The sequence below is a fragment of the Phalangium opilio genome, unplaced genomic scaffold (assembly GCF_054372755.1).
Source record: "Phalangium opilio isolate 3A_F unplaced genomic scaffold, DU_Popi_V2 ptg000079l_1, whole genome shotgun sequence".
NCBI lineage: Eukaryota > Metazoa > Arthropoda > Arachnida > Opiliones > Phalangiidae > Phalangium > Phalangium opilio.
Genome location: NW_028324187.1, coordinates 7,696 through 577,651, shown reverse-complemented (window position 1 = coordinate 577,651; position 569,956 = coordinate 7,696). Strand labels below are relative to the sequence as shown.

General features: G+C 36.8%; 42 protein-coding genes, 12 long non-coding RNA genes and 1 other non-coding gene across 98 annotated transcripts in view; 25 read left to right on the top strand and 30 right to left on the bottom strand.

Moving 5' to 3' along the window:
• Window positions 1–2,356, bottom strand: part of LOC149654022 (uncharacterized) — a 76,152-nt gene extending 73,796 nt beyond the window's left edge. The window contains exon 1 of the long non-coding RNA XR_016370474.1: window positions 2,266–2,356. This is a non-coding gene — a long non-coding RNA (uncharacterized LOC149654022). The remainder of the gene's footprint in view (window positions 1–2,265) is intronic.
• LOC149654021 (very long chain fatty acid elongase AAEL008004) overlaps window positions 1–14,864 on the top strand; it is a 20,804-nt gene extending 5,940 nt beyond the window's left edge. For both annotated transcript variants that reach the window (XM_089845390.1, XM_089845392.1), the window contains exons 2-8: window positions 4,997–5,374; window positions 11,010–11,200; window positions 11,284–11,364; window positions 11,441–11,497; window positions 11,571–11,676; window positions 12,181–12,317; window positions 12,392–14,864. In XM_089845390.1, coding sequence (XP_089701516.1) covers window positions 5,317–5,374; window positions 11,010–11,200; window positions 11,284–11,364; window positions 11,441–11,497; window positions 11,571–11,676; window positions 12,181–12,317; window positions 12,392–12,769 — 1,008 coding nt within the window. In that variant the 5' untranslated portion in view covers window positions 4,997–5,316 and the 3' untranslated portion in view covers window positions 12,770–14,864. The remainder of the gene's footprint in view (window positions 1–4,996; window positions 5,375–11,009; window positions 11,201–11,283; window positions 11,365–11,440; window positions 11,498–11,570; window positions 11,677–12,180; window positions 12,318–12,391) is intronic.
• A 690-nt stretch (window positions 14,865–15,554) lies between these two features.
• Window positions 15,555–16,288, bottom strand: ND-B18 (NADH dehydrogenase (ubiquinone) B18 subunit). The gene is made up of 3 exons (XM_089845381.1): window positions 16,065–16,288; window positions 15,768–15,936; window positions 15,555–15,702 (listed from the first exon to the last, which is right to left on the bottom strand). The coding sequence occupies exons 1-3, from the start codon at window positions 16,192–16,194 to the stop codon at window positions 15,621–15,623; spliced, it is 381 nt and encodes a 126-aa protein (XP_089701507.1). The 5' UTR covers window positions 16,195–16,288; the 3' UTR covers window positions 15,555–15,620.
• A 7,951-nt stretch (window positions 16,289–24,239) lies between these two features.
• Window positions 24,240–28,261, top strand: LOC149654018 (membrane-associated progesterone receptor component 1-like). Its single transcript, XM_089845374.1, has 3 exons — window positions 24,240–24,738; window positions 24,840–24,992; window positions 26,132–28,261. Exons 1-3 carry the CDS (start codon window positions 24,381–24,383, stop codon window positions 26,269–26,271), a joined length of 651 nt encoding a protein of 216 aa, XP_089701500.1. The 5' UTR covers window positions 24,240–24,380; the 3' UTR covers window positions 26,272–28,261.
• Window positions 25,003–25,937, top strand: LOC149654019 (uncharacterized). Its single transcript, XR_016370467.1, has 2 exons — window positions 25,003–25,229; window positions 25,578–25,937. It is a non-coding gene; the product is annotated as an uncharacterized LOC149654019 (long non-coding RNA).
• LOC149654017 (uncharacterized) lies at window positions 28,101–29,219 on the bottom strand. Its single transcript, XR_016370464.1, has 2 exons — window positions 29,080–29,219; window positions 28,101–29,002 (listed from the first exon to the last, which is right to left on the bottom strand). It is a non-coding gene; the product is annotated as an uncharacterized LOC149654017 (long non-coding RNA).
• On the top strand, window positions 28,691–34,753 carry LOC149654016 (uncharacterized). Its single transcript, XM_089845365.1, has 19 exons — window positions 28,691–28,826; window positions 28,925–29,025; window positions 29,107–29,200; window positions 29,279–29,385; window positions 29,448–29,536; window positions 29,599–29,698; window positions 30,097–30,140; window positions 30,211–30,288; window positions 30,353–30,549; window positions 30,915–30,970; window positions 31,346–31,452; window positions 31,629–31,737; window positions 31,812–31,911; window positions 31,977–32,016; window positions 32,091–32,142; window positions 33,233–33,428; window positions 33,488–33,611; window positions 34,424–34,514; window positions 34,633–34,753. Exons 1-19 carry the CDS (start codon window positions 28,700–28,702, stop codon window positions 34,693–34,695), a joined length of 1,875 nt encoding a protein of 624 aa, XP_089701491.1. The 5' UTR covers window positions 28,691–28,699; the 3' UTR covers window positions 34,696–34,753.
• A 1,725-nt stretch (window positions 34,754–36,478) lies between these two features.
• Window positions 36,479–41,241, top strand: LOC149654015 (uncharacterized). Its single transcript, XR_016370465.1, has 2 exons — window positions 36,479–40,168; window positions 40,595–41,241. It is a non-coding gene; the product is annotated as an uncharacterized LOC149654015 (long non-coding RNA).
• Window positions 41,242–42,390: 1,149 nt separating this feature from the next.
• LOC149654014 (uncharacterized) lies at window positions 42,391–44,533 on the top strand. The gene is made up of 2 exons (XR_016370468.1): window positions 42,391–42,686; window positions 44,099–44,533. It is a non-coding gene; the product is annotated as an uncharacterized LOC149654014 (long non-coding RNA).
• Window positions 42,766–48,759, bottom strand: LOC149654013 (uncharacterized). Of its 2 annotated transcripts, none has more exons than XM_089845375.1 (4): window positions 48,698–48,759; window positions 48,420–48,614; window positions 45,331–46,219; window positions 42,766–45,264 (listed from the first exon to the last, which is right to left on the bottom strand). In XM_089845375.1, exons 3-4 carry the CDS (start codon window positions 45,382–45,384, stop codon window positions 44,881–44,883), a joined length of 438 nt encoding a protein of 145 aa, XP_089701501.1. In that variant the 5' UTR covers window positions 45,385–46,219; window positions 48,420–48,614; window positions 48,698–48,759; the 3' UTR covers window positions 42,766–44,880. The 2 variants fall into 2 exon arrangements, with proteins under 2 accessions (XP_089701501.1, XP_089701502.1); XM_089845376.1 differs by having other exon boundaries at window positions 48,420–48,622; window positions 48,698–48,749.
• A 796-nt stretch (window positions 48,760–49,555) lies between these two features.
• Window positions 49,556–54,772, bottom strand: mtm (phosphatidylinositol-3-phosphate phosphatase). 2 transcript variants are annotated; one of them, XM_089845363.1, is made up of 10 exons: window positions 54,573–54,772; window positions 54,185–54,445; window positions 54,025–54,106; window positions 53,871–53,965; window positions 53,590–53,802; window positions 53,313–53,519; window positions 52,514–52,777; window positions 52,022–52,306; window positions 51,218–51,532; window positions 49,556–50,236 (listed from the first exon to the last, which is right to left on the bottom strand). In XM_089845363.1, the coding sequence occupies exons 2-10, from the start codon at window positions 54,401–54,403 to the stop codon at window positions 49,907–49,909; spliced, it is 2,010 nt and encodes a 669-aa protein (XP_089701489.1). In that variant the 5' UTR covers window positions 54,404–54,445; window positions 54,573–54,772; the 3' UTR covers window positions 49,556–49,906. The 2 variants fall into 2 exon arrangements, with proteins under 2 accessions (XP_089701489.1, XP_089701488.1); XM_089845362.1 differs by having other exon boundaries at window positions 54,185–54,425; window positions 54,573–54,771.
• Window positions 54,773–55,191: 419 nt separating this feature from the next.
• LOC149654011 (glycine receptor subunit alpha-2-like) lies at window positions 55,192–57,936 on the top strand. The gene is made up of 9 exons (XM_089845369.1): window positions 55,192–55,439; window positions 56,087–56,208; window positions 56,329–56,402; window positions 56,467–56,735; window positions 56,801–56,883; window positions 56,942–57,076; window positions 57,139–57,368; window positions 57,429–57,581; window positions 57,657–57,936. Exons 1-9 carry the CDS (start codon window positions 55,381–55,383, stop codon window positions 57,909–57,911), a joined length of 1,380 nt encoding a protein of 459 aa, XP_089701495.1. The 5' UTR covers window positions 55,192–55,380; the 3' UTR covers window positions 57,912–57,936.
• On the bottom strand, window positions 57,824–61,053 carry LOC149654010 (gamma-aminobutyric acid receptor subunit rho-2-like). The gene is made up of 8 exons (XM_089845368.1): window positions 60,482–61,053; window positions 60,323–60,411; window positions 59,912–59,979; window positions 59,422–59,848; window positions 58,884–59,018; window positions 58,588–58,817; window positions 58,307–58,519; window positions 57,824–58,238 (listed from the first exon to the last, which is right to left on the bottom strand). Exons 1-8 carry the CDS (start codon window positions 60,514–60,516, stop codon window positions 57,951–57,953), a joined length of 1,485 nt encoding a protein of 494 aa, XP_089701494.1. The 5' UTR covers window positions 60,517–61,053; the 3' UTR covers window positions 57,824–57,950.
• A 2,703-nt stretch (window positions 61,054–63,756) lies between these two features.
• Window positions 63,757–78,698, top strand: LOC149654009 (sodium- and chloride-dependent glycine transporter 1-like). The gene is made up of 15 exons (XM_089845361.1): window positions 63,757–63,888; window positions 68,821–69,142; window positions 69,209–69,340; window positions 69,409–69,694; window positions 69,765–70,032; window positions 70,108–70,211; window positions 70,327–70,451; window positions 70,550–70,585; window positions 70,668–70,686; window positions 70,842–70,899; window positions 74,134–74,262; window positions 74,621–74,720; window positions 74,828–74,928; window positions 74,994–75,164; window positions 75,597–78,698. The coding sequence occupies exons 1-15, from the start codon at window positions 63,853–63,855 to the stop codon at window positions 75,834–75,836; spliced, it is 2,127 nt and encodes a 708-aa protein (XP_089701487.1). The 5' UTR covers window positions 63,757–63,852; the 3' UTR covers window positions 75,837–78,698.
• A 46-nt stretch (window positions 78,699–78,744) lies between these two features.
• LeuRS (Leucyl-tRNA synthetase) lies at window positions 78,745–87,560 on the bottom strand. The gene is made up of 11 exons (XM_089845350.1): window positions 87,350–87,560; window positions 87,014–87,232; window positions 86,395–86,946; window positions 85,825–86,121; window positions 85,091–85,309; window positions 84,803–85,021; window positions 84,370–84,743; window positions 83,775–84,296; window positions 80,045–80,750; window positions 79,257–79,352; window positions 78,745–79,189 (listed from the first exon to the last, which is right to left on the bottom strand). The coding sequence occupies exons 1-11, from the start codon at window positions 87,353–87,355 to the stop codon at window positions 78,851–78,853; spliced, it is 3,549 nt and encodes a 1,182-aa protein (XP_089701476.1). The 5' UTR covers window positions 87,356–87,560; the 3' UTR covers window positions 78,745–78,850.
• Window positions 87,561–94,431: 6,871 nt separating this feature from the next.
• Window positions 94,432–100,939, bottom strand: LOC149654007 (uncharacterized). 3 transcript variants are annotated; one of them, XM_089845353.1, is made up of 10 exons: window positions 100,819–100,939; window positions 100,071–100,373; window positions 98,791–98,938; window positions 98,451–98,706; window positions 96,792–97,922; window positions 95,954–96,313; window positions 95,092–95,546; window positions 94,958–95,030; window positions 94,839–94,892; window positions 94,432–94,699 (listed from the first exon to the last, which is right to left on the bottom strand). In XM_089845353.1, the coding sequence occupies exons 2-10, from the start codon at window positions 100,300–100,302 to the stop codon at window positions 94,487–94,489; spliced, it is 2,922 nt and encodes a 973-aa protein (XP_089701479.1). In that variant the 5' UTR covers window positions 100,303–100,373; window positions 100,819–100,939; the 3' UTR covers window positions 94,432–94,486. The 3 variants fall into 3 exon arrangements, with proteins under 3 accessions (XP_089701479.1, XP_089701477.1, XP_089701478.1); XM_089845351.1 differs by having other exon boundaries at window positions 100,071–100,542; window positions 100,819–100,928; XM_089845352.1 differs by having other exon boundaries at window positions 95,954–96,277; window positions 100,071–100,542; window positions 100,819–100,926.
• Window positions 100,940–101,013: 74 nt separating this feature from the next.
• Window positions 101,014–110,191, top strand: LOC149654006 (uncharacterized). The gene is made up of 4 exons (XR_016370462.1): window positions 101,014–103,073; window positions 103,157–103,347; window positions 106,917–107,814; window positions 107,881–110,191. It is a non-coding gene; the product is annotated as an uncharacterized LOC149654006 (long non-coding RNA).
• A 1,074-nt stretch (window positions 110,192–111,265) lies between these two features.
• LOC149654005 (uncharacterized) lies at window positions 111,266–112,411 on the bottom strand. Its single transcript, XR_016370463.1, has 3 exons — window positions 112,287–112,411; window positions 112,144–112,209; window positions 111,266–112,067 (listed from the first exon to the last, which is right to left on the bottom strand). It is a non-coding gene; the product is annotated as an uncharacterized LOC149654005 (long non-coding RNA).
• Window positions 112,412–115,350: 2,939 nt separating this feature from the next.
• LOC149654004 (uncharacterized) lies at window positions 115,351–176,191 on the bottom strand. Of its 3 annotated transcripts, XM_089845348.1 has the most exons (17): window positions 175,719–176,191; window positions 146,529–146,706; window positions 146,054–146,422; window positions 145,543–145,678; window positions 145,103–145,458; window positions 144,762–144,915; window positions 139,193–139,247; window positions 125,717–126,828; window positions 124,942–125,569; window positions 123,913–124,806; window positions 123,407–123,677; window positions 122,779–123,312; window positions 122,539–122,675; window positions 122,362–122,469; window positions 121,939–122,278; window positions 121,612–121,828; window positions 115,351–120,984 (listed from the first exon to the last, which is right to left on the bottom strand). In XM_089845348.1, exons 1-17 carry the CDS (start codon window positions 175,739–175,741, stop codon window positions 120,869–120,871), a joined length of 5,628 nt encoding a protein of 1,875 aa, XP_089701474.1. In that variant the 5' UTR covers window positions 175,742–176,191; the 3' UTR covers window positions 115,351–120,868. The 3 variants fall into 3 exon arrangements, with proteins under 3 accessions (XP_089701474.1, XP_089701472.1, XP_089701473.1); XM_089845346.1 differs by having other exon boundaries at window positions 145,103–145,678; XM_089845347.1 differs by having other exon boundaries at window positions 122,362–122,439; window positions 145,103–145,678.
• A 4,514-nt stretch (window positions 176,192–180,705) lies between these two features.
• Window positions 180,706–205,630, bottom strand: LOC149654002 (uncharacterized). The gene is made up of 12 exons (XM_089845349.1): window positions 205,508–205,630; window positions 205,364–205,400; window positions 204,961–205,043; window positions 204,209–204,341; window positions 200,481–200,594; window positions 199,980–200,321; window positions 198,523–198,696; window positions 186,173–186,283; window positions 184,985–185,086; window positions 184,751–184,913; window positions 184,480–184,659; window positions 180,706–184,196 (listed from the first exon to the last, which is right to left on the bottom strand). The coding sequence occupies exons 1-12, from the start codon at window positions 205,540–205,542 to the stop codon at window positions 180,874–180,876; spliced, it is 4,797 nt and encodes a 1,598-aa protein (XP_089701475.1). The 5' UTR covers window positions 205,543–205,630; the 3' UTR covers window positions 180,706–180,873.
• LOC149654003 (uncharacterized) lies at window positions 191,540–197,504 on the top strand. The gene is made up of 2 exons (XM_089845354.1): window positions 191,540–192,095; window positions 192,807–197,504. The coding sequence occupies exon 2, from the start codon at window positions 192,957–192,959 to the stop codon at window positions 195,906–195,908; it is 2,952 nt and encodes a 983-aa protein (XP_089701480.1). The 5' UTR covers window positions 191,540–192,095; window positions 192,807–192,956; the 3' UTR covers window positions 195,909–197,504.
• A 393-nt stretch (window positions 205,631–206,023) lies between the features above and the next one.
• Window positions 206,024–207,272, top strand: LOC149654001 (uncharacterized). Its single transcript, XM_089845373.1, has 4 exons — window positions 206,024–206,530; window positions 206,588–206,701; window positions 206,758–207,078; window positions 207,132–207,272. The coding sequence occupies exons 1-4, from the start codon at window positions 206,336–206,338 to the stop codon at window positions 207,246–207,248; spliced, it is 747 nt and encodes a 248-aa protein (XP_089701499.1). The 5' UTR covers window positions 206,024–206,335; the 3' UTR covers window positions 207,249–207,272.
• LOC149654000 (uncharacterized) lies at window positions 207,243–207,932 on the bottom strand. Of its 2 annotated transcripts, none has more exons than XR_016370470.1 (2): window positions 207,819–207,932; window positions 207,243–207,727 (listed from the first exon to the last, which is right to left on the bottom strand). It is a non-coding gene; the product is annotated as an uncharacterized LOC149654000 (long non-coding RNA). The 2 variants fall into 2 exon arrangements; XR_016370471.1 differs by having other exon boundaries at window positions 207,243–207,721.
• Window positions 207,933–208,714: 782 nt separating this feature from the next.
• LOC149653999 (uncharacterized) lies at window positions 208,715–213,826 on the bottom strand. Its single transcript, XR_016370469.1, has 3 exons — window positions 213,690–213,826; window positions 212,320–212,404; window positions 208,715–208,791 (listed from the first exon to the last, which is right to left on the bottom strand). It is a non-coding gene; the product is annotated as an uncharacterized LOC149653999 (long non-coding RNA).
• Window positions 213,827–220,566: 6,740 nt separating this feature from the next.
• Window positions 220,567–334,380, bottom strand: LOC149653997 (uncharacterized). Of its 3 annotated transcripts, none has more exons than XM_089845370.1 (10): window positions 333,654–334,380; window positions 302,190–302,261; window positions 266,016–266,304; window positions 240,693–240,842; window positions 237,251–237,343; window positions 237,028–237,087; window positions 230,134–230,214; window positions 224,080–224,236; window positions 222,891–223,172; window positions 220,567–222,240 (listed from the first exon to the last, which is right to left on the bottom strand). In XM_089845370.1, the coding sequence occupies exons 3-10, from the start codon at window positions 266,088–266,090 to the stop codon at window positions 222,224–222,226; spliced, it is 915 nt and encodes a 304-aa protein (XP_089701496.1). In that variant the 5' UTR covers window positions 266,091–266,304; window positions 302,190–302,261; window positions 333,654–334,380; the 3' UTR covers window positions 220,567–222,223. The 3 variants fall into 3 exon arrangements, with proteins under 3 accessions (XP_089701496.1, XP_089701498.1, XP_089701497.1); XM_089845372.1 differs by having other exon boundaries at window positions 222,891–223,154; XM_089845371.1 differs by lacking the exons at window positions 302,190–302,261; window positions 333,654–334,380 and adding an exon at window positions 271,908–272,508.
• On the top strand, window positions 276,610–284,272 carry LOC149653998 (monocarboxylate transporter 13-like). 2 transcript variants are annotated; one of them, XM_089845366.1, is made up of 6 exons: window positions 276,610–276,764; window positions 280,260–280,900; window positions 281,918–282,061; window positions 282,153–282,390; window positions 282,797–283,407; window positions 283,793–284,272. In XM_089845366.1, exons 2-6 carry the CDS (start codon window positions 280,261–280,263, stop codon window positions 283,933–283,935), a joined length of 1,776 nt encoding a protein of 591 aa, XP_089701492.1. In that variant the 5' UTR covers window positions 276,610–276,764; window position 280,260; the 3' UTR covers window positions 283,936–284,272. The 2 variants fall into 2 exon arrangements, with proteins under 2 accessions (XP_089701492.1, XP_089701493.1); XM_089845367.1 differs by lacking the exon at window positions 276,610–276,764 and adding an exon at window positions 277,839–277,892.
• On the top strand, window positions 284,956–337,917 carry LOC149653996 (uncharacterized). 4 transcript variants are annotated; one of them, XM_089845355.1, is made up of 17 exons: window positions 284,956–285,396; window positions 288,879–288,943; window positions 318,527–318,654; window positions 319,507–319,865; window positions 329,090–329,392; window positions 329,525–329,829; window positions 330,059–330,174; window positions 330,241–330,464; window positions 330,539–330,584; window positions 330,665–330,823; window positions 330,986–331,122; window positions 332,077–332,426; window positions 332,838–333,040; window positions 333,103–333,176; window positions 333,255–333,363; window positions 333,457–333,531; window positions 334,374–337,917. In XM_089845355.1, exons 2-17 carry the CDS (start codon window positions 288,922–288,924, stop codon window positions 334,446–334,448), a joined length of 2,685 nt encoding a protein of 894 aa, XP_089701481.1. In that variant the 5' UTR covers window positions 284,956–285,396; window positions 288,879–288,921; the 3' UTR covers window positions 334,449–337,917. The 4 variants fall into 4 exon arrangements, with proteins under 4 accessions (XP_089701481.1, XP_089701483.1, XP_089701482.1 ...); XM_089845357.1 differs by having other exon boundaries at window positions 284,957–285,396; window positions 330,995–331,122; XM_089845356.1 differs by having other exon boundaries at window positions 284,958–285,396; window positions 330,668–330,823.
• Window positions 337,918–338,962: 1,045 nt separating this feature from the next.
• On the bottom strand, window positions 338,963–343,824 carry RanGAP (Ran GTPase activating protein). Its single transcript, XM_089845364.1, has 14 exons — window positions 343,356–343,824; window positions 343,176–343,303; window positions 343,045–343,104; window positions 342,805–342,984; window positions 342,609–342,740; window positions 342,381–342,539; window positions 341,769–341,882; window positions 341,513–341,697; window positions 340,995–341,193; window positions 340,313–340,405; window positions 340,130–340,235; window positions 339,355–339,446; window positions 339,162–339,286; window positions 338,963–339,094 (listed from the first exon to the last, which is right to left on the bottom strand). The coding sequence occupies exons 1-14, from the start codon at window positions 343,690–343,692 to the stop codon at window positions 339,025–339,027; spliced, it is 1,980 nt and encodes a 659-aa protein (XP_089701490.1). The 5' UTR covers window positions 343,693–343,824; the 3' UTR covers window positions 338,963–339,024.
• Window positions 343,825–345,136: 1,312 nt separating this feature from the next.
• Window positions 345,137–351,506, bottom strand: LOC149653993 (uncharacterized). Its single transcript, XM_089845201.1, has 6 exons — window positions 350,670–351,506; window positions 349,734–350,034; window positions 349,368–349,674; window positions 348,447–348,644; window positions 347,341–347,402; window positions 345,137–346,390 (listed from the first exon to the last, which is right to left on the bottom strand). The coding sequence occupies exons 1-6, from the start codon at window positions 351,312–351,314 to the stop codon at window positions 345,207–345,209; spliced, it is 2,697 nt and encodes an 898-aa protein (XP_089701327.1). The 5' UTR covers window positions 351,315–351,506; the 3' UTR covers window positions 345,137–345,206.
• Cpsf100 (cleavage and polyadenylation specificity factor subunit 2) lies at window positions 346,642–349,315 on the top strand. The gene has a single exon (XM_089845360.1). The coding sequence runs from the start codon at window positions 346,997–346,999 to the stop codon at window positions 349,241–349,243; it is 2,247 nt and encodes a 748-aa protein (XP_089701486.1). The 5' UTR covers window positions 346,642–346,996; the 3' UTR covers window positions 349,244–349,315.
• A 2,295-nt stretch (window positions 351,507–353,801) lies between the features above and the next one.
• Window positions 353,802–360,316, top strand: LOC149653992 (uncharacterized). 2 transcript variants are annotated; one of them, XM_089845379.1, is made up of 4 exons: window positions 353,802–353,939; window positions 354,023–354,213; window positions 358,576–359,539; window positions 359,606–360,316. In XM_089845379.1, the coding sequence occupies exons 1-3, from the start codon at window positions 353,910–353,912 to the stop codon at window positions 358,628–358,630; spliced, it is 276 nt and encodes a 91-aa protein (XP_089701505.1). In that variant the 5' UTR covers window positions 353,802–353,909; the 3' UTR covers window positions 358,631–359,539; window positions 359,606–360,316. The 2 variants fall into 2 exon arrangements, with proteins under 2 accessions (XP_089701505.1, XP_089701504.1); XM_089845378.1 differs by having other exon boundaries at window positions 353,816–353,939.
• LOC149653991 (uncharacterized) lies at window positions 360,277–362,401 on the bottom strand. The gene is made up of 2 exons (XR_016370466.1): window positions 362,129–362,401; window positions 360,277–360,710 (listed from the first exon to the last, which is right to left on the bottom strand). It is a non-coding gene; the product is annotated as an uncharacterized LOC149653991 (long non-coding RNA).
• A 1,137-nt stretch (window positions 362,402–363,538) lies between these two features.
• On the bottom strand, window positions 363,539–389,272 carry LOC149653990 (uncharacterized). 7 transcript variants are annotated; one of them, XR_016370456.1, is made up of 4 exons: window positions 372,156–372,450; window positions 367,092–367,168; window positions 365,404–365,469; window positions 363,539–364,185 (listed from the first exon to the last, which is right to left on the bottom strand). It is a non-coding gene; the product is annotated as an uncharacterized LOC149653990 (long non-coding RNA). The 7 variants fall into 7 exon arrangements; XR_016370457.1 differs by lacking the exons at window positions 365,404–365,469; window positions 372,156–372,450 and adding an exon at window positions 389,088–389,272; XR_016370460.1 differs by lacking the exon at window positions 372,156–372,450 and adding an exon at window positions 389,088–389,255 and having other exon boundaries at window positions 363,539–365,469.
• A 281-nt stretch (window positions 389,273–389,553) lies between these two features.
• On the bottom strand, window positions 389,554–394,779 carry RnrL (Ribonucleoside diphosphate reductase large subunit). Its single transcript, XM_089845328.1, has 14 exons — window positions 394,621–394,779; window positions 394,460–394,548; window positions 394,209–394,386; window positions 394,046–394,146; window positions 393,902–393,961; window positions 393,301–393,645; window positions 393,149–393,232; window positions 392,373–392,614; window positions 392,101–392,302; window positions 391,872–392,021; window positions 391,083–391,381; window positions 390,385–390,616; window positions 390,117–390,305; window positions 389,554–390,032 (listed from the first exon to the last, which is right to left on the bottom strand). Exons 1-14 carry the CDS (start codon window positions 394,637–394,639, stop codon window positions 389,781–389,783), a joined length of 2,442 nt encoding a protein of 813 aa, XP_089701454.1. The 5' UTR covers window positions 394,640–394,779; the 3' UTR covers window positions 389,554–389,780.
• On the bottom strand, window positions 393,703–393,862 carry LOC149653989 (small nucleolar RNA SNORA79). Its single transcript, XR_016370774.1, has one exon. It is a non-coding gene; the product is annotated as a small nucleolar RNA SNORA79 (small nucleolar RNA).
• A 169-nt stretch (window positions 394,780–394,948) lies between the features above and the next one.
• LOC149653987 (uncharacterized) lies at window positions 394,949–397,156 on the top strand. 2 transcript variants are annotated; one of them, XM_089845332.1, is made up of 2 exons: window positions 394,949–395,048; window positions 395,258–397,156. In XM_089845332.1, exon 2 carries the CDS (start codon window positions 395,336–395,338, stop codon window positions 396,638–396,640), a length of 1,305 nt encoding a protein of 434 aa, XP_089701458.1. In that variant the 5' UTR covers window positions 394,949–395,048; window positions 395,258–395,335; the 3' UTR covers window positions 396,641–397,156. The 2 variants fall into 2 exon arrangements, with proteins under 2 accessions (XP_089701458.1, XP_089701457.1); XM_089845331.1 differs by having other exon boundaries at window positions 394,949–397,156.
• On the bottom strand, window positions 397,073–470,507 carry Las (lipoyl synthase, mitochondrial). Of its 4 annotated transcripts, XM_089845337.1 has the most exons (10): window positions 470,367–470,507; window positions 464,563–464,715; window positions 399,131–399,282; window positions 398,975–399,068; window positions 398,678–398,915; window positions 398,551–398,608; window positions 398,353–398,481; window positions 398,142–398,287; window positions 397,886–398,068; window positions 397,073–397,208 (listed from the first exon to the last, which is right to left on the bottom strand). In XM_089845337.1, exons 2-10 carry the CDS (start codon window positions 464,563–464,565, stop codon window positions 397,153–397,155), a joined length of 1,059 nt encoding a protein of 352 aa, XP_089701463.1. In that variant the 5' UTR covers window positions 464,566–464,715; window positions 470,367–470,507; the 3' UTR covers window positions 397,073–397,152. The 4 variants fall into 4 exon arrangements, with proteins under 4 accessions (XP_089701463.1, XP_089701462.1, XP_089701460.1 ...); XM_089845336.1 differs by lacking the exons at window positions 464,563–464,715; window positions 470,367–470,507 and adding an exon at window positions 423,309–423,579; XM_089845334.1 differs by lacking the exons at window positions 464,563–464,715; window positions 470,367–470,507 and adding an exon at window positions 420,681–421,606.
• Window positions 399,918–442,893, top strand: fid (class I SAM-dependent methyltransferase fire dancer). 2 transcript variants are annotated; one of them, XM_089845325.1, is made up of 9 exons: window positions 399,918–400,214; window positions 435,001–435,249; window positions 437,155–437,462; window positions 437,522–437,817; window positions 437,881–437,938; window positions 438,014–438,161; window positions 438,228–438,937; window positions 439,002–441,358; window positions 441,423–442,893. In XM_089845325.1, exons 3-9 carry the CDS (start codon window positions 437,171–437,173, stop codon window positions 441,798–441,800), a joined length of 4,239 nt encoding a protein of 1,412 aa, XP_089701451.1. In that variant the 5' UTR covers window positions 399,918–400,214; window positions 435,001–435,249; window positions 437,155–437,170; the 3' UTR covers window positions 441,801–442,893. The 2 variants fall into 2 exon arrangements, with proteins under 2 accessions (XP_089701451.1, XP_089701450.1); XM_089845324.1 differs by having other exon boundaries at window positions 437,996–438,161.
• Window positions 443,355–444,424, top strand: LOC149653985 (vacuolar protein sorting-associated protein 37A-like). The gene is made up of 6 exons (XM_089845344.1): window positions 443,355–443,473; window positions 443,525–443,652; window positions 443,723–443,781; window positions 443,839–444,001; window positions 444,072–444,121; window positions 444,245–444,424. Exons 1-6 carry the CDS (start codon window positions 443,442–443,444, stop codon window positions 444,308–444,310), a joined length of 498 nt encoding a protein of 165 aa, XP_089701470.1. The 5' UTR covers window positions 443,355–443,441; the 3' UTR covers window positions 444,311–444,424.
• Window positions 445,891–473,345, top strand: gol (ring finger protein goliath). 2 transcript variants are annotated; one of them, XM_089845330.1, is made up of 7 exons: window positions 445,891–447,052; window positions 469,074–469,324; window positions 469,404–469,475; window positions 469,552–469,634; window positions 469,715–469,811; window positions 469,878–469,975; window positions 470,063–473,345. In XM_089845330.1, exons 1-7 carry the CDS (start codon window positions 446,344–446,346, stop codon window positions 470,679–470,681), a joined length of 1,929 nt encoding a protein of 642 aa, XP_089701456.1. In that variant the 5' UTR covers window positions 445,891–446,343; the 3' UTR covers window positions 470,682–473,345. The 2 variants fall into 2 exon arrangements, with proteins under 2 accessions (XP_089701456.1, XP_089701455.1); XM_089845329.1 differs by having other exon boundaries at window positions 445,892–447,052; window positions 469,878–473,345.
• A 3,455-nt stretch (window positions 473,346–476,800) lies between these two features.
• CycY (cyclin Y) lies at window positions 476,801–479,777 on the top strand. Of its 5 annotated transcripts, none has more exons than XM_089845342.1 (9): window positions 476,801–476,957; window positions 477,223–477,420; window positions 477,483–477,557; window positions 478,016–478,059; window positions 478,125–478,313; window positions 478,383–478,493; window positions 478,556–478,722; window positions 478,811–478,973; window positions 479,523–479,777. In XM_089845342.1, exons 2-9 carry the CDS (start codon window positions 477,270–477,272, stop codon window positions 479,637–479,639), a joined length of 1,017 nt encoding a protein of 338 aa, XP_089701468.1. In that variant the 5' UTR covers window positions 476,801–476,957; window positions 477,223–477,269; the 3' UTR covers window positions 479,640–479,777. The 5 variants fall into 5 exon arrangements, with proteins under 5 accessions (XP_089701468.1, XP_089701465.1, XP_089701467.1 ...); XM_089845339.1 differs by having other exon boundaries at window positions 476,807–476,984; window positions 477,192–477,420; XM_089845341.1 differs by having other exon boundaries at window positions 476,807–476,984; window positions 477,162–477,420.
• A 1,529-nt stretch (window positions 479,778–481,306) lies between these two features.
• Window positions 481,307–483,538, bottom strand: LOC149653981 (uncharacterized). The gene is made up of 6 exons (XM_089845333.1): window positions 482,753–483,538; window positions 482,507–482,682; window positions 482,310–482,434; window positions 482,085–482,247; window positions 481,803–482,010; window positions 481,307–481,740 (listed from the first exon to the last, which is right to left on the bottom strand). The coding sequence occupies exons 1-6, from the start codon at window positions 483,162–483,164 to the stop codon at window positions 481,391–481,393; spliced, it is 1,434 nt and encodes a 477-aa protein (XP_089701459.1). The 5' UTR covers window positions 483,165–483,538; the 3' UTR covers window positions 481,307–481,390.
• Window positions 483,539–483,716: 178 nt separating this feature from the next.
• Window positions 483,717–487,321, bottom strand: LOC149653980 (uncharacterized). The gene is made up of 8 exons (XM_089845326.1): window positions 487,171–487,321; window positions 486,958–487,029; window positions 486,785–486,892; window positions 486,642–486,716; window positions 486,411–486,585; window positions 486,143–486,345; window positions 486,013–486,072; window positions 483,717–485,941 (listed from the first exon to the last, which is right to left on the bottom strand). Exons 1-8 carry the CDS (start codon window positions 487,291–487,293, stop codon window positions 484,280–484,282), a joined length of 2,478 nt encoding a protein of 825 aa, XP_089701452.1. The 5' UTR covers window positions 487,294–487,321; the 3' UTR covers window positions 483,717–484,279.
• A 590-nt stretch (window positions 487,322–487,911) lies between these two features.
• On the bottom strand, window positions 487,912–492,932 carry LOC149653979 (ubiquitin carboxyl-terminal hydrolase 29-like). The gene is made up of 13 exons (XM_089845317.1): window positions 492,275–492,932; window positions 491,768–492,210; window positions 491,179–491,691; window positions 490,848–491,091; window positions 490,649–490,782; window positions 490,504–490,575; window positions 489,956–490,075; window positions 489,639–489,852; window positions 489,465–489,555; window positions 488,740–488,814; window positions 488,523–488,654; window positions 488,385–488,440; window positions 487,912–488,307 (listed from the first exon to the last, which is right to left on the bottom strand). The coding sequence occupies exons 2-13, from the start codon at window positions 491,950–491,952 to the stop codon at window positions 488,104–488,106; spliced, it is 2,040 nt and encodes a 679-aa protein (XP_089701443.1). The 5' UTR covers window positions 491,953–492,210; window positions 492,275–492,932; the 3' UTR covers window positions 487,912–488,103.
• A 303-nt stretch (window positions 492,933–493,235) lies between these two features.
• Window positions 493,236–495,978, top strand: LOC149653978 (uncharacterized). Its single transcript, XM_089845320.1, has 5 exons — window positions 493,236–494,138; window positions 494,852–494,951; window positions 495,018–495,183; window positions 495,238–495,330; window positions 495,403–495,978. Exons 1-5 carry the CDS (start codon window positions 493,381–493,383, stop codon window positions 495,567–495,569), a joined length of 1,284 nt encoding a protein of 427 aa, XP_089701446.1. The 5' UTR covers window positions 493,236–493,380; the 3' UTR covers window positions 495,570–495,978.
• Window positions 495,636–498,467, bottom strand: LOC149653977 (beta1,4-N-acetylgalactosaminyltransferase A-like). The gene is made up of 6 exons (XM_089845322.1): window positions 497,903–498,467; window positions 497,599–497,834; window positions 497,415–497,544; window positions 497,298–497,355; window positions 496,861–496,983; window positions 495,636–496,779 (listed from the first exon to the last, which is right to left on the bottom strand). The coding sequence occupies exons 1-6, from the start codon at window positions 498,126–498,128 to the stop codon at window positions 496,530–496,532; spliced, it is 1,023 nt and encodes a 340-aa protein (XP_089701448.1). The 5' UTR covers window positions 498,129–498,467; the 3' UTR covers window positions 495,636–496,529.
• Window positions 498,468–499,257: 790 nt separating this feature from the next.
• LOC149653976 (protein CNPPD1) lies at window positions 499,258–501,269 on the top strand. Its single transcript, XM_089845321.1, has 6 exons — window positions 499,258–499,463; window positions 499,552–499,651; window positions 499,727–499,811; window positions 499,876–499,996; window positions 500,067–500,257; window positions 500,331–501,269. The coding sequence occupies exons 1-6, from the start codon at window positions 499,392–499,394 to the stop codon at window positions 500,938–500,940; spliced, it is 1,179 nt and encodes a 392-aa protein (XP_089701447.1). The 5' UTR covers window positions 499,258–499,391; the 3' UTR covers window positions 500,941–501,269.
• LOC149653975 (armadillo repeat-containing protein 8-like) lies at window positions 501,260–509,028 on the bottom strand. 4 transcript variants are annotated; one of them, XM_089845315.1, is made up of 13 exons: window positions 508,840–509,027; window positions 508,686–508,759; window positions 508,410–508,624; window positions 508,156–508,349; window positions 507,431–507,587; window positions 506,720–506,810; window positions 506,586–506,646; window positions 505,073–505,297; window positions 504,900–504,995; window positions 504,557–504,820; window positions 502,775–503,017; window positions 502,430–502,694; window positions 501,260–501,451 (listed from the first exon to the last, which is right to left on the bottom strand). In XM_089845315.1, the coding sequence occupies exons 1-13, from the start codon at window positions 508,873–508,875 to the stop codon at window positions 501,324–501,326; spliced, it is 2,049 nt and encodes a 682-aa protein (XP_089701441.1). In that variant the 5' UTR covers window positions 508,876–509,027; the 3' UTR covers window positions 501,260–501,323. The 4 variants fall into 4 exon arrangements, with proteins under 4 accessions (XP_089701441.1, XP_089701442.1, XP_089701439.1 ...); XM_089845316.1 differs by having other exon boundaries at window positions 504,569–504,820; XM_089845313.1 differs by having other exon boundaries at window positions 508,156–508,624; window positions 508,840–509,028.
• Window positions 509,029–509,282: 254 nt separating this feature from the next.
• Window positions 509,283–514,368, top strand: Klp61F (Kinesin-like protein at 61F). Of its 3 annotated transcripts, none has more exons than XM_089845306.1 (17): window positions 509,283–509,422; window positions 509,511–509,589; window positions 509,680–509,833; window positions 509,903–510,052; window positions 510,115–510,586; window positions 510,639–510,999; window positions 511,058–511,259; window positions 511,326–511,421; window positions 511,493–511,700; window positions 511,766–512,064; window positions 512,125–512,292; window positions 512,363–512,523; window positions 512,587–512,686; window positions 512,764–512,943; window positions 513,021–513,240; window positions 513,721–513,866; window positions 513,932–514,368. In XM_089845306.1, the coding sequence occupies exons 2-17, from the start codon at window positions 509,534–509,536 to the stop codon at window positions 514,205–514,207; spliced, it is 3,249 nt and encodes a 1,082-aa protein (XP_089701432.1). In that variant the 5' UTR covers window positions 509,283–509,422; window positions 509,511–509,533; the 3' UTR covers window positions 514,208–514,368. The 3 variants fall into 3 exon arrangements, with proteins under 3 accessions (XP_089701432.1, XP_089701431.1, XP_089701433.1); XM_089845307.1 differs by having other exon boundaries at window positions 509,404–509,422; window positions 509,478–509,589; XM_089845305.1 differs by having other exon boundaries at window positions 509,338–509,589.
• A 93-nt stretch (window positions 514,369–514,461) lies between these two features.
• Window positions 514,462–528,254, bottom strand: Spn (protein phosphatase 1 regulatory subunit spinophilin). 6 transcript variants are annotated; one of them, XM_089845300.1, is made up of 20 exons: window positions 527,928–528,254; window positions 527,083–527,205; window positions 526,520–526,791; window positions 525,691–526,375; window positions 524,988–525,451; window positions 524,752–524,892; window positions 524,616–524,695; window positions 524,213–524,540; window positions 523,897–524,150; window positions 523,735–523,839; window positions 523,341–523,671; window positions 522,993–523,046; window positions 522,547–522,746; window positions 522,367–522,463; window positions 521,819–522,303; window positions 521,410–521,654; window positions 520,792–521,331; window positions 520,283–520,335; window positions 519,401–519,622; window positions 514,462–518,354 (listed from the first exon to the last, which is right to left on the bottom strand). In XM_089845300.1, the coding sequence occupies exons 2-20, from the start codon at window positions 527,171–527,173 to the stop codon at window positions 518,202–518,204; spliced, it is 4,800 nt and encodes a 1,599-aa protein (XP_089701426.1). In that variant the 5' UTR covers window positions 527,174–527,205; window positions 527,928–528,254; the 3' UTR covers window positions 514,462–518,201. The 6 variants fall into 6 exon arrangements, with proteins under 6 accessions (XP_089701426.1, XP_089701425.1, XP_089701429.1 ...); XM_089845299.1 differs by having other exon boundaries at window positions 527,083–527,288; window positions 527,928–528,241; XM_089845303.1 differs by having other exon boundaries at window positions 520,969–521,331; window positions 527,928–528,241.
• A 5,686-nt stretch (window positions 528,255–533,940) lies between these two features.
• LOC149653972 (uncharacterized) lies at window positions 533,941–535,714 on the top strand. The gene is made up of 5 exons (XM_089845323.1): window positions 533,941–534,015; window positions 534,084–534,699; window positions 534,763–534,860; window positions 534,931–535,094; window positions 535,154–535,714. The coding sequence occupies exons 2-5, from the start codon at window positions 534,433–534,435 to the stop codon at window positions 535,414–535,416; spliced, it is 792 nt and encodes a 263-aa protein (XP_089701449.1). The 5' UTR covers window positions 533,941–534,015; window positions 534,084–534,432; the 3' UTR covers window positions 535,417–535,714.
• On the bottom strand, window positions 535,552–551,497 carry LOC149653970 (uncharacterized). Its single transcript, XM_089845312.1, has 10 exons — window positions 551,295–551,497; window positions 540,845–541,139; window positions 540,020–540,077; window positions 539,774–539,921; window positions 538,874–538,929; window positions 538,586–538,690; window positions 538,300–538,510; window positions 538,047–538,244; window positions 537,623–537,935; window positions 535,552–537,438 (listed from the first exon to the last, which is right to left on the bottom strand). Exons 2-10 carry the CDS (start codon window positions 540,957–540,959, stop codon window positions 535,751–535,753), a joined length of 2,892 nt encoding a protein of 963 aa, XP_089701438.1. The 5' UTR covers window positions 540,960–541,139; window positions 551,295–551,497; the 3' UTR covers window positions 535,552–535,750.
• Window positions 544,736–549,657, top strand: LOC149653971 (uncharacterized). 3 transcript variants are annotated; one of them, XM_089845308.1, is made up of 4 exons: window positions 544,736–545,650; window positions 546,267–548,228; window positions 548,302–548,398; window positions 548,466–549,657. In XM_089845308.1, exons 1-4 carry the CDS (start codon window positions 545,619–545,621, stop codon window positions 549,477–549,479), a joined length of 3,105 nt encoding a protein of 1,034 aa, XP_089701434.1. In that variant the 5' UTR covers window positions 544,736–545,618; the 3' UTR covers window positions 549,480–549,657. The 3 variants fall into 3 exon arrangements, with proteins under 3 accessions (XP_089701434.1, XP_089701436.1, XP_089701437.1); XM_089845310.1 differs by having other exon boundaries at window positions 544,739–545,392; XM_089845311.1 differs by lacking the exon at window positions 544,736–545,650 and adding an exon at window positions 545,717–545,914.
• A 305-nt stretch (window positions 551,498–551,802) lies between the features above and the next one.
• On the bottom strand, window positions 551,803–558,398 carry ICA69 (islet cell autoantigen 1-like protein). The gene is made up of 9 exons (XM_089845319.1): window positions 558,248–558,398; window positions 557,830–558,031; window positions 557,677–557,749; window positions 557,278–557,600; window positions 556,905–557,221; window positions 556,136–556,404; window positions 553,664–554,077; window positions 552,552–552,667; window positions 551,803–552,476 (listed from the first exon to the last, which is right to left on the bottom strand). The coding sequence occupies exons 2-9, from the start codon at window positions 557,986–557,988 to the stop codon at window positions 552,363–552,365; spliced, it is 1,785 nt and encodes a 594-aa protein (XP_089701445.1). The 5' UTR covers window positions 557,989–558,031; window positions 558,248–558,398; the 3' UTR covers window positions 551,803–552,362.
• Window positions 558,399–562,708: 4,310 nt separating this feature from the next.
• On the bottom strand, window positions 562,709–563,300 carry LOC149653968 (uncharacterized). Its single transcript, XR_016370453.1, has 2 exons — window positions 563,029–563,300; window positions 562,709–562,840 (listed from the first exon to the last, which is right to left on the bottom strand). It is a non-coding gene; the product is annotated as an uncharacterized LOC149653968 (long non-coding RNA).
• Between the last annotated feature and the right edge of the window lie 6,656 nt (window positions 563,301–569,956).

The window sequence follows — 569,956 nt, the reverse complement described above, 5'->3', positions numbered from 1 at the left end:
GTATTAACTTAATTAACTAATGATATACGCGAGGTTTTTCCAAATTTCAATGCTATTATTTGGATGGAAAGATTCTTCAAATTCTTATAATACCCGTATTGTATCAAGACCACATCTTTATTTGACAATGCAGTGACCTTTGACCTGACCTTAAATATGACAGTTGGAATGTCCCCGTACTTTCTTTATTCTGGGGAGTCCCTGTTACACTCTTCAAAAGTAGTATTTAAACGAAAACACCTGGGTGTTTTTGAATGGAAACTGCCTTTACTTTTAAAACGTTTTAAAGCCTGTAACGGGTTTAAAGAAAGTCCCTAAAATGTTATCTTCGAAATTTCAGGCCCGCCCCTTCAAAAAAAAAAAAAGAGAAAAAGAATGAGAGACGATTGATATATTTCGGTTCGAGTATCTACCATTGATAAGACCAATAGCGGTACTTACGTGGGCAAAGTTTCAGAGCATTTACATTCATTTTCCTGCCTATATGGCATAGTACATTTTCATGGTTAAATTTGAAGGGTTTTTTTTGAAAACTTTATCTGTTCTCTGTTGAAGGGAGCATCCCCTTCTTGCAGATAATCTTTTTCTTTAGTAGAAATGAAACAAAATTGAAGATACGTTGGTCTCCAGTGATAAACCCCTCGGTTTCAATACATCTACATTAGGTGTTCCTGATAAGTCAGGCTTAAATTAAGGGGATGTTCTTTGGGCGATCCGATTTTGAGTCGAAAATGTAACTTCTATCAACGACTGCGAGCAGGGTTCATTCAAACCTGGAAAACAGGGAAAACCTGGAAAAATCAGGGAAATAAATAGTTGACAAAAACCTAAGGGGAAATTCGGGGAAATTTCGAATTTTTAGAAAAATTTAGGGAAATCAGGGAAATTTGCGTCAAACAGGGGCCGAGTAATTAAGCAAAATGGTCATAAACATACCCCCCTCCATAGGATTAACATTACACTATACTTTGGAGGCTCATAACTGTGGTTATATTTGAGATATGTACTTTGATTATGTTATAGCCCTATTTGCCCCCCCCCCCTCCTTCGTTAACATTTGCTCCATAGGGTACTCCATATACGGGAAAAACTGGAAAATTCAGCGAAGTATATGGGGGAAAAACCTGGAAATCTCCGGGAAATTTGTTTTCCAAAAGTTGTATGAACCCTGATCTCCATTTTGCAACAAGGGACACTGTTTTTAAGTTAAGATTGCATCCAGAGTATTTTACGGATGACCCCTTAAATTTAATTAAGAAACTGTCTGATTAAGACAATGATTTCTAATTTAATTAAGGGGTCATCCCTAAAACACTAAAAAAAATCATGACTCGAAAACAGTGGCCCTTAGGACAAAATGGAGATAGAAGTTAGATACATTTTCGACTCAAAATCGTGCACACAAAGAACATCCCCCTTAATTTATGTAATGCATACTTCCTCCTTAATTTATGCCATGCAGACTTATCATAAACACCCTGTATATAATAAACGGGTTGACATATTTATAACTTGAGGCCACGTCGACCTTAGGATATTTTAATGTTTCAGACGCTAATACAGATTTCCATGGGGAAAACATAAGACATAACAACATATTAATACGATGACTTCGGGAAACCCTTCAGTTGCGCCCCGAGTTAGAGGGGTTGAATACTTAGCAACTCAACATGACCCTAATAAAAATCCTGAAAGGTTTATGCCCATTATGTTGAAGGCAATTGGAATTGAAGTAAAAGTGAAGGGAACGTAAATAAATAAAATTTAGATAAAAATGGGTTTCCACAAAGAATCTGTTGAAGGGTGCAAGTGTCCGTGCCCTCTCCAGCTGACGGGAAGCGAAGCCAATTGATCGAGTTTACGTCGTTTTATAAGATTAACCCAGTAATCTCTTAGTAATGGTGTTGTTTCATAAACCGACAACCAGGCGGCGTTGTAAATAGGGACTTAACTGAAAGAGTTAAATCATTCTAGTGACAATAAGTTAACCTTAACGATGTCGCCAATTAATACCAACCATAAGTTTATAGTCTATAAATGTGTCTGGCCAGCTGCACTTAGTGGAAGCAAGAAGTTATATCAGTATCTCAGAGAGAAGATATAAATTCGCCAGATTTCCAGCTTTATCTCCAGTCCTAACGTAGGTCCGTAGTCAATCCCCGTCTCTAAATTACAACCAGCATCTCATTGGTTCTTGAAAACTCACGTCAGCGCGACGACGCGAGTGAGGAAAATTTCCGACTGACGAGAGCGAAATAGCCCGGCGCCTCCTTTTACGTCCCCCCTTGTATTTTGAAAGGGGGACTGGGACTATGGCGCGCGAATACAAAGGCATCTTGTATCTTCTCTCTGAGATACTGATATAACTTCTTGGTGGAAGCAAAGATCCCTAAAGTTTTACAAATATTTTGGCGCGAAAAGTAGAATATACAGGGTGTTTTTGATAAGTATGCCATAAATTAAGGGGGATGTTCTTTGCTAGGACCATTACAATTTACACCAGTAGACGAGGCAACTTTTTACTGTGTCAAGAAGTGATATCTAGTTTATTAGGGAGAAGGTATAAGATGCCTTAGTATTCGTGCGCCATAGTCCCAGTCCCCCTTTCAAAATACAGGGGGGGAGGCGTAAAAGGAGGTCGAACTATTTCGCTTCTCCTCAGTCGGAAAAACGTAATTTTGGTCATTCTCGTCGTGCTGACGTGAGTTTTCAAGAACCAATGAGATGCTGGTTGTAATTTAGAGGCGGGGATTAACTTCGGACCTACGTTAGGTCTGGATATAAACCAAGAAATGTGGCAAATTTATACCTTCTCCCTAATAAATTAGATATCGCTTCTTGACTGTACATAGTCTTCGAAGTAGCCAGGACTCCTGGTGTAAATTGTATGAATCCTCCTAGTCTCAAAACTATGTTGTATATATTTTTTAAAATTCACGCGCCAAGAAGAATGAATCACGTGACACGACAAGCTTAAAACGCGGGAATTGGATCTAGTTTCGTATCGAGATGAAATAAGGATTCAATTTCAATTTGAATTTCTAAAGAAAGATTATTTTGTTAAACCCTAGTTTTTTTAGATTTGGTTGTTGTATTTTTACTACGGCGCTTTCAAATGCAAATATTTGAAAGGATATTTTATTGATGAGGTGGTATCAGGTGTAGAAACCCGCGATAAACACCTGAGATGTTTTGACAAGTTGAAATATTCGCGGAAAATCCTCATTTCCACCTCATTCTCGAAATTTAAGGGTACGTTGGGGTGAGTTGAAAAATAACGTCTCTTTTCATTCAAAATCAAATGGAGAAACGAACGAGAGGGGTTCAAGGAATGACCGTAAATAAAGAAACTGCTCTGGATTAGGTACGCTTTGAAAAGGATGTTTGCTCTCCTCCCCCCAAAAGATGACAAAATAAAGAGCCTTGCACCATTGTGTATAGCTATATAGATTTCTTGGGAAAGATAAAGTTTTAAGAAAAATAGGTTGTACAAAGGGGGATGCAGGTGTAAGGCCACGATCTTTTTTGGGGAATAACCGTAGCAGTATCATTCCTTATCCGTTCTACGGACCAAAATCAATTTAGACCCACCAAGTTTGGAAGAAGAGTCCCGAGGGGCCAATCACTTAGCGTAATCGTTGTACACGATTGTACCTTTGATTGTACTTAAAAGATTACAGGTATTCTTGGAAAAATCTGCCTTTGACAGTGCTAAAATGATAACACTCAATCTGTAATCGGTATACTAAGACTCTATGAGAGTGATTAGCCCCTCGGTCTCTAGGGTCTTGGGATGTTGCTAGAAGGGACGAAACTAAAATGGTGGAAGAATTTCTTCTTCGATATCTTGAAATAATTTCGTTGACGTTATAGTGACAAATATTTTGCAAGGGGGAAAACCATTAAAGCTAATATAAACGATACATTGTTTTACTACGTTCGTCGTAGGCGTTTTTCACTGAAATTGTCGGTGCACTTTTAATTTAATCGGAGTAAATGAAAGATAATCAAAATTATACTTTTTAATTAAGTGTTGTCATTTCTCTAAAAGGGATTAATAATGGATTTCCCCAAAGGGTTGGTTCGAGGGGGTAGACACTCTGGATCTCTGTGTACACCTGAGTTCAACAGAGTTCAACTGTCAAAGTGCATTGAGTTCAAATCCTTCGGAACTCAAGAGCTTAGCTTTGACAGTACATTGAGTCCAAGACATATTGTACACCTGAGTTCTCAAGTGTCTACCCCCTCGGGTTGGTTAACTATGTAGCCCAAATCTCGAGTTTGATCGAGGGGAACATCACTTTTTCGGGTTTAATCGGGGCACATTGGGGTGATGCAAAGCTTCCATTAAAACACTTAACGGTAATTCTGTTCTAATCCATATCGAAAAGTGATAAAATAGAGGCCAAATCATACTGATCATGATCAAATTCCTTATACACCGACTGAAGTAATTTTTAAACTGTTGAAATTACAGCGTGTATGCAAAGTGACTAGCCCCTCGAATGCACTGATTAAAGTCAACCATTTTGGACGGTTGAAGTTTGGGGTCACAATGATTCCAGTTAACTGTATATAATCCTGATAATATAGATAACTATAGGTTCCAGTAAATTCCCCCGTAAATATTGTTTAGAAGAATAGGGTCAAAGGTGAAACCATTCAATAGTGTTTTCTTGTCACATCGCAAGGGGTAAATCTAGGGGATTTCTTCTGGGTGGTAATGTTTGAACTCGGGACTGCAGGTGTAGCTAGAAGGGATCGGAGTAACTAGTACTAGTTTCTCTGCACCTGAGGGCCTTGACGTCACTCGACGAAGTATTCCCATTGGGTTTACCTAGGTATTTACCATTCTATTTGTATATGACCTTGAAAGTTTTATTCAACTAAAAGAAGGGGTGGTTTTTTTTTCTTCTAATTCTTTTGGTAAGGTAGTATCTTCTAACCAACCAACCTTCTAAAACAACTTTTTCCCCTCGTTGGTCTATTTTTCTAGGTGGCGCTCGGAGTCGGGTTTTTTTTTTTTTTATTATTTATTGAGGACCAAAACCTTGGCGCTGGTTACTTCGACGAAACTTTGCGTGGACTTTAAAACGTTACCAGTTGTACAGAACTGCCGGGATCGAATTTGATCAGTACTCGTTCTGTTTTGGACGTAAGCGGTTCGAGAAATACGTTACGGAAATTTGGACTTTCGGACTTGAGTGTTTAGTGCCTTGAACAAAAGAAAAAATAGAAGAAATTTAATAAAGAAAACAAGGCTTTCGCCAGTTAAAGAACTTTCTTAAAGAACTTGACCCATCAAATCTCACCAAGATGTCTTTTTTGTGGGAAGAAGTTACGGATATGTATAACAGGACAATGGAGAATGCCGGTAAGTTCATATTTTTTTTATTTTATTTAATTTTCTGCGGAAGCGGAATTTTTAGGTAAATTACTTAGTTTTTTTTTTTAAATATTTGAAGTATTTCTTTTAAATTAAGCAGGAATTATTTTATTTTAATTTTCTGCGGAATTTTTAGGTAAATTAGTTTATTTTAAATATTTGAAAGTATTTCTTTTAAGTAGGGAGATTTAAATGTACAGTTTTTTTAAGAGGTATTTCCTTTTCTGGCAGTATTTTGAGAAATTTTCGTAGACTTACAAAGTTTTTTTTGATAAAATTTCTAGACGTTTTTAGATTAATCAGATATTTCTATGGTTTTTTTTGTTGATAAAATAGGAAATATTTTGTAGGTTTTTAATATTTTTGAGTTTCTAGAGGTTTTCTATAAATGTTCCAATATTTTTTCAAATTTATTGCCGCCGTTTCCATGGTTGCTGCAATCTGCCAGCATGGAGTCCTAGCTGCAATAAGCGCGCTTTTTCTTTTTTTGCGTAAACAATTTAGACTCCAGTAAAATTACTCCATGGCGACCGGTATAAGCCTTTTCTTAGTTTTATATTTTTAAAGGGGTTTAAGAGATAAGTAGTGTTCGTACGGGGACCCCGACCCCGAAAACCGGGGATCCCCGACTTTTTCCCCCGACCCCGACCCCGGTACCTAACATGTAAAATGTAGTCGGGGTTTTTTTCGGGGTTAGATTTTGGTTAGGTTATTTTTAGCAATTTATTTTTTGTCCTGCGCCAAAAACAATCATCTCATTCGTCTCAAATAAGTGCTCCGCTTCTCCTTTATGAAAAAAAAGGGCAAGGGGGTAACTAACAACAAACAAAATACAGTAAAAACAGTCACCAAAATTCCAAAGTTCACCATCCTCCCTCTCGTGGATCGGCGCCCCCCCCCCCGTCTTTTGTAATGGCAGTGGTCTTTTGTGGGAATCGTAGATGCGTAGCTCGGAAAGTCGGAATTTATTGGGCTTTTTTACAGTTTCTTGCCTATTAGCTAAGAGTCACTAGCTAAGTGCGATACGAAAATAAAGCTTCTTTCCAAACACCCAGAAATTTAACGATTTTTTATCATTTTTCCAAAATTTTTCAGCATGCGGTCATGTCTTACCCCGACCCCGACCCCGACTGGTTTTTTTCGGGGATAACCTGCCCCGACCCCGATTAAATTTTTACCCCGTACGAACACTAGAGATAAGTTGAGGATACTTTACAAAATATTTTGATGATTATTAAGACTTTCGAGATGAAATTTAGTGAAGAGGCTAACCAGAGGGGATAATCACTCTGTATAATCGGGTACACGCTATACAATAGAAGTGTAGGGGGGAAACCAGAGTGATTAACTTCTCGATGGATGTTGAACGATTGTCTATCCAATCTAAAGACCTAATTTTTGTCTTGACAAACTTAAGTTTTGCAATAAATAGCTTTGTTTAAGTTCAACTTGGGTACTTAGGGACAGTTAGAGAAAGTTGAGAAAACACTAAAGGGGTAGTAAAGTATTACCGAAATTATATAATAGCTCTATAAGAATCGTTTCGCTATCACTTGAAAGTCATCTTTTATTTATTATTTTTTTGGGAGATATATTAAATTATAAATTTACAAAAATTGTTTAGGAAAATTTCACTTCATAGCACGTGAGAGGTGTATCAAAAGAGGCAACCCCATTTAACTTTAAAAATAACCGGTTTTTGGTTAATTTAATTGGGTATATTGCGTAAATAATAAATCTTACTGGGAATTAACGTTTTCCAATTTTCGCCTGCTTTTAAAGAAATCTTGTTTTTAGGAGAAAAACTATGTAGAAGTAATTTTTTTTAGGAAAAAAGTTTTCTTTCTCAATTTCACCATCCCTTTATTGTATTTCATTATTTAATACCAAATTTCGGTCATTACCTTGGTCACGTGTTACTCTACTTTTTCCCGTCCGTGAACCAATTGTCTCGAGATTTTCTTTCATAACCTCGGAAATTCTAGAGTAACCCTTTGGATTTTATAAGAGTTATATAAATTTTATCGCATTTTTTATTCAATTCACGAATTCTTTAATTACCATTAAATTATTGTCTAGCGTACTTAAAGATTACGGATTACCTAGTAACCCAATTTTATAATTTTTTTTAATTCATGGAAACTTTCTTTTCGGAAATTCAAAATGATTAGTTGGTAATTACACCAGATGTTTATCGAAATATTAACAATAAGGGTTGATAGTTCATGTATTGTTAAGATGACTTTGAGGTTATGGTTATTTTGAAGCTCGCGATGGACCAGAAGTCTAGAAATATTTATTTATAGGGCTACAATCATATAAGTTCATAAGATATGTTCCATAAGTATGACGACACTTCCTATACTTCGTAATGCTAGAGACTAACAGCTCGAGCTAGTTTTTTTACGTCCCCCCTTTGTATTTTGAAAGGGGGACTGGGACTATGGCGCGCGAATACTTAGGCATCTTATATCTTCTTCCCTAACAAACTAGATATAACTTCTTGATTCTATACATTCACCTACTTTGTAACTATCAGAACTTCATTTTCAATTTTTAATTTCGACATTTGAATTAATCTCGTTAATTAACATTAAATTATATCATAAGTTTATAAGATATGTTTCCATAAGTATGACGATACTGTACTTAGTAATGCTAGAGACTTGCAGCTCGAGCTAGTTCGAGAACGACAAGCTACAATTGAAGTCCTACACTCGATTTATTTTGCAGTCCATGCAGTGGTGGGCAAATTCGCGAAGGACGCGAGGGACTTTTGTACTACCAAGCGGGGGCGAGGGAGCGACGTTTCCCCGCTTGGTAGTACAAAAGTCCCTCGCGTCCTTCGCGAATTTTGCCCACCACTGAGTCCATCTAATCCTATTTATTCTGTACTAAGCCTTTGATAGCGGCTCACCAGGCGTCGCTTTACCTCGAATCTGTGACCCATGTCACTTCATGACAAGCTCCAGTTTGTAACCAGTAACAAACTTATGGAACGTAACTTATGATATAATAAAACCAAAACATTTCAAAATTTAGTTCAGACTCTAGTAATATTTGAAAGTTAATTATTTAATTTAGCAAATTACTTCATCAAAACGAGATAGTTAATTTTTCTTTTTGGTATGGATATTTTATATACCCTTGACCGTATTTAAGCCCGTTCCCAAATACATCTTAATAAAAACAACCTTCTTGGTTTTTTATTACAGTTGGTTATTTAAGGTGTTTATCAGTTAGATCTTAGTTTCTAAATAACCCTGGTAACGTGAAATTAAGTAACCGAACTAAACCTCCCTTCAAATGTAACATTTAGTTAGGCATGCATAGTGTGAAAAATGGTTGAAGTCAAGGTTATCTGGTCTATATAACAAAACAGTAAAGGGATAGTCTCGGATAGTGCTCAGGATTAAATTAGTTAAAGGTATCGGTGGTGGGTAAAAATTATTTGAAAATACGTCAGTCACGTGACCGAGGAGAGGAGTGGTGCAAAAGAAGCTAAGTTCGTTTTATTTCGAAAATAAGCACTTCGGGGAATTGGCGCTGCAATCTGGCGAAAAACAAGGACTAAATGTCCAGTCCCACACCTGGAGTTTTGGGACCTTGGCGTCACGTAGTGCCTGTGACGTATTTCAAATAATTTTCACCCACCCGCCGATAGCTTCTTCACAGTCCCTTTAAATTGGCCCGTAACTGGCCATAATATTAGGAAATTATCTGCAGTGGTCCTATAATTCCTATAAAATATTTGAACCTGTCTTATATTATCCTATAATTTCATGAAAGGTCTTATAATATCCTATGTTTTTGACTTATTCCAAGTTTATTTATAGTTTAGAATCAAATTTATCAAAATGTAGCTCTTTTATCGAGATCACATTTGACTAAACACCGAAATTGCAAAAAATGCAAAGTTTATATTTTTGATTTAGTTGAAGTTTTTGTATAGTTCAGCATCAAATTTTAGCTTCTTTTATCGAGATCACATTTGACTAGACACCGAAATTGCGAAGTTTGCTCAGGATTTTTTGTTCATTATATTTTAATTAAGTTTCTATTTTCAAAGTAAAATCCAATTTATATTGTTTTAAGATTTTTCTACATAGTTTAAGCCAAAGAATTAATATATGCGCATTTTTATTCCTTTATTTTCCTATAAAAACACATTTTCTCGTATGAAACCTATAATTCCGGAAAAAATTACTATTTTTATTATAAGGAATTTAAATTTTAGGCTGGGCTCCATGCATTACTTAATATTCTTCCAGGGTTAGACCAATTAAGTAATCAAAAGTTGCAATATCGAATATCCTCCAATTAGTTATTATTTTAAGATTTTTTCTACATAGTTTAAGCCAAAAAATTAATATATGAGCATATACCTATCAAGAAGTGATATCTAGTTTATTAGGAAGAAGGTATAAATTCGCCAGATTTCCAGTTTCATCTCCAGTCCAAACGTAGGTCCGGAGTTAATCCCCGCCTCTAAATTAAAACCAGCATCTCATTGGTTCTTGAAAACTTAGTCAGCGCGACGCGAATGACGAAAATTACGTATCTTCCGACCGAGGAGAGGCAAAATAGCCCGGCCCCCTTTCACGCCCCCCTTGTATTTCGAAAGGGGGACTGGGACTATGGCGCGCGAATACTTAGTCATCTTATACCTTCTCCCCAATAAACTAGATATCGCTTCTTGGTTAGACCAATTAAATAATCAAAAGTTGCAACATCCGAATATTTCGATTGAAACTTATTGATTGGGTCACGACAAAACTTGACCCCAAATAGTTTCCTTGAAAAATACGATTCGATCATTACACGTTCTAATTACCCTCTATTTTCTTTCAATATACATTATTGATCGGGTATAAGTCCTAGAAAACATCGAAGACTCTAGTAGTAGTGCTATTATGTCAAATTATTTTGAAGAGACCTTTCTTGAAAGTCCTTGATCTGTTACGTAAAATCTATCAATACAAACCTGTTCTTTTTAAAATTTCAATTTTTCAAAAGTCAGTTTTGAAAAAAATAAGGGGGGGGGGGAGTTTTTTAATACTGAGGGCTTTTATTCAACTTGCTAAAATTCGAAGAAACTCCCTTTTAATAATGATTATAATAAAGTACAATAATTGCTCTTAAAAGTCTTAAATAGACAGGTTTATATTTTGAAAGAATGTCTATAGATCGTTGGTATATTAAATAATAAGGAAATCAAACTTAAAATGTTGTTGCCACGTGATTTCTGATTTCGAAACTGTATACCTGGGTTCATTCAAACCTGGAAATTTTGAATTTTTAGTAAAATTCAATGAAATCAGGGAAATTTCTGAGGTTTGGGTAAATTTGCTCTGAAGTGGTTGCCAACTATAAGAAACCACTCCCGTTGTTTAATTACACGCAATTCTGGAGGCTCGTAACTCTGGTTATATTACATATAAGGGGATATCCTTCGAGTATGTTATAGTCCTATTTGTCCCCTTTGCAATGATACCAAATACTCGGGGTTACAGCAAACAGGGGCCGAGTAATTAAGCCAAATGTTGTTAAAGTGTCCAAAAATAATTTAAGCCAAAATAAGAAGACTTTCATTTAAGTTTTCGTATCTTTTAAATTTTCTCAGACACGAGAGTGGCAGACTGGCCCTTGATGTCCAGCCCATTGCCCACCTTGTCCATCTGTTTGTCCTATGTATATTTTGTTAAAATATTAGGACCAGCTTTAATGAAAAACAGGGAACCCTTCAACATAAGAGGTCTTATGATCTTTTATAATTTCGCTATGGTTATCGTCAGTTTCCTACTCTTCTTTTGGGTAAGTAAAGTTTGTAAACCTACACAACTTTAGCTCGTAGTCCTGTTAGTGGACAAAACGTAAAACTTGAACAATTTTCATAGCTTGGTCAGTACGGGTGGTTCACGAAGTACAGTTGGAAGTGCCAACCAATTGATTACAGCAATTCGAGTGATGCCTTAAACGTGCGTACTTAATAGATACAATTTTGTTTTATATTTATTTTGAAGTTTAAGTTTAATGGATTAACTTTAATTTTAGATGGTTAGCACTGCGTATTTGTACTATTTCTCGAAATTCATCGAATTTGCTGATACGGTAATTATTTCAATAATTTTAATTGAGTTTTAAATTTTTTGAGCAAAATCACATTAATAAATTTCCAATACAGATATTTTTCGTGTTACGTAAAAAATACACCCACGTTTCTACCCTTCATGTTATACACCATGGTGTCATGCCCATGAGCGTTTGGTTTGGTGTCAAGTTCACCCCAGGTCAGTATATCGGGTTTTTTTTGTGTGTGTGTGTGTGTGTGTTTTATCAGAAGTATATAATACTTCTCTTCGAGAGAATTGTACAAGCACAAAGCGGGGTAAGTGTAACGTCACTCTTCCCAACATCGGAACATTTAGAGCAAGGTTACTAAACCGAATCACATACGCGATAAATAGTTCCCTCATCATTACTCTATTAGCGTTTAAATATTTGGTAAGACGCATGCGCTTGTGGATTTTTGTCCCACGTCAAGACAATCAAGGTTTGTGGGATGATTGCTGGGGATTTAGTGCCAAACAACTATAGAATTCACCCCAGCACGGTGCGATGCCCATTTGTAGTTTGATGAGCGGGAAAGCAAACTAAAAGGGATCCCTCGCCTGGGAAGAATGACGTTACATAACTTAAGCATTAAGAGGATACAGAGTGTCATCCTTCTTCTATTACCCCCTTCTGGTTATACTAGGTTATTTAACTTTTATTTCTGTTCGAATTTCTTCCAGGTGGCCACAGTACGTTCTTTGCCTTCATCAACAGTTTTGTTCACATTTTGATGTATTTCTACTACGGAGTTGCTGCCATTGGTCCTCACATGTACAAGTACCTTTGGTGGAAGAAGTACATGACTGGAATTCAAATGGTAAGTTGAACATTGTCACTATTTATGTTTATCAGTACAGGTTCTTAATTTCCTTTGGTTTTATCTACTTAAAGGTTCAATTCATCATGATTTTTGTTCACTCGTTCCAACTTCTGTTCATTGACTGTCATTACCCCCGCGGTTTCATGTGGTGGATTGGGTTCCACGCTGTCATGTTCTGGTTCCTCTTCTGGGATTTTTTCCGTGATTCTTACGTCCGACCTTTTAGCAAGAGAATGAACGCCGCCTATTCGGCCGCCATGTACACCAATGGACAATCCACTACTAACGGCAAAGTCGTCACAGTCAATGGTAAAGAAAATGGTGGTCACACTCACACGAAGGAACAAAATGGTACCTCGAAAAATGGATCGGTTACCAATGGTGTTAGTCAAGATGGTGCTAAAAATGGAGTTACGAAAAGAGCAGCTGCCAAAATTAACGGAAATTGATGATTACGGTGAATTTCTTGTTAATGGTGTTTTTTTTGATTGACAATTTAATAAAAAACAAAATTGTAAAAGGAACAAGATAAAAAACAAAAACAAAACGCAGACTATTTAATAATATCGCCGCCAGATCAGTACTTAAAAATAATGATAAAATGTTTTAGGCTCTTAAAAACAGTTAAAAACGGATAAAAAGTTAATCAAATGTAGGACGAAACTGTCTAGTTAATTAATTAACCTATTCACGTAGAGCCTTGGAATAATTTCGTGATTTTTTGATAGAAGAACAATGGTCAACTTCAACTTGTTTTTCGACATTGGTGGTTATTTTTTTCAGTGCTCAATTTAGTATTTGTTTTTTTTTTGGTTTTTTTTTTAACGGACTATGAAAAATTTAAACCACAAAAAACACTTTAATAATGATGATGACACGTGTTAATTTTTTTTCTTTTTTCGTTAAAAATTGTTGTTATAATGTTAAGCTTTACGCGGTTTTAAACAAACAAACAAACAAATAAATAAATAAATAAACAAACAAACACTAACCGTAAAAGTACTATATGATCAATCAACGTATTTGCTATTAAAGAAAAAAAAAAACAAAAAACAAAGTTACCTATTTAGGACATTTTTGGGAAGAATAAAAGTATTTTTTAAATAAATAAATAAATAAATAAACAAACCAAGATACAAAAACACTAATATTTTTAAAAACACCCCTCATCCCAATCCAAAGGTTCTAAATGCAAATACAAATATTTGTCGCGTGTTTAATAGTTAAATCAACGACTATAGTGTATTAATTTAATTATCAATCATTTTTTTAAGTTATGTAACATCAAAATTAAAAAAAAAACAAAACAAAGGCTACGTTAAATGTTAAAAAAAAAAACCAAAACAAAATTGTATTTAAAAAAACTTACACACCGACCGACCAACTACCGAGCCAAATTTTAATTCCTCTTTGGAATTTTATGCAAAACAAACAAACATTGAAAAAAGGGATAATGAATTGAATTGGCCAGATTAATATTTTTTTTATTTAAAGGGAATCTAAATAAGTTTTAAATTAAAAAAAATGTTATTCTGGCTATTTTGTTATCACTTTAATATTTAAGATGGTGGATGCTATCTTTTTGATGAACTGAACTGAACTGTTAAAAGGCCTAGGTATTTTTTCAGTAAATTTGACTTTTTATACAAAGAATATATACCTAAGCCTAGAAATTTAAATTTAAATTTAAACAAAATTGTTAAATAAACAAATTAAAAATTGTTTAAGTTGCTTTAAAACAATTTTAAAGCACTAAAAATTTCACGTGCCTTGTTAAAAAAGAACAGTAGTAACTGGACTATGACCTATGACCCTCCGAGGGTTTTCATTTTCAAAATTTTCTTTTTTTAAGTATTAAACTATTAACAAGTAATTTTCTGAAGATATTAAAACGTTTAAGTAATTAGCCTTATTCCTGATCAGCGCCACCTACCCATAGCGGCGACTTTGAGAACTACCGTAATCGGCAAGCCAATCAGATGTCGCTAAAATCTGGTGACGTCACTGACGGGCACTCTCGGGGTCTTACCAAAAATCACGTCACCAGATTTTAGCGACATTTGATTGGCTTGCCGATTACAGTATTTCTCAAAGTCGCCGCTATGGTTAGGTGGCGCTGATCAGGAATAAGGCTAATTAAGTTATAATTATAAATTAAAGAAACGGCACTGCCATTGACACTTAACAATATTTGTCTCGGAAAAAAACTTACTAATCTAATCTCAGTGGCTAAAAAAGAGTATAATACGGGACCAAATGAAATACAAATTACGGCACTTAATTTGAATCTATTTTATACTAAGAAATTTAGTCGGAATTTGATTCAAGTTCGCTACTTTTCTTCGACTTTGCCTATAGGTAATATTAACATATAGCACTGTGATCTAGAATAATAATAATAATATTGTCTGATTGCCTAGAATTTGAGTGTATTTATAGGCCTTATATAAAAACAATTCAAATCGTTATGTCCCAGGAAATTAATCGTGTAAATTCTCAAGTAAAATTTAAATTATATTGCAAATAAAAGTGGTTTTCATAAAATATATTTTTTATTTCCAGTCAGAAACTAATTTTCACTTTTTTCTGGACTTCTTTAGGATGACCATTTGTAAATCAATCTATAAGTAGCGGTCGACGCATATAAGGAGAGTAAAGGTCAAAGGAGGTAGGTAAATACAATGGCATAGCCTGGTATATCTTTCACGCGCACCCAACTCAGCGCAGAGCCAGACGTCACGTCACGTGATCCCTTAAGAATCTTGGCCAAGGCTTATCGCGCAGACGTCACGTGATCCCTTAAGAATCTTGGCCAAGGCTTATCGCGCAGACGTCAATTGATCCCTTAAGAATCTTGGCCAAGGCTTATCGCGCAGACGTCAATTGATCCCTTAAGAATCTTGGCCAAGGCCTATCGCGCAGACGTCAATTGATCCCTTAAGAATCTTGGCCAAGGCTTATCGTGCGCCAGACGTCACGTTATCCCTTCAGAATCTTGGCCAAGGCTTATCACGCAGACGTCACGTGATCCCTTAAGAATCTTGGCCAAGGCTTACGCGTAGACGTCAGGTGATCCCTTAAGAATCTTGGCCAAGGCTTATCGCGCAGACGTCACGTGATCCCTTAAGAATCATGGCCAAGGCTTATTGCGCGATAACCCTTGGTGCAGTATGGGGAATAAGCCTTATCCAATAACGTGCATTATAGTGAAACAAAAGAAACATAACAAAGTAATTATCTCGCAGAACATTTTAATTACAAGCTTTACAGTAATAAACTATTTTTTAAAGTTTTTAAATCCTATTCTTCTTCACTTCCACTTTTCTTGGCTCTTTCCATTAACCTTCTTTCCCTTTCAAATTCCTTCATCCTTAAAACGTAACTGAAAGTAACAAAATTAAGATTTAATATAGGACAAGACGCTAGTATAAGATAGACTCAATTTACTCTTCATATTGACATTCCAGGTAATGATGTTTTTCAGCCCCGCATTTTGCTACAAATGGGAAGTTATTTTTTCTGCAAGCTCTATATTCGATTAGTTTATGAGCGCAATAATCCCGATGTCGGTATTCCATTTTAGTAGCATCCATTTCTTCTTTAGTAGCTATCATTACTGTTTAAGAGTAATCAAATATACCCCTCAAAAATATGGAAATTGGAACCAACTATAAATGTACATAGGCTGACGGCTTGACTTTGAAGTTTGAACACGGTTAATAGCCAAGGCTTAACATTTTTTACCTCTTTCTTTTCTTTCAGCGGGAAATCCTTCATTTGCGTCAAAAGTTGGAGGTTTTTTTGTATCGGGGACGGTGTTAAGAGGAGCCAGGGGACCAGAATAGGACATTACATTCCCAAAAACGTTCCCCATAATTAATTTTAAAGGTAAATTTTAATCTTACTACTTTATGACCTCCAGACCATAGACGGTCTAGTTATTATAGACTAATGGCACCCCATGTTATTTCCCCATAGAGCTTAATACAGTCGAAGGCGGAGGGCTGCCCTTACCCTATATTTTATATGCTTATTTACAGCACAATTTACCCAATACGCATGCGCTTTAGATATTGTAAACTAATGTCATCTGCTGCCGCGAAATTCATTCGGTTTAATTTCAAATTTCAATTAAATTTATAATTTAACCTTAAATATTCTTATTTAAAGCGCTAATTAATTTAATTATATTAACATAAAATATATTGTTATTTTAAGCTTTAGTATCCTTATTAGATGGCTCTCAATACCATACTCGCCTCAAATTGTTGATTGCCAAGTCATTTTTGCATCATCGGCGACAGTCGGCTCATTGCAAGGGGTGCTCGATCGAGTTTCGGAATTTTCAAATTTTCGCGGGCGGTTGGTCTGACGTCACCGAGAGACCCCCGAGGGGGAAGAATGTTTGTTTTTGCTTGTCAAGGCCATTGATTATACGAATAGGGAAGCAATTTCAAAGTTTTCAAACTATTTTCATCCCATTTTTTGTTATTTTTACGTGCAAAATGTTCGAGGGAAGAGTTTTTATTACATTATTTTCAATAATATTGTTGAATTTAGGAGGCTGAACGCCGAATAATTGACCATGGTGTTTTTGACTTTTTTGCTATTGCCAAGGCCCAAGGGTATTTGATTATTCAAATTTAAGGATATTTAGTTATTTTTTCTTTTAGGGCTTTAAAATATGAGAGAGAAGTGTTTTTTTTTCTGTTTATCGTTGAATAATTTTCAATTATATTCCCCATCCATTGTAGTACTGAACTTTACAACCCCAATGGCTAAACTTTGCAAATTTAAGGTAAAGAATGGATAATTGGATATTGAAATTGAATGCACAAACTACAATAGTTTACATGTTTCAGAATTTGAAACAAACCAATTTAAAGCAATGTAAATTATTGTGGTTAATTATTGCAATATATTTTGTCTACATAGCGAGATTACGTTGGATATATTCAAGAAAACTGATGTAATTCTGGAATAAACACAAACATTCGTTGCTAATAAACACTTTTTTTTATTAAATATGAATCTTTAACATAACAGATGAAAGTTAGTCTGACTTGTAGAATCATTTCTAGGAACATTTTTTTATTAAATAATAAATATGAATCTTTAACGTAACAGATGAAAGGTAGTCTGACTTGTAGAATCATTTCTAGGAACATATGTTTATTAAATAATAAATATGAATCTTTAGCATAACAGATGAAAGGTAGTTTGACTTGGAGAATTATTTCTAGGAACATAAGTTAATCTTTTATTAGATTTATTGTTTTATTATTTGATATGATAATGCTTATCACAGAATTTAAAGGGCAATATGGCTTGGAGCCTAGTTTCTCGAAAACGGAAACAAGTAAATTTAAAAGATTCTTATTTCATATCACAGTTTTAAAAGGCAAAAGTTAATGGTATTTTAAGAAGCATTTCAAATAAGATAGGCTAAACTCTTAAGCGGGTGAAACTAATGAATTATCTTGTTCATTTTTTTGGCCTTTTTCCGACCACTGTCACCATTTTCAGCATCTGTTTTTTTGACATTATTAAGGAATTTTATTCTAATGAATACTCTTAACTTCACAAAAGATTGTACTAATTCCTTGGGTAATGAAGAACTTTGCAAAATTAAATCACTGATATTTTTGACTAGATTTGGCTCGTTTGAAAGGGAAAACTGTGGTAGATAAGATCTAAAAACTGATTCGAATGTATTAACAGTTGCTAAAAATGAAGAGGATGGGATTGCTAAGCCTCCGTAAGATAAAAAATTTGCCCAAGATGGCAACTCATAACTATGGTCCGAGAGTGTTTTAGTTTCAGTTAAGTTCAAATCAGGAAACTTTTTGTTATGCTTTTTCGCTAGCCAACCCGCGCAAAGCTCAATACCATTTTCCTCCAACTTTGAAAAATCACTCTCGTCCAATTCATTAGTATTCTTAATAGTTTTTGATGAGTCACTATTTGCTAAATATGTTTTATTGTCATCAATCAAACTATTAAGATCTGCAGCTGTGCTGCAATCTGGATTAATAGGTTCTATTGAGGCTTTTTTAAAGGCACTAGCTAAAACATATTCTCCTTCCTGAAAAGATGGAGAATTTACAATATCACTAGAAAGATACTCAGATTGGCTTAAATCAGACGTATTGCTATTTTGGTGACATACACCAGGATTTTTTCCCAGTATAATCATTCTAATTCGGTATATTGAATTAAGAGGCGTTGGGTGATCATTTAAGCCTCCTCTAGTACGAACCTGAGAGAAAAAATTCTCGAGGCAGTCTTGATTTAAACGATGAGTTAAGATATATTTATAGCCAAATTTATTTTTAAGGTCAAAATATAAGTCTTTAAGAGACTTAATAGAGATCAGCAACCCTTTTTGAAAAATTTGTAGGCATTTCGTTCCTTTACACCTCATGTCATCTATTAGATTAGACATTTCATTTAATGCCTCTAACTGCTCTGTTAAATGAACACCAAACGCACATTTAATTTTAACAGGATCATTTTCAGTGTAGGAATTGAAAATTTGAAACCACGCATTGACCTTTTCTATGAATTTGGATAGATTTTGGTAGTCTTCAAGATTTTCATCTGAAGAATGACTTTGTTTTTTGGAAATGTAAATTGAATATAATGCTTTTGAAACATTGTTAGATAACAGCTGAGCAGCTAGTTTTACATTTTGCCTTGTTGGCCCTCGGCATTCCAAATGAATTGCTCTTAGTTTGTGACACATTTTAAGTTCGTTAAAGTCTAATTTTAGTAATTCGTCTAAAGGTTTTCTATTTACATCAACATCCCCATCTTCCAGAATAAATCCCTTGTCCAAAAGCCAGTTTCGAATTAATTTTAGTGCATGGGGTGCATCTGCGAAGCAGTAAATTAATTGTTCACTAACACTAGGATGATAAAACCAATTTCTGTTAATATTTACTCCAAGTTCACGCCACAACCCCATGTTCCCTCCACCCATGTCACAAACTGTTGATACAACAAGATATCCAGCTTCGTGAAGCTTGGTGATAATTTCTAACAGTAAGGTTTTTGTCATTTTTTGGTCAAAGCCAATGTATATTGGTTGTTTCCAATTTCCATACAGCCCTCGGACCATAGCCACTTGCATTTGTTCATGTTTGCCCACTACCTGGTCTGCTTTAACATCATACTCATATTGACTTTGAACTTTCATTTCATCAAATGTCAAAACTGCAAGTTTCTCACGCGTGGGTTTTACACTACCAGTAACTTTCATCAAATTTAAAACATCTGTCAATATACCTTGTCTTAAATTTAGTTTAGAGGCGTAAGCTCTCAAGGTAGATAGACCTGGTAGGGGAATATGAAGGTCCTTTTTCAAAAATACGTAGGCTCGTTTGCTAAAATAGCGCAGGGTGAATGCATTTTTTAAATCCTCAGAACCCCAATTAACCCTTTTTTTCCCCAAAAGTCTCTTTATCTGACTATCTGAAAACACCACCCGCAAAATATCAGCTAATTTTGAATTATACTTTGCTTTTTTGTTTTTCTTGGTTTTTAAGGCTTTGAGGTCTTTAAGAGCTCTTTTAGAAACAAGGGTTTGCATTGAAAGTTGTACTTTCAAGTCTCGAATTACTGTGTCTTTTTGCTTACGTTGCTTAATTACTCGACTACGACTCTTTTCTAAAAAGCTTATTCTAGCCTTTAAGTTCTTGATTAGATTAATATTTTCACTGGGTATTTCTACAAGATTTCTTGGTGTATCTTCTTGGATTGGGGAAATTTCAACATCCACAGCATTTTGGTTGTTAACCATTTCTGGCATTTCATTACCTTCTGATGCAACAGACGTTGATGCTATGATATCTTGGGCAGTTTTTCTTCTGTTTCTTCTACATAACCTTGCCTCTCTGTCACACAGAGAAGCAGTTTTTCCAGTGTTACATTGTAATAAGTTTTCAGTTGGCACTGCATTGAACTTTAACACTTTGCGTTCAGGAAGCCCTAAAAGTTCCGCTTGCATATCACGTTCAAAATTATCATCTTTGAAGTGTTTGGAACAGATTCGACTAGTCGATGGATTCCATTTCCCAACCCTTCTACATTTGTTGACCCAAATTTTTCTAAGCCCAGGTTCTTTAGGAAAAGAATAATAACGAATATTGGCTGTAGACTTATTATTTTTGGTTTTAAGCAGACTATTGTTACACACGGCAACTGCACATCTTGTTCCCGGCATTATTTACCAATTTACGGTAGGATTTTACTTTACTTAACTAACTCAACCAACACTTGATTCTGACTGATTAGGCCACGGGGAGTTCGGAAAAAATAGTGAAAAAATTCTAAACCCGCCGCAAGTTAGTCAAAAAAATTTTTGAAAATTTTAAAATTGCATGTACTTACCGCTATAGACTAAACGCACTATGCACTCAATCTTTGATAATATGCCGGGGGGAGGGCAACTATAAGAACTTCAAGGACTCGCAACGGAAGTATAGCTATGGAATTTTTAAGACCTACTGAATTTAACAAAACCATTCATTTTTGGTACTGGGATCGAAACGTAATCTGTGTAAAATTCCAAAATATTGCGTAAAGAAAAATATAGAAATGCCAAAAATAAGGAAAAGGAGAATATAGGCGAGAAATGGCGAAAATTACATTAGTGATATTTTAGTTTCTAAAACAAGCATTAAAACTTTTGGGAAGTATTTAAAAGTAAAACAATATTTTGGGAAAAAAGGCACTAATTGGTTTTTAAGTAACTAGGCCTAATCGCAAACAGAAATTTTGGAAAAGGTGGTAAATTAGCTAATAAGTAACCAAACCGAACCCTAAATAATAATATTTGAAAGGGTGGATTTTAATTGAGAAAAAAATTAGGAATAGGGCGCATTTTATTTGAGTTGTAAATGAAGTAATCATCAAAACTTTGGAAAAGGCTGACTTTAGTTGAGAAATAATTCAGAAAAGGTTGCATTCTATTTGGGTTGTAAATGAAGTAATCATCAAGTTTTTGGAGCAGGCTTCAAATAATTTGGGAATCAAATGAACGCAAAGGCAAAAGTATGGAAAATAGCGCGAATTATTTGGAAGTAAATGGTAATATTTGTAAAAGGCGTCATATTTTACAGCAATATTTTGGAAAAGGCGTCAAATTTTACAGCAATATTTTGGAAAAGCGTCATATTTTACAGAAATTATTATTTTGGAAGTAAATAAAGATAAACAATAATATTTTAGAAAAGGCGTAACATTATTTTGGAAGTAAATGAAGATAAACCACAATATTTTGGAAAAAACGTAACATTATTTGGGAAATAAATGAAGATAAACAACAATATTTTGGAAAAGGCGTAACATTATTTGGGAAGTAAATGAAGATAACCCACAATATTTTGGAAAAAACGTCATATTTTACAACAATATTTTGTAAAAGGCGTCATATTTTACAGCAATATTTTGTAAAAGGCGTCATATTTTACAGCAATATTTTGGAAAAGGCGTCATATTTTACAGCAATATTTTGGAAAAGGCGTCATATTTTACAGCAATATTTTGGAAAAGGCGTCATATTTTACAGCAATATTTTGGAAAAGGCGTCATATTTTACAGCAATATTTTGAAAAGGCGGCATATTTTACAGAAATATTTTGGAAAAGGCATCATATTTTACAGCAATATTTTGGAAAAGGCGTCAAATTTTACAGCAATATTTAGGAAAAGGCGTCAAATTTTACAGCAATATCATAAAAAAACTCTCCGTGAGAAACGAAGTGTGGCCTCCACCAAGTTGTGTTTTTCGGGTAATACATTACGGCATAGCCATAAATATATTTGGAATTTCTAATTGTATTTAGTTCTTCTCTGGTAATTTGAAACCCTTTACAAAATATCGCTCTTTGTGTTTAGATATTTCAAAAAGAATAAGACGCCTTTTGCAAAATTTTGCTGTAAATATAACGCCTTTTCCAAAATTTTCCTGTAAAGTAGAACTCCTTTTCCAAAATATTGCTGTAAAATTTGACGCCTTTTCCAAAATATTGCTGTAAAATATGACGCCTTTTCCAAAATATTGCTGTAAAATATGACGCCTTTTCCAAAATATTGCTGTAAAATATTACGCCTTTTCCAAAATATTGCTGTAAAATATGACGCCTTTTCCAAAATATTGCTGTAAAATTTGACGCCTTTTCCAATATATTGCTATAAAATCGGACGCCTTTTCTATAATATTATTGATGTAAAATATGACGGCTTTTCCAAAATATTTCTGTAAAATATGACGCCTTTTCCAAAATATTGCTGTAAAATTTGACGCCTTTTCCAATATATTGCTATAAAATCGGACGCCTTTTCTATAATATTATTGATGTAAAATATGACGGCTTTTCCAAAATATTGCTGTAAAATATGACGCCTATTCCAAAATATTGTGGGTTATCTTCATTTACTTCCCAAATAATGTTACGCCTTTTCCAAAATATTGTGGTTTATCTTCATGTACTTCCCAAATAATGTTACGCCTTTTCCAAAATATTATTGTTTATCTTTATTTACTTCCCAAATAATCTACGCAATTTAGCAAAATATTATTGTTTATCTTCATTTACTTCCGAAATAATCTACGCAATTTAGCAAAATATCGTTTTTTATTTTTAAAATTGGAGCTTTCTTCAAATATTTTTCTATCCTGGTATGAGAATTGCAAATGTTTCAGCGGGTGTTTAAAATTTCATAGCTATATTTCCGCAGTGTGTGCTCCCTGATTTCCGTCGCGAGTCCTTGTTATTATATTTACCCCCCCCCGGGTAGTTTTTCAAGATCGAGGGCAGAATGCGTTTAGGCGCGTGCGGTCTTAATGGCGGTAAGTACATGCAATTTTAAAATTTTCTACATGCAATTTTAAAATTTTCAAAAATTTTTTTGACCAACTTGCGGCGGGTTTAGAATTTTTTCACTATTTTTTCCGAACTCCCCGTGGTCTAATTAATCAGAATCAAGTGTTGGTTGGGTTAGTTAAGTAAAGTAAAATCCTACCCAATTTACACCTTCCCTAAATAGAAAATAATTATAATCTATTAAATTACAACCGTATAGAGAAAGTTCTGACAGAAATTATCATAATGGCACAACTTCTTAAAGTTCTTCAACAGAAATTATTACCAATTTATCTACTTTTGTTATTACCCAAACGCCAAACGTCCAAAACCATACCCAAAGTCTTTACCATAAGCCTTGCCCATTGCGCTACTTTTAACTTTAAATTTATAAGAACTCAACGGATGTAACGTTTAAAAACCTAATTAAGATAATCTACAGATCAATTTCAAGAGTTAAAAACTTACAATTCAATAAAATTGGCACTCTATCTTTACTCTAAATCCAATCAACCAGCCATCACAAATTCAAAATCATCGAGCCGTTTGTTTTTTGGGTCTCTCAGTGACGTCAAAACTAACAGCCAATGAACAATCTTTAAAAAAGATAAGCTTTTGACCTTGATTGAGCAAACCTATTATAGCGATTTTATACTTTACTAACCTTGGGCTCATTGTAGCATGGATGAAGGATGCGCGTGAAAAATATTCGACGCTCAACAGGATGTGCAACTCCCTATACTAAAAAGTAGACAAGTCGATACTAGCGCCGCCTGGCTACCAGCGCTGGAAACCCTCGCGGGAAAAATAAAAAATACTGGACACGAGAAAAAAACACGCGCTACCATCTATTTTTTTTCCTTAGCGTCGTCTGCTAGAAGCAAAACAGTTGTTTTTTTTCTTATGTCCTGTATTTTTTTATTTTTCCCGCGAGGGCTTCCAGCGCTGGTAGCCAGGCGGCGCTAGTATCGACTTGTCTACTTTTTAGTATAGGGAGTTGCACATCCTGTAGAGCGTCTAATGTTTTGCACGCGCATCCTTCATCCATGATTGTAGTAGTTAGTGTTAGGCTTAGTGACATTTAGTTTTTCGAGACTTCGGCGTGCCGGAATTCGGAATTCTTTTTATCAGTGTGATAACAGCTATTACGTCTTCTAAAATAGACAAAAACTCTTAGTTATCCTTAATAAAAATGGAGCAAGTACAAAAAGAAGGAGGAGGTGAGACAATTTCGAATACCATTAAAGAAGAATTACAGTCCAGCGATAAATCAGTCATCCTAGAAATAGTAGAGTCCATCATATATAGCCCCATTAATTTAATATTACTCGCGATATGCGGCTTCTTAATGTACAAGCTACTATTCAGTGGAAGAGAAAAAATAGAGCCCGTAGAACCAGAAGACCCATTACCACCTCCCCTTAAGAAACAAGACATGACTGTTGTCCAACTAAGGCAGTACAATGGTTTGGGACCTGATGGTAGAGTTTGCGTCGCTGTTAATGGAAAAATATTCGATGTAACTCGTGGGAAAGCCTTCTACGGACCTGGTAAGCATTAAAATTCCAAAAAAAACCCAAAAAACAAAAAAACTCAGGGTCATAGTTAAATTCCGGGAATTACTAATGAATTAATTCAATTAAACTAAAAGGTGGGCCATACAATGCCTTTGCTGGGAGGGATGCATCAAGAGGGCTAGCTACTTTTACTGTTGAAGCACCAAAAGGTGATGAATATGACGATCTCTCGGACTTGGGTCCAATGGATATGGAATCCATTAGAGAATGGGAAATGCAATTTACGGGTGAATATAATTTTATAGACTCAAACTGGTTAAAATATGGAATGTTTCAAACTTACAACCAGAAAGGGTAAAACTTATAACCAAAAAGGGTGATAGGGAATGCCCCAAATGAATAGTTTAAAGAATAAATAAAACTATTAGAACCATTTAAAATATTGAAATTTAGTTATAGAACAGGGTTCGTACACGACCTGGAAAACCTGGAAAAGTCAGGGAAATTGAAAATGGGCCTAAAAGGTCAGGGAAAAGTCAGGGAAATTGAAAATGGGCCGAAAAGGTCAGGGAAAAGTCAGGGAAATTGAAAATGGGCCGAAAAGTCAGAGAAATTGAAAATGGGCCGAAAAGGTCAGGGAAAAGTCAGGGAAATTGAAAATGGGCCGAAAAGGTCAGGGAAAAGTCAGGGAAATTGAAAATGGGCCGAAAAGGTCAGGGAAACGTCAGGGAAATTGAAAATGGGCCGAAAAGGTCAGGGAAAAGTCAGGGAAATTGAAAATGGGCCGAAAAGGTCAGGGAAACGTCAGGGAAATTGAAAATGGGCCGAAAAGGTCAGGGAAAAGTCAGGGAAATTGAAAATGGGCCTAAAAGGTCAGGGAAAAGTCAGGGAAATTTAAAATGAACCTAAAAAGTCAGGGAAATGTCAGGGAAAAATATATTGGTGGGAAATTTAAGTCTGGATAACAGTATAAGGGTGACCGGAAAATGTGTTGTCTGAGATTTGACCAAAGCCCCAAAATTGCGGAGCTCGCTTCGCTCGCTCCGATTATTTATAATTTAATTTAAATTAATTTTAAACAAATTAATTGGCTAATTTTTATTACAATAACTCGTGCAAAAATGATTCGAGTGAATTTAGATTTGTTTTCATATATATGTTTGCCATGTACGTTATTGCATATGGTCAGGGAAATTTGTGGAATTTAGTCAGGGAAAACCTGGAAAAGTCAGCTAGGAATTTCATTCCAAAAATTTTGTACGAACCCTGTAGAAGTGGTGGAACACGAGATAAGTAAAAAAAAATGAAACATTCCATATTTATTTAGTCCAAGAAGTAAGAGTAAGACTCATTCCTGTGAAAATCTTTATTATCAATTAATTACACTTAACCCTGATACTAATTGATTATTCTCGCATACCTAAAGAAAAATACATTTACGTGGGTAAATTATTAAAACCGGGTGAAGAGCCAACTGAATACTCCGATGATGAAGATTCGAGTAACGCGTCTAAGAAAGATAGTCCCACTGAAACTTCTTCTTCTTCCAAATCTAAAGACGAATAAATAAATAAATAAATATATAAACACACACACAAATAATTTTTCATATTATTCCCAAAATAAAGAGGGCATTGTTACAATAAAATAAATGATAAAAATAAAACAAAACAATTTTTGGATGAACGTAAAATGGGTGGGGTGTATGAACTCAGTTAATGGCAGCTGATTTAGCTTTTGATTTATTAAAATTATTCATTTGCTTTTTTGACTTGTTTTTTTTTTTTTTTTTTGCCTGCTGAGTTTTTAAGGGATGTTTTGAAATTTGGATAAACTAAAAGTCTCTTATTAAAATATAATATATAACATATTTTTAATTGAGAAATGGTCGAATTAAAGGGAGGGTGAAGTAGAAAATCAAGTGATTTTTTATCGATTCTTCTACTAATTATAAGACCAGTCTGCATAGTCAAACATTCAGGAAATACTTAATTCTGAATGATTTTAAAATTATTTCAAATTAGGTTCAGATTTTAAGGATTATTTTAAACAAGGACCTCCGACCAATCGCGTAACGCCCTGCCTTTTTGTTAACAAAATTCTCGTGGCACGCTCCACGTCTCGCGCCATGATTTTCACGTAGCGCGCGAATTTTATCAAATCTCGTGATAAATTTCTTTAGGCATGGAACGTGCCACGAGAATTTTGTTAACAAAAAGGCAGGGCGTCACACGATTGGTCGGAGGTCCTTGTTTAAAATTATCCTTAAAATCTGAACCTAATTTGAATTTTAAAATCATTCGGAATTAAGTATTTCCTGAATGTTTCACTGTGCAGACTGGTCTTATAATTAGTAGAAGAATCGATAAAAAATCACTTGATTTTCCACTTCACCCTCCCTTTAAGTTAAAAATTGGTCAAAATTTATATTCTGCTTACAGATTAATTTCTTATATGTTTGAAATAAAAGAAATTCTTTAAATTGGTAAATTTCTTGACAAATTTTGAAATAAATTGACTAATTTTGACCTTAATTTACTAATTTGTAACAAGATTTGTTTTTTTTTTCTTTTTTCCTTCAAAGCACAGTTTTTTTTATTAAGAAATTCTTTTAGTCCTTAAATGAAAAACAAACTAAAACTAAAAACAATTGTAAATACAAATTGTATTTGAAAGAGTCAAAGAGTTAATTATTATTAATCACCGATTTGTAGTCTAGTTAACTCTGGAAATTCTTTATTAATTAATTAATTTTACTAATTACTAATTAGTTATTCAAGTAATGGTTCCTGATTTAATTCATATTTTTTAATTTTTTTTTAATAAAATTTTGATAAATAGTCTAGATTCTAGAAACACTAAAATATTTTTAATCATTAATTAATTTTTCAATTTGTATTAACCAAAATTAATTAATTAGTCCAGTCAGTTAATTGATAAGGGTTAAGAAATGCAAAACGAAACTTGAACGAACAAGTAATTATTTCCAAAAAGAAAATTCAAAATATATATTAAAATTATAGTGTTTTATTAATGGATTTATTAAATCTTAATACTTTAATATGAAAAACATAATTAAAACATTAATTAATTATGATAATTAACCTGAAAACGAAAACAGAGTTGGTTAGAAATTTTTACAAGACTTTTTCAAATAAAATAAAATAAATGGGGTATTATTACTATTAATTAAACAATTCGTTAATTAATTTGGATTCCAAAATTAAATTAATTATTTAGTTGGTAACATTTTACTCCTTAATCTGTATTGTTCATTGTCTTTGTATCCTTAATGGCATTCCAGTATTTTTCAGTTGCACTAATCAATATTATCTTACGAAATGCATAAATTAGTATAAGTTTTTCTACAACAGGAAATATTTGGTTTTTTAAAAAAAAAAAAAAAAAATAATTAATTCTGCTTTTTTTTCCTCATTTATTCTGCAGTTGATAATGATAATTAAACCAAAATGTTAATAATGCGTAAGGTTTTTGGAAAAGTGAATTCCTGTGCCTTTGTAACGTCTATAATTTTTAAAATGTTTTTTGAAAATAATTTTTGGCTTTCGTTTATTTCTTTTTCGAGTTTGAATTTTCGCGCCTTTTTCAGATATCCTATTCCTATTGCTTTTTTCCGTGGCGTGATACAGTAAGCCATGAATCGAACGCGTCGTCTGCTTCAAGTGCTTTGCGTTATAGGTTGGTTTTACGAGATGGTTGTTCCTTAACTTGTCGTGAATTTTATGTAGAAGCAAAATGTATCGCCTTAATTAAGTTTACAAATCTTAAATTAGTTCAGCAAGTTCGAAATTATGGTGCGGCATCGAATTGAATTTTCGCGCCTTATTCAGATATCCTATTGCTTATTTCCTGGTGTGTTCCAGTAAGCCCTGAAGGCCTGAACCGAACGCGTCGTCTGCTTCAAGTGCTTTGCGTTATCAGTTTTACGAGGTGGTTGTTCGTTAACTTGTCGTGAATTTTATGTAGAAGCAAAATGTATCGCTTAATTAAGTTTACAAATCTTAAATTAGTTCAGAAAGTTCGAAATTACAGTGCGGCATCGAATAAAACGGTTAAAATTGGTTCGGCATCCGGTTTTTGGGGAGACACAGCAACGTCAGGTATGGGTTACAACCAGGGCTTTAAAGTTGAAGCCCAAGGTTAAGGCATCAGGCGGGTAATTTAAAATGAGTTAAAACACGCCTGCCAAATTATACAGTGCCGCAACTTGTGTATGGAGGCAATATCCAATACCTCGTTTTCGATTATTTGGCGGAAATTACCATGTCATTGTTAACTGCAGCGAGAAGAAAATTTCCAGTATGTAAATAATATAATCAACATAAAAGTAAGTGAAAATTTTACGTTACATACATGGTGGGCGGTGTTTTTTTCTCTTAGGACTTGGGTTACGCGCCAGATTTTGTTCATTTTGCCATGAAACCATTTTTAGGGGATATTAAACAAAAGGGTATTCGCGTAATTTCAAACGCAGGTATGCCTATAAAATAAATTTACTTAGTTTTAGGCTTAGAGTTAAATGATTAAATTTAAAAATTAAACAAAACAAAAGGCGGTATTAACCCAATGGGTTGCGCTAAAGCCTTGCAAGATGTGGCTAAAGATTTGGAAATTGACTTAAAAATTGCCGTAGTTACTGGCGATAACTTAATGGACTTTGTAAGTTCAATGGAATGGGTTTATATCTTTGCGAAGTTTTAAAAGACCCCTGATTGTTGTAGAAAGATGAATTTGCGAAACGTAACATCACTGATATGAATAGTGGGAGAATTTTCCCTGATAAAATAACTAGTATGAATGCTTATCTAGGGTAGGTTTCAATATCAATTGAATTTTAAACGATAAAAATTAATTTGGTTTATTAATTATAAGTTGTGGGGGAATCGTAAAAGCTCTAGAGAAGGGGGCTGATGTTGTTATAACAGGACGATGCGTTGATAGCGCCGTTACTTTAGGACCGTTAGTTCACGAGGTTAGAATTTTAAATCTACTATTCAGCGCAGTCAGGGATAGATGTAATTTTAGAAGTAGGAATGGAGAACGGTTAGTATTTACTTCAGTCCGACTCATAGACCACCCAGTATAGAGTCCCTCCCTCCAACACGTAACGAAAATTTTAAATTATCTTATTGGCTCACTTAAACTACGTTTTTGATGACGTTGCTGACGGGGACGGCCGAAAATACGTAGTCCCTTTTTACCTCTGTCGCTATGACACCCCCCGCCTCTTCTTTCATTCCCCTCCGTCCCTGGGAAGGGGGTCCGGGACTTTGACGCGCGCCCACATTACTCTGTTCTCCATTCCTTCTTCTAAAATTAAATCTATCCCTGCCGCAGTCCAAAAATATTAAATGAAATAAAATATCATAGTTTGGTTGGAGTTTTCAAGAATGGGACAAACTAGCCTCGGGATGGTGAATTATATATTTCCTAAATTTAAAATAAACCTTATCAAGGGGTCTAAAAGTTAACAAACGCAATTAGTTTAGCGGGACATATTATCGAATGCGGGGCTCAAAGTACCGGTGGTATATGCACTAATTGGGAATCAATTAAAGGATGGTAAGAGGTCTCATCAATTTATAATTTGGCAATTATATCTTTTACATTGTCGTGTGTTAAATAGGGATAATATGGGTTTTCCAATCGCGAAGTGTTCCCAAGATGGTTCATTTACGTTAACCAAAGCCCCAAATACAGGCGGCAAAATATCATTTGACACTGTAGCTGAACAATTGGTTTACGAAATTGATGACCCGCGTAGTTATCTATTACCGGACGTTACTTGCGATTTTTCTAAGGTTGAAATTAAAGAAATTGGGGGTAAGGCTATCCTTAATATAATCGTAAGTTTATAAGATATGTTCGTACCATAAGTTTGTCGCTGGTTACAAACTGGAGCTTGTCATGAAGTGATTGATGTAGGTTATAGATTCAGGGTAAAGCGACGACTAGTGAGGCGCTGTTAGAGGCTTAGAACAGACTAAATAGGGCCTAGATGGAAGTCCTGCAAAATTAACCACCGAGTGTAGGACTTCAATTCTCGCTTCCGTCGTTCTTCCTCGAACTAGCTCGAGCTGTAAGTGCCTAGCATTACGAAGTCATGCTTATAGAACATATCTTATAAACTTATGATATAATTTAATGATAATTAACGAGATTAATTCAAATGTCGGAATTAAAAATAGAAAATGAAGTTCTTGTTAGTGGGGCCAAAGGCAGGCCGCCTTCTGATAGTTACAAAGTAGGTGAATGTATAGAATGAAGAAGTTATATCTAGTTTACTAGGAAGAAGATATAAGATTCCTAAGTATTCGCGCGCCATATTCCCAGTCCCCCTTTCAAAATACAAGGGGGGACGTAAAAGGAGGCCGGGCTATTTCGCCTCTCCTCAGTAGGAAAATACGTAATTTTCGTCATTCGCTTCGCGCTGACGTGAGTTTTCAAGAACCAATGAGATGCTGGTTGTAATTTAGAGGCTGGGATTAATCCGGACCTACTATACGTTTGGACTGGAGATAAAGCTGGAAATGTGGCGCAAATTTATACCTTCTCCCTAATAAACTAGATATCACTTCTTGATAGAATATTATTTGTATACTTGCCGACAAATTTGTAGGTATGCGCTACTTATATGGATGGCTATCGTATAACCGGGGTTTCGCCTATTATCGGACCTAACGCAGCTGAAAAGGGTCGCAGGTCATCGGAGGCTGTTCTTAAGAGATTAGTTTTAACGCCAAATTTTTGGGGAATATTACTTACAAGACATTCTTTAATAATGACCCCTGAAAGAAAATGTTTCATGCCTTGTGGTTATATTCCCTTATGATTTTGTTAATATACCTAAATTAATTATATTTGAAAAGGGTTAAGAATTTGATTTCTATGAAATATTTTAAGACTCGTAGAATATTGGATTTCTTGGGAATGGATGATTTTCAACGAACAAATTTAGAAATTTTAGGGACTGGTGTTAATTACGGTCCACACGCCACTGAGCACGAAAAAGTACGCCTATAATTAAATTAATGTGAAGTTTAATTTAAATTTAGTAAGAGTGTTATTTCATTGTTAATTTAAAGAATAATCGCGAAGCTGTTATGTGGACAGCCGCTCACCACAATGAAAAAAGAGCTCTAGAAATTTTAGCCAGAGAAATGGCCGCTTCCGGAACTGGGGCCGGTATTTGAATTGAAATTTGCTTGGTTTTGGGTTGTTTAGTTTAATTAAATGTGACGTCATTTTAGCGCCTGGTCTTACAACAATGGTTGGAGGCAGACCTAAAATGTAGGACCTGTCAATTATTGTTAAGAAAAAGTTATTCTTAGAAGTGTTTAAAATAATCTAAAAATTTTTTGCAGTTCTCCCGTTCTAAGATTATTTTCATTTTTGCTTCCAAAGTCGGAAGTTCAAGTAAGAATTATTTTCGAAAGATCACTTTTTTTTTGTCAAAAGCGCTTGAGTATGTAGAAAGTATAGGCTTTATTCGCGAAATTTGAGAGTTAATAGACTATTGAATTAAATAGCTATAGAGAAATCAACACACAGGCGTGATGCTAGCCGATGGACGAACAATACTAATTTGTATTGTTCATCCATGGCTAGCCAACTCACACTGCATCTAGCGGTACTTCTTGGCGCGAGGGAAGCTAGGGACAATTTGTATTCTGAGAGAAATCCGCACACTAGCACTAACTGTGGAAGTTGGAACGGCTCAGGTCCAGTGGGGCGCTAGAAAATGGGGGAGGAATACATGGAATAGAGAGCTTTCGTTTGGGGGAGGAGCTAAGATACGTGAGATAATTTACACCGCCATATTGGTGGGTTCATTGCATAAGGAGGGCTGAAACCCACCAATATGGATGCCTAAACCGTGGTAGGACTTAGGAGGGTGTGACCAGGGCCGGAAATAAGAAAAATTTCTTATAGGACATGTGTCCAGTGACCCCCTGTTTGACTTGAAAATTTATAGGACATTGTCCACTGGAGTGTGAAAAAATAGTGTTGCATCTTCATAGTCAAGCTATCAAAACTTGGGAAAATTTATTGGTCAAACTGTCCAGTGACCCACTTAGTTTTTGAAAAAATTATGGGACATTTCAAAATTTTATTGGACAATGTCCAGTGTCCTGTGCTTATTTCCGGCCCTGGGGTGTGACGTACTACGCAGCCAACTGAAATCTCTCTATTATAGCGGGCGGTTTTTATTATTCGTCTGACGAAGATCACCAAGTATTCCTCCCCCATTTCTAACGTCCCACCGGACCTGAGTCGTTCCACAGTAAGCGTGTCCACCGATTTACCTCAGGGTGCGTATCTGCCTTCCCCCATCATCCTTGTCTAAGTAGGCGGTCTACCTCCTGTGGTGCTTCGCTTTCCTACTGGTATTAATGAAACTGTCTATTTTGTCGGATCCCCTATCGTTAGTTTGTAGGGATATCTTAACCAGAAATAATTCGGCAGGACTTGTGTAAAGGTTTATTGGGAAAGGTGGTTTTTTTAGGTGGAAATTCATCAGGATGAGGTGTCTGAAAAATTGCAACCAGACTTATCATTAACGTCTTCCGATATTAAAAGCTCGAATGTCCGTGATACAGACGAAACGGACAATGTACGAAACAAAACTGGTAATAAAAGTTACCACTTGGCCGATTTGGCCTATACTCGAAGCGGGGACAAGGGAAATAATTCCAATATCGGTAAAATAACATTTTGACATTTAAAGCGGTGGTGTTTAGCCCTGAGTTTATTCTTTAAGGTGTCATTTGTCGAGATCCTAAGTACTACCCGTTGTTGAAGGAACATTTAACGGCCGAGGTGGTGGCTGAATATTTTAAGTACTTGTTTGAAAATCCCGATCAATCCAAGAAAAACGTTACACGGTAGGTGAAATATATTTAATTTTTCAACGTAGAAATGTTTAGGCAATCCTTAGTATTGGGACATACAAGAGGGTAGGCAATCCTTAGTATTGGGACATACAAGAGGGTAGGCAATCCTTAGTATTGGGACATACAAGAGGGTAGGCAATCCTTAGTATTGGGACATACAAGAGGGTAGGCAATCCTTAGTATTGGGACATACAAGAGGGTAGGCAATCCTTAGCATTGGGACAGGCAAGAGGGTAGGCAATTCTTAGTGTTGGGACATACAAGAGGGTAGGCAATTCCTAGTATTGGGAAATACAAGAGGGTAGGCAATCCTTAGTATTGGGACATACAAGAGGGTAGGCAATCCTTAGCATTGGGACAGGCAAGAGGGTAGGCAATTCTTAGTGTTGGGACATACAAGAGGGTAGGCAATTCCTAGTATTGGGAAATACAAGAGGGTAGGAAATTCTTAGTATTGGGACAGAGAAGAGGGTAGGCAATTCTTAGTATTGGGACATACAAGAGGGTGGGCAATCCTTAGTATTGGGACAGACAGGAAGGTAGGCAATCCTTAGTATTGGGACATACAAGAGGGTTGGCCATCCTTAGAATTGGGACATACAAGAGGGCTGATAGAATGCCGTCCCTGCGCATACTCTCTCGGGATCCAAAGTGCCTACAGCGCAGGCGCTTGAAGATGGGTTAGCGAGAAATCATCTCATAAATAGGAGAGAACGTGTTTGCAAACATAATTAGTACCATCCTTCTGGATCGATTCCTTTTGGACATGGGAACACAGGCTCAAGTTTTTAATTTTTAATCAGGTATACTTTGCCTGGCGTCAAGGGGTTTAATTTTGTGTTGAAGGATGCTTTGGGCGGTGGGGGAGTTTCATCTTTGAGGAGCGACCCTCAGGTAAATATTTTAGACATTGCTTTAATTTTTTCCGACAACCAAAAATTGAAGGTCTTTAGAGAACCTTAAAAGAGTGCATTATGATTTATAATTATAATATAAAGTTAAATAATTGCAGGGTAAAGCTCTGGGTCAAATCGCTCTTGATTTGGAACTTAAAGGTCTTCCCAATTTGAATTAAACTGAGATCATTTTGTACCTGAATTATATTTGAAATATATTTTCTATTTTCACAAAAATTTCGTGCCTAGAACTTATTTTGTAATCATTGACACGTAGCTACTAGGCGTGTTCGAATAGTGAAATTTGCAATCGAATATCAAAACTGCGAAAATTTTTCGAATCGAATACTCGAATTTTCGAGTTTTTTCGAATATTAAATTTTATCGAAATTCCGATCGAATACTAATCGAGTTCGAATATTTCAATCAAATATTTGGAATATTTAAAAAAAAATCGAGATTTCAATCAAATAATAACAAAACCAAATCGTTAAATTAATAATTCATTAATTCTTAATTATACCCTTTACTTAAATTACATTAACTATTATTTCCTTAGTCCTTACTTAAGTAACATTAACTACTACACCGTCAAAAAACGCGGCTTGTCCAAGACCATAGCCCACTAGAAGCCCGTTCAAAGAATTCGATTTACGTGTTTAAGCGCAGCTTTTGAAGATTATTCAAAGGAACCCAAATTTAACATTAAGTTCTATGGGAGGAGGTAGCTTTTTTGGCCAGATCCTTTGTCCTATTCAACCAAATGACCTGAAATTTTAATGAGACGTGTGTTTTGGCTTGTTTTATTAGCCACATCGTATGATGTACATCTACGATGAGGCGAGGGGATAATCACTAAAACTATCTGCTCTTCGATTTGCCGGAATATTACGGCATAAGCAAATTTATACGGGTAATAATTTTATCACTGTTTAGGGTAGGGTATCGAGAGGCTATTCACTCTGATTTTATGCACGGTAAATCATTTAAGCAGTGTAAAAGATAGAGCTATTCACTCATTAGGGTAAGGTATAGAAGGGTTATTCACTCATTAGGGTAGGGTATAGAGGGGCTATTCACTCTTGATTTTATGCACGGTAAATCATTTAAGCAGTGTAAAAGATAGAGCTATTCACTCATTAGGGTAAGGTATAGAAGGGTTATTCACTCATTAGGGTAGGGTATAGAGCGGCTATTCACTCGTACGATGTGGCTACTGTTACGAGCCCTTGGGTCGTCTTGTTATACTAAAAAGGGTCCAAGCTTCTAGAGTGGATAGTTTTTCTTATAAAAATTATTTTCCAAAGTCAAAATGATGGCTTCAGTGCTAAGACTGAATATATCTTCGGATCTACTGCTCCAAATGTCCTGAAATTTGAATGAGAGGTGAGCTACAATATATTCTATTCTATTAAAAAGATTCAAGCTTTTAGAGTCGATAGATGTTTTTAATAACAGCTAATTTCCAATGTCACAATTGTAAATTCAGTATTCAATCCACAATATCTTTGGATCTAATGGTCCAAATGTAATGAAACTAATGAGAGGTGTGTTACAATATATTATATCTAAAAATTATTAAAAACATTCAAACTAAATTGCTTTGTCAAAATGATAAATTTAGTACTTTCACCCCCTTTCCAAAATTAAACATATTCCTTACACATGACACTAAAAATCCTATAATTAAACAAAATTATATTCCCGAAAGTCTAAAACACACCTATTTAGGGGAAGTTCAGAAGAACCCTTGTGTTTCTAGTTTTCTACCAAGTAAACTTTACTATGTGAACGAAATTTTAGTTCAAAACCACACCCCATGGGTCCGATATAGTACTCCTTGATAGTAGTAGTAGTAGTATTAGCAAGAAGCGATATCTAGTTTATTAGGGAGAAGGTGTAAGATGCCAGTAAGTATTTGCGCGCCATAGTCCCAGTCCCCCTTTCAAAATAAAAGGGGGGACGAAAAAGGAGGTCCGGCTATTTCGCCTCTCCTAAGTCGGAAAATACATAATTTTCGTCATTCGCGTCGCGCTGACGTGAGTTTTCAAGAACCAATGAGATACTGGTTGTAATTTAGAGGCGGGGATTAACTCCGGACCTACGTTTGGACTGGAGATAAAGTTAGAGATGTGGCGAATTTATACCTTCTCCCTAGTAAACTAGATATCGCTTCTTGTTGTTAGTAATTAAATTAGTAACTTGAATTTATACCTTCTCCCTAGTGAACTAGATATCGCTTCTTGGTGTTAGTAATTTAATTAGTAACTTGAAAAATATGCTAAATACAAAGGACAATATTACATTCACAATAGAGAATTACTGGATTTGAAAGTTGTATTCCCGCCTAATCTAGGTGTAGATTATTAATATGTGTATTGAGGAAGGTAAGCTCTTTCAGTTCGTAAAAGCAGAAGGGGATAATAGAAGAAGGATGACACTCTGTATCCTCTTAATGCTTTAGTTATGTAACGTCATTCTTCCCAGGCTCACCCTTTTAGTTTGCTTTCCCGCTCATCAAACTAAAAATGGACATCGCACCGTAAGGTGAATTCTATAGTTGTTTGGCACTAAATCCCCAGCAATCATCCCACAAACCTCGTCTTGACGTGGGACAAAAATCCACAAGCGCGTCTTGCCAAATATTCAAACGATAATAGAGTAATGATGAGGGAACTATTTATCGTGTATGTGATTCGGTTTAGTAACCTTGCTCGAAATGTTCTGATGTTGGGAAGAGTGACGTTACACTTACCCCGCGTTGTGGTACACTTCTCTCGAAGAGAAGTATTATATACTTCTGGTAAAAGGGTCTCAAAAATTAATTTAAAAAATGTATTTCTTTATTTAGTTTGTGAAAAGACGGCCGAAAGTGTTTAATTTTAAGGTTAAGGTTAAGCCTAGAAGTGATATCTAATTTATTAGGGAGAAGGTATAAATTCGCCACATTTCCAGCTTTATCTCCAGTCCAACGTAGGTCCGGAGTTAATCCCCGCCTCTAAATTACAACCAGCATCTCATTGGTTCTTGAAAACTCACGTCAGCGCGACGCGAATGACGAAAACTACGTATTTTCCGAGTGAGGAGAGAAGAAAAAGCCCGGCCTCCTTTTACGTCCCCCTCGTATTTTGAATGGGGGACTGAGAATATGACGCAAGAATACTTAAGAATCTTTAACCTTCTCCCTAATAAAATAGATATAACTTCTTGATTCTATACATTCACCTACTTTGGAACTATAAGAGGGCGGCCTGCCTTTGGCCCCACTAACAAGAACTTCATTTTCTATTTTTAATTTCGACATTTGAATTAATCTCGTTAATTATCATTAAATTATATCATAAGTTTATAAGATATGTTCCATAAGTATGACACTACCTATACTTCGTAATGCAAACTCTAGACTTACAGCTCGAGCTAGTTCGAAAACTCGGTTAATTTTGCAATACTTCCATCTTCCTATTTAGTCTGTACAATGCCTTTGACTGCGCCCAGTCACCAGGGATCGCTTTACCCTGAATCTATGACCTACATCAATCACTTCATGACAAGCTCCAGTTTGTAACAAGTGACAAACTTATGGAACATATCTTATAAACTTATGATTATATTAAGGATAACCTTACCCCCAATTTCTTTAATTTCAAACTTAGAAAAATCGCAAGTAACCTCCGGTAATAAATAACGCGAATCACGAAAATTTTTCTGACTGAGGAGGGGCGAAGTAGCCCGGCCTCCTTTTACGTCCCCCCTTGTATTTTGAAAGGGGGACTGGGACTATGGCGCGCGAATACTTAGGCATCTTAAACCTCCCTAATAAACTAGATATCACTTCTTGGTTAAGCTATAAAATTCCTCTCACCCGTCGTCGCCGTCGGAAATACGATTTCACGCTTTCAATGTCGGTCCCCTATTTCAACATTCAAAGAAATCGAGGGGAATTTAGAATCTAGGCAAAAGAAAATATATACTGATGTTGTTTTTAAAATGGTCTTAAGGCACTGGGCTATTACAATTATTGGGTGTTTTACAGAATTCTTTCTCTTTCAAACGCTTCTGGCCATAAGTTCATATTAGAAATTTTTAAGATGCGATAAGTATACGTAGGCATAAGTTGTAAACTAAAAGTTTCTGTACGTGTATTAATTGAACGTTAAGTACGTAATCATTTTAGCACTGTTAGTGTTAAAGGTAACTCAATCACTAAAACTTTCTGTTATTCTATTAAGAGTTGCTTGTGTAATCAGTTTAGCATTGTTAAAGCTAAAACCTCGTTTTAAGAATGGCCTTACGGGTAATCATTTTAGCACAGTTAAAAGTAGCGCATCGAGGGGATATTCACTTAAATTTAATGTACGCCTGTTAAGTACGGTACGATGTGGCTACTATTATGAGCCCAGCCCTTGGGCCATCTTGTTTAACTTTTATTTATTAGAAAATTTTGTTTAATCAAATCTTTCGTGTTCAAGCATTATTATTTGCCGGTTCAAGTAAATTAATGAATATTTCTGTTTAGTTCTATCATGGAAGAACTATATATATATAAGTCAAAGTTCTGACTGACAAAACTGACTGATAATCAACGCCCAGTCCAAACTACTTGCCCTAGAAGGCTGAAAATTTGCAGGAACGTTACCCATAAGTAGTAGGCGCGTACTAAGAAAGATTTTTTCCAATCCAATGCCATCTTATTAAATGGCGCCATGAAATGTAAAAAATCTTCTCTATGCAACAAAGTCCACACGATGCAACCGATTTCACAAATATTTAGTACACTGGTTTCCTTTAACCTAAAGACGGGCTGAATGGTCTTTTGGGTTCGATTTCCGGCGTTACTCTATTCCTTGCCGCCATATTGGTATTTCTTTCTAAGCTATAAATGTTTATGTTTTGAGGCATACCAAGTACAATATACGAGGGGTCCGACTATACCCAAAAAAAAGCGTACGGAATTTCGGGATTTCTTCTTGATTTCGCCTAAGATTTCGGAATTTTCTCTTTGATTTCGTAATTTATTGATTACTTCAAAGATTTCGCGAGAAGCGTACGGGATTTCGTGTAAATGTCGGACCCCTCGACAATGTATAATTTAATAGTGAGATTGAAGTAGTTTATAGTGTCACCGAGGGGCTAAACACTCGCGCATTCTGGCCTCAGAGTAGAAAAGCGCTACTTGGGAGAGCTAATATATTTAAATCCCTCCACCGGACTGAAACAATGGTTGGGTAGTTATTTTTGTTTATTAATTGGTCTTAGTTCCGAGGTAATTATTTAGCAACTCTGGGTTATCTAAACAAATAATTTAATACGAAGTTATAACAAAACAACCCAGGGGCTAGGCTCGTAATAGTAGCCACATCGTACCGTACTTCGATGCGCATAACACGGTACCCGGGCCGTAAATACCCATTAAAAGAAGTGCAGAAAATCAGAGTGATACGCTAACAAAAAATTAGAGCCCTTAATCCTTATTTCAATAAATTTACTTACGTTATAAGTGAATATCCGGGGCCACAAGCTAGTACTTTCTTTTAAAACTCTTCTCGATTTGTGGAGAAATAGACGTGTTTTGGGAACGTTCCCCTTTCGCTAGCTCGAGATAGAAGCTCTCCAGGATTACGGATTAACAAAGCTTGTTTTACAAATACGAAGGTGCATTTTTGTTACTATTAAGGGTTGGTCGCTTTAGAAATTGAAAGCTCAAGGTTGTTACTTCCGTTATTTTTGTATTCAAGGTTGGGTGGGGTTTTATCTTTTTACTATTGTTCACTCGCACTTACATATTTCTTTTATACGCTTAATCTATACATGGTTAATAATATTTATGCAATTTTAATTTTAACAATTAACTTATTCCATAAAAACGTGCAAATTACTTTCCTAATTTTTCAACACTCAGTGACTTTACGCACTTCCTATCTGGACGCAAAAGCGTAATGCTACGTTTTGCCACCAAATACCCTGGTTTTCCATCCTAACAACCTCGTTTTCCATCGTAGGATATTAGCGTGGAAAAGCGGTGGAAATTCTAAGCCGATTAAAATTTGTTAATAATAGAAATTTTCTTATTATTTTCAGTACTTGGACTCAACACTCGGAAATTACAAGTTTATAAAAATATTCTTATTATTTTCATTATTAATCTTTTTAATAAAATCTAATGTATCAATGAAATATATTTCAAAACAAAACTTACTAATTATAGTTATGGCAATGTTATAAAAACTTGATTTGTACCCTCTGGTTAAGTATAAGATCCACTATATTAAAGTGCTTTCTCAATATAACAGAACAGGTGACTCGAATAATAAACAGAATAAGAATTTGTTCAAAAAGTTTGGCGTAATCGTTATTTATATGATAAAAATTAACGTTTTTGCACAGACCATAAAGTCGAAGAAAATCGATAGGTTGCTATTGGTTCAATTTCTGTAAACTAAAACTTTCTGTACCTATATTAAAGGGGCTAAACACTAATGACAATTTTCCTTCATATAGGATTTTCATTGATGCTACATTATGAGCCTATTCACGGCTTGTTCCCTGTGCCACGTTCGGGAAGGTACGTCGACACTATTGTGGAATGAAGGGAGCCTTCTCATATTACACGGCTCCAGCAAGTTTCAACGCAGCGTACTTTCTGTTTTTAAACATATACTTTTGTTTATACTTTATAAATGTACTATAGAATAAATAAAATGAAATAATTGTTCGTCGATTTAATGAATCTCATTTTTATTGCTTTTCTTTTCAATAAAGTTACATATGATCATTAATAAATAAATCACTTTTTAGCACTGTTAAAGGCAGTGCGTCGAGGGGCTATTCACTAATGAAAATTTTCTTTCATTGGTGATTTCTATTGATGCTTTTAAAAAGTTATTAAAATGGATTTGGATTAATGGTTGCCTCTGGATTACCAGTAATGATCTAAAACTCGTTACTGCTTTTAAACAGGATTGGGATTTGGGGTTACTTGGGGGCTATGGGTTATTATTATTATCATTATGAACGGATAATTAAGCATTAACACATTTGCCACTAGGGGCGCTGTATACGTAGTTACGTATTTACTGACATCTAAAGCATGATAAATTCTACTAGACTTTCGTGTAAGCAATATATAGTTCATAAATTGCCGTTAGGGGCGCTGTATACGTAGTTACGTATTTACTGACATCTAAAGCATGATAAATTCTACTAGACTTTCGTGTAAGCAATTTATAGTTCATAAATTGCCGTTAGGGGCGCTGTATACGTAGTAACGTATTTACTGACATCTTAAACATGCTGTAAGATTTGCCGCTAGGGCGCGCTGCATACGTAGTTACGTATTTACTGACATCTAAAGCATGGTAAATTTTTGCTATGACGTCATATCCTGTAACAGCAGGGGGTCACAGCAGGGGGTAACAGTATGGAAACAGCAGGGGGTCCCAGCAGGGGGTAACAGTATGGAAACAGCAGGGGGTCACAGCAGGGAGTAACAGCAGGGGGTCACAGCAGGGGGTAACAGCAGGGGGTCACAGCAGGGGGTAACAGCAGGGGGTAACAGTATGGAAACAGCAGGGGGTGACGTGTCATGACGTCATATCCGGTGACGTGTCATGACGTCATATCCGGTGACGTTTCATGACGTCATATCCGGTGACGTGTCATGACGTCATATCCGGTGACGTGTCATGACGTCATATCCGGTGACGTCACCTATGACGTCAACGAGGTTATTGACTTGTGACGTCACGACAGATGTTAATGGTAAAAGGTAATGATTGTCCATTCATTTAGGCCTACTGTTCATTCATATAGGCCTAGCGTTCATTCATTTAGGCCTAACAGTGTTCAGTTATTTGGATTTCGTGCCCGGGATATGGCGCACCCGAGTCCGCGCATAGGAGCTTTTAGCGCCCCCCGACGCAGGAAATTTACGTAGTTGTAAGTTGCAGGCATAGGTCAACCGGTTCATTTCGTTCCCTGGAAGCCGTCGAAGAAAGTCGCTCGGAGAAACCTTTCCCGCTCAGCTGATGGTGATCGTGATCCCGGCTTTAGAGGTCGAATCTTCATCGTTCCGCCATTTCGCAGATCGTTTTTGCCGAGGACGCAAGCTGAATTCGAAGCTCTTCAACATACTTGGCAGCCATTGCTTCGCCTCGTGGTGCTTTAACAGTCCGTAAGCCTAACTTTTACAATAATCCAAACTCATCTAGCTCCCCTTAAATTATTTATTTTATTTCAAGTATTTAAATTAATTAGGTAGTGTTAAATGTTAGTGAGTTTTATTTATTTATTAAAAATCAAGAACCATAAATAAAATTTTACAACGATATGTTGGACAAGAGAGAATCCCTTAATAATTAGTTTAGGAGATATTATTTAAAGATATTAAACGGGGTACGTAATTAATTTAGAGATATCGCGAAAGGTTTTCGGAAATCAGGTCCCGCCGAGAGAATTTTAAAACACGAGGACCCTAAGCCTAAATTAAGCCGTGTCTTATTAAACTCTAGTTATTTTACCGATACTGTCTGTGGGAATAGCTTTAAAATAAATGGAAGGTTTTCCTAAAATTAGTTTAGGGGGTATTATTATAATCTATTAAACGGGGTACGTAATTAATTTAGAGATATCGCGACAGATTTTCGGAAATCAAGTCCCGCCGAACACGAGAACTGTTACCATAAGCCTAGTTAAGCCGTGTACCATTTAAATTCTAGTTATTTACGGATACTGTCTGTGGGAATAGTTTTAAAATAAATAAATGGAAGGTTTTCCTAAAATTAGTTTAAGGGCTTCAATTCTTTTAGAGATATCACGACAGATTTTCGGAAATCAAGTCCCGCCGAACACGAGGACGGTTGCCCTAAGCCTAATTAAGCCTTGTCCCATTTAAACTCTAGTTATTTTACGGATACTGTCTGTGGGAATAGTTTTAAAATAAATGGAATGTTTCCTAAAAATAGTTTAGGGGTTATTATTAATTAATTTAGAGATAAAGCAACAGATTTTCGAAAATAAAGTCCCGCAGACATAATTTTAAGACACGTGGAAGTTTGACCTAAGCCTAAGTTAACCCTTGTCCAATTTCAACTAGAGATTTTATTTGTGGGTTCTACCTGTGGGAATGGTTTTCAATAAATGACACGTTTTAATAAAATTAGCTAAGAAGATATTTTAAATTATTATTAAAAGGGGCAAGCAATTTAGTTTAAATAAATGTCAAGTTTTCCTAAAATTAATTTAGGGGATATTTTAAATTAATTCCATTATTAAGCTGCGTAATTTAAAATAAATATAGGTTTTTCTGAAATTAGGGGACGTTTTAAATTATTTTCATTATTAAGTTGCATAATAAAGGGACGGTTTTCTTAAAACTTTTTTCTATACAATTTTGGGAAATAATTAGCTAGCGAGAGTATTTAATTCAGGGTGGCAATTAGTTGGTGTAGTTCGTCTCAGTTTATAAATTTGGTAGCCAGTTGTTTTAATTAAGGACACGTTTTTCGTAAATTATTTAAATCTACGAGACTACTTTGTTAGTAGGCAATAATTTAATATGTGTTATTAATATGGTTTCATTTATAGATGTGGATGATTTTCTTGGATTTTTCTGTCGCTGGTCATTCCGAGACGTATCCTTCCAGATGACATCCTTTGTTCCGATTGACGCAAAACGAAGCTGTTCTGGACTTGCCATGTATCATTCCTGATGACAAGCTTTGTTGGATTCCGTTACACGATGTCTTCTTCCGGACTTGCTATCTCTCTCAACATTGCCTCGAAGTTACGGAGAAAATCATTGAAGCTAGAAGACACAAAATACATCTTTTTTACTTGCAAATTTTTCATGTAACCACTTAACTTAATCTTTTTTTCTTGCAAATTTATTTGTAACTACTTATTATTTTTTTCGCGTTCAAACTTTAACTTACACAACTCTTTAATATTTTTTTGGTTCGAAATTTTTGTAAACACTTTGGTTTTTTTGTTTTTTATTGAATAAATTTTGCCTTAAACCTCGTTCTTTCTTTTCTTGAATTTCTTTAGATACTAGACTTGGTTTCAATTTTTAAATGTCTGGACTTAGGGAGTTTTTTTTACCCCTTTTTTAAGCTTTTTACTTAAAAAACAAGTGAAAAAAAACATTGAAAAAGAATTTTTTTAATTTTTTTTTAAAAATTTATTAAAAATATAAAAAAATTTTAAAAAACAATAAAATATGCATAAAAAAAGGTCAAAAAAACTACCCTAAGTGTTTTTCGACTGTTTTTGTTCCTTCCCCAATATCGAAACTTTAAATTTAAACTTAAGCTACCACCCCCCACGTAAGCCTTGCGGGCCCAATTTAAATTTAACAAGGCCCTGTTCTACTCGGGAATTATTAAATTTAAACTAAGGCCCGCTGTGAAGCCCCCAAAACCAGGAAACTTCGTCCTTAGCATGGGATTTCCAATGAAAGTCCACTCGATGATAGAAGTCCTCCACTCGATGATAGAAGTCCTCCACTCGATGATAGAAGTCCTCCACTCGATGATAGAAGTCCTCCACTCGATGATAGAAGTCCTCCACTCGATGATAGAAGTCCTCCACTCGATGATAGAAGTCCTCCACTCGATGATAGAAGTCCTCCACTCGATGATAGAAGTCCTCCACTCGATGATAGAAGTCCTCCACTCGATGATAGAAGTCCTCCACTCGATGATAGAAGTCCTGCACTCGATCATTGAAGTCTTGCACTCGAGAGAATGTTCCTGCGCAAGAGAAATTCTTATTATTATTCGGAGAAAATAGCACATGCATAACTTCAAATTAAATACCTTAATATGAAAATCCACTTGAATATTCTTGCTTGATGTTCGGGCAGAAGACATTATTAATATTTGACATTAATAACACCCGCGTAACATTAAAATAAATACCTTAGTATGGGGAAGTAAAATAATACCATAAAAACCTAAGCCTTGATTTAATAATAATAATAAAGGCTTTGTTTATTGGAACCCCGCTTAAAAATCGTGTTTACTTTCAAAGGACAAAGCGTATAAGCAACCTTCTACCTTAAACATAAATCATAAATTTATTTAGATCCTACAAAACTCCCTCAAAGAGTTGCCAAACGCTTTTCCCCTAAAAATATTTATAATTAAAATCATAAACTAGATGCCTTAATACCGCAAAGGGAATCTCACCCTTAAAATCCTGATTACGTTCATTATTCTTAAAAGGGAGGGCTAGGACCAGTTTTCACCTATTCCATATTTCAGCATTTTATTCATGTCCTGGCGAAAAAAAATCCCTAACAAGAAAAGGACACAAGCGCTTTCCTTCTAAGAATAAATATAATAATAAATAATGAACTAAGTACCCCAATAATTGCCTACAATGTTTGACAGGCAGTCGAAATAGTCTAAATTGCTAATGAGATTCCCTTTAAACGGATAAAATCAAAGTGTAGACTTGAATTGAGAATGGAATTGTCCTGTTAATATTGCTAAAGTTACTATTAATAAGATTTAATTACTTCCCTGAGAGCCTAAAATGTCTAAATTGTTTTCCTAGTGAGATTCAGTTTCAACGGATAAAATCAAAGTGTAGAATGGAATTGTAATGGGTTCATTGACCTGATTAATATAGGGTGTATTTGTCAAATATTAATAATTCGTTCTAGAATTCAACATAAATTTCTCCTTTGGAAACAGATGATAGCTAAAAAATAAAATCTGTTCAATTCAAACAATCTAATACGAAATTAAAAGTATTATCAGCTTAATTTGGCACAAGCATTTTGAGTAACATTAATTCCACTTTCAAATAAATCATTTAACATAACTAGAAAGATAAATATTAATACGGTGTAGGGTCAGTCTTGAAATATTCGTCAATTAAACAATCACTTTGAATTACTTTTAAACCGACTAAAAGATTGAATAGTCAAACCAGGAATAAACGCAATTTGATCAGATTAATTTCAAAAAATTTGATAAGATTAATTTCAAAAAATTTGAATAAGTATGACATAAAAGTGAATCACGAATACTGTGCGCCATTTTACCGCAACTCCCCAAAATAACCTTCTAAATTCTTTCAAAGAAGCCATTTAGATACGACTAACTTGTAACTACACAAATGTTATGGTGAATACAAATGGGCTTGACACCCATAGGGCCGGAAATAAGAAAACATTCATATAGAACATCTGTCCCCTCCTTTGACTAGAAAATTTATAGGACCTTGTCCACTAGTGTGTGCAAAAACTCCGCGTATCTCTAGTAGAACCAGAGTTATGAACCCCCAAAGTTGGGTGTAATTATGGTGGGATGGGGGAGGGGGTAAATAGAACTATAATATAGTCAAAGGACACCCCCATATATCTAGTAGAACCAGAGTTATGAACCCCCAAAGTTGGGTGTAATTATGGTCGGATGAGGGGGGAGGGGGGTAAATAGAACTATAACATAGTCAAAGGACACCCCCATATATCTAGTAGAACCAGAGTTATGAACCCCCAAAGTTGGGTGTAATTATGGTCGGATGAGGGGGGTAAATAGAACTATAACATAGTCAAAGGACACCCCCATATATCTAGCAGAACCACAGTTATGAATACCCAAAGTTGGGTGTAATTATGGTGGGATGAGGGGGGGGGGTAAATAGAACTATAACATAGTCAAAGGACACCCCCATATATCAAGTAGAACCACAGTTATGAACCCCCAAAGCTGGGTGTAATTATGGTGCGATGGGGGGGGGCAAATAGGACTATAACAGAGTCAAAGGACACCCCCATATATCTAGCAGAACCAGAGTTATGAACCCCCAAAGTTGGGTGTAATTATGGTCGGATGAGGTGGGGTAAATAGGACTATAACATAGTCAAAGGACATCCCCATATATCTAGTAGAACCAGAGTTATGAACCCCCAAAGTTGGGTGTAATTATGGTGGGATGGGGAAGGGGGGTAAATAGAACTATAACATAGTCAAAGGACACCCCCATATATCTAGTAGAACCAGAGTTATGAACCCCCAAAGTTGGGTGTAATTATGGTGCGATGGGGGGGGAGCAAATAGGACTATAACATAGTCAATGGACACCCCCATATATCTAGTAGAACCACAGTTATGAACCCCCAAAGTTGGGTGTAATTATGGTCGGATGAGGGGGGTAAATAGGACTATAACATAGTCAAAGGACACCCCCATATATCTAGTAGAACCAGAGTTATGAACCCCCAAAGTTGGGTGTAATTATGGTGGGATAGGGGGGGGGGCAAATAGGACTATAACATACTCAAAGGACAAAAACGACTTAACTCTTTAGACTAGAAAATTTATAGGACATTGTCCACTAGAGTGTGCAAAAATAGTATCGCGTGTTCTTGGTTAAGCTATCAAAACTTTGGGAAAATTCATTGGTCAAATTGGCCAGTGACCCCCTTAGTTTTTAAAAATAGTATGGGACATTTTAAAATGTTATTGGACAATGTGTCCTGTGCTTATTTCCGACCCTAGACACCCATATTTACGCCAATAGATTTGTTAATTGAAAACATTTTAGAGAACTACAGCTACTTAAAAAGCTCACTTCGGCGTTAATACACAACTGCCGTTAAAGGTTTTCTACTCGCTTCAGTTAAGGGCAATATACAGCCAATAACCAAAGCAACAAAAGTGCATTAGTTATTTAGAACTATGGAGTTCCAAATAACTACCATTATGTTTGGTAACCAATATATAAAATCAACTAAGGCTATGTTTTCTTCAAACAGACAATGGTCGTAATTAACAAACCTATTTGGCACGGTTAAGATACATTTTCCATTTGTAACACTTAATTTCCATTCGGTTGCGATAAAACTTTGGTATTTAATCTAAATTAGCCCTTAAAATATAAATAAAATATTTACCTGGAAAGATCTCTTATACCACTACTGAAGGAGGCAACAGCTTCCTTGAATCCGTGGTGCCAACGTGATCCCGTAAGCCTTGGTAATAGTAGCACCAGCCAGTGGTGCCAACCAACGTGGTCCCGTAAGTAAGCCTTGGTCGTAATTAACAAACGTATTTTGGCACGGTTGACCATAAATTTTCCACTTCCAACGCTTAATTTCTGATCGGTTGCGATAAAACTTTGTTATTTAATCAAAATTAACCCTTAAAATATAAATAGAATCAAAATATTTACCAGAAAAAATCGGACAGAAAATCGCAGCAGCCAGTTGTCACGGAAATCGCCCCCAAAAAGAACCCAGAATGAAAAGGCTTATTCGTTCCAAACATGGACCGCTAGATGGCGCTGCTGAAGTTAGGCAGACTTCAAAATATGGCGGGAGCGTGCGTTTCAATTTTATTGTTTCTATTTTCTAATTAATAATTTAGTTAATTATAATTTACTAATGTCTTCTAAACAGCCCAAAACACTTTTCTCCACTTTTAAAAAGTGATACTGGAGTTTATGGATTTGTCTAATAGGACGAAACCTGAAATCATAGTAATTAAACTAATTCCTATGAAAGTTAATTCATTTTACAGGGGACCCAGTTTTACGTTGATCTAGATCAAATAAATGTTCTGAAATGAAAAGTGTAATATATTCCAAAATCTTTGTTTGTTTTTGGCCTAATTATTCCTGTTCTTAATTAGAAAATTAGTAAAATAGAAATAGTAATGAAGAAAGAAGATGCTATAGGTTTAGCCGCCCCATAAAGAGGGTGTCCTGTAAGAACAATCGGGTTGCAATGCACGTCAAAATGCTATCAGAAATTCCACCTAAAATGGTTCAATCGCGAGAGATGCGAGGCTTCCCTCGAGTAATAACAATGGTCAATATTACTAAGGTTAGTTTCCCTGACATGAGCGCTAGCTTCAAAGTTCAAACGTTACAGCGAAAGCGTTCCTTGGTTTCTTGAAGTAAAACTGACCGGTACAAAACTAAACCTCAAGAGTACATGACACAGACATACATGTACGTTGCGTCATTCGACTGGTTTAAAGCTTTCGATTCAGTGTGTTAAAGAACATTAAAGAACAACAATACAACTACTGCATTTCTACGGCGTAATAACATTTATTGTTTCAACAATTTTGATAGTTACATATTAATTTATTACTAACGCTACAAAATTTTCTTTTGGCGTCCATTTCACCAGCAATTCGTAAAGGTTGACGCGTATTTATATATACATGTCTCGTTCTCATTACATACTTCATCTTCAGTCCTCCGACGCGTTAATCCCTTTCCATATTAATTCCTTGTTATATAATCTACATCAGTACAATTTAGCACCCTTCCTCCAAATAGGCCTGGCAAATATATCTCCGTAATACGCGTACAAAATTATACAAAAATAATATTCAAGCTTACTCGTATAAAAACTCTACCGCGCACTCAAAATCATATGGTAACTGGAGAAGCGACGCGATTGGCCGAAGATGATACGGAATGAGAACTCTTCGAGTCCAATTCCCTTCTCAATTCTTCAACCTTTTGTTGAAGCTGGGCTTTATAGGCTTGAAGTTCGCGGCTACGCAAATGAACGGGCTCCTGGTGTCTCATGCGAGGGTTCCATCGGCAATAGTAACTCTTCCAAAGTTCGATTCTTCTCATACTCGCGACGGGGAATAGAACGTGTTGTTGAGGGTAGGTTGTGTACAAAGGGTTCGTGAAATCGTCAATGTTGCTGTTAATGAATGTCCATAGAGAGATCGTCTTCTCCTTCACGTTCTACAAATGGTCAAAATAATAATAATGATAAACTATCATAGTCGTCTATATTATACTATTAACTTCGCGAACCGCCCGACCATACTATACTATACAATAAACCTCGTGAACCGCCCGACTATACTATACAGTACAATACAATAAACCTCGTGAACCGCCCGACTATACTATACAGTACAATACAATAAACCTCGTGAACCGCCAGACTATACAATAAACCTCGCGAACCGAACGACTATACTATACATTACAATGAAACCTCGCGATTATACCATACTATACTATACAATTAACCCCGCGAACCGTCCCACTATACTATACAATTAACCTCACGAACCGAACGACTATACAATAAACCTCACAAACCGCCCGCCTATACTATACAATACAATAAACCTCGCGAACCGCGTGACTATACTATACAATAAATGAAACTCGCATACCGCCCGACTTTTCCATATTATACTATCAAGAAGTGATATCTAGTTTATTAGGGAGAAGGTATAAATTCGCCACATTTCCAGCTTTATCTCCAGTCCAAACGTATAGTAGGTCCGGAGTTAATCCCCGCCTCGAAATTACAACCAACATCTCATTGGTTCTTGAAAACTCACGTCAGCGTGACGCCAATGACGAAAATTACGTATTTTCCAACTGAGGAGAGGCAGCGAAATAGCCAGGCCTCCTTTTACGTCCCCCCTTGTATTTTGAAAGGGCGACTGGGACTATGGCGCGCGAATACTAAGGCAGCTTATACCTTCTCCCTAATAAACTAGATATCACTTCTTGATACTATACATTACAATAAACATCGCGTACCACCCGACTATACCATACTATACAGTGCAATACGATTAACCCAGCGAACCCCCCAACTATACTATACAATTAAGCCCACAAACCACCCGACACGCAACTATACTGTTAACTCGCAACTGCGCGATACACGCCACTATATGATAAGTATGATAAATATCTGACCTCGCCATTCCTTTGCATTTCAGAATTGTAGAGAAACGTTCCAAAGAGACAACTATACAGGTGATCCAAAATAGTAATAAGGAAATGTTCGTTAAACTCGAAAGCATTCGGAAATTGACGACTCATTTGCCAGACGCAGTCCAGAAATTGCAGAAAAACGGGCGATCGATCAGCGTCCGAGTGTTTATCATCACCGTGACCGATCCTTTGACTAAACTTGTGACCAAAACTGATCCATTCCTTTTCAATCAATATTTCAAATCCTTTAATCGTTCGGTAAAATGGATCCAGCATTAACATCGAGAGACTAGTTAACTGTGTCAAAGAAACGTTTCAATTAATCACTACAACCAGAAGGGGATAATAGAAGAAGGATGACACTCTGTATCCTCTTAATGCTTTAGTTATGTAACGTCATTCTTCCCAGGCGAGGGATCCCTTTTAGTTTGCTTTCCCGCTCATCAAACTACAAATGGGTAACTCTCGCACCGTAAGGTGAATTCTATCGTTGTTTGGCACTAAATCCCCAGCAATCATCCCACAAACCTTGATTGTCTTGACGTGGGACAAAAATCCACAAGCGCATGCATGCGTCTTGCCAAATATTTAAACGCTAATAGAGTAATGATAAGGGAACTATTTATCGTGTATGTGATTCGGTTTAGTAACCTTGCTCTAAATGTTAATTCCGATGTTGGGAAGAGTGACGTTACACTAACCCCGCTTTGTGCTCGTACACTTCTCTCGAAGAGAAGTATTATATACTTCTGCTACAACGCGGTTGCACCGAAAGTATATCCTTACTTGAGCAGTTCTGTCCCATCCGTCACTGCAATGCACTACCACCGAGGTTTTATTGCTCTCAACCTTGTCAGCCACGCGAAGGGCTCCGGCTAAGATGCAACGAATATGTTCCAACCAATGGGTCGACTCGATATTGGAAAACCAATGATTTTCGTCAATAGTCGGGAAGCATATCACGTTCAACTTTCTAAGACTCTCTCTCATCACGTGTATATTGTGAATGTCCAAGAAAACCAATTCCGCATTCTGGTACGCGTCCTCGCTCTCGTATCCACCTCCCTTTGCCTGCAAAACAATTAAGCAATATTCCTACAACATTCCCTCCCAATTGACCGGCCGCGTCCCTTTTTAGTTTTGCGCTCTTTAGAGCTGGAAAACTATTGTTCCGACCCCTTACGGCTGGGCGCCTATTCCCCCTTCATCTCCAGGTTTTGGTGTGATCAATTTGTTCGCGCAAAAGCGTAATATGGCTGGGGCCATCTTGTTAGTTACCTTATTGGCCGTCGCATTCACGCTAGGTCTGGCATCCATTATAAAAATCTTGTGTGATTGGGCATTGGCATCCATGATTAACTGAATGTAACGCTCGTCATCCTTGCTTCGTTTTCCGCTAACACCCACCATGGGTTGACTACAACGTGATATAGTCGCTTGACTTTCAGGGTGAATCCAAGAGACAACTGGTAGCCTTCCCCGACTACGAAAACTAGCAACTGATCGCAGATCTTCGTCGCTCGTACTTGCTGGCACAACAAGCTAAGAAAACAACATACATTTTCTCTTTCGACTTCTTCCATCATTTAAAATCGAATTTACTTCAGGGGTGTGCGAGTACTCGTTAAGTTCGAGTACTCGATACTCGATAACAACACATTGAGATACTCGAGACAGATTCGAGTAGCTTTTTAACATTTTAAATACTCAAAGACAAATACTCGAGTCCGAGGCTTACAACTATAGCAGACGATGAGTTCATGATCATTTATTTTGAAAATCACCTGTTCAATGTTTAATTGATCACTAACAATCTTTTTGAACTAGTTAGATGTTAGATAATTGAAAATCTTCGTTATTTTCAAGAAATTTACAAAATTGCTACTCGACAAGTCAATATTTGAGACTCGATAATTACTCGCTCGAAAGAACCAAAATTTGACCGATCTAAATACTCGATACTCGAAAGTAATTTTTGAGACTCGGCTCGATAGTTACTCGATAAGAAATTAGTTTCGATACTCGGACTCGGCTCGAAACCGAAAAAACGGGACTCGCACACCACTGATTTACTTACAATTGCCGGATAAGTGTCGCAGAAATCGTAATTCTCGTTAATTTTTGATATTTTCCAGCTCTCAGTTGGAATTCCCTGTCTTTTATACTCGTCAATGGGTTTATAAACTGACCATCCATTACAAGGGTCATTCCAAGACTTTTTACAATTTTCTCCGCATGAACTAGTGCACGGGTAATTTTCTTTGTACTCGAACGCAAACAGAGGCTTTGAGCAAAAATGATCATTTTATTAATGTAAATTAAATTTTAAACAAAATCAAATTTAAACTACTAACTAGTTTGTTTGAGATGGGGAAAGCGTATTGCTGAAGTTTTTCAAAAACGTCCCTTCTAGAATGATTCTCTTGTTTATGAGCGAACCTCAAATTGCGCATATCTTTACAAAATAGCTCAATCCCGTAAGAATTTTCGCCCCGGCTGCTAACTCCGCCAACTTTCTCAATTCTGCTAACAACTCCCAATGGAACATCCAATATAAAGGGAGGGTCCTAGTAAAGAGTGACCACTCTCAAATTTTAGCCAAAGTTTTCATTCAAATACCCTAATTACTAATTACCCTATCGCTACTCTTAAAATAAAGCTTATAATTCGTCACGTAAAGCGTTCCCCTAACAGGTCCGGTAAAGGGGCAAAGGTGGGTAACGTCTCTCGCTATAAGATAACAAATCATTGAACATTTAGTCAACTACATTTCTACAATCGTCTTTAACCTCTGTAATTTCCTGGAATAGTCTCTCCCGGAAGTAAAGGAGGTTCATCTGATCTATGAATACGAGATTCTCTTTGTTGAAGCTAAGAGTGAACATTTCAATTATTACTTAAATACTCGATCTCTATTTCATGTTATAATTTACGCCACGCCTCTTTTACTTTTAGTCCTTGCATAGCCAAAGGTAAATTTTCTGTTGAAGTTGACGAAGATGAACAGATAGACTTAGACGGAGAGTTTGATCCTTTGGATCTGGAGCTCTGACTGCCAACAGAGTGACCAAGTTTGGAATTCAAGGAACTAGACTTTGAACCCGAACCGGTAAAAGACTCGGAGCTTGCTCCTGCCTGTTTTGTTGTAGATATTCCCGATTCCTCCATAGAATATCTTGTAGTACTACCTCTGTAAGAGATGATAAAAACCTATCTTTCCCTTATCATATCTATTAATTTCAATGATTAAATAACGGTAAAAAGAACACAACTGCAATGTCAGTCAGTAGCGTCACAGGGCTTGGAACTTGACCAGACTTAAAATTCGACAACATACCTAATAAATTTCCACTTGTATTTTCCTCGCGTAAAACGAGTTACGTACAATGACTACTTTCGGCTTTTAACTCTTGGATATTAAAATAAAAATCTACGTAAAATTTTCTCCTTGATTCAATAGAATACACAGCCGTCAAGATTCAAGAACATTACGTACCACTCCTACAAAATCACAACATAGCAGACGCCCATAGCTCTTACACTACGTCATAGCCCACTCGATCACGAGCTCAACGACGCAACTGCTCGCGCACTTTTCCGGGAAATTCCAAAACATAAAATAACGTGTTATAATCTTGGACAACTTACTTAATCATCTAAAACATTATTATACAATGGTGCCGTGCCATTCTTAAAGCTAAAATGCCCCTTCTCTTCTTCTATTATCATTTTAAGGTCAATGTTATACACGTAACACTTTTTCACTTTGTCTGAAAGTTTTCCAAGTACAGCCAATGGATGACCCGCTCTAGATGTCTTGCCTAACTTACATTAAGCTAACTTCGGTATCCAAAAATCAATAAAAACCTTATTGATAGTTAAGAAAACTTAGTGTACCGTTTATATTGGCAACTCTTTAACGCCTTAGACACGTCCGTCTCCTCCCCCTTGCAAATTTCTTTAGTCGGTCAAGTATCTCGCTGGACGTACAAAAAAGGGCGGGGTAAAAGTCTTTATTAGACGGCTAGCGTGACAAGAAAACGAGGGCCACCAAACTCCGTTAGTTTATTGGAACTAGATCGTCTTTGTTTCCCAAAAAAATAGAGTGTCTAACGATAGAGTTCCTACTTGCGGCTTTTCGGACAATGTCCACGGGAATTTTAAGCACAATTTTCGTGATACAAATTATCGCCTATTTATGTGGGTAAGATTACATTAAAATTCATTTAAAACTTGTTAAATGTGCGCATGTTAACACATCGTATCACCGTGTAAAGCGCTTACAACCTAGTTTAATTTATATCTCACGAACAAAAGTCAATTGACAAATCTTCATTTCCGTAATGTAACACCTGTCCAATCACTTCTCCACTCTATGGTGTGCGATATGAGGAGTATCATTACTTGTCCAATGCAATAAGCCCCTATATTTTACAAGTTCATAATGACCGTCGTAATTAGCTATAGTAGGCGAGTTTTCCTTACACCCTATCCCTCTCTAGAATAAACTTTATTGTCTTAACTATTTCATGTTTCTTTTAATCCACTAACTGATCCCTTAGATAGCCTATTAGCATTTAGGACATGTTCAAACGCCAGGCGATGACGTTTGCGCACACAAATTAGTAATGACCATAAGCGGTTACTTCCAGCCATAGCCGAAAATAAATGTTGTTAACTTCCTGGCATTTCGTGCCATAAAAACTAACGGACACGGACACGCGACGGGGTCAACATGCCTAGAAAGGGAAATTGAATTGCGAATAAGAAAGATAGATTGCTCAGTTTTCCCACGATTTAGATGAAAAACAAATCAATAACCGAAACTTTCCTTTCTCGTTTCTATCAAAGATGCCAAACTTTGGAGAAAACAAGCACACCCACCGCTACTACAACTAAAACTAGCGAAAAAATTCAAACGACCAACAACACTTCCGCGTCAAAAAACATTGACAGTTTCCCGAAGTTCGAAGGTAAAAGTCATATCAAATAGATGACGAGTTGCAATAGGGACCGTAAATTAATCCAAAGTTATCAGTCATCTATTTTTATAATGTTAACTTGTTTGTCACTCATTTCTACCTCAATTAAAGGCTTGAAAGAACCCACTCATATCACATCCGAGGTATTTATTACTGATGTTAGTGATCTCAATGCCGCTTCTATGGTAAAATTACTTCGTCATTCGCGAAACTCATCGCGAATATATAGTAACATCACCCTGCCTACAGGACTTTAGGTTGGATTTTTTCCTACTTCAAAATTGGACTGTTGACTCTAGTTACTGTCACAAGTACGACCAGTTTTTAAAAAATGTTGATGTGGAACTTAAAAGGGACGAATACGTAATCGTTCCATCGTTAAAAATCACGTCATTTTGGCTACCGGACACTTATCTCATGACGGCCAAGGTGACGGACACCCAATCCAGAGAAATTTTAGCTAAAACACTTAAAATTAAAATGGAAGACACTTTTTGTTCCATGAAATACACAGTTAGGTAATAAAGAATAATTACACTATTAAATAGTTAAAACTAATCCTGATTAACTAAATACGTTTAAGATGGTTCGCAACCATATCATGCCAATTGGACTTTCGCAAATTTCCAATGGACATTCAACCTTGCGACGTATCGATGCGCAGTTGTAAGGTCAACATGAAACCACGTTTATTTTTAAGATTAAATTTGGCTTTAACTTTAAGTTTCGTACCCCGTATCCATGGTTCGTTATGAATGGTCAGACAATACCGATTCCCCTCACTCTAGTAAAGGCATTAATATGTTAGAATACGACCTCACGATGACCAAAAGCGTCACGACCATAGTTATGTTGAACGGTCAGTTTCAACTTTGACCCCGCGCTGTTAACGTTCTAATTAACTATACTTATCGCGAGCAGAAACGTATTCCGTTTTGATGCTTCACATGTCTTTTCAAAGGGAATTGGCTTATCAAATGTTACACGTCTATACCCCGAGCTTTTTAATAGTAATCCTAGCATGGCTGTCTTTTTGGATGGGGATGAACGCGGTGCCAGCGAGAGCCACGCTTTGCGTCACCAGTATGTTGAGCTTGGTAACCATGTTCACCGGGAACAGTAACAGATTACCACCGGTATCGTACGCTAACGTAAGTATTTCACGTTAGGTTTAACTACTAAGTCTGAAAGTTTCGGTTTCACTTCGCTAGAGAATGGACGTATGGATGTTAGGGTGCATGATATTTGTGTTTTCAACTCTGGTGGAGTTTGCATTTGTCAAGTATTTGGGTGATAAAGGTGAACCAAACGTTACTACGCGAACTAATATGACAGTTACGGGACATTCGATGATGAGAATCCCCGTACGTAAGAAACAAATTAATAAATAAATTCCAATTCAGTACGATAAACTTTATTTCTAATTTCCAAAAATCAAGAGTTACAACGTTACCTCGGTGAATAGATTAATGACAACCAGAAATGATCTTCCATTGACTAAACGACTTAACGTCTGGGATACTAAAGGCTGGACACCGTTCGAAAACGAGAACCATCAAAGAAAACCAGAGTTAATATTGGTACCCACGACGCGTCGCATCAAGAAAATCGACGTTTATTCCAGAGCCGTTTATCTCCTTTTATTTATCTTGTTTAATTTCTTGTACTGGCCTATTTTACTAGCAAGAGTTTAAAATAAAGAATGAGTTTCCAATTAAATCCCTGTGTCAATTTTAAAATTTTCGGAACATCAAAACAGGCCAATAGATTACATTGAAGACTAAAAACGCGCATGGAAAAATTATCTTAGCTTTCTGGTCAATGTCAAACTTATTCCAGCGGTTAACGAAAGTGCCTGGTTGTTTAGAAAGGCTTTGGACAATACTGCGTGACGTATTAACCGACCCGGGTCTTTCGTAGACGCTGGGAAACAAATAGGTATCTTCAAATTCCAGTAAACCTTGGCGTACCTTCCATGGAGACGTCGAGAAAGATGATCCACGAATAGAACGCAATCGTGTCTGTCAGATATATAGGTTCTACTGTTTCTTAGGTTCGCTCTACCAAGGCTAGATGCATCAATTCATACCTGCGTCATCATGGCGATTTCTTCAGTGCTTATATTAAGTACTTTGATCCCGCGAGGTCTCGGTGCTGGGAGGAATGCCTTCTTTGGTTTTTCCTCATTCTTTTTCTCCACTTGATTGGCTAAATTGCGTTTTCTCTTGTTATTAGCCAAAGTGAACTCGAAAATGGTTAAAAATATGAAAAAGGTGCAAGCAACCAGCCACACATCCATGCCCTTTTTCATTAAAACACAGATTTAAGTATATTTACTGATGATATAGACTCATTTATGGTTCAACGTACGCAAATATAAGAAATTCGAGGCAAACTTAATCTGGCGCTGGTACCCTGCGTCACTATGGTCAAGATACTGGTAACGCACAATGATACTCTAGCGGGGATGGCGTCAAAACCCATCCAAAAAGAAAACCAGGATAACACCACGATCATGGAGCTCGGGACGTAAAGTTGAACTATGGAGTTTAACAAACGCCGCTCGAAGACAAAGTTCACCAGGATGTACGAATATTCAACTTGGTACGCGTTCAAAATTTTAAAATTACGAACCATAGCTCGGTAAAATTTTAACGGTTAAATACCACCGAGAATTGAGGAAAACGTCGAGTCCATAAACACGGATAGTTCTTGTTGCAGAAGAGATACGTCGGGATTGACTGACAAAGACCCGTTAAAATCTTTCCACCGATAATGTAGAATGTCCGATGGATACGAATCTATAATCGTACGTTTCGTTACCTTTACAAGGAGCTTCAGTAGTTTTTAAGACCCAGATTGAACAAAAGGACTTCTAGTTCGGTTTTCAGTACGCCTAGAACCATAAGTTCATAAGATATGGTCCATAAGTTTGTCCCTGGTCATGAAGTGACGTAGGTCATAGATTATCGTAAAGCGACGCCTGGTGAAGCGCTGTTAAAGGCTTAGTACAGACTAAATAGGAAGATGGAACTAGGAAGTCCTGCAAAATTAGCCGAGTGTAGTCAATTCTCGCTTGTCGTTCTCGAACTAGCTCGAGCTGTAAGTCTCTACCATTACGAAGTATAGGAAGTGTCATACTTATGGAACATATCTTATAAACTTATGCTAGAGCCTACGATCTTAGCCCTTTAAGAATCTTACAGCTCCTCAATCTTAGCGGACAGTACTGAAGATCGTTAGGATATTGATGAAAATCCATGCCACAACCAACTACGGCTTGCCTCCTAAAATGTTTACTATATAAGTAAACTCTTGACAAATATGCCTCATCCGAACCATCATTCATCCATTTCCAAAAATACCTCGCTTTATAAGTTAGAACGCAGGTATCGTTAAGAGCCGTTTCAAACCGAAGCGTTTCCGAATATCCCGTTGTTGACAGAACCTGTTTGGCATTACTAACAACAGTATCGGGTATCCAAAACTTCCTAACTTGAGAACCGGGAATTATAATGGCGCCACCGGCTTTGTTTGACAAGTTAAACGGCTTCAATGTCAACGCGTATTCCCGACAATAATCGTTCGCTAATGTCCATCGTTCTTGAAGAATAAAGTCAACCGTAAAGTCCTACATAAAAAGTGCACGTTTCTATATTCAATCAATTACGCCAAATTGGTGAATATTTAGTACCATATTAATTTCCCTAATTGTATTCACGTCTTGGACAATTAATTCGAAAAGAATTTCCAATGGATCCCCTAAGAAACGTACTTTAAAAATAACGTACACCTCTCAGCATAAGCTTATAAGATATGTTCCATAAGTATGACACTTCCTATACTTGGTAATGCTAGAGACTTACATCTCGAGCTAGTTCGAGAACGACAAGCGAGAATTGACTACACTCGGTTTTGCAGGACTTCCATCTACCTATTAAGTCTGCACTAAGCCTTGGACAGCGCCCAGTCACCAGGCGTCGCTTTACCTCGAATCTATGACCTACGTCAATCACTTCATGACCAGCTCTCAGTAACCAGTGACAAACTTATGGAACATATTCTTATGAACTTACGCTCTAAGTTAATGGCGGGAAAAACATACCTAGATGTTTTACAGGAGGTATTAAGCTATTCAATTGATTTTTTTCAGTTAGAACGTCAACCGCGGGAATTGTCAAACACAATGACAAACTATATTGAAAAATATCTCCTTTATCATTATCGTTTAGCTAATCGATTCAAAAACTTAACTAAGACTTACCCCAAAATGACTCGCGGATCTATGCCTTGTAACATAACGCGAGACTATAGTTGTTTCTTGGAGTTGTGAGACAATTTATGACTATACTATTACAGTTCTTTGAATTTTTATTCCATTGGTATATATATATAGATGTATTTACTACTAAATCAACCAATATGAGTTTATTCCGTGAATTTGTGAATTGAAAACAAGAAAATAATGGAATATTAATGGGCCTTAGATTGGTCGATAACTTGAGAATATTGGACAAAAGCTAAATATCTTATAGCGTGAGTTTTTATTTTTTACTGAAATTTCAATAGGAGTGTATTGTAAAACTAATAAATTGACAAATTGTGTGTCAATGTCTCCTTCACGCGTGTTAAAAAAACGCAGAGTTCCCATAAAGGTTAACAGTATATTTAAAACAAATGTTATTTTAATAAATAAATGAATAAACTATTTTGTTTATGTTCCCAACATATCAGTTGTAAACAATTCTTATTGCAACGATAGCCATAACCTTCAACGTTTGAGAAATTCATGAACCCGAGAAAGTTCCTGAATCCTGAACTATGAACTCCCTGACTTTCTTAACCCATTTTTAAAAAAAATTTCTTCCCTTTTTTCTCACTTATCAACCCTAGTTCAACAAAAAAATAACAACATTCCATTGGCTATTTTTACATTGAAAATATCGTAAATAAGAGAACACCACTGGGAAAATCGAGATATCGACCACCGTTGAAGACGAAGTACTTACCTGCCATCTCTAAACTGCCGCATTTCCACGTGAAAAGAACATCGATTAAGTTAATCATTTTGAAACTACCTCCCCCCAAAGACAATAATTTAAATACTTAAAATTCCAGTGCCTTTCATGATCCTTTAGGAATTCCATATAAATTCAATCTAATCGATACCGCACCAAAGACTATACTTGATTCCGCCAAGCTAATTATAGCATACCGGGCGTCTAATTACTTAATGTAACGAAATACTTCTTTTCAAAGGCCTTCCTGCTCGGGAAGGTATACAAAGAGAAAAATGAAACCAGACCATAGTACTTCCAAAGTGCGAATACATAAATTGATCGACTATAGACTTTTCTCCTCTTTTTATTGGGGGGGGGGGTTGAGGAAATATGATTCAATTTATTAAATGAATAAGCGGTGTTTCCATACACCAACGTTGCCTCAAGAGCGGTTTTTTAACTTTGTGTCAAATGTAACCATTTCAATTTAAGTGATTTCAAAAAGTAAAACATTTTTAGGATGAGATTTAATTCCACCCAAGGTCATACATTTTCTTTGCTTTTGTAAAGCCGGCCCTTAATTATAGATTTTTGAACATGCAAATAAGGCTTTTCGGTATAAGCGCTTTTAGCGACAAAAATCAATATAAAGAACATGATCAAACTGCTCTTGGCCTTGTACTTTTCGTTCTGTCGGTCAAACGTTACAACGCTTAATGACCAAAGTCACGTGATGATCAAACGCCCAAGAAACTTAACACTTCTTATTGGTTTAATTTTCACTGTTTAATTAAAACATTTCCAGGTAGTTAACAAAAAATATATAAGCAATATACAAGCTCTTAGTAACCAGTGACAAACTTATGGAACATATCTTATGAACTTATGCTATTACTTTGATATATTATACAGTGTAAGCTGAAATATACGCGAGTGGCTAGGGCCTCATAATCTTAATCCAATATTCTAGCCACGAATGTCGGAGCACAGTTACCAAAAATAAAAGGTTTGACCAAGAAGTGATATCTAGTTTATTAGGGAGAAGGTATAAGACGCCTAAGTATTCGCGCGCCATAGTCCCAGTCCCCCTTTCAAAATACAAGGGGGGGGAGTAAAAGGAGGCCGGGCTATTTCTCATCTCCTCAGTCGGAAAATACGTAATTTTCGTCATTCGCGTCGCGCTGACGTGAGTTTTCAAGAACCAATGAGATGCTGCTTGTAATTTAGAGGCGGGGATTAACTCCGGACCTACTATACGTTTGGACAGGAGATATAGCTGGAAATGTTGCGAATTTATACCTTCTCCCTAACAAACTAGATATCACTTCTTGGTTTGACAATAGGTATTTTCGGTCTGCGCCTTCTAAACGTTGAAACTTTACCGTCTGGGCTAGAACAAACAGTTTTGAAACTATATCCGCGCTTCATTATACATTATAATTGGTGTAAACTTAAAAAAAATGAAATCAGAGAGAGAAAACCGGTAAACAAAGGAGTGGAAAATTACCAAGCGTATAAATTATTAAAATGAACGAAAGATAATGATGTATAAACAAGAAACTAGTTTTTTTTAATATAATTTAAGAATTGTCTGTATAGAAAACCCCTTAGGGCTTGTGCAGACGCAACCCGCTAAAAACTAAAGGAGAGAGAGGTAAGGGCTGATTATAATTGATAGCCCGGGCGAGCTATTCAACCTCCTAATTATAGTCAGGCCCCTGCGCAAAACATGGGAGGCATAACGACCGATTAACAGAATGGTATAAGAAGGGCTTTAGTCATTTGGCGCTCGAGAATGTCTGGAACTTATATATATAGTTGTGAAAAAATGGTTCTCTTCTTCTTATTTAACTTCTAAAAGTTCCTCCTCCGAGGAGGAATTTCTACAGCCTAAAGGGTTGCCAGAACAACCCTCAGGTGAGCCGCAAAAAATAGCCAAAATATATTTGAAATAAAGTCAATTATAACATCACAAATCACCTAACTTTATTACGCAAATGTTGGTTAATTGTTGAAGGTCTTATAAGAAATAGTGAATGAAACTTACATACGTCCGGGCCAACGTTTAAGATATGATTGAAGTGTCTCATGGGTTACCCGCTTGAATTTAATTAGCTTTGCTTGCCTATAAGTTTCTTCATTAAATTTAAGGGGTCATCCCTAAAACACTCCAACTAATCATAATTTGAAAACGATGGCCCGGACCGCAAAAGAACATAGACATTTCAGAAACACCATGTCCCGCCTAATTCAATGCAAAAAATAGCCCAATTTGGCTGTAATTACACGAAACAAGTTACCCTGAAGTGATGGTACACATAACACAGTCTATAAGCATAACCTAGTCAGTTTTTTGACGGAAGGCTAGAACCCACTCCCCTTTAACGCGTCTGGTATCTTTCCACAATCCAGCGTCAACCAATGAGAAGCCGTTACGTCATAGATGGGGGGTTAAAATCATCGATTTGTTAGCTAACAGAGGGAGAGAGAGAGACTTAGGAAGAGCGCGAAGCCGGGGAGCACTAGGGGGACAGTTACCTTCTGACAGCCGCGAATTACAGAGCCGAAAAACAAAGGTTCTAGCGTGATTTCTTAACTCAAATGCTGAGAACAGTTATAGGGTTAAAAAGAGAATATGGTGACCAATCCGTCAGCATCCCAGGCTTCAATAGTAAGTCATAATCATTTAAATAATTGCATGATTCATTACCGCTTAATTACGTTATATATTCATACGTAAACGTTTCCGTTTTATGAGGAAACGCCGGTCTGACACACACGTACCTTTTTTCGCTTAAACGCTGGCATTACCTTCAAAATAAAACAAAATACGTAATGCAATATGTTGAAAACGTATTTTAAATAATATTTAAATCAGCAAATAATCCAGATTGCACCTGTAACATAAGGAATATTGCCTCCCATATGCAACCTGATTCCTCATTCTCTCCTTATAAACCTTATATTATATAAAATATTTTCGTTATTAAATATTAAGTAAACAAAATTTTAAGGGTAGTCTAAATATAGATACATTCCACTATCAAAATCTTGAAATTTCGCTTAAGTGAGATGGATCTAAACATAACTGGAGATGTTGCCAACTTTCGCTTACTTCCCAACTTCTTTACCTTGACCTAGGCCTAGTATTATTTTAAATGTCAAAGAAGTATATAGAGCCTGAAATAACGTTTATTTTAATTTTAACTTATAATAACTTAATATAAATTAATATAAAAAATTACGAATTTAATTTAAAGTGCCCTTGAAATCCCTGGAGAGAGTTTGAGAGATTTTATAAATTTTTTATTAAAATAAATGCAACACTATTAAAGGCCTTATATCCCTGAATTTCCTCTGTCTGATTAAAAATTAACATTTCCCAATCGCTGGTAAAAGTAAAATTCCAAGAAAGAATATATTTTGCTTTTCTCGAATTGAATTCATAATTAAGTTTAAGCAGCTATATATCAAGTTAATTCAACGCGATGTAAGGAGGGTTAAGAACCGGCCTTTATCTATAGTAGCCTTTCCCCGAATTGACTATGGCGCCAGCCAGACAGTTTAACTTAAGGTGGCGTTAGAATTTTGGAAAGACATTCGTGATAAGTTAGTTGAATAAATCCTTAATTAAAAATGCGTAATTTATTATTCGGAGAAAAAGGGTTTAAGACGATAAGAAAGAAATATTTAAACATGAATTTCACTCCTTCCATTTCAAGTGTATATTAAATACTTTTGCATGTACATGCTGAATTTTTGAATTAGGTTTGTTTTATATTAAAACAACTGTATAGTTTGAAGTAAATGTTTCGGGGGAAAAAAAGTAAACGGTATACGATTGTTATGTCTAAACGTATGAACAACTCGCTGTTATGACTAGGTAGTCAGCGAGAGTCTCAACTATTACATTTAACCATAAGTAAAATAGTAAAAATACGTATGACACTTACTTTGATTTGTACCCTTGCTATCTCAGTTGTGACGTCAGTGCCTAGGTAAAACGACACGGGCTTTCCTTTAGTAGTGGGCGGACATCTTTGGTACCGCTTTGGTTTTATGGGTTCAGAAATAGCATCGGGTTGAGAAAATTCCTTCTCACTCTCTTAGCATTAACTTCAGTGTAGTGTTGTCAGACCCTCATTAGTCAATTACTGGTTCGAACTGAACTGATACCTCATAAACGAACTGGCAACACTAGGAGGAACGACAACCCTCTTTAAAGTGAACAATGTATTGTCCCTTGACCTCAGTAGGGGTCGCTTCTACTTAAAAATAAATTGGTGTTTCGAAAATCACGTTAACGTAGTTTATTAACTGTCATATTTATCGTTGTTATGTTAACTATGACGCAACTTAACATTTATTTGATTAAAAAACATTTATCAAAATTAAGTTTCAAATGGCAACATTTACCCGCTCTTAAATATAACATGTTGACGCGTTTTTCAGAATTCGACGTCATGATGGGGAACTTGGTTTGCTTAATCTCATCCGACATAAAATTACTTTTACTTTAATCAAAGGATGATTAAGCTCTAAAATCTCGTAACTTCCTATTCCCTTACTCCCACGCTAGCCGATAAAAGCTAATAGAAATAAAATAGAGACCCCCTGATCTACATTACTGAGGAAAATGGGCACCATGGGCGGTTTTAGAATATTTCGGACCCCAAAGGAGAGAGAGAAAGAAAGGAAGAGAGAGAGAGAGAGAGATTCGGAAGTCTCTAGCATCTGTGGCTGATTGCTTTCCGAAAACATCCAACACCTACGCGCTGCCAAAATCGCCCTCCTTTTTCACGTTGCTAGGCAACCGATGGACCAATATTATTATAATATATTTTTTTTTTCATCTTTCTTCATAAGATTTCGGGAAGATTCTCGAATAATTTTGGTGTTATTTAGGCTAACGCGCTAAAAAAATCGGCATAAACAAAATCAAATCAGCTTATAGGTCGTTGTCTCGTTGGAAACACGAGCTAAGCCTAATTTTAGTACAAATTTATGTATGAGCGTGCCCGCCTTTTCTCTCATTCTACGACATACAGGGGATTTTATTAGCTCTAAAGTCTAAATGCGCACGGCCGTCTAACCCGCCTTTATATAATCTACAGCGAGGGGAGGGTCACTTATCGTATTCCGTATGCACACCTTTGACTGTACCATGTAAAGCGAAGCAGACATTGTGAATCCCCCCCCCACCCGAAAAGTTGCAGGATTTCGTGTAAATGACGGGTCAATTCATTGCGTACACTATGACATTGGATTATTACGTCTCAAACATTGATAAAAAATCCCCAGACCAGATCCGTAGACGTTCAATAAAGCTTCAGTATAAGTGTATTGTATTTTTCTTCCTCAAACTTTCAGACAAAAATCTCCCTTTTGTGATAGATAAAGTACAGTAGGAAATAGCCCTTTCTTCACTATATTCTTTATTATAAATCTGGTTTAGTATTGACAAAGACTTTTGATATAGAAAGGGCGCGCGTTGTCATGGCAACGAGAAAAAAGGGGCAATCGGACATGATCCAAAGATCAAAGTACCGAGACGAAAACCCTAGCTTGATTTATAGAACTTTGACCAAAAATAACAGTGTAGGATCTCTATACGAGACACTCTAAACCAGACAATAGTTGTAAGTTTAGACCTATGATATTAAATCGACAATGAACAGGGATCGATTTACAATAGGAGGAAGGTTAAACTACCAGAAAATGAAGAGGGCAAAGTCGTCAGAGGCAGGGAAAGCTGGAAAAGTCTGCTTGTGTTTTAAAATTGGGAACATATCTTATAAACTTATGGATAGACCGGTCCACAAAACTCATACAGAGAAAATTATGTTTAGTGGGGAAATCTTAACCTTTAACGCGGGCGACCTTAGGCAGACATGAATTTCGTTTCCATGGTAACAAAAAGCCACGTTTTTGTCGATAAATCGTGATAGTCACGGTAAACAATTCTAGAACGATTGAAATGACTCGCGATGTGTGAAAACTAAAAGCCTCGCGAGCATGCAGGGGCTGTGAGAAAACAACAAACCGACCGAGAAATACTAACTCTGAGAGTCAGCAAAATTTTCATCAACCTTGAACTATTTCGGGGTTGAAATCGATAAGAATATACGTGTAAAAACTCGGTTATTACGTTAGCGGTGCCACGCTGTAGAGACCCCGCAAGCAGACCCGAGAGTCTTAGGTTGTTTAGAAGTCGATAAAAGTGGGGCTGAGCTTGGGCTCTCGCCCCACGTGCTAGACTCGTGCACACTTGGAATGGCGACTACACCTCCTTTCATGAAAAGGGGAATAAACAAAATAAACATGTTATTTGTCTAGAAGGCAAAAACGAACGTAGTCCGTGCAATATACAACAGCTGGAATGAATCATTAAGTTCTTTCATGAATATTCAACAAACTGTTTATTATAAATACAGGCAGAAATGTTGGCGAACATTACGTACAGAACGCAATGGCGTATAGACCATTTCGATGTAACTAAAGGGGGAAGACATGGGGGTAAAACTTTGCCTTCCATCTCGCTCTTTCGCGCCTGCGCTGTAGTTTTTTTTGGTATTATGAGAGTGGGCAGAGACGACTATGTATCAACCCCCTTGTACTTGCCTACTTCCTTTTTCAAGGTCATTGTTGCATGGACGCGCTAAACATAGCTAGTCTGACCACTAAAAATTTACGAAAGTTCAATATTCAAGAAATAACATATTCAACATTACAGAGTTTCTGTATTAAAAAAAATTCGGTTATTTTTGTTCAATTTTGAAAGGGCCCTGGGCATTTCCTTCTTTTGAGAGCCAATTTTACTTGTAGCCAGTGGACAAAAGTGTTATCTACCGTAGGATCTCGTTTAATATTTAATATGGAAAACCAACAATCTGCGCCTTATGTTTGGTAGGAGATTAGATAAGAAATCGAAAAAAGAATGGCTGCTATGGGAATAGCGCCCTAGGCGTTTCCCCCAAAGGCTTTCTAGGAAAATTGATTAGTTGGCCAAAAATAGGCGAAACTCATATATGTGACTCAACCCAGTAAGGTTCTTTGTAAGATAGTCGGTGAACTAGTTTATAACTTATTGAAAGGGAAAGGAAAAAGTACTTTATCATTGTAGCAACCGAGTCTTGGGGATCTTCCAATTTTGACGTTCACTTTTCCCCCAAAGTTCTTTCTGGCATAAATTACTCCGAAGAAACTTTTAAAAGTGAAACTTTCAGGGCAAAACTTTCATTTTTAAACCATGTCACGTATATTTACTTAAGCTTTGACTCATACCCTACATCGATTAACCCAGAATAACCCCTTTATGTTAAACGCTATTAAAGTTTTCCCAATTTTACAAAACAGCTTACGCCTTTACCATTTTACAATTGATTCTCTGGTTCGATTTTCCCCAACAACCGAGCGAGCGAACGCGTTGTCCAAAGTACTTACAAGTTATAGACCAAGATGATTCCGTGTTTCTAAAAATAGACTGTGATGGTTGTACAGATATCGTGTCTACTTACAATTGAAACACTCCCTTATCCGAATTCAATTAAGGTTAAGGTTTTGATCCCTGACATTAGGAAACTTTTTTTTTTTCAATTTTCAGTCGAACGAAGATCAGGATATTATCGGTGATGACAGAAGTCTACTGTCCAAATCGAGAAGTCACAACCCACCCAGATTACTGTCTAGTAACGGTAGTGGTGTCTTGAATCATTCCCAGTCCGCCCACGCGGCAATCTGTCTGCCCCCTCATGGTGACCCGGACTCAACCAGCGAGGATAGTGGCAGCCATTGTGGGGTCAGAAAAGAGCATGAACGTGGAAATTGGAGTAAACAACTAGATTTCTTTCTATCATGCGTTGGTTACGCAGTTGGCTTGGGAAATATATGGAGGTTTCCGTACCTATGTTATCGAAGCGGGGGTGGTAAGTTGACCAAGTGTGGTAGTGGTAATACCTCAAATAACTAAAGAAAGAAACACTACTGCGCAGGCGCTTTTCTCGTACCTTATCTACTGTTCCTCGTCATATGTGGTATACCGCTATTCTTTCTCGAAATGAGTTTTGGCCAATTTGCCAGTTTGGGACCAGTAGCTATTTGGAAAATATCACCCATGTTTAAAGGTACTTAGCTTAAACCCCTGACGCAACGAACAAAGGAACGTAGTTTTAAACTCTTATTCAACGCGTAGGATTGGGTTACGGAATGGTGGCAATTTCGGGCATCGTTTGTATATACTATAACGTCATCATAGCGTGGACATTGTATTACACTTACCAGACGTTAGGTGCTATTGTGCCTTGGTCCACTTGCGGGAATTTCTGGAACACGCCCAACTGTGTCGATCAGAAAACGGTCGAAGATAATTCCACCACTTCCGCGATGAGTCTCAGTAACTCTAGCGAGTTCACGGATGCCCGTAATTACAGTAAACATTTACGAGGCGATAGAGTGACATCTAGCGAAGAGTTTTGGCTGTAAATATTATTATTATAATAGCAGTCAGGTTTATTTGAATTAAGTATAAGACGTATGTTACATTTATAGAAACTACGTCCTAAGAATAAGTACAGGAATTGAGGACTTGGGTGAAATGCAATGGCCTTTGGTCTTAACCTTAGCGATTGCCTGGGTCATTGTCTTTTTGTGTCTTATCAAGGGAGTCAAATCTTCGGGCAAAGTAGTTTACTTTTCGGCCACATTTCCCTACGTTGTCTTAGTAATTCTGTTAATCAGGGGTGTGACGTTACCGGGAGCTAAGGAAGGCATTCTCTTTTACCTGACTCCCAGGTGGGAGCTACTTAAAGAGTTCAGGGTATTATATCAATTTTAACACTATTTTTTCCTTGGAACCCTAATTACACCCGGAACTAATTAACTTCGTCTTTAGGTATGGGGAGACGCCGCGACTCAAATATTTTACTCAGTAGGGGCATCATGGGGTGCCATTTTAACCATGGCTAGCTACAACCGGTTTAACAATAATTGCTACCGGTAAGTTTGAACACGAAACAAAACCCTGCCAGCCAGCCGTACTGGTCTGAGCTATACTTTTCCAGCCTTATATGGCAAAAAAGTAAAAATAAACAAAGTGCAACAATTCTTTCAGTGATTCTCTAATAATTCCCGTGATAAATTGCGCAACGTCAATCTTTGCCGGCTTTGTTGTGTTTTCCATCATTGGGTTCATGGCGTATGAAACGGGAAAACCCATAGATGAGGTTGTGTCTCAAGGTACGTAAGGCGATAAAATTCGAAACAAGTTGGGTTGCCTTGATATTATAAAGAGTTACACTACCAAAGGTATAAATTAATAAAATAATTTTTTGCAGGGCCTGGGTTAGCGTTCGTGGTGTACCCAGAAGCGGGTAAGTTTCATAACATTATTTATGTACGTGTAAAAATTTATCTGACCATTTCTATTTTTATTTTGTTCATTCAATCTTGCAGTGGCCCGATTGCCTATTAGGTACATTTTAACTATTACCGTAAGTTTATAAGATATGTTCCATAAGTATGACACTTCCCATTGACAAAGTTATGGAACATATCTTATAAACTTATGCTATTACTAACTAAAGTTTTGTGATCAGGGAAAGCTAATTATTTATTCTTTAATTTCAGCTCATTGTGGTCAATTTTATTCTTCTCTATGTTGCTTTTTATTGGTTTGGACAGCCAGGTAAACCAAGATGTCCAATCTGGACATTCCCCCATCCTCTGGTGTACCTTGTCTCCTGTCCAGTTGTCCACCCTTTTTCCTCTAAATGGTCAAATCTCCCACGCCATTACGGATATTCTACTTTTAAAGTAGTAGCCAATTGAAAGATAATATTCGAAAAACTAAATAATCCCCCCAGGCGAACCATATGTTCCATTTCATCTTCGTTGACCTTAATTAACCCTTTAACTATAATTATTAAAATTTTAGCTAAATCAAAGCTCAAAACGCTCGTAAATCATTTAATGATTAATAATTTAATTTTTAAATTTCAAAATTGGCGGATCCAGGTTTAATAGGGATGGTTGGGGAACCAATGAGAACGTTTCCCGCGTATATTAAGCCTTTGCATTAGTTAAATAAGCGTTCCTATTGGTCAATAGACCTTTTCGAAGTAAAAAAAGGGGTAGGCAACCCTCAGAATCGGGACATACAATACGCACTCTCGTGATACAAAGATACTACAGCGCAAGCGCTAAAAAGCAAGATGGAAGGCGGGGGTTTTACCCCCTTAGTTACATCGAAATGGTCTATAGGGTGTCAGGGATATGGGGACGCGAAGACTTTAGCTTTTGACCAACCACAACGCAATTTGGGGGCAAATGCTACTGCTAGAGACAATCCCGGGCGGGAGGGGGGTAAGGTCATTAGGTCAATGCGATTAGTCCATGGATCCGCTTTTTTAATCTAAATTTAGACTGGATTTCAAACTGTTAATCGTAATACTGGAAAAACAGATTAAAGTCCAGCAACCCATACACGGAGCGTTGTGAACTTTTGATTTGTTTGGAAAAACAAAATTTTATTTAGGCCTAATTTGAAAAAGGCATTATAAATTAAAAGTTGGAGTTTGATTGGCGTTGGGGAACAAAAAATGTCTAATTTTAGTTTTATTATATAAACAGGCCACAGGAACATAGCCTTCTTTTTGTAAGTAGTAAAAAAAAAGACAGAAAAAGATTTAGAGAAAAAATGATTTAAAAAAAAAATAAATAGTTTAAAACTTAAATTTAATTTAAAAAAGAATTTAATGAAAAAGAAGTGGCCAATTAATGATAAATATCAAGATTAATGGAAATCTGTTATTTTATTCTTAACGCGGGAGGTTGAAAGGTCAAATACCGAGTTAAATATCAAAGAAAAATTAGTTAAAAATTTAGAAAAATAAATAGGCCTAAAATAAATAAAATAACAGACAATATTAATTTTGATTGTGTGTGTTTACCCTGTATGTGGTTGTTTGGGATTACGGACCCAGATTATTGTACAGAAAAATATATTATTGCTCACTGGATTAAATAAAAAGCTAGCTAATTAATATTTAATTACTTCTAAATTTAATTAAACAAGTTAGTTTTACGTAATATCCAGTTAGGAAAAATATGAGTTACTATACAATATTCTTGGTCTATGATTGGACGATGGAATGATGACGTGAACGTATTTGGTTTGATTTTTTTTTTCATTATTAATTATTGATTATTTTAATTAATAAAATTCGACTGGATTTTTTTTAATTTATATTTAAAAAATATAAAAATTTAACCAAATACGTTCAATTGTGGTAATATTTCAATAGCTGTGTGGTGCCGGGAATTTTTGGCGCGATTATAAAATATGAATGACCTTGAAATTACCGACTCTGAGTTTAATTAATAAGATAACGTTAATTAAATCCATTATAATTAACGCGCTAAATTAAGAGTCGGTGGTATACATTGTCCATTTGTATTTTCACATGGCGCGTAATTTGGAGCAAAGTTATTTTTAATTTCATTTTTAATTTTAATTTTAATTTCGTTTAAATTTAACTATGTTCTCTATAATGTTTAATGAATGATAATTGTTTCTGCTTCGTCTCACAGCGTCCCCTTTTCCTTTCCAGTTGGAGAATTTTGAACTTTTTTCCTGTGCTTCCCAGTCGCTAGCGTAGCTTTACGGTACTACTTGTTTTTGTAATAAAAATAAATATAACGAATAAGGGGGTACCTAATTATATTTCACCATGAGTCTGTCCGCTTATAACCCCATCGCTAGCGTGTACCATTCGTACAACCAAAGGACAAATTAATTTTTAAAGCAATTTTAATAATGTATACGTTAACTAACTAACTTAATCTTAATTTAAATTAAATTTTAAAAAAAATGTTTTTTCCAAAAATTTAAAATAATAGTCCTTGGTTTTGCGTTCTGTTCTATACCATTAAGTGATATTGTAATTAAAAGAAAATGGTTTAATTGTAATTAGGTTGGGGAGCTCTGGGAAGCACAGATAGATTGATCTGACGAGTTCTAGTCGTACTAACTAAAGCCTGAGTCTCAGCTGCAGGTACTGCGTAACAGAGGTATCTCATAGCTAATTAATACATGGCTTGTTGATTAGTTTCATTTGATGAGAATAATATATTGGACACAATCTTGAAAGATAATTATAATTAAATTAAATTAGGTTGTGGGTGGGGAGGAGGGTATTGGGATGGCGTTTCGCGAACGGGGGGTGGTATAAAGTTAATTCGATAGCCGGGCAGGAGGAATTATGGGTAATTAAGGAATTAATTAGTAATATTATGAAGGGAAGTGTTGAGTGGTTGGTACGGCGGGAATCTTATTTGCGATTGATTATCTGGTTTTATTACGAAACCAGCTTTTTCTTTTAGCCAATTAAAAAGGGCAGCGCAGAAATGAATGGTTTTCTTTGTTAATTAAACTAATTAACGCGATGTTTTTATGAAGAAACCCAAATTTCTAGCTGCCTTTTTAAACTATATACTAATAAAGCGTATTTTCATTTGCATGTTTCAGATTTAACCAATTTATGTAAGACAAAGTCGTTATTTAATTAGTTATTTAATTAATTAATTAGGTTTGAAGAGTAATTAAGCATTGAAATATTTTTAAAAATATACATAATTAGGTACTAAGATGTTGATATTTTTCATAACGGCTTTGTCATAAAATTGGGGCTACACTGTAATAATGGGGGAAAACTTGCGATAAACATATCTTGCGATAAGAACGAAGGCTTATCGAATGTACGCAAATTCGTAAGCTTTCGTTCTAGTTGCACCCAGCGCGAATTATTGTTATTATTATTATAAAATAGTTGAGACTAATTTTTCCTGTTTAACTTTAAATATCAGCTGAAATAATTTCGAAAGATAGCTAATTTAAGGGTTTCGCTCTACTTTGACGCAGTTTGGAATGTTCGAAGCCATGGTCAGCGCCTTTGTAGACGAATTCCCCATCTTGAGAAAGAGGAAAGTCTGTTTCATCGCCTTCATGTGTTTTGTACTCTTTCTTCTCGGATTGCCTTGCGTCACGCAAGTACGTCACGCCCTCGAAAGGCTTTTGTTTCGTAATAACAGGGATAGATTTAATTTTAGAAGTAGGAATGGAGGACAGAGTAATGTGGGCGCGCGTCAAAGTCCCGGACCCCCTTCTCCGGGACGGGGGGTATGAATGAAGAGGTGGGTCATAGCGACAGAGGTAAAAAAGAAACTACGTAAAACGTAGTTTAAGTGAGCCCATAAGATAATTTAAACTTTTCGTTACATGTTGGAGGGAGGGGCTCTATACTGGGCTATGAGTCGGGTTGAAGTAAATACTAACCGTTCTCCATTCCTACTTCTAAAATTAAATATATCCCTGGTAATAAAAATTAACATGGACCTTTTTTTTACAGGGTGGCATGTACGTTTTACAATTGATGGATTGGTACAGCGCCACATTCTCTCTCATGATCATTTCACTCTTTGAGTTAATCGTTATTGGATGGATTTATGGTATAAATATGTTTTCAGTGTCTTAGCAGGGACAGGGATAGGGGCTGTAATCCTTCAAGCTACACCACTGAACACATTTTAAACATTAGTTTTCTTGGCGTTTTCAGGGGCCGACAGGTTTCTGCACGACATTTTCCTGATGACTAAAAAAACACCGCCATTTTGGTGGAAACTGTGCTGGTGTTACGTCACCCCAATCGCCATTGTGGTAAGTATTTAAGGGCCAACTTTACCTCAAATAAAAATACAGACGAATTGGTGGTACCTTTACAGAGTTTGCTGGTGTTTATTTTCGCAAACCACGAACCAGTCAAATATGGCAGCTACCAGTACCCTTACTGGTCTATAGGGGTTGGCTGGTTAATGGCCATGTGTTCTCTACTACCCTTTCCGTTGGTAGCTATCTACCAAATTGCTTTCAAAGCCAAGGGGAGCTTTAAGGAGGTTAGTTTCGCGGTTAACTAATAAAAAACACTTGACCAGGGATAGATGTAATTTTAGAAGTAGGAATGGAGAACGGTTAGTATTTACTTCAGTCCGACTCATAGAACACCCAGTATAGAGCCCCTCCCTCCAGCACGTAACGAAAATTTTAAATTATCTTATTGGCTTACTTAAACTACGTTTTGATGACGTTACTGACGGGGACGGCGAAAAATACCTAATTCCTCTGTCGCTCTGACCCGCCTCTTTTTCATACCCCCCCCGTCCCGTAGAAGGGGGTCCGGGACTTTGACGCGCGTCCACATTACTCTGTTCTCCATTCCTACTTCTAAAATTAAATCTATCCCTGACTTGATTACTCTCTTCTCCATTCCTACTTCTAAAATTAAATCTATCCCTGACTTGACTAACTAATAAAAAAAATTATTTCAGAGACTTTTAGAATCGGTGCGTCCAGCGCCCGATTGGGGTCCCCATTCCGAAGAAGACCGGTTACTATACCGTAAAAGTCTGGCTATCGTATCTAGTCGTTTTAAACAAACGTACGTGGCTGGATTAACCAGTAGCGACAGTCAAATGTCAAATGGCAAACTACGTTTAAGTACTGACAACATGCTTTCACCCTTGGAGTGCAAAAGTACGCATTTCCTTCAAAATGAAAGTAAAGTTTAAACTTTTTTCTAAATGGTTGGTCCCCCAACTCGACGTGAGTCTGCTACAACTTTTTAGAAATAATGAACTGTGGGATTTTTTTAATGGGGACCATTAACCAATAACCACTTTACAAGAAAAACAAAACGGTATTACCGAAAAAAAGGGATCTCAAACTGAAATAAAATTGCAGTTTTTTTGTTTTTTCCGAGTTTTTAAAAAATGTATACTGTACAATAAGAAACAGCCAAGTTTTATCAAAGTGAAGAAAAGAAACAAATTTTTTGCGATTGTCATTGACAAGAACGTCAAGGGTTTTTAAAATAAGGGCCAAATATCCAGTTTTTTCGAACCAAAGTGGTATACCACAAGAATCAAGATCAAAAGTTTAAAACTAATTCTTTGCGTTGGGAAAAAAATTACGATGAATTTTGGTTAGCTACATCATACATGAGGACCAAGTGTTAACGTTTCAGAGTGATATTTCTGTTTAAAGATTGTTACGCAAACAATGGATGATCTTCCAAAACTATTTAATGAGTTGGAAACGTTTTAATTGACACAGTACATTAGGAATTCAATATCTGTTTGTTAATATTTCGAGTGGTATGGTATGTCTTTAGTTCAGGTCAAACGTCAAATGAATCAATCGGGGGTTTAAATAGTTTTGGATGAAAATGAGTATTAAATGGGGGTGTGCATGAGACCGCGACGTCGGACTAGAGTTGTGGATGGGGAGAGAAAAGTAGATATTGCGGCGGCCATATTGGTAAAAGGGGGAAGACAGTCTAACATCATCCACCCCCCTCTATGGATGGAATATTACTATATTACACCCAATGGGGGATGACAACGTAGTAATAGACTTGCGGGCCGGGAGGAGGTTAGAAAATTAGACATAGCGGCGGCCATATTGGTAAAAGGGGGAAGACAGTCTAGCATGATTCATCCCCCCTCTATGGATGGGATACTATATTACACCCAATGGGGGATGGCAACGAAAGAAAAGATGACGTACGTTGCAAAAAGTGTTAGCTCCCTATTTCCCAAAAGTAAGGATTTAATTAATTAATTCAATTAAACGCAATAAAATTAATTTAAATATAATTTTATACAAAATATGAAAGATGTGCACGTATTAATTATTGTTTCGTAAAAAATATTAGAGTCTAAAAGGAATAAACAAGCCTTATGTAAATACCTTACTGAAAAATTGTTTGAGTTGGCACAACTACTGTCGTTTGACCTTTACTCGTCTGAGGTGTTAGTCCCGTAACCTTTACTTCCCCCACTTTTAAGTAGCCACGTTTATTTTGTCTTCCTAAACCACCACAATGATTTACGTACGAGATAAATTGATTTCAAATAACGTTACGATAAACTGTGATAAAATATAAAGGCTTAACGCGAGTTTTTAAAATGTTTAAGTCCTTGTATTAAATACTGCCTTCGATTGCTTACAAACACGAGAAATAAACGCGATGGAAAAAGACAAAAGCGCGTCTGTTACCGACGGAGATTCAATTAGAAATGACAATGACACCCGTTAGGGGTCTCTAAAGTTGGCACACCACACATCCGATCACACCGAAGTTCGCCCTAAAATGAATGATAAGTCTGCTTGATTCCACCACAAACCGTAGTCAATACAAACAAAGTCAAGAAGAAACTCCCTTAAAACTAAAGTGACCAATATTGATTAAACTTAGATATCTTTCTATGCTAATTAGCAAAGAAATCATAGAAAACTTCGGTCCTAGGCGAGCAGTTGTCATTCAAAAGGTGGTTGGTTTCTCCCGACACGGTGTAAATAGAGCTATCCCAGTTGTGACGTCATTGCCTAGGTAAAACGTCACGGGTTTAGCTTTGGCAGTTGGCGGCCATGTTTGGTACCGATTTGGTACATGAGTGACGTCACACTTAGGCTTCTGAGATAGCTCTATTGATTCTGAACAGAAAGGCATAATAGAGTTTTGAGTTTTAGGAAGCAACGTACGTGTGTGTGGCAAGCGTAAGGTCAAAGGTACTTAGGCATTAGATTTTTTACAAGGCGATTTTTATATTTATTTAAGTACTTAGTTTAATTTTTTTAAATAGTAAAGGAACTTATTTTGTATTAAGAAAACTCGACCCTTTTACTAAAAGAAACGTTTAGATGTTAATTGTCACTTGGTAATTTATTTTGTCCCGTGCGCGTCCATTCCATACTTAAAATAAACCCTAATTTCTCATATAAAAACGTTTAAATAGGTAAATAAATAAATAATTAACTATTTATCAAATAGTATGGCAATCAATGTAATTAAAGAGCTACTACCACAACACACACAAACACACTTTCGGATCCCGTATTTAACATTTTGAGTGGAATAATCTCTAGACCCTAATAGCGTGGTAATAATACTAAAATTTTATATAGACTAACTTGTAAGAAATAAAACAAAAACTTAACTTAAGAATCATAACTACCAAGAAGTGATATCTATTTGACTAGGGAGAAGGTGTAAGATGTCTAAGTATTCACGCGCCATAGTCCCAGTCCCCCTTTCAAAATACAAGGGGGGACGTAAAAGAAGGCCGGGCTATTTCGCTGCCTCTCCTCAGTCGGAAAATATGACTGTAATTTTCGTCACTCGCGTCGTCACGCTGACGTGAGTTTTCAAGACCCAATGAGATGCTGGTTGTAATTTAGAGGCGGGGATTAACTCCGGACAGACTACGTTTGTTTGGACTGGAGATAAAGCTAGATTATAAATGTGGCGAATTTATACCTTCTCCCTAGTAAACTAGATATCACTTCTTGTAATTACCAATGAGAAAAACTGTCCACTTAGATATTAGTATGTTTGAAAAGAATTAAAATGAAGAAAAAATTCAAAATGAAACCCATGTAAAACAGCACATTAAATAAAAACTTAATTAAACAGCATCAGTTATTTAATTTTGTTGTGGTACAACTTTTTATTATTATTAATTATTTGATTTTACAATAAATAACCCGATATAATTTAAAAAAAAATACATTTTTAAATTATTCACAAGACCATATAAGCCAACTGTTCTCCAACATCGAGAACTTTACCATTCTCCTTGACGTGAATTTTACTTTGGTCAACTTGTATATGAAACGATGCTGAGTCGCCAATTTCGGTTTTACCTTCTTTAAGATTACCCAAAACAGGAATCTTTCGTGGACCCACAACGGGGTCATCGTATCGAAAGAGTTTAACTTTGGCGGGATCTTTAATGAACCTATCTTCTTTACACATCCTTGCAATTACTTTCTGAGTGGTATCGCCTTCGTGAATACCAATGTCCATTTCAAAATGGCTACTAGCTGGTTGTCCATTAATTAATTTAATAGTTACTCGCGGCTAAAATTAAATCGTGATTTAAATACGTTAGTTTTAAAGGCAGTGTTAATTTAACCCTTTAACTCACGTCAGTTCGATAAGTTATGTGTGGAGCTCCGGGACAACAATCTTCTTTTATTTTTTCATCAGCTTCTGATGAAGTTTTAATCTCCATACCCTCCAACTATAAATCAGATGAATATTAGCAGAAGTATATAATACTTCTTTTCGGGAGAAGTGTACTGCACAAAGCCGACGGGGTAATTATAACATGATTCTTCCCAAGGGCTCCATCAACAGAGCTATCTCAGTTGTGACGTCAGTGCCTAGGTAAAACGTCACTGGCTTAATTTTGGCAGTGAGCCGCCGTGTTTGGTACCGCTTTGGTTCTATGGACCAATAGCATGTATGACGTCACACTAAGGCTTTTAAGATAGCTCTACTGGGAAGAATCACGTTTCATAACAAAAGAGGATACAGAGAGTTATCCTTCTTCTATTAGGCCAGGGATAGATTTAATTTTAGAAGTAGGAATGGAGAACAGAGTAACGTGAGCGCGCGTCAAAGTCCCGGACCCCCTTCCCGGGATGGGGGGGGGGGGTATGAAAGAAGAGGCGGAAGGGTCATAGCGACAGAGGTAAAAAGGAATTACGTATTTTTCGCCGTCCCCGTCAGCAACGTCATCAAAACGTAGTTTAAGTGAGCAGCCAAAATGGTAATTTAAACTTTTCGTTGCGTGTTGGAGGGGAGGGGCTCTATATAGGGGTATGAGTAGGACTAAAGTAAGTACTAACCGTTCTCCATTCCTACTCCTAAAATTAAATCTATCCCTGATTAGGCCCTATCCCCTTCTGATACACAAACCAATACACGTACTTCCAAAGTATTAGTCAAATATAACAAGTTTTCGTTTAGAACTTGAATTTCATCAAAATCCAGTGTTAAATTCAAAGCGGAAACTCCACGTTGTTCAACTTTTTCCCTGGCCGCTTGAACGAAAGGCATGACCTTTTTCATATACTTCTTAATAATATCGTTGATACTTTTCAATTCAGCGGCGATAACTTTATTATCGGGAAGACCATTATTTTTATCATGGAGATTTTTCATTAGGGTTAAAACGGCCGATTGCCAAGGTGGGAATGTTTTGGCCACCCATATAGTAGCGTGTGTTGGTTTGACAACGATTCCAGGAGCGCCTTTCTTTCCTTTCGCCATAGATTGACACAATGTCTTCAAACGAATACGGAAATCGTGAGCGGCGTCCATTAGATACTGCGAAGATCTTATCAAGACTTCATCGGGTTCGACCGTAACTGGCCAACTAGCTTTTAAAATGCTTCCCTTCTTTCCAAGGAGCGACCATACGTGTTCGGCAATATGCGGACAAATAGGTGACAAAATAATGGCCTGCGTTTCGATAAATTTCATAACGAGATCGCGATGCATTCCTTCGTTAACTGTCAGTTCACGATATTTATCTCTCATAGCTTGATATTCAAAGAAACCAGCTCTTAAAGCCTCTTTATACAACATTCCATCGTAAAATTGGTCTGTTTGTCTTATGGCTTTGTTCATTTCACTGTAAAGCAATTTTGAATCTATGACACTTTTGTTGTTCGTGTTTAGCTACATCAAGTGATGTACATCTATGATGAGGCTATTAGTTTGACAGCAGGAAAGCAAACAAATTGACAAAAAGGGGATTTCGGGGAAGCCTGCCACGGTTTCAGTGCCACTCCCTCTTTTTTCAATATTCAAAGAAATCGTGGGGGTTTCCAAAAGACCGTAGAAACAACATTCTTTCTTTTGTATCTATTCACCTTGAGTCTTTTGACCCCCATCCCGTTCTACCCCATTGAAGTCACCTGTCCCTGGTCAGGGGAATTTTTTTCCCTTATCATTCTATGTTTCGGAAACTCCATTGAGTCTTTAGTCTATAGAGCTATTTCAGAGGGGGTAATGGCTACGTCACCAATGCTATTTGCCCATAGAGAAAATCTGCACAAAATGGCCGCCCTGGTCCGCCAAAGGCAGGCCCAATTTTCGTAGCAGACGAAATTTTTCCCCCACTGAAATAGCTCTATTAGCATACTACCATGAATATGGCATCGCTTTAAAATAGGCCTAGGGCTGTTGAGGAAAAAAAAGAAAGAAACTAGGAAGATAACATCATTGCCAATATCTATGAACACTGAACATGTTTGCTATATCTATGGATATAACCATAAAATGTGAAGTGCGAAAATTCCCACGGTTTAGCGACTGCAAACTCAAACCAAAACAAAAAGTTATTTTTGTGACCTCTGGCGAGTGTTTTTATGGCGCCAGAGAGTCAGAGTTCGTTTGGAAAGCATGATGTGTATCACCGCGAGTTGTTATGCTCTTATATTTCGTATTTCCCATTTTAAAATTAATGTTTAACTTAGTTTAACTAACAAATAGTTATTTATTAATTTAAATCAACGCGTTTAGCAGTCATTTGGGAATTTGGTAGCCTGTTTGACGTATATATCGTACCGCTAGGTATAGTGTGTTTCATTCCGCCCTGTATCAAAGGCGTAATTTTGTTCTCCCAAATAATCTCGGGTATAATTACGTAACAAAGGTACTTTGTGATTTCTTTCGACACTATTCATGGGAGTCTATGACTTATTCATTGGATTTTCCCCTTTGTATCCAGTTTTCTCTTAAACTTCCTTGCACATTTTCAAAACTAGGGCAGTGAGGTGAGAGCGTCCTTGCTGACTAGAGAAACATTTTGTTAGGGACGGTCGGTGCTATGAGCCCGGTTACATGGGCCTTCGAAGAGCGCTTTATCGTAGGACGGACGAAAGGCGCTTTTGAAAACATGCTTACTGTTACATGCGCGCTCTTCGTGAAACCCTCGGTTTTCCCACTCTCGATTTTGGGGAACTTATCGTGTTTACAAATTGCCTGGTTTGTCAGTCGGTCCCAGCTCCTTGTGAGAATAGTTAGGATTTTTGAGAAAGCTTTAGGTATGATTATGGATATTTCATTACATAATATAGTAAAGGTATTGATTTTGACAATACAATTTCAACTTCAAACTCAATTAAAAATTCGGTTACTATTTGATAAACTAATTGAACAACGAAGATCCGTAGTTGTCCAAATTTTAAAAAGTGGCATTCTTCCCACTTACGATTTCATTTATGAATCTGGACTAATTAGTTCGGAGAGAAATGCAGAAATCGCCAATTTTCAAAATTAAGATTTTAATTTTTTCTTAAGACTAGTTTGTAAAAAAATCCTGGCACACTTGGCGAAATACATTTCAGTACTGGAGAAAAGCCTCTACAGTAGAAAAATTCCCGCATAAGGGATTTCTTGTTTTTCCAAGAAAATCGCTTTTGTAGTTACATGACTAGGGAAAGGCGGTTTAACCCCGCGGAAAGGCGCTTTATCGACGAAAACCGCTTGTCCGAGGTAGTTTTCGTTAAAGCGCTTTATCTCGAAAATTTTTCGTGAAAACCGGTTTCCAGGTGTTACATGAGGGCGGATTAAAAGCGCCTTTCGATAAAGCGCTCTTCGAAGGCCCATGTAACCGGGCTCTATTACTGTTGCGGGCGTGTGTGCTAATAATCAAATTTTTTAGACGCTCATTTTTTTGTGTGTGAATCAAAGCTTCAGCCTTATAGAGTGCTGTCAGAAGCGCCAGTGTGACGTCACCCATGCTGTTTTCCCACAAAGAAAAAACGGTAACTGTCATGGCCGCCCATTGCTAAAGGCAGACTCTTGACGTTTAACCTTGGATCTGACGTCACAACTGACAGCACTCTATTGGCGACTAAAAATATTTTTAACATATTTTATCGGCTTTTCGTGATCAATTAACACTTGTTGAACACCACGTGCATGTCAATGAGAATTCAGGTAAGCTCTAACATTTATTATTGTATAAACTTAAGTGTGAAAAACAAAAAGATGTTGTTAGGTGTGTTGGAATGGTGGTAAGGGTAAAGGATCACGTGGGTAATCATTTAAGCACTGTTGAGGGGCTAATCACTCAAACTTTCTGTACATCTTATTCATATTAAGTGCGAGTTGAACAAAAACACATGATTAGGCGTGTTTAAATGGTGGTAAGAGTAAAGGATCAATTTAGCAGTGTTAAAGGTAGCGAGCGCATCGAGGGGCTAATCACTCAAACTTTCTGTACATCTATTAAGTATTAGGTGCGAGTGTAAACAAAGACATGAATAGGTGTGTTGGACTGGTGGTAAGGGTAAAGGATCACGTGGGTTATCATTTTAGCAGTGTTAAAGGTAGCGAGCGCATCGAGGGGATAATCACTCAAACCTACTGTACATCTATTAATAGAGTAATTTCTTTCCCGTATACGGCAACGTCATAACCCTCTATCTCTTACCTTAGTGATATCCCCCCTCCCCTTCCCTTCCGGGGGCAAATAGTATTCTCTAGTACAAAGTTGCCCCTAACGTAGGGGATACACAGTTCACTCCCCCTCTCAACCGAAATTACTCTATATTAACTTAAAGAGGCTAAATTTTCTGTACGTCACCAGGAAATTGGGAATTGCAGAGTTTTAAGTATGGTACTATGAACCACCTTATCCACTTACTTTTCAAAAACCCGATCATTGTAGAGTTTGTCACTTGGTCCAGTTCTCAACAAATTACTATTAGCAATCATTTCTTTGACCCATTCCAAAAATGCATATAAACGCAGAATTCCAGCATCAGCCATAGTCTCAACAAAATTGGCATCTTCAACACCATCTCCAGCATCCGCTAGAGACAACCTCATACCATCGGCCGAAAATTTTTCAATGGCTTCCGATAAGGTTAAAAAGTTTCCAGTTGATTTGGACATCTTTTCCGAATTGAGCAAAAGATGTCCATTAGCTCTGATGGCCAATGGCCATTTATCAGTCTCCTCGGGCCATATGGCGCAATGGTTATAGAGATAATAGGTCAAATGGTTGGGAACCAAATCTTTCCCGGAACATCTTAGGTTAACTGGGTACCAATAGTTAAATTCTCGTTTCAGAAGGTCCAAGGTTTTACGTGGAATTTTAGTTTTGGGAAATTTGGCGGTTTTAAAGAAAATGTAGTCCCAAACTTCGGGAGTTAAATCTTCGGCTCTGATCAGGTGACAACTGGTGATTAGACAACATCTCTGTTTTGTAAAACAACGCGTCATCATTATAACCTTACTTGATTCCAACTGGTGATGGAGCTTGTCCATTAAAAACCCCGCCTTGTAATAAATGCGCTACTGTGTAGTAAGCCATGTATATTGTGGAATCGGACAAAGATTCAATTAGCCATTGTTCATCCCAAGGTAGACGTGTTCCCAATCCGTATGTTCTTGAACACGCGTGTTCTCTCAACCAATCCAAAGTGGCGTTAAAGTTTTTCCTAACTTCATCGGAGTATAGTTCCATTTTGGCAACACATTGATCAACTTTAGCTCTCCAACTCGCTTCTCCGTAGTCCAAATACCATTGGTCACATAATGCGACGACGCATTCGTCACCCGAACGTGAAATGATTTGTTTCTCAGGTTCCATATACAAAACAGCTTCATTCTAAAGAAAAGTGTTCAGATTAATCATGTCAGCTTCTTCTCAGTATAATTTCTTCTTACCTTTTGAACCATTTCTTGTTGAATTTGCTTCTTGACCTCTTGCACCTTCTTGCCTTTATAAGGACCAACCAATAGAACACCTTCGTAAAAACCTTTAAGGTACACTTTCTCTTTGGCCTCCATTAGTTTATCTCGGTCATTTTGACTCTGAATTTTCAATTGGTCACAAATTGTCACGGCACACAAGTTACCAAACTCGGGAACGTCAATAATGGGAACCTAAACATAAGAAAAACTTCAATTAACAAACAAAATCAACGTGTTAGACCTAAGATTGAATCTACTTACAGGGTCAAAGGGCATGACCATATCATCCTCCAAATTATACTTCCTTCTAAATGGTTCTTTGTTCTTCAAATCCCTCAGGGCCGCGTAATCATCAGGGGCATCAGACGGAACGCTTGTCACAACTCCAGTTCCTTTATCATATTTTATATTTAACATGGGTAGGGTATAAATGACGGGGTATGAAGTTAATGGAGATTTTAATTTAATGCCCATTATGTCCTGTTAAAAAATTATTATTATTTTGGGTTGGTCACTTCACTTGGGAGCAGGGGTGTGCGAGTACTCGTTAAGTTCGAGTACTCGATACTCGATAACAACACATTGAGATACTCGAGACAGATTCGAGTAGCTTTTTAACATTTTAAATACTCGACAAATACTCGAGTCCGAGGCTTACAACTATAGCAGACGATGAGTTCATGAGAATTTATTTTGAAAATCACCTGTTCAATGTTTAATTGATCACTAACAATCTTTTTGAACTAGTTCGATATTAGATAATTGAACATCTTCGTTATTTTCAAGAAATTTACAAAATTGCTGCTCGACAAGTCAATATTTGAGACTCGATAATTACTCGAAAGAACAAACAAAATTTGACCTATCTAAATACTCGATACTCGAAAGTATTTTTGAGACTCGGCTCGATACTCGATAAGAAATTAGTTTCGATACTCGGACTCGGCTCGAAACCGAAAAAACGGGACTCGCACACCACTGCTTGGGAGACATACTTGTCCAGTTACAGTTGTCAATACATCAACTTTGCCATTCTCCTTTGTAAAACCTTGATAGCTCATATTAAGGGCGGCTCTCAAAGTAGCCACCCATACTTCTCCATTGGTCAATTCAAAAGCAACATACTCCATATCGGGTCTAACCCAACAATTAGTTTGACCATACATTGTTTCGGGTCTCAATGTAGCGGCTACCAAAAAAACTGGCTTCCCACCGCTACATGATTTCAATTTTTGGGGAAGTGGGTTCAAAACTTTCATTTTAATCAGAGTATATTCTTGAGGTCCAACACCCTGAAGTAAGAAAAATAATGTTTCTTTAGAAACTATTAAGGTTTAAAGGGCTCCTTCGGACCCTTAAGACACATGGCCCCGCGGATTTCCATCCCCTCTTCATAGACGATCTTCCTCAACACTTTGCCCCACCGATTTCCGACCTCTAAGTAGTTCCCTCCTTGTTAATATCCCCCTTCTTTCACTCCCTCCCTCTGGTTAGGTAGGGGGGCTCGGAAATCCGAGGGCCATGTGTCTAAGGGTCCGAAGGAGCCCTTTAAGGGACTTAATTACTTCTCCGGTAGAACGATCATGATCCATACAAGGTTGGTTATCTTTAGGGGAAAAAATTGTGTATCTTTTTCCATATTGAATCTTATTTCTTTCCTTCAAACGAATAAATTGCCATCGAACAAATGAATCGTAAAAGGGATTCGCAGCTGTTGTTATGAAGGAACGCCTCCAATCAACTTTCAAACCCATAGCTTTTAAATCATCCTTGGCTAATGGAGGAAAGTAGGATAGCCAGTGATTTTCATCAGCGAACTGTACTATCTCTTTATCAGAGAGCCCCAAAGATTGCATAATTTGCCATTGGAATTTCGCGTTGCCGGCTTTAGCAGTAGCTTTACTCTTCTTGCCTTTGCTTTTGTCGGTAACGAAAAAATCATCAGCTTTAATAGGGGCTTCGTCAATATCTGTTTGAGGAAAAACTGGGGGATTTCCGTAATCTTCTATTTCACGTTTAAGTTTATCAGCGCAAGCTTTAATAGGCATTCCAGTGCAATGGAGGCCAAAAGGAAATAGGCAACGTTTGCCTTTTAAACGTTGGTACCCAGAGGCAAACTAAATGAGCGTTACTTTTAAGAGAAACTTCTTACCTATTGAATTTGAAGTTAAATTATAAACGAACCTCGCATTTTGACAGAGAAAACGTGTGTCCCAAATGTAATCTTCCATTCATGTAAGGGTATGGGAATGTAGACACAAACTTCTCTTGGTTTTTATCTGGACCATTTGGATCGGGAGCATCTACTTCAAATATCTTTTCATTCTCCCAACGTTCTTGAACTTGACGTTCAATATCTTGTAGAGTTCGAACTTTAACCGTACCTTTTCTTTCAACAACAGCCTTGGAATATAAAATTTAATTTAATTTCTTAAAAATTCCGGAACATCTGCCAAAAAACGCCGACTTGGCCTCCACTTTGGGGAAATACCCAAACCCTTGGTTATTTAGAGTACTTACGGACATTGCGGAAACTACTAAGGGGTTTTGCTGATTAAAATGGATATAATATTAAGATAATTACATTAATCAATCGAATCGTTTCTTAATAATTTAATCTATAAATTAACAATAAATATAGCTTAATTAATACTATTTCTGGATACCGCGGGATCAGCGGTTCTATAGTACGATTAAACTGACGCAATTTTAGGTAGAAATTTCCCACGTGTACACGGTCAACTATACCAGGATTGCCATATTTGAACGTATTAAAGTTGGCCGTGATTGACGTACTTTGGCGGGAGATTCAATCCACGTGTAACGTTATGGCGGGAGATTCAATCCACGTGTAACGTTATGGCGGGAGCAATGAGATAGAATATATATATTAAACCTAGAGTCACAACGTGAGATCTCGAGATCGACGTTTCGCAATACACCTTTTGTCGAGCATGAATCTTTATCAAATACGGGTGGCGCCACCCTAAGAACTTTTTTATTACCGTCTGCTGCTATAATCTGTGTAACAAGCTGTCAAGATAGTTTTTAAACGTGTTAAATAAAATACGCGAGTTAAATAATAAAAACTCTAGTCCTTTTTAATCTAATAAATAGATGAAATAAAAATCATAACGATGTTTCTGATTGCAAATAAGCAAGTAAAAGTTGTAATTAGTTCCGCTAGAGGTTCCCAGGTGGCGCTGTCATGTTTTGATAAACTTGCTTGATAAAAACAAAGTGTTTCGTGGCAAAAATATATAGACCAACCATAAAGTTTAGCACTGGGCCGCTAGCACTCAACATGAAAAATAATAAACCCCTCCGTGTACCGACCCCCATCTGTGGTAGGAGGGAAAGTAAGGTGGTTCGCCGCTGCGCAGTATTACATTTGCGTAGTTATACACAAGGTACATGAGTGAGTTGGTTACAAAATATAGTTCCACCAAAAGTGTAAGAAGTTTCATCGGCTGCTTAAGGTTGCAAAGGCCTAGTCAAAGCGTTGTTTTTTTCTTCAGTTTGGGTTTCAGAGACGATACTAGTGGCTGGGCTGTAATTTTCAGTTTGCATTTCAGTACTACAAACACTGAGGCTGTTAGTTTGAGTTCCGATGCACGTCTTTGGTTGGAATTGGATTTCATTTCCAACTCCGATTTCAGCCATCACTTTGTTATCTGTTTGGCTAGATTTGTCCTTGGTGTTTAATTTAAGGATGGGAATGTTCATCATTGTTTGTACACCAACAGTACCGCATTCCTTCACATAAAAATTATACTGCGTGCTTTGGTTTTTTGGCTTTAAAGCCAAAAGGGCCATCTGTTCCGCGGTTTTCTTCCGAGGCATCTCAAAAACTGATTTTTTTTTTTTTTTTTTTTTTTTGTTCCTTTAATAAAAGTCGAGCTAGGGCTGAGTCAGCCATACAGCTCCCTACATACAAAACAGGTTTATATCACATTATCGCATATCACATTGTCATATCACAGTAAAAAATAGGTAGTTAATTTTTTTTTTTTTTTTTTTTTTTTTTTTTTTTTAAATAGGTAGTGAACTCTTAAAGTTGCAAGTGAGCCCTTAGTCGGGTTTTAAATAGAGCAATGGACCGGACTGATATCACATCCTCGGGGAGGGCGTTCCAAAGGGGAATTGTGCGACGGAAGAATGAATGTTTTAATACATCGGTCTTGAAAGATTTCAGAAACAATTTGCGGGAGTGACCTCTAGTGTTAATGGAACGGGGTGCTTGAATAAAATGAGATTGGGAGGGGTCAATTAAAATTTTGAATAGACTAATAAGATCCAGGTAAGAACGTCGAAGAGTAAGGGAGGGCCAACCGAGGGCTGACACGCGTTGTGCCCTTGGGCGGGATTTCAAACTGTAAGGAAGCCGAGAAGCACGGCTTTGGACCCTATCGAGAGACGCTATATCCTGGATGTGGGAGGGGTTCCAGACTTGGGAGCCAAATTCTAGAATAGGGCGCACATAACAGCTAAAGAGGCGAGAGATAAGAGCGGGTGAAATATTGGGGAAGTTAGCATTGATTACAGCTAAAAGACCATTAGCTCGCGCACAAGACTTCAAAATGTGAGAGTGGAAGGACAGGTTATGAGTAAGATGCACTCCGAGGTCCCGACAATCGTTTACCCGTTGGATGTTACAACCGTATAGAAAGTAAGGGGAAGGGGCAGAGAGATCTGAGGGTTTTCGTTGCATTGTAAGAACTAGGGATTTTTCTTCATTGAATATGAGACCATTTGATAGGGACCAAGCCTCTAGTTGAGAAAGGTCCGCCTGAAGAAGACTAACATCTTCGTAAGTACGGATCTCCCTAAACAGTTTGAGGTCATCCGCGAACAAGCGAAGGGAGGAAGAGACTACCCTTGGGAGATCATTAATGTATAGGATGAATAATAAGGGGCCTAGAACACTACCTTGGGGGACACCACTAACAACTTGAAGGGGTAAACTTAAAGAATTACCGACACGTACAGCCTGGTAGCGGTTGGATAGGTAGCTTTCAAGCCAAGCGTATATATTGTTTGTGATTCCATAAGCGCGAAGCTTAGCCAAGAGACGCTTGTGTGGGACCGAATCAAACGCCTTAGCGATATCGAGGTAAATAACATCTACTCGGCCGCCTTTATCAAGAGCCTCTACCCAAACGCTAAGAGCAGACAGTAGGTTGGTCTCCACTGACTTATTGGAAAGGAAACCGTGTTGATAATCGCTGAGATACGGGGTTACATGACGAAGTAGGGCAACTCGGAGACTTTTCTCAAGGACCTTACATACGACTGAGGTGAGACTTATAGGCCTATAGTTTTTGGCATTACACTTTTCCCCTTTCCCTTTATAAATCGGTGTTACATGAGCAAGCCGCCAAGCCCCCGGGACTGAACCATGCACGAGAGTGTTAGTGTAAATTAAGTTTAAAGGAAAGGCTAGAGAACCGGCACAGTTTTTAAGGAGACGAGAAGTGATGCCATCCGGTCCTGAGGCACTCTTAATATCGAGGGTCTTAAGAGAATTCATAATGTCCTCAGTTGAAGGAAAGAAGTCTTCCATTTCAGGGGCGATAGTGGGAAAAATGTCATTTAAATTTGTAGGAGCTTGGTTAAAGTTTTTGACTAGTGTCTCATTAAGGCTCTGAGCCATGAGGAAATTAGAGTATGTGCTGTCACCGTTTGGCAGTTTTACATTAAGACGGGTTGGTAGCGATTTAATTTGTTTGCGAACAAATCGATAAAACGCGCGAGGATTTTTCTTTAGGTTTTTGAATTTGCGATCCGTCATATTAGATTTGGCACGAAAGATGAGGGATTTTACACTGGATACTTGGGCTTTGTACTGGGGCTGGAGGTGAGAAAAAGTGCGGTGGTCACCAGTGGAGCTAGCTTTACGGAGCTTTTTCCATAGTCTTTCTTTCTTCCGCATTGCACGTTTAGTGGATAAAGGGATCCAAGCACGCTTATCACGAGTCGAAGTATCGTAGATAGGCACATGGCGCGAGATGCAATCAAATAGATTGACCGTAAAGAGAGTCCATGCCTCATCAATGGGGAGAGAGCCCAGGGGGGACCAGTCTATTCTGGCAAGAGCGGTGTTGAGGGCCGGGAAGTCAGCTCGTGTGTAGTCATAATTGTTTTCAAATGGAATTGGAGAATCAAGAACGCACTGCAGTGGGTAGGCAATTTGAAGTATCACATGGTCACTGCCTCCAAGAGGGGGTAGATGGCTAATACATGGCACGACTGTTGCGGAGGTAAGGACGAGATCAAGTACATTACTGCCCATTGCCTGACTCTGGCTAAACCTGGTAGGAAAGTCTACGTGCTGGGTAAGGGCGGAATTGTGGATGAGGTCGAGAAGGAGCTCATGTTCTGGTGATGCGGGCCGATTTACGGTACAAGTTGACCAGACAATTTTTGGGAGGTTAAAGTCGCCCACTATCAGAAGGTTTGAGGTAATTGACGAGCGATCGCGAATATTATTAAAGAGATTAGTAGATTGCATAAGAGGGGTGTTCGGGGCACGATATATACATCCTAGAGTTACCCATAGCGAGGAGGTGGGTAGGTAGAGTTCCAACCAAAGCGATTCTGGGAATTGATCTGGTAAACGTATTTCATGAAAAATAATGTCGGATTTGAGGTAGATCAATATTCCACCACCATGACGGTCAATTCTATCCTTCCGTAGGAAGGTGTAGCCGGGAAGATTAAAAACAGCGTCAAGCTGGGAAGGAGAGGCCCATGTTTCCGTGACGCAAATACAGTCTGCATCCCAGGTTGACGATATCGTGATAAGTTCGTTTCTTTTGTTAAATAAACTTTGGGCATTGAGGTAGAAAATCTTGAGTTTAGCTTTAGTTAGTGGAGTCGCATTTGTTGCTACCGGTAGTAAGGATGTGGAGGGGCAGAGAGGCTGGTCACATTTTTTGAGGCCTGATTTCCTGGACCAGTGTTGGTGGAGGCGGGGCCCGAGTTTGCGACTTGGTAATAATCATTAGACACGGGGGAACCATCGTGAAAGATACGGCCCTGACGAATATAGAGACCAGTTTCACCCCTCGCCTGCCTCTGGCGGAGCTCCGCAACTAGAGATTTATGCCGCTGTCGTTGAGGAGCCGTACGATCAGGGGATACTGGGTATGCGAACTGGTACCTCACGCGCCAGTCCTGAATACATCGGACAAAGTATTGTCTGTGACTGACCGAGCAAAACTTAAGACGTAACGGACGGGGCCGGTCTTGCCTAAAGGAACCGATGCGGTCAATCCCGATTTGACAACAGTCAGAGTAGGTAAAGTCCATATCCTGTAGTAACCCAAAGACATAGGAAGTATCGCCGTTGAAATCGTCATAGTCCGGTATATGGAAAAGGAGAGCATTAAGCTTTCTGGTATTGTTTTGGGGTTGCACAGAGGCGACTTGGGAGCTCTCAGTGGGATGACTGGAACCAAATTGGTCCGTTGCTGGAAACTGCTGGTGGTTAACGGGTGCAGGTGCATTCGCCATATCATTTGTATTAGGAGAAATGTAGACAGATTTGGGTGAAGTTGTTTGTGACTGAGTGGGGTCACTAATGGCTCCCGATTCCGTTGAAATTGATTGTGATTGAGCTTGAGCCATGGGCGTGGCAGGTAGAACATGTTCAGTGTTTGGAGAGATAGTTGGCAGCTTAACTTCGCTGCGGCTGGAATCGCTGGATAGTCTATCAGATAGAGATAATTGTTGCACTCTCAACTGTTTTACTTCGTCTATTAGGGGGAGAAGGGTATGCATATGTTTTGTTAAGGATTCATACTCCTTTAGGAGAGACCCGTGGACTTTCAGTAAAGATTGGCAAGAGTTATTAGTATCAATAATATTTTGTTGGGTAGGTAAGTGCAGTTTGAGTTGATGTATGTCAGCTTCAAGTTTATCGTTGGAGGGCGAGACCGCCTGCCCCCCAGCATCTGGTGTAAGGCTACCTTTCAAAGCGGAAAGTTCCGAAGAAAGGGAATTGAAAGAAAGTTTCAGGGACGAGTTGTCTTTAACGATCTTGCTAAGTGATTTTAGTACCTTGGGGCCCGTTACGACACAAGATGGGCAGAGGAAGACAAAATTGTCACATTGTGATGACGCATGGAGAGAGTAAAGATCGTCGGAAATATTAGCACACTGTGAATGACACCAGCGTTCACAAATTTCACATAACAGAGCCTTATGAGAGGCTTCAACTGGTTGAGCACAGGAGCAACAAGAGGGAGACGCTTTCCCTGGTGGTTTTTTAGTTGTTTTTGTAGTAGGGTTTTTTGTTTTACGTTGGGCTTGTGAGCGAGTGTTAGGACATTGCTGCTGATCGGAGACAGAATCTAGTTGAGTAGTTGATGGAAGAGTGGTATTTGTAAGGTCAATTAGAGGCAGCGGCTGACTAGGAACAATAAGCGTTTCTTTCGGGGGAGGCTCATGTGATGAAGCCAACTGAGAATCAACGGGTGATGGGCCAGAGTTTAGACCTGTTAGCGAAGTAGTCGTGAGTTTTTGGGTGGCCGGAGAGAGGGTGTCACTTAGTCTTTTCGGAGATACAAATTTTAAATTTGAATTGCAGTAGTCCTCAATAGAAGGTGACAGGACCTTAAGTCGTTGTTTAACCATTTGGAACTCGGCTGTAAGATCGGCTTCTTCTTCTTCTGAAAGCCTTTTTACTGGCGTGCGAAACAGAGCCATTTCCTGCTCCCGTGAGAAGTTTACAGTGTAAGGCGAGGAGTAACAGCGGCCAGGAGGGCGCCAAGGCTTAGCAAGGAACGGTTTAAAATCGATGAATCGTAATTAAATTCGCGATAATCCATTGAGCCGAATTCACCGCGTTGTAGACCGTCAGAAATTAGCTTAAAAACACATTACTTAACTTGAGTTCTTTCTAAAAAACCAACTAGTTTTAATAAAAAAACCGGAGCGAAGCGAATACGTGTGTAACTCTAGCGTTGGTTACTACACCTTTTTGATTGATTTGATCAGTATTTATATACAGAATTACTACTTTAAAAACATCGACTGTCTAAATTTTATATTATTAAGAATGAAAACAAAACTTACCAAAGATTAAAATTCAAATCAACTTAAGCCTTGGGCGCCCAGCTCCCGCTCTCATTAGAGTAATTTTCCCGCAATTTTTAAAAAAATAGCAGACGATCTGATCGTATTTACGTTTTTCCTCGGACCGCGCCGCTACCGTCGCAAAACTACTTTTAGATGTCCGTTGACTGTTCAGATGACGCAATGAAAGTGGGAGCTTATTGGTGGAACAGAGGGGGTGCAAACGTCCACCCTACAAGCTTCTTATTTTACATGGATATCAAAGCCAGAGCTTAGGAATGGGTTGTGTGCTAAACTTTATGGTTGGTCTATATATTTTTGTTCGTGGTAAGCCGATTTGAATTGTAACTCTATCTATCTCATTGGGCGGGAGATTCAATCCACGTGTAACTTTATGGTGGGAGATTCAATCCACGTGTAACTTTATGGCGGGAGATTCAATCCACGTGTAACTTTATGGCGGGAGATTCAATCCACGTGTAACTTTATGGCGGGAAATTTATATTTATTTTAAACGACAAAAATATTAAAATTTGTTTTTTTAATCGTAAATTATGTACATTAAAATACAATATTGATTTAATTTCTATTAATTCCTAAATCATCTTCATCGTCAGTATCAGAGCTTTGACTTTTCGAGTCTTTGGGTGCATTTAACCAACAATTAGGCCCACTTTCAATGCCAGTTCGATTAATTGCCATTAAAGGTTTAATCGCTGATAGTAAACTAACAAATAGACGGGGGAACAACGCTTCTTGTTGGGCCAAAAGTTGTTTCGTTCTATGACGTTCCTTATAATAAAAATAATAATGAATAATGAAAAAATGGTTGCAAATATTTATAAAAATGGCAAGGCTTCACGAACTAGTCCCTGACTCCCTGGAGTTAAGCCTAATTTGTCGGAGTAAAAAATAAAAATATCTAACTCACTTTGGGTGCTTCAAAACACCCTGGACAATTTTCTGGTATAACTGGAAGCCGTTTCTGTTAAAAAAATAATAAAATTTCTCAAGAATTAGTTTTGAATGTATTTTACGTTGAACTTTAACCTCTTCAGCAAAATTTCTCAAATTCTTTTCCCTGACAAAGGCAAATGGACGCACAACTCTCATATCTTGTTCTCTGAAATAATTATGCTCGATAGTCAGTCAAAACTCTTAAAAAATGGCCCGTTTTTACTTACTTTACGGTGTAATTAACTTTCATTGTTCTCAACCTTCCATTATGAAATATGGACATCAAAAAACTTTCGGCTAAATCATCCAAATGTTGTCCTAAAGCGATGACATTATAACCTTCTCTCCTGGCGCAAGCGTATATCCTACCCCTTTTCATCCGACTACAAAAACTGCATATTGATTTGCACTTATCCAAATTAGCAGCTTGCTCTATAATGCCTTGCGATTCGAAGAAATAGGGGACTTTCAAACTAGCCAAATACGGGATTAAGGGTCTAGGGTCATAGGCGTTACTTCCAGGGTCAACTGTAACCGCGCCAATCGAGAAATTAACATCTTGTTTCTTCATATAAAATTGAAGTTGATGTAGACTGTGAAGCAACGACAAGGAATCTTTTCCCCCTGATAAACAAACCAGAACCTTGTCTCCATTTTTAATCATTTTAAATTCATCAATCGCCTAAAATAATTAGGTGTTAATTAAGTTACACCAAGAAGATATTATATCTAGTTTACTAGGGAGAAGGTATAAGATGCCTAAGTATTCGCGCGCCATAGTCCCAGTCCCCCTTTCAAAATACAAGGGGGGGACGTAAAAGGAGGCCGGGCTATTTCGCCTCTCCTCAGTCGGAAAATATGATTGTAATTTTCGTCACTCGCGTAGGTCGCGCTGACGTGCACGAGTTTTTAAGAACCAATGAGATGCTGGTTGTAATTTAGAGGCGGGGATTAACTCCGGACCTACGTTTGTTTGGACTGGAGATAAAGCTAGAAATGTGGCGAATTTATACCTTCTCCCTAATAAACTAGATATCACTTCTTGGTTACACCCCCTCGTCTTTAGACCAATTAATCCTAGGTCATTACTTTGAGTAAGGGTTTAAAGATGTTTTTCGGAGGGGAATGCCACTTGGAGGCCATTGAGGGTATTAGCGCTTCGGGTATATCGTTTTTGCGTTTCAGTGTGCACATTAGAGGTTCATCTTGTATTTTAGCTTCAACTTTAGTTAATTTTCTAGCATCGTTTGAAGGGGGTTCATAGAGAAGTTTGGAAACTACTGGCAGTTTTCCATTGCCTTCATGAGGAAATAGATGCGTTTGAGCTTCACTTGGTAGCAGGAAAATTCTAAAGGGTTTAGCTTCGTCGTCAAACAATAGTGATTGATCGGGCAAAGAATTCTTAGGAATAATCTGAAGAAAGCCGATGGTATAAACGATAATGATTAGCTGTGAAATACAATTTAAGAATGTAGGACATAATCCCCCCTGGACATAATCCCCCCATTTGAGAAGAAAAGGACATAATCCCCTCAGGTAGGAGACAAAATCCCCCGGACAATTTCCCCCCGAATGGATGCCGAAGACAAAATACCCCCAGCCCCAGGACAAATTCCCCCCAAACTGTGTTCTTCGGAAGAAAATAAATGTAAAAAATAATATTTTGGAAAAGGCGTACCATTGTTACAATATTTCCAAAATATTACGAACCGAACCCAACCCAACCTAACCTAACCTAACCTAACATAACCTAACCGGGGATTATGACCGGGGAATTTTGTCTAGAGCGTAGGGGGATTTTGTCTACAGAGTGGGGGGATTTTGTCTTGATAGTGGGGGGGTTTTGTACGTTTTTAAAAATGGGGGGATTATGACCGGGGGTCTTTTGTCTTGGGGGTATTTAGTCCGTATACCACAATTTAATTACTTTGTTAACGGAATCAAATAATTCTTGGGCCTTTCGTAGACAATCTTGTCTATCAACTGGTAAAGGTCCAGTATTGTAATCTTTGGGATGAGTAAACTGAAACTCCCCTGACGTGTATGATATTGCACCTAGCCATTTCCGATCCCGGAAATGTTGATGACTCTTATGTTTCCATTCACCAGTTTCAAAGTTTAAGAGATAAAGGGGTAACAGCTTCCAACCATGTTTCGCGATCATGGTAACGGCTTCCAAAACAAAGTCAACATCCTCGTCACTCATGAAGAATGGTAGATTGAGACGACTGAAACCGGGACGTAGTATTTCCCTGTGGTTGTATTCTCTGTAACGTCTCAGATGGACTCTATCTATAGTGGCGTCTTCCGCCAGTATATCTTCAATTCTTTGAGCTAAAGGCTCGTCAATTCCTAGTAAATCTTGAGCGTAAGGCCCTGCGCAGGCGCAACCACCTCTTGTCTGGATTCCAAAGATATCATTTAAGAGTGCGCAAACGTAATTGTGATGGAGAAAATATCCGGAAGCTGGATGTTTGATTAAAAAGGAGAATATGGCCAACCGAGACACGGTTGTGTTGCCGAGTAAAACGAGTTCAGGAACTTTACTCCACTTATCAAAAGCTCGCTGGCATAGCTCTTTTTCTCTGGCTTCAATGGCTCTTGTTGTGCAAGCGTCTTTAAGTTGAAATGTTAATCCGGCTCTAATTGATCCAATAATAAACGGAGTTCCCCCTTCTTCCCTCATCTCTACTTCTTGAAGATATCTATGCGTTTCTTTGGAAACGAAAAACACGGTTCCACCCCCGCATCCAGATGGTACTGGATTGACAAAGAGTTTCTTCTTAGCAATAAGAATGCCTGGTGTATCGGGTCCCCCAACAAACTTATGAGGTGACAGAAAGACAGCGTCCTTGTAAACCAGTTCCTGGTCAGGACCAGTAATGACTGGATTCATGTCAATGTTAAGATAAGGACCACCACAAGCGTAGTCCCAAACAGACAATGCCCCATAACGATGTAGAAGGGCGGTAACTGCATTAACGTCTGTTAATATGCCAGTTACATTTGATGCGGCCGAAAAACTACCCAATAATTTCAGACCCTTATTTTGGTATTTCTGTAAAGTGGGAAACGTTTTGGGAACTATAGACATTATGAAGTCAATTGGCCTTATTCCTGATCAACGCCACCGAGGCGTAGCGGCGACTTTTGGAACTATAATAATACGGTAGCCAATTACAGGTGGCACTGGAGTCGATGTACTCTGATGGAGATCTGTTATTTTCTTATTACCGCTTCAACTTCAAAAAACATGTTTTAACTAATTATTATTAACCTAATAATCTCCAAATAGACCAAAATCGAATGAAAACTTACTCCGAAAGTCTTATTTCATAATATTAGACAGAATAAGAAAGGTAAAATCAACTTTTAATACTTTTGAAACCATATCGCTCGTTAAGCCTTGGCTATTCACATGATTCAGAAAGATCAACAAAACATAGAAAATAACAGATTTCCATCAGAGTCCATCGACTCCACCGCCACCTGTAATTGGCTACCGTATTATTATAGTTCCAAAAGTCGCCGCTAGGCCTCGGTGGCGTTGATCAGGAATAAGGCCAATTGAACTTTATCAATTTACCTTCAACTCTGATTCCAAATGTTTCAAATCTACGAGACCATCTTGGTTTTCGTTAATTCTAACCACTTGGGCCCCTATTTCCCTCCAAGGTAACAAATTGGAATGATGTTCAAAGGGTCCCACAAAAACAATGCTCGGAATTGATTTAGAGAGGCCAAGGACACTAATAAACTTATGAACCGCGCCCGTACAACCCGAACCAACAAAGACAACCGCATCGTGTTCAGATGCATTGGTGCAATTTCTTATTATGTCCCTAAAATAATATTTACTCTTCTATCATTATCATTACAATTTTTTCGTCAACTAAATTGAACACAAATGTTAGTCCTAGGTCTACCTGGCTTCGTGTCTTGATAGGGTACTTTGTAAAGACGTAACAGAGGTTGTTGTATGAGTATTTCCATACATTGGATAGCATTCTTCGGAAAGAAATTTCTCCAAGAATTTAAGGGGCTTTCCAGAAGCAACGTAATCGCAATATACAACTAATGATGGAAGTCTCTATACTCTCTATTTGCTTTATTCAACACTCTTTTTTTGAAGGAGAAGTTTAGGTAACATAACATTATACATTAAAATAATGGCCTTTTCCTAAATATAAAAGGAAAAATATTAAAAAATAAATAAATGGTCTCTCATTACAAAATAATTAGTATTAAATTATTCTTAAAAACGAGGACTACTGCGCCATCCGCCATTGGTTTAGTGGCGTCTGCTAAATCGAACCACTTAACCCTGCGTGATTGGTTTAATTCTCATAGGCTGAGAGAGGTAAGGGAAAGGTGGCCCACTCGATCACGCGCGTAAGAGGTTCGATTTAGCAGACGCCACTAAACCAATGGCGGATGTAGTGTTCGTACGGGGACCCCGACCCCGAAAACCGGGGATCCCCGACTTTTTCCCAAGACCCCGGTACCTAACATGTAAAATATAGTCGGGGTTTTTTTCGGGGTTTGTTTTTGGCGCAGGACAAAAAATAATTTGCTAAAAATAACCTAACCAAAATCTATCATCTCATTCGTCTCAAATAAGTGCTCCGCTTCTCATTTATGAAAAAAGGGCAAGGGGTAACTAACAACAAACAAAATACAGTAAAAACAGTCACCAAAATTCCAAAGTTCACCATCCTCCCTCTCTTGGATCGGCGGCCCTCCCCCGTCTTCTGTAATGGCAGTGGTCTTTCGTGGGAATCGTAGCTGCGTAGCTCAGAAAGTCGGAATTTATTGGGCTTTTTTACAGTTTCTTGCCTACTAGCTATAAGAGTCACTAGCTAAGTGCGATACGAAAATAAAGCTTCTTTCCAAACACCCAGAAATTAAACGATTTTTTTATAATTTTTCCAAAATTTTTCAGCATGCGATGTCTTACCCCGACCCCGACCCCGACTTGTTTTTTTCGGGGATAACCTAAACCCGACCCCGACCCCGATTAAATTTTTACCCCGTACGAACACTAGGCGGATGGCACAGTAGTAATTAAATGCTAATTATTTTGTAATAAGAGATCATCTTTGTCTTTTTAATATTTTTCCTTTTATATTTAGAAAAAGGCCATTATTTTAGGGTATAATGTTACGGTACCTGATTTTTCCTTTAAATAAAAGTTACAGTAACTTACCATTACGCATTCCAAAGGGTGCAGCAAAAACAGTATCATTACCAACAACATTTTTGTATATGTAATCAAACAGATTATGATGAACTTGATCTTTTTCTTCTTGAGATTGTGGTTTATGATCAGCTCCATGAGAAAGATCATAGAATTTTCTACTCGCATGAGTTTTAACTTCTACTGTTGGCATTATAGTTTCTGGTTCTATTTCAAGAGGTTCTAGTTTGGATCGTTTCATTTCAGTATTATTTCTTCCAAGGCTCTCTTTTAAAGTGGTGTTCAACCGCCTACTAGTCCAGTTTTGAATGCCTAAAGAATTTGAGGTTGATGGGAAATGGTTCCCAGTAATTGACAAGAGGCCAGCGTTATTTTTAATAATGATAAAAGAGGCTAGTGTTGGGATAGAACTCTTGAAAAGGCAGTAAGTGGCTCGACTGAACATAAATGTCAGTGTCCTATGATTGCCTCAATGAATCACCTAATAGAGAAGAGATTTGAGGTTGTCGAATTTTATTCGGGGCCTCTTTTTAGTCTCAAATAACAGTTGTTGGCAATAATAGCGGCTTAGATTTGCAATATTGCAAGTAGAAAATATCAAAAAAACCATTGAAAATTGCCGAAATAATTATATAATATAAGCTAATATGAACAGGACTAAGCTGAAAATATATTATTACGTAACCTAACCTAACCTATCCTATCCGGTAGAGCTGAGGAATATAAAGCGCGCAAAAAATAACTTTTTAAAACTTACCTTATCCTAATTAGAAGATTAAATAATTCTATAATAACTTAAACTAATAATAAATTATGGAAGACACATACACGTGGCACACTCAGTCGGTAACCCTTAGATAAGCAGACGACACTAGATTGTTAGTTTTTGACGTCATCGTTGTCATGGGAACACATGGCCCTTTCGGGCGAAAGAGAGTATGAAGGAAAGGGCTAGAAAGCTAGGCTGTAGACAGTAGAGTTCTTCTTTGAAGCTTTTACTACTACAAAAATACATAAAAAAGAAAAGAGAAAGTACCAAAGCTGTTACCTTCTACTCCTCTTTCTCTTTGGCTAAGCTCTTGGCAGATGGCTTGGATTGAGCCAATGAATTAGACGACGAGTATTTTAGAGGGGCTGTGCATCGTCGTTTGCTCCATATTGCGAACAGCCCCTTTAACAGCGTGTGGCTTACAGAATAAGGTGGATTTTGTCAGTGATCCTCGGGACCAGTGACCCCTCATGTTGGAATTATTAAACTAGTCCTTGGGACCAGTGACCCTTGCATTAATTATTTTTTTACTGGTCCCATTATAAAATTTCTAAATTGGTGAGAATAAGAAGCACGTAAAGACACAAAAGTAAAGAAGCTGAAAGTTCTAATTGATTTTGAATTTTTCACTGTAGGAAAAAGTAGCGTATCAAAATCAAAAACAGTTAACTTTTATTTATTATTACAATTTTGCGACTAGTTGCCGTCTAAATATCAATCAACTTGTCTAATGATATTTGAAGTTCTTCATCCTTTTCTGAACTATCCTTATTCCGTTTTACATAACTTCGGTGGCTACATCAGTAAGCTAGAGTACGAGAGCTCCCTTTGGATCAAAATCCTGTAATGTGACTAGTACCATACACTACTGCCTAATACGACTACTGAGAACTATTCCTAGTACCAGAAGGGGATAATAGAAGGATGACACTCTGTATCCTCTTAAAGCTTTAGTTATGTAACGTCATTCTTCCCAGGCTCACCCTTTTAGTTTGCTTTCCCGCTCATCAAACTACAAATGGGCATCGCACCGTAAGGTGAATTCTATATAATTGTTTGGCACTAAATCCCCAGCAATCATCCCACAAACCTCGTCTTGACGTGGGACAAAAATGCACAAGCGCGTCTTGTCAAATATTTAAACGCTAATAGAGTAATGATGAGGGAACTATTTATCGCGTATGTGATTCGTTTTAGTAACCGTGCTCTAAATGTTCCGATGTTGGGATGAGTGACGTTACACTTGCCCCGCTTTGTGGTACACTTCTCTCGAAGAGAATTATTATATACTTCTGCTAGTACTGAATATCGTCTAGAGCTCTAGGCTGTCGACTTCAAGAGACTCATTCTAGTCAAGAACAATAGCCAGTATAGAGCTTTTAGAGTCGATAGAGTTTTTTAATAAAAATTAATTTCCAATGTCAAAATTGTAAATTCAGTACTTTTCAAGTCTCCAAGATAAAAACCCAACCCCATCCTACTTGTTCAAAACATGCCTTTTAGAAAGTATTAGATGATACAAGATATTTTACCAGATTGTCATTACTGGTCCTGGAGGGAAGCCTCGCATCTCTCGCGATTGAACCATTTTAGGTGGAATTTCTGATAGCATTTTGACGTGTATTGCAACCCGATTATTCTTACAAGACACCCTCTTTATTGGGCATAGCATCTTCTTTCTTCATTACTTTTTTTATTTTAGTAATTTTCTAATTAAGAACAGGAATAATTAGGCCAAAAGCAAACAAAGATTTTGGAATATGTTACACTTTTAATTTCAGAACATTTATTTGATCTAGATCAACGTAAAACTGGGTCCCCTGTAAAATGAATTAACTTTCATAGGAATTGAATTAACTTTCATAGGAATTGAATTAACTTTCATAGGAATTAAATTACTATGATTTCAGGTTTCGACCTATTAACAAACACGTTTATAGGGTGGTTTTTCCAGCTATATGAATCCATAAACTCCAGTACCACTTTTTAAAAGTGTAGAAAAGTGTTTTGGGCTGTTTAGAAGTCATTAGTAAATTATAATTAACTAAATTATTAATTATATTAGAAAATAGAAACAATAAAATTGAAACGCACGCTCCCGCCATATTTTGAAGTCTGACTAACTTCAGCAGCGCCATCTAGCGGTCTGTGTTTGGAGCCAGTATACCAACTCATTCTGGGTTCTTTTTGAGGGCGATTTCCGTGACAACTAGATGCTGTGATTTTCTGTCCGATTTTTGCTGGTAAATATTTTGATTTTATTTATATTTTAAGGGTTAATTTGGATTAAATAACAAAGTTTTATCGCAACCGATCGGAAATTAAGCGTTGGAAGTGGAAAATTTATGGTCAACCGTGCCAAAATACGTTTGTTAATTACGACCAAGGCTTACGGGACCATGTTGGTTGGCACCACTGGCTGGTGCTACTATTACCAAGGCTTACGGGACCACGTTGGCACCACGGATTCAAGGAAGCTGTTGCGTCTTTCAGTAGTGGTATAAGAGATCTTTCCAGGTAAATATTTTATTTATATTTTAATGTTAATTTAGATTAAATACCAAAGTTTTATCGCAACCGAATGGAAATTAAGTGTTACAAATGGAAAATGTATCTTAACCGTGCCAAATAGGTTTGTTAATTACGACCATTGTCTGTTTGAAGAAAACATAGCCTTAGTTGATTTTATATATTGGTTACCAAACATAATGGTAGTTATTTGGAACTCCATAGTTCTAAATAACTAATGCACTTTTGTTGCTTTGGTTATTGGCTGTATATTGCCCTTAACTGAAGCGAGTAGAAAACCTTTAACGGCAGTTGTGTATTAACGCCGAAGGGAGCTTTTTAAGTAACTGTAGTTCTCTAAAATGTTTTCAATTAACAAATCTATTGGTGTAAATATGGGTGTCTAGGGTCGGAAATAAGCACAGGACACATTGTCCAATAACATTTTAAAATGTCCCATACTATTTTTAAAATCTAAGGGGGTCACTGGCCAATTTGACCAATGAATTTTCCCAAAGTTTTGATAGCTTAACCAAGAACACGCGATACTATTTTTGCACACTCTAGTGGACAATGTCCTATAAATTTTTTTCTAGTCTAAGGAGTTAAGTCGTTTTTGTCCTTTGAGTATGTTATAGTCCTATTTGCCCCCCCCCATCCAACCATATTAGAAACCCAGGGTTACGACAAACGGGGGCCGAGAAATTAAGCAAAATGTTCACAAACATACCCCATCCGTAGGAATAGCATAACACTAAACTTTGGGGGTTCGTAACTCTGGTTCTACTAGATATATGGGGGTGTCCTTTGACTATGTTATAGTCCTATTTACCCCCCCTCATCCGACCATAATTACACCCAACTTTGGGGGTTCGTAACTCTGGTTCTACTAGATATATGGGGGTGTCCTTTGACTATGTTATAGTTCTATTTACCCCCCTCGCCCATCCCACCATAATTACACCCAACTTTGGGGGTTCATAGCTCTGGTTCTACTAGATATATGGGATGTCCTTTGACTATGTTATAGTCCTAATTGCCCCCCTCGCCCATCCCACCATAATTACACCCAACTTTGGGGGTTCATAGCTCTGGTTCTACTAGATATATGGGAGTGTCCTTTGACTATGTTATAGTCCTATTTGCCCCCCCATCGCACCATAATTACACCCAACTTTGGGGGTTCGTAACTCTGGTTCTACTAGATATATGGGGGTGTCCTTTGACTATGTTATAGTTCTATTTACCCCCCCCCTCGCCCATCCCACCATAATTACACCCAACTTTGGGGGTTCATAGCTCTTGTTCTACTAGATATATGGGGGTGTCCTTTGACTATGTTATAGTTCTATTTAGCCCCCCCCCTCGCCCATCCCAACATAATTACACCCAACTTTGGGGGTTCCTAACTCTGGTTCTACTAGAGATATGGGGGTGTCCTTTGACTATGTTATAGTCCTATTTGCCCCCCCCCCATGGCACCATAATTACACCCAACTTTGGGGGTTCGTAACTCTGGTTCTACTACATATATGGGAGTGTCCTTTGACTATGTTATAGTCCTATTTGCCCCCCCCCCATCGCACCATAATTACACCCAACTTTGGGGGTTCGGAACTCTGGTTCTACTAGATATATGGGGGTGTCCTTTGACTATGTTATAGTTCTATTTACCCCCCTCCCCCATCCCACCTTAATTACACCCAACTTTGGGGGTTCATAACTCTGGTTCTACTAGATATATGGGGGTGTCCTTTGACTATGTTATAGTTCTATTTACCCCCCCTCGCCCATCCCACCATAATTACACCCAACTTTGGGGGTTCATAGCTCTTGTTCTACTAGATATATGGGGGTGTCCTTTGACTATGTTATAGTTCTATTTACCCCCCTCGCCCATCCCACCATAATTACACCCAACTTTGGGGGTTCATAGCTCTTGTTCTACTAGATATATGGGGGTGTCCTTTGACTATGTTATAGTTCTATTTAGCCCCCCCCCCCTCGCCCATCCCAACATAATTACACCCAACTTTGGGGGTTCCTAACTCTGGTTCTACTAGAGATATGGGGTGTCCTTTGACTATGTTATAGTCCTATTTGCCCCCCCCCATCGCCCATCCCACCATAATTACACCCAACTTTGGGGGTTCATAACTCTGGTTCTACTAGATATATGGGGGTGTCCTTTGACTATGTTATAGTTCTATTTACCCCCCTCGCCCATCCCACCATAATTACACCCAACTTTGGGGGTTCATAGCTCTTGTTCTACTAGATATATGGGGGTGTCCTTTGACTATGTTATAGTTCTATTTAGCCCCCCCCCTCGCCCATCCCAACATAATTACACCCAACTTTGGGGGTTCCTAACTCTGGTTCTACTAGAGATATGGGGGTGTCCTTTGACTATGTTATAGTCCTATTTGCCCCTCCCCATCGCACCATAATTACACCCAACTTTGGGGGTTCGTAACTCTGGTTCTACTAGATATATGGGAGTGTCCTTTGACTATGTTATAGTCCTATTTGCCCCCCCCCATCGCACCATAATTACACCCAACTTTGGGGGTTCGGAACTCTGGTTCTACTAGATATATGGGGGTGTCCTTTGACTATGTTATAGTTCTATTTACCCCCCTCCCCCATCCCACCTTAATTACACCCAACTTTGGGGGTTCATAACTCTGGTTCTACTAGATATATGGGGGTGTCCTTTGACTATGTTATAGTTCTATTTACCCCCCCTCGCCCATCCCACCATAATTACACCCAACTTTGGGGGTTCGTAACTCTGGTTCTACTAGATATATGGGGGTGTCCTTTGACTATGTTATAGTTCTATTTACCCCCCTCGCCCATCCCACCATAATTACACCCAACTTTGGGGGTTCATAACTCTGGTTCTACTAGATATATGGGGGTGTCCTTTGACTATGTTATAGTTCTATTTACCCCCCCTCTCGCCCATCCCACCATAATTACACCCAACTTTGGGGGTTCATAACTGTGGTTCTACTAGAGATACGCGGAGTTTTTGCACACACTAGTGGACAAGGTCCTATAAATTTTCTAGTCAAAGGAGGGGACAGATGTTCTATATGAATGTTTTCTTATTTCCGGCCCTATGGGTGTCAAGCCCATTTGTATTCACCATAACATTTGTGTAGTTACAAGTTAGCCATATCCAAATTTCTTCTTGGAAAGAATTTAGAAGTTTATTTTGGGGAGTTGCTTTCAAATGGCACACAGTATTCGTGATTCACATTTATGTCGTACTTTTTCAAAATATTTGAAATGAATCTTATTAAATTTTTCTAATTAAGTGCGCGTTGCATTTATTCCTGGTTTTACTATTCAATCTTTTAGTCGGTTTAAAAGTAATTCAAAGTGATTGTTTAATTGACAAATATTTCAAGACTGACCCTAAACCGTATTAATATTTATCTGTCTAGTTATGTTAAATGATTTATTTGAAAGTGGAATTAATGTTATTCAAAATGCTTGCGCCATTTAAGCTGATAATACTTTTAATTTCGTATTAGATTGTTTGAATTGAACAGATTTTATTTTTTTAGCTATCATCTGTTTCCAAAGGAGAAATTTATGTTGGATTCTAGAATGAATTATTAATATTTGACAAATACACCCTATATTAATCAGGTCAATGAACCCATTACAATTCCATTCTACACTTTGATTTTATCCGTTGAAACTGAATCTCACTAGGAAAACAATTTAGACATTTTAGGCTCTCTCAGGGAAGTAATTAAATCTCATTAATAGTAACTTTAGCAATATTAACAGGACAATTCCATTCTCAATTCAAGTCTACACTTAGATTTTATCCGTTTAAAGGGAATCTCATTAGCAATTTAGACTATTTCGACTGCCTGTCAAACATTGTAGGCAATTATTGGGGTATTTAGTTCATTATTTATTATTATATTTATTCTTAGAAGGAAAGCGCTTGTGTCCTTTTCTTGTTAGGGATTTTTTTTTCGCCAGGACATGAATAAAATGCTGAAATATGGAATAGGTGAAAACTGGTCCTAGCCCTCCCTTTTAAGAATAATGAACGTAATCAGGATTTTAAGGGTGAGATTCCCTTTGCGGTATTAAGGCATCTAGTTTATGATTTTAATTATAAATATTTTTAGGGGAAAAGCGTTTGGCAACTCTTTGAGGGAGTTTTGTAGGATCTAAATAAATTTATGATTTATGTTTAGGGTAGAAGGTTGCTTATACGCTTTGTCCTTTGAAAGTAAACACGATTTTTAAGCGGGGTTCCAATAAACAAAGCCTTTATTATTATTATTATTATTAAATCAAGGCTTAGGTTTTTATGGTATTATTTTACTTCCCCATACTAAGGTATTTATTTTAATGTTACGCGGGTGCTATTAATGTCAAATATTAATAATGTCTTCTGCCCGAACATCAAGCAAGAATATTCAAGTGGATTTTCATATTAAGGTATTTAATTTGAAGTTATGCATGTGCTATTTTCTCCGAATAATAATAAGAATTTCTCTTGCGCAGGAACATTCTCTCGAGTGTAGGACTTTTATCATCGAGTGGAGGACTTCTATCATCGAGTGGAGGACTTCTATCATCGAGTGGACTTTCATTGGAAATCCCATGCTAAGGACGAAGTTTCCTGGTTTTGGGGGCTTCACAGCGGGCCTTAGTTTAAATTTAATAATTCCCGAGTAGAACAGGGCCTTGTTAAATTTAAATTGGGCCCGCAAGGCTTACGTGGGGGGTGGTAGCTTAAGTTTAAATTTAAAGTTTCGATATTGGGGAAGGAACAAAAACAGTCGAAAAACACTTAGGGTAGTTTTTTTTTACCTTTTTTATGCATATTTTATTGTTTTTTAAAAATTTTTTTAATAAATTTTTCAAAAAAAAATTTTTTTTTTGTAAAAAAATTCTTTTTTAATGTGTTTTTTCACCTGTTTTTAAGTAAAATGCTTAAAAAAGGGGTAAAAAAACTCCCTAAGTCCAGACATTTAAAAATTGAAACCAAGTCTAGTATCTAAAGAAATTCAAGAAAAGAAAGAACGAGGTTTAAGGCAAAATTTATTCAATAAAAAACAAAAAAAACCAAAGTGTTTACAAAAATTTCGAACCAAAAAAATATTAAAGAGTTGTGTAAGTTAAAGTTTGAACGCGAAAAAAAATAATAAGTAGTTACAAATAAATTTGCAAGCAAAAAGATTAAGTTAAGTGGTTACATGAAAAATTTGCAAGTAAAAAAGATGTATTTTGTGTCTTCTAGCTTCAATGATTTTCTCCGTAACTTCGAGGCAATGTTGAGAGGGATAGCAAGTCCGGAAGAAGACATCGTGTAACGGAATCCAACAAAGCTTGTCATCAGGAATGATACATGGCAAGTCCAGAACAGCTTCGTTTTGCGTCAATCGGAACAAAGGATGTCATCTGGAAGGATACGTCTCGGAATGACCAGCGACAGAAAAATCCAAGAAAATCATCCACATCTATAAATGAAAACATATTAATAACACATATTAAATTATTGCCTACTAACAAAGTAGTCTCGTAGATTTAAATAAGTTAAGAAAAGAGTGTGCTTGATTAAAAAAATAGGCTACCAAATTTATAAACCGAGACGAACTACACCAACTAATTGCCACCCTAAATTAAAGAAAGAGTTGACTACCGTGAATTCCACCCCAAATTAAATAAATACTCTCGCTAGCTAATTCCAAAATTGTATAGAAAATAGTTTTAAGAAAATCGGCCCTTTATTTAAAATTAAATTATGCAACTTAATAATGAAAATAATTTAAAACATCCCCTAAACTAATTTCAGAAAAACTTGCCATTTTTTTATTTTAAATTACGCAACTTAATTATGAAATTAATTTAAAATATTCCCTAAATTAATTTTAAGAAAAGCTGACATTTATTTAAACTAAATTGCTTGCCCCTTTTAATAGAATAATAATTTAAAATATCTTCTTCGCCAATATTAGGAAACCTATTTATTTAAAAGTATTCCCACAGATAGAACCCATAAACAAAAACTTGAGTTGAAATTGGACAAGGCTGAACTTAGGCTTAGGGCAAACGTCCACGTGTCTTAAAACTATCTCTGCGGGACTTGATTTTCGAAAATCTGTCGCTTTAGCTAGACTAAATTAATTAATAATATCCCCTAAACTAATTTTAGGAAAACCTTATATTTATTTTAAAGCTATTCCCACAGCCAGTATCGGTAAAATAACTAGAGTTTAATAAGACACGGCTTAATTTAGGCTTAGGGTTCTGTGTTTTAAAATTTTCTCTTGGGGGGGGGGAGAGACTTGATTTCCAAAAACCTTTTGCGATATCTCTAAATTAATTACGGACCCCGTTTAATAACTTTAAATAATATCTCCTAAACTAATTATTAAGAGATTCTCTCTTGTCCAACATATCGTTGTAAAATTTTATTTATGGTACTTGATTTTTAATTAAAAAATGAAACTCACTAACATTTAACACTAGCTAATTAATTTAAATACTTGAAATAAAATAAATAATTTAAGGGGAGCTAGATGAGTTTGGATTATTGTAAAGGTTAGGCTTACGGACTGTTAAAGCACCACGAGGCGAAGCAATGGCCGCCAATTAAGTTGAAGAGCTTCGAATTCAGCTTGCGTCCTCGGCAAAAACGATCAGAGAAATGGCGGAACGATCAAGAATCGACTAAGAAAGCCGGGATCACGATCGGCTGAACTTGAAAGATTTTTCCAAGCGACCTCCTCGACTGCTTCCAGGCAACGAATGAACCAGCTGAGCGGGAAATGTTTTTCCAAGCGACCTCGACGGCTTCCAAACATCGAAATGAGCCGGCTGACTCGTAACGATCAACTAAGCAAATTTCCAACGTCGGGGGGCGCTAAAAGCTCCTATGCGCGGACTCGGGTGCGCCATATCCAGGGCACGAAATCCAAATAGCTGAACACCGCTAAGCCTAAATGAATAAATGCTAGGCATATATGAATGAACGCTAGGCCTAACTGAATGGTCAATCATTACCTTTTACCATTAACATCTGTCGTGACGTCACAAGTCAATTACCTCGTTGACGTCATAGGTGACGTCACCGGATATGACGTCAAGACGCGTCACCGGATATGACGTCATGACACGTCACCGGATATGACGTCATGTCGCGTCACCGGATATGACGTCATGACACGTCACCGGATATGACGTCATGACACGTCACCCCCTGCTGTTTCCATACTGTTACCCCCTGCTGTGACCCTCTGCTGTTACCCCCTGCTGTTTCCATACTGTTACCCCCTGCTGTGACCCCCTGCTGTTACAGGATATGACGTCATAGCAAAAATTTACCAGGCTTTAGATGTCAGTAAATACGTAACTACGTATGCAGCGCGCCCTAGCGGCAAATCTTACAGCATGTTTAAGATGTCAGTAAATACGTAACTACGTATACAGCGCCCCTAACGGCAATTTATGAACTAATATATAATTGCTTACACGAAAGTCTAGTAGAATTTATCATGCTTTAGATGTCAGTAAATACGTAACTACGTATACAGCGCCCCTAACGGCAAATGTGTTAATGCTTAATTATCCGTTCATAATGATAATAATAATAACCCATAGCCCCTAAGTAACCCCAAATCCCAATCCTGTTTAAAAGCAGTAACGAGTTTTTAGTGAGTAGCCCCTCGATGATTACTCGTAATCCAGAGGCAACCATTAATCCAAATCCATTTTAATAACTTTTTAAAAGCATCAATAGAAATCACCAATGAAAGAAAATTTTCATTAGTGAATAGCCCCTCGACGCACTGCCTTTAACAGTGCTAAAAAGTGATTTATTTATTAATGATCATATGTATGCCTGTGACTTTATTGAAAAGAAAAGCAATAAAAATGAGATTCATTAAATCGACGAACAATTATTTCATTTTATTTATTCTATAGTACATTTATAAAGTATAAACAAAAGTATATGTGTTTAAAAACAGAAAGTACGCTGCGTTGAAACTTGCTGGAGCCGTGTAATATGAGAAGGCTCCCTTTATTCCAAAATAGTGTCGACGTACCTTCCCGAACAGGGAACAAGCCGTGAATAGGCTCATAATGTAGCATCAATGAAAATCGTATATGAAGGAAAATTGTCATTAGTGTTTAGCCCCTTTAATATAGGTACAGAAAGTTTTAGTTTACAGAAATTGAACCAATAGCAACCTATCGATTTTCTTCGACTTTATGGTCTGTGCAAAAACGTTAATTTTTATCATATAAATAACGATTACGCCAAACTTTTTGAACAAATTCTTATTCTGTTAATTATTCGAGTCACCTGTTGGTGGATCTTATACTTAACCAGAGGGGACAAATCAAGTTTTTATAACATAGCCATAACTATAATTAGTAAGCTTATAAATAGAAATGATTCTATAACATATTATTTATAAATATTAATGCAAGTTTTTATTTTGGAATATATTTCATTGATACATTAGATTTTATTAAAAAGATTAATAATGAAAATAATAAGAATATTTTTATAAACTTGTAACTTCCGAGTGTTGAGTCCAAGTACTGAAAATAATAAGAAAATTTCTATTATTAACAAATTTTAATCGGCTTAGAATTTCCTTCGCTTTTCCATGCTAATATCCTACGATGGAAAACGAGGTTGTTAGGATGGAAAACCAGGGTATTTGGTGGCACCCAACCTTGAATACAAAAATAACAGAAGTAAAAACCTTGAGCTTTCAATTTCTAAAGCGACCAAAGCTTAGAAAGAAATACCAATATGGCGGCAAGGAATGAAGTAACGCCAGAATTGACAGGAACGTTTGAATCAATACCGAACATCTGCAATTATAATAAACATAATAAGAAATGTAATAAGAACTTCCATCAAAATGATATAAAGAATGGGTAGATTTTACTGATGACTAATATTTTTGTAGCACCCTAGGAGCGAAGGCACTCGGCGTTGCCCGTCAGCCCGTCGGGACATTTTTTATTACTTTTCACGCGGACATTATTCCAAAAAGAAGGGTTTTTAAATTTGTGGCCGCCATTTAAAAAGATGGCCACAAATCGAACCCGAAAGACCATTCAGCCCGTCTATAGGTTAAAGGAAACCAGTGTACTAAATATTTGCGAAATCGGTTGAAACACGAGGACTTTGTTGCATAGAGAAGATTTTTTACATTACGGGGCGCCATTTATTAAGAAAAATCTTTCTTAGTGCGCGTCTACTACTTACGAGTAACGTTCCTGAAAATTTTCAGCCTTCTAGGGCAAGCGGTTTGAGCTGGGCGTTGATTATCAGTCAGTCTGTCAGTCAGTCAGGACTTTGATTTATATAGATATAGATAAATTAATAAATCAGTTCTTCCATGATAGAACTAAACAGAAATATTCATTAATTAGCTTGAACCGGGAAATAATAATGCTTGAACACGAAAGATTTGATTAAACAAAATTTCTAATAAATAAAAGTTAAACAAGATGGGCCAAGGGCTGGGCTCATAATAGTAGCCACATCGTACCGTACTTAACAGGCGTACATAAAATTTACGTGAATAGCCCTCGATGCGCTACCCTTAACATTGATAAAATGATTACCCGTAAGGCCATTCTAAAAACGAAGTTTTAGCTTTATCAATGCTAAACTGATTACACATATGTAACCTTTAATAGAATAAGAGAAAGTTTTAGTGATTATCCCCTCGATGATTGAGTTACCTTTAACAGTGCTAAAATGATTACGTACTTAACGTTCAATTAATACACGTACAGAAACTTTTAATTTACAACTACGCATACTTATCGCATCTTAAAAATTTCTAACATGAACTTATGGCCAGAAGCGTTTGAAAGAGAAAGAATTCGGTAAAACACTCAATAATTGTAATATCCCGGTCCCTTAAGACCATTCCAAAAATAACATCAGTATATATTTTCTTTGCCTAGATTATAAATTCCCCTCGATTTCTTTCAATGTTGAAATATGGGAGCGGTATTGAAAGCGTGAAATCGTATTGTGGACGTCGACGACGGGTGAGACGAATTTTAATAATAGCTTAACCTTACTATCATAATTCCCTTCATAAGTAGACGAATGAAAAATATCACCTCACCACAATTTTCTCCCTTTCACTTTCCCTTCAACGACTAACGAAAACTTTTATACAGCCAAAGGTGGGTATACTGGCACGACGGGGACAACAACAACAGGGCAGGTCAAACATGGAACTAACTAACGCTAGCGTTAGTTAGTTCCATGGGTCAAACTAGAGCCTCACCGTAGATGTACGTCATACGATGCACAGTAAGAAAAAGTACGTTAAAGTATTTTTAGCGCTAAAAATACTTTAACGTACTTTTTCTTACTTGAGAAGTATTACTACTGAAAGCTTATGCAGAGTTGAGAATATGTAAATCGAGTCCATGGTCTTACCTTTTATGACGGCGGCAGGAGGATGGGGGGGGGGATGAAGAGAAACGTCCAAACCGCGGTCCCCATCTCTTTAGAACATGTAAAGGATCAAAATTAACCACTTACGCCCGTCTTTTCACAAACTAAATTAAGAAATAGATTTTTTAAATTAATTTTTTGGGACCCTTTTACGAACTGAAAGAGTTTACCTTCCTCAATACACATATATTAATAATCTACACCTTGATTAGGCGGGAATACAACTTTCAAATCTAGTAATTCTCTATTGTGAATGTAATATTTTCCTTTATGTTTAGCATATTTTTCAAGTTACCAATTTAATTACTATACCAGGGATAGATTTAATTTTAGAAGCAGGAATGGAGAACGGTTAGTATTTACTTCAGTCCAAATCATAGCCTAGTATAGAGCCCCTCCCCCCAACACGTAATTAAAAGTTTAAATTATCTTATAGACTCACTTAAAGTACGTTTTGATGACGTTGCTGACGGGGACGGCGAAAAATTCCTTTTTACCTCTGTCGCTCTGACGCGTCTCTTCTTTCATACCCCTCCGTCCCGTGGATGGGGGTCCGTTTTTTATCGTTATTTTATTTTTTATTAATTGTAAATTATGGTTCTTAGATAAAGGTAACGGTTTTTTACTCTTTCCCTACACCAAAAACTCTACTAGATAAGTGTTTAAGATGGATTAAAGAATGTGGGATGGCATATTGTAACACATCTCTCATTAGTTTCATTACATTTGGACCATTTAATCCAACGATATTGTGGATTAAATACTGAATTTCCAATTTTGACATTAGAAATTAATTTTTATTAAAAGTTTATTCATTCTAAAACCTTGAATCCTTTTTAGGATAATAGAATAGATTGTAACACACCTTTCATTAAAATTTTCGGACATTTGGAGCAGTAGATCCGAAGATATATTCAGTCTTAGCACTGAAGCCATCATTTTGACTTTGGAAAATAATTTTTATAAGAAAAACTATCCACTCTAGAAGCTTGGAACCTTTTTAGTATAATAAAACACGCCAAAACACACGTCTCATTAAAATTTCAGGTTATTCGGATGTATAGGACAAAGGATCTGGCCAAAAATGCTACCTCCTCCCATAGAACTTAATGTTAATTTTGGGTTCCTTTGAATAATCTTCAAAAGTTGCGCTTAAACATGTAAATCAAATCCTTTGAACGGGCTTCTATAGCACGAGCAGCTTGCGTCGTGTTGCGCGTGTGAATTATGCTTTAGTAGGGAAGTTGTAGCCAAGGAGTACTAACCACATAGGAGTAGAATTGGCAGAAAAAGTGTGAGCTAGAAAAATTCTTATAAGGAACCCCGAATTAATAAACTGGTCCCACCGTCTATTTTTACCAAAAACGATAATTAATTAAGTGGTCCTTAGGACCAGTGACCCTAAGTTTTGGAATAAATAAATTGGTCAGAGCAATTAATAAAATAGTTTTGGACTTGTAAACCTGTCTTATTTCCAACCCTGGGTCACTGGCTTAACGTAGATAAGATTGAAACATGACACAAAATTTACTTTTTCAAGTTTTTATACCTCTTCTTAGGAAAAATCACAAATACATAATATATATTATATATATATATAACATTCTCAATTGTATAGTATTAATGCGGAAACATCATACAGAACCTATATTTTTTTTTGAACAATCCTAAGTTTTTTTGTTTTGTTTTGTTTGAAGGGTCAAACTCATTAACTCGAAATAATCGGAAAAAACAGGCAAAGAGAGTAATATTCAGTTTTGTCTGATTATTCTTTTTGGGTTTTTGTATTTGTATTTTGTTTGTTTTTTTACAAGTTTTCGATTTTTTATCGCAACTCTCACTCAGTATTGTATGATCCCCCCCATAGTGGTCAATGATAAATTTAAAGCCACAAAGTTATTATATAATTCCGTCGAAATCAAAGTCAAATATTTTTGGGGGAAAAAATTCTTTGTACAAAAATGCGCTTTCTTTTTTTTAAAAAAAATTTAACACCACTTTTAACTGTCTATGTCTACCCAATGAAAATTATTTTTTGTATCACATTTATGTTTAAAATGTCTGTAAAAGTTTTTTTTTTTTTTTGTCGGGCGTTTCAGAAGAACAATTTTTTTGTTTGTTTGGTTGGTTGGGAGAAAAAATGGAATATTTTTTAAGCCGGGAAACTTTAACAAGTCTTTCTCAGGCCTAATTATAATATACTTATAATAATTATAATTTTTAATTATAATTTTATGTTGATAAAAAAAAAAATCACATTTTTTTTTTTAAATTTTTTTTTCCTATTTTTTTTTAAGATAATTTTAGTTTTTCATTTTAATGGCACTAGAAAGTTAAGTGATATACAACATTTTTTTTTTTGGAATAACTTTTGTTTTTTTTTTTTTTTGTCTTCGTATTTTTGTTTTTGTCAAAAAAGCATCTTCGCGGTTTTTTTCATTTTTTTTATTCATTTTTCGTTTTAGGCAATTTTTGTCATAAATTTTTGGAAATTTTATCAAACTATATTTACACTTTTACGTTTATTTGTATGTTTGTTTATTTGTTTGTATTTTTGCGTGTATGCGAATGTTTTTTTTCGTCTTTAAACATTTTTATTTACAAAATAAGTTATTCGCACTTTTAGACAAATTTAATAATCCTTTTTTTTTTTAATTTTTGTCCAAATGTTAAGTCAAAATTCTTTTTATACGTTTTTTTTCACTAAAAATTGGAAAAATTACATACGAGAAAAACGGGCGTTTAAAAATAAATCAAGGCACATTTTTTAAACAAAAAAGAAAAAAACTAGCTAAACCAATCAGGTGGAAGGTGGTTTTAATCCCAAATACCATTTAAAAAAATTATTTTTTTAATTAACAGGCTAGGCTAATTGCTACGAAAATTTTAACAAACTAACAAATCTTAATTTCTTTCTGTAACAAATACCTATGTAGAAAATTTTGGTTTTGTTCAATTTCAATTTCAATTTCAATTTCAATGAATTTAGTTGATTTTCTTTTTGAATTATTAAAAAATAATAATAATTAACGTAGTAAATTACATTAATTTAATTAATTTAGTACCGGCAATACTGATTTAAAAAAAAATATTTGAGAAAAATAAATTCATTATAATTTGTTTTCCACGTTAAGAGGAAAATTTAAGGCAAGTTTAAAATAGAGGTAGGCTTTCTAGAGAAAAAAAGCGCGTAATTTTAATTTAGGGTATTTAACTTTAAAAGATAGTTAAAGTTAAATTCCCTAAAATTTAAAACAAATTTTGAGCAAAATAATAAATTTTATTTTTTTAGTTAAATTAAACGAAAATGTATGGAAAAATTTTGAAAAACCAAGTCCCGAAATATTTAATTTAATCTTACGTTGCGTTTTATTTAATTACTTAATAAAATTAAATATTTATTCATTATTTGATCATCTTATTTGCGTTATTAATAAATTATTAATTTATATAACGTAAAGTATTATTATTATCATTATTATTTATTTTTTTTGGCAAATTGCACTTTTGATGTTTTATTTTATTTTAAATGTTTTTCAACAATTTCCATATATTTCCCATTGTATATTATTAATTATTTATTTTTTTTAATTTTTATTAATTTCTTAACTATTGCATATACCGATTATTAACTTAAGCCGGTTTATTGATTTTCTTTTAAAACTGTTTGCTTTTAAAAAATGTACCAATGATAAATAGGCCTATAGTTTTCACTATACGGAAAAAGGGTTAGGACAGGGGGCAGGTTTCAGGCTTTTTACTTCAATTTTATTATTATTATTAATAGGATATGTATTGACCAGTATATATTTTAACCAGTGGCAAAATACGCTTCATTTTTTTTCAAAAAATAATTGTTATAAAAAGTTGTTTTTCATCTTACCAACACAGAAAAACAAAAATTGCTAACTAAAAACAAAGATGTCGGAAACGCGATTAAGTTGTTACAACTACAAATTAAACTTAAGCCTAATTAATTAATTAATTTCCAAAGTTTTTAATTGTTTTGCATGATGTATAAATTTTTTAACCTACCAGCTACAGTTTTGTGCATAGAATTCTTAAACAAGAAATTAACTAATTTAAAAATGAGTTTTACGTCTCAAAAGTACAACTTCGGTGATGCTAATTGAAGAGTCGTTCGAAAAAATAACGAAAAACAAATCAAAAATTTTTTTTTTTTGAAATAATTAATTTTCACTTGGCAAAATATAAATTTCAACGCGTGAATTTCTTAACAATTTCTTTACCCATTATATATAGTTAAATTAAACCAATTAGTGCCCTAACATTTGCATCAAATTGCACGTCTATCTCATTCATAATATCGCGATAAAGTTGAATAACTTTTTTAAATTTTTAATAATAAATAATTTTCCTCTCTTTTTAAAAACTTATAAGAATAATTGAACTACATGATGATATTTTCTTTTAATAATAAGTTTTAACTTTTAACTCGATGTTCAATTAGCCTTATTCCTGATCAGCGCCACCTACCCATAGCGGCGACTTTGAGAACTACTGTAATCGGCAAGCCAATTAGATGTCGCTAAAATCTGGTGACGTCACTGACGAGCACTCTAGGGGTCTTACCAAAAATGACGTCACCAGATTTTGGCGACATCTAATTGGCTTGCCGATTACAGTAGTTCTCAAAGTCGCCGTTATGGGTAGGTGGCGCTGATCAGGAATAAGGCTAATTGACGTATTTGGCAGAATTGCAGACCCAGTTGACTGACGCGTTACGTTACACACACTGCCCTTAAAAATACTGACTGATATTTCATTTGATAGCGTTTGCAACGCAACAAAATTTTAAGTTTAATCATCGCCAGCTGCTGCGAAATACATCGAATCAAACACGCCGAGTTAAACTTAATTAAATTTAATTTAATTCAAAACACTGCATTTTAATTAAGGGTAATTCAAGATAATGCGGAAAAATTAATTTCTGCTAGCTTAGAAAAACAAAATACTGTGTCAAAAAAACAAACGAAGGTAGAATAAATATATATAAGTACGCTAGAAGTTGATTAAATAAACTAAAAATTAAAATTAAATAACTTTGCTGCGATCACGTCAACTGATTAATTAAGTAGGATTGTCAGGCAAGTACAATTACGTTCGTTTCGAGTAGACTCGGTATAACATAACCGAATTTGATTGATGTATATATATAATTTGTACTGGGAGCGGAATTCCATTAATAAAAATGCAATGTTTTAAATCTCAATTAGAATTAACTAATTAATTAACCAACCAGGAAGCCAATTATAAATTAAAATTAAAATTATATGATTAATTTCTTCGGGTATTATTAGGTGAACTAAAAACTAAAAACTTTGACGCGTAATTTACGTCAAAATGATCGATGAACTTCAAACTTAAAAAAAAAAAAAGGGGGGACAGAGGAACATATATAACAATATTAATTATCTTAATTTCTCCACAAAATTCCTATTTTGCATCTTTTCTTTGATAATAGCAGTTTAAAAAAAAAACGAAACGAAACGAAACGAAACGAAAACTAATTACCAACGAAAGAAATGTATTTCAATTGAAATATACAACAATCATATTGAATTGCTTAAATTTTGTAGTTGTAGTTGTAGTTTTGAAATGGGACAGATGGGATTATGGGTAAGAAGTTCATTTTCATTTTCATATCCATATCCATTTTTGTTTAAAATATAAATTATTTACAAAAAAAAACAGTAAAGTACCGAGCATTGTTGTTGTTGTTGATGTTTCGTAAAATTTGTATATTCTTATCAACGCTAAGTTGTTAGGGTACAAACATTCGTTTACTTTTCTTCAACCCAGTTTCATAGTTACTAATTTAAATTCACTTTTGAAGAATGCAATATATCGAACACATGCTGCAAACAAGTTAAAGTTAACTTAATAAATTTCCTTACCATTTTTGAAATCCTTTTCTTATTTCATTCTTAGTGATCCTCGAGGCATCGATACTTTTTTTTTTTTAATAATTCCCCATATACGAACATTTCATTTCATTTCATTTCACAAATTGCACTTTCGATTAACCGGTGAAAGTTTAGTTTAAGTTTGTTTTCAACATATTTTGTAGAGAGTAGCGTAATTTTTCATTTTTTTTTTGTTAAATTTTTCGTTATGTACAAAAATATACACATTCTTACAAATATTTTTTTTAGTAGTAGTACGAAACGAATCCATCCAGTTGCATGGTTTTTTACTTTTGCGCTCTTTAGAGCTCAAAAGTATTGTTTAAATGTAGAGAAGAGTAAAAAAACCTTTATGTTACGATAAACCGTATTTTAGAAGACCTTGTTTGTGGAATATTCATGGCTACAACAAAGTTATTCGTATCGTATCCGCATGAAGAAATAAACAAATAAATAAATCTTTATGCGAAGGGAGATTTTCAGATTTATGTTATGTGTGGCCGAGCCGCGTTTTTCTTTTATTTAGCGTGAAAAAAATGTTTTTTTTTTTTAAAAACTTATCACCACCGTAGTTTATGCTCATGTTTATCTTCCTCATTTCGTACGTACACAAATTCATCGCGAAATATAGATAAGTTTAATTAATTAATATATAAAAAAAATTTAAAAACGAAAAAAGAAATGAAAGCTTTACGTAACGTAACGTAACGTTTTGTAGATTTTTGTTTTAAAAAATATTATCGGATGGATCATTTTATGTTAAATAATAATAAAAACAGTAATTAATTAATTAATCTAGCGCACTGAAAGTTAATTTTAATTTTAATTGCGAAAAAACAATATATTGGCAGCTGCCAATTAATTAAATTGAGTACCGTTCCGTAAAACAGTTTCTTTGAGAGAGTTCAATTGATCAATCGAAGGGAAGTATAGACTATAGAGTCAATTAATTAAGGAAGAATTTACTTGAACCGCACTTTCATGATTTTAGTATAGAGACAATTAAGGAAGAATTGAATTTAATTGAATTGAATTGAATTGAACCGCATTTTCATCATGATTTATTTAATTTTTCAAAGCACTCACTCCCATAGTATTCGTATAGTTAAAAATCTAATCACGTGTCACTATCTTTCAAACGATTAAGACCTTGAAACACATATTGAACCAGTTCAAAGAGGGTGCTATGGAGAGTCAATTTACCGCAAGTTTTGTCCAAACCGTCAAAAAATTCTGAAGTGAAATAGAACAACGCGAAACAACCATGATTGTAATGCAAATACTCGAAAGAGATGAATGAACAAACAAAAGGGTGTGTGTAACAGGGGTGTGCGAGTACTCGTTAAGTTCGAGTACTCGGTTCGAGTATCGAGCCGAGTACTCGACTCGATACTCGATAACAACACATTGAGATACTCGAGACAGATTCGAGTAGCTTTTTAACATCTTAAATACTCAGACAAATACTCGAGTCCGAGGCTTACAACTATAGCAGACGATGAGTTCATGATCATTTATTTTGAAAATCACCTGTTCAATGTTTAATTGATCACTAACAATCTTTTTGAACTAGTTAGATGTTAGATAATTGAACATCTTCGTTATTTTCAAGAAATTTACAAAATTGCTACTCGACAAGTCAATATTTGAGACTCGATAATTACTCGAAAGAACAAACAAAATTTGACCTATCTAAATACTCGATACTCGAAAGTATTTTTGAGACTCGGCTCGATAGTTACTCGATAAGAAATTACTTTCGATACTCGGACTCGGCTCGAAACCGAAAAAACGGGACTCGCACACCACTGGTGTGTAAGCTTGCGCGCGAAGGTTCTTATTAAGAATTCAATGACTTACCTTTGGAGTGGCAAAACGTTAAATGATCTCCCAATTCCCAAAGGTCATGGCATTGCTGCAAATTGTAATAATGATTTCGCTGCCTTTGCATTGTATCGTAGATAATAGCCGGTATGCTGACTGAGCTGCTGCCCGAAGTTGATTGATGACTTAAGTTACCAGGCGGTACTATCGAACCGGGCGCCTGAGGATGACCAGATGAGCCATTGTTAGGTAACTAATGTTTGAAAGAAGAAAAAACCAAACGAAACCGCAATTTTCAGACGCGTCTCAATATTGAATAGGAGAAAAAGAAAACTACGTTCTTAAACGCTAACGTTAACTTACAGAATTCCTGCCATTTCCATTTAGTTCACTGCTACTATAACCGCTACTTTGAGAACCAACGGATGCCACGCTTCCCGCTGGAGAGGGAGTGGGCGAATGAGGCGAAGGAACCCCATTACCACCACCCAAACCTCTCCCGGGTTGACAAGGTGATTTTAAGAGATGACTATTGGTAAGAAGTTGGCTAGGTATGATGGCGTTTCCGGCAGCTAAACTTAGCTGCGCGGCGAGTTTGCCAGCTGGAGTCTTTTGGAACTCCATAATCTTTCTTTGTAATTCTTTCACTTCGGATTTACGTATAGTATAAAGCTTCAAGTAGAGTCGAGACTGGCATCGTAAGCTAATTAAATAAATATATACTATACAATTAGTTTAAGTTCTTAAACTTAAGCGAAGGAGATTGCGTGAAAAACGTGTGCTTACCTAAGTACAGCGAGTTTATTATCAGTGCTCCCTACAGTGGAACCCTGATTTCTGTGGAACTTTGATGAAGATATGGACCTACGAGAGAGTAAGTGGTAATTAGTACCACTAATGGTATCAATTAGTATTTTTCCATTTTTATTTATTTTAACGATTTGAAATTAAAGCGGTATTTACTTGATGAGCTGAAGAGTCTCTTTGTACATGGTATAAACTTTATCCTTATCGTGATGAGCATCTTCCATAGCATTGCCAGTTAAAATGAAGTAAAGTACCGCCTCCAAGTACGTCGTTACTTGTAGCGTTCGATTTTCCTGTAATTCAGATTCATCGTGACAATTACACACACACATTTCGTGACCCAAAACAGTTTAAGGTATCGTCGTACTTGAGGGAAGGACAAAAAAAAAGGCATACCTCTTTGTCCGCTTGATGCTTCAATCTTTTGGCTTCTCCGAGATAATAATCGGAAGATGATCTTTCATCTCTCGGCTCATAATCTAATCGACTTTGAGTGGTTGAAGCGGAATTTTCAATCGGCCCTTCTTTATCACAGTTTTTCTTTTCCCCTCCTTTTGAGCTTTCTTTTCCACCACTACCACCACCACCTTTTAAACTAGTGACCCTTTGTTGTGAAGAACTCTCGTCATCTTGGGGTTCGCGTTTAGGGGACATCTTCATTCTCTTCACTTTAGCGCCGACGTCCGTCTCTGGACGTTCGGCGATGTCTTTGCTACTACCCTTTTCCGTCGACGCTTGACTAGCGCTTTCACCGGATTTGCCATTGCCACTAGAATTAGAGGTGTTCGAAGAATCTGATTTTTCTTTGCTCCTATTCCGGTGTTTCCGCTTTTCCTCTTTTTCTTTCTTACGAGCTTCTTTCTCACTGACTACCGAAGCCACGTTCGAAGTTAATTCCTTTTTAACTTTAACCTTAGACTCTGAAGGAGTCTAAATTTATTAAAGAAAAACAAAAGGGGGGTTAGCTAACTAAATATCAACAACGACATAATGAGGGAAAGCTAAAAAAACAATATTTGCGTACAATTGCACCAGCCCTGGACGTCGAAACATTGGATTTTGGGGCTTGTTCCACCGGGACCTCCTTTTTAATCTCTTTCGACAAGCTTTTATCCTTTTTGGAGCTTCGTTTCGAGCCAGTTGGAGTGGCGGATCTCAACGAGCCATGATGACTTTGTTGGCTCGTGAATGACGCCAAACTGCTGACGCTATCCGACCGCTGCATTTTGCTCGTAACATTATCGTATCTCATTTCTTCATCCATAACCACATTGGACCTCTCTGACTGAGTTGTACTGAAGGATTTAGGAGGGATTTCGTATTAAACCGACTACATTCGACGTTTCAGATACCCAAAGGGCATTGATATCTCGCGATTCTTATAATACATCGCGTCAACTACCAGTTTAATCGCGTAATTAAAGTAACTGTCCACTTCCCGTCTCCAAAATAACAAAATATAAAAACAAACCCAGAAACCACCAAGTACCCATATTTATGACAAGCAACGAAAAATAATCAGGGACTTACTCATTTTTCTCCACTTTAATCTTCTGTCTTTTGGCATATGGCACTTCTTTCTTGTCCTCATCTTTGAGCTTTCGTTTGCTAGAAGTAGTAGTAGTAGTAGCGGGCGGTGGAGTTCTACACTTTGAGGGCCGTGAGGCAGCCTCCATTGAGGAATTTCTCTTTTTAACACTGTCTTGAGCTTTAGCATCTTTGGCGCGCACAACCGATTCGCGACTCGAATCTCGCTTGGTTACCGTCGCGTTCTCCGCACTATAGCGTTCCTGAGATACGTCTCTCCTCTTTGAACTAAGCCGAGAACCGTTATCTCCTTCGGCGGCAGTAACTTTATGGTAATCCAAACGGTCACCGATGGTCGTCTTACGCGAAACTGGTGGATATCTCGGTATCCTATCCAATAAGGTTAGGCTAATCCGAACCATGACTCTCGGTTGAGTCACCTCCTCGTTGTACTCTACGCGATTACAATTGGGTGTGGAGACAGCTTCGGAACGTTCTCTATCGTCCTCTAAGTCGGGAACGGGCATTTTCTTGGATCCGACCAAAGCTATCTTTTCCTTGCTCGACTTGGTTTTACCGGGAGGTCGCCCTGGTGTTAGGTTCTTTATTGGTACACTGAAGTCTTGGGTTGGTAAAGTTATCTCTGGCTTGGTAATTGGCGCGATGACGGCTTTAACCGGCAGTGGTTTCATTGGAGGCTGAGGTGGTAACGGATGCACCATGGCAAAAGGTTTCTTCCGAGGCGATTTACCAAACACAGTTTCTCCAACTTCCCCGGCTTCATCTTCTTCTTCGGCATTGCTAGCGGCGCTTTCATCTTCGCTAGCGCTGTTGGCACTACTGTCAGAGTCCGATGATTCTATGTATTCTCGCGACTTAAAGACTGGAGCTTTACCCCTAGGTTTAAGAAAGTAAAGAACAAAATTTGAAGCCCCCCGTTTAGCACACAAAAGCCCAATTCCCAAATCCCAACTCGACGTTTCGCCCAATCGCCCGCGAATCTTTTGAAATATAACAGAAACTTAAACTTACTTTCTATTCTTATCACTTTCGTCTCCGGAACACTTCTTGGTTGTAGCAACAGTTTTCGAAGCCACTTTTCCAGAACCAGGTGGTCTTCCAGGCATCTTGGGTGTTTTCCTGGGTGCCTCTTTGATGACCGGAGGAGGTTTCTCTTTTACTTTCTCCCTTTTGACCATCTTAGGCTTGGCGGTAGCTTTAACGGTCACGTTTTCACGAGGAGAGACGGATCGTCCCGTACTGGCCGACGAGGTCCTCTTGTTCTTGACCTCCTTTTCGTCGGAACGAGCCATCTTGTTAGCGTTTGGTCCTTTAGCCGGTTTCTTCATTCCCTTCTTTCCTGTAACGGGTCGAGGTTTGCGCGAATCGGCGGACGAATCATTCTTTCGGCTCGAAGTGACGGTTAACGACGACGGTGGTGGTTGTGGTGACGGACAAGAGCTCGAGGCCGAACTGGACCTCTTGGGAGAGACCGACTTTTTATCCTCGTAATCGGAGTCACTTTGATCACTAATATTTTGGCGGCTTTTGTGCATATCTCGGCGTGACTTGTGTTTGCTAGTTTTGTTAGCGGTTCTCGCTCGAACTGGTTGCGAAGATTCTTCGTCACGACCATTGTTACGTTTGCCGCAAGGAGATACTGAAAACCATACGAAGATATTTCTGAAAACTCGCCATTTTTGTCGTAAAATTTTTCCCCCCGTTATAATTACGACACAAACCCACCCTAAATGACGTAACAACAATATACCGAAGCAAAAATATTTAAAAGAGCAAAACAACTTACCAGAAGTACGCAGAGAAGAGGCAGGGTTATAGTAACTGGAAGAATGTCTTTTGGAATCCGAACTACTTGACTGTACTCTGAGATTTTCTTGTCTGTGCATAGGCGGACCAGCCGGAGTTTCGGGCGAATTAATGGGCGACATGAGATCTCCTTGGCTAGACGAGGCTGTATGATTGGGCCTCATATTATCCAATTCCATGATATAAGGCGTAGGACTTCGCAGGATTTCTTTTATGTCCGGAGTTGGATTCAAAAACTCACTAACGGAATAATGGTCCGCTAATGAATCGTGGCCCAAATGCATATTGGACTTGTCCCCTTTCCCGTCGCAAGAAGCCACGGTGTTATCGCTTCCGAGTCTATCTGACCGGAAACCGAGGCCGGAGCGACCGGGAGTGGCCAAAGTGGGGAGAGCCGGACTGTTCTTCTTTTCCATGAAGTATTTCAAGGACCAGTTATTTTTAGCGGTACTATCGTCTCCCGGACCATCATCAACGTTTCCTCCGCGTTCATCAACCATATTGGCTTCGAATTCTTTTTCTTTCGGACCACCTCTTTCTTTCAGATCATCATTAAGATCGTCGCTATCTTTATGGTCTTCTTCAACGTCTTCCTTGTCGTCGGAATCCTCGTCCGAAGACTCTCCGTCCGAACAAGCTGACGAAGAATTATTGGAGGAATCGTCGCTTCCGTGGTTGGAAACCACCGAATTCGAGCGCGGTGGAGAAGGCGGGTCGAGATCCATGGGAGAATGAATGGGAGATCCGTGTGGCGCGGCACGGGGTGAACCCGCTAAGGACCCCGGTGGAGAGTTGATCGCCGATCCTGGCAGCGAATGAAGTGGCGAACCGTTTACTGATCTTGGAGAGGAACCGCGAGGAGAAGACGGTGGAGAATCTGGCGGTGTTCCCGGAGGCGTCCCGGGTACACCTCCGACGTGGCGTGACGGAGGGCAGCGTTGCGACGAATGATTATCCGATGGACCACCGTACTGAAATCCGTAACTCGCGGATGGTGACCTGCAATCCGATAGACGATGAGACATATTCTTCTGTGGCAAATCCCCATCATCGTCACTTTCACTTATGGCTAAATCTTCTCCCAAAGTGGGTCTATTCGAAATAAATTGCAAAAAGCGAAGGAAAAAAACAAATATAATAAAAATCACATTTTTTCTTTATATTACGATAATTAAAATTGAACAATGCAAAGCGCTTGTCCTTAAAATTGGCAACTCTTTAACGCGACGTAAAAAGAAAGAAAAACTAACAAACTGCATGCCAAGCACGTGTTAATGGTAACAGTAATCGATGGTTACACAACCGGGTTGCGTGCTAGTGATGCAATAAACCAAAAAGCGCTATGGAAGGCAGAGATTTAAGCATCTCAATTCCATCGAAATATACATCACAATTCAATAAATTTATTAAATTAATCTTAAGTGATGGCTAACAACTTTCAATGCCTGAAAAATTCAAAGTATTTCTCAATATAAATTTCCATGTGCACGTCATGAAAAATGTTGGGCAGAAACATGTTCACTAGCTCGCCTATTTCCTTGTCTTTGTCTTCTAAAACTTTTTAACCACACCAGTTAACGAAAAAAATTTATTTTACAAAACTCTGTATTCAAAGCGCGTTAGTATAAAAAAAACCACCAAAAATCGGGGCTGTTTAAAAATTGATAGCGGAGTCAGCCAGCCACCCTTTCCTTCCTACGCCATCCATTTGACGAACGAACTTTAATCTCAAATAATGCTTTCAACTTTCACCATAAAGGTATATAATTAAACCATTAATAATTGTTAGTATCTAGATAACAAAAAGAAAAAACCTCTCCATTTTTAAAGAAGATAATCAACTAATTATGAAAAAAAGATGAAGAAACCTTTTGGCAAACAGGTTTTACAAAAGGCTAGTTTTAATATAAAAATAACTGAAACAAAAAAAAGTATAAAAACGAACGTACCGGTGTACCTAAACCAAAAATAAAACACCGTATCTTTGTTCTAAGAATTTTTATATTTAATCCTAAAAAGCCTTTAGTTTGACCAAACATTTCTGAAAAATGTCGATTCGTTTTTATTTATTTATTTAATATAAATCTCCAGCCAACTTCTTAAATATAATTAGGATATAAGGAAGGCAGGTAAAACCCATAATCAAAATTCCCAAACACTTTTCATCAGAAACAGTACAGCAAATGCGGAAAACATCGTGAGGTAAAAAATAAATGGCTAAGGGCAAGGTTTATTCCGAGGGGCCGGTCACTCAGTGTAATCGGTGTACAAGGCTGTACCTTTCGCTGTAATAAATTGATTACGCGTAATCTTTAAAAGCTCTGCCCTTGACAGTGCTAAAACGATTGCACGTAATCCGTAATCGGTGTACAGGATCTTTGACAGTGATTAGCCCCTCGGTTTATTCAAATGCATAGGTATAATCCTATTTCAATTTTCCAATCGATGCCAAAAACGAACTTTGGTTTATTTAAAAATATAAATTAAACACGCCTGATAATATCGAATTACGGTGAAGCAAATATTATTTCACATAAATATGCATTGACAGTAAGCTAGTAGAAAATGTTATATGACATTTTCAATGTCCTGAAGGGTCACTCACGAGGGGCTGACCACTGTAACAGTCCCTGTACACCGATTACACGGATTAGGAATGACCCCTTAAATTATATTAGCATTGTCTTTTAAATATCTTAGTTAAATCAGGGATAGATTTAATTTTCGAAGTAGGAATGGAGAACAGAGTAATCTGGGTGCGCGTCAAAGTCCCGGACCCCCTTCCCCGGGATGGAGAGGTATGAAAGAAGAGGCGGGTCATAGCAATAGAGGTAAAAAGGAATTACGTATTTTTCGCCGTCCCGTCAGCAACGTCATCAAAACGTAATTTAAGTGAGCCAATAAGATAATTTAAAATTTTCGTTACGTGTTGGAGGGAGGGGCTATAAGAACTAACCGTTCTCCATTCCTATCCCTGGTTAAATTTAATGGGGTCATTTGTAAAACACTAAAATAATGTTAAGAACATTTTGAGACCCAAAATCGCCCAATGGAACCAACCCTTTAGAATTAACTTACTCTAAATACACGTAAATACCCTATAATAAAAAGCAATCCGCAATAGGTGTTTCTCCAATTTGTCTGGGCACATCCCAGCTTGTTTCGGGACGGGTTTACTGTTTTTGTCGACGTCACAATAAATACGTTCAGTGAAAAGTACCAAAGATTTCGATTCAGTATAATACATAAGATTGGTTTATCTCACTGAACGCAGCCAAAACGTCACTCGAAAAATTCGTTTATTTGTTATGTCGTCTGCAAGAAATTTAAAATAGGTGTTTCTCCAATTTGTCTGGGCACATACCAGCTAAATTATTATTTAAACCGGTGAAAGACAAGAACTTAACTTTGGGCGAAAGTCGATTACAAGGGAAGGAATCCAGTTTCTATGAGGGACCTAACCACGATGGGAAACCCAGACAAACCAAACCGAACTGAACTGAACTAAAATAAAAACAGTAAAATTTGACCTTCTAGGATTTCAAGAAACACCTATTGAAAAACAGCTATCTACTCCAGACAGTAAGTCAGTAACCTTGATTCCTTTGTTACTGTATAGATCAAAGCATCTTGCGCCGGGGAAACCAACCCCGAAATTGGGCCCCCGGAAGTGACAAAAACCGAAAACTGACCTCCCGCATAACGACTGGAGGGTGCGCGTTGCGTTTTTCTCTTTTTTTTTTTGTTTAATCAGGAAGATAGTACAGAGATGACTTCCTCAGAGAAATCCCCCAATCTCGACTAACCGTTTATTCTACATCCCAAGGGGTCGGATACTTATATCAATTTCCCTGTAACGTTCCACAAGAGAAAATTTAATCTTTTAAATGTCCCATCCCCATGAACTCCCTTTCTATTATCACGAGTGACGACACACAAAGTTCTGTAAAAGTGACATGCACGTGAAATATATCACATAAATTTGAAAGGAAATCCGCGAGTCACGGGGTGGACCTCCCATTCCGTCCCCCTAGTAAATATGGACAGTTTTTTTGGGGGGAAGATCTGTTACAACCGTAGTTGCAACAAATTTAAGTCAACCCCACCGACAAACGAGAGAGTGTTTCTGAATTTCCGGAATAGGGAAATTATCTAACGTAACTCTTAACCGTATCATTTTTAAGTCGCGTTACATGAAAGGCAACCATACAAATTCAAATCGACTATAGCTTCCATTACAGAGAAGCCATTTCAAATAAAATAACCTCATGGTCGATTGGGTCGTACCTTACGTTATGTTAAGTTACAATCGACAGAGTTCATAGGGGTTCCAAACTTAAGCAACATTTCTATTGCGTAATCTGTATGTTCCTTCCTAAACACCCGAGATGGAGACGTTTCCTAGCTTTACATTAACACTAATTAGCATAACTAATTTAAGTGCATCCACTAATTCGCAGCGAAAAAAACAATTAAAAGCGTTAAGTAACATTTTCGTTGCATACCCATCATCATGTTTTCGAAAATCCACATGGGTTTCTTTGAACTCGCGTACGTCACCAACAACAGCAGCACAACACCACGTGTTATAGATAAAATGGGGGGGGGGGATGAATCTACCTTCCAAAGAGCAAACTGCGCGAGAGTTGGATGGCTGGCTAGCTAGCTAGCAACACCACAACCGAAGTGACGTTGGTCAACGCTTATAAAAGCCATTGGGAAGGACTTTTTTCTCAGGGCTGGCTTTTCCGCGACGTCATTTCTATCCAACGATAAACGGGCCAAAAGCGCGCCTTCTCTTTCGCGCGCGCAACCAAGACAGCCGGAGAAAGATTGGTCGTGACGTCAGAAATGGTGGCGCAAAAAGTAAAAGTTGGCGGGAAAGAGAGGGCTGCAAAATAACCGCCAGGGTGAAAAAAAAAATATATCGGGGAATTTATCGCGTCTGACAATGGCTATAAACTCTCCGAAGGTTTTTCTTTCGGAAAAAGGGCCTTCGGATAAATTTTTCACCCCTATTTTCTCCTTATTCCTGTGTATATATTTTTTTATTCGCACTAAATCGCGAACAGAGGGCGTAGGTGGAGCGTCGTCTTTTTCACTGACATAAGGTTCCCCCTAGTTACAAAATTCTCTAATCTTTATACCGACCAATCGGGAGAGCGGTTAAAAAAAAAAAAAAAAAAAAAAAAGAACGACAGTCGTAAATTATTAATTATCTTCTCTTCTGTCAAAATGTTCCGAGTTTCTATTTAAAAATATTCCAGAAACTTGTTTAAAAGGAAATTAATAATTTGCAATGCATGAAATCGCCGCGCGCCGTGTTACACCACCCCGTCTCGCACTAGTGTTCAGGGATAAGATGTCATACAGGGGCAAGAAGTGATATCTAGTTTATTAGGGAGAAGGTATAAATTCGCCACATTTATAATCTAGCTTTATCTCCAGTCCAAACGTATAGTAGGTCCGGAGTTAATCCCCGCCTCTAAATTACAACCAGCATCTCATTGGTTCTTGAAAACTCACGTCAGCGCGACGCGAATGACGAAAATTACGTATTTTCCGACTGAGGAGAGGCGAAATAGCCCGGCCTCCTCTTACACCCCCCCCCCCCATGTATTTTGAAATCGGGACTGGGACTATGGCGCGCCAATACTTAGGCATCTTATACCTTCTCCCTAATAAACAAGATATCACTTCTTGACAAGGGCAAGGAGATTTTGAAGGGGAACGTCAGAAGACATTAAAGAGGGAAAACAAACAAACAGAAAACAAATGACAGTATTAGAAAAATAAATCGAAGAATTCCAAGCCAAAATCACGTTCCTCTCTGAAAAGAGTGGTATTAAAATGCACACGTGATTGTTATAAAATTCCTTCCCCCTTCCCTCTCTCGATAAAATGGTTAGAGAGGCAGAAAAAGTAAGATTTCTTTTGTGTCCTGGCCTCTATATAGTTTCTTTTTTATTTATGGGCAGAAAAAGAAAACAGAACTTGTCTGGAACAGTAGAGTAGAGAACGAGGATGCATTCGAAGTATATTTTTTCCCTAGGTATTTTTACACCTTTATACCCACAACGTAAGGTACTGTTTCTTTTATATAAACACAAAACAACTTCAGTTGGTACACGAGGGAAAATTCCTAAATAATATTTGCACCAATCAGGTCCCGGGGTTGTCAAAGGGTTACAGATTTACCATGGAAGAAAAGCTAGGTAGGGTTTATACGCCAATAGCGACGCGGTTTCAATAAAGGTGTTTTTCTTGTCCTTTCCCCCCCCCCCACTGTTGGTGGTCCGGGAGACTGCAGAGGTTTGCATTTGTGTTTAAATCAGTCAGTACTTGGCTTGACAACCGCCACACTGAAGTTAAACCTTAAAGAGTGATTTGTCTTTGAGGCGAGGTAAGCGATATAGAGTCGAGGTAAGCGATATAGAGTCGAGGTAAGCGATATAGAGTCGAGGTAAGCGATATAGAGTCGAGGTAAGCGATATAGAGTCGAGGTAAGCGATATAGAGTCGAGGTAAGCGATATAGAGTCGAGGTAAGCGATATAGAGTCGAGGTAAGCGATATAGAGTCGAGGTAAGCGATATAGAGTCGAGGTAAGCGATATAGAGTCGAGGTAAGCGATATAGAGTCGAGGTAAGCGATATAGAGTCGAGGTAAGCGATATAGAGTCGAGGTAAGCGATATAGAGTCGAGGTAAGCGATATAGAGTCGAGGTAAGCGATATAGAGTCGAGGTAAGCGATATAGAGTCGAGGTAAGCGTGATGGAGGCGCGGTAAGCGTGATGGAGGCGCCTTCAACCAAAGGTAAGCATGTGCTAGAAGTACTCTGGGCATGCACTGGGAGACAACATGGCCCATGAACATCACAACCCCATCTCCCATCACTCCTCCAAGGTGCGTCACGGAGAATCGGGGGCTAATTTCCTCAAACCTTAAAGAGATTTTAAGTTTTTGACATACCACCTAAGCCTTTTACTTTACTTATTTATAAACACACCCCTACTATTTATCCTAAGCTTATTTCCACCAAAAAATTGGATTTTCCAGATCCAGATCATTTTGGGGGGCCCCAAAATTAATCCAATAATAAAGTTGTGTCTTAAACACTTTACCAACGGACCCCCCACTTAAAGAAGGGATGGCATGGCTGCGGGAATCAATACGAGAAAAGAAAGCAAAGCGGCAAAAGACATTCCGAGAGAGGTTTTTGGTTCGTGATGGAGACAGCCAATAGAGAAGGCCCAGGTTCTGACTATACCATGAGAAACTCTCGGTTACAGATAAAAGATACACAACAAAAATAATAAAAGAAATTCCAAAAAAGGGTAAGGGCTCTCTACCCTAAAAAAAAGAAAGAAAGAAAAAACAGAATCCAGCTGACATGGCTTATTATTCAAAATAATGCACGCGAACATGTCACGTGACTCGAGTGGAATTGAAGCCAAGTCATTCCCTAACTACGGAAAGAAACCGAACGACGCGATGAACAACCAACCAGCCCACTTACATTTGAATAAAAACATTTCTAAAGGTCAACAGGATTTAAACCGAACCTTAATTCTACAGAGCAAGAAGATTAATTTATATTAAGATGGATTAATATGTTTGAAGAGAATGGAAACCCTTTCTTTTTTTCTTCTTACGTTTAATTCATTTTGAACGAGTCTTTCTATGTTTAAAAAAGGAATTGAGGTGTAAGCCTTTGCCCTAATTTGAATATTTTATTCGGTTTTCCGATTGATACTTCGTTAGTTTTAATTCAGGTGATAAAATATAAACACAACCGTTGACTAATTAAATTTAACTCATTTATTTATGAAGATGTATAGGTAGTCATAGTTAATTTATGTTTGTCTGTCAAATTAGAAACTCATAACATAGGCCTATGGTGTACAAAAGCGCTTAGTTTTCAAAGAAAAACGAAGATAACTTCAAATGAATCTACTTCTAAATTAACACATTAAAACCATTCCAATTAAATTAAATAAACGATCTTCTAAATCTAAAGAAGAAATTTAAAGGAAAAAAAGGATCCGATTTCCTCGAAAATAAATAAACAATCTGATTGTGGGGTCAAAGTTCAAAGTCAGTGAAAATAATGATTTTCCTAATAAAAAAATAGTAGCGACCTTAAAAAGTGTTTTTTCCCCTCGAATTAACTTCTTTTTGGTCTTTATTCTCTAGAATTTCTTCTCTCTCTCCTCTAACAATCCCTGGGAATCAAGGAGGGATGCGCGGGAGCAAGCAAGAGATAAGGATGGAGAGAAGGAAGATGACAATCATTTGAGGAGATGGTTACTGAAAGCGGTGGATGGACTAGGTTCGTACCTCTCTCTTAGCTTTTCGCTAGAATTTAACAACGTATGGGATTTGCTTTTTCTCTTTCCTTGGAAAACGGCGAATATTTTACGGGGAATTTGAAGGAGAGCAGAGTGCCGACCATGCAAGCTTGGAGGGGGAATGGGAGGAAACGAGTTCCACTGAAGGAATACGGAGAAGGGAGTTCTTGGGGGGTTTTTCTATAGAAACCGATTTGATATCGACAAACTGTTTGTTCGATCAAATACGCCCTCCTCTAACACTTCCCGGCAATTGAAATATGCCACCAGTAAAAGGATTTTTCGCAAAAACTGATTTGATTTTATATCCCATTTCTCAAAAGTGAATTGTAAATAAAAGCGAATGTAAAACAAGATTTGTGTTAACGCAGTGATTAAAAAAGGTCTACACAGGGTTCATATAACTTTTGGAAAAACGATTTCCCCACGTTTTCCAGGTTTTCCCCCATATATTTCCCAGAGTTAACCAGTTTTTACCCCATATATTTCCCAGATTTTCCCCTCATTTATTTCCCTGAGTTTTCCAGGTTTATAATCCCATATATTTCCCTGAGTTTTCCAGGTTTTCCTCCCATATATTTCCCGGAGTTTTCCAGGTTTTCCTCCCATATATTTCCCTGAGTTTTCCAGGCTTTCTTCAAATATAGAGTAATAACAACGGGAGTGCGCAACCCCTTCAGAGAAAACTTACTCAAATTTCCCTAATTCCCCGGAATATTACTAAAAATCCGAAATTTCCCCGAGTATTTTGTCAACTATTTATCTCCCTGGCCTTATGTTTTCCAGACAATTTATACGAATCCTATTATAAAAATTAAACTAAGGCATATACACGACGTAGATTTAAAAAATAAAATGGGCCGTCAAACATACGTTAAAATATCCTTCCTTTCTACATAGGTAGTAATCATTTCTGCGAATCACGTAATTAACGTCAATTAACCCTTTTAATTAAAAAGGACCTCCCTTAAAAAATGAGCTGGAAAACGAATAGGGGGAAGATGATTTTAATGGTTAGACTCGCGACAGAGAGCCGAGAGGGGAACCCTGCACAAAAGAAGCGCGAGGCTCCATTTTAAAAATAATGAACTTGTCACATTAACCAGTCATTCGATTAAACAGCGAAAATCGCTAGGAGTACATGCCTCCTGTCCCCGCCTATGTATATGTACCCAAAAGCACTGCAAAAGATACAATACATCTAGTGGCAGGATGGTCCGGACGAAACATTGGGTACATAGTAATTTTAAAATTTATTTATCAGACGCGGTGGTTAAGACCAGTTTATGTTTGTTTATAAGATCTTTCTTGAGGTAGCCACTGCACGTAAATTTTATTTTCTAATTTCCTTAACCGCCTGAACTATTAAAATTCTGACCAAGCAGTCGAGAGAGAGAGAGATAAGTAGACATTTAGGTCAACCCTAAAAGTTAAACCTCCCGGACTTATCATATTTCAAAACCGTACGAGCGTGGGCGTGGAGGGCGCGAGATACAATCATAGACAAATTAGATTTCATAAGGATTATGGACCAAAAATGCAATTTTGATGATTTTTCTCAAAGGATGATAGAAAAATGCAATTTAGATTATATTCTTCAAAGGCCTAGTTCCAGCAAAACGGGATCTAGCAAACTGAAAACCGAGACTAACAATGAATGGGGGATAGGCGACCGTGCAGATTTTTCGAATCCCCGCTGAGGCAAAATTTGAAGGGGTTCTAGCTCAACTGAAAGCGGTGCAATGTGGTTCTAATTGAAGATAAATAGAGGGTCAATTCAACCCACTTTGCACGATTTTCAGTTAGCTATAGAGAGCTTTCGGTTGTGGGAGGAGCTATAATTCGTGAGATAATTTTCACGGCCATATTGGTGGGTTCGATGCAGAAGGAAAGCTGAAAGAATCCCACCAATATGGCTGCCAAAACACTGGTAAGACTTAGGAAGGTGTGACGTAGTAATCATAACCCCTCAAGATATTGTCCGAAAATCAGCTATAGCACGGTCGTCACATTGTAACTAAGTCCCCAAGGCTGTAAGATGCAAGAACCCTTTTCGTTGAATCTCGGCCTTTGAAGTTGGTTGAAAAGGAGAACCCAACCACCGATATGAAAGATTATTTGTCTAACTTTGGAAACCGATGCTTAAAATTCAGTAAGCGTGTTCACTTTTCCATGATAGCTTTCCTCTCTTTCTCTTTCGCCTTGCCTTCAAAGCTCAACTCGTTCAGTCACTTCTAGAACAAGGGGGTCTCTCCTTCTCTCTCAGCCGTATTGTTCATGGGCGGAGCTAAAACTCTTTACCTAATGGATAGATTCGCAAACTGTAAAAGGCAGATATAGGTCGATACCGGAAGTTAGGAACCCAACCCCCCAGTGGTCTCTCCTCGCCCAGCTCGAATGTCCCTACGGTACCGACCGACCGACCCTAGTTCTAAGCCTTGGCCCAGACCATACATACACCACACCACCCATCAGCCACAAATATTGATCCGAAAATTGCGGCATACACCTTACATTCTAGACACTTGTTTTCTCGTATTTTTTTAAGGGGACTTTTTAGGGCTGGAAATAAGAGAAAAACAAACTGTCAGAAATGTCTATTTTTGGTCGTTTTATTAAAGAACGGGGAGTTCACGTTAAACCTAATTTTACGCGAGATATCTCCCGCGCATAATGTTTATATAGACTCATTTTATATACGATAATCAAATGAGGATGCTAAGCCTAATCCTAAATAAGTCTTTTATAAACTTTGTTCCTATTTCTAGTGACAATAATGAACCCAAGGCGTTAAAGCCTTAAAGTGAGGTTGAAGTGGAAAATAGGGTGATTTTTTATCGATTCTTCTACCAATTATAAGACCTATGATAGTGAAACATCCAGGAAATATCCCCGAATGACTTTAAATTCATGGAGAATTTGAAATGTGCACCTCCGACCAATCGCGTAACGCCCTGCCTTCTTGTTAAAGAATATTCCCGTGGCACGTGCGCTTAGCGTGAGATTTGATTTGATAAAAATTGCGCGAGAGATATAGAGCGTGTTAACAAGAAGGGCGGGGCGTTACGCGATTGGTCGGAGGTGCTAATTTCAAATTATCTATGAAATCTCAAACTAATTTGAATTTTAAAATCATTCAGAGTTATACACATGAACAGATCTTATAATTAGTAGAAGAACCGATAAAAAATCACTTGATTCTCCTTCAATCCTAATCCAAAATAAACCATTAAAACTATTTCTAATCACTCCATCCATATAGCGGTAGATTTTAAGTTTTAAAGTGGTGGAATCAATATCAATCAAATAACAAATTAGGCAATAAACTATAAGATCCCCTAATCATTACCATCAATTTCGTTTTAACGATTACCCACCTTCCCTTTAAAGCGACACCGATGTCTGAGTCCCAGGTAAATAATGACCTAATTTTCCGTTAGAGAGTACAACTCCTAGACTACTACCTTGCAGTCGGTCGCTGCTGTTAGGGTGTGATACAGCGGTAGTTAAGAATAATTCTTAATTACAAGGATGTATGTATACAGAAAGGAGAGCCTGGAAAATGGAGGTGGCGTGGCGGGAGGTGAAGTGGGCTTGGTGCTTAAAATGGCGTATAACATTTAAGGTTTCCTCGGACAACGGTACCTATATCAATTCTCCCAAATTATCAATTTTGTAGAGCGACAATCTCACGTATTCCTCCTCCTACATACTACCAATGCGAGGGATGCATAATATAAAACTTAAGAGACAAAAGTGTCATGCACTGTCTGAAGTGAATTAACGTGAAGTTACAAGACATTTTCTTGTAACCTACCATTTTCTCTGAAGAATTTTTGAAGAAAAGTCATAAGATTGTGTTTAAAAGTGAAAATATCCCATTAAAACTATCATTGAACATATAAATTTCCCTGATGTTTATGCCACATTTTTACGCGCTCATTTCAAAACCCCTGACATGGCCAACTTACATATCCTTCTTTTACCGGTAATCTAAGTTGGCCATGCCCACGAAATCTGGTTCCCTTATTTTCCAATCAAATTAATTAATTTTAGATGGTAATATATGCTATAGTAACTTTTTCAAAATGAAAACAAACCCCAAAAACCTCGGGTTAATTTACCACGAAAGTGAAATGATCAAAATAACAAAAAAGAAATAAAAAATATTGGAACGAATCCAAAATAGTGGAAGAATATGTAAGAAAGCAGTTTTCTCGTTGGGTCTTATAGAAGACCTTGAAGAAACTTTAAACACGGATAATAATGGGAGTCATATGTCGTATTAATATCATATTCGAGGATTAAATTACCGCATATTACCGTCCCCCTTTAAAGTCCCTGAATAAACTAGAATTTTAACTTAAAATTTCATCATTTTCGTTGAAAGATTTAAAGGCGTTACCGATTTTACACACAAGATGGCGTTAAAGTGTCTCTAACAATCGCGAATCGCGCCCTTTAGTGTCATGCGGAATAGACCATTTCGAGGTAACTGAAAGGGAAAGACATGGGGATAAAACTTTGCCTTCCATCTCGCTTTTTGGCGCATGCGCCGGAGTCTTTTTAAATCATGAAATTGCGCAAAGACGGTCAACCCTACCCCCTTTTTTCACGTCGAAAAGGTCTATTATAATTACAGCATTACAAACTAGTTCCAATATATTAATTGTAAAGAAGATTAATAAAAGCAGAAGGGGATAATAAGAAGAAGGATGCCACTCTGTATCCTCTTAATGCTTTAGTTATGTAACGTCATTCTTCCCAGGCTCACCCTTTTAGTTTGCTTTCCCGCTCATCAAATTACAAATGGGCATCGCACCGTAAGGTGAATTCTATAGTTGTTTGGCACTAAATCCCCAGCAATCATCCCACAAACCTCGTCTTGACGTGGGACAAAATGCGCAAGCGCGTCTTGCCAAATATTTAAACGCTAATAGAGTAATGATGAGGGAACTATTTATCGTGTATGTGATTCGGTTTAGTAACCTTGCTCTAAATGTTCCGATGTTGGGAAGAGTGACGTTACACTTACCGCGCTTTGTGGTACACTTCTCTCGAAGAGAAGTATTATATACTTCTGATAAAAGTAACAATTAACACTCACGGATCAGGTTGCTTGTCTTGCCTACGTCCTCCATTGGTTGAGCGCCCACGAGAAGCTGAAGGTAAAGAAGAAAACACATTAGAGGATTTCACATAACAACTATAAAAAAAAAACACGTTAATAAATATCTAATTAACAATCACACTTCATCTTATGACAAAACTGCTAACTGTATTTTGGTGAAGCAACCTATTTAAATTTAATTTAATATTTGAAATGGGGGAGTAATGTTGTTTACCGTGACTTAAATTAAGTTAATTTGCATAACGGAAAAGGTCACATTAATTTACGAGCAATTAATATAACTTAACTTACAGAAGGAGCCTACGCGTTAGGCCTCTCCGTGAAGCGGATGACATTTTTTTTACCTTTACATTGGCCAATCACAATCCCGGACACAACATTACGTAATTGCTAGAATATTCTTTAATATTATTATTAAAAACGGTTCCAATTTGAAACACATTTCGAATAAAAATAAATAAAAAACATTTAATCCGCTTAAGCCTTAAACCTAATTTTATCTTAATTGTGTTTAACAATGGGTGCTGTTAAGCACAAACCGTTGAAAATATAACACCCCATAAAAATCAAAATCGAAGGGAAGGAAAGGGGTTGGTCTCTCGAATCGTCTTTGGTTCAACTGTCATTTCCAAAATACAAAGGGCGGTAAAAGGAGGGAAAGTTTAAGCCTTGGTCCGTTGGGAAAAGCTATATAGTAAGGAGTTCGGAAGAATGCGGCGAGTTTAGAAGCCAATATATATATATATATATATATATATATATATATATAGTTCAGTTTCCATCTTCAAACGAGCTCTGAACGCTACACCAATTCATTCCAGCTTTGCACTGGACACCAGGGTGACCAAGGCAAGCTATTGTTACGCGAGGCAACCCTGCCTTTCTTTGATATTAGAGCAAACATAGATTGAATCACGGTATAAATAAGGTATTGCAATGGGCGAGGATAAAGGCATAGCACTGGTAAAGAGAGATCTGTCAAACAACACAGTGATTAAACGATGTTCTCAACCAACCAGTCGCGCATTTTTCGAGATCCTTCTTTGGGGAAAAAACTTACAGCCTAAAGTAGATAAACTAGAAAGCAATAAATAAAAAAGAGCAGACGAAACTAGTTTGCCGGACGTTACTCCCCTACCTATGATATATTATTCAAATCCATCGCCATGTTTTCTTTTTTCTTTCATTACAAAAATGTAACCCCAAGAAGTGATATCTAGTTTACTAGGGAGAAGGTATAAATTCGCTACATTTCCAGCTTTATCTCCAGTCCAAACGTATAGTAGGTCCGGAGTTAATCCCCGCCTCTAAATTACAACCAGCATCTCATTGGTTCTTGAAAACACACGTCAGCGCGACGCGAATGACCAAAATTACAGTCATATTTTCCGACTGAGGAGAGGCGAAATAGCCCGGCCTCCTTTTACATCCCCCCTTGTATTTTGAAAGGGGGACTGGGACTATGGCGCGCTAACACTTAGACATCTTATGCCTTCTCCCTAATAAACTAGATATCACTTGTTGGTAATCCAAAATCCTTTACAAAGGCAACTCCAAGAAATTTGTTACTAACGCGAAAAAAAAATATATATCTGAACACTTCGAGTTAATTTCTTTCTGATAGAGTACAGGGCGATATGTAGGGGGTGAGAATTAGGAGAAGCGAGTTGAGCTGGCCCGAGTGACGAGGGGAGGGGTAAGCGAGAGAGAGAGAGAGTAAAGTTGAACTGGCGGAAAAGATGCGGATGGTGGCGGTGGTGGTGGTATTCGATTCGAAAAGTGGAGAGAGATTTCACCAAAAACCGAAAAAAGAAGAAAACGCTATCGAGGCTTCATGGGGAAGCGAATGGAGGAGGAAGAGGAGGGGATGAGAGAGAGACCAAACGAGAAAGATCTCAAAAGACTTCAAGAGTATATTTGTTTGGTAAAGAAAATCGGGACTCGTATCGCTAGAAAAGATACTACCCCCTGTAAATACTTTATCTCAGTCTGTTTATCGGAATCTCTCGGCGCCTGAGCTTGACAACTAACTGTAGTACTGACTGCTAAATAACCCAGAAGAGATCAAATTTTTTTTTAAAAGGGGAGCTGTCAAATATGGGATGGCGGAATAAATGTTACAATTACGTGTTTAAAAAATTTTAAATGAGAGATAGGAATTGTGGCTTCCTAATTGACGGCGTGGGTTTGACTTTTTTTTATATATATATATAAATCCGCAATTATAATATCAGTAACGTCGTTAAGCCTATTTTGAAATGGGTATTGTTTTCTGATAGAAAACCAGACGTTGTTATCAGTACCACTGTTAAGCCTAATTGGTCGAATTGAGGCTTCTACATAATACTAAGCCTATAATTTGTCGAATTAAAGCTTGTACATAATCCTAAGCCTATAATTTGTTGCTTTGAAGCTTGTACATAATCCAAAGCCTATATATAATGTTGTCGAATTGAGGCTTATACATAATCCTAAGCCTATAATGTTGTCGAATTGAAACTTGTACATAATCCTAAGCCTATAATGTTGTCGAATTGAAACTTGTACATAATCCTAAACCTATAATGTTGTCGAATTGAAACTTGTACATAATCCTAAGCCTATAATGTTGTCGAATTGAAACTTGTACATAATCCTAAGCCAATGTTGCCGAATTGAGGGTTATAAATAATCCTAAGCCTATAATTGGTCGAATTGAGTGTTATAAATAATCCTAATCTAAGCCTAACTTGTCTAATCCAGGCTTCAACATAATCCTAAGCCTAACAATATGACAAAGTATCATATCAGCTAAGCGTGGCATAGAAGTATATTCCGGATATCCGGATCGAAGACCAATTAAAGCCCTGACAAGTAACCTAATATAACCAATACCTCTTATCAAATATGGCTGCCGAATTATTTCTCTGCCAAAACAACGTTATCACTCCTTAAAGTTCATCCGCGAAAAATAAACATAAGGCGACCCGACTAACAGTGAGTGAGTGAGAGAGAGAAGGACCTTCTAGATAAGGATAGATAACTCTGGCATAGAGACAAAATTTTTGTTCGGTTTGGTTGTTGAGGGTTGTATAGTTTACGCAATTATAACGAACAGTAATCTGTCGCTTTCGACGAAATGTATCGTACTCGTACATTTTTTTCAATGTACAAGCTTGTTTTATATTCCAACGGCAAAACATACGTTACTGATTTAGCATATGTAGGCCGGATAACTATCATTAGAGAATGGAGTGCGCGTTACGTCTACACTAGCCTATTCCCGCGCAAAAAATAGGCCTAACTCCTATAGTTAAAAAATTCTAGAGAAGTTAACGCGATAGACCTTATTATATAACTCTGGGTCTACCATAAAAAAAATATATTTATATTATTTAACCGTATCTTCGAAGGATGTCGCTTCAGTATTATGTACTGAAAGAATCGAAAACCATGCAGGGAGTCTCTTTTTGGGTCAACGTAACTTGAGACTATAATAACGGTGGTATTATCGTAAAGACGACTTTCGTAGTGGTGTAAGGTTGTATTGTACAGTAAACCCACCGCCACCGACTAAGAGGGAGGAGTTTAAAGGAACTGATAAAAACATATATATATCGCGCCGAACGTCTCGCCAAATTCGCGCCACACACATACTTGAGAAACCTAGTAGGCCTATATTATTTATTTTTTACCAGTACCTCCACCAACCACCGGATATCCAGCTTAGTGACGTCAAATTTTTCGAGAGTCTGACAACACTGTACCCAAGTTTAAGCCGAGATAGGGGGGGGGGAATTTTCTCTACCCACCTTATTGAAAACTATTTATATCTCTTTATAATACTTAAGTTTGAAATAAATAAAACTGTTGATCCGATGTACCATTATGTTTTTGTGATCCATCTATCTCTAAAAGCTTTTTGTATATTGTTTATAATACGAAGCCTACCTAGTACCATAAGTTCATAAGACACGTTCCTATCATAAGTTTGTCACTGGTTACAAACTGGAGCTTGTCATGAAGTGAGGGAGGTAGGTCATAGATTCGAGGTAAAGCGACGCCTGGTGAGGCCCTGTCTAAATAGTAAAATTAACTGCAAAACTAACCGAGTGTAGTCAATTCTCGCTTGTCGTTCTCGGACTAAATCGAGCTTTAAGTCTCTAGCAATGCGAACTATATATTGTCGTCATACTTATGGGAACATATCTTATAAACTTATGTAAGTACACGTAATAGAGCTAACGATATTGTAATCTAACATAATGTAAACGTAGAGACCACATTACGAACTATATATTGTCGTCATACTTATGGGAACATATCTTATAAACTTATGTAAGTACACGTAATAGAGCTAACCATATTGTAATCTAACATAATGTAAACGTAGAGACCACATTACGAACTACATATTGTCGTCATACTTATGGGAATATATCTTATAAACTTATGTAAGTACACGTAATAGAGCTAACCATATTGTAATCTAACATAATGTAAACGTAGAGACCACATTACGAACTATATATTGTCGTCATACTTATGGGAACATATCTTGTAAACTTATGTAAGTACGCGTAATAGAGCTAACCATATTGTAATCTAACATAATGTAAACGTAGAGACCACATTACGAACTATATATTGTCGTCATACTTATGGGAACATATCTTGTAAACTTATGTAAGTACACGTAATAGAGCTAACCATATTGTAATCTAACATAATGTAAACGTAGAGACCACATTACGAACTATATATTGTCGTCATACTTATGGGAACATATCTTGTAAACTTATGTAAGTACGCGTAATAGAGCTAACCATATTGTAATCTAACATAATGTAAACGTAGAGACCACATTACGAACTATATATTGTCGTCATACTTATGGGAACATATCTTGTAAACTTATGTAAGTACACGTAATAGAGCTAACCATATTGTAATCTAACATAATGTAAACGTAGAGACCACATTACGAACTATATATTGTCGTCATACTTATGGGAACATATCTTGTAAACTTATGTAAGTACGCGTAATAGAGCTAACCATATTGTAATCTAACATAATGTAAACGTAGAGACCACATTACGAACTATATATTGTCGTCATACTTATGGGAACATATCTTGTAAACTTATGTAAGTACACGTAATAGAGCTAACCATATTGTAATCTAACATAATGTAAACGTAGAGACCACATTACGAACTATATATTGTCGTCATACTTATGGGAACATATCTTGTAAACTTATGTAAGTACACGTAATAGAGCTAACCATATTGTAATCTAACATAATGTAAACGTAGAGACCACATTACGAACTATATATTATCGTCATACTTATGGGAATATATCTTATAAACTTATGTAAGTACACGTAATAGAGCTAACCATATTGTAATCTAACATAAATGTAAACGTAGAGAGACCAATCTAGAACTGACAAACACGGACATCTGTTTTTATCACGCGTTGGAAAACGAGGATTCTACAATTTCTATATATCTAAGATTAGATTAAATAATGAAAAACATTTAAAAACAAAACTTACTCCAGTTCCTTCCACGGTTTTGCGTGTTAGAAGACTGCGAGGTAATATGACCCGGATCGTCAGAGATGGGATCCGGTGAGAAGAAACATCTTGAGTCTTCAACTCGAGGTGTTTCAATGGCTGATAGTGGTGGCGGTACACCTTGTTTCATTTCCTATAAAGGTTAAGATTAAGTTAGGATAAATAATCATGCCTTGAAACGATGTATTACAATGTTCCCTTATCCATGTCCCACATCACTGAACTGCCAGCCCCTCGCAACATACAGTCCCTGACCAATTAATTACCCATCCCTATCCATTCTCGTACATTGAAGAGTAGTTGTGTTAAGACGAACGTACCTGCAAGATTGTCTCTAGTTCCACGGTTGAGCCACAAGCAGGGTCCAAGGGTAAATCGTTAGGCACTGGTGCCGACGGAAGCTTGGGTATTCGAGGAAGGTTGTTACTTTGAGCCAAGTTATCTCCATTGTGAGAATTGTGGTAAGAAGAATTATTGGAAGCTCCCCTCGAAGACGAAGAGTTGAAGTCGAGCCCGCTTTTGGACACGGCCGACGACGAGCCACCGTGCGGGTCCGATTGTAGCGCGTTGTTGTTGTTGGACCTCCTAGAATCGGGCCTCGAAGACGATGACAACGAAGAATTGTTCATTTTGTTGGGCCGTCCATCTTTCAGTGTTGTTGAAGACGCGGGATTGACTGTGGAGGAGGTGCCGGAAGAAGAGTTGATCACGCGATTGCCGTGAGATGAGGAGGAAGATAGAGGATACGGAATTTTCTTACGATGACCCTTTGAAGAAGAAGTTGGCAAAGCGGAAGTAGGGGGAGGTTCGGCGTCTTTGCCTTTATTACCGCGACCACCGCCACTTTGAGCTTGGTAATTACTCGACCCGACAATACTGGGACCTGAAGATGAGTTCTGCAAAAAGACACCAAAAACAACAATGTCAAAAATATCATTTTACGATAACGCCGCTAAGGTTAACCTAATAAAATTTAGAACCTCTATATAACAAAGAACCTATTCAACTATACTCTTAACTTTGGCCTAGATTTTTTTTTAAACCCTCAGTCCTCAGGTGAATAGTCTTGAGTACGTAGAAAAAAGAAATGGAACTGGGCCAACTTAAGTTACCCCCTCGATTCCTCGCATGACACACGGCATGGTATACTTTCTAAGATCAGCATTTTATTATAAGCCTAATTTAAGAAACAGCGAGGAATATCTGCCACTTTAAAACTATACTTTAAGGTTTAGCTAGATGACAATGGGCACGCGAGACAACTAACTCACCTGTGATTGTTGAGAATGCTTAGGTTGTTGAGACGGATGGTGGCCACGATTGTTTCTGTGATAATTGCCCATAGAACCGCCGCCATTACCTCCTCCGGAAGAGGAACCACCAAAAGAGGGGCTTTTGTACTGACCATTGGCCATCCCTTTCTTGACATTGTGATCATCGTGGTGAGAGGAAGTGTCTTTGGAGGACAACCTATGGTGCTGACCTTGAGAGACGCTATTCGAAGAGGTTACCGAAGCCGGATTACTACTAATCCCAATTAGATGTTTGGGATCGGCTTCCAAGTATCTTTGAACCTCTCTAAAATCTCCTAGAGTGTTACGAATTTTTCTGGACGTCTCGTCCTCCAAGGCAGGGTCCACCTAAACACAACAACAACCAATTCTCAAAGATTAACTTTCATGACGACGCTATTGGATGGAAATTAATAATTCTATAGGCAAAGGTCATCAAGTCATCATATCATACCTTGATCGGTTGAGGGAAGAAAGGCTTAGGCGTAGATTCGCGGTGTTCTTCCATACCACCACCGGGGCCACCATTACCACCGCCCCCGCTACCACCTGGTCCGTTTGAACGACCACCTCGGTTAAAGGCTCGAGCCCTGGCTTGTCTTTCCTTCTCTCGCAAAACATCCCTGTCAACGCTGTTGAAACAAACAGAAAAAGAAAATAAAGAATGAATAATTAATGTTAATCAAACATTTAAGTGAACTACGCAACACTTCCTGTACACGTTAAATGAACCGAAAACTAACCGTAACATTTAAATTAGAATTTATTTCAGTTTAAAATATTCATAAAAGACTAAATTATACGAGAATTCACGAGATTTTGCGCAACTTAAGTTTTATTAATTCCCAACCCTGATTTACAAATTCTCATTAAATCTCCGCGCAACCGAAAGGTTCGGATGAGTTCTAGAAAGACGTAGGAAGTTAAATTTAGTGGAAGTATGTTACGGCATTTAGAGAATATTCACTTCCTTTTGAATTATTATTCCAACGAGAACTAATTTCATCCGATGGGAAATAAATTACTAAACTAAACTTCCAGAAAATCATTAAAATTTCGCTTTGATTTCATTATTTATGTTGCCAAACTTTAAGGGAATTTACGACAGGCACGTCTTACGCAGCATTGGATAAATCTTAATTGAGTATCATACACCCCTTTACTTTACAATCATTTTGGCCTATTTTTCACCTAATTTCCGCATCGACTTGCGCACATCTTTTAAGTAGAAGGTCCTACAGACTACAGTGGTCTCTTTTCGTAAACAACGCGGTATTCAATTGGTTAACAAACACTTAAAAAACAAGAAGAAATAATTGAAAGATAAACCATACACTTTCGCAAAATTATCCATTTGGCAAGCGAGATGGTGAGTGAAGTCAGTTCTGACGTATCTCGTCAGAAAAGAGAATCGGACTGCAATAAGGTAGCGTTGGTAGCACAGTGCATGGGGCTATTTCTAAAGGTCCAAAATACCTAAGCGCAAGTTGAGGGGATTTTGTCTCTCGAACGTACGCCCACGAGGACGAGGCGCAAACCTAGAGTTACACACGATGTATGGGGCAACACCCCCTCAATTCTATATTATATCGACTTTTGCGGGGTTGGATGGGCTGTAGCCCCCTGCACTCCACTTCACTCCGTTCCGTTGTGGATGGGGTGGAAGGAGCCGCCAAGAAGCGAGCTACGGTGCATGCGGTGTTGAGTTTCTAAACTTTTCTCTCTTCTTTAGAAGGACTACAATGCGTGGGCGAAGTAACCTTTCTTTTGTATATTACGCTATAGTAACTCAATTATCTTCAAAAGATGGTTGGTTGGTATTCCGCGGTATCCAAATTTAGACCTTATAACCGCGTCAAATTCCACGATGACGTAATTAAACGTGTTAATCTTAATTGATTTTAAGCCTTTGCCCCATTCCTAATCACTCACTATTGTCTCTCTACATACCCACGCGTATCACAAACGAATTAAACTACGCGATAACAAATTAACAACTATTATAACACCGCACCGCTAATTTTGGTGCAAACAAATTTATTTAAAAACGTATAGATACGGTTTGGTTTCCCTATAGCTCGACGTTACTCTCCAATCTAAAACTAGCGCGAATTCGTCACTGATGACGACACATAGTTCAACCCACACACACAAACTGACTAATAATAATCGCCCCTTATTGACACACTATGAGGTTCAAAGAATCAGGCAAAAATAAATACTCAAAAAAACATACGCGGGGCAAGCTTTGATTTTTTTTAGAGATAAGGGATAATAAACTGTCTCTAATGCTTTACTACTATAGAGTTCAAAGTTCAAGTTAGTATACTCAAATATAGAAGAACAATTTTATGTTGAAACCAAAGGGCGATTTTTATCTTTTAAACAAACAAAACCACTGTTAAAAACAAATAAATGAAACTTATAGTAAATAATATTATCCACGATTGCGACAAAAAAAACTTAAGAAGGTTACCAAAGGGTTAACTATTCTTTCACTATTAAAATACAACGACTTTTAATTAAGAGGGTTTTTTGAAAATTCTAATATAGTAAATAATATTATTATCCATGATTGCGACAAACAACTTAAGAAGGTTACCAAAGGGTTAACTATTCTTTCACTATTAAAATAACGACTTTTAATTAAAAGGGTTTTTGGAAATTCTAATATAGTAAATAATATTATCCATGATTGCGACAAAAAACTTAAGAAGGTTACCAAAGGTTTTAACTATTCTTTCACTATTAAAATACAACGACTTTTAATTAAAAGGGTTTTTGGAAATTCTAATATAGTAAATAATATTATCCATGATTGCGACAAAAACTTAAGAAGGTTACCAAAGGGTTAACTATTCTTTCACTATTAAAATACAACGACTTTTAATTAAAAGGGTTTTTTGGAAATTGTAAACCCAAACAAAGCCTAATGGAGTAAGAACAACTGTATAAACTTAAAACATAAAAACAACTGTATACATTTAAGAAACTTATACTATACAGGGTGTTTCTGAAAAGTCCATCAATAATGAAGGAGCGTGTTTATTAGGCCATTTTGAATCGAAAATGTTCTATGACATTTTGCCGTCCAAGCCACTGTTTTTGAGTTATGGTTTGAATGTTTTAGGGATGATCCCTTAATTAAATTACAAATCTATTTCAATTTTCTAATTAAATTTAAGGGGTCATACGTAAATTACTCCAATTCCAACTTGAAAACAGTGGCTCGGACGGAAAATAGTCATAGAACATTTTCGACTCAAAATGTTCCAATAAACACGTCCCTTCATTATTGATGGACTTTTCAAAAACACCCTGTATAGAGCTCGGGACAAATGTTTCCCCAAAACAATCCCGGAATTGTTGTTGACCAACAATTGATATCCTTAATTGATGATAAGCCCTAGTTTGTACCAAAACAAATCCGAAAACTAATAAAAAAAACATCGAACTAAGTGTTGTCGTTTAGAAACGTCTCGTTCTAACGATTGAAAGGGAGAAGCTGATCTATTTTCGACAAAACAGTTAAGGATAACAACTAACACGGACGCGGTGGCATTAGATCCAGATATAATCAACCTCATTTGGCCTCTCCCCTATTACAGCAGCAAGCAATCTCTTGAACACGCAAGTGTGTTACCGTACTACCTCAAAAGGGGTGAAAACAGTAGGACTTTAATTTCCTGTCAACAGGCGGAACCCTTAGAGAATCAGCCCAACATCCGCCCCCAGGGGGGGGGCGGAAAGAGACATAAACCTTGTTTACAAATCCTTCCCCATGCAGCACACACAAAACTCATTTTAAAGAGTCCACTCGATCTCATTGATTGGTCAAAAATGCCTTGGAGATATTTTTGTTATTTGAATAAAATATAAACTTGTAACTTGTTTGTATTATTATTTTTCTTTTAACATATATAAATGTTATAAATTTGAACATACACTAAAGTTTGAAAGTTTTAATGGTAACGAGTAAATTTTAAATTTATTCTTGTAAACTATGTAATTACAACTTATTTTATAGTTGAATAAAGAACCCAATTATGAATAAAGAACTTTTAAAGATAATTTATATTCCCCCATGCAACCTACAATCAGTGAATTGAATTTTCGAGTGACATTGATATACTATAATCATAACCTCTCTTTGCTCATGAAAAAAAAAACGTGGTTTTGAATCGACAAGCCACCCCATTTTCTCAATATTATTAAATAAATAAATAAATAAATAAATAAATAAGACAATCCAGTGCAAAAGTACAAGCTTATGAAAATCTATAAGTTGGTTATTCATACGTTCTCGGTAAACTTATATATGTTCCTAATTGCCTAACATTAAATTCTCCGTAATGCTTATTAATTTTTCTTTTTTTAAACACATATTAATATCCTAAAACATTAACGACAAACATTTCCTAGAAACGACTGTATTGCGACATCAAGTCAAAGATTTAAATTAGTTACAAGAATTTTACCGTTTTCCTTTCTAACTTTACGTAATTTGAGATAACATAACACCTTTACAAAAAGTAACCAAAAACCCTAAAACAACAAAACCGCACATTTGAGATTTCTCGTGGAATCTTCTAGAGAAGCTATAACAGTAACCATGACAACGAGGAATCAGTCTAAAGCTCCCAGTTCGAGTCAATTCAGTTCAGTTTAAAAAAGAGGGAAAATCATGGAAGGAGGCAGGGGTTATAAACATTTCTATTAAATATATTCCACAGTAACCATGACAACGAGGAATCAGTCCTAGTCTTCTAGTTCGATTCAATTCAGTTCAGTTTAAAAAAGAGGGAAAATCATGGAAAGAGGCAGGGGTTATAAACGTTTCTATTAATTATATTCCACAGTAACCATGACAACGAGGAATCAGTCCCAGTCTCCTAGTTCGATTCAATTCAGTTCAGTTTAAAAAGAGAGGGAAAATCATGGAAAGAGGCAGGGGTTATAAACGTTTCTATTAATTATATTGCACGGGTCGCGTGCTAGGAAACCATGGAAACGCGTTAGGAAGCTAAGACATGGCATATACTATTAGTGCCTCGGTGGAGAGATAAGGGAAACATACCATGCGTGCGTACGGAAGCGCGAGGGAGAAAGAGAATTCCTTGTCGTCACGGACCTAGCGCGCCTTTTTTTTTTTTTTTTTTTTTTTCAATCGATTTGCCGTAGAATAGCGGTAGTAGCTAAGAGGGACCGGATACTTCTTCAGGGAGGAAATTCATTCACTTCCGGAGCAAGCGTTTCCGTTTGAAATCTAGAGACACTTGACAACAACGCCCCGTTATCAACGCCCGTGTTGCTATTCCTATATATACTTTTAGTTTCGGTAGAGATGACGATTTCTTTAGATATTTGTCCGACACCTCGGTAGCGGGGCTTCACCAAAAGGTTTCAATCTCAGTATTTCCGCGTCTTTTCTTGTCGACGTCCCATCTTCCAGTAAAACCAACCCACCCAAGAACCCAACCAACCGCCTCTCTATGGCTATGCCCTGGCATTCCTATCTGAAAGAACATCGCTAACTTGTTGATAGTGAGAAAAGGGGCCGGGTTTTACAAAAATCTGGCCCTTTGAATAGCCAGCCAGAGATCCCCGACCACACCAGACCGTAAAGGTAGCCCCTACAGGTTGGACAAACATAAAAAAGACACCTATAAAGCTTTCCTAATTACAACTATTATTGATCCTACACCGAGTCAAGTATCGTATCGACCATAACGTTTTAAGGCAACTCAATTTTAGATGAGTTTTAATACGTAATGTTTTCCGTATAAACTTGTTTTATTTTCATAATAATATACCAATAATTAACTCAATCTTTTATGATATATATATATTTGAGAAAGTGGGTTTGGTTGAGTGTTTATTGGCTACACTGAAAGCCTGGAAAGAAAAATCTACGGTTTCAATAGATAGCTTTCAGTTGGAGGAGGAGCTGAGTCTCGTGACATAATTTACGCTGCCATATTGGTGGGTTTAAAGGAGGAATGAAGCTGAGACCACCCAATATGGCTACCAGAATAGCGGTAAGACTTGGGAGGGTGTGACGACGTACTACTATCCCATCTGAAAGCTCTCTATGATCCTCAAAACACCAAATTTCCAATGCAGGGTTGCAACCTTATTTTCAGAACCAAATTTTCCCTGACCTTTTTGGCCGAAAGCGTAAATGTTTACAGCACGTTTTAAGTGCTTATTATTAAATAAACTCTCTACATTAAGTTTTCCAGTGTATTTGTTGCACCAAAATGAATAAGAAACATTTTAACTATAAATAACAGTCTTAAGAGATTTTTTTATAAAAAAAACTTTATAAAAACAATTCTAGACATTTTTAAGGATTGCTCTAGAGTTTTCTGTGTTAAGAGAAGATTGGGAGAAACTTTTATTACTATTTCAATACAGACTTATCCCCAGACATTTTACCCTCCAAAATCAAATTCCCTGACCTTTCCGGCCCATTTTTGAATTCCCTGACTTTTCCAGGTTTTCTCTGACCCGTGGCAGCCCTGCATTGAGTGGACCAATTTTCACCACAAAGTAACAGAGTATGATGGTATCCGAAGAAAAGTTATATCCCCATATTCACCAGCACGCACGTGATTTACAAGTGTTACCCCATGCAGATTGACTTTGGCAGAAATTGTCCTTTCTCTGTTGAATCGATTTTTATAATTGCAAACTGTTATGTACTACTACTATATACTTAATCTTTGAAAGTATACACGTAAAAGCAATCAAGTTGTGTTTACTACTAATGAGTTTACGCTCCAGAAGTCATACATTTTTCGTTTAAATTTTCTTTTTTTCTCCCATTATTATTGGTCTTCTTTTCTGTATTAAAGTGTTTTGTCTATACAATACAAAATAAAGTAGCAAAACGCCTCAATAATTTTTTGGCATGCCTCGACCGAGCGTGCGGATACATTTTTAATCGGATCAAACATTACTTTAAAAGGAAGGGCGACTGACTTTAGGACTATTGTATTTTAATGTAACACGCGTTTAACGAACAAAGGTTTTAATAGAGAGTTTAAGAAATTTATCGAAAACTCGTACAAAAACGTTTCGCCACTCGAAATCAGGCGCGAATTCAGTAACTTCTCAAAATAATTATGCGATTTCTCCCTAATTTCTCAAAATAATTATGCGATTTCTCCCTAATTTCTCAAAATAATTATGCGATTTCTCCCTAATTTCTCAAAATAATTATGCAATTTCTCAAAATAATTATGCGATTTCTCCCTAATTTCTCAAAATAACTATGCAATTTCTCAAAATAATTATGCGATTTCTCCCTAATTTCTCAAAATAATTATGCAATTTCTCAAAATAATTATGCGATTTCTCCCTAATTTCTCAAAATAATTATGCAATTTCTCAAAATAATTATGCGATTTCTCCCTAATTTCTCAAAATAATTATGCAATTTCTCAAAATAATTATGCGATTTCTCCCTAATTTCTCAAAATAATTATGCAATTTCTCAAAATAAGTATGCAATTTCTCAAAATAAGTATGCAATTTCTCAAAATAAGTATGCAATTTCTCAAAATAAGTATGCAATTTCTCCCTAATTTCTCAAAAATAATTATGCAATTTCTCAAAATAATTATGCAATTTCTCCCTAATTTCTCAAAAATAATTATGCAATTTCTCAAAATAATTATGCAATTTCTCCCTAATTTCTCAAAAATAATTATGCAATTTCTCAAAATAATTATGCAATTTCTCCCTAATTTCTCAAAAATAATTATGCAATTTCTCCCTAATTTCTCAAAATAATTATGCAATTTCTCCCTAATTTCTCAAAATAGTTATGCAATTTCTCAAAATAATTATACAATTTCTCCCTAATTTCTCTAAAATAATTATGCAATTTCTCCCTGATTTCTCAAAATAATTATGCAATTTCTCCCTAATTTCTCAAAATAGTTATGAAATTTCTCCCTAATTTCTCAAAATAGTTATGAAATTTCTCCCTAATTTCTCAAAATAGTTATGAAATTTCTCCCTAATTTCTCAAAATAGTTATGAAATTTCTCCCTAATTTCTCAAAATAGTTATGAAATTTCTCCCTAATTTCTCAAAATAATTATGCAATTTCTCCCTAATTTCTCAAAAATAATTATGCAATTTCTCCCTAATTTCTCAAAATAATTACGAATGTTCCTTGATTTCTCAAAATAATTACGAATGTTCCTTGATTTCTCAAAACGAACCGAGATTTTCACAGGCTATCTATCAACCATATATATACATATATTACACAATATTCTATGTTTGGAAGCTAACAGCACGTGAAAAATGATCAAATCACACACTTGTCAATTTTAATTATGAAATTCTTGTGAAATTCTGACTTAAACACAATTGAAGTTGCATGCCGTTCAATTTCCTCTACAAGATACCGAGAAAGTCGAAGCGCATAACTATAACATCCAATCAATAAACTGTATATACAAATATAGGAAAACGCGAGCTTCATAATATTTTGCGTTTCCAAGTAATTTAATCTCCCTTTTATTCTCTCAAATTCTAAACAAAAGCAAAAGACGGGCATAGTAAAAATTTTGCCATTTATTTTAATATTAATATATATAAAAAATGACCTATATAAGGTTCCAGAGGATGATATAAAATAATACTAAGTCGGAAACAGGAAGTTAACTCTTACACATACTCCTATGCGTACACCTCTGTATATTTTATACTCGTGTGCTTTAATTTTTTGTTGGTTTGTTTATATTACCGTACATAATAATTAACACGTTTAATTCGTAGAAGTTCTTTCTGAGTGAATGACGAGGGGATAACCACTCCAATTCCCAGTAAAAAATTGTGTAATTTGGTCTAAATTAACTTAAAAAGATAACTATTTAACACATTAAGTCAAAACATAAAATAAGGGTCGTGCATAAGGGAAACTTCAGTTTTAAATTCCCTGTAGTTTCAAGGGTTTTCCCTGACTAATTACTGCGATTTTCCCTGGCCTAAATCAACTTAACAGATAACTAATTAAGAAATTAAGTCAAAACTTAAAGAAAATAAGGGTCGTGTAAGTAGGGAAACTTCAGTTTCAAATTCCCTAAAGTTTCAAGGGTTTCCCCATATATCGACTTAAATTTTTGCTGACACTTGATGACAAAAAAGTGTCAATGTTAACATAAACAATATAGGGAAACAGCAAAAAGGCTGGGCTTGAAGAAGGCTCCTCCCTTTTACATCGACATAGTGGAGGATTTTATTTAGTGGGGGAGTAAAGCAGATTGGACGAGCACCGGTATGACGCTAAGTAGGTGGGGTTTCCTCCGTACCGCTGTGTCCCTATTTTTATAGACAAACCAATTCCACAGAAAATTGGTTTAAAATTATTATAAAATGCAAAGCTGTAAGATGCAACGGTGTGCAAGACTTTCCCAGGTAAGCAAAACGATTCCCTGACCTTTATGACCCTAATATTCCTGAATTTTAATGAAATTCTTTAACCCCCCTCTCCGACTGCTTTCCCTGACTTATGGGCTGGCAACTCCATAGCTATGTTTGAAGTTTCAATTTTGAAACAGTTTCAACTACAATTAATGGATTTCTTCAGAAAAATGTATTTACATTAATTTTGAATATTTTTCTTTTAGCGGGATTCTTTTGAGTATAAAAAGAAAGAAAGCATATCTTTACACACAGCATATATTTTCCGCTTGCTTTCACGCGCTGCCAGTTTTGGGTATATGTCGCGTAATAATATACCATATTCATAAACTGAGTATTTCCTGTTTAGTTTAATCGCAAATTTATTTGACAATCATATTAGAGGAACCGATTTTATTCTTTTTAAAGGAAATGAGTGTTAAGTTCTCGATGTGTATACACCAGCAAGAAGTGATATCTAGTTTATTAGGGAGAAGGTATAAATTCGCCACATTTGTAGCTTTATCTCCAGTCCAAACGTATCGTAGGTCCGCAGTTAATCCCCGCCTCTAAATTACAACCAGCATCTCATTGGTTCTTGAAAACGCACGTCAGCGCGACGTGAATGACGAAAATTACTTGTATTTTCCGACTGAGGAGAGGCAGCGAAATAGCCCGGCCTCCTCCCCCCTTGCATTTTGAAATGGGGACTGGGACTATAGAGTGCGAATACTTAGGCAACTTCTACCTTCTCCCTAATAAACTAGATATCACTTCTTGATACCAGCTATAGATATTTCGCCATTAACCTCGGTTCTCAACCCCAAAATGTCAACGCAAAGATCCTCATATTGATACCAAAATAAAAAAACAAAATAAATTACTTCATTGATGTGAAATATTGGATTGTTTTAACGAATCAAAAACGGATACGGGAATTGCGAAATTATTATTTTAACTCTTGTTCATCTCTAAAAAGGGTGTTTTGTTGCATGCGCTTGAAAATTATACTACTATACAAATAATAATAATAAGCATATATCCATGACCTACTCTTAAAATATGCTAATTAGCTAAGCTTCAATTCCCGTCTCTTGCTTAGAAATTTAGTGTCATTAGTAAAGTTGTTAATCGTTAAATTATTATATTGGGGGAGTTGGGTTGAAAGTATATTTCATCTTAACTGTTAAAATTTTGAAATTAAAAATCACGTGAAGTTGATTTAATCATTCTATTGTGAAATCCCGAGAAGAAACATCACGGAAAATTAATTTGCGAAGTAAAAATCTCGAGAATGAAAAAGAAAAATTATGATAAATTTCTTTATCAAGTAAAATCTCGAGAGAAAATCCATGTGAAATTAATTTATGAAAATAAATCTCTCATAATTTCAGGTGCAAAATTAGTTTATAAATAGAAATCTTTCTGAAATCCACATGAAATTAATTTATAAATCTCTCGAAAACACACGTGTTAAATTAATTTATAAATAGAAATCTCTCGAAAACCCACGTGAAATGAATTTCGCGTGCATAAATATTCGCCATTTATTTCAGCATTGACCCATTGCCCTTGCGCATATGTACCCATATCCTGAAAAAAATTCACAAAAATATTTCTCTATATTTAAATACACACAATATTAACCTAAACTACTAAAGCATACCGTTATATTGTTACATTTATACCACCGTAAATTATTCATATTCCATCATCACAAACGAGAATAAAAAAATGAATAAAAATACAATTTAAATATCTTAAATTCCTAAATTATCTTTTCGCGTTTTAAACAGAAAAATAAAATAGCAGTGCGCGCACCCAACAGTGCACCCCTCGACGTTTTTGCGACCCTGCCACGATGTATTTAGTCATTTTATTTTTAGTCTGGAGGTTTTTGTTTGTAACAGTTCCCTTTAATAGACAGTTTAAGCAATAATAAAAAAAAAACCCGGGCCGGAAAATCATAACCCCATATAAATAAGGACCGTTTTTCGAGACGAGGGACGTATAAACTCTCTAGGAATAATCATTTATTTTTTAGGTCCATCTTCCTCCTAAAAAACGGGATATATTGAGCGCTAAAATACGTTTCGGGGAGTGAAGTTAAAAGTAGTAGTTGTTTTTCCTCGCGTTTTGACTTCGAAACTCGCCTCCCACAAGGCTATAATATACGTGAACGAGAGAGCTAGCTAGCTACCTAACGCGACTCCAAGCAATTTTCAACATTCCATTCAAGGTCGCGGTTCCTCTAGCCCCGCAGCTTTCAAAAATCCCCACAATTTTTACCTCCATGCACGTTCTCCCTCTCCCTCTCTCTCTGGTAAAGGCACTGGTACAATAAGTAAAGCATACAGAAAAGTTTAAAGTGAGTCTGAAACGTAATTTACACCTCACCCAACAATAGTCATGTTGCAAACCTCACACCTCTTAGCTCAGTGTCATCCCCCCTACCACGCGCGTACAGTATCCGCTCTTACAAAAGCGCGCCTAGAGGGGGATACACCGTCTACTCCCCTCTCTACCGAGTACCGACGCTACTCCATTAACCCATGGAAAACAACCCTACGCAGTTACGAAATCATTTCACTGTCCCTTTAACTACAGAAAAGCAACGGTATTTTGGTAGACTCCCGGCGAAACACGTATTCTTTAGAACCGTTAATTAGCGGTGTTAATATTAATGGGGCAATATTAATACGCATAAACCAGTCTATCACTAACTACTATAGTTTAGGCTTAATCTGTAGCAATTTAACCTTGCTTTCCTAATATTCTTTAATATAATTCTAATAGCGATATTAACTATTTTTAGATATAAATGTTAATATACCTGTTCTACACTAAGCTAAGGACCCGGTAGTTTTTTGGAATTTTAGTTTTTTTTTTTTTTTAAACAAGAAATACTGATTTTGGTGAAAGATTTTTTTCTTCTAGAGTGTATTCAACCGTAGCATGACCTACTTTTTAAGAGAGTATTTATAACTTTTTATTGCTATTTAATTTTTATAAATATAAAAAATATATTTTATTTCTAAAACTTTCTCTCTAAAGTTTAAACAATTTATTATTTTTTATTGCTGGCTATATAAAATTAATAATTCACGGCTGCCGTGGCGTGTTTTCAAACCTTAATCCTTCAAAAAATTAATACAACCCCGGGCAAAATTTTAATATTGATTTCTCAAGATCATATAATAGGGAAACACCAAAATGGGCGGGGCTTCAGACGGTTCCTCCCATATACATCTACACTGTGGAGGATTTTGCGAAGTAGAAGGATGGTGAGGGAGTAAATATGATTGGGTAAGTAAAGGTATGACGTTATGCAGGAGGGGTTTAAAACTATTGAGTAACTGTCAATAAAAGTGTGCTAAAAATAAAAAATTAGGCCATTTAGTTGTTCAAATTATGTAGTCCAAAAAATACGCCTTGGCTAAAATTAGACTTATTGCTTGCTTGTGGAATAAGGGTGTTTTAATTTATACGCATGATTGCGTCACTTGGTCATGGAGATATGCTGCCTTTGGGCGAGTTTTCTTTATCTACATAAAATAATGAATATCGTTATTACAGCTAGAGTTCGTACAAACATTTTGGAATGAAATTCCCTGACTTTTCCAGGTTTTCCCTGACTAAATTCCAGAAATTTCCCTGATCATTTGTAATAACTTACATGACGTAAATATAAACTTCTAAACTAATTATTTTATAAAATTGTCGAAATTATAGAATAATACGCGCGTGCCATACTAGTTAAAGGCCGACTTCCAGCGAAAAGAGTTCTAGCGAACTGAAAACCGAGCATCGAGACCAACAATGAAGGGACCGTTCCGATTTTCGAAGCCCCGCTGGGTCAAAAGTTGGAAAGGTTCTAGCTAACTGAAAGCCGTGCAATGTGGTGGTTCTAGCGAACTGAAGATGAATAATAGAAATCCTTTAAAATTTATTTCCTCTCGAATTTTTGCTTTCCCCTGAAGGAAATTCTCTATTGCGTATCTTCAGTTCGCTAGAACCACATTGCGCGGCTTTCAGTTAGCTTGAACCCTTTTACCCCAGCGGGGATTCGAAAATCGGCACGGTCGCTCCATTGTTAGTCTCGATGCTCGGTTTTCAGTTCGCTAGAACTCTTTTCGCTGGAAGTCGGCCTTTAAGTGAAAAAGTTTTAAAGTTTTAAAGTTTTAAAGTTCAGCTAGCTACTTGGACCAAGTCATCTTGCGACTTATTGCCACTTATCTAACGCCTTTACAATGCATAGAGGGGTGGTGGCTAGCCCCTATGCCACAGCTAACCGACAGCGCCCTATACTAACTATTACCGTTAACCTCTAATTAAATTAAAATTACTAATTTACTAATAATTCTAAAAATAGTGAACCGAAAGTAACTAAATTTAAACCAAATGAAGACGTTATAAAAGTGTGTCTCGTAATGAAAATAAGAGCAATTAAATTAGGCTTAAAGTAGAAAGGAAAAAATCCGTTAGATACACGGTACAAATCATCATCCAATAGAAATTTATACCCAACTTCACGGACACGCCTACAATTTAGGCTAAAATAAGTCAATTAATATTGCTTATACATATAGACAAGTATAGAGTTTTGAAATATAACTTTATATTACACGCTCCGAGTCTAAAATCATAGGAATAGATGCATGACCCTTTTCCATTAAAGAAGTCATCCGGGCCCTTTACTCGGCGCCATACAGAGGGAAGAAAAAAATTCATCGGGGGGAAAAAACCCGAAAAGACTAACAGTTTTCTCTTGTTTCTTGCTTGGAAACATCAATTTTTTTTTTCCTTGTGTCCTTGGTGTTTTTTTCTTGGATGGTAAGCCCATCGTTTATGCCCCATGTAAGCCTCAATAACTAAAAGAATTCCCCGGCTGTGTTCTAGCTTGTCTTAAGCGGGGATAGTTTGAAATTAATGATCCTTTCAAATTTCCCTCTTTATCAGAGCGGTGGGGGAAAAGAAACCGCGTCGTCAAGTTTGATTTTGGATTTGAAGTCTTCGAAGTTGCTGATGCCATTTATTTTTAAAAAAGGAGCTTTCTATCTCTATACTGGTTTTAAATTTATAATTTGGGTGTTGGTTGTTATAAACATGGATTCTGAGAATTTTACCAATACTATTACTAAAGGATGATTATGTATACATAGTTAATTCAGAATATATGAGGATTGGGTCCATTTACACCACCAGCCAGGAGGCGAGGCTACTGGTTACGCATTTTATAAGGCAAGTTGCCAGGACTCCTCCAGTGTAAAATGGTATCAATCCTCCTAGTCTGAATTAACTACCCCCCTCCCCTCAAAAAATAAAAAGGGTTCATTTGATTGGATTTGGAATATTATGTTTACTTTTGAGATTGGGTGAAATGTTGCAGAAATTTTGGCGTTTTTATGACGTTTACGGTGATAGATTTGAGATTAAAAGGGTTGGGGAAAATCTCACGCTACGCTTTTATAATGGGTCTGCTTGCCGCAGTTTTTTTAAGGTTTTTTTTCCAAGAAGTGATATCTAGTTTACTAGGGAGAAGGTATAAATTCGCCACATTTCCAGCTTTATCTCCAGTCCAAACGTATAGTAGGTCCGGAGTTAATCCCAGCCCCTAAATTACAACCAGCATCTCATTGGTTCTTGAAAACTCAAGTCAGCGCGACGCGAATGACGAAAATAACGTATTTTCCGACTGAGGAGAGGCGAAATAGCCCGGCCTCCTTTTACGTCCCCCCTTGTATTTTGAAAAGGGGACTGGGACTATGGCGCGCGAATACTTTTGCATCTTATACCTTCTCCCTAATAAACTAGATATCAATTCTTGGTTTTTCCCCGAATGTCTAAACATTCACTTTCACTAATTTTGAGTCAGAATATTGTGTTTAAAAATGACAAGCACCATCTGTAACCGTTGACCCTTAGGGGAAAATTTCAGAGAACACTTTCGACTCAAAATCGATTGACCATAGAACCCTTTTTTGGAACAACTATAGCAAAATTACAGAACCAGTATAAAACTCCAACCAATTTTCAAAATCCCTTCTTTTCCAGGTTTTAAAGCAACCCTGCAATATTATTTACGAACAATAATCACAATATTTGCGAAAGTTTTAAGTCTCTACGCATGCAGATAAGCGAAAGGTATACTCGTAAATCAAGTCCTTTCAAAAAGGTATAGAACTACAACGGCGCGGACACGGCTGAATAAACAATAGAATTAAACCCTTTTGAAATATATCATATCGACACCTGTCCTATTGTTATTCTTTTCCCTCCATATCATACAGTTCCTCAAATGCAATTGAATTCCCGCAATAAACACGCGCTCGCTACTGGAAATAGATTCAAACAGAGAATTTAAAACCTTCAGTCACGACATAAGCAAAGAACTATTAACTTAAAATATATAATTAAATATAAGTTTACTTTAAAAAGTTTTATTTTTTTTTATTTTATTTTAGTAAGTTTCCCCATATTTGCGATATTAAAAAAAAACATGTACGGTATTTTAACTCTTTAGGAATAAATTAAAATTTTACTTAAAAAACCACCTAGATTTTTAAAGCACGTTTAATGCATTAAAACCCCAAGAAATCAATGACGCTTACAACGTGTCACGAGAGAGAGAGAGAGGGACGGTATAAAACGCGGGAGATATTACCCGCCAAAACTTCGGATCACCATGGCAACCACCATAGATAACCATTAACAAAAATGCTCTAAGCTTAACCCTATACCTAAAAAAACACCCCTACTTCCTTGGACAGTGAGAGGGACTCTCTCTCTCCTAATAACCTTTAACCTCAAACATATATCTTAAGTTAGGGTTAGATAAATAGATGGTTGACCAACAACAAACAACTTGACCTAAGCCTTACACCAATCGTATGTAAACAGGAACGACATTTACGACTTAACCCCTAACATCCCGATTGTAATAACCACATCGCGATAGATGAAAAGTTATATCTAGTTTATTAGGGAGAAGGTATAAATTTGTCACATTCCCAGCTTTATCTCCAGTCCAACGTAGGTCCGGAGTTAATCCACGCCTCTAAATTACAACCAGCAGCATCTCATTGGTTCTTGAAAACGCACGTCAGCGAGATGCGAATGACGAAAATTACAGTCATATTTTCCGACTGAGGAGAGGCTTCGAAATAGCCCGGCCTCCTCTTACATCCCCCTTGTATTTTGAAAGGGGAACTAAGACTATGGCGCGCGAATACTTAGGCATCTTATACCTTCTCCCTAATAAACTAGATATCACTTCTTGGTTAGGGTTAGAATAATACATGCAACAATGGTTCAGCAACAACAAACAACTTGACCTAAGCCTTGCACCAATCGTACGTAAACACGACATCTACGACTTCACTTAACCCTAACCATCTTAAACCCGCTTCTAACAACCGCATCGCGATAGATGAAAATTTCTTGGGATAGACTGAGTTATTTTAACACCGAAAAGAAAAAAAAAAGCAGACCCAATTTGATGGGACGAGTGGATCCAGCCTGATAGAAAATGACCTTTTCGAGACATAAAAATCCTTCAAGACCATCACGGTCTATCATTTTGGCACGTGCTTCAACACACAAAAGACTTCTTCTATAACGGACAGATGCGAAGCCAGTAAAAAAAGGCTTAGGAAACCCAAACCCAAACCCTAGGAGACCAATATATTTCTACAAATGCAACAAAATCCAATAGCGCACGCGGTCAAATCCTACGGAGGATCTCAGCGAAATTATATTTTTAAACTTTTATAATACCTTTTTTTATTACATTAAAGTTCAAATATTACGGGGGTTGACCCATTTAAGTTATATACTAAAAGTTGTTAAAATAAATCCATAACGTAAAGTTCAATAATGATAAGCAATTTAAATAGCGAAAGCGGTTTTATTCGCTCTGCTCTGCTCTGCAAGGAGTGAACGGTTATCTACGATTTAAATTGCTCATTGTTTAGTGGAAATGTATCAATAAAATTTGTATAAAGTAACTAAATAAAAGAGTCATAAATAAAAAGAACGATCCTATAAAATTGTTGCCATAGGTAGTGATAGGGGAGGAGCTACATGGACGTGACGTCAATATTGGTGGTCTATATTGTATGCCCTGAGCTGACGATTTCCAATATGGTCGCCAAAACCACGGTAAGAGATAAGAATAAGAGTGTGACGTCACGAGAAAGTTCGTAGTAGCAGACTATAGGGAGGTAACAGTTCTGACCCTGAAACGTCACACCCTTCTATCTCTTACTGGAGTTTCATCCCCACTAACGGTTGGAAACAGTATTCTACGCGCAAAAATGCCAAACAGATGGGGGGCTGCGTGACGTCAGACTATCTCTTCCCCGTATCCAGTTGCTAGCTCTATATAGCGAAGAAGCGGAACCAATAGGATCCACCCAAAACTGACAGTTTGTTCGGGTTTAAAAAGAAACTAATTATCATTTTCAGCAAGACTTAAGCCTAATATTGCATTAATTATTAAGAAAATTCATGTCCTAAGCTAAGCCTAATGTTTGTTTGTTTCTCTTCTAATTCCATTAATCTCCATCCAATTAAACTTCTCATTTAAATTAAATTGACACAAAATAAGATAGGTGGTTTTGGCTTTCAAACGCGACACACTCGTGAAGGAGGAGGGAGAGATTCAACGCGATAGATTATGAAGAAGGTGGAAGACTGCAAGTAGAGCGAGGCACGAAAAAGAGGAAAGTTCAACAACCGTTTCAAAAGATGATCGACTTTCATCTACAAGTCCCTCCCTTCCATATTGTAAACTCTCCTTGCACGAGTCGCCACCATCTTCCGCGGGCTCCTTCCCTTCAGCAGCTAGGACTCAAGGAGCAAAGAGGTTTTCTTATACTAAGGGATGACGGTACACGTACCGGAGAATATTGTCTTGAAACGAAATCGTATATCGACTTCAAAATGATGTTTTCATACAATAGAACATCTTGATGTAACCAAGAAGTAATATCTAATATCTAGTTTATTAGAGAGAAGGTATAAATTCGCCCCACATTTCCCGCTTTATCTCCAGTCCAAACGTATAGTAGGTCCGGAGTTAATCCCCTCCCCTAAATTACAACCATCATTTCAATGGTTGTTGAAAACTCAAGTCAGCGCGACGTGAATGACGAAAATTACGTATTCTCCGACTGAGGAGAGGCGAAATAGCCCGGCCCCCTTTTACGTCCCCCTTGCATTTTGAAAGGGGGTCTGGGACTATGGCGCGCGAATACTTAGGCAACTTATACCTTCTCCCTAATAAACTAGATATCACTTCTTGATGTAACTAAGAGAGGGAAAGACAACGGGGGTTAAAACTCTGCCCTCCATCTCTCTTTTTGGCGCCTGCGCTGTAGCATTGGCTAAATGAGAGTCTGCAGACGCTTAGTAGGGGAGATTTTCACCCCTCTTAGTGAAAACCATCACACCGCACTATAAATATTCATGGAGAAATTTTAAAAATAAATTCACGCTTTCTAACTTTCTAGTTGTCACCTAATGCCGAAAAGATCTTCAACATTTTTTATTTATTTTTAAGGTTCCGTGAGTTCTCGAATTTCTATCCGTGCATTAGAAGGTGCGTGCTTAGGGTAAAGAACAATTAAACCCTGGAACAACGGCGACAAAGAAGAAATTAGAATTTTGTTCGTTGGCTCGAAATTGTCACGCGTTAAATGTCGCGCGAACAAATTGGTTCGAAAAATGGGAGGAATTTTTATCGACGAGTTTTAAGTTGTCGTGGGTGCGTGATTCAAATAACTTTTGAAAGAAACTTTAACAATTAACAAAGCTTCCTTTAAAAAACAAAGATCAGTAGTTATTTAAGCTAACTTTAGTGCGTTTCGAAACGTACCTACGGCTATAACGACACCTGGCGACGCTTTTATGGTGTAGCTTTAGACGTAATGCAATTTTTTAGACATATAGAGAGCTCTTTTGGGAGAGGAGCTAAGATATGTGAGATAACTTACACCGCCATATTGGTGGGTTCATTGCATAAGGAAAGATGAAACCCACCAATATGGCTGCCAAAACCGTGGTAGGACTTAGGAGTGCGTGGCGTACTACGCAGCCAACTGAAATTTACTCTATACGCCACGCAACACTTAAAACTCGCTTGTCACTTGTGTGTAGTAAGCTTAAGATTTGAAATAAATTATTCGAAATTTAGTCTTAGACATGGGGTAGTTAGAGGCAGCACTTTACGCAACGAATTGTTATCTAAAATTCTTCACAACCAATGAAAAGTTTTTAAAGTTAGGTTTGAACGGGTATTTCTTCTGACAAATCATGTAGCTGAGTTTAGACGGGATTTTTCCACTAAAATCGTGACTATATAACCTTTGTACGAAAAAAGAAAAAATCCCTTAAACTTTACAAAAATCACCGAATAAAATAAAAAGAACTTCGGGTTTTTTTTTCTTTTATAAAGGTTTCTTCATAAAACCAAATTTGGTGGGGGCGATGGAGGGGGGGGCGTAAAGGTATGACGCAATATTGCCAAAGAAACCCTTGATAATTCTAATAAAACAATTTTTATAATCATAAACGCAACCATGAGATCTAGGTTGAATAGTTGTCAATCAATACCACAAAGAAAAACATGAAATAAACACCATTTTAAGCCTAAATAATTCCATACTAATTAGTACGTTTCAATTTGTATTTAGTATAGTAATAAAAAAAAACATGTGCGCATGTACACAACCTAATAAGATGTACGAGAGAGAACACAAGGTCGTCTGAGATTCTCCATAAAACTCAGATATAATTAGGCTTTTCAGCCCAAGACGTTTGGAGTCTATTAAAATATACATACAGGCCAATGTCAAGGAGATCGTTTTTTTTTCTCCTTTCCTCCTCTCTACTAAAATCTAAATTATTTGCCCGGGATTGGGGAAAAGGACCTTGGAGGCCCAGGCTGCGTGGCAAAATGTATTTTGTTATAATTGCAAAATGGGACACACGTGCCTACCTACACTCCTCATGACTGGCTGGCTGGCTACGTTCTGTCTGTAGAAGCCCCTCGGGGGTCAAATAAAATGAACGCCTATAATCTACATTATTACATATAGTTAAGTAATAACTAGAAACCATTGAGTATCGAGCTAAAATACAAATTATACTTCTGTCGAAACGAACGAAAGTAAAACGATATACGCGCTTTATTATTAATAATAATAACCAAGAAAAATTATGATTATGTAATATCAGAAGGGGATAATAGAAGAAGGATGACACTCTGTATCCTCTTAATACTTTAGTTATGTAATATGATTCTTCCATTGTTCATGCACCTTTTTGTTTCCTTTGTTCTCCCGCTCATCAAACTTCAGATGGGCATCGCATACTCCGTGCTAGGGTGAATTCCATTACTGTTTGGTATTTACTAAATCCCCAGCAATCAATCAATCAATCAATCCACAAACCTTGATTGTCTTGACGTGGGACAAAAACGCATAATCGCAAACATGCGCCTTGGCAAATAGTTAAGCGTTAATAGAGTATAATGATGAGGGAACTATTTATCGCGTATGTGATCAGGTTTAGTATAACCTTGCTATAATAAATGTAAGATGATTTTGAGAAGACTCGTGTTACAATTACACACCCAGCTTTGTGGTATGTACAATTCTCTCGAAGAGAAGTATTATATACTTCTGATTATATTATTAGTTCAAAATATATCCTCATTAACCTTAAGAACATATTGATGAACAATCACTTTAGTTTCTATTCAGGGTTCGTACGAAATTTTTACATTTCAAATCCCCGACTTTTCCAGGTTATCCCTGACAAAAATTTTGGCAATATCCCTGACCACTTTTAAGGTCTTTACCAGAGCCCACTTCATCACACCTATCTCATATTTAGTATTTCTCGAAGCATAGCTTAATATACCAAACGAAATCCCTGACTTTTAAGGAAAAACTTTTAAATCCCTGACTTATTCCCCTAATTTTCATATCCCTGACTTATCCAGGTTTTCCAGGTTATCCAGGTTCCGTACGAACCCTGCTATTGATTTTCTAGCAACACACACACACAAATAAACAAACACACAGTTCCAAGTATAAACTAAATAATTGTAATATAACTATATAAAACAGTAGCTATAAAAGAAGGACCACCACCGGCCACAGTACCACTAAAACCTTTTTAATTCTCGATTGAGGTTAGAAACCTAGGTGTAGTCCTGATTTGTTTATAATAATATTAACGCGGCGTCAGTCCCATGATTTTCTTTCTAAAATTTCTAGGCTTGACCTGCTGGCCTATTTTTCTTTCCCTCGCCTAGTCACTTTCATTGAATTTAGTTTCTTAAAAACTCAAAAGAGAAAAATTTTGTAAACAATTTTTTTCTCCATTCACTCCAAAAAAACCTTTTATCACGAAATAATATCCAGAAAATGTTTTTTAAAAACTTTTGCAAAAATCGGCAGGAATTGTATCTCAAACTTGGTGAGTACTTTCCAGTTGAATAGAAATTGCGAAAAAGGTGAAGTTTAGGCACGGATTGATACATTAACGGTTAATCCTAATTGCATGCACCACCTACAATTTGTAGTAACTTCGGTTCAATAAAAGATACGGGCAAGAAGCGATATCTAGTTTATTAGGGAGAAGGTATAAATTCACCACATTTCTAGCTTTATCTCCAGTCCAAACGTAGGTCCGGAGTTAATCCCCGCCTCTAAATTACAACCAGCATCTCATTGATTCTTGAAAACTCACGTCAGCTCGACCCGAATGACGAAAATTACAGTCATATTTTCCGACTGAGGAGAGGCGAAATAGCCCGGCCTCCTTTTACATCCCCCCCTTGTATTTTGAAATGGGGACTGGGACTATGGGGCGCGAATACTTAGGCATCTTATACCTTCTCCCTAATATACTAGATATCGCTTCTTGGTTAGGGTAATCCCTTTTGAGTATCTTGTAGGTCTAATGATCCCTAATAGAGTGGTACTAAGACTGTAGGAGTTACGGGGGCGTGACGTCAATATTGGTATAGTCTAAAACTCTAAATTGTATGCCCTGAGATGAAGACTTCAAATATGGTCGTAAAAACCGACGTAAGAGATATTAATGTGACGTCAAGAGAAGGTTCGTAGTAGCAGACTATACTAGGGGTTACAACAATAAAGGATCGAATAATTAAGTCAAAAATATCAAAGATATCGCTGTTGCGACCATAAATACAAAATATGGAAAAGTTCTTATTTAATTAACCTATTGTGCAAAAAAATAGAGATACGTTTGAAGTCTTTAGGGAGACATTTAAAGTAAAATAATTACTACATATTCCCCAACTTCAAAAGAAGGATACTAACATCGAGTAACGAAGTACCTTTTCTAAAAATATACCCGGTTATAAATTAATAATCTTCAAACCCCTATAGATCAAAATTTCAACATCGAAGATGAAAATCATGAAACATACCCCCTATAGTGCGGGCATTACGAAATTTGAACCGAGAGGCTCGTCACTCAAAAGTTTACTTTAAAACTCTCCCAAAGGTTTAAAATGATTAAACGTAACCCGCCATCGATGTACAGTGATTATCCCCTCAATTCTACAATATTTATAGCGATTTGCAATAAAGTATATAGGCCTATACAGGGTGTTTCTGATAAGTCTGCATGGCATAAATTAAGGTGGGTGTTCTTTGGGTGCACGATTTTGAGTAGAAAATGTTCTGTACTTCTATCTCCATTTTGGTTGACCTAAGGGACACCATTTTCAAGTTATGATTGTTAAGAGTATTTTACGGATGACCCCTTAAATTTCATTAAGAAACTAAAAGTTAATGATTTCTAATTTAATTAAAGGCCGACTTCCAGCGAAAAGGGTTCTAGCGAACTGAAAACCTAGCATCGAGACCAAGAATGAAGCGACCGTGCCGATTTTCGAATCCCCGCTGGGTCAAAAGTTGGAAGGGTTCTCGCTAACTGAAAGCCGTACAATGTGGTTCTAGCGAACTGAAGATGAATGGCACGGTCGCTCCATTGTTAGTCTCGATGCTCGGTTTTCAGTTCGCTAGAACTCTTTTCGATGGAAGTCGGCCTTTAAGGGATCATCCCTAAAACACCCATCATAACTCGAAAACAGTGTCCCTTAGGGCAATCAAAATGGAGATAGAAGTTATACATTTTCGACTCAAAATCGGATCACCCAAAGAACATCCCCCTTAATTTATGCTATGGAGACTAATCAAAGAGAAACACCTTGTATATTGGGTTCCAATCATCCAGTACCCCTCTTGTAATATAATTCTTCCCCCCTAAATTAAAATGAAATCAAATGAAATGAAATGAAATGAAAAAGATTAAAAATTTATATATATATATATATATATATATATATATATATATATACTACAGGTTCTTGACCTATAAAATTTGTCGTGTAAAAAAAGATATAATATTCATGATGTTCTTTACTTCTATCTATCCGTCTACCATCACCAGATCATTTTAAAAAATTTATACACTTGGTAAATTAAATTTCTTGATAAGTTATCCCACCATATATAAGATTGCGTCAAAACTATTATCGTATATATAGAGCTGTTAAAATGATACGAGATGTTAGAGTAGATGAAAAATGATTTACCTTATAGACGAGAGAGGTGGTATAGATTAAATTTACAGCTGTTAAATAATTTTTCAAGGATAGCAGGAAAATTATAACATCTTATACACTACTAGCTATAGAGTTGTTGTAGTCGTATACACAACACACAGTCTCATTGCGTAAACTAGGGTATGGGTACTATTTTTCCTGTATAGGGGAAAAACATGGCGCATGCATTCAGAATTATAAGCTAGACTACAACCGCAACCAACTAACTAACTAACTAACTATGGCGCATTCGTTAGAATGAAATTTCAGCCGGAGTTACACCATTACTTTCGTATGCTACATTTCCTCTCTAAAATAATAGTTTCGACCAAATTGATTTTATGTCTATTCTGAAACTTAATTGTAGATAAGTTCCGATGTTTTCTCAGGGTTGATTTGCTTACAAGACTTTCAGGTTCAAACTCCCTGACTTGCCCAGCATGTTTTCTTTAACTATTGATGGTGATTTTCCCTGAACAGGGTTGCCATAGAATTTTCAGAACCAAATTCCCTGACTTTTCCATTTTTCCCTGACCTTTTTCTAAGATTTTCCCTGACCTTTTTCTAAGATTTTCCCTGACCTTTTTTTAAGATTTTCCCTGACCTTTTAGGGTAAAAGTGTAAATTTTTAAAGCACGTTTAATTAAATAAACTCTCTGCATTAAGTTTTCCAATGTATTTGTTGCACCAAAATGATTAAGAAGCATTTTAACTATAAATAACAGTCTAGCAGATTATTTTAGAGAGCATTTACTTTCTAGACATTTTTAAGGATTGCTCTAGAGTTTTCTGTGTTAAGAGAGAGGATGAGGAGGAACTTTCATTAATCTTTCAATAAAGACTTATCCCCAGAAATTTTACCCACTAAAATCAAATTCCCTGACTTTGCTAAAACTTTAAAAATTCCCTGACTTTTTTGGCTCATTTCTAAATTCCCGTGGCAACCCTGCTGAATGACCCTTTGAGGGCAAAGGTTATCATTGCTAAAGGTCACCTTTTCAGCGTATAGTTTTAAAACATTTACTACGATATAATCTTGCATAAACCTAAGAAATATCCAAGCTTGAAACCAAATTCCCCGTCTTCACCTTCATCTTCACGCCCCATTTCAAAATTCCCTGCCTGTTCCAGGTTTCCCCGACTTTTCCAACTTTTCCCCGACTTTTCCAAGCTTTCCCTCAACTTTTCCCTGACCTCTGGCATCCCTTTTTCCCCCCGCTAAGAACTCTTGGACGGAGTTCGTTACTTTAAAATTAACGAGATCGGACTTAATTACTTTGCAATAATTACGAATTTATACAGTAATAAATATCGCCAATATCTATCTTTGCAGTTAGCGAACGCCATGTTAGTATTTGTCAAGGCCGTACAGCGTTCGCCTCCCTTATCTATTGGAGAACTTTATTATAGGAAGAAAAAAACAACCAGTAATATACGAAAACCTAACTACGGTTTCAACTTTACTTACAACAAATCTTCCATTACATAAAAATCGACTGCCTATACATTTCTATAGGGAAAAAAATTAAATAAAACATCTGTTCTTGATTCAAATATACAAGGGACATTTATTTCTTTTTCTGTCAAATGCACAAACTTTCAGGTAGACAGTCCCAATTTTCAATGATAATTTCGCTGCATATAGACGAATGGCACCCCATGTTATTTCCCCTTAGAGCTTAACCAGGGTTCATACAACTTTTAGAAAACAAATTTCCCTGAGATTTCCAGGTTTTTCCCGTATATGGAGCTATGGAGCAAATGTTAACGAAGGAGGGGGGGGGGGACAAATATGACTATTACATAATCAAAGGACATCCCAGTATCCCTAATATAACCAGAGTTACGAGCCTCCAAAGTATAGTGTAATTTTAATCCTATGGAGGGTATGTTTATGAACATTTTGCTTAATTACTCGGCCCCTGTTTGACGCAAATTTCCCTGATATCCCTGAATTTTACTAAAAATTCGAAATCTCCCCGAGGTTTTTGTCAACTATTTATTTCCCTGATTTTTCCAGGTTTGTATGAACCCTATTAACACAGTCGAACCTAGGGGGCTACCATTACTCTATTGTTTGGCGTCAATTTTTTGAAATATATACATGGTTTACATACTAGGAGAATTCATACCATTTACACAAGGAGGCCTGGCTTTAGACTCAACTTATGAGTCAGGTCTCCTTGTTAAAAACGTGAAGCCCGGCCTCCCTGTGTAAATGATACGAATCCTCCTAGTCTGTATGTATATACAATGCATAAGATTTTTATATACATATTTACAGAAGTCTTGGCTAATTTCAATGGACTTCTGATACAATATTTTAATATATCGTAGGCGTTTATGTAATGTATCTTTGAGAAAGTGGGTTTGTTTGATTGCATGTTTGTTCTTTAGGCACAGTCACAGTTCGTTACCGAATTTTGACAAAATTGCATGGTCGATACTCGATATTACTAAGACTAGGGGGAGGGGCTAATTAGAACCACTTGGTGGTGGTTTGGTGGGGTTTAGTTCTTCTCAAGATTGGGGCGGGGGTGAATCCCTAGTCACAAAGACGGTTAGGGAGTCTACAGTGTTCGGACGAAAATCCCTAACTTTTCCCTGACCAAATTTTTTTTTCAAATATCCCTGACCATTTTAATTAAAGTGCACTTCATAATTACACCTAGCTCATATTTAGCATTGTTCGAAGCATCATGGTTTGAAACACCCAATGAAATCCCCGAATTATCCCTGATTTTGTTGGGAAAAAAGTTTAAACCTCTGACCTTTCCCCGCGTTTCCAAAACTCCGCCTTATCAAGGTTCTGTATATAACCCTTGAAAATCCTTCCCGGTTTCTAGTCTTAAACCACAAAGATTAAGGAGGATGGAGTGGAAAGAAATGATTAAGAATATTGTGGCAGTCAATTAGAGTGACGAACACGTACAAAAACAAAGAGAAGTTCCTTTAGCCCTTTTCTAACCTTAAATTTACCTTAAAAGTCATAACCACAAAATCATACGAGTGTGGAGAGGAGATGAAGAGAACATTTGGTGTACTGTTTGATAACAAAAGATCATGCGGAATTCATAGACCATGAAACAGGAAATACAAATACCAAAAAAAAAAAATAAAAAAATAAAATAAATTTTCTTAAGTGCGCCTGATAATATATTTATTTTTATGTGAGAAAAATATTATATTTTACTGTTTGCCATATTTATATTTCTTTACATTGGAAATTGTTTTTTTTTTTAAGTTTATAAACTGAAGTACCGTTCTCAAGAAAACCCCTTCTAAACCATATTACGGATCACGTCGTGAGCCTCACGATGTTATTTGTGTATTTTAAATCGAATTGAAATTGAGTTTATTTTTGAATCCTGTATTTTATTAATAACAAAGATATATAGCTCTACTTCTCCCATTTACCAACGACACCCAATACTCCTAATTGTAATTACAACAATCAGGGCTCGTGTAATTAATTAATTAATTAAATAAATTATTAACCGTTTATAAATTAAAATTTCAATCCACCACAAAGAAAGCTATGGACCCCCTCTCCCGAACTAAAGGATGGGGGGGGTAAATCACCCCCTCTAAGGGGGAACCGGGCCCTAAAGTTTGGTTTTATGACAGGTGATAATATTTTTCCCTGGCCTTACAGATTACAAAAGAGTAAAGAGACCCATTTATCCTCTAAGACTTTCCAATTCAAACAAGCAATAGGGGAATCCCAAACCCAAAACCCCTGCCGTTTTGAAATTTATACTAAATATGTTATCGTTTTTGGACACTCCATTCAAACAAAAATAAAAAAATGTATTTTTAACTTTTACGTGACCTTGAAAAGGTTACAATCATTGTACAAATAAGATCTAAAGGTCAGGATGGATGAATGCGATTGTAGCTTATCTCTTTATGTAAATTTTTAAAATTTAACTCGAATTTTCTTTAGAAAAACAACAACCCAAGGATTTTTTACTCTATGTGGCAACCAATGTTCAATTTTAATTTTCCCTATTCAAAATAATTCTTTTTTTTTCTGTCTAAATTATCTAAGCCTAGTTTCGATTTGACCTAGACCCAAAACATTAATAAAATTTAATCCCTCTATATATATGAATAATAATTAAAATGTATTACAAAATGATAAATATAATTAACGCCATAGGGCTTCGTATTAAACGCTAGAATAATTTTTATGGCCTATTGGTTATTATATATTTGTAATAAATATAAATATATATATTTTTAGTTTGAAACAATGAACCGCATTAAGCACCTGTTGGACATAACATCCTTCCTTTCCAGGTGTATAGCCAGAAAACTAAAGTTAAATAACCCTGTTATATTTCTGATTTTACTGTCTTACACCCTGTTGGGTGGGGTTTTAGTTAAATTATACTAAACTTGAAATTAAGGCCACTTTAATTTTCAAGAATGATATAAATCTTAACGCGAAATTGGTGACGCAATACCTTGCGAAGTGTTTTCCCCGCAGGTATCCCATGGGATATTGACGTCACACATTTAAACTTTATGAATATTCTAAGAATTAACTAAAATCTTCGTGAAACAATTGAAATTTTTTGGGTAATTTATAGAGGGTTGAAGTGCTGCCATCTTATAAAAAAAGGCCGCCATTGTGGGCTAGCCTACTTAATGAAAATCTTTGGCCTAGATTTTTCCCTCAACGTAAAGAACAGGTTGATTACATGGCTGGCAAAACCTGATAGACATTTTGGAATACCCGAAAAAAAACTGCTTCTACATGGAATTTAGACCATTGGAATTTTTTTCGTGGCATTTTAAACAAATAAATAATAATTAAAAAATAATTAAGAAAAAATTAGGCCCTATTTGGCATGTTTTAATGCAGCCAAGTCATTCTTGTCAAAATGATTTTTTTCTTTTTAAATAATTTCCAAGGAACTAACTAAATAAAACTCAACGTCAAAATGTTTTATCTTTAAATTCCTATTTATCCTAATTGTTTCAGATAAAACCATTTTTAGTTTGATTTCATCAACTATTTTTGTGGTATATGATTCATATGTCTATTTTATTTTTCCCTCAATCATGACTGACTTCCTTGTAACACTTTTCTAGGTTTTTAACTAAGCCTAATTATCATTAAAAAACCATGCAATTACGATAAAATTCCGATTAAAAAAAAATCAAGAATTTCTTGGTGTTAAAATCCAAGGATTACGGGAACGTTACTAAAAGCAACTAAAAATGACAAAACGGGACTCTCGATATTTAAAAGAATGTGACAAGGCTTAGTCGTTAGGACTTGGCAAAGCTACGACGGTCTACGTGGCTAAGGAAAAACGCTATTTTACGGCAAGATAGGTGCGAAAATCTTGATGCAGAAACGTCCTAATATATTAAATTCATATAACCTGATTGAAATTTAGGGTTATTTGGGTCGTTTTAGGTCTATTAATGAGGTAGTTTATGGACGACCCCTTCTCTTTCAAAAAGGATAATGGCCGTCTAATGCAGACGATAAGACGAAAAGTAAGCTCGAAATTATCTTGGCAATAAATCCCAGTAAAATTCGTTAGAAATTAGGCTTACCTATTTGTCGATTGGCTGGACATGATGCGTAGACTATTAGCTAAACATCCTGGCTGCCGGGTGGATTTTTCTTTCGTTTAAATTAAACACCGAATTTAAATACCGCGAACGTCTAGCACTTTTCTACCCGCGAAGACATCTTTTTGTCGGGTGAACCGATTAGGCCTATGCCAGCAGCGGCGGGGTCTCGACCGACCGACTTCCGAAAGAATTGAGCCGCGTAGATTTTTACCTCTGCCCGTTAAGCCGAGGCCTTTCGTCGGTAATTTTCTTAGGGTTTAAATTAACGCCTACATATTACAGTTTACACTTTAAAAGCACCGATAAGTTCGCGTAATTTACCGTAAAATTACAATTATTTTCTTACGCGGCGCGTACTGAAGTAAAAAGGAAGATAAATTTTAACTTAGGCCTTAGACGGATATCGTCCGTCCCTCACCTTACAGCTGGAAGCTTGTTTACTAACTAATCGGGAGATCCAATATTGTAGATCCGTGTATCACTCCGCACGCTCCGTCTCTCAGCTGCCGGACTGATCACCGTGCGCGCGCCGTTACCATGGCGCCAAAATTCAACCGCGTATTTTTTGGCGGGTTTTTTCATAAATCAATAATTTTTCACGCATTATTTTTATAGAAATATAGGAGTTTCTTTATTTTTTAAACAAACCGACTTATTTTCTAGTTAAATTAAAGTCGGGTTAGTAATTTTACCAGCTACTAAGGTAAAAAGCATTAAACTATAACTTAAGCCTAACTCCAAGTCTCGCTACATACACTATTTAGACCTTTGAAAACACCATCAGGTGCATGATAAAACCTGTTGCACTAATATAAACAAGAACATTGCGACCTTTTTGCCGTTACAAGGTGACATTAAATACCTAACTTTCAAAACAATATCAATGCCACTCGTTTATCGTTTCCAAAAGATACCCAAATATACATCTACAATTATATCACTTATAAAATTGCAAAAACGGCCTCCGTACTAAAGCCCGCCCAACTTTTAAAGTCCCAGGACGATTTGAACTATTTGAAAATGAGTAAAAAAATTAAAACCAAGTCAGATTCTTAAGTTCTTCGCCGAGTGAGTCACAAATACTGCGACACTGGCTGTCTTCCAATAAGCCTCTTCAAACCTCAACCCATCCCCGACCATCTAAATCTCTTATGTCGAAAACCAGCGAAAAAACACTGCTTTAAAATTCGGGGAACTTTACAAACTAGGGCCTACAAGAGAAGAATGTCATCCTTACTGTGCCTCGTTGAGGGGTCGGACATTAGACCCGTGTTCCACACGTTTTCTCTACACTCCCAGGCTACCAACAACTTCTGAAACACATTTTTTTCCCTCACAAACGCCAAATTATTTACGACCTTTGACATATTTTTTTTAAAATAGGTCAGTGTTACCATACTAATGGGACATTATGAAATTAATTTATTAAAATAATTTCAAAATGCGTAAAGAATACTAATCAGCGTTAGTTTAAATAAGTAATAAATTTTTCCCCATCCCCCTTTCTTGAACTGGAATTTCAAGTAAGGAGTTCTGTCAGATGATTAAATATTTAGAAAATATAAACAAACATACAGGAACTAAATTAAAATTAATTAAACGGTTTCATCCATATCATTTCATTATGCGCAAAACTGTAAACAGTTTTGGTGAACCCAAACCCCCACAATAATGGCGGGAAATCATCATCGGTATTTTGGCACGTCAATGAACTAAAATGTTTGCGTAATAAAGCTAGAACTCTATTTATAACCCCAACTGGCACCAGGGGGGGGGGGTTGAAATAAATATGTTACAACAAAATCACGGAAAAACAATCTTTTACAAAAACCAAATGAAACTTCTTTCCCCATTATAACAATTATTTGAACAAGAGAGAAAAAATTAAATCATTTAACTACTAGGGACCTACACTACACTACTTATAACTAAAATTAGAATTTTCTCCGATGATACGGGTATTATTATTGAGGTTGGAAGTTGAGCCCCAGGAATAAGACGCTACAGGGAGAGAGAGAATTATTACGTCACATAAACGACTGACGTAGGTAGATCCATGACGTCAATAATTTCGTCTATCGAAGAGAGGAGAATACGCCACCGTAAGGTGCCGCCATCTTTTGGCAGTTTTACTCCTGAGCTTCTATCTCTTCTAAGTAACGATAATTTTCGCGGTTTTTAAGGGGAGGGCTTTTTAGAAATCAAGTATATGGGTGTTTTTTTCCCGCCCATTTTTATCGTCAACAATTTTCTCAAAAGGTTGCAGATTAGGTTAAGGACTAGCAACTTCGAGAACCCATTTAACAGCTGAGAACGTTTTATTTCTTTTTTTTTTGGGAGGGAGGGGGGGGGGGTTACTGTAGTGCACGATCTTTCCCCTAGCAGCTTCGAGAACCCATTTAACAGCTGAGAACGTTTTATTTTTCTTTTTTTTTAGGGGGGGGGGCTGTAGGGCGTTTTACCATCTTCCCCCTCTTTATTCACGGTCGGGTTCCCTGACCTAATGCAAGTCCGCCATCTTGAGTCACTACAAAAGCGCAGCATGTTCCAAGAACTAATATACGTTCTTGATAAAAGTGGACACGCTGTTTTCATTCCAAACCAAGTACAAACACCTGAATTCGACTATTTCAAACAAAACTAACCAGTTTAAGGGACAGTACCTATTCCCCCAGCGACTTTCTAGGGATAAAAGGTAACACTAGGAGGGTCCAGGTGCACACACACATACACACACAAAGAAAAAAAATATAGAATACCTACCGCAGTGTCAAAGATTGTAAAAATTACCTTTCTTTCCTCCCAAGATAGGGGGAGTCCTCTCGGACGGGTTGTTGTCAATCTCAAAACTAAAATGGACGAAAAATTCGTCTTCAACTACCAGTTTTAATTTTCGGATAAAAAATTTAATGATCATTTTTTTTTTCTTCAATTCTTTTTCGTTTTTTTTTTGGTAATAATAATTATACAAGTCGAGAATCGATTGTAAATCCACTGGTACCAATAAAACGGGATAAATTTTTCAATCGGTTTTCAATTATTTTTGTAATTGAAATATATCAATGATTCGAGTTATAGGTACAATTTCTTTTGGTTCTTGTTTTTTTTTTTGCGTAACGAAAATAATAATTAAACACGAATGTAGAGAGAATTCATTACCCATAAATAAAAAATAATTAATTCAATAATTATAATTAATTAAATTTGCAATTAAACGACGTGGTGTATATATCCGATTTTTTTGTTTTTTTTAAAAGGAAGAGATTTTATTTTCCTTTATTTTTTAAACTATTTCATTGAAATGACGATGAATTATTTAATCTATGCGGATGATGCAATGTTTGTCTTTTTTTATTTATTTGAAATTGTTGTTGTTGTTTTGGTATTTGAATTCATTTTGTTTAGTAAATATTTAAAATCGAGCTCGTATGTACACCGCGGAAACATCGTGTTCACTATAACCCATTCTCTTTGCGTGTTTAAAAACCTATATATTATATGCCAAGAGATTGGTGATTTCGTATTGGAAGATTTAAAAAAAAAAAAAATAGAAAGAAAAAGAATTAATGGGGTTAAAGTTCACGGAAGACAAAAACATTTATAATGGAAAGTTTCGTCAACGATCAAATCGTTATCTAGGGTTCGTAATAATAGAGCCTTTTCAAATTTAGAGAGGGGGGGGGAATAAAATGGTCTTGTGTTTGACCATTATGATTTTTTAAAGGATAAGTTGAAATAACATAACATTATACCAGGGATAGATTTAATTTTCGAAGTAGGAATGGAGAACAGAGTAATGTGGGCGCGCGTCAAAGTCCCGGACCCCCTTCCCTGGGATGGAGGAGTATGAAAGAAGAGGCGGGTCATAGCGACAGAGGTAAAATGGAATTACGTATTTTTCGCCGTGCCCGTCAGCAACGTCATCAAAACGTAGTTTAAGTGAGCATAACATTATACCAGGGACAGATTTAATTTTAGTAGTAGGAATGAAGAACAGAGTAATGTGGGCGCGCGTCATCAAAGTCCCGGACCCCCTTCCACGCGACGGAGGGGGAAGTGTGAAAGAAGAGGCGAGTCATAGAGACAGAGGTAAAATGGAATTACGTATTTTTCGCCGTCCCCGTCAGCAACGTCATCAACACGTAGTTTAAGTGAGCCAATAAGATAATTTAACCTTTTCGTTATGTGTTGGAGGGACGGGCTCTATACTGGGTGGTCTATGAGTCGGACTGAAGTAAATACTAACCGTTCTCCATTCCTACTTCGAAAATTAAATCTATCCCTGATATAACATTTAAATATTTTAAATATTGGGGAAAAGCCCGTTTTTTTTAAGGTATAATTTTATGTTATCGGACCTTTTCCTTTAAGACAGAACAGAAATGAATATGTGGACATAGACCTTAGATATGGTTTGAAACAAAAGGACTTAGGTAGACTGTTAAACCTTCAAGCCTTATCTCACACGTCCCCATTTGAAAAGGTTCCATTTCTTTTTGGTTTGCCAAGCCACTCAAAAACTATACACGAGCAAATTTACCAAAGCTCCCCCCCCCCGGAATAAAGACGAACCCACCCCCGAACTATAATTGCCGATTATAGTTGATAACGATTAAATCGTTAAATAAACCACCACGATAAATTAGGGAAAAAAATAAAAAAAAAGAGAGAGAGAGATATCTGACCTCAGAAGCGGACGCGGCCAACGGAAGTGGTTGCTCTAATTGGTCCCCAATGCTGAGTGCTAACCTCAAGTCTTTCTGCATATGCTGTAAAGGCATGCTGGTCGGGAATGTCCCCTCAATAATTGCTGCAAAAAGAGGGAGAAAAAAAGAAGAGAAATTTCGATTTCAGTACAAATTCCAATAAAAATCGCGGCGCCAAGCAAATATATCACGGGGGACACAAAAGGAGAAGCTAATGTTGTTTAATTATAACAAAACTAAACCCTTACCGAAACAAAAAGTTTCTCAAAAAAAAAAATTGTAACCTTTATTAAAAAGAGAAGAAATTGAACATTTTTCAATTTTACAAATAATTCATCAAAGGTTTGGAATTGACTTCAAGAAAATAAAATGAAAATGTAATATTAAAGCATTATACCAAGTTAACGCTAAATTAAACCTAAATTAAGTTATTTCTTTGTCGCTCCCAAATTGATTTGAACTTTCTTCATTTCAAACCCCACAAGTTTCAAATAATCCGTTATTGGCATTCGAACTCCACCTAATTTTTTATCAGTACGATAATACAAATCCGAAATGCTAGGCGGTGTCTTGACTTCAGCGTCATTTTCGTTCATTATCAAGTCTTCTTGACCTTCAACGACCTTGTCATTCAACGAAAAGGTTTCGGTAATTACCAAATTCTCGGCACCACCAGCGGAGGTTGATGGCTGGCAATTGTCCTCGTCGCTATCAGAGGCCAGATCAACGAAGTCAACGACGTTCGATTTAATTTGCAGATGACCAACTTCCCAACCATCGTAATAGGAACTATTATACTCGGCCACAATTTCAATATCGCTGTCCGAAGAAGAACCATCGGACATGGCTTCGTCCAAGTCGTTGGACTCTTTGGGACTAGGGCTTTTAACGAAGACAATAGGCGGGTTAACCTTCGTCACTGTAACGGTTCCCTGAGGCCCCATTGGTGCGGGAACATGGGTATCATTGCTTTGACTAGCAGTAATAGTTAGATTGTTAGTTAAAGTAGGCGAAAAAACCTCCAGGTTAGCCTTTGCTCTAGGCACACGCGTGTACGTTCGGATTGGTGGCTTAAGTGTCTCTGTGACGTCGGACTGCGTTGGTGAGGTAGAGTTTATATGACCTTGAAGGTGGACTGGTCTCTTCGAGGGGCTAGTTTGGCTCGCGGTAGTTAATTCTGAGATCTGACCTTGCGCTTGGGGTACGGAAAATCTACCTTGAAGTCTTATGGGTGTGTTAAAAGTGACCGTAGTCATTTCGGGCGGTCTGTTAGGAGTTAAAGCGGGTATCCGAGCTCCTAAGATGCTTTCACTTTGAAACGTGTCGGGTGTTAATACGGGAATTGGGGTCTGAAGAACTGGGGGACCCGAAATTGCGGGAATTGGCGTGGAAAGAACGGGAATTGGCGTGGGAAGAAAGGGATTTGAATGCGCGGGAATTTGACCTTGAAGTCTTGTAATGGTAGACGCGGGCATCAGAGCGTACCCTCTAACGGGTGTACTTTGCGCGCTGAACCTAACTGGGCTCAATGTGGGTCGAATTTGACCTTGGAAGCTAACCAGGGTGTGATCACCCTGAACTGGATCAATTTGTAATTGAGTGGGACACATTGGAGGGCTAATTTGACTTTCCTCAAGACTGACAGCGTTTGTGGTAACTACTTGACGTGGAAGAGGGTTTACTACATTAATCTTAGTTCGAGCGGGTTCAGATCGGGGACAGTTGGGCAAGAAATCAGACTCAAGCGGTGGACTTAGAGGCGTATCAATTCCCGGACGATAGACGGGACTAACTGGGTCAGCTTGGCTAAGGTGGTTAGAGTTAACGATACGAAGGATGGTAGGCGTTTTAATCGTGCACGTTAAATTAGTATTCTTCGGTGTGCTTGGGGTCTGAGCAACAGCTTGACCACTGGCACCACGTTTTGAACTCAAAGGTCCAGGTTTGTCGACGCGATTTTTTATCGTACTAGAACTAGGACCAACTGTGGTCTGAGCAACAGCTTGACCACTGGAACCACGTTTTGAGCTCAAAGGTCCAGGTTTGTCGACGCGATCTTTTATCGTACTAGAACTAGGTCCCTTTGCGGTCTGAGCAACAGCTTGACCACTGGAACCACCTTCTGAACTCAAAGGTCCAGGTTTGTCCACGCGATCTTTCATCGTACTAGAACTAGGTCCCTTTGCGGTCTGAGCAACAGCTTGACCACTGGAACCACCTTTTGAACTCAAAGGTCCAGGTTTGTCGACGCGAATTGGAACATTACTAGAATTAGGTCCCTTTGCGGTCTGAGCATCAGCTTGACCACTGGAACCACCTTTTGAACTCAAAGGTCCAGGTTTGTCCACGCGATCTTCTATCGTACTAGAACTAGGTGCCTTTGTGGTCTGAGCAACAGCTTGGCCACTGGAACCACCTTTTGAACTCAAAGATCCAGGTTTGTCGACGCGATCTTTTATCGTACTAGAACTAGGTCCATTTGTTGTTAGGGTCTCTCCGCCTTCAGTAGGGCGAGAGTTCCAAGTCCCAACAACATCTCGACTATTATTAGGGTGAAATCGGGCCCGAGGTTTCGCAATTGGTTCCCGACGCTTCATTAATTCTCTCTCGGCAGGTGTCGGTTGCTCGCGGAGTCTAACTAAAATACTTGGTTTGGCTAATTCCTCACGTAACCTTCTACGCGTCAAGTGTCCTTCAATTCGCGACATTACATCGTCCAACTTGGTGGTTGGTTTTTGACTCGGTTTGTTAAAAGATTGTCGAACCAGGATGGTTCGTACTTGATTGTTCGCGTTCCTGGCGCTATTAATATTTAAAACTGGCGCGTGCGTCATAACATTCTTGCGTCTAACAACAACACCGGTTGCTAGATCGGGACTACCTTCACTCGATAATGATTGGTCAGTTAATATGGCCTGCGTTCTATCAGCCAACGTTTGGTGATGAACTACTTCTTTAACCTTAATGGCTTTCTCATTGCTTTTAGACTTTGATTTTCGTTTTGTCGAAGATGTACTTGGTTCAGATATAATGTCAACCAACTGTGGTTGGAGTTCTTCGACTTGGGCAACTTGCGGTAAGTTCGCGACAACTTTATCTTTGACCTTATCCTTAGATTTTGACCTTTTCTTTTTAGTGGTACTAGCCGCGACTTCCGGAACTGATACCACGGGTTCTAGCGTATCATTAGCGTATTGTCCAACAACAAAATCTAACGTTTCAGTTACCAAGTCATGAGTAGTAACCTTATTTTTAGCTTCATACTTTTTAGTCACCGTTGTCTCAACCGAATTGTAATCTCTCGCGACAAGTTCTATAGTGACGGACAAATTATCGACATTGACATTGACCTTCTTTTGAAAAACATTACCATCAACTGATTCGGACGTCACATCAGTAACATTTCCCTTAGCAACTTCATCAATGGAAGCCATTAAATTATTAAGAACAGTTTTAGAATTATTCTTTTTGGAACGTCTATTATAAATTCTTTTGGATCGACGAGAAGCGTCTTCGATTGTCTTAGAGACGCCTCCTTCTTTGTTAGAAGCGTCACTCGGTTGTTTATTAGAAACTTTGGCACTGCTGCAACTAGGACCCAACTCGATCGCACCAGATTGTTCTCTTTCCCTGACAGTTATTGTGACTTGATATTTTTGGGAAATATGTCCAAGAGACAGACCCGCGGCACTGGCCAATGAACGTTGGAAATAATCCGATGCGAACGTAGTCTGAGCCACTTTTGGCAAATCTTACAATTTGGATACGTACATGCAAGAGAGAGAGAGAGAGAGAGAAAAAAAAAGTACAGCCAAATGATTTTGTTTTTCCCATAATTCAGCAGTTGGGACTTTGTTGTTGTTTATAATGCGCGCAATGTTAATTTAAAGTATCGCGTTCATTTTGATATTTTTAAAAAACTGCACCCAATTAATACTTATATAAAAGTAGGTTTAAAAGGGGGTCCAAAAGAAGTGGTCCAAAAACTAACTTGGTATATACTATATAGAAAGATAATTGAAAATAAAATTCACCTTGTCCTTTGTCAACGATCGCTGGACAATTCATGTCCCCTAACTCCAAAATCTCCACCAAATCCCGTTGAGATAGACCCGCCCTATCAGCCAATGCCATGGCTTCGGCTAGTGAAGCCAATGTGGTGCCCAATAGCATATTTAAGATTAAATTCATCTTGGAACCATTTCCAACATCCCCTGTGAGTATTTTTGGTAACCATCATACAGTTAACAATCGAAAGATTGAAATAAAAGCGTGGATAGGTAAGTCTATTTTCGTTGGACTTACCGAGATAGAAAGCGTGTTTGCCCATTGCTTGAAAACACGTGGTACATTCGGTAAAAAGTGACCTGTCTCCAGCGGCCAATATGATCAACATACCGTCTTCGGCGGGTTTCTTCGAACCCGAAACAGGTGCTTCTAGATATCGTCCGTTTCTAGCTATGATAGCCTAAGGGATATGGGTTAGTTTGTACGAAAACACTAAGCACTTCAAAAAACATCGTAAAGATCGTAACGTACTTCAGCAATGTCTGCCGATGTCTCAGGGTCAATAGACGTCATTTCAACGTATCCCTTGTTGTTACCTATTTCGGCCAATACCCCACAATTGCCAAACACCATCTATATAAGGAAGTTTGAACATGATTGATCAAGGAGTGATATTGGAAACTGATCAGGGTTACAATATTAAGGGCGATCGATGTTATAGGGGAGATTATGGGACAGAGTTCGAAAACATCCAGGTTTTATTGGTTTTTTTTTTAAATATATTTAGCAGTTATGTGTAATGTAGAAATTGTTATTCAAAAGTCACTGCTTAGTAAAAAAGATGTCTTAAAATGTTTCATGAAGAATAATAAATATTATTATTAAATAATACTTCTGAAGTTAAAACAGTAAATATGCCTATATTAAACAATCTTTAAAATAAAATTATTCTACCATTCAAATTGATCGAAATGGAATATTTTAGTGAAGGGTTTTATCAAGAAGCGATATCTAGTTTAAAGGTATAAGATGCCATAGTCCCAGTCCCCTTTCAAATACAAGAGGGGGGGGGCGTAAAAGGAGGCCGGGCTATTTCGCCTCTCCTCAGTCAGAAAATACGTAATTTTCGTCATTCGCGTCGCGCTGACGTGACTTTTCAAGAACCAGTGATATACTGGTTGTAATTTAGAGGCGGGGATTAACTCCGGACCTACGTTTGGACTGGAGATAAAGCTGGAAATGTGGCGAATTCATACCTTCTCCCTAATAAACTAGATATCGCTTCTTGGTTTTATTAAGTGGTTTTTTTATGGTGGATAAAATCGAATATTTTTTGGGCTGGTTTCTTCTTAGATCGACCCCTGTTATGGGACAAACTTAAACTGATCGGGGAACCAACATTGTGTCAAATTTTAGAACAGATAATACAGATTAAAAAAAATTCTGTGACAAATTCAAGAGAAACCTGCCAATTTGCGATCATGGTGACAAAATTAGGACCAACACGAAGCAAGTTTATCTACAATATCACAAAAGCTTATCACGTTTCGGCATCTCTAGTACCGACCGGTGCTTTGTCATACCACCACATACGATGTCAAACCCGATAACAGCGGTATGGCCCCGTTGAATAATCAGACACGCTTCAAGCCCATTTCCATCAACCCACTCAAATACCTCCAAATCCCGTATAATAACAAGTAGTAACGGGGAAATTACCTCTTTGGCAGCTTGAGGATCAGCGACGCAACAGAAGGTAATGTCGGCAGCTTGAACCACATCGGCTGGTGTTTGACCTTTGGTAGCTCCCGCTTTCACGAATTCGCGACACTGTTGAAAATAAAGTTTTGAGTGGAAAAAAATGTCAATTTCAAGCTAAATTCAAGAATAAGTATCCAGTTATCACTTATCAGAGAGCCCAATAAAAATTAAAATTTCTTATGGGAAAGTTTGGGGTTTTTCTCAGGATTTTATAGGAGAAAAAAATGCCGTTTTATAGGATAATATGGCAATAATATGGCAATAAAAATGGTCATATATAATACAATTTTGGCTTAAAATATGTTGACAAATCTAAAAAATAACAATTTTTTATTTTACTCTGAAAATTCAGAGGAACTCAATTAAAATATAATTTACATAAAAATCCAGAACAAACTCCGAAATTTCGATGTCTAGTTAAACGTGATCTCGATCAGAGCTAAATTTTGATCAATTTGATGCCAAATTACACGAAAACTTCGACTAAATCAAAAATATAGGATACTATAGAACCTTTCAATAAATTGACATTAAAGGATAATATAGGACAGGTTCAAAAATATAGGATACTATAGAACCTTTCAATAAATTGAAAATAAATGATAATATAGGACAGGTTCAAAAATATAGGATACTATAGAACCTTTGAATAAATTGAAAATAAATGATAATATAGGACAGGTTCAAAAATATAGGATACTATAGAACCTTTGAATAAATTGACATTAAAGGATAATATAGAACAGGTTCAAAAACATAAGACCGCTGGCTCGGAATCCCCGAGATATTTTAAAAAAGAGACAGTTTTCTAAAAACAAATCCACATAAAAGTTAATTACAATAAAGCGACCTGACGATTATATCATAATACGAATATTTAATGTCTGGTGGTTGTTATATTTTCACTGACCGTTTACACAATACAATAAAAATATAATATAATATTAATGATGAAACTTGTTTTCATAATGTTTGCCTAATGCGTATGGGAAAAATTGAGTGAAAACCAAGTCAAGGTTATTTGTTGATAAAACAGAGCGGGAGCGAGAGCGTTTGCCTCAAGTTGGAACTAGAGTAAACAGTCAGGGACTTGGATCAATAACGTATCAGTCCAACGAAAATTTTGTAAACAAAACCTAACTTTGGGAAACTCCTGTGGTCCCACATTTATTTTAACTATTTTTTTCTAAATAGCCTATTAGTATTAAAGTAATTCAATTCAGTTCAGTTTGAACCAGAACTTCATTGCAGCTTCCTAGGTTAATTAAAGAGGTTTTGGGGTTTTGTGTTGATTAACAATCAATCAAATGTACAGTATAATATGAGTTGAAAATGTAGACAATGTTCCTAGATTATTCTTGGAAACTTCACAAACATTTATTTGTGTGTTACCAGAAGGGGATCCTAGAAGAAGGATGAAACTCCGTACCCTCTTTAATTAATACACGATTCTTCCCAGTCTCACATTTATGGTTTTCTCTAATGCTCATCAAACTTCAGATGGGCCTCGCACCGTGGGGGTGAATTCTATAACTGTTTGGTACTAAATCCCCAGCAATGAACCCACAAACCTTGATTGTCTTGACGTGGGAACGGTTTGACAAAAACGCACAAGCGCATGCATGCGCCTTGGCAAATAGTTAATCAGTTAATAGAGTAATGATGAGGAAACTATTTATAGCGTATGTGATTCGATTTAGTAACCCTGAGAACTCCAAATGTAAAATGATGTTGGAAATAATCATGTTAGAATTACCACGCCCGCTTTAAGGGTACACTTCTCTCTCGAAGAGAAGTATAATATACTTCTGGTGTTACAAATACATATAATTCAAACAAAAAGCAACAATAGGGACTACGAGGCCAACTGGGGAAAATGCGGTTCTTTTTAAATATTTTGGAAAAAGTACATATGGGCATATTTTCAACTCCATAATGAATGTTAGGTTATTTTAAAACACGAAATGAAATAAAAAATAAAAATTAACGTCTTAGGTAATAGAGCTCGGAGCCGTAATTAAGTTCAGCAGGCAGATCTTGCCAAAAATTCCATTTAAAAACAGACGACGCGATGCGCATAATAAAGTGATAGTCTCACGAAGATAAAATTCCAGACTAATCAGCGAATTACTACTTCTAAAAATAATCAGCGTTAAGTTTACGGGATTGACAAATTAAATTCACTTAAAACACGTTTCTAGGCCTATAGTTTGAAGTAAACCATTTTCACTAAAGATTTACCAACTTTGTCTTCACAGTTACAATTTTACTTCAATACAGAGGAACGGAAGAGGCCCATACGGTACCCTCTCGTCTATTTCGGGAAAAATGCGGAGTGAAAGTTTTTCTTTTCATGGGAACACCGAGACGCCCGTGGGAGCTAGGCGAGTTTACATCACGCAGAAACAACTTTGTATAAATACAAAGATAAAATCCATGTAAGGAAGAAAAAACATCGTAACTCTCGTCTCGACTACGCGGCGGGTGTTCTATAAAGCTAGATTCCCACTCGACCGAATAAACCCGGCGGAAATCACACAGCCAACGGTAGAAATTTTAACTTACGCCGGCGTCCGGCGGTAGACCGTTCACACTACGACTGAATTTTCAGTTTGGCGGTAGATATTTTTGGGTCACGTGACAGATTTGAGTTGTTTCCACAACATCTATTTCACACTCTGAATTATCTTTCTCCCCTTGTCGCTTAGATCGTAAAATAAGGGACATTTTCTAACCTCCTCAGTAAAGTCTTCCTTATTAACATCTTATCTCTTTTTACTTTCGTAAGTTTAATTTTTCTTTCATGGTGGTATGTTTCCGATAAGCCTTGGTCAACCACAAAAAAATGGCGGCTATCAATCGATCTCGCGTGTGCGTGCGCTCTTGAAATTTATGACTTTGTCAGTGGGATAATTTCATTGGCTGAGACTCCGGCGTAACGCCGAACACGACCGAAAAAATAGAACACAACTTACGCCCGACCGAACGGAAATTCCGTCGGGCTCGGCGTAAAGATTTTTCAGTCGAACCCCTTTCTGCCGGGTTTCCGTCGTGTTTTCCGTCGAGTGGGAATCTAGCTTAAAGGGTAATTATAGGACAGTGGGATTCGCGAACCACTTTGAGTCCAAAATTCTCCATGACATTTTCCCCCAAAGGCGACACAGGGGGAAACCCCTCCTACCTAACTTCATACCCATGCTTGCCCAATCAGCTTTACTCCCCAACTAGCCCTTCCACTTAATATTTAAGTCCCCCACCATGTAGATATAAAAGGGAAGAGCCTTTTTTAAGTCCAACCTTTTTACTGTTTCCCTATAGTGTATTTTACGGACGACCCCTTAAAATTAACATAAAAAACTTGAAGACAATGGTAATTTACTTAAGGGGTCATCCATAAAACACACTCCAATCGTTGTAAGTAAGTACTCCTTATGGAAAAATGTCATAGAAATTACCTACATTTTCGACTCAAAATAGCAGTGATACTTCGGCCCTACTACCCTATATAACCATACCGAAATTATTACACACATCAAGACATATCTACTTAAATTGATACCAGATACAATACACCATATTGCAATAAAAACCATACAGGGAGTCAGGGACTGAGAAACAAAGGTTATCCAATAAGATCGTTAAGCACCGAAGCGAGAAAGGCTTACGTGAAACAAAGCCTGTACTTAGAAACGGGCTAATGACCGAATCATTATTTAAACCTTCTGGATGGTATATAAATCTAGAAGGGTTAAAAGCTAGCCAAGAAAGATCTAGAGTAACTCTTCTAGAAATCTAGAAAGGTTAAAAGCTAGCCAAGAAAGATCTAGAGTAACTCTTCTAGAAATCTAGAAAAAGGTCAAAGCAAAGACACGTTCAGATAAACACGTAGTTTCCCGCGCTTTCTGTTAATTTTAACGGAAAATAGGGCCCCAGTACACAGGTGTAATTTATTGCATCGTCATTGAAAAGGTCATTAGTGATGAGGAAATAAGATGAGTTATAACTGATAACAATACAGGTAACGCGAGCTCTTTATAATGAGGAAACATTTGCATATATAAAAAGAACATAAAAGCTTCCCTTACACTTAATCTTAGTTTCGTTTTCTATTCTTTAAACAATAAATCAAATTTCAAAACACAATAGCGAAGGGTCCACCCCCATACAACTAAGTTGAAGTTAATCTTAGGTGTGCGGGTACGTACATTAGGTACACCGAATGTTTTTGGGCGTATTAATTTGATTTCCATCATGGTATAAATTTACAACAAACGGATACTAAAAGAAAGTTCAGTAGAGCGTACAAAACTAGGGTGTGCGTTCCAATTCCGCCTTAATTTTTCCACTGTTTTTAAATACAAAAACCCTATTAAGACCCACGTATTTTTAAAGGTCTGCTGCCGAAATGGAGATTACTCTCTACAGTTCTACCAAGAAGTGATATCTAGTTTATTAGGGAGAAGGTATAAGATGCCTAATATTCGCGCGCCATAGTCCTAATCCCCCTTTCAAAATACAAGGGGGGACGTAAAAGGAGACCGGGCTATTTCGCCTCTCCTCAGTCGGAAAATACAAGTAATCTTCGTCATTCGCGTCGCGCTGACGTTAGTTTTCAAGAACCAATGAGATGCTGGTTGTAATTTAGAGGTGGGGATTAACTCCGGACCTACTATACGTTTGGACTGGAGATAAAGCTGGAAATGTGGCCAATTTAAACCTTCTCCCTAATAAACTAGATATCACTTCTTGGTTCTACATAAAAATTATTTCCCAGAAAAACAGGCTACAATAATTAGAAATAGGCAAAAAACAACCCAGGTGTATATATACATATACAAGTCCGGAAACGAAGAAAATAGGAATTCCATCGCGTATTGGATAAGATGGTTGCCATAGCAACGTAATTCTTCCCTATACAAGGGGATATTTTAGTCTCTCCCTCCGTTACAACCCTTCATAATCGGACCGAATCTAAATCTTAACCTTCACCCTTTAAACACTTCATATGGAAGGAGTAACCGATAGAAACAGACAGACAGACAGAAGGGGGGGAATCTTTTTCATACGCAAAAATTGATAGGGGGGAATAGAGAGAGGATATCTGACGAGAAATTTATGTCTGATAAAAATATCTTTCATAGTTTCAAACACGCATTTGCACAAGAAAGAGATAAAGAGAGCTCAAAAGTCGAAAGGAATAGGAAAACTAGCTCGATTTTCTAAGGGTACGTTTTTCGAGGAGCCTCTCGAACGCGGCCACCCCTTATAAGATTAAAATGGGACTAGTCCATAGGGTAACATAGATGTTCGTTGATTGGATGGGGGGGATTCTAGAGAGGGGAATAAACCAGAGTACAGGGATTCGCTAGAGCGTGCGTTGCTAAAACGGCAAAGGAGACTAGGAGAAGGATTCAACAGAAAATCGTGAGTCCAAAGAACCGCCGCGTTTGTCGGTTGTCCCTCGGTCGGGCTTGGAGTTAGCGCGAATAGTTGCGTATTTTTTATTTGGGGGGAGAAAATTACTTACTTAAAAACATACCTTATGGTTTTTATAGTAAAAATCTAACAATTGTGGGACAGTTTCATCATGGAAATGTTTTTGATGTAATCAATATTTTTTAAAGAAACAGTCGCGGGGTCCCCCGTAAGAAAAAAAAACTGTACTGTTCAAATTCAAAATGTGTAGCAAAAAAAGCTCCCATTAAAACGGGTGGATTTTTAGGCCTTTGGCGTTTGGTTTTATGGAAATGTTGGCCAATTTTAAAATTAAACGCGATCACTTCTACGGTAGAGTTTCTTTACTACAACATCAAAGTCTAATTTCCTCCGTAAACAGTGTAAAAGCTGGCTCGGGATTCAAGTTTGGCAATTGCTCGATCGGGTAAGTAAAAGGCATACCACTTTGTCTCTACTTTAGCCGTTAGCTATAGATATTCAAAAATTTTAAATTGGAAAATTTGACGCGTCAATTTGTCGGTTAGAAATAAATACTACACCATCAACCCTAACGCCTTTTGAACGATTTAAAAATTAGAGATCTAGTTACGTAAGATTTACGCGAACTGAAAGAAGCCGTTGCATCTAACACAGGCTTTCTCTATGAACAAAGAGATGTAAGCGTGGAAGATTTCAATCAATAGTGTCTTTGTAGATTCCAGGCTATTTTTGGCAACATTCCAACAACCCTTATCACGTGTATTCCTTCTAGACGTTCTAGTAGCTTTTCATAACATTCGCACTACGCATTGTTTTTTAAACATCGCGATAATGCTCTAATTCAACTATAACATTTAAGTCACATTAAATGTAAACATTTTTTTGTAAATGTACGGCGTATTATAGATGAGTTTTAAATGAAAATATTTTGCCAAGGACAAATTTATACGTTCGTAAACAGTTTAAAGCAAGTTTCTTAAGTTAAATTGAGTTTTAAAAGAGGCAAAACAACTTTTTGCAAAGTTTTTCCCCATCTATGAAAGGATGATTATAAAACATTGAGTGAAAAGTGTAGTGGTATAATATTTTTAAAATTTTTAGACATTGGTTTTTCCGTATATGTAAATTTCTATTTAAGTTTATTTCTTATTTTCAGTCGAAAAAGAGGCAAGAAGAAGGGTCTAATCCCAAGCTGAGACATAACACTTCAGTTGAAGTCCGCGAAACGATAAAACTTCGTCCAAGTCATTCCTAGTTGAACTTTAACCTTTTCAAACCTTACATAAAAACTCTCGAAGTGATATAAATGTTAATAATAAGCATGTCTCAACTTAGCCTAATCCGTCAGTGCCTGTTTGTGGCTACACTAGCGTTGTTATTCGTTAACTCGCGCGCGGTAGTCAGTGGTCGCGCCGAGCCTTCGAGGCAAAAAAGTCTTCCCAGAGTGATAGAATCTTGTCCGGAAAAGTGCGGATGCTCTTTGACATTATCGAGAGGTGAAAAGATTACGGTCGATTGTCAAAATCAAGGTCTCGGCGCCGTACCCAGCAACATTCCTAAAACAACTTTAAAACTAATCCTGAACTCCAATCTCCTAGTCAGCGTCAGTCACGAAGAGATGAAAGATCTCGAAACGTTAGAGAGCTTGACATTGGCCAACAATAATTTGTACAAACTGGAAGAGAACGTTTTCGACGATCTAACCGCTTTAAGAGACTTGGATCTCAGTGGCAATAGTCTAAATTCCAATACGCCCGTCGAAATATTCCGTAGACTTTCATTCTTGGAAAACTTAAACTTAACTCGAAACGTTTTCACGCATATCTCGAACAGCCGTTTCAGCGGTCTCAAGGACCTTCAAACTCTTGATCTGTCAGCCAATAACGTGGCCGGCATTGACCGAGAAGCCTTCCTGGGCTTATGGTCTTTGGAAGTTCTGGACTTGTCCGGAAATCGTTTGAGTACCATCGAACACGAATGGTTCGAGAACTTGCAACGCTTGAAGGTCCTTAAGCTATCCAACAACAAGATCACCAGGATCAGCAACACCGTCTTCTTTTCCTTGAGTGGGTTGGATTTCTTAGATATCAGTGCCAACAACGTCACCACCATCGGATACCTCAGCTTCAAAGGATTGAGCCAAGTCACCACGCTGGATTTGAACAGCAACAATTTCACCATCCTTCAAGAAGGGACTTTCAAGCCGATGGAAAAGCTAAAGAACGTAGATCTTAGCAACAACCCGTTGAGGGTCTTCGATGGCCTGTTTTCGTCTTCCAGCAATGTACAAGAACTGTACATGTACAATATGTACAAAATGGAACGCCTAACCGGCGACAGTTTGAGAGGGTTAACCGGGTTGAAACAATTGAACCTGGTGGATTCTAATTTGAACCGCGTCTATCCTAACGCCTTCCTACACTTGAGTAGCCTCAAAATCCTTAACTTACAAAACAACAAGTTAACATCCTTGCCAAGAGGAACCTTCGACCCTCTAGGTCGAGGAGTCTCCATCATTCTGAAAGGAAATCCCTGGCATTGCGACTGTAAACTTTACTGGTTACTCATGTGGTTGGGCGATCATCACCTTAGTCACATGTCAGCCCCCCTGGACACAATATGCCAAACTCCTCAAAACCTCCTGGGAACTCCTATATTGGACGCGCTAGACCATCATATGGTGTGCCTTAACGCGAATATAACCAGGCACACTCCGCCAACGGCTTTCAAATTAGGTTCATCCGCCACTTTAACTTGCGAAACGCACGGCTTCCCGGAGCCAACTCTCACCTGGGTCACGCCGGGAAATATTATGTTCCACTGGTCTAAGCATCTCCAAAATCAAACTGACCCTCCAAACATGGAGTCCTTCATAAACGGTTCCGATAACCACCTTCTAGCTCACCGCGACGGCCAAGAACCTCTAGACGAAAATCAACTGGCACGGTTCTCTCTTTTAAAAAACGGAAGTCTTCAAGTGCACAACGTGAAAAGATCAGACAGCGGTTTATATTATTGCACCGTCTCCAATGCTCTTAGCAACGCCACCGCCATTGTACAGCTTAAAATCGACGCCAATTACAGATTTCACATTCAAATCATGAGCATACTCGTGGGTTTGGCTACGAGTTTCGCCTTCTTGCTTTTAACATTGATCGGAGTAATGATTGACATGATCATGGACGCCTGCGGTTGGACCTGCCCATGCTGTTCAATGTCCCCCAGAGCAAAACAAATAAAGAAGATTATGGAATCGATGGAAAGCTACAAAAGCCAACAACTGGACTGGCTCAGAGATAACTACACGTCTCAGGTACAAAAAATAAAGGACAACTGTATGCAACAAATGGAGAAACTGCGAGAGAGTTACTCCTTCCAAGTCGAAAAACTGAGAGACATTAGGGACTATGGAACGTTGCAAATCGATAGAATCAGGGATAACTATTACATGAAAGTCCAAATCGTCCGTGACTACAGCACTTCCCAAATTGATCGCTTGAGAGAAAACTACGTATTTCAACGCACTAGAGTTCGAAAGTACAGCGCGCACCAATTCATTAAACTACGCGAGAACTACAAACTGCAACAGCAACACCTTAACAAAATCCTCGAAACTCTGAATTTGGAAAGTTGCAAAACAACCTGCGCCAGAACGGATTCCATAATCTTCGAACCGGAGATACTCAACGTTGACGCGGTTTTCCCTCCACTAGAATTACTGGTCGGCGTAGATTTGGACGCCAAACCAAGAGCCATACCGTTAAAATCCAGCCGCGACCGAACGGGTCATCACGGCGCCATATCATTTCCTTGCTCATCTTCTTCGGGCCAACCTTTATTGCGCGAAATATTAGATTCCGAGAGCCAAATCTCAGCTTACTACACGCCGGAAGATTCCACCTCCCAAATATCGATGGGTCCATTTGACAAGGACCATTACTGCTTATCATGGGACGACATGGATGATAAAAGTATCATCTTGCCTCCCCTTAACGCGCCCTTACACGAGAAACCGACAAAACGGGACGTTGGTGTCTCAACCTCCGACCTTTACCTAACTCCAGTCATTATCGTTCACAAATCTAGCATTGATAATAATAGCAGCAGCGATGATACTAGTTCTTGCGATGTTAATGATACCCAAGAAATCTTAGACGCTATCACGATAGAACCCACTGATATACAATGCGTCACCCTAACCGATACTAGTTTAAAATTAGACACGTCGTCGAATGAAGCCAGCGAAACTGTGGTTTAAACCAATATTATTACTATTATAAATTAATACTTTCTCTTTTTTCATTTAGTAGTAATTAAAAAGAAATCAGCACGATTTTTCTTAGCGTTAGATGACTTTAAAAATTAAAAAAACTCACTGAGAATTTTTAAATGTCTCTAAATGTGATATAGTTAATGATAATGAATCAAGCCCGTTACTCGTGTTTAAAAAAAAATGAAATAAAAATTAATTAAAATTAACTTTATCCCCGTTCCGTTTCCCCTAAATGAAATGAAATTAAATTAAATTAATTTAATTTAATTTAAAAAGAAATGATTTTGAATGTTGTCGGAGTGCTTTGGAATTTTTTGCGAGTGATTAAGAAGTTGGATAAATTAAAAAATAAATAAATAAATAAAACCCATATTTCTTTTAAAGATTTAAATGTGGCTGCATTATTAATTTAAACGTTAATCGGCTGTTATTAATTAATAAAAATTTATTAAAAAAGCTACGAAATGTACTCCCACTCACTCCCACCCCCAAGTATTTAAATATTTTTCTATAAAGAAAACTTATAAATCTAAATTTTACACGGAGCAAAAAACAATGAAAAGAAGCCACATATTGCAAAAGAAAAAATTAAAATCAATGTGATAAAAAAGGATAATGCTAAAATTAATTCTGTTAACTGCTGGCAGTTAAAGGAATTTTTGGAAATCATAACCCCGAAAAAATAATTAAATTTGCGCTGGTACAATTAATAGAAAGGCAATTAACAAATACACGTGCACCAATCAATATTAATTATATTGCCTTTCCAGGGTTCATACAACTTTTGGAAAACAAATTTCCCTGAGATTTCCATGAGGTTTTCCCCCAAATATACTTCCCTGAATTTTCCAGGTTTTCCCCCGTATATGTAGTATCATATGGAGCAAAATGTTAACGAAAGAGGGGGGGGGGAATAGGACTATAACATACTCAAAGGACATCCCCCTATCTCTAATATAAAAAGAGTTATGAGCCTACAAAGTTGGGTGTAATGTTAATCCTAATGAGGGGATGTTTATGAACATTTTGCTTAATTACTCGGCCCCTATTTGACGCAAATTTCCCTGAATTTTACTAAAAAATATGAATTTCCCTGAGGTTTTTGTCAACTATTTATTTCCCTGATTATTCCAGGTTTTCCCTGTTTTCCAGGTTTGTATGAACCCTGCTTTCGTATTAGACCAACTACTTAAAAATAAAATCTAATTAGTTTAATGAACTAGTCCGCAAATTGTGGCTTTCCGAGTAAATCCCCCTCTTTCTAAACTAAAAAAGTATTTGGTTAAAATTTGACGTTTCCTTTTAACATTATTAACAAAGACTGTCTTCGTATTCTTTGAATGAAATAATTTTAAACTCGTGTCCTCAATTTTCCCGATTGAATGAGGGATGTAACGATAATGATTGAAAAAAAAAATCGCGTGGTGTATGTATTTTTGACTGGAATACGTGACTCTTTCATTGTTTTTTTTTTAAATGAAGATTTAAATATTTTTTTTTGTTTTTTTTCCGGTCCATTTTATGTATGCAATATGAATGTATTTTAGGTTAATAAAGGAATTGCAAATTACAAAAAATAAATCTGTGTTAAATTTTTTTGGATTACACAAATGAAGTTCTATAACCATTGTTCAATGGTACGACCTTGATTGTAACCCCCTAAATTCTAGGACAAGGTCGTTTCACACGAATCTCAGTGGATTCACCCTAAATTATGTTCAGTTATACCATGGAGCACCGCGCTTACATTTCAATTTCAACCCACACGTCAGAAACCATTGTGTCACGTGACAAGCCTGTGGTCCTTACATTTCAACCCACACCATTGCAAAATGAAATCAAAACCCTTTCACTCTCCTTTCTATTTTCCCTCCACAGTTATACAACGAGACTACGCCATTAAATGACCTTTGACCCGATATGTAGGCCTGTGGTCCTTACATTTCGACCCACACCATTGCAAAATGAAATCAAAACCCTTTCACTCTCCTTTCTATTTTCCCTCCACAGCTACACGAGATTACGCCATTAAATGACCTTTGACCCCGATATGCAAGCCCGTGGTCCTTACATTTCGACCCACACCATTGCAAAATGAAATCAAAACCCTTTCACTCTCCTTTCTATTTTCCCTCCACAGTTACACAACGCGATTACGCCATTAAATGACCTTTGACCCCGATATGCAAGCCCGTGGTCCTTACATTTCAACCCACACCATTGCAAAATGAAATCAAAACCCTTTCACTCTCCTTTCTATTTTCCCTCCACAGTTACACAACGCGATTACGCCATTAAATGACCTTTGACCCCGATATGTAAGTCTGTGGTCCTTACATTTCAACCCACACCATTGCAAAATGAAATCAAAACCCTTTCACTCTCATTTATATCTTCCCTCCACAGTTATACACCGCGATTACACCATTAAATGACCTTTGACCCCGACAACCCCAATTTAAAATGCGACCCCTTTTGAAGTTTATATGAGAAACTGAAGTGGTGAATGAAGTTTCTCCACTTCCTATATTTTATTTCAAACCCCTTTGACCTTTCACCATCCATAAAAAAGTAAAAGCAAAAAAAACTTTTGTCTGACCTTTGATGGTGTTCTGTTCCAAACAATGACCTGGTGACCCGAGTTGAGAAGATTTTTGACGATTCCTTGACCCATAATTCCGAGCCCCAAGAATCCAAATTTCAATTCAGAGGCGACCACTTTCTTTTGCTTCAAAACATCCGACACCCTTTCAACGTCCAAAACTGGCGTGACCTTTGGAGAGATGTGAAAATATATTATCATTAACGAGATAAGAACCATTAATATAATTAAAATTGAATAATCAATTAGCCCTCTATCATTTGAACCGTGCTCAGGCCCCGCCCTTAATGTCTAGCCTGACTAATTCCCACAAAAACCTTAACATTACTTGAACCTTGACCTAAGAAGCCCTTGTCTCAAAAGACACTGGTTACCCTGTGACCTCAAGGACAAGCCTAAAGAATAACAAGGTTGATCCAAAGCTAAGACCAATCCCACAAAAACCTTAACATTACTTGAACCTTGACCTAAGAAGCCCTTGTCTCAAAAGACACTGGTTACCCTGTGACCTCAAGGACAAGCCTAAAGAATAACAAGGTTGATCCAAAGCTAAGACCAATCCCACAAAAAGCTCAACATTAGTTGAACCTTGACCTAAGAAGCCCTTGTCTCAAAAGACACTGGTTACCCTGTGACCTCAAGGACAAGCCTAAAGAATAACAAGGTTGATCCAAAGCTAAGACCAATCCCACAAAAAGCTCAACATTAGTTGAACCTTGACCTAAGAAGCCCTTGTCTCAAAAGACACTGGTTACCCTGTGACCTTAAGGACAAGCCCAAAGAATAAGTAAATCAAAATCACTTCACCCAGTTCCCCTTTTGTTGACCTCTCTAAGAAGCCCTTGTCTCAAAAGACACTGGTCACACTATAACCTTAAGGACAAGCCTAAAGAATAAGTAAGTCAAAATCACTTCACCCAGTTCCCCTTTTGTTGACCTCTTTAAGAAGCCCTTGTCTCAAAGGATACTGGTTACCCTGTGACCTTAAGGACAAGCCTAAAGAATAACAAGGTTGATCCAAAGCTAAGACCAATCCCACAAAAAGCTCAACATTAGTTGAACCTTGACCTAAGAAGCCTTTGTCTCAAAAGACACTGGTCAAGACTATGACCTTAAGGACAAGCCTAAAGAATAAGTACTTCGAATTCACTTCACCCAAATATAATTTAGTTGAACCTTGACCTAAGAAGCCCTTGTCTCAAAAGACACTGGTCACACTGTGACCTTAAGGACAAGCCTAAAGAATAAGTAAGTAAAAATCACTTCACACAGTTCCACTTTTGTTGACCTCTTTGAGAAGCCCTTGTCTCAAAAGACACTGGTTACACCATGACCCTAAGGACTAGCCTAAAGAATAAGTACCTCGAATTCACTTCACCCATATTCCCTTACGTCTGCTATATTTGACCTATTGATCCCAAAAACATTAAATAAAACAAGATAAAAAAAATTACAGGTCTAGTGACGTATGTTGGTCTTGATAATAATCCACTGGATGACTTATTAGGCGAGTTTGAAGAATTGTAATGTCCCGGCACTCCTGAGGGTGACGCGGACCGTCTGGTAACTGACACTGAATTGTGAGATGAAGAAGGAGAAGCCGCGGCACCATCAACTGTAGCATCACCGGTAGCTCCATGATCCGGAGATTGGGAACCAACTGCCCCGTCTGTACCATCATCAGGTGACCCGATAGAATTAACACCCTTCTCATTATGTTTTTCCATCCTTTGCTTCTTCGTTCCTGGCATGGAACTCGTACTACTGCTATCGGACATTGTTCTTTTGTTTGGTGCCTACAAAAGCAATAATTAGTTTTGCAATAAATAAAATCCCAACAAGATGAATCAATGGTACTGGTTCTAAGTCCACCCACCATCTTGAGTTGGAGCGCTCAAAAATCTCAAAGTTACACAGACACACACATGGGACAAAAGGACGCAAATGAGACTTACTTTTTTAGGTTTAGTTATTTTCTTTCGATCGGGTTTAACAGATTCTGTCGTAAACGAGTTTTCGTCACTTGGGGGTGGTTCGGGCGAATTTTGTTGTGGGAGGGGCGAGTCCGGCTGTTTATGGTCAACGCAATGTACAGTACACGTAACGCAAGAGGATGGTGATAGTTAATGAAAGGATAAAAAACAAAGACAAATTCAGTTAGAACAAGTCGGAGTGTACGTACGTACGCTTGGTTAGTTTATATTTAAACGAAAAAAAAAAATGTATTTGGAATTGGGTGCGTGATAAAATGTGTTATAGCTTTCAGTCGCAGCCTGTTATTAGAGTTAGTTGTGTTTGTGAATCTATTGCCAGGGGGTTGGGGTTTACACGTAATTTTCGCAATGTCTTCTGTTTTGAACAACAAGGGTCTATTCCTTACCTTCCGAGATGAAAGGGAGGTTTGTGATAATCGAGAATTTTCAGATTTTTCTCTTTCAACTTTTTGGGTGAATGTGGTTGTGGAAGAAGTGGTAGTAGTAGTAGTAGTAGTAGTAGTAGTAGTAGTAGTAGTAGTAGTGGTAGTGGCGGTAGTGTTTTGTTTTTTACTGCGTCGCTTCTCTGAGCCGATGGGAAACATTGAAGCCAACTCTTCTTCTATCGAAGGCAATTCCCCGCTTTTGGCCTGCCAGGACACAGACAAGGTGTTAAAGGATCGCTCAACCCCTCTGCTAACCACATTAACTAATTTAAATTAACCACACTCCCCAAATTGTTTTAAACGCGACCCAACATGGTAGCCATCACTATAAGTCCATTCAGATGGTCAAAGACAAAGTATAGACTAATAATGGTGGACATCATGGGGTCGCAAACAATTTCTACATCTCACTTTGTAACTAATTTAAATTGTCAAAATATAACTTTTAACTACACTTTGTAACTATTTTAATTTTAACTAAAACTCGCAATATTCGCAAGAATTGACTTTTTCTATTAAATTAACTTTAATTATACTAACATCTTATTTAATTTTTTAAATATATCCTATATAATTATATACACTTGCCCACAACTCAACGCGGATATAAGGGCAATATACATAAGAATATTTTTTAATATGCTAACTACAGGCCTTTTTATTTATGAACATAATCCTTTAAAACCTTGTATCTTAGTTTTCGCTTCCGAAGTCAAAGAAAACACACGAGTGAAATTCAATGGGAATATAAAACAATGTTCCCAATGGCTCAGAGAATCAATTTCATTTTTGGTTTATTTTATTTTATAAAGGTAGAAGTTTATGGAAGAAAAATATAAAGCTTGTAGGGCATAGTAAAAAATATTAATTGCGTGTACAAGTAAGTAAATAGCCTTTGGTGTTAAATACTCAGTGAGAAAATGAACAAGAAAGCAACAGTGATGATTTGAACAGTGAGCACGTATAAGAAGGAGAGTCAAATATTGAAGGGGTAAGTAACTAAAACGGCACAGTCCGATGTCTATCTCACGCGCACCTAACTCGGCGCACAGCAGAGGAACCAGACGTCACGTGATCCGTTAAGAATACGGATTACGCGCATCTACCTCAGCGCACAGCCGAGGAACCAGACGTCACGTGATCCGTTAAGAATACGGATCACGCGCATCTACATCGGCGCACAGCCGAGGAGCCAGACGTCATGTGATCGGCCGTTAAGAATACTGGCCGTAAACTAACTTCTCGGATTTTTTCTCTCTCTATTGCGCTGATTGCGCATGTGCCAAAAACTCTGGTTTTGAAGGGGGGTGGGCTGACGGAGAATAGAGTAATGTCAGTTCTACGTATGCAAACGTCATACCCTTCTATCTCTTAGCTCAGTGTCATCCCCCCTACCAGGCGCGTACAGTATCCCCTCTTACAAAAGCGCGCCTAGAGGGAGGGATACACCATCTACTCCCCTCTCTACCGACACTACTCTATTCGGTCTCTCCGAGCTCCTTCTCATAAGTGCTCACTGATTCGAAGCGTAAAATGGTGCATTTTGTAATTTATACAAATCAGTGTTAAGGGAAAATTCAAACACATTGGCAATAACTTTTAAATTCATGTTGACAAAGTAACATAGTTTTTGGACTAGGAGGATTTATACCATTTACACATGGATTCCATGCTATTTGGATAACAAAAACGCATACAAATTTGTCCTCCAAGTAGCCTAGCCTCTTTGTGTAAATGGTATGACTTCTCCTAGCCTGAAAACTATGTATTTGAATCGTACATTGCAAGCCAAACTAGTAACTACGCATTTCTATCACTTTCCATGTTATGAAACTTATAGGGAAACCAATGAAATTCATCAATGGTGTACTTTTTGTGAACAACAAAATATGATAGCCACAAGATGTATATGGTTGGTCATTGATCAGGGTTCATACAACTTATGGTAAACCGATTTCTCTGACATTTCAAGGCTTTTCCCCCCATATGAAAACTATGCATTTCCAGGTGCAAGGTCACCTAGTAACTTCGGTAGTACGTTTTTGGAGCAATAACTATGGGAGTGGTAAGTTTTAGTTGGACCATCCACTTCAGGGTAAATTTACTCAAGTCTCACAATTTTTACCAATTTCCCGGAATTTTTATAAAAATTATGAATTCCCCTGAGTTTTCCCCAAAAATGATAAATTCCCCAGAGTTTTCCCTAAATTTTTAATCTACAATTTATTTTCCAGGTTGTGTATGAACCCTGTTTTCACGCAGGTTGTGTATGAACCCTGTTTTCACGCAGTTTATGGTTCTATAATTCCACATTGCTTGAAAGCAAAATGGCAATTGAACTTCTGATCAAACACCCTCCCGACCTCCATCATATTATATAACAAAAATTTATATATAATCGGTTTTAATTAAATCAAACTAATTGCTCTCAAATCAAACTACCTCATCAGTAGTTAGGGAAAAAAATAATAATAAAATCAGAGTTGGGACAACCCTTTCATTGATAAGGAAAATAAATTGTACTCTCTTGGCACCTTGGTCATATGACCAGAAAGAAATTAAAACCGAGAAGATAATTTAGGGGAATAAAAATCTCTTCACACTCCTTTGACACTATTAATGTCTATTTATGGTCTTTCTCTTGCTAAGTTACTATAATAAAATAATTGAGGGGAATATTTATGTTTTTTTTCACCCCAAGGTGCTAAGTTACTATAATACGAAGATAATTGAGGGGAATATTTATGTTTTTTTTCACCCCAAGGTGCTAAGTTACTATAATACAAGATAATTGAGGGGAATAAAAACTCTTCTCACTCAAATGACACTAAAATATTTATTTATGGTCTTTCTCTTAGCACCAAGGTGCTAAGTTACTATAATAAAATAATTGAGGGGAATAATATTTATGTTTTTTTTTTCACCCCAAGGTGCTAAGTTACTATAATAAAATAATTGAGGGGAATAATATTTATGTTTTTTTTCACCCCAAGGTGCTAAGTTACTATAAAAGTCTTATCTTGAAGATTCTTTATATTATGGCTGTTATATTTAACAGGGGAAAAGTTATTTCAAATATTGTTGGGGTCATTTTGGGAGTAAATATGACGCAATAGGGTGCAAGCAAGAAGCAACATATCATTGTGATATTTAAACCATGGTAAGCAAACCAAAACCAAAGCACCTTAAATTTAATGTGCAAATAGGCAAATGGTGCAGTCACCGGGTGTAAAGATTGATTTGAAATGAATTTAAATAACTGACCTTTTGTCCTCCTTCAATATAGTCAATAATTGCTTCGACAGCTTCTTTAAAGGACCCAGATTTTTTATTGGACTTCATGAATTGGTCTTTGTATTCCTCATAAGGGTAAATAAGATCTTCCATAACCCAGGCACTGTTAGTATAAAAAATATATTAATTAATGATTTAGTTAACTTAGCCTTTAATGTCTTTCTCAACACTTAATTGGATTTTATTATTAATTAAAATGTTAATTAACTACAGTTTTCACTTAAGGGGTTAGAGAAGATTCCTCCCCCTTTCTCTTAGCATTAACTTCAGAGCAGTGTTGTCAGACCCTTGGTAAGGCAAATAAGTCAAGTACTGGTTCAAAGTAGTCTCTTACTCTCTTGCCTCATACATGGTCTGGCAACACTGGTGGAAGGACAAAACCCCCCTTTAATGTTAACTATGTATGCTCCAATTAAAGTGCAGTTTGTAATGGATACTTGTATTATGTAATCTGACCCAGGTTTCTATAGTTTGCAATGCAAACTGCCCTTAAAAGATGTTTTATCAATATTGGTATAATACCAATTAAAGTTAAATTAATTTTGTATTTAAATTTTGGTGAAATTATGTAATTAAACACAACACAAGGGAGTATTGACCCCTCATGTCTTGTATCATTCAGTTGACCATACTTTACATTAATTATTTAAACATAAATATGTTTACAATCAATGTTTTGCAATAATTTATTTCAAAAAATACACAATAAAAACACTACTTACTAGTTATCAGTTCCAAAAAAGAAGACGCAATGCATGGCCTTCTTTACTGATGGTCTTTTAACTTCTTTAGTTGGTTCCACAATCTACAGAGTAAAATAAAAGAAACAAAAACATTAATTAATAGGAGCAAACAAGGTATAATTAATTTTCGCGAAGTTCATTTTCAATGAATAAAAACGCGCGCCAAACGTTTGGAAAAGGCTAAGGTTTCCCGCTTAAATTCCAACCCCCCTTTTTGCCACTCAAGTTAGATAGAGTAAAATCGGCAGTGTTTTTGAATAGACATAAGAAACTGGGCATATCCCGCCTTTCCCAACGTTTTACGTTAGGCTTAGCTTCAAGCTAGAAACCAAAGACAGCAGACGCGTTCGAAAAATTTTCGGCACCCCCTTTGTAGACTTACTTTAGCTGGCCATGGAGAAAATCCTTTCATCTTTGCCCTGGAAAAAAAGACGAAAAACGTTAAGCCTAAACGTTAATCTAACTTTTCGTACAAAATTTGCGTATTTAAATATAATAACTAGGGCGTAATGTTAAATTTTCTTACCACACAGGGTCTCCGAGTTGGTACTTCTCCGCCATTTTAGCTACTAATGCGATAACACGGGTGTCTTTGGCGGAAAAATACACTTCTTGATTTTGCCGCGGCTAGGTGACGCTAGCCTACGGAGGTACTAGGAGTAGAGGGCGCCACTCGTCGGGGTAGTTTGCCAGATTTATAGTGACGTCATAAATACTTAATTATTTTCAAATTTTAAAAATTAAAAACCGTTACAGTGTTTAATAAGTGTAAAAAATCATATATGACCTATAATTTGTTTATTTTAATCATTAATTTGCGTAAAACATTAATTAAAAGTGTTTACATAACCGGTTTCGGGTATATTTTAGGCGAAATTATGTGCCCTCAACTGTTTAGAAACACTTTTAACTTTAATTATTGGTTAGTACGTTGAAAATAAGCCTAATTTCTATTAATTTTTATGATTAAGTTAAACTAATCGCATTTCAAGATATTTCCAACAAATGTTTTACTTCAAAAGTAAATGTTTGAAAATAAAATTTAACTCTACAATTAATATTTTTCTAACGAGTCAAAGCTTTAAAAGTGATGTAAAATTACTAATTACATTTACTAACAAAACTAGATGCTACCTAAAAACGGAATAATCAATAGAATATTAACTTAGCCTAGATGTCTCTGTTCGCACAGGCTAAAATCAATATTGTTAGTATGGCGGGTTTTTCGAAAAATTTAAAAACAATAATTAGACCCTCGTTTTTTTTCGTCAAAGAACTTTGAACTCTTAAAAAAAAATTAAACCGCCTTATATAAGCACTAAACCCAGTCGCAACTTCAAATTTTCTCTACATAATGTCGCGTCTGTTAGCAACTCTCAGAATGTCCCGGTGCGATCGGGGTTTGGAAGAACTTGACCCCGATGAACAATGGAATCACGTTCGAGGTCAAGTAATTAAACGTTTCATAGGGCCAGGTTTAATACCTGTACCCAAACTGGATTTGGCTACCAAATGCAACGTTCTTTGTGTCTTCAAGAAATGCAAAAGGGTAAGTATTCCTTGACGCGTGACGTGTTTCTCCTGACACTAACACTATTCTCCTTAGTTTCTTCGCAAACCAGTGTTCGAGTACATCGGAAACCTTAAGGACTTAGTGGTTAAAAGAATTAACTGGAATGAAATTATAACAAAGCCTGGTAGAACATTCTACAGCAGAGATGTAGGTTACAATCAAAATAATCCCCAACTGTTGGAAATAATAAATTCCTCATTTAGTTAATGCCGCGTTACCACCAAGACCTTATCGTTCCATCTCAACCTAACAACGAATACGAGATTCAAATAAATGGCGCAAGTTACGTCCAAGTGAAAGATGACTCCTTGGAAAGTTCAACGATCGTGGTTGACCGTAAGCATCCGTCGCTACGTCGCGTCAAGTATATCTACGTGGTGACAGAGGTTATCTACGCGTCAAACTTGTACTTCAAAGTAAGCTGCGAGTTTACAATGTTGACTGACGTCGCTTTGCGTAAAAAGACTCCAATCGCCTTCCGTTACAAGAAATTCAAAATGGCAGCTGACGGAAATTTAGTAGAAGTACGAGTATAGATATTAAAAATATTTGTATAATGATTTTGTTATGTCTATAGGTGTGCACCAATATTAGATGGAGGTCCAATCAAGCCGGATGGACTTTCCCTTACAAAATAACTAACATATCCATCGCCAACGCTTTACATACATCAATGAGACACATAATATACTGACTGCCCAGTTTTTAATATAAACATGTGGTCTATTTTAACAATAATTTTGGTTTAAATAAAATTTTAATGTAAAGATTAATCTAAAATGAGTTTGTTTTCTTTTTTTTTTGTGTGTGTACTACAATACCGTTAGTTTTAAAACAAGTTCATTTCGTTTTATGACGTAGCTATCTCATTGGCGTAATATAATTAAATAAGGCTTAGTTTAATTAAAAATGGAGACGTGCATGCCTCAGTTGTCCAATATAGTCTAGTTACGTTTTCTATATCCAACAACAGTTGGGCCTTGGTTCGATTCAGGCGTCACGTTGGTATTGGAGATTCTCTAAGTTGATTAAGCCCTTTTAATTCTTTTCTCTTAGCCAGATCAATCGGACTAAAGGGCTATAAAGGGGGGTTTTGGGGGTATGATGAGGGCTAGACCCACGGAGCGTGAAAAAGCCCCTCGAGATTTAGAGCCAAAGTCATCCGACCTGCTCCTCAAAGCGAAGGGGGATCAATTAGTCTTTTATCTTCATTTCTTAAAGTACAATGGCTGCATGCTAGATAGAAAGGAAGGGTTTAACTTACTCTATTTACCAAGAAAAAGAGCTCGTAGAAATGTCGTGGAATTACTCTTCTACCCGCTAATACCGGGCTCCTTTTAGCTCCTCCCCAAATGGCCAACTACAAGAAACCATTTCGATGTAACTAAGAGGGGAAAACTTTGTCTTGTATCTCGCATTTGGCGCCTGCGCTATACTCTTTATGAAGTACGAAAGTGCGCAGAGACGTCAATGTATCAACCCCTTTGTATGCCCCGATACCGAGGGTTGCCTACACATTTTTTTAACCTCAAAAAGGTCTATATTGTGCCAAGAAGTGATATCTAGCTTATTAGGGAGAAGGTATAAGATGCCTAAGTATTCGCGAGCCATTGTCCCAGTCCCCCTTTCAAAATACAAGGGGGGACGTAAAAGGAGACCGGGCTATTTCGCGTCTCCTCAGTCGGAAAATACAAAATACGTAATTTTCGTCATTCGTGTCGCGTTGACGTGAGTTTTCAAGAACCAATGAAATGCTAGTTGTAATTTAGAGGCGGGATTAACTCCGGACCTACGTTTGGACTGGATATACAGCTAGAAATGTGGCGAATTTATACCTTCTCCCTAATAAACTAGATATCACTTCTTGATTGTGCTCTGTGGGAACTTTATTTTTCTAAACAAAACCACCATATCTTCTTGAAACTCGTGGAAAATACTGACAAGGAATCCATTCACAATATCAAGTTAATAAAATATCTATTTTATTAACTTTTATGATATGCAGCTATTTCCGAAATTGTCGAACTATAGTTACAGAAAAGATATTTTATTAACTTTTATGATATGCAGCTATTTCCGAAATTGTCGAACTATAGTTACAGAAACACCCAACTTGTTTTCTGAATCTAAAATCCGGTTCTATCATTTCGTTAAGTGCATCATCGAATCCTGGAAATAAAAAAGAGTTTTCATCTTTAAATCGGAGCACGTTTAAATTAAATTCCTGGAGAAGGTACCTATATAAAAAACCAAATCAAAATTCAGTTACAACTGAAGAAACAATATCGACACGCGTACTCGTTCAGTATCGGGTTACCATGGTTACCGAAAATAGAAGAAAACTTAGATTAATCGGTTATTAATATGGATTGGGAAAAGTACACAAGAAAAAGCGCAAATATATGATCCAGACCCTTAGGAAAAGCGTGGAAGCAAATACGTTGTCAAGCTTGTTGGGTGAAAACCTGTAAAGATTATTTCTGGAGCTTATAGCCCAAAAAACAATATACTATATTTTAGGCCTAATACTTTAGGACCGATAATGTATCCGAACTAGCCAAACACCAGCTAGACACAGGGATTGGAGGAGCTGAGTGCCGCGTTAGTAACATAAGCTTCTATCCTCCTGACATAAAAATATAGAAGCGGATAAATGATTATGCCTACCTAACCCCGTTGACCTTTGTCCCCCCTCCCCTAACGTACGTTGTTCTATCCCAAACACAGCCCGGTCACCTCCTCCTACACATCTACCAGAAACTTTCTTCCCTAGTTCAATTATCGGACAAAAGAGTGACCCGGAATAAGTTGATAACCTTATTCTAGAATGTTTTTCTTCCATCCTGAGCTAAGCCTAATTCTATAATAATAAATAATGGTGGGATTTAATACAGGAATTGTTTAAAAAGCAGACGATTGTACCGACCTTTCTCGGTTAATATCTTTAATGTTTCTTAAAACCAAACTTAATTAAATTAAATAAACTTCAAAGGCGAAAGGAATGCTGGGGAGAAAGTTAATTGAATGAAAAAGTGAATTTAATTTATTCACTAAAAGTTGGTAAAAAAAAAAAAACCCGCGCGCGTTTCATGACAGGAATTAATTAGAATGAAAGACTACCTTACCTAGTTTCCTTTGAAGATCTATTTACACCGTCAATTTTTTTTAACCCAACATTTCTTAATTAACGACTTAAAAAAATTGGCAAAAGATTAGCGATACTCTAAGGGATTACGTTATTTTTAACTTTTTTATTCTGGTCCTTTAGCTGTAGGGTATCTCTTATTTCATTAGCCTTTTAATTAAACGAATAAAACGTTTTAAGAACTTTAGAAATATAGGTCAAAAACCCTTCAAGAGATGCTTTAGTAAAAAAAAAAAGATGAAGTATAGTTTTCAGACTAGGAGGATTTATACCTTTTACACCAGGAGGCCAAGCTACATGGAGGACAAGTGTATCACCAAGTGGTCTTGCCTCCTGGTGTAAATGGTATCAAAAATCCTAGTCTGAAAACTGTATGCGGCCGAAATAACCGATTCCATTACTAAGTAGATTCTTTTAATAAAACTATACTTAATTAAGTTTGCTTTCGGAAGAATGTTACGCAATATGTTATGAAAAATCGTGTGTGTATGCAAGGGGAGACGTAGATTCTAATAAATCAACATCTTTGGTCTTCAATGCCACACTACTTCTGAACTATTAATTCAGAACGTATTGGTATTAGTAAATAAAATTTAATTACTAAGTTCTTGCATTATTATTAAAAACAAATTATCATACCTTATGTTTTTGAGTTATGATTTTTTTAGTGTTTTAGGGATGACCCTTTAATTAATATAGAAATCATTGTCTTAATCAGTTTCTTAATTAAATTTAAGGGGCCATCCGTAAAATACTCTGGATGCAATCTTAACTTGAAAACAGTGTCCTTTAGGTCAAACAAAATGGAGATAGAAGTTACATTTCTGACTCAAAATCGCTCAATGAACATCCCCTTTAATTTATGCTAATTCCAGACTTATCAGATAAATTTCACTAAAAGCTATTCAAAACGGTAGAGTATATTTCTATTACTGTAAAAGATTTTTTCTTCATTTGCAAAAACCTCCAAAAAGCTTAAGTAATATTAAACCGCGTCTCTGGTGGCAGCATGAAAGGTATTAAGAGGGAAAGCTTTCTCTTAAGTCACTTGGGATTGAACCGGTAAGAGTCAGGTTAAAATTGAAGCATGTACAAAGCTACACTGTATCTTATCTCTACCAGTATGGAAATAAGATACATGCATCTTTAACAAGCGCTCAAATTTCAAGCTGATTTAATTGTTTTTTATCTTTCTCTCTCTTTCTCTCCAAGATTCGGCTTCTTTTCTTAGGAAAGTTCAATATTAAAAGGAACAAAACCCACAAAGAAATCTTTTCATATTAGAAAAATGAGCTATATTGGACCATCAATGAAGGGTAAGAAGTTCTTCTAAAAAAGACATACCCTAATGAAGTCATAAACGAAAATAAAAACGCGGTAAATATGGAACCCCCAAAGAGAGAGAAAAATTTCCATCACGGATAAGGGGATAAATCGACCGCCATTTTGAATAATAAACTAGGCTTAGGAGGGTTTGAGAATGATATATAATTGAATAGGGTTCCCAACGGGGTATCATCAGGAAATGTATTATGGTAGTTTTATTATGTTACTTTTTTTCTTTTTCATTATTTGGGACTTAAGTCAAGGTCGAGTAATAATTTGAGGTTTATTATAATCAGGAAATAGGCGGGAGAGCACAGTATCGTCTGCTTCATTTAGGGACTGAACTAAAGACCCAAGGCTTCAAAGTTACTTATCAGTCCTACACCAAATTTGGATGGTAGAGTTCAATCTTTATTTACATCTTTGTAGTAAACAAAGTGCTCAAACACCAGGCTCCATTTTAGCCCCGAATTCTAAAATGGGTCTTATTGCGCTGAGTATTTGAAACTTTCTAATAGCTAAGAAATAAATTTTAACGGTTCTTCATTGTGTGCTAAATAAAATCATTTATCTCCAAAAATTGTAACTATACTTCTTTATACTATTAAATTACTAAAGTATACTCTATTTTTTGTTCCAGTTCTGGAATAAACGTACAATAACATGTACATCATCGTAATGGGATGAGACACACCCTGAAATGGCAAATGACCCGAAACATATAAAAGGATCTACTTCCGTTAATATATAGGGGTTAATTTTGTTTGATTTTTGGCAGATGCACGTCATCCCTTTTCACGACATTTCTCGCAATTAGGTGGACTGTAATGTGTACAAGTGTCCAGTACTCGACAGTTTTTCTCGGACCCTATTACGTATATATATACATTTCGATCTATTATTTCCCTGGCTCTCGCTCGCACTACATACACTCCAATTCCTTGGGGTAATAAAATATGGAGCTACCTATTGGATATTTGGTTGACCCTATATTGAATCTTGAAGGAGTGGCAATCGCCATACCTAAATTAAAACGTTGCCTCTGTACCCCACCTATGGAACGGTACCGAAGTCCTCCCAGCATCCTAAGTGGCTTTTAGGTAGGGTCGTACAGTAGGGAATCGTAAAGGACGCCCCCTCTGTCTTAAAAATAGAAGCTAGTTCTCGTACAAATACATTGGCGCTACGTGGCAGCACTTAACAATCGCCTACAGAAGGATAGGGGCGTGTGCAAGGTACACTGGTAGAGTTTCAGTGCCACAGGTCGCCAATCATCATTTCAATTCCATCATACCTAATTTCTCCAGGATGATAATGGACACTTCTTATTTAAATACTCCAAGAATTCAACGATGGTTCAGAGTTTCCTATACACTGTCCTATATTAAAAATAAAAAAAGAGAAGAACTGTCTTTGAGATCTAGTTGTTGACTTTTTGGGGTCTTGGCTCGGCGCCCGCCCAGTAAATTAAGAAGACTTCCCTTAATTTTATTTCCGAAGAAAGAGCTTGAAATTCAGGAAAGTTTTAAGTGCATTGTATCGTTAGGCTTAGGCCATGGATCTCACGAAATCTATGGGGGTTGGAAACTTGCCGCTTTATAGATTCTAAACTTAATACACTGGGGGGATGTAAAGGTATTTTCAGGGCCGGATTAAAGGGGGGCCAAGGGGGCATTGGCCCCCGGGAGCAAGGCTTGTTGGGGGCGCTTTGAGTTAAACTATTCCCCTTCAGCAACATTTACTGTTCCCTTTTTCTCGGATTAAGGGGGCGCTTACTATCTCGGCCCCCGGGTGCAAAATTGCTTAATCCGGCCCTGGGTATTTTCTGGTATTTCAAGGTCACAACACCATATTTCAAACCTCTGTTTTAAAGGTAGGCGTGGAGGTGTCGAAGTAACTGAGATTACACTAAACATAACTGTGCTACCCCTCTTAAGAATTACAAAGTCCACCACTTAGCTCCATGAGGTTAGACCAAGAAGTGATATCTAGATTATTAGGGAGAAGGTATAAATTCGCCATATTTCCAGCTTTATCTCCAGTCCAAACGTAGGTCCAGAGTTAATATCCGCCTCTAAATTACAACCAGCATCTCATTGGTTCTTGAAAACTCTCGTCAGAGCAACGCGAATGACGAAAATTACGTATTTTCCGACTGAGGAGAGGTGAAATAGCCCGACCTATTTTACGCCCCCACCCTTGTATTTTGAAAGGGGGACTTGGACTATGGCGGGCGAATACTTAGGCATCTTATACCTTCTCCCTAGTAATCTAGATATCACTTCTTGGTAACACCTTTATACGTTTCTTTAGTATTTCCTCTAGAAAACTGTCTTCTTTTGATGATGAGAAAAATCTAGCAAATTTTAAAGATTTTGTATAGTGGAAACAGATGTCAAGATTCAGTATAGTAAGAGGAGGATGTTCAGGATGGATTGTACCGCACCAAGAAATTAATTAACTTGTCACTTTGGTCTGGTTAGTCTAGACGTTAATTAAAAATTTTGATACGGTACGGGCTTTTTGGGAAAATTTTGCGGTTTTCTGAGTGAGAAAGAGGATATTGGGGATGCCTAGGGTTATAAAAATACCCCCTAGACCTTTGAGACCAAGGCTTAGCTAGGAAGGAAGAAAAAAGGAAATAAATATAGGCAATGACGTCACCTTAGTACGTATTACTTCAAATGTGTATCTTTAGCTATGCATATCAATTGGCAGCAGATACATCAAACGCGATCTCCTTTCTATAAAGGATTTAGCCTTATTGTTGGCGTAAATGACACTCGCTATCTTTGTAACAATATATCCTCACCCATTATCTCCTGTCTCTAGCATTTACACTAGAACAGGATGGAGTTAACCTTCCCATTCATAGTCAAGCAACAAATGATTACGGTTAACTCCGCCTACTTTTCGATATCGAGTTATCTGTTCAGTTTAAAAAAAAAAGCTGTCAAAAACAGTTTTCGATATCCAGCCGAAATTTATTGACTTGAATTCAGAATATCAACGAAACTTGACTGGTGTTAAGAGTAATTTAACCCATCCTTCTTATACTTCCGTTATAGTGTCCAGTGACATTTGTAAAGGTATATGGTGACAAAAACTCATCGCGGAAGTGTCCGGCCAAATTTTGGATGGACTGTATCTTATCAAATGCCACCTTAACCTGACGTATCGTTTCCATATATCCCTGAATACGTCAACACGTTATCCTAAAACTATGGGAAAAGGGTATAGAGTCGTTTGTTTACGGTATTTAGGCCGTGAAATTGCTAAGTAAACGGTGGGTACATCGCCACGACATACCGCTTTCGCTTTGGTAAACTCGAACCTTGAAACCTAGTGCGTCGATTCTGGGTCCTCTGGGAGGAAATTTAAGGACGTTAAGCCTAATTACGAACCAATTTAGGATGTCGTAGGGTTTGATTGTATAAAGTTACCGGCAGAACCATTAAGTCAACTGTATACTCTGAAAGGTCATACCTGTACAAGGTACATATTTTCGAACACTGCTTTTTCGTGGAAGTCGTCTAGAAGGATCGACTTTCGCGGAAAAAGAAAGGTTTTAATGGGACTTTTCCCGCCTTGCCCCCATTCAGTCCAGCCCAAAAGGATTTAGACAATAGTTCTTAGCCATTGGTCACTCGATACCATTATCTTTACGTTCTTCTTCTTCTTCCTGGAACTTGAAAACTATAGAGCATTAAGTTTAGTTGCCAAAGACAATTTTGTTATTATTTTATTTTTTTAACAGCATGCGCGTTCATCCTTCGTTATACAATTCTAAAGAAAGATGTAATTTACTGTGACAAAATTATTACAACTTAGTTTCACCGCTTTAGAAAAGTATACTAAAAGTTTTGACCTTTATAACTGCGTATAGGAACACCAAATAAATCAAGAAAATTCGAGAAATGACTTAAGAAGCATTGTTTTGTAATTGTTCGATCCCTGAGTTTTGCACGTAACTTCTTGGAAAGTGGAGATATAACATACTCGAAGAATTTCCCTGTATCTTATATCATATCAGCAGAAGGGGATAATAGAAGAAGGATGACACTCTGTATCCTCTTAATGCTTTAGTTATGTAACGTCATTCTTCCCAGGCTCACCCTTTTAGTTTGCTTTCCCGCTCATCAAACTACAAATGGGCATCGCACCGTAAGGTGAATTCTATAATTGTTTGGCACTAAATCCCCAGCAATCATCCCACAAACCTCGTCTTAACGTGGGACAAAATTCACAAGCGCGTTTTGCCAAATATTTCAACGCTAATAGAGTAATGATGAGGGAACTATTTATCGTGTATGTGATTCGGTTTAGTAACCTTGCTCTAAATGTTCCGATGTTGGGAAGAGTGACGTTACACTTACCCCGCTTTGTGGTATACTTCTCTCGAAGAGAAGTATTATATACTTCTGATATCAGGGATAGATTTAATTTTAGAAGTAGGAATGGAGAACGGTTAGTATTTACTTCAGTCCGACTCATAGCCCAGTATAGAGCCCCTCCCTCCAACACGTAACGAAAAGTTATTGCCCACTTAAACTACGTTTTGATGACGTTGCTGACGGGGGCGGCGAAAAATACGAAATTCATTTATACCTCTGTCGCTATGACCCGCCTCTTCTTTCATACCCCCCCCCCATCACGTTGACGCGCGCCCACATTACTCTGTTCTCCATTCCTACTTCTAAAATTAAATCTATCCCTGATAGAACCAAAGTTATTACACTCCAAAATGGAAGTGTAATAAAGATCGCGATTGGGGAGAATTAACGCTATTTTTGGCCATTTTACTTAATTACTCAAGGCCTGATTGCAATTGTAACACCAAGTATTAGTTATTGTTGGAAAATTTATAAGTATCACGTATACTCAAAGGATTTCTAGATATCTTTAATAAAACCAAAGTTACTCCGCTTCAAAGCGCAGAGGCGCAATAAAGATGCGTAGTAGAAACCTTAGAATTGACCTTTTGCTATAAGGCCAGCCAGCCCAGCTATTAAATTAAAGGCCCTGGTAAGGGCGATGATGAAAAGTTTTGTTTCAGAAGATTTTTATGGGAGAGAAAAGGTGCCGTTATAACGAACTTGATTGAGGTAAAGCTTCCCCTTTCGGCTTCCTTCCTTCTCCTCGATTAGGGTTAAACTTGGAAACGCGTTGAACGAAAGGGTTAATTATTTCTGCAGACGTCGACTGAAAATGCTGATAAGATTCCAGAGGCGAGTACGTACAGCCACGAGGGATTCAGCGCGCGCGCGAGAGAGAAAAGAGAATTTAGCATCAAGGGACTTTAGGGTGGACCAATTAAGAAAATACTGCAGAGTGCCTCGCATCTTGCGCGTAAATATAAATCTAAAACCTTTCATCAGAGATGTTTCAAACGAGATAAGGTGGAGTGGGGAGAAGGTACAGAGGCAACGTTATTGGTATGGGCAGGGATTGATTTAATTTTAGAAGTAGGAATGGAGAACGGTTAGTATTTACTTCAGTTCAACTCACAGCCCAGTATAGAGACCCTCCCTCCAACACGTAACGAAAAGTTTAAATTATCTTATTGGCTCACTTAAACTACGTTTTGATGACGTTGCTGACGGGGACGGCGAAAAATACGTAATTCCTTTTTACCTCTGTCGCTATGACCCGCCTCTTCTTTCATACCCCTCTATCCCGTGGAAGGGGGTCCGGGACTTTGACGCGCGCCCAGATTACTCTGTTCTCCATTCCCACTTCTAAAATTAAATCTATCCCTGGTACGGGGGTTACCACTCCATCCTCCTCTCCTTCAAGGTTTCATTCCCCTAACCTCTAAACTATCATTGACCGAATTTCTAGCGCTTTTCTCTCTAAAGCAAACGGGTTCGAAAAATTCCTTCCGAAGCCATCATCGTAAAAATGTGTTGGGAAACATATTAAAATATACAGTTTATTTACAAGAACACAATCTTTGTATAAAATATCTTTCGGGAAGCTGGAGTTCGCAACGAAAGTCAACTTGTAGGGGAACCAACCACGTGACCCGCGCTTTGCCATAACATAACATCAGCCATTTTTAAACCCTAACATCTGCAATATACATTAGTAATATATAAGCTTAACGGGAATAGCTAACGTGGCACGTTGAACTAACGAGATGTGTACTTTGCTTGGCTTTTATTTTGCCCAATAAAGACAAAAAATAAGTGCATGGGGCTGATCAGTCTAGTTTACTAACAAGTTTCCGGGAAAAACGTCTTAACGAAGAGCTTATATTATTTCGTTGATCCTAAAAGACGCGACCAATCATTCCTTATATGAAAAAGGTTTGCACTTATATACGTCGGACCGAATCATCCTGCAGGGTATTAGGAAATTCCTTACTTAACATATTCGAGGGCATTACGTCTGGTAAAAGCTATGTAGAAAATCCCTTAAATAAGGGCGATATTCAGCGTTTCTTCTCATTCGAATACGTTATTGTTACCGCATAAGTTCATAAGATATGATAGTTACAAACTGGAGCTTGTCATGAAGTGAGGGAGGCCTGGTGAGGCGCTGCATGTCAAAGGCTTAGTACAGACTAAATAGAAGAAGATGGAATTCCTACAAAATTAACCACCGAGTGTAAGACTTCAATTTGCGCTTGTCGTTCTCTCTCGAACTAGCGCGAGCTGTAACTTCTAAATGCAACATAAGCAGAGTAATAATAGTTATTTTACGAGAAAATGCAACGGTTTCAAAGTGCCTAATGTAAACGCGGCTTTAATAGACGGTTTTATGGTTTTCCATTGAACCGATCCTCCACCATCTTTCAAAATGGCGGCTAGAAAGATCCTGACAACATAGCGTCCTCATACTCCAACTGGCAAGGCCAGTCACCTTGGTATAAATGTTAGCCCATTATCACTAGCAAGATTACACTCTGGAATCTCAACGGAATCAATATTAATATCATAGTTTTGTTCACTAAAGAAGGGTACATACAGTGCACAGCAGCTCATTCCTGGCGTGAAAAGGGATGGGTTTTGATTAATTACCCCAGCAAGCAAGGGGAGGATAAGAGAAGGGGGGGGGGGCGATTCCCTATTAATCCACTCTTCCTCCTCATCATCTCTCTTCTTTATTTCCGAAAGGTAATCTTTTCCATCCTCTCTCTCGAGCTCTATTCACCTACAGATGCGGGCTAGGAGCTAGAGCACGCATGCATGGGTAAGGTAGCGAAGGTTAGAAACTAATTAGCCTTTAATTAACAATTTCTCCGATAGAGGTAGCGCGTGGCAGTTTCTCTTTAAATAGAAAATCAAGCAGCGTAGCTATAACCGGCCCTCAATTTAATCGGGATTAAGAGTCACGTGGTTTAGATCAAGTTGGTTTTGACAACTCATGTACCAACCTTTTAAGTAGATACTTGGAATGCTGTCATTACATCATCTTAACTCGGTTTAAATATCAAAGGCTTAGTACAGATTAAATAGGAAGATGGCCTGCAAAATTAACTGAGTGTAGTCTTCAATTCTCGCTTGTCGTTCTCGAACTAGCTCGAGCTGTAAATCTCTAGCATTATGAGGTATAGGTAGTGTCATACTAATAGAACACTTATGATTAAACTTATGTAGATTGTTTTATCTGGACCACCCTAATTATCGCGCCAGGAAACGTCCTAATTAAGTTACCAAGAGTCTTAACATAATTAACAACATTTGGATTTTAAAATATGCTTATTTAAATATTTGGGAATTGGAAATTTTGAAGGATGAGTTATAAGAGAAACATTTTGAATGGTATTCATTTATCCAAGTGTATTATAATTTTGGATTATTGAATACTTGCCTACATTTGTGGAGAAAACTCGAGTCGTTTCTCGCCCTTTCTTTGGATTCCAAACATATTTGAAGGAAGTTCAAGGGGAAAAAAATATACGGGTTATATTTAAATTTTCTTGTTATTTTATGTAGTTGTGTATAAATATTATAAAGTATAATAGAGCGAGATTATGTTCGGGAAATATTTTTCTGTTTTCTTGAATCCCAAAACCAAAAACAAAAGAACCTTGCAAGCTTTAGCAATGCCAGCTTGGGCACTGGCGCCATAAGCAGCTGGGAATAAATATTTTATCATGGTATATGGATGAACAAAGGAACGAAATACTCCCCCAAAAAACAGTGGTATTTTTATTCTTTGTTTTTATCTCTATCTCTATCCATTCTTTTGTGTGTTGAAATTCCAAAATTTCACAAATTCTCGCAAGTTCGCCTTGTTTACCTCATAAACCTTTATCTCAAAACACCTGTTGTTTGCATATTCTATGATATATATTCCAAATAAATATGTACTCTATTCAAAATTGAGGCATACATCTTTGACTAGATATAAGGTATTAAAGATTAATAATATACGCTACAGGATAAACATTATTATACAGGGTGTTCCCGATAAGCCTGCTCGTACGGCAAAAGGTCATAGAAGTTAGTTACATTTCTGACTCAAAATCGTGCACCCATGGAACATCCCCCTTAATTTATGGCAGACTTATCAGAAACACCCTGTATAGGCTACATGCCAAACATTATTATATATCTGCTTGAATATCTTTGGAAAGGGGCTTAGTAAGTCTGTAATAATCAATAATACAAGAAAGGGGATTCCATAGTTCTCAGTGAGCACACCGTGTCTATAAGCTATGTATAGAATCCTTTGGGTACACCTGTTATACAATTTCTAAGGAGCCAGAATTAAAGGCTAAGATTGCGTAAGATAATACTCAATATCTTCTTTTCAATCAATGTTTAATCCAGGAAACATAATAGAAGGGTCACGTGGAATCTTTAATTCGTCGCTTGTTTAATATCCATTTTCGACATTATAAAAGGGGGGTAGGCAACAATCGGCATCAGGGAATACAAGGGGGTTGATACGTTGCCATCCGTCTCTGCGCTCTCTCATGTTACAAAAAGATTACAGCGCAGGCTACAAAAAAGGGGGATAGTGTCTTTCCCTCTTACTTACATTGAAATAGTCTATTAATGTCAGCAAGCGTTGCCAGCTTACGTCGCGAAGTATCAACACCTGGAGGTAAGAATTCCACATCTCGCTTCTATTTATTCCCTTACTAAGTGTAGAGACCTATAGAAAACTCTGCGCGAAATTCGTTAGTTAACCATAATACCAAGAAGTGATATCTAGTTTACTAGGGAGAAGATATAAATTCGACGCCACATTTTTAGCTTTATCTCCAGTCCAAACGTAGGTCCGGAGTTAATCCCCGCCTCTAAATTACAACCAGCATCTCATTGGTTCTTGAAGACTCACCTCAGCGCGACGCCCATGACGAAAATTACGTATTTTCCGACTAAGGAGAGGCGAAATAGCCCGGCCTCCTTTTACGTCCCCCGCCCCCTTGTATTTTGAAAGGGGGACTGGGACTATGGCGCGCGAATACTTAGGCATCTTATACCTTCTCCCTAGTAAACTAGATATCTTTTCTTGATAATACCTTTGCACCGAGTTGAACCAACCCAGGGTTATAAATAAATAAATAAATAAATAAACAACAACATACTTTTGCTGTCTTATATTTTTCTTGGAAAAACAAAAACGACAACTTTATTATAATATCTCGTAATTTCATTAATATACAGTGTGTGTGTTAATAATGTAAGCTTGTTATTGATTATTTTACAAAGTATGCGAGTCATCCAGGCAGGGTAAAGAGCTTATTTTTAGAAACATGGAAAAGTCCATAAATAACCTAATAACAAACAGTTTTCTCGGTGCGGTGTAGTCTTCACAATATTCAAGCGGTTCAGATAATCAATTAAGATAATTTAAAGATATATTAATTTACGTTATCCTATTTCTAGAAAACACGGCTTCAGAAGTAAATCAAGAACCGAAGTTATAATAAAACTCTCCAAAGAGCAACTGAATTTCGTATAGTTTATAATCGGTAGTCATTTCTTTGACAGAAAGGTTAGATTACTAATTGAACCAATCCAATCTACTATATCTACTTCAATCAACTGACAACTGCAACAACATCTTTGTCTGTCTCAGTTAATAGAGAGTTTAAGAAATTAACCGAAAGAGTTTTAACATGGATGATCACTCTAGACTTGAAGGAGAGAGGGATGGAGTGGTAAACCACCATACCTATATAGTTGCCTGTGTACCTCAACTTCCCAACATCCTCTTTGGGCGTTTAGGTAGGGTCGTACAGTAGGGAATCGTAAAGGACACCCACATTGTCTTAAAATTAGAAGCTAGTTCTTATACAAATACAATGGTGCTACGCGGCAGCACTTAACAATCGCCTACTAAAAGGTAGGGGCGTGCACGAGGTAGATTGGGAGAGTTTCAGTGCCGCAGGTCGCCCATCATCATTCATAACCACTCCATCTTACCTTTTTTCTCCCTGCTCTAGACACGCTACAGTTTAATAGCATTATGTCTAAATTTCGCAAGAACTTGTACGTGTTAAAGGGTGAGATCTAATGTAAAGGATTATTGACTGAAAATTAGAAGAAGTTAACAAAGAAAGCCCTCAAAATTTTAAAAGGCCGACAATGTCGACATCGGCACGGTCGCTAATTGTTAGTTCGATGGTGGGTTTTCAGTTCTCAGAATTCTTTTTTGCGGGATCTTTGTCTTTAAACCTAATGTTTAATTAATTGAGAGGTTTCAAAGCAAATTTCTCAAACTCTCTAAAGACGTGGACGTGACTTCAACTTGTAGATCATATTTTCAAATCCTCTGCATGGTAGATTATTTTCTACACGCTATTATTTATGTACAAACATCTTGACGTACAAAATAGTTCCTCTGACAGCACAGCGTTCAATGTATTTATAAACCAACAAGATTTCTTCCTTAATTACATTGTTCTCCGAATTTTAATTAATTTTCCGATGACGTAAATCTATTAATTTTTGGGAATCGTTATTATTTGTGTGTGGATTTGTGTGTGTTTTAGTTTTAAGGCACAGCCCGTGCCATTAATCCTTTATAAGCGAGAGTGATTTGACGGGATTTGGACCTCTAAATGTACTTGGAAACGTTTCCTTCTTCCAAAAACTACCTACCCATCGCTTCGTAATTAATTATTCATTATTAATTAACTGTGTAAAACTTTTCCAATTTGCTTCATATTTTCGAAAAGGGAAAAGAAAAATAATTTGTTCTTCGCGTGTATGACGCAAATATTGTTTGGAATCTGATTAAATTTGGCTTGATTCTGAAACGATAAATATGACATTTAATTAACTGTCATTAATTAAAAATTTTAATTAAACTTACATACTGAAAGGCCCTCTAAATCAATATTGTTTTCAAAACTTCAGCAATCTTCATGCAAAGCAAATAAACGCGTCAAAAACAGACCGGAATATTTGGAAAAGGCGCAAATAAACCCGGTTAATTGGCGCCACAAAACACGACATGCTCATCGCGGATCGCAACTACAACGTCATAACCCCATAATGCGTAAGTATTTGTCTGCTAAGGAGCTTATCATTGACCTTATCCATGCGAAAAATCGAAAACAGCCATCTAGTGCTCGTTTAAGTAAGGTAAAATCGTGCTGACATTGAGCAGCCCAAAACTGTCCCTTGGTGCCCAACAATAGAGCTCTCCCAGAAGCCTTAGTGTGACGTCACCCATGCTTTGCCCATAGAACCAAAGTGGTATCAAACATGGCCACCCATTTGCAAAGCTAAGCCCATGACGTTTTACCTTGGCACTGACGTCACAAATGAGATAGCTCTATTCCATGATAATGCAACACAATAAAAGTCCCAAAAGAGATTGGTAAAGCCACTTTCCGCTACTTCATACTTACATGCCAATAATTAAGAGAAAGAGAAAAAATAACGCAATTTTTCAAACCTTTATTGGTCCTCATTCCTAGCAAGGGTTGAGTATCCTTGATGTTAACTGTATTCCGTCCTTCATCGACTTGACTGCAATCTTCGGGTGATTCTCGGTCCATTTTGGAAGTTTCCTCGTCTTTAATTCCGATTTTAGCATCTTGGATCACGATCCTCTTACTCTGAGGTGGTTCCTGAGTGGGGCTAACGCTGCGACTGTCAACGGGTACCAGAGTGACGTCGCTGTATCCGTTCATGACACGACTCTCTTCGTTGATAGTGCCTAATTCGGGGTAAACGCCTGAAACATATAGTGGAACTACTTTTGTATATTTAAGACATGCACGCGACTTTAATTTTTTTTAATTTAAACGTAACAAGGTCTCGAACGTGTTCGAACTAATTATTTAATCAGAACTCATGTTCCGGAGCAGCGTAGCTTTTTCATTAAATAAATAAAGCATTTATTCCATTATCTCAATAATATTATAAGTTCATAAGATATGTTTCGTAAGTTTGTCACTCGTTACAAACTGGAGCTTGTCATGAAGTGAATGAGGTAGGTCATAGATTCAGGGTTAAGCGACGCCTGGTGAGGCGCTGTCAAAGGCTTAGTAATTCAGACTAAATAGGAAGATAAGTCCTGCAAAATTAACCACCGAGTGTAGGCCTAGTCAATTCTCGCTCCCGTCGTTCTCGAAATAGCTCGAGCTGTAAGTCTCTAGCATTACAAAGCAACGGCAGTGTCGTCATACTTATGGAAAATATCTCATAAACTTATGCTTATATGAATATGGAACTTTTAGCCTTGGCTTTCCACAAATTAAACGTTCGGTTGGGTATAATTCCTATTCGACTATTACTGAGAAAATTAGGGAAATTCAGGTTCGAGCTCACTTAAAATTCAAACCGCCCACGGGGTCAACCCGTTTCAAATTTCAGAGGAAAATCAATTAATCAATTAAGGCATTTATTGGAGCTCAGTTTTGAGATATGCTAATTACTTTATGGTGGTTATTAATCCTTTCATTTTGTAACGGAGAGATTGAACCATAGCCCGGTTTGAACCAACTATGTTGCGGGCCTGGCTATATCTAACCTTTGAACCGTACGCACCAGCCATAGAGGTGGTGATAATATTACATTATTATAATATTTATGAAAAGGTAGCGTGCAAAACATAACCATAATAGAATTCCGTTACACACCTGAACGACTAACAGAGAGTCTCTGTTGATAAGAAGGTAATGAAGAAACAGCGGTGGACATCCCTTCATCGGTCACCTGATTAGAGAATTTTGGCACTGATAAGTAAGACGAGCTCTTTCCATTGGTTACGCCACCGGGATTCTGCGCAAAGTGAACCTACGAGAAACGCCATAAACAAACATTGAAAATTATCATCATAAACTGCAAATAAACTATTTTAATATTTGCAAATCAGAATTTTCCCACTTAAAAAGTCAAAGGAATGAACGCGTTCCATTGAAGCTATTGTCGAAAGGAGAACTCGGTCGAAACATAAGCGCAATGTATGCATAAAATTATACATGGTTCTAGTTTCGCTGGTTAAACGAAGCCCTAAACGACTTAGTCATGTTTGCGATCGTTGCACCGAAATTACAAGAATAAACTTCAAAGCCACAATTTTTTTACTCTGAATTTTTTTATATCGGAAGTCTATTAACTAGAAGTAAATTCAACCGTTCAATATATAAAAAATGATGATCTATGGCGAAAATAAGGCTTCGTCTAAGAAGAAAACCTCTTAAAATAATGGATTTCTGATGCTAAACCAGTCAGTCAGTTTCAAAGCAAAAAAGAAAGCAAAAAAAAAACCCCCTAAAACCTCCAATTTTCTTTTAAAGATCAATAAACGGTTCTGTTTAACTATCGATGTCTTTTCGCGTTACACAGATTAATACCATAAAAGGCAGGATACTATTTGATATTATTAAACGCTCCCGATGTCCCTTCATTCACAATTACATAGCGAACACATCAACTTGCATTTCAATCTAAGTATACTTTAAGACTATACCCAACAAAACGGCAATTTTAAACCGTCTGAAAAAGGAGTTAGGTTTAGCGGTGAAGTAAACTACGCTTGCGATAAATCTAGCGCAATATCCGTGCTGTAGAAGCGTTGCCGTGATTGGGTTAGACCTTCTAACTTCCGGTTCGACAAAAAAAGTTCTTTCCAAAAAAAAAAAAAGGTTATTTGGTAAAAATATTACCAACCAAAAGCGCCCACCAACCATTTCTAGAAAAGGGTTTCAATGCCGCTTTCAAGTTAAACTGACGTAGTTTAGTTACAGGTTCAATCCACCACGTTATCGATTGAACGTCAACGTAACTTAGCTCCAAACCATGGAAGAGTTTACCCCATTACTCTCTACTGACTATTTAAGATTGAAACGAGTTCCTTCTTTTTTTCGTTTTTCAGGACAGGAAAATCAGTGGAGCAGTTCTGGGTTGCACTCGACTAGACTGAACGACTGCATTAAGCCTTTGTGCACTAGGCCTAGTAGCCTGGGCAATGGGTGGGCGCCAGCTCCCAGCCCCCTCTCTTGCACTTAACCTAAAACTCCCGTTTACTCTACGGTGTCGTACACTTGCAACTTTAGCAGGGAAAATTTTAGAAATTCGGCAAGTGTTTGACCCCTTAATTTAAAGAACGTGGGCAAATTCAATAAAATAGAACTTCCATAGTAGATGAAATAGTTAGTGGTACTGAGAGGGGAGGAGCTACGTGGACGTGACGTCATAATTGGTAGCCTAAATTGTATTGACTTACAATATGGTCGCCAAAACAGAGGTAAGAGAAAGGAGGGTGTGACGTCACGAGAAAGTAAGTAGTAGCAGACTATAACATAACCTCCCTACCCTGTTGTTTGGGTTTCTAAAAAAAAAAAAAAACAATAGGGAAGTAGCAAAGGGGGCGGAGCTTCAGAAGACTCCTCCCATTTACAACTACACGGTGGGGGATTTTATAAAGTGAAAGGCTCTTGGGGGAGTAAAGATGATTGGGTAAGCGGAGGTCTGACTTTGGTAGGAGGGGTTTATTCCTTTTTGCCACTACCCTCTTGAAATTGCAATGTTCTCCTTATATTGAACTGTGTACTAAATGATACAGCATCGGGTATATGAACTCGATTGACCTCAACCATGTCATCAAGAAGGACAGTGCGTTCAAAGTTCCTTAGGTTTATATAATAGGGTTGTGTGGGCAGAAAGGCCTCCTTCTGGGAGATTTTGGCTCGGTCCTCGACTAGGTCCCAGGGTGTTAGGAGAGACAGAGGGGGGGGGGTGGGACTCGGCGCTCCGCCTAATTTAAGGACTAAATTGATCCAATGGATTTTAAGGGTTAAATCAAATTGAGTTCCGGATTTATCGGCCGATTATAAAGCGGATGGGAAGTTCCAACTAAAAAGGACGGGCGTACATAACCCGCCGTCGCCATAATAACCCGACTCTCTCCCTCTTTCTCTCTTAAATATACGCGCCATTACACCCGATCTTCCCGCGAATTGTTGAGCAACCATATGGATGGGTGCTGCTGGTGAAACGAGGTCAAGTTTTTTTCCTCCACCAAATTGTATTAATTTTCCAGTTTTCTCATTGAATTATGGGACTTATAAAATAATATAAACATAAACATATGTTACATAAGTTTGTCACTCGTTACAAACTGGAGCTTGTCATGAAGTGATTGAGGTAGGTCATAGATTCGAGGTAATGCGACCCCTGGTGAGGCGCTGCATGTCAAAGGCTTAGTAAGTTCAGACTAAATAGGAAGATGGAAGTCCTGCAAAATTAAATTAACCATCCGAGTGTAGGACTTCAATTCTCGCTTGTCGTTCTCGAACTAGCTCGAGCTGTAAGCAACTCTCTAGCATTACGAAGTATATTAAGTGTCTTCATACTTATGGAACATATCTTATAAACTTATGACATAAATAAAAATAAAATCAATTCGGTTCAATTCAGTCCTCACTCTAAAAATTAATTAAAATAAGATTATATTAAATCAAAACAAACCAAACCAAAACATACTTTTAACGAAAACATGCACTGTATACTGTATATGAAATAAAACGGAACGGTGTTTTTGTGATTTAAAATTCTCCTCCCAAAGGGTCATTTGTAGATAAAGCTTCTCTGCTTTGATAACTTTTGCTCCATGGATAGTGACACGATTCTGGTGGATTCGCGCCATTTTTCTGTGAAAAAAGAGTTAAATCAAACTGACGTAAAATAATAAATATATAGGGATTCAGAATAAAATTATAGATAAGAAGGTATATGTATAAGCCCAAGGGGAATAAACGAATCGAATCAGGATTTTCTTCACACGAGAAAACACTTACTTTAAAACGATATTAAGTCTTGTCAATTAAATATAAAAGCTTTTATAAATGGGCCCTAACTCATTTATGGGAATGTATATAAGATTACGTATATTTCTTCTACCTGAGGCCATAGACCCTACACTAATATCTGATTGAAGGTAAGGGGAAGGGCTTAAAACGTCATTGAACCGGAAGCTCCTCCTTCCTCAAGTCTCATTGGCTATTCACATATATAGGACAATCGTCGACCCTGGGTCTACTCGTTCACATAATTGAAAGAGAACTATACTTTAAATTCGGGTTCAGGGCTCATAAGTCGTGGGAGTTATTGCGCAGTCAGTGTCACGTGGTTTCTTTTTAAGTTAAAACGCTTTGTGCATTACGTCAGTGGTAACGGTTTCTAACCCGCCTCCCCTTTATAATTCAAGCAGAAAGGCAAAGAAAACGGCCTTGCAAGTAGAAGAAATCTATGTATTTCTTATATGTATACAAAATTTCCAAAAACCACTATATATTCCTTATATATACAATATTTCCAAAAACCACTATATATTCCTTATATATACAATATTTCCAAAAACCACTATATATTCCTTATATATACAATATTTCCAAAAACCACTATATATTCCTTACATATACAATATTTCCAAAAACCACTATATATTCCTTACATATACAATATTTCTAAAAACCACTATATATTCCTTATATATACAATATTTCCAAAAACCACTATATATTCCTTATATATACAATATTTCCAAAACCATTTTCGACGATATTTCAAGGATTTCATAAATTTCCAGGTGTTTCATTGAGGAAAATATTTATAATCTAGAACTATAAATTTCTCAGATTGAAGAAATGTATAATTTCATACGCACAACAAAAATCATCTATTTTCAAGCAAATCTACAAATTCTGGTATGGGTCCTAGTCAGGGTTGGCAAGTTTTTGCCAGGGGTGGAAAAAACCGCGGTTTTTACCTGGTAAAAACCGGGTGGCAAAAACTAATTTTTCCGCGGTTTTTACCGCGCGGTTTAAACCAGGTTAAAACCGGTGGCAAAAACCATTTTTTTCCGCGGTTTTTTCCACTTTTTAAGGTTTTTTCCAGTTGCTATGTGAAGTATTTGACTAATTATTCGTTAAATATTCGCGAAAAACCTGGCAAATTTGAATACTAAAAATTTAATAGAGTAATAACCACCTCAAATTTAAAAATTAAAAATACTATTGTTATTTTTCTAACATAACAATTACAAACATCACGAAAATGCACTTAAAACTATCTAGTTTACCACTTTGTAACCATGAATTTAGTTTTTGCCGGTTTTTTCCGTTTTTGCCGGTTTTTACCACGTGTCCCGGCAAAAACTAGTTTTTTCCGGGTTTTTGCCAACCCTGGTCCTAGTCAAGGAATTTTATAAAAAATTTCCATCAACTCTTTAATATAATTCTGATATCACTAAATACTTTACTCTTAATTATTTCAATGGCATTTCCACGTCCTGATTTCCACTAACTGATTATCCATATTTATACGAACCCTGAGTAAGGTATTAATAACTATAACGCATTGTGACGTAAATATATGGAAAACCTTATTCCCATGGTTTAATTTTCCATCAACTCTTTAATATAATTCTGATATCACTAAATACTTTACTCTAAATTATTTCAATGGCATTTCCACATCCCCACTAACTGATTATCCATATTTTTACGAACCCTGAGTAAGGCATTAATAACTATAACGCATTGTGACGTATATATATGGAAAACCTTATTCCCATGGTTTAAACTTTATCCTCAAATAAATGAAATCAATATGAAAGGCATTTTCTATCAAACGCTTTAGTTCCTTTCGAAATCCAAACCCGAGCGAACCGAGCCAGCCTTCAGGGCATCGGATTTTTATTTCTAAAATATTTTTAACAAGAAGAAGAAAGTGTGTATTACTTTTTTTCAATCTTCCACAGAAAGAGATGAAAAGCCATAAGTCACAAGGTACGGTGTGTGTGGTTTGTAACGTTTGTTATATCTCTCTTTTTATTTTGGTGGGTAACTGTTTCAGATTACTAGTATTTCTTATCATCACCTAGGCCTAGCTTTCATTCTTCTTTACTTTTTTTGTATCCTTATCTTTTCTTTTGGGTTTTATAAAATGAAAAACTGTCCAAGTTTTTGGATCAAATACTTCGTTCTTTCTTTTAGTTATAGGTAGCAAGCATTTTATTGTTTCGATAGAAAATGAAAGTTAAAACCCGTAAAATTGTCCTCGAAGTTCGAACACTAGTACCTGCGTGTATCCCCTAGAGATTGCTGGGAATTTTTAGTAGAGAGGTTAAAACATTGTTTATAAATTATTTTCTCAAAACTCCCTGACAATTGAAAACTTTTCCAGGTTTACAAGGTACTGCTAAGAAGTGATATCTAGTTTATTAGGGAGAAGGTATAAGATGCCTAAGTATTCGCGCGCCATAGTCCCAGTCCCCCTTTCAAAATACAAGGGGGGGGGGACGTAAAAGGAGGCAGGGCTATTTCGCCTCTCCTCAATCGAAAAATACACCGTAATTTTCGTCATTCGCGTCGCGCTGACGTGAGTTTTCAAGAACCAATGAGATGCTGGGTGTAATTTAGAGGCGGGGATTAACTCCGGACCTACTATACGTTTGGACTGGAGATAAAGCTAGAAATGTGGCGAATTTATACCTTCTCCCTAGTAAACTAGATATCACTTCTTGAAACTGCGAAAACTCAGTCTGTTGTCTGTTTCTAATTTCAATGAAATTGTTTGAGGGTTTTGATAACAATAGAAAGCGGTGACTTCATTCTTACAACAGGAACGTTGTTGTTTAGAATTTTAGACAATTATGTACTTGTAACAAACACAAGCTTCAGGCTTACCTGTTGCGATGTGTTCATATTTTGATTAACAGCGTTGGTGTAAGTTTGATATAATGAAAACACGCAGAATATGCAGTACACCTGAAAAATACCAAATGAAAGAAATTATGTTTAAATTAAAGTTTAATATAGTATAAATAAAATAGAGATATGTCCCATTGATAAATAAATAAATAAATATGTCCCTAAAAAGCATATAGACCTAAATCAAATTTAAGATTTGAGATGCCTTCCGAAGTAAACAAAGTTTTCAACCTAAGAGAGTTTATACCATTTACACAAGGAGGTCAGGCTACATGAGTGCACATTTTGTCCTCCATGTAGGTTGGTCTCCTTGTGTAAATAGTATAAACCCTCCTAGTTTTAAACCTATATATGGCGAAGATAAGACGGTACTAAGAAGAAAATTCTTGGAAATAAATTTATAAATTTCAATTTATATTCGACTACGAGTGCGAATATATCTAGATCTACGATCTCTAACAGGAATACATACAGCTACTAGGATTCATTACGTTACCAAAATTCCCTGACCTTTTTGGCCCATTTTGAAATTCAGTGACTTTTAGGATATACAATGGTTCCTATTAGCCTGTATGTATTAATGCTTTCAAAAATTTGAAGTTAGCAGATTTGAGAGTTTTGTAACTAAATATATATATTATTCCCGGTAGAAAAGCGGTAACCGTAAAACTAATCGAGACTCAAGAGATAAAACGGTCCAAGTTATCTTTTCAATGGAGTCAAATACCCTTAGGTAGGATAAAGTTTTCAAATATAATATTTAAGTTTTATAGCCAGGAATTCAATTTAAAACATAAAATATTTCGTTTCAAACAACTTCATTCGTTGAATTTAATAAAGTTTAAAAGATTTATTAAATAAAATATAAATTATTTCAAAATTTTCAAAGCCGTATATATTTTAATATTTTTAAATTTTTTCTAAAATAAAAACTTATATTAAAGATAAGCTAAATCGCTATAAATCGAATTTAATAAAGGTTACAAGAAATTATAGATATTAAATTTGGGATCAATGGTGTTTTTTAATTCTATCTTTGTTATTTTAAATAAGAAACTGCTACTTCATGGAATTCGTTAAAATTATATGGTTATTTTAATTATAAACTAAAAATTATTTTGGGAGCTTTCAGACCGCGGTCCTTCTTCAGCCAAGTTTTAAATCTATACTTGACTTGATTCCCCATAAAAACCACTACACTTCGACGCAACCACCCATTTTTGAACACCCTGTACACTAATAAATATATTGAAAGTATAATTGTATTTGTGTTTCAATTACTTAAAAAACAAAACTCCTAGCTTTGAAATTCAAAAATTGTATTTAAATATTTTCTAAAAATAAAAGTAATTTATTTCTATTTTTTTTATATGTATATCTATGTATAAATAAAACCAAATAAATTCAAATTTAGTTGAATGTATCCTAGGAAGTATATCTTAAAGAACCTTCAATTTTTCATTCATTGTTAACGGTTGCAACGAGAAGGGATTACTTAAAAATATATTCCTAAAAAAATAATAATAAAAATCCGACTCTTCCTCTTTATAAAAATAAAGTAAGGTTTTCTTTGAATTTTGGTTTCTTGTCATGCATGCATGAAGAAACAATCAACGAATGCAAAACGAACTACAGAGTACAGCGGGATAAGGGAACAATTTTGAATCTAATCACGAAAGGACCCACATCAAGAATTTATCCAATTTACCCAAGAAAATTTTGGATCTCATGCATGAAAGTGTTCGTTGCTTTAGGGACACGGTGTGTCTGATAAGTCTGGCATATTTTAAGGGTGATGTTCTTTGGGTAGCTTAGCTATAGTTAGGAAATATTCAAGGGTAGATTAAATATTGGATAAATTCATGTGAAAGTATAAAACTAAAAATTCTCCATTTCACAAAATCCATTCTTTCGGACCAAATCACGTTTCCCCGTACAGTACGACTCAAGAGAATTCTACTTTAATGGCAAAGGGAATTCCAATTTAGGATTAAATTTTAACAATGAAAGCAATCAATGCGTTTACGCTAGATCTCTCATAACGAACCTACCCTCGTTATACACATAGAAACAGTTGAATATTTTATATTTCAAAAAGAAAAATATGTACTTCTATAGTTTATTTATTATTTACGGTTCAACTTTCCGTTGTTATTTAAAGAACACTCTAAAACGTAATCAACTTAAAGTCGGAACAATTTAAAATGACTCTCTTAAGATCAAGGCGAATGTTCGTCAATGAACATTAGAAATTAATGTGCTTCTAAATTTAGAATAGCATTTTCTTGGATGAGATATTGTCGGGTGAGGTTGGGTTTGTCCTTATAATGTCGGGTGAGGTTGGGTTTGTCCTTATAATGTCGGGTGAGGTTGGGTTTGTCCTTATAATGTCGGGTGAGGTTGGGTTTGTCCTTATAATGTCGGGTGAGGTTGGGTTTGTCCTTATAATATCGGGTGAGGTGAGGTTGGGTTTGTCCTTATAATGTCGGGTGAGGTTGGGTTTGTCCTTATAATGTCGGGTGAGGTTGGGTTTGTCCTTATAATGTCGGGTGAGGTTGGGTTTGTCCTTATAATGTCGGGTGAGGTGAGGTTGGGTTTTTCCTTATAATGTCGGGTGAGGTGAGGTTGGGTTTGTCTAGATCATGTCGGGTGAGGTGAGGTTGGGTTTGTCTAGATCATGTCTGGTGAGGTGAGGTTGGGTTTGTATAGATCATGTCGGGTGAGGTGAGGTTGGGTTTGTATAGATCATGTCGGGTGTGGTGAGGTTGGGTTTGTCTAGATCATGTCGGGCGAGGTTGGGTTTGTATAGATCATGTCGGGTGAACTAAGGTTGGGTTTGTCTAGATCATGTCGGATGAGTCGAGGTTGGGTTTGTCTAGAACATGTCGGTCAAGGTTGGGTTTCTCTAGAACATGTCGGTCAAGGTTGGGTTTCTCTAGAACATGTCGGTCAAGGTTGGGTTTCTCTAGAACATGTCGGTCAAGGTTGGGTTTCTCTAGAACATGTCGGTCAAGGTTGGGTTTCTCTAGAACATGTCGGTCAAGGTTGGGTTTCTCTAGAACATGTCGGTCAAGGTTGGGTTTCTCTAGAACATGTCGGTCAAGGTTGGGTTTCTCTAGAACATGTCGGTCAAGGTTGGGTTTCTCTAGAACATGTCGGTCAAGGTTGGGTTTCTCTAGAACATGTCGGTCAAGGTTGGGTTTCTCTAGAACATGTCGGTCAAGGTTGGGTTTCTCTAGAACATGTCGGGCGAGGTTGGATTGGGTTTCTCTAGAACATGTCGGGCGAGGTTGGATTGGGTTTCTCTAGAACATGTCGGGCGAGGTTGGATTGGGTTTCTCTAGAACATGTCGGTCGAGGTTGGATTGGGTTTCTCTAGAACATGTCGGGCGAGGTTGGATTGGGTTTCTCTAGAACATGTCGGGCGAGGTTGGATTGGGTTTCTCTAGAACATGTCGGGCGAGGTTGGATTGGGTTTCTCTAGAACATGTCGGGCGAGGTTGGATTGGGTTTCTCTAGAACATGTCGGGCGAGGTTGGATTGGGTTTCTCTAGAACATGTCGGGCGAGGTTGGATTGGGTTTGTCTAGAACATGTCGGGCGAGGTTGGATTGGGTTTCTCTAGAACATGTCGGGCGAGGTTGGATTGGGTTTCTCTAGAACATGTCGGGCGAGGTTGGATTGGGTTTCTCTAGAACATGTCGGGCGAGGTTGGATTGGGTTTCTCTAGAACATGTCGGGCGAGGTTGGATTGGGTTTCTCTAGAACATGTCGGGCGAGGTTGGATTGGGTTTGTCTAGAACATGTCGGGCGAGGTTGGATTGGGTTTCTCTAGAACATGTCGGGCGAGGTTGGATTGGGTTTCTCTAGAACATGTCGGGCGAGGTTGGATTGGGTTTCTCTAGAACATGTCGGGCGAGGTTGGATTGGGTTTCTCTAGATCATGTAGGGCGATGGTTTGTCGAGATAATGTCGGGTGAGGTGAGGTTGGGTTTGTTGAGATAATGTCGGGTGAGGTGAGGTTGGGTTTGTTGAGATAATGTCGGGTGAGGTGAGGTTGGGTTTGTTGAGATAATGTCGGGTGAGGTCAGGTTGGATTTGTCTAGATCATGTCGGGCGAGGTGAGTTTGGGTCTATCTAGATCATGTCGGACGAGGTTAAGTTTGTCTAGATAATGTCAAGTGAGGTTTTATTATGAAATTGGGTGTCTAGGCTACCGATACTATTACATTAACACTCGATGATATGAGAAACCGCTGTTTTGACACAAGCTAAGAAGTTTTAAGAACCACTGATCTACCCAGAATCCCTATGGCTTATGTGGGCGGAAAACGAGGTTATATTAAGTCTTACAACACAGCTTTGCCTGATTTACAAGTCCCTTTGCACGTACGCTTCCAAATCAACAAGATATTCACGGTAGATTAACTCCGATCAAGCGACATTCAAGCGAATAAAGGATCGCCTAGCCTACTACTAAAATAAACATTCCAGCAGCTGTCGTGTCACGAAACAAGTACATCGACCAGGAAAAGGTCAGAAGGTCATACACAAATTAATAAAAATAATTCATTTTAAAAACGAGGCATGTACAATTAAACGTCGCCGCAATTATCTATTTTCATATATTCATTCTTTTCCGCGCCAGAAGTTCAGAACCTGCTTCTACCTTTTTAGATTTTGAAGAAGGGGCCAATTGGGTTAAAAATTTTGTTAAGCCTAACGCGTTTTAACACCTAAGGCAAAAATATATATCAGAGGTTAAAAAAATACTGGTGAAAAGGCGTAAGTTTTATTTAATTACCAAATGGAAGCGCCTCGAGTCCGAGGCTTAGCGGAAATTTTTCTGTCAAGAGAGATTATGTCAACACTAGTTCCGCTCGAGAGGCTTGCACGAGATCGCGAGTTTGGATGAAAAATAGTCAAATATAACCTTAGCTATTCCTGGTTTGGAGGACCATATCCAACATCGGCCGAAATAAGTTTACAAAAGTTTAATGGAAAATTATTTTTCTTCTGTTTTTGGGGGGAGTTACGAAAAACTTTGCTCATAAACCTTTTGATAAATTTCTCAAATGTTCCATGTCATTTTAACAAAAAGAGTTAAAGCTACAGGTACTTTCATTAGGGCTCATTAATTGTATCATAAGTTTATAAGACATGTTCCATAAGTATAACACTTCGTATACTTCGTAATGCTAGAGGTTTAGAGCTCGAGCTAGTTCGAGAACGACAAGGGAGAATTGAAGTGCTCGGTTTTGCATGGTCCATCTTCCTATTTAGTCTGTTCTAAGCCTTTGACAGCGCCCAGTCACCAGGCGTCGCTTTACCTTGAATCTATGACCTACTTGAATCACTTCATGACAAGCTCTTAGTAACCTGGGACAAACTTATGGAACATATCCTTATGAACTTATAATGCACAACGAATATCTATTTTTTTTAACATAAATTCGGTTATAGGTCCTGCTAAAGCTTTGAACCCATATAGTTGACAGTACTAGCATTAGCGAAAAATATGTTTACCCAAATTTTGCAAACACTAGAAATTAAAAACCCCTAATCCATTAATCGAATAAACAACTTCAACAAAGGTATAACGAACTCACTGTCAATAAAAAGGGCGTTAAGTAGGTGGTTTTAAGTCATAATACGTCATCCACCTATCAAGACGACACTTAATTAACACGGAAGGGTCTCCCTCTCATTACCCTATTAAATTACCTAAGTCATTGTCATACCCACCCTTTTGTAAACACCTTCAAAATGACACTCAAATCCACGCCCTAATAATAATCTAACAGATCCGGTCGACGCCTATTCAAATATTAAGCCGAAAACCCTCGACTCGGAATTTTCAAGTCGTAAATATTGTTAGGAGAAGAGAAACAAACATTTAATTAAAACTTTTAGACATTAAACAAACCGTGTGAAAATTGTGTAAATTCGGAATATTTTGAATAATTTTCAAATAGTCTTTCTACAAAGATAATTAATTTCTTGCTGAAGGAATTTTCAATTTAGGCGTATATACATCGCGAGGGGCTATTCACTCTCCGAGTCCTCGTACACCGATTTAAAGGTATACAATCACCTCTATTATTAAGTTTTGTAAAAAAATATTAAACCTTATTAAATTATCTATTTATAATATAAAAAAATATTAGTTTTTAGGGTTAGATCTGCAACGTTTCTCAACTTTTAGTAAAGACAGGTATGCATAGATTTAATTTTAGAAGTAGTAATAGAGAACGGTTAATATTTACTTCAGTCCGACTCATAGCCCAGCATAGAGCCCCTCCCTCCAACACGTACCGTAAAGTTATTGGCTCACTTGAACTACGTTTTGATGACGTTGCTGACGGGGAGGGAAAAAATCCGTAATTCCTTTTTACCTCTGTCGCTATGACCCGCCTCTTCCTTCATACCCCTCCGTCCCGTGGAAGGGGGTCCGGGACTTGGACGCGCGCCCACATTACTCTGTTCTCCATTCCTACTTCTAAAATTAAATCTATCCCTGGCAAAGAATAGAGCTATTTCATAGTTCAAGCTTCTTGTTAATACACTTCTTACGATCTCACGATTTAAATTCTGGGGATGTTTCCAAAGAATACATACAAATTCAGTTAACGGTTTCTCTTACGATAAATTGTTTATCGATCTTTAGTGTTTCTTGAACCGCGTTGAAATCAACCCTTAACCAGAGGCATTGTTAGAAAATCTCAAAGATAATCTTTCGTATAGATATAATATACCAAGCCATTTTATAATTTTGTACTCTAGCTAGTCTATTAGGTCGAAATATTTGCACATATTTTAAACTAAATATTCTAAAATATGGCATTTAAATAAAAATATATTTAAAACTTACGTTTAGCGCGCCGACGAGCAAATCGATGATAAAAACGACTACCACGAATTCATCAAGAACCTATACGAGAATGGAAGAAACACACACACCAAAAAAAATTAATAAAAATAAATTCGAGACTTTGAAATATGGATGGGGAAAAAGGGTTAACATCCGATAAACTATTTATACCACTGAGATATATGGGAAAATAAGGGAAAATGTGAAGGGAATTCACTCTCACCCCTTCGAACATGAGATATATCGAAAGAACCAGATCGAAAATGGTAGTCAACGTCATTGAGATCAACCAAGGGATCAAGAAACTGCGTCTGTTCTGGAAAAGACACATTGGAAAAAACCAAGGCTTAAATTAGACTGAAATTTCCTTCATTATAATTCAGGAAAAGTAGATAAGTAAGAAGTTAGGGAAAAATGTTCACAGAGGAATGGAATTTAATATCATTGGAAAGGAGAGATGTAGGTCTAAAAGGCTAAAATTATAGGATATTTATAGCAGGGAGCCCACTCTTAAATTTAAATTCCTTATAGGAAAAATAGGAATTTTTTTCCGGAATTATAGGATTTTATAGGAGAAAAAGTGTGTTTTTATAGGAAAATATAGGACTAAAAATGCTCTAATATAATACAATTTTGGGCTTAAACTATGTAGAAAAATCCCAAAAAATAAAAAATAACAAATTGGATTTTACTTTGAAAACTCAGAAGAACTTAATTAAAATATAACATAATATAATATATAAAAAAATCCTAAGCGAGATCCACAATTTCGGTGTCTATTCAAAAGTGATCTCGATAAAAAAAAGCTACATTTTGATAAATTTGACGCTAAACTATACGAAAACTTCGACCAAGTCAAAAATATAGGATATTATAGGACCTTTCATAAAATTATAGGATAATAAAGGACAGGTTCAAAAATATAGGAATTTATAGGAATTATAGGACCGGTGGGCTCCCTGTAATGTAAATCTAAAAAAAAGTGCTTGTAAATCCAAAAAAAAAGTGCTTGTAAATCCAAAAAAAAAAGTGCTTGTAAATCCAAAAAAAAGTGCTTGTAAATCCAAAAAAGTGCTTGTAAATCTAAAAAAGTGCTTGTAAATCTAAAAAAAAGTGCTTGTAAATCCAAAAAAAAAGTGCTTGTAAATCTAAAAAAAAGTGCTTGTAAATCTAAAAAAAAGTGCTTGTAAATCTAAAAAAAAGTGCTTGTAAATCTAAAAAAAAGTGCTTGTAAATCTAAAAAAAAGTGCTTGTAAATCTAAAAAAAAGTGCTTGTAAATCTAAAAAAAGTGCTTGTAAATCTAAAAAAAGTGCTTGTAAATCTAAAAAAAGTGCTTGTAAATCTAAAAAAGTGCTTGTAAATCTAAAAAAAAGTGCTTGTAAATCTAAAAAAAGTGCTTGTAAATCTAAAAAAAAGTGCTTGTAAATCTAAAAAAAAGTGCTTGTAAATCTAAAAAAAGTGCTTGTAAATCTAAAAAAAGTGCTTGTAAATCTAAAAAAAGTGCTTGTAAATCTAAAAAAAAGTGCTTGTAAATCTAAAAAAAAAGTGCTTGTAAATCTAAAAAAAAGTGCTTGTAAATCTAAAAAAAAGTGCTTGTAAATCTAAAAAAAAGTGGTTGTAAATCTAAAAAAAGTGCTTGTAAATCTAAAAAAAGTGCTTGTAAATCTAAAAAAAGTGCTTGTAGGTCCAAAAATCATAAATTTATAGGTTCAAACTTATGTTATGTAAATTTTATACGTTTAAAATTACGAATTGTTGGAGTTTTACAGGAAGTATGTTATATATATACGAGAGTAGACTACAACTTTTAAACATATTTATAAAAATATGATGATTATTTAATTTACTTGGGACTAGTACTTAATAGTGTAGAAACAAAACTATTTACCATGCATGAAATTTTTTATAGATAACTACCATACATTTTTTTATTATTTTTATTGTCAGGTACTTTTTTTACTTTGGACTAATTCAGGGTTAACACGAAATTTTCAGATTCAAATTCCCTGACTTTTACAGGTTTTGTCGGACTTTTAATACGATTTTCCCTGACATGTTTAGGCCCAACTGTCATTATTCTAAATAACTAAACTAGAGCGTTTAAATCGCCTTCTTGAATATATAACTTAAAACCTTGCGGAGCGAGCGAAGCGAGCGCCGCGATTTTTGTGTCGGGTCCCCTGAAAAGTAGGCTAAGGTAAGGGGTGACGTAGAGCTAGGTATCATTGGAAAGGGGTGACGTAGAGCTAGGTATCATTGGAAAGGGGTGACGTAGAGCTAGGTATCATTGGAAAGGGGTGACGTAGAGCTAGGTATCATGGGAAAGGGGTGACATAGAGCTAGGTATCACTGGAAAGGGGTGACGTAGAGCTAGGTATCATGGGAAAGGAGTGACGTAGAGCTAGGTATCATGGGAAAGGGGTGACGTAGAGCTAGGTATCATTGGAAAGGGGTGATGTAGAGCTAGGTATCATTGGAAGGGGTGATGTAGAGCTAGGTTTCATTGGAAAGGGGTGATGTAGAGCTAGGTATCATTGGAAAGGGGTGATGTAGAGCTAGGTTTCATTGGAAAGGGGTGATGTAGAGCTAGGTTTCATTGGAAAGGGGTGATGTAGAGCTAGGTATCATTGGTAAGGGGTGACGTAGAGCTAGGTATCATGGGAAAGGGGTGACGTAGAGCTAGGTATCATTGGAAAGGGGTGACGTAGAGCTAGGTATCATGGGAAAGGGGTGACGTAGAGCTAGGTATCATGGGAAAGGGGTGACGTAGAGCTAGGTATCATGGGAAAGGGGTGACGTAGAGCTAGGTATCATTGGAAAGGGGTGATGTAGAGCTAGGTTTCATTGGAAAGGGGTGATGTAGAGCTAGGTTTCATTGGAAAGGGGTGATGTAGAGCTAGGTATCATTGGTAAGGGGTGACGTAGAGCTAGGTATCATTGGAAAGGGGTGACGTAGAGCTAGGTATCATTGGAAAGGGGTGACGTAGAGCTAGGTATCATTGGAAAGGGATGACGTAGAGCTAGGTATCATTATAAAGGGATGACGTAGAGCTAGGTATCATTTGTAAGGTGAGAATCGGGGCTATCACATACTCAAAGTTTCAGTGCGTCTATTATAAAAAGGTTCTGAACAACTGACACTCAGCCGGCTTGCGGTAAGACCTCCCACCAGGAGCAGGCACATAATAACAGAGACTAAAAACAATGAATTGTTTTTATCTTAACAAGCCTCGAAAACCCAATCAAAGTTTGGAAAGTAGAACATACCAGGAAGCTTAATGAAGCGTCAATTACTCTATACATTAATTAACTTTCATTATTAATAATTTTTTTGTACTTTAGTATTAATTTTACGTATAGCCTAATGAATAATTCAATGAAGCTTAGTAGCGGTTTTAATCAAGCGAAGAAGATTTTTCCTTATTAATTTTTTTGTTAATTAATTGAAAGGAGGATTAGCCCTTCAGGCCATCTTCCAATAAAACAAAAAATAAATTGAGCTAAGCCTTGTCTCTCTCTTTTTTAATCACCGTGTAGCAGACAAAAAACGTTTTTTTAAACCGAACTGGGATTTTGTGGTTTTAAGATTTGACAACAGGGATTTGAAAATTTTGAAAGATTTGCTTTTAGAAATAATTTTTTTTTCTTCTCAGTTTTAACTTACCGAGCATATTCCAATAATAAGAACGATGGAAGATACCACTGATGAGCAGGAGAAAATGACCATTAGCACAGTGAAGAAAAGCATGATGGGTTCATGTTGGACAGTTTGAATGTGGAAAGAACTGGCCGTTAGTAGAACCATGTAAAACACCTGTGAAAAAAAGAAACAATTATTACTAATAGTCGATATTTTTTCAAAAATCGACCATGTTATTTTTTGGAAATCGACGATAATTTTTTTGGAAATCGACGATATGTTTTTTGGAAATCAACGATATGTTTTTTGGAAATCAACGATATGTTTTTTGGAAATCAACGATATGTTTTTTGGAAATCAACGATATGTTTTTTGGAAATCAACGATATGTTTTTTTGGAAATCAACGATATGTTTTTTGGAAATCAACGATATGTTTTTTGGAAATCAACGATATGTTTTTTGGAAATCAACGATATGTTTTTTGGAAATCAACGATATGTTTTTTGGAAATCAACGATATGTTTTTTGGAAATCAACGATATGTTTTTTGGAAATCAACGATATGTTTTTTGGAAATCAACGATATGTTTTTGGAAATCAACGATATGTTTTTTGGAAATCAACGATATGTTTTTTGGAAATCAACGATATGTTTTTTGGAAATCAACGATATGTTTTTTGGAAATCAACGATATGTTTTTTGGAAATCAACGATATGTTTTTAGGAAATCAACGATATGTTTTTTGGAAATCAACGATATGTTTTTTGGAAATCAACGATATGTTTTTTGGAAATCAACGATATGTTTTTTGGAAATCAACGATATTTTTTGGAAATCTACGATAATCTCTTGAAAAATCGTCGATATTTTTCATTTAAGATTTGGAACAATTTTTAAGAGTTCTATAAATGAAAGGACCACGCAAAAATAATTTTCTCTTTTTCGTAAGTTAAAATAATTGCCCATATATTAAACATAAAAAAGTTGAAATTTAATATCTTATACGTTCTTTCAATTAACCATTAAAACAACATAGAACAGTCCTTTCATTCTGACGCAATAGGCCTAAAATTGCATTCAAATTTATAAAACCCCTTAACAGTAGTATATCGACCTTTTCCAAGTTATTGACGACTATCGTACTCCCTGCAGTCAAAAAACAGGGGACATTTTTAACCGTATCGGCAAAAGCAGACGCGAGAAAAACCATAGAGAGAGAGAGAGAAAAAAAAAGTGTAAAAATATGAGTATGACCCAAATCCGCCACAATAACGAAAAAACCCATATTTCTTTTTATGGTCATCTTCGCGTTTCATACGTGACCAACGACACCTGACACCGCTACCACAGTTTTTCCAACCATGCCTTAGCCTTTCCCGCTAGACTCGGTTGATATCGAAGAGGAAGGTATCACCTTTTTTCTGTTAAAGGCTCAGATCCAACGAAAAACAGTGAATCTCAAAATAAGGGACGATATGTTTATCTTCAATTCAACTAAAACCGCTTTGCATGGCTTTCTCGTTCACCCACCTATCATTGGAAGTCGTCAGCTCAGGCCATACAATTTAGACTACCAATACTGACGTCACATTCCCGTAGCTCCTCCCCTCTCAGTACCATTCTATAGACCATTTCAATGTAACTAAGAGGGAAAGACACGGGGGTAAAACTTTGACTTCCATCTCGCTTTTTGGCGCCTGCGCTGTAGTCTTTCTTATAATGAGACTGCGCAGAGACGGATGGAAATGTATCAACCCCCCTGTATCTCCCGAAACTGAGGGCTGCCTACCCCCTTTTTCAGGTAGAAAATGTCTATAGGGTGGGAACTCCGATAAGGGCGCTGTTAACTTCCCTTTGTTAGTTCGAGGCTCTGTTTTGGTTGGATCTCGGCCTTTAAGAACCGCTGCAGTGAACGAAAAACTGTAGGAAAAAAAGTGAATTTTCCGAGCAATTACCTAATTGGGGGATTTTTTTCAACCTTTCATCTCTTTAGGAGTGCATGCCCAAAACACTTTGTTATCATCGCAATGAAAAATGTGAAACTATAGATACTTTTCACTAAAGAGGCTACGGAAAATTCTACCCCCCTCTCTCAGGTTTAACTTCAGTGCAGTATTGTCAGGCCCTCTGTGAGTCAAGTTGGTCAAGTACCAAGTTAAACTGAACTGTTACGTTCTATCTATTGGTTCAACAACGGCCTGGCAACACTGGGGAACAATCCTCTTGAGAATTTTGAAAATCACAAATTTTTGAAAACCATATTTTCCAGGCACCGTTTCAACCCTGAGCGACAATTCGACGTCCTTTCGAAGATCGAGTCTCGAAGAAGGACATTTCATTATTAAACCACCCACGCGTATCCTTAACCCTTAAAAAGCGAGCGAGCCCTTAAAACTGAGCCCTGAAATCGAGACATATACACACACCCACGCAAATTTATCCAACTTTTGTCTCCGATCATTTTAACACGATGACAACATCGTTTCTCCATCCTTGCCCACCAAAAGACGAGGGCTCTAATTACTTTAAGTGCTCAACGCTGTGGCCCGAGCCAAGGCCGGAACGGATCAAAAAGGTTCGATACAAATACGAAAAAGATTTTTTGGTAATCTCAAACCTTCTGTTTAAAATTAATGTTAAAAACCTCTAGAGTTTGGGGCTTTCGAGGATGCGGGTTACAAAAAATATATTCAAAATTCTAAAACAAATCGATCAATATTGGAAAAGGGGTTTCTATAGCGAAGGTGAATAGAGCTATACATGGTTTTCAGACTAGGAGGATTCATACCATTTACACAAGGAGGCCTGATGGCTTTTGACTCCATCAGGGAGTCTGGCCTCCCTGTGTAACACCTGAAGACTATCCTCCTTGCGTAAATGGTATGAACCCTCCTAGTCTGAAAACTATACGTATAGCCATTGCTCGTGCCTCATGCTTACAAGAAAAGGGTTAGGTACGTTTTCGAAAGATAGCTCGGACCGGTCCTTACCGTTTTTTTAGGGATACACTAAAGAGGAATCAATCTCCATTTTGAATAAATTTCCTTTATCTCTCCGTTACACCATAAGTTTATAACACAAGATGTGTACCACAAGTTTGACACTGGGTTACTCACTGAGAGAGCTAGTCGTAAAGCGAGTGGCCAGACGCTGCACCTTTGTGTGTACTAAAGATTAGCCTTTATCCCTCATCGTGCTAAATTATTAGAGGTATCAGTTTAGTGACGCAAACAAACTACCTGATAAGCCGCTGTCAAAGGCTTAGGAGTGAAGGTATAGTTTTACAGGCAATCGTGTTTCCAGAAGGTGACGGCCACCTAACTAAGGAATTAGTATGACGTATTGTTAACGTCGTTCAGAGAGGAAAACCGATTACACGTACTTTTACATAACCAATCTCTTTGGTATGTGCAATGAACGCCCCCGTGTGACGTCCAAAAAAAAAAAAAACCAGTAAAAATCAAGCTGTGAGGTTCCATAATCATCTCTACACGCTTCCACCTCAACCAAGGCTGTGTTATACAGTAGTAAGTGTCACACTTATGGAATATATCTTATGGTTATAACAATGGATTGATGGATGAGTTGGAAACGCGACTATTACTATCGCGGGGAACACGGTTTCTGCACTCTAAACTTAGCCAATGATGGTGAAAGAGTGTATGCAGGAGCTCTACAGGAACAAAGTCTTCCTTTCTTCGTACACGCTTCTATGTTAAATAGCCTAATGTCTATGTACCTATCAACTACTCCATGAAGGCATACAAAAAGAAAAGAAAAACTAATCCAAAAGACCGGTGAATAAACTTTATCTCATTATAATTAAACACCTTAATTAAAAAGCAGACATCCTAAAACCGTAACTTCATTAAAAAATTCCCTGTTATTTATGACCAGTTTATAAATTCTCTGACTTCTCAAAAATGTTTTTCCTTGATCCTGGATTAGTTTAATTAACTTTTTTTAATTAAAACGTAACCCTAGATGTTGACATTAACCCCAAATTTAAGCGCAAACAACGTTTTTTAACTTAATTTCATTTCAAACCATAACATTATTAAAAAAATCCCTGTTATTTATGACCAGTTTATAAATTCTCTGGCTTCTCAAAAATGTTTTTCTTTGATCCTGGATTAGTTTAATTAACTTTTTTAATTATAACGTAACCCTAGATGTTGACTTTAACCCCAAATTGAAGCGCAAACAACATTTTTTTAACTTAATTTCATCTTTCAGAGAGAAAAAAATAAAAACGTAAAAATACATATCTGAAAATTAATTTTTCTCATCGTAAAATTCTAAAAAAAAAATTTGAAAACAAAATAGACGAGCAAAAAACCTTTAAGCTGACAGGAGGTTCGTGCCTAACCCTAAACTGCATTAGGAGAGGCCCAGTTATGTGTTTAAAAAATATCAAACGCAATAAATCAAGGCTCCTTCTCATCTTATTCTTCGTCGTTGACGACCCATAATCTCATCTGAATTTTAAATTTGTGATTAAATAGTCTCGAAAAGATTAATAGCGTATGTTCGCAGTCCATCCTTCAACAAGTCTTTGTATATTATATATTCACGTAAAAAAATAAATTGTTTTAGGATGAAAATATAAGCATAGACGCATTTTACTATACGACGAAAAAGTTATTGGATATAAAAAAAGAAAAAAATAAAGAAACAGGCGAAAGTTCTAAAATACTGTCAAACACTTTTCTTTGAATATCCGCCCACGAGACTTAGGCTATAGAAGTAAATTCGTGTGAAGTAAATATAAGCCCTGCTTTTCTTAAAGGGGGAATGAAACAGAGAAACAACAGGTTTTCTAATAGATTTATATTGATAAAATAACATTGAAACCATTATAAAACATTAATTTCATAGAGCTGTTTTCCAGTTAAGATTGTTCAAAGTATTTTACGGATAACCCCTTAAATTCAATTAAGAAACTGATTTAGACAATGATTTCTAATTTAATTAAGGGGTCATCCCTAAAACACTCAAATCATAACTCGAAAACAGTGTCCCTTGGGGCAAAATGTTAAAGATAGAAGTTACATTTTCGACTCAAAATCGTGCACCCAAAGAACATCCCCCCTTAATTTATGCCAGACTTATCAAAACACCCTGTATACATAAAACAGTTTTGGTTTTCCAAAAATGGGAGTTAAGTTTTGAGTGTCACCATTCGAAACGGAAAGGTTTTGGTTTCATTCTCACTTTAAACATAATAACGCGTAGCAACACGGTAATCCTTCAAGTTACGAGCTTCTAGTTAAGCCTATTTCAATGGGAGAAAGCGCTCTCAAATCACGCGAGAAAGATGTACACATAAACCTCTTCACGCGAAAGAAACTTCTATCTAAATCAAACCAACCAAAGTTTGCGCAAAACTTGAATATATCAAAATAGTAAAAATTCACTCTAAACTTACAACGAACATCCCGTTATAAATACCTCGTAAAAATCACCTCAACCTGTTACTACGCGAAACGCCTATAAAAAGGTTATTTACCCTTAGCACCTCTTTGAAATCCCCATGGAAATAAATTCAGAAAAACCTAAAACAATCCAGTCGATTTAAACTTAAACTTCAATGCAAACCAATACTGATATTTCAATGCAAATTGGGTCTAAAGTTACAATACAACGAGGTAGCGTGTAACGAGGCACGAAACGGCTAAAGTATTTTTCGTACGCGATGTACTAGATAGGTAATCTCTTGGAAAAAACATGGTAAATAGGTGAATTCAACCTAACTCCCGACATAACGTAAAAACAAAGCGATAATAAAATCAATATGTTACCTACGTAGATAAAGTTGCCTTTTGGAAGTATAGCGTATAAATTGGACTACCTCAAAGTCTTGATAATTAGTTTTGTTATTTGAAAAATTGGGGAAAAATAGCCAATTCGACTAAATGGCAAAGTTCCCTTAGCTCTAACGCTAAGCCTAAACTTTCAAACTAGGCCTAAACCGTCTGAAGATCGATCCCCCATCTTAAAAACGCCAGTACGACAAAATTACGCAACATTTTTATCCCGATCATAACTTTTCATAAAGCGAAACAAAGTGCACATTGTTTTGTTGCTGAATTCCATTCATTTCTGAAGCCATCCATGGCCAAGGGTTATAAAAATACCGTAATAAATTTAGCCAAGGCTTACAGTTTATATTGCTTTTGCGCTTAGTTCTGGTGAAATACATATAGCTAATAGAAAGTTTATTGCTTCTTTTGAGCCAAGTTTTAAGCCCTAGAATGTTTTCTCTTCTATATTGGTTTAGTATTTTTTTTGTTATTGAACAACTTTCAATTCTTAGTGTATCGGGTAATAATAGCCGATGTTGTTAGATGTAATAGAGAGTTTAAGTAAGGTGTTAGAAAACTTCAAGCTAGTTGAAAACACCAATTAAAGTTGCAGAATATCGTCTGCTACAGTTTGAGGCGTGCACGGTTTTCGTTTATATCTTAAACTCTCTATATGTCTTTTCATTTACTTCTTAAACTCTCTACTATGTCTTGTCATTTACTTCTTAAACTCTCTACTATGTCTACAACAATCCCACTTGAAACTCTACGCGACAATAAAATTATAATTGTAAACGTCCCTGAAAAGATTTGCGTACAATTTCAAATTCAGTTTCAAGATGTAACATTTTAAAGCGAGTCCTTTAATGAATAAGCCAAACAAATTTAAGCATGTTTGAGTATAACAATAACTATCGAGGGGTTACTCACTTTGAGTAATCGGTGTATACGTGGCTGTACCTTAGACTATACTAATATCCCTGCCCTTGACAGTGCTAAAATGAATACACGTAGTCCGTAATCGGTCTACAGGGACTCGGAGAGTGAATAGCCCCTCGATAAATATATATGGCCCAAATATAAACTTTATACACAAGGTAACCAAATTAAATTTTAATCCCTTACAAAAGTCTTTAGTAATCCTGTAAAATAAAAGGAATACATATTTGTAACATTTAATTCCAAAAGCCCAATGAAGATCTCCTCTTGAATATAGGCCTACGAGAAAACGACCGTATTTTCCCAAAATATAAGTTGTCTCAGATAGAACTAGACTAGAGAAATTTATCCAAAATGATGGATAATAATGACAAGACCCGAAAAAAGAAAAAGTACCTACAGCTGTTTTCAGACTGTGTTTGCGATGAATTCAAACCAACACTTTATTAAGGTGATTAGTAATACCTGAAGCAAACTACGAGTGAAACGCAGAAACCACCAAAACTAGATTGGTAAAGTAGTTCCATATCAAAAAGACTCGAGTGAGACAGAAAAAAAATAACTACGCCATTAGGAAACAGGGCGTCAAAAACCCTTCATCAAACAAATCAAGAGTTTTTCTCTCTAAAGTAGATTATTGTAAAGTTCTTACAATATCTCTCGCGAAGTATTATGGGATGTAAGTGCCAAGACTCTAAAGGGGGGATTTAATTTTGATAATTTCGGTTTATTTTGTTTTTTACATTTGAGTAGACGTAACGTTAGAGTGCACCCATTGGCATCTTTACCAAAATAGAGATGGGATAGGTAACAACTTATGAAAAAAAAAAAATATCAGAGCTATCATCTACCTGTAAAAATACCGTCAAAGCCTAATGGACCCTGACAGACGTTGATATAGTAAATTTATGCCAATAGATGGTATGGAATACCAAGGGTTTTTTAAGGAATTTTAATACAAACTAGGGTTGCAATTTTTGAGAGAAAGTATAGGCTCTAATGGACTTTAAATCTCCCGTGATCGTTCTAATTAAAAATTATATTATTATTTGCGCCTACAAGATGATTTTCCTGACTAGCATTTATGTATTGCGGATTTGGGATTTACAGGCGTTCTATGGGAAACTAATGCTTAAGTTTCATCCTGGTGGATGCTTCCCCGTAACACAGTGGTGTATTGCGGGTTAAACATTTCTACAGGCGTTCTATGGAAATCTGATGTTAAAGTTTCAGCCTGGTAGATGCTTTGCCGCATAGCTTACTTTATTCGTTTTAGGTTAAACAGACTGAAAGGGGCCATAGAAAATACATTAACATTATTTAAACTGAATAATAATAAAGTTAATAAATTGGAAAAATAAAACTAAATATAGGAGACCTTAAAATAAAATTAAATATTTTGAAATAATTAATAATTATGTTAAGCTTAACTATATATTGAGATAAAAATAAAAATAATTTAAATAATGGAGAGATAAAGGTAAAAATTAATATTTTAACTAAATAATAATGATTTAAGATGAATTATAATTGAAGAGGTTAAACAAAAAACATAATTTATTTTATTAATATTAAAATTCTTAAATAATAGAGAAGTGAAGCTATTAATATTATTTTCTGGGAATTGAACACACACACAAAAAATACCCCTTATAGCAAACCAAATAATAACTCCTGGCGATAACAAATCACAAAGGGAATACCTACTAATACCTGGCATGGGCTGAGAAGCAATATTACCTTCCTACACACATCGACGAGTGTAGTACAAAAATACCGGCGCAATTTTATAAAGTTAGTCAACGTTTTCCTTAAGGTAACGAATGTATTGGATAATTCAGCCCCATAGGATGGCCAGCCCTACCAATCCTTGAGTGGATTATCTTTTATACAAACAATCCCATAGCTGCTGCGCCTGTGCCTTTATCCTATAGCTTATGCCAAAAAAGTAGGAGAAACGGAAGTTACTGATTAAGTTCTCTTTTTTTCTATTGGAGATAAATAGTGGGAAATATGAAGGAAAAAAAACACCGCAATTTCAGGATAATTCACTTCCATTGAAGGAAGAACAGGAATGGCGCTAAATAAAAGTAAATTTGTGTCTCAGCCAGCATCTGTTTCCTGGCAAAAGTACCTTTTAGCTTTTCCAGCGTAGCCCCCAAACGTATTAAGAATTCCCCTAAGGCCTAACTCAGAGGGAATCAAGTAGAAAATGCAACATAATTTCAAGGATTACTAAGGCTTTTCCGTCCTCTTTAAGTAATGAACATTACAAATGGTATGAACTGTACACGAGTAAGAATTTGGTGGGGTCGCGGGTGAGGTTAATGTTGATTTAAAATTCAACCCACGTATAGATTTTATGCCGAAAAAAAAACCTTCACTACAAAACAGTATGGTATAAACCAAGTTTGCTTCAAACGGAAAGGGACATGCTAGATTTTTTCTCTCTCCATTTTTATATGAAACAGCGTATAAAATGATGAATATTTTAGATTGGAACAATATCTCTATGTACAATACGATAAATTAACCTAACCACAGATAGTAGGCATTTGGGCCTATCTATGAAGCAGACGACGGTTCAGTATAAAATTCAAGTGAACGACTATAGTCAGGTTGGGAAATAAGGATTTTTTTGACAACTGGACATTAGGCCAGCGACCCCCCGGTTTGAAATAAATAAACTGGTCCATGACCATTGACCAGGGCACGTCGTCTGTTAAACTAAACAAGTGGATAATTAAAATATTTGAGTTAATGTCTGAACTCTGGTTACCCTTGAATTTTCTTAGTGGTCTCGTGGACCACTGACCACTCTCCTGTTTAATTTTAAAACTGGACCAGGCAATTTTTAAACTGGCCATTTGCCCTGTGCCACCGCCTTGACTATAGTACCACCTAACGGATTCCCCCACTCTGCCGTTAGGCCTAAGGCGTAGTCTTCAGAATAAGAACATTATTACAAAGTTCAAAGTTCGAATTTAACTATGGCAGTAAAATCACTAATTCATTAGGTCAAACGCAATCAATTTCTCTAAAAAATAATAATTCCAACCGTAATTGGCCAATATTCATGCCCAAGCCTAAAAACAAACTCCAAAAAACCATAGGACAATAAAGCAAACTATGACTGAACCCAATGAAAACCAGGGAAACCAAACAACGACCCTTATTCGCACCCTCCAACACATTTCTAGAATGAACGTCCGAGGTTATTTTCGTCTTTCTTTCTTTTTTAAACCAATTTTTATTCTTCGCACTATCAAGAAAGGCCTGCAGAGATGCCCTATCTGTTATTTTTTTAAACCCAAGAAATTAAATTTGCTTCAATATTTTTTTTCGTTTCTTTTTCATAGTATTAGTTCAAGCCTCCATCCTTTCTCAAACCAAATTTACATTTTGACGAGATTGTGTTTTCCTTTTCTTAAAAGGCGTTTATGGAAAGATACTATGAGGACCCCTTAAAACTGAATTTTCTATATCTTCTCTTTTTCTCACATTTTTCTTTTTTTTTTTTTCAAAAAATAATAAAATACGAAATCTGATTTGAAAAAAATGAAATTTTCTACCAATATTTTATAAGAATCTTTACGCTTATCCTTGGCGTTAACCCTTGGACTACTCGTTCAAAAAGCCCTATCGAAATTGGATAAGTTCATTTACCTAAAGGTCATGTGAAGAACAACTCCATTTGAACCAAGTCTTAAAGGAAAGGTAGAGTAGCTTACCTTAAACCTAACCCCTTTATTTGGCGTTTTGAAAAAATAAATAAAAACAATTATAACCTGGAAAGACAAATAAGAACTCCAAACCTCATTCGGTGAAGTATATAGAGTTATTTTATGAAATTGGACTTTTAACTAGAACCAGATCACGAAGGAAGTTTGCTTTTAGGCGGTAGTGATGTCAAAATTTGATAAATGGAATGGAAAGCAGGATCAAATTGGATATTTGAAATGGGCAATTACTTTTGAAAACGTGTGGTACTGGTTCTTGGGTTTGACCAATAGGCTGACCAAATGCAGGGTCTATAATAATCTAGCTAAACGAGCGCCAATTACCCAAAACTGAGATATACCGAGTATGACGTCATAGTTTGTGAAACTACCAAAAGCATTTAATCAAAATTAAAAAAGCATGCACCTGACTTTAATTAATAAGTTAAAATACATTAAACTAAACCAAACCAAACCAGAAATAATATTTACATCTTGAAGATACTGAGTGTTTACCGTGCTATACTATTCCTTTAAACCCCATAACCTTTCTAAAGTACCTTAAATGCCTGAAGCGCGCAGGAAAAGTGAACGAAAGCTATTATTTGCTCTACGAGAGTGGATGCGTCTACCTCGCGATGCAAGTAACGGTGGGTCTAGGCCTAGCACTGCTTATCGGGACCAAGTTCTAATGTCCACAGCCAGTTAAGTTAAAGGACCTTATATTAGACTCCGGGGCAGTCCTTCCTTACACTCTCCCTCCATCTAGAATCTGGATCAATTACACGATTTTAGTTAGTATACCCCTCTCCTACCCCTAATTGCTTTGAACTAAAAGGAACCCGCCGTAATGATCACGGAGTACAGCAAAAACCTCTTTTAAGTTCACTTTTGCTTAAAGAAAAGGATATGGTGTATTAAGTTGTACAAAAGTAGTACGTACGACGGAGAAACCCGCGCAAGAGTTGATTTTTAAAAAACCTCCTCAGTAATGAGACTAAAATAACTTGTTTTCTTTATCGTGTGTCGTCGGCGGCTACAGCTTGTGTGTTATGTTATTTTTGGCATGTTTTTATTTTTGCTTTTTTTGTGGAGCAGAATTTCCCCCTTAACGAAGAACCAATATAAGTTCCGAGAACGCTGTCTCACCGTGATTTCAAATTTCGCTCCATTATTCAAAGTTTTCTTACGGATTATTGCCATAATGGCAAGAATTTCACGACCAAGTACAATTACGAGCTATTGCTAATGGAAATTCACATTTTTTGATTTTTACAAAACTATCGACAGGGCTTCTCTTTTTGAAACGCAAATTTGCACGATATAAAACTAGACAAGAAATTGCTTTTAAAAATATTACGGATTAAGTTTTAATGAAGCCCAATATAAATGAACTTTCTTTGATATAAATAAACGGCACTGAATTACTAAATTACTTCTAGTTGATACGACATGAGCTTGTTATCAACGATACGCTTCTTATAGCAGACGAAACTTCTTAATATCTTTACGTTATCTTTAATTTAATAATGCTTAAAAGGTTAAAATTTTCAAACTTTATTATACAGGGAGTTTCTGATAAGTCTACCATAAATTAAGGGGGATGTTCTTTGAGTGCACAAACGATTTTGAGTCGAAAATGCATAACTTTTATCTCCATTTTGCCGTCCGGGTCACTGTTTTCGAGTTAAGATTGTCATAGTATTTTATGACTGACCCCTTAAATTTAATTAAGAAACTGATTTAAACAATGATTTCTAATTTAATTAAGGGGTCATCCCTAAAACACCAATCAAATCATAACCCGAAAACAGTGACATACCCGGACGGAAAAATTTGATAGAAGTTATAAATTTTCGACTCAAAATCGTGCACCCAAAGAACATCTCCCTTAATTTCTGGCAGACTTATCAGAAACACCCTGTATACAGCGATAAAATATTAAAACTATTTTGAACTGGAGTGAAGAAAACCCAATGAAACATGTATAATGAAAAGATATAGAACGATACGTGACATTTTCAACCAAATGGTCGTATATATTTTACAAGTATCATAAGGGCCATAAATATAACCTTTCCCCAAAATGTCGCCATTAAAAATATTAAATTTCGGAATATTAAGAACTCTTATTAAACTTATCTTCCTTCATATCTCCCCCACATAGGAGAGGATCCCCCTCTTTTCTAAGAAAGTAAAGAACTTTCTTTTGCCTTCCTGTTACCAAGCAATATTTCACTTTTGCTGAAACCAAGAAGCGATATCTAGTTTATTAGGGAGAAGGTATAAGATGCCTAAGTATTCACGCGCCATAGTCCCAGTCCCCCTTTCAAAATACAAGGGGGGACGTAAAAGGAGTCCGGGCTATTTCGCCTCTCTTCAGTCGGAAAATACTTAATTTTCGTCATTCGCGTCGCGCTGACGTGAGTTTTCAAGAACCAATGAAATGCTGGTTCTAATTTAGAGGCGGGGATTAACTTCGGACCTACTATACGTTTGGACTGGAGATAAAGCTGGAAATAGGGCGAATTTATACCTTCTCCCTAATAAACTAGATATCACTTCTTGCTGAAACCAAGTCGTTACAGTTAACGATAAAACTAGTTACGTAATGAAACTACACTAAAAGTCTAGCAGACTACTTATGTAAGCCTAATTTTGTCACTGCGGTGATAAAGATGCAACCCAAAAGGAGGGAAGTTGAAATAAATTAATTTCTCATTATAATGCCATCTTCATCCTGCGAAGTTCCATTTAGTGGGTCACTGGATATCTTATAATCTAATCAAGAAAACTGAAACAATCTAGGCTAAAAGCAATTAGTTACAAAAAAACAAACAAAGAACTGGGCCTAAATTGTAATCTCCAAGGAGCTAAAAAAACAACAGAGCATCCATAACAGTAGGTCCCAAAACGCTAAGCCTAACGAGCTGAATAACATCAAAAACTATATAGTTCTTTAGCTTGGTTTTAATTCCTTGAGGAGTAGGTAGGTCTATATGATTTGATCAAATCCTAATAAATAATATAACCTCGAGTTTTCTTCGAATTAGACTTAGCAATTACGTATTATTACTTTTTCTTAAGATTTAAGATTCTTAGAGACAATTTGCTCCTCTAAAAGTATTAACGCATCATTTACTTTCTTTAATAACCACATAATGATTTCCCATCATCTCTAATCTTTGAAAAGGGTCAGCTTAAAAACAAGGTTCGTACGAAATTTTTAAATTGAAAATCCCTGACATTTCCAGGTTATCCCTGACCATTTTAAGGTGTTTACCAGAGCCCACTTCATCACACCTGGCTCATATTTAGCATTGCATGAAGAATGATGGTATATACCAAACAAAATCCCTGACATTTCCAGGTTATCCCTGACCATTTTAAGGTGTTTACCAGAGCCCACTTCATCACACCTGGCTCGTATTTAGTATTGCATGAAGAATGGTATATACCAAACAAAATCCCTGACTTTTCCAGGTTATCCCTGACCATTTTAAGGTGTTTACCAGAGCCCACTTCATCACACCTGGCTCATATTTAGCATTGCATGAAGAATGATGGTATATACCAAACAAAATCCCTGACATTTCCAGGTTATCCCTGACCATTTTAAGGTGTTTACCAGAGCCCACTTCATCACACCTGGCTCATATTTAGCATTGCGTGAAGAATGATGGTATATACCAAACAAAATCCCTGACATTTCCAGGTTATCCCTGACCATTTTAAGGTGTTTACCAGAGCCCACTTCATCACACCTGGCTCGTATTTTGCATTGCATGAAGAATGGTATATACCAAACAAAATCCCTGACTTTTCCAGGTTATCCCTGACCATTTTAAGGTGTTTACCAGAGCCCACTTCATCACACCTGGCTCATATTTAGCATTGCATGAAGAATGGTATACACCAAACAAAATTCCTGACTTTTTAGGAAAACATTTTAAATCCCTGACTTTTTACCGTATTTTCCTTATCCCTGACTTATCCAGGTTCTGTAAGAACCCTGAAAATGTACCCCCCCCCTTTCCCAAATCAGATCAAACGCCACAATGTCCTTTAACTCCATACTCCAACTAATATTACAATAAAAATTCACAGAAAAATGGAACAAAATGTAAAGTTCACTCAGTTCACTTCACACTTCAATGAAAATCCAAAGAAATAATAATAATAGAAAGAAAGGTTCCTTTAAAAAAATTTCTAGGACAGAGTTATTAGAGAAACGAGTGAAACGAGCGTTTGCAATGTTCGATATTTCTTTTGCTAGACAACGTTCGTTCGTTGAAAAAGCATTAGTCCAAGGCTTAACGCGCTAACGCATCCTAAGAAATGGGTGGTGGAATTTCTCCTAGCATTTCTTTCTCATCCAGGGTTTCGCTCCAACAATTTTTCGCGGGAAAATGAAGGGTGAAAAAATAATAAGAAGAGAAAAAAAATAAAAGTCCTAAGAAAGCAAAGAAGAAAAAGTAAGAAAGAAAGAAGAAGCTGGATTGGAGATGAGAGTGCCGTTCCTTTATTGCCACCCTGATCTGCCTTTTAGCATCCACGTTCACTTCTACTCTCTTTGAGCAATTTTTTTCCTTCTCTTCCTTGACCGGTAGTAGTCATGGTCATTTTCATTGCCCAGTCTTCAGAGCGGCGGTCGCCCGGAGCGAAGTCGCGTATTACCAAGAGTCTCGGTGCAAATTAGACGTATCTTATAACGAATTCCATTATACGGCCTGCTCTGAGATCAATCGCGGTTTGCTCTATTTCGTCATCAAATCCGATAAAAAGCGATTAGATCATTGGACAGTTCGACACTGAAGAAAAATGCATGTCATTTCCGGAGATTTTTTAAAGTTATAGTTTTCTTTCCACCAAAATGTATATGCAAAGTTATTAAGCGATCCATGCTGATCTATATGTCATTTAGTAAAACAAGGGACCGAGCTCGTTACCAATGGAAGATGTGAATCAGAGCTATCTCGATTTACCAACGCAATTTAAGCAAGGAACTTTTCAGAGCCCACTCAGAGCGCCCCGAGCAGTCCAATGGAATTCGCTACTAATATCTATAGAAGTTCATAGGATATGTTCCATATAAGTTTATCACTGGTTACAAACTGGAGCTTGTCATGAAGTGAGGGAGGTAGGTCATAGATTCGAGGTAAAGCGACGCCTTTTGAGGCGCTGTCAAAGACGTTTCAGAGCACTTCGAGAGCGCCCCGAGCAGTCCAATGGAATTTGGTACTAAAATCTACATAAGTTCATAAGATATGTTCCCCATAAGTTTGTCACTGGTTACAAACTGAAGATATGTTCACCATAAGTTTGTCACTGATTACAAACTGAAGATATGTTCCCCATAAGTTTGTCACTGGTTACAAACTGAAGATATGTTCCCCATAAGTTTGTCACTGGTTACAAACTGAAGATATGTTCCCCATAAGTTTGTCACTGGTTACAAACTGAAGATATGTTCCCCATAAGTTTGTCACTAGCTCGAGCTGTAAGTCTCTCAGTAGCATTACGAAGTCATACTTATGAAACATATCTTATAAACTTATGATATCTATCTCACTCATATAGATTTACACGAAGTTACGACGTTTTTCCTTTTATATATTTTTTCTCTCTCTCTCCTACATCCCTGGCTTTTTCTCTAAATACCCAGGGCGTGATAAGGAGCTCTAGCCAACCTCCATACCGGAAAGATAAAAAAAAATCAAGAAATCTAAGCTTTGGAAGCTCATATCGATAAAACGGAAGGAATATAATAGGCAGCTAAGCCTTTGGGGAAATTCCAAAGGCCTATCTATAAAACACTAAGGCCTTTTACGTCCCGCGAACAACATAAAGGGATTTTTAATTGATTTCACCTCTTTACTTCATAGAGTAAACGAAGACACATAAATTGGAAGTAAAAATAAGATAACAGCGGCTCTTGAAGGCTTAAAGATAAAAGAAACGAATAACCAATTAACTAGTCTTAGAGTTTGCAAACTACACAGTGTCAAAGTTAGCCAAACAACAAGAAAAACAAGACGGCCCAAGGGCTCGTAATAGTAGCCATATCGTACGAGTGAATAGCCCCTCTATACCCTACCCTAATGAGTGGATAACCCCTCTATACCTTACCCTAATGAGTGAATAGCGCTATCTTTTTCAATGCTTAAATGATTTACCGTGCATAAAATCAGAGTGGATAGCCCCTCGATTCCCACTCTAAACAGTGATTAAATTATAACCGTATAAATTTACTTATGCTGTAATTCTAATATTCCGGCGAATCGAAGAACAGATAGTTTTTAGTGTTAATCCCCTCGATGAGTTTACAACAGACTTATGCCGATGCACACTTATCGCATCTTATAAATTTCTAACAAGGACTTATGCCCAGAAACTTTTGAAAGAGAAAGTTTAGTTATAGTGATTACGCATTTTAGTGATAATCCCCTCGAATTACCTTTAGCAATGCTAAAATGATCAAACGCATAACGCTCATTTAACACTATGTTAGCTCTATCTAAACCCACATTTGAATTAACCGCCAAAACGTCCCAGTCAAACATAACATAAATGACGATAGCTACCGAACGAGAACGAAACAAGGAAAATCGTTATCTATTTAATTAGCACATAAAAAAAAGGAAATAAATATAAAAACCCCAAACATACAAATTCATAAGTATCCGACCCCACAGATAAAAATTCAAAAGTATCCGACCCCCACAGATTAAGAGGTAACCCACCCCACATCACCCTGACATTTTAGAGATAAAAATAAATAATAAAAAACTCGGGGTTTCTATCAAGTCTCTATAGCTCAGTGGTAGAATTTCCGTCTACTACGTGAGCGACCCGGGTTCGAATCCCGGCTGCGATCTCAAAAAAAATTTTAATTAAAATTAAATTTCTAACCGAGCCCAGTTACCCCTATGGGTGGGTTGTGGTAATATAAAGTTCCTTTTAAGCTAAAATCTGACGATAACGAAGCGACAACCCCGGCCACTACTACTACTACTACGGCTCGGGTCAAACTAAGAGCCTATCGTATACTACGATATGGCTAAAAACGGTAGATACCGGGATATTTGGGCACTTGTAAATGACAAGAAATAAAATGGCTCCTTTGTACATACATAGTCAGAGACATAACAAGAAGACTTATACCTACTTTGGGCCAGTCTGGGAATTTGGACACTTCCTCTGTTTAATTATTGCTTGGACCAGTTTTTAAATTCAAGAAGTGGGGGTTACTGGTTACTGGGACCAGTTTATAGGAAAAATAACGGGACAAGTCCAAGGAACAGTTTAATAATTGCATATATATGGGAAAATAAGGGGGACAAGCCCAAGGACCAGTTTATTATTTTGGACACTAGGGGTTACTGGTCCCAAGGACTAGTTTATTATTTTGGACGCTAGGGGTCACCGGTCCTAAGGACCAGTTTAAAAAAGTTCTTATTTCCCAGACTGCTCTTGGCTATACACAGATCCCAGCAAAAAATTAACCTTAACCAGCCCTTTAACGAATTAATTTTCATACACAGCACATAAATAAATTCAAAATTTGACATACACTACTAACAGACGAGATAGCTGTAGACGGTGACTCTTGCAACTGTTCTACAACCGATCCGTCAAAACCTTTTACCAATTCCAATAAACTAAACTTTTACTAACTTCTTTTTTTCGCCTGAATGAAACGAATTTATTTCACGGCTTCTTTATTCTAATTTATTCCAAGGCCTCTAAAACTAAACTTTCCTACAATTACGGTATAATGAAGTAAAAATTCAATTGACTTAACAAACGGAAGCTAAGAGAAATTCGGTTTCGTACCTTTAGAGAGAGTTAAAAAAACTTGAAAAAAGGAAAGAAAATAAAACGTGGCCAAAGGTATTAGGCTTATATAATTCGAAATGGCCTGTACTTAATTTGAAAAGCCTTGGTAGAAAATCCAAGCGCTAAACTTTGCGGGGAAAAAAGGTTGTACGGAAATATATAGTCCTTTTTTAAGCCTTAACTTCAAGGATTTTAAAGGAAAGCAATTAGTACTTAGTAGGCCTAAATGAGGGTAAAAAAAAGATGAAAAATTTGCTAAAAGGAACAAACTCTTAATTGAAATGTTATTCAGTGAAGTTTAACTTGTTTGTCTAAAGATAACTTCTGGGGAGTTTAAAAATATAACCCAAACAAATAAAAAAGGCTAAAGCTTAAAAGTTCAAACTAAAAACCCAGGACACAGAAGTTTTGACCTATAATCACTTTGGCAGCAAATCATTGATTTTGCGGTTCATTACCCCTTTACTGTCGTTTCGAAAAGTCCAAAACAGCTAGATCCCCCAATACCGAAGGGGGTTTCGGTTGTCAAAAATTCTGGGGAAAACTATACAGAAATCTCAATAAATGGCGCGCGATTTTGGCGGGAAACTAAGTAGAAAAGTATAGTAGTTGGGACGATTCGGACGAAGGATTACCAGTGCGCCCTAAGGCCCTTAATGAAGAGATTCATTTCTACCCTGAATAAGTTTAAGTTTTCTGTATTTGCCATTTAAGGCTGGAATATCATCTAAAAGTAATTTTATTTTTAGACGTCAATATTCTTGGCTAAATTCGTCTACTCATTGAGCAACCTCTTCTCTATAGGCTATACCCCAACCAAGGGTATCTGTCACAAGAGATTGAACGAAGTTTCTAGCTTGACAAGTCTTCGATAAAACTTCATCATTTCTAGGGCGCAGTACAAAGCCGCTCTATAAAAATTGTCACGGCACTGTGTATTACTTTCCCAATGTCTTCAACACGACCTAAGGCAAAGATCTGCCAATACTCGATAGTTCATCCCGACGATAGAATTCATTACCAAGAAAGAAGCCTTAACACGATTTCTACAAATTATAAGATACCTTTCTACATATTGCAATCTCAAAGTGCGCGGTGTTAGGATAGTACCTTCACTTTTTCTGCAACTTCAATTTATTCTTCTCTCTAGGGGACATGGTGGGCAAAAACACTTTATAATAAGAACGGTTTAGATGCAATACAATCTGAGGCGGGAGTAATGTCCATAATTTAGGCCCCTATCTCCTTTCCCAGCCTTTGACTTCATTGCTTCTAAACTGACTAAACGAACAGAGTTACATAGGAATAATGAGAAATGGTTTAGCCACCTCCTCATAACCTTGTAGAACTCTACCATTTTTTTCTTCTATTTTTATTTTGTTATACTTTTTCAGCAGTAAGACGACATAGACATGACAGTCCGAAAGAACTTGTCGCTTACGGTCATCACCGCCAAGGTGATATTAAAGTTACCGACATTGTCTAATATAGCTTATATCAAAAGCAAATAGAAGCAAACGGAAAGTGAGGTACTAAAAAGAAAAGAGCGCATGCGACACGTGACTTTGGTTGTTTGGTCAACGAAAACCATAATTAAAGCCACAAAAGCCAAAGTAGACCACCGATTGGTCGGCCAAAGAAGCTAGAGAAAGCGACACTAAACATAACACTGAGGGCACTTTACTTTCCTTCCGTTATTCATATTTGCTTTTGCTCATACCTAAATTACCTAAGGCTTGTCCAAGAAAGCTCAGAAAGTAAATTTCCCATAGGGTTTTTTAAAACTAAGTTAATTTAAAACGTAGAACAGTTTTCCAGGACTATTTTAATTCTTACGAAACTTAACAATACATATTAATCCGCTTCAGGTTCCTCTAGCTTGCAAATCGAACTTGTTCGTAAGCACACCCATGGGGCGATTTGAAAATTTCTTTGAAAATAATTGGATTATTCCTAGATATTTAATTTCCTAAATAATTTAAGACTGGCGGCAGAATTTATATAACTTCCCCAAGTAGTTTCTCAATTTAACGGACGACTCCTGCAAAGAAGTTCTGGGCCATTAAAAACTGATGTCGCGTGGTCCCCCCAAAAATGGAAATTCGATTTTTTTTTTTATCTAATGACGTTTTTACGGATACTGCTGCCACATTGGTTAATAAGTGACAGTTTTTGGCGGGAAATTGACGCGGGAAACTTAAAAAAAAGCACGTGGGGTGCGTTAAGATGAAGGGAGAGGCGGTAATAACCGCATCGACAATTTGTGAAAATGTCATCTAATGGCTATCAAAACGTAAAAGACCAAAATATGGCTGTCAGCTGAGGGAAGAGAAGAAAAATTACTTCACAAATCGAGAAATCGATGGCGTAAAGGTTGAATGGTATATTAATGCCAGCTATAAAAAACTTACTCCAAATCAGACGCTTTTAAATCCAGACAAAATTAGGTGTGACGTTACTTTGCAATTAGTTTTGTTTACAGTGACGATATTCTTCCTTTGAAATTAAGTTAATTATCTCGCCTTAACTTTGGATTAATGTTTTGGCGCCTAAATATATAGTATAGGTAATTCCAGGAAGTCTTATTCGGAAATCTTTGGCGCTTTATCTCAAATGGTTTCACTAAATTCTTGAAGGATATTAGTGTAATTAAGACATCAATCAAACGATCGAAAGATAGGTGGTGATATGGCTTTAATCAACTAAGCCTTTTCAAAGGCGGATCATAATTCCCGGATCCGGAAACGAGCAATTCCTTTAAGCTTTCAAAAGCGAATTACAACAATGTTCCGGACAAACTCACTCGAGCGTTTACGTAATATCGCCCGAGACACGCGAGGTAGAGTTGAATTAGCGCGAGAGATCGGTCGATCATTTGTCATTGGAAAGATTTCAGTCTACTGGATTTTAACACTAGTGACTTAGGTAGTTCAAAAGAGAACGTACTATACAGATCGTCATTTACGTCAACCTTCCCTCTCAGCGCGCCTAGCTTTAAACAGGGGTAGATTTAATTTTAGAAGTAGGAATGGAGAATGGTTTGTATTTACATCAATCCGACTCATAGCCCGGTATAGAGTCCCTCCCTCCAACACGTAACGAAAAGTTTAAATTATGTTATTGGCTCACTTAAACTACGTTTTGATGACGTTGCTGACGTGGACGGCGAAAAATACGTAATTCCTTTTTACCTCTGTCGCTCTGACCCGCCTCTTTTTTCATTCCCCCCCCCCGTGTCCCGAGGAAGGGGGTCCGGGACTTTGACGCGCGCCCACATTACTCTGTTCTCCATTCCTTCTTCTAAAATTAAATCTATCCCTGCTTTAAACAAAGCTAAAATTAAATTTAAAATAACCTTGATATACTACAATCTTAATCCCTCCTTGGTATTTGTATTGAAAAAGAAATCATCCCTTTTCCCTCTCCTTCAAAGGATTTATTATATCCACAGTGTTTTCTCATTATTGATTATGAAGTGTCCAAACCTTCTGCCATCAGTAACAATTGGTCGTCAACATTACGAAAGATATTCAGAAACGAATTAGGATTCGTCTAAAGCCACGAAGAGCCATACATGATTCGATACTTTCCGAGTACCGAACACGATGCTCGAAACTCCCCGAATAATACACGAGAGTCTAGCGACTACAGACAGAGGACTCGTTCTTCAAAAGTATAATAGCTTATCTATCTACAAAAGCTCTGTCTATTCCACGGAATTATTTAACGAAAGACTACAGATGTCACCGATAGGCCTTGGCAATAATAAGGGCCTGTAGCATTGTAATAAGAGATCCCATTCTATATAAAAGAGAATAAGACAGTCACCCCACCGCGACGGAGAAAATAATGACCTGATTACGATAAGGGTCTTTGACGAAACAATGTACGCTTAATTGCCTATTGAATGACCTAAGGGGTTCAAAGTTAAATGGCATCTTTGCTCAATAATTGCATAATTCATTGAATAAAGCGGTGCCAGGAACCAAACGGAGGCAGTATGCTTTTTCCCTAGAGACAAATATTAAAGATAAATACGTCACCCTTAATTTACATAAACTGAAAAGTATAGAAGATCCATCATTAAAGGTAAAGTAGAACAACAATCCTGTTAAGTTTGACATTTTTCAAAATTAACTCAATCTTTAAGAGTAAGATAAAAAGATTTTCCAAAGGTGCATTCTTTGCTATTCGTTTAACATACGAATCTTATATACAGGGTGTTTCTGATAAGTCTGTGGCCCTGACGACAAAATGGAGATAGAAGTTACATTTTCGACTCAAAATCGTGCACCCAAAGAACATCCCCCTTAATTTATGCCAGAATTATCAGAAACACCCTGTATTTATGCATAATTCCTGAAACAAGCCAAAGAGAACCGCTGATAGAGCCGCAAATAACCTAACCTTGCATGATTGCAAATTCAGCAATCCAAAACTTATCGGAAAGTCAGTCTAAAACTTTAATATTCGCAAACTAAGCTGCGGCTGAATTTTCCTAACCGAAAAATTCGACGAAAATCCTCAGAAAAAAAAGGAAAAAAATTCCATCATTCCTTTATACGGTTAATCAAATTACGTCGAAAATACATTGGACTCGAGTCAGATAGCCCCTGGAGCTTTAGTAGGGGATATTGGGGGTGGTGTACTAAAAGACAATTACAACAAGTTTAATTAGTCATAAGCGTCAAGGCGCAATTACCTTATTTTTGTAGCTTATTGTTATCTTAGGCCTTTGACCAAAGTAGCACCTAATTTCTGGAAATGTGTGAAAATCATTTCGTTCCTAGAACAAAAGGTCTCACCATAGCCCAATGAATGTATTTGTCAAAAAGTTTTAAAGAGTTGCTAACTTGGTATTACCATAAGTTCATAAGATACGTTCCATAAGTTTGTCACTGGTTACTGAGACTGGCGTAGGCCATAGATTCAAGGTAAAACGACGCCTGGTCAGGTGCTGTCAAAGGCTTAGTACTACAGACTAAATAGGACCAAGAAGTGATATCTAGTTTATTAGGGAGTAGGTATAAGATGTTTAAGTATTCGCGCGCCATAGTCCCAGTTCCCCTTTCAAAATACAAGGGGTGGGACGTAAAAGGAGGCCGGGCTATTTCGCCTCTCCTCAGTCGGAAAATACGTAATTTTCGTCATTCGCGTCGCGCTGACGTGAGTTTTCAAGAACCAATGAGATGCTGGTTGTAATTCAGAAGCGGGATTAACTCCGGACCTACGTTTGGACTGGAGATAAAGCTGGAAATGTGGCGAATTTATACCTTCTCCCTAATAAACTAGATATCACTTCTTGATATGACTAGATGGAAGTCCTGCAAAACTAACCGAGTGTAGGACTTCAATTCTCACTTGTCGTTCAGGAACTAGGTATCTCGAGCTGTAAGTCTCTAGCATTACGAAGTATAGGAAGTGTCCTAATACTTATGGAACATATCTCATGAACTTATGGTATTACACAAGAGAGCGAGCGTCTTTCGGGTGGTGACGAGGGTTTTGTCTAGTCTTTTCAACTCGGGAAATTGGAGTCGAACAAAAGGCGACGGTCGAGCTAAGGCTAGGGGTTTTCCGAAACAAAAGATAACTAACTCTCTCTCTCTCTCTCCTTTTCAAAACCATCAATTAAGTTTCCAGGATGTGTTCATTTTTATCTAGTTTCTATATATTTTCAAACGGGATATTTGCTACAAACGTAAGAAACCAAGTGTCTTCGTTTGTCTCAAAATTTCCAAGTATAATTTTCACTAAAGGTTCATGGCTTTGGTTTTGAAACATTTTTTTTTTTTTGAGAAAATAAAATAATTGATGAGATTAAAAAATAACAGTTCAGTTTAAATCAGTACTGGAGTAAATTGTATCACATAATGCCTGACAATTACAGTCACACTTTGAAGTACAAACTGAGAAAAGGGGTAGGGAATTCTCTCTAGCACCTTCATTAATGAAAATAATCTATTAAAAGCTCTATTTAATGTTTATTAAACTTTAACCACGCTGCATTTTTCCATTAAAGTTCAAACAAATTACCTTCGACACCGTCGCTAATTGGCAATATAAAATCGTAATTTAAACCTTAATTTCTCAAAGGCATATCTTACCTTGATGACATTATTTAAAAACTTATGACTGTCTCAAAAAAAAAAAAAAAAAAAAAAATGTAAAGATGCTGGGTAAGATGTGATGGGAAACTGCTTTTACACATTCTTTAAAGAGCCAGAAAATTATCATTTGCAGAGAAACCACAACCGCTCCAAAAACTGCGGTTTCAACTTTCATCAAAGAACCTTTCCTAGAATGTTTCCAGCCCTTAACTTCCGGATACTTAGATGAGATGAGAGCCGGGGAGTTTCCAAGGGTAAAATTGCGTGTAACTTCCTCGTAAATTTTGGACCGCGTAGTAAAAAAAACTACTTTGCGTATAAAAAAACTGCAATTTTTTTTTGTAATTCAGGCTCATCTAAAAGGCTTATTAAATTCCTTCCTCTAAATTCTTTTTTTGGATATTAAAAAGAAAAAAAGCTACCGAGCCTTTTATAAGTGGTATAGTAGCTAATTTTATACGGAATCTTGCTAAAGTCTTTGTGACGTAGCATGTGTCACGCGCATGACGTGTGACGAAGTTCATAACGTGGAACCGCAAGTACAACACCCAATCAGTAATTCAGTATCATCATCTTCCATTTCAAATGAAAGTTGATTTCAAAAATATAAATCAAGTAAAATTGATGTAATTTTATCTTATCTCCGACGAATTGAAGACATGGTTCGCTAAACTTCAGAAAACCCATTTCCCAATTATTCCCAGGGTTTTTTTACAGATATTTTAATAATATTAACGAAATAAAAACTGGTTTTTGAGTTACTAGCGTCTGGAAACTTCCAAAATTTCCCTCAATTTTAATAAAAATCTTAAATATACGCGAATTTTCAGATAGAAACTTAATTCCTTGATATTTTAAGGATTGAATGAACCCCTTTGAAAACGAGGACAGCAACAACCAAAAAAAGGAAATAAACAGAACCATCAACTTACCATCGCGTAAATTCCGCATGCTAGACTTCCACTCCGAACCGATTTCCAACAACAACAGGAAGTTAAGAGCACCATTTTTCCACCCACGACTACGATGACCGGAAGTTGGTAGTTCTAACCTTCTTCCGCCGTCGTTTCCTCAAGAAAGGTTGTGGTCCCTTTTTCGACTTGGACGGGAAACGCTCTTAAGAGTGGTGTCGAATTGCAAAAGCCGGAATATATATAAAAAGCAACGATGGATCCCTTTTCAGCTTCTTCTTTTGGTAAACTGGAACTTTACTCCTTTGATCTGCCAAGAAAGGAAAATATTGATCATCATTACACTAAAAAAACTTTTGTTTTTAGACGTCACTTTTATTTGTAAAAACAAAAAAGTATATTGTAAGGAGAGTCTGGAGAGATGATAATAGTGCATTAGTACAGGAAGATAAAGCAAACTTAGTTGTACTACTAGGCCTATTATGCCTAGCAAGAAGTGATATCTAGTTTATTAGGGAGAAGGTATAAGTTGCCTAAGTATTCGCACGCCATAGTCTCGGTCCCCCTTTCAAAATACAAGGGGGGACGTAAAAGGAGGCCGGGCTATTTCGCCTCTCCTCAGTCGGAAAATATGACTGTAATTTTCGTCATTCGCGTCGCGCTGACGTGAGTTTTCAAGAACCAATGAGATGCCGGTTGTAATTTTGAAGCGGGGATTAACTCTGGACAGGCTACGTTTGGACTGGAGATAAAGCTGGAAATGTGGCGAATTTATACCTTCTCTCTAATAAACTAGATATCACTTCTTGCCCTAGTTTATTCCACCACGATCACGTGACGCGTGCGTTTTTCAATGGCTAACGCGATGAATGAAGCTGCCATAACTGAAAAACTCCTTCTGTGAATGGGTTTTTAACATTTTCCAATTCCCCGGTTCTCCCAGGAATATTTTTCCCTTATTGCGTCTCACTGACACCTACAATCTTTCAGTAGCACTAAGAACAAACTCCAATTCCCAGTAAAATGTTTTGCAGAAAAAAGATCGGCCTTAATGTGTTTATCTTTGCATAAAAACTAAATCTTAAACAACATGCACTTTCGACACATTATCTAAAGACGGTATTAGTGTCCTTTTTCAAAACAACAACACCGAAGCAACAAGAATGGCAAACGTGACAAGGAAGCTATAAACATTCACGGGAAAAAGTATACATTAGGGAGTTATAGGCTTTCAAAACATCGGATGAAAGTGTCCCAAGCCTGAAGCTATATGCCATACGTACAGTTTTAAGAGCATAAAGACATTTCTATAAGCTTGGCTGTTTAACTTTCTTCTTGGATTAAATCCAAAACAGAGTAAATAAAGATTCTTTCTTATTTGCCAAAACACGGACATGTTTTTATTTTTAATCCAGGTTAAGAGAATACCTCATTCCGAGTAAGGAACCTGACGAAACAAATTGGCGTATCGCCATCGTATAAGTGTCGCAAACTAGAACAGGTAGTATACTAAAATATTTAGCTAATTAACAACCGATATATAATTAATTTGTGGTTGTACGTTGGAATTAACTTTATCCTTCACAGATTCGAGGCAATTTCTGCACGATAAAAGTTGAGGTCAATTGAATTTTGCATCCCAAAATACGATGTCAATATTTACTAACTCCTACGAAAAAAATTTAAATATAGTAAGCAGTTTTGAAAATGCATTTCCCTTTTCATTCTAAATAAATGCGTGTTTACAGAAGGAGTCTTTTAAATCTCGTGACTCGAATTTTTTATTTTGAAATCAAACCGTTCCTTTCAGAAGAAAATATCTGAGTAAATATCACTTGTGTTAAACAGGTTCACGGGTAGTTGAGCGGTTTTCAAAAGAGCGTTTTGGAATAAAGCGGTTCCTAAAACAGCGGTTTGCAAAACCGCGTACAAGCAAAACCGCGGTTGCTGTTTCCGCGTTTCTCAATACAGCGCTATTTCCCAAAACAGCGGTTGCTGTTTCCGCCCAAACTGTGATTGATAGGAGGGAAATATCTATTATATTAAGTATATAGGACAAAGAACAATATTATGCAAAAAGGAGTAATCTTATATCGGAAGTAAATATAAAATATAATTTTTTGGAAAAGGCACATTATTTTGGGAAGTTAATGAAGATAAACAACAAAATTTTGGAAAAGGCGTACTTTCGTACGCTCAAGATATAAACGCTGTAATCAAAATGCGCTAAAACGAGAAATGGCTATAATGGCAAACGCGCTTATGAAAAAGCCGTTTTGGACAATGCTGTTTTGATAACACGCCCAATCGATAACATACCTGTTAAACATGCACACGATATAAGCCTACTCGTTCTGAATTTGAAAGTACTAGGTATCTTTTTGGATATACAGGGTGGGTGTTTTTGAGAAGTCTGACATAAATTAAGGGGGATGTTCTTTGAGTCGAAAATGTAATTTCTATCTCCATTTTGCCACAAGGGACACTGTTTTCAAGTTAAGATTTGATTGGTGTTTTAGGGATGACCCCTTAATTAAATTAGAAATCATTGTCTAAACCAGTTTCTTAATTAAATTTAAGGGATCATCCGTAAAATCCTCTGGACAATCTTATGTTGAAAACAGTGACCAGGACGGCAAAATGTATTCAATCAAAATCGCCCTAAGAACATCACCCTTAATTTATGGCAGACTTATCAGAAATAAATATTCTAAACATTACTAGTTGGCTGAAATATAATCAACCTTACACCATTCAAAGCAACTGACCGAATTAACTAAATTAATAAATTATGATTTGGCACTATAAATGACTCTAATGAATTACAATATATTGAAACAAAGGAAACCCTTACGAAATTGAAAAGTTGAATCCTATAACGTTAACATACAAATACGAAATTACTAAAAGCCCTTGATAAACCGCATCCAATTTCAGTCAATATTTCAAAATATGTTTATTAAGGATTGGAGACAAAATCAATTTTGCAATTCATCTGTATCGCGCAGCTTTGTCTAAATACCCAATCCCGAATCACTCACTCTCTCCATCTCCGGATTACGAAACGCATTTCAACAGATATAGTTTTATATAATCTTGAATAATTAAATTTTAGCAATTTATTTAGAAGGAATAAATTAATTAGCAGTATAAAATCATTTGATTGAATTCAATTTCAAACTGTGGTAAAATGATGATTGATGTTCAAATTCAGCTGAATTTCAGCAAGTGGCCATGCAATTTCGAACGTCACTGCAATTGCATTGCATTGCATTAAATTAAATTAAATTAAATTAAATAAAATGACGGCAAGAAATGTAAATAAAACCTTTCTTGTTAAATTATTTTAAATAAATTTAGTTGAAAGTGCACAGTGGTCGAAAACGTTTGAAAGCATAGACGTAAAATTCTTCTAATTGACTAATAATATACTAAAATTGAGGGTCAGAGGTCATAAAGCGTGTTAATTAACGAAACTTCTAACAATTGAAATTGGACCTAAATATTGATTATGAATATCAATGTAAATAGAACTTCTCTAGTTAAATTGTTTAAATAAATTTAGTTAAAGTATAGATGGAAAATTCTACAATGGACTAAGAGTACAATAATATACAAAAATTGAGGGTCAGAGTTCATAAAGCGTGTGATAGAAACAAAAACGTTATATTTATAATTAACTAAGCTTCTAACAATAGAAATCGGACCTAAATATTGATTTTTGATATAATTAATTAAGCGTAAACTTTAACCATCACTTTAAACTCAAAACCAGTCCACCATTCTGCCAGAAAGTTTCAGAACCTTCAGTCTTGTCGGTCCTGATTTTCAAAGGAGATAGATGTATCGTTTCTTGTGGCATTTAAAGGATTACGAGCTTAGTGAATGACAGACGGGGAACAGAGAAAAAGGAGCTGATAAATTAAGAGTTCCGAGGAAGCTGTTCAGTCTAACTCGGGCCGGAGAAAGGGTTCTCCGCAGTAATTGGTCGAAATTGATGTCTTTAGTTTGTGAAGGATTCTTCTAGGGGGAATTAACTAGTTCCAAGAGGATAATGTTACACCTTTTTGCTCGTAAATTATACAACTGTTTAAAATTCAAGCCCTGGGATCACCATATTTAAAATTCCTTTGAAAATTAATTGCGTTTCTTCTTTGCTTATATAAAAAAGGAAGGATTACGCATGAACAGGTTATTAATTGATCTTGGGTAAAATGATCCAGGATTAAATTGCGGTTTAAGATTAACTGCGGTTGAATTTCGAAGACGAGATAGTTGTGTATTATTTCCAGCGGCGCCGATCCTGGGGGGGCTGCGGGGCCCGGGCCCCCCTGGGGAAATTCTGGGGGGGCAGAGCCCCCCTTGGAATATGGGTGACCTAATGGGGCATGGGGGCTCAGGGAGTCAGGGGCTGTGGACTCAAGGGCCAACAAGGTCAGGAAAAAATTTCTAAGTCCGCTTAGCGGCTAGCGCTAGCCGCGAGCTGCATGAGATGAGAGAGAGAGAGATAAACTGGTCTGATACTATAACAAATTTCTATGGATCGGACTTTGACAAAAACCGCCTGTTGTTACACAGAGACATGCTTCTAGATGCTGCGAGGTCTGAAAAAAAGACGCTTTGTCATGTAGCTGATGTCATTTCGTTTTTACTTGAGCGCGAATCGCTTAAGACCATGCTACCAGAACTAACTAAGCATTTCAGAATTTTGCTAACGTTACCGGTAAGCTCTGCCACTGCAGAAAGATCTTTTAGCGCTTTAAAAAGGCTAAAAACATATTTACGGAACACTGTGGGCCAACTGAGGTTAAACAACTTGGCTATACTACATATTTATAAAGGTTTGGCTGACAACATTCCCCTTAATATTCTAGTGAATAATTTTATCGATAAAAGCGATATTAGGAAAAATACATTCCATAAAACAAATAAATAAAGCATACATTTTTGGCAAAAACTTGTATTTTGTTCTCCTTGAGTGCCTTAAAATGTCCAATGTTCACATTTAATTACCCATAGCATAATATCATTGGAATGTATAAAAGAAGCACCCCACCTGGCGTCAATGAGAATTTAGCAGCGTTTTCATTTATTATTTTAAGTTGATGCCCACTACTTCCAAACAATCTTTAATTATATGCAGTTATGATAAAAAATTAACAGCCGTTATTTCCAAAATCAGAAATCATGAGCCCCAGCCCCCCCTGGAAAAATTTGCTATCGGCGCCGCTGATTATTTCGACTAACAAAGGGTTTTGACAGTTATAAATTATTTAAAATTATGTGAAAAATAATTGTCTTAATACCTACGTTTTGTAATTTGAAAATATTTCGAATATACTTCTAAAAGTTCAGCGTTTCACTTGTGGATGACGTCATAACAAGATAGCAATAGCGTTTGACATCATAACAGTGTAATTTTATATGTTTTATTTCCGATGACGGCAAAGCAATAGATATTTCTCAAACGAAGGACATGTATATTGTTTATCAAAGGTTCAAAAACCTTTCCATCGATATATGTATTCGTTCGAATTAAGACATAGATAATTTTACAACCAATGATCCAACTCTCCCTTCAAAGTAAACACGTCGAAATAATCAAAAGACAGAATTATACACAAGCAAACACATGCAGCACAACCGTATAAACCATAGTTGCCAACAGGTTGCGAGCCCTGCAATTCCAAAATACCTTAATGTCTGCCTACTTCAGACTATCCTACATTACGCATAACTTTCAACACCGATGTCATTACAAGATACAACAAATCACCTCCCATTTAACTGAAACTAATGTATAACGAATTTAAACCCCCAAAAAACGAAGACAGACAGAGCAACATCAATTCATCCTAACCATTCATAAAAAAGGCCCTTTTTTTCACATAAAAAATTCACAAATTTTCTTACTTGATGGGAGAGAGTCTACATAAAATCCATTACATAAAAGCTGTCGCAAATGAGGGAAGGCAATGATTTATTAAAGGCGTCGTTCATTTACGAGTAAAGAAAAGGGAAGAGAAGCGAGAAAAAGAATTTAAAGACGTCGAGCTCAACGATCCACGCGAGTCGTAACAGCACGAGGCAGTTTTATGGCAACGAGAGAGAACAGATTTTAGACGTCCAGCCTCTGGATGGATACCCAAGGCAAATGTGGCACGGCCACGGACGGAGAAACCGAACCAGCTAGAGAGAGAGAGAGGAGAGAGATAGAGAGAAAGGGACTCTCAGAGGCTGAGCGGTGCGCGCCTCTCGACTTCTATTCACCCGTTTCTAACAATCCCTGCTTTCCCCCATCTTCATCCCCCTTATCCTATACTCCTAAAGAACAGTCAGTCGGAGGGGGTGGTCTCTTGCCATAGCTATTGTTACGTTAGATTCTAAGGGGTAGAACACTTCCCGTTAAACGTCAAACCGACAATAAACGCCTAAAATAACGTATTTTAAATGCATATCCGACTTCTCGCTAGATACAAGTACAAGAAAGTGTTCATTCACGCCCCGTTGTCGATTTTTCCACGTACAAAATCTTATCCTCGGGTGCGATGCTCCTTTTCCGATAATTCTGGATGGATTTCCCACCCATTTCTTGGATTTTGGGAGTCCCGGAGAAAAGAGGGGGGGGGGGTCCATATCATGACTGACAATGGATTATCCACGAGGATTCTAAGATGAATGTTTCGTAAGTTCCAAGGTTGAAACGGTGAACTGGACATACAAAAGAACTAAAGTTCTGATTTATCGGAAGAACTTTTAGAGAGAAAGGTGTTTCAGGATATTGGGGCGATGCCTATTTCGAAGAATTTTGATAGATCCTTTGTAAAAACTCTACAGAGAATTACTGAATAAAAAAAAAATAAATAAAAAATTCATGGATGGAAAATTGGGGACTTTGTTCGATATAAAAACCGGACCACGTACGAGCAAAAGGAGATTTGCATTTTAGTATATCAAGGTCTACATTTAATAAGGACTTGGCAATTCGGACTTAACTCCACCCCATCGCCATTATAGTATGTTTTATTTACAGAATGAAAGGCATTCAAGTCCCTGCTTCTGGTGTGTTTTAAGCACTACTAGAAGGGGTAACGTGACGTTGCATGACGTAGAACTTCCAAATCCCTATTCCAGAAACTAGGCCCGGGGAGAGGGTGAATTTCCCTGCGGTAACCATGCTCTAATTGCAAAAAAATTACTAAACATTGTCGCGGCGGTCCTCTTCAGGACTACAAGTCGCACGAGAGAATTCACCTTGTAAAGAAGCAATTACAAGTACAATTTAAAACTATCTCCGGAACAAACTATAATTACACAAGTACAATGAACTTAAGAGGGAGGGTGATTAACCGCGGAGAGACAAAAAATACGGTTGTTTCATTTGTCGCCTGGGTCCGAAACGGTTACGTATAGGCACGTATACACTCTAGTCAAGTCTCAAAATATCCCGAAAAAAAAAAAAAATAAATTCCTTACATTTTTGTTACTCATTCACTAAACACACTCTTTCACGGAGAAGCGAACAATGAATACTCAATGAATGAGATAAATGAAATTTGTAATTAAAGTAATTAAGCTAAATTAATCGTGTAACAACCCTTGGAATGAGTTGATAAAATAGAGTAGGATGGTTCGGTTTGTAGTAAAAGGTCTGTAATCTTTTTCAGATACACCCTGTATAATGAAGAAAATATCTTAAGAGACGTTCGCCATCTGGTAGGCCTAATTTAAAACACAAAACTATTGGAAACTTCAAGTCCAAGATACACGCTGTAATCTAACTCGAGTCTTTTATCGACATTTAGGAAATTCCTTGTCATATTCACGCTTAATCAGATTCAGGTCCGCGATACGTTAAAAATTAGCATACCTTAGCATAATGAGGGACAAAATATAAATAATATACGCTACGAGTATATTATATTTTATCAAGAAGTGATATCTAGTTTATTAGGGAGAAGGTATAAATTCGCCACATTTCTAGCTTTATCACCAGTCCAAACGTAGGTCCGGAGTTAATGCCCGCCTCTAAATTACAACCAGCATCCCATTGGTTCTTGAAAACTCACGTCAGCGCGACGCGAATGACGAATGACGAATATTACGTATTTTCCGACTGAGGAGAGGCGAAATAGCCCGGCCTCCTTGAAAGGGAGACTGGGAGATTTTGAAAGGGGGACTGGGACTATGGCGCGCATCTTATACCTTCTCCCTAATAAACTAGATATCACCTCTTGATTATATATATATTCATTGCAAAATTTTCGGCCCTTATTAATATTCAAGGCTACATAACCAGAAAATTGATTTTTGTTAAATATTTATAATTAAAACTTTAATACGTAAATTAATTAAATTTTGCACTTGAAAAACAACACGTGTTTTTATAGTTAAAAAGGTATTCTAACCACGCAAGGTTAAATAAGTGTATAGATAAATTCTTTTATAACCAGAAATATTACGTAATCAACTGACTATAGTATACAAATTGGGGTCAGTGTCATACAGACAGACTATAACCTTAAGACTAAAAAGCTCATCAGTTAAAGTGAAGCGTGTTACATAGCCTCATTAAAAAACAAAAAAAAACAGACTTTAACATTGAATTGTCAATTTCAATAAAGGTCGAACAGAAGACGTTCACCTTATACTCAATTTTTACGCTTTGATAACTTTAATTAATTATGTTAAGTATTTTATTATTATTATACCACAGATAATTAAACTTAGGAGATTATCAAATTTCTCCAAAAAGTTCTAATGTTAACTTTATTACGAGGAAAATTTCGATTTAAGAGATTATTTCAAAAAACCATCATATGGAAATAAAATAGTTTCAGCAGGGATAGATTTAATTTTGGAAGTAGGAATGGAGAAGAGAGTAATGTGGGCGCGCGTCAAAGTCCCGGACCCCCTTCCACGGGACGGGGGGGGGGGGTATGAAAGAAGAGGCGGGTCATAGCGACAGAGGTAAAAAGGAATTACGTATTTTTCGCCGTCCCCGTGAACAACGTCATCAAAACGTAGTTTAAGTGAGCCAATAAGATAATTTAAAGTTTTCGTTACGTGTTGGAGGGAGGGGCTCTATACTGGGTGATCTATGAGTCGGAATGAAGTAAATACTAACCGTTCTCCATTCGTACTTCTAAAATTAAATCTATCCCTGGTTTCAATAACATTTTAACTAGTGGATTGGTTTTATTTTCTTCTCGGGTCCAGGTTTAAAACTTGACCTCAATAGACCTATGCCTATAACCAGTTAATCAACGCTTAATCAATGGCTGTCAAAAACACCATACCGCAAAAGTCAATATGTTAGATATAGCCAATATGGGAAAAATTTATAAAACTAATAAAAAGGCCTAAGGCATTTATATATATATTAAAAGGAAACACGACGAATATAAAATTCAAACTTAAATTCCCCGATACAATCTCAAGCGTATCGTAGAATACAAATTAAAATCTTAAACGTATTTATAATATTTAAAACATTAACAAAGGGATGGGATACTTGCCATTATTTTTAATTTTATGTTTCTTTAAATACAGGGTGCTTCTGATAAATTGAAAACCAAAATAAATAAATATTGAGTTCTCTCAAAAGGTTCAAGGTAAAGCGTTAAAATGCGAGTGGAAATTGGATTTTGGAAATTGCCGGTTTATTTTTAGGAAGTTTGGCTTTGATGATTTGTTATATCATTCCGAAGTCTTATTACGATCTTTGACGTAATCATAATTATACAGGGTGTTTCTGATAAGTCTGCCATCCATAAATCAAGGGGGATGTTCTTTGGGTGCACGATTTTGAGTCGAAAATGTATTTACTTCTATCTCCATTTTGATTGCCCTAAGGGACACTGTTTTCCGAGTTATAATTTTAGGGATGACCCCTTAATTAAATTATCAATCATTGTCCTAATCAGTTTCTCAATTAAATTTAACGGGGTTATCCGTAAAATGCTTTGACCAATCTTAACTTGAAAACAGTGACATACCCGGACGGCAAAACGTCATAAAAAATTTTACTAGCTCAAAATTGCCTGCCTTGATTTATGGCAGACTTATCAGAAACACCCTGTATACAAGTTTTTGGACAATGACCGACCCCTTTGCTACTCGTATTCCCGTAAATGTATTCGAGTTTTTCGATGGCGACAAACCAAGAACAGTTCAACTCAAATGAATAGCGAAATTTACCTTAAACCGAAAAGCATTTAACCTAAACGAATTTTCATTAAACGAGAATGACTAATTAAATACATAAATAAATAAATAATGAACTAAATCAATACGCTTTATATTAAATAATATAAACCTTAACGCAATACGCGCCAGATATATTATTCAAGGGTTGAACATATAGTAACTGGAATATCTTAATTAAAATAGTCTATACGTTTCAAACCTCAGAGATATATGATAACGATCGAGGAAACTTTATAAGATAGGTATTCTCGCGTTACCTGTCATATAGATATTTGGTGTTACAGGGAAACAAGTTTTAATAGGCGCTCAGCGTCTAAAACTGAATTCATATATAGAGACAGAGAGCGACTAGCTGAAGAGAATAATATTCTTTTTATTTTTTATATCAAACTGCTTTTCAGAAACTCGTTAGCTGTCGAGAAAGCGGCTTAGCAAACGTTTGCCAGCAAGGGATCGGTTTTAAAAATATAAAGATGTTAACTCTTTCGGATGTTTTTCAACAGTTCTCTACTATGAGATAATAAAAGTTCTAAATGTGGTGTTATAATCTGTGATTTCAAAGTGAGTACCATTTTTATTTTGTTAGTTTAGTAGATAAATAGATACAGGGTGTTTCTGATAAGTAAATTTGGCATAAATTAAGGGGGATGTTCTTTGGGTGCAAGATTTTGAGTGGAAAATGTTCTATGTCCATTTTGCCCTGTGGGCAACTGTTTTCGAGTTAAGATTGGATTAAGTATTTTACGGATGACCCCTTAAATTTAATTAAGAAACTAATTAAGACAATGATTTATAATTTAATTAAGGGGTCACCCTTAAAACACTCTTCAGTCATAACTCAAGAACACTGTCCCTTGTGGCAAAATGGAGATAGAAGTTACTCAAAATCGACCACAGAACAACATACCCCTTAATTTATGGTAGACTTATCAGAAACATTCTGTATTATTTAGCATCCACTAACTCACAAACTGACCACTATATCTCCGTAACCCCTTGACCAAAGGTACTAATTTGCTAAATATTTTTAAGGGAAATTGACCTTAGGTTCTAGAACTAACAAGAAAGCTATTTTAAACCGGGGCCATCTTGAAAAATGGCGGCTGGAGAAGAAGTTATGTTAATGATGATTAACTTCAATTTAAAACCATTTATTATAAATATAATAATGGTTAATTTTTAAACGGCGTGATTAATAATTTAAAATATACGCTTGAACAAACGTTTCACTTATCAATAAAAAACAAAGACTTCAATATGATTATCCTTAATTAATGTAGCGCCACATCCTATTTAGATTAAAGTAAGATTATTTTAATGGTCAATTTTTAATCTGTGGATAAACAGTAGTGCATATTTTTAAAATAGGTACCGAGCTTCTAAGAGAGTTAACCAATTTCACGTATCTTACTTAGTTAATTATCAATAACATACGATAAATTTGCCCGCTAACGTGCTGCATAGGACATTTTTAACGAAGTGAAAACATATACGCTTGATTTGTCGTTAAGTTAATTTTCCGGCAAAACCGGATGTTTAAAGCAACGCTAGCTAGTCGAAGTTACGTATTAAACTACCGTCGTGTGTTGCAGCTGGTAAAATGTTATTCTTGATTATAGAAGGTTTGGCGGGAGTCCGATGTGATCAAAACGCGCGCCAGTTTTAAGGATACGCTAGTGTAACTTTTGGGTTAGTAATTAACATTATTTTTCCATATATAAAACTTTTTCTTGCTAGTTTAGCTTAATCTAAATCCTTTTGTATGAGAAATAATAAAAAAAATAACATGCTGGTATTTGAAGTAGTTCTTTGTGTTTCTGTTTTCAATATATTTTTTATGTTAGAATTAAATAACAAAAGAAATAACGCCCTTAAACTGGTCTTGAATTACTTTCCAAGGGTAAACTTCTACAATTTATTTGTTTATTTAACAATATTAATATTCTTTTAAAAAAATTCGTAATCTCTCTAAGCCTTTGCAAGCTTTATATAAATCTAAGTAAGCTTTTGTCAGAATTTGTAAACGTAAACATAATAATGTCTTTCGTTATGTGTTTCTGATAAGTCTGCCATAAATTAAGGGGGATGTTCTTCGGGGGCACGATTTTTGAGTTGAAAATGTAACTTCTATCATGACATTTTGCTGTCCGGGACAATGTTTTCGAGTTAATATTGTCCAGAGTATTTTACGGATGAGTGATGACCCCTTAAATTTAATTAAGAAACTGATTTAGACAATGATTTCTAATTTAATTAATTAAGGGGTCATCCCTAAAACACTCAAATCAAATCATAACTCGAAAACAGTGTCACTTGGGGTAATCAAAATGAAGATATAAGTTATACATTTTCGACTCAAAAATCGTGCACCCAAAGAACATCCCCCTTCATTTATGGCAGACTTATCAGAAACACTCTGCATAAAGCCATATGCGACTTTTTAAATACTTTTGAATTTTAAACGGATATGAAATACGATATATTGTCAGCGTAGGTCGTAGGCTAAATAAAATAATCTCCTTTTTTAGACGTAATTTAAGATCTAACTAACAAAATAATAATTATTAGAATTCTCGTGACTGTTCTCTGTAAAAGTCTCTAAATTGAAAATGTTGGAACGTCGGTCATAAAAACAATATATTTTTTTCCTGTAACAGGATACGCCTCTAGTCCCAAATCCAGATTTTTTTAAGTTCCTTTTTAATTACGTAAAAAGAATTAATTTTAGCCTGAAGAATGTAAGTAATTAAAGTTACCAAGGCATATTGATTACCACATAGATTACGTATATGGTTTCAATGTCAGACAATTATTTTTTTTAATATATAAACAAGAATAAAAATATAAGATAAAAAGGAAAAAAAATAAGGATATTCAGTATTCTGGACTTTTCCAAAGAATTTCAAATTAACATTAACATTAACATTAATATTAACGTCGCACGCATTGCCTCAGGCTTGTTCTTTAATAAAGAGTAAAGACACAAAGAAAACCTTATTTTAAATCTACCTTAGATCTGCTTATAAATTTATCTAAAAATTTCATAAATTTCCAAAAACCAAAATATTTAATTTAAAAAAAAAAAATAAACCTTCGGATCTCATTTAAATATCATCTTAATTAAATTAATTTTATTGTTTAACATTTCCTTTAACATATAGGGGATGTAAAAAGCAAAACTTCATAGAATTCCCCCCCCCCCAAAAACAAGACAGTATTAGCATTTCATTTTCTACGAATAATTTTAGTTAAATGACTTAAAATAATGTCGTAATAACAACAGTACACGGAACGCAACAATCCTTAAGAGACAATTATCTTAACGTATATAATTTGAAGCCTTCTAACGACGACGAAACGAACGAACTTGCGTTGAACGTCGTCAACTTACATCAGTCAACCCTAATTGACATTAAAGATAAAACTAAATTGACTACTAAAAATACTAAACGCCGGCAGACAACTCATCCTGACACGAAATTTCAAAGTTATAATAAGGAAAAAAAATAAGGTTTGGAAAAAGTTAAAACTGGTTGCCATTTAGGGCGAGCTGCACTTTTAATTTTGGTGTCATGGTGTAAACACCCATCACGCGCCCATTTTTAAAGAAATAACTTCTTCAAATGGTTCCGGCATTTCGGTATATCGATAATATTGGGGTAAAAAGATTTTCAATTAATTCATTAATTAGTTATTAATAAAGAGGGGGTAACGTGACGTCATTGCAACACGGCTGGCAACGCAATTTTATATCACCCTCCTTTATATTATAATGAAACGATATATTTCATTCTTCAACTACTACATTAATAAGTTTTGACACGCAGGTGATGTTATTGAATGCCTTTTAAAAATAAGAAAGATTGTTATATCGACGTCATTTCTAGATGACAGGGGAAAAAGTATAGTTATTTTGAACCTTTAAGTGACCCCAAGCAAAATAACAAACTATTATCAAACAGATACAAAGGAATTTTGAATAGGGATTCGTACCAACCCCTCTAATTACTTTGATTAAACTTGAAATAAATTAATTATTAAAATTTTTCATTTCAGTATGTCTTGTGAGAACAGCCAATCATCGGACTTAACCTTGTCACTACAATCAAAATTCCTCCCGCGTCACCTATCCTCATCATCAGGGTACTTAACCAATGTCCTCAGTCATTCCAACAGCGACCAGAGTCTACCGACCATGGCTAACCACACTGACCATCGTAATAACAATATAAACACGAGACATCGTCGCCTATCATGGCCGTTCTTCGACTCTCAAACGTCACTAGAACTTCAAGAAAAATCTTCGTCAACCACTGTTCTACACTTGGACCAATCGCCTCACAACTCCGATAGCATCTTCACCAGTTCCGAAGAAATTTACATCAAAAAACAAAGATCAGTTAGTTTTTGTCCAGAAACAAATTTTGCCCGGTTGCCGGGTAGCAAAAGTGAAAGGTCAAAGTCGATAGTGTCGGCACCAGGGTCACTACCAAATGGACCCAATAAGAACCGGACATTTGTACGAAACGTTCTATTACCACCCGACGGCGATTGGGGTTGGACAGTTGCAACTGGTGGATTTTTCTTGTCATTTCTTACACTTGGACTTTTAAGAAGTTACGGTATTGTCTTCACATCGCACGCTAGAAGTGGATTTTACATTTACAGTGTGGCACATTCAGTGTTATTGTGTTCAGGTACGAAAGATATCCATTACATTCTCCATAAAAACACTTTGGGGGTCATATGTTTTATTTTAACATTTTAATTTTAAAAACACCATAACACAAGTCTAAACACGTGCCCAATAAGTGTATGAAGCAGGTTGTGTTAAATTTCTACCACTACCAATAATAATTTGCGTGAAAAAAAAATAAAATAAAACTTGATTAATTAAATAATTAAGTTAATATCAAGATATTATAGGCGACAGAGACCGGTTTCGCGTCGTCTCAAGGTTGCTTATTAGATATTACAAGCGAGATTCATTCGCTATAATAAAAACAATTTCATTTTTAATAGTGTTAACGTTAACGATGAGAATATGAAAGTTGATCCCATACCAGGAATGCAACTCATTCAAAGCCTCAAATACACGTGTTTAAAAAGTACCGATACGTATTGGGATGAAACTAGCTAGTTAACCTAAATATAATGTCCTTAGTCTATTTATTTTAACCCTAGCATCGTTTTATTATGTAACATCGTAACAATAGGTTTGACACTTCGAATATCTGTATGCTTATTTATTTAAAGGAAAAGTCTAGATAACATAATTTTATACCTTAATTTCTAAATATAAAAGGAATTAAATATTAATAAATGATTTCTTATTACAAAATAATTAGCATTTAATTAGTCTTAAAAACGAGGACTATTGCGCCATCCGCCATTGGTTTAGTGGCGTCTGCTACCCAGAACCTCTTACCCATACGGGATTGGTTGAATTTTCACAGGCTGAGAGAGGTAAAGGGTAAGAGGTTCGGACTAGCAGACGCCACTGAACCAATTGCACCACAGTAGTCCTCGTTTTTAAGACTAATTAAATGCTAATTATTTTGTAATAAGATATTATTTATTTTATTTTTAATATTTTTCCCTTTTATATTTAGAAAAAAAACAGTTCTTTTAATGTTCTGTTTCCTCATCTTTCCATTAAGAAATATTTGTCGCGTTACCCAGTTGCATTAACCCAAAAATATTTTACTATACAGTGTCTTTGAACGAGTACATATGCTTTCGAATTGGTCCAAGAAAGTCTGCCTTGGTAGGCAGTATCTTAGTACTGATCTCGTATCTGGTCAGTTTCTCAACAGTATCTTTACCAGTGTACCTATTTACTCTCGCCATTATTCCAGGTATATATTTGCGAAAGCAATGCTTTTATTTTATTTTGCTAATGGATTGTTCATGGGCGTATATTGATCATAGCTCTTTTGTTATTACAAGGTTTTGGTACCTCCTTATGCCTGGTTGCCACTCAACATATCATCAGACAGTATTTTTATCATAAAAGGTTAATAGCATTGACCTTAAGTTCGTCGGGGTCAGCCGTTGGTCTACTATTATGGCCGTTATTTTTGGATTTCTTCGCAGTACAATACAGTGTCTCGTGGACTTTCTTCTTAGTCGGAGTTGGAAGTACTTTAAGCGTGATATGCGCCTTGCTATTTCGTCCAGCCATTAAGTAATTAAAATACCCTTTGACCTTGCATGCAGCCCTTCCGTTAGACCATAAGTTCATAAGATATGTTCACCATAAGTTTGTCACTGGTTACAAACTGGAGCTTGGCATGAAGTGACTGTAGTAGGTCATAGATTCGAGGTAAAGCGACGCCTGGTGACTGGGGTGCTGTCAAAGGCTTAGCAGAGACTAAATAGGATTACATGGACTGCAAAATTAACCACCGAGTGTAGGACTTCAATTTTCGCTTGTCGTTCTCTCTCGAACTAGCTTGAGCTGTAAGTCTTTAGCATTACGAAGTATGGGTAGTGTCGTCATACTTATGGAACATATCTTATAAACTTATGGTTGGACTAAAGACTTATTTTAAATAAACTAAAGTATATAATGATATAATAAACTCTTTTAGGTACTACAGGAAATATTACATCCGTTACGAAATCAGAGCTGACCAAGATCCGGACGAGATTCACAGAAAACTTGACCAGTTCCTGGCAAACGACGAGCCAACTCCGACTCAAAAATGTTTGATACGTCAAGTCCGACAACTAATCACGCATCCAAGTTTCTTCTTACTATTATTCACCGTCAGTTTATCAAATACCGGGAGTACATTAGCCGTATTCCTAATCCCCATTTACATAATCCGGATTGGCCGTACGCTGTACCACGCCAAAATGGCTTTGATATGTCTGGCCATTGGTGACATCGTCGGTCGTTTGGCGTGCGCGCGATGTTCGCAATTAACTAGCAAGAAACGCGTGGTTATTATCGTCATTTGTTCAATCATTTCCGGTGTTAGCCTAATTTGCCTGACATATCTGGCCAGAACGGCCTTTTACGCCACTGTGATACTGACCACCCTATTCGGGTTGACCAGCAGTAACCAATGGAATTCCCTTTACTTGCAAACTGTCATGAAAGACAATGAAAAGATAGACGAGAGAGCGATGATACCGGCGGTTGGGATGGGAAATTTATCGCAAGGATTAGCTCTTATTCTGGCAACCGCCTTAATAGGTAAAAACGGGGTTAAATTTAATTTGAGAAGTAGGAATGGAGAACAGAGTAATCTGGGCACGCGTCAAAGTCCCGGATCCCCTTCCCCGGGACGGGGGGGGGGTATGAAAGAAGAGGCGGGTCATAGCGATAGAGGTAAAAAGGAATTACGTATTTTTCGCCGTCCCCGTCAGCAACGTCATCAAAACTTAGTTTAAGTGAGCCAATAAGATAATTTAAATTTTTCGTTTCGTGTTGGAGGGAGGGGCTCTATACTGGGCTATGAGTCGGACTGAAGTAAATACTAACCGTTCTCCATTCCTACTTCTCAAATTCAATCTATCCCTGGTAAAAATAATTTATAAATTAAAATGTTCATAACGCTAATTTTATGGAAATTTCACAGATTTTCTAGCGGAAACAATGGAATCATTTGCCAGGGTTCACTTTTTATATTGTATGGGAGCTTTCTCGTGTATTTCATCAGTCATAATTATATTCTCATCCATAATTAATTGCAGAAAAGCAATTACCACGAGATTTAATTAATTAGTTATAAAGAAATTAATTAAAAATCATGGCCGGCGTCAAACGCTAATTCTATTCCTATTCAATTATTTAATTTGTATAATAAAATGCCTTTATACGTAACGAACTTCGATCCTTGACATAATTCCAATCAAAAATTTTGACATAGTTAATTAGTAACGGAACTGTTTGTTTATGACATAATTTTCCATAAATAACTGGTCGATTATTGAAAACAAAATACTTTGTTACGTATTTTGCTCCAGCCTTCGGAAGCTATAGGTAAGCTATAACTACACTAAATAATACTCAAATTTAAATGAATACATATTACATAGGTATAAATTTATAACAACAATTTTAAATTAAACTTTTACATTTTTTAAGCCTAAAAATTAAGTATTTAAAGTTAAAACTAACGCTATAGTATAGATGTCGCGAGGTTTTCTGGTTAGAACGTTAAGAGAATATTGATTAAGGCACGAATTCAACCCACTAAACTCCCAAGCATTCGTATTAACTTCCTCTCAATCCCTCAGAATTCCGTGTTCCGCCAACCGAAGCAAATGGGCGTGGTCCTTCAGCCTTCAATTCCTCTAACTAAACAATCACGTGCCTTGAAACGTCAGCACAACCATAACCCAACAAGCCCCTCCCATACTTTTCAAACCAGTCTCATCCAACGTTTAGTTAATGTCCGGGGAAATTGATACAATACCGTCTGAGTACGTCCTAAACCGTAACACATACGCGAGATTCTGGCTCAATTTCAATAGATGTAATCAAACCATGTCAATTGAAGCATTCAATATTGTGAATTACTCAACAGTCAATAAGTTGAAGTGACTTCACGCCAACCTACGACTATAGCACCAAGGACTTCCAGACCGGTTTGTCTAGGTAGGTTTGTCTGGCGGATAAGTGAGTGAGTGAAATACTTCACACTCCATTGTACATTCCTCATGGTACCAAAGATGACGTTGCACCATTCTCGCAATGGATATGAATCCATCTTTGGATTAAGGGAGGCAAAGAAGAGAATGGATTGATGAAGGCGGGAGCGAGACAGGGATGTGCTTCAAAGTACTGAAATCGTACAAGGGTCTTTTGGCAGGCAGGGACTATAGCGGCCCCAAGGCTGCCAGATGAGCAGGGCAAACCTCGTTTGTAGTAAAAATGATAAAAGAACTTTCAAACCATCTCTCTCTAACTAATTAACTTTAGTCAATAATAATGTAACACACTTCCTCTTGAACTATGTGATAATTGATAAAACAAAACCAACGCGAGTCTCAAGTACTTGTCTTTTTAAACCATGTTGATATGCATTATGCTAAGAAAAGACTGTAAAGAAAAGTAATAATACAAAAGAGACATCGGTTGATTAGGGTCGGTGCTTTTAATAAATAACGTCTGTATAGTGAACGAAAAAATTCGAGAGGTCAACTAGGGATCACAGTGGACTCCCTCCTAACCAAACAGGTTTGAAATTATATTATATTTTTTACGTTTTGTAAAGCTATAGTTATTGATTTGATTGCAAGAGTCAGTAGATATCGAACCGTGCATTGTAGGCCAAGGCTTAACAATATTTATTTTTATGAATGATTACGGTAGATTTTCTTTTCTTGTTTTTTAAAACGGTGATGGGGGAAATATCTTTCCGTTTCGAAGGAAAGGAATGTAACGCACGCCCTATATCTACCTACTTTCGATTTTTATTGAAAAATACTTCCGCTTTATTATTTAGGCCTAATTGCAATTAGATAAATCATAAACCATACAGTTTAAAGTATGTTCGTTTTATAAAAACACTTTTTCGAAAATGTGGTATTTCAATTGGAGTTAATAGTCTAGACTACATGTTAACCCTTTCCCACGTGAGGCAATAGTTATTTATAGATAAAATCACCTAGCTGAATTCCAAATAGACGGGCTATTTTTGTTTTATGCTTAATCAGCTAATAATAGTAGACAGGAATACCTGTTAGTGTTCGGTCATTAAAAATGGTAAGGGTTGAAGTTTAATTGTAATATAAAATTAACTGCCTGAAATTCCAAGAATAATTAAAATTATTTCTTAGTTCAGGAGCTAAAAAATAGAGTTACAATTTTTAGTGTACAACATTACATTTATCTAATTCATTGAATCAGATCGATATGTTTAAAAAATGTAGGTCTATTTTTTGCAAACTTTTGATATAAAGTTAGAAACTTAGAATTTAAGTCTATTTTGAAATATGGTAACGTAAATTTACGTCTATTTTGAAATATGGTAACGTAAATTTACGTCTATTTTGAAATATAGTAACGTAAATTTACGTCTATTTTGAAATATAGTAACGTAAATTTACGTCTATTTTGAAATATGGTAACGTAAATTTACGTCTATTTTGAAACATAGTAACGTAAATTTACGTCTATTTTGAAACATAGTAACGTAAATTTACGTCTATTTTGAAACATAGTAACGTAAATTTACGTCTATTTTGAAACATAGTAACGTAAATTTACGTCTATTTTGAAACATAGTAACATGAAAATAATTTCCACAAAATTATAAGAAACACAATAACTATTCTCTCCTGCAACTGTAATAAATTTGATGACTTTCTTAACGCGAAACCATCCTTTTTTGGGTTAAGAAGACTCGAACCACCCACCTATAATTGAAACCAATAAATCCCGGTACCTTAAAAAAAAACGGGTACTATATAAAAACGAGTACGTTTTTAATCCTACGGATTTATACGTTCTAACAGTATATAACTTTCGTAATAAAAATCCATACTTTCCAAAGACAGATGTCGCCCGAGCATAATGTATTCGGTCACGACAAAAGATATCCCGGAGAAAACATAAAGTTAGCGGTACACCCTGTATCTTTTCACTCTAACAATGTAGCGTTACGAAAGGCTAGCGAAGGGTTTTCTTAATACCAATTCAAAAATTACGCTATGGCGCTTTCTTTAACGGTATAAACTCACATTGAAAAATAGTCTTAGTAGAATCATGATTCGCGTGCCATTTCATAATCAACTTCCCTCGAGGAAATTTCCTGTGGAAGGAGAGTTTGAGAAAAATATCCGAATCTACCAGAAGTAGATTAACCCGAAGTGTACAGTTCCACGCTTTTAACGTAACCAGAAGTGAGATGAGACCAGAAGTACTGAGCTAACCAAATTCTTCACTCGGCGAAAGTGAATATTCTTGATAACACAAGAACGGTTGGCCCTCTAGTAGCGGTTTCTGAATTTTCCCTCCAAAACGTGAGACGCTAGCGGTGGTAGACGGCCGAACTAGATTCAAGGAGGCGCGTCCGTGTTCGGCCGCTTTAGGTTGAGGGGAAGGGGGTAGGAAATTTTTTTGGAACTCGGCCAATTTTTTTCTCTCTAGTGTAGGCGCGATTGAAGCGGCAAAAAATCCTCAAATTTATTCACTAGTGCCAGGATCTACTACCAATGGTAGAGCCCTTCACTTCTAGTCTCATCTTACTCTGATAATACCAATAGTATACTTCGGATTAGAATTTTTTTGAAGACTTTAGTTTAATTCAAGTCTATTTTTTACTAGGCTTTGTTTAAGATCTGGCATGTGGGTCACGTGAGCGTATACCGTCACGCGAACGGATTGGCGCCTTAAAAATGATTCTTAACAGGCGACCAATGGTTGTCGCGCGTCTCTTGTGTCTCCGGATAGCTGTAGGCGCCGGTCAGACCCCTAAAGATCTTTGTCCGCCTGACCATCACGCAGCTTTGCTTTTACTCTGGGACTACACCATTCAGAGTACGAGTATTGTATAGCTAACCTTTTCGTGCGTGGTTAGCTAATATAGTTTATCATTAAAGGGAACTATTATTTTGATAGTTATTGTTACTTTATGAGCACTAAAGTTCTATAGCCTTTTGGTTACAATGTGTCTATATAGATTGGTTGGGTTATTTCTAATATCTATGATTGTAATCAAGAAAGGCAAATTCTAGAAAGGGGGTGTAATTAAAACATATAGCGCCTAATTCTTATGCAAATGAGAAAGGTTTCACCAAAATGGCATTCCAAGAATTAAATACCTTTGCGGAGGAACACTGCTATCTCATATTTCAAACATCTTCTACAGGTTTAGTAGATGGAATAATTGAGAAACGCGATTAAACCTTGATATTACCTTTAAGTTCTTAAAATAAACTTGGTTCGAACATTTCACACTCCCTTTGAGAAATATTATACTAAGTAATAAATATATTAACTAAAATCAAGAAGTGATATCTAGTTTATTAGGGAGAAGGTATAAATTCGCCACATTTACAGCATTATCTCCAGTCCAAACGTAGCCTGTCCGGAGTTAATCCCCGCCTCTAAAATACAACAACCAGCATCTCATTGGTTCTTGAAATCTCACGTCAGCGCGACGCGAATGACGGAAATTACGTATTTTCCCACTGAGGAGAGGCGAAATAGCCCGGCGCCTCCTTTTACGTCCCCCCTTGTATTTTGAAAGGGGGACTGGGACCATGGCGCGCGAATACTTGGGTATCTTATACCTTCTTCCTAATAAACTAGATATCACTTCTTGCTAAAATATAATATATCCTGCAGTTTGAGTTAATTGTCTCTCAACTATCTTATCTACCAAAAGACCGAAATTCTTGATTACATCACATCGCATCCCCATCGTAAAAATGCTAATTTAAAATCGGCGAAACGAAATTAAACAAAATTTAAGAATTCAATTAGAAAAGGAATTTTTTAAAAAGGGAGGTAAACTGCGTGTAGTTTTAATACGATTACTAGGCCTACGATGTATTCGCTGACTTAAAGCTAATGAAAGTAAAGGCAGGGAGAAAAAGAGTCGACCTGTGTTAACGTAATCATTACCATATTACTTCCTATTGCTTCTAACATAATGAATATAATGAATTAGAGAGCAATGTTTTAATTATTTAAATGTATATTTTCTTTAACAGATCAAATTATCTCGAAGAACCGGAAATTCAATAAATTTAAACCATGGCTGATACCCTAGATATACGTGAGTAATTTTAATTTATATTAATTTATGTTAAAAAGGGGTTTTACTAACTTCACTGTAGTATAAGAAGCCATAAACGTTTGAGATTACTTGACCATTTATTAGAAGGAAAACTTCACGCATAAATCGAAGAATTTAATGTGAAAATTGGCCTAATTTTAAATAAACTACTAAAACGATATTTACATTTTTGTTTTATAAGTTCTACAGTATATAAGTAATATCATAAGTTTATAAGATATGTTCCATAAGTATGACACTACCTATACTTCGTAATACTAGAGACTTACAGCTCGAGCTAGTTCTAGCAGAACGACAAGCGAGAATTGAAGTCCTACACTCGGTGGTTAATTTTGCAGGACTTCCATCTTCCTATTTTTAGTCTGTACTAAACCTTTGAGAGGGCCCCAGTCACCAGGCGTCGCTTTACCCTGAATCTGTGACCTACCTCAATCACTTCATGACAAGCTCCAGTTTGTAACCAGTGATAAACTTATGGAACATACCTTATGAACTTCGGGTAAAATAAACTGAGATTTTTCTATAATAATAATGTGTGGGAGTAGAAAGAAAGCCTTTCTTTCCGTGAATAATCCGTCATAATTTGCATATCATTACGTTATCCGCGCAGGATGGTACGTGTATTTAATTGATATATAAAGGGGCGTATCCTTAAAATGAAAAGTTAACAAGGAAGAAAACTTTTTAATCCCCAGTCCAACGGTGTACTTAACTTGTCGTTAGTGAGCTATACTGCTAGTAACGATTTTTCTCGCGTAATATACCCTCGTCTCCCGCCATTCCCAACTTAAGGTCGCAATTGATTCGGAAACTATTGGCGCGTAAAACGTACGTTGCCATGTTAAGTAGGGAATAGATCGATATCAGAAGTCGATCAATTCGAAAAAAATATAATTATTTCAACAGAAAGGGTATAAACCTTAAAATTATTTATCCAGCCACTAGTATACCCAATCAAGAGGTCGAAAGCTATAGATATTTATTTATTTTTCCAGTCAGTAAAATCAAGAAGTGATATCTAGTTTACTAGGGAGACGATATAAATTCGCCATATTTCCAGCTTTATCTCCAGTCCAAACGTAGGTCCGGAGTTAATCCCCGCCTCTAAATAACAACCAGCATCTCATTGGTTCTTGAAAACTCACGTCAGCGCGACGACGTGAATGACGAAAATTACGTATTTTCCGACTGAGGAGAGTGTAGCGAAATAGCCCGGCCTCCTTTTACGTCCCCCCTTGTATTTTGAAAGGGGGACTGGGACTATGGCGCGCGAATACTAAGGCATCTTATACCTTCTCCCTAATAAACTAGATATCACTTCTTGGTAAAATATTTAACCATTTTCAAAGAAGAGAGGGAGCAATAAACCCGCATCTCCAAGTGATCCCCCATATCTTCAGTTTCATCTACTTCTAACTATACTTATTGCAGTGAGATTACTAAACTCCGAAAGGATGGAGAGACTCGAGAGGATGAATCCGGGAGAGGTTAACTTGGTATTGATGAGGCAAAAATGCATGGGGGGTTAAAAGTAAAGCGTGGAATTTCCTTTGACTTTCCAAGTAATATCTGACAGAGAGCAAATAATAGGGACAGTCGGAGATTTCCTCTTTCTCTCTCTCTCTCTCTCTCACACACACACACCATCTCTCTCTGTTTTATTATTCTTGCAAAAGACAAATATATGCCCATCACAAATCCAAGAGCTCTGCTCCATTTTTAATTAAAGAGATAGTGAAAGTATAACTTTAAAAGTTTGCCCTAAAGACAATCAACTTTCCACTCTTGACTAAAAAAAAATTAAAAAAAATTTGAAGTTCGTTGTTCTTCTAAAGTCAACATTTAAATAGTTAATTATAACCCGTCCCTAATTAAACTAATATCAAACCCGTCACAAAAGCGGAGCGGACACCACGCATGCACTCTTTGTGATATTATTAAACGGGGCTTCTTTTTATCTTGGAAACTGTAATAGGAGATCTGGCGCGGTTATCAAAATAAGTGGGTCAAAATTTGCGTACGCGTCTTAATTGCAATTACGAAATTAGGCATAATTGAGGATGCGAAAGCGGGAAAAGTGTCCTCGAGAGAAATTCTAATTACGTATTCCCCCACACATTTCACGCCTACTCGAAAGAAAGCACTAAGCCGTTAGCATACTGTCGACTCGCTGAAACGAACCGATCCAAAAATAGTGACATTTTGATGTCTTGTCACGGGGAGAAATTTAATCTTATTAAAAAAAATTTCCTTTGAAGGTAAAGGTCAAAAGACTTTGGGTTAAAAGCAGGGTTTTAGGGAATCCTATGATTATAATGTACCCCTGTTGTAGGTTTTCCATGATCGTAAGAACACTGTTAAATGAAAAGGTGCACGTAACATAATATTTTATACCAAGAAGTGACATCTAGTTTATTAGGGAGAAGGTGTAAGATGCCTAAGTATTCGCGCGCCATAGTCCTGCAGTCCCCCTATCAAAACCCAAGGGGGGGGGGGGCGTAAAAGGAGGACATGCCATTTCGCTGCCTCTCCTCAGTCGGAAAATACGTTATTTTCGTCATTCGCGTCGCGCTGACGTGAGTTTTCAAGACCCAATGAGATGCATGCTGGTTGTAATTTAGAGGCGGGGATTAACTCCGGACCTACTATACGTTTGGACTGGAGATAAAGCTAGAAATGTCGCGAATTTATGCCTTCTCCCTAATAAATTAGATATCACTTCTTGATATAATGTTATGTTAGCTGCCCTTTTTCCTATAAATTTGATTTTGATTTAGAGAATGTTTACTCTGAATCCATAGCGTCCTCTCGAAAGTGTTAGTCAGCGTATGGGTGAATGAACCACTTCCCACTGACTAAATTGGTGGTCACGTGGCAAATTATAGGCAGTTATTTAAGCAAATACATCTTAGGAGGGGGGGGTTGTGATGAAGGATGAAGTTGTCGTGTAGCTACTCTCGTCTAATGTAATGACACGAAATCCTCGCACCCGTTGATGAGTTACATTAATTAATCAAGCCAGGCTTGGTGGGATTCATTTTCCCGCAAGTTCTCTAGCCCTAACTCGAGACATAGGCCAAGTAAGTTTTAGTATAACTAGTATTCTCTAGCTGACTCGTTTGGATTGGAGCGCCGACTCGAGCTCACGAAAATTTTGGCGGGAAAAGGAGGGGCCAACATCTGGCAGCTCCATCATCATCATAATCTCCTCTTCCTTCTCGCTAGCTTGTGTCTTGGTCTTCAGGAGGAGACCCGGCTCCTTATCAGACATAGACATCAGAAATATTAAATCTAGATTTAAGGCCATGTATCTCAATCTAATTCGATTCTTAGGGGGCGGTTGAAGGTGTTTAAATTTACATATTTACAATATCTATGCCATTTTCCTTCTTATCCAGCCTTGATTATCGATTCGTTACGCTTAGACCTTTTACACAATATCAAATTTTAAAGCAATTTTCACTAGCGCTAAAATTGAGGAAAATTACGTGATGAAATGTCTCGAATTGTAGCGAGAGACTGCACCACAAAGTGGATATTGTATAGTTATAAAGTCAATTTCTTTCTAGGGATTTTTTGATTGGAATAACCTAGTTTTAGTCGTTTCCGGTTTTCCCCGTCGTTGCCATGGCAACCAATCTTCCCTTTTTAAGGCTTCGTATACTATAGTAAAAGACCATTGGTGAAAAGGCATATAGATAATTTAAGCCTAATCGAGCTGTTTACGTGCATTGGTTGGTCATCTACTACATCTAGTCGTTTCACCATTAGTAAAAATACATACTATACAGCATATATTATTTCTTTAAAACCGTACATACAAACTGAAAGATTAGTTACTCCTTCCTTCTATTTCTTTAAGAAAACCCTAAGTTAAGCCTTGGAGAATTACTTCCTTTCAGCTGATGAAATGAAAAAGTTTTCTTAGAAAAATCAAAAAAAGAAGCCGCAAACCAGAAAAATATAATCCCTCTGTACAGTAGGCTGTAGGACTAGGCCTATAGGGTTTTGACAAAAATACACCTAGTAAGCGGATTTTATATCTACTGAGTCAATATAGAGGGCGCTTTAATATACTACACGTTAACGGAAAAGGGGGGGTTAATATAAGGGGGCAGGTAAGGTTGTACAAACACGACGACATCATCCCACACCCCAGCCAGAAATATGAAATGGCTTTCGGTACCGGGAATAGAAAAAGCACAAAAATCAAAATTTTTCCATGAGTCATCATTTTGGAGACTTCTTGGCGTTAGGGCGTCTAGTCTACAACTAAGCCTTAACCGTTGGTAGAATAATATATATCCGCCTTTCCCTCCCCCCCTTAATCTCTCTTAGGAGTCTCAGCTTTGACTTCAATGCAGTGTTGTCGGTAAAGTACTGATTCAAACTGAACTGAGACAGGGTTCATACAACTTTTGGAAAACAATTTTCCCTAAGATTTCCAGGTTTTTCCCCATATACTTCCCTGAATTTTCCAGGTTTTTCCCGTATATGGAGTATCCTATTGGGCAAATATTAACGAAGGAGGGGGGGGGCAAATATGACTATTACATAATCAAAGGGCATCCCCGGATCTCTAATATAACCAGAGTTATGAGCCTCCAAAGTTTGGTGTAATGTTATTCCTATGGAGGGGATGTTTATGAACATTTTGCTTAATTACTCGGCCTCTGATTGACGCAAATTTCACTGATTTCCCTGAATTTTACTAAAAATTCGTAATTTCCCTGAGTTTTCCCTAAGGTTTTTGTCAACTATTTATTTCCCTGATTTTTCCAGGTTTTGAAGGTTTGTATGAACCCTGTGAGAGCCTTCCCGTCTAGGATAACGGTGCCTGGCAACCCTTTCAGTGAATACTGTCGTTGGGAATTGACTCTAGAGGGTTTCCTAATGGTTTTATCACGGAGTTACACACACACTAGGGAGGGACGGTTCTGGGGGAATTCAATTGAAGAGACCGCGGTGATGTAATTAAAAGTTGTTCTAGAAAACTGGAACTAATGCTGAATTAACCGTAACCAAGGCTACACCCAACGCCTTAATTCCCGCTTCGTGGCTTTTAACTTCAATTCATTAAACAAACATCAACTTCATGCTTTTCTAAGAAATTCACTTCCTTCCGCCTAAGATATTACAACTGGACAAACTCTTTGGTTTTTACTGTCATCTTGGTCTCCACCCAAATATCTCTCCTTCCTGCCTTTCCTAATACTATTTCTAATTCACTGAACTTTCCAGCCATTATATAAGTTTCCTTTATTCTTTATACCATAGTCCGAGATAATGGAACCAATAAAAGAAGGCGCTCTTTTATTTTAGAACTTTGCCTTTCTCTTTACTGTTATTTTTTTCTTCTTTCTTTTCATTCATAATAGGGGTAGATATCCCACTATTAATGTTCAATACTAATAATACAATCCCTAATATAGGAGCGTAGCTTTGTAAGTATTGTAAATTGAACCTGAAACATTCCATTAAAGTTAGAAGTATCATAAGTTTAAAAGAGAGGTTCCATAAGTATGGCACTATCTATACTTCGTAATGCTAGAGAATTACAGCTCGAGCTAGTTCGAGAACGACAAGCGAGAATTTAATGACTACACTGAGTACACTCGGTTAATTTGCAGGACTTCCATCTAGGTCTTATTTAGTCTGTACTAAGCCTTTGACAGCGCCAAAACCAGGTGTTGCTTTACCTCGAATCTATGACGTTTCACCTACGTCACTCTTAGTAACCAGTGAAAAACTTATGGACGATACCTTATGAGCTTATGACGTATGTATAGGAAGAGCTTTTCCTTTCCAAGAGCAGTCCCTTTCTCTTCCAATCCTTTTTCACTCTCTCACAAGCATACTTGGGTTTTGTAAAAGAAAGCAAAAACTGACTCGCCATTCTAAACGGAGTTAATACCGCGTACGAAGCTAAATCCCGTGTATTTTCTTCACTATAGTTAAGTTACCCATGGTTTAGGTTTTATTTATAAGTGTCAGCTCAAAATGGAATATGTAAGGCACCCTTTTATCTTGAATAGAAAGAATAAAACCCGTATATGGTTTAAGTAGTCCTGGACTTTTCATAAATTTTGGGACGGGAATCGCGAAAAAAAAGAGTTTCAACGTCTTTTGTAATAATTCCTAAGCCTAAATAATAAATATTGTAAATTAATACTTAAAATTCTAGTCCCGTTATTGGGTGTGCACTGCATTTGCTGTAGAGAAGCTAGCAAAAGCAATAGAAGAAATGGTTGAGGAATAACATGAGTGTATTTCTTCACTGTAATAGAATTTCAGTTTTATTTTTTATTTTTTAAAGTATTTTCCAGCATCCTTTTTATAAAACTATGTTCTTATCGCTTCACAAAAGTCAGGGTCTTTTAGACTACGCGTGGTAGAAAACTATTTTGCCTTCTTGCCTCAATATATAAGTTGAAAAACTTTATATTTGCGCTATTTTTAGCAGCCTCTAACATTTTGACCACATACAGTATAGTAAGTACTACGCCGCGATTTACAGGAGAAAATTTTCGTAATATTATTCCTGGCTGGGTAGATAAACAAAAGAGTTTTTAAGTCGAAAAAAGGATTTTACTTGTTTAACGAGATTAAACACTTAAAATGTATACAGAATTTTATATTCAAGACTTAAAATTGGGTCGAAATAACATAATACTTGATAACTTCTGGTATTTAATACGAATCTACTTCTAATATGTTTTATTCTTACCCTTTAATTTAATAATTAAGATCAACAAATCAAATTTGATATTATCGTCTTCCTAAAATTAGGGTGATTATTGGTCAAAATAACACTTGATAACTTCTGGTATTTAATACGAATCTACTACTTCTAATATGTTTTATTCTTACCCTTTTATTTAATAATTAAGATCAACAAATAAAATTTGATATTATCGTCTTCCAAATTAGGGTGGTATTTTATATTAAAGACCTCAAACATTGGTCAAAATAACACTTGATAACTTCTGGTATTTAATACGAATCTACTTCTAATATGTTTTAATTTTATCCTTAAATTTTATAATAAAAAATCAACAAATCAAATTTGATATTATCGTCTTCCAAATTAGGGTGGTATTTTATATTAAAGACCTCAAAAATTGGACAAAAAAACACTTGATAACTTTTAGTATTTAATACGAATCTACTTCTAATATGTTTTATTCTTACTCTTTAATTTAATAATTAAGATCAACAAATCAAATTTGATATTATCGTCTTCCAAATTAGGGTGGTATTTTATATTCAAGACCTCAAAAATTGGTCAAATAATACTTGATAACTTCTGATATTTAATATGAATCTACTTCTAATTTGTTTTATTCTTAACCTTTAATTTTATAATAAAAAATCAACAAATCAAATTTGACAATGTCAACTTCCAAATTAGGGTGGTATTATATATTCAAGACCTCAAAAATTGGTCAAAATAACACTTGATAACTTCTGGTATATTTATTACGAATCTACTTCTAATATGTTTCATTCATACCCTTTAATTTTATAATAAAAAATCAACAAATCAAATTTGATATTATCGTCTTCCAAATTAGGGTAGTATTTTATATTCAAGACCTCAAAAATGGGTCTAAATAACACTTCATAACTTTTGGTATTTATTGCGAATCTACTTCTAACATGTTTTAATTTTATCCTTAAATTTTATAATAAAGATCAACAAATCAAATTTGACACTATCGACTTCCAAAACAAAAAAAGGGTGGCATAAACGAAGAACGGCGGGTTGGTTCTAATTCTAAGGGGCCATTTTAAGCCGAGACTTCTACTTAAATAGATAAAGATTTTAATTAAATTTATATCTATAAAGGAAAATTACGAATAAAAGACGCGACACCAAATGAAGGAAAGGAAAAAAATAATCTATATTTTATCAATATAGAAACAACACAGTTTTCTGATTTATTAGCTTTGATGGGAAACGATACGGAGATGGTAAATAGCCTATGGGATCGCCCAGATCAGCGTGTATATCCAAGGGTTTACTAGGTCGCGATGATGAGCGTTGCATCGAAGCGCAAAGGCCCAGCCAGTAACGGGAGGAGAGAGAGAATCTAGAGAAAGGGATTTTTCCTGCCTCCGAGAATCCCCTTTCGTTCCCTAGAAACTCGACCCGTACAGTCAGTGCCAATGCAAGGACAGAGAGAGAGAGTGAGAGAGAAAGCTGTTTATCGCCTTACGAAATTGCCAAACATTTCTGTGTATGCTATATTTAATAGACGAGAGGGTTTGGAAACGATAATTCGTTCAATTTTTAATTAATCGTACTGAATATTAAATTAATTAGCTCGATAGCCTGTTTATATATTTCATTTCAAAATTCCCTGACTTTTCCAGGTTTTCCCTGATCAATTTTTATGGCGCTTATTTGTATAAAAGTTAACCTTAGTTCTGGTTAAAAATTAAAATTACTATTAACTATGAAATATATTATATATTATTATCGGAAAATTACAAAACTAATAAGGAATCCTTTTTTATCACAATTTCAATATCCCATTTTCAAACTCCCTAACCCTTAATTTTCCTGGTATTCCATGCAGCCATGACACTCCTTAACATTTAAAGTTAGGGCAAGAAGCGATATCTAGTTTAGTAGGGAGAAGGTATAAATTCGCCACATTTTTAGCTTTATCTCCAGTTCAAACGTAGGTCCGGAGTTAATCCTCGCCTCTAAATTACAACCAGCATCTCATTGGTTCTTGAAAACCCACGTCAGCGCGATGCGAATGACGGGAAAATTACAGTCATATTTTCCGACTGAGGAGAGGCAGCGAAATAGCTCGGCCTCCTTTTACGACCCCCCCCCCCCTCAGTATTTTGAAAGGGGGACTGGGACTATGGCGCGCCAATACTTAGGCATCTTAAACCTTCTCCCTAATAAACTAGATATCGCTTCTTGGTTATACTAATACCGGGTTCATTCATAACTGAATACCCAGATCCCAAACACGGTGCAAATTTCACAAAACCAACAGACTGTCCAAAACCACCTTATCTAACAAAATGCCTTATATAGGTTTTATTCCAACTCTGGCGCTATCCATTCCCTCAGGTCTTTCGGCCCCATATTATTGGAAAATGATCGATAAGTGCAAAGTGGAAGCCGCATCCTTCTTAACGTTAAGATACAACATTTCCTAAAAGTGAGGTGTGGGAGGGGGGGTGCAGCGAAGGGACAAGAACTTTTGTTGTTAAAGACGTCTGAGACGACTGTTTCCCCAAAAATATTTTTGGCCTCATTTTCGACGCCCGATGTTTGGCCCTTACTATTAAAAGGGGTATTTTCTTTTTCTTCTTTCTTTCTCTTTAGGCACGATTTTGATCGAGTGTAAACGTGCCTCTCTCTCTCGCTCTCTTCTTTACCTCTTTTCGCTACTGTTATCATCGATTAATTATAGATTTAGCCCACTTTTAGGAGATAAAGGGCCCCCCTTTCGAACTTTAAGGTATTGACCAAATATATCAAAACAACATACGTGAGATGGGAGATTGTGTTAGTTAGAAAGAAATGGTTGAGGAATTAAGTCCATGAGTGATCTATTTTCCAACGATTACGTGGCTGATAGGAAATTTTGAGATTCATATTCCCTGAATTTTCCCGGTTTTCCGTAACCCTTTTTTGCGATTTTCCCTGAATTTTTAGGTCCAACTGTCTTTGTAATAAATATAACTAAATAATTGCGTTTAAATCGCATTTTTGAATATTTAATGCAAAACGTTGCCATTTTTGTGTCTGTTGAAACGTGATCTCGCTAAAACTTCACCAGCTGCAGATATTTTAGCCACTCTCTTGACTTTTATGAAATCGTTAAAATTCCATGACCTTTTGGCCCATTTTGAAATTCCCTGACTTTCATGAAATTGTTAAAATTCCATGACCTTTTTTGCCCCATTTTGAAATTCCCTGACTTTCATGAAATTGTTAAAATTCCATGACCTTTTTTGCCCCATTTTGAAATTCCCTGACATTTCCCTGACCTATGGCAACCCTGGATTAAAACTGTAGAGGATGAATCAGTCATCCTTTTTTAGGCTTAAAGACAGGTTATTCTTAGACCTTTCATAACATGAAGACCCGGGAAATCGCCAAAATCACATAATCAAAAAATTCCGAAGTAATTCTGATGTCTCAAAGTTGTTCTACATTCTTACAAGAAAATCTTAAAAATTTTCAAATTCCCCAGAGAATATTTACAACTATCAAATCCTCAAATGTTTTAAATCACCAGAGTCCTGACCTTACCAAAATATATCTATTTATTTAGACTCTAAAATATTTCCACAAAGAACACCTTCGATGCTACATTTCAGTTTAACTCTATTTCAAATACATTAAACAATTGTAGGCAATCCGATTAAATTTTCGTAACAATATCTCCTCCTCCAAAGGAAAAAAAAATAACAACAGTAGGAAAACCCCCATTTCCTACGAGAGAGAGAATGACATCATCTTTAAACCTAGCGATTGGTCGATAGTAGGGTCACATGACTTTAGCCTGAAACTGGCAAAGGCAAAACGCCGGCGGTGAAGTAAATATCGGGAAATAGTAGCCTCGGAAAGGTTGGGTTAAATTTCCGCACGTTTTCTTCCGAAATTTTTACTACTTTAAGCAAGAAATTTTCGTGATAGTTTAGCTAATTTATTGATAGTTCTTGCAGAGGAGTTTATTTTACTATTTAAAACCTCTTCGCATTTTAATCTTACTAATCTTTCGAGGTTTTAAAATACCTCGGAAATAATTTTTGGATAAACCCCGGTTCCAACTTTAAAGTGTAGTTCTGGATCAAGCAGTGATGGTGTGGCAACGTGAGTTTATTTATATTTATTTATTTATTTAAATTTAATTAAGATTAAACTATTTTAAAAAGTACCCAAGGGTGCCAAGCAACCAATCATAATTTCTTCATCATAATTTGAATTTTAAATTTTATGCAAATTCAATATAAAGCGGGGATTTTTTACTCGGGTTAGGAGAGAAAAAAAGAATAAATAAATTTGCTAAGAAAAAGTAAGTTAGGGTTACCAAGTAAATATGGATGGGGTTATTTAATTCCTAGAAAAAGGTGATATTCCCTTTACTCTAAATTTTAAGATTTCCATTTACTTTTAATTTGATAATTTAAATATAATTATTAAATGTAATTACTAATTATTTATTTAATTTAAATCATTTAAACTTATTCGCAAAACTAAAGAAATCCAAAAAAATATATTAAAAATTCGAACAGCCCCTGTAAGTTATTTTCACCCTGAACACCGGTGTACCGCGGGTGAAACATTTCTACAGGCGCTGGTAGAAAAAGCATGGGCAGCTTTACCCCTGGAAGTAGGCTTTGGGGACCATACCATAGCAGAGGAAAATTGGCAGAGTTCAAAGAGAAAATGTCAAAATGACGCTCGGTTTCTGCATTTAGAGGGTGTGACACTAAACTCCCCTTTCACGTACGAAACTGTACACGTTGCCAGCGATGTAGGAGTATAGCTAACGTTTTGGTCGAAAGTTTTACTTTCCAGAGCTAGCTAGCTATAGCGAGTTATTTGAGGTCTGGAATCTGGAGCCGTCCAGTCTATGGCTGTGACGTAACTAAAGAACTTGTCGATAATATTCAGAGCCAAAAAACCAAGGCCATTCCCGTTAAACTTAGTGGCCGTTGCTTCCTCAGTAGGGCTTCCCTGAAACCTTTACAATAGCGTTTAAACCCTTTTAGTCGAGGGGCTAACCACAACGATAACATTTTGTACATCACCAAGGACTTCGCTTTATATCAAAGGCACTTTATAAGACTTCCTTACAAAGGAGCGTTTCACCCCTCATCCATGAATTAAATCGGGCTTCCTAATGAATATTTAACTGGTTTTAAATACAACTAAAATCAGTACGACTCTTTATAGAGCAAATCTAGATTCATATCTAAATATTCGGGGTGAAATGCGAATACATTCCGAGCGAGTCTTCTTCTAATTTAAACAAACCGAGCTATGACGTACGTTATTTACCAATAAAATTAACTGGGCTACGCACGCACAGGCAGATATTTTGTGTACTGAAGGGATTTTGATTGTTTGAATATGGTCCTTTTAGATATAATTAATTATGCCAAGTTATGGTCTATAATATACAGGGTGTTTCTGATAATTGTGGCATAAATTAAGTGCAGTGTTCTCAGCTACACTTTTTCTCTGCAATCTTTTAACACTCACTAATGGTCTGGCAACACTGGGGGAACAGGAAAAAAAACACCTTCAGAGGAAACTATGCATACGATGTATTATTCACAATTACGGACGACCATAAAAGGATCACCTACTAGTTAATATTATTTAAATTTCAAAGGCTCCCTTAGGAAGGGGGAAAGAAAAATATTATGCAGGGAAGACATAAGCATAAGGTGGCCACGGGGATATAAACTGCTACATTATTTACAACGTTTACGACCCTTTGAAGTCTCCTTACCCCAAACGCAAAGTAATAAGGCATAACCGTATCCCAGCAGGAACGCAAAAAAAAAGAGGTTTTGACCCAAACAAATGACCTTTCTCTTTATAGTCTTAAGAATAGGGGTTATGGAAAAAAATTGCAATGGGTGTTGAGGCCCTGTTTTTTTTTCTCTCTCCAAGAGACGTACTAAGCCTTGCACGACTCTTTTGCAGTCGACACGCGAACAAACAGAGTCCTAGCTAGCTGTATAAGTATTGGTCAAAAATTCATACACCCGATATAACCTATCTTTCTTATACAGGGTGTTTGTGAAAAGTCCATCAATAATGAAAGGGCGTATTTATTGGGCCATTTTGAGTCGAAAATGTTCTATGACATTTTGCCGTCCGAGCCACGGTTTTCGAGTTATGATTTGAATATTTTAGGGATGACCCCTTCATTAAATTAGCGCTGTCTTTCAATTTCTTAATTAAATTTAAGGGGTCATCCGTAAATTACTCCAATCATAACTTGAAAACAGTGGCCCGAACGGAAAAATGTCATAGAACATTTTCGACTCAAAATGGCCCAATAAATACGCCCTTTCATTATTGATGGACCTTTCACAAACACCCTGTATACCAAGCTAAGCCTTGCGTGTGTTATTGTTTGCAAAAACACATCGGATCTTAGCTCCAATACGTTGTTGCGAGATTCGCGATTGAAAATGAATGTATGAATGAATAAAATATGCAATCTCTTACTTTGAGTGAAAGAACAGTCGAGAAGGATTTGTTGATTTCGTTTCATAATATATCGTTGCAATATTTCAAAATCTGAAATAATAATAAAAATGATAATAATAATTAAATATTTATACATTTATTGTATCAGACAGATAACAAATCCATAAATTTGATTGACAAATTGAACCTCGTTACGATGCAATCAGAACACACCCAAAATTAGAATCTTTTAAAAAAAACTATGATTATACCGTGCACTGCCCTCTAATAACGTGACGTCATTACCCTGCACCTTTATCCTATTACCTGTACAGGTATTTCTCCGCAATTCCATTTTCCCCCTAATATGGTTGCTCATTTTTGGCATTTTGCCGTCTGGAACTTATTAGGGCGTTTACCTATTTTTCCTCCACGCTGATACGGACGGTGTGGTTTGGTTGGTGTACGTCGCTTCATCAGGATAATGTTAAAATCGAGTAGGAAAAACCTCACCCCTCTTAGAAGTCTGGATGGATATTAAGGCTTATACATGATACGTGTGTGAAATAACCGGAGAAGATCTCTCTCGTTTCTAAAATGGTGGTTGGGTTCGCTTTACTTGAGAAAAATTCGCTACTCAAAATTAACCCAATCAGATAAAAAAGTTCCAATTTCATCTTAATTTCAAAGCATAGCTTCTAACATTTTTAATTATGAACCGATTTTGATGTAATTGGTCTTATTTTGTAGCTTTTAATATTCTATATCAGACCCCATTTAAATTTCTTCCCATTAATATCATTAATAGGCCTAAATAATTAAGTTTAATCCAAAAAAATCAACTTAATCTTGATTTCAAAATTAGCTTCTAACATTTTTAATTACGGACCAATTTTGATGAATTTGGTCTCATTTTGAAGCTCTCACTCTGCTCTATCAGATAATAAATAAATTAACATCCCACAGATATCACTAATAGCCTAAAAATTTAAGTTTAATCGAACCTTGCATAACTTTCCCCGCAAAAAACTATTACTTTCCCTCTACAATGCGAACATTCATTTTTAGGAAGGAAAATTCAGCCTGTTCTGGAAAAACGTACAACGTACGACGAAAACCACCACCACCAGAGGGAGATCATCGTTATTTAGATAAGGGAAAGAGGCAATGCCCCGGGAAAAGGAATGGGGCAATTGCCCTACCCCACTCCTCCGTTCTATCCAGGTCTTTAATCTAGCGCCGCAAAAAACCGGGATCTCCCTCTATTTTTCGATTACAATTTCGACCCCCCGTATCTACCTTTTGGCTTTTTTATATAATGCAAGAAATTCGAGGGGGCATTATAGCCTAGTGCTATGGGAGTTCTTGTTAATAATAAGAGATTGGTTGATAGTGGGGCGCCCGCCCAATCACCATGACAACCGTCAGAAATTAAAAGGAGATTAAAAGAGGCCCAGACCTACCACCCAGGATCTTCCTTTTGCTAAAGGAGCTATGAACAAAACAAAAATATGGGAAAAATTCTCTTTAACACCAGCAGGGGGAATTTTGACACGCGCGAAGCCACGAGCTACGGGGATTAAATTTTGACATTGCAAATGACGTAATATCCCTTGACGCCTACTTACTCCTCCCTTTCTCTTTCTCTCTCTCTCTTGGTTCCAAGGGATTAAAAAAACTGCTAAGGCAAAGGCAAAGGAAAGGATTTCCTTTTTCTTTTTCTTCATATACCAAATGCGGAACCACTGATAACATAAATGCAACAAAGAAAGAAAGAGAAGGAAGGCAAAAAGAAAACTAAAAAATATCGATTTTTACGTCGATGGTTTTTATACCGAAACATTAGGCCTAAAATATAAAAAGCACCAATTTGACGTAATGCGTGGGTTTTCCCAAAGTGCGTATAGTTAATAACAATATTAAGAAAGGTCTGTCTGTCTGATAGTAACGCTCTCGCGGCGTGGCGTTTAGCTTCGAAAACATGATTAATAACAGTACTAAAAGCAACTTTAAAATTAAATTCGCCGTAAGGGTTTAAAGCCCTTAGGTTTTTAGATATCATACATAAGTATCATGATAAGTTTATAAGATGTTCCATAAAGCCTTCGTAGAGACTTACAACTCGAGCTAGTTCGAGAACGACAAACGAGATTTGACTATACACTCGGTTAGTTTTGCAGTCCATCTTGTTCCTATTTAGTCTGTACTAAGCCTTTGACAGCGCCCAGTCACCAGGCGTCGCTTTACCTCGAATCTATGACCTACGTCACTTCATGACAAGCTCCAGTTTGTAACCAGTGACAAACGTATGGAACATATCTAATGAACTTATGAGATTACTAATAACATTTTTTAAATTTAATGATATGTCCTTTCTCGAACTGTTTATTAAAACCTCATTGCTCGAAAATTCAATTCCCCTTAGAAAGAAAATTAGAAATCTTTCCATAATCCATGATAACGTACAAACTCGGGGAAACCATTTTCCAGGAAGTCAAACTCAATTCCCAATGCAACCTTCAAAGCTAAAGTGCTTTTCTTTATTCTAGGTTGGTTCTCGCTAAGCTTAATTCAAAACAGACTAAAGGCACGCGAGTCTAGCTTATTACAAAGCTGGTCAGATCGGTCAAAAGAAAACAAAATTATGTACCCTAAGCCAAAAGTCGGCGTAGGAACGCACTGTTAAGTTAAGAATATCAAGAAAGTCAATGACGAAAAATGTTAGATTATTTCTTAACTTTAGTATGTCTTGAAAAGACAAAGGTCTAAAAAAAGACAAAGAAAAGGAGATGGACAGAAAGACAGACAGAATCCCTGTGGCATTGTTATTTCGATGGAAAAAGGGGGAGGGGGATTTTTCCAAAGGCCTCCTATAATAGTTGATCGTCTATCTGGGGGAGCTTAGGCCTAACTTGGGTTAAGCTTATAGTAGGAACTATTCCTTCCACGGGGTTGGGCTTTAACGTTTCATTGTTGGGGCACTAGAGCGCGTAGTGGCGTTGGGTTTTCGCGCCCCAAGTCACTGCCTTTTATCGATTGGGCACTGGGGCAACCTTTCCCGCCAAAATCTTTCAACTCACGCTCGCCCTATTCGCCTTGATAGCCTTGTCGCCAAGCGACTCAGCGCTACTGGACCAGTACCGTACGTATAAAAAAAACCCCCTGTTAAGGCGTCAGGCTCATTCCAGGCACGTCTCGTTCGTTGCCTGCTGCTATACATACACCAGCACGGCTAGCTAAAACGAATATACATCCTCCTCCTATAAGGTGCAAAATCTTTACGGTTTCACCGTATCTAACCCTCACCAGCTACAGCCTGTGGTGATCATTTTCTTTTTCTAGGTAGGTTTATGTACCTTTTCGCGGGCTTGAATCAGATTTTTCATTTCAAAATTCCATGACAGTCTAAAGTCATTTTCTCCGACCAATTTTTTCCACTTTTATTTGTAGAAAGGTCAGCATTTTGTGGCTAAAAAAACTACTAATACCAAACCAATGTACTTGCAAATACAGGGTGTTTTTGATAAGTCTGACGTAAATTATAGATTGCATGTGTTCTTTGAATCATACCATAAGTTCATAACTTCATAAGATATGCTCCATAAGTATGACGACACTTCCTATACTTCGTGATGCTAGAGACTTACAGCTCGAGCTAGTTCGAGAGAGAACGACAAGCGAGAATTGAAGTCCTACACTCTGTGGTTAATTTTGCAGGACCTCCAACTTCCTATTTAGTCTGTACTAAGAATTTGACATCACCCCAGTCACTAGGCGTCACTTTACCTCGAATCTATGACCTACCTCACTCACTTCATGGCAAGCTCCAGTTTGTAACCAGTGAAAAACTTATGGAACATTCTACAGGGCCGGTAGGCCCTTGTAGATATGACTTGATACTCTTTTGTAACGTTAAAGCAAAATTCACATGCTTTTACCAATTTTCCTATGGAGATTAACATGGGGTTTTTCGTGATATTTAACCACCTCTAACTGAAAAACTAGAGCGAAGTTACTTTTCGGAATACTCTTAATTTAACAATTAAGTATTCAGGGTGTGCGATCGGCTAGTCTAATCAGAAACAATTAAGTCTAAGTATGTTAATTTTAGTTAATTACAGAAGTACTTGTTTCGACCATCGTGATTGGACATAATAATAATGCTAGAGCTCTTCGAAAACTCAAAATAACCAAGTATCTATGGTGTTGTGGTTATCACGTCCGCTTTACACTCGGAAGGTCCCAGGTTCGAGCCCTGGTAGATACATGACTTGAATATCGTTATTGGACACAATAATAAGCTAGATCTCTTCGAAAACTCAGAATAACCAAGTATTCATTGTGTAGTGGTTATCACGTCCGCTTTACACGCGGAAGGTCCCGGGTTCGAGCCCTGGTAGGTACATGTTTTGACCATCGTGATTGGACATAATAATAAGCTAGATCTCTTAGGAATCTCAGTATTACCAGGTATGTGTAGTGTAGTGGTTATCTCGTCCGCCTAACACGCGGAAGGTGCAACGTTCGGGCCCTGCTAGATACATGTTTTGACCATCGCAATTGGACATAATAATAATCGGTAAAGAAAACATAATTACTCAAAATTTAATTACATTAAGACTGAAGCGACAGATATTATATAAAAACGTCTTGGTTTGGACCAAGGCCGAAAAACAAACGATATGTGTGAGGTTTATCAATTGACTGAAGTTTCAGATATTGAAATTTTTTCTAGTTATTTTTATACACTCAATCCTTAATCAATATTTAATTCAATCAACTGATTTTACTGTTAATCGACCTAGTCCCTCTAAATTAATTGAAAAAATTACATATCAACGCTTTTTCAAGAACAATTACATTTTCCGAAAACATTTTATCATGAAATTAATTATTTTGAAGGGATTTCGTGTCGATGCTCACTAACTTGTGAGCATCTTGACCGACATAGTTTTAATTGTTGCTGGCTTGACAAATTTTCAGGTTTGCACCAAAAGAAGTTTAAATCTGTTTTAAGTTGTTGATAAGACTGTCGTTTAGAGTGAATGTCGTCTACTTAAGACAAAGCAACAAAGTTTATCCTGTGTGGTAAAGGGTAAAGATCACATAAACAGAAATACTTCTCAGACTTGTTATATTCATTTCCCGCGGAAATAATATGGTTAAACACATCATTCATTACTAGTTATGCCAAGAAGGTCACATTTAACTCCGACACCCCCTCCCTCCCTCTATTTTCCCAATATATGGCATTTTATAATCACCAGTGGTTTCAGTGTATGGGTCATCTGAGCCGTCGCAACACACTCAGCCAATATTACCATAGACTGAGTTATGACCAAGAATTCTTAAGTACGGAAAAGGAAGTTCCAGTGCAACTTTACCATCAAAGAGGCGACAAAAGAAATGTAGCATTTCGATATACGAAATTAAATGTATAAATTCGCGCAACACCCTTGTTTGGCATCCACGATCAAATATTTACATTTTCCATTCGAGTTATGCCAAAGTTCGCTTGCTTGTTTTAGACATCCAGTAGACATCAAATATTCAATACTGTATCCTCAACATGATAAATTAATTTCTCGATAAAATGTTTTCGGAAAATGTAATTGTTCTTGAAAAAGCGTTGATATGTAATTTTTTCAATTAATTTAGAGGGACTAGGTCGATTAACAGTAAAATCAGTTGATTGAATTAAATATTGATTAAGGATTGAGTGTATAAAAATAACTAGAAAAAATTTCAATATCTGAAACTTCAGTCAATTGATAAACCTCACACATATCGTTTGTTTTTCGGCCTTGGTCCAAACCAAGACGTTTTTATATAATATCTTATGAACTTATGGTCAAACTGAATGCAAAGAGTCAAAGGACACTTGGTCTGCAAAGTTTAGTTACGGGGATACGTGCTCACAAACAGTCTGGGAAATAGCACACTTCCTCTGGTCCAAAACCAGTTTATTAATTGCTTAGACTAGTTTTTTAATTCAAAAACTGGGGGTTACTGGTCCTCAGGACCAGTTTATTAATTGCAATCTATAGGAGAATAAAGGTGGGGACCAGTCCTGAGACCAGTTTATTACTTAGGACACTAGGGGGTCACTGGTCCCAAGGACTAGTTTAAAAAATATCCTTATTTCCCAGACTGCTCACAAACATTGATTGGCCCCTAATGTTAACAACCAATAAGAAATTCATTGCCTTTTGTGACAATTTTAAAATATTAAAAACTTGAAATTACTCAGTCGTAAAAACGTATTAAAATATAAATTTAAAATTAACAACACTTTTTACAAAATTATCCAATTTATTTCAACGCGACGTTTACTTTCTCAAAACAAGATGGCCCAAGGGCTGGGCCTTAATAGTAATTTTACACGGCTCACGTGACCCCCCGTATAGTTGACAACTAAAAACATTTCTGAAACACAATCGTGTATCCCTTTAATTTCTAATAACGTCACATTTCAAATAATATTAATGAAACTAAATTGTGCACCCCACTAAAGTATAATTTTTAAAAACCATACGAATCAAATAATGTATTTAAACAAAATCCTGGATCCCCTAAACCAGAAATCACTATGACCGTAAGGCGTCCCCTCTATTTTACGAAACCTAACCTAACCATCCAGCATAATCTCTGATGTATCACGCGCACAAAGTGCAGTAGTGCACGAAAATTATCATCTTGTTTCCCTTCACTCAAAAAAGCCCGCGAGATTTAAACTACCTTTCTTTCCTCTCTCTCCGAGCGGGATGCCCCCTCTCCCTCTTCCCCCTCTCACTAATACACGGCTCACGTGACCCCCCGTATAGTTGATTTCCAATAAATCGTACAACTAAAAACATTTCTGAAACACAATCGTGTATCCCTTTAATTTCTAATAACGTCACATTTCAAATAATATTAATGAAACTAAATTGTGCACCCCACTAAAGTATAATTTTTAAAAACCATACGAATCAAATAATGTATTTAAACAAAATCCTGCATCCCCTAAACCAGAAATCACTATGACCGTAAAGCGTCCCCTCTATTTTACGAAACCTAACCTAACCATCCAGCATAATCTCTGATGTATCACGCGCACAAAGTGCAGTAGTGCACGAAAATTATCATCTTGTTTCCCGCGAGATTTAAACTACCTTTCTTTCCTCTCTCTCCGAGCGGGATGCCCCCTCTCCCTCTTCCCCCTCTCACTAATATACCAGGCAGGCAGTTCTCTCTCTACGCGGAGCTTCGTATCGCCACCGCGTACGCTAGCGATCTCTCTCTCTCATCGTAAGCGTACGTTTCGCGGACGCGACCGGTTTCCCTCTCTCTCTCATCGTAAGCGTTCGTTTCGCGGACGCGTCCGGGACAGGGACAGGGACAGGGACAGGGACAGGGACAGGGGTTTTGGTGCCGTTTCTTAAATTTTACCGTAATTAAAATTACGTGTAAAATTAAAAACTAGAGCGAATGCCAAAGTTGAAGAACGTTTAATTCATCATTAAAAAGACTTAACGGATAACTTTTAAGAGGAAATGTATTTAAGGGGATAAAAAAAGAAAAGAAATAAAATCGTTCCAAATAATTCGTTTTAACTTTGTCCCTCATCTTTCTTTTCATAAGACCTCCCTGTAATCCCGGGGCTAAATTCCAAGTAGATTATTTTTAAATTTTTTATATAGGCCTACACCCGTAGAAATTTATTTTAGCGATTTTTATCGATTTTAATGAAAAAACAAAACCGTCGTCGTTATTTTAGCTCACTAATGAGGAAAAGCAAAATTCGTTTCAACGACTCGAATTAAAAGATTTTTTAAAAGATAAAGGAATGTTTCTTTCATTTCCGCTTACGGTTACGGTTAACGTTTACCAACATTAAGACAAGCGCTAATAAAATTTATAATTAAAGGGATAAGTGTTGTATATAATAATATATTTTAAAAATCAGTTCGTAAATAAATTAATTATAATATAAATAAACAAATAAATAAATAAATAAATACGGAAATTCAGAGTTCAGAGTTGTATACAGGGTGTTTCTAATTATTGTAAATTTGTTACATAATAACGATGCAAAACATTATGGTAAAATATAGAAGAAAATTGCGAGAAATTTTGCAAAAATATAGAGGAAAATTGTGAGAGATTTATGCAAAAATATAGAAGAAGATTGCTAGAGATTTATGCAAAAATATTGATGAAAATTGCTAGAGATTTATGCAAAAATATTGATGAAAATTGCTAGAGATTTATGCAAAAATATTGATGAAAATTGCTAGAGATTTATGCAAAAATATTGATGAAAATTGCTAGAGATTTATGCAAAAATATTGATGAAAATTGCTAGAGATTTATGCAAAAATATTGATGAAAATTGCTAGAGGTTTATGTGCAAAAACATAGAAGAAAATTGCTAGAGATTTATGCAAAAACATAGAAGAAAATTGCTAGAGATTTATGCAAAAACATAGAAGAAAATTGCTAGAGATTAATGCAAAAACATAGAAGAAAATTGCTAGAGATTAATGCAAAAACATAGAAGAAAATTGCTAGAGATTAATGCAAAAACATAGAAGAAAATTGCTAGAGATTAATGCAAAAACATAGAAGAAAATTGCTAGAGATTAATGCAAAAACATAGAAGAAAATTGCTAGAGATTAATGCAAAAACATAGAAGAAAATTGCTAGAGATTAATGCAAAAATATTGAAGATAATTGTGACATTTATGCAAAAATATAGAGTAAAACTAAAATTGCGAGATATTCGTACAAAAAATATAGAAGAAACTAGGAAATTCAAGAAAAGTGTCCAACCTGTTTGACCTCTACATTAAAGAAAAAACACCCTGTACAGGAACTACTAAGTTAAAAATAAATGAAAGAAACAGAACAACAAAAGCTCTAAACTAAATTAAATTAGAGAGACCCCAAAAAAGCAGCACGACATTGTTAATTCAAACGCTTCCTATAAGCCGAAATGCGAAATCCCATTGTTATTTTGTTCTGGATTGACAATGCCAAACGATTAATTTTATCCTTAATTCAAGGGCAATGTATTACAAACAATTACAAACATTTATCCTTTCGTCGTATTCAATCAATTAGGAAACGTTGTTATTTTTAAAACACGTACCTTCTTAAAACATTACGGCGATTTAAGTTTTTATTATCCTTGACCAGTGGGCCGTGTAACGTCACGGATTTTAATACGACCTTAAAAACGCGGTTAACCAAACGAGTTGTCGATCTTATTAGCAGCTGAAAATACAATTTTTTTCTTACTTTTAATATTTATAACAACTTTTTCCCCCTAATGGGAAAAAATTAACAAAAAATATTATGTGTATCATTTTTTAATTTTATAATTTTTATCGGTTATATTTTTGGGGTTAAAAATATTGAATGACAGATAAAAGATTTAAGGGTAGTCTGCTAAGATTAATTTATACTGCATAGTTCCTTAGCACCTTATTAGATAAAAAGGAATTTTATAGTTTCTTAGTACCTTATTAGATAATAAAATATTTATACAGTTCCTTAACACCTTATTAGATAAAAAAGATTTATATAGTTCCTTAGCACCTTGTTAAATAATAAAATATTTATACAGTTCCTTAGCATCTTATTAAATAAAAAATATTTATATAGTTTCTTAGAACCTTATTAGATAAAAAAAGATTTACATAGTTCCTTAGCACCATATTAGAAAAAAAATTATATAATTCCTTAAAATTTATTAGATAAAAAAGATTAATATAGTTCCTTAGTACCTTATTAGAAAACAAAGATTTATATATAGTTCCTTAACACCATATTAGATAAAAAATATTTATATAGTTCCTTAGCACCTTATTAGGTAAAAGAGTTCCTTAACAAATTTATAGAAAAAAAAACCCAATTTGAAATAAACCTTTTCTATAATTTAATGAAATCAAAATTATATATTGTACATTGATGGAAATTATAATATTAAATAGTTTAAATAATTTAAATTTCCTAGTTAGGGCGGATACAGCAAGTTTAATTAATGCTAGCATTCCTACATAGATAATTATACTATAGGCCTAACTAACTTTGTAAATTATTATATTTTGGTTGTAAAATTAATAACTGTCACAAAATTCCGCGGGTGTTTAATTAAGCGAAAAAATTAAACCTTAAAAAAAAACCTACCACAAACTTTCAGCTAAAGTAATTTTTTACAACCGTAAATTTTAGTTATTTTGCATAAAATTTCGAGGGAGGTATACTGCCTAAAAAATGTTCTCTTTTTGATAAACGGGGCCAAAATATTATGAATGGTTAGAGTTTTACGAAAACTACAATATACCGGATTTATGGCGCTTCTAGATTTTGGTAATGACTAATTTATACAAAGATTTAAATAATTAAAAAAAAAAACTCGATTAACTATATACAAATTTTAAAAATAATTTGTAATTATAAATTTTCAGGTTAATAGTTTTTATAAGGGAAATAATCAAGGTGTTTTTATTAGGCGTATGAAATTATACAGGGTGTTTCTGATAAGTTTGGTATAAATTAAGGGGGATGTTCTTTGGGTGCACGATTTTTAGTCGAAAATATAGCTTCTATGAGCCATTGTTTTCGAGTTAAGATTGTCCAGAGTATTTTATGGATGACCCCCTTAAATTTAATCAATAAACTGAAAGACAATGATTTGATTGCTAATTTAATTAAGGGGTGATCCCTAAAACACTCAAATCATAACTGGAAAACTGTGTCCCTTAGGGCAAAATGGAGATAGAAGTTACATTTTCGACTCAAAATCGTGCACCCAAAGAACATCCCCCTTAATTTATGGATGACAGACCTATCAGAAACACCCTGTATACATTTAGAAAGATGCTTAAAATAAACGGGCAAGCTAGCTAGTAAATAATATATTTAATTTAAGTTCTCGAATTTATTTCTCGGAAGAAAGTTAATCAAAAATGCATTCAGACGTTCTGGGCATTTCGTACTTCGTAGAAATTAGGAATAACAATCCAGGAAAATGACAAATTTTTTCGAGTTAAAATGCTTTATACTCGAGTACCTAAGCGGCAATGTATTAAAATGTGTACATCTTTCTAGTAAAGTTAATAATATTATCCCTAGAAATTATTATGATAATTTATGCATAGACGCACAATAGTAACGAATATAAACATATATACATAAGGAAAATAAGGAATTAAGACATGCCTGATATATTTAATTCAAGAATTATTCCACGAGACTATACCTAAATCTTCCATGTCTAAATATATTTCCTCGTGAGATTATTATTACGATCAAATTTGCATAAATATACCATCACTAATTGTTTCATTAATTAAATGACCTCTTTACTTAATAAGAAGTTCCATAATGATCTTAATTTAAAAATATTGATACTATGAATAACATTACCGTTACCCAAACAAATAAATAAACAAATAAATAACTAAATAACTAATTGGGTTTTTTTTTCGGAAAATGTTAATTAAAGGTCAGAGACTAGGCTATATAGGTCAAGATATCCTGAACTTTCAACCCCTGTAAATCAAACTATATAAAATATATAACGGACATAAGATTTAAAAAAAAAACCGTACTAACAATCAAACGTTACAGCGCTCCTTGTTGTTATTATGTATTAGACACAATTAAAAATAAATACAAGTCCTCATTTAAAGGTTTCTTATCAAAATCAAATGATGGGTTCAAATTATGAGGGTAAGGAGCGATAATAGAGGTATTTAGAGAGTTTAAGAAGTTAGGGATAAATGTTTAAATATTTCTAACTCTCTAGAGTCTATACGCATTAGATCTTTCAAGTTTTGGTGCGAAACAAACTTTAGAACTTTCACTATACCAAGAAGTGATATCTAGTTTATTAGGGAGAAGGTAAAAATTCGCCACATTTCCAGATTTATCTCCAGTCCAAACGTATAGGTCCGGAGTTAATCCCCGCCTCTAAATTAATTACAACCAGCATCTCATTGGTTCTTGAAAACTCACGTTAGCACGACGCGAATGACGAAAATAATGTATTTTCCGACTGAGAGGCGAAATAGCCTATACTCCTTTTACGTCCCCCCTTGTATTTTGAAAGGGGGAATGGGACTATGGCGCTCGAAAACTTATTCATCTTATAACTGCTCCCGCCTCCCTAATAAACTAGATATCACTTCTTGACTATACATTAGACTTAACTCTTATAAGTTCACGTGAGAATTCGAAACGACTTGTATCGCTCGATACAAGTTTTAAAGTCAATTTCTTAATCTCTCTATTGAATAGATGAATACCCTCAATTTAAAAACCAGTTCCAGTTAAAAAGGGAGAATCAAAAATTTATCCTGGTTCATTCCAAATGTTTAAAAAATAAAAAAAAAAAAAAATCCGTCCGTCTGGCATGGATAACTTCATACTTTGACGCGAAGTTTAAAACTCTAGGGTTATATCTCAAGAAGGAGTACTCAAAGTCAGTTCTCGAGGTGACGCTGTCGATTGAGGATTATAGTACAATAGAGTGTTATGGTTAGTAGTTGCGTAATTGCTCAGAGAGAGAGGATTTTAAGCATTTGATTCAAGAAAGTGTTTAAGTGTACACCGAAGTGTTCGTTTCGCAAGCTTACGGATGGATATACGTTCAATTTAGTGCTCAATATATAAACAAATACTGTTTCAAAATGCCTGCATCTTCTATGGTATTTTGGGTACGCGCTCTGTGTCTTAAAGGTGCGTTGCTATTCATTTTAAACTTCAATAATAATAATTTAATTTATCAAAATGGTTAAATAATTATTTGCTAAATTATTAAATATCCCTAAATATAAATTTTATATTAATTACGAGACCATAATGGTTCAATTAATCAAACGAAACCAATTTGTCTTAAATAATTTGAAACTTCCACGGGACATTACGTTATGTTATGTTATGTAGATAATCTATAATTATCTTTTGAGTAATTGTTTGATGAGCAGCGGTTTCCCGATTGGCTCGAGCCAAGTAATATTTACTAGAAACGGTTATTTATTCATTGTAAAAGAGATATACAGGGTGTTTTTGATAAGTCTGGCATAAATTAAAGGGCGTGTTCTTTGGGAAATCAATTTCGAGTCGAAAATGTAACTTCTATCTCCATTTTGTGCCAAGGTTCACTGTTTTCGTGTTATGCTTTTAGTCTTTTAGGGATGACCCCTTAATTAAATTAGAATTATAATCATTGTCTTAATCAGTTTCTTAATTAAATTTAAGGAGTCATCTGTAAAATACTCCGGACAATCTTAACTTGAAAACAGTGCCTCGGACGGCAAAAATGGATAGATAGAATTTACATTTTCGACTCAAAATCACAAAAAAGAACATACCCTTTATCAGAAACACCCTGTATATTAAGCCTATTTAATTATTATTTAATCATACCGCGAAATTAATGGTTCATATTAATTGATAGTGAAATATACGCTTTGTTTGAATAAATAATCCGAATAAATCAATATTGAAAATGAAACCCTATTTGCATCTATATAAATCGAGGGGTCGGTCATTCATGAAATCCCGTACGCTACCCGTGAAATCCAATTTAAGAAATCCGAAATCAACGCTGATTTCGAAATCAAATAAAAAAATCCGAAATCAGCAACGAAATCATAAAATCAGTAAAGAAATCACGAAATCAGTAAAGAAATCACAAAATCAGTAAAAAATCACAAAATCAGTAAAAAAAATCACAAAATCAAGAAAGAAATCACGAAATCAGAAGCAAAATCAGTAAAGAAATCGTGAAATCCATTACAAAATTCACGAAATCCAAAATCAAAAGAAATCACAAAATCCGACGAAATTACGGGGAAAAATCTCAAAATCCGAGGAAATCATGCGAAAAACCTCAAAATCCAACGAAATCGAGGGAAATATCGCAAAATCAGTCGAAATCGCGGTAAAAATAGCAAAATCCGACGGAATCACGGGAAAAATCTCAAAATTCGATGAAATCCATTGGATTTTATCGAACTCTGAAATCAAACAAAATCCGATGAAATCAAACAAAATCCTATGAAATCCGACGAAATCAAACGAAATCCGACAAAATCCGACGAAATCAAATTGGATTTCGAAATCCCGTACACTTTTTCCTAAACGTCCGACCCCTCGATATAAATGTACTGTCTTTCAAATTGTAATTTAAACAAATGCTGCACAATACAATATAATCCAGACTGTCGAAAATATCCCAGTACAAATATACACGAATTATACAAATATATAGGTAGTAAATAAAGAATCAGGGTTCGTACAAAATTTTTGGAATGAAATTCCCTGACTTTTCCAGGTTTTCCCTGACTAAATTCCACAAATTTCCCTGACCATATGCAATAACTTACAAGGCTTAAATATATGAAAACCAATCTAAATTCACTCGAATCATTTTTGCACGAGTTGTCATTGTTACAAAGATAAGCCAATTAATTCGTTTAAATTTAACCATAAGCAAATCATAAATAACCGGAGCGAGCGAAGCGAGCTCCGCCAATTTGGGGTTCTGCTCAAGTCTCAGACAACACTTTTTTGGTCACCCTTATACTGTTATCCAGACTATCAATTTCCCACCAATATATTTTTCCCTGACATTTCCCTGACTTTTTAGGCCCATTTTCAATTTCCCTGACTTTTCCCTGACCTTTTAGGCCCATTTTCAATTTCCCTGACTTTTCCAGGTTTTCCAGGTCGTGTACGAACCCTGAGAATAACAGGGCGCACAGAATGTTTTTAAAGACATAAACTCAATTAAAATAAAATGTTTGTTAAACCACCAACATTAAATCACTCGAACTCCAACCACGCAGTCTCGCATAATTTCCTTAAGGTTTTAGTGAACAACAATTAATTTCTCTGGTATTTTCCAGGGTATATACGTATGAACCATAGCTGCAATCAAAATCTAATTTAATATTAATAGCGAAATTACCTAAAATTGGCCAAATTTATAAGCTGCCTCGCATTTAAGGTAATCATGTTAGGCGTTCTAAACAGTATTCTCCCAGGGATTGAACGTATATAGCAAGTAGTAGCAAGCTACCTTATCGCAAAGGCCCATTTAGACAGGACATTAGTCAAAAATATGGACAAAATCCCTATGGTCATATGGCGAAGAGTTACATCAGCTAATATAATATTAAAGAAGCTGATCAAACCGAAGTCAATATTGAAATTGTTTCGTTGAATTTTAAGGGGAAGTTATTGAAATACTTCGAAATAACCAACTTCTGATAATATCGGAGAAAGGCCAGGCCAGGTCAGGCTATAGTCCCCGGTCCAGTATTTACCAAATTACAGTCTGGACTTGTGGAGAAGGAATTTCGTGTCCCCAATAATCGCTTTTGGAACATAGTAACGTCGTCTGGGAAGGTATATTTATGAACAGAGGTATTTGAGCCTTGATCAATATAAGGTTTACCACGCCCATAGCCCTGGGAAACTCGTAAATACCGCAACCATTCACGGGTGGGGAAGGCAGTGTTGGCTTTACAAGTCATATTATATTGTTGATCCCGATAACCTATGAGGCGGGAATAAGCCTTGCCTATCTAATATCAGACCAGGTGCTGCGACAAACTTTTTTAACGCTCGTTTGACCATTCGCAATGACCTATAGTTCCCTTAACTGTTGTGTACTTGGAACCTAGGTACAGTACGCGTGGTGATAAATGTGGTGTTTGTACGAAGTAGTATAGTCTGCTACTAGTAGGCACTTTCTCGTTTTGGCAGGGCATACAACATAAGTTCATAAGATATGTTCCAAAAGTTAGTCCCTAGTTACAAACTGGAGCTTTTCATGAAGTGACGTAGGTCATAGATTCGAGGTAAAGCGACGCCTGGTGACTTGGCGCTGTCAAAGGCTTAGTACAGACTAAATAGGAAGATGGAAGTCCTCCAAACCGTGTGTATAGTCAATTCTCTCGCTTGTCGTTCTTGAACTAGCTCGAGCTGTAAGTCTCTAGCATTAAGATCAAGTATATAGGCTCTGCTATATAGGTAGTGTCGTCATACTTATGGAACATATCTTATAAATTAATGCTGCATCCTGATAAAATTAAAAGCTATAACCCTTCACTCGAATCTTACATAAACAACTGCTAGTCTATAACTGAAAGGGATTGTAATGGTAATTTATGAAAGGACATTATTTTAGAACTAAAATTGGGCTTTCCTTTATACGAGGATAACGAGGCCTTTCGAACGCTTTATTTTCTAAAACGGTTTTATAGCCTGCACTATAAACAATTAATAGGGGGGGGGGACTATTTTAAAAGTTTGTAAGTATTTAATTAAGAAGTTTTAAAAGTTTCCCCATCATTTCTTATTTTTTCCGATACAGAGCACGGCCTTCTCAGTTACGCCAATCCGAATTATAATTTAGCCTCGCCCGATGTTAATTCCGCGAATTGCAATGACCATACGGACGAGGACGAAGAAGAGGATGAAGAAGATAGACTTCTAGGAAGGGTAAGTACTTTAAAAAATTAAATAAATTTATTAAAAGCGATTGATATAGAAACGGCAGGTAGCACAGTGAACCTATAATTCCTATATTTTTGAACCTGTTCCACTCCTACATTATCCCATAATTTCATGAAAGGTCCTATATAATATCTTATGTATCTTATATTTTTGACTTAGTAGAAGTTTTCGTATAGTTTAACATCAAATTTATCAAAATTTAGCTCTTTTATCGAGAACACATTTGACTTGACACCAAAATTGAGCTGGCTTCGCTCGCTCAGAATATTTTATATATTATCAAGAAGTGATATCTAGTTTATTAGGGAGAAGGTATAAGATGCCTAAGTATTCGCGCGCCATAGTCCCAGTCCCCCTTTCAAAATACAAGGGGGGTGACGTAAAAAGAGGCCGTGAGTTTTCAAGAACCAATGAGATGCTGGTTGTAATTTAGACGCGGGGATTAACTCCGGACCTACGTCTTTTGGACTGGAGATAAAGCTGGAAATGTGGCGAATTTATACCTTCTCCCTTATAAACTAGAATACTAGATATCATTTCTTGATATTATATTTTATTTTAATTAAGTTCCTCTTTTCAAAGTAAAATCCAATTTGTTATTTTTCAACATAGTTTAAGCCAAAATTGTATTATACATATAAGAGCATTTTTAGTCCTATATTTTCCTATAAAAATCATTTTTTCTCCAATAAAATCCTATAAAATCCTATAAAATTCCAGAAAAAATTTCATATTTTTCATATAAGGCTTTTAAATTCTTGGCTGGGGTCCCTGCACTATAGTTTCGTTAAAATTAAGATATATATAACATTCGCGTATGACCTAATTTTTCAACAGGACATAGACGAGGAAGGACTTGGCGAAAACGACCCGTACCAAGCTCTTTACGAGGAACTGGACGCAGTTTGCCGTTTCGGGCGTCCAGTGTCCGGAGCCATCCCGCATTCTAACACGACACCTGGGGGAGTGATAGGACTGGGCTTGGATGGCTTGGGTCTAGTAGGAGGAGGTTGCGGCGCTCCACCGGGAAAGGGTAAAACGCGTCGCAGCTACGCTCAACTGGACATCAACTCAATGGGAGTGGACGTCGAAGACGGGGGCAGCTTATTGACGAGTTCCTTAACTACGGGCAGCGTCGGAGCGATACCCGTTTCACCCTACCAATCCCTCGTCTCAACGGACTCTGAAAACAACATGTAAGTACCGAAGTCCTACGATTTATGACCGTTTTCCATTGGAGCGATAATAAAAGTCTTAAAAAGTTACCAGTTTTGGTTTACTTAAAATTACTCCATCGGGTTACTGTTATCTTTTTACCCCACTGATAACAACGTGCTAGCAGACGACGTAACAGCAGAAGTATATAATACTTCTCTTCGATAGAAGTGTACCACAAAGCGGGGTAATTGTAACACGATTCTAAACAACATCCCTTAACATTTGGAGCAAGGTTACTAAACCGAATCACATACGCGATAAATAATTCCATCATTACTCTATTAGTGCTTAACTATTAGCCAAGGCGCAAGCACTTGTGGATTTTTGTCCCACGTCGAGACAATCAAGGTTTGTGGGTTGATTGCTGCGGATTTAGTTAATACCAAACAGTTATAGAGTTCACCCTAACACGGTGAGATGCCCATCTGAAGTTTGATGAGCAGGAGAGCAAACAAAGAGGGTGAGAATGGGAAGAATCATGTTACAGAGTGTCATCCTTCTTCTTTTATTATCCCCTTCTGTTAATACAGATTTGTATCATATATTAGCACCAGTCGATTATTTTCACCCAATTCGAACTAAACCAATTTTATCACCTTTCGAATTTAAACCAAGGGGGAGGCGAGAAGGTCACGGTGTACTGGGTGTAGTTGGTGAAACCGGTCATTTTATAAACTCTAATGGTCTCATCCGTAAAATGTTGACCGTGCTCTAAAGTGGCTATTACTTTAAGGGGTACCAGTAAAGTTACTTATTAAAGGTTGCTAGTCAACCCAACCGGTAAGAGCTGTATTTCCCAAACTAAAAGAGAAAGAGAACGGGGTCCCATCGTCAGGTGACTTTCCTGAGTATATGTTAGAACGAAAAATCACCCAATTTCAATTCAGGAAATGGATTTCGTTCCTTTTATTGTATTTCATAAATTGAATTCTTTTCTCCTTCGCCCCCATCTCCCGTTCAAGCCAACAAAAACGTTAAAACAGGGTTCCTACCAAACTTCCAAAACCAATTTAATTAATTGAACTAAGTTTTGCGTTTACTCCAGATAAATATTTCCATGCAGTTCTTCCCTATGTTCCACGTTCTTATTAACCCTGTAAAACAAAACGCAATCCACGTGACCCTGTTCACATTCTTTGCCACCCACAGAAAGAATACTTTTTTCCCCCATCCCCATGCAGTTGGTGCTTCTGCGAAAATGATAGTTTTTGAGTAAGGCGAATTTTTAAAAAGGGTTCCTCTTTGAAATTCCTTAAAATAGAAAATCGATTCGCGGCAAGGAATTTGTAGCTTTGGAAAATGAGCATTTTTTTTCTTTTTTTACCTTGTCCATACTTTAAGTGTGAATAAAGAGGACTCGGGTAGACTAGTAGATATGTACTTCTAAATCCCTTCCTTTGGCTGAATTCAATTTAACAACGCGAACAGATATAACCAGAAGTAAGATGAGACTAGAAGTATTGAGCTAACCAAATTCTTCGCTTGGCGAAAGTGAATATTCTTGATAAGACACCAACAGTTGGCCCTCTAGTAGCGGTTTCTGAATTTTCCCTCCAAAACGTGAGACGCTCGCGGCGGTAGACGGCCGAACTAAATTCAAGCACCCGCGTCCGTGTTCCGCGGCTTTAGGTTGAGGGGAAGGGGGTAGGAAATGTTTTTGGAACTCGACCAATTTTTTTCTCAGTAGTGTAGGCGCGATGGAAGCGGTGGCATAAAATCCTCAAATTTGTTCACTAGTGCCAGGATCTACTACCAATGCTAGAGCTCTTTACTTCTAGTCTCATCTTACTTCTGATATAACCAAAACCAAGACCCTAAGGCAAACATTTTCTCTCATATCGATTTTGAATTATTTTTTATATATCCTTACTACCTCTTTCTGTACCTGTCCAGAACTCACAACCCCAGGTTTGCTTTGTCACTTGGAAAATAGTCTTTTCTACAAACAGAAACCGTGTAACATAAATTTTAGGCCCTTTTTTGGTCTATTTTTCTTTCATTCCGCGGTCTCAAAATGCGAACACAAAAGGTCTGCGAACTTCTATTACAATATAAATTATATTCCATTTATGGGTTCAGTGACGCTGTCAGAAGCTTTGAATACCAGTCCATTTTTGTTGTCTGTACATAGTACAAACACAGGTATTTGAAATTGAAAAGGGGCTTGGATATGTTTTGCGCAGCTACTTTTAGATCAGTTGTTGCGAATCGAGAGACGAAAAACCAATAAAGGTTTACGATTTTAGGTGAAAAGTTTAGAAATGCTTTTAGGATTTAACAATTTTCGTCAACTGCTTTAAAAATGTTTCCAAAACTATTTTCGATTTAAGTTTGTTTATTTTTTGCGGAACTCGCGACCAGGTTTTAAGGGTCACTAGGTCAAATCAATACTCAATAGTGTACAACAAAACTTATATTAATATACTCTTTTTGGCCCGTTAATGGGGAGTTTAAAATAGTACTATTAAAAGTGGTAGAACTTGAGGTGACGACACGTCGTAAAATGAGTTTCATTAAATCAAAGCTTGGGTCCTTTTTCCATGCACCCCTAAAATCCTGGCTAATCTTCTATACACCTATTTTACCTTGCCAAAGAGGCAGGAACCAATTGGAACTCGTTACGACGTACACGAGGGCGGAGCTTAAACTAACCTTTATTAAAAATTATGACGCTGCAAAGCAGGCAAGCAATCTTTAAGGGGCACCTACTCATTAATAGCTTTGAAAATGCCCATTTTTTCTCGTGTTAGAAAGGACCCAAAGAACGTTTTTAAAGAAAATATTTAACCTATAAACAGGGTTCATACAACTTTTGGAAAACAAATTTCCCTGAGATTTCCAGGTTTTTCCACACATACCTCCCTGAATTTTCCAGAGATACGAGCCTCCAAAGTTTAGTGTTATGCTATTCCTATGGAGGGGGTTATTTGTTTACGTTTTGCTTAATTACTCGGCCCCTGTTTGTCGTAGCCCTAAGTTTTTAGTATGGTTGGATGGGGAACAAATTGGACTATAACATATACTCAAAGGACATCCCCGTATATCTAGTAGAACCAGAGTTATGAGCCTCCAAAGTTTAGTGTAATGCTATTCCTATGGAGGGGGTTGTTTGTTTACGTTTTGCTTAATTACTCGGCCCCTGTTTGTCGTAGCCCTAAGTTTTTAGTATGGTTGGATGGGGGACAAATTAGACTATAACATACTCAAAGACATCCCCGTATATATAGTAGAACCAGAGTTACGAACCTCCAAAGTATAGCGTAATGTTAATCCTATGGAGGTTATGTTCACGAACATTTTGCTTAATTACTCGGCCCCTGTTTGACGCAAATTTCCCTGAATTTCACTAAAAATTCAAAATTTCTCTGAATTTTCCCATGAGGTTTTTGTCAACTATTTATTTCCCTGAATTTTCCATGAGGTTTTTGTCAACTATTTATTTCCCTGAATTTTCCATGAGGTTTTTGTCAACTATTTATTTCATTGATTTTTCCAGGTTCTCCCGGTTTTCCAGGCTTGTATGAACCCTGTATAAATATGGTTGCAATAATAACGGCGCCAATAACCAGAACGCAGCGTTAATAACAAAATTTTTCGGGGAATCAAATGAAACAGAATAAACTGGAAACTGTAAAACCTTTTTCAGAATATAGACAGTTTTCAATGTCGTTGTGAAAAAAAGGCAACAACGAACCCATAGACAACCCAACCCAACAAATGAAATCGTGTTGTTTCTATGGTTGGGAAAAGTAATTTGAAATTGAAACTCCCCCGAACCGGGTAGAACTCGAGGTTTACAAGGTTGAGTGGTAGGAGAGAAAAACTTTACCGGTTAACATAAGTTGCTTGTTTCCTAGAAGAAAATGTCGATACACGTTACTATGGAAGCTGTTAGGAAGCTAACAAGAGTAAATAGGGGGAACTAAGAAAAGCCTTACGCTGTATATATATTGGTATAGCTCGCGGAAGCTTAAATAGCAAGAAAAGATCAAAAGAAAGTTGCCTTCTCGTCCATCCCTTTTTACTTTGGGAGGGGCCCCTAGCTGCACAACCCCAATACCATAAGTTCATAAGATACGTTCCATAAGTTTGTCACTGGAGCTTGTCATGAAGTGACTATGTAGGTCATAGATGCCTTGTGAGGCGCTGTCAAAGGCTTAATACAGACTAAACAGGAAGATGGAAGTACCGCTAAACCGAGTGCAGTCAATTCTGGCGTCGTTCTTATACGAAGTGTCATACTTATGGAACATATCTTATAAACTTATGCCAATACTTATTTCTCTTGTTTCGAGGGTCTGGAGGCTAGCAGCCCCAATACCATAAGTTCATAAGATACGTTCCATAAGTTTGTCATTGGTTACAAACTGGAGCTTGTCATGAAGTGATTGAAGTAGGTCATAGATTAATGTCAAAGGCTTAATACAGACTAAACAGGAAGATGGAAGTACTGATAAACCGAGTGTAGTCAATTCTTGCGTCGTTCTTATAGGAAATGTCATACTTATGGAACATATCTTATAAACTTATGCCAATACTTATTTCTCTTGTTTCGAGGGTCTGGAGGCTAGCAGCCCCAGCAACTACACAGATCTTTACAACTTTTTATCCACTGGGGAATCCGCTAGCCGAGGCCAAAGTCCTTCTTCAATATCCAATGTACATCCTTCTTCAGTTTTATATACCCGTCCGTATACGGTAAACCTCACTTTGGACTAGCTGGTATAGAGCAAGCTTACCACCAAAAGTTGATAAACAACAAGGCAGGATATATGATTGTAATTTCTTCACGTGCTTTGCAGCTAGGCAATATACCCAGGAAAGCTATGATAATTTCGGGTTTAATATATTTCCGAGGTGGTTGTGGTTGTTGCCCTTTTGTCTTTGTGACTGGCGCAAAAGTGACCTAACTCCGGAGAAGCTATTTGAGAATAGGGTGTATTGTGTTTCGGCGAATACTCGCGAAGAACAAGAAGAGAGATATACGTTTTATTCTTATTCAAGATTCTGATGGTTTCCTTTGCACCACCTTAGATCCACGTCTAACCAGAAGGGGATAATAGAAGAAGGATGACACTCCGTATCTTCTTATAGTTACGTAATATGATCCTTCCCAGGCTCATGCACCTTTTTGTTTGCTCTCCTGCTCATCAAACTTCACATGAGCATCGCATAGGGTGAATTCTATAACTGTTTAGTACTAAATCCTCAGCAATCAACCCACAAACCTTGACTGTCTTGACGCGGGACCAAAATCCACAAACGCATGCATGCGCCTTGGCAAATAGTTAAGCAGCGCTAATAGAGTAATGATGAAGGAACTATTTATCGAGCGTGTGATTCGGTTTAGTAACCTTGAGCACTCCAAATTTAAAATGATTTTGGGAAGAATCATGCTACAATTACCCCCGCATTGTGATACGTACACTTCTCTCGAAGAGAACTATTATATACTTCTGATCCAACGTGTATAAAAAACCGGTGATCACTTTTTGTTACTCAGTATAAAGGAAAAGCCTGTTTTTTCCAGCTGAACCAGAAGTAATTGCCTCATTTTCCTTAAATCAGTTTCATTAATTGCATCAGCTATAGTCGGATTAGGGGTTTAGGTAATCTAAAGCTTCATTAGTCCGCATTAGTTAGGCTTAAGATAACATTATCCTTTGAACCGGAAAAACCGTATTTTAAAATCATTACCCCCACAAATATTTCTCAATTTTCTCTCGTTCCAAAGTTGGAATTTGTAAATTAAATTTTTTTAGAAAGGAGTTACTAAACTCGAATAACATGCAGGCGGAATTTACAAAGTTTACAGGCGCATGCACTCTCTCGTTCAACTTGCAGTTGAGAAACGCAAACGCTACTTTCTTTCCGCATAAGTATTATTATAAGGTATTTATCCGCCTTAACTTCCGTTCTGTCGTCAAGTGTACTTGAAGAAAACCGAAGAAAGACTAAGAAGACACGCGTTCCCAAAACATACACACACACACACCCGAAAGCGAGCGAGGGACGAGCAATTTTAGGAAAAGCAACTAAAAGCTTAACGATAAATTTATCCCGGGGTAAAAGAGAAGGATCCCAAGGCAGGGATGGAAGAGGCTGGAAAGAATGTGGTGAGGAAGCGCGAGAGCATCAGAGATGGAGAAGAGAAAGAAGGGGGGGGGGAGTCTCCTAGACAATTATTTATTCTCCTCTAGTTCAGAGTCTCTCCTTATCTCGACACTTCAAGCGGCAGCCTAGCCGCCTGCACCCAAAACTAAAACTTCCTAAGTTTTAGGTTTTAGCCGTTCTCTCTCTCTCACTCTAGAAATGTTAGAAGTCCTCTAAACTGTTCCCGCATACACTTCGCGGGCGGTATACTACAGCGGTACATGGCCCATTAGCGTATAAACTTTGGTGTCAAGTGATGTTAGTACACGTTCGTTCTTTTTAGCAGCGGGTGCATGCGGGCTCGATCTACTTTTAGTTTATGAAATTTTCATCCAACGTACCGGAAAATTTATAGGAAGGCTTCGGGCGACTGTGAACTTCGTCAAGGAAAGTTATAAGTTTGATAAGAAAAATATATATATATTTGGAGCGTTGTTTCGTAAAAGAGAAGGTGTCCGTCCGTCTTGAGATAGTTGAGGTATCATGGTAGGTCAGAGAGTCGTTTAATTGTCAGTAAATGATACCTGAATCCGTCTAAAACTAAAAGCTCATTCAAATTGTGAAATAGAAAAATGTAAACGCGTTTCCTCCATCGCAATCCTAAGTAATGTACCTTCACTTTGGAGTGTTTGTTTGTTTGTTATGATCATGGTTTTTTTATAAGAGATAACAGGAAACACGTGTCATAAGTTCTCGAATAATTAATTGAACTATTAAACTGAGGAAGTAAGTCGCTACTAAAATAATATAATAAGATAATATCAAGAAGCGATATCTAGTTTACTAGGGAGAAGCTATAAGATGCCTAAGTATTCGCGCGCCATAGTCCCAGTCCCCCTTTCAAAATACAAGGGGGCACGTAAAAGGAGGCCGGGCTATTTCGCCTCTCCTCAGTCGGAAAATACGTAATTTTCGTCTTTCGCGTCGCGCTGACGTGAGTTTTCAAGAAGCAATGAGATGCTGGTTGTAATTTAGAGGCGGGGATTAACTCCGGACCTACGTTTGGACTGGAGATAATGCTAGAAATGTTGCGAATTTATATCTTCTCCCTAGTAAACTAGATATCGCTTCTTGATAATATGAAAGAAATAAACTTTGAAATAATAAATTGAACGTAAAAAAATGGAAATATCAAAAAATCACTTTCAAAGTAAAATAAAGAAGGGTTTCATTTCGCCATCCCTTTAACGACTAAAAAATAAATCCACTACGAGACTAAATAAATAGCTCATTATCACGTTTTCGTTTTACCAAAAACAAAATTTGCATAATTCATAAAAAACGAAACCCCATCTAGATCCTCGAGCGATTTTCGCGTTAAACCTTTGGAGGTAAAGTTTTAAAAGATGCGGCAAGTATAAAACCAAAAATAATACTTCGTACAGGCGATAACTCGAAAACGAGCATGCAATTTAATAAAAGCAATTAAACTAATTGGGTTCTTCGTTAATTTTAGAAAAAGGGTAAGAAAAAATAAAACTCGCCCACTATACCACCAACCACCAAGGTTTTCTAATTTTGATAGCCTAGGGCTTTAGTTTTAACTAGGTCGCTTGGTTTATATATATAACTCTTTCTCGTTATACATGTCGCCTTTAGCGAGCCGGGGATAAAACGTGATAGGAAAGCGTACAGTAGAAATGGATTTGAGAGGGACGAGTTCATCTGGGTCAGCTCAGCTTTCACGACGGACGGTCTTAAGCTCATCTCATCGTCCGAAACAGAAGTTAACTAAACCTTAAGTTATCTATCTCTTGACTCTCAGGGAGCCCAGACAAAAATTTAAATTCCTTATAAGAAAAATATGAATTTTTTTCTGGAATTTTAATACGAATTTAAATCTACAGCGCAGGCGCTAAAAAGCGTGATAGAAGGCTTGTGTATTTCCCTCTTAGTTATCTCAAGAAGTGATATCTAGTTTATTAGAGCGAAGGTATAAGTTGCCTAAATATTCGCACGCCATAGTCCCAGTCCCCCTTTCAAAATACAAGGGGGGACGTAAAAGGAGGCCGGGATATTTCGCCTCTCCTCAGTCGGAGAATACGTAATTTTCGTCATTCGCGTCGCGCTGACGTGAGTTTTCTAGAACCAATGAGATGCTGCTGGTTGTAATTTAGAGTCGGGGATTAACTCCGGACCTACGTTTGGACTGGAGATAAAGCTGGAAATGTGGCGAATTAAACCTTCTCCCTAATAAACTAGATATCACTTCTTGGTTATATCGAAGTGGTATAACTTCAAATTAATCTATTTCCGGGTATAGCGAGATCTCCCATGGATAGCGAGCGTCGACTTATCTAATCTTCGGGTCGCGTAAAGTTCATTACAGTATATGGTCATCATTTTATATATAAAACTAGCGCTGGATCGGTGCCGCGGTTGCAGCTTGCGCGGACGTCTCGGGTCAGCTATCAAAAACCCCTCTTCTTCATTTCGAAGCTTCGATCTCTGTCCACTCCCCAAGATATAATTGAAAGAAAGGCCCAAATACAATTAAAAAAATATACCCTATCACGCCTTCCACCTTATTCACAGAGACAGCGTGAATGAACTTTAACAATGGAAAGCTTATGGGGTCATTTTTCTTTTATTATTCTTGTGGAACAAGAAGGACTAGAGAGAAAGGGGGGCAAAGGATGTTATTAATCCTAAATGTCAAATTTAATATTAACTTTTTAATATCGGCGGTTACGTAGAAATAATGGACGTCACGTGGTAATGAATGGACCACGTTAACGTGCCAGGGTTTGTACAAGGGAGTTCACGCCCAGCAACCACCCAAATTTTTAATATTAAAAGAACAAACATTGACCCCAAAAATGTTAGGTCTAATTGTTTCAAAGTAATTAATAAATTGGTGCAAAGACTTATTTCACTTCAGACGATGTGTCAGAAAAATTAAGTCTAGTCAAAAGGGCTAAAGGGGTTAAGTTACACCGGAAGTAAATAGCTAACTGTATGCTGTGGTATACAGTAAAGTTTATGAACAAGTCTAAATGATGGACGCAAATTTATGGGTTTTTGTTTATCTTATGTACACTTATGACAGAGGCAACACGACGACCCAATTTGAAAGTACCCGCAAATCGCGAAGTTTGGAAGAACGAAACAACAACCGTGACGTTGACAACGTCAGTCGGACAAGAGGGAACCAGGGTCGAAGGAAAAAAGATGGTGGAGAGGACAGTCCCAGAAAAAGCAACAGTCTATTGGATTACTATTCTAGCCTGGCGAAAGCCGTCGCTACACGAAATGAATCGGGTAGCAAAGACGTTGTCGATTCGCCCTCAATCATGGAGACCGAAGACGACCCCGCGGGTTCAAACCTCAAAGAAAAAGGCTCGTCCAAGAGGTACGTAATGGATACAACATTCATTTCCTTGATTAAAGGGGTAGTAACATCACGCAAGATGAAATCATCGCCGCGCTTTTCGGGTCTATATCCCTTTTCTAATTGGACGCAAACCCTTTATTTATTTTCCAGTCAAGGAGGTACGATGGAGGAATTCGATACAGCCATACCTCACATCCAAGGGGAACTGACCAACGACCTCTACGCCGTACCGGTCAAAAGGCGAATCAGGAAATCCCCCGACGGAGCTAGCGCTGATTCGCGATCAAATAGCCGGGGAGGTAGCCCCACTGAGGGCCAATCCGGCTCGGAAAGCAGCGGGGGGCAACGGCAAAAAGAAAGCATAGAAATGAGCGATTTGATTAAGGCCGAAGAAAATCAACAGGATGACGATGAAGAAGAAATTTTGTTACCGCCCGGATGGGAAAGACACGAAGGTTCGTAGTAATAAGACATCTACAGACATTACATACACTCTACATTAAGCTAGAAGATTAATGACCCCTTACTGACGTCATACGGGGGATGTTGTTTCGGATAGTATCATATAATATTCAGGCAGTTAGTTAACTTTGGTCTTCGACGTAGCATAGCAAAGGAAAAGCTTAAGGTTTATCTAACGCAAAATTGAGCTACCACTCGTGACCTTGTAATTATTACAATCAGATGACGATGGTCCTTATTACTGGCATATAAGTAGCGGAACCATACAAAGAGAGCCTCCCGCAGTCTGTCCTAGTCACAAGTTACAGTCCAAGAGGCTCTCCAGAGACCTCGATGTGGTAAGACAAACCATAGTTAAAGAAGGAATGACAAGTGCGCCCCCCTATAACCATAAACATTGGCAGATATGCAATTTCACCAATTTCGCTACGACGAGTAGTTCATCATCAAAATCATCATCCGTGTCCTCAACATCGTCTACCAACTCAGGAAAAGGGGCTACCTCGGCAGCTACAACCCAAATAGGAGGGGTCCATCAGCCATTCGCGAAACCTTCCCAAGCAGCTGGAGGGGTTGAATTTCGATCCCTTTCAGAACATTGTCGGCAAAAGGAAGAGATGCAACTGAAGTATGTCTTTTCAAGGGCTGATAACCATCCTTTCAGCCTAATTTAACCCAAAATCTTAAAACCCTACCCTATAGGCGACGAAGCTACCCTCAAGGAATGTGCAGTTTAACAGCGGACAAAGTATGTTTTTTTTAATTCTCTTAGATTTTGGTAGCCCATCAAGAACAGCATCTTGTACTAATCAATTTTAATGTCCATAGCAGAAACCAATCCGTTTCGCTGTCCGATCTTTAGGTTGGGTAGAAATTGCCGAAGAAGATTTGACCCCGGAAAGGTCAAGCAAAGCGGTCAATAAATGCATAGTAGACCTATCATTGGGCAGAAATGATATCCTAGATGTCGTAGGACGATGGGGAGATGTAAGTTTCAAGGCTAAAAATATCTATTGGTTTTGCTTGGAGTAACGTAGCGTCATCACAACCTTGACAAAAGGTTAAAGGTTATTCCATCAACCGTTCAAGGCTCCAAACAAAACTAAAAACACTTGAGTATTTCTCTATATTCTTATAACGGACTCAAAGCTTTTCCAGGGCAAAGATTTATTTATGGACTTGGACGACTATAGTCTACGTCTCATAGATCCTCAAGACTTTACCGTCTTAAATACGCAACCAATTCACACGATTAGAGTCTGGGGGGTTGGCAGAGATAACGGAAGGTACGTTTAAACTTAATTACAACGTTAAAAATTTAACCCTAATTTAGCCCTAACTCGTTAGGCCTCTATCTTTTGATTCTAAACTTTTTAATTAATTTTATACAAACACATTGACGAGAGTTTGATCACTGTGGTACTTAGTAGTTGAAAGAGTCTTTTTAATTCTATCCTAACACTATATGGAAACCATTCAGTTCCAATTACTTCCCCAGTATTCTTGGCAATTTACCCTCCAAAAAAACCTAAACTAAAAGTGGTGTTTTTTCTATTTTTCTCTATTTCAATTTTTGACGAAATTTATAAAAATGCGTCTCTATAGGGAAAGGTAAATTCTAAAAAATTACCTTTTTTATAATTAAAACAAAAACAAAAAAAAACTTTGGTTTCTTTTTGACCGAAATAATAAACGTTAATTCGTTTGAGCTCAAAATAAGCATGGAACAAACGTTAAAAAACCAAAAAAGTTGCATGAATTCAAATTAACAAAGTTAATTGCATCGTTTTTCTTTTTTATAATCTGGTACTATTTTGTCGCTTTTTGTGTAATAATTTTTATGAAAAAGGTAAACAGGTATATTTTTAAAGCTCCGATTCTGATATTGTTAAGCCTAAATTGATGCGATTTAGGCTTATAATTTGATAGATCCCAAGTCGTTTAGTAAACTTAACATGTTTCTGGAAGGAAATCCATAAATATAGCCATCATGACCTTGGTCAAGGTCAAAGACCATTGACAGGCAATTATCAATTGAGGGTTTAATGACATTTATAACTACTTCTAAGTGAGGTACTTCAAAACTTGCATGGTTGTTAAACGTTTACCATTTGAGTAAATGCACGCTCAAAGTTCAAGCACGCAAAAAACACTTGTGGACACAAGGAAAACCAACCAATCTCATTTTATCTAATAAATGTACCTATATTTTTCTTTTCACCAATTAAAAATAATCTCAGGGACTTTGCTTACGTGGCTCGAGACCGTTTGAGCCGAAAGCACATGTGCCACGTTTTCCGCTGTGATAACCCAGCCAGAATCATCGCGAACACATTGAGAGATATTTGCAAGAAAATCATGATCGAACGAAGCCTGCAACAGAATCTAGCCAAGCAAGTCATGCCCGGTAGTGGACCTTCTCGTAGTATGACCGGACCCGTGGGGGCCAGTAGGAGAGAAGCCCTTCTCTCCCAACCCCACGTATGCCGAGCCGGAAATGCGGGAGCCGGAGCTAATGCGACAAGACCCAGTAACTTGCCCACGGAACAGAGAAGGTTTAGTCAGAGCAGCGGCAAAAGCAACTATAGCAGTAAGTTCAAATATTCACCTCGCCTACCAAAGCCTAATAGGGTCAAAGGAACAAATTCACCAGATGATAAAAGACCTTTTCGACGTATCGGGACTATTACAAGGGGGTTGATACATTGCAGTCTCTGCGCATGCGCTCTCATGATACAAAAAGTATACAGCACAGGCGCCAAAAAGCGAGATGGAAGGCAAAGTTTTTACCCCCGCGTCTTTCTGTCTTAGCTACATCGAAATGGTCTATTCTGAGCAATTTCCTAGATTCGTTGTTAATTATTCCTGCTTAGGTTAGGTCTATGCTTTCCTACATATGGTCGTAATATTTTTATGGCTTCCTCCGCTGGGCTAATCGAATTAACAGTTGTATATAAACTTTGAGAGTAAAATATTCATTCTCTATCTCTTTCTCGATCAGGTAAATCTTTCCCTACCCCGATGGAAGAGCCCAAAAAGTTACTGAAAGCATACTACTTGGGTTCTACCAGCGTGGACAAACCAAATGGTATGGACACCCTCAACATGGCCATCGATAGACTAGCCAGTACTACTCCAAAATCAGAATATAAATTTGTACACGTGGCCGTAGCTCCTTCAACAATTACTATAATTGAACCAGGGGTAAGTTGAGACTAATTACCGCCCTTAATTAAGATACTAATTTATTATAATTATAATTACAGCAAGAGGAACCCAAAGTTATAGCCGAATGTAGGGTCAGGTTTCTATCTTTTCTGGGCATAGGTCGAAATGTTAAGTAAGTGATTCAAATTCAATGACTTTGAATTATCATTGAGGTCACGATTAAATCGAGATTTATGTTTATTGTTTTTAGAACGTGCGCGTTCATAGTTCACACAGCGCAAGATCAGTATCTAGCACACGTCTTCACATGCGAGCCTTCATCCGGGGCATTGTGTAAAACTATAGAAGCAGCTTGTAAGGTACGTTACACCCCTGCCTACAATCCTACATTACAAATTCACGCCCAATATATTGGTTTTACTTGTTAAAATTAAAAATTATCTTATTTTCAGTTAAGGTACCAAAAATGTTTGGACGCTCATAGACTAATCCAAGAACGACGGAGGACCGAAGCCCAACAAAATAAAGTAAGTAGTACCATCAATGTGATTCATCGTGGTTTGATTATTAAAGGTTGCCGCGCTTTGTTTCTAACCATACTTAAAAACGCGATTTATTTTGGGGAAACATTTATTTCAAAAAATATTACCTGATAATATGACTTCATGTAAAGCGTTGACACATGTTGAGCCCAAAAATATTTGGTTTCCAACGTGGAGCATGATGTCATCCGATTCATTTCTGACAACGTGTTTGTCGTTCAGAAATCACAATTCTCACACAAAGGAAATTGTTAAGCTTTGGCTTCCACAGCGTGTTGATACTTCGTTCTTTTATGAAGTTCCGCGAAAAATATTGTTCACGATATAATTTACCTATTTATTAGTTGATTACGCTTATAAGACACGTAAAATATATTTGGATTTTGTTGTAAATTATTTTAAAATTAAATCCCGTAATTAAACGATATACACATGGCGTATGCACGATAAACACGTTGGTAAAACTATTTAAGCCAGCAGACGATGCTCACTCAGTTCCTCAGAATAGGCATGCTGGACATATCCACTAAATAGATACACATCGACTAATAGCGTTTTCCTTTGGGTCCTCGCGGAGCGCTCCCATGGAGGAATAAAAATAGGAGATCCTATTCTTCAAAAACAGTCTTTAACGAAGCTGGAAACTACTACTACCATTTTTATTGCTCCTTGGGAGCGCTCCGCGAGGACCCAAAGGAAAACGCTATAAATCGAGCAACAAAGCTTAATTTTCATTGGTCCATTGCATGAATTTGGCGGGAGTTTCACATTTCCTTTATCTGGCGGGATATTGGTTTGTAACGTAATTATTTTTTTGTCATTTTTAGGGTCTAACAAGCACTATAAGAAACGTTTTGGGCAATCTGACCACCCGCCTGACCAATAAAAGCGTAGAAACGTGAAACACAGTTTTGTTATTTTAAGACAATATATAATTTTGATTAGAATTCCTATCATATATGTCAATTTTTGAAAAAAAAATAACACCAATCCCAAGAGTTGGAAACAAAATAGTTTGAAAAAGTAGTGAATAAAAAACAAACAAAAATCAACTTAAAATATTCCGTTAAATAATATAGTCTTTGTCACAACTAGATCATAACCAGAATATATATAAAATGAACTCTCTTAAAACAAAAATATAAAGCGTCCATTCATTTCCAAAAAAAAAATTAGAATATATTAATATTTTCACAAATTTATTACTGGTATTGTAGTCAAAACGTTTTTAATTTAAAAAAATTAGTCTATTAGCCGAAAAATAGTTCTAAATATATATATATAATTAAAATAAAAATCAACTAATTTTTAGTCACAACAAATCAGTTGAGAAACGTAACGTAATTTAAAACACTTTAAAAATAAATAAATAAATAAATAAATAAACTAAACAACAGGGTAGATTTGATTTTAAAATATCCCATATTGTTAAATTCCCACGCATTTGTTAAAAAAAAATAAAAAATAATACTTTTAACTTCCAATAATAAATTATAGATTAATTAAATATATTCTAACCCTTTCTGTTTTTGGGTTTTTTAGAAAATATCTGTTGTTATTTTAAATTTTAAACTTAGATCAATTAATTTTAAAGTTTAATTTCAAAGGTGTCTAAAAAAACAAAAAAACTCTATAATAGTTTCTCAACTGATAAAATTATTTAAAAATAAAAATAAAAATAAAAAAACTTGGGGAAGAGATCTTGGACATAAAGCTATATATATATATAATTATAAATAATTTAAAAAAAAAATGTTGTACAGTTAAATATTATGTGTATTTGTGACATGGTTTGCGAAATAACTGCATCTCATAAGTGGACCATAATACTGCAAAAAAAAAAAAAAAACTTTGACTTAAACCTAAACAGTAAAAAAAAAAAACGCATTTTCTAAATTATATAAATTAATTACTAAATTCTAAAACCAATATCAATTTAATAAATAAACGCAAAGTGTGTTATATAGTAAAGATAAAAATAATTATTCAGATGTGAACGTCCATAGAAAAACAAAAATAACAACTGATTTATAATAACTAAACTCAAAAAGAAAAAGAACATATAATTGTCCATTTTTTCTATTTTTTCAATGACTAAAAAGTAAAAATTTAAGTTTTTTCCGAAAAACTTATGAAATAAGATGAATAAAATTAAAACTAATTGTTGTAGGTATTTTAAACTAAAGAAACAAACAAAAAAAAATCCCCCGTCATGATTCTGCAGCTATTTTTAAAAAAAATTTTAAAGTAATGTTTAATTTTAATTTTTAGAAACCTAGGGCCAGTTTTATACTTGTAATTTTGATTATAATTATATTTTAGCCTTGGCTATATTAAAGGGATGTACAATCCGTTATGTATGGGCGGGGCCTATATCAAACTTATCTTCCATCAAATATAGCTCTACTGAGCACGCGTGAAGTTCGTAGCATTATCAGTGCATTGGGAATGGGCATCTACCGTAGAAACAGACGTTCAAGCAGACGACAGCCTAATCACTACTCCAGGAAATAATAACACTACTACTAAAAAATATAGTTCTTGAGTCTTATAGACACACCCATACATAACGGATTATACATCCCTTTAACTACCAATTTAGCTCTAAAACGTCTAAAGGAAGGCGCGAGTCCCAGTATTCGAGGGTTAATTAATTAATTAATTAATTTTAATAGTTAGCGCCTAGATCTGATTTTATCTTCTAAAGTGTTTCTAAAGTACTCACAAATAGCAGCTTAAATAATGTACGATAACTACATAAGTTCCATTTTAATAGTGATAATAAAATAGCACTACTAAACACTTTTGAAGTGTATATTGGTTGCTAAATAAATAGCCCAATAACAATTGTTTTTTTAAAAAAAAAAGAACTGCACTTGTTGACCGATTTAAATATAAATATGTCCCGTAAACACTAAACTTAATAACCTAAATCTTGAGCTAAAAGATTTAACGTTATTTAAGGTTTAAATTAAAATTAAATTTAATTCACGCAAAAAATATTATGAAGGAAAAAGAAAACTGTACTAAATGTTGAATGAATAATGTTGAAAAAAAAAAAACAAATTGTCTTAAACCCTTAGAATTCGCTAATATCATGAATCTATATAACTGTGAATATACAGCTGCGTTATGCTGTCTAACCTCTCGATAAGGTTTGGGCGGGGCTTAGCGAAAGGAGACACCAGTCCGGGGGAGTGTAAATTCGAAACGTCACTTCCCCTTGTCTTGTGATTGGCTATTAGAGCTACGCAAAATGCGTCAAAGCTAGGAGGGTTACGCCCAAACCAAATCGACATGATAGAAGCAGAGAGAATTTAGAAGGGGAGTGGAAAGGGTGGTTTGGAATGTAGCGCAACGTCGTCTGCTAAACGTTATCTAGGCAGGTCGATTTCCGGTATGATGCGTTTGTAACAGAGAGATTTTAGAACATGTGACCGGAAACTCGCCTACCCCAAAAAGCTCAACGCGACATCTTGTTTGGGCGTCATCACGTTTAATAGAGTCAAAGGGGGGCCTTCCACTCCCCTTCTAAATTCTCTCTGATAGAAGGGGCATATGATAGAGCTGTATATTCATAGATTCATGCTAATATGATCATGGCATCAAATAATTTTTGTAAAAAAAGGACTTAGCCAATGTTAAGTGTAACTAATAATTCACTCTGAGTAAAAAAAGATTAATTCCCATAAAATCCACACATAGTTGAACGTGAAAAAGTGTTATATATATTTAAAAAGACTGTAAATTGAATTGATAAAGAAAAAATTAACTATTCCAGATTTGCACTGGTTAAATAAGAAAAAGAAAACAACTGCCATTTATTTTATAAAGAACGTAATCTCAAGTTTTCAATTTATTTTGATAAATATTTCTTTAAGTTTAAACTCACGATGAAAAAAAAAACCCATGACATCAATCAATGTTAATCTTTACTCCCTCCCATTGTCCCTTTTAAAACCATTCAACTATAAATGAATTTCTCGTAGTAAATCACACGTCTTTTTCTATATAATTAAAAACTATTAGATTTTTCCGTAGGGCTGTATTTCAAACCACTTATACAAACATTTGTGACCATTTCTAATACCCCCTGAAGCCCCGATACCCTACCCATGAAATACGAAGAAGTCACATGAGCGAGGAAAATAAAAATCACTTTGTTATTTTGTAAATATATTTACGAAAATGATGATAGAAATCAAGCTACGTAAAAAAAAAACGGTGAAATCAATTTTTGCGTTTGGCTTAAATGTTTGTCCATTATTGCGAATTGTTAAACGTAAATAATTGTAAAGTGTATAAAAGACCCTCGGCGGTAACTTTTAAAAAAATAAAAAGGCTTTTTGGCAGTGATGTTCAAATTTCAAATGCATCTATTCCCGACTTTTTCTTACCTAATTTATAGATTTATACTTCAAGTATCGAGTTATATCGATTTAAAAAGGCCGTTTTTCAAACCTCATGCACCATTAGGCTTAACTAAAAAACGTTTCTACCCTCGTAAGCCTTGGCAGTGAGTGATGTTCAAATTTCAAATGAACCTTTTGACTTTTTCTTATATAATTTATAGATTTATACTTCAAGTATCCAGTTATATCGATTTAAAAAGGCCGTCTTTCAAACCTCATGCACCATTAGGCTTAACTTAAAACCGTTTTTACCCTTCTAAGCCTTAGTCAAAAGTGTACTTACATTTAATTGCTCCCGACGTTAATTTATACTGTAAATTTTGTTGACAACAATCACCTAACATAAATAATCCTACTAAAGTTATTTATAACTCTTCAACATAATTGAAATACCTAAATTTCAGTTTAAACTTAACATATTTAATAAACAAGCGTACCAACGCGGCCATTTTTATTTTCAAACTGCAGTGACGTGCAGTCACTCACCTTTGACACCAGGGGGCACAATCAATGAGATAGAATATATATATGAAACCTAGAGTCACAACGTGAGATCTCGAGATCGACGTTTCGCAATACACCTTTTGTCGAGCATGAATCTTTATCAAATACGGGTGGCGCCACCCTAAGAACTTTTTTATTACCGTCTGCTGCTATAATCTGTGTAACAAGCTGCCAAGATAGTTTTTAAACGTGTTAAATAAAATACGCGAGTTAAATAATAAAAACTCTAGTCCTAATAAATAGATGAAATAAAAATCATAACGATGTTTCTGATAGCAAATAAGCCATAAGTAAAAGTTGTAATTAGTTCCGCTAGAGGCTCCCAGGTGGCGTTGGCATGTTTTGATAAACGTGCTTGATAAAAACAATGTGTTTCGCGGTAAGCCGATTTGAATTGTAACTCTATCTATCTCATTGGGCACAATATACGTGAGTCACGTGACCAGCCGTAATAATATGGCGCCAAATTTAAATAAAAGAATGGTTAACACGTGTCAATCTTTTCAAAACATTTTATATACACCAAAAATTTTATTCAGAAATTTACAAATTTACAAATTTGTTACATCTGAAACAAAACTCTCATGAGGTTATGTTTAATTTTTCCACAGGAATCTGCAGCTTTATTTGGTCTGAAACAATAATTAAAAATGAACTAAGTTAATTATTTAAATAAGATTATAATTAAAGGGGACTTACTGGGATAGGAAATATTGTAGAGTATCTTTTGTAGCTCTGGAAAAGAATGGTTGCCTACAACTATGTGCCAAAGCCATAAATGGTCCTCTGAGATCATGGGGTGCACGGAACTTCTTATCTTCACACTGAAATCACAAAAAGTTTAATTATTATAATTAATAACTTTTAGTTCCTGTTAAAAATAGGAACTTACTTTAATTAAGCCTAAATGAACTAATAAATCATTAGTTAGTGTAAGAATAGTTTGGTCATTTACAGATCCAAATGCAGTTTCTAAGTAGTTATCTAAAATTAAACGTTTAAAAAATAAATTAAACGTTTAAAAAATAAATTAAACGTTTAAAAAATAAATTAAACGTTTAAAAAATAAATTAAACGTTTAAAAAATAAATTAAACGTTTAAAAAATAAATTAAACGTTTAAAAAATAAATTAAACGTTTAAAAAATAAATTAAACGTTTAAAAAATAAATTAAACGTTTAAAATATAAATTAAACGTTTAAAAAATAAATTAAACGTTTAAAATATAAATTAAACTTTTAAAAAATAAATTAAACGTTTAAAAATGAAATTAAACGTTTAAAAATGAAATTAAACGTTTAAAAATGAAATTAAACGTTTAAAAATGAAATTAAACGTTTAAAAATGAAATTAAACGTTTAAAAATGAAATTAAACGTTTAAAAATGAAATTAAACGTTTAAAAATGAAATTAAACGTTTAAAAATGAAATTAAACGTTTAAAAATGAAATTAAACGTTTAAAAATGAAATTAAACGTTTAAAAATGAAATTAAACGTTTAAAAATGAAATTAAACGTTTAAAAATGAAATTAAACGTTTAAAAATGAAATTAAACGTTTAAAAATGAAATTAAACGTTTAAAAATGAAATTAAACGTTTAAGAATTAAATTAAACATTAAAAAATTAAATTAAACATTAAAAATTAATTTAATTTAAAATACATACCACAAATTTTGAAGATTTCTTTCTGAGTTTCTTCATCAGAATTGACTGTAAGGCAAGAAGATACTTTAATAAATAATTCTAAACAATCCCAAGTTGAAGGATTACTCTGAAAATAAATATTTTACGACAGTTATCAATCATTAACAAAAACTACACTTAACTAATAACTAATTACATACATACCCCAAGTTCTTTAATTAATAAATTAACTCTATCATTTCCTAATTGCAAGAAAGTTTCTGCATTTGGTGATTTTAAAAAATCATTGATAGATATCTATATTGAAATATAGACTAATTAATTTTATAACTTTCTAATTAGTAAGTTTAATTTCATTAATTTGTAGGATAGGAATGAAGTTAATGGACAAACTTACAAAGATTTATTAATCCTCAAAAAATTAATTTTATTTAGGTTATAAAAATAATATAATATTAATTTTGCAATCAAATGAACAATATTAAAAAAAAAAATATTAAAAAAAAAAAAAAACAAAAATTAAATTAAAAAATTAAGTCTATAAACTTAAAACATCCATTTTAGTAATTAATAAATCTTCGTCTGTCACTTTGGCCTAATCATGAGAAACATTATAAAGCAAGCTAATTAGCCTTATTCCTGATCAGCGCCACCAACCCATAGCGGCGACTTTGAGAACTACTATAAGCGGCAAGCCAACCAGATGTCGCTAAAATCTGGTGACGTCATTTTTTGGTAAGACCCCGAGAGTGCCCGTCAGTGACGTCACCAGATTTTAGCGACATCTGATTGGCTTGCCGATTACAGTAGTTCTCAAAGTCGCCGCTATGGGTTGGTGGCGCTGATCAGGAATAAGGCTAATTAAAAAACACCATTATCATGTTACCTTTGGTGTCAAAACAACCACTCCATTTGAAACAGCTGGTTTCACATTTTCTTTTTGAACTTCAACTTCAACAACATCTGATGTATCTTCCTTGGAGACTTCCTCACTTTCATCCCCATATTCATCACCATCACCATCTTCATTCTCATAATCTTCTCCTTGATCATCAGAATCTTCATCTTCCACACCCTCATCATCACTAAAAAAATTAATAAATTATTTAAAACAATCCTAAATGCATTAATTAATCTTTTCAGGGTTCGTACGACTTTTCCAGCTTATCCCTGACCAATTTTTGGAAATATCCCTGACTATTTTAAGGTGTTTACTAGAGCCCACTTCATAATGACACCTGTCTCATATTTAGTATTGCTCAAAGCATAGCTTAATATACCAAACACAATCCCTGACTTTTAGGAAAAAGTTTCAAATCCCTGACTTATTCCCCTATTTTCCATATCCCTGACTTATCCGGGTTATTCCAGTTCCGTACGAACCCTGTAATTAATCTTTTTCACCTCATGGATCCAAGTTGGGAAGCCATATTAATAGCTTCCATTGTTCCCTCAATCATTTGGCATCCTTCACTTCCAAATGAATTCCCGTTTAGTTCAAGTTTTTGTAAGTTTAATTTGTTTTCCATCGCTTCGGCTAAAGCGATTCCACCTTCTTTATGAATTTCATTAAAACCTAAATGAACTTCCTAAAAAATTACACTTAAATTAGATCAAATTAGGCCTATATCTAATTTTTCAAAAAATGTGTATATCTTACTCTAAGTTTAGTATGACCTTCACGTAAAGCTTCAGCAATGGCCAATGCCCCTTCTGTTTTCAACAAACAATCTCCTAAATTAATTACCTCCAATTCTTGAAGGTTTTCCATGTTCTTAATAAGATAAATTAAAGGTTTTAAACACTAATAAATAAAGAAATAAAATTATACAGGGTTCGTACAAAATTCCCTGACTTTTCCAGGTTTTCCCTGACTAAATTAAACAAATTTCCCTGACCATTTGCAATAACGTACATAACGAACATATATGAAAACCAATCTAAATTCATTCGAAACATTTTTGCACAAGATATTGTTACAAAAATTAGCCAATTCGTTTAAATTTAACTTTAAGTGAATCATAAATAACCGGAGCGAGCGAAGCCTCACACAACACATTTTCTGGTCACCCTTATACTGTTATCCAAACTTTAAAATTTCCCTCCAATATATTTTTCCCTGATATTTCCCTGACTTTTTAGGTTCATTTTAAATTTCCCTGACTTTTCCCTGTGACCTTTTAGACCCATTTTCAATTTCCCTGACTTTTCCAGGTTTTCCAGGATTTCCAGGTCGTGTACGAACCCTGTTATATAAAATAGGCATAGATACTTTAGCAAAAACTTTAGCTCCTTTCTCCGTAAAAGTGTTATCGTTAAAATTTACAACTTTTAGTTTAGGATTTTGGGACAATGCATCGGCTAATGCTGAAATCCCTTGATGATAGATTCCATTTTGAGGCATTTGAACCTCTTCTAATGAACCAAGACTCTGTAATAAAAGGTTTAATTAATTAATTAAATATGATTTAATTAATTCCAATTACTATTTCAAACTTACTTTGAAAACGGCAGCCAAAGCTTCAGCTCCTGGATTTTCCAACCGGTTTCTTCCACAAATGAATTTTTTTAAGGCAAATTTTGCGCCAGGTGTTGAAGAATCAATATTAGATTTCAAAGCCTCAGCTAGAATCTAAATTAAATAATGTTACTTAAGTTAATATTAAGAATTTATATTATTTTTATATTTGTATTACTTTTCCACCAGTTATCCCTAATCCATTATTATTTAATCTCAACTCTTTTAGAGTTTGACAAGCGGAGGATTTAAGTAATGTCACAATTCCTTTGACCCCAATGGGGCCAAATGCATTATCACTTAGATCTAGCTCTTGTAAATGAGCTCCTGCTAAGATAATTCCGCTACTTAGGTATTGCTAAAAGATTTAAGGGTAAAATTAATGTCATTAAATAATAAACTGATAGCTTTATTATACCAGAGCATCAGGGATTTCAGTTTTAAGACGCCCAGTGAACAAATCCTTCCATAGAGCTCTCTAACGAACAAGTTTAACCCAATTAAGTTACTGAAATGGTTGGTTGGTTAACATCCTAAAAAGATAACTACCCTAAATTGAGGTTGACTCTCTAATGACTTGGCTACTGCCTTAGCGGCATCAACACCAAGAGTATTGCCCTCCAAGCAAAGTGTAGTCATATTAGGGCAATTATTAATCGCCTCAACAACCGGTGTAGCTAAGTAAATTAATATTAAACCCAGCGTATGTTAATTAAAATCAAAACATACCATCTCGTTCTGTATCCAATTTTAAGCCTTGGCCAGAAAAACTGACTTCTTTTTCGGCATCTTCCACATCCACCGTCGTTTTAGCTAACTGGGAAACTACTTGTTCAATTTCATCCGCAGACATTTTAATTACTTTTGGTCCTTTATTCCACTTCTTAAATAACCGGCGTTGCCGTAAAATTAAAAATTTGGTCCAAAATGTTGACACGCCGCGAAAATTCCCGCCAAATAACAGACAACAACAAGGAAGAACGAGTAACGCGGATAAGCCGAGCACTAGGGGGATTTTGGGGGTCAAAGGGGAAGTGGCCCCTCCACCGGATGCCAAAAATAGCATCCAATTTAATAAAAGTATTTAAAATATAATTTCTTATCTATTAAAACAAGAGATTAAAACGCATAAAAACAATATATATGCGATTAACGTAAGCTAATCGATTAACACGTCAATAAAAGCAAGGACACACGACTGCCTGCCTACCAGACTATGGGATTGGGGAAAACGCGGGAAACTAGATTTTTTTGGGTGAGTTACCCCTTTCGCTTTCCCACCAAAATAACTAAAGGAAAACGTAATAATTTATTTCGTCATGTAGAGGTAAAGTAGTTTTACTTTTCAATAGATGAAATAAAAAATAAAACGCGGTTACAGTCTCCGGGTTTTATTATTTATACTTTTGGTTTTATTTTGGTCGATTACCTCAAAGGTATTTTTTTTTTAAATCCCGGCGACCTGTACGAGTCAGTACGACGAGGTTGAAATAACGCGCGCTTTTATAAACCAATCAGAGGCCTTTATGGTCAAGTTTAGATAGTTTTAGACCAATCAAATTTATTATACGCAAAAATATACTTGCTTAAGCCTTAAACTTTTACAAGTTTCAAATTCAATATTTAAAGAAAGTAGAAGGATAGCATCCACATTTCTTAGTTTCTTTATCGCAATAAAATGCTTTCTTTTCATCCCCACACATATCGAAATATTTGGGAACACAAACTAAATTTGACACGCATGGATCACCTATATCAGATCCTGGAAATTCCATAGCTGGTCCTAATCCATATGAGTTTAGAAGGGGAGCGAATATATCCTTTAAATCGTTAACCCCATTGGCTAAATTATTCAACTAATTAGTAATAATTATATTAAAAATAATAAAACTTGAAATTTATAATACCTAAAGCCAAAAGAGCCCAAAACAATAAGAATTTGTGGAACATTGTTGGGTCCATTCTGTTTGTAAAAACATATAGCTGTATTGTGTAAGGTGTTTTAATGACTGTCAACGTATCATATGGTTGGAGGTCTACCAACAAACACAACTACATAAAACCACTACACACACTACTTTCTCCAATCAAAAGTGAATGTACAAACTACAATGGCATTTACAGTGAAGCTTATATATAATCAAGAAGTGATATCTAGTTTACTAGGGAGAAGGTATAAGATGCCTGCGTATTTGCGCGCCATAGTCCCAGTGCCCCTTTCAAAATACAAGGGGGGGGGGACGACGTAAAAGGAGGCGCCGGGCTATTTCGCCTCTCCTCTGTCGTCAGTAATTTCCGTCATTCGCGTCGCGCTGACGTGAATTTTCAAGAACCAATGAGATACTGGTTGTAATTTAGAGGCGGGGACTAACTCCGGACCTATGTTTTGGACTGGAGATAAAGCTAGAAATGTGGCGAATTTATACCTTCTCCCTAGTAAACTAGATATCCCTTCTTGATATAATGTAGAACCTTTAAAAAAATGTTTTTTCAAGTTCATATTAGAATAATTCAAAAATTATATTATTTTTTATTCAAGCTTCAAATAAATACAATTATTAGTGTGTACAACTTCATTTTCTAATAATCTATATCCTCTTCCTCGATATACTGATCGTTATTCAAAGCACCATCTTCAAAATTAACAAGTTCCTCTTCTTCTTCCCTTGAATTTTCACCAGAATATATCATACTTTCTTGTTCAGCATCATCTTTATGATGGCTTTTCACGTGTTCTTGAGCCAAGTTCACCTCCAAAAACGCATCCCCACAAATATTACAAATATAAGTATCACTTTCTAATGTTTCTTCGGTAGTTGTTTCCTCCTCATCCTGGTTTACTCTGCTTTTAACCATTCTCAATGAAGATTTCTTAAAATGTGTTTGCTGATGTTTTTTCATGTTGCTTAAATCCCTGAACATTCTTCCACACTCTGGGCAAGAATAAGGTAACGAATTCTCATGTATTCGATAATGTCGCCTCAATTTTGAATTTTCTCTAAAACTATTTCCACAAACATTACACTTGAATGGTTTTTCACCCCTATGGATACGTTTGTGAGCACTTAGATTCCCTTGTTGTCTGAACCCTTTGTTGCATATTTTACATATGAAGGGCTTCGTATCAGTGTGAATCAAATAATGAGACTTTAATTCGAAATTGGTTTTAAAACTACGCGTGCAAACGTCACAAGGATATTTTCTAGCTTCAGAATGGGTTCTTTGGTGACTGTATTGGTTTGATCTTGTCATAAACCGTTTACTACAGTGTTTGCATTGAAATCGTTTCTTTTCCTCTTCATGCTCAAGTTCATTGTTGGTTTCAGTAGCGTGAATGTTTCTTTTATGTATATTTAGGTTACTATTACATTGAAATCCCATATAGCATATGTTGCACATGAAGGGATACGCATTGAGATGAGCGTTAAAATGGGTCTTCAATTGTTTCGCGTTGCCAAATGTTTTTTTGCATAGACCACATTTATACATTTGACGGTTAACAGAATGATCTTGTAGCTTGGGGTCAAACTTGCATTCACAAACAGAGCATGTTTCCGATTTGAATTTGAGATTGCTTGTAACAGTTATGGACTCAGACGCTATGACATCCGAGTCTTTATTTAATTTATTTGAATTATCGGGAACTTGGGATGAATTTGTAATAATTGTATTAGTGTCATCATTAACTTTATAAATTTGTGACTCTGAGTCTGACACTTCACATAATTCAGAGTTTATTAACTTTTTGGAATTCATTAGGTCTTATTATATAGCTACTAACAGTTAATTATTATGAATTAATTCCTTTATTTCCATTAATTATCTATACATTTAAAAGTAATTATCTAGAAATAGTAGCGAAAACAAATTTTAAGTTTTCAACATGATTCAACTAACGTTTAGTTTCCTAAGCCTTGGCGGTGGGCACAAGGAGACGAACTCACGAATCAGACGAAAAAAAGAAAGGGCTGTACATAAGGATATGTTTATTAGACCGCTGGAAACTGAGCCCTCTTCCCTATTTCAAAATCCTCTAAAATTTAGTAATCACTAACTAGTGGGGATAGCAAAATTTATTATTTAGGCAAAATATTTACAAGTCAAGTTAACTAGTGAGTCCTCCAATTTAAATTTATTTTAGCAGTCAAATGCCTAGTGCCTTATGCACAGCCCTGGTCTAATTCCGTGTAGACGGTAGAGCGTAGTCCGTAGATGCGCGGCAAGCACGATACCATTTAATGTTGTTGAACGTTCATTAAATCTATTCTAATCGTAAATCAAATAATGCTGGATCAGTTATTAATTTGTTGATTCTCACATTTCTAAGTTAGTCGGGCTACTGAAGCACCAAGAAAATAACAATCGCAAACATGACGTCTATCATCAAGCTGCAAGCTATGTCTGGAGTCTATAGCGAAACTCCACACTGTTACATCTTGCAAGTAGACGAGTTTAAATTTCTATTAGACTGCGGATGGGACGAGCACTTTGACCAAAACTTTATCAAAGAACTTAAAAAACAAGTACACCAAATCGATGCCGTATTGCTATCCTTTCCGGATGCCAACCATCTTGGAGCTTTACCCTACATGGTTGGAAGATCCGGATTAAACTGTCCCATATACGCCACGATCCCTGTATACAAAATGGGACAGATGTTCATGTACGATTTATTTCAATCGAGGCACAATATAGAGGAATTCGACCTATTCACTTTGGATGATGTTGACGCGGCTTTTGATAAGATTATTCAACTTAAACATAACCAAACTGTGGCTTTAAAAGGGAAAGGTCAAGGAATATCCATTACTCCCCTTCCAGCTGGTCATATGATTGGCGGGACAATATGGAGAATAGTTAAGGATGGAGAAGAAGACATATTATACGCCACTGACTTTAACCACAAAAACGAAAGACACTTGAACAGATGTATCCTGGAAACTGTCACCAGGCCTTCATTGCTAATCACTGATTCCTTCAACGCCAATTATAATCAAGCTAGGCGAAGACAGAGGGACGAACAGCTAATGACCAATATCCTACAAACGTTGAGAAACAATGGAAATGTTTTGATCTCAGTCGACACTGCTGGAAGGGTTTTAGAGTTGGCGCACATGTTGGACCAATTATGGCGCAACCAAGACTCTGGCTTGATGGCTTATTCGTTAGCCCTCTTAAACAACGTCAGCTACAACGTTGTTGAATTCGCAAAATCCCAGGTGGAATGGATGAGCGATAAGATCATGAGGTCCTTTGAAGGAGCCAGAAACAACCCATTCCAGTTTAAACACCTACAACTATGCCACAGTTTAGCCGAACTAAATCGTGTTCCTGATCCTAAAGTAGTTTTGGCTAGCATGCCAGATATGGAGTGCGGATTTTCGCGGGATTTATTTCTGCAATGGTGCGGAAATCCGCGTAACAGCATCATTTTGACGACTCGTACCTCACCCAACACCTTAGCTCGACAACTGATTGAAAACCCTACTGATCGTACAATCACCTTGGAAGTTAATCAGAAGATTCGTCTGGAGGGCCACGAACTTGAAGAATACATGCGCAAGGAGAAGGAAAAGGAGCAAGAACAAGCCAAACAGAAAATTGACAAGGAAGCTGAAATGGAATTGTCGGATTCCAGTGAAGAAAGTGACGATGAAGTTGAATTTGAACGTACTGGGAAAGCCCGTCACGATTTAATGATGAAACAGGATGGAAAACTGAAAGGTGGCGGATTCTTCAGACAAGCCAAGAAGGCTTATCCAATGTTCCCCTTGAAAGAAGAAAAAGTCAAATGGGATGACTATGGAGAGATTATCAAACCAGAAGACTTTATGTTCGACGTCAACATCAATGACGAAGACAATAAGGAAAACAAGACCGTTGACGAAGACCTTCAAGACATGTCGGAAGTGCCAACGAAATGTATCGCAACCCAGAGGACCCTCGATATCCACGCCACCGTCATGTTCATCGACTTTGAAGGTCGCTCTGATGGAGAGTCCATCAAAAAGATCATAACTATGATCAAACCTAGGCGCTTAATCTTAGTGGGAGGTGACGAACAATCAACCAAATCCTTGGCAACGTACTGCAAAAACAGCGGAGCCATACAGGGCAAAGTTTTTACGCCAAAGTTATACGAGATTGTGGATGCCACGACGGAGAGTCATATCTATCAAGTAAAGTTGAAGGATTCCTTGGTCAGCTCGTTAAACTTTGCCAAAGCCAAGGATGCGGAATTGTCCTGGTTAGATGGAGAAATAATCCTAGAAACTTTGGAGAAAATTGCCCCCATTGAAGAAGAAGATGACGACCAAGGGATGCAAGTGGATATCAAGGACAATAATCGCGACACCATTTTGACCTTGCAACCCCTACCTCAGTACCAAATTCCGGGACACACCACCATTTTCGTCAACGAATTAAAATTATCGGACTTTAAGCAAGTGTTGATGAAGAATGGAATCCAAGCTGAATTCGCGGGCGGAGTTTTGTATTGTAACAATACTGTTGCTGTTAGAAGAAACGAAGCGGGAAGAATAGATCTTGAAGGGTGTTTTAGCGAAGACTATTATAAAGTTCGAGATATATTGTATCAACAATACGCAGTAATATAAAATTTCGTCTTGTATTAAGTTTTCTATGAGTTTGGGGGGAAAAATTAAAGATTAAAGAGATTTGCAATGAAACTTTTGTAAATTATTTTATTTCAGCGTACAAATAGCGAGTTTTCTTCTTAGCTAGCTAGCTATTTCTGTATTTGAAGCTTCCAAATTACTAGTTACAATTTCAGCGGCACTTATTTCGGGTATTTGGTTGTTGTTTTGAGTTAAACTTTTCACTACTTCTTCACTAATTTCTCGCGCTTGAGTACCATCTTCATCCAATAGCATAAAGTATACAACTTTCTTATTTTTGTTATGCGTTTTCATATGAGCTTTCATATTAGAATTGTCCGAAAAAGCTCTTTTACATATGGGACACTGATAAGGTTTTTCATCAAAATGTATCCTCATGTGTCGACGTAGTTTAGAGCTCTCTATAAATCCTGAAAAAGATTTAAGATTTCGTTATAACTCCTTAAGTCGAACAGAATCTGAATACTACTTTTGTTGCAAATCGGGCAGACATGTGGCTTTTCATTCTGATGCATTCGAAGATGACAATGGTAGTTTCCACTTTGTCGGAAACATTTGCCACAAATTGCGCACCGATAAGGCTTTACATTAGTGTGAATCAATATATGCGATTTCAACTCCGCCGCGCTTTTGAAAGCCCTTTCGCAATACTGGCAAACGTGAGGTCTTTCTTCAGAATGGACGCGCGAGTGGCATTTAAGATTGCTCAATGTGCGAAATGACTTATCACAAAGGTTGCACTTGTATTTCTTATCCTTGTAATGAATTTCCTATACAAAATAGAGTAATGTCAGTTCTACTATGCAAACGTCATACCACAGAGTAGTGTCGGTAGAGGGGGGAGTAGACTGTGTATCCCTCCCTCTAGGCGCGCTTTTGTAAGAGGGGATACTGTACGCGCCTGGTAGGGGGGATGACACTTAGCTAAGAGATCGAAGGGTATGACGTATGCATACGTAGAACTGACATCTAGCTCTAGCTCAGTGTCATCCCCCCTACCAGGCTCGTACAGTATCCCCCCTAAAAAAGCGCGCCTAGAGGGAGGGATAAACAGTCTACTCCCCCTCTCTACCGACACTACTCTATACAACCATAAGTTTATAAGATATGTTCCATAAGTATGTCACTACCCATACTTCGTAATGTTAGAGGCTTAATGAGAGCTAGTTCAAGAACGACGTGAGAATTGACTACACTCGGTTTTGCAGTCCATACTCCTCTTTAGTCTGTACTAAGCCTTTGACAGCGCCTCACTAGGCGTCACTTTACGAGATTCTATGACGTTTCACCTACGTCACTTCATGACAAGCTCTCATTAAGGAGTGACACACTTATGGAACATATCTTATAAACTTATGATACAACCAAATATGCTTCAAGTTTTTCACCGTTCATCTGAACTTACTTTTCTATGAGCTTTTAACAACATTTCTGAATTAAATGTTTCTTCGCACATATCACAGAAAAATACGTTAGTTCGTACGTGAATTGTGAAATGTTTTTTCAGTTCCTTTATAGACGTATAACCCCTTTCACAGACACCACACAAGAAGGGTTTAAAAGTTGAATGCATTGATTTAGGTCTAATGTGACTCTCACAAATGGGGCAACCATTTTTCTGAACACTTTCAAATTCTTCTAGACTATGTTCTAAACTTTGGTGTCTCTTTAGGTCATTAAAATCAGTGAAATCAGTGTTGCATTTAAAACAGTGGTAACTTTTTACTGTTAACCCTTCACTCTTTTGACTGGTGCTTGTATTTAAATTAGAATTAATTCCATTGTCGATTTTATTAGAGCCTTCTTGTTCCGTGGTGTTTGAATCACGCTCATTATCAATAACCGAAGTAGGAGGAGCTAAGCTATCGTTATTGGTTTCAGAATCACCAGCGTCTGGCAACTTATATACTTCATAAAATACGTTTCCTTCTGTGATAACTATCTCAACTTTCTTTACAATAGGAACTTGAAAAGTACCCGATTTTGTCACAACAGATGCAACAGTTTCCAAAGGCTGTTCAGTTATTTGGTTACGCAAACTTTCCTCCATTACATAATTTAACAAAGATTTAATTTCTTCCTATTTCGAATCTCGTTGGATATATCTAATCAATGCTATCCTACAATAATTTAATTTTATACTTTATCCTGCTTAGTGTTCAACACCGCGGATCAGTAGCCGCCATTACGAAAAAGAGAGCAGATGACAGCGAGTTTCACATCCTATCTGCTCGGTAGCGCCAAAAACCGACATTTCCCGCCAAATTATTCCCAGATGATAAAGTTGGCGCGAAAAATTAAAACTTGAAGATACAATGTGGAATTTCAAAAAAAAAATGCAAATTTTGAAAGAAACTCGATATTAAATTTCCGCCTAAATTAAAATAAAAATAACCTTAGTTTAAGCAATAAATAGGAAATTTCGAATAAACTAATAACATTTCCCTAAGATGATCAAAATACGTAAACAACGCAAACAAACTAAAATAATTTACTTTACGTTCGAGAAACACCCATATTTCATTCATAAAACCATAAGTTTATAAGATATGTTCCATAAGTACGTCACTACCCATACTTCGTAATGTTAGAGGCTTAATGAGAGCTAGTTCAAGAACAACGTGAGAATTGACTACACTCGGTTTTGCAGTCCATCCTCCTCTTTAGTCTGTACTAAGCCTTTGACAAGGCCTCACTACGCGTCGCTTTTCAAGAATCTATGACGTTTCACCTACGTCACTTCATGAAAAGCTCTCATTAACGAGTGACACACTTATGGAACATATCTTATAAACTTATGATAAAACGGAAACTAAAAAAACCGGACAACAAATACGTAAGTTGAAGTGACTATTTCCAATTAGGAATTTCCCTGTCCCGATCAGGGTTGGGAATAAGGTGGATTTTGGAAATTGGTAGTGGTCCTCGGGACCAGTGACCCCTCATGTTGGAATTATTAAACTAGACCTTGGGACCAGTGACCCTTGCATTAATTATTTTTTTACTGGTCCCATTATAAAATTTCTAAATTGGTGAGAATAAGAAGCGCGTAAAGACACAAAAGTAAAGAAGCTGAAAGTTCTAATTGATTTTGAATTTTTCACTGTAGGAAAAAGTAGCGTATCAAAATCAAAAACAGTTAACTTTTATTTCTTATTACAATTTTGCGACTAATTGCCGTCTAAATATCAATCAACTTGTCTAATGATATTTGAAGTTCTTCATCCTTTTCTGAACTATCCTTATTGCGTTTGTGGCTACATTAGTAAGCTAGAGTACGAGAGCTCCCTTTGGATCAAAATCCTGTAATGTGACTAGTACCATACACTACTGCCTAATACGACTACTGAGAACTATTCCTAGTACCAGAAGGGGATAATAGAAGAAGGATGACACTCTGTATCCTCTTAATGCTTTAGTTATGTAACGTCATTCTTCCCAGGCTCACCCTTTTAGTTTGCTTTCCCGCTCATCAAACTACAAATGGGCATCGCACCGTAAGGTGAATTCTATAATTGTTTGGCACTAAATCCCCAGCAATCATCCCACAAACCACTACCTCGTCTTGACGTGGGACAAAAAAGCACAAGCGCGTCTTGTCAAATATTTAAACGCTAATAGAGTAATGATGAGGGAACTATTTATCGCGTATGTGATTCGTTTTAGTAACCTTGCTCTAAATGTTCCGATGTTGGGATGAGTGACGTTACACTTGCCCCGCTTTGTGGTACACTTCTCTCGAAGAGAATTATTATATACTTCTGCTAGTACTGAATATCGTCTAGAGCTCTAGGCTGTCGACTTCAAGAGACTCATTCTAGTCAAGAACAATAGCCAGTATAGAGCTTTTAGAGTCGATAGAGTTTTTTAATAAAAATTAATTTCCAATGTCAAAATTGTAAATTCAGTACTTATAACCGTTTTCCAAGTCTCCAAGATAAAAACCCAACCCCATCCTCCTTGTCCAAAACATGCCTTTTAGAAAGTATTAGATGATACAAGATTTTACCAGATTGTCATTACTGGTCCTGGAGGGAAGCCTCGCATCTCTCGCGATTGAACCATTTTAGGTGGAATTTCTGATAGCATTTTGACGTGTTTTGCAACCCGATTATTCTTACAGGACACCCTCTTTATTTCGCATAGCATCTTCTTTCTTCATTACTTTTTTTATTTTAGTAATTTTCTAATTAAGAACAGGAATAATTAGGCCAAAAACAAACAAAGATTTTGGAATATGTTACACTTTTAATTTCAGAACATTTATTTGATCTAGATCAACGTAAAACTGGGTCCCCTGTAAAATGAATTAACTTTCATAGGAATTAGTTTAATTACTATGATTTCAGGTTTCGACCTATTAGACAAACACGTTTATAGGGTGGTTTTTCCAGCTGCAGGAATCCATAAACTCCAGTATCACAGTGGAGAAAAGTGTTTTGGGCTGTTTAGTAGATATTAGTAAATTATAATTAACTAAATTATTAATTATATTAGAGAATAGAAACAATAAAATTGAAACGCACGCTCCCGCCATATTTTGAAGTCTGCCTAACTTCAGCAGCGCCATCTAGCGGTCTGTGTTTGGAGCCAATTTGCTTATTCATTCTGGGTTCTTATTGGGGGCGATTTCCGTGACAACTAGATGCTGCGATTTTCTGTCCGATTTTTGCTGGTAAATATTTTGATTTTATTTATATTTTAAGGGTTAATTTTGATTAAATAACAAAGTTTTATCGCAACCGATCGGAAATTAAGCGTTGGAAGTGGAAAATTTATGGTCAACCGTGCCAAAATACGTTTATTAATTACGACCAAGGCTTACGGGACCATGTTGGTTGGCACCACTGGCTGGTGCTACTATTACCAAGGCTTACGGGACCACGTTGGCACCACGGATTCAAGGAAGCTGTTGCCTCTTTCAGTAGTGGTATAAGAGATCGTTCCAGGTAAATATTTTATTTATATTTTAATGCTAATTTAGATTAAATACCAAAGTTTTATCGCAACCGAATGGAAATTAAGTGTTACAAATGGAAAATGTATCTTAACCGTGCCAAATAGGTTTGTTAATTACGACCATTGTCTGTTTGAAGAAAACATAGCCTTAGTTGATTTTATATATTGGTTACCAAACATAATGGTAGTTATTTGGAACTCCATAGTTCTAAATAACTAATGCACTTTTGTTGCTTTGGTTATTGGCTGTATATTGCCCTTAACTGAAGCGAGTAGAAAACCTTTAACGGCAGTTGTGTATTAACGCCGAAGGGAGCTTTTTAAGTAACTGTAGTTCTCTAAAATGTTTTCAATTAACAAATCTATTGGTGTAAATATGGGTGTCTAGGGTCGGAAATAAGCACAGGACACATTGTCCAATAACATTTTAAAATGTCCCATACTATTTTTAAAAACTAAGGGGGTCACTGGCCAATTTGACCAATGAATTTTCCCAAAGTTTTGATAGCTTAACCAAGAACACGCGATACTATTTTTGCACACTCTAGTGGACAATGTCCTATAAATTTTCTAGTCTAAGGAGTTAAGTCGTTTTTGTCCTTTGAGTATGTTATAGTCCTATTTGCCCCCCCCCCCATCGCACCATAATTACACCCAACTTTGGGGGTTCATAACTCTGGTTCTACTAGATATATGGGGGTGTCCTTTGACTATGTTATAGTCCTATTTGCCCCCCCCATCGCACCATAATTACACCCAACTTTGGGGGTTCATAACTCTGGTTCTACTAGATATATGGGGGTGTCCTTTGACTATGTTATAGTCCTATTTGCCCCCCCCCATCGCACCATAATTACACCCAACTTTGGGGGTTCATAACTCTGGTTCTACTAGATATATGGGGTGTCCTTTGACTATGTTATAGTTCTATTTACCCCCTCTCCCATCGCACCATAATTACACAGAACTTTGGGGGTTCATAACTCTGGTTCTACTAGATATATGGGGGTGTCCTTTGACTATGTTATAGTCCTATTTGCCCCCCCCCATCGCACCATAATTACACCCAACTTTGGGGGTTCATAACTCTGGTTCTACTAGATATATGGGGGTGTCCTTTGACTATGTTATAGTTCTATTTACCCCCCTGCCCATCCCACCATAATTACACCCAACTTTGGGGGTTCATAACTCTGGTTCTACTAGATATATGGGGGTGTCCTTTGACTATGTTATAGTCCTATTTGCCCCCCCCCATCCCACCATAAATACACCCAACTTTTGGGGGTTCATAACTCTGGTTCTACTAGATATATGGGGGTGTCCTTTGACTATGTTATAGTCCTATTTGCCCCCCCCATCGCACCATAATTACACCCAACTTTGGGGGTTCATAACTCTGGTTCTACTAGATATATGGGGGTGTCCTTTGACTATGTTATAGTTCTATTTACCCCCCTGCCCATCCCACCATAATTACACCCAACTTTGGGGGTTCATAACTCTGGTTCTACTAGATATATGGGGGTGTCCTTTGACTATGTTATAGTTCTATTTACCCCCTTCCCCATCCCACCATAATTACACCCAACTTTGGGGGTTCATAACTCTGGTTCTACTAGATATATGGGGGTGTCCTTTGACTATGTTATAGTTCTATTTACCTCCCCTGCCCATCCCACCATAATTACACCCAACTTTGGGGGTTCATAACTCTGGTTCTACTAGATATATGGGGGTGTCCTTTGACTATGTTATAGTTCTATTTACCCCCCTGCCCATCCCACCATAATTACACCCAACTTTGGGGGTTCATAACTCTGGTTCTACTAGATATATGGGGGTGTCCTTTGACTATGTTATAGTCCTATTTGCCCCCCCATCCCACCATAAATACACCCAACTTTTGGGGGTTCATAACTCTGGTTCTACTAGATATATGGGGGTGTCCTTTGACTATGTTATAGTTCTATTTACCCCCCTGCCCATCCCACCATAATTACACCCAACTTTGGGGGTTCATAACTCTGGTTCTACTAGATATATGGGGGTGTCCTTTGACTATGTTATAGTCCTATTTGCCCCCCCATCCCACCATAAATACACCCAACTTTTGGGGGTTCATAACTCTGGTTCTACTAGATATATGGGGGTGTCCTTTGACTATGTTATAGTCCTATTTGCCCCCCCCCATCGCACCATAATTACACCCAACTTTGGGGGTTCATAACTCTGGTTCTACTAGATATATGGGGGTGTCCTTTGACTATGTTATAGTTCTATTTACCCCCCTGCCCATCCCACCATAATTACACCCAACTTTGGGGGTTCATAACTCTGGTTCTACTAGATATATGGGGGTGTCCTTTGACTATGTTATAGTTCTATTTACCCCCTTCCCCATCCCACCATAATTACACCCAACTTTGGGGGTTCATAACTCTGGTTCTACTAGATATATGGGGGTGTCCTTTGACTATGTTATAGTTCTATTTACCTCCCCTGCCCATCCCACCATAATTACACCCAACTTTGGGGGTTCATAACTCTGGTTCTACTAGATATATGGGGGTGTCCTTTGACTATGTTATAGTTCTATTTACCCCCTTCCACATCCCACCATAATTACACCCAACTTTGGGGGTTCATAACTCTGGTTCTACTAGATATATGGGGGTGTCCATTGACTATGTTAGTCCTATTTGTCCCCCCATCGCACCATAATTACACCCAACTTTGGGGGTTCATAACTCTGGTTCTACTAGATATATGGGGGTGTCCTTTGACTATGTTATAGTTCTATTTACCCCCCCTGCCCATTCCACCATAATTACACCCAACTTTGGGGGTTCATAACTCTGGTTCTACTAGATATATGGGGGTGTCATTTACCCCCCCTGCCCATCCCACCATAATTACACCCAACTTTGGGGGTTCATAACTCTGGTTCTACTAGATATATGGGGGTGTCCTTTGACTATGTTATAGTTCTATTTACCCCCTTCCCCATCCCACCATAATTACACCCAACTTTGGGGGTTCATAACTCTGGTTCTACTAGATATATGGGGGTGTCCATTGACTATGTTAGTCCTATTTGTCCCCCCATCGCACCATAATTACACCCAACTTTGGGGGTTCATAACTCTGGTTCTACTAGATATATGGGGGTGTCCTTTGACTATGTTATAGTTCTATTTACCCCCTTCCCCATCCCACCATAATTACACCCAACTTTGGGGGTTCATAACTCTGGTTCTACTAGATATATGGGGGTGTCCTTTGACTATGTTATAGTTCTATTTACCCCCCTTCCCCATCCCACCATAATTACACCCAACTTTGGGGGTTCATAACTCTGGTTCTACTAGATATATGGGGGTGTCCTTTGACTATGTTATAGTTCTATTTACCCCCCTTCCCCATCCCACCATAATTACACCCAACTTTGGGGGTTCATAACTCTGGTTCTACTAGATATATGGGGGCGTCCATTGACTATGTTAGTCCTATTTGTCCCCCCATCGCACCATAATTACACCCAACTTTGGGGGTTCATAACTCTGGTTCTACTAGATATATGGGGGTGTCCATTGACTATGTTAGTCCTATTTGTCCCCCCATCGCACCATAATTACACCCAACTTTGGGGGTTCATAACTCTGGTTCTACTAGATATATGGGGGTGTCCTTTGACTATGTTATAGTCCTATTTACCCCCCCCCCATCCCACCATAATTAAACCCAACTTTGAAGGCTCATAACTCTGGTTCTACTAGAGACACGCGGATTTTTGCACACACTAGTGGACAAGGTCCTATAAATTTTCTAGTCAAAGGAGGGGTCACAGAACACATGTTCTATATGAAAGTTTTCTTATTTCTGGCCCTGTGGGTGTCAAGCCCATTTGTTTTCACCGTAACAGCACCATTTGTGTAGTTGCGAGTTAGTCGTATCTAAATGGGTTCTTGGAAAGAATTTAGAAGGTTATTTTGGGGAGTTGCGGTTAAATGGCGCACAGTATTCGTGATTCACTTTTATGTCGTACTTATTCAAAATATTTGAGATTAATCTTATCAAATTTTTTGAAATTAATCTGATCAAATTGCGTTTATTCCTGGTTTGACTATTCAATCTTTTAGTCGGTTTAAAAGTAATTCAAAGTGATTGTTTAATTGACAAATATTTCAAGACTGACCCTAAACCGTATTAATATTTATCTTTCTAGTTATGTTAAATGATTTATTTGAAAGTGGAATTAATGTTATTCAAAATGCTTGCGCCATTTAAGCTGATAATAATTTTAATTTTGTATTAGATTATTTGAATTGAACCAAATTTAATTTTTTTAGCTATCATCTGTTTCCAAAGGAGAAGTTTATGTTGAATTCTAGAACGAATTATTAATATTTGACAAATACACCCTATATTAATCAGGTCAATGAACCCATTACAATTCCATTCTACACTTTGATTTTATCCGTTGAAACTGAATCTCACTAGGAAAACAATTTAGACATTTTAGGCTCTCTCAGGGAAGTAATTAAATCTTATTAATAGTAACTTTAGCAATATTAACAGGACAATTCCATTCTCAATTCAAGTCTACACTTTGATTTTATCCGTTTAAAGGGAATCTCATTAGCAATTTAGACTATTTCGACTGCCTGTCAAACATTGTAGGCAATTATTGGGGTATTTAGTTCATTATTTATTATTATATTTATTCTTAGAAGGAAAGCGCTTGTGTCCTTTTCTTGTTAGGGATTTTTTTTTCGCCAGGACATGAATAAAATGCTGAAATATGGAATAGGTGAAAACTGGTCCTAGCCCTCCCTTTTAAGAATAATGAACGTAATCAGGATTTTAAGGGTGAGATTCCCTTTGCGGTATTAAGGCATCTAGTTTATGATTTTAATTATAAATATTTTTAGGGGAAAAGCGTTTGGCAACTCTTTGAGGGAGTTTTGTAGGATCTAAATAAATTTATGATTTATGTTTAGGGTAGAAGGTTGCTTATACGCTTTGTCCTTTGAAAGTAAACACGATTTTTAAGCGGGGTTCCAATAAACAAAGTCTTTATTATTATTATTATTATTATTATTATTATTATTATTATTATTATTATTATTATTATTATTATTATTATTATTATTATTATTATTAAATCAAGGCTTAGGTTTTTATGGTATTATTTTACTTCCCCATACTAAGGTATTTATTTTAATGTTACGCGGGTGCTATTAATGTCAAATATTAATAATGTCTTCTGCCCGAACATCAAGCAAGAATATTCAAGTGGATTTTCATATTAAGGTATTTAATTTGAAGTTACGCATGTGCTATTTTCTCCGAATAATAATAAGAATTTCTCTTGCGCAGGAACATTCTCTCGAGTGCAGGACTTCAATGATCGAGTGCAGGACTTCAATGATCGAGTGCAGGACTTCTATCATCGAGTGCAGGACTTCTATCATCGAGTGCAGGACTTCTATCATCGAGTGGAGGACTTCTATCATCGAGTGGAGGACTTCTATCATCGAGTGGAGGACTTCTATCATCGAGTGGAGGACTTCTATCATCGAGTGGAGGACTTCTATCATCGAGTGGACTTTCATTGGAAATCCCATGCTAAGGACGAAGTTTCCTGGTTTTGGGGGCTTCACAGCGGGCCTTAGTTTAAATTTAATAATTCCCGAGTAGAACAGGGACTTGTTAAATTTAAATTGGGCCCGCAAGGCTTACGTGGGGGGTGGTAGCTTAAGTTTAAATTTAAAGTTTCGATATTGGGGAAGGAACAAAAACAGTCGAAAAACACTTAGGGTAGTTTTTTTGACCTTTTTTATGCTTATTTTATTGTTTTTTTTTATAAATTTTTTATAAATTATTCAAAAAAAAATTTTTTTTTTGAGAAAAAATTCTTTTTTATGTATTTTTTCACTCTTTTTTTAGATAAAAAACTTAAAAAGGGGTCAAAAAAACCTCCCTAAGTCCAGACATTAAAAAATTGAAACCAAGTCTAGTATCTAAAGAAATTCAAGAAAAGAAAGAACGAGGTTTAAGGCAAAATTTATTCAATAATAAATAAAAAAACCAAAGTGTTTACAAAAATTTCGAACCAAAAAAATATTAAAGAGTTGTGTAAGTTAAAGTTTGAACGCGAAAAAAATAATAAGTAGTTACAAATAAAATTTGCAAGCAAAAAAATTAAGTTAAGTGGTTACATGAAAAAATTGCAAGTAAAAAAGATGTATTTTGTGTCTTCTAGCTTCGATGATTTCCTCCATAACTTTTAAGTCAGCGCTGAGAGAAAGAGCAAGTCCAGAAGACATCATGTAGCGTGAATCCAACGAAGCATGTCATCAGGAATGATACATAGCAAGTCCAGAACAGCTTCGTCTTGCATCAATTCGAACAAAGGATGACATCTGGAAGGATACGTCTCGGAATGACCAGCGACAGAAAAATCCAAGAAAATCATCCACATCTATAAATGAAAACATATTAATAACACATATTAAATTATTGCCTACTAACAAAGTAGTCTCGTAGATTTAAATAATTTACGAAAAACGTGTCCTTAATTAAAACAACTGGCTACCAAATTTATAAACTGATACGAACTACACCAACTAATTGCCACCCTGAATTAAATACTTTCGCTAGCTAATTATTTCCCAAAATTGTATAGAAAAAAGTTTTAAGAAAACCGTCCCTTTATTATGCAACTTAATAATGAAAATAATTTAAAACGTCCCCTAATTTCAGAAAAACCTATATTTATTTTAAATTACGCAGCTTAATAATGGAATTAATTTAAAATATCCCCTAAATTAATTTTAGGAAAACTTGACATTTATTTAAACTAAATTGCTTGCCTCTTTTAATAGCATAATAGTTTAAAATATCTTCTTAGCTAATTTTATTAAAACGTGCCATTTATTGAAAACCATTCCCACAGGTAGAACCCACAAATAAAATCTCTAGTTGAAATTGGACAAGGGTTAACTTAGGCTTAGGTCAAACGTCCACGTGTCTTAAAATTATGTCTGCGGGACTTTATTTTCGAAAATCTGTCGCTTTATCTCTAAATTAATTAATAATAACCCCTAAACTATTTTAAGGAAAACATTCCATTTATTTTAAAACTATTCCCACTGACAGTATCCGTAAAATAACTAGAGTTTAAATGAGACAAGGCTTAATTAGGCTTAGGGCAACCGTCCTCGTGTTCGGCGGGACTTGATTTCCGAAAATCTGTCGTGATATCTCTAAAAGAATTGAAGCCCTTAAACTAATTTTAGGAAAACCTTCCATTTATTTATTTTAAAACTATTCCCACAGACAGTATCCGTAAATAACTAGAATTTAAATGGTACACGGCTTAACTAGGCTTATGGTAACAGTTCTCGTGTTCGGCGGGACTTGATTTCCGAAAATCTGTCGCGATATCTCTAAATTAATTAAGTACCCCGTTTAATAGATTATAATAATACCCCCTAAACTAATTTTAGGAAAACCTTCCATTTATTTTAAAACTATTCCCACAGACAGTATCGGTAAAATAACTAGAGTTTAATAAGACACGGCTTAATTTAGGCTTAGGGTCCTCGTGTTTTAAAATTCTCTCGGCGGGACCTGATTTCCGAAAATCTGTCGCGTTATCTCTAAATTAATTACGTACCCCGTTTAATATCTTTAAATAATATCTCCTAAACTAATTATTAAGGGATTCTCTCTTGTCCAACATATCGTTGTAAAATTTTATTTATGGTTCTTGATTTTTAATAAATAATTAAAACTCACTAACATTTAACACTACCTAATTAATTTAAATACTTGAAATAAAATAAATAATTTAAGGGGAGCTAGATGAGTTTGGATTATTGTAAAGGTTAGGCTTACGGACTGTTAAAGCACCAAGAGGCGAAGCAATGGCTGCCAATTAAGTTGAAGAGCTTCGAATTCAGCTTGCGTCCTCGGCAAAAACGATCTGCGAAATGGCGGAACGATGAAGATTCGACCTCAAAAGCCGGGATCACGATCACCATCAGCTGAGCGGGAAAGGTTTCTCCGAGCGACCTTCTTCGACGGCTTCCAGGGAACGAAATGAACCAACCGACCTATGCCTGCAACTCACAACTACGTAAATTTCCTGCGTCGGGGGGCGCTAAAAGCTCCTATGCGCGGACTCGGGTGCGCCATATCCCGGGCACGAAATCCAAATAGCTGAACACTGTTAGGCCTAAATGAATGAACGCTAGGCCTATATGAAATGAACAGTAGGCCTAAATGAATGGACAATCATTACCTTTTACCATTAACATCTCTGTCGTGACGTCACAAGTCAATAACCTCGTTGACGTCATAGGTGACGTCACCGGATATGACGTCATGACACGTCACCGGATATGACGTCATGACACGTCACCGGATATGACGTCATGAAACGTCACCTGATATGACGTCATGACACGTCACCGGATATGACGTCATGACACGTCACCCCCTGCTGTTTCCATACTGTTACCCCCTGCTGTGACCCCCTGCTGTTACCCCCTACTGTGACCCCCTACTGTGACCCCCTGCTGTTACCCCCTGCTGTGACCCCCTGCTGTTTCCATACTGTTACCCCCTGCTGGGACCCCTGCTGTTTCCATACTGTTACCCCCTGCTGTTACAGGATATGAGGTCATAGCAAAAATTTACCATGCTTTAGATGTCAGTAAATACGTAACTACGTATGCAGCGCGCCCTAGCGGCAAATCTTACAGCATGTTTAAGATGTCAGTAAATACGTAACTACGTATACAGCGCCCCTAACGGCAATTTATGAACTATAAATTGCTTACACGAAAGTCTAGTAGAATTTATCATGCTTTAGATGTCAGTAAATACGTAACTACGTATACAGCGCCCCTAACGGCAATTTATGAACTATATATTGCTTACACGAAAGTCTAGTAGAATTTATCATGCTTTAGATGTCAGTAAATACGTAACTACGTATACAGCGCCCCTAGTGGCAAATGTGTTAATGCTTAATTATCCGTTCATAATGATAATAATAATAACCCATAGCCCCTAAGTAACCCCAAATCCCAATCCTGTTTAAAAGCAGAGGCAACCATTAATCCAAATCCATTTTAATAACTTTTTAAAAGCATCAATAGAAATCACCAATGAAAGAAAATTTTCATTAGTGAATAGCCCCTCGACGCACTGCCTTTAACAGTGCTAAAAAGTGATTTATTTATTAATGATCATATGTATGCCTGTAACTTTATTGAAAAGAAAAGCAATAAAAATGAGATTCATTAAATCGACGAACAATTATTTCATTTTATTTATTCTATAGTACATTTATAAAGTATAAACAAAAGTATATGTTTAAAAACAGAAAGTACGCTGCGTTGAAACTTGCTGGAGCCGTGTAATATGAGAAGGCTCCCTTCATTCCACAATAGTGTCGACGTACCTTCCCGAACGTGGCACAGGGAACAAGCCGTGAATAGGCTCATAATGTAGCATCAATGAAAATCCTATATGAAGGAAAATTGTCATTAGTGTTTAGCCCCTTTAATATAGGTACAGAAAGTTTTAGTTTACAGAAATTGAACCAATAGCAACCTATCGATTTTCTTCGACTTTATGGTCTGTGCAAAAACGTTAAGTTTTATCATATAAATAACGATTACGCCAAACTTTTTGAACAAATTCTTATTCTGTTTATTATTCGAGTCACCTGTTCTGTTATATTGAGAAAGCACTTTAATTTAGTGGATCTTATACTTAACCAGAGGGTACAAATCAAGTTTTTATAACATAGCCATAACTATAATTAGTAAGTTTTGTTTTGAAATATATTTCATTGATACATTAGATTTTATTAAAAAGATTAATAATGAAAATAATAAGAATATTTTTATAAACTTGTAATTTCCGAGTGTTGAGTCCAAGTACTAAAAATAATAAGAAAATTTCTATTATTAACAAATTTTAATCGGCTTAGAATTTCCACCGCTTTTCCACGCTAATATCCTACGATGGAAAACGAGGTTGTTAGGATGGAAAACCAGGGTATTTGGTGGCAAAACGTAGCATTACGCTTTTGCGTCCAGATAGGAAGTGCGTAAAGTCACTGAGTGTTGAAAAATTAGGAAAGTAATTTGCGCGTTTTTATGGAATAAGTTAATTGTTAAAACTAAAATTGCATAAATATTATTAACCATGTATAGATTAAGCGTATAAAAGAAATATGTAAGTGCGAGTGAACAATAGTAAAAAGATAAAAGCCCACCCAACCATGAATACAAAAATAACGGAAGTAACAACCTTGAGCTTTCAATTTCTAAAGCGACCAACCCTTAATAGTAACAAAAATGCACCTTCGTATTTGTAAAACAAGCTTTGTTAATCCGTAATCCTGGAGAGCTTCTATCTCGAGCTAGCGAAAGGGGAACGTTCCCAAAACACGTCTATTTCTCCACAAATCGAGAAGAGTTTTAAAAGAAAGTACTAGCTTGTGGCCCCGGATATTCACTTATAACGTAAGTAAATTTATTGAAATAAGGATTAAGGGTTCTAATTTTTTGTTAGCGTATCACTCTGATTTTCTGCACTTCTTTTAATGGGTATTTACGGCCCGGGTACCGTGTTATGCGCATCGAAGTACGGTACGATGTGGCTACTATTACGAGCCTAGCCCCTGGGTTGTTTTGTTATAACTTCGTATTAAATTATTTGTTTAGATAACCCAGAGTTGCTAAATAATTACCTCGGAACTAAGACCAATTAATAAACAAAAATAACTACCCAACCATTGTTTCAGTCCGGTGGAGGGATTTAAATATATTAGCTCTCCCAAGTAGCGCTTTTCTACACTAAGGCCAGAATGCGCGAGTGTTTAGCCCCTCGGTGATACTATAAACTACTTCAATCTCACTATTAAATTATACATTGTCGAGGGGTCCGACATTTACACGAAATCCCGTACGCTTCTCGCGAAATCTTTGAAGTAATCAATAAATTACGAAATCAAAGAGGAAATTCCGAAATCTTAGGCGAAATCAAGAAGAAATCCCGAAATTCCGTACGCTTTTTTTGGTATAGTCGTACCCCTCGTATATTGTACTTGGTATGCCTCAAAACATAAACATTTATAGCTTAGAAAGAAATACCAATATGGCGGCAAGGAATAGAGTAACGCCGGAATTGCCAGGAACGTTTGAATCAATACCGAACATCTGCAATTATAATAAACATAATAAGAAATGTAATAAGAACTTCCATCAAAATGATATAAAGAATGGGTAGATTTTACTGATGACTAATATTTTTGTAGCACCCTAGGAGCGAAGGCACTCGGCGTTGCCCGTCAGCCCGTCGGGACATTTTTATTACTTTTCACGCGGACATTATTCCATAAAGAAGGGTTTTTTAAATTACTGGCCGCCATTTAAAAAGATGGCATCAAATCGAACCCAAAAGACCATTCAGCCCGTCTATAGGTCAAAGGAAACCAGTGTACTAAATATTTGCGAAATCGGTTGAAACGCGCGGACTTTGTTGCATAGAGAAGATTTTTTACATTTCGGGGCGCCATTTATTAAGATGGCGGCGGATTGGAAAAATCTTTCTTGGTACGCGCCTACTACTTATGAGTAACGTTCCTGCAATTTTCAGCTTTCTAGGGCAAGCAGTTTGGACTGGGCGTTGATTATCAGTCAGTTTGTCAGTCAGAACTTTGATTTATATACATATAGATAAATATTAAAATAAATTAGTTCTTCCATGATAGAACTAAACAGAAATATTCATTAATTTGCTTCAACCGGCAAATAATAATACTTGAACACGAAAGATTTGATTTAACAAAATTTCTAATAAATAAAAGTTAAACAATAATAGTAGCCACATCGTACCGTACTTAACAGGCGTACATAAAATTTACGTGAATAGCCCCTCGATGCCCTACTTTTAACTGTGCTAAAATTATTACCAGTAATCCTAACTTCAATAAATTTACTTATGTTATAATTGTAATAGTTCGACGCCAAGAGAAAACTTGAGTGATGCGCTACCCTTAACATTGCTAAAATGATTACCCATAAGGCCATTATAAAAAACGAGGTTTTAGCTTTAACAATGCTAAACTGATTACACACAAGTAACCCTTAATAGAATAACAGAAAGTTTTAGTGATTATCCCCTCGATGATCGAGTTACCTTTAACAGTGCTAAAATGATTACGTACTTAACGTTCAATTAATAGACGTACAGAAACTTATGCCTACGCATACTTATCGCATCTTAAAAATTTCTAACAGAAGCGTTTGAAAGAGAAAGAATTCGGTAAAACACTCAATAATTGTAATATCCCGGTCCCTTAAGACCATTCCAAAAATAACATCAGTATATATTTTCTTTGCCTAGATTATAAATTCTCCTCGATTTCTTTCAATGTTGAAATAGGGGAGCGGTATTGAAAGCGTGAAATCGTATTGTGGACGGCGACGACGGGTGAGACGAATTTTAAAGGTAGAGCATATATAGCTTAACCTTACTATCATAATTCCCTTCATAAGTAGACGAACGAAAAATATCACCTCACCACAATTCTCTCCCTTTCACTTTCCCTTCAACGACTAACGAAAACTTTTATACAGCCAAAGGTGGGTATACTGGCACGACGACGACGACGACGGGGACAACAACAACAGGGCAGGTCAAACTAAGAGCCTCACCGTAGATGTACGTCATACGATGTGGCTAAAAATACTTTAACGTACTTTTTCTTACTTGAGAAGTATTACTACTGAAAGCTTATGCAGAGTTGAGAATATGTAAATCGAGTCCATGGTCTTACCTTTTATGATGGCGGCAGGAGGATGGGGGGATGAAGAGAAACGTCCAAACCGCGGTCCCCATCTCTTTAGATGTGTACTGAAAGAACATGTAAAGGATCGAAATTAAACACTTACGCCCGTCTTTTCACAAACTAAATAAAGAAATAGATTCTTTAAATTAATTTTTGGGACCCTTTTACGAACTGAAAGAGTTTACCTTCCTCAATACACATATTAATAATCTACACCTAGATTAGGCGCGAATACAACTTTCTAATCTAGTAATTCTCTATTGTGAATGTAATATTTTCCTTATGTTTAGAATATTTTTCAAGTTACTAATTTAATTACTATACCAGGAATAGATTTAATTTTAGAAGCAGGAATGGAGAACGGTTAGTATTTACTTCAGTCCAACTCATAGCCTAGCCCCTCCCTCCAACACGTAATTAAAAGTTTAAATTATCTTATAGACTCACTTAAAGTACGTTTTGATGACGTTGCTGACGGGGACGGCGATAAATACGTAATTCCTTTTTAGCTCTGTCGCTCTGACCCGCCCCCTCCGTCCCGTGGAAGGGGGTCCGTTTTTTATCGTTATTTTATTTTTTATTAATAGTAAATTATGGTTCTTAGATAAAGGTAACGGTTTTTTACTCTTTCCCTACACCAAAAACTCTACTAGATAAGTGTTTAAGATGGATTAAAGAATGTGGGAGGGTCGATAAAATTAAAAAATATCACTACAAGTGCAGTCAACACGTAATATAGGCGGCGTTGCTTCAAACTCCTAAGCTAGCATGAAAAACCCGCTATTTTTTTAATTGGATTTGCGTGGTCACGTGATGCGCATAACCAAGGTAACTAGGTACGGGTGCACGAATCTCCCATGGGAGACGCCGAAACCTGAGCTCTAAGATCGGGCAGTCGAAGACTCCCTTACCCCTATATCCTCCTAGCTACTATTACGCTCGTACCGCTTTTATATCCTATCCCTTTCCCTCTTGGATACTGATAACAAGTCACGTAAAAAAATTACGTATTAGCTAGGTGTGGTTGAGGTGGGAAGGGCAAACGTTTTCCCAAATTCCGGACCGCATTTACAGTTCCCGGAAATTTGAAAATTGTATTCCACTTACAAAGGCTATTATCCATTGCCTGTCTAACACCACTATCCTCTGGCCATTTGTCCATCTCATATGAACACCCGTCTTTACCTACTGGCTTCTATAGTCCGCCATCCTCTGCTCTTTGCCCATCCCACATGGACACCAGTCTGTACACACTGGCTTCTACACACCACCAGCTTCTGGTCTTTGTCCATCCCACATGGACACCAGTCTGTACACACTGGCTTCTACACACCACCATCTTCTGGTCTTTGTCCATCCCACATGGACACCAGTCTGTAAACACTGGCTTCTAATCACCACCATCTTCTGGTCTTTGTCCTTCCCACATGGACACCAGTCTGTACATACTGGCTTCTACTCCATCTTCATTAAGGTTAAGACGTACGCGGCGATCGGCTAGGGTTACGAGAAACGTCTAGCCTTCCAATGGCGGGGTCTTCTTCCAAAGGTTCACGCTAATCCTACAGAACCTTGATATTCACTTTTTCCATAATATAAAGTGAATATGTTGAAATATTTTTCGTAATTACGATGCATTTAGTACTTTTGCAGCTTTAAATCTCTGTTTCAATTTGATATTCCAAGGACATTTTTTAATATTGTTATTTGAAATGGCTGTTTATATATTACTTAAGCTATACTACATCTGTATATAGAATAATCCTTGCTTTAATTATTACAAGAAGAAAGCTAAGGCCTAGACTCTTTCAAGTAGATCAAGTATTGTCCGTAATAGGCTTAGTGAACCAAACAGTAAATAATTGAGACCTGATGTGAAGTGAACTATGGGTTTTGATTTTCGTGTCTGAAATGAAGGGACATTAACGGCTCAGAGTGAGCCGAAAGTTAAATACACGTTTAAATAATCAGGTTTAGATGTTATGATAGAAGAAAGCGTCACGGTGGCAATTAGATCAGTGAAAGGGCTAATCGTAATCGGGTTATAGCTTCGAAGTTTTCATTCTTGTTGTGGTGCGAATCGACTTTCAGTGCGTCTAACCACAAGTCAGCTTTGGTGATATTTAACGTTAATACTCATGTTGGCAAACTGGGAATATCGTTGAGGTGAAACGAGACAATAGTGTTTATGCTGCGAACCAGTTATGAACTTGTGAATGTAGCTATGAGAATATAGGGTTAACAGTTGAGGCGTAGACAATTGGGCCTTTTCAAACACATAAAGGTTATATCTCTCCAAAATTTATACACTTCATATCCTGTTTTTTTCTTCTCATTGACTGATTTCCATGTGTCCAAGACATATCTTTATTGGGTGTAAAATGTCGTCTGCTTTACTGTATATTCGCTATGCTTGGAATACTGCTTTAATAATTCGTAAATTTTAACTTCAAATAAAGAGAAATAATTCTATATCTAGGTTAATAAGTAGTCCTCCTCTTGACTCCGAGAGGTAATATTTTGGTTTTCCAACTTGTTCTTCTTGGCCCTCCTTGACGACTAAGTATAATTTAAAATTCTCGAAGAGAAGTATTATATACTTCTGATACACTATATTGTAACACACCTCTCATTAGTTTCATAACATTTGGACCATTAGATCCAAAGATATTGTGGATTGAATACTGAATTTACAATTTTGTCATCGGAAATTAACTTTTATTAAAAAACAAATCTATCGACTCTAAATGCTTGAATCTTTTTAATAGAATAGAATATATTGTGGCACACCTATCATTCAAATTTCAGGACATTTGGACCATTTAATCCAACGATATTGTGGATTAAATACTGAATTTACAATTTTGACATTAGAAATTAATTTTTATTAAAAATTTATTCATTCTAAAACCTTGAATTCTTTTTAGTATAATAGAATAGATTGTAACACACCTCTCATTAAAATTTTCGGACATTGGGACCAGTAGATCCGATCATCCGAAGATATATTCAGTCTTAGCACTGAAGCCATCATTTTGACTTTGGAAAATAATTTTTATAAGAACAAGAGTAGACGACCCAAGGGCTCGTAATAGTAGCCACATCGTACGAGTGAAAAGCACCTCTATACCATATTCTAATGAGTGTTTAACCCCTCTAAACCTTACCCTAATGAGTGAATAGCGCCATCTTTTACAATACTTAAATGATTTACCGTGCATAAAATCAGAGTGAATAGCCCCTCGATGCCCTACCCTAAACAGTGATAAAATTATTACCCTTATAAATTTACTTATGCTGTAATTGTAATATTTCGGCGAATCGAAGAACAGATAGTTATAGTGATTATCCCTTCGATGAGTTACCTTTAGCAATGCTAAAATGATAAAACGCATAACGCTCATTTAACTTTACAACATAAACTTATGCCACCGCATACTTATCGAATCTTATAAATTTGATGGTTTTAGTGATTACCCCCTCGATGAGTTTACAACATAGACTGATGCCGACGCATACATATCGCATCTTATAAATTTATAACATGAACTTATGCCCAGAAGCGTTTGAAACTTGAGTTCTTTCATTGTGTAAATAGGTGTAAACCCCGAACTTTTTATTGTATAGAAAGTTCGTATTCTTAGAAAAGTACGAGAAATTTTAAAGAGAGAATGAAATTTTTCGTTTTAGGTAAGGCAATATGATAAACTTGCGTGTTCATAAAAGACCACAGATATTACTGTTTGTTCATTAATATTTTCACAGTGCATCCGCATTGTACTGTTAGAGATAGATCATATGATCCTTTAAAATCACCAATTAATGAAAAATATCACCTCAACACAATTTATCCCTTTTCACTCTAAGTGCGTTCATTAACATGTGCGTTTTACATTCGCATTGCACTGTTATAGACAAATCATAATCCCCACTAATTGAAAATCACCAATCCCTCTTTTCATTCTCCCTTTAAAAAGACGAACGATACTTCTTCTACATCTTCAGAACAAGCCAAACTAATACCCCCCCCCCCATCGCTAGATGTACATCAATCGATGTGGCTAAAAACTATCCACTCTAGAAGCTTGGACCCTTTTTAGTATAATAAAACACGCCAAAACACACGTCTCATTAAAATTTCAGGTTATTCGGATGTATAGGACAAAGGATCTGGCCAAAAATGCTACCTCCTCCCATAGAACTTAATGTTAATTTTGGGTTCCTTTGAATAATCTTCAAAAGTTGCGCTTAAACATGTAAATCGAATTCTTTGAACGGGCTTCTATAGCGCGAGCAGCTTGCGTCGTGTTGTGCGAGTGAACTATGCTTTAGTAGGGAAGTTGTAGCCAAGGAGTACTAACCACATAGGAGTAGAATTGGTAGAAAATGTGTGAGCTAGAAAAATTCTTATAAGGAACCCCGAATTAATAAACTGGTCCCACCGTCTATTTTTTCCAAAAACGATAATTAATTAAGTGGTCCTTGGGACCAGTGACCCTAAGTTTTGGAATAAATAACTGGTCCGAGCAATTAATAAACTAGTTTTGGACTTTTAAAACCTGTCTTATTTCCAACCCTGCAAAGTCCTATCTGCTCGGTGGCGCCAAAAACCAATATTTCCCGCCAAATTATTCCCAGATGATAAAGTTGGCGCGAGAAATTAAAACTTGGAGATGAGATACAACGTGGAATTTCAAAAAACATGCAAATTTTGAAAGAAACTCGATATTAAATTTCCGCCTAAATTAAAATAAAAATAACCTTAGTTTAAAAATAGGAAATTTCGAATAAACTAATAACATTTCCGTAGGATGATCAAAATACGTAAACAACACAAAAAAAAAATTAAATAATTTACTTTACGTTGGAGAAACACCCATATTTCATTCATAAAACGGAAACTAAAAAAACCGGACAACAAATACGTAAGTTGAAGTGACTATTTCCTGTTAGGAATTTCCCTGTCCCGATGTACTCTTTTTTTTCGCGCCTATCATTAATTTCCGAGCTAAAATATTTAAATTACGCAATACACAGCCCAACATATCTCACCCTCTGAATTTCCATATGTTGCTATGGTCGTAGAAGACGTAGATAATACGTAGTTTTGGCGATAAGCTTTTAAATAAAAATTATACCGTCATCGAAAACTATATACTATAGCAATAAAATTTCAAATAAATTTGAAATTATTCTCAAGCCTTTTAAGAAGCCAAATTTCCGCGATAAGCTTTGAGCAAGAAGTGATATCTAGTTTACTAGAGAGAAGGTATAAATTCGCCACATTTCCAGCTTTATCTCCAGTCCAAACATAGGTCCGGAGTTAATCCCAGCCTCTAAATTACAACCAGCATCTCATTGGGTCTTGAAACCTCACGTCAGTGCGACGCGAATGACGAAAATTACGTATTTTCCTACTGAGAAGAGGCGAAATAGCCCGGCCTCCTTTTACGCCCCCATTGTATTTTGAAAGGGGGACTGGGACTATGGCGCGCGAATACTTAGGCATCTTATACCTTCTCCCTAATAAACTAGATATCACTTCTTGACAGAAGATTTCCTCCGTGAAAATTGTTCCACGCTCGATTTACAGGGAATTACATCCTACGCTATAGTAGGCATCTTATATCTTCTCCCTAGTAAAATAGATATCACTTCTTGCTTTGAGCACTGAATAAATAAAAATCATAAATTATTTAACTTAACGTAATTCAATTAATTTATGTTTTAAAATCCTGAAATATTAGTCGACTATTAACATTACACGATAGTTGTTAATAGAAAATGCGTTTCTAAGACATGTCAAAATCAATCTACAGTTGACATATTCGGTTTAAAATAATGTCCCGACTTAATTTTTCAAGATGTCATCAATTAACAGGAAATATGTAGGCGGTTGTACCTAAATAAACAATTTCGTATAATATATTGGGTACCAAGAAAGAATTTGGCACACACTTAAAGCTTAGATGTTCTTCGAAACCTCATTATAAATCTCCTTTTTTTATGATTATTTCTTATTTCTTTGGCGTTACGAACTTACGACACTCTCTCGAGTATCTTGTACAATAGTTGTGTAATCCTTTAACATCTTTCTTAGAAGCTATAAGTGCCAGGGAAACTTTTCTCTCAACAACTTATTTCTTTTATTATTTTTTTAATTATCTTTTTGTAGAGAAGATTAAAACATTTTATCATAAAATTATAGGGGTCTAAAAACTATTCGACGTTGTACAGGGTGTTTCTGATAAAGCTGGCATAAATTAAGGGTGAAGTTCTTTAGGCGATTTTGAGTACATTTTCAACACAAAATTGTGCACCCAAAGAACATCCTCCTTAATTTATGGATGGCAGACTTGCCAGAAACACCCTGTATAGTTATGATGACTTCAAATACCGTAATACGAATACGGAATGATATAACAACTAAATCATCAAAGCCAAACTTCCTAAAAATAAACCGGCAATTTCCGAAATTCAATTTCCCCTCGCATTTTAAAGGCCGACTTCCAGCGAAAAGGGTTCTAGCGAACTGAAAACCGAGCATCAAGACTAACAATGAAGCGACCGTTCCGATTTTCGAAGCCCCGCTGGGTCAAAAGTTGGAAAGGTTCTCGCTAACTGAAAGCCGTGCAATGTGGTTCTAGCGAACTGAAGATGAACAATAGAAATCCTTTAAAATTTATTTCCTCTCGAATTTTTGCTTTCCCCTGAAGGAAATTCTCTATTGTGTATCTTCAGTTCGCTAGAACCACATTCAACGGCTTTCAGTTAGCTAGAGCCCTTCCATCTTTTACCCCAGCGGGGATTCGAAAATCGCCACGGTCGCTCCATTGTTAGTCTCGATGCTCGGTTTTCAGTTCGCTAGAACTCTTTTCGCTGGAAGTCGGCCTTTAACGCTCTACCTTGAACCTTTTGAGAGAGCTCAATATTTATTTATTTATTTATTTAGGTTTTCAATTTGTTTATTCAAGAAGACCGTTTTTAGTACTATATCGTTTTGAGTTACCAAGGGTTCAATATAGAGGATATTTGCTTCCTAATTTGAAAATTGTTTATGACGTATTGAACTAGATTACACCTACAATAAACTCCAACTCGCCCAACCCAACAAATTCTAGAAATTATAGAAATTATCAGCGGAATGAATAAATAAGAAAATTGCATCTAGGCCTAATTGTTAACCCGTTTAGTTTTGTTTTCTAATCTTGAAACAAACCAGAGCTAGAGCTAGTTCCTGGATTTTAGAAAATGGCTTCTCTGAAGTGTAGACTTCAAGATGGGAAAAACCAAAGACGAGGGGGGGGGGGAGATCCGCAACTTGTTGATTGGCAAAGTAACAAAGTTCAGACGTTTCTATGTATAGTTAATTTTATCTCCAGTCGCCAGACATTTTTTTTTCGTAGCATAAACAACTATTTTATAGATAATGTTAGCTGGTAGTTCTAAATTAAAACCTCGAACCCCATAAGTTCATAAGATATGCTCCATAAGTTTGTCACTGGTTACAAACTGGAGCTTGTCATGAAGTGACGTAGGTGAAGGTCATAGATTCGAGGTAAAGCGACGCCCGGTGAGATGCTGTCAAAGGCTTAGCAAAATTAACCGAGTGTAGTCTTCAATTCTCGCTTGTCGTTCTCGAACAAGCTCGAGCTGTAAGTCTCTATAGCATTAAGTGCCATACTTATGGAACATATCTCATAAACTTATGCTGGAACTAAGTTCATTCTCTCTCCATAGTCATACCTAACCTAATCTTTATAAACGAAAAAACACTGTGATAAAAAAAAACCATGTCATGAAAAGAAATTTTCCATTGTTATAGGTAATCAACAAGTAAAACAAATAACGCAACTCTCCCCCGCATAAAAAAAATGTGTCAACTAAATGTTATTATTATTTTTTTTATTTGTAATTTTACATCGTGATATTTTTCTCTGACCTACAATTACAATTACATTTTTTGCACTCTTTTAAGTTCAGAAAAAGCGTTCTTGTTACCTGTTTTACCAAGAACCCATATAAAGATCGGAGAACGTATGACTAACTTCGGTGCAGCAAGAAGCGATATCTAATTTATTATTAGGAAGAAGGGATGACCAAGTATTCGCGCTTCATAGTCCCAGTCCCCCTTTCAAAATCCAAGGGGGGGGGGGAAGTAAAAGGAGGCCGGGCTATTTCGAACCCTCTCCTCAGTCGGAAAATATGACTGTAATTTTCGTCATTCGCGTCGCGCTGACGAGAGTTTTCAAGAACCAATGAGATGATGCTGGTTGTAATTTAGAGGCGGGGATTAACTCCGGACCTACGTTTGGACTGGAGATAAAGCTAGAATTGTGGCGAATTTATACCTTCTCCCTAGTAAACTAGATATCGCTTCTTGGTGCAGTATGGTAGCGAACTTAGTGAAGCTACTGATTCAAATGAACAGATTAAATAAATATTTCAGTGAAAATATGAATCTTCTCAGTTTTTAAATGGGTTCTTGTGGTGTTACCTAATTTAAGAGGAAAACTTTGAACCTAAAAGAAAAAAAAACCTTTATTTTTTTATATTTCACAATCTTAATTAGTGATATAATTACGAAGCTAATTTCATCAGCTAATTTCGATAAGGGATAATTTGAAAACTGGCGAAAGTCTAGCTAGGCGTTAAATTTAATGTACGTTTACACTTGAAGATATGAACTTAAACTTATCACTATATTTTCCTCGTAAGAAGAGCTTTAATTTTAAGTTTCAGTTCCGATAATGAGATATATATTACATTTCGCCAGATTGATACGGTATGTAAACGAGAAAGCGTAGATAATTAAAGAAACTTCATTAATTTTCCTCTATCAACTAATGGACCGCCAACATAAATGGATGATGGAATGATATATTTTAAAGTTGAACTTTTTTATTTTTATTAATATTTAACTTTGTTGTATTCTGCCAGTTCATTTTCTCTTTAATTGATTTAAAATTATGTCAATGAAATGTGTAAAATCGATAACAGAATAGGGAAAAGCTAGTATAGTAATCTTTGATAAACTTTCTTGTAACAAAAAAGAAAGGTCCATTTTTTTTTCGATTTCTATTGCCCTTGAAGCGTTTATTCTTTCACATATACTTTCCTGTAAAATTAAAAACTTCCCCGATGCTCCAAATTATTTTTCATAATTGGGTCGATAAGCTTTGTCCTTAACAATGGAAAGGTTTTATTCGAGAATTGCAGCGTTTTAAGGGATTCTTTGATGAGTATTGCAGGGTTTTAACGGGTTCCTTTGATGAGTGTTGCAGGGTTTTAAGGGGTTCCTTGATGAGTATTGTGCAGGGTTTTAAGGGGTTCCTTTGATGAGTGTTGCAGGGTTTTAAGGGGTTCCTTTGATGAGTGTTGCAGGGTTTTAAGGGGTTCCTTTGATGAGTGTTGCAGGGTTTTAAGGGGTTCTTTTGATGAGTGTTGCAGGGTTTTAAGGGGTTCTTTGATGAGTGTTGCAGGGTTTTAAGGGGTTCCTTTGATGAGTGTTGCAGGGTTTTAAGGGGTTCCTTTGATGAGTGTTGCAGGGTTTTAAGGGGTTCCTTTGATGAGTGTTGCAGGGTTTTAAGGGGTTCCTTTGATGAGTGTTGCAGGGTTTTAAGGGGTTCCTTTGATGAGTGTTGCAGGGTTTTAAGGGGTTCCTTTGATGAGTGTTGCAGATTTTTAAGGGGTTCCTTTGATGAGTGTTGCAGATTTTTAAGGGGTTCCTTTGATGAGTATTGCAGATTTTTAATGGGTTCTTTGATGAGTATAGTGCAGAGTTGACCGCGTCCTCTTTGATTTCACTTTAGACCTAAACACTCCACCTCAGCTGAGATCTGACATATTCTATACACAGCCCCATAAAAACCCCCAAGAATGGTAGAGATCTCAGTCCAAGTATTTCAGTTAATTTAGGCCTATAAACATAAGTACATCCTCAACCATGTCATCTCATAACCAATCTATGACTTCTCATAATCAGCAGTCCTCAGCCCATATTCTTTATACAGCCCCATAAAAAACCCCAAAGGAGAAGGAAGATCTCTCCTCGCGCACTACATCTCCACGTGAAGAGAGGGATTTCTCCTAGACAATCACGTGGGAGTTTCTTTACGTCACATCCATAAAACTTCCCTATTGGTCGATGAGCGCCGCGCCGGCAGTCGGCAATCTAGCATGCGGTTTCCAACTTATAAAACCAAGTTCGTTTCCCTCTGAATTTTCACTTTACTCTCCCAGTTTTACTTTACCAGGCAGATATCGCAGAGTATAATACTCGACGCTGAAACCGAAATAGTCGATCAATTTCACGCTCGTTCCTCAGTCTGGACTCTGTACAGTCTCGACGGAATAAAACGAAATATCTAAATAGTACGGAAATGCCAATGGCCCCAGAACAACGTTTACGTCAAGAAGTACCAGGTTTTCTACACCGATATAACAACATGAATGAATTTGATAGGTCCGTGATAATGGCGGGAATGTTGGATTTATACCGCGAATCTGACGATAATTCCAATTCAAAAACGTCCGTAAAACATCAAAGAGTGTTTGTTCGAATTTACCGCACTTCAATCGAACATTTCGCCGTCCTATACCCATTAAGGGCCATGGTGTCAGCCTGCAAACCCTTAGCGACTGTCAACTTAAGGGCATGTCGCGTGGAAAAGTGCGTTCAACCCGGTCAGCTAGACAGAATAAGGCTTTCCCCGAGAGGCACGGCCCTGACCCTTTCCTTCGAAGTCCCCAAGAAAGACATTGATTTAAAAGAACAATGGTTATCCGCCCTAACAGCTGACGCCGTCAGTGAAGCCGTACTGGCAAGCAGTGGACGAATTTCGCCTAAAAAACACATAAAATCGTCTACAATTGGAAGGCTACTTCCGGTTTTGGACGAAGAAGAGGAACAGTGCATCTAATTAAGTTAATGGATTAAAAAAAACACTAAACGGTATGTGCCAAAGTGATTCCATAAAACTGTGATTAATCCACGACCACGGTACATTTTTAATTTAGTCATAAAACGTAACATTTGTGCCAAAGATCTGAATTAATATTTAAAATACCAATGTATATATATTTTTTCTCTCTTCGTGAAATTCGTTATCACCGTGTGTCATTCATTCATTCATTGTCAGTTGAATTATAATATTATAAATTTTGCTGTATAAAGGCAGCCCCCATTCATTTATAAATTAATTGTTAAACTAATTTTTTTCTTTTCATTTCGTTGTGTTCATTATATTACCCTTAACTGTGTAAATTATTTAATTAATATCTTTTGTGTATTATAATCAAGGAACAAATCTATATTATTATTAATAAAAACTGTCATTGTAGACAAAGACTGGAAAGTGTAAAAGATAAGGTTTGAAAATGAACTGCCTGAAGTAACAGATATTAAAATTTTCACTTTTGAAGACATCATTATAAAACATCAATTATTTTAAAAAATTCTTATCTTACTTTTTTTCACCAAAATTACTTCGGGAAAGTATTTTAAAAAGGAACATGCGCGTTATTTTAAAAATACTACGGCTTTACATTTTATTTTTATCAAAAATTTAAAATTAGGTAGAAAATTGACCCTATAACGTGAGAAAATCGTTGAGAGCTTACAAAATATAAACCGTATTAAAACTTTACAAAACGTATTCTTAAATTGTAAAGCTTTCAAAGTATTAAATATTATCGTGCTGTGTTGCTCTCAAAGATCACGATCAATCTACAGATCTTTTCGACACTAATAACTAAATCACAAAGAAAAGGCCTATATTATTTTCCGCTTCGCAATATTTTCAATTTTAAAATATAAAAATTTAAACTCTTCAAGAGAAATCTTTTCAGATATCCAAGCATTTGAATCTCCTAGAATCAAATGTTAGTTGTAAGTAAAACCAGTACCAAGCTAGTATCCCTTAAACCCTTCTAGGTGACAACTACTATTGAGGACAAAATACTTGGTAAATATTGCTGAAAAATATTTTGGGAAAATGAAATTTTGGTGAAAAAAAGTAAGATAAGAATTTTTTAAAATAATTGATGTTTTATAATGATGTCTTCAAAAGTGAAAATTTTAATATCTGTTACTTCAGGCAGTTCATTTTCAAACCTTATCTTTTACACTTTCCAGTCTTTGTCTACAATGACAGTTTTTATTAATATCTGTCACTTCAGTCTTCATATTAATTAAAATTCTTTAGAAGATATGGGAGAAAAAGTCCTAGGGCGTTGCGCGTCCATCGGTAATCTAGCTTAAATACCAGCCGTCGGTAATACGGCTAAATTACTAGTCGTCGGTAATGCGACTAAATTACCAGTCGTCGGTAATCTAGCTTAATTACCAGTCGTCGGTAATCTAGCTTAATTACCAGTCGTCGGTAATCTAGCTTAATTACCGGACGTCGGTAATCTAGCTTAATTACCGGTGGTCGGTAATCTAGCTTAATTACCGGTGGTCGGTAATCTAGCTTAATTACCGGTGGTCGGTAATCTAGCTTAATTACCGGTGGTCGGTAATCTAGCTTAATTACCGGTGGTCGGTAATCTAGCTTAATTACCGGTCGTCGGTAATCTAGCTTAATTACCGGTCGTCGGTAATCTAGCTTAATTACCAATCGTCGGTAATCTAGCTTAATTACCGGTCGTCGGTAATCTAGCTTAATTACCAATCGTCGGTAATGTAGCTTAATTACCAATCGTCGGTAATGTAGCTTAATTACCAGTCGTCGGTAATGTAGCTTAATTACCAGTCGTCGGTAATGTAGCTTAACTACCAGTCGTCGGTAATGTAGCTTAATTACCGGTCGTTGGTAATCTAGCTTAATTACCGGTCGTCGGTAATCTAGCTTAATTACCGGTCGTCGGTAATCTAGCTTAATTACCGGTCGTCGGTAATCTAGCTTAATTACCGGTCGTCGGTAATCTAGCTTAATTACCGGTCGTCGGTAATCTAGCTTAATTACCGGTCGTCGGTAATCTAGCTTAATTACCGGTCGTCGGTAATCTAGCTTAATTACCGGTCGTCGGTAATCTAGCTTAATTACCGGTCGTCAGTAATCTAGCTTAATTACCGGTCGTCGGTAATCTAGCTTAATTACCGGTCGTCGGTAATCTAGCTTAATTACCGGTCGTCGGTAATCTAGCTTAATTACCGGTCGTCGGTAATCTAGCTTAATTACCGGTCGTCGGTAATCTAGCTTAATTACCGGTCGTCGGTAATCTAGCTTAATTACCGGTCGTCGGTAATCTAGCTTAATTACCGGTCGTCGGTAATCTAGCTTAATTACCGGTCGTCGGTAATCTAGCTTAATTACCGGTCGTCGGTAATCTAGCTTAATTACCGGTCGTCGGTAATCTAGCTTAATTACCGGTCGTCGGTAATCTAGCTTAATTACCAGTCGTCGGTAATCTAGCTTAATTACCGGTCGTCGGTAATCTAGCTTAATTACCGGTCGTCGGTAATCTAGCTTAATTACCGGTCGTCGGTAATCTAGCTTAATTACCAATCGTCGGTAATCTAGCTTAATTACCGGTCGTCGGTAATGTAGCTTAATTACCAATCGTCGGTAATGTAGCTTAATTACCAGTCGTCGGTAATGTAGCTTAATTACCAGTCGTCGGTAATGTAGCTTAATTACCAGTCGTCGGTAATGTAGCTTAATTACCGGTCGTCGGTAATCTAGCTTAATTACCGGTCGTCGGTAATCTAGCTTAATTGCCGGTCGTCGGTAATCTAGCTTAATTACCGGTCGTCGGTAATCTAGCTTAATTACCGGTCGTCGGTAATCTAGCTTAATTACCGGTCGTCGGTAATCTAGCTTAATTACCGGTCGTCGGTAATCTAGCTTAATTACCGGTCGTCGGTAATCTAGCTTAATTACCGGTCGTCGGTAATCTAGCTTAATTACCGGTCGTCGGTAATCTAGCTTAATTACCGGTCGTCGGTAATCTAGCTTAATTACCGGTCGTCGGTAATCTAGCTTAATTACCGGTCGTCGGTAATCTAGCTTAATTACCGGTCGTCGGTAATCTAGCTTAATTACCGGTCGTCGGTAATCTAGCTTAATTACCGGTCGTCGGTAATCTAGCTTAATTACCGGTCGTCGGTAATCTAGCTTAATTACCAATCGTCGCTAATCTAGCTTAATTACCAATCGTCGGTAATCTAGCTTAATTACCGGTCGTCGTTAATCTAGCTTAATTACCGGTCGTCGGTAATCTAGCTTAATTACCGGTCGTCGGTAATCTAGCTTAATTACCAATCGTCGGTAATCTAGCTTAATTACCGGTCGTCGGTAATCTAGCTTAATTACCAATCGTCGGTAATGTAGCTTAATTACCGGTCGTCGGTAATCTAGCTTAATTACCAATCGTCGTTAATCTAGCTTAATTACCGGTCGTCGGTAATCTAGCTTAATTACCGGTCGTCGGTAATCTAGCTTAATTACCGGTCGTCGGTAATCTAGCTTAATTACCAATCGTCGGTAATCTAGCTTAATTACCGGTCGTCGTTAATCTAGCTTAATTACCGGTCGTCGGTAATCTAGCTTAATTACCGGTCGTCGGTAATCTAGCTTAATTACCAATCGTCGGTAATCTAGCTTAATTACCGGTCGTCGGTAATCTAGCTTAATTACCAATCGTCGGTAATGTAGCTTAATTACCGGTCGTCGGTAATCTAGCTTAATTACCAATCGTCGTTAATCTAGCTTAATTACCGGTCGTCGGTAATCTAGCTTAATTACCGGTCGTCGGTAATCTAGCTTAATTACCGGTCGTCGGTAATCTAGCTTAATTACCGGTCGTCGGTAATCTAGCTTAATTACCGGTCGTCGGTAATCTAGCTTAATTACCGGTCGTCGGTAATCTAGCTTAATTACCGGTCGTCGGTAATCTAGCTTAAATACCAATCGTCGGTAATCTAGCTTAATTACCAATCGTCGGTAATCTAGCCTAATTACCAGTCGTCGGTAATCTAGCCTAATTACCAGTCGTCGGTAATCTAGCTTAATTAACAGTCGTCGGTAATGTAGCTTAATTACCAGTCGTCGGTAATGTAGCTTAATTACCAGTCGTCGGTAATGTAGCTTAATTACCAGTCGTCGGTAATCTAGCTTAATTACCAGTCGTCGGTAATCTAGCTTAATTACCAGCCGTCGGTAATCTAGCTTAATTACCAGCCGTCGGTAATCTAGCTTAATTACCAGTTGTCGGTAATCTAGCTTAATTACCAGCCGTCGGTAATCTAGTTTAATTACCCTTAATTGGTAATCTAGATTAATTACCCTTAATTGGTAATCTAGATTAATTACCCTTAATTGGTAATCTAGATTAATTACCCTTAATTGGTAATCTAGATTAATTACCCTTAATTGGTAATCTAGATTAATTACCCTTAATTGGTAATCTAGATTAATTACCCTTAATTGGTAATCTAGATTAATTACCCTTAATTGGTAATCTAGATTAATTACCCTTAATTGGTAATCTAGATTAATTACCCTTAATTGGAAATCTAGAATAATTACCCTTAATTGGTAATCTAGATTAATTACCCTTAATTGGTAATCTAGATTAATTATTCTTAATTGATAATCTAGATTAATTACCCTTAATTGGTAATTTAATTAGTAACCCTTAATTGGTAATTTAATTAGTAACCCTTAATTGGTAATTTAATTAGTAACCCTTAATTCGTAATCTAGTTTAATAACCTCTAATTGGTAGTCTAGTTTAATTAACTCTAATTGATAATTTATTTGAAGAACGTTTAATTGGTAAACTACTTTAATTACTTAAATTCGTAATCTAGTTTATTTATCTTTAATTGGGAGTCTAGTTTAATTATCTTTTATTGGTAATCCAGAATAATTAGCAGGGAAAAGTTAAAATGTCCATTAAGCTAGTTTGAATTTGACTATATCCGCGACAATTTAGACCCGTGTGTTTTGATGGCGTCGCTGTAGCGGCCGCGTCAACGTCACTGCAGCAATATTAAATTAAAGCCGTCTTATCTCACTATCGATAGGCCATTCCAACCAAAAGGCATTAAGAAGGAACAATGGGATTATTATGAGGCAACTATACGTTAAAAAAGGCCAACATTGGTCTCGCTGATATTTCCTAATAAAACAGTGTATAAATGCTAAAATATCGCAGATTGGGGTAGTTTTTAAAATTTAAAATTAAACATACTTAAAATTAATTTTTCTCAAAAACCTTAAAAATGGTCCTAGAAAAAGGTTTAAATTTTGATATAAAACCGTTCCCAAACGTAACAAACGAATATTTCATTTCAAAAGGGTGGCCACAAAATGGCCAAATTTGAAAAAAACTCCATGTTATTTCTATGGGAAAATTTAACTTTTTCACCAAAAGGGCTGATTAATTTTATGGAAATGAAAACCACCCTTAGCAACTTTATTTTTTATAAAATAAACTAATGAGTGGATCTTCTTGAAATTTAAACCACATATTGAGGGCCCGAATTGTAGTTCCGTGGAATTGTTTTAAAGCAGTTAATACAATACAAAAAAAGTTATATCCAATCAAAAAACCATCCTTATACATTAAAGTCAGTATGAGGTCTTATCTAAGAGAGCTACCGCTCTCCTAGAATAATTATTAAAAAGAAAGTTCTATTTTAAAACAAAATATACTGGTTTTTATTTGATACTAATTTGTGAGGCAAATTTGATTTTGGAAAAGGGAACTTATAAAATTTAAACGAGGAAGTGTTAATTCTATTGCGGATTAGTTGGGAAAATATAAAATAAAACCTATTTCCTCATCCTCTCATTGGAGAGGGTAAGCATAATGCTAGAGACTTGCAGCTCGAGCTAGTTCGAGAACGACAAGCGAGAATTAATTTACTACAATAGGTTAGTTTTGCAGTCCATCTTCGTATTTAGTCTGTATTAAGCCTTTGACAGGCGTCGCTTTACCTCGAATCTATGACCTACGTCACTTCACGACAAGCTCCAGTTTGTAACCAGTGACAAACTTATGGTAGGAACATATCTTATAAACTTATGGATAAACAGATGGACCCTTATAACTTCACGTTAATCCACTTCTGTCAATCAACACATTGGGAATCTTCATAATATAATATTACGTTCCCAATACAATAAATTATTTCGTAAATTGTTTTGTCGCCTTGGCCCTGATGTAAGACGAGGAAAAAACACAGTAGCTGTAGTTTATTGTCCCAAAACACAGTCCTTAGGCTCAAGAAGACGATTGCGTAAGGTTTCTTCATTCCCCGAGAGAATTTGACAATCTCTAGTAAACAACGTTTCTCAAGAACGATAGCGACATAAGGGTGCTCGCTGTTGAGTCGAGTTGATTACCAATATATTAAATTTTAGGGCAGGGCTATACCGTCAACGATCGAAACAAAAATAACCGATACAGGAATGGATTTATCTAGACCTACATATTTATTTGTTTAATTGTTATTATTTTCTAACATAATTTAGGAAGAAGTCAACCTATCATATTCTCAATTGTGTTTCTCTTATAGAACAAGAGTTATAACACCCCAAAGTGGAGATGTAATTAGTAATGCGATTATCAATCGCTGATTGTTGTAATCCTAAGTATAAGGTATCGTACACTAAAGGGTTTTCCCAGTGCCAGAGTTATAACACTCCAACTTTGATGTTAAATAAGGTGCATTATCTTAAAGTAATTTATTAACTCAAGTTCTGATTAGTTTAGAGCCAAGTAAACAGATACCGTCGAAAATAAGACATTATATCAAACACTTCAGGTTCCTGGACTTTTAATATAAAATAAATCTAAAAATACCACGGGAATTCCCAAGTTAGGGTTGACTTTTTCGCCAGGCAATTACGTGGGCGAAGAGTTCCATCCGCCATTCAAGGTTTTGCGACATTTCAATCGCAAAAAAAAACCCCCAATAATATTTAACTTTCCAAAGTTAAAATTTCATTTTTAAACACACCTAAAAACCCCGACTAAGTTAAACTAATTTTTCTGTAGCAGTGGGTGGCCTTTATGTAACTAACTCTAGGTATGTATCACGCGTAATTTGGCATTTGGACAGCTCATGCTTTGAATATTTACCCAACTAGAAGTGGGTTAGTTCCCGCCGGTCAGTACACCCATCCACCCCAGGAGCGATGACTCACGCGACACCACATAAACCGTGGTCCTTAAAAAAAAACCCTCCCCCCAACCGAACAGTAAATGTGCCCCAAAAAGTAGGTTTTACGTTTACAATAGAATGACGTCACGCTTGTTGTACTAGCGGTAACTATAGCGTAGGATGTAATTCCCTGTAAATCGAGCGTGGAACAATTTTCACGGAGGAAATCTTGTGTCAAGAAGCGATATCTAGTTTATTAGGGAGAAGGTATAAGATGCCTAAGTATTCGCGCGGCATAATTCCAGTCCCCCTTTCAAAATACAATGGGGGGGGGGCGTAAAAGGAGGCCGGGCTATTTCGCCTCTCCTCAGTCGGAAAATACGTAATTTTCGTCATTCGCGTCGGGCTGCCGTGAGTTTTCAAGAACCAATGAGATGCTGGTTGTAATTTAGAGGCGGGGATTAAATCCGGACCTACTATACGTTTGGACTGGAGATAAAGCTAGAAATATGGCGAATTTATACCTTCTCCCTAGTAAACTAGATATCACTTCTTGCTTCTGTAACAAGTCGCGTACCCACACACACGTTTCAAGATTGTACGTATTGTTTTTATAAAACCTTGTCTGACTATTTCCGTCAATGTTTTGTGTAGATCTTAATTATTTTGTTTTTTTCCGGCCAACTCATTGTCTGGAATACCGTACTTTTGTGATGTTTCATGGTTGTCATTTATAGAAAATAATTTCTTTTATCTAGTACCGCATTTACATTGTCTTATCACGAAGGACAAAAGAAAAACTTAAGAATAACATATCTGTTTCCATATTTTGAAGTGTTTGTATCGCATTTCTAAAAAAACTTCCCACACGTGACTTAACCTTACAAGAAGCGTTAATACCTTGAATTAATTACCATCAAAACAACCCCTAATGTTATTTCACTTAAATAATTAGAATAAATTTAAATATCCTCATTTTAAAATGTTTTAACGTCAAATAACAAGCCTTCAAACTAATAATAAACAAGCCCACGCTTCTTAAACTGTCAAAAACATATTGACAATGAGTTCAGTAACAGTTATCAACGCAACTCGGGACTGAAGTCGATGTTACCAGCGGTACATCTCTCTACGAATCTAAACTATGGAATTTTGCCTCTAGTACCAACTACCATCTCGGAACATAACCTGATTCGATCTAAAAGGGTGTAGGGCCTATATCTTTGGCAAATGTAATTTAATCTTAATTTTCACGCTCTTAAAAGAGACGGAGAAAGCAAAGTGGGGGGGGGAGATGGGGAGATTCAGTTTACTGTCCCGTTTAAAGGTTGTTTGTACCCGCAAATAATTGACATATTTAGCTGCCAGCGGGAAGATAAAAATTCCATTTCGAGAGAGCGAGGTCGATAATTTAATCAAAGGTAGGACTACCGGTTTTTCGTCTGAATCATTACGTGAGTAATATGAATATGTCATGTTACCATCCCCTTTCAAAAATTCAGAAGTTCACTGCCCGAAGTGATTACATTTTTTTTTTATTTTTAAATACCATTGGCTTTTCGCCTTGGAATGTGGAACAGTTATCACGAATAGAATGTTAATGTACTAATATTGAAATCAGATCCGTAATTTTTGTTTCTATCAAGAAGCGATATCTAGTTTACTAGGGAGAAGGTATAAATTCGCCACATTTCCTGCTTTATCTCCAGTCCAAACGTAGCTCCGCCCCTCTAAATCTCTTTGGTTCTTGATAAACTCGCGTCAGCGCGACGCGAATGACAAAAAAATTACTCTGTATTTTCCGACTGAGTAGAGGCGAAATAGCCGGCCTCCTTTTACGTCTCCCTTGTATTTTGAAATGGGGACTGGGACTATGGCGCGCGAATACTTAGGCATCTTATACCTTCTCCCTAATAAACTAGATATCACTTCTTGCTTCTATCTTTAAAGTAAAACTATCTTGGACTGGGTGTCAAAAGGGTTAATATTAAATTTATTCGAAAAAAATTGTTCATTTAATGATTTGATCTGTTTCACCAATACATTTTGTCAGTTTTATGACATATCTTAATTAATAACCTTTCAGTAATGGCCTTCCACGCGCAAGAGAAAATTCCCCCAAAGAGGTGAAAAAGAGAATTCTTCTCTCTAATTTCTTTACTTTTAATAAAAATTAATACCGATGATCAAATTGGCAAGGTGAAGAGGGCTATTAACTTTGGGTTTAATAACCTCCTTCCTGAATAAATATTAAATGGAGCTAAGCTAAATGACTGTAAGAGAAATCAGGGACAATGGATCCCGAAGACCTCAAAATCTGTGGAAATTGTTCTGTCAGCTGCAAGGCTAATTTTTTTTTCTTTTTATTATTACTAGTTCTAGTGTAATAGTGGTGATGTAAAGGAGATTACGATATATTACAGCTGTGCTGACAATGCCACTAAAGTTAGGTTTCCCCCAGACTAGATGATTTCGAAATTTGTTAATCTATTTCTCGCAAGGGGGTAATTTGTAATTATCAGTATCAGGAGGCTCAACTCGTAAAATTAGACATTTCTAATTTATGAAGGGCCGAATCCGGTTAATACTGGAATTAACTAAAGCCTTTCCAAGGTATTGGGATTTACTCCGATTTAGCTTCTTTTGAGTTTCAAGTGTCGTTTATCATTAAGGATTGGTTCAAGATTAATTGTTTGCCTTATCTTTGTTATTATTGCCATGACTTGCACACTTTATAGCCTAAAACCTGATAAAACGTGAAGCTGAAGTCTCACGAGTATGATGGAGTATCTTACAACAATTAAAGTCACTAAACTCAAAATAATTAATACTGTTGATGAAACCTTAACACAAGAAGCTAAACTTATCCCAAAGATAATTATGCAAATTAGTAGATTGAACAACGATGATCTACATTTAAAGGAAAAGGACCAAAAATTCAACCGTTCAATGTGCGGTCATTTCAACCGTTGCCTACGTTAATCAAGGCCTGTGCGCGGCGCCGATTTTTATTTTGGCAATTTAAGCTGCCAAATTCTCTCACCTGAGGCGCTATTAGCTGGACCTAAATAATTTGAAATGCTCATTTTCTCGCGCTTGGAATTTTAAATACTCATTTTCGCGCGCGTTTTGGTCCAGCTATCAATGAAATCTCGCGGTAAAATAGGGAGAAAATAAGAGGTCTCGTTTCTTAAAGGGAGGGTGAAGTAGAAAATCAAGTGATTTTTTTTATCGATTCTTCTACTAATTATTAGACCAGTCTGCGTAGTGAAACATCCAGGAAATACCTCCGAATGATTTTAAAATTCAAATTAGGTTCAGATTTTAAGGATAATTTTTAATAAGGACCTCCGACCAATCGCGTAACGCCCTGCCTTCTTGTTAACAAAATTCTCGTGGCACGCTCCATGTCTCGGGCCACGATTATCACGTCGCGCACAAACTTTATCAAATCTCGTGATAAATTTCATTCGACACGGAACGTGCCACGAGAATTTTGTTAATAAAAGGTAGGGCATTGCGCGATTGGTCGGAAGGGCTTATTTCAAATTACCCTTAAAATCTGAACCTAATTTGAATTTTAAAGTCATTCTGAAGTATTTCCTGAATGTTTCACTATGCAGACTGGTCTTATAATAAGTAGAAGAATCGATAAAAAATCATTTGATTTTCTACTTCACCCTCCCTTTAAAAGTCCCCCCTTCGAAACTACCGTGCACAGGCCTTGATTAACGTAGGCAACGTTTCAACGATGACAAGACCGACTCACCAAGGCTTACCACGCATCATTCAATGTCCAATTATTATATCATTCATTACACTTTAAAAAATCCCCAATTTAACATCATCAATATCTTAACACTTACCCTAGTGATGCGGCAAGTTGAATATTATCCATTTATCCATGATAATTAACGTAATATTTAGATAAAATTATGCCATTAAACCGTTAACAACGCAGCGTGTGAAAATTCCGTTCATAAAAGACTAGTAGACGGTAGACCACTTCAACGTACCACTCTGCCATCTAGCGGTGACCGAGGCTTCGACGAAATTGACAAAATGGCCTCCACTGCCACGTGAGACTATTTCGATGTAATTAAGAGGGGGAAGACACGGGGGTGAAATTTTGCCTTCCATGCCGCTTTTTGGCGCCTGCGCTGTAATAATTTCGCGTCATGAGAGTGCGCAGAGATGGCAAAAGATAAAACTCCATGTATGTCCCGAAACTGGGGGTTACCCACCCCCTTTTTTACACGGAAAGGGTCTATTAGGATTATTCCTTTAAATCCTACTCAAGCATTGAAAATTTAAAATAATAAAAACACGTGGTTAAACATTGTAAAACAAATTTTATTTCGTCATAAAATGTTTTCCCATCACTTCAGATCATTTTAAACCTAAATCCGACAAAACATTTTGGGATTTCGTTCATCAATTACAAGAAAAAATGTTTATATAATAATTACAATAATAAAAGACAAAAAAACTTAAAAGAAGTTGTTTCTGAAATTAATTTAAAAAGGGGTTTCTTTGGGTGACGATGTTGAAAAATGAATCTAACCACTACACATAAGACACTCGTCACGATTCTCCAATGAACAAATTAGTCCTTCAACCTGTTTGGCTTTACTTTCCTCACTTAGTTCGCCATGATGACCATTTTGAGTGGGGCCCGTAGGAGTGGCAACACCATTTTGTACCGGCACTTTGCCATTTGCATAGTTTTTGAGAGCAGTTTTATCAACTGTGAACTGAATTGCATTGACAGCTGGCTTGGTTCTCAAATAATACATGCCCGTTTTCAATCCCTTTAATTAAGCATTAATAAATTAAATAGTTAATATAGTATTTAACTTAAGCCTTGGTCATAAATGTAACGTAACGTAACGTACCAATTTCCAGCCATAAAAATGCATACTGGAAAGTTTTCCATAGCTAGGTTGAGCCATGTGAATGTTTAATGACTGACTCTGATCAATAAATGCACCACGATCGGCGGCCATCTTTAAAATATTTTTCTGCCCAATCTCCCAAACTGTTTTGTACAGGTCCTTCAAATCTTGCGGAATGTTTGGGATATCCTGTTGCCAATTTAAATTAATTTAATTCTAAGTGATTAAGCTTACTTTAAAGTTTAAACTAAGGCGCAAGTCATCATACCTGAATGGATCCATTATTGGCAATCATCAAATTCTTCATATCATCATTCCAAAGTCCCCTTTCGGTTAAATCCTTCAACAAATGATGGTTGACAACTTGAAATTCTCCAGATAAAACGCGTCTGGTGTAAATGTTACTAGTGTAAGGTTCAATAGCTTCATTATTTCCAAGAATTTGAGCGGTGGAAGCTGTTGGCATCGGTGCTACGAGAAGACTGTTTCTAATTCCTTGTCTATATTTTAAATAAAAATTAAAGTTTAAGCCCAAAATACTAAACTAAACCATGGATAAAGAATTCGCGTGCGGAAATTTGTTTTCACGCTATAGGATCGGCAACTCCCTATCTCGAACGACAACTTATTCTGTATACATTCTGTTACAACATCGGTTGTCAGCACGCGCAAAGCTAGGTCTCTATGTAATGTAGCTTTGCACGTGCTGACAAGAGACAAAAAACTTCAGGATCTTCAGGATTTAAAATCAGTTTAAAATATCCTGAAGTTTTTTGTCTCTTGTCAGCACGCGCAAGGCTAGATTACATAGAGAATGAGCTTTGCGCGTGCTGACAACCGACGTTGTAACAGAGTATATACATAATAAGCTGTCGTTCGAGATAGGGAGTTGCCGATCCTGTAGAGTGAAAACAAATTTCCTCACGCGCATTCTTCATCCATGACTAAACTATTACTATATCATACTTTGCGATCTTTTCCTTCAAAATACTCCAATCCCAAAGATCAGTTGGAGTAACATTCCACATATCATATTGCAAAATGCCTTTAGAAACTGGACAACCAGGGTATGTTTCGTAAGTTCCCTCTTTCTCAGCCAATTCGCAACTGGCTTCTAAGGCACCGTAGTAAATCGTTTCAAAGATCTGTTTATTTAGTAATTGCGCTCCTTCACTTTCAAAAGGTAGCCTCATTAAAATGAAAGCGTCGGCCAAACCCTGAACACCAATTCCAATGGGTCTATGTCTTTTGTTTGACCTCTCAGCCTAAAATTGAATTAAATTAAATTAATAAACTAAACCAGAAGGGGATAATAGAAGAAGGATGACACTCTGTATCCTCTTAATGCTTAAGTCATGTAACGTCATTCTTCCCAGGCGAGTGAGCCCTTTTAGTTTGCTTCCCCGCTCATCAAACTACAAATGGGTAACTCTCGCACCGTAAGGTGAATTCAATAGTTGTTTGGCACTAAATCCCCAGCAATCATCCCACAAACCTTGATTGTCTTGACGTGGGACAAAAACACACAAGCGCATGCATGCGTCTTGCCAAATATTTAAACGCTAATAGAGTATTAGAGGGAACTATTTATCGTGTATGTGATTCGGTTTAGTAACCTTGCTCTTAAGTGTTCCGATGTTGGGAAGAGTGACGTTGCACTCACCCAGCTTTGTGCTTGTACACTTCTCTCGAAGAGAAGTATTATATATACTTCTGACTAAACTTAATTATAAAGAGATTTTAAATTATAATTACTTCGGGAATCGGGTAGAAATTAACGTCAATAATCTTATTCAAGTTCTTGGTGACTACTTTGGTTACATCCTTCAACTTATTGAAGTCAAATTTTTGATCAGACGTCACAAATCTGTTTAAAGCTATCGAAGCCAAGTTGCAAACTGCAATCTAGAAAATTAACAATTAAATTAAATTAAATTTAATTAAGTACGCTATGAATTAAAATAATTAATTAAGGCCAGCGTACTTCATCTTTAGAACTATATTCAACTATTTCTGTACACAAGTTGCTACACCTGATGGTTCCCAAGTTCTTTTGGTTACTTTTAACATTGCATGCATCCTTATACAACATATAAGGAGTTCCAGTTTCAGTTTGACTCGTTACAATCGCTAACCATAAAGATTGAGCCGTAATTTGCTTTCTGTAACGACCTTCAGCTTCATACCTAAAATATTAAGTTACCCATCGTGATAAGTTCATCTTGAAACTTGGGAGCTCAATTTAATACACATTACTTAGTGTAAAGGGCTTCAAATTCTTCACCATAAACATCAGCAAGCCCGGGACTTTCATCAGGGCACATTAAGGACCACATTCCATTGTTTTCTACCCTTTTCATAAACAAATCAGGTATCCAAAGAGCGTAAAAAAGATCGCGAGCTCTTTGTTCTTCTTTCCCGTGATTCTTTTTCAAGTCTAAGAAGTCAAAAACATCAGCGTGCCATGGTTCCAAATATATAGCAAAGGCACCAGGACGCTGTAATTAAATTTAACAATCAGTGGTGTGCGAGTCCCGTTTTTTCGGTTTCGAGCCGAGTGCGAGTATCGAAACTAATTTCTAATCGAGTATCGAACCGAGTCTCAAAAATACTTTCGAGTATCGAGTATTTAGATAGGTCAAATTTTGTTTGTTCTTTCGAGTAATTATCGAGTCTCAAATATTGACTTGTCGAGTAGCAATTTTGTAAATTTCTTAAAAATAACGAAGATGTTCAATTATCTAATATGATCTAACTAGTTCAAAAAGATTGTTAGTGATCAATTAAACATTGAACAGGTGATTTTCAAAATAAATGCTCATGAACTCATCGTCTGCTATAGTTGTAAGCCTCGGACTAGAGTATTTGTCGAGTATTTAAAATGTTAAAAAGCTACTCAAATCTGTCTCGAGTATCTCAATGTGTTGTTATCGAGTATCGAGTCGAGTACTCGGCTCGATACTCGAACTTAACGAGTACTCGCACACCCCTGGTAACAATGCTGTAAAATTAATTATAACTAATTATTTTACTTTATTTCCTCCTTGATCCACGTAACGAGCTGTATTATTGTAGACACGAAGCATTGGAACTAAACCATTGGAAGTACCATTGGTCTAAAGAAAAAGTTACAACAGTTGAAACATCAACTTTTGAAGCTTGAATTGGGTCTTTGATGACTTACTCCAGCGATATAGCTACCAGTAGCTCTGATGCAGTGAACGTTGACCCCAATACCACCAGCGGATTTGGAAATTAAAGCACACTGCTTCAGAGTGTCATAAATACCCTCGATACTATCTTCACCCAAGGTTAAAAGGAAACAACTAGAAAGTTGAGGTCGGGGAGTGCCACTGTTGAATAATGTTGGAGAGGCGTGAGTGAACCATTTCTCAGAAAGTAAATTGTACGTTTCAATGGCTGCGTCAATGTCATCTTCGTGAATGCCAACAGAAACTCTCATCAGCATGTGTTGAGGACGTTCTACAACTTTGCCATTTATTTTAAGCAAGTAGGAACGTTCCAAAGTCTGAAGAAAGTCAAAATAATGTTAGAAACACTGGTTGATAAGCCTAATTTGCACTTTGACTGTTTGGGCTCGCAAAAACCAAAATACCACTTAAACCTAAGCCAGCTAACAACAGCTTTAGATTGGGAATTTTAGAGTGAAAGAGCTCAATTTTTATCTATGATGGTTCAAAATCAATCTCAACATCTCTGAATTGAGACTGAGGAACTGTCCATCAAATAAAAACCCAAATAATACCAATACAATTAATAATTACCTTAAATCCAAAATAATTATAGCTAAAATCCCTGTCAAAAATTATTGCCGAGTTTAATCTCTGTAATAAAGATTAGAATTTCAACATTGGCGTGAAAACTGAAAAGGGTTTGGTTAGTTTCGTTAACCAAAATTTAATAATTACGTCAGAATTAGCCATAACAATTTTGTAAGTTTTGTCAGAAATCATAGGGGATTTTTTTCCCGTTTTTTCATTCACCATGTTATAAAGATCGTCAATTACATCTGAATTATTATAAACAGCATTAAATATCAGCCTAATTTCCCGGTATTACAAAATAAATTACCGCTGAAAGCTTTTTTTGTTTCTTTATGCAAGTTAGCAACAGCAATTCGAGCAGCGAGTATCGCGTAATCTGGGTGTTTTGTAGTCATTGTTGCACTGATTTCAGCAGCTAGATTATCCAATTCAACTGTAGTGACCCCAGGGTACAACCCACTAACAACTCTGAGTGTTATGCACGGCTGTTTAATTAAAATAATTATTTTATGTCTAAGAAAACGGGGTTATGTAACCATTGCCGAAGCAGCTACATACAGGATCTATGTACTCCATATTCAACCCATAACACAATTTTGATATGCGAGATGTAATTTTGTCAAACATAACGTTTTCTTTACGTCCGTCTATTAATTTTAATTTAATTAAATAGGTACTTAACTTATTGTAATAATAATAATAAAGGGGTTAATTCATACCTCTCTTGTATACAAACATTTTGACCTCTAGTTTTTAATTACCCGTTAAGAAACAAATTAGGTAATAAACTATAACGTTAGCGATTAACTTTATTTAATTATAATTAATTATTAAAAGCGTAAAAACAAAACTAAAATACTTAGAAGTAACCGAATACAACCACGCTCCTCGCTTCAACGAGTTGGACTGAATGGAAACAATGACTTCGTTCCCGCGCTTTTCAATACCGGAGCTATTTTCCCGCCAAATTTCATAGGCCTATGATTCGGTTATTTTAGACCAATAGAAAATCTCCCCTCCGTTGTTTACAGTTCAAATGGACCAATAACATTTCTGTTTCTAAGAAAACAAAAGATAAGCGGGACGAAAGGTTAGCAACGTGCCCCAACACGCTTCCAACGGATATTTGAATTTTAAAAGGAACGTGGTAACGTATAATTATGCCTAATTTCCTCTAATTATTACTTAAATTACCTTTAATCATAAAATTGCCACGATATTATGGCGGGATTGGCTTGGAATGTGTTTAAAACCATAATTTTACTAACAAGCATCAGTGTTAAAGGACATGGACAAAGGGAAGATTATAGTCTTTATGATTACGAACTTACATTGTCAAATGATAAACTCGCCCAGGAAGGTCGCCAACAATATGAAAATTTGGTCCAATACAGCAAACTACCTCGATATGGCACTTGTTGGACAGAAGCTCTCATGGATTTGGAAACAGGATGTAAAGACTTAACCGAAGATGTCCAACGTAAACTCGCCTTCACATTTGCCAACTGTTTCCTTAAAGGCGCTGGACGAAAAGCAATTCGTTGTCCCATAAATTCACCAATCACAGAATGTTTGGCGGATGCTGATGACACTTCCTTCTCAGCTTATAGGGAGTTTTATGTCCACACTCAAAACATATGTTTCTTCCTCCAAAGTGAAGCTTGGCAAGCGAACACTATCAACACCATTTCGAAATTATCCCTTGTTTCAAACAAAGTCGCGTCAAAACTAGAGGAAAGCGGGGCAACCCAAGATAAAATTCTAAGCCTACAAAAAGATTCATACGGAATTCAACAAAAAATCATTCAACAAGGGGAAGTTTTGGGCCTAACTTTACAAGAATCCCAAATGAAAGCGGAAAAAGTCATAGAAGACTTTGAGAAAAGCACAAAAGAACAGAGATTGATTATACACCAAGTTTTCGACCGTATAGTGCAGATACAAACATCCGTATTTGGTTTATTTTCTGGCATTGACAGCGTAATTTTCTATACATCATCATTATCAACATCGTATCTAGTCAGCATGCCAGCACGAACCAGAGGAGCTAGGATTGTAATTTTTCCCTTATACGCCATTAATATGATCCTTGAAAGTCGAATTAAACGTCCGGATATGAGTAACGAAGACCATTTCCGTCTGGAGTTATCAAGAATGGAATATAACTGGTGGATTCTATTTTGGAGAACCATTACTACAGGCCTCGTGATTTTAACCTTAATTTTTCACTACATTCGTTACGTTGACTACAACTATCAAACTTATATGAAATTGGAACAAGTTGCCAGGGAAATGGCTGACATGAAAAACTTAATCCTAAATGTAACACCATCAAAATTGAGCAGCAGCAACAGCAACTTTCATTATCACCCTAATGCAAGACCATTGAGCTACGATGAAGAAGAAAACTATTCCGACTCTCAATATGACTCCACCTTTGTTGGCTCTTCCTCTGACAGTGATAATGACTCGGAAGGCTCTGAAGATAGCTTCATGTCCACCATAAGTTATACAAACTCAAATGGGGACTCACTACCATCATTTAACAACACTGCCATTACATCTCCATCAACTGAATATTCCTTGTCTCTCAATGACAGTACTGGAAGTTTTCGTTACAATTTGAGGAGTAGAAGTCGAAGCAGTACTCCGGTTAAAACGAACCCAATTTTGCTCAGAGAGAGCCCAAAAATGTTTGAAAAAGCTGTCAAAAGTTATGCCAGACGTAGAGCGAGCTAATCTAGTATACTTTTCAACAGCAAAAACGGATTTATGGGATAAGAACGTTGAGCGTAGCAAATTCACTCCCCATCCTCGCATACTTTATTGAGAAACTTCGTCTGCTTATATTTTGACTCCACCCACAAATTCTGTATATAGCTACTTCTAGAGATCGAATTTGTGGGTGGAGTCAAAATATAAGCAGACGAAGTTTCTCAATAAAGTATGCGAGGATGGTACTAGAGGCTAAAGCAGCTATGATCCGACGTTCTTATCCCATAAATCCGTTTTTGTCAACAGTGATATGTTTAAGAAAAAAATTCAAATATTTCCAGGATGAAATGATCGAGCATATTTTTAAATATATATTTTTTTAAAATAATTCTATATATATTCAAATCCAAAATTGTAAATTAATTAATTAATCAACCCTGTGAAAGACTTCCAAAATTATTTTCTACCTGCATAAACAGCTTTTATTCATATATGCTAACCAATATTTAAATAAACTTAATTCTATTTTGGTGCTTTTACTTTTGCGCGTTTGCTTTCCTTTCTTTCACCAAATTTTTCAAGAAAAATTCACCTATAATAAACAATACAATATTTTTCACGAGGTCAAGATCATCATTGAAAGAAATAACATAACATTATACCTTAAAAGAACATCATATTATAAATATAAAAGGAAAAATATTAAAAATAAATAAATGATCTCTTATTTATTACAAAACAATTAGCATTTAATTAGGCCTAGTCTTAAAAACGAGAACTGCCCAATGGGCCATTGGTTTAGTGGCGTCTGCTTATCAAACCTCAGGCGCGTGATCGAGTGGGCTATGCCCTAGTTCTCTCAGCCTGTGAGAATTCAACCAATCCCGTTTGGGCTAAGTGGTGACGCCATTAAACAAAATGGCGGCGCAGTAGTCCTCGTTTTTTTTTTTTTAAACTAATAGCCCCTTCCAAAAAGTTTTGAAAAAATGTTCTTAGTCTGAGTCAGTTCAGTTCTTCCTACAAACAGGAAGTAGTTTCCCCGCATAGCCTAGTTCACAACCTAGATATGACGTTTTTTAGCTCAAAGTGCGCATGCGCGAAGAACTTAAACAACAAGATGCACAAGGCAGTCAAACTTTTTGGAAGGGGCTATTAAATGCTAATTATTTTGTAATAAGAGATCATTTATTTATTATTTATTATATTCCCTTTTATATTTATAAAAAGGCCATTATTTTAAGATATAATGTTATGTTTCCTAAACTTTACCAGCTTTGTAGGAAGATCTAACTAAAGGTCCACTAGCAGTATAGGCAAAGCCAAGTTCATTCCCAATCTCTTCCCAATGCTTATACTTTTCAGGTGTGACATATTCCACAACCTTTAAATGCCTTTTTGTGGGTTGCATATATTGTCCCAAAGTTAAACAATCAACTCCATTTTCCCTAAGAGCTGAAAATTAATTTAAACTCTAGTAGTAATTTAATTAATTACAAATTAAAAATGAGTATAAAATTTAGTTAACCTTTCATTGTATCTAAAACTTGTTGATCAGTTTCACCCAGACCCAACATTATAGACGTTTTTGTCAATATATCCTCTTTTGTCTCTTTAGCGTGTCTTAAAACCTTTAATGATTGTTCAAAATTTGCTCTTGGGTCTCTCACGTGCCTAGTTAATTATTTATTAAGATTAATTAAATTAATTAGCTAACTTAATTGGTTCTAAGAGAATACCTCTGAAGCTGAGGTACAGTTTCTACATTATGAGCGTAAACATCTAAACCAGATAGAGCTACTCTGGCAACCGCTTCTAAATCACCTCTGAAATCTGGAGTTAAACATTCAACTAGTAGTGAAGGAGATCTGTTTAACAACAGATATTTAAATTTAAATTTTTAATTAATTTTAAGTAGGACTTTAATAATTAAAAACCTTCTTTTCAATTCCCGTACTGTTTCTGCAAAATGTTCCGAGCCTCCATCCTTTAAATCTTAGTTAAAATTAATTGCCTTTTAATATAGAAACCTACTTAATCCCACTTAAACTAATAATTAATTACCATCTCTATCAACTGAAGTTAAAACAACATAATCGAGACCCCAAGCTGCAATTGCTTTAGCGGTGTTTATAGGTTCATTTGGATCAAGTGGTGGTGGATTTCTTGCAGTTTTAACAGAGCAAAATCTGCACCCTCTTGTACATGTATCACCCATTAACATGATTGTCGCAGTTGCAGTGCCATGTTCTCCTCCTCCCCAACATTCTCCAATGTTTGGGCATCTGGCTTCTTCACAAACCTATGGTTATGGTGGAATTTTAACTCTAATGAAGTTATTTATCATTCTAAAGGACTTACTGTGTGTAAGTTTAAGTCTCTAAGAGTGGATTTAAGCTTGTGGTAATTTTTTCCCATTGGAATTTCTCGTTTGAGCCATGGTGGAAGTCTTAACCTGTGTAGAAGCATTACTATATAAGACATACAAGTTTAAATCCAAATATCTATGAAAATTACCTTCCAGATTCATTAGGTTCTCGTCTTAATTTCCCTTTATAATCCTCGAATGTTTCCCCACGAGGTACAACACCGGCAATAAAGTCGTGCAAATCAGGGCCATCAAAATTTGCATCTTCCTCATTAGGGGATTTACTAGAGTAACTTCTGATCTGTAATATAAATACCTCTTAAGCCTTGGCTTCTACTTTTAAATTCGTAAATTTTGTTTACAAATTCAAAAATACACAAACAAGCCTTTATATTTAAAAACTTACAGCACTATTTGAAGCTATTTTAATCCTAAAATCTGTTGATAAACCATAATTTATCCTAAATCCTGTACATTTCGCGTAGGTTATTAAGTTCAAGGAATTCTGAGGCAAGCGCGCAGCCATTTTGGATTGCTCGAGCGTGCGTTCAGTGCAAAAAAGTGGAATGAGTTAATGTCTGAAATAATACTGTTAGAATAGAAATTCTTTAAGTTTACGATATTAACTATACTCAGATTAACCTATCATACTTTAATATACCTTCCAAGAATTAAATTTACTTAAATAGCTTATTAGAAACTTTAAAATCGTTGGAATAAGACTATAGCCCATGCACGGCAGCTACTCCCTGAGCATTGCTGTATTGCGGGTGAAACATTTCTACAGGCGTTCTATGGGAAGCTAATGTTAAAGTTTCACCCTGGAAGGTTGCTTCACATATGAGCATATACAAACGTAAATCTTTCTTATTTTGCCTAAAATCCATAGATATATTGAAATATATAAACGAAATTGGTTAAAATCCCTAGTTGGACTCTGAACGCTCTGTCTAGGGTCAAGAGAGTGATGTCATCGCCTGCGTCATCGAAATATCTAATTAATAGCTTCCTCTGGTGGGAAATAGCTGGGATATCAGCGGCCATGTCGTCAGAGAAAGGCGGGCTACAGTAGTGCGGTGAAGCTGCCTCTTACCGTTCCCAGTAAAATCATTTCTCTAGTTCTCTCATCCGCGTACAGTGGTTCGGGTGATTTCTCCAATTGAAAAACTGATTTCCGGGCCAATACTGGGACCAACTGGTACACCGGATTCCTCATTTATAGCACTAGGAAAGGTGAGTCCCTAATTTTCATAATAATAATCCAAGAAACCCGCGGGAAAAAAATAATACTCCGTGAATGTTCGTTCGGTCAATGAAGTAAGGCTTAGAGAAAATATCACCGTGAGCTCTCTCACGTTTCCAAGGGATAACTGGACATAAACGGGTTAATTGAATTAAAATAGTAAAATTTCTATAGCGTTTATTTTGGTTTCTATTTTACTTAAAAATAGATCAGAATAAAAAAAATACAATAAATTGAGTTTCAAACCGAACACGCTATGCGTATGTAAAAAAGGCCAATGAGCAGAGAAAAAAAAACCGTGCTGCATTATAGGTTTGCGTGACATACCGCGAAAATAATAAAACCAAATACTGGCAATTAATATCCATCGATTTAGTCAACCCCGCTTTGCGGCTCAATCCCTAGCATGTGTTTACTCTACCGCGAGGCGACTCAACTGGAAATCCCACAGATAAAAGCCGCCTACCAAATTTAAAATAATGATCGGATCGAATCTTTACTAACGATCACTTTAAATTGGATTTGCGCAGCATGAATGGTATGAGAACTTATTATTATACAATGGTAACCCTATAGCTTGAAAAGAAAAACTATAGGTTTTGGTAACACTTTTAAATAAATAATTAAAAAAAAATTGTCAGAGGAAAGAATTCTTCACATTGTCCGATTTGCATTTGGTCTTATTTCGTAGCTTATATTGATAACTATTATACTTATGATAACAACAATAAACCGGGGGGGGGGCGGCGGGCTTTCTTGCCTCCAATCTGTAGGATCTAGACTAGTCTCACCAAATATTGCGCACAGTTCAGGAACTTTGAAGGTATTTAGTAAAGGGTCATTAAAGAGAGACTACAAATTCGTGGGTGGTATAGAGAAAGAGAAGGCAGAAAACTATAGAATCAAAACGCGAAAAGATAAGTCCCTCGCGATATGAAGGGGGGGGGGAGGGATGGTCCATCCTTATCCACCACCTTCCTTTTCTTTTTCTCAATATCTTTTCGACACCACTAAGATTGAAAGATTGTAGGGCTCATGGGCACACAAGCAGAAAAACGTCTATTGAAAACGCCGAGAGGTAGGGACAGAAATAGATTAATCAGAAGTTGTAAGTCAACAAATGGAACTTTGCCACTTTAACGTATCAATCGTGGATCAATCATAACTTCGGGGGAATATATTTCTGCTTTAGATAAACGCTGAACTATTTTACGCCTCGCAATGTGTACTTGCCTTTTGCTTGCCATAGCTAAGAAGCAAAAGATTATGGAATTGGAAACATTTTTCTTCGGAATAAAGAGTCACCGCTTTTCTATGAAGGATTTACGCGTCGGTCTCTATTTTTTTTTCTTTTTTCGTGTTTGAAAGAAATGACTGTTATTTAAAATATCGACAAATAGCCAACCATTCATCCCCAAAGGCGTGAAGAGTTGCCGGTTGCCACACACGCTATCTGTATACAGTATAGAAAAGGAATATTACAGATTCATCCGGTCTGCCAGATATAGTACAGATGTATGGATAATTAACGTAGTTGAATTTAACATTAACACTTCAGGCATTTTTAAAGACACTAAAAATACTAGTAATAAATGCGTCTAGCCTAAATGTCTTAAGATAGTATAGACCAGTCACCGTCCGTATCTCTCAAGCCAAAATACTGGCCAAAAAATCGTTTGAAAAGTGTGCCAAATGCCAAACATTTTTATTCTTTTTTTAAGAAAGGTGGATATTTTATTTCTTTTCGCCTTTTTGGAGAAAGGATGAAAAAGAGGGGCTAAAGATTTGAGAAAAGGGGGTCTTTTCGGTCATTATGGGCGGGCGTAGGTCATGGAATGCTATTTCAACCCTTCAACTAGAACTATGATAGAAAACAGAGTAAGGAATAGAAAGCTCCCATTTGAAGAATAGATAGTTTTCACACATGGAGGATTCATACCATTTACACCAGGAGGCCGGGCTACCTGGAGGACAAAAACCCGTCTGCTTTTGTCCTTAATGTAGCCTGGCCTCCTGGTGTAAATGGTATGAATCCTCCATGTGTGAAAACTATCTATAGGTTCTAAATAAGAGGGGAACATTTAATAAAAGACAGTTTTCTACTCCTCATTCAATTTTCTTCTTAGCTATCCTCTTCGGTCTCTTCAATGCCTCTCACTTTCAGTCTTCCATTTTTTATTATTCCTCCGAGTGCATGCCACGCCACCAGCCAGAAGCCTGATCGATTCCAAAGCCTTTAATAGGAGCTCGCGCCAGTTGGCGAGGGAAAAAAAAAGGTATAAGGTCCTCTGTCCTTTGGTGGGAAAGGGACAATCTTCATTACCGCCAGTTTCCATTCAACTCCTTCGAAGTGCCATGCACAACCGAGAATGCCAAACGCTTTAACTTCCCAAGATGTTTTATATTAGGCTTAGTTAAACGTGACCCGAGTCAATATACAAACAGGCGCGAAGAAAGCGCGGGAAAATGCAAAAGAGGTCAGAAGTTCAAAAGTATTCCGTTGCCTCCAGTAATACAAAGTTTGCGAATAGTGATAAAATGGGTTAACCTTAAATTTCTTGGTTCAATTCAGTTCAAACCAAAGATAAACAATCTTTCCCTTCTAACCCAGATAGAGAATGAGGCCTCCTAATTTTGGTATTATAACCCAGACGCCAGTATGGTTTTATTACCCAAATTCAGTGTGGTTATACCACCAAGAAGTGATATTTATTAGGGAGAAGGTATAAATTCGCCGCATTTCCAGCTTTATCTCCAGTCCAAACGTATAGTAGGACCGGAGTTAATCCCCGCCTCTAATTGAAAACTCACGTCAGCACGATGCGAATGACGAAAATTACGTATTTTCCGACTGAGGAGAGGCGATATAGCCCGGCCTCCTTTTACGTCCCCCCTTGTATTTTGAAAGTGGGACTGGGAGTATGGCGCGCAAATACTTAGGCCTAATACCTTCTTCCTAAAAAACTAGATATCACTTCTTGATACCACCAAGAAATGGCAGTATTTTCGCATAATATTCCAAGACCCTCAGACTGGGATGAATTTGGCGTTCTTTGTTGCATTGGGACCGACAGAGCGTGTGGGGTGGCAGTCAGGGCTTCAACGAGAATTATATTAGCTTTACGCGCCACTAAGCTACACTGTTTTATGAGGGTTGTATCTTTATTAAGGCCTTATTTATCGTGGGGTGAAGGACGAGCCAAAATACTTCGTCTTCTTCTTTGCCTGTAGTTAAGGGAATCCTGCACGTGAAACAAACCACAGAGATAGAGCTATAGAGTTCCACGAATAACGCGCTAAGATTACTATCACGTGGGATTTCACCCCTTGGATAAGACACACACAGAGAGAGAAGAGCGAAAGAAAAGAAAACGTTGCAGTAAAAAGATCTAGGAAGATAAAATATATGACTCTAATACCAAACGAGTAGTTTGGGGGTTCTGCGGGTCCCTGAACACTTGTTCTTCAATTTCTTTAGCTTGCCCGGGTAACAAAATGAAAAATGGTCAAACTCCAGATACCCTGGATTTACTTTCTACACCCTTTGGGTACTTGGCTTAGGATTTTCCATGAGTTTCCAGGGGAAATTTATTTCTTACGTGTATTGTTAGGTTAAAGTACAGAGGCTAAAGTGTCAATTCGGAGAAATATATCAATTGGGATTTACAAATATATTTATCTCAAAATAAAACGAAAAAAATCCTCTATGACTCTAAACATTTCCTAGTCGATCCTACCAACTTTTTAAATCCTTAGGATGTAATTTAACACTAAAAGCCCCCCCCCCTGGAAAAGTTGTAGGTACTATTAAAAAAAGACCAATTTCTTAAAAATTTCAAAAGTTTTCAGATAAAAGGGAATTCGACTAAACTTAGATTTAACAATTTCTTATTTTTTAATCTTAATGTTGGAAGAGTAGAGGCTATAATTACATTAACGCCTTTTACAGGATATTAAACGTCTTGTACTCTCTCTCGAAAATAAGATAAACCTTTATTCTACGTAATGTTTTAAAGAAAGTATAACGAAAGTATGTTAACATAATGTTATGACTCAAAAACTGTAGTAAGGGTAGTCTGTAGACATTAATAATAATTGAGCGTGAAAACTTCGTGTTTAACTTACTAATCTAATTTAGTCTCGAATTTGATATATTTCCTTGAAAATTTCTTAAAAAAGTTCAGTTTTTACTTCAGAGATAATGAATTTATTCCTGTCGAAAGATCAAGAAAAAAAACTCGTAAAATATAAAATATAAAAAATAAAATTGATAAAAACGCGAAAAATTTCGTTTAATTTAATTTTTTTTCGTGCCTCTTTTTCAAATAAAGAAAAAAAAACTACTAAGAACATATATATTTTTTTCACCAATTCTGACAACTCCAAATTCTTCCCAATACCGTCAGAAAATTTTCTATCTTTTTATTTCTGTTCATATATATATTATTTTTTTCTGTTGATTTTCTTTGGCGAAGCTTACTTCCACCAAAGGACTTATCCCACCAAGTAAAAAATACTTCTTCCAAATTCGATATATTTATAGCCGACATTGCTAAGTTATAGCTTATAAATAACAAGCTCGTAAAAGGACATATTGTTTCGGATTCTCCGAGTAATAATTTAGATTTGGTGGATAATTTTTAGCTGTGGAATTAACTATTAATTACAGTGTTGGCGCGGATGGTTTGGAAAATTACACGCCTTTTCCAAGGTCTCCCTGACCGTCTAAAGTCATTTTCCCTCACCAATTTTAATTGTACAAAAGTCCGAATATTGTAATTAAAAATGGCTATGCATCAACATGGACGAACAATAACAATACCAAAATTCCATGATATTAGCATAAGTTCATAAGATGTGTTCCTTCTATAAGTTTGTCACTGGTTACAAACTGCCACTGGAGCTTGTCTGGAAGTGACGTAGGTCATAGATTCGAGGTAAAGTGACGCCTGGTGACTGGGGCGATGTCAAAGGCTTAGTAATGCAGACTAAATAGGAAGCAGGACTACAAAATTAACCAAGTATACGACTTCAATTCTCGCTTGTTGTTCTCGAACTAGCTCCCAGTAAGTCTCTAGCATTACGAAGTATCATACTTATGGAACATATCTTATAAACTTATGATAATTTAAAATTCACTGACTTTATATACACATTTTCATCAAAAACCCCCTGATTTTTACATGTACTACATACTAGTTGTATTAAGTTATTAACCAGCCCCGATTTTCGGTAGATTGCCAACTGCTCCTGAATAGGGATAAGTGTAGATTACTACAGGTTCGTTTTATAGAGCTCTATCCCCTTTTAAGGGCCAAACTGGGCCTCTAAATACAGTATAGGCTTTAAGTTCCAAAAACTTTAGAGGATAAACTGAAAAAGGTTTACTATTGGAGAAGCAGAAAAAAAGATCATATATTGACGTGATCTAAGAGTTCTCGCCTTAGGCCTAGTTTCTCGGATGTTTAAAAGAAAAACCTAAGAAAGAAATAAAAACGAGTTGTAAAAAAAAATCTTCCTTTCCTTCAGAAAAAGTGCGCTAAGTTGATTCGAAAATCGAGTCCAAACACTGAAGAAAGAAAAGAAAGGCCTTTTATACCAAGGCCTATAAGATTTCAAAGTTTTTCTGGTGCTGGAGGCTCTATTTGAAGTCCAAATATTTCTATAAGACAAACTAGTGAGGTAAAGTTATAAAGCATCGATTTTAGGGCCAACTTTCGACGGTTATTACTATGATAATTAGTCAAATCTTTGCGGGTGTTATAGAGAAAATTTCCTTCTTTACAATGGTACCAAAAACTTGATTCTACATTATATTGAGTTCAAGCCGGGATAGATTCAATTTTAGAAGTAGGAATGGAGAACAGAGTAATCTGGGCGCGCGTCAAAGCCCCGGACGGACCCCCTTCCCCGGGATGGAGGGGTATGAAAGAAGAGGCGGGTCATAGCGACAGAGGTAAAAAGAAATTACAAATTTTTCGCCGTCCCCGTCAGCAACGTCATCAAAACGTAGTTTAAGTGAACCAATAAAATAATTTAAACTTTTCGTTACGTGTTGGAGGGAGGGGCTCTCTACTGGGCTATGAGTTGGACTGAAGTAAATACTTACCGTTCTCCATTCCTACTTCTAAAATTAAATCTATCCCTGGTTCGAGATAACAGGGTTTTAAACATTGAAACACTTTTACGGTATTGTAATAAATAAAACTGTCCTCTGTTGCCACCAAATACCTCAAAAGGGATCATACCAGAGTAAATGAAGTTTTATAATAAAATACGAAAGATCTAGAAAAACCCAAATTCTAAGATAACGTCTGGAAGGTTACGATTCTGACGGACAGTTCTAGGAAATGGGAATTAAGTCGCGCTGTTTGGAAGGGGAAAAACTTTTTAATGTGACGGAAGGCAGAAAGAGAGAAAAGTGCTGGAAATATTCCCTAATTGACACTCGGACGTTGCCATAACAACGCCGTTAGAAAATTGCCCATCAAACACCTTATACCGCAGCCATACGGAAAATAGCGGCGCGCGCCCAAACCCCATTTAAGGCTACAGTATAAGCTTAGGGGAGCCCAAATAGGTAAAATTGGGTTTTAACCTTACCCTACCCCGGGAATCCCTTAATATGAAAGACATCCATAAATTAAAGTAACATTTCGGGGTGTTTGTTCTGATGAGCATGAGTCTGCCTTGGCCCCGAAAACAATTAAGGATATAGTTACACATGCGCAGTAATTATCTTTTCTTTACCAGTGTACACCCATTTAACAGTACTTAAACTTACGCTAGATAAGGGTTCAATAACGTTCTTGAATTCTAAACTATCAAGAAGTGATATCTAGTTTATTAGGGAGAATGTATAAATTCGCCACATTTCCAGCTTCATCTGCAGTCCAAACGTATAGTAGGTCCGGAGTTAATCCCCGCCCCTAAATTACAACCAGCATCTCATTGGTTCTTGAAAACTCACGTCAGCACGACGCGAATGGCGAAAATTACGTATTTTCCGACTGAGGAGAGGCGAAATAGCCCGGCCTCCTTTTACGTCCCCCTTGTATTTTGAAAGGGGGACTGGGACTATGGCGTGCGAATATTAAGGCATCTTATAGTATTCTCCCTAATAAACTAGATATCACTTCTTGAAACTATTAAAGGCTACTCCACATGTGTCATTATTTCCTTTTTTTAAGGGGCTAATCAATGTTTAGTAGCACATATCTCCACAACTAAATGTTGTAGACCCCATGTTCCGTGACACTTTTCACTCAGTTTAACCCTAGCAGCATACCCTTTAATTTATGTCAGACTTATTAGAAAAACAATGCATACTTTCATTTATAAACTTCTGATAAAATGACCTAGCCGCGGGATAAAAGTCATGCAATAAACTTGTTATCGTAAACTGAAAGGAATAACGCTGTATCAAAACCTCTTTCCTTATCTGGTGTATATACCGCTGCTTCGTTCTAGGATATTTTAATATTTAAAAGAATATATACATATTTTCTTTTTCCTACCACTGCCAGAAGTGAAATTTTTATGACCAAGTATACTGACTGCCTCGCGTTGTAATTTACTTTTGCACGTAAAATGCATAATGATAATAATAATAATAATGGTTGCAATAACTCTTAACTTCGTGTTCATAAACTTCAGTTATACTTTCAAGATTACATTAAAATTATTATATATGGATGATAATAACGTCTCCACAGTTATTAAATTAGTTTAGAAGAAAGTTAGTTAAATCAGAAGTATGATTTACTTCTCTTCGAGAGAAGTGTACTTACCACAAAGCGTGGTAATTGTAACATGATTCTTCCCAACATCATCTAAACATTTGGAGTGGTCAAGGTTACTGAACCGAATCACATACGCAATAAATAGTTCCCTCATCTTTACTCTATCAGCGTTGCTTAACTATTTGCCAAGGCGCATGCGCTTGTGGACTTATGTCCCACGTCAACAAGACAATCAAGGTTTGTGGGTTGATTGCTGAGGATTTAGTAAATACCAAACAGTTATAAAACTCACCCCAAGGTGCGATGCCCATCTGAATTAAGTTTGATGAGCGGGAGAGCAAACTAAAAGGACCATGAGCCTGGGAAGAATCATATTACATAACTGAAGCATGAAGAGGATACAGAGTGGCATCCTTCTTCTATTACCCCCTTCTGATTAAATTTATAGAGAAAAGTTTCTGGCGCATCTTGAGCAACACCTCACTATTTTCAAAGGTTAGAATTCAATTTGAGCCCAATTTTAGGAGATTTTCCTGTACTAGGTCATTAAGGGAATACACCTAGCTCGTTAATTTTGTTAAATTTTCGTATTACCCGCCGAACAGCCCAGGAGAAAGATAGAAAAATGTGTAAGAATCGATCCTTAATTTTCTCAAAATCAGTTCTCGGTTTTCGCTAAGACTTGGTTGGGTTCTCTCGGTTTTCGAAAACTATGCATTAACTAACTTCCATCTCGATCCTTTCTGCTTACTTTATTAAAGTCTCTCTTAACGTTATAATTAAGTTTAGAAAAGAATGGAGAGGGAGAAGAATCTCAGAGTTTACTTAGGTTTAATGGATGTTGTCTTTGAACGGAAATTGAAGTAATTAAATTTTATAATTTTTCAAAATTAGAAGGGAGAGAGAGAGAGAGGAGAGAGAGGGAATTTTGATTAAATTAAGCGTATAAAGTAATTAGACTTTGTTTGAAGTACAATACCAATCAAATTTAACGGTAGTTAATTACTTAATTTCACTAAATGGGATGAAGGAAACCTTTAAAGTCAATTATAAATTACGACTTCCGATATAAATGGCTTAATAATGAAGATGAGAGGTATTACGTGATGTCATCGAACCACCAAAATAAGTTAAAATGGTTAATATTATAAAATTAATCATGCACCAGGTATAAATAAGTAGCAGTAAAAAAAAACAGTTTTTTTCTGTATTTCGGGAACAAAATAACTCGAATAGGCTGTAAACATAGAGAACATCTGAACTTTATATCAGATTGCACAATATCTTTTTACAATATCAAGAAAGAAAGAAAGAAAGAAAGAAGAAAAAATAAACAACAAGGAAAGAGTAGCGACGACCCCCTTTCGTCGAAGTACAACAAGATTTTATATAGATGTCAACAACTCATAACCGTATCCATTTGGAATGTGTCCCTGGTTGGGCTATCTTCAATTAAGCCCTTTATCTAGGAAATTCAATCAAGAAACGCACGGTCGGTCTGGTCGTGCAATGCCAGGCCCATGCATTGCAGCCAGAGAAAAGAAAATAGAAAATTCTCATGAAGACAAGCTAAAAGTCGACCGTCTCTGTCTGGTGGCTCGCTAAATAAGTTTCATCGGGGAGATTCTGTAAATGGAGTAGATCTTTCTGTAAATCATGGAGTAGATCTTTCTGTAAATCATGGAGTAGATCTTTCTGTAAATCATGGAGTAGATCTTTCTGTAAATCATGGAGTAGATCTTTCTGTAAATCGTGGAGTAGATCTTTCTGTAAATCGTGGAGTAGATCTTTCTGTAAATCGTGGAGTAGATCTTTCTGCAAATCGTGGAGTAGATCTTTCTGCAAATCGTGGAGTAGATCTTTCTGCAAATCGTGGAGTAGATCTTTCTGCAAATCGTGGAGTAGATCTTTCTGCAAATCGTGGAGTAGATCTTTCTGCAAATCGTGGAGTAGATCTTTCTGCAAATCGTGGAGTAGATCTTTCTGCAAATCGTGGAGTAGATCTTTCTGCAAATCGTGGAGTAGATCTTTCTGCAAATCGTGGAGTAGATCTTTCTGCAAATCGTGGAGTAGATCTTTCTGCAAATCGTGGAGTAGATCTTTCTGCAAATCATGGAGTAGATCTTTCTGCAAATCATGGAGTAGATCTTTCTGCAAATCATGGAGTAGATCTTTCTGCAAATCATGGAGTAGATCTTTCTGCAAATCATGGAGTAGATCTTTCTGCAAATCATGGAGTAGATCTTTCTGCAAATCATGGAGTAGATCTTTCTGCAAATCATGGAGTAGATCTTTCTGCAAATCATGGAGTAGATCTTTCTGCAAATCATGGGGTAGATTTTTCTGCAAATCATGGGGTAGAATTTTCTGCAAATCATGGAGCAGATCTCTCTATAAATGGAGCAGGTCTCTCTATAAATGGAGCAGGTCTCTCTATAAATGGAGCAGGTCTCTCTATAAATGGAGCAGATCTCTCTATAAATGGAGCAGATCTCTCTATAAATGGAGCAGATCTCTCTGTAAATGGAGCAGATCTCTCTGTAAATGGAGTATATCTCTCTGTAAATGGAGTAGATCTCTCTGTAAATGGAGTAGGAAAAGGCTCTAGCTACTTCTTAAAACCCCAAACCTTCTGCTCCACGTAAGTTTAAATAAAATACAAACGTGTATGGTATTTATGTTTCACTATCCCTTGAACCATCTCATCAACGTCTATATACCTCGCTCTATTCTTCCATCGGTCTGGATTCTTGAAGTTGATATCCTTTGTTCCATAAGACCAATCCTATTCCGAAGCTTTTATTTTTTTTTCATTACGTTTGGATACGTTTATCCAGGGCAGAGCAATGACACAGTTTGAGCCTGGACGATTAGCTTTTTTATCCAAGTTCTTTTTTTCCATCCCGGTACCTCATTTACAAAAGAAAATGAATAGGAAACGAAAGAATAAAAGACAGGGAGAGAAAAAGAAACTATAAGCTATTTTCATCTTCATCTTTTAATAAGTTCTTTTTTTTTTTGCCCATCTCCATCAGTCCCTTGGATCATCCTAGAGGGGTCTTCATTCTAGGTCCGATTTCGTGTGAGGGAAAGTAAAGAGATAATTTCCACTTTGGTTCCTTTCAAGCGTGTTTCAGGCTTGCCCATTGGGACAAAGGATTCATATTAGTTTTAATTTCTCACTTTTTTTGTTACCACGAAAGATAGTTTTTTCCTTTTTATTTCTGGGGGCAGGGAGAAAAGAAGTAAGATGGAGTAGAATTGATGATGGGCGATCTGCTTCAATCAAATGAAAGTCTCCCAGTGTAGCTCGCGCACGCCCCCTACACTTCGGTATAGGCGATTGTTAAGTGCTGCCACATAGCACCAATGCATTTGTATCAGAACTAGCTTCTATTTTTAAGACACAGGGGGCGTTCTTTACGTTTTCATACCGTACGACCCTACCTTAACGCTGAGGATGCTGGGAGGACTTCCTTGTCGTAGATAAGGTTCAAGCCACCATTGTAGAATAATGGCAGTACTACGTAAGCAAACGTCATACCCTTCTATCTCTTAGCTAAGTGTCATCCTCCTACTAGAGCGCGCCCTGAGGGAGGGATACACAGTTTACCCCCTCTCTACCGCCACTAGTCTATAGGTATGGCGATTTCAACTCCATCCCTATCTCCTTCAAGCTGGGGGGTTCCTTTTTCATTGATTCCGTATATTAAATTAAGGCGCAATCTATATGCAATTGCCAAGGCTTAAAAAGAAACTAACCTAATTCCAAATTGAATCAAAATTACGTCACACGCTCCAATTTATCTCCCTTCCCCCTTTAATTACCTATATCCATGTAACAAGAATTACTCGGCTCGGCGGTATGAGTATAGTATCTTGATAACGTCACGGTATATTACCCGGGAACCTTTTTTTCCTAAACCTTAATAATACGCGACGACTCGTTTCCTTCAACGTATTTTCATAATAACGCGATCGTTAATGGGGTCTGTTTTTCTTATAACATGTAACGAAAAATAACAATAATAAAAACCTCAACCAGAATATTTACGGTCCGGTCCAGCCCTCCTCTGCTTTCAACATTAGCTTAAAAAGAAACACGCCAGCCAGGGTTGGTTGTTTGCGGTTGTTTTTTTGTTTTTTTTCAACAACGCTCGTGGTTTTTAGATGAAAGGGGTACGAAAAAAAACACTGATTTTTTTTTTTACCGTGTGTCAACTGCGCTAGCCCCTCCAGCAAAAATGACACCGTTAAACAAGATGCACGAGGAAGATAACACCCACTTATGGTCGGACTAAGTAGGTATGTTTATATTAAGAAAGGTTCGGTCAATCCGCGTCCATCTTGAAAAATGGCGGCCAGTAATGTAAAATAGCCTTTCTAACGGAATAACGTCCTTAATTTTCAACCGATTTTATTAATATTTAGTATATTATACTATATACAGGGTGTTTCTGATTAGTCTGGCATAAATTAAGGGGGATGTGATGTTTTTAGGGCGATTCTGAGTTGAAAATGTAACTTCTTTCTCCATTTTGCCACAATGGACACTGTTTTCGAGTTAAGATTGGTCAAAGTATTTTACGGATGACCCCTTAAATTTAATTAAGAAACTGACTTAGACAGTGATTTCTAATTTAATTAAGGGGTCATCCCTAAAACACTCAAATCATAACTCGAAAACAGTGGCCCAGAACGGAAAAATGGAGATAGAAGTTACACTTTCGACTCAAAATTGTTCAAAGAACATCCCCCTTAATTTATAGTAGACTTATCAGAAACACCCAGTATATTTTAAAGACGGTATTACGCTTTTTGGGGTTGGATGGATACGCAGCCATCTTTTAAAATGGCAGCCAGAATTTTCCTATTTAATAACGTCCTTGAGTTTCTTAACTTTTAAGTATTATTCGTGGAGCGAATATTTTCACACTTGAGGCCTTGGTATCTACAAAAAGCCATCACCTCAATAAACCTAAACACAATTTACGTGAAGCTTAAAAACATACAAGTACACGAAAAATAAACGAAAAAAAAAACCCTCTAATGAAGTTCTTGAATTAATTAATGAAAATGACGCCTACGTTTAAACCTAATTGAACAGAGAACAGTGTACCTACAACGTTGATACAATATCGTATCCTAGCTACTACAATAAAGGCCCTAAAGGATTTAATGAAATTGTTACTCCGTGACTTTCTATTCTACCTACAAGATTATCTCTTGATAGTTAATTATTACTGAGTTTTGTATCAAACCATTAACCAGTGACCTTTAACATTATCTACGTTAGCCAAGCGAAACGAATAGTTAAACTATATGGTCTTTAAACATCAAGCTTGTTATATGTATAACTATCGTGGTAAAAAATGTATCAACCGCGGTTTTCAGTTCAAGTTTGCGGTATTGTTCCGTACTGAGAGTGTATTAACCTTTGGGAACCACCTAGCTAAGTCCGTATTCAAATGTCAATTACATTCAAATAATATTTTAGAATTGCAGCTACATGGTGTATTACGATTAATTACTCGAGTTTTGGAAAGGTAATTACAGATATCATATTCTGAAGTGAGTTACATGTATCTGTTATAGAACCACAGTTACAACATTATAACAGAAGGGGATAATAGAAGAAGGATGACACTCTGTTTTCTCTTAATACTTTAGTTACGTAACATGATTCTTCACTGGCGAGTGAGCCCTTTTTGTTTGCTTACCCGCTCCTAAAACTTCGGATTGGTATCGCACCTTGGGGTGAATTCTATAACTGTTTGGTATGTACTAAATCCTCAGAAAATCTACGCACAAACCTCGATTGTCTTGACTTGAGACAAAAATCCACAAGCGCATGCGCCTTGGCAAACATTTAAGCACTAATAGAGTACTGATGAGGGAACTATTTATCGCGTATGTGATTCGGTTTAAAAATCATGCTCCAAATGTTAATGGATGTTGGGAAGAATCATGTCACAATTACCACGCCCGCTTTGTGGTACACTTCTCTCGAAGAGAAGTATTATATACTTCTGCTAGTAGGTATCATTGGAAAAGGGAGACGTAGAGCTACCACATACTCAAAGGATTTCCTTGTATCTCTTATAAAACCAGCGTTATGATACTCCAAAGTAAAAATAAACGGGTAAACGATTTCACGTGAAAACTAATGCTAAATATTCACTTCTCTTTTAAACGATAAATCCAGGAAGTTGAGTTTGAAATCTTTTGAACCCAAATCCCGCCGTCACCAAACTAAAATTCAAATTCCCCATACACTCTTTCATCAGTTAAATCCTCCAAGGCTTAGCGTTATTCAGTATGGAGAATTTTAGGTCTAAATTTACATTACATTATGTATAGAATATATTTAACGAACCGATTTCTGTAAAATCAAATATGAAAGAGAATCTCCTCGTGGGATTTTTCAAATAAGCGTCTCAATACGTCCTACACGAGCAAACAAACACTGACTAATATAATCCGACTTTAGATCAAGCTGGCCCCTAAGGCTATCTATACAGGGTGTTTCTGATAAGTCTCAAATGTCATACAAGTACTCAGCATCTCCCTTAATTTATGACAGACTTATCAGAAACACCCTGTATACTATACAGCTTTTCAATCTAAAAAATATTCTTCCGCCCACGAATGGCAGAATATGTTAAAATTGCTTTAATGCAGTTCGGAATACACTCTCTTGAGAGTTCTAGGCCTAGGTTAAATAAAAAAGAACAGACTTAAATCAGTAGCGTATGTGTGGGCTTACAATATTACGTAATAAATATTTGATGGAACAGATAAAAAATCGTATAACATGCCTGCCTTTATCTATTTGTATAAAACAAAATTGCTTAGAGAAAAAGTACCATACAGGGTGTTTCTAATAAGTCCGTCATAAATTAAGGGGTATGTTCTTTGGGAGATTTGAGTCGAAAATGTTCTATGATCCCTTAAATGTAATTAAGAAACTGAATTAGACAATGATTGCTAATTTAATTAAGGGGTCATCCCCAAAACAATCAAATCTCAACTCGAAAACAGTGGCCCATAGGGCAAAATGGAGATAGAAGTTACATTTTAGACTAAAATCGCCTATCTCCCTTAAATTATGGCAGACTTATCAGAAACACCCTGTATGCACTCATTTCTATAATACCTACCTACCTAGGAAAGAAGCTTAATATTTGATCTTCTTTTAACGAGATTATAAAATCCCACTAGAACAAACTCAAATTCCCTTGTACAAACAGTTTAAAAATATATTTAGGCCTAATCCCACGTAGAACCGGGGTTTGGAAAAATAGGACAGCTAGTGGTGGGTGGAATCATGAATGAAGAGTTACCACTTAAGTAAAAATTAAGAATAATGGCGGTCGTCTATACCTTTAAAAACAGTTCCCAGGAAACCCTTCAAAAAATTTTAATTCCTCATAGGAAAAATAGGAATTTTCTTTAGGAGTTAAATAATTATATAGGAGAAAAAACTACGTGTTTTCATAGGAAAATATAGGATAATACACGGCAGGTTCAAAAAATAGGTATTATAGGACCGCTCGGCCACCTGGCATGCAGTTTGGTACATCCGCTTTATAAAGTACCATTTCAGAATCAGAAAAGGTGTTAAAGTTAAAGACCCAGGTCGGTCATCTTTAAACTATATAGGGTTCGTAGTTTTATTGGATTGTACATTTTTATTCTCTAGCACTTGAAAAAATTGCATTTCTAAAGGGAAAGTAAAATAATTTCAAGTATTTTTTTACCAAATAAAAAGTTTAAGGTTAAACAAAGGTAAATTGTGGCGTGTCATATGTCCTTTGAACGAGAACCTAGGAAATGGTCCGAATCTACATACGAGGTCCGGGTTTATTTGAATACATTTTCTGTTCTCGAATTCATGACGTTGAGTTCCTTCCCCTTTTTTTCTTATTCCGGACAATGTCCACCCAAATAACTCGAATAAACACAAAGGCGGGGATAAGAGTTACAAGGCATTATTTCTCTAATATTAAACAGCCTTTTTCTTAAACTTCACTACCATTCCCAGTAATCAAGATCATCATGGTGAACGAATAAACTCCACTATACCGTTTACTCTGAGATCCAGGACCAAATCTCTATTACGTTTGGGTAGGGGGTAGGAAAATTGCAATTTCTTGCACGTTTAAAAGGGAATGTTTAGGGTTTTGATAGTAGCTGTCCGGGCTCTCGGTTGGCTGACGTTATACCACAACGAACACGTCAACCCTTGCAAAATGGTCGGTCGAATAGAGAGATGGGTATGGGGTATACTTTTCGCCCGAATCTCCTATGAAATACAGTTCTCTGAATCGGAAAATTTGTTGGGAATTTTATAAAGGAGCCTTATTGCCATTCAAAACACGCTTTTTTACTGTCGACTTTCACTAGAAATCGTTAAGATTTTGCCTAAATTTGCTCCAAGAATATTTTTTACGTTCCATGGAAACTCCTGTTTATATCGAGATAAACTTTACATAATCCTTCCTTTTATGATTCCTTCCTACCACCAATATATAGTTTTCAGACTTGGAGGATTGATACCATTTACACCAGGAGGTCAGGCTATTATAGGTGGACAAAGTGCAGTGTACCAAGTAGCTTGGACTCCTGGTGTAAATGATTTCATCAATCCTTCCTTTCATGATTCCTTCTTACCACCAATGCATAGTTTTCAGACAAGGAGGTTTCATACCATTTACACCAGGAGGCCAGGCTATAGCGGACAAAGTGCAGTATACCAAGTAGCTTGGACTCCTGGTGTAAATGGTTATGATTCCTTCTTACCACCGATACATAGGTTTCAGACAAGGAGGATTGATACCATTTACAACAGGAGGCCAGGGTATTAGGCTGACAAAGTGCAGTATACCAAGTAGCTTGGCCTCCTGGTGTAAATGGTTTCATCAATCCTCCTTGTCTGAAAACTATGCATACACCATCGTGGGTCTCCATGAGCTCGTAACCTTTGCAGTATGTCCTTTTAAGGTTGCCAAACAATGAATACTGTGAAAATACATGATGCAAATAATATCTTTGAATGTTCTCAGGTTCTTTATGGGTTCTGGCTGGATTCGAGGCAAAGGTAGCACTTGCGTAATTATTTTAAAAGGAAAATATATTCAAATTAGACAGAATATTCACGTCCCCAAAAACAAATACTCAGATTTCCGCAGTGAAATCTTGTTTCTTTTTTAGGTCTCAGTTTTCTAATAACTCTTTTTTTGGCTAGGTTTAATCATAAGATCATAAGATATGTTCACCATAAGTTTGTCACTGGTTCCAAACTGGAGCTTGTCATGAAGTGACGTATGGTCGTAGATTCGAGGTAAAGCGACGCCTGGTGAGGCGCGGTCAAAGGTTTAGTACAGACTAAATAGGAAGATGCAAAATTAACCACCGAGTGTAGGACCTTAATTCTCGCTTGTCGTTCCAGAACTAGCTCGAACTGTAAGTCCCTAGCATTACGAACTTGTATAGGAAGTGTCGTCATACTTATGGAACATATCTTATAAACTTATGACATTAGGCTTGGGCAAAAAAAGCCTCGTTTTCATTTCTAGCTAGACCGAATAAAAAAAAAGAAAAAATGTCGTCTCTCTCGCACCGGTGAATTCATTTTGTAACTAGAAATTAGCAGACGCAATCAATCCTCGAGGGAATTTGAACTAGGTTTTCCAGACTTATTATAGGGATTTGGATAAGTTTCATCACCGCGCTCTAGCGTTAAATTTCTCTTTTAACGACAAAAATGAAAATAATGGAGTTTCCATGTTATTGGCTCTGGCTGGCAAGGTGAAATTAAGAGGATTTAACCTTTGTCAGACCTAATAAAAATTATTTCCCATTTATAAATAAAAACAAATTAGTATTTGGGATTTGTTTGGGACCTTTCAGTCGCGAAAACCTAAATACAATTGATTGTAAAGATAATCCAGGATTCGGAGAAAATTTTTATATTGAAAATCCCTGACCTTTGCAGCTTATTTATGACGAAATTTTACCAATATCCCCGAGTCCTGACCATTTCAAGGTGTTTACCAGAGCCCACTTCATAATTATACCTGGGCCCATATTTAGCATTGCTTGAAGCAATCATGGTTTGATATACCAAACGAAATCCCTGACCAAACTTTAAATCCCTGACTCCCCACGCCCCAATTTCCTAAATCAAATCCCTGACTTATCAAGGTTAAGTACGAACCCTGTAATCTGGCTTAATCGAATTAATCTCTTTACGGTTTTATTGCTATGGCCCACAAAAAAGTCCTGCATGGGCACCGGTTGCATTTGCGCTTGCGCATTATATCTAAAATTCCAATATAAAAGCCGCAGAGAGGCATTTGATGGCCCTGAACCCCTAGATGCTATTAGCTGGAAATATCCAATCTTCGTAATACGGAGTGTTTCGGATAAGTCTACCATCAATATAATTGCGTTCTTTGGGCACAGAAATGAGTGGAAAGTTCATGTCAAAGAACATGGGGGCCTACAATATTTAGTTATTATAGAGATAATTGCTCCCCAACATTGATTGGCCCCTAAAACAATAGCCACATCAGGGATAGATTTAATTTTAAAAGTAGGAATGGAGAACAGAGTAATCTGGGGGCGCGTCAAAGTCCCGGGACGGGGGGGGAGTATGAAAGAAGAGGCGGGTCTTAGCGACAGAGGTAAAAAGTAATTAGGCATTTTTCGCCGTCCCCGTCAGCAACGCCATCAAAGCGCAATTTAAGTGAGCCAATAAGATAATTTAAACTTTTCGTTACGTGTTGGAGGTAGAGGCTCTATACTGGGCTGAAGTAAATACTAACCGTTCTCCATTCCTACTTCGAAAATTAAATCTATCCCTGGCCACAGCTTTACTTTAGCAGCTTGGGCACACTTCTACATATTTAATAGTTTACTTTTGCTAGATAAAGGTTCAATAACGAGATTAGATTGAATGAAGACTACTGAATACTAAGTTAATCCAAGTATAAAGCAAATGAATAAATATCGTGAATTCATTTTATATTTCATGATATACCGTTAAAATAAGCGTGATTTGCATAACAAAATCCTTAATACCTAAAATTTAAGATTTATAAACACTGTTGACCCCTTTTCCAGACTCCATTTTCTTGAAGAAAAAGGAGAAAAAAAAACTTAATAAGAATATTCTAAAAGTCAAACAACTTTAACTCAAGAAAAACATTTCCTAAATATAACAAATATGCAAATTTTTCTACTGCGGATTTGACTGCCTTAATAAAGGTTTCGTTTCAATTCTCAAATCTGAGAAGTTATGAAATAATACCAATGTTTTAAGTTTTTAAAGGTAACATAACATTATACCTTACATAAAACTGTTTTTTCCTAATTATAAAAGGAAAAATATCATAAAAAAACGATATCTTATTACAAAATAATTAGCATTTAATTAGTCTTAAAAACAAGGAATACTGTGTCGCCAGTGGTTTAGTGGCGTCTGCTAGCCAGAACCTCTTACCCCTACGGGATTGGCTGAATACTCATAGGCTAAGAGAGGTATAGTGTGTAGAAACGGGATCTTTTCCTTTAAATTAAAAACCACACTTTTCTCTACCAGGAATTTATTACTTTAATAACTTCGAGGTTATCCATTTCTCTTAAAGAATAAGAAGGATGGGATTTTCAAAGAATTCTATGAATGTTTAAAAAGAGAGGCCAAGGCTTAGGTGAGTGAAGAAAAGAGAAATGGTATATAGGGGAGAAGGGGCCGAAGATCTCCGGTAGTTTGCACCACTTCTTCTTCCGAAAACTCTTCAAAAGATTAGCCCCCGGTTTTAAAAATGCATACTCACGCGATACCGCTATCTAGTTTACCCCCCCCCCCTTTGGCCTCCGGAAACATCCAATAAAAACGTACAAGGCTTTCCTTAATGTTTAAACAAAAGAAGCTAGGATCACCGATAGGCCCCACCAAATCAAATGTCCCTAAAGCCTAATACTGGGGAATTAAAACAATCTTTGTTTAAACTATAATCCAGTCGTGTCTCCAGGTAATAAATTATGGGACTAGATACGAATCAGAGATAAAGTCTAACCATCCCATAAGGTTATCAGAGTCTTCCCCCTAAGTAGGGCCCGGGTCTTATCTCCCTCCAATAAGCATTAATGCAGACTTATGGACCCATTCATTTTATACCTACCTTCCATCGCGCATGGTCCGTTTTTATATTAACTGAACATACGTTGTATAGTTAGGTTGTCGTATGGCTTAACCGCGTCTTGGGGCTTTATTTTTGTAGAAAGAAAGAAAACAAGAATGATAACGCCAAGATAACCTCAAACCACGAAGGGATACTCTTATCTTTCATACATTCTTTTTGGATACAGAACAAAGTAAGGGAAAGGTCTGGGATATTGGTTACAATATAAGTTCTTCAGATATGTTCCTACCATAAGTTTGCCACTGGTTACAAACTGGAGTTTGTCATGAATTGATTGAGGTAGGTCATAGATTCGAGGTAAAGCGACGCCTGGTGAGGCGCTGTCAAGGCTTAGTACAGACTAAATACTAGACTAGATGGAAGTCCTGCAAAATTAACCACCGAGTGTAGGACTTGAATCCTCGCTTGTCGTTCTCGAACTAGCTCGAGCTGTAAGTCTGTAGCATTACGAAGTGCAGGTAGTGTCGTCATACTTATGGAACATATCTTATAAACTTATGCTTACGCTTATTGTTTCTAGACGGCGAAGTGAGAAAAAGTGAAAACTACTCCGGTCTTTGAGCCAATCAGAACTTGCAATCCGTGTAGAAACGGATTCAACAAAATTAGAGTAAGACTCTTGGATCTTCTTCATCTATAGGAGGAAGTTAATAAAGACTTTGCGGTTGAACGAGCAAGGATTCAACCACGCGAAGAGGGTTCAAACCCTTTACTTCCTCAGACACTAAAAGAGCGAAGAGTGAGGGAGAGAGAGGAAGTTTCTTACTATAGCATAATAGTTTTTCTTCTATCCGAGTTCGCTTCCCAACAGTAACCCTTGGTGATGGACAAGCCGCTTTACTCTAATGGACCTTCTTTTTTTCTGTCTCTCTTTTCACACAGTTATTAAAACCGAAGTTGACAAAAGCTTTTGAAGTCAATATTTGAGCGGTGCTACCAAGGAAAATTGTTTGAGCAAGAGTCAGGGGTTATTTTAAGAGCTTTTGTTAGATTTCCGGATGATTTTTAGAAATTTTAGTTGATAGGTTTATACATATAACGTAGTTTGAGAAGTCGTCAAGAGAAAAAAATTGGTTTTAAATTTTATAAACAAGTTTTTATGGGTTCGATGATGGATTAAATTTTATAAGAAGGTCGCCCATTATGATTACCACTCCAACGAGGGGACGTACTTCTTTTCTCCCTCCATGGCTTATTATGGTCAGGGATAGATTTAATTTTAGAAGTAGGAATGGAGAACGGTTAGTATTTACTTCAGTCCGACTCATAGCCCAGTATAGAGCCCTCCCTCCAACACGTAACGAAAAGTTTAAATTATCTTATTGGCTCACTTAATCTACGTTTTGATGACGTTGCTGACGGGGACGGCGAAAAATACATAATTCCTTTTTACCTCTGTCGCTATGACCCGCCTCTTCTTTCATACCCCCCGTCGCGTGGAAGGGGGTCCGGGACTTTGACACGCGCCCACATTTCTGTTCTCCATTCCTACTTCTAAAATTAAATCTATCCCTGTTATGGTACATTATTCAGGGTTCATACAACTTTTGGTATTAAACCGATTTCCCTGAGTTTTCCATGCAGGCTTGTATGAACTCTGTTATTCCCGTTGAAGGGCTCTATGGTTTATGGTTTGAATATACCATATGTTTCAAAATAGTGGTCAGAAAACTAACCAAAGAAACGCCTATCCATTTGCTATGGCTATACTGTAGTTTGTTTGCATAATCTTAACCCCTATGAAGGTACTAAAAGAAAATACGCATTCGTTTGACGTCAAGGTAGAAGATCCAATATACTTTCCATCCATTGGTTTTTGGATGTATATATACACATCCAATTTTCCGGGGCACGCACATCATTCGTTCGGTTTTCCAAAAACGAAAATAACCACCGAGAAACAGTATATAAGCGACTAAAATACGTTTTGCGCAGTCAGAGACGGTAAATCCTTTCTGTAAACACCAGAAAATCAGATGCAAGGAACTATATTCCTAAATCTATACCGATCTTTCGGCAATATAAATCCTTTTCGAGTTCTGTATAAGCAGAAATACTGTATAACAAATGTAAAGGGTTAGGAAAACATCACCAAGGCCTAGTAGCTACAGAGCTTTGTTCCATGGGTCGGTCAGGATAAATAAATTATAAAATTTCAATCTTATACTGCATAGTTAAATCTAGAAGTCATATCTAGTTTATTAGGGAGCAGGTATAAATTCGCCATATTTCCAGCTTTATCTCCAGTCCAAACGTATAGTAGGTACGGAGTTAATCCCCGCCTCTAAATTACATCCAGCATCTCATTGGTTCTTGAAAACTCACGTCAGCGCGACGCGAATAACGAAAATTACGTATTTTCCGACTGAGGAGAGGCTGCGAAATAGCCCGGCCTCCTTTTACGTCCCCCTTGTATTTTGAAAGGGGGACTGGGACTATGGCGCGCGAATACTTAGGCATCTTAGACCTTCTCCATATCACTTCTTGGTTAAATCCTTATATCCCGCTGAACAATATGGTATCTACTTCCGCCCAGAAAACGGAAACGTTGTTAAAAATAAAAGAAAGTATTAGACCTATACCCTGGTCGTATATAAAAACAACGCGACGAATTTATTGAACCAGGGATTTTCTACTTTCTATTTTTTTCTTATTTTTTGTTCTTTTCTGGTTTCTCGCGCTAAAATCTGGTCACGTGTTTCAATTCAAAAGAGTTTGCAATGCGGCAAAAGCTTCAAGAAGTGGGGATTACTTAAGGTTTAAAGCAAACCATTCATGGTTCCCAGTCTTCTACGTCACTGCACTCTTAACTGGGTAAGGTTCTCGTGTACCAAGGGAAGAAATGGATCGGATCTAAAAAACTGTAGCAGAGATATGTCAGGAAATAAGCTATATAGTATACTATTTATTTCACAATGCAGGCTCAACCAAGAAGTCGGTTAGAACCGACTAAGCCTTTTCGGTTTCTCCAGAGAATTGTCTAGCCTGTTCTAGAATCTACTATTACACGAACGGATAGACCTAAATGTTCTCTGTACCCTTTCAAAGCAGGCTGTACTCTCCTATACTCCGTCTTCAGCAAAAAAAAAAGTACAAAGCCTAAGAGAGAAAGAGAGCCTGAATTGTTCCTTACAACCAGAAGTGAGATGAGACTAGAAGTGAAGGGCTCTAGCATTGATAGTAGATCCTGGCACTAGTCACTAGTGAACAAATTTGAGGATGTTATGCCGCTTCCATCGAGCCTACGCCAGAGAGAAAAAAATTGGTCGAGTTTCAAAAACATTTCCTACCCCCTTCCCCTCGACCTAAAGCCGCGGATCACGGACGCGGGTGCTGGAATCTAGTTCGGCCGTCTACCGCCACGAGCGTCTCACGTTTTGGAGGGAAAATTCAGAAACCGCTACTAGAGGGCCAACCGTTGGTGTGTTATCAAGAATATTCACTTTCGCCGAGTGAAGAATTTGGTTAGCTCAGTACTTCTGGTCTCATCTCACTTTCGTCACTACTCGCATCTCTGACTAAAATCCACTAGATTGTGTCGAGTTTTACTCCTTAGCTTTTGATTCGTTGATTGTTCCCTCGTGACTTGTGTTTTCGCCTGTACTTTCCGCGTACTGCAAAGAAAAGATAGTAAAGACCATGTATTATATATTGCAAACTTAATTAACGGTATCGTCATGGAAGCTCTGCCTATAACTACATGACAAATATTAAATCATAATGAAAACTATACGTATAATCAGTATAATCAAGAAGTGATATGTAGTTTATTAGGGAGAAGGTATAAGATGCCTAAGTATTCGTGCGTCATAGTCCTAGTCCCCCTTTTAAAATTTTTCCTCAGTCGGAAAATATGAGTGTAATTTTCGTCATTCGCGTCGCGCTGACGTGAGTTTTCAAGAACCAATGAGATGCTGGTTGTAATTTAGAGGCGGGGATTAACTCCGGACCTACGTTTGTTTGGACTGGAGATAAAGCTAGATTATAAATGTGGCCAATTTATACCTTCTCTCTAATAAACTAGATATCACTTCTTGGTATAATAAAACTATAAAGTATATTATAAATCAATATTTTATAACATATAAATATAAATATATATATTCGTTCCTAAAAGGAGGAAAACCAACAAAACAAAAAATCCCAACCCCTCATCCATTTTTCATGGAACCGTTTTAATAATATACCATGGGTGGACCCAAGGGGTGCTCGATCGAGTTTCGGAATTTTCAAATTTTCGCGGGCGGTTGGTCTGACGTCACCGAGAGACCCCCGAGGGGGAAGAATGTTTGTTTTTGCTTGTCAAGGCCATTGATTATACGAATAGGGAAGCAATTTCAAAGTTTTCAAACTATTTTCATCCCATTTTTTGTTATTTTTACGTGCAAAATGTTCGAGGGAAGAGTTTTTATTACATTATTTTCAATAATATTGTTGAATTTAGGAGGCTGAACGCCGAATAATTGACCATGGTGTTTTTGACTTTTTTGCTATTGCCAAGGCCCAAGGGTATTTGATTATTCAAATTTAAGGATATTTAGTTATTTTTTCTTTTAGGGCTTTAAAATATGAGAGAGAAGTGTTTTTTTTTCTGTTTATCGTTGAATAATTTTCAATTATATTCCCCATCCATTGTAGTACTGAACTTTACAACCCCAATGGCTAAACTTTGCAAATTTAAGGTAAAGAATGGATAATTGGATATTGAAATTGAATGCACAAACTACAATAGTTTACATGTTTCAGAATTTGAAACAAACCAATTTAAAGCAATGTAAATTATTGTGGTTAATTATTGCAATATATTTTGTCTACATAGCGAGATTACGTTGGATATATTCAAGAAAACTGATGTAATTCTGGAATAAACACAAACATTCGTTGCTAATAAACACTTTTTTTTATTAAATATGAATCTTTAACATAACAGATGAAAGTTAGTCTGACTTGTAGAATCATTTCTAGGAACATTTTTTTATTAAATAATAAATATGAATCTTTAACGTAACAGATGAAAGGTAGTCTGACTTGTAGAATCATTTCTAGGAACATATGTTTATTAAATAATAAATATGAATCTTTAGCATAACAGATGAAAGGTAGTTTGACTTGGAGAATTATTTCTAGGAACATAAGTTAATCTTTTATTAGATTTATTGTTTTATTATTTGATATGATAATGCTTATCACAGAATTTAAAGGGCAATATGGCTTGGAGCCTAGTTTCTCGAAAACGGAAACAAGTAAATTTAAAAGATTCTTATTTCATATCACAGTTTTAAAAGGCAAAAGTTAATGGTATTTTAAGAAGCATTTCAAATAAGATAGGCTAAACTCTTAAGCGGGTGAAACTAATGAATTATCTTGTTCATTTTTTTGGCCTTTTTCCGACCACTGTCACCATTTTCAGCATCTGTTTTTTTGACATTATTAAGGAATTTTATTCTAATGAATACTCTTAACTTCACAAAAGATTGTACTAATTCCTTGGGTAATGAAGAACTTTGCAAAATTAAATCACTGATATTTTTGACTAGATTTGGCTCGTTTGAAAGGGAAAACTGTGGTAGATAAGATCTAAAAACTGATTCGAATGTATTAACAGTTGCTAAAAATGAAGAGGATGGGATTGCTAAGCCTCCGTAAGATAAAAAATTTGCCCAAGATGGCAACTCATAACTATGGTCCGAGAGTGTTTTAGTTTCAGTTAAGTTCAAATCAGGAAACTTTTTGTTATGCTTTTTCGCTAGCCAACCCGCGCAAAGCTCAATACCATTTTCCTCCAACTTTGAAAAATCACTCTCGTCCAATTCATTAGTATTCTTAATAGTTTTTGATGAGTCACTATTTGCTAAATATGTTTTATTGTCATCAATCAAACTATTAAGATCTGCAGCTGTGCTGCAATCTGGATTAATAGGTTCTATTGAGGCTTTTTTAAAGGCACTAGCTAAAACATATTCTCCTTCCTGAAAAGATGGAGAATTTACAATATCACTAGAAAGATACTCAGATTGGCTTAAATCAGACGTATTGCTATTTTGGTGACATACACCAGGATTTTTTCCCAGTATAATCATTCTAATTCGGTATATTGAATTAAGAGGCGTTGGGTGATCATTTAAGCCTCCTCTAGTACGAACCTGAGAGAAAAAATTCTCGAGGCAGTCTTGATTTAAACGATGAGTTAAGATATATTTATAGCCAAATTTATTTTTAAGGTCAAAATATAAGTCTTTAAGAGACTTAATAGAGATCAGCAACCCTTTTTGAAAAATTTGTAGGCATTTCGTTCCTTTACACCTCATGTCATCTATTAGATTAGACATTTCATTTAATGCCTCTAACTGCTCTGTTAAATGAACACCAAACGCACATTTAATTTTAACAGGATCATTTTCAGTGTAGGAATTGAAAATTTGAAACCACGCATTGACCTTTTCTATGAATTTGGATAGATTTTGGTAGTCTTCAAGATTTTCATCTGAAGAATGACTTTGTTTTTTGGAAATGTAAATTGAATATAATGCTTTTGAAACATTGTTAGATAACAGCTGAGCAGCTAGTTTTACATTTTGCCTTGTTGGCCCTCGGCATTCCAAATGAATTGCTCTTAGTTTGTGACACATTTTAAGTTCGTTAAAGTCTAATTTTAGTAATTCGTCTAAAGGTTTTCTATTTACATCAACATCCCCATCTTCCAGAATAAATCCCTTGTCCAAAAGCCAGTTTCGAATTAATTTTAGTGCATGGGGTGCATCTGCGAAGCAGTAAATTAATTGTTCACTAACACTAGGATGATAAAACCAATTTCTGTTAATATTTACTCCAAGTTCACGCCACAACCCCATGTTCCCTCCACCCATGTCACAAACTGTTGATACAACAAGATATCCAGCTTCGTGAAGCTTGGTGATAATTTCTAACAGTAAGGTTTTTGTCATTTTTTGGTCAAAGCCAATGTATATTGGTTGTTTCCAATTTCCATACAGCCCTCGGACCATAGCCACTTGCATTTGTTCATGTTTGCCCACTACCTGGTCTGCTTTAACATCATACTCATATTGACTTTGAACTTTCATTTCATCAAATGTCAAAACTGCAAGTTTCTCACGCGTGGGTTTTACACTACCAGTAACTTTCATCAAATTTAAAACATCTGTCAATATACCTTGTCTTAAATTTAGTTTAGAGGCGTAAGCTCTCAAGGTAGATAGACCTGGTAGGGGAATATGAAGGTCCTTTTTCAAAAATACGTAGGCTCGTTTGCTAAAATAGCGCAGGGTGAATGCATTTTTTAAATCCTCAGAACCCCAATTAACCCTTTTTTTCCCCAAAAGTCTCTTTATCTGACTATCTGAAAACACCACCCGCAAAATATCAGCTAATTTTGAATTATACTTTGCTTTTTTGTTTTTCTTGGTTTTTAAGGCTTTGAGGTCTTTAAGAGCTCTTTTAGAAACAAGGGTTTGCATTGAAAGTTGTACTTTCAAGTCTCGAATTACTGTGTCTTTTTGCTTACGTTGCTTAATTACTCGACTACGACTCTTTTCTAAAAAGCTTATTCTAGCCTTTAAGTTCTTGATTAGATTAATATTTTCACTGGGTATTTCTACAAGATTTCTTGGTGTATCTTCTTGGATTGGGGAAATTTCAACATCCACAGCATTTTGGTTGTTAACCATTTCTGGCATTTCATTACCTTCTGATGCAACAGACGTTGATGCTATGATATCTTGGGCAGTTTTTCTTCTGTTTCTTCTACATAACCTTGCCTCTCTGTCACACAGAGAAGCAGTTTTTCCAGTGTTACATTGTAATAAGTTTTCAGTTGGCACTGCATTGAACTTTAACACTTTGCGTTCAGGAAGCCCTAAAAGTTCCGCTTGCATATCACGTTCAAAATTATCATCTTTGAAGTGTTTGGAACAGATTCGACTAGTCGATGGATTCCATTTCCCAACCCTTCTACATTTGTTGACCCAAATTTTTCTAAGCCCAGGTTCTTTAGGAAAAGAATAATAACGAATATTGGCTGTAGACTTATTATTTTTGGTTTTAAGCAGACTATTGTTACACACGGCAACTGCACATCTTGTTCCCGGCATTATTTACCAATTTACACCTTCCCTAAATAGAAAATAATTATAATCTATTAAATTACAACCGTATAGAGAAAGTTCTGACAGAAATTATCATAATGGCACAACTTCTTAAAGTTCTTCAACAGAAATTATTACCAATTTATCTACTTTTGTTATTACCCAAACGCCAAACGTCCAAAACCATACCCAAAGTCTTTACCATAAGCCTTGCCCATTGCGCTACTTTTAACTTTAAATTTATAAGAACTCAACGGATGTAACGTTTAAAAACCTAATTAAGATAATCTACAGATCAATTTCAAGAGTTAAAAACTTACAATTCAATAAAATTGGCACTCTATCTTTACTCTAAATCCAATCAACCAGCCATCACAAATTCAAAATCATCGAGCCGTTTGTTTTTTGGGTCTCTCAGTGACGTCAAAACTAACAGCCAATGAACAATCTTTAAAAAAGATAAGCTTTTGACCTTGATTGAGCAAACCTATTATAGCGATTTTATACTTTACTAACCTTGGGGTGGACCTTCCCATAAAATATCTATATAATAAAATAACTCAGCTAGTTTATTATATTTCATTGCAAAACATATTTCTCCTAAGGAGCCTTAAGGGCTGAGCATTGGAAGGCTTTTTAAGGCCAAAGTAAAGTGCATATGCAGCGTAAATTTAAGTAAATATGAATAAATCCATAGCAAAAATTAAACAAATAGCTCTGCTCAAATTTCTCAATGAAAAAAATATATATAATTTCAGTTTTCAAAAAACTCCATGCAGGACTGATCGTTCTGTTTTGTACTTGTAGAAAAATATTGGCCCCAATAAAACTGCGATATATCTCTCTGTCCCTTCGCAGTTTATCAAAGCGATAATTTATAATGATTAAATGACCAATAGAAACTTACGTTCTGGGACCGCTACACCAGCACTAACACCACCACGTGATAAATGGGTTACAACAAGGATTTTACCAGAGTATAAAGTGTCGCGTTGAAAATGCTAAAAATAGATGATCATTGTTTCCCGAATATCCCGAGTTGTTTTACGGTCCAAAAATATAAAACATTTTGTCTGTTTTGTTCTTATTTTACAATAAAAAAGAAACCATAGATCAAACGGCTTCCCCAAAATGAATAAAATATTTTAGTGTTTGTACGACACCTTTCGGAGACAAAGTAACGTTATTTAAATAATATAAAGTGGATTCTATCTCGCGAGGAATTGCGGGATAAGTAAGCTTCGAACATGAGATGGAATTGAACAGAAATATATAAAATAAGAAATTAAGGAAAGTCCTAAAAATAAAAAGGAAAGACTCGAAAGAGGGTCAGCTAGGAGACAGACGAATTAATGGGGGGCTGGCTATCTTTCCATTAAATAAGCCTTGGTCTTTAATACATCCGCAAAGGCTTAAGAACAAAGAAACTTTATTCCACGAGCGCACGAGAGAGAGAGAGAAATAGACATAAATAGGTTTGCGGTTCTGCAGGCCTATATAGGCCTAAGTTTCCGGGTAATGCCTTGGAATAACTTGGAAAACAGAGGTCCGGAGTAAAGAGCTTGCGAAAGTAGGCTTAAGGCAACGGCGGCAGCGTGTAAATGTAAGCGCTTCGTTTAACATTTCATACATTCCAAAGTGAAAAAGAAGGAAGGCGGGAAAAGGGGAATTCCACTATCGTGTGCATGACGTACGCGACCGAAAAGAAAAATTAAATGACGTCGCGTAATGACGTATGTTTCTACACACACACGAAACGAAACGAAACTGGCGCTATGGCTCCGATATGAGAACAAAAACGCGGTAAGATACGTTGCTTCCGTATCGATCGTCAAATTTCCTAGGCTTAGCCTATTCAAAAACTTATCGCCTGGTTGCATTGTTTAAGCCCTAGAGGATAAAATCTTTGCGACCACCAAAATGGTCTAAATACACTCGCAATGAAAGAGTCACTTCAAACCAACTTTACAGCGTGACTGAAACTGAAAAGCGTTTATACTGCGCTACTGTCTCAACCCGATTTTTTTCCTTCGCTAATGAGTTCGAATATTAGTTTTGTAACAAAAAGTCCATTATGCGATGTAAATTTGTGATAGGGTACATTGAAATACCATGGTATTTCTACACAGCCAGAAGTATATAATACTTCACATCACATACGCGATAAATAGTTCCCTCATCATTACTCTATTTGCCAAGGCGCATGCGCTTGTAGATTTTTGTCCCTCGTCAAGACAATCAAGGTTTGCGGGTTGATTGCTGAGGATTTAGTATACCAAACTGTTATAGAATTCACCCCAAGGTGCGATACCCATCCCATCTGAAGTTTGATGAGCGGTAGAGCAAACAAAAAAGGGGTCTCTCGCCTGGGAAAAATCATGTTACATAACTAAAGTATTAAGAGAATACAGAGTGTCATCCTTCTTCTATTATCCCCTTCTGCTACAGCGCATACTCCACTTCTTCAAAATAGTTCCTCGACCTTTAAATTTTTCCTCCTTAACCCTTTGCCCTATAAAATTTCCTTAAGACCAAAGCCTAAGATGCGCGAGAAAATAGAGAAGGAAAAAAAAAAACAAAAAAAGGCTTAAAATGGGATGAGGATTTTGAATTAATGAAGCGAATGCTTTTCGGGGTGGAAACCGGCGGCAGGGGCAGGGGCGCGAGCTACTCTCGTTTAGTTTAAGTACGGTGTAATGATTATTAAACTGAAATTACCAACCCTAATAGTTCCCCATGGAAGCGAAATGGTTTTGTAATAATATAGCACCATTTTCCGAGCTCTGCAGCCGAGAGTGGCAGTGATTTAGAAAGAAAAAAGAAATTGAGGGAAAATAGTTTAACATCATGCACCTTTTGCTGTAATTTGAAACAATATTACATTATTTTTTAGTCTGTAGTGCTCAGCAGTAGTATAACACCAGCCTTGATAATAAGGATCTTTTTTAAACTATAGTCCTTTTGAGCAGTGACCCCATTAGAGTCCACAATACTAAACTGATCCTTAGGACTTGTCCCCAGCCCCCTTAGTTGACCAATAGATTCGCGATTAATAAACAAACTGGTCCCAAGGACCAGTAAATCCCCCACTTCGTGAATATAAAGTATGAGAACAACTAATTAATAAAACGGTTTTGGACCTGTAAACCTATCTTAAGTGTACCTTTCCTCGTAATAAGAGGTGATTTTGCTCCAGTTTTAGTCATAAGGAAACACAGGAGGACCAAGCTGGTGTTTCTGAAAGGTTTGTCAGGTATTAAGGGGGATGCTCTTAAGGGGGGGGCGATTTCGAGTCGATAATGTAACTTGTATTACATTTTGCCGTCCGGGTCACCGTTTTCAAGTTATATTTGGATTGGAGTGTTTTACGGATAACCCCTTAATTAAATTAGACATCATTGTTAATGTTATCAAAATTAATAATAACGTGTTAGAGAAAACAGCAACTAAAACAGTAATAATTTAGAAAAGAAAAATAAATAAATAAATTACGACTATATCCAGGACTATAAACTGAAATCAAGGGCACCCCTTCTTAAGCGTAAGCTTCAACTCCTATTGCAAGCTATAGTTAATACTCCCTTTGTCACTTATAGCCGAGTGCAATCAAAGAGTGCATAAGATAGGGAGTAGAAGGCTATGCAGTTGGCTTTAGTGTTCTCGCTTTTTTAGGCTTTGAAAGTTTTCCTCTAAGCTCCCGGTGTGCGCACGCATCGCATCTTCCTCTGCTTTCTTATTGGTTTAAATACGGTAAACCAGACATTAGGAGGAAAATATAACAAATAATAAAAAAGAAAAGCGTAGAACTCCCGAGAAGCCCCAAAATGGCTAACCTTTCAAAACTTCTAGCTTCAACTCCCCCTCTTTATACCCTCTTTGGCATGCAATCTTGAATATCTCTCTCTGAGAACGCTATAGCTGTTTGTATAGTGTAGCACTCGTTCGTTCTAAGCTATTCTTTATACAGCGAAAGTTATAATCTGAAAGTCGCGATTATTAACCGGGAAAAGCGTTATACGTGGCATAAGAGGGTTGACACGAACGAATCCCCTACATTTTTCCTCAACCACGATTTACGTATTAAAATGAATAAGGCGGGAAGGGGAGTGGGAAAGAATAAAAGAAGTAGAAGATTAATAGGATCATTTGTGGTCCCGGAAACTTATATACGAATGTGTAATGGAAAAAACCCTATTGCATGTGAAATTACATTCCCTACCCAGCTACATGTATTAGAAACCTTGGATCGCTTTTGGTTGGGGTTTTTCTTTAAGTTAAGGGGTCATCCATTGAGTTAGTTTACAGGGTGTTTCTGATAAGTCTGCAGCCTTCCATAAATTAAGGGGGATGTTCTTTGGGTGCACGATTTTGAGTCGGAAATGTGTAACTTTATCGCCGTTTTGATTGCCCTAAGGGACACTGTTTTCGAGTTAAGATTTGATGGAGTGTTTTAGGGATGACCCCTTAATTAATTTATAAATCATTGTCTTTCAGTTTCTGAATTAAATTTAAGGGGTCATCCGTAAAATACTCTGAATGCAATCTTAACTTGAAAACAGTGGCCCACATACATTAGATGTATACTTGAAATATGGATATCAAAACTCGTTAACGTTTTTATATATATGCGTATGAAAAATTTGCCTATTTTCATTTTAACTGGGGAAAACGAAGGGTACTATTAATACTAAAATTCTATACCGTTTAATTTTAATACGTAGTATACTTTATCAAAGAGTATATAGGAAGATATTGGTCTGACGAGGTTTTGCTTAGGAAGTAAATTTCCCCATGTTAATTCCCGCTTCCCTTTCTGCCCTCTCATTGGTTGAAATATTAAGGGAGAAACGTAAACAAATAAACCAAAAAATAAATAAATAAATTTGACAACTCCTAAAGCTGTTATACTATAAACCTAACTTTACAAATGCGTATATAAAACTTTAAAAGTTTTCCTATAGTAATAAAGGAGTATTACGATATAGTGTGGCATAGTAAGGGCGCGGGAATTTAATGGGAGCTCGTCGAAACAGGAAACATTCACCTAAAAGCAAATTTCGTCGCAACTACATACGCGCGACAAACACCGCGCAATTTCACTCTAAACTTTCTCCAAAAGTTAGTTTCCAATTCACGCCTGGAATATCTTGTTCCCTGCCTGATATACCCTTTCGAAGGAAACGTTAGTGAAACCACGGTTCTTTGGTTTACAGGTCATAGCGCGGGCCTACCATCTCCAAGGGCCTACAATGTAAAATGACCCTGGTGAAACTAAACCCCGTTTCTAAGGCAAAAAGGTATCACTCCAACTAGCGCTCGAGTTCAACTGAAAGAGCCTATGAAAGCACACACTAGAGATAGCAAAAGGTTTTTGCGTTAATAAGTTAAATCGCTTATCCAATTAGCTCTCGTCGACTTTAAGTCTTAAAAGCATTAGGGTCGTACGTAAAACTCCCCTTGAAAAACTACCACTAATTTTAATCAGAAAACTTAGAGAGTGGTTTCGTCCGCGTAAATTTAATTACGATTTTATATCAAAATGTTATTTAAAAAGAAAAAAATCCGCGTAAAGAATAATTAGGCTCTCTTATAATTTAATTACATTTAAAATTAATGTTTTTCGGACGACGTACAAGTCGTTCCGATATAGTACGTGACTTTTGGTAACAATTTTAGATAAATAAAGGTGACAAAGGAGGGTGTGTCTAGAACACGTTTCGGAATATTTTATATTTTTAAAATTACTAGTAAAGGGGTTCGATACTTTCCGTCATTACCTTCTGGTTACTTTTACGGACGCCATTTTAAAAGATGGCCGAAGAGGATTGAAGAGATATTTCTTAGTGAGTATCCATTACTTAATAGTAACTTCCTGCAAGGTTTCAGTTTGAAATGGCCGTTGATAACCGGCATTTAAGGTTTCACCCTTAGGCACCGATGTCTTGCGGGTAAAACATTTCTACAGGGGTTCTATGGGAAACTAATGTATAAGATTCACCCTGGTGGGTCGCTTTCCATAAAAACTCCAGTGTATTGCAAGGAGAAACAGTTATACAGGCGTTCAACTAACGTTAAGAATTTCCGTGAAGTATTCCATTTCAACAAATCGTTCCATAATGATAAAGAACTAAGACGAAAGAACATTATAGTACGAAACATAACTGTCTTGACAAAAAGTATTACTTAAAATCGAAAATGAATCATTAAGGGGAAAATAAATGGTCATGGGAAAAATAATAAATAATGTACGAGTACAGAAGACGTACCCCATCATGGAACCCCTCCCCTCAAGAATTCGAACCCCCATCCCTGGTAATATTTCAGGCGTAATTTGAACCGACACATGGATGGTCAATGCAGCCCGTATGAAAACGTTTTCTTTCCCATTCACACAGAAGTAAATTAAATCTGAGGTTAAAATATGCAGACCTCTAAACCAACAACTCGTATAAGATCCCTTGAAAGATATATTTGACTGTAATACCGTGATCTCACAATTAAACTAATATTTTTCCTTGTAATGTTTTGTGGTTATAGCGTGAGGTATTATGGTAAGAGACTAGAAGAGAGAATCCAAGAATCTACCGAATGCTTCGGGATAATTTCCGCTTATCTTACTTCCGATAGCGCGACCGAACGAACATATAGAGAAGGAGCGAGAGAAACGGAAGACGATATGAATCTTTCCTTTGTCTCACTCGAGTTGTACTCTTGTCTTTGTAGCGTAGCCCAATGATGTAGCGATGTTGTTGGGCCCCACGAGCTGGCGCCATTGCCCCGCAGTAGCCCCATTGTCTTGGGAAGCGACTTCTTCCGACAAGCTAATCAGTCGAGCCGCCTTGAACGACCAACCATTGATTTCCCCGAGATCCTTCTCTAACTGTAACATCAACTTTCCTCGATATTTCTCATCCTCAGTGCCGCCAAGATCGACGCGTCGCCAAACGGATTCCATACTAAACAAATTTAGAGGTAGATATATCGGCTTCTTTCCACAGTAGTGACTAATGTTTCTTGTCTTCAAGACACGTAATTTTCTTTACGGGTCATTCAAAATATCCCGTTTCCCTTAAACTATAGAACGTTATTAGCTAACGGGGCCTTATTTAAGGGTAGCCTAGCCATAAAGTTATCACATTCAAACTCCCAGACTTTTCTAGGTTTTCCATGACTATTCAAAGACTTTTCTAGCTTTTCCTTGACTATTCCCGGACTTTTCTAGCTTTTCCTTGACTATTCCCAGACCTTTTTAGGTTTTCCTTGACTATTCCCAGACCTTTTTAGGTTTTCCTTGACTATTCCCAGACCTTTTTAGGTTTTCCTTGACTATTCCCAGACCTTTTTAGGTTTTCCTTGACTATTCCCAGACCTTTTTAGGTTTTCCTTGACTATTCCCAGACCCTTTTTAGGTTTTCCTTGACTATTCCTAGACTTTTCTAGGGTTTCCTTGACTATTCCCAGACTTTTCTAGGTTTTCCTTGACTAATCCCAGACTTTTCTAGGCTTTCCTTGACTATTCCCAGACTTTTCTAGGCTTTCCTTGACTATTCCCAGACTTTTCTAGGCTTTCCTTGACTATTCCCAGACTTTTCTAGGTTTTCCATGACTATTCCCAGACTTTTCTAGGTTTTCCTTGACTATTCTCAGATTTTTCTAGGCTTTCCTTGACTATTCCCAGACCTTTCTAGGTTTTCCTTGACTATTCCCAGACCTTTCTAGCTTTTCCTTGACTATTCCAGGACTTTTCTAGCTTTTCCTTGACTATTCCCAGACTTTTCTAGGCTTTCCTTGACTATTCCCAGACTTTTCTAGGTTTTAATTGACTATTCCCAAACTTTTCTAGGCTTTAATTGACTATTCCCGGACTTTTCTAGGCTTTCCTTGGCTATTCCCGGACTTTTCTAGGTTTTTCCTTGACTATTCCTAGACATTTCTAGGTTTTTCCTTGACTATTCCTAGACATTTCTAGGTTTTCCTCGACTATTCCCGGACTTTTCTAGGTTTCCCTTGACTATTCCCAAGATTTTCCCTTATTTTTTACCTTTTCACGCAAAATGTGTCAATATTAACAGTACATTTTTAATCACGCTATATTTTAAAACGTACTAACTACTCCATAACAGTCAACGTAGAAAACCCCAGAAACTTTCCCCACTAAAATCAAATCATCTTACATTTCCCTGGGCCTTCCTGGATCTTTTTCCAAATTCCCCGACTTTATACAGGGTATCCCTGACTCATGGGAACCCTGAATTTCGTAACGCAAAAACAAACCGGTTACGCAAAAAGCCAAGCTGTTTACCTACATAATATTTCTCATATTCGCTTTAGCTGAGAATTCCTATCGTTTTTGCATGAAAAAAATAAAGAAAAATTCTCCTCACAGTCACGTCTGACGGAGGTATGGTAAAGAGAATATGGGAAAAATAAATTTCTTTAAAAATCAATATCGTAACGGGTCCGACCCAAGTTTAGACTCCAAACTGTACGAAAAGACGGTTGCGTTATGGGGTGGTAAGAGAGAATGAGAGAGGAGATATAGTTTATGTACATTTTAAAATATTCTAAAAAGAAGGAATCCAATAACATTTTGCTATATTACACTGAACAGACTCAGGCACTGAGAAAATAAATTCAGGAAAAACCATTTTTCTTTTTTTTTCTGTAAAAATATACTGTGTACACGCAGCTGGGACCCTAAGTTATTTTAATAGTACTAGTACCTCGTTGGAAAGATACAGCTGACAGTTATTGAAAAGTTTCAGTCATTGGGGTGATTTATTTTAAGGGGAATATCTTACTAATATTTACGACGCTGTCAACATTATCATACGAGTTCGCGTTTTTCTTTTTTTTTGATGAAAGTTAATTTTACAGTAGTGATCGTGAAAGCATGCCCGAAGCGGATGAAACGTCATCCCCAGACCCTGTTAAAGGCCTTATCGAATACGGTGATGATGATAAGTCGGGTTACGGTGTCGAAGTCGCCAAAGAGGAAACTCCGGAGGATTCCCCAGAGAAACGGGAAGAACGACAAGCCAGATCTATCGCCTTGGAAAAGGCCTACGTTCACGAAGTCTACCAACGTATTGCCCCGCATTTCTTGCAGCGCAAATATAGAGCGTGGCCCAGAGTTAAACAGTTTCTATTGGGACTCGAACCCGGAAGCCTCGTGGCTGACGTTGGTAAGTGTATATTATAGCCATCTGTAACTGAAGGAAGCTTAAAAGATGGTATTGTACAGGCTGTGGAGGAGGAAAGTACTTGGATATCGGTACGGACACTTACAGAGTCGGTTGCGACCGTTGCTCGCCTCTACTGCAGTCAGCTAGTCAAAGGGGAAGGGAGGTGACCGTATGCGATAATTTGCAACTACCATTCAGAGAGGAGAGTTTTGACGCCGCGCTCTCAGTCGCCGTTGTGCATCACTTTGCAACAACAGAAAGGAGAATCAAGGCTTTGCAAGAGTTAGCCAGGATCCTCAGGATCGGTGGAAGGGTCCTCATTACGGTTTGGGCCATGGAGCAAAGGCATCGAAGGGTAAATTAACAACATCCTGGGGTGAGAAGGAACCTAAATTCGTAATTTCACCTTGATATCTAGTTTGAATCTCAAGATGTACTAGTTCCTTGGCATCAACCAACCAAATCAAGTAGCGAAGGTACGTCTTCTTATTGTCTCAGGCCAGTCTATTTAATTTAAATAAGAAATCTAACAGATAGGACATCTTCGGTAGAACACGAAATGACCAGTACGACGACCAGCGACGATGATCTCTTGGTTTACAACGCCTACACGACGCACACGTCCGACTCGGACGGACATCAACATAGTCATCTGCACACGGCTCAACGGAGAGCCAGGTTTAGAGACGCCAAAGGAAGGTAGGCGACTCCCCAGTCCCAATGTAGAATTGACCCAAACCAACAACCCGCTTATTCGTCTAACAGATATCGAGGTCGCAGCTTAGATTTTCCTCGAGGTCCAAGTAGCCCTAGTAGTTCGGAGTTATCGAGCCCTAACGAAACCTGCTACAGTTTTGTCCGGCGAGCCCTTAAGAAACTCTCCAGTTCCACTAGTCCTTACAACTACGGACCCCGACCTTATTTCTACGGCAGTTGTAGGAAACCCTGGTTCACGGAGAGCACGGACTCAAACGGACTACCAACGTCTCCCAGAAGCGCCTTCCGCAGCGGCGACCCACGTCGTCAAGAGAGTCAAGAATCCGAAAGTGCCGAAGATCAACCCATAGAGTTGCGTCATTTGGACGGCGTCACGCCACCCATCAACTCTTTCCCCAGCGTCACCCAGAGATCCCGGACACCGGAACAGGGGTTGCAAGAAGAGAAAACCAGGTCATTAGGAGACATCTTAGGAATCATCCCTAGTTTATTAAGATCGCGGAAGGCGGTGGATAGAGGGGCCATGGTTGAGATTCACAAGAGAATTTCAACAGTCAGCGACCCGAGGGAGTACGTTGTAAAGACTATGGGGTTTAAAAATGGAATCGCTCGATCAAAATCAACAGTCTCGTGCATGGCACGATTCGCAGAGTTGAAACGCAACGCGCAGGAAGAGAAAAAGGAAGAAGAGGAAGCTAATAAGAAGAAAGAGTTATCGACCACAATAGTCTCTGAAGAAAATAAAGGAATAGTACCAGGTAAGTTTTTTAAATTTAAGGTCGGTGTAGAATCATTTTACAAGCATATTTTCTTCTCTTAAAGACGAAAAAGAAAAATCTACGCAAGCAAAAATCATTTCACCCGATAAAGAAAAACCACCATCACCCAAGCCGCCTACTCCGCCACTTCCGGTCGAACCATCACGAATCGAAACTGCCGAGGAAATCGAGCAGAAAGCCAAAACGGAATACATTAAAAAAGTGGCCGAGAAGAAAACTAAAAGTAAAACCACGATGACCCGAAACCATACGCAAAGACGGAGTAGCGAAAAAACCATCAAGGAACGTCAACACGAAGAAATCAAAGTAAAGCCGAAAAAGAACGATCATCATTACCAACTAAACGAAGTCCCCGAAGAGGAATCCGAGGGTCATATGGCGACTTATTACTCCATGCCCGAATTGCACAATATAGATGACTTGGATAACGGGGAGGTTTTCGAACCTGAACCTGCGGAAAAGGAGAAGATAAACGATAAACTATGGGAGAAGGAGGTGAACACTGATGACACGTTTGACTTTGATGACGAGTATCTACCAGGGAAGAATGGTTTCGTAAAGAGAAGCTTCAGCGTGGATACGGGTGATCGCAAGGGTTACGCCAGCGGATATAGTTTGGTTTGCGAACGCCAACGGCGATTTTCAGCGTCCGCCGCGCAAGGAAATAATCTCGAAAAGAGCAGACGACGAAGTTGCGGGTGTTCCGAAACCCTAACGAGAAGCGCGAGTAGAGGAAGCAACAGTTTAAAGAGTGACGCTAGTTTGGACAGCGAGGAATCCATCGTCAGCGTCATCCCGCGCAAATGTAACAGCATACAAAGCGACACTAGCGTCGACAGCGAGGAATCGATCATTTCCGTAATACAGCGCAGTACCAGCGAACTGGAAACGTTATCCAAGGACAACCTACGTAAAGAGGCCATCACCCGATCGGCGCAAACGTCACCCTTAACAATTTGTGGCGATCGTTCCAGCGTCTCCTCGGACAACACGTCGGATTTCTCTGCCCCAAATTCACCCTTGACTTTGTCAAATGCCAAAAACGAACACTTTAACGCCTATCTTGCTCAAACGTCGCCACCGATTCTACAAGACTGCCAATACAAGTACGACGCGCGCGAAACGACCACCTTCTTGGACGCGTCTAGTGGGGGATACAGCCCGCGCAGGTTAAGCGCCAATAATAACACCATCAACAACCTACAGGGTAACTCCAACGGTTACTACCGTCACGTGCACGCGCCAAAAGCCCTTCATCTCAACAACTCTAATAACGTCATCAACAATAAAGAAGAAACCATACCGTTTCCCGACGTCGTGGACATACCAAAATTGATCAACTTAGATGAAATAATCCTTAGTAACAAGTTCGCCAAGAAAGAGAAGGAGCTGAACGTCATCAACAGCGAGAAAAATTCTCCACCAAAACCGGGAAAAGAGGAACCGCTACCACTGGTCAGTTTGTTAATTGACGAAACAAAGGTCGACGGTAAGACATGCGACGCCACGAGGGTTTTCGAGTGTTCCGCGTTGCTACGCGAGTTAGTCGACCGGGTTTGCGAGCTAGAAACGTTAGAGCCGAAAACATTGGACATGGTCATAAAGGCGTCACCTCGCGCATTAGGTCTCCGTCCAATTCTTCAAAGGAGTATATCCATACGCGATAATGACGTCACAGCCGAATCTACCGTTGAAAGTAAAGCGGTTAAATCTTTCTCGACCAATCACAAATCGTTACTGGACGACAGTTTCGAGGACAACACACCAACAGCAGCCGGCGAAGAACAAATTAAGGCGGTAATGATACCGATAAAAAAACCGGACGGCCTTAAACTGGAAAAGTCAATAGAATTGACTGTCTTGAAGCAAGGTGACGGCAAAGATCAAGAAAAGCACCATCAAGATACGTTTACGGAAGAGCTCAACTTCGAAATGCAAACGCCAATGCAACCGGAAAAAGAGCCGTGTCTAAACACCGAGAAGACTGACGAGGACAAGTGTAAAAACTCCGACGAAGAATCACCCCAGCCAGTCGAGGAACTGAGTAACCGCGCTATCATGAGAAAGCGTTTCACGTCGCGGGGTAGAACTCAAAGCGAAGGAGCCACGGTGGCTCGGGGAGTTGGTTCCGAATCGGATGAACCAGTGATAATGGGCGGGGTTCGCGGTAGAATTAGAAGCGAAGGTCGCCTACCGAAAGAGTGTTTCGAAATGGACAAATCTTTTCCCCATAACTGTCTAGTGGTGAACGATATAGACCCTGATGAAATTTGTGATGAAGAAGACGAGACGGATGGCCACGAAAGGCTCCAAAAGGACGATAGTTCAACAAGTAAAGGAACCGAAACGCCCTTGAGAAAAATGGACAGCATAGACGATGATTCTTCCAGAGAAATTAAAGTATTTCAAATGAAATTAATTGAAAATAATTTACATAACCCTAATTTGACATTTCTCTTTTAAGGACGAATCAGAATCATCCGGAGGTCGACTCACCCGAACGGACAGTTTAGGTAGCTCAACGGGCAAAACTGAAACCAGTCTTAGTTGCAGACCACCTCTAGCCCGAAATTCCTCAGCCCCTCAAGAAACTGACCGACCTGACCTAAGCCGAAACACGTCACTGTCCCTCTCAACGTCTCAAGAAAGTTTGCAAGGACCGGAAGAGACCGAAGGCGGAGGAGGAAGCGTCACGCTTCACAGATACTACCACGTCTTCAGAGAAGGTGAACTTGACCACTTAATAGAGACATACGTGGAAAACTTACATATAATCTCGTCGTATTACGATCACACCAATTGGTGCGTCATTGCCGAGAAAGTTCAGGTTTGGACAATATAACGCGGATGTATTTTAGAATAATTTGAAGGAGGTCAAAAGTTGCAAAAAACAAAACCAATATTTGCAAGTTTGAGTGACGTGGGGCTCTAAAGTAAACAAATAAACAAGTCTCTGGCTTCCATTAATAAGATTAGAGAATAAAAAATACAAACACTAAGAAATTTCAAATTAAAAACTCTTTCATGATCCCCTGTTGTTAAATAGTAATTAAAATAATAGTTAAAACTTTTCTGTTTAATTTAATATGAGTAATAATAATTAATAAGTATTAATAGTAATTAGTTAAGTATAATAATAACTATACCTAAGCATGGTTAATTTAAATTTAAAGTCCAATTAAAAATTAGTAGTGACTTTTTCCCATTTGATAACTCCGAGTTAATCAACTTCCAGTTGAAATGGAGAACTTTTCTTAATGTGGACTTGATAAATATTAAGTTAATTTTGTAAATTTAATTGCAATTAACCTAACGCCAATGCGGAATGATATTAAAATAAAATAAATAAATAAATCAAATGTACGTGTTTAAACTTAAGTGAAAGTTACGCTTGGAATAATAAATAATTAGCTTAAATTTAAATGGCTTTTAATAATTTTATCATTTAAAAAAATAATAAAAAATTCAATCGGTCGAAATAGATTAGGAAAATATTTTAAAAATCGTTTAAATGGATATAGCCCAAAATACAAAACCCAAAAAGAAAATTTAATAAAAAATGAAAGTTTAATTTTTTATATAAATAAATAAATAAATAATAAAACAAAATGTAAATATTAGTCCAATAAAAATTAGTTGTAACTTTCACTTAAGATAACGTTTATCTAATTATACATTAAGCCATTAAGAATCTAAATAAACATTATATGTATCATAACTTTCTTCTAATAATAATATTTAAAATAAAAAAATGGCCTTAATAATTAAATAAAAATTATAATATTAAAAAACAAGGTGCTCTTTTTACTTGTGCAAAAAGAGTTCAAATTTAGAGTAATAAAGTGTTTTGAAATCTTTTTAAAATAAATATTATTACAAGAAAGACTATTTAAAAAAAAAAACAACTTCAAATCGGTATCATAATGTTACTGTAACAAAAACTAACTACTATTTGTGGTTAAAGAATAAAGAGAAAACGTTCAATTTTGATTGGGTTTTTTTTTCACAACGTAAATTTTCCATTGATATGGCAGTTTTTTAAATGAATTTTGGTTTCTTACAAGTTGCTCATATACTATTGTTTTAAACTGAAGTTTTTAAACCTAGTTAACCGCCGCAAGCACGTGAGTAAGTTTGCGCCAAAGTTTCCCGCCACAACTAAAAGCTCGTGGGGTAAATTTGCGCCAAAGTTTCCCGCCACAACAAAAAGCACGTGGAGTAAGTTTGCACCAAAGTTTCCCGCCTTTTAACCTTTTTCTATAAACGAGGCAACTAAAAGCACGTGGTACTAATTTGCGCCAAAGTTTCCCCCTTTTTTCTCACGCAAAACGAGCCCCTAAAAGGCATTTAGCGCCAACATTTCGCGCTCTTTTACTTTCAGTAACTCAATTTTCCCGCCATTTCCTTTCGGAACCTAGAAGCCAGTAAATAGTTGATAGAATCTTTCACTCGTCTGCTTTTATAGTAAATAGCCAGCCTCGAAATGAGTAATCCACAAAACATTCCCGTTTTAAGGTAATTTAAATTAGTTTTAATTGAATTTAAATAATTATAATTGGTTTACAGCCCCCAGGACATGGAAGATCTAATCAATAATGACGAAAAATTCATGAAATTCGTTCAAGAATTGCCAGATTGGAAAGAAATTGCTTCAATTAAAGAGCAACTAATTGAAGAAATGGAAGAAATAGCCAGTAATTATCGCTAAACTTAAATATTTAAGTTTAATTAAACTTAATTAATTTTTCGTTATATTTTTTTAAGTCACTAGTTTAAGTTTGAAACCAGTTATCCAAGAAAAAAGGCACAAATTACTAACAAAGGTATACCACCACCAAGCAATTAAACTTATACTAATTATAATTAATTAATAATTACAGTTAGACGAATTAGACTTTGCCAGAAAAGAATTTCAAAAAAATAGCCAGAAATACGATCAAAAAATAGCCAATTTAGTTCCAAGGGCACTTGAAAATAGAATACAAGTTGCAGCTTTAGAAGCAGAAGAAGAAGCGGAAAAAATAGCAGACACATTCCTAAATGGTATATAATTAATACTGATCTAATACTAATAATATTAATTAAACTAATTAAGTATTTCACCTATTAACAGGAGAATTAGCTACAGACCAATTTTTATCACAATTCATGGAAAAAAGAACTGTAAGTAATATATATACATATATATATAGTTATCATTTGATAACTTTGAAATTAATTCACTTCTGAAGCCTGAAGGCTTAATAATAAATTACCGTTTTTTTCATTATAATTTTCATTAATTAGATTGGCCATTTAAGAAGAGTAAAGGAAGAAAAACTCCACGGACTATTAGCCCAACTTCCCAACTAATCAACTATCTTGTCTAATTAAACTAATCCACCTCTTTGAAATAAGAGAAATTGTTCCTTTTTTTGTAAATAAAACAAATACTAATAAAAACTATTTTCAAACAAGTTATATAAACATATATATTAGCATAAGTTCATAAGATACGTTCCATAACATAAGTTTGTCAATGGTTACAAACTGGAGCTTGTCATGAAGTGACATAGGTCATAGATTCGAGGTAAAGCGCCGCCTGGCGAGGAGCTATCAAAGGCTTAGTACAGACTAAATAGTGTGCTACCGCGAAGCTGGGGGGGGGAGGAAACTGTGACGTCAATATTGGGTCCCGAATTTGTATTGCCCAAGCTGACGACGTCTCGCGAGTGCCAATATGGTCGCCTGAAAATAAGGTAAGAGATAAGAGCATGTGACGTCACTACAAAGTTCGTGGTAACACACTATAGGAAGATGGAAGTCCTGCAAAACTAACCGAGTGTAGGTACTCAATTCTCGCTTGTCGTTCTCAGTAAGTCACCAGCATTACAAAGTATAGGAAGTGTCATACTTATGTAACATATCACTTATAAACTTATGATTTCAGTATAATCTATCTATATCTCATTAAAAATTCTGTACACAGTGACGCGTGGTAGGCATATAATTGCATTTAAAGACGCTAAAGCTATCGCGTCATAATACAATTAAATGGTAGGTTGCATCTTTGAGAGGTTTCATGCAGCTTCCTTTGATGACTAATATTGAAGGAAAACTTAGGAGGTTTCTTACTGAAGGTGCAGATGGTTCAAGATCAAAAAGAAGGGTCGCAGACATACTTTTCTGTCTCTCAACACTTACTCCTCCTTCAAATATGGAAGCCATCTTAATAATGTTTACTTAAATTAAAGGGGATAAACACAACTTATTTCCATAAATTAAAACTTGGAAGAAATTTTCACGCCATGCCTGACTTTTATGTTGGAATTTTTATGGTTTTTACAAAAGAGTGAATGCAAAAAAAATGTGCGCAGTAGAGTTCTATTCTAAGACGAGGGGTAGGCTACTTTTAGGATGGTTTTTTTATATAGAAAGGAAAACCTAACAGGGTATTTTTGGGGTCGTGTACAATCCCGGTATTCCCCAGGACATAAGTCAATTCCTACAGTCAATTTTCCACAGGTCAAGAAATGAAAAACCATAAATTGCAGGTATTTGGGAAATAGTTTTGTAAAATATTGATGTCAAAAACCGCAACCCTATCTTTGTACCAAAAACGAAATATTTCAAGTATTTTCATGGGAAGGTGAATTAAAGTGGTAGTCACACATTTCGTAAATAATTTTCAAAACTACTGTACAATAAAAAAAATAAATAGATACCCAATGTCGCTCATAATATTTATTTGTAACAATCTTAAGTACCATTGATTTACCAATTAGGGTCAATTAGAAGTTCACTTCAGCCGGTCAAACGTGGGTAGCTCATAAACACCCCACCATTAATCCTAATAATCCGTATGGGACTTAAATCTCTTGACTAAATTCAACAACAACCCAAAAAATAAAGCTAAACAAGCCAGGAGATGGCGACAAGGTATCGCTATTTTCCCTTGAAGTCATCCAGCTGGTCTTTTGAAACCTATAAGCCCCAGACTGTCAGAGCTCAGAAGGGAAGTTGAAGCCTGGGGAAACTAGAAAATCTTCGACGTTCGCGCAGCGGCAGAACCGTTCTGACAAGGATTAACTCCAGAACGTAGGTACCTCCGCTCTCTTCCTCCGTCTCTGTATATTCTTTAGTGTACCCGAGTCTAAGTGAATCCCGTTAGCCTGCCTGCCACCGTAAACGTCAAGAATCTCGTCATCGAGAACCCGTACCCTAGACTATACTATAGGCGTTTGCGACCCCTAATTATTCCTTTTTCACGACTGGGCTTCGCGCGATTAGGAGGACAAAGTTACGGGGGACATTAGTCCCCAGTCCTCCGTTATTACGATTAAAGAAAAAATACGGACTGAATTTAATGAAATGGTTCTTTCGGCTGGGATGCAATCTTCATTGCTATGATGGGGTATTGGCGTCCGCCCGTTACGACCATGTTTAGTCGGTCCCAAAAAGGTCACTTGAACCGAGACCTCCTCGGAGTTCGCGTTAAGCCTAAATCTTCCGAATCGAATTTTTCATCAGCAGCCGGAAGAAAAACGGGTAACGTCGAGCCGTTCTCCACCGAGTTAGAGGCTTCTTCGCCTTTATCTCGATCCTCCTCTTCAACATCTTCCGCATCCTTTGTCGTCGCGAGATATATGGGTGCCAAACCAAACCGCGACCAAAAAATTCTCCTATCTTGGATAATGTTGGCATTTTTCCTAAACTTCCAACCATTGGCTTCCATCCCGCCAGTATCGGCGGAATATACTTATTACGAACACGAAGACTACACCTTCGCCAACTTGAACTGCTCCTACGTTGACCAGAGTGACGGTCAAACCAAGTTTAAAAACTTTAACGACGCCGGCAAATTCGGTTCGGGTCGCGTTGAGACCGTACTAGGGGTGGTGGTCCAAGCCACCTCTCTTAACCACACGCGTTTTGACGCTTGTCAACCCTTGGACACTGACACCATACCCCAGGGTGAACCGTGGATCGCTCTTGTCCAGTATGGGACGTGCGGAGAAGCCACCAAACTCAAGAACGTCCAAAATGGAAACGCGTCAGCTGTATTGGTGTACAGCGACAAAGTCGGACATAGAGTGATCAAAATGAACTATAAAGGTGAGTTCTGATAATCTCATTGATTTTACTCCGATGCACGCCTTTGTTAAGCGCTCAAGTATCGCGATAAGATTTTGACAACAGATAGTTTTCACTGTATATCGGCTCTCTCTCTCTCGTTTAAACTTCAGCGCAGTGTTGTCAGACCCTCGATGAGCCGAGAAAGTCAAGTACTGGTTCAAATTGAACTGCTACCCTTTCTCAAAAGTCTCTTGGGTCAACACTGGAGGAGGGGGGGGGGACGAGAAGTAAACTCCTTCAATGAAAAGTATACGCGTCAATATGTCAATATATCAATATATTTACCAAGCCTTAAAAATTAAATTGAACCCAACAAAATATTTTTTCTTAATTTCAAAAACGAGTAACTAAAGTTGTTAAGTCGTTATTTGCTCTCTACACGTGATTTCAGTTGCATGCCTGGCTCCGTAGTTTAAGTCTTTAGGGCTCATATGACCCCTATAACTACCCTCAAATTATCAGTGGAAACACCGCTTTGCTACCCGGAAATACAAAGTTACCGTTTCAACCTCAAAACAAAAGGAATATTTTAACCCACTTTCTAGGATGCATATTAAAAACAAGTTTAAAAATTTTGAAAGAAAAAAAAGTGCAGGTCGAACGGTCGAATTTTAAAAGGACTTTCGCTTGAATGAAGATTGATAATTAAATAAAAACCGGTTTCATAATTAATTTTTTAATCCCATTGCTTTAAAACTCCTTTAATTTCAAGGATTCTCTATTTTTATTTAAAAGACCCGTTACTTATGAATATAAATGGTATAAATTGTAGATACGAAAATGGAATTTGATAACTTCCAATGTAATTAAATTCTTAAGCCGCTAAAGTTAATAGTATACTTCTGCTATAAGTAAAAGTATTTCCAGCTAATTGCGTAATTAAATAAAAAAAGAAAAGAAAGAAAAACGCATCTCTCCCAATCCCACCTTGACTTGACCTTCAAGACAATGCAATAAAATTTTACAAGGAAAATTTACTTGAGAAAGTCCTTAGAAAAACACGAAATTTTGACATCACCCCAGGACCTTGCAAATTTGCCAACCCTAAAATGGCGCCATGTAATATTTAACTATATTCAATTGCGTACATAAATGAAGAGGAAAACCTGAGATTTTTAAACTATTTCATTAATATATCACCATAAAATTGCAAACATCGCCTTAAATATTGATTGTAAAATACGTATAAATTTCCTGAAATATGGTTTTCACTATACATTAACTAATTCTTCGAGCATGGCGTCGTATCGTTAACGGCCAATACGAAACAAGGAAAACTAATGACAATATTAAAAACTAATTAAAACTTTCCCCCTTAGGATGAAAAAACCTTGAAGAATTAATAAATTAAAGTTGGTATCACTTTGCATAATGATTTGTTAATGACGTTTTAAGAGTTCGTAACCCTTGCACGCGTGCATATTAAGTAGTGAAAATGACTAGCGTAAATTTCCGGGCCATTTGGGGTAGGGCGATTGCGTTCAGTGCGAGTGACCATCCTAACCGGTTTTAGGAATCTAATAATATTATAGGGAATATCGGTATGAACGAAGCGCGTGCGTCCAAATTCATTTTAGACTTTAGAAGATCGTGTCACCCCCTATTTAGGTCTAACCAAGAAGTGATATCTAGTTTATTAGGGAGAAGGTATAAGATGCTTCAGCATTCGTGCGCCATAGTCCCAGTCCCCCTTTCAAAATACAAGGGGGGACGTAAAAGGAGGCCGGGCTATTTCGCTACACTCTCCTCAGTCGGAAAATACGTAATTTTCGTCATTCGCGTCGCGCTGACGTGAGTTTTCAAGAACCAATGAGATGCTGCTGGTTGTAATTTAGAGGCGGGGATTAACTCCGGACCTACTATACGTTTGGACTGGAGATAAAGTTGGAAATATGGCGAATTTATACCTTCTCCCTAATAAACTAGATATCACTTCTTGCTATAACCAAATGTGTTAAAAATTTTAAAATCCTTCCCGACACCGACTCCGACCCAGAGTTGTCCCTATTAATTTGTATTTTGCGAGGTGTCTTGCAATGATTTTTAAAATTGTCCCTTGCACAAAATTATCAACGCACAACCCGCACATCTCCCCTACTAGTAAAAATTTTAAATAGAATCAAAAATAAGAATAACTTAACTTTAATCTGACCCTCCCCATCTTTAACCTCAATTTAAAATTGGATTTAAACAAAACACCACCAAAAAGTCCCTTTTATATTATTATAAAAGCCCATCCAACTGACGTCGTACCCTTAACCCCAAAAATTTTAATTAAATTTGGGGGAATGGGATACTTAAGAGAAGTGAATTTCCATTCGTCCAACCAACCATAATCAAGAAGAGTCTTTCACAAATGTCTGCACTACAAAAGGTTTTGTACTTTTGTTCCTATTTCTAGTTTTGTACTATTTTTAAAAGATCCAAGCTTCAAAGGGGAAAGTCACACAGAAGTGAATTAACTCAAAGTAAAAAGTTAAACCTCAATCGTCTATGGATAGGTTTTCATTAAAGTTGGCTAGAGAAAATTCCTTCCCCTTTGCATCTCAGCTTAAACTTCAGTCAGAAGTATATAATACATCTGACAAGTATATAATATATACCACAAAGCAGCAGGGATAATTGTAACATGATTCTTCCCAACATCATTTTACATTTGGAGTGCTCAAGGTTACTAAACCGAATCACATACGCGATAAATACTACCCTCATTCATTAGCTATTTGATGCTAAGGCGCATGAGTTTGTGGATTTTTGTCCCACATCAGGACAATCAAGGTTTGTGGGTTGATTGCTGTGGATTTAGTACCAAAGAGTTATAGAATTCACCCCCAGCACGGTGCGATGCCCATCTGAAGTTTGATGAGCAGTAAAAGCAAACAAAAGGACTCCCTCGCCTGGGAAAAATCATGTTACACAACTAAAGTATTAAGATGACACAGAGCGTCATCCTTCTTCTATTATACCCTTATATTTCAGTACAGTGTTGTGACTGTTATCAGACATTCTCAAATTATCCAAGTTTGTCAAACACTGATTCAAACTGAACCACTAGCCTTTCTCTATGCAGATTGATTCTTATCTCTCAAAGGGCCTGGCAACACTGCGGGTTGAAAACTTATGTATCGCGGTGATGGAAACCTGATAACTTTCTGCTAATATCTAATAAGAAAATTCTTCCTTGTCTTTATCTTTACTCAATGGAAAAGCTTAGGATCCTCTATATACTGTTTATTCAAACTGATGTAAAGTATAGAAACAAAGGATATTCGATATTTTTCAATATTTTTCTAGCATAAATTCAAGCATTCTTTTATTGGTTCAAATAACTTGAACCAGCACCACCACTCTGCTTCAGTGCAGATTTTCCCTTCAAAAATTTTCCCCTTTTATTTTTATCTGATTTTCACTGGCGTCAATCCAAAAATTTCTCCCATAATATTTTTCTTCCGTTTTTCAAAAGCTTCGTGTTTCCCCTTCCGACCGATCGATCCAATCCTTAAGTGTCACCTTACACGAGTCAATTTTAACAAAGAAACCTTCCCCCGCCTTTAACAGCAATGCCAAGAAACATTAGGCTACAATATAGTTCCCCGTATATTCTTGAATGGTTGTAGGAAAGAAATGTTTCCTTACTTCGTTCGGTTGTCCGAAGAACAACTTACAATGTCACTTTACTACAGAAGAAAGGGTTGTAAAAATAGTCGTAAAGCCTTGGATATAGTGTCAAGTATAACGGAACGTTCGTAAATTTTTTTAACCCTTTACGAAATTATCAGGTTAAGATTATACCATTGATAAAAGCAATAGGGGGTGTTAAAATGCCTTACTCTTCGCTTTAAAGTTAAGTTGAAACAAAGTCCATTTATAGATCTCCCGCAGAGTACGTAACCCTTTCACGTAAGTCCCAAACTAGCTGTGGCTTTCTCGAGTCCTATCTTATCGTTTTCCCGCCTTGTCACTCCGTCTCTTCTCCATCCAATCAGACAGAATGATAGCCTCCCATTATGACTTTTCCCGCAATTTTTTCCCGCCTAATATTTCTTAATAGACCCCCAAGACCTCAACCGATTTAAGCGCGTGCCAACATTGTTTAAGCTAGAGTGTAGAGAAGGTTAAATTTCTGAACTGTGATGACAGTTGCGTGTTTGCGTCTGAGCTAAGCCTAACATCGTTGAGGGAGGAGCCAAGATTCGTGAGGTAATTTATACTTCCATATTGATGGGTACAATGCAGAAGAAAAGCTGAAAGAAACCCACCAATATGGCTGCCAGAACCGTGGTAATACTTATAAGGGTGTGACATACTACTCAGTAAACTGATATCTCTTAATCACGCTTGGAAGAAGAGTTACGTGTAATTACGTTCCATCTCGCTTTTTGGCGCCTGCGCTGTACTCATTTTGTATCACGAGAGTGCGCAGAACCGGCAATGTATCAACCCCCTTGTATGCCCCACTACTGAGGGATGCCTACCCTACCCCTTTTTAACATCTAATAGGTCTGTAAGAGAGGTTCTAAAATCTAAATGCAAGGATAACCAAAAAGCCCTAACATTTGTGGAATGCGAATACATAGGCATGACTTCCTATTCCGAAGAACTATTTTCTTTAACTAAAAGCGAGCTCTCCTAGATTTCTTTTTTTTTTCCTTTCGAATTTTAACCGATGAGTGAAAATCTTTAAAGAGCAATTGAAGAAATAAGAAAGGTTTTTTTTTTGTTTCCAAGGGGAACTTTTAATTCGTCATATTTAAATAACAGATTCCAATTGGAAATTCAAGATTTCCCTTTGCTAGAAAGTATTGGACCCCTCGCTAACGTCGAGAACATCCCATCATCTCTAGGAAGTAATTTCGTTAGCATGTTTCGGATTACTTCAGACAAGTGTCTTAAAAATTGAATACCCAGTCCGCAGCCCTGAAAAGGGATTAGGGTTTTAAGGGTTCAAGGGAAATTCATTTACTCCAGGGATTTTCGAAAGGTTCCTTTCAGTGTTTACAAAATATTCCGCGTGAATGCGGATTAATTTAATGTTCCTTACTTTTTATACGATGTTACCTAATAAGTTGGTAATCTTTTTATGGGGGAATTAGTATCGGATTTTGGGTAATACCAAACTTCTTTCGTTTTTTTTAACCCGACGTGGTTTTATGGTTATATTTAGTTATTTTGCATTTCAAAAGGTAGCTTCCACCAGGGATAGATTTAATTTTAGAAGCAGGAATGGAGAACGGTTAGTATTTACTTCAGTCCGACTTATAACCCAGTTAAGAGCCCCTCCCTCCAACACGTCACGAAAAGCTTAAATTATCTTATTGGCTCACTTAAACATACGTTTTGATGACGTTGCTGACGGGGTCGGCGAAAAATACGTAATTCCTTTTTAACCTCAGTCGCTATGACCCGCCTCTTCTTTCATACCCCTCCGTCACGTGGAAGGGGGTCCGGGACTTTGACGCGCGCCCAGATAGATTATTCTGTTCTCCATTCCTACTTCTAAAATTAAATCTATCCCTGCTTCCACTAACAGGGCTACAGAATTTCTCCCAATCTCTCATATAAAACTTAAGTGCAGTGTTGTCAAGTTGGGTCAAGTACTGAGTCAAACTGAACTGAACTACCCTTTATCTTAATTCGCAATCTCTTGACTCACCAACGGCCTGGCAACACTTGTGGAAAGGCAAAATCCCCTTTAGTGTAAACATAAGTTCATAAGATATGTTCACTATAAGTTTGTCACTGGTTACAAACTGGAGCTTGTCTTGAAGTGACGTACGTCATATATTCGAGGTAAAGCGACGCCTGGTGAGGCGCTGTCAAAGGCTTAGGACAGACTAAATAGGAAGATGGAAGTCCTGCAAAATTAACCACCGAGTGTAGGACTTCAATTCTCGCTTGTCGTTCTCGAACTAGCTCTTAATAAGTTTCTAGCATTACGAAGTATAGCTAGTGTCATACTAAAAGAACATAACCTATTACCATTAAATCACCTTTAATGGATTAATCAATTGAAAAAAAAATTTAATGAAGTATTTCCGTATTTGCAATAAGCGTAAACTTTAAAATTAAAGGCCAGAAAGATCAAATATAATTATTTCCAGTTAGGTAAAGCATAACTGCAATCAAATTATGTTATATACGGAAAAATTCCGTGACCTGACATTAGTTTTGAAATAAAGGATTGAAAAGAATCAGTATAAAAGGCCACTGTTCATAACTAACATATCTCCATGAAAATTTAACTTCTCTTTCTTCAAAAAAGAAAACCTATAACAGTGACTGTAAACTGGCGCTGTATAAGGTTACCTCGTATCTATTCCTATTCATTAAAATATTCAACGAGATTCATATAGTCAAGGTATAACCCCATGCATGCATCCCATCTCTGTCGAAACTTATTTTCTTTAAAAATATCTTGAAATTCACTGCCGGATTTGGGGATTTGGCCCATCGCTTCCTGGGCTAATTTTACGGTTCTACGGTTCAAGCTCTCAACCGTGACATTAAGATATAAAGAGGAGGGAAGGGAAAACTGACTGTATCATTTTCAACGTTCCGTGCAAAATTATTTCGAATCTATTCTTTTAGAAAATGAAGAGATATAACCCCGGCCGCGACCGAAGTTACTTATCGGGTCACATCATTGATCATTAAAAAAATTAAAAAGAAAATCAAGCGATTTTTTTATCGATTCTTTTACTAATTAATTATAAGACCCGACTGCTTAGTGAAACATTCAGGAAATACAGTCTCCGAATGATTTTAAAATTCAATTTAGTTTGTGAGATTTCGTGGATAATTTTAAAATTGCACCTCCGACCAATCGCGTAACGCCTTGCCTTCCTGTTAACAAAATTCCCATCGCACGTGCTCTACATCTCGCGCCACTATTGTTGTCACATCGCCCGCAATTTTTGTCAAATCTCGCGCTAAATTTCATTATTAAATTAAATTGCCACGAGAATTTTTTTTATAAGATGACAGAGCGTTACGCGATTGGTCGGAGGTGCGTATTTCAAATTATCCATAAAATCTCATCAAACCTAATTTGAATTTTAAAATCATTCGGAGACTGTATTTCCTGGATGTTTAACTATGAAAATTGATCTTATAATTAGTAGAAGAATCGACCAAAAAAATTACTTGATTTTCCACTTAACCCTCCCTTTAATTCCTTAAATTGTATTTCAAAACTTCAGTTTAATCTATGATTAAGTAAATGAACGTCTTATATAATGTAATAATTATTCGCTTTTAATTTAAATTAAAAACCTTTTAAAAAAATAAACAAAAGTTTTAAGTTACGCTATAACATTTAGGGCAAGGTTTCCGTGGTTTGCGTCGTTAAACTTATTATAACTTTCGATTTAAATTTAAAAACCCTTCTTGGAAAGATTCCGCGTTAAAGCTGCCAAAAACGAGGGCAAGTCGTTGGTTATACGCTGTGTAATGCTGGATATTATTTAATTCTTAAAAGAGGACTAAAATTTTCTGTTTTCATCGGCCTCATTGTCACTACGACGTGCTGCGTATATTTATAAACTTCCCAACATATAAAAGTTCCCATAAACTTGTTACGTAGTTAAAGATCCTTGAATCGCGATAACTACATTTAATTAACATAATAAAGGTATTCAAGGTTACATTAAGAAATATTCCTCTAATTCGATAAAAGTATTTTTTTTAATTAAACCCGTTCAGGTATATAAATCGAACACGTGGCCAGAAAGTCTCGTGTTTGTGTTAATAAACCTAATCGTAGTTTCAGTTTGCAAATACCAGTTAGCTAACTTTAAAACGTTTTAAGCTTTAACCGCATTAATTTACCTCCCATGCAGCAAAGAGGGTAGTTATCGCGTTAGTTTCGTGGTTTCCTTACATATATAGCGTATAACCAAGAAGTGATATCTAGTTTATTAGGGAGAGGGTATAAGATGACGAAATATTCGCGCGCCATAGTCCCAGTCCCCCTTTCAAAATAAAAGAAGGCCGGGGCTATTTCGCCTCTCCTCAGTCGGAAAATACGTAATTTTCGTCATTCGCGTCGCGCTGACGTGAGTTTTCAAGAACCAATGAGATTCTGGTTGTAATTTAGAGGCGGGGATTAACTCCGGACCTACTATACGTTTGGACTGGAGATAAAGCTGGATATATGGCGCAAATTTATACCTTCTCCCTAATAAACTAGATATCACTTCTTGATATAACCCTGATAATATGTTTAAAAAAAAAACCCAGCAACTTTGCAAATTAATTTCATATATACAGGGTGTTTATGATAAGTCTGGCATAAATTAAGGGGGTTGTTCTTTGGGCGATTCATCAGAAACACTCTGTATAATGCTGAATTCATTTCTATGTCATGACCGCAATTATAAGTTACGCAAATAAATACCTATTTTATAAGCTATTCAAGGTTCAATTTTTACGACTTGTATAATAAAACTTTCTTTATAAAGAAATATATTAAAAACCAAATAATGGCCATTGATAAAAATAAAATAAAAAGAAAATCTATGTAAAAATTGAATATTGATCCACATTTATGCGGAACTTTCAGTTGGGGTTTTATCAGCTCTCAAAATTCTCAAGTGGAAAGAAAATTCAACTTGAGATGTCTGGACTTTTTTTATCTAGAATATTCGATTTTCGTTTCAGGATTGAAAATATTGACTCAGCTATAGTTTATCTAGGAAGTGCGCCCAATTTTTAAAGGGGATATAAAACTATTTAAAACCTATTTTGAAAATAAGCGTGCAGCTAAGAGATTGTCTTGGTTGTTTTGTTTTCGAAAGAACATGCAAAATAATGAATATTTGAAATATTCATATTTCCCTATTGCCTAGGCTCCTGCTAAATAATAAATAATTATTTCATATTGTCATAAGTTTATAAGATATGTTCCATACAACACTACCTATACATCGTAATGCTAGAGACAGCTCGTTCGAGAACGACAAGCGAGAAGTCCTACACTCGGTGGTAAATTTTGCAGTCCATCTAATCCTATTTAGTCTGTACTAAGCCTTTGACAGCACCTCACCAGGCGTCGCCTTACGAGAATCTATGACGTTTCAACTACGTCACATCATGACAAGCTCTCAGTAACCAGTGACAACACACTTATGAAACATATCTTATTGCAGATACAAGTAATTTCAGTTTGAAACATTTATTACTTTGCACGCTATTCGAATAAAACTGCAAAAACTGTACAACAACAAAAAGAAAAGTAAATAATAATTTATAAACTTTATCTTTGCGTGTCAGTTTCCCCTCATTTGATAAAATAGCGATAACCGTTGATCAACACAAAACTTTCGAAACGTTTAGTGTTTGTAAATATAATGTCCCTTAAAATGAGTAAGCCCTGTTTAGGTTTGCCTTTGGATCATTGAAATATTCAGGCCTCCACTATAGGCAACTAATTCGGGTTTATGGAGGGTAATTTAGATAGAGGTAACCTCTATTAATAGCGTTATATTTTAGTAATAACAATGGGAGGACCTCCCCAGACACTTTAAGTGGGGGGATATGTAACGCTATTCGTGAATTTCTCAGCCAAATTTTTCTATGGCACGTTTTCGGTAGTTTGAAGAAGAAATTAATTAATATGTTGACAAGACTAACAAGGCCTAAAGTTGTTCTTTGGTCAAAATTTATAGTTATAGCTTGGCGTAATCGTGAAAGTTACCATAGTATATTGTCGTGTTTAGTAATTAACTGTAAGACAAGTTCCAAGTTTGTAACCGGAACTAAAGAGGCCTCCATTTTTAAGCCTAATCAAAGCCCAGTACCTGCCATAGTTTACCAGTACAGTGTGTTTTTCTGAAAAGTCTGCCATAAATTAAGGGGGATGTTCTTTGGGTGCACGATTTTGAGTCGGAAATGTAACTTCTATCTCCATTTTGATTGCCACAAGGGACACTGTTTTCGAGTTAAGATTGTCCGAGTATTTTACGGATGACCCCTTAAATTTAATTAAGAAACTGATTAAGACAATTATTTCTAATTTAATTAAGGGGTCATCCCTAAAATATTGATAATCAAATCATAACTTGAAAACAGTGTCCCTAAGGTCAAACAAAATGGAGATAGAAGTATAGAACATTTTCGCCTCAAAATCGTACACCCAAAGAACACCCCCTTAATTTACATCAGACTTATCAGAATTTCAGAAACACCCTGAACACGTTATTTCAACCGGAATTATTTCAATTCACGCAGAAAAAATATACAGAACGTGTTGTATAAAACAGAACACATTATTGAGTAACGTCATTCATTTTTCGCGGGAGGTTTGCAAAGCTCGGCAGCTGTTGTTACTTAACATTCTAATAGCGTTTTCCAGGATTTTCGTCACAAACAAAAATCCGTGTGGGAAAAATTTCCCTTTCATCCACGTTTTTGGCTTTTGTTGTATAAGAAGTTTCTTTCGACATACATGAGGGAGGAAAAACCACAAAGATAATTTCTCAGAATGTATTGTGTATATAGACAGCTTATACCGAACCAGTATAAAGGAGAAAAAGGTTTTTACGTCGTAATTAAACGAATCGCTTTTTGACCTAAAAACTGACAGAAATACGCCCGGATACTGCAGGCGACTTACTAACTTCCCAATCCACCATTAGTGGAGAGGTGAACCCATAGAAGAATTGAGAACATCTATAGACAGAATCGGGCTGCGTGGTTAGGGAGCCTTCTGCTGACAGTCTTTCTTAGGTGGGCGTCAGTGAGTTCAGTTACCTCTAGGTAGATATACATAATTTTTACGTTGCGAAATCACGTGTAAATAAAAAATTAAGTTCTTGTTGCTATAACCAGGTGGCACCTTACGCTTGCTCTCAACTAAATCTAGTGAACTATGGGTAATTTTTGAGTTCAGGGGGGATTCTCATAGTGTGTCGGTACATACAAACAGGGATAGGGATAAATGAGGCAAGGTGGAGTGGGAATGATAATGATCGACCAGTGACACTGAAACTCTCCCAGTGTACCTTGCGCACGCCCCTACCATTTGGTAGGCGATTGTTAAGTGCTGCCACGTAACGCCATTGTATTTTTATGAGAACTAGCTTCTATTTCTAAAACAGAGGGGGCGTCCTTTACTATTCTGTACTGTACGACCCTACCTAAACGCTGAGGATGATGGGAGGACTTCGGTGGGGATACAGAGGTAACGTTGGAGGTATGGGGGTTTCCATCACTCTATCCTTCAAGATACAAAGAAAGTTTTTGCTTTTCCCTCTTAAATTCATCGCAATGGAATCAAAAAATTAGTTTTAATACGTTCTCGTGTCCTTAAATGCGTTCCAATCATCCGCTAAACTCTAAAAGAGGCCTAAATGGCAAACCAGATTGAGAGGGGAGGATATATAGGTAGGAGGCCACGTGAACGCGGATGGGTTGCGGCATACGAGGCCAGACCAACGCAACGCAACGCGCCTCATAGCTACTAGCTAGCTAGCACTCTCGCTTAATCAAGATTCTGGTGGTAGGTACTTATCCCTCCCAACAAATTCCCTCTCGTTCTCTTAAATACCCGGAAATGAAGAGTTTATTGTCATTTGTTGAAAAATGAGACATCAGCGGAAGACAATCTACGTGGGGGGAACAAAAGAGAGGGTGGACGTTTAAAGCTTTTAGACTTTTGAGAACTTTCAAGCGCAGGCAGAACTTTACAACCGTCCGACATCTTTTTAACGGTATATGGTGAATAGGAATGAATATAAGGAGATGATATTTTCATCAAACAAAAGAGGTTTTGGTCAGGGGAAAGGGGGGGAGAGGATCTTATCATCTTTTAAATAATTGGTTGGTGGAACCCTTAATCCTTAATCGATTTGAACTGATCATTTTACCTAATATATAGCGACCGTATTTCCTCGTATTCAATTCCTAATCGAAAGGTTAATTAGGGCCCAAGATAATCAACCCCTTAGATCAATAAAGAGATACTTCCTCTTTATATAATCCTTGTTCTCATTGAAAACAAAATTAGATTCGATAAACTTCAAATTATCCCTCCCTTACGCAATCTGTAGCCTAAAAAATAACCTGAAACTAAAATCGTCTACACGCAAAGTATAAAAAAGAAGTGATATCTAGTTTATTAGGGGGAAGGTATAAGATGCCTAAGTGTTCGCGCGCCATAGTCCCAGTCCCCCTTTCAAAATACAAGGGGGAACGTAAAAGGAGGCCGGGCTATTTCGCAGCCTCTCCTCAGTAGGAAAATATGACTGTAATTTTCGTCATTCGCGTCCCGCTGACGTGAGTTTTCAAGAGCCAATGAGATGCTGGTTGTAATTTAGAGCCTTGGATTAACTCCGGACCTACGTTTGTTTGGACTGGAGATAAAGCTAGATTATAAATGTGGCGAATTTATACCTTCTCCCTAATAAACTAGATATCACTTCTTGTTATAAAAGCATTTTTTTTGTGCGCCATTTTACAGATGTTTTCCCGATAAATTAAAAAAAAACTTTCCCTTTTAACTTCCTTCCGCAAGAATTAACGGTGATAACTAATATTATCACTGCAATAATAATATACAATTAAAATTCCATTCGAGTTGCATTGTAAATAAACCGTACAATATTTCCATGAGTTTTAGTATAATTTGTTAACATGGTTAATGATTAAGAAAAGTGCAGTTAAAAGATGCCTATTTGAATAAGTAAAAGCCGGATATCCGTTTAAAAGATGGGGGGAAGAGAAGAAAGGATATAGCATAAAAGATAGGGGTAGTTAAGTTCTAGATAGAGTTCCATCTTTGACGTCACTCCTTTCCGGGCGTCATGTACGAGTTACTTCCGGCGATTTAAAACGTACGAGGATTTGGTTATTATAGTTACAAAGAGTCACAGATGCAAATATGGTCGGTGCTAATAACACACACTCGTGATTTAATAAGTGTCCTTAGCTTAAATCTAATATTAGGTAAAAGCTTGGAGAAATAATAATAATAAAAAGCAGCTAGATCTAAGCCTCGGTTAGTCCTGATTGTCCCCTCGTTAATCAAAACGACGTAACAACGCTCCTCTTAAACCAGATCGCCTTTAATTAATAGTTATACCCCCATCGAAAAGGAGTTTCGGTGGGGTCAACCTCTTGACAGATTGGGAATGCAGTTAATCAAAGTAACCTAACCTGGCCCGGGGCTTCGCTGACAACTAGGGTTGTCTATAGGGGAATCTGCGGGTTTTTCTCAGAGCGCGCGGTCTCGAGACTCGAGAAAAGAGAGACTCCCGCGAGCGTCACGAGTCTGTCGTCATGGCAACCACCAATCAGACTCTACCAATCCCAAAAGGGCCGTTGCCTAGCAACGACCCTTCTCTCTTTTCACCTCTCTCCGGAGTATCAGGGATACGTTATAAGCGATCCTAGTTGGATGATGAACAAATGATAATGCGAAAGCTTTTGGAAAGTGAAAGGGTGATTTTTAAATTAATTTAATTACCTAGATTTTAACTCAAAATCTGAAAACTAGACAGTTAGGGCGTTCATAACATATTAGCAACGATAGTAACGTCTGTTAAACGCCATAATAATTATAACGACGCTACTTTTCTAGCAGTTTATCATCAACACTGCACAGCAAATTGTCCAGGAATTATACCGATATGTTTAGCAACTCTGGAATCATGGCCATCCACCCTGACATACGACACACGATGAAGGGGTGGGTGATAGATTTTGTCCTCAGGGTCCAAGGACCACGTCCCTTTCGTATCGTGTCAAAACTCTGCTGGTCGAGGTGGCGCGGGGGAGGGAGGTTAAAGGGGGATAAAGGGGTCACGTTTAAAACGGTATACCACCTACGACGAAGTTGATCCGAAAACCCATGGTATTATATGTATAAAGTTCCAAGTTTTAGATTTGGAAAGGAGGAAACTCCCACTAATAAGGCAATTTAAGCTCAGGGTCAACCAACCATGAGTCCTAATGGTATTTACCCAGAGTCCGACTGACTATACTCGGTTTTCTAAAGTTCTACTAATGAAGTATATAACCCTTTTCATTCATTTTGAATTTATTTCAAAAACGTGCAAGGGGCCTGATGTTCCTGATAAGTCTGCCATGCATAAATTGAGTGGGATTTTCTTAGGGTGCACGACGTCGAAAATGTATAACTTCTATCTCCATTTTGATTGCCCTAAGGGACACTGTTTTCGAGTTATAATTTGATTAATGTTTTAGGGATGACCCCTCTTAATTAAATTAGAAATCATTGTCTAGTTAAGTTTCTTAATTATTTAAATTTAAGGGGTCATCCATAAAATATTCTATGCAATCTTAACTCGAAAACAGTGTCCCTTAGGCCAGGGATAGATTTAATTTTAGAAGTAGGAATGGAGAACAGAGTAATCTGGGCGCGCGCCAAGTCCCGGACCCCCTTCCACGGGACGGAGGGGTATGAAAGAAGAGGCGGATCCTAGCGACAGAGGTAAAAAGGAATTACGTATTTTCGCCATCCCCGTCAGCAACGTCATCAAAGTGTAGTTTAAGTGAGCCAATAAGATAATTTAAACTTTTCGTTACGTGTTGGATGGAGGGGCTCTATACTGGGCTATGAGTCGGACTGAAGTAAATACTAACCGTTCTCCATTCCTACTTCTAAAATTAAATCTATCCCTGCTTAGGCCAATCAAAATGGAGATTTTCGACTCAAAATCGTGCACCCAAAGAACATCCCCTAATCTATAACAGACTTATCAGAAACACCCTGTATACAATTATTCATTCTGGTTATAAAACCCTGTTAATTTTCACTAATATCGCATTAAGCCAAGTTCAATGCACGGCTTTTTAAAAATTTATAACTAATTCCCTTTGATAAATACTTGAACACAATTTAGTTCGTCTTTTTCGAAGTGAATTAAATCTAATGAACATTTACCGAAAAAACCCTTATTCCTTTCCCTAAAACTAATTTTGCGACCGTGACATATCGTACCATGTTTGTTATTCCTGCTGGATTATGTCAATAAGGGGTCGGGGGGATCATTGTACGCGCGTTGTAAGCACAGACAATATTAGCGCAAGGATACGTATACTATAAACGATCCGACCGAGAGCTAAAGTCAATAAAGTCATCCCTGCATGTCACTCGAGTCGCGTATGTTGTACGTTATAGAATACAATAACCCTAAAAGAATGCTCCAAAAAGCTAGCTACTACAGTGTGGTGGTTTTATTATATCTCAACTGACATGAAACAGGGTTCATACAACTTTTGGAAAACAAATTTCCCTGAGATTTCCAGGTTTTTCCCCATATACTTCCCTGAGTTTCCCAGGTTTTTCCCGTATATGGAGTATCCTATGGAGCAAATGTTAACGAAGCAGGATGGACAAATAGGACTATTACATAATCAAAGGACATCCCCCTATCTCTAATATAACCAGAGTTATGAGCCTCCAAAGTTTAGTGTAGTGTTAATCCTATGGAGGGGGTATTTTTATGAACATTTTGCTTAATTACTCGGCCCCTGTTTGACGCTAATTTCCCTTAAGTTTACTAAAAATTATGAATTTCTCCAAGTTTTTTGTCAATTATTAATTTCCCTGATTTTTCCCTGTTTTCCAGGTTCGTATGAACCCTGTGAAAGGGTGTGTCTTTAGTTAAAAAAAAAAAAAAAAAAAAAACTTTTTGGGTTGGGACCTAACTAAAACCGATCCGGCGCTGACCTTGAGTGTCCCCAATAATTTACTGACAGGTCAGATTAAAAAATTGTCAAAAATAGAACGTCGAAAACTTTGTATACGAAAGTTTTGAGGTCGTTTGTTGTCATTTGTGATTTATATAACGTTATTATCTAAATAAACAAAAATACACTCGAACGACGGAAAACTAATATAAATTAATATTCAAATAAACAAACTATAAGTAAACGTGATAATGTCCTTCCTGTTGTGTTGCGTTATATATATACATATGTATATGTAAAGGTAACAAGCAGGTGTTTACACTGCTATCATAAACAAATTATTCGTTCCGAACACGCGAATGATAACAAAATCCCCACCCATTAAAAAGCAAGACAACAAAAACAAAACGTAAGCGTATGTCTCAACACCATACTTCTTAATAAAATTCAATTCCATAAAACTGGGTAACCTTCCCCACTTCGCCCCCTCCCCAAATTAAGAATAAAACGGGGTTATAAATATTGGCTAAGATAAATTTAGAATAATTGCATTCGCTAACAACCTTGGATTGGCGAGGTATTTAATATTTCGTAAAATTTTGGATTGTAGGGCTTACACCAAAATCTCAAAAATAAATGTTGAAAAAAAACTTTTCACGATAAAAATAGGAACCAAAATTTTGAAAGTCAGAACCCCTAACCTTTTCAGAATGCGAGAATTCAACCAATACCTAAGGGGTAAGAGGTTCGGTTTAGCAGACGCCATTAAACCAATGGCGGATGGTGCAGTAGTCCTTGATTTTTTTAAGACTAATTAAAAGCAAATTATTTTGATTTTATTCGAATATTTAATTCTTTTTATATTTAGAAGAAGGCCGTTCTTTTAAGGTATAATCAATTATGTTACCTAAACTTTAATGTTAAAAAATCTAACAGTAATTTAGACTTTTAATGCTAATGTTTTGAAAAAAAAAAAAAAAAAATGTTTCTAGGTATAGAGATAACGTGCTAACTGTCATATTCACCATCGCGAAGAATTTTGGCTAAAGGCGTATACATTTATCTAACTTTCATTTTTGTTTTGACCCGATACTGTAGTGTTATCCGGATTTTCCGGTTTTGTGGGAGGTAGTTTTAGTTTTGAAAACTTAATAGTGTTTACCTTATTTAACCATTAAACTATATATTATTACGGTATTTTATATTTGAAGGAAAGAAAGAATAATATATTAAGTATATAACTTAACTTCCTTAATATCCTTAATCACATATAGTTAGGGTGATTTTTGTAACGAGAATAATGCATGGTCTATTCATTTAATTATTTAGTCCTGATTTAATTTAATTTGTTGCATTAGCAACCATTTCTTTTCCGGTTTGTTCAAACCCCCCACCCTTTGTTTAATCACGCCATTTCCCATTTACATATGTAATTATAGTATTGAATTAATAATTGGTTTGTTTTAATTGTTGGCGGCTAGCTTTCAAGGTCAAGGTGTTTTGTTAGAGGAAATTATTTTACACTCCGGAAGAAGGGCTTTTTATAACACGGAACTAACTTCCGTTTGTTGTTTAAATAAAATAAATCTCGTGTTCACGAGTTCAACGTTTCCTAACTATTAGTTTCTAAATATTATGTAAAGATTGATATAGTTAGGGTTTTACTTATGATATTTAAGTCATAACACGCGAAAGTGGTGGTTTTAAGTACCATTAGACATGTCACTAGTGTCTACGTGACTTTTTGCTCGTAATATCATATAATTTTAAAAATAAAATCAAACCGCACCTCGTGACTTCGGCAGAAAAATAGAGACAAGTATAACGGATGTACTCACCATATATCTTGAAGGTCGTTGAAACCAGTAATTATCCAGCGTCGATAGTTAACTCTGTCTCATTTTATATATTATAAAGTCTCGTTTTACTTCAGTTCTTCGTGAAAAATTGGCGAAGGTCAAAGTTCATCCCATCTTTACTGGAGCCTTATCCTGAAATTAGACAATATGGATTAATATTGAGAGTTTAATGCTTTATGGAAATTTCCTTCAAGGCTTAGGCCACAATTAAAATAAATGCATTAATGATTGATTAATTATTTGTTCTTAAACTTTCGATATTTAAACGTATCTACACAAATTAAGATCTGTGGAGAAATTACGCAACGTAACTTTCAAGAGCGAAGCTTACTATCTCTAAATGATTATTACACAATTTAAAAGATTCATATTTCCGCTTAAGACCATATAATTTCGCAAAATTAAACATTAATAAGTGTAATTCACCTTTATTATATATATGAATAATTAATTAATTTAAATTCATTATCACGAATAAGAGAGTAAATAAAACGCTCCGTTAAAACAATAAGCAGACGATAATTAATTAGGCTGTAATTAGCAGCGGGGCTGTAAATAAATAATTTTTAAATTGGACATTTATAAAAATTAAAAAAATAAAATTACCCAAAATGGATTAAGATTTTCACGAATATTTTTTTGAATGGTTTAAGTCCTCATCTTCGTGCATGTATCATATTTGGGGAATAGCTAAGAGGCCAATATTTAAACCATTCACTCATTACAATTATCATAAGTTTATAATATATGTTTCATAAGTATGACACTACCTATACTTCGTAATTCAAGAGATTTACAGCTCGAGCTAGTTCGAGAACGACGGAAGCGAGAATTGAAGTCCTACACTCGGTGGTTAATTTTGCAGTCCATCTAATCCTATTTAGTCTGTACTAAGCCTTTGTCAGCGCCGAGTCACCAGACGTCGCTTTACCTCGAATCTATGACCTACCTCACTCACTACATGACAAGCTCCAGTTTGTAACCAGTGACAAACTTATGGAACATATCTTATAAAATTATATAATTATTCATTGCACAATGCGAATGAGTCTAATTAAGCATTTTCTTTTCATTAATTTAAAGACATCCGCATATTTAGATAAAATTCAAGCTGATATTATATCAAATGGCGGCTGCTCTAGAAAGGTCCTTTAAAACAAGTAAAATTAATGCTCTCCCTCATTACAAACAGATGCCGGTTTGAACTTTAGGAGGCTGCTTTGGGATGCATCCACCAAACCATGGCTAATGTTAGCTGTGTTGTTCCCTAATATAAATTTAAAATTTCTCTCCAACCAAAAGAGATTGAATTGAGCCTACAAAATTTAATGCAAAAGGCTTATAAAATGGATCCCCATGTCGTCGTAATCCAACATTTAAAGCCGCCAAACTTGGAGACACTAAAGTAAATGCCTTTTCTTGATGTACAGAAAATGCAAGAGTGGTTGGGACCCCTCCCAAAGATATAGATTCTCAACAATCTCGTCTACTTATTGTTGCATCACAAGTTCATAAGATATGATATTCCATAAGTTTGTCACTGGTTACAAACTGGAGCTTTTCATGAAGTGACGTAGGTCATAGATTCGAAGTAAAGCGACGCCTGGTGACTGGGCGCTGTCAAAGGCTCAGGGCCGGATTAAGCAATTTTGCACCCGGGGGCCGAGATAGTGTGCGCCCCCTTAAGTCGTAAAAAACGGAATAGCAAATGTCCCTAAGGGGGAATAGTTAAACTCAATGCGCCCCCAACAAGCCTTGCGCCCGGGGGCCAGTCCCCCCTGCCCCCCCCTTAATCCGGCCCTGCAAAGGCTTAGTACAAACTAAATAGAAAGTAGGAAGTCCTGCAAAATTAACACCCACCGAGTGTAGGACTTCAATTCTCGAATGTCGTTCTCGAGCTAACTCGAGCTGTAAGCCTCTAGGGTAGTGTCATACTTATGGAATGTAAGATATCTTATAAACTTATGGTGATGACATCTATAAGAATTTTGTGGGCTATTAGCTATAAGGGGAAGAAAGAAAAGACGCGGTTTCAATCTTGTAAAAAAATTGCGATTTGGACGGCTTTTCTAATCCATTAAGCTCGCGCCTCCTTTCGTGTCTTTTCCACACACACAAGAAGAAAACAGACAAAAACCTCAATTCCCGCTGAGAGTCCCGGTACCAACACCCTTCCTTCCGTTTATGAGAAGTTGAGAAGCGATTGCGTCGAAGATGATTTGACCTTGCCAGAGATTTCAAAGCCGGGCGATAAAGGCTTCCATCAGATCCATAGACTGGTACCATAGATAGACGTACGCGATATAGTTTCCCCCCATTCAACGGAGATGGGGTATATTATATTATATATTTTCTAAAGCATGCATACATACATAGAGCGATAGATCCCCCTTTTGGCCCTAAGGGAGGAGGGCTTGCTCCTTATCGATTGGGCAAAGCTTGGGCGGAAGCCTAAGGCCAACATAAACGCCCACCACCCCAGCTCGGCTATAGTAAGAGTATACCGTACGTCAGACCAAGGCCGACACCACAAGGGGAAAATAGGGCGGAACGTTTAAGATAATTAATACTAAAGACTATTCAATTCCCCCCTCCCCCTAAAAACTCTTACCTAAATGAGAGTATAATATCATCACGTGATTTTAATTCTAAAACAAAAGCGATCGTCCCGTTTATAAACAAAAACTAAAAGTTCATAAGATACGTTCCATAAGTTTGTCACTGGAGCTTGTCATGAAGTGACGTAGGTCATAGATTCAAGGTAAAGCCAAGGAGGCCTGGTGAGGTGCAGTCAAAGGCTTAGTATAGAGAGCATTCAGATGGGATAGTAGTACGTCACACCCTCCCAAGTCTTACCGCTGTTCTGGTAGCCATATTGGGTGGTCTCAGCTTCATTCCTACTTTAAACCCACCAATATGGCAGCGTAAATTACGTCACGAGACTCAGCTCCTCCTCCAACTGAAATCTCCCTATTGCAGACTAAATAGGAAGATGGAAGTCCTGCAAAATTAACCACAGAGTGTAGGACTTAAATTCTCGCTTGTCGTTCTCGAACTAGGTATCTCGAGCTGCAAGTCTCTAGCATTTCGAAGTATAAGTGTCGTCATACTTATGTATGGAACATATCTTATAAACTTATGCGAAAAGTAAATGTAGCGAACCAAAAATAAACAAACATTCCGTCCAAAAAAACATGCGACGTGACATTTTTACTTGACGTAAGAAATTATTATAAACGAACTACATACGAATTTAACCAAAAAAAAAAAAACATTTATCTAAATACCCCAAAATAAAAAGTTTATCTATTCCATAAAAAACCGCCCCCTCACACACAAAAAGAAAAAAAAAGAAGAAAAATTGCTAAAATGATTTAAATCCCTGAATGATATTGAATTTGTTTCTGCCATTTTCGTGGACACACGATCGCAAAACACATCTAAACTAAAATTACAGCCAAATTTTATTTCCAACTGCAATGAGGAGAGGGGTGAAAATGCAACTAAGAATTTATAAATTTCCTTGGCGAATGTAGTCGCAATCGCACGTCCCCCCTAATTCGAGTAATTCACTCACTCGCAACCCGCAGGTGTGACAGTTCAATATTCACTGACTGATAAAATGAATTCGTCGTATACTTTTTCAGTTATTCGATCTAGGGAAATATTAATAGTGACAGTATTTCTCCCCATCCGGCTATAAAGTTGAAGGAGAAATCTTTCGGAACCGTAGGGTAGGGATGGCATGATGCGAACTTAAAACCCAGTAACCATAAATATCTCTTTTTCCCACCCAAAAACGAACGGGGGTCTTTTCTTTGGAAAAAGAAGCCCAGGAGGAAGGAGAAATTTATTTAGGAAGTTCCAGCGGGTACCCAAAATAAAATAAAAAAGAAAAGGGGGGGGAGAAACGTTACGTTTCCGTTGTCATAGAAACACGTTGGTTCCTTCTCCCTGCCTCTTATAATCCCAATACCTCCTCCTCCTCATCCTTCTTGTTAGCCAAGCAAGAAGCAACCCCCTTTGGGATTTGCATCGCCCGAAGGTCCCGATGTTTCAGCTACCACCGTATAGCTTAGCCTTTTCTTATAAATTTGACGCTAACGACGATAAAAATATGAAATGAAAACCGATACTTTTTTTTACAAGATACCCGAGACGACTAAGAAGAATTTCTATAGTGGGTGTTAGCTTACGTTATTTGGGGGGCGGGGGATTTCGATGGAAGTTTCGTGTTCAAACTTCAAGATGAACTGTATTGTAATACCATTGATGCATTTTAAGTTAATTGGCCTTCCGTGTCTCAAGGGGTGCTTTGGGGGAAAGTTACTTTGGCGTGGCTTGTCGAGTAACCTGTCAAGTTGACGTAGGCCTGATCCTAGCTCTCAGACAGGCAAACTTACTATACGGACCCGAGGGTCTTAAGTTGTATACCAAACTGTTTCGTAAACTAATTAGTTTCCTATTCTATCTGTCCTTCCGTTAAACAGCTCATATTGTGACGGTTTTCATCAGCAAAGACAAGACGGAAGAACTTTTAACCTTGCTGGACAATGGTACGAGGGTCATGATGCAAATTAACATTGGCAAGAACAGTCCTTTCCGTTTGGCCAATATCAACCGGACGTCCGTGTTATTCGTCTCAATTTCTTTCATCATTTTGATGATAATATCCTTGGCATGGCTGGTATTCTACTACGTCCAAAGGTTCAGATACATCCACGCCAAAGATTTGCTCGCTGTTAGTACCACTACCTCTCCCAACAATAAACCCAGTTCATTTTAGTTCTAAGCTAAAACTAACTGTCTGTAATTTACAGAGAAGACTTTGCAGCGCGGCTAAGAAAGCCTTAGATAAAATACCTGTTAAAACAGTCCGTGCAGGGGATAAAGTGAGCCTCGAACTTAATTTAACAATGGTGGGATATTACAGAAGGGTTTTCATATTGTCGAATTATATACATTTAGGAAGCCGAAGGCGATTTCGAATGCTGCGCTGTGTGCATCGAGCCATTTAAAGTGGGAGAAGTGGTTCGAACGCTTCCATGCAAGTACGTCAAAGTTTTTATTGTCTTTTGGGGTTTTAATTCGTGCGCGCGAGTTACTAGCGTAAAATTTTCCTCCTCAACAGGCACTCTTTTCATAAATCGTGCGTGGACCCTTGGTTGTTGGAACAGAGGTCGTGTCCGATGTGTAAAATGGACATTCTCAAATACTACGGCCTAGTGGTAAAAACGCGCGACGCCTTTTCTTATCAAATTGGGCAACATTCTGAATTGTTCTACCATCCGCAGTTCACGGGAAGCCAGGAAAGCGTCCTGAATCTCGACGACGCGGACCTCCACCCGCATCACGGCCAGGCGGAAGTCGAGATCACCCATCACGTTCCTCTGTACGTACATTTGAACCAAGTCGATAGCCCTAGTCACCACTACCCTATTCAGTCTCCAATCAATCATTCTCTGGTCAATGGAAACAGCTCGACGACCGGGAGTAGCAGCGGAACTGACGAGGATCGACCGCGTCATCCTCACAGTCCATCGCAGCCCCGTTCCCCTCTCAAAGCGGCAACGGCGGCCACCGTGTCCCGCGGCGGTACCCCTTATCCTCCTTCGAGTCTCTTAACTTCTAGCCCAACCTTTACCCCTCCGCCGCAAATAGTGACCTCGGCTATATCCGTCATAGAAGGCAATCTCATCTCCCCATTAGGCGTACCTTCCGCCACCGCCATTTTGCCCCCCTGCCCCAGGGACTCGCCCGTAATTCCGCCCCAGCAAACTCACCACAGACGATGGGGCAGCGCTCCACCCGGAGCTCCAGTCATAGCCTGTCCACAAGGATCCAACATCGTCGACACTTTTGGTTCCGGAGGAACCACCACCAACTTGGGGCTCGACTCCAATATGTTGAGCCCCGCCGCATTTTGCGCCATAGACTTGACGGGAAGTGACCCAATCTCGTGTAACCAGGGCAAATTAGGTAGTTTAGAAACTTTAGCTACGTCGCCAAATCAAATTCAAATTGGGAAAAAACTCAGTCTACCATCTTCCGACCTGGGTTTACACACGACGCCGCCACTGGCTCATCACCATATGTAGATATAACCTACGAATTATATTAATTATAATTAAAATTTAATGAGAAAAAAATTAAAATTAAATTATTTAACGTTCAAAAGTGGTTGCGAAGAAGATTATTTGGGCTTAATCTATAGAGCTCAATTTGAGGTTGTAAATTAATAGTCACATGTATCATGTTAAGATAACTGTATAGTACAAGGGGTAAGGCTGAAAACATATGAGAAGAAAAAATAAACAACGCCCGTTTAAGTTGAATTATTAAAATGGAAAAGTTTAAGTACTAACTACAGTTACTGAAAATGAGGAATATGGTTTAATTTGTTTAAAAAAAGACTTTGACCATCGTTGGTCTTCAGTCAAATTCTCAAAGAGAAGCGCCTCGTTATTTCCAGAGGCTTGTTGTCTTTTTAAAACAAAGCAATCCAATTAAGGGTTCAAGTTTAAGAATTCATTTAAATCATGCGAAAATGGCTTAATTACTTATGTGGCCTAATTATTTGTTACTTTTCCTATTTAAAAAAAAATTATTTATCTTAAAAAAAAAAAAAATTCCAAATAAACTGTGATCCGTTTTGAATATTTTATAAAAAAAAAAGACTTTCGTTTGGTATTTGATTATTTTTAAATCTTTTGTAATTATTAAGGTTATAATTGATTGGAGAGAAAAAAATAAATAAATATGATGAAACGCCTTAGCTACAACAATCACAAAAGACCTTTAACGATTAAAAAAACAAGAAAATTAAAATTAATTTTATAATAAATTAATCTCGTTAGAATTAAAACAAAACTCTAAAAATAATTATAGGGGGTAAAATTTAATTCCAATTTTCGCATTATTTCTAATTAAACAGGGTCCAATTATCGTAAATTGCTAATGAGATCTATGGGACAAAATGTTAATGAATTAGTAATTGATAATTATTAAAAACTAAAAAAAAACATTTACATATCATTAGGAAATTAAAATGCGGCAATTACGCTAAGTTTTACGAGGTTGCGAGTACCCAAACTTTCAGGTTCTACCATCTTTTCTTTTTTAATTTATATTATATTAATTATTATTCACTGGAAGCTTGCTTGCTTATCCCTGAACACCAGTTTTAAGAGAAATTTGAGACTCCCACACCGAGGTGTTCAGAGAAGAGCAAACGTGCCAGGATTCATTTCAATAAACTAATCGCGTATGATTAATTAGTTTATTTTGATGCAAATTTCTTAAATTAAAAGAAAAAGTTGGGAAGCTGTTGTTTGGGCACCCCTTACCTCTAAAACTAACCGTTTTTGAGCTAATTCCTCAAAGTTATACGGAATTTTCAGGTTAAATTAGTCAAATCGGGCTTTTCTAGCCATTACCAGAATGCAAAGTAAATGATAAATATTGTCTGGATTATTGTAGTTAACAAGTTAACTCGCAACATTAAAATTTAGTGCCAATATTTCGCCACTATAATTATTTATTAAACTCTAGTAGTAGCGGTAGCGTTGAAATACATAGACTTTAGGGTAAAAAAATAATTGAATATAGAAGTCAAAAATTAAGGTTAATTGAAGGTATTGCTATTAAGGAATTATATGGGGCTAAACAAATACTGATTAAATACAGTAACAGAGGTTATTTTGTAAGTCAAATTTTCCTAAGCGTTGATAAATAACTTTGTAAAAAAAGTGGCCCTAAATTAATATTTCCAACTTAAACCAAGGGACAAAAATTTAAAAACTAACTATAGTTCAAAAATCTATATTCATGTAAAAACCTACAGTATTTAGTTTATCGCTAAGTTATCAAACTGCTTTAATTCCTTTTAAAATATTAACGTAAACACGTGCCATTTTGGGGAAGTGTATAATTTTCTTCCTCTATACTTCCCTTCCTATTTCCAGACAACCTACAACATTAAACCAAGAAGTGATATCTAGTTTATTAGGGAGAAGGTATAAGATGCCTAAGTATTCGCGCGCCATAGTCCCAGTCCCCCTTTCAAAATACAAGAGGGGACGTAAAAGGAGGCCGGGCTATTTCGCCTCTCCTCAGTCGGAAAATATGATTGTAATTTTCGTCATTCGCGTCGCGCTGACCTGAGTTTTCAAGAACCAGTGAGATGCTGGTTATGATTTAGAGGCGGGGATTAACTCCGGACCTACTATACGTTTGGACTGGAGATAAAGCTAGATTATAAATGTGGCGAATTTATACCTTCTCCCTAATAAACTAGATATCTCTTCTTGATTAAACATTAACAACTTTAGCTGTTAATAACTTAATATCGGTTAGCAACCAAATAATTTTGATAGCCTAGTGTTAATCTACTTCAGTTTCGATAGGTTCCACAATATCTTAACTAATTAAAACGTAAACATTGTAAACGTAAAAATCTACCAAGCCCCCCAGCTCAATGTTTAAAAAATACTGTAATACCGTATTAAAAAAAAAACTTTATGAAACCAACTAGTTAATTCATGCAACTGCAACTGTTGGTGGTACTAAGGATCGTATTCCATATAACTATTGATAAAAAATACTCTGAAGTATTTAACTGTAATTCTCCCCCCTTTTACCGTTAATTAGTTATTAATTAAGATAATGGAGTGAAATGAATTGATTTATTGTTATTACGTTTTTAGGCGATTAAATGTTTGTTCCTAATGTAGGAATCCTGACTAAATAAATTATATTAATTATTCAAGGGAAATTATAAAATAAAAAACCTCTAATACTATATAGAAAACTAATAAATGATGTATAAAATATTCAACAAGTTCTGAGATATGCAGACAATTAAAAAGCCTGTACCTAACATATTTAAATAACTATCCAAATCCCGAGTCCCCCAAAACGGTAACTAGTCAAAAATTTAAATTTTGTAAATAAAGAAGTGTTGCATCATAAACTGGGCTTGATTTTTTAAGCAAACCTCAACCCTTTTCTTTTAACCATGATAAAATAGATTCACTACTATAGAGTAATGTCAGTTCTACTATGCAAACGTCATACCATAGAGCAGTGTCGGTAGAGGGGGGAGTAGACTGTGTATCCCTCCCTCTAGGCGCGCTTTTGTAAGAGGAAATACTGTAGGCGCCTGGTAGAGGGGATGACACTTAGCTAAGAGATAGAAGGGTATGACGTTTGCATACGTAGAACTGACATTACTCTATTCTATCTCTTAGCTCAGTGTCATCCCCCCTACCAGGCGCGTACAGTATCCCCTCTTACAAAAGCGCGCCTAGAGGGAGGGATAAACAGTCTACTCCCCTCTCTACCGACACTACCCGTCCATCTTTCGTTTCACATAAAATAAATACACAAATGGTAACAAAAGTCAAGAGGTAAATTTTGACTATCATAATCGTTGGCCTCTGCATAAAAGTCCATCTTTGGTCTCATACAATTCATCTTTGCAGTGCCAGTATTGGCGCGTAGTAAGTTTTGTTGAGGACCTTTTATCAGGCCATCCAGTTCGAACATACTGGAGTACATCACTGAGAGTGGGGTCTTTTGGAGTCATTTCCCGCAATTCACTCCATTTGTTATTTGAGGCCTGCATTAGTAAGCAAACTCGTGCGGGGTTGGTATCTCCAAGCGGAAGATCGAAAGTGGTATTAGGAAGTTGCGCACGGGACAAAGCATCTGCTATTACCAAATCCTTGCCAGGAACATAAGTTAATTTAACTTCGTAACGATGCAAGTTGAGGAGCATTCTCTGTAGTCGTGGAGAGATTGTATCATAAGGTTTGTTGCTAAGTCCGAGTAGCGGCTTATGATCGGTTAGGACTTCTACAGGTCTTCCATATGTGTAGTAGTTAAAATGTTGTAAACCGAAAATGACGGCTAAAAGCTCTTTTTCGATTTGCGCGTAGCGCTGCTGCGTATCGTTGAGAGCGGCAGATCCATATGCTACTGCTTGATCATCTTGCAGCAAAACTGCGCCGATGCCGAATTTGCTAGCGTCGACAGCGACAGTTACTGCTTTTAAAGGATCGAAAAGCTTCAAACATGGAGGGTGAGCTAGGCTGGTTTTGAGCGTTTGGAAAGCTTGATCCATGTTTTCGTCCCATACCCAGGCATTGCCCTTCTTTAGTAACTGACGTAAAGCATGTGTTTTGCCTGATAGAGCAGGAGTGTACTTAGCTTGATAGGTCACCATGCCAAGGAACCGCAGTAGGTCTTCAGGGCTTTGAGGTTGTGGGTACTCGAGAATAGCTTGGACCTTCGATGGATCTGGGGTAATGCCATCTTTAGTGAGAATTTGGCCGAGGTATTTGATAGAAGGTTTAGCAAGTTGGAGCTTAGCGGCATTAAACTTGAGATTAGCTCGGCGAGCTATGGTAAATACCCGTCTCAATAATTGACAATGTTCATCCTTGTCTTTTGAGCCCAAGGCAGAGTCATCATAAAAGGGATTCACGGTAGGCTCATCTTCAAAAAGATCATCCATGGCCCTCTGAAATTCTTCTGGCGCGTTATTTAGTCCAAACGGCAGGACGAGGAAACGATACCGTCCCCAAGGAGTAGCGAAGGTGGTCAAGTAAGACGACTCTTCCTCCAGAGGTAATTGCCAGAATCCGTTTTTTGCATCTAGCAAAGTAAATATTGAGCAACCGTGGAGTTTGGTAAGAAGTTTATCCGGATTTGGAATCGGATAATGAGGTCTTTTGATTGCGTTATTAAGTGGCCTTGGATCGAGACAGAGGCGGACATTTGGCCCTGGTTTGGTAGTAGAGTCAATGTTTAGACCATCCAAGGGATTGGCCTTTTTCTCTACGACCGTGATGGAACTAACCCAATCAGTGGGTCGCTCAACCTTTGTAATTATTCCACTATCAAGCATCCGTTGTAGTTCGGCTTGAACTACCCCATGGAGCGCCAAGGGTATTTCGCGGGGTGCTGAGACGTGTGGTACAGCATCATCCTTTAAATGAATTTTAACCAGACGATTTAGGCGACCTTGCCCAGTAAAAACATCTTTAAATTCATCCACTACAGACTCAGGCGTGTCATGAGACGGCTGGGGTCGTGCACCGTGTGTTGAGTTAGTAACAGACATGATACCAGAAACGGTCTGTTCTGGAGGTGTAGAGGGATGGTTTCTGGAGAGTAGGTGCAGTTGCAAACTAGCATGCAGTCCTAAGATTGGTACAGAGTTCAAGGACGTGACCAAGAATTGGAGCGGAATGGGCGGAGCTTCAGAGGAAGGTATTTGAGCTTGAAATACGCAGGATCCAAGTATTGGCAGGGCATGTGATATATTTCCTAAGTTACTTTATGTAAGTTCCCCCCTGAACTTTATACATGTTCCCTTGCTTCTCAGAACTGGATACAACCCCCCAATAAAGAATCATTCCGTACCTAGCGTTCTAGAGTGAGAGTCGTTCCTTTATTTACTTAGCTAAAGAATGTAACAATCACTAACCTTTTTCATTGCAAAGCTTTCAAGGGCTTCCTTTGTTTGAAAAACACAAAAAAGCAACCACAAATCCATGCTGCAAGCAACGGCATTTTAGGCGCGAACTTAAGCCTTGGTCACCGTATTGTCGTAAACTTCTAACATTTTGTCCATTATAACTAGGATGTGACAACTACTAACCACGCGTTATTTCATTATTTTAGTCGAATACTAATTAAAATTTACTATATAATTACAAAAACTGAGAAAAATACAATAAAAGCTGAAACCGAACTTGCGTTTTCTACACACACCACACACTCGCGAAAATTTGTGATAGAATTCTACACGCCGGAAGTGCTAGATGGCTCTGAGTAATGGACTAGAATAGAAACCACGTATCTCTGAGCAAGATACCCAAGTTGGGGTTCGCAAAACAGCTATATACAAGTTGGGAAACCAAAAAAAAACCTCTCCTACTCTCCTAGACGCAACTAAGAAGTTTCTCTTGAATAATTAAATAAATATAATTGTTATTAATTATTTTAATCGTCATTAATTTACCTTAAGTCATTTTAAGAACGTTATTCCTAAAATAATTAGCATATACGTTGGCTCCGATTTTTCCAACTGAAAAACTGGTGACAGACAGAACATCCAGTATAATACCTCTCCATAACGACATCATCACTCCGAGAGGTAAAAAGGTTTTAACTCGACTGCTAGTATAGTTTTCGTAACGCCAATGTTGAATGAATTGTGTGACTGTCCTGACCGTTCATTTTCCGGTGAAAGACCGGTGTTGTTGTGGACGTCGTATGTCTTCTGTCAGTGTGTATTTAAAAGAAATATTGTAATAATGAATCGGTTTGATAGCGAGAAAAGAAATGAAGAATGACAATTTCATCTGGTAAATTTGGCGCCTCGTTTCATTCGGGTATTTAGTTTTTTACTATTTCGGTGGTTTTTCTACTTACCAAGGCTTAAAATTCCAAAAGACTCAGTCTCTCAGTCAGTCAGTCTTGGTAAGAGAGACCCAACCCAATCATTCTGAAGGGGGCCCCTTAGTATTTATTTCCTGGACCTTTTTTTATATTATGTTTATAAAATTTAGAATCATTTTCCCGCGAAATTTATGATGTAGTGACTTCCACGTTCCTACTTTCAACATACAGGCAAGTGCAGTATGAAGATAAGGACAACTCTATTATAAAACTTAACTATGGGCAATCGTTTATCGTGTTGCGTTGACTCGAGTCCTAGACCAGAACGCAAAGTCATTGACAACGACGAACGCCCTCCTTACCCTTTTGAAGAATACAATGAGCCTAGTCTCACTAACCTTCAACACATCAGTGAAAGGGAGCCTGAAGGTATGTTGTACTTAAGTCTTCGATATCCTATAAGAAAAAGTCCCAATTTTGATTTCTCTTAGACGTTGACTGTGATCCTTCTACACATCCTACTGCCGGGCCTTTATTTATGCTCAGATCCAAGAGTGAACTTAGAAGTAAGTTATTCTTATAAGTTATTCCAGAAGTATATAATACTTCTCTTCGAGAGAAGTGTACCACAAAGCGGGGTAAGTGTAACGTCATTCTTCCCAACATCAGAACATTTGGAGCAAGGTTACAAAACCGAATCACATACGCGATAAATAGTTCCCTCATCATTAGTCTATTTGCGTTAAACTATTTGGCAAGACGCACTTCTGGATTTTTGTCTCACCCCATGACGAGGTTAGGGAGTTGATTGCTGAGGATTTAGTACCAATTAGTTATAGAATTCACCCTAGCACGGTGCGATGCCCATCTGTAGTTTGATGAGCGGGAGAGGAAACAAAAAGGGTGAGCCTGGGAAGAATGACGTTACATAACTAATGTATTAAGATAATACAGAGTGGCATCCTTCTTTTATTATCACCTTCTGGTTATTCTATAACATTACTTACATAACTGTACATTTTAGATCATATTTCTGGTACAGACAGTAAAGAAAAACGAAAAAGCAACGTAAACAATTTTCCCTTTGTTAAATTAATCTTATCTTCAACATTTAATAAATATTTGATCCGTAGCTTTTGGAATCGAGGCCTTTAAAGAAATCCAGTTCTTGTTCCACCATTTACTTGGACAATAGTACAGTTAGTCAACCTAATTTGAAGAACACGATAAAATGTGTCACACTAGCTATATACTATCACATTCGTAATCGAACGTCCAATAGAATCCTTGACATATTTGATGAAACTACCCATCCTCTCTCAGTAAAGCGTTTCTGCGTAATTAATTAATGCCAGGCTGAAACTAATAACTGTTTTTACTACCTAATATAGAAAGACTCCGTTCCAGATGAAACTGACCCTGATCACAGAACAATTTATCGTTTTGTTCGAACTCTATTTAACGCAGCTCAATTGACTGCTGAATGTGCCATTGTTACTTTGGTAAGAAAGTATTAATGTTACTTTATTTAAATAGACTCGACGTTTAATTTTTTTGATATCAGGTTTATCTAGAACGTCTTCTCACTTACGCTGAAATAGACATCATTCCAACAACGTGGAAACGTATAGTTTTAGGTGCCATTTTACTCGCCTCAAAAGTTTGGGATGATCAGGCAGTGTGGAATGTTGACTATTGCCAAATTCTTAAAGATATCTCGGTGGAAGACATGTTAGAAGTTTAACTTATAATTAATTAATTAATTAATTTAAAGAGTTAGAAGAAAGTTAAAATTTTACGTCATTTTACTCTTTTTTAGGAATGAGTTAGAAAGAAATTTCCTTGAATTATTACAGTTTAATATAAACGTTCCAGCGAGTGTGTACGCCAAGTACTACTTTGATCTAAGAACACTCGCAGATCAAAATGTCCTAAGTTTTCCAACAGAACAATTAAGCAAAGAAAGGGCTCAAAAACTTGAGGTTGATTTTTGTAACATTTTCAGTGGTGTGCGAGTCCCGTTTTTTCGTTTTCGAGCCGAGTCCGAGTATCGAAAGTAATTTCTTATCGAGTATCGAGCCGAGTCTCAAAAATTACTTTCGAGTATCGAGTATTTAGATAGGTCAAATTTTGGATCTTTCGAGCGAGTAATTATCGAGTCTCAAATATTGACTTGTCGAGTAGCAATTTTGTAAATTTCTTGAAAATAACGAAGATTTTCAATTATCTAATATCGAACTAGTTCAAAAAGACTGTTAGTGATCAATTTAACATTGAACAGGTGATTTTCAAAATAAATGATCATGAACTCATCGTCTGCTATAGTTGTAAGCCTCGGACTCGAGTATTTGTCGAGTATTTAAAATGTTAAAAAGCTACTCGAATCTGTCTCGACTATCTCAATGTCTTGTTATCGAGTATCGAGTCGAGTACTCTGCTCGATACTCGAACTTAACGAGTACTCGCACACCCCTGAATATTTTCTCTTATTGAAGTTAAACTATAAAAGTTTTAAATTAAACTTTTTGTAGGCAATGTCACGAATTTACGAGGATAAAATGGCGGAAATGTTAAAAAATGGCCTGAAAAAAGCGTCGAGTTTGGAAGACGTGACATTGTTTAGGCGAAGCACCGCCATCTTGTCCTGACACGGACCTCTGGTCAAGTGGTTATGGATAGTTAGTCGCAGTTTTTAAAGACTGCGGGTGCTTTTTAGCCGCGTTTTTTTTTGGTCACTAGAATATTAAAAATACAACAAAAACAAAATAAAACAATTTTTTGGACTACATTCCGAATCCTGTTTACCGGCTCTCCCCAAATTCATGAAAAAAAAAAAAATATAAACTTTTGACTGAAACAACGCAAAGAAAAGAAAACAAAACTGAAAGAATTAAAAATAATATATGGAGGAACATTGAAGGAACGGAAGAATGGATGGTTTTTTTTTTTTTTTTAGTTTGCAGCTTTGACAAGAAAAAAAAACAAATTTTAGAATAAAAACTTCGTTGCCCCTTCCCCCACCCACCCAGCCTCCCCTTAAAAGAAAATGTAAATAATTTTTATACGCTGCAACGTAAAGACAAGAAAAACTAACAAAAATTAGTTTAAAATGCCTAATTCCAGGGGGTCTAATTAACATCTTTCTCTACTAAATTAATTAATTAATTAATTACGCTTTAAATTTTCCGCCAATTGTCAGACGTAGTTGATATCAACCCTGCATTACCAAAATGGTTTAATAAAAATGAACTACGGATCATCTACTTTTGATTTTTCAAATTAATAAAAGAAATCTCTTCACCTTTTTAACCTTACGAGTTCAGTTCAATTAACGCAATATTTATCCTGCAGCAGTTCATTCTGTTATAAAATTTCGCTGGCTGTTGTTTCTTCCAACATTGAATCATACCTCATGAGTTGAAACTTTGAAAGAAATGATCCTTTCCCAATTGCAGCATTTTACATCGGACAAAAAGTTAAACAACCAAATCTATCTAATGAATCTCAGTATAGGCTAATTTGAGTTTGTAATGATTTGTTAAATTGCAAAAAAAACTATCACTCGAAAGGTTAAAAACGGGAGTTTATCAGTGGTGTGCGAGTCCCGTTTTTTCGGTTTCGAGCCGAGTCCGAGTATCGAAACTAATTTCTTATCGAGTATCGAGCCGAGTCTTAAAAATAATTTCGAGTATCGAGTATTTAGATAGGTCAAATTTTGTTTGTTCTTTCGAGTAATTATCGAGTCTCAAATATTGACTTGTCGAGTAGCAATTTTGTAAATTTCTTGAAAATAACGAAGATGTTCAATTATCTAACATCTAACTAGTTCAAAAAGATTGTTAGTGATCAATTAAACATTGAACAGGTGATTTTCAAAATAAATGATCATGAACTCATCGTCTGCTATAGTTGTAAGCCTCGGACTCGAGTATTTGTTGAGTATTTAAAATGTTAAAAAGCTACTCGAATCTGTCTCGAGTATCTCAATGTGTTGTTATCGAGTATCGAGTCGAGTACTCGGCTCGATACTCGAACCGAGTACTCGAACTTAACGAGTACTCGCACACCCCTGGAGTTTATCAGGTCAATCAATTTTAATTAAGGTCTCTTTTAATGAACAATAAAAACTATAATTAAACTTAAGTCATGTTGACTTTGAATATTTCTTATTTTGCAAGGCTTTAAAGAAATAGATTTAATTTTAATTAATTATATGATCACATGTAGAACACCCGAATGAAGACTTTTTAGAGAAAGAAAACGAAAAAAGCTTACTAATAAACTTTGGAAAATTATTAAAAAGAGGAGTCACTCGTTACTTATACAAAAATTAATTTTCTTTAATACTTTTAAAGTTGTTCAATTGGCTTTGAGAGAAGTTACCGAAGTTTTTATTACTTCAAAAGGAGTCTAAATCATTATCGTGTAGTTTGTAAGTCTTCCACGAAACTGAAATAATACTTTCGGTTGTGCAGGCCACTATAACTGGTTCCCCATTGATATCACCGATATCTAAATCTATAATGGTTGCCACACTCAACTTACTTCTAAACGCGGGGTTATATAAATCTAGCCATAGCAAATCCAATGGATGTTGGATTTTAAAGCCAATTACTACCCCCGTTTCTAAACCTAAAACAAAAATACCAGCTTTCAGGGCTACAGTTTGAACGCTGCACTGTAACGGTTCCAGTAATTCGTAACAAAAGTACGAGCAACTGTCTATGGAAATCCACATCCGGTGATCAGCTGTCAAATTCGATACCTTTTAAAGTTTCCTCAACGATAACGTTTACGTAATTCGATCTTACCAGAAAATAAAATGATAGTGGAGCTCCAAAACAGAAAGGCATTGGTCAGTGTCAAATAACCATAGTCTGCGAAATTGACCATGTGACATTTTTGAGGAAAAGGGATATCTATCACAGGTGGTGGGGTGTAAATTATGGGGACCCATTGGTCAAGGGTATCTTTAAGCCCCACCATTCGTATAACAGTGTTTCGACAGAAACAAACAACCTTGAAAAGTGGTTGAGAAATGAATTTTGGGTATTATAATGTTAATTTATACGCAAGCTTAGAGAGAGACCCACTTTTTCTTTCCAAAAACCCATCCATTGCAATATGTCAGGTGGTCCCTGAATAGTTTTAATTCTTCGAACTATCGCTTTATCCCAAGGATTATTAGAAACCATAACTCGCCAAACAGAAATAGTGTTATCTAAGCAACTAAGAGCAAATGTGTTGCCAAAGACCCTTAAGCAAATAACAAATTTAATGAACAATTCTCCGAGTCACTATGAAATTGTTCAACTCACTTTATACGTTCTAATATACGAGTGTGATGAACAATTATGACTCTATTTTGTACTTCAGGTTCTTCATTATTTTTACCGACTAGAGGTGATATTATGGCTGTATAGTCTTTCGAAATAGATATCACCTATGATTTTCATTATTTATACCACAAACGTCTTTTGAAATTGGACTATGAAAAAACTGGCAAGGGTCTTACATGATGATGATAACATAGGCACGATCTATCACCGTAAGGGCCACTTTTAAGCAGATCAATTAATGCCAAATCAGTCACTATTCTTAAATGTTGAGCTACCACCCTTTTTAGTTGACCAGTTTGATATTCCCAAGCGCAAACGCTACCATTTCTATGACCAGTAATGACTAAGGAACCTAATTACCGTGTAACCAACCATCTTAAGTAGGGAACAAGTACTAGGCCTATATGAAAAATACTTCTTACCAGAAACTTTGCAACACATAATGGGTATTGAGGGAAAGGCATTAAAAGGGCAAATCGTCGCTTGACCTCTTATCTTCGAGGTACAATACCAAGTTTTATAAACGTACATCCAATCAATATTTAAGTCGTAAGCTTTTATCAGAGGTATGGATAGTAAATCTTCAGTAGAGTCTTCAGGTTCGTTGGAAAATTGAGAATTTCCAAGCTCAAAGCCTCCAATCAGATCTAAGAGCATTTCTTCGGGTATTTCTCTTACGCAACAGAGTCTCCATAAATTTACAATCCTTAATTGGTTTTTAATCACTGCTCTCCATTTGCAACACACACCCAACGAATTTGCCAATGAAACCCCATTGGCAAAGTTGAATACACGTTCAAGTACTTCATTTGGAAGATCATTGATGGTGGTCATTTTTATATTTACACGAGTTTAGAACAATAAACAACACGAACTTCAGAACGTTTGTTCAAAAACAAAAACCATTTTATCATATAAAATTCCCATGAATCACATCACTGTTTCAAGTTCCAACTTCGAACTTCCAAAGTTACTGATAAAGTGAAATTTCAACCAAAACAAAGGAGCCAAGGCTTACGATAAAATTGTTCGATTCCTCCTCCCAGACTTCCAATTCTAACTTAATTTCGCTAATACATAATTTACGTCTTATATTTAATTGCTCATTAAACAAGAATATTCCGATTTCCGAATAGATAAAATCAAAATCGCTTCATAATACTCGGCTTAGCGCCCGCGAGCGTGAGTCGCCGATCTGCGATCTGTCTATTAAGCAGACGACACTACTTCTTCAGCCATAGAACATGTACTACGTCTAAAGGCTTCTGATTGGTCAACTTAGTTGCGTATAAGCGAGGTTTCAATAGAGACCATTTCGATGTAACAAAGAGCTAGGTAAAACTTTGCCTTCCATCTCGCTTTATGGCGCCTGCGCTGTAGTCTTTTATTATCCTGAAGGCAATGTATCAACCCCCTTGTATATCCCGATACTGAGGGTTGCCTATCCCCCTATTTTACGTCGAAAAGGCCTATTTTAAAATTAAATGACACGTGGACAAATAGAACAAAGGTTTTATTTGAAACTGAAGTTAACAGAAAATAATGTTATACGATATTGTAATACTTTTAGTTACTATATGGGAAAATTGAAAATTCCTGAAAAATAGGTTATAAGGAACAAGTTATGAAGATCCCTGAAAAATAGGTCGAAGGTTATTATTTGAAACTGAAGTTAACAGAAAATAATGTTGGTAATACGATATAGTAATACTTTTAGTTACTATATGGGAAAATTTAAAATTCCTGAAAAATAGGTTATAAGGAACAAGTTATAAAGATCCCTGAAAAATAGGTCGAAGGTTATTATTTGAAACTGAAGTTAACAGAAAATAATGTTGGTAATACGACATGGTAATACTTTTAGTTATTATATGGGAAAATTGAAAATTCCTGAAAAATAGGTTATAAGGAACAAGTTATGAAGATCCCTGAAAATAGGTCGAAGGTTATTATTTGAATTTCGATTTCTTGGCCGGACTTTCATCTAGTCCACCTTGACTAGAAGGGGACGAAAAGGGATTGAAAGGAGTAAAAGATCTCAAACGATTAGGCATATTTAAATTTAACCCCGAAGATGTAGAAGGGAGTTCACCCAATTTTCGGAAGTTAGGCAACTTATTTACGTCACTACGAGTAACTTTTGTTGAGGGTACACTGGAACTAGATGGTAACTGTGTGGGATTTAAGCGATTAGGTGGTGGCATAGTGTGTCTGGACGGTTGAGGAAAATTTATTAAAGGGCATCTGAATTTTGGAGGTTTCGATGGTTTGGTAGTTCCTTCGTTATCTAGGCCTATCTCAATTTTGGGTTTGATATCAGCGTAGTTCTCGATGTTCCCGACAATTTCAACAATCTGAATTTCGTCTTGGTCATCCTGTTCCATAACTTTGTTTTCTTCCAAGGAATTTTTTGGGTTTGAAATGGTATCTGGAGAAAATGGAACCTCTTCAACTTCTTGGGCAAGATCAGAAAGAAATGTCGGTTTCATTTCTTGAGATTCTGGCTGGGAAATTGCCATTGATTTATCAATAGTAGATTCCGATGAATTTTCGGAATGTTTGTTCGTATTTGGGTTACGTAAATCAGCAAATGGTTTCATTCGCATAGGCGAGACAAGATCATTTTGTGGTGAATTCGGTTTATCAGAAGAAACATATTCAATCATTTCTTTCTTTGAAATTGCGCCCGGTTCTTTCTGGTCAGTTGTTTCGTAAGAAGTTGGTACTTCAATCCCAAAGGGTTTAATTTCCATAGAGGAAGCTAATGATACCTCATTCGCATCGTTATTCGGAGTATATTCCTCCAAAATTGGATTAGTGGTATCTTTTCTTTCTGATATTGATATTTCATCAGGAGACATTGGGTTTGGGGCGTCATTCGCGTATTTTGGCGTTCGTATAGTTTCAGCATCGTTTCCATCCTTTAAGGAAGACTTTTCTTCGTATTTGGATATAATTACAGGCTCAACTTGGTTTGTTTTTTCCAAATCCACGTCTTGAGCTGAAGAAGACTCTAAAGTTGATGAAGACAAATTCAAGGTTACCAAGTTCGGTATTGGTTGCTGAATTTCGACAACTGGTTCTCCGAGAGTCATCAGTAAAACGTGTTCTGATGAGGAACGACTTTCAACTTCTTTTTCGACTTCTGACTTGACAGGAGTTTTTTCAATCAGTGGAAGATGTACTTCAGGCTCCCTCTTTAAAATGTTAGAGCTTTCCCCCAACAATGTGGCTCTAGTCTCAGAAGCGATACGCGTCTCAACAATGTCATCATCAGAATCAGACAAATCAAAAACTGGTTTAAGTTTGATCATAGGGTTTAGATTGCTTTCGTTTGGCTCAAGAGAGTGCTTGAATTCGAAGCTCGGAATTTCTGCAGTGGATGTTTGGACTTCTTTATCGAAATATTCCATTTCTAGCTTCTTGTTTTCGCTCATTCGCGCGGCACCCAGTTCTTTCTCTTTCTTTGGATAATTTTTCATATTTTCTAGTTCAAGATTTTTTTCTTCGAGCTCTCGTTTCATATTAATCCTTTCTTCCTCAGCAAGTAATTGGGCACGTTGAAGTTTCATCAGTTGCGCATTAACTTTACCTACGATTTTAGTGTTTTTCTGCGCAAAGCGTCAAATTGAAACATTGGAATTAATTTACGAAGTCTTTTAAGTATATTTACGAGACCTACCAAGCTCTCACAAGCCATTTGGGATATTTTATCACGTAACCCTTTAACTTCTTTCTCTTTCTGAATTCACAATAGTATGATTTTTTTAATTCAAGTTTCTGAGGTTTATGAAGAAAAACGTAATGCTTACTTCTTCTAAATTCTTTCGCATGTTCTCAAAAACTGTAGCGTCTTTCTGGAGTTTTAAGTTCTCAATCTCCATTCTAAGTTTCTGTCTTTGAGTGACAATTTCCTCGACAAATTTATTTTGGTTTGATTTAAACCAATTTAAAATCTCCCCCTGCTTTTCATATGATTCCTGGACTTCATCTCGTTGACTATTGGTTTTATTAACTACAAATTTCGATCAAGATATTAAGACCTAGTGTCTATTAAAGTGTTGTTTAAAGGGGCGTTACCAAGCTCTTTTATTATGCTCAATTCTTTTATGTACCCTTCACAACGCGTTAGAACTTCGTTTTGAAGTTGTTTTATTTTGGCTACTCTTTCCGATACTTCATCGCGATGGTTCACTTGCGAGCTATATCTGCTCTCCATGTTACTTAATCTCATATTCAATTGCAGTTTCTCAAGCTAAATCCTCATGATTAGTAAGTTATTTAAGGATGACCATATTCTTTAACACTAACTTGAAGCTTTTCAAGTTCTTCTTGATAAAATTTTGCTTCGGTTTGTAGATTTTCAATACATAGTTTATTTTTAATCTAAAAAAACCAGTATGCCATGTTTTGACACTTGACAGTATCCTGACTTAATGAACATTGCATCTAACCTGTTCATCTTTGAAACTAGCTATTTCTTGGTCGCGTTTGTCATTCAAGCTTTTAATATTCCACTCATTTTCCTCCAACAAAGCTTTTCTAGCTTTGATTTCATCTTTCTATAATAAGATTTAGAATACGTAACTGCCAGTCACGACTATAATCTAACCTGCTGTATACTAACTAGTTTATTTTCCAGTAAATGCTTATCTCCAAAGTATTGCAATATTTGCTGTTCATAATTATTAACTTGTTTCTAATAATAAACAAATATCATTGCTACAATGCTACTTTTCAAATAGTGATTCATTTCTAGCTAAGGCTTATAGCATTAACAAAAATTAAAAAGACAATGATGGCAACAAGGCTTAGCAAAATTTGAAAATTGAAAGCTCACCCGACGAAATTCAAGTTCTTCGCTCAAAGCAATAATGTTATCGTGAAGTTTTTCTCTTCCTTCTTCGTTTAAATTGACTATTTTTCTTAAATCTTTAACCCGTTTTAAAAAATTGCCGTCCATTTTTTCAAAAATCCATAAGCCTAAAAATCGCGACACACTCAAAACGATTTGAAAATAAAACTTTGGGCGGGAGAATGGGAGATATAGAATGAAATCAGTTCAGTTCACATAAAAACAATTTTCGAGGGATAAAAACTGTTGAAATTAAATTTTAAGGTAAATGGAGTAGAAAAGAAAGATGCATTAAATAAAAATAACGGTATTCAAAATAAAAACGAAGCCATTAAAAACTCTTTTTAACCAGCGCGCACCAATTAAATTCATTCAAGCCAGTAACTGAATCAATTCAGTTCAGTTCAGTTAATATAAAAAGAATTTGCCTGGGATAGAAATTATTGGAATTAGAGTTAAATGGAATAGAAAATAAAGACGCATCAAGTTAAAATGATGGTTTTTAAAATAAAGACTTGGAAGTTAACAACTCTTCAACACCTACAACAATTACTCACCTTCATTCAATCCAGTAACTGCTCCACAATAGACTGTCACCCCATGTTATTTCCCCATAGAGCTTAATACAGTCAAAGCCAGAGGGCTGCCATTACCCTATTGCTAGAGGGAAACGTTTCTATAATGCAGCTTTTAGCGCCAAATTTAAATCTCTAATTCTGTGCGAAGTTTTTGTTTTGAAAATGTTAGTATTTTTTATCAAATATATTGAAAAATATCATTTACATTCGACATTTTGTTAAAATTGCAATAAATTTAAAACACAGTAATCAATCTAAAACTATTTCATATGTACATATCTTACAACAATAAAGAAAACTTAGAAAAACACAATATTAAGGAAAAGTGTCGAGAGTCCCATTATCTTTTACAATAAAAAAATAAATAACCATCTCTTAGGGTTTCTGATTTCACTAAATTTCGGGTAATAACATTATGAAGATCATCATTATATTTATGCCAAATTTCAGTTGATTTATCAAAGACATAAGATATATAATGTCCCTGGTTAACTTCGGACCCTTTGTGACTAATAATACCAGTAAGTTGATATTGACCAGGTACCTAATGGCAGAAATTTTCAAAGTTTAATGAAAAATTCATGTTTTTGTTCTGAAATATTAGAAATTTCCCAAACTTACTTCATTTTCTTCCACAAAAATCGGCAAAACTTCGGAATTTTCTATGTCACCGGCATCTAAAAAAAAATAGACGAATTTTTCAATTTTCTTTACGCTTTAGATCTAAATTAAAAGATAACAAAACCAATTAAGACTGACCACTTCGACTCAAATTAATAGCTTCATTCAAGTCTTTAGTTTCTTGGATATCTTGGATTTCTAAGCTGGCCTGAATAGCTAAATTTAACCTTTCTTCATCAGTCAGAATATCTATTGACACGTTATCAGTAACTGTTTGTTGTTTTAGGAAGAGAGAAAAAATATCATTAAGTAAACAAACTTAATTCTTCATATGACAATTTCTTAATATACTAACGGTCTGGAAGTTCTGTAAGTGGAATATTGTTAGAAACATCGGCAATGCATTGTAAAACATTTTTGGATTTTTCCTCTAGAGTTAAAATATGAGAAAAGTGCAAAATAATTAGCACTTAATTAGTCTAAAAACAGCCTTGCCATCTTTCAGGGTTCGTACAAAATTTTTGGAATGAAATTCCCTGACTTTTCCAGGTTTTCCCTGACTAAATTCCACAAATTTCCCTGACCATATGCAATAACTTACAAGGTGTAAATATTTGAAAACCAATCTTAATTCACTTGAATCATTTTTGCACGAGTTGTCATTGTTATAAAGATAAGCCAATTAATTCGTTTAAATTTAACCATAAATAAATCATAAATAACCGGAGCGAGCCAAGCGAATTTGGGGTTCTGCTCAAGTCTCAGACAACACTTTTTTGGTCACCCTTATACTGTTATCCAGACTATCAATTTCCCACCAATATATTTTTCCCTGACATTTCCCTGACTTTTTAGGTTCATTTTAAATTTCCCTGACCTTTTAGGCCCATTTTCAATTTCCCTGACCTTTTAGGCCCATTTTCAATTTCCCTGACTTTTCCAGGTTGTGTACGAACCCTGTCTTTAGCTAAAGGCGTCTGCTAGCCAGAACCCGGCTCTGTTTGATTCAACCAATCAGATAAGGATAAGGGGTTCTGACTAGCAGACGCCTCTTCTCTTAGAAGAACTAAATTTACAAACCTGAATTGTCACCAGGTTTTAAACCATATCCTCCTTTCATGGAAACTTTAGGACGCATTATATTTGATTGATTTGGATTTGATTTTAATGGCTTAAGATTAGAAACATTGGTAATTAATTATTGTTTAGAAGAGAAGTTTAAGGTACAAAATCATAATTAAATTAAATACTTACAGATTTTGCAAAAGTAATTAGTTGATTTTTGTTATTTTCAATTCCTTTTAAGGGCGATCTTAAAGCGTTATTATTATTATGAGTAGTGTTAATTCTGAGAGTAGTCAGATACTCATCCAAATTCAAATAAGAGTTAGGGCAAACGTGAGTTTTAACTTTGGCACTTTCACGTTCATTGATGTAAGTATATCGAACCAATTGTATTATTAAAACCCTGTAAAAACACGAATTTATTTTATATATCCTTAAAGTTTATAATAAATAAATAAATAAAGCAGTGTTTAAAAGACTAATTAATTAGTTAATTAATTAATTACTCAGGCAAGTTTTCCATTCTTTTGTATCTTTTCATAGTGTTGCATCCGCAAGTGATACAATTATCAGTATCATCTTCCAAGAACTTTGAGATCAATGTTTGTAGTGTTAAATCATTTTGTCTAAAAAGATATATATTAATTAATTAATTAATGATAAAATTAAAGAGATAATTAATTAATTAATGATAAAATTAAAGAGATAATTAATTAATTAATGATAAAATTAAAGAGATAATTAATTAATTAATAATAAAATTAAAGAGATAATTAATTAATTAATGATAAAATTAAAGAGATAATTAATTAATTAATGATAAAATTAAAGAGATAATTAATTAATGATAAAATTAAGAGATAATTAATTAATTAACGATAAAATTAAGAGATAATTAATTAATTAACGATAAAATTAAGAGATAATTAATTAATTAATTAATGATAAAATTAAGAGATAATTAATTAATTAATGATAAAATTAAGAGATAATTAATTAATTAATGATAAAATTAAGAGATAATTAATTAACTTGAGATTAAGAGTCAACTCACGAGTCAGATGGAATAGGTATTGTCATTATTGTGAAGGCTTCGGTTTCTTGACAAATTGTCTCCTTAGAACATCTTAAATAATTTACTTATATTAATTTAATACTTTCATCTCTACACTAAAATTAATCTAATAACTTTAATTTACTTGTTGCAAATTGATCTTTTACGAGTTTCAAATCGAAATAAATTCTTTAACTTTGCAGTTAAATCAGGATTGCCATATTTTGTCAACTCTAATTCCATTCGATCTAACATTTTCAGCATAAATTCATGAGCATCCTATAAACATTACTTATTGTTACAGAAAAATTCATAATTAAATAATTAATTTTAATTTAATTTACCTGCTGAGCTCCGATATTAAATTTAGTGGCAGATCCCACACTACACACATTGGCAATTTCTTTCAAATTGCTGGCCAAGTTACCGTCTCCTTTAAGTATACCCAAAAGTTTCCTGATAACGCTTTCTTTCGGTAAAGAATTCCCCTTCAAAGTATCATCTTTTACAATTTCTTGCACTTTTGGGATTCTTAAAATGCATTGGATTACGCTGTTCATGAAACAAGTGTTGCCAGTATTTGGAAAACTAAATTTAAAAGCAATTTAATTAATAAGCAAACATAGTTTAAATATTAACTCGTTATATTTAATTAAAAGGCAAGCAATTATTTACCCTGTTGTCCAATTAAATATTGCACTTTGTGCGTGTGAAATTGGACTCAGTATTGACCTTTGTACGTGTGAAATTGGACTCAATATTGGCCTTTGTACATGTGACACTGGACTCAATATTGGCCTTTGTACTTGTGACTCTGGACTCAATATTGATCTCTGTACTTGTGACACTGGACTCAATATTGGCCTTTGTACTTGTGACACAGGACTCAATATTGACCTCTGCACGGGTGAAGTTGCCTCATATAATGGAGGACTCGGTGTTTCGGGGCTTCTACTCCACAAATCAGCCAAAGAAGTAAATGGACGGCCTGGACTTCTATAGCACCCAGCCAAATCATCATCATCATCATCTTGAAACAATTTCTTCCTCTTTTTAAAAACGGATCCAAATTCATTGTCTTCACATAGAGAACGCTTAACTTGATCACGATGATCAGTTCTTCTATACGTTTTTATTTGTTCATCCTTTAAAAGCTTATCAAATGCTTCTTCACATTTAGTGATTTTTCTAAAAGTGAATTTTAAACCAAGACAACATTTATAAAATTGTGGGGGAAGCCAAAATAGATTGATTTTCTAATTACTTCTTTGGTGGTGAAATTGGAAGCGTATATAAAGGTAGGATTTTCTTCTTTGGGGTAGTGACAAATTTTCTGTCTTGCCTTTCCGGTTCGTTCACTTTACACACTTCATAGCCCAATGCCCTATTAACCATTAGGGCGACTCGCGGGTTTGGTTTATATCCTAATTTCTTGGGATGTTTTCCCATTTTTGAAATAATTTTGGGTCTATTTGTGACAGATTTTGTGGGGAATTCAATTTCCAGTTGCAGTTGTTACTCCTTATGGATAGGGCTAATAGTAGCCTACCAGACCCAACCCAACAGAGTAGCAACTTCAATACGCAACTTAACTTAACTACTTTGCAAATTGCACGCACTAACACCGAAAGTTCAAAGATAATAAACAATCTATGAACTTTGTCTTTTTCTCACACTAAGGAAGGTACCAGTGTGACCAAGGCTTATCTAAAGTACATTTAATTTCCACATTATACATACATATTCATAATTTTAATTGAAGTACACTTACTTAAACGTATAACGATATTTAATTCGTGATGAAATCTTCAAATTTAAAACAAACATCTTCATTAAGCAAATTGAGACTTGCCAAAGAATTTAAACTAAAATACGACCACGATCCACGACCAAGTCAAAAACAGAACTGCGTGCTTGGAGCAGAAATGGCGGGAAAATGCCTCTCGCAAACTTGCGCTGAACTGCCGCCTGTCGGCTTGCTGTGACTGCTGTCGGTACCTGGGAGTTTGGGACTCTGGACTCTCTGGGAGGGGATACTGCGTTTCACGCCGTCATGGAGGAAAAATTAAAAGGAGAAGCAAGTGAGAGAACCAAACCAAACCGCCGAGAGCCTATAGGCCTCCTCCCTGCTACAGACGGTTATGTTCGTTTTGTCAAGTGACCATATTTACATTCTACGTAATGGACCTTTTCGGCGTAAAATAAAGGGGAAGGCAACCTTTAGTATTGGAACATACAAGGGGATTGATACATTTCCGCCTCTGCGCACTCTCATGATACAAAAAGACTACAGCGCAGGCGCCAAAAAGTGAGTTGGAAGGCGGAGTTTTACCCCCCCCCCCCGAGTTACTGCTATTTATTCTTAGGAACCTTGAGTTACATCAATGCCGACTCAATTTATAAAATCCCTACTAACCCTTTCTAATTAATTCCTCATAGTAAACAATAATTTCTTTTAAATTTTTTGTAACTTAAATTAGGTAACTTCTATTGTCAATTCATTACCAAAAATAGTAAAAAAAAAATTTGGAGCTGTAAGGCTGTTTTAGGAACAAAAAAAAAAGAAATGGTCTACTCTATTCTATCCTTGAGGGTGGTTGGCACCTCCTGGAAATAGAGGGAGGCATTTTGGCGGGAAAAGCGTGTCTAGCATTTTATTGGCTGTGATGCAGGGCGGGAAAATGGGCCATAATAATTGGTCAAATTTAGTCACGGGTTTTTGACGTTCCCACTGTAGTTTGCCAGAGCCCAGAGAGTGATTCTTATAGTTCCGTCTGTCAAGCAATCATAATATTAAAGTATTAAACCCGCGAAAAATACTGTAAGGTACATAGTGCAAGTCGTTCGTAGTTTAATTTGAAAAAGGTACTGTTAAGTATGGAAAGTAACGACTCTGATGATAGTAATGATCATTCAGAAGAGCGGAAAAATCAGGATAAAGATGATATTATGCCCCCCTCTCCTGAAGAAAAATCGGAAAATTCTCATGATGAAAAAGTACAGGAGGATTCTGCAGATTTTAATGATAAGTCATCAATAAAACCCCAAGACCTAGAAGAAGGTAACTCCGAGGAATCATCAAAGGATGTCAAAGCTGATACAAAATCTGGTGATGATGAAGAGCCTGAAGAGGAGCCATCAAAAGACTCCGAAGATGAAAGTAAATTGGACCAATCAAAAAGTTCTGACATTGATGAACTATTAAAATCTGGGGAAGTTGAAGACAATAACCTTCCATCAAATACATCTAAAATAAGTGACAATAAGTCTGAAGATGAAGAAAAACTGCCTAAAGAAACTGAAGATACGCTTAAAACACCGACAAAAATATCCAAGGATGGTAACATTCAGAAAATGATACCTCTAGTCGAGTGTTTGGATGAATCAAAGGGCAATGATGATGAAAATGAACTGATGGATGAAGATAAAAAGGTTTCTGACAAAGAGGAAGATCAAAAGCCAGATAATAAAGGAAATGGTTCGGATGAAAAAACTCCAGCACTGAAGGCAAAAGGACAGAAAAAGCAATCTGAATCTGAAAATAATATGGATTCTGATGATCAATCTGACATCTCGGATGGCAATGATTCATCTGGCATTTCTGAAGAAAGTCATGAATCTAAACCCAAGTCTTTGTAAGTAATTTTTAAACTAATACTAGACTCAAAGCATAGCCCACTTGATCACACACGCTGGCTGCACGCGCTTTAGAAGCCCGTCCAAACGATTTTTTTTACATGTTAACTCGCGAATACGGCGCGTCACATAGTTTCGGTCTAAACTTTCAAACCCGTCTGGTTTTAACATGGGCGTCTATGGGAGGGGACCAGTTTTTTCAACGTTTTTGACAATATTAGTGCATCTACTGGTTCAAATCTCTTGAATTTTTAATGAGACGTGTATTGAAAGGTTTGATATTATCCTGTAAAATTTCAAGTCTTCAGCTATAATAGTTTTTTTTATAAAAAATAAAAACCATCACATAGTAGAGAATTTTGCCCCTTCAATTTCTCTACTATGTGATGATCTTTATTTTTTACAAAAAAAACTATTATAGCTGAAGACTTTAAATTTTACAGGATAATATCAAACCTTTCAATACACGTCTCATTAAAAATTCAAGAGATTTGAACCAGTAGATGCACTAATATTGTCAAAAACGTTGAAAAAACTGGTCCCCTCCCATAGAGGCCCATGTTAAAACCAGACGGGTTTGAAAGTTTAGACCGAACCTATGTTATTCTCATTTTTAGGGTCGATTGAGCGGGCTTCTATAGCGCGTGCAGCCAGCGTGATCAAGTGGGCTATGCTCAAAGAATAATAAAAGTAATTAAAAAAAAACATGTAGGAAAAAAAGAAAAGCCAGTGACAGTGATGAAGATAGCAACCCTCCAAAGAAATCTCGTAAAAGCTCAACTTCAAAATCCAAAAAATCAACCAAAGCTAAAGTAAATTAAAATTGCGGAAAATATGAAAAAATTTGTAAAGAAGATAACATTTTGAAGTTATTTTAGGCAACTAATAAAAAGGAGGAAGAAGCTCCGGCAATTTCAAGACTAAAACGATGCATTAGAGCCGCTGGCCTTTTTGTAAACTATACTAAAGTTTTAAAAGATTGTCGGAGAACTAGTCATAAGATTGAAAAACTGAAGGATATACTTCAGAATGCTGGATTAAAAGGTACCCCAAGTCGACAAATTAATTATAAAAGTACTTAAACTTCACCTTGAATAGGGGAAGTGAACATGAAAAACTGCAGAAGGTTGAAGTTAAAGAGAGAGAGAGAAAAAGAAATTGCCGAACTTGACAAGAGCAATATAATTAAAGGTAATCCCAATGATTAAAATGAAAATTTGGATCATTCATGGAACTTTTCGGCTTTTCCCGACTCATTTTCAGGACGTTCAAGAAGAAACGTTGTAAGCTTGTATCAAAGCAGGAGAGAAGATGAAGATGAAGACGAAGTTAGCGATGCTTCCAACAAAGAAACTCCTACTAAAGTTGAGGTCAAAAAAACATTCGCGAGACTAAAGGGGATCGTTGATAGTGAAGAAGACAGTGATTAGATTCAATTTGTTTAGTTTTAAAGTTGTTTAAAACATTTGAAACTCATTTCATATCACATTCCATAATAAAATTTAACTTTTCTTGTCTTTACTTAATTTACTCTTAACATCAACTTAATGATTGTCAACCATTGTTCGCGCTATTATAGTTTTTATTTTAACTGTTTAAATTAAATTAAAAGTTAGTGTTAATCTTAAATCATTAATCACCTCTCATTGTCAATCAAAGAAAATTAGTAAATTAGCTCATGTCATTTTGCATAAAATAATAGTTAATTAACTTAATAGTCATAGTGTCGTGAGTTCCAAGTTGCCATGATTTAAATTTAACTCTTTTGTGTATGTAAATATTTCAATTTTAATGACTTTGTAAAATAAAATACGGATTCGTACCGGTATTGAAATATAATACTATTTGCCTATCTATTTTTTGCAGGGGTGTGCGAGTACTCGTTAAGTTCAAGTACTCGGTTCGAGTATCGAGCCGAGTACTCGACTCAATACTCGATAACAACACATTGAGATACTCGAGACAGATTCGAGTAGCTTTTTAACATTTTAAATACTCTGACAAATACTCGAGTCCGAGACTTACAACTATAGCAGACAATGAGTTCATGATCATTTATTTTGAAAATCACCTGTTCAATGTTTAATTGATCACTAACAATCTTTTTGAACTAGTTAGATGTTAGATAATTGAACATCTTCGTTATTTTCAAGAAATTTACAAAATTGCTACTCGACAAGTCAATATTTGAGACTCGATAATTACTAGTCGAAAGAAACAAAATTTGACCTATCTAAATACTCGATACTCGAAAGTATTTTTGAGACTCGGCTCGATACTCGATAAGAAATTAGTTTCGATACTCGGACTCGGCTCGAAACCGAAAAAACGGGACTCGCACACCACTGATTTTTTGGTATTTCTTACTTTTGCATGAGCAGTTATTGTTTTTACGATACAGGGGGGTTAGTTTCATCTTCTGGTTTAACGTTAACGTAGAACCAGGTGTAAAGAGGAAATAATTTTGTGTCGACTAGTTTATACTTTACTTGGTTCAATCCGTCATCATCTTGTCTAGCCACTCCCTCATATAGTAATTGTTCCCTGATTGGGTTTTTGGTTTCTTTGGGATGAAAAAGCATAGAATATCTTGAAACTGCGGGTTCCCATCGAATTATCTTAAGATTTTTTGCTTGAATTCTATATTTTGTGGTTTAAAATAGAAGTTTGAGCTATTTTCGTATTCCAGAGTAGAAAAATAGTATTGTAGCTTTGAAGTACCTATTCATGAAATCGTCATCTTCACCACCCCATCCCCAAAACTCATTAGAAAAGCCATTAACTTGGGCAAATTGAGATTTGGAGATTGATACAACTCCGCCAAAAATGCCAGTGTAAGGTAATCTAAATTCAAGATAATAATTTCAAATTTGCAAAAAAATTCCTTTGAAAGTGCCAAGTCTTTAATTTAGGCCTTTGCAAGTTGAAACTAAGTAACTGACATAAAGGCTTGTTAGTAACAACGTGGATTTATAATAACAAGCTTTGAAGTTAAGCCTTTGAAACTATCAAGGCTTAAAGTTAGGCCTTTGAAACTGTCAAGGCTTAAAGTTAAGCCTTTGTACTACCAAGGCTTAAAGTTAAGCCTTTGTCCTGACAAGGCTTATAGCAAACCTTTGAATATTAAAGATTATAACTACAAATAGTGATATACTTACACATATCTAAACGTATCAAGGTTGGCACACATGTGTCTTGGGTGTTTTGAGCAAGTATCTAAATTAACACCTTTTATCACCATTTCTTTCTAACATATAATTCCTATGCCTGCTTACATAGGTTGAGAATATTTTCTGGGAGTAGATCGGCATCATTCAATACAAAACAGCAAAAATCACGAATTTTTAAGGCCTCCAAATACGCTGCATTGAATAATACTCCTTTGTTGAAGTTATGTTCAGCTGTCTGTAAAATACCTAATTATAACCAATTTTTTTACTTTAAACCTTATATTTTTACCTGCTCAACTACAAAAATTTGGTAATCTATCATCTGTTTTTGTAGAAATTTATGTAAATGATTCAATAAAACCATCAACTGCTCATCTCTTCCGCGATTTGGGATGATTATAGCAACATGAAAGTGTGACTTGCAATTTGTAGGCCTCCATTTTCCACCCAAACTTATGTTTAATTCCGTAGGTAGCTTATCTAGCTGCGCTTGGTTTACTTCCCTTTCAATTTTCTCAAATGTTTCTAAAATTAATTAAGTCTTTAATATGAAATGCCTAGAATTAAAAACACTCTAGTAACTAATCATATACCTTCGTGTTTGGGAATTTCAGGGCAAAATGGTTTAACCGATTTTCTAAGGTCTTTCATTTTACAATACAATAGATCATCATCCAAATCGGAATAAGGAACGTAACTGTAACTAAAACTATTGGGGCATCTTAATGGCAACAAGAAAAATAACAACAAAAAGAAGGCTATGAAACTTTCTTGGGGATTTTTATGACAACGTGAGACGAGTTTCGAAATCAAAGCCATTCTGAATGATCTAGTATGTTTAGGCGTTCAGTGTAATTAAAAATATAATGTACAATTTTATGGGTATTTTCGGTTCGTAAATGTCATAATTAAGCCTTGGCCATTGCAATCATGTTTATCTTCTTTCACACACCTACTAAACAGATACAACAACAAAAATATTGCTTTTAACTACAAATTATACTTGTTACTGGTAAACTTAACGAAATTTTACGTCTGTAATTTTGTTTATAAATTATATTTTTCAAAATGAATCTAAAGCGAAGCGAAGCCACATCCGCATCATCCACCAACCATCACCAGTTCAACACTTCAACTTCACCTTAAAGGGAGGGTGAAGTAGAGAATCAAGTGATTTTTTATCGATTCTTCTACTAATTACAAGACCAGGAAATACTTCCGAATGATTTTAAAATTCAAATTAGGTTCAGATTTTAAGGATAATTTTAAAGAAGGACTTCCGACCAATCGCGTAACGCCCTGCCTTTTTGTTAACAAAATTCTCGTGGCACGTTCCATGTCTCGCGCCACGATTGTCAGGTCGGGCGCCTAATTTTATCAAATCTCGTGATAAATTTCATTCAACACGGAACGTGCCACGAGAATTTTGTTAATAAAAAGGCAGGGCGTTACGCGATTGGTCGGAGGTCCTTCTTTAAAATTATCCTTAAAATCTGAACCTAATTTGAATTTGAAAATCATTCGGAAGTGCATATTTCCTGAATGTTTCACTATGCAGACTGGTCTTAAAATTAGTAGAAGAATCGATAAAAAAAATTACTTGATTTTCCATTTCACCCTCCCTTTAAAGGGGCTTGCCGGAGCTGTTGGGGCGAAGGGGGGGGGTTGGCAATTCTGGCTTAACTCCGCCCCCAGCGCCATTATGGTATGTTTTTTTTAACAGAATGAAAGCTATATAAGCCCCTCCTCCTGGTATGTTTTTTAGCACTAATGGAAGGTAGCCTGACGTTGCATGACGTAGTACTGCCAAGTCCCTATTGGTTAGCATATTGCTTACTTACCCGCCCACCACGACGGTGGCGCCATTCCTTATGGCCAAAGAGCTGGGTGTTTTTCCCCTGAACTAAAGGCGGTCTCCCCCCCAACAGCGCCGGTGAGCCCCTTTAAAATGACTCATTCTTTCATAGCCAACATCGATACGATAGCGGGATTGTTGTGCATAGCGTAGAGGACGGTGCGTGGCTTCATAATTTCCAAATTTGGTATCTAAATTTATGAAATTAATTAATTGGTGAGCTCAAAATGAATATTAAAAATCTAAAAACGATGGAAGTTATCGACTCGGAAGGCTGCGATATTGTGAAAAAATTGCAGGTTAGAAAATTTCGTTTATCTTAAGCCTTTGTGCATTGGTTCTTCCCGATTTTAATTACTATAAATTAATATTAATCAAACATTTCAGATTGAATTTAAGGATCACGACCACCTTTCAAATAGATTAAAGAAGACGCTTTATTACGGCAAGCTGCCAAAGAATCAACGACCTTCACTTCCTTTGACAGGTATATAAAATTATCTTGTGAATGTGATTCTCCGTGTGATTCTCCTTACGTACAAACCATCTCCATATGTTTTAGAAGTGGCGGTCGAGTTGTTTGCTAAAGCTGTCCCAAAAGGCAGATTAGACATTGTAGGAATGGACTTTGCTTCGTCATTTTCGAGGTTGACAATGGTTTATAAGCTTAAAATAATTGGAACTATAAAAGCGTTTTTTGTTTCTTGTTAGGGAGTCTTGTATCTCTCCTTGTTCGTTAATGTTGGCTTTAGTTTACTTGGAGAGATTGCGTCATAAAAATCCCGAATACCTTCAAACTGTTTCTTCATGTGACTTATTTTTGGTTTCAATGGTAAATTCATGAACTTTATTAGTAATAGAAGAAAATGAGTTTGAAGTTAAAACCACAATCATCAATGTAGCTGGTGGCATCTAAATACTTGTTTGATGACGGAGAAGAAGAGGAAGTGTTCAATGATGAGTGGGCTGCATCTGCACACATGGAAACCAAAGAATTGAACAGATTGGAACGGAATTTTCTAAGTGCCATGAATTGGGAACTGTTCATCAAGCCTCAGGCATTCTACAAAGCTCTTAGTGATATGGAAAATCGGTTGGATTTAATTTGGATATTCATCCAAATGTAATTGAAATCGAAGTAACTCTTTGTATAATTTTCATTACAGGATTGCTCATTGGGAAGGTTCAAAACGTGGTTGGTTAACATACACTGACGTACACATCTTAACTCAAAAGGATTGGTTGTTAGCGCACTATTGGAACATCATTATGGAAGATATTCTCAAAGTCGCGGTGGTTTCCGCAGTAGCTTATATTTCAGCAATCGCAACACTTATCACAGCAGCAACCATATCCCATCAATGTACCACAGCAATTCTTCTGTCCTCATCAGTTGCAAATCCCGCCTCTTGTAATGTTTCCTCAAACTTGCCAATGACCCTTCAACCCGCCTTATTACCCGAAGAACAAGAAGTTTTTGACGAAATACCACCTGGCCAAGTTTACTACTATGAAGAAATCTGGCATTCCATTTTAACGAGTCAAATCTTCAACAGTGAAATTACCACCACCGATGTCAAATCAGAAAACAAAAATGACACGAAAGATTGCTGGAATGATGACGCGTGGTTTAAGGATGTTTTTTCGATAAATAAACAAGAAGTTCCGTCTGAAAATATTGGGAGAATGAAACTCGACAATCGGAAGTTTTCAGTTTGGAACAGTTTCCAATATTGGCCAACTTGTTGCGGAGGAGTCAATAGCTTTTTCGCCTGAAATTTTTCACGTTTAAATATAAAGAAATAGGTCTACTAAATTTCTCAAGAGATAATCATTTTAACCGGTCAATTTTGAATAAGTGCTAAATATATGTCTGTATTTATGTAAATTAACGCGAGAAAAGATAAAGTTGGGGATGAAGAAAGAGTATAGATTTTCTACAGGGGTTTTTCCATGGGAGGGTTTGTAATGGATTTTGCTTGTTCTCCCCAGACCTGAATTATATTTTTCGCTGCTGTCAAGTAGAAAGTACTATTTATGTAAACAAAATTCTTGTTTGTCGCTGGAAATAAATGATGTAATTGATATTAAATAATTTTCGCTTACTTAATTGTTTATTATTGGCTTAAAATAAAAGAATCCGTTTTTATATAAGGAATTCAAGTTGTAAACTGTTGAAGGGCAACTTTCACGCGTTCAAAAAGCGTCGTATCAGTTGTTGTTAACAACTGTTGCAATAATTTTTGAATTCCCATTTCTCGTAGTTTAGATTGCCTTTCCAGATAGCCTAAAAAAAGATTAAGAACGTTAGGTTGAATTTTATTCAGTGGTGTGCGAGTCCCGTTTTTTCGGTTTCGAGCAGAGTCCGAGTATCGAAACTAATTTCTTATCGAGTATCGAGCCGAGTCTCAAAAATACTTTCGAGTATCGAGTATTTAGATAGGTCAAATTTTGTTTGTTCTTTCGAGTAATTATCGAGTCTCAAATATTGACTTGTCGAGTAGCAATTTTGTAAATTTCTTGAAAATAACGAAGATTTTCAATTATCTAATAACTAACTAGTTCAAAAAGATTGTTAGTGATCAATTAAACATTGAACAGGTGATTTTCAAAATAAATGATCATGAACTCATCGTCTGCTATAGTTGTAAGCCTCGGACTCGAGTATTTGTCTAAACATTACAAACGCTCCTCAGCTACGGAAGCCAGAAACATCGCAAAAATCACTTCACCGATATACAATTACTATCATGACTTACTAATCTTTATGTTTAAAGTGAGACAAAAATATCTCCCCAATTACATAACAAGCTGGTTTGCAGATTGCAACTTGACGGGGAGAACCAGGGGCAATCTATATAACTTTTATAACGAAACTTTCAACTCATCCTTCAGAGAGAAAAGTTCAAAATTCCAGGGTGTAAAACTCTGGAATAATCTAGATATCCCCACTAAAAGTATCACTTCAATCAACCTTTTCAAAAACGCCGTGGACGAACACTTGAGGAATCAACTCTTTTAATTAATCTAATTTAACAAGGACATCACTGTAAACAAGAATTCATTCTTAATGATTGTTCCTATAAATAAAGCCTTTTTATTATTATTATTATTTAAGATGTTAAAAAGCTACTCGAATCTGTCTCGAGTATCTCAATGTGTTGTTATCGAGTCGAGTACTCGGCTCGATACTCGAACTTAACGGGTACTCGCACACCCCTGATTTTATTAGAAATTAAAAGATACGCGAGTTTTATTTATTTACCTTCCTCTTCATTCCACGTAAGATTAGAGATACAAAACGTGGCTGCAATTTGTAACTTAACATTTGAATGCATCATATAACTCGTCAACTTTTTCAGAACATCTTCATTAGCCATTATGGAATCTTTAGCGGAATCTCCGTCGGCAATGTTAGCTAATATGCACAATGCTTGTTCTTTAACATCGGCACTGTGATCTCCCTCCAAAATTAAGATGACCGCTTGCATGATTTGTTTTCCATGTAATTCCATTATGTGATCTATGTGCTAAGAACGAACGAACGAATCTAAATCTATCAGTTTGAAATTGTTTCAATTGAAACAATAATAATTGAACATTTACATACAGGCTTTGTTGAAAGAAGATTTCGCAATAATCCCAATGTTTTCATTAACACATTCACGTCGGGATCTGAAAGCAAACGAAAAACTTGGTCCGTTCCTAGGCTTTCTAATATCTTGGTTTTAACTTTCTGGTCAGCTTGAAAAGCCATGTTCATTAGAGCCCAGGCTCCGTTTAATCTTAAAGCCGGATCGTCCTTCAATGTTAAATTACACAGCAATTCTATCGCTCCACTTTCCAAAATTGGCTGATAATTAATTAAATGAAAAATAATTAAGAAAATAAGTTAACTAAATCAAATTAAATAAACAGTGCTGATCGAAGAACATAAATAAATTAGTCAAAATTAAGAATTAGGGAATGCTACAAAAATAACTTGTCAAATATGTCTAAAAAGTACACTAATTTTATCTAATTCATTTTTAGAGCTAAATAAAACTATTAAGTTTTAAAATTTGTGGCATTCTCTAAAATAAAAAAGTTAAAAAGGTAACATAACATTATACCTTAAAAGAACGGCATTTTTCTAAATATAAAAGGAATTAAATATTGAAATAAATAAATGATCTCTTATTACAAAATAATTAGCATTTAATTAGTCTTAAAAACATTCAAGGACTACTAGTGCGCCATCCGCCATTGTTTTAGTGGCGTCTGCTAAACCGACCCTCTTACTAGTACACAGGGCTCCCACCAAAATCTCAAAAATAAATAGGGGAAAAAGGGACTTTTCACGATAAAAATAGGGTAAAATAGGGACCTAAATTCTAAAAGTAGGAACCAAAAAGGGACCACTGGTAAAACAAAATGATATCTATTCTGTGAAAATATCACAAACAGTTAGGAACCTATTAGGCCTACTCTTTTATATTTTTTTCGACAAAATAGGATATTATTTCCGACTTTCTTTTGTTTATATTCTTATTCTAAGGGAGCGGTAGGTAAGACTTGATACTGGCTCTAATGTATAAGGAAGGTATTTTTTTTTTTTTTTTATTAGAAGTAACTATTTTCGTATCATGTTTACTGTTTTTTCAAAAATCCACTGAACTAGAATTTGGGCCTTTACAGGGTTCGTACAAAATTTTTGGAATGAAATTCCCTGACTTTTCCAGGTTTTCCCTGACTAACTTGAACAATTGAATTTCTCTAACCATTTGCAATAACGTACATGGCGAACATATATGAAAACCAGTCTAAATTCAGTCGAGTAATTTTTGCACGAGTTGTTATTGTTATAAAAATTAGCCAATTAATTCGTTTAAATTTGACATTAAGTAAATCATAAATAACCAGAGCGAGCGAAGCGAGCTCCGTGAATTTGGGGCTCTGGTCAAATCTCAGACAAGACATTTTCAGGTCACCCTTATACTTTTTCTGAGGTTTATAAAAATAGGGTGATTTAAGGACCGAATACCAATTTTAGGGTAGATTAAGGACCTTGAAGAAAATAGGGACTTTAGGGACTTTTAGGGACCTGGAGGGAGCCCTGAGTACAGGATTGGTTGAATTCTCACAGGCTGGGAGAGGTAAGGGTAAGGTATAGGGTTCTGGCTAGCAGACAACGATAAAACAATGGCGACGCAGTAGTCCTCATTTTTAAGACTATAGTGTTAATTATTTTCTAATAAGATGTCATATATTTAGATAAAGGGCGTTCTTTTAAGGTATAATGTTACGTTACCTTAACTTTTCACTTAATTAAAACTAGAAAAAAAAAAAACGACAGAACAAAAATAATGAAGGAAAAAATAGAGAGAAAAAGACAAGATGTTGGTTGTCTTACATTTCTCCTCACCTCTTTACACGGAGAAAACTCCAGTAAGAGGTTGCAAAGGGTTGAGCTGGCCAAAACAGTCATATCATCGGGAGAATTATGAAGAAGAGTCATGAGGGGCCGCCAAACGGCGTGATCTTGGAAAGTGGTCCTCAATTGATGAACGGAGCGAGATAAACTATGTAAACATCTAACAGCGGCTAAACGAACCCTCATATTTGAATCAGACAAACCCATGACTATATGTTCCATTAGAGACTCTGTTTCAATAACCTATTAATAAGTGAAGTTTATTTCGTCATTTTCAATACGTATTCGGTACATGAACTAAAATTAAAATTTTTCTCCATACTTTTTTACGAATTTCTTCGTCATTCGCTCCTAAAGAAGCGAAAGCTTTGAAGGCGGCTTGTTTCATTTCTTGCGCAGTTTTCATTTCGTGTTCCAGCTAATTTAATTTTCTCTTTGGTTATTTTAAAATTTTCGTACAAAGTTTATTTAACAATTTTATTAAGAAAGGGAAACCTTTTTTAAAGCTAAAGTGGAAACTGGGCCGGTGGTATGAAGTCCAGCAGATGGAGGTTGGTATTTTAAGAGCTCGGCCAAGACGGATATAAGATGGTCACTTATACTAGCAATTCTTTGTAGCTCAGTATCAACCTCTGTTAGGTAAGCTAGTGTTTCCGCACTTTCAGCTCGATTTTCGGGTAATTGGTCCTTTTTACATAGACGCACTAAAGTTGGAAGAGTCTAAAAAAGTAAAACATTGAGTCATAATATTAAAACAAAAAATATTCAAGTATAATTATTAAAGGAAAAGTTTAGGTAACATAACATTATGCCTTAAAAGATTGGTCTTTCTTTTTCTAAATATATAAGAATATCTCTCATTACAAAATGATAAACATTTAATTTGTCTTAAAAACATTGACTACTGCGTCATCCGTCATTGGTATAGTGGCGTCTGCTAACCAGAACCTCTTACCCCTTCCTTTCAGCCTGTGAGAAATCAACCAATCCCGTGGGGCTAAGAGGTTCTGAGTAGCAGACGCCACTAAAACAATAGCGGCGCGGTAATCCTCATCTTTCTTATTTCCAGCCCTGTTTATCAATATGGGTTGAACCCAGGGCTGGAAATAAGGAAAATTTCTTATAGAACAAGTGTCCCTGTGGTGACCAGTCTGGGAAATAGCACACTTTCTCTGGTCCAAAACCAGTTTATTAATTGCTTGGACTAGTTTTTTAATTCAAGAAGTGGGGGTTACTGGTCCTCGGGACCAGTTTATTAATTGCAAATCTATAGGAGAACAAAGGCGGGGACCAGTCCGGAGACCAGTTTATTATTTCAGACACTAGGGGGTCACTGGTCCAAAGGACTAGTTTTAAAAATATCCTTATTTCCCAGACTGGTGGTGACCCCCCCCCCTTTGACTGGAAAATTTATAGAACATTGTCCACTGGAGTGTGCAGAAACTGCGTCCCATCTTCATAGTCTAGCTAGCAAAACTTCAGAAAAGTTATTGGTCAAAACTTCAAAATGTCCTGTGCTTATTTCCAGCCCTGGAACTTGAACCAACCCCCATGTGGGTTCCAGTTTGGGAAATAAGGAACTAATCCTTGGGACCAGTGACCCCCCATAGTGTCCTAAATAATAAACTGGTCTCCGGAGTGGTCCCAGCCTTGGTTTTCCTATAGATTTGCAATTAATAAACTGGTCCCAAGGACCAGTAACAATGTAACCCCCACTTTGTGAATTAAAAAAATAGTCCACACATTACTAAACTGGTTTTTTGGACCAGAGGAAGTGAGTGTGCTATTTCCCAGACTGGACTGGGTTCTGGCTAGCAGACGCCTCTAAACATGGCCGCACAGTAGTCCTTATTTTTTAAGACCAATTAAATGCTAATTATTTTGTAATAAGAGATCATTTATTTCTTGTTTAAATATTATTTTTCCTTTTATATTTAGAAAAAGGCCAATCATTCTTTTAAGGAAAAACGTTATGTTGTCTGAAATTTCCTTTTAAGAAAAGATATACTTTGTATAAAATACGGGAATCATCTGACTTGATAGCTCCTGATCTTGAAATTAAAGTTAAACTGAAACATTGAATTCAATAAGAACAAATACGAATACGACAAAGCCAAGTTTGTCTTTAGAAGATTTATCTACCATTTAGCAGCCGCTAACTGCATTTCAACCTTTTTATCTCTGGCCATAAGGGATACTAAAATATCTGGGATTGTTTTACCTCCAAAGCTGGCTATATTCACACAAATTCAAAAGAAGTTAGAACCAATTTCAACAGGATACCATGGATAAAGAATGCGCGTGAGGAAATTTGTTTTCACTCTACAGGATAGGCAACTCCCTATCTCGGACGACAGCCTATTCTGTATATACTCTGTTACAACGTCGGTTGTCAGCACACGCAAAGCTATTTCTCTATGTAACGTAGCTTTGTACGTGCTGTCAAGAGACAAAAAACTTCAGGATCTTCAGGATTTAAAATATCCGCGAGTTTTTTAGCTCGAGTGCTCGGACCTCTAGGCCTTAGTTTCAAATACGTGTAGTAGGCTGTAGGTAATTTCACACGTATTTGAAACTAAGGCCTAGAGGTCCGTGCACTCGAGCTAAAAAACTCGCGGATATTTTAAATCCTGAAGATCCTGAAGTTTTTTGTCTCTTGTCAGCACGCGCAACGCAAGATTACATAGAAACCTAGCTTTGCGCGTGCTGACAACCGATGTTGTAACAGAGTATATACAGAATAAGCTGTCGTTCCAGATAGGGAGTTGCCTATCCTGTAGAGTGAAAACAAATTTCCTCACGCGCATTCTTTATCCATGAGGATACTATAAATCTTGTTAAAAATTTATTTACTCATGGTAACAGCTTTGGAGACTTTTTCATTTTGGTAACATAATTGGGCTAAACACCTTAACGTTGGCAACTGAACTCTGGGAGCTGGTGAGGTCAGCAAAACTGCGATAGCTTGAATAGCACCATTGCTACTCAATACTATCTGATGATCAGGGACCTATGAGTTTTAAAATTAGTTAATTCTAAGTAATCTTAAAGGGAGGGTGAAGTAGAAAATCAAGTGACTTTTTATCGATTCTTCCACTAATTATAAGACCAGTCTGCATAGTGGAACATTCAGGAAATACCAACTCCGAATGATTTTAAAATTCAAATTAGGTTCAGATTTTAAGGATAATTTTAAAGAAGGTCCTCCGGCCAATCGCGTAACGCCCTGCCTTTTTTGTTAACAAAATTCTCGTGGCACGTTCCGTGTCGAATGAAATTTTTCACGAGATTTGATAAAATTCGCGCGCGACGTGATAATCGTGGCGCGAGACACGGAGTGTGCCACGAGAATTTTATTAATAAAAAGGCAGGGCGTTACGCGATTGGTCGGAGGTCCTTATTTAAAATTACCCTTAAAATCTGAACCTAATTTGAATTTTAAAACCATTCGGAAGTGCATATTTCCTGAATGTTTCACTATGCAGACTGGTCTTATAATTAGTGGAAGAATCGATAAAAAATCACTTGATTTTCTACTTCACCCTCCCTTTAAGATGTTTGCTTGACAATAAAGTTACTTTGCAAGTGCTTGTTAAAATGGACATAACACATTCTTGATAAGAAAGAAGAGGTAATGTGGACATTGTAATCAAATGAGGGATTATGGCTGGATCTGCGTATAAAACTTCAAGGGGAGCTAATGAAGAGAGAAAAACTGTCCTCAAACAACGTAAACATGCCTCAACATATTTCTGATCACTGTTTAATAAACCTAAGAGAAAGGCGCGGCGCATTAGTAAGAAATGTAAGTTTATCATAAAATATGATGTACCTCTTAACATAATATTAATAACACCGGCATCTAAAAGAGATTGTATATTTTCATCAGTTCCTTTAGCTAGACTACCGATTGTAACCGCTGTCTCAATCTTTAACGCGATTGGTAAAGAATCGTCATTAAGTATCTGAAAAAGCCTCGGAACAATGCCCATTCCAATTATGGTTTCTTTTTGATGGTTTGACCCGATGACAGCATTTTTAAGTTGTCTATATATATAGTAGATTGTTTTGACATTGCAATACACTTTTACAACAACAATTTACATACGTTACGGCTTCTAAACACTCGTTTCTATCATTAGAAAACAAACTATCTACGTAACTTCGGTTACTTTCAACGTTCTAAGATAAATAATAAGGAAAACTAATTAATATTTAACCAAGGCTTAACATAAAAACAAAGGAAATCCTACTCTACTCACCATATAAGGTTGAACTGTTGTTATAACTGCCATCATTTTCGTTAAATGTTAAAATAAAACTGAATATACGTAAATTCCAAGCACTATTAATCTCAATTTAAAATTAAATAATATAATTTCACCCATGATAGCTGAGCGGACATGATTCAGATAAACTTCATTTTTTAATTATTTTTTATTACCTCTCCGAGTGTCAGTGACGATGACCTCACGAAGAGGTATTAAACTGGATGTTTCTGTGGGTCTGTGTCTGTCTGTGTGTCAACGCGTTCGCAGTTGGCAAATGGGAGAGGCTTATTTAATTTCCCAACTTGTTTTTTTAAAGCTGTAAAAGTGTAAACCGGTGTAGTGTTCGCAATTTCAACTCCACGGTCTCCACCTCTCCTGAATCCTCCCTGCTGCGCTTCGTCAAATCACGTGATTACTACCACGTGGTTCTATAAACCAATCACCAACTTTGGCGCGATAAACAATGACAAGAAAGTAACGGCTTTCATTTTCAAACCGTCAGCGTCAAACGACGTGATAGTTGTAGCTGGTTCACCACGAGTCACCAGTGGCTTCATTTTTTTAATATAGACAAGTTCGTGGGCGTTTTATTTTAAAATTATTCTCCAGCAAATTAATTTTAACCTCAGATATTTTATAATTCAACTTTCCATTGGGATTAGTTTGTGCAGTAATTAAGACAAATATGGCTTCGGTTTCTTCGAGCAAAGGGAAGAACATACAGGTTTACGTTAGATGCAGGTAAGTTAGTAGCTAGCTACCTGAACGATATATTAACGGTTAAGCTTTACAATTTCCGAGTCATATTCGAATTAATTATAATATTTTAAGACCTCTAAACAATTCCGAGAAAAAATCTGGCGCGGTTTCTGTGATTGATGTGAACCAACATGCTCGTGAAATTGTGGTTAAGGAGAGATTGGGTGATAAGGAACTTAGCAAAAAATTCACCTTTGATAAGGTTTTCGGCTTCTATTCTACACAGGTTAATATTTTTAGACATCCTTATATGGTTTAAACAATGTATTAATATAGTCTCGCGTATTAAAATTAGTCCGAAGTGTATAAAACTGTAGTTAGCCCCTTGATTGAAGAAGTATTAATGGGGTACAATTGCACCGTTTTTGCATACGGACAAACGGGAACGGGTAAAACCCATACTATGATTGGTGCTAAATCATCCCCAAACCTTACATGGGAGGATGTAAGTTAAAATTTAAAAAAAAATTAGACCCACCTACCCGAGGTAACTTAAAAATTTCCTAGGATCCTGGAGCTGGGATAATTCCCAGAACGTTGCATGACCTATACGATGCTCTTAGTCAACTTGAAGTTGAATTTAACGTCAGAGTTTCATTCTTGGAACTATATAATGAAGAACTTTATGACTTGTTGGCTCCGTGTCCTGATGGGACAAAACTTCGCATGCTAAAAGATAATGGAAAAATGGGTTCTGGGACAATATGGGTTCAAGGTCTGGAAGAAAAAATAGTTCACAACAAAGAGGAAATATTCAATGTTCTTGAGAAAGGAACCGAACGTAGACGAGTGGGCAGTACCCTAATGAATGACCAATCCAGTAGAAGTCATACAGTATTCACCATCACGATTCACATTAAAGAAGCCAATATAGATGGCGAAGATTTATTGAAAATTGGGAAACTTAATTTAGTGGATTTAGCCGGCAGTGAATGTATTGGAAGATCGGGAGCTATGGATAAAAGGGCCAGGGAAGCGGGTATGAATTGTTAAATATGTAAACCATTCCCGCAGTAACCTTTCATTTGCAGGAAATATCAATCAAAGTTTATTGACATTGGGCAGAGTCATAACTGCGCTAGTTGAAAAAGCTCCGCATGTTCCCTATCGCGAGAGCAAACTTACTAGATTGCTTCAAGATTCTTTAGGAGGTCGAACTAAAACGTCAATAATCGCCACCATCTCTCCAGCCACCATAAACTTGGAAGAAACTCTTAGCACCCTTGATTACGCGTACAGAGCTAAAAACATTATGAACAAACCCGAAGTCAATCAAAAACTGACAAAGAAAGCCGTCTTAAGGGAATACGCCGAGGAAATTGAGAGATTGAGAAAAGATTTGGTAGCATCTCGGGACAAAAATGGCGTCTACTTGGATGTGGAAAATTACGAGTGAGATCATTGTTCTAAATCAATGGTTTAGGAGACAAAATTCATTCGGTCATTTTAGGTTTATGCAAAGTAAAATCGCTGGATTATCAACTGAGGTTAAGGATAAATTAGCTAGTATTGACAAACTTAAAGAGCAGTTATTCCAAATTGAGGAACTCTTTGCGACAACCAAAGTCGAACTGGCGCAGAAAGAGAGACAGTTGAATCACACAACTCGCGTTCTTGACAAAACTCAATCAGAACTAAAGGAAACTGTTTTGGTTGGTGAAAAGGGACTTGTTTAACAATCTGGGAACGTTTAATCACAAAAATGTTTTTTGTAATAGACCTTGAAAGTTGTAACCACCGAGAAAGAAGAACAAGAATATCTTGTTAATCATAGAGCGATGATTGAAAAACAGTTAACAGAACAAGCTCAAAAAGTACACGTGACGTTTTAAAACGTTGTCAAGTTAACACTGAACTTATTTGGGGCGGCTTTCTTTCCTTGTAGCTCATTGAAGTTGCAAATGAAACCACAAATCATGTTGAAGGTCTTCATTCCAAAATCGAACGAAAGAAGTTAGTCGAGTCCACTAACGAAATAAAGTGTCAGGATATGAAGACTGAAATTGGGGAACACGTGAAATACATGAAAAACTTCGCGTCCAGTGTTCATAAGACGCATAAAGATAGTTTAACGACATTTCAAGCACAAATGAGTGAGTTTTAAAAGTAAATTATCCCTGACTTAATTAATCTTGCTTTTTTTTTCTTATTTCTTTAGATGAGATTATCGCATCCCAATTACACGTGACATCTCAACAACCCAAAGTCATTCATGAGCTAATCAATTTGATTTTGAATGAAAGAGCGACCACTAGCCAAAATATGGACTGTTGCAAAGATTACGTCTCTGATTGGAGTGAACAAAATGGCAATATTGATCGTGACAACAAAGATAAGATTATTAAAGAGCAAGAATCACGCAATCACGAAACTTCAGAGTTAATCGCGAAATTGCTAAAAATCATGATGGAACAAAATGAGTTGATCGTCACGCAAAGTGAAATGTTCCAGAAAAATGTAAGATTGCTACTAGTTAATTTGGAATTAACTACTTCAATTATTAACACTTATTTTAAGGTGGAATCGGCTTGCAAAAGTTTGCAAACTAATTTCGATAAAGTTGAGGAGGAAATTGGTCAATTTGAAGCGTTGGAACAAAATTATTTGCGCAAAATCCAAACTGAGATTGAAGTTTTGGAAAATAAGGGCAAAATTGTTGAGGAACAAAGAAAATCTTTGCTTGTGGTAATGTTTCTGTTTCTTTTTCTTGGTGTTTCGTTTACTGTTTCTTACATTGTTGTATGTTTTTTTTTAGTCATGGCAACAGCAAGAAAACTTATTACTGCAAACGATACAAAAAACTAGAACACTGATCGAAGGACATGATAAAACTTTGGAAGAAAATCTACCTCAAATTCACAAGTCCACCGAAAACATTAAAAAAGAAACTGTTGAAAAATACAGCGCTTCATTAAAGTAATTCACTTGTGATGCTGTGATCAACATGGTACAATATTTATTAATCCTTGTTGTTTATAGCCACTTTGAAACTATCAAAGTCAACACCAAAAATACGTTCTCGGATGGAATTGCCGATGTTGAGAAAATGAAGCAATGTTTTGAAAGTGTAACATCAAATGTACGCGATTTAAATGATACTTTAAATTGTACTGTACTTCGGAGGGAGTTATTAATATTACGATGACCACTTCTTAGGTACAAACTGGTAAAGATGCCATTAACGAAACATGTAACGAAATCAAAACTACCGTTCATGAAAATCTCCAAGGCTTGAAATTCAACTTTGATGTTTACCAAAAAACGAAAACTGAGGAATATTCAAAATTGAAAAATGAAATTGATTCCAACCGATCTGTAGTATTATCTGGCATCAATGTAATTCATTTGTTCGATATTTTTTCCATTCTCTATAAAACTTCTCTATGTAAAATCATAATGTTATTATTACATAGGGTCTGGCTGAAGAAACATCGGTCAAGACTACAAAGTTGATAAGTTTAGTTGAAAATGTTCAAGAAAAATCTAACGATATTTGCACATTGCAAGTACAAATGAAAGATAGTTTTAACGAGTGGAGTGGCAACACCCATAATTCCTTGCAAGATTTAATTTCCAAAGTTGAAGAAAAGGTCGAAAGCTTTGTTGATGGTTTAGCCAAGGACATTCCAACTGGTAAGATTCAATATCACTCTCGGATTTAATTTAACCAGAAGGGGATAATAGAAGGATGACACTCTGTATCCTCTTAATGCTTTAGTTATGTAACGTCATTCTGCCCAAGCTCACCCTTTTAGTTTGCTTTCCCGCTCATCAAACTAAGTTCAAATGGGCATCGCACCGTAAGGTGAATTCAATAGTTGTTTGGCACTAAATCCCCAGCAATCATCCCACAAACCTTGATTGTCTTGACGTGCGACAAAAATCCACAAGCGCGTCTTTGCCAAATATTTAAGCGCTAATAGAGTAATGATGAGGGAACTATTTATCGCGTATGTGATTCGGTTTAGTAACCTTGCTCTAAATGATCCGATGTTGGGAAGAGTGACGTTACACTTACCCCGCTTTGTGGTACACTTCTCTCGAAGAGAAGTATTATATACTTCTGATGTAACTTATTACTCCCGTTAATCTATGAGTATATATTATATAAAGGCGCAACTCCTCAACGTAAAGAATTCACTTATCCAAAGGATTTAATCGCCACTTCACCTCACCAGCAAATTCTCCAACGTTTTCGTCAAACTGTAGCCACTGAAACGTCAGATGCCGAATTTGTTCTTCCCGAAGTACCCCAACTTGTAGGTTTAAACATGAATAGTATTTCCAACTATTGGTTTGAAATAATTATTCTTCTTAAATTTAGGACCTGGATCCAGCGGAAGTATTGCCTCTTCATAAGACATCCAGTCTCCTAAACATTGCTTCTACACCTTTCGGTAATGATTCAGCGTGCAGTTTAGAATCATCCAAATCGGCAGACTCAACTCCGGCAAATAATTATAAAAATGAAAATAAACCAGTTAAAAGAAACAAGGCAACTACTGGTAAATTATTAAAACCACCAACCTCTATTAATAGAACTGGGGGACGTGTCTTAAGTACGCGTAACATGCCTGATCGCTCCATATCTCCAAAGTAAACGTGGATTGTTGTAGAACTTAACTTTTTTCTTTTAAACCTTGGAAAAAATTTGTAAATTTTTAATTAATATTATTATCAAGTGTATCTTTTGAACTATTTTGTATTGTTTTTTTTAAACTTATCTTATGTATGGAATAAACATTTTTTATCTCTGGAAAATTCTAATTTTCAAATTTATTTTTGTTTCATACGTGCTTTGCTTCATTTATTCTGGGGAATTTCTTTAAAGGGGAAAAAATTTCTACCAATGTATTGTTTGTTTGTTTGTTTTTATATATACATTTTTCACCACTAAGCCACATTTTTTTTTAATCTAATATTCCAATTTTAAATTAATTTAATACTTATAAAAATCATCGTAAAGGGAAAAAAATCACAAGCTCCACTTTCATCAAATTGGTTAAGAATAATTCCAAAAGTCGCTATAGGCATAGGCCTAGCAGGTGGTAAAATTGTTTGACCGTAGTCTTGGCGTACTTTTCGAGAGTTAAGACCCTGATTGACCTGGAGGTAAGGTTACGATACTTTTAGAAACGATCAAATAGTTCAGTCAATTTCATTAATATAAGTTATCCATAAGTTATCCGGCTAAGTAATGGATGAAATCAGAAGTGAGATGAGACTAGAAGTACTGCAGAGCTAACCAAATTCTTTTTTTTTTTTTTTTTTTTCGGAGGGTTTCAATGCGAGTGGGTCAGTGGACCTCGGCAAGGATGTGATTAGACAGGTTTCAGTACGTGTGTAGGCAGGGGAAGGAAATGAGGTTTACTTGGGAGGTGACGGATGGGGTGTGGGGGTCAATTCACCTCCGGCGGACACGGGGCAGTCGGCACCTATAGGGTAGGATCGCAAACCAAATTCTTCACTTGGCGGAAGTGAATATTCTTGATAAGACACCAACGGTTGGCCCTCTAGTAGCGGTTTCAGAATTTCCCCTCCAAAACGTGAGACGCTCGCGGTGGTAGACGGCCGAACTAGATTCAAGCACCCGCGTCCGTGTTCCGCGGCTTTAGGTTGAGGGAAAGGGGGTAGGAAATGTTTTGGAACTCGACCAATTTTTTTCTCTCTAAAAAAATGGAAGCGGTGGCATAAAATCCTCAAATTTGTTCACTAGTGCCAGGATCTACTATCAATGCTAGAGCCCTTCGCTTCTAGTCTCATCTCACTTCCTGATGAAACTTAAGTATCTAACCCTGTTTTTAAAAAAATGTGTATTAATCATTTAGAAACGTGGAACCATCACTTTAAACGTTTAGAAGCTTAAACTCAATATTTTTGGGACAGTTTCGGAAGACCGCCACTAAGCGGGAAGTGGTTGAATATCAATTAAACCAGAAGCTTTTAAGGTTAAATTGTTTTTTTTTTTATCTTACACGAAAAGTTATAATGGCATCTTTTCTCTTTCTGGGTATGAATACTTATTAAATTTTAATTTATTTATTTTAGTAATTAATTTAGGAGCAGATAAATAGTAGCCTACGCTTTCCTTCTTCAAAATTTGGTTTTTAAATCGATCACAACAGTTAAAAAACGAATGAGATAGTTATAAGAAACAAACCTCGAGTACCGCTTAATTAATTAATACTTAAATCTTGGATTGATTGAGAAGATAAAATTTCCATTCAAAAATCCACAAAGTGCACCATTTTTCTATTGTTTGTTTTTATGTATGTACGCATGTTTTTGTTTTCTTATTTTTTAAAGTTTAGTTATTCCCCTTAAACAAAAAGCATCCTTAAAGAACGGATAGCATCTAACATGCATAGGTAAATTTGTTTCGGCACCGTAAAGTTACAAATTTTTCTTTAAAAGCCCAGTTTTTAGTTCTTTTCCCTCTTTTATTATTATTATTATTACAAATTTTTAAATAAATAATTTCCGATTCGCTAATGGGCCAATAAATTTCATTAAATTGATAATAAATTTTACAGTAGTATACACCCCCTGTAAAAATATTGGCATTGCATTTCAGCACGTCTGCAAAATATTTTTTTTTTATTTAATTTTTTTTTTAATTTTCTTCACGATTTTAAACTTTTTAATCTTTTAAAAATGGGGTTGAAAAATAAGTTTAAATATTTCGGTTTTATCTCTTATAAAATATATAAAAGAAAAACTAATATACTTAAAAAAAATTTATATCATTTATATAGAAGATTTAAGTCCGATAAGAGGTTTTTTTCTTTTTTTTTTTTTTGGTTATTTTTGGGAGGGTTACATCTGAAACGTTTAGCTGCTGCTGTTAAAGTAAATCCTAATTAAACTATACTAATTAAAGCCTACTTATTAAAGGGAGGGTGAAGTAGAAAATCAAGTGACTTTATCGATTCTTCCACTAATTATAAGACCAGTCTGCATAGTGAAACATTCAGGAAATACCAGCTCCGAATGATTTTAAAATTCAAATTAGGTTCCGATTTTAAGGATAATTTTAAAGAAGCCCCTCCGACCAATCGCGTAACGCCCTGCCTTTTTATTAACAAAATTCTCGTGGCACGTTCCGTGTTGAATGAAATTTATCACGAGATTTGATAAAATTCGCGCGAGACGTGATAATCGTGGCGCGAGACATGGAACGTGCCACGAGAATTTTGTTAATAAAAAGGCAGGGCGTTACGCGATTGGTCGGCAGTCCTTGTTTAAAATTATCCTTAAAATCTGAACCTAATTTGAATTTTAAAATCATTCGGAAGTGCATATTTCCTGAATGTTTCACTATGCAGACTGGTCTTATAATTAGTAGAAGAATCGATAAAAAATCACTTGATTTTCTACTTCACCCTCCCTTTAAATTATTTATCTGTGAGAAAAAAACTTATCAAACATAAACCATCTATATAAAATGACGTGTCTTAAAATGTGCACGAAAAAAAAAATAAATATTCTTGTTTTTTTTTAAGGAGGAACGGGTATTTACAGAAAAGATTTCCTTTTTAATTAATTAATTAATTGTGCTAAATTAATTAAATCACATTAAAAAATTAGGAGTATAACTATTTGTTAGTTGTATTTATTATTATTATTTTTTTTCTCTTACTTACTTTATTTTAGCACAGGCACAACAAACACTATATTATTATTAATTATTATTATTATTTTAATTATCATCATTTTTTTTGTAGTTTTTAATTATTATTACGTTTAAGAAATCTAGGCCTATTACTATAAATCACTTGGTTTTACTTTTACAACAACTAAAAAAAAAAAAAATTATTGTTGTATAGTATAGAAAAATTATTTACAATATTTGGGTTAATCGGAGCACGTTTAACTCAAGGAATGTTTTTTGATTTTTCAAAATGTTTTTCAAAATGTTTTTTAGCATTTCATCACTCGAATATAATCGTTATCTCTCATAGACTAAATTAAATTTTTTAATTCTTAATTCTTAATTTAAAAACAATCTTTAAAAAAATCCTTCATTAATAAACTTGTGTATATAAAAAATGGGCGGGGTTTGTTTATAATGGGAACTATCGCGATTATTTGTTAAACGTAATAATAAAATTAAAAAAAAAATTCGTTGGAATTTAATAATACGTAATAAAAAAATTAACTTAAAAAAAACATTTTGTTTTGAAAATTAAAACAAGCCACTGACGTTACGTAGGAAATGACGGGTGGTAAAAATGAATGATTTGGCGTCATTTTTCAAATTCATAAAACTTTTGTTCACTAACTATAACTCGACGTCTTATATCATATGAAATGTTGTTTTTATCTTGTAGATATATATTTAAGAAAAGATTGTTTTATATTTTGTTGAAAATTCTCGTTTCGTTAAAAAGGAAGACCCTCCGTCACGTTTTTCAAAGATTGTATGGAATTGACGTATATTTCGATTATTAATATATGTTTTATACTATCTCGCGAACGAACACCAACTCTAAGTGACTTTTCTTTTTTTTAGAACCGGTATCATAGTTTCTGTTTAATTTATATCCCTTTGTGAAAATATGTAAGCGAAACTACTGTCATAGTTCATCATTCATTCATTTTTTCTTTTTATCAGCTTTTTTAAGCTGCTTTTCTTTGGCTTTAATTTCTCTTTCGTGAGCTTTACGCTCTCTATCTATTTGTGACCTCATTTCTTTAATTTTCTTCTTTAATAAAGTTCGATCAGCTCCATTGACGACACCAAGGTTCTTTAGCGAATGTAATTCATCGTAAATATCAAATGATAAAAGCATCTACAACACTAAATCTATAGAAGCATCGAGCTTTAAAGGCGTGGTAGGTAGGAATTAGGTGAAAAGGTTAACTGGGAACCAATTGCAAAAACCGTGCGAAGAATTTCTACTACTTGTAAAACACCAAACCAAAAAACAGGATGAACTGCTAGGATTACTACCAGAAAAAGAACCACGGGGATTTTAGGAAATAATCGCGTGTTTATCGCATAAGCTGTAATATTCAGTGGTGTGCGAGTACTCGTTAAGTTCGAGTACTCGATTCGAGTATCGAGCCGAGTACTCGACTCGATACTCGATAACAATATATTGAAATACTCGAGAAAGTTTCGAGTAGCTTTTCAGCTTCTTAAATACTCGATAAATACTCGAATCCAAGGCTTATAACTTTAGCAGACGATGTTCGCTAAAAATATTCCTTGATAATGAATAGAGCTATCTCAGAAGTCTTAGTGTGACGTCAGCCATGCTATTTGCCCATAGAAGCAAAGCGGTACCAAACATGGCCGCCCACTGCCACACCTAAGCCTGTGACGTTTAACCAAGGCATTGACGTTACAACTGAGATATCTCTATAAAGTGAATTTCCTTTTGAAAAGTGAGCATTTGTTTTTAAAATAACCCGTTTAAAGTTTAATTGATCACTAACAAATTAACAATCTTATAAACTTGTTTAATATTACGTAATTAGTGTTCGAACATAAGTGTTATTTTCTAGAAAGTTAAGAAATTTACTCGATAAATACTTGACAAGTAAATATTTGGGACTCGATAAATACTCGAAACTAAAATTTGACCTATCTAAATACTCGATACTCGAAAGACTTTTCAATACTCGGCTCGATACTCTATAAGAAATTAGTTTCGATACTCGGACTCGGCTCGAAACCGAAAAAAACGAGACTCGCACACCACTGGTAATATTGCTGTAGCGGATTATACTTACAACGAAAAACGTGTACATCTAGCGTGCAAAGAAATGAAATGAAAATCCCACTTACTTTAAGTCGAGCACTATCCAGCTGTATAAGTATTTGACCGGATATGTTGCTTTGAATAAACTGTGGCACGTATCTATCTAATCCGAAGGACATCATCCATTGGCCAACATGCTCGGGGGCCCATTCGTGAGCGGGACTAGCCTGCCAGAACGCCAGAGGTTGTCCGCCAATGGGGGATGCTTCGCTGCCCCTTGGACTTTGAATTGATGATGATTCACTTTTCTTTAAAAAAATAAATCAGAAAATGTTCCATGTTTCAAGCCATAAGTTGGATTACAACTAAGCATGGGCGAATACCAGTTTTTGACTGTCGAGACGAATATCGAATAGTGAAAAATTTTCTTATCGAATACCGAGACGAATAGTTGTTTGGGAACCGAATATCGAATAATTAGGCTTAACTTAAAATTGCCCTTATCGAATAGTTATCGAATAGTCAGAAATAGAAGGATTAATTAAAATCAATTTAAATTATATTTAGAATTTAGATGCGCTATCGAGTAGTAGCACTTCAGGCCTATTTTCCCATAGAAACTTATACATTAAAAAGTGTAACTGCCATTACTTTTTTAAAACATTTTTACCGTTAATATTTTTGTTTTCTCGAATAGTTAATCGAATATTTAACGAATAGTTAGTCGAATATTTAACGAATAGTTAATCGAATATTTAACGAATAGTTAATCGAATATTTAACGAATAGTAGGCCCGAATAGTAAAATTCACTATTCGATATTCGTTCGAATACCCGAAATGGGGCTTATCGAATATCGAGACGGTTATTCATCTCGATATTCGATCGAGTTATTCGTGTTACTCGAGTATTCGCCCATGCTTAATTACAACCTTACAGCGAAGAATAAAATTACTATAAACACCTACCCTGCTTAAACTTTCACTATGATGATGATAATTATATTGAGCGCCTTTACCACCTAAAACACAAATCAACTTAAAATTTTATCGGTTTTTTTTATATAGTAACACACTGTTAATAACTATTAATAATAATAGTTAATGTCAACGCATGCTGTTACGTGCGAAAAGCGAAATAAAATATTAATCTAGAAGTTTAGCAAAAGCAAACTCATTAACTAACACTACGTATTATTAAGGGAGGGAGCGACTAAGGGAATTCGCAATGTTGCAATGGGTTGAGAAAAAAAAAATACTGCAAAAATCCCAGAAACTTGTGATCTAAATACCGTACTACAGTTCAGGATCAATCAATCAATCAATCAATCAAAACCACCATTTTCTACAACAAGAGTGGTGTAAAAATGCTAGAACCATGGTAAAGAAAACGAAAACCATGCCAGTGATTATGAAAATGCGAAAACAACTGCCAAACATCTCATCCCACGAGTAGGAGGTGGCGAATTGGTTCGAACCATCGTCTTCGGCAGCCTGTCCATTTCTTATTACAGCCTGTTTGGCACCGCAGTAACCACCCAAGCTACCACCGCCACCATTATACGAAACGCGTTTGCTAGAGCCGACCACGCTTTCTGTAGGCGAAGATAAGCCAAGCCCGAGTGATTTTCGAGTTTCGTCGTTGAAATAACAACCTCCACCAGTGGCCGAATTCTTGTCCGAACTTTGGGCAAACTTTTGGATCACCTTACGGACCAGCTCGTCCGTAAATGACACGTATGTATCGCGGCTACCTGGGGTAAAACTTCCTAGATGCTGGGGACGAACGTATTGCCTCGTAGTCGCGGACTTGTGACCACTAACCGCCGCCGCCACCGCGTTTGGATTGTTGTTGTTATTGGATACTGGGGAACCAACGGCGGAAACTGTGGCTGTCAGAGTCGTGGTAGTGACAGAATGATGTTGGGGCTCTTTAACGATGCCACCACTCGCACCCACGTCTAGGGACAGGGTCGAGCGAGAGGTTGTTTCAATGATAGACGATCGAGCCGACATGTCTGCGGAGGAGGAATAATTGGGCTCTTGACGCGCCGGTATGGCTCTGAATGTAACGGGAAACAAACGTTCTATTGTACCTTTCTCCGTCGAATCATCCTTTTCATTTTCGTTGCATTCCTCTTTGGAAGCTTTAGGGATCTTTTTGGGGTAGGCGTATAGTTCGTTAATCGCCGGATCAGGGTGGCTTATCTTGGAGGTGACTCTAGGAGGAGCCGGATTAGGGCCGGAAGTCCAGCTACTTCTAAAACTAATAGCTGGGTCTTCATTGTCTTGAGGAGAGTAGTCCACGATTGGAGTTGGTGGTGGAAGATCTTCATGGTGTCTAATGCAAAGTTTGGGGGGGACAAATTTTTGTCCTTAAAACGTCTGCAATTTGAACCCCCCTTATCTAAGCAGTAACCTATCATTTCTCAATCAGCTAGCGGCAAAGTATATCTCTAAATGACTAAAAACTATCAACAAGTATCATCGACAAACTCTACTTACTCAATATAAGTCTTATTGGAAACTTCCTCAACTTGACTCGACTCCTCACCCACCATTTCGTCAATACTGTTACTACTGCATTGTTTTTTCAACGTCGGGGGTTGTCTATTAGCTAACGATCCCTTAGTAGCGAGTTCCGCCTTACTCTTAGCGGCTGAAGTGTCTAGAAGCTCCGTTTGCGGAACTGCCTTGTTTAAAAACTCTTCATTGCGTTTCCTCCTCTCGAGAGTGGAAAATTTCTTAGGGCCAACGTCATCAGACTCGGGGCTGCCTTCGTACTTTCCCGAATCATTGTCGGAAGTTTCAGAGTCGGACACTTCCAAGTCTAGCCTCTTAGTACCTCTCGCGCTCAAAGCCATTTTCTGATATGTGGAAGATTTCTTGGAAACGTTATTGAAAATTCTGGCAGTGTGGTCGAAAGGTAAACTGATTGGTAAGCCAATCTGCTTTTGAAGATCAACGATACTCGTTTCCAACAAAGATATCTAAACGCGTCGTCAAATTTAAATGAATACCTTCAAGTACACACGGACGCGAAAAATATCTACCCGTTCTTTGAGAGCTTTAACGAGATCATTGTATTCTTTGTCCTTTTCAAGAATTTGTTGAACTTGACTGTCATGTTGTTCAATTAGTTCTTGTTCCCTTTGAAAACGGAAAATTGACGCGGTTCAACAACCCGCGCATGCATGAACAGTCATTCATTCATTCATTCGTTATACCCATACCTCTTTTGGTATTCCTTGATAATCTTCTTGGCCTTTCTATACTTCTTCTGCAACATTATACACTGTTCCTCAGTATCCTGAACATGCTGTTGACAACCCAGGATGTCCTGTCTGGCATTTTGGAGAGTGCTCTCCGTTTCTGTTAGTTTTCCTTTCAAAAACTCCAATTGTTTCAACCACTCAGATTGATCGGCTTCGGACTATACAGAAATTAATTAAATTCATTCAAAGGCCGCAAAAAACCTTTTAAGCAACCGCGGTCGGTAATAAGTTAAAAATATCATTAGATGATTAGAAAAGGGGATTTTCGTAAAATTGAAAAAAGAAGCGAACGGAACGGAAAAGATATCTCATTTGAAAAAGAGTGTCTCGTTTCTGTCGAAATCATGCTGATGTTGTAAAAAAAAAAATTAACCATAACCAATTAATATTAACCACAGCTTTACCTTGGATTTCAATTGCTTCAGCTCTGCTTCAACTACAGCGTATTTAAACTGCCACTGTAAAAATAAACGGCACCGCTATTACCACTATGGTTTCCAATTTCCATACTACACAATGCCGTTTATCGTTTTGCCCATCCTTTTACCGCGCGCGCAACTGACCACCATAAGCCTAAAATAGCTACTCTATAATATGTAATAGAGTGCTCGAAAGAAGATCTATAGAGTACAGTAAACATGCTATAAACTGCAAAGTGATTCACACGAAATTAGTATAGTACAGAAGATGATCCCACCTATTAAACAAAATGACTCGCGATAATCGCAGCCATACTTTTGCAAGACACATACCTCTTTAAGCTTTGCTCTGAGTATCTCTGGATCATCCGAAGTACTGGCAGAATCGCTGCAAGTACTGGCCGCAATCAAATCGTAAGAATCCGAATGTCCAATATGACCATCACCTTCATCTTGAACCGAATTTTGCGAACTGTCTGTGCTTTTCTGGTCATCATCATCTTCCACACTGGTTTCGCACGGAGATACGACATAATTACGCGTAACCTCGTCAGACTGCGAATTTTGACTCTGATCTTGTTGCTCTTTATCAGCTTGCAAGGAAAGGGATATAAGCTGCGCTATTTCACTGTTTGGTCCTTCTTTATCTCGACCAATCAGGAACCTATAAGATTTTCCTCCAGTTCTGAACCTTCATCGACGTCGTAACTTTAGAAATGAAACCAACCTGACTAGACCACTGGTGCTTCTTAAAACTGAAGCTGCGTAAGCTTGCGTAACCCCAACTAGCGATTTACCATCAACCTCTATGATTTGATCATTTACCTTGATTCTAATGACTCAAAATGGTTAGATCTAAATTAAAATTACTTCCAAAAGGACTTTATACCTTCCATCCTTGGCAGCTGCACCCGAATCGGTAATAGTTTTAATGAAAATCCCTAATTTTTCCAAACCAGCATCAGCACCAACTCCCATTCCTATGATACTCAAACCTAATCCTTCGGGACCCTTTAAAATTTCTACAGGAAATACATCCATGTTTTCAATTCTTTTTTCAAGCTCGTACTCGGCAGAAGCAGATACAGGGTCAACATCGTCGTTATGTCTATCATAATCTTCGACTGAGTGAGTACTATACATCTAAAATGCGAGGTGACATCGAGTAAGTTAAGATCATCGAGAACTTGTTGGTGGGTCATTACTTTGATGGGTGCGGTGCTAAACTGAACTTTATTCTTCTTTTTGGGAGGAATGGTACAAAAGAACATATTATCCTCGTCAGAATCTTCAGGAGGAAGACCAGGAGTTTCGATGAAGTAGTGACCATCGGGAAAGACGTGGTATTCAACATCATCATGAACCAAGCAAGCTTCTACAGTTTGGGAATGGGCCAACGCTTCAGAGGCACCATCCTCCGAAGCGTCGCTATAACTGTTAACGGTACTATCTCGGTTGGAACTACAGGCATCTTGAGAAAGAAGATATTCTACTTCTTGAGCTTCATCGTCACTCAAAAGAGACTTTCTAGTTCTGCCATCATCAGTTTCGGACGTGAGAAACTCTTCAGGTACTGGGACAAATTCGTTAAAAGACTGAGTGACAAACCTCTTGCTGAGCAACTGATCCGCTTCTTCTTGAGTCATTAGTTCAACATCATCAACCGGGGAACCCAAGAAGGTATCCTTCTATAATTGGTTGCTTTTAATTTTGGCAATTCATCTCACTAATCAGAGACTATTACCCTCGTTTGCCCATTTTGGGCGTTAGACCCTAAAACCGCTTCAACCAGGAACAATTCCTGATCCCGGCTTTCAAACTCAGCTAGAGTTTCCCCACCAGAATCGCGGAGGTTGTCACTAGCGGAAGTTCTCCCATAGAAATTCTACCATTAAGAGTTTTATTTATGTCCCAATTTGAACAATTAAAATGACGAAAGAGGGGAAAAGGTCGCGCGAATAAAATTATCATCTTATTTACCTTAATTCTGCCAACATCACTCTCTTCCTGCCAATTATCATTATATTCGGGAGTGATGGATCTGTTTTCCTTATCATCAAAGTTCATTAAAGAGTTTTGGCCTCCCCCTCCAGCCACCGCGTAATCCTTGATGACAGAGCTAGGGTTATGCTTAACGTATTTGCTTTCATAAGCCGTGAACTCTTCAGAGTTGGAAGAAGAGTCCCTTTTGCGTATGGGACTGGGAGACTTTGATTCGGGTGTTTCTTCGAAATCATCACTACTCATACGATGGTTACCTCCACCATTTTCCACCACTAAATTCAGGCTGAGATCAGTCGAGGCTCTTTTGCTTTCGGCTACCCTGTTTGCCAACGGAACTGCGCTGGTGGTTTTTTCAATGGCACTTTGCTGTTGAGGTAAATCGGGCTTGTCCAAATTGGAGTTTTCTTTAGTTTGATTAGAAGAAGCCCGATTTAGAGTATCTATCCGTGAGAAAAATCAGTACAAAGGACGGAAAAGCGCGAGCCTTGGGGGTTCAACATTCAGGAGATTTGAAATCTACAGTGTATCAGATCACTATAATTTGAGGTGGATTTTCGCGATTTCGTGGGATGTGTGAACAAGCAATGGGGTTTGAGGCTATTGTCCAGACTTTCCAGTGACAATTTCTCGTTTTCCTCAATGTCAAACCCCTGACTTTACATATTTGATCCACTTGTACCTTTGTACGTTTTCTGAGCATCAATCCTTGGCAACGCCACATTCTGATTCGTCCTATTCAGTAATTGGCTATCCGTCACGTTTTCTATTTTGTTCTTATTAACACTTTCTTCGTGTAAACTAGATCTAGGACTTTGCAAGGTTGAGTTCTCGACGAGACTACTAACTCGAGGGCCACAGGGTGCCGTGTTTTCGTGCAAACTAACACGAGGGCTAGGAATTGGAGGCTCGTGAATACTGCCCCTTGGACTGGGGACAATTTCGTGAATACTGCCACGAGGGCTCGAAGAAGTGGTTCTAATCGGTTGAGGAGGTTGGTTACCATCAACTACCGAGGGTTGTATCAATGTTCTAGCTTCTTCGATAGCCGCAGCCCGATTTTTATTGTGGGCGTGAGGAGGAGGTGGTGGTGGTGGTGGTGATTCTCGTTTACTCAAAGGTACGCCGGACTCTATGGAACTTACAGCTTTGTTATTGACAGTCGGAATTTTCTTTGGGGAAGAGAGGGACATTGGTTGTTTCACTTTCCTGGCTTCCAAATTTTCAAACATGGCTTTGGCATTGTTAAACCTAGCTACGTGACTCTCAGTTCGAGACAGTGAGGATATTTTCGTTGGTACCATCCCGGTATGAGGAGGAGGGGGTGGGGGCGGGGGATGTTGTTGTTGCGATGGTTGGGTTGCAATCTATAAAGATTGTAGATAAGAATTCCAAATACCATGGTAATTTACAGGAAGTCAAGAGGGTAACATATACTATATGTTAAAGATTAATCATTTCACAAGTTGTTACCCTCTTGCTATTTCACTTGGTGCCCAGCGGGACAATACCTGTTGGGTTAAATTAATACTATCTCCGCTATCCGATTTCACAACCGCATTTTCTTGCATGTATTTAAGTTTGGCATTAGCTGTTTTAGCAGAAATCATAGATTTCTCCTCCTTTTGCGGAGACAAGGCTTGGAACATGTTAGCAATGGTGCTAACCTTGCTGCCTAGTTTCCTTACAGGCTCCATTCTAGTGGGACTATTTGGTACACTACCGTCTCTTTCCTCAAAGGTTGATTTAATAGTCTCAATAAATGGGGGTTTGTTACCGGTACCTAAAAGTCCCATTTCCAAACTGTTAGGTAAAGGTAGGTTAGGTACCAAAGGCAGGTTGAGAAATAAGGCGGTGGCCCTGGACAAATGTCCACTTTAAAAATTAAATGCTTGTAGGTCCATTGGCCCTGTGGCCACTTAATTAAAAACGTTGCAAGTTTGCTCCATTTTATGTGGTCAATGTCCAGTTTTTTTTAATCAAAAGTGCTTTCTTTGGGTCTACTGGCCATATGGACAGTTTAATAATAATCCTTATTTCTAAGCCTGGCCAAAGGTTCAAATTGGACCCTGACCTAAGTGCTGTTCTTCTTCCACAATGTTGTGTTCCAGCCAACCTGTTCGGGATCGGCTGGCAGCTAAAATTTCCGCTCTTACACCTGCCATGCTTTATCATCTTAATGGCAGATGTTTATATCCTTTGGAAAATGGTTTCAAGCATTTCCAATTATAATTATTTACATTCAAAATCAAAGTTAATTCATTACAGGGTGATATAATTCTGTAAACGTACAAATATATGACTAACAATGCAGATGTATATCATGACTAATCTAGAGTTCAGAAAATGATCATAATTGATTTGAGTTTACTTTTAGTCAAATCATGCCAGTGAAGCGGATATTACTGATAACCCTAATTCGTTTAAACCGTATTTACTGTATTAAACAAATAAAGTTACTTAACTAACCCCTTTGAAACAGATTACGAAGCCATTCAATTGCATTCAACAATTTTAATCACATGTATTTCGAGATTGAAATTATAAATAAGTTACAAGGCTTATATGCCCTACCTTAAACTGGTTAACGTAACGAAACAAACCCTAGTTTTAATTTTTAAAATCTTTATCTTAACACACCCAGTTTAAGTGGCTGCTTAACAAAAAAACAACTCGTGTGTGTCAAAAGTCATTGACATAGTCTTAATTGCCTTTCAATTTATAGTCTCTCACAAGGTTGAATAATTGGGAGGGTCTTTGAAATCGTAAAAGCCGAACAATATTAGCAATAAGGAACTAAATACTTATATTTAATTGATAATTACGACTCGCTATAATTAGCCCGCAAATTATTCTTGACGTAAAAAAAACCAAAGATGCGAAAAAACGATTAGAAAAACAGGCTTGTTCTGTACTCACCTAATCCGTGCGAGGGTCTATGGAGTCGGAACTCGGGTTTATTACAAGGCTTAGCGGTTGGAAAAAGCACACACAACACAACTTTACAACGGTTATCCAATGAGAGAACGGTTACTTATCCACGATATAGACCTAATTAGACACCGTAGACGCTCAAGATAAACTATTTTAAACACTCGACGCGTTGTAATTCGAATATCGCGTTACTTTGATAAACCTTTATCTTACATAAAATGAAATTAGGCCCACCGACCGAGCGTCCATCGCGATAACCGGCTTGTCCCTCTGCGTCCACTGCCTCCTGCGGCCTGCCTCTAAAGTGTAAAAAGAAAATAGGGCTGGAAATAAGGGGGATGAAAACAAGGGGATGATCCGATAATCACTTCCGGCAATTAAGGCGGGAAAATATCATAACAATGACCCAAACAGGATTGACCCTCGTAAATCCGGACAAAAATACGCGTTGTGGACGGATTTATTTATGTAGTGGGTATATTATCATTATTATGAAGCGAAATATGGTAAGATTATAGTTTGGTTAGGTATATATTTTAAGTATTTTTTGTTATTTATTTATTTCCATGTGATACGCAAATTACGCATGGCTGGTTCCCGCCAAACTAATCATACCCGAAATCTATCAAATTATTATTAATTCCTCCCAAAAAGTCAATTATCTTTTACAGTTTATATTTCCGAAAGGAACGATGTACGGCGCAATATGATTGAAGGGTCACATGATGTGAAGTTGCATTTGGCGGGAAAAATTCAAATATTCATTTTTACTCACGTGTTCCAAAGAATAAATTTAGAATACGAGGCGCTGTTTCTGTAATGTTTTCAAAGAAAGATAGGCTTAATAAACTATATGATATAAATTCCCAAATAAACCTGGAAAAGTAGTATTTAATTATTTTTAGGAGCAATTAAATAAAATATTTCAAACATTTATATCAATGTTTTAACAACAAAACGTGATAACGTTTTCTGTTATGGTTCTTTTATAAAAAAACATAAATACAATATCTTAATACTGAATATCTTTTATAGCGCACCGAATAAATTTTCTCACAGAGAATAATGGAAACGCTGTATAATAAATTAAAGCAATAATTTAAATAAAAATGGCTACGATAATAAAAGGAACTGTACCTTTTATTAAATAAAAAAATTAACTATGTATTTAAATACCATTAAAGTTGCCAGTCCTTGGTATTTATACCTTTTAAAAGTAATATCTGAGATTATTTAAGTCTTTATTTTTTTTGGTCGGGAAATGAGCTGGATTTGAATCGCGATGAACTTCAAAGTCTTAGACTTCGTTCGCTACTTCGGATAAATCTTTACATCCACATTTTGTATGGTTCACAAACTCTCTAACAGCCACTTCTTTCCTTCTGCGGTTTGTCAGGTTTAACCTTACAACTTTAAAGTATAATTTAATTGTTTCTGTTTCTAATGGCGCGCAAGTTTGCGACGCGTTGTCGCAACAACCAGCTTGCGAATCACACCGGTGTAACAGCACATAATTTGGTAGGAATTTCTTGTCATCCTCGCGATGAAAATCTTGCACTCTTAATGTTCGCGCAGTCGGTTTCGAACATTCGTATTTGCTCATTCGCATTATATGTTCCACGGCTTTGTGGTGTAAATCGTCCATACTATGAGGTTTACAAGTACACGTGGTTACGAAGATGATTAAAATGGTGACTAGTCCCGCCATAACGGCTGTTTCGTAAATTTTCTGAGCAGCCATTTTTAAAATGCGTTATGTATAAAATGGTCTGATTCCTTCGAAAATAAGTCTGTAATAGATTACGATTTAAACTGTAATCTCAAAGTCGCCTGGTTATCACAAGTGCCACCGTTTTTAACTTCTTTGAGCAAAGTATCGTTATATCAGACATAAGATAATGTTACTAGTGTGCGGGTTAAGACTAAAGTCGGAGGGTTATTTCTTCCCGATGCTTCGTGTTAGCTTTCGAACTTTCTTCTGAAGGTTTATCTAACTGAAACACCAGCTTTTATAAGAAAAATATTAACCGGCTACAAGAGGGAATATACCTAACATCACACGCCACCACCAAGGCATGGAGACTGGATGATGGAGGGAAGCCGGGCCGGATAAAAAAAACCCCTAGACTTACAATATCTCCGCCCATTTTATCATAACATTGTGCAATAAATTTGGCTCCAAGTGTTTCCACTAATAGGAATAGCGCCCGTTGCATTACTAAGTTTTCTAACTAGCTTTTAATTAGGTGTCTTAATCTTAACCGGCGTGACAATTGGATAAATTAAAATAAAAATAAAATAAAAAAGATCACGCCAAAAACCGACACTTAAACGTGTACAGTAGAAGGAAAATAAATGATATTAAAATCTAGAATTAAGCGAGATAAATTTAAGCCTGGCTTAAGTATATGGAGGTTTGCGGAAAGGATGTAGCGTAAAAAGTACAACCTCTTTTTGGGAGGGCCAACATGTTTCGTGGACATTACGTCATTTGAATTGAGGCTCAATACGAATCGCAATCAAATACGTCATTAAAAATATTTTAAAATGCGGTAAATTCGGAAGGGTTTTTTTTTCCCGCCAAGTCCTTTCCGGTGTTGAGACGTTTCGAGATCGACCCCGACACCCGGAGACATACTCATTGACACTATTGTGTCACACTCACGCGACTTTCTCGAAATCACACACGTTGGTAAAAATTCCAGTTCGAAGAATTGAAATAAAAACTGTCTGATTCATTTTAAAATATTCAATAAAATTAAGGACATAACGGAAAACAATATCGTTTTCCCTATCTTAAAGAAGTTCCTAGATTAAGAACGTTTTATCATGAAGAACTTCCAGCGAAACACACTAGGTATTTTTAATTGTAAAAATGAATCCAAACATTTTAAATCAATTCATGGGAAAAAAAGGTTTTCCTATTATAAATTCCATCTTGAAGGTCAACATGTTTTAAGGCAAACTCAGTTAACCCTGAGATCCTAAGAACCACCCTCAATTCTTTGAAAACTTGAACTAGGCGAAAGAAGTCTACAGACTTGATTTTTCTTAGCCTAAAGCTACGAAAACGATTAATAAAAAAAAAATCAAAAGCCATTGAAGACAGGAGATCGAAAACTCATTTCTCAATGCCCCCGATTCATAAAAAAATCCACCCATTTTCTGTTGAATTACCCTCATCATGTAATTTCAAAGTTTCTTATTTGATTATGCAAATGATATTCCCCAATTATTAACCAGTTGTAGACAAAATGGGTGTTAAATTAATAAATTGTAAAATAAACCAAATGAGGAATTTCCGTTTACTATATTTCATTCTTCTTTACGAAGAAGAAACGGTGAAATAAAAGAAATATTTGTAGCATCGCGAAAAGATGTCGACTCTATAATTAGGCAAAAAAAAACTGAATTTCGAAACCGTTAACCCACGCTGTAGAAAAGCGAGTTGACGTTTAGAAATAATCTAATGTTTCTTTTTTAAGATGTCAGTCTATTAATAATGTTATTCTAATAACGGGGATTATCTTAAAACATAACGACGACTTGTTTGTTGGCTGTCATATGAGATAGAAATTTCGAGGTATTTAAAACATAGAGAAAGAATAATTAGATATAAATAAAAAAAAATATTGTAACCAATTTTTCAACGGAATTAAACGATGGGAGGTTTTCTTGCGCGATTACGGTTTCTAGAATGGAAGCATTTGCTTAGGGATGGTGCATCTATTTTAAAAGAAATTTGCTAAATTTTAGTAGGGAAACGTGGGAATAAATTTAAGCAACTTGGCAATATGGGATTTTACGCTATGTAGCATACATTATAACTAGGCAACATTGGGACCAACTCACTCTTCCCAAAAACCCAATGAAATCGGACACTCTTTTTCTAAATATTTAGATTGAGAGATTAATGAGATATGGTGCCCCCTTTTTTTTGGTTTTCGTGTTTGATAATGAAGTGTGTAATAAAATTATGGCTCGGTTGATACGATTACGTGTATCTGGTGTTCTTTAGGCTCCAATAAGTCTTAATTACAGATGTATAGACCTCCTCCTAAGCCCCAGGAAATACTTGAGTACGTTGTAAAGATAAAAAAAAAAAGATTTTCAAGTTTATTCTAACCATCCAAGCGGAGCGCGATTTAATTTTAGAATTTTATTTTTGTCAGGATTCAGGTATTAGTGTCGTCATCAAAAAATAATAAAAAAAAAGTTAAGATCTCTGCAGTGCACCAGGATAAATAAACAGTCAAATTCCTGACTAGAAAGTGTTTAAATTTACACTTTTAAAAAACGAAAAACTTCATACAATATCGGGGTTTCCACGGTAACGTTCTTTACTACAAAACTCCCCGACTTTTCCAGGTTTTCCCTGACAAATTTTAACACTTTTCTTTGTAGAAAAGTCAGAATACTGCGGCTAAACATGACCAATATCATCATAAGTTATGAACATATGGTATCATGAACTTAAAAACATATTTGTTCCAGATATTACCATGAATTTATTCATGAATAAATTCATGATATTACTCTACTATAGGCAAATTACAAGCCAATATTAAAATTTATTACATTTCACACTTATTTTCAAAATCCTCGAGTTTTCCAGGATATCCTGATACTGAGACAACACTGAATTGAGCATTAAGGATCCACTCAATCTTGTACAATAACCAACATTAAGTAGCACTGACCTACGGGATTACTAATTCTACAAAAATTCCCTCTTCTTTCATCTGTCGAAGGGAAAACTGTAGAAAGAACGGTGGTTTCGGTATCGTTCGCAGACAAGATTCAACTCGTTGAAAAGAAGTTTTTTTTTTGGGGAGGATGTGGTCTGTAATGTTCCTTTCGTCTTTCACCCATTTCTTTAGGGATAAAATGGCCCATGGCGAGATTAATCATTGTTTTACTGAGTCATCCAAAATTCCTTCAACATTATAAGGATAATTTGCAAACGATTTAAACACAATTAGGGTGTGGAAACTGGAACCAAAACTTTCAATAATTGTCATGCCACCATATTCGATAAAATTACCTAACTTAAAGGCATAATGAGTAATATTTATAAATTTATTTTTAACATAGGTAGTAATTAGCACAAACCGGCAACGGATATTAATTAATAAAACTTAGTAGCGGTTGCATCTCAACATAATAATATCACACCGACTGAATTATCGCAATATTGCATCCTATGATCGATACGATCACCGGATGTTTATCACGGATTAATTATAAGCCTTAAATACGAGGGGCGTAATCGGTGTACAACTGTACATTTTATCATAAAAATAATGAGGATTTCAAATTTGACATTGCTTAATCAGTCGATTATCAAAAGTGTTTTTTATTTTTAAATGTAAAGACGGAAGCCTTTTGGTGGTATGATCCTAGATAAGGTTATACGTTATCTTGAGTTTGGTCAGGTAAAGAAAGGCTTCGTTTAACGGCGGACGGAATGGGGGAAGGAACTTTGCGGTCACGGTGTCATTGTTTTTTATTCGTTTCATCGTAGTTATGAAATGGGCTGTTTATGAGAGCTACAATATTGACAATAGCTGATATCATAAGTTTATAAGATATGTTCCATAAGTACCTATACTTCGTAATGCTAGAGACTTTACAGCTCGAGCTAGTTCCAGGGAGAACGACGGAAGCGAGAATTGAAGTCCTACACTCGGTGGTTAATTTTGCAGGACTTCCATCTTCCTATGTAGTCTGTACTAAACCTTGACCAGCGACCGCGCCCCATCAGAATTACGAGTATCTATGACGTTTCACCTACGTCACTTCATGACAAGCTCTCAGTAACCAGTGATAAACTTATGGAACATAGCTTATGAACTTATGCTGATATTAGAAACCGCTTATATGGGACACTCCGTTTTAGGAAATTCCTGACCCAATAAGAAATCAAAAATTCTACCCTTGAAAGTCATCCCCTCGTTTCTTATCGGACTCTTGGTACTAAATGACAACTATGTTAAATGTTTATTTAAAATTTTCCTGAAAAATAAACTGGCTATAATTTGCTGTCTTAATTCGCCCAAACAAGGAAATTTTGGTATAAAATAGTTTTAACGCGATCCAACAACGAATTATCCCATCTGAGAATCAACCTTTGCGCAATAGGTTGAAACCGCTATATTTCCCGGAATATGGGCTGGATCCTAGAATAATGTTTATATTGGACGTCAAGTGTCTTAATTCAGTTCAAACATTGTACCCACGCGGCGCGAAAGTAAAACTATCTTTAGAGGCCGAGGATAAATTCGATCAATACCGAATCACAAAGGGTCCGAAGGAAAATGGCGTCGTGCCGGTAGAAACCCTTCAAGATGTTACGAAATTAAAAGCACCGAAAATTTCCCAGAAAATCAGCGCGAAACACAACCTCGTTAGGCCGTAGAGGTGGTATAATAACCACCACCGTAACAAGAATCAAATGAAGACATAGTTTGAAGTTTCTTTTTAACGAGAAATGCGGACCCCCAAAGTGAGTCTTGGTATTTTTCTATGCCTTTTATCGTTATGTTGTCGACATCAGAATCTGGTGGAAGGCATCGCGCCTCCTTATTACGGTCTGGACCGACCCTCCTTGGAGTACGAATTGCCACCTTTGTCTTTCGGGTACGAAGGATTGGAGCCTTATATGGACAGCGAGACGCTAAAGGGTCATTATCTGGGACATCACGCCAAGTACACCGAAAATATGAATAACGCTTTAAGAGAATGGAGAAGGGCTGTGGTAAGACTAAGACAGAGCGTGGTACAATTTGGATGAAAATACCACCTTTTAACTTTTCAACAGGATAGAATGTCAATTAGGGTGTCTATTATTGATATCTTGCGTAATTTGAGCCACATTCCTCCAAAGTTTCGGGAACCCATCAAAAATTACGGAGGAGGGTAATAGTTTGCATACGCGAATATATATATTATATTTTTAGTTGAGCGAGGTTCTCGTTTGCGTATTTAGATACGTTAATCACGCGCTGGTTTGGGCGTGTCTGTCACCAAACTCTCAAGGTGAAGACCGCTGGCCTCGTGGACCTATTGCCGACGATATCAAGACCTACTTCCGGTCATTCATACACTTTAGAGACATTTTTTCTGACGCTGCCCAAAGTGTATTTGGTTCAGGTCAGTACATCACATCATCTTTCGCGTGCCTATCCAGCATAACATAAATACCTCTACAGGTTACGCGTGGTTGTGTCGCAACAAGAAGAACGAAAAGAACCCGAGAGAACTCAAGATCGTGACAACCAGCAACCAAGACTCACCTCTAAGTCAAGGACTATACCCTATTTTGGCTATCGACGTCTGGGAACACGCTTACTACTTAAAACATCGTAATCAAAGGACGAAATACATCCAAGAATGGTGGTATTTAGTCGACTGGGACAATGTTAAAAATATAGACGATTTTTGGCTTGGTATTAAACAACACGACGAACTTTGAGCTACAATATCATAAATTTGTAAACACCCTAATATTTCATGCACAATTACCGCCAAAATTTACAACAAGTAAAGATCCTATACTCACCGTACGAAGTTCGCTCCCCTCGCATTGCGAAATAAATTAGGCATAATATAACTTGTAGTATTTTAATTACAACTTGCATGGTTAAAATGATACAACTTTAAAAGATTAAAATAATTCCCGTACATTCTGCAGGATTTATTACATAATGGGCATGATAGTGTATATGTTGTTTATGTAAATATATTTTGATAAACTCAATGACTGACTCGTGTAGGTGTATTTTCGTCTGGTTTTTTTTTTCTTTGGTTTAATCTAAAGTTATCACTTCGACATCCGAATCATTTTGAGGAAACAAGCTGTTCTGGGCACGATTAACGTCACCATTTTCATTTACTATCTTTTCCGGTGTCGCGTCCGAATCAGACTGGGGATAACCGGAAGTTGCGACTGTACCATCGCCGCGATTCGAATTATCACTGTCCTCATCGGAAAAACCGTCGTTTAAGTTAGATACTGAATCGGAACTGGATAAGTCAACAACTTCAAACGATGTCCTGCGGTTTACAGGGGTTGACTTGACCTGATCATTAGATTCGGAGTCATATTCTTCATCCGATTCGTAACATTCGACTACAGAATCCGAATCTTCACTAAGTTCATCGGGACTGCCCGAGGTATGTCCGTTATTTAAAGGGTTACCCGGTCGTTTCTGTTCGAGATCGTTTTGGTAATTGGACATAAAGGGATCCGCGTGTTTCGAGCGTTTGGGTTTTGAAGGTACATCAAGGTTATCGTCGCGCGATCGTTTTTGTAAGTTCAAGGTGGACGTATCGATAGCTCGCGAATCTTCGGACCAGGAACCACTGTCCGATGGGCCTTCGGCTAGGCTTAAGTATATGTCATTTTCTTTTCTGTTTTCCGATTTATCCAAAGAATTTCCGTCGGAAGTTAAAGACGAATCGGAACCGTCCAACCCACGCGCTGCATCAATCTCCACGCGTTTTTCCGGTCCTTGGGCTTCCTCGTTGTCTTTACCGTTTAAAACTTCAGTCACGGGAAGATTTTCCCCACCATCTACTTCCGAGTTGTTTCCGTTTTGGGCTGCAATACTTTCTTCTTCATCGGGTTTTTCCGTCGTGGTTGATGGTATTTCGTGGTTATTCGCCATCGAAATTAACGTAGACATTTGATTAAGTCGCAAGTTACTACCGTTTTCCGTCGTTGATATTTCATCACTAAGTTCTACGTTATTAGACACCAACGCGTCTAAGCAACCGTTTTCCGTGATCAAAATTTCACCACCAATTTGTACACCGTCACCGGACGGACTCGTATTGTTATTGTTTAAGGGCGATAATTTACAAAGTTCAAGCGCGTTGGTGGTCACTTGACCTTCGGGTCGTTCTAAATGATCTGCCACGGAGACTAAATTACAAATAGTTTCGGCCACTTCATTAAGATCCATTTTTTCAGTAGAGCTTAAATTCGCATCTTTTTCAAGCTCAAGTTTCTCAGTTTCCCGAGGACCGTTTTTACCCGTTGTTGAATGTAATCCCGAAACCTCGTCTAATTCAAAATTTTGAGTCTCCTGTAAAACTGGGTCATCCGCGGTTGAACTCAACTCCGATACCTGACTTTCTAGCATATTTTGGCTGTCTTTAAGACCAGAGTCTCCCGGTGACGCGCTTACCTCTGAACTTTGACTTTGCACGTTTTGGGCTTCATCTAGAGTAGAATTTCGTCTAATTTTTAATGGAATGTCTGAGGTTTCCGATAACCTTGAAGGTACTCGTAGCGCGTCCTTTTCCGGGGTCATTTCGAAACACCATTCGGGGCTACACGGGTTATGGACAGGGGTCTTTTTAATATACATTGGACCATTGTCCTCGACACCACTCAAGTCAAGTTCACTCTCGTAATTTTCTTTGCTCTCTTGACTAGAGTTGTAGATGCTTTTCTCCGGTGACGTCACAACGTTACCGATAGTATCAATCGCTAGTAACACGTAAAAAGATTTACAGGTAAATTATTCGGGACGTCACCATGAACACACGTGGGTCAAAGGGCAAATGCGGGAATTACGAAGAAATATACTATGATGAGCAAAGAAGGGAAATTTGGGCAAAGCCAAGAAACTAGCGACAATATAAAGAGTAGTTCTTTCTACCATACAACTTACATTTGGTAATTAGAGGTAGTTTTAGATGACCCAGAAGGGGAGGCGATTCAACGCCTACTTCTGGTTCGCTCTTTGGCAGAGGATTCCTCAGCCACTTTACCAAAGTACCAGAATCAACGCCTTTAGGTACGACATTAGGTGTTATGGAAACGGGCTGAGTGTACAAAACAAAATCGCGCAATTCCTCCAAAGACGAATGCATAGAGTAACAAACTCGGTAGAAATTGCAATCGTTAGTTCGACAACTAATTTCTTTTATACTAACGTGCTGGGTGTACCACATGGCGCTTAGTTTGATATGTAACACTCGCATCTACCATGAATAGCTCGCGTTAATATTGAACATTAAACTAAACCGTGACCTCTTTCGTTCCATGGTTCACGTAAGAGGTAAGTATCTACCAGAAGAATGAACAACTCTTACCTGAGTGTCTGGTTTATAACCACAAGGCAATTTATAACTCGCAGACACGTCATCCGCCTCATCGTCACTTTCGGTTTTTTGACCCGATTTCGACCAAGTACAGGCGTGAATTTGACTTTCATGAGGCAAAATAGTCAAAACATTTTGAATTTCGGGGACACCATCGTATCGATGGAATTTTGCGTCATTGACGTGAATCTATAGACGTTTGCGGTTAATACTTCGGCGGCATTGGAAAGGAAACATTTCAAACCTTTGTTCCCAAAGATTCGTTAAGCCCAATGAAAAATCGTTCGTATCCATATTGGGCGCTACATATAATTCGGACATAGTTGCCTTTATCTTTCAACCAAGGTTTAATGATATCCAAGGCTGCGGTAAGACTGTCATTACGGTCCGGTATGTAAAAGGCGTCTGGTTTGCAGAAGGTGGTGTCTATGTACAAGTTGTCTATCTTTTTCTTTCTAAATAGGTTTTACCACAAAATAGTACACACCTTTGCCGGTGATAGGCCTAATATTTAAGTATAATCTACTAACTCTCCAAGTTCGTCCAGTAAGAACGAAGTCGATTCCAAATCTGACAATGTCAGTCTAAAGTCACCAGTGTACAAGACACGCCCATTTTTTCCCTCAAACAGAAACCTGAATTTTTCACAAATATAAATAATACTTCGGAAACTCTTTCTGATTCTGAATGGAAGTCACCCGAAACCTCTTCCGCCTCTTGAACAAGCAAGTTTGAGACAATTGAAATCCTTGACAAAGGCGGGAAAAAGTTTCGCGGGCTCACAGTGAAAATTGTCTATATATTTTCAAAATACTAACATAACTGAACCTGGACAATGTCCGGCTTGTAATAAAGTTACGACTACTTCTTTGCTCTGTTTGCGGATCAAAAGTGAGTTTACGTTATTAATATCACGAATATATTCGTGTTTTTATACGTATAGACCATTCCAGTAATACCAGAAGAGAAGCAAATACCACAGGGGTCTGCCTTCTTAGGTTATTTCTCTCGCGCTAAGAAGCATGCACCACTAGAGGCAGTGCGAGTTGGCTAGCCTCCCGCGTATAGATAGTTTTCACACGTGGAGGATTCATACCATTTACACCAGGAGGCCGGACTATCTGGCGGACAAAAACTCGTCTGCTTTTGTCCTCCAGATAGCCCGGCTTCCTGGTGTAAATGGTATGAATCCTCCACGTGTGAAAACTATCTATAGAGCTATTTCAATTCGGGGGAATGGAGTGCTTTTGAGACGGGGTTTCGCCAGTCCCCACCCAGGCGCCTTATTTTGCGCGAAATTTAGCATAGAGTTCTTCAGCGGCCCGCACGGATGGAGGCTGAAAACCAGCTCCGTTTATTGGCAGGCCCAACTGTGACGTTTCCCCCCCCCCCCTTCAACTGATATAGCTCTATGGTAAACTCGGGCTTCGTCTTGGCGCGAGGTAATTAAGCTAAGAGGCGAACCTCCCGCCAGTCTGTTGGTTTCTCCACTTCCCCACCAGTAATTAATGTAATAGACCGTTCCTGAAATTACTTATAGAGAAACCAACGCGCGGCGGAGGGGGGAGGGTGTCTTCTTCAGACTCGCCAAGAGGCAACCTGGCAACGCCACACGAAGCCAGAGTTCACTACACGCGGGAGGCTACACACACCCTACGCCCTGTAAAGTTCTCTTCACCCATGTTAATAATGGAATGGTCTATGGTCGATAGATCTACCTTTTCAGGGTCTTCGCTGGGAAACAGCGAAATTGTAACCGGTTCATTAACCGGCAACGCGACCATGTAAGGTTTGAGATGTTTGTACTTCGCGTCATTTTCGAGAAAGGTCTGACTGATTTTGGACAAGTACAAATGCGTACTTTGTCTAATAATATCAATAGGTTTCATGGATTTTCGTTAAAGAAAAGAAAAAAAAAAAAAGAATCGATTCCAAAATGGACTCAGCCAATAAATTTTTCTTACCTTCCACCCAATTTTAACCTATTTTCAAAGGCTGGGTTTTTCAAACCGTGCATATGGTCTGCGAATAAAGAGAAAGCGAAGAAAAACACGTGTCAGCTGGCGCATTGTCACAACCCTGGTATACCCTACCACATCTACAGTACATTCCCCCCAGTATGATAAAAGAGAGATAAGAATCCCTCTTCTATACCAATAAAGAAAAAAACCTTGAAAATGAAGGCAGCTTTGCTGGTGTATGCCCAGTTGGGGGTACACCTTAGAAAACTAGAATTTTTTTTGTATGGAGGAACGATAGAGGGGTCAGAAAATTGGACCGCCCATTGCCTGAGGGAATTCTTTCTCTTTCCTTTCTATGGGACTTGAGTTGATATCCAACATACAACCTGAAGTTTCCAACCAACCTGAGGCTAAAGTCGCTAAACAGTTAAGAGGACCGTATCTCGGTTTTCGCGGGAAAGTTAGCACTTATCGCGCCAAAATCCAATATTTGTTGATATTTTCAACAGCCTTCAAACATGAACATTTCACAACCACGTGTAAAATGTAAGTACTTAATTTCTTTACATTTTGGTTAAGGGTGTTAGAAACTAAACAAAAAGGCGGATGGATTTCCACCCCTAATTACTCTAGCGCGTTTCGTAATTGGTGGACAGGAAAAATAAGGAGTGACGTCACTCACACGCGCTAAAATCAACGCATTTTAAGTGGGGAAAAAAGGTTGCGTAACCCCATGGATATCTATTCCCCCGGTTATCCGCGTTATAACATTTCTGGGTCGCGAGCTTCAAAATAGGCTTAGCGTTTATTTAGGTTTTAAAACCTTACCTGTATGGCAATGCGATAAAAAATACGCTCCTACATCAGTTTCCAAAGCCTTGTCTCTAAAATAGTCCACGGAAAGGTTGGGGTATTCCTTTAAGATACCCAAAAAGGTGCTCATGTTGAAGCTGTAAAGCTAGAAATATCGCTTCGGTTCTACGAAATTCTCTTATTTTCTCCGTCTCGGTTGGTGGAGCGACCGACGCGACTCTCTCGATATCGTTTCTAAATACTTGGAGGGAACTTGTTCCAACTCCTAGAGAGGGCGATAGGGTCCTCGAGTTGAAGCTGCTTTATTTATCTTTTGAACAAACACACAGAAAGAACGAAAACGTAACGTTAGTACTTGGAAATGATGGGAGGAACTAACAAGTTGGACGGCGTCCAAATAAATATTTTCCCATCGGTAGAACCACATGTGTTAGTTTTAAAGTAAATGTTGATAGTGACAGCTTGCTAACAGGCTAGAACGGTATGATGGTATCAGATACTCGACTTTGGACTTGATGGATGTTAAACACGCGCGTTCAGTTGGTGATAAGGGAATGTAAATACTACGTCATGATATCCTCTAATTAGAGGTAGAAAAATAGCAGAATAGGGGCTAAAACAACTGCTAACAATCTGCAAAATAGGCAATAGGCATGCCGTAATGGCAATGCAGGGCTACGTAGAGCTAAGCGTGAATTAATATGTTTCACTGAACCGGGTTTTTGCGGGTTCCCAGGCCGTTGGTAGGCACAGATATAGGCTGGCAGTTCAGTTTGAATCAGTAATTGCTGAAATACATGTATTTCTGGTAATTGGCTCACAGAGAACCTGTAAACATTACACTGAAGCAGGGCCGGAAATAAGCACAGGACACTGGACATTGCCTAATAAAATTTTAAAATGTCCCGTAATTTTTTAAAAACTAAGGGGATCACTGGACATTTTGACCAATAAATTTTCCGAAGTATTGATAGCTTGACTATGAAGATGCGACACTATTTATGCACACTCCAGTGGACAATGCCCAATATATTTTCCAGTCAAATGGGGGGGGGGTCACTGGACACATGTCCTATAAATTTTTTTTATTATTTCCGGCCCTACACTGAAGTTAAAGCTGAGAGAGGGGAGGAGTTTTTACTAGTTCCTTTTGTGAACACGAATTATTGTCAAGTTATATTCTGAATTATTATTGTTCCGCTATGATATTTATAAATGTAGGAGGAGCTTATTGACGGTTTTACTAGAGAACCCGACCAATGTTTAATCATAACACGGCGGACATAAGAATTCCCCGTACCCACTTTATAATTTCCTGCTATTGCTTAATGCAAATTAAAATATTTAAAGAACTGAGGATTATCAACATTAGCAAACTCGTGTAGTCAAATATTAGTTAATAAATAAACTACGATAGATAAAACTGTTATCAGATGGGTCAACACTGAAAATAATACAAATATCATGCTTCACGTAGGCTTTTCCTTGAACATTGAAAGCAATTCATTCATGTATTGCGGGTATAACATTTCTACAGGCGCCATAGAAAATACACAGGAGTTTAAAATAGCTTTTCATCCTGTATGGATACTTCCCCACCGAAAAATCTCTATTTTAAAATACGTTCAAAGATATTTTTCATTTGTCAGTAACGCCAAACACGTCGTTAAATAGGGAACCATTACTGTTAATGTAGCTGTATGGCGCCGAAAAGGAAAATGAAGCAAAAAGATTATTAGAACTCAGAGAGATTGTAGAATAGGGCAAGACTATTATGATCACAAGAGTTCATTAAATATTTATAAAATCCGGTAGAAACGAATGGGGAACGTAATGGGAAAACAAATGAGAAATTCTCTTAGAAACTGAGCAAAAAAATCAAGAAAAAATGTAGGCCTTGATTATTCCGATAAAAGGATTTCTAAATTGAAAATCAACAAATTTGGAAGAAAAAAAAAGCCAAAAATGCAAATATTGAAGATTATTCAACGAAACCTTGGAACAGGATTATGGCTAGATGTTCTTAAAAACCCTTTCCAAATTTCAAAGTCCATCGATTACAATTGGCATAGAGCCAATAAATGAAGAGGCGTACGTCGTTAACTTGATTTCAATTCCATTGTCTAAAGTGCTAGACAAATGCGCATTTTATTCTAAGGAATATTATGAACATCCTCAATTTTAGCTCCAATACAATGGTTTCTCCCTTTGTGTTTTGAAAAACACACATACTTTTACCTCTCTCTCTCTTTTCAAAACAAAAACCCACGCTAGTTCGATATCATTTTACAAAACATAACAACGTACACCACGGATACACAGGAACGAACGGCGTTTTCGAATGAATTCCAGGCCGTTTGACGCATTAAAACACTACTTGTATAGGCAAAGCTTGAACGCGAAACGCTATTTCATTATTAGCTTCAGGCTCTATACGAAGCTTGCAAAGGGGGGGGGGGGGTCAATGTTCGGAGCAATAACCGAATAAATAATTAATGAGCGTTATCTTATCTGAAAATGCAAGGGCAAAGCTCGATTTAGTGATAATGTTTGTTTTAGAGGCCTATCAAATATTATATTAAGAAATTTTCCGCTGCGAAAATTTGAGGTTTGTCCTGTATCGATTAGTTCTAATTCGGAATCATTATCCGGTTTTCCAATGGCTTATTGAGCTATTTGACGAATTTCACACGTGGCGCGACTCGTGACTTTTCAGTCAGTTATAATCCGGAATTATCTGCGCCTAGTTCGTCCATGAATTTTCGGGTTTTCAATGACTTCTGTCCCAACTTCCCAGCATCTCCACTTTTCCATGACTTCTGCCTCAATCTCCCAGTACCTTCACTTTTCCATGACTTCTGCCTCAATCTCCCAGTACCTTCACTTTTCCATGACTTCTGCCTCAATCTCCCAGTACCTTCACTTTTCCATGACTTCTGCCTCAATCTCCCAGTACCTTCATTTTCCATGACTTCTGCCTCAATCTCCCAGTACCTTCACTTTTCCATGACTTCTGCCTCAATCTCCCAGTACCTCCACTTTTCCATGACTTCTGCCTCAATTTCTCAGTCCAAATTTTCATGACTTTTGTCCCAGCCTCCAATTACCTCCACTTTTCCATGACTTCTACCTCAATCTCCCAGTACCTCCACTTTTCCATGACTTCTGAATCAATTTCTCAGTCCTCCACATTTCCACGACTTCTGTTCCAACCTCCCATTACCTCCACCTTTCCATGACTTCTACCTCAATTCCTCAGTCCTCCACTTTTCCATGACTTCTGCCTCAATTCCTCAATCTCTCGACCTTTCAATGACTTCTGCCTCAATTTCTCAGTCCAACTTTCCGCAACGTTTGCTTCAATTTCATAACCCCTCAATTTCCGCAGCGTTTGCCTCAATTTCATAACCCCTCAACTTTCCGCAACGTTTTGCCTCAATTTCATAACCCCTCAACGTTCCGCAACGTTTTTCCTCAATTTCACAACCCCTCAACTTTCCGCAACGTTTTGCCTCAAACTCTCCCGTTTTCCAGTGCCTTCTGGATCAGTCTACAGTTTCTCCAACCTTCCCACCCTTGGAAACTCAAAATTTTGAAAGAATTTCCCAACTTTTCCGCAATCAACCAATAATCCAATCCTCAGAGGTTGTCGCCCCTATGACTGTATTCTCACTCCTCAGCCACTTTTAGAAAAACCCTTATCCGCTTTAGTCATTCGCCCACCCACTAAACCTTCCACAGAGAAGAAATAAAATATTTTATACATTTTGGGGCGTGGAAAGTTTAAGACTTCGATTAGCTTGTGGGCACAATGCCACATTGCGATCCTACGCAGAAAAGTACATTTAACACGGTAAAAAGACGAAAGACAAGTCTATTTCGGACAGAGGGGGAATTTTCATTGGCAGGAAAATCAATAATGAATCAAGAAGATCGTGGACATGGTAAAAGCAGTTCTGTCCCTGAATAGTTGAGTATTACGTGCAGCTGGGGAGAACTTGTCATCCATTAATACCTCCCCCAACCCCAGTGACGGATAACGATATCTTGGCGTTTGGGCAATGTGCCAGCCATTCGAAGAGAATACTCCCTCTCTCCGAACAGTTCTCTTGTTCGTGCAGGATATTGCAAAACGCGTAACAGGGTACAGCCATCCAGTATCTACGGAAAACAGCCAGGGTCTTAAAGGGGAGGGGTAAAGTGCATTCCAAGCCGCAGCCCCGGAGATTGGATCCTGCGCCGTCGAAAGCCAAATGCATGGTAGAATCCATAGATTAGGGCCAGATGCCGGATGGACCGAACCAACTTTCAGAAACAGGGGGTGACGGGAACTTTGCCAAACCCTAACCACGTTCTTCCTAACCTAGCTTATCTCAGCCGTTAGAATAGGTTTTCCTTTTCCACTAGTCGCTCCGCTCTTTTCAGTCTAAGCTTTTATCGAGCTGTTTCAGTGAGTGCGTTGCGCGAGTGTCGTCCTTGAGTCAGCGATATTTTCACGCTTTCCCCAACGAGTAGTGGTTGTTCAGGATTTTATTGGCAGCCGTACGATAAAGAAGTTGAAAAGTTCGTATTTTCATTAAAAATGGGGTTGTAAAACGTCGCTACCACCGCCTTGTTTCGGTCAAAACCGGGGAGGGTAGTCAACTACACGCCACCGCGTGTGCGGTTTGTTGACATTTCTGATCAGTTATTAACCCCGATTCGCGAAATAAATAAATTACTTTGCGGAATACGATGTTATTATCGCGATGTCATTCAATTTTTTGAAATGAGCTAATAGGAAATAACCATGAAGGAATCAGACGATTATTTTAATCTAAGGTATCGTAAACTTTAAACTCTGATAGATAGTTCCGAGTTATTTGTTGTTTGTTAAACTATCGAAACTCGATAGAGAGAGATAAACGGAAAATGATATTTCAAAAAGATTATTTATGTGGAAAAAATATCGCGCGATTTTGTTCCCATTTCGTTTAAGGGGAATGGCAATAGAGCGTTGAAAAACTTTTTTTAGTTGTACTATACGAAATAGGATGTGTGTTTGTGTAGCTCTTCAAGCGATACAAAAGTTCTCAAACCGGTTGGGTAGGAACGTATAGAGGCGAAATACGGCCGAGTGTCGACGACCCAGCCGAAAAAATTGCCTTCTGTATTTTATCTCTGGAAGCGTTCTAAATTCTAATACGCCTTAGCTAGCATTTTACGATGGGAAAGTATGCCAGACGGGGGTTGTCAAAAAAAGCAGCTCGGAGAGGAAATTGAACGCCCATTTATTTTTACATTGGGTTCTACGCGAGTATTTTTCCGTCAAGGGTTAATTCTGGTTCTATCAGAAAATAGGGCGTGAGGCAGCCAGCGGGTTTACGCGTTGGCCCGTGTTATCGCGCAGACGCACAAGATACTAACCTCATTTCCCCGCCATATTCTTCCATGACAGGAATTTCTACGGGTATACAGAGCAGGATATGATGACGCGGGAAAAGGACGCGATTTGGAGCCAGGCTTTGCAGTCGTTGGTAATGAAGGATAATTCAAGACAGTTTGTTCAAACGACGCAGAGTTACCATCAGCCGGCTACAAACACAAATACCTTCATTTCCCTGCAAGAGGTACCCAGAGGGATTACGGTTTACCAGCCGGTTATGTCCCCCGTTATGAACACTGGAATAGTGGTGGATTTTGCAAATGGCGGCAACACGTCCATGGCCAATTCGTTTGCGGCCACCACTCAACCAGTACCACAAGCTCCTTCCATTCAACAACCGAATCGCTTTGATCCGCAACAAAATGGATACAACCAAATAATACAGACGCGAGTGGCTCAACCTAGTCCCAATGGATATGGCAACTACGGCCCGCCTCCTTCATACGCCAGCTACTTACAGGGAAGCCAAAATCCAGCCAACTTGAACAATAACCAACCTTTGGGTACCACGCAGAACATAAACAACCAAACATTGACGGTCATACACGGAGGACAGTTGATTAACAATGTATCGACGCAACCAACTCTCGGTACGATGTTGGCACCCAATCATCAGGCTGCGATGTATAACACCAGCCAACAACATCAACCGCAGCACATTGTGACTCAAAATATGCAGTTAAACAGCCCTCCTCTACTTGTTCCAAATAATCAAGCGGTGTCAGTGAACAATACTCGCGTCATCAATCTACCAAATTTTACGAGCAACGGTATGACCATAACGAGGTCCACCGTCACGCCGACCAATAGCCAAGTAACACAGCAACCAACCAATGGCGGAGCTGGAACTAATATATACAGGAAAGAAGGCAACATTATAACGCCAACTTTGTCACAGTTACTAGATCGCGGCGTACAACCGCCAAAAAACAATTTGCAAGAACATCCGAAGTTGGTCCAGATGCTGAAGAATCCAGAAATGAATTTTACTCATTCCACAGTTGTTCAAAATAGGCCAGTATCAAACCCCGTGGTTCAAAACAGAGCATTACCAACACCTGTTGTACAAAATAGGCCAGTTCCTACGCCACTGGTTCAAAATAGTGCAGTATCATCTACGGCAGTGTTTCAAAATAGGCCAGTAACAGTGACAACAACCCCCGTCACAATACCAATTACGTTGCAGAATATAACATTAACGCCAATTGTGGATAAACCTAACAGTCCATTGGTACAGCTTCTCAACGCACCCCAAAAGACTGTTGCCTCTGAACAACAGAAAACGATTAGTATAACTACAACAGCCACTTCCCGAGAGGAAGAACGAGTCATGTTTGTGATACCCGACAATCAAACTAGCCAGGCAGACGCCGGCAAGCCTAAACCACCGGAAACTAAACCCGACCAACCAGCACCACCCAGGAAAGCCAGAGTCAAGATATCACCTAAACTGGGTAATGATGCCAAGAGAAAAATGTGGTACTCGCATTTCGAGCCCAATGAAGAAAAGATAGAGGAGGAACCGACGAAAAAGTTACCCGAACCGGATGAAAACGGCAAATGGGACATGACTAAATTTAAAAAGTGTTACGTCAAGGTGACAAAATTACCACCCGAAATTGAGGATATTTACTTCGCGAAGGGTAATTATAAAAAGAGGAGCAAAGAAGCATTGGTTTACGTCGGGCCAAGTCACAAAAAAACTGTCAGGTTTAAACCATACGTCGCCATTAAGCAAGAACAGGAAATACCGACGGACGCTGCGAGTCAAATGGACGTTAAGGAAACAGTAAACCAAGACGAACCCATGAAGCAAGACGCTCCTTTGAAGACCATCTTAAAGATCAAGAAGATTAAAAACAAGAATGAAGCCTACAAAGTAATGGAAACAAATAATGGCGATCAAGAATTGAAGACGACTCTAAAGACAATTAAAAAGTACAAGATTAAACGGTCTAACCGACGAAGTGAAAAGTAATTCATATAACGAAATAGTTCAATCTTGTCAATGCACTCGCGTTACTAATGCTGTTATTGCATAATTTAGGGCCAAATGCACTTTTTGTAACAAGATGCGAAAACCAGCCGACAATTGGAGACACGTCATGGCGATTTATAGCAAAAATGTTGACGCAAAAGATCAGGTAATTAAACAATAACTCGTAATTATCTTTCAGGATGTACAGCATACAAAATGAATTTAAACTCCAGATAAGCGCGGACCAAGTCAAAGAAGAGTGTGAGTTATGCGGGACCAAAGTTTGCAGTAAATCAGCGTTGAAAGCGCATCAGGAAAACGTTCACGACAAGAGCGAAGAAACGGAGGAACTACCATTCGAGTGTTTTGTCTGCAAAAGACGATTGAAATCGGAAGAATTCCTAGAGTTCCATTTACAGACTCACTTCCGTTCCAAGAAAAAGAGTAGTGGAAAAGCTAGCAAAGTCAAAAAGGACGAGGAAGAAGGGGGAGAGAAAGAAGATGCAGGAACGAATGAGCAGAAGAAGTCAGCTACCCATCAGTGTGACTTCTGTCAAAGGTCTTTCCAAACGGGTTGCGCCCTTGCAGCCCATTTAAAAGTTCACGGAATCTTCCCCGACAACAAATGCAGCATTTGTAGCAAAGTCTTCGTTAAACCCTCGCAACTTAAAGCGCATTTAGTGGTCCATACTGACGAGCGACCTTTCGAATGCACAGAATGCGACAAAACCTTCCGCTTTCGTTCCAGTTTGAAGCAACATTCCTACAGTCATCAAGGCATCCTACCTTACAAATGCAAGATATGTTCCAAAGCCTTCGTGGCCAATTGGAGTTTGTCGCACCACATGAAAAGAACGCATAAAACCTCGCACGAAATGTGTCGGGTTTGTAAGCAAACATTTACGGATAAACTAAGTTTGAGCACCCACATGAAACTGTACCACGGAAAGAAGTCGCCAACTAAGGGCGAGAAAGAAGAGAGCGCCATTGAGGAAATTGCCGAGACATTGCTAAAGCAGTTGGCACACGAGGACGATGATGATGCCATGACAGAAACGGAAGACCCAATGAACGAAGAGGAAGATGGTGCCATCGATCGTGATGACCTGGATGGCTTGGAAAGCAATATGGAACTAGTATGCGAGTTATGTGACAATGTATCAACTTCCATTGCCGACATGGAAAAACATTTAATGCAATACCACAGAGTCAAGGAAAGTAAAGTCTCGAAGCTCTTGCCAGTTTAACTTCACGGTTGTGTACACGTATAAGATTTATAAATTGAAGGATTGTATTTAGTTCACCATGTCTACAATCCATTAGATTTTTATCAAAGCTTCTAGGTAATACCAAAAATGTTTGTGTTTTCCAACACCAATTTTAAAATTGTTGAATGTGTTGTAATAAATCGTTTTTTAACAAAAATCGTGGCATTTATTTTCACGCGCATTTCTTCACTAGCAGTCGCGTGCGCGTGTCTCTACCATGTAGTGAGGCCTAATTTCCAGGTTGCCTAAATGTCCTCGTATGTCCTAGTGTTTTTGGTGTTTTTGCACTTAGTTTTGGAGCCGTCAACAGTTGGAAAAGCTATATCTCAACAAGAGATGAAAAACAGCAACAAGTCCAATCAATTCATGAGAATTATGGTTAAACCTCAACTCAGCATTCCTAAATCCCAAAACCACACTCTGAAACGTCGTAGGGTTGAGCCACGATGGGAAGTCCTTAAAATTGACGTGGAAGATGGCAATTATGAAGTTAGTAGACAAAATAATCGTCCTTTTAATGCCATGCGAGATGAGGATTATAAAGCAGCGCATAGAAATATTGAGACTAAATCCGAATCGGAACGTTATGTTATAGTGAAAACCGACGAAGAAACGTACAATCTGACTATTGCTTTTGCGATACTGATCATATCCATGCTGATGTTAATTGTCACGGTGCTCGGCATAACTCTATACTACTTCAACGAAATAAGCCAAAACTTAGAGATCAATAAGATTGACCGACAATTAACTCAGTATAACTACAATGACGAGATATACAGAGACGACGAAGAAGAATATGGTCCAAAGATCAACAACAACCAAAATGATGGCACTTATTGGTGGGACAAATGGGACACGCGACCCAAAGTGATAGGCACTATTCCTGCTAAAGAAAGCTCAACTCAGAATGCGGGAACGCAAACTTTGAAGGAGGCTGATGCTGAAATCAACACTGTGGAAACTCCGAGTGACGTTAGGCAACAGAAATTAACAAAATTATTCCCGGGAACCAGCACTGATACTGTGAGCTCACTTGAATCGAGGAAATACCAAAACCCTTTCAAAGCTAAGAATCTTTTGTCTTGCAATTCGTCAATGGCTACTCTGAACCATGAAACAAATCCAAACGAAGATACAAATTGGCATGAAGTTACTTTAGTCAAATCGAAACATTCCTACACCTCAGTGCCAAATAACTTAGAAAGTATGGTCTTTGGTAAGGCTATGCCTAACGAGGGCTCTTCAACAAGTTCTGTTTGTTCGACTTCATATGAAGCTCATGTACCTATTTTACCAGTTTCTAATGAATGTTCTCAGCCAAAGAAATTCGCAGCATCTAATACTTTTCCATGGTTTAAGAACTTAAAAACGGGAGATCGAATGCGTACTAATGAACAAGGATCCGGTCGAATGAAAGTTACAAAATTTACAAGGACAACTTTGGATACTTTACGCGAGGATGCCCTTCATTGATATGAACATTTTAAAATTTAGGCTTAGTGTAATGTTGAATAAAATTAGTTTCACTAACTGGTTTTTTCTGACTTAGGAAACTGGTTTACCTTTAACTGTTGACTAACTCGAGTAGTTTATTTTAGATCTACAAAACCTGTTTCTGCTTATTTGCATCGTTGATTTCGAAATATGCAAATCATCGCTAAATATTAACATTGCATTTTTCCCAGCTATCAACATAGTTACATTCAAAGGCTTAAGTCCCGACTCCAGTTAACAATGGCACATACCCGATCACGATGACAAAAACCCCAAATAACATGTTTAAGTACTTACGAATTTGGAAGATTCCTGAAAACATCCAAAACATCTTCAGTGAATGTATCCAGACGAAATTATATCCATTTAAGCAAACACAGTATGATTTAAGTATTAAAAGAGAAACCGTTATAAAAGAAGCCACGTTGTTTGCATTTTTTAGAAATCGCGTAAACTAGCAGACGACAGAAACAGAGCCGACTCAGCCACTCAATGTCAGGGTGGAAAATAAGCGCAGGACACTGTACATTGTCCAATAAAATTTTAAAATGTCCCATAATTTTTTTTTAAAACTAAGAGGGTCACTGGACATTTTGATTAGTAAATTTTTCCAAAGTTTTGATAGCTTGAGTATGAAGATGGGACACTATTTATGCGCACTCCAGTGGACAATGTCCTATAAATTTTCCAGTCAAAGGGGGCACATGTCCTATAAGAAATTTTTCTTATTTCAGGCCGTCCGCCACTGCACCAAGAAGTCACGTGATACGATTCAAATTTTGGCGGGAAATTTCAAACGCAAAAATTTCAATTTTCCAAATTTATTTTTTTCTTTCTTTCTTTTGATATTCACAATAATATACCAACATGTTTTAAGGTATTTTTTTCTCCAAAAATGGATTTGACTAGAGTCACATAATATTACTACAATAATTTTATAGGCCTAATTTTAAATTATACTATAATACTCTGTAGTGTTTTTTGATATATTTGTGTGTGTATATATAGGACCACCATGCAATATAGAATTAGTAAATTAATAAGCAAATAAAAGTACTTTAAAGAAACCCCAATAACAAAGAAAATATGACTAGAAATTATTATTTGAAAAACAAAATAAAGATCATAATATAAATGCTTAAAAAACAAGTAAACCCACAAACCTCAAAATTAATTATAATTAAACCATTAAACCATTGAAAGATATAAATGCCAAGTTTTTAAAAATTCTTTAGATGGTTTTTTAGTTACCTCATTAAAAATACTTCTTTTTAAACTTCACTGGCAGTTCAATATTATTACTAAATTATCATAAATTAATATTTTAAGCTATAAATGTCTCAATTAAAAATAAAAGAAACCCTTCTAACAACTTCTATCGTCATCATTGAGGCCCGCTTTTAATCCAAGAGCATCTGGATTCCCCAAGGGATCAAGATCAGCAAATAAATTGAACCAAGCACTCATGTCTTTCTTGTTCTGGATTATGTATGTTAGTTTATGTGTTAGATTATGGAAAGGAGAGGAAAGGAATGTTAGTTTAAAATATCAGACCTTTTTTGATAGAGGGGCGGCTGACATTGGCTTTGGGTTAGATGAAGAGTTAGTTTTAGACTTATCCATAGAGGAAGGTGTGATAGAATTGGCCGGCAAAGGAATATTGTTAGCAGCTATTAAGAAAATGTTTGTGTTTTGTAGTGAATTTTTATACAACTTTTTGGGAAAACATATTTCCCAGAGTTTTCCAGGTTTTTTCCCATATATTTCCCAGAGTTTTCAAGGTTTTTTCCCCCATATATTTCCCAGAGTTTTCAAGGTTTTTTCCCCCATATTTCCCAGAGTTTTCAAGGTTTTTTCCCATATATTTCCCAGGTTTTTCTCCCCCCGTATTTCCCAGAGTTTTCAAGGTTTTTTCTCATATATTTCCCAGGTTTCCCCCCCCCCTATTTCCCAGAGTTTTCAAGGTTTTTTCTCCCCGTATTTCCCAGAGTTTTCAAGGTTTTTTCCCCCATATTTCCCAGAGTTTTCAAGGTTTTTTCCCCCATATTTCCCAGAGTTTTCAAGGTTTTTCCCCCATATATTTCCCAGAGTTTTCAAGGTTTTTCCCCCATATATTTCCCTGAGTTTAAGGTTTTTCCCCATATATTTCCCTAAGTTTTCCAGGTTTTTCCCCCATATATTTTCATGAGTTTTCAAGGTTTTCCCCCCATATTTCCATGAGTTTTCAAGGTTTTCCCCCCATATTTCCATGAGTTTTCAAGGCTTCTTCCCCATATATTTCCATGAGTTTTCAAGGTTTTTTCCCCATATATTTCCATGAGTTTTCAAGGTTTTTCCCCCATATATTTCCATGAGTTTTCAAGGTTTTTTCCCCATAATAACAAGGAGTTTTTTAATAGTGGCAGCAACCTCTTCAGAGCAAACTTACTCAATCCTCAGAAATTTCTCTGAATTTTATTAAAAATTCTTAATTTCCCTGAGTTTTTTGTAAACTATTTATTTCCCTGAGTATTCCCAAGTTTGTATGAATCCTTTACTTACAATAATGTTAGATTTAAAGGAAGTTTATGGGTTCAAAATCATAATGGAACCAATTCTAGGCTCCAACAAAGAAAGTACACGAAAAAAAAAAAAAACCCTTGCCTTACCACAGAATAAATACTTACCACCTTCTCCAATAGAACAGGCTGCGAAAGACGAATTCATCTGTAAAAGCTGTGATGGAAGAAATCCTTGTCCACTATTGTGATCAGTAGCGGCTGGGTTCTTTTGCCACTCATCACCATTCATGATCAAATCAGCTTCGGAATTAACATTTGATGCCGAGCCATCCTTAGTGGTGGTCAATTCTTGCCCTTCAAAATTAAACTCCTCAGCTGATAATGACCAGTCTGTAGCTGGTTTAGTAGGTGACTGATCACCAAAAGCAGCTTGCCAATCAGCCGCAAAGCTTCCTTGAGGATGGAGACCCATATTTTGGAAGCCAGAGGAAGGACCATTCAGGATATCATTTAAAAGAGTTAAATCATCTTTATCGCAGTCGTCAATCTCTGGGTTTCCAGTCAAGAGATCAGTTTGCCCTGTTTTATAAATACTTAGTTTTGTAAATTAAATTAATTGAGGGTGAAGTGATTTTTTATCGATTCTTCTACTAATTTTAAGACCAGTCTGCATAGTGGAACATTCAGGAAATACTTTCGAATGATTTTAAAATTCAAATTAGGTTCAGATTTTAAGGATAATTTTAAAGAAGGACCTCCGACCAATCGCGTAACCAGAGTTGGGCACTCCTTTTTAGATAGATTTTTTTTCTATCAAACTATCATAGATGGCGAAACTATCAATTCTTTTGGCTATATTTTAGAGTGGAACTCCTTCTTAGATAGATTTTTTTCCTCTCAAACTATCAAAGATGGCGGAACTATCAACTCTTCTGACTATATTTTAGACTGACATTGCTGGTTAGATCGATATTTTTCCTCTCAAACTATCATAGATAGCGAAACTATCAACTCTTCTGACTATATTTTAGACTGACACTGCTGGTTAGATAGATATTTTTCCTCTCAAAACTATCATATTTGGCGAAACTATCAATTCTTCTAGCTATATTTTAGACGGGCATTATTTGTTAGATAGATTTTTTCCCTCTCAACAAATCATAGATGGTGAAACTATCAAATCTTCCTTCAATATGTTAGATTGGCTCTCATTGTTAGATAGATTTTTTGCCTATCAAATCAAATTGAAATCTTTAGGGACGACTAAATTAATCGATTATTTAATTTTCGGACTTTAAATTTGATTGTTTTCGATCAAACTGATTTGGTCTCTACCTAATTTTACTCTGTTTAATCGATTCCTGATATTTCCTGATTTTGTAGAATTTCTAATATTTTCATATATTCATATAATTTCCATAATCTCATTTCTCAAGTTTGACTTTTAACTGTCTATAGTTCAAAAGCTACTTTTCATAATTTTTAAAATTATTCGCCCTTGATTTAATCTAAACCATCTACTATAAACGGTTAACTAATAATAATTAAAGGCAAAAATTGCAATTAAAAACTGTGGGTAATAAAAATCAGAAAATCTACACTTTAATTTATCTACTTCTACGTTTGGATGATTTCGTGGAATCGTTCTTCCTCCTCGAGTAGTCGTTCACATCAGTGACAGCACGGAGCTTCTATATACAAGAAGCTCCGTCTTCACAGTTTGAACTGTTGAACCATCGTTTATTTTATTTTTATTTATTTGTTTGAGAGGGTTATAACGACCACCAAGTACAGAATCTTCTTATAGAATAAACCTACACTTGCTAACGTTAAAATATATTAAAAACTTCGATATCATTCAAAAAACGACTTATCTTTCCAGAAATTTTCATAACTATCAATATTGCCTATCAAAGATTAGCTCATAATTTTTTTAAAATCAAATCAGAAAACAGATGTCGCCAAATAAAATCACTCAAAAAATCAATATATTTCTCAAGGAATAATGCCTATCATTTTTTATGATTTCTAAAAGATGGGGTTAGTAGCCAGATCACGTTGAGAATCGATATTTTTCTCTAGAAGATTTCAACGAATCAATGAATCATATCAACTTCGAGTGCACTTTCTAAGCTATCAAACTCAATCGATCATTATAATTCAAATTTTTCTCGAAAATAACTATCAAAATTGATACTTTGATTGGGGCAGATTTAGTTTTCTATCGTATCAAGTGGTAAAACTATCAAATGATATGATAGTGCCCATCTATGCGCGTAACGCCTTACCTTTTTATTAACAAATTCTCGTGGCACGTTCCATGTCTCGCGCCACGATTATCACGTTGCGCGCGAATTTTATCAAATCTCGTGATAAATTTCATTCGACACGGAACGTGCCACGAGAATTTTGTTAACAAGAAGGCAGGGCGTTACGCGATTGGTCGGAAGTCCCAGTTTAAAATTATCCTTAAAATCTGAACCTAATTTGAATTTTAAAATCATTCGGAGGTATTTCCTGAATGTTTCACTATGCAGACTGCTCTTATAATTAGTAGAAGAATCGATAAAAAATCACTTGATTTTCTACTTCACCCTCCCTTTAAGTTGTTTCTTTACACTTTTAGTGGAAACTTACAGGCATTTTTAGTTTGATTAGGTTTTGTTGGTGGTGGAGGTGGGTTTGTTGATGGTAAATCTTTTAAATTCAATAAAGGAGACTCGTCTAAAATAGAATCCGGTTTAGATTCAGCTTTCCCTTCTTTTTTCGAAGCCACATTTAAACTTTTGGCAGGGGAATTATAAAGATTTTGCAAACTATCACTCTTTTTCCCATTTCCCTTTGATTTTTCTTTCTTTTCAGATTCATCAGCTTCATCCCGGTATTCGGCATCGAAAAATATAAGTCTGTAATGTACAAGCAATATTAAAAGTCAGGGGTGTGCGAGTACTTGACTCGATACTCGATAACAACGCATTGAGATACTCGAGACAGATTCGAGTAGCTTTTTAACATTTTAAATACTCGAGTCCGAGGCTTACAACTATAGCAGACGATGAGTTCGTGATCATTTATTTTGAAAATCACCTGTTCAATGTTAAATTGATCACTAACAATCTTTTTGAACTAGTTAGATATTAGATAGTTGAACATCTTCGTTATTTTCAAGAAATTTACAAAATTGCTACTCGACAAGTCAATATTTGAGACTCGATAATTACTCGAAAGAACAAACAAAATTTGACCTATCTAAATACTCGATACTTGAAAGTATTTTTGAGACTCGGCTCGATACTCGATAAGAAATTAGTTTCGATACTCGGACTCGGCTCAAAACCGAAAAAACGGGACTCGCACACCACTGTTAAAATAATAACTTAATGTAAACTCCGTGAAGATTACTTACTTGTCTTTATCTTCTTCCTCATCTTCATCAAGATCAAGTTGAAGGGAAGTTGATGTCTCTTCGGCTAATTTCTTGCTGGATTCTGTCAATTCTTTTAGCATGTTGAATTCATAGTGTTGATAACCTTTGAAGCTATCAGCGACAGTGGCCATAGTTTTGGAAGTTTTCTCCCAAAATTGAAGTAAGGTGTTTTGATAAGACACGAGGGCGTGTGAAAACATATTACAGCGGGAAGCTGAAAGGAGATCCACCTTTTGAAGGGTATCAACTTTCAATTTGTCAAATTTTACTTTAGTTTTTCGAACATGACCTTGAACCTATTTGCAAATTTGTTTTTAGAAAAATATTTATATAAAATCCTTTGCAATCTCACTTTTCTGAATTTGTCAAGTTGACGATTCATATCAGGGTCAAGTTGTTGAGAAATATCTTTCATCCACATCAAATTTCCCCGATAAACTGTTCTGGATTTTTCCATTTTGTCCACAGTGATAAAAGTATCAGCTATTGCTCTAATTTGAAAGGTTTCAACCTCCTGATAGAGTCTAACTAATGGTCCTCTTAGATCCAGCCTTTTTTGAGCAGTATAGCTTAAAGTTTTCCCCGTGGCTATCATCATCTTTCCAGCCCTAGTTTTATCTTGTTTCCCACATTCCTTCAAAAACCTCCCGGTAGAATTCTCTTCTTGAGCCAAAACTACCATGTAAAATAACCCCCAACTCGTTAAACTTGTACCCAAACACAATACAAAAGTAGTTGTAAGATTACTTACCCAATAATTTATCTTGATACAGTTCTAAAACCCTCATAAGATTGGCACAAGAGTCCTGTATAGCTCGAAACATCTGGTGGGTGAATATAAATACACTCCAAGTAAGGATAAGTCATAAGGAACTTTTAAGTTTCTTAAAAAAGGATTTATTACCTCTAACTTTGAATCAAGTTCGGCATCGCTAGCAACGATACACTCATCTTCTTTCTTCCCCAGTTTTCTAAGCACAGCTTGCTTAGTTGACCAATACTGCTGTTGGACTTTGGAGAGGGTTGAAGAATCCACGTATCTGTCATAACCAGGTCCATACATTTTGCCCGGGATTTAATACTAACTTTGATTTATCAAAGTAATTCTAAATAAAATTAAATAAAACCAATTTAAATTATTAGAATATTAAAAATATACGTTACAATTTCGCCCTATTAAATTATTATTGCTGATAAGGAAGGTTAGGAGTAGTAGGCATAAAATGTTTAATTAGCCTTGGCTTCCAGTTTCTTTTTTTTTTTTAACATTTTTACCGGTAGAAACTCAGCTTAGATCGCAAAGTTTAGTGAATAATAGTTACCTTTAAATAGTTTTCAACAGCTTATTGTATTTCATAACTAATTTAGAATGCCTTAATTTTAATGCGGTGAACGTGACAAATTACATATTTTTGACGTAAACAATTCACTATACCGGCGGCCATATTCCCGAGTAAGCAAAGAGAATATAGGAGAGGAGTGGAAAATGGGGCAAAACTTGTGACTCTTTTCTACCGTGCATCTTCAACGCGCAGTACCGAGGCATCTTCAACGCGCAGTACCGAGGCATTTCCGTTTGAGACTTTAAATGATATCGTAGGTGGCGCGACTGAGCCGGAAACTCCCTCGTACCGCTAGTATAATTTAGGCGAGACATAACTATTTACGCTTGTGGAGCGGGGGAGGTTCCACTCCTCTCCTATATTCTCTTTGGAGTAAGCAAGTAGGCAAAAATAAATTGGGCTATAGACCCGCCATCTATCAATATAAATTGGAATTTTAAAAATTCACAAACCTTGATTAAAAACAGTTTAACTAATTAACGGAGCAATTAAGTTTATATTTTAAATTATATTAGATTATCACAATGATTAGATATACGAGTTTTTTTTCAAAAATTAAGAGTAATAGCAGTCATCCACCTTTGACTGTATTAGTGTATATGGAGAAATAACATGGAGTTTCACTATCCTTTATTAATTAATTAAAGTGGTGTTTAATATATTGGTCGCTAAAAGAATATAGATATGTGAACAAAATTTCTTGTTTATGATACCATGTTTTATAGCGATGAAGTATAGATTTCAGTTCACTAGTAACTTTAATAAGTGGTCAATGACCAGTTTTTAGTTACTCCGTGTGGTTTTTTTTTCAATTTGAGTATATGACCAGCTGGGATAAAAAATACTTATTTCCAACACTGTTCTAAACGCCTCTGAAAGATTTAAATAACTTCGGGTACAAAAGCCCCGATCAAGTCCCAATCCAAAACCATCTACACGCGAACGTCGACCAAAAAGAGTATCTTCATTTGAAAATTTATGAGCAACTCTGACCCGGAGGGCCTAGCCCCTTTAAAAATTCAAAAAGAGTTCTTTTGGTGTGGGCGAAGTTCTTTGATTTCCCTCAAATCCTAGGGATTAAAATTTAGAATTCCTATCTTCAAAGCTAACTTATTTAAAAGATATATATATTTTATGATCAATGAAGATGTATGTATACGACTCGTGGCCGTATTGAATCGCTCCTTTCAATACAAGCTTTAAATACTTTGGGCGATTAGCGAAATTCTTCCCTCGAGGGGATCTCTAGAAATCCAATAGGTGATTGCATAAATTTATAAGATATGTTCCATAAGTATGACGACACTTCCTATTATACTTCGTAATGCTAGAGACTTACAGCTCGAGCTAGTTCGAGAACGACAAGCGAGAATTGAAGTCCTACACTTTGTTTTGCAGTCCATCTTCCTATTTAGTCTGTACTAAGCCTTTGACAGAGGCCAGTCACCAGGCGTCGCTTTACCTCGAAACTATGACCTACGTCACTTCATAACAAGCTCCAGTTTCTAACCAGTGCCAAACTTATATGGAACATATCTTATGAACTTATGATGAATGACATAAAAATGTTTCTTCAGAAGTATATTAGTTTTTGAAGAGGCCGTTTAATTTACTTCAATTACCGCGACAATTACTTCAAAACTAATCCGTTTACAGAAGTTAAGGAACTAAAAAACCAGTTATATCTCCACTATATTAAATCCGCGGTCATTATTGACAACTATAACCAAGAAAAAAATAAAAAAATTCGTTCAAATTATTCTAAATTAACTACGAACAATATTTTTTCTTTCAAATTTAAACTATTCCCCTCATTAAAAATACCAACAAACTTTAATAATGTCGGAAATCCTGTTTGATAAAAAAAGAAAATATATAAAACCAACTTGTAAAGCGAGAAATCTTGATTTGCGAAAGTGCATGATGGTGGCGTCGAGGTACTTATTAAAACCTCAAGGTTGTTGGTAGCATCTTTACAATTAAAATTAATTAATAAAAATTTCCATTCTAAGAGAGTAAGTTTCTGGGTAAAAATTAAGAGAAAGTTTCGGAAAGGGGAAAAACCATAAGAGGTTGGTAATGATTTTCATATTTTGCGATGATTGGCAACTTTCCAAGCAAGACGACCTTGTTTTTGCTGTTACAGCAAGGCAAAAATTTAAGTGACACATAAGGAGTTTTATGATGAGTCTATTGTTTTCATATATTATCTCCTTTTATAACGATTATGAAGTATTTAAAAATAAAAAAATAAAATGTATATTAATTCTAATTTCTAACGTAACTGCGTCGTTACTTGGGTCTCGGTCAAGGACATAAAATTGATTTAATAATCATTAATACTATATTTTCCCGCGCAGGAAAAAAGGCCTAACCGAAATTATCCATTCAAGGGAGGTCATTTAGAGGTCAAATTCGAGGATTCGAAAGGTTCTGGCCCCAATTATACGAGGTTTAAAAAAATGTTTGAGAGCTCGTGATGTACCTGACATGACATTAGAATTAAATAAGAAAGATCCTTATAAATTAAAGAGGAATATATACCGCTTCGTGAGCCATCACAAAAAAATAAAAAAAAATTAAAACTAAGTCAGGATGTAAGGTTATTTTACCATAATGGGAATCACACATTCGGTGAGATATTTTTCAGGGTCTAACACATCTTGAAACAAGAAGAAACAAACGAAAGTTCTGATGGAATTTCCCATTTAGTTTTAATAGTTACAGAGAGACGGTTGAAATAGTTACCCTTGGGCGAAGATTTTTAACTTTAAGATCAAAATAGTTCATCTTTCATATTGCGTTATGCTATAAGTTTATAAGATATGTTCCATCCATAAGTTTGTCACTGGTTACAAACTGGAGCTTGTCATGAAGTGACGTGGGTAGATCGACATCTGGTGAGGTGCTGTCAAAGGCTTAGTACAGACTAAATAGAATTAGATGGACTGCAAAATTAACCACCGAATGTAGTTACTCAATTCTCGCTTGTCGTTCTCGAACTAGCTCGAGCTGTAAGTCTCTAGCATTACGAAGTATTGGAAGTGTCATACTTATGGAACATATCTTATACCGTTTTGAACGCAATAAGACGCAGACAATGATCGCGTGACGCCTGAAGAATATGAAAAGGGAGAGCGGGGGAGATCATTGAAGCGGATCGTTCTGAGACTTCACCTTGGAGGAGCGCTACACCGGTACATCACGATCCACCTTTTCATCTTCTAAATTTTCTTACTCTTCTTAAAAAGTGAAATTAAGGCCAAGGTCGACGCAAAATTATAGCGATCACGCGGAGAGAGAGCGAATTTTTTTTTTCAATATTAGAAAAAAGTAGAAGTATATTTATCCAAAGTTATCAGATACTAATACACGGAGTTTGAAACCCCTAGATGTTGGCTTTAAGAATACGTTTATTTTTAATTATACTGATTATTTAAATAAATATGATCTTGAATTACTTTGTTTTAACGTTCTATAGCCACAGTAAAATACTGGTTTTCAGTGACTTCAAGGTTGGGATCTTGTATACTGTAAATGTAAAGCAACTTTTGCAATATTTTAAAACCATTACCATTATTATTATTTCGCGTTTATCAACTTCAGGTGAAAAAAATATGTATAAAAACCCATATCTCTAAGTGTATGGTATGGTTGTCGAATACCTAATCGAGCTATAACCCGTTTTAGTACGGGGTCTCCAAAAGAGGCGAAACTTCATTAGAGTCTTAAGACGAAAAACCTCCTTCACAAAATCCTTTAATGTAATACTTTTTAATAGCTATTCTCTCTATACGCAATAAACCGTAATGATGACTTTCATAACGATTTTCTTCGTCTTTTAATTAATATATTCGGATAATTTTATTATATCAGCTAGGGAGCCCAGCCAAAAATTTAGATTCCTTATAGGAAAAATAGAATTTTATAGGAAATTATAGGACCGCTGGGCTCCTTGTTGTATCGAACGTTTATAAAATAATCGAGGGGTCGGACGTTTTGGAAAAAGTGTACGGGATTTCGAAATCCAATTTGATTTCTTCGGATTTCGTTTGATTTCGTAGGATTCCATGGGATTTCGTCGGATATTATTTGATTTCAGAATTGATAAAATCCAATGGATTTCATCGAATTTTGAGATTTTTTCCGTGATTTCGACGGATTTTGCGATATTTCCCTTGATTTCGTTTGATTTTGAGGTTTTTCGCGTGATTTCTTCGGATTTTGAGATTTTCCCCGTGATTTCGTCGGATTTTGTGATTTCTTAGGATTTTGGATTTCGTGAATTTTGTAATGGATTTCACGATTTCTTTACTGATTTTGTGATTTCGCTTCTGATTTCGTGATTTCTATGTTGATTTCGTGATTTCTTTGTTGATTTTGTGACTTTTTTTTACTGATTTTGTGATTTCGGATTTTTTTTTGATTTCGAAATCAGCATTGATTTCGAAATCAGCATTGATTTCGGATTTTTTAAGTTGGATTTCACTGGTAGCGTACGGGATTTCATGAATGACCGACCCCATAGGGTCTCTTCAAGTTATCCAGTTTTTGACAACCTCAATATGCGCCCTAAAAATGTGCGATAAAAATTTATTTGGTACAAAACGAAACATTCTTGAAAGAAGCGCCTGGTGATGGTGTCAATAGATGAACTTAAAATAAATCATAAGAAAAGAGAGAGATAGAGAAAAAAGGCGATTTTTTCTTGGAAAATAACCTTATTTATCACTGGAATACGAGGTCGTATTCATTTTTACCTTAGAAGTTCAAATTTGGGGGTGTTATTGCGAGCGCCTTTTGTGGTTCAATTGAGAAAATTACCATGGGGAGTCCATTAATCAAATCAAAAATTCTCGCCTAATGAGATGGTCGGAAGATACGGGACGTTTTCGGTTCTCTAGTCAATAAAAACGGAATAACCTTTCCTTCCTGACCCCTACGATTCCGTGACCTTTGACACGAATGAGATTTTTCTAAGGAAAGAATAAAAAAAGAGGAAACAAGTTGATTAACGAGCAAGGACGAGCCGAGCCTAACAGGGCAAGGCATAGTGATAGCTTGAACTTAAAAGGAGGGTTACAGGAAAGTGGCATCACACCCCGTGCTAGACATAAATCAAAAGTCAAGAGGTTGTTATACTCCAAAAGCTGCATGGTCCGCTTTGAAATTACCACCACCAAATTCGAACAGGGCCACGTATACGCGATAAACAAACTGGCTGGGAGACGTACAAACTTATACACACCCTTAAACAATCGTAAAAGGAACCCGATGGAGTTTATTTACAATGAACTCTCATTTTTGGAGGGATATGTATAGACTGTAGGTATAGTGGGAAATAGACACTTTAAAGTGATGATGACCTGTGCTTAATATTCAAATACTTGTTCAATATATTTGTGAAATTCGGTCACTTTATCTCTAGAACCCTTTGAATACAATTGCAATAAGTTAATCGTAAATGATAGATTCTCAATATTGAAGTATTTATAATCTCGGGGTCATCTTGCGAAATGGATGTCAAAAAAGTTACTTGAACCGTGATACACAGTAAAATTTTGAAAATGTTATAACTTTATTTACGCAGTTTAAAGAACACCAACTAATCCTCCTGATAATGGAATGTTTATAGATTTCAATAAATTACACCTATATTGATACTTTCATTCATTGTCTTTCTGCCTAAACACCTTATAGATTTTACCCTGAAAGGTAACTATGCATTCATTGCGCTTACACAAAAAGGTATGTTCGCTGTTAGTATCCATTAATTTCTAAAGATAATTCTTTAAATTCCCCTATAGTATTGCATAATAATAATCCCTACCTTATGAACTCAATTTCACAAAAATTTCAATCCAACGAACCTCTGAGAAATTAATTAAACAACTTATGAAATATTTTAGTGAAGGAAAAAAGATTGAGTTAATACATACTCGCAATTTCTTATATGTTATTTTAGCGAGACGATGGTGTCACGATCTCTTTAGGGGCGGTGGTTTTTAGCTTTGTAGGTGGTGATGTATTGGATTATGAAAATATACTGTTTAAACATAAGATTATGGTGGTCTATTTCAATAATATCGCGAAGGTACCACGGTGAGTACCACGTTTCTCGTCTAACTGGAACGGTAAGGTATATTTCTCGAGGTGACTTTGCGGTCTGAGGTGAGGCGAATCGTAACTTATACTGGGCAAACATACACCACCACCACCACCACCAAAACCAGACCCAGTATGTATACTGAATCTCCATTTGAACTGGTTTAATTAATTTAGGAATTTCAGCCTGTACAATATATAGGCGAACTGTAAGAGGAAATATGGCTATCACTCGTTACGAATTTAGAAAGGAATACTTATAGTTCTTTCGTTTCGTTTCTAGTTTGTTTGTCTCGGCTGGAGATCATACGGTACGTACATACCGGATAATAAATTCAATTTCTTCGCCGTGATACTATGAACTTTAGGCTTAACGGCTTACGGTTGGTTCTACGTGGGTGTTTAAGACATTAAAGTGAGGGTCAAACGCGATAAAGTATAAATAGTTTTTACCAGGGAGAAATAAGGTAAGATGGAGTGGAAATTATGATGGGCGACCTCAGGTACTGAAACTCTCCCAATCTACCTCGCGCATGCCCCTACCATTCGGTAGGCGATTGTTAAGTGCTGCCGCGTAGCGATATTGTATTTGTATGATTACTAGCTTCTATTTTTAAACAGAGGGGGCACCCTTTATGATTCCGCACTGTACGACCCTACCTAAACGCTGAGGCTGCTGGGAGGCCTTCGGTGTCGTAGTGATGGGTTGACAGAGGCAATGTTATAGGTATGGGTTTCCCTCAAGTTTAATCTGAACTGCTAGCCCTTCTCTATACAGACTCTTGGTTGGTAACACTGGCTCCATTTAATGAAAATTATGTATAAGAACAAATACTAAATTAGTTTGAAAACCTTGAGTTGAAGTCTAAATATTAATTAGGGTTAAAATCCATTTAGAAGTCTTAATTAGGGCTTGGATTACGTCTGTTCCAAAGTCTTAATTAGGGTTTGGATTACGTCTGAGATATTAACGGATAATCCTTGACAAAGGCTAAACGTGATGAATTACCAAGTTTACTGGTATATATATACAAAAGTTTATCCAAAATTTGTATGGCCCGGTGCCCTCAATCTCTAAAAAAAAAAACTGGGCGCGATTTTTTGCACGCGTTGACACTCTACTTATATACATCCAAAAACACGAAGCATCTAGTTAAATTCCAGTGAGAAAGTCGTGGGAATGACTTGAGGTCAAGATGTACGACCGCTAGTATACATACCCGAGACTGGCTAGTTTTATTTTTTAGTGGCAGATATTTTGAAACAAAAAATAAAGGGGGTTTTAACAAAAAGTACCGAAAAATAAATACAAGAAAATACTTAATCTTAAAAAACTGAGCTTTAAAGGGAAGCGAAAATAAAAGAAAACTTGAAATGTACATAAACTATATTATAAATAAGCCAAGAAAAATGTTTCTCTTGTTAAGAATATGTTAGGAGCTCGAAGAATAATCATTTTTATGGGTCATACTATACTCACACTTGAAATTCGGAACACTTAACTAAAGAATTACCTTTTTTTGAAATAATAGAAATTCTAGTTCGAGTACGCTGACCTTTCAACCCCCAGCCCAGTGTCTTAAGTTGCGGATGAACCACGAATTATTTATGATAATTGAATAACCTGGTTGCATAGTTTTAAAGCAAAATTTCTCAAAATTGTTTGATAATTTAGTGAAAATTATTAATTTTATTCATTGGCAATATTTAAAATGATCCTTCTTTCCTGAAAATTAGTTCCGAACTATTTATAATCTTTTATAGAATCCCGCCCTTGTAGTATCCAAGAAGGTATGTGAAACCATATCCATATAGACAGCCCGCGATTCAATACATGTATAATATTTCATAAATTTATGATGACCAGGGGTGTGGACCTCAAAATAGTATATAAACTGAATCGAATTTTATGGAATTTTCATTCCATACATGATACCAGAAGTATATTATACTTTGCTTCGTGAGAAGTGTACTACAAAGCTGGGAAATTGAAACATGATTCTTCCCAACATCCCTTTACATTTGAAGCAAGGTTACTAAACCGAATCACATACGCGATAAATAGTTCTTTCATCATTACTCTATTAGTGCTTAACTATTTTTGTCCCACGTCAAGACAGTCAAGGTTCGTGGGTTGATTGCTGTGGATAAAGTACCAAAGAGTTATAGAATTCACCCTAGCACGGTTCGACGCCCATCTGAAGTTTGATGAGCGGGAGAGCAAACAAAAAGGGCTCCCTCGCCTGGGAAGAATCATGTTACATAACTAAATTATTAAGAGGATATACAGTGTCATCCTTCTTCTAGTATCCCCTTCTGATGATAGCCAGGATTTTAAAAAAGCCTTTAAACAAAAGACTCGCGTGTTGAGCATTTACATGACCTTAGCGTCTTCACGCTTATTAAAGATACAAGAATACAACACACGCCCTGAAATTTTAAATAAATCGGTTGGTTATTGGTTCAAATGGTTCCATTCCCAAGTTGGAATTTGGGTGGGAGTTTTCTTTCGACTGGTGGTATTCATTTTTAACCATACCAATATTCTTTTCTTTTTTTTTGATAACTTCGAGGGCTCTCCTTTACCCTTAAGTTCATGGTCTGCAAAAATAACAGCGTACAAGTCATTACTGTCTGATATAATTTGATTTCAAAGGCGATTACGTGATCATTAAACAATAGAAAGTGTAATAAAACACTATGGTAAGCGTCGCGGGGGTCTCTTGAATAAATGACGAACATCCGGCGACATTACGACACCCAAGTTTCTAAGAATAGAGGTCAAAACTTTTTCCGACCTAGACACGGTAACCGCAAGCCTGCTCTTAGTTCGAAACCCGGTTAAAAATGCCATTTCAAAAGCGCCGGACCATAACTCCCTCGCATTCGAATTATAATTGCTAGAGCACGGATATTTGAAACAATAGTGGGAAAGAACAGAATTATCGTCAAAGTTTTCGAGTTCGGAATAAGTTGTCGAGATGGAGCTAAGGTATCTAATCTCTACTTTGTAAATCTTGCAGGCAGAAACAATTCGGAGATACGTTAGTTAAATTTTGAATGACATTACATGGGGCTTGAATTTTAAATCGTTACAGATATATTTATTTTGGGGTCAAAGGTTATTCAAAATAGATATGGCTAAGATATCCATATTTCAATCCCTTCTTCGTATAAATTTTTACAGAGAGAATTAGGAGATATGTTGCTTAAATTTTGAATGACATGGGTATTGAATTTTAAATCGTAATTAACAGGTAGAATTAATTTGGGTGTCAAAGGTTATTCAAAATATATGGAGCTAAGGTATCTATATGTCTGTCTTCTTTGTATTTTTTTCAGAATCAATTCGGAGATATGTTGGTTAAATTTTGGGATTACATGGGCCTTGAATTTTAAATCGTAACAGATTGAATTATTTTTGGGGTCAAAGGTTATTCAAATTAATTTTTCAAGACGTTTCATTCCTCTTGGTACTATAATTATTTCTAAAAAAATAATTGTTAAGCCTAATTTTATCTACTGTAATTTCTTTAGGGACATTTGCTAAATTCCAGATTTTCTGTGACCACGCGCAGTTTGTTCTATAGGAGCTGCATTTGCCAGAAGAATTAATCCATGACGATTTGCGTGTGTAGTTGGTAACTGTATGGATGCAAGTATACGAAAACAAGACTGGTTCCTAAAAAGCACGACAATTCGTGATCTTCAAGTTTGCGAAATGTTTTAGTTATAGGGCCGCGAGCCAGATAAAATAAAATAAAAAACCCTTTAGTTAGGCGCCAGATTTCATTATTTTCTTTACACTATATAGCCGCGTGTTTCAATTGTCAAAACAAATTTCCGTGTGGCAGAAATCAACAGTATTACATCGTGATCAAATAAGTCAGTTTCAGTTTGAATTGAGATTATTAGAAGCTCAATAATGTTGCGAAAAACCCACACATGATGAGCGTGAGTGAACTCAACCCTTAAGTGTCCGCATAAGTTTATAACATAAGTATGACGACACTTCCTATACTTCGTAATGCTAGACACTTACAGCTCGAGCTAGTTCGAGAACGACATGCGAGAATTGAAGTCCTACGCTCGGTGGTTAATTTTGCAGTCCATCTTATTATTTAGTTTGTACTAAGCCTTGGACAGCGCCCAGTCACCAGGCGTCGCTTTACCTCGAATCTATGACCTACGTCACTTCAGGACAAGCTCCAGTTTGTAACCAGTGACAAACTTATGGAACGTATCTTATAAACTTATGGTGTCCGTCTATAGCGTATTGTTTTAAAGGCAATATTGCAAAATGCTCGGCCATAGGTGTCGTACGTCAGTTCACGTGGTTTTGTTATTATTCAACAAGAACACGGAGTGTTTTAGTAATTTTATTTATGAGTTTTTCGTGGCCAGTAAACCTCCACTTTCGTGTTTTGGGTCCTACGATATAAGAAACAATTAAGCGTTGGCGTATATTTACCTGGCTCTTCCTTATATCATGAATGTCCCAATTTGCCTCGAGAATTTTGAAGAGATAGTAATACATATAATGCTTAAGATCTTCGTAAATGATTGCCTTAGCATTTCACCACGATTCAAAATTGCTGGTGAAACTGACTTAATTCCAACTCTCGTACACTTTATTTAATAGGCCAGCTTTCGTATCTGGGAATTGTCCAAGATAGACGTAGAAGTATATAGGCCTAACGATGAAAACTCTTGCTCTAGGGTAGTGGATTTATGAGCCGAGATTTTGATCAAATAAACATCGCGGATGCGTCATCATTTTAATGGTTATTCTATACTTATATAAACTTCACATCTTTAAGTCAATACAATCCTAAATAGATCAATACAGTCCTTTGTATGTTTTAAAGGGATGCGCAATGTGTGTTATTGTATATACACCTTTAAGCAGAAGGGGATAATAGAAGAAGGACGGCACTCTGTATCCTCTTAATACTCTAGTTATGCAACATGATTCTTCCCAGGCTATTCTTTTTGTTTGTTTGCTCTAATGCTCATCAAATTTCAGATGGGCATGACACCGTGCTAGGGTGAATTCTATAACTGTTTGGTATGTACTAAATCCTCAGCAATCAACCCGCAAACCTTGATTGCCTTGACGTGGGACCAAAATCCACAAGCGCCTTGGCAAATGGTTAAGCGTTAATAGAGTAATGATGGGGAACTATTTACCGCGTATGTGATTCGGTTTGGTAACCTTGAACACTCCAAATGTTGGGAAGAATCATGTTACAATTACCCCGTTTTGTGGTACGTACACTTCTCTCGAAGAAAAGTATTATATACTTCTGATTTAAGTAACTATCAGTCAATTTTAAAATGGCCTCCATCATGCGTCATTCCAAGTAATTTCATCGTCTTCGAGAGACACCAGTCAAGCCAGGATATTAATTTTATTTCTTCTTCTTATATATACTGTATTGTTTTTAATTTCATTACTAAATGCGTTAAAGATTTCGTTCCGGGTGGGGCCTGCGGCCTAATTCCGACACAGAACATAAACGCTAGACGCATACTGGTCCACGAAGTTAGTAATAAGTCCCCTCTAGGCCTAGCTAAAGCGAA

Coding starts and splice junctions, on each gene's coding strand:
- ND-B18 (XM_089845381.1), bottom strand. CDS start 16,194: ATGGGGAACGTTTTTGGGAATGTAATGTCCTATTCTGGTCCCCTGGCT. Junction 15,937..16,064: donor CGCTGAAAGAAAAGAAAGAG/GTAAAAAATGTT, acceptor ACTCTTAAACAG/TAATGATAGCTACTAAAGAA. Junction 15,703..15,767: donor CTGGAATGTCAATATGAAGA/GTAAATTGAGTC, acceptor TGTTACTTTCAG/TTACGTTTTAAGGATGAAGG.
- LOC149654018 (XM_089845374.1), top strand. CDS start 24,381: ATGGAGCAAGTACAAAAAGAAGGAGGAGGTGAGACAATTTCGAATACC. Junction 24,739..24,839: donor GAAAGCCTTCTACGGACCTG/GTAAGCATTAAA, acceptor TTAAACTAAAAG/GTGGGCCATACAATGCCTTT. Junction 24,993..26,131: donor ATGGGAAATGCAATTTACGG/GTGAATATAATT, acceptor GCATACCTAAAG/AAAAATACATTTACGTGGGT.
- LOC149654016 (XM_089845365.1), top strand. CDS start 28,700: ATGTATCGCTTAATTAAGTTTACAAATCTTAAATTAGTTCAGAAAGTT. Junction 29,699..30,096: donor TAGGACCGTTAGTTCACGAG/GTTAGAATTTTA, acceptor AAAATATCATAG/TTTGGTTGGAGTTTTCAAGA. Junction 33,429..33,487: donor GGGAAATAATTCCAATATCG/GTAAAATAACAT, acceptor TTATTCTTTAAG/GTGTCATTTGTCGAGATCCT.
- LOC149654013 (XM_089845375.1), bottom strand. CDS start 45,384: ATGTCTTCTGCCCGAACATCAAGCAAGAATATTCAAGTGGATTTTCAT. Junction 45,265..45,330: donor AAGTGGATTTTCATATTAAG/GTATTTAATTTG, acceptor TCTCTTGCGCAG/GAACATTCTCTCGAGTGCAA.
- mtm (XM_089845363.1), bottom strand. CDS start 54,403: ATGGAGGAATCGGGAATATCTACAACAAAACAGGCAGGAGCAAGCTCC. Junction 53,520..53,589: donor TCCCCATCTCAAACAAACTA/GTTAGTAGTTTA, acceptor TTTTGCTCAAAG/CCTCTGTTTGCGTTCGAGTA. Junction 51,533..52,021: donor GATGGGACAGAACTGCTCAA/GTAAGGATATAC, acceptor TCTTTGACACAG/TTAACTAGTCTCTCGATGTT.
- LOC149654011 (XM_089845369.1), top strand. CDS start 55,381: ATGTCCACGGGAATTTTAAGCACAATTTTCGTGATACAAATTATCGCC. Junction 56,209..56,328: donor CAGTTTCCCGAAGTTCGAAG/GTAAAAGTCATA, acceptor CCTCAATTAAAG/GCTTGAAAGAACCCACTCAT. Junction 56,403..56,466: donor ATCTCAATGCCGCTTCTATG/GTAAAATTACTT, acceptor CCCTGCCTACAG/GACTTTAGGTTGGATTTTTT.
- LOC149654010 (XM_089845368.1), bottom strand. CDS start 60,516: ATGTTACAAGGCATAGATCCGCGAGTCATTTTGGG. Junction 60,412..60,481: donor GATCCGCGAGTCATTTTGGG/GTAAGTCTTAGT, acceptor TTTTCAATATAG/TTTGTCATTGTGTTTGACAA. Junction 58,520..58,587: donor CTCGAATTTCTTATATTTGC/GTACGTTGAACC, acceptor TTAATGAAAAAG/GGCATGGATGTGTGGCTGGT.
- LOC149654009 (XM_089845361.1), top strand. CDS start 63,853: ATGGTGACCAATCCGTCAGCATCCCAGGCTTCAATA. Junction 70,033..70,107: donor AGCTACTTAAAGAGTTCAGG/GTATTATATCAA, acceptor CTTCGTCTTTAG/GTATGGGGAGACGCCGCGAC. Junction 75,165..75,596: donor CCAAGGGGAGCTTTAAGGAG/GTTAGTTTCGCG, acceptor AAATTATTTCAG/AGACTTTTAGAATCGGTGCG.
- LeuRS (XM_089845350.1), bottom strand. Junction 84,744..84,802: donor AACAAGAAATGGTTCAAAAG/GTAAGAAGAAAT, acceptor ACTTTTCTTTAG/AATGAAGCTGTTTTGTATAT. Junction 84,297..84,369: donor CCATCACCAGTTGGAATCAA/GTAAGGTTATAA, acceptor TCACCTGATCAG/AGCCGAAGATTTAACTCCCG.
- LOC149654007 (XM_089845351.1), bottom strand. CDS start 100,506: ATGTTCAGTCGAGCCACTTACTGCCTTTTCAAGAGTTCTATCCCAACA. Junction 98,939..100,070: donor ACCCTTTGGAATGCGTAATG/GTAAGTTACTGT, acceptor TTCCATCATTAG/TTGTATATTGCGATTACGTT. Junction 97,923..98,450: donor ATTTGGAATCAGAGTTGAAG/GTAAATTGATAA, acceptor CCCACTTTACAG/AAATACCAAAATAAGGGTCT.
- LOC149654004 (XM_089845346.1), bottom strand. CDS start 175,741: ATGTCCAGCCAATCGACAAATAG. Junction 144,916..145,102: donor AACTAGAGACAATCTTGCAG/GTACGTTCGTCT, acceptor TAACCTTTATAG/GAAATGAAACAAGGTGTACC. Junction 123,678..123,912: donor ATTAAAGTGGAGAAAAATGA/GTAAGTCCCTGA, acceptor TAAATCCTTCAG/TACAACTCAGTCAGAGAGGT.
- LOC149654003 (XM_089845354.1), top strand. CDS start 192,957: ATGTTAATAATAAGCATGTCTCAACTTAGCCTAATCCGTCAGTGCCTG.
- LOC149654002 (XM_089845349.1), bottom strand. CDS start 205,542: ATGGCGGAGAAGTACCAACTCGGAGACCCTGTGTG. Junction 205,044..205,363: donor TTTCTCCATGGCCAGCTAAA/GTAAGTCTACAA, acceptor TTTACTCTGTAG/ATTGTGGAACCAACTAAAGA. Junction 198,697..199,979: donor CAACATACGTCACTAGACCT/GTAATTTTTTTT, acceptor ATCTCTCCAAAG/GTCACGCCAGTTTTGGACGT.
- LOC149654001 (XM_089845373.1), top strand. CDS start 206,336: ATGTCGCGTCTGTTAGCAACTCTCAGAATGTCCCGGTGCGATCGGGGT. Junction 206,702..206,757: donor GAACATTCTACAGCAGAGAT/GTAGGTTACAAT, acceptor TTCCTCATTTAG/TTAATGCCGCGTTACCACCA. Junction 207,079..207,131: donor CTGACGGAAATTTAGTAGAA/GTACGAGTATAG, acceptor TTATGTCTATAG/GTGTGCACCAATATTAGATG.
- LOC149653997 (XM_089845370.1), bottom strand. CDS start 266,090: ATGGTGCTCTTAACTTCCTGTTGTTGTTGGAAATCGGTTCGGAGTGGA. Junction 237,344..240,692: donor TTATTATTGGAATATGCTCG/GTAAGTTAAAAC, acceptor TGTCTTTTCCAG/AACAGACGCAGTTTCTTGAT. Junction 237,088..237,250: donor TATATCTCATGTTCGAAGGG/GTGAGAGTGAAT, acceptor ATTCTCGTATAG/GTTCTTGATGAATTCGTGGT.
- LOC149653998 (XM_089845366.1), top strand. CDS start 280,261: ATGTCTTGTGAGAACAGCCAATCATCGGACTTAACCTTGTCACTACAA. Junction 282,062..282,152: donor TACTCTCGCCATTATTCCAG/GTATATATTTGC, acceptor TGTTATTACAAG/GTTTTGGTACCTCCTTATGC. Junction 282,391..282,796: donor CTATTTCGTCCAGCCATTAA/GTAATTAAAATA, acceptor AAACTCTTTTAG/GTACTACAGGAAATATTACA.
- LOC149653996 (XM_089845355.1), top strand. CDS start 288,922: ATGGCTGATACCCTAGATATAC. Junction 330,465..330,538: donor AAGGAAGAGATGCAACTGAA/GTATGTCTTTTC, acceptor CCTACCCTATAG/GCGACGAAGCTACCCTCAAG. Junction 333,364..333,456: donor CTATAGAAGCAGCTTGTAAG/GTACGTTACACC, acceptor TCTTATTTTCAG/TTAAGGTACCAAAAATGTTT.
- RanGAP (XM_089845364.1), bottom strand. CDS start 343,692: ATGCTATTTTTGGCATCCGGTGGAGGGGCCACTTCCCCTTTGACCCCC. Junction 343,304..343,355: donor ATTGGATACAGAACGAGATG/GTATGTTTTGAT, acceptor TAATTTACTTAG/CTACACCGGTTGTTGAGGCG. Junction 340,406..340,994: donor TGGTTGTTTTGACACCAAAG/GTAACATGATAA, acceptor ATTTCAATATAG/ATATCTATCAATGATTTTTT.
- Cpsf100 (XM_089845360.1), top strand. CDS start 346,997: ATGACGTCTATCATCAAGCTGCAAGCTATGTCTGGAGTCTATAGCGAA.
- LOC149653993 (XM_089845201.1), bottom strand. CDS start 351,314: ATGGAGGAAAGTTTGCGTAACCAAATAACTGAACAGCCTTTGGAAACT. Junction 349,675..349,733: donor CTGCCCGATTTGCAACAAAA/GTAGTATTCAGA, acceptor AATCTTTTTCAG/GATTTATAGAGAGCTCTAAA. Junction 347,403..348,446: donor GTCGAACATAAAGTCTTCTG/GTTTGATAATCT, acceptor TCCCTTTTAAAG/CCACAGTTTGGTTATGTTTA.
- LOC149653992 (XM_089845378.1), top strand. CDS start 359,486: ATGTCTTCTGCCCGAACATCAAGCAAGAATATTCAAGTGGATTTTCAT. Junction 359,540..359,605: donor AAGTGGATTTTCATATTAAG/GTATTTAATTTG, acceptor TCTCTTGCGCAG/GAACATTCTCTCGAGTGCAG.
- RnrL (XM_089845328.1), bottom strand. Junction 393,646..393,901: donor ATAATTATTTTGGATTTAAG/GTAATTATTAAT, acceptor GACTTTCTTCAG/ACTTTGGAACGTTCCTACTT. Junction 390,617..391,082: donor TTGAAGGAAAAGATCGCAAA/GTATGATATAGT, acceptor TTTAAAATATAG/ACAAGGAATTAGAAACAGTC.
- LOC149653987 (XM_089845331.1), top strand. CDS start 395,123: ATGGCGGGATTGGCTTGGAATGTGTTTAAAACCATAATTTTACTAACA.
- Las (XM_089845334.1), bottom strand. CDS start 420,809: ATGAAGAAGATCCAAGAGTCTTACTCTAATTTTGTTGAATCCGTTTCT. Junction 399,283..420,680: donor GCCGTCTAGAAACAATAAGC/GTAAGCATAAGT, acceptor TTTATATTACAG/ATCAGAAGTTACTCTAGTAA. Junction 398,482..398,550: donor GTACGGGAATTGAAAAGAAG/GTTTTTAATTAT, acceptor GTTGTTAAACAG/ATCTCCTTCACTACTAGTTG.
- fid (XM_089845324.1), top strand. CDS start 437,171: ATGCCCGAAGCGGATGAAACGTCATCCCCAGACCCTGTTAAAGGCCTT. Junction 437,939..437,995: donor AACCAAATCAAGTAGCGAAG/GTACGTCTTCTT, acceptor GAAATCTAACAG/ATAGGACATCTTCGGTAGAA. Junction 441,359..441,422: donor ATTCTTCCAGAGAAATTAAA/GTATTTCAAATG, acceptor TTCTCTTTTAAG/GACGAATCAGAATCATCCGG.
- LOC149653985 (XM_089845344.1), top strand. CDS start 443,442: ATGAGTAATCCACAAAACATTCCCGTTTTAAG. Junction 443,474..443,524: donor CAAAACATTCCCGTTTTAAG/GTAATTTAAATT, acceptor ATTGGTTTACAG/CCCCCAGGACATGGAAGATC. Junction 443,782..443,838: donor GGCACAAATTACTAACAAAG/GTATACCACCAC, acceptor TAATAATTACAG/TTAGACGAATTAGACTTTGC.
- gol (XM_089845329.1), top strand. CDS start 446,344: ATGATGGGGTATTGGCGTCCGCCCGTTACGACCATGTTTAGTCGGTCC. Junction 469,635..469,714: donor GTTCGAACGCTTCCATGCAA/GTACGTCAAAGT, acceptor CCTCCTCAACAG/GCACTCTTTTCATAAATCGT. Junction 469,812..469,877: donor TCAAATACTACGGCCTAGTG/GTAAAAACGCGC, acceptor TACCATCCGCAG/TTCACGGGAAGCCAGGAAAG.
- CycY (XM_089845342.1), top strand. CDS start 477,270: ATGGGCAATCGTTTATCGTGTTGCGTTGACTCGAGTCCTAGACCAGAA. Junction 477,421..477,482: donor CAGTGAAAGGGAGCCTGAAG/GTATGTTGTACT, acceptor GATTTCTCTTAG/ACGTTGACTGTGATCCTTCT. Junction 478,314..478,382: donor AAACTACCCATCCTCTCTCA/GTAAAGCGTTTC, acceptor TACCTAATATAG/AAAGACTCCGTTCCAGATGA.
- LOC149653981 (XM_089845333.1), bottom strand. CDS start 483,164: ATGACCACCATCAATGATCTTCCAAATGAAGTACTTGAACGTGTATTC. Junction 482,435..482,506: donor GCCTATGTTATCATCATCAT/GTAAGACCCTTG, acceptor TGAAAATCATAG/GTGATATCTATTTCGAAAGA. Junction 482,248..482,309: donor CGTATATTAGAACGTATAAA/GTGAGTTGAACA, acceptor TATTTGCTTAAG/GGTCTTTGGCAACACATTTG.
- LOC149653980 (XM_089845326.1), bottom strand. CDS start 487,293: ATGGACGGCAATTTTTTAAAACGGGTTAAAGATTTAAGAAAAATAGTC. Junction 486,586..486,641: donor AAGAACTTGAAAAGCTTCAA/GTTAGTGTTAAA, acceptor ATGAGGATTTAG/CTTGAGAAACTGCAATTGAA. Junction 485,942..486,012: donor AAATGGCTTGTGAGAGCTTG/GTAGGTCTCGTA, acceptor CGCTTTGCGCAG/AAAAACACTAAAATCGTAGG.
- LOC149653979 (XM_089845317.1), bottom strand. CDS start 491,952: ATGGGAAAACATCCCAAGAAATTAGGATATAAACCAAACCCGCGAGTC. Junction 490,076..490,503: donor ATACCTATTCCATCTGACTC/GTGAGTTGACTC, acceptor ATATCTTTTTAG/ACAAAATGATTTAACACTAC. Junction 488,815..489,464: donor AAAACCTGGTGACAATTCAG/GTTTGTAAATTT, acceptor TTTTAACTCTAG/AGGAAAAATCCAAAAATGTT.
- LOC149653978 (XM_089845320.1), top strand. CDS start 493,381: ATGGAAAGTAACGACTCTGATGATAGTAATGATCATTCAGAAGAGCGG. Junction 494,139..494,851: donor GAATCTAAACCCAAGTCTTT/GTAAGTAATTTT, acceptor AAAAACATGTAG/GAAAAAAAGAAAAGCCAGTG. Junction 495,331..495,402: donor CAAGAGCAATATAATTAAAG/GTAATCCCAATG, acceptor ACTCATTTTCAG/GACGTTCAAGAAGAAACGTT.
- LOC149653977 (XM_089845322.1), bottom strand. CDS start 498,128: ATGGCTTTGATTTCGAAACTCGTCTCACGTTGTCATAAAAATCCCCAA. Junction 497,356..497,414: donor AGAAAATATTCTCAACCTAT/GTAAGCAGGCAT, acceptor GTGTTAATTTAG/ATACTTGCTCAAAACACCCA. Junction 496,780..496,860: donor GATGACGATTTCATGAATAG/GTACTTCAAAGC, acceptor CACAAAATATAG/AATTCAAGCAAAAAATCTTA.
- LOC149653976 (XM_089845321.1), top strand. CDS start 499,392: ATGAATATTAAAAATCTAAAAACGATGGAAGTTATCGACTCGGAAGGC. Junction 499,464..499,551: donor ATATTGTGAAAAAATTGCAG/GTTAGAAAATTT, acceptor CAAACATTTCAG/ATTGAATTTAAGGATCACGA. Junction 499,812..499,875: donor TTTGCTTCGTCATTTTCGAG/GTTGACAATGGT, acceptor GTTTCTTGTTAG/GGAGTCTTGTATCTCTCCTT.
- LOC149653975 (XM_089845313.1), bottom strand. CDS start 508,875: ATGATGGCAGTTATAACAACAGTTCAACCTTATATG. Junction 508,760..508,839: donor CAACAGTTCAACCTTATATG/GTGAGTAGAGTA, acceptor TATTTATCTTAG/AACGTTGAAAGTAACCGAAG. Junction 506,811..507,430: donor CTCCAAAGCTGTTACCATGA/GTAAATAAATTT, acceptor GTGTGAATATAG/CCAGCTTTGGAGGTAAAACA.
- Klp61F (XM_089845306.1), top strand. CDS start 509,534: ATGGCTTCGGTTTCTTCGAGCAAAGGGAAGAACATACAGGTTTACGTT. Junction 509,590..509,679: donor CAGGTTTACGTTAGATGCAG/GTAAGTTAGTAG, acceptor TAATATTTTAAG/ACCTCTAAACAATTCCGAGA. Junction 512,065..512,124: donor GTGAAATGTTCCAGAAAAAT/GTAAGATTGCTA, acceptor ACTTATTTTAAG/GTGGAATCGGCTTGCAAAAG.
- Spn (XM_089845300.1), bottom strand. CDS start 527,173: ATGGCAGGTGTAAGAGCGGAAATTTTAGCTGCCAGCCGATCCCGAACA. Junction 524,893..524,987: donor GTGATGTTGGCAGAATTAAG/GTAAATAAGATG, acceptor TCTTAATGGTAG/AATTTCTATGGGAGAACTTC. Junction 523,047..523,340: donor TCAGAGCAAAGCTTAAAGAG/GTATGTGTCTTG, acceptor TTATTTTTACAG/TGGCAGTTTAAATACGCTGT.
- LOC149653972 (XM_089845323.1), top strand. CDS start 534,433: ATGCGGACCCCCAAAGTGAGTCTTGGTATTTTTCTATGCCTTTTATCG. Junction 534,861..534,930: donor ATCAAAAATTACGGAGGAGG/GTAATAGTTTGC, acceptor TTGCGTATTTAG/ATACGTTAATCACGCGCTGG. Junction 535,095..535,153: donor CCAAAGTGTATTTGGTTCAG/GTCAGTACATCA, acceptor ATACCTCTACAG/GTTACGCGTGGTTGTGTCGC.
- LOC149653970 (XM_089845312.1), bottom strand. CDS start 540,959: ATGAGCACCTTTTTGGGTATCTTAAAGGAATACCCCAACCTTTCCGTG. Junction 539,922..540,019: donor AGGTTAAAATTGGGTGGAAG/GTAAGAAAAATT, acceptor TGATATTATTAG/ACAAAGTACGCATTTGTACT. Junction 538,930..539,773: donor CCAGCGAAGACCCTGAAAAG/GTAGATCTATCG, acceptor ATCCGCAAACAG/AGCAAAGAAGTAGTCGTAAC.
- LOC149653971 (XM_089845308.1), top strand. CDS start 545,619: ATGAAGGAATCAGACGATTATTTTAATCTAAG. Junction 545,651..546,266: donor GACGATTATTTTAATCTAAG/GTATCGTAAACT, acceptor CTTCCATGACAG/GAATTTCTACGGGTATACAG. Junction 548,229..548,301: donor TCTAACCGACGAAGTGAAAA/GTAATTCATATA, acceptor TGCATAATTTAG/GGCCAAATGCACTTTTTGTA.
- ICA69 (XM_089845319.1), bottom strand. CDS start 557,988: ATGTATGGACCTGGTTATGACAGATACGTGGATTCTTCAACCCTCTCC. Junction 557,601..557,676: donor GTATCAAGATAAATTATTGG/GTAAGTAATCTT, acceptor TTTACATGGTAG/TTTTGGCTCAAGAAGAGAAT. Junction 554,078..556,135: donor TAATCAAACTAAAAATGCCT/GTAAGTTTCCAC, acceptor TTTATAAAACAG/GGCAAACTGATCTCTTGACT.